Source organism: Myotis yumanensis, unplaced genomic scaffold (assembly GCF_028538775.1).
Source record: "Myotis yumanensis isolate MYYU_CA2020_CCGP unplaced genomic scaffold, mMyoYum1.0.hap1 SCAF_4, whole genome shotgun sequence".
Taxonomy (NCBI): domain Eukaryota; kingdom Metazoa; phylum Chordata; class Mammalia; order Chiroptera; family Vespertilionidae; genus Myotis; species Myotis yumanensis.
In genome coordinates, this window is record NW_027223755.1 from 43,427,132 (window position 1) to 44,003,847 (window position 576,716).

The 576,716-nt window shown below is 39.5% G+C and overlaps 5 protein-coding genes, 1 non-coding gene and 2 pseudogenes across 24 annotated transcripts; 4 read left to right on the plus strand and 4 right to left on the minus strand.

The window, feature by feature from the left end:
* The first annotated feature begins 28,872 nt into the window (after nucleotides 1-28,872).
* RASGRF2 (Ras protein specific guanine nucleotide releasing factor 2) lies at nucleotides 28,873-215,121 on the plus strand. Of its 4 annotated transcripts, none has more exons than XM_070412262.1 (27): nucleotides 28,873-29,611; nucleotides 94,225-94,331; nucleotides 102,022-102,169; nucleotides 104,493-104,582; nucleotides 107,731-107,984; nucleotides 109,383-109,462; nucleotides 109,853-110,046; nucleotides 116,453-116,562; nucleotides 117,236-117,354; nucleotides 124,007-124,167; nucleotides 125,001-125,067; nucleotides 125,609-125,745; nucleotides 133,333-133,415; nucleotides 138,093-138,341; nucleotides 138,948-139,336; nucleotides 147,682-147,807; nucleotides 150,284-150,373; nucleotides 185,117-185,223; nucleotides 196,318-196,430; nucleotides 200,280-200,340; nucleotides 200,597-200,700; nucleotides 202,429-202,513; nucleotides 204,192-204,389; nucleotides 205,646-205,725; nucleotides 207,461-207,578; nucleotides 208,125-208,193; nucleotides 210,668-215,121. In XM_070412262.1, exons 1-27 carry the CDS (start codon nucleotides 29,324-29,326, stop codon nucleotides 210,758-210,760), a joined length of 3,720 nt encoding a protein of 1,239 aa, XP_070268363.1. In that variant the 5' UTR covers nucleotides 28,873-29,323; the 3' UTR covers nucleotides 210,761-215,121. The 4 variants fall into 4 exon arrangements, with proteins under 4 accessions (XP_070268363.1, XP_070268365.1, XP_070268366.1 ...); XM_070412264.1 differs by having other exon boundaries at nucleotides 138,948-139,210; nucleotides 147,679-147,807; XM_070412265.1 differs by having other exon boundaries at nucleotides 28,874-29,611; nucleotides 138,948-139,210.
* Nucleotides 49,079-63,117, minus strand: LOC139008377 (splicing regulator SDE2-like; annotated as a pseudogene).
* A 5,727-nt stretch (nucleotides 215,122-220,848) lies between the features above and the next one.
* Nucleotides 220,849-237,035, plus strand: CKMT2 (creatine kinase, mitochondrial 2). Its single transcript, XM_070412267.1, has 10 exons — nucleotides 220,849-220,927; nucleotides 224,383-224,554; nucleotides 225,796-225,994; nucleotides 227,259-227,354; nucleotides 227,858-228,079; nucleotides 229,706-229,791; nucleotides 230,748-230,871; nucleotides 231,080-231,214; nucleotides 232,491-232,616; nucleotides 236,777-237,035. The coding sequence occupies exons 2-10, from the start codon at nucleotides 224,403-224,405 to the stop codon at nucleotides 236,894-236,896; spliced, it is 1,260 nt and encodes a 419-aa protein (XP_070268368.1). The 5' UTR covers nucleotides 220,849-220,927; nucleotides 224,383-224,402; the 3' UTR covers nucleotides 236,897-237,035.
* A 9,509-nt stretch (nucleotides 237,036-246,544) lies between these two features.
* Nucleotides 246,545-263,411, plus strand: ZCCHC9 (zinc finger CCHC-type containing 9). 7 transcript variants are annotated; one of them, XR_011471191.1, is made up of 8 exons: nucleotides 246,545-246,623; nucleotides 248,230-248,636; nucleotides 252,624-252,774; nucleotides 253,008-253,100; nucleotides 255,326-255,394; nucleotides 257,309-257,412; nucleotides 259,163-259,384; nucleotides 262,686-263,398. XR_011471191.1 is itself a non-coding variant. In XM_070412273.1 (7 exons), the coding sequence occupies exons 2-7, from the start codon at nucleotides 248,256-248,258 to the stop codon at nucleotides 259,163-259,165; spliced, it is 801 nt and encodes a 266-aa protein (XP_070268374.1). In that variant the 5' UTR covers nucleotides 246,545-246,623; nucleotides 248,230-248,255; the 3' UTR covers nucleotides 259,166-263,411. The 7 variants fall into 7 exon arrangements, 5 of the variants coding, with proteins under 5 accessions (XP_070268374.1, XP_070268370.1, XP_070268373.1 ...); XR_011471192.1 differs by having other exon boundaries at nucleotides 259,163-259,351; nucleotides 262,686-263,397; XM_070412273.1 differs by having other exon boundaries at nucleotides 259,163-263,411.
* On the minus strand, nucleotides 261,796-296,408 carry ACOT12 (acyl-CoA thioesterase 12). The gene is made up of 15 exons (XM_070412268.1): nucleotides 296,282-296,408; nucleotides 293,397-293,466; nucleotides 289,277-289,337; nucleotides 288,639-288,740; nucleotides 284,800-284,935; nucleotides 274,357-274,513; nucleotides 272,715-272,834; nucleotides 271,735-271,885; nucleotides 270,826-270,881; nucleotides 270,482-270,545; nucleotides 269,753-269,836; nucleotides 266,081-266,214; nucleotides 264,266-264,391; nucleotides 262,684-262,810; nucleotides 261,796-262,428 (listed from the first exon to the last, which is right to left on the minus strand). The coding sequence occupies exons 1-15, from the start codon at nucleotides 296,406-296,408 to the stop codon at nucleotides 262,279-262,281; spliced, it is 1,665 nt and encodes a 554-aa protein (XP_070268369.1). The 3' UTR covers nucleotides 261,796-262,278.
* Nucleotides 296,409-308,165: 11,757 nt separating this feature from the next.
* Nucleotides 308,166-308,906, plus strand: LOC139008451 (vesicle-associated membrane protein-associated protein A pseudogene; annotated as a pseudogene).
* Nucleotides 308,907-316,826: 7,920 nt separating this feature from the next.
* SSBP2 (single stranded DNA binding protein 2) lies at nucleotides 316,827-531,606 on the minus strand. Of its 10 annotated transcripts, none has more exons than XM_070412274.1 (17): nucleotides 531,439-531,603; nucleotides 466,905-466,977; nucleotides 459,643-459,704; nucleotides 451,529-451,613; nucleotides 389,042-389,131; nucleotides 368,596-368,655; nucleotides 357,961-358,027; nucleotides 357,596-357,666; nucleotides 352,043-352,134; nucleotides 346,915-346,963; nucleotides 342,457-342,492; nucleotides 340,415-340,469; nucleotides 339,148-339,218; nucleotides 336,163-336,241; nucleotides 332,600-332,628; nucleotides 325,280-325,378; nucleotides 316,827-317,449 (listed from the first exon to the last, which is right to left on the minus strand). In XM_070412274.1, exons 1-17 carry the CDS (start codon nucleotides 531,498-531,500, stop codon nucleotides 317,420-317,422), a joined length of 1,110 nt encoding a protein of 369 aa, XP_070268375.1. In that variant the 5' UTR covers nucleotides 531,501-531,603; the 3' UTR covers nucleotides 316,827-317,419. The 10 variants fall into 10 exon arrangements, with proteins under 10 accessions (XP_070268375.1, XP_070268376.1, XP_070268381.1 ...); XM_070412275.1 differs by having other exon boundaries at nucleotides 352,043-352,110; nucleotides 531,439-531,600; XM_070412280.1 differs by lacking the exon at nucleotides 325,280-325,378 and having other exon boundaries at nucleotides 531,439-531,606.
* LOC139009725 (U6 spliceosomal RNA) lies at nucleotides 384,811-384,913 on the minus strand. The gene has a single exon (XR_011471426.1). It is a non-coding gene; the product is annotated as a U6 spliceosomal RNA (small nuclear RNA).
* Nucleotides 531,607-576,716: the final 45,110 nt, after the last annotated feature.

Below are 576,716 nucleotides of genomic sequence, written 5' to 3' on the forward strand. Positions count from 1 at the left end.
ATGCAAGCCAGCCTCTTCCCATGGAGACCGCCCCAGCTAGAAATGTAGGAATTTTGAAATGCATCCGGGATTTCTGTACACGTGTGAGGGAAGGAGGCCAGTTTAAAAACGAATGCGCATAGTTTTGGGCTGGGCCGGACTTTTGCTGTGTGCAGAGTAGAGGCCCAGGACTGTTTTGGTCTTGAAGGGATGGTCCTGGGGAATGTAATCAATTTACATCTGAAAGAAGGGAAAAAAAAAGACCAGAGGGGCCAGAGTCTGTTTGCGGGGCTCGAATGTGGTTTTCCAGAGCCCATTGGAGATAAAAGAATGGTTTGCTCTAGTTTACCTGATGAAAAATCTAAAGAACTGAATGTTTAACTTACCAGCTAAAAGTTTAAAATCTTTTTTAAGTCTGAGCTACACCTTTTTTTGGTGGAGAGCAGGGCAGACACGCCCTTCCCCTAGCATGCAGGTGGTCCAATTCCGCCTGCAGTCATCTTTAGAAATGTTAATTTGCATTTCAATGGCTACACCTCTTGCCAATCAACATTCATGCGGCCAAGAGGTGGCTCCTTTGCTGCATAACTTGACTGCCGCCATGTTGGCCGCATGGGTTGCCGTGCCCCTGGGGGCCGCCATCTTGAAACAGCAAAGGCCCCGCCCTCTGATTTAGTCGGGGGTGGAGCTTTAAGGCAAAGTTTTCTGAGGCTGCAAGCGTGCTTGCTTCGCCGATTTATTTTTAAACTACAATTAAAGATTATATCAAAATCATTAAAAGGAACTAATAACAGTAATCCAATTTCTAAAGTACGATTATTTCAGGAAGAAACTGGTTTCTGTAAATTAATCTGTCCTTATTGCTTAAATATATATCCTTGTTGTTAAATTTGAATGTATTGTTAATCTGAGGAATGTTAACTGGAAAGCATGGCTTTGGTGTAATGGGAGGAAAGAAATGTTAAATGGATGGTAGACCAGTAAGCTAGGACTGGTCACTAGTGGATTGTGAAAAGAACTAAACATGGCCTAACTTCTCCCTTGGTACCCCTGAAACGTCAGAGGGTACTTCTAGCCTTGGTTTTCTCGGGTTTTGGTTTTAAATTTGTTTATTTATTTATTTGTAATAAATGCCATTTCTATCTGGATAAAACTTAGATCAAAAACTTGTTCACTAAAAGAGTATAAGTATAAATATTTATTTAATATTTGTATATCTGCTTGAATATGGTTGTTTATTCATATGCATGTAGAAATCTAAAAAAAAAAGAACAGAAAGGCACACACTTGACTTCTTAAGGCTGAGTGCTCTGACGGATAGCAAAGCACCCTGAGCGGCCGCTGGGATCTTTCCCCAAGGGCGCTTGCTCTCTGCCAGAGGTGGAATCGACCTGCCTAACTAGTAAACATTTCTATCTGTTTGTCTGCTGGGAACTTTGATTTACTATGTAATATTCAGTGCTAGATTGAAATTTTAGAATTCTAGGCTGATTGGGACATTTAAGAATGAAGCTCACAGTTCCCCGAGGCAAAGACTTAATGGGCCTTAAAATCTGTAAAGATAAGCGGGAATAAAGCTGATAAAAGGTTTGGTCCTAGCGCACTCCCTTGAAAGAGGCCTGGTTGCTGAACCTGGTGAAGACCATGGAGTGAAACCCTCACGAGGTCTGAGAGTCACTGGAGCAGCCGGCCACCATGGGTCCCTGGGGAGAACCAGAGCTCCTGGTGTGTCGCCCAGAGGGAGTAGCCTCGGCTCCCCCACTGCCTGTGGGCCTGGAGGTGAAATTGGGGGCCCTGGTACTCCTGCTGGTGCTCACGCTCATCTGCAGTCTGGTGCCCATCTGTGTGCTGCGCCGACCGGGAGCCAGCCCAGAAGCCTCAGCCTTCTGCCAGAAAGTCCTGAGCCTGGTAAGCTGCTTTGTCGGAGGTGTGTTTCTGGCCACCTGTCTCCTGGACCTGCTGCCTGACCAACTGTCTGCCATAGACGAGGCCCTGGCAGCCCTGCACGTGCGACCTGGGTCCATCACACCCACGTCCGGTCAGCGGACCCATCCATGATCCGGAAAGACTTCATTACCAAATGGAGCGTCGATCGAGATCAACGCAACCTGCTATGGCATGCTCGACCTGCCCGATGCTGGTAACATTGAATAGACTTAGATAATACCTGCATCTTCATGGACATGGCTCCAAAGAGACAAGGACAATTTATAGAATCACATGTTTAGTAGCAGAAGATGTGGCTGCCTGAAGCGGCCATGATGCCTATATTATGTTTCATTGTATTGATGTGTTATATTGACCTTTAATTCTCTTGCAGGTTTAAATGTATATTGGCTGTCCTGGAAGGGTACTATGTGGGATGAACCCCAAAAAGTAAAGGATGCCTAGTTGCCAAGAGGGCAGGTGCCCACCTGGGCAGGGAACAGTGCCCATCAGGTTTTGGTCTCTGTTGAGAGACAGTTAACAGTTGGCAGCCTGTGTACTGCTTGCAGGCCTTTGTGACCATGCCCATGTCAGGGGTAGTCTGAAAAAAAAAAAGCCTATTTAGAATAGAAGGTCTAAAGCATAGTTATGCATAGAAAGAAAATTTAATACCAACAATTAAAAGGAATTAGCAAGGAAAGTCAGAAAATCTTAGAGTAGATCAGTATGTCTTTCTTCTTATGTAATTCCTCCGAAATTTGGCAATGCTAACATGGCAATACATTTCTTTGCATAAATTCAATAAGACCGGTTCCTAATAGTGATTTTATTAACGAAAAACTTTGACTGGAATATCATGTTTTAAAGAGCCCTATCTGAGCTCTAAAGACTTGAAACCAGTAAAAATGCCACGAAGAAAGCCTGGTATCCTGCTTGGAAGCCCTGAAGATGGCTGGCGCTGGAGTGTCAGGCCGATGCCCTACCATCACTGGCGGTTGGTAAGAGTAGAAGGGGAGCAGTAGGGATGCCTCTACGTTCCTGCGGAGCCCCCACACGCTCTGGGCCGCAACAAGTAGGAGGGCTACTGAGATGGGCCTTAAAGCCTGAAGCGTGGGCTCAGGTGAAGTTGCTACAGGTGAGGAATTCACCTAACTCAGCAGATACTGCAGGCGGGCCTGATGGCAGCTGGGTGGCATGGCTTCCTGGCCCTACGGGGCACATTAAGATTCAACCATGAAATTCCAGCAAAGGTAGTCAGTTGCCATTCTTGTTATGTTTATGCAAACATCAAGACAATAGATAAATTAATCTTGATTTGGCTTTTTAATAACCATGGAGGAATTTTAAAAAGAAAAATCCTATTTCAATAGAAATTGTTAAAGCTAAAATGGTTTCTTTCCCCTCCACCAGACCATTTGTTAAAATATGCCCAGTATGGGCCTCTAGCAACGGTGGAATCAGTCCGTGGAATCAGTCCGTCTCATGATTGAGCCGGAAGTTCCAAGACAAAGGGGGGAATGAAAGGGCGAGGGCTAGGTTGCCCCAGGGTAGGGGGCCACGTCCTACTCTGCTAGCAGAGCACAGTTCTTTCTCCTCCCCTTTCTCCAACCCCCCGCCTATATAACCGGTCTTCGGGCGGGGTTGAGGCGCTCAGCCATTTGGTTTTGCCTTGATATGGATGGGGGGCCCAAGCTAGCTTGAATACAGATTCTTATGTTTTTACATCGAATTGGCTCCCTGATGTGGTTTCTTGGGAATCTTGAAATCTGGGCACAACAATGCCATGGAGACTGGCAGGAAAGATGCAGCTGCTGGGGTACGTACTCCAGACACCAAACGGGCTCCAGTTCTAAAGTTAGATATGGCATCTTCAAGATACTAATTTTATTTCCTTTGGAGATAAACCCAGAAATGGGATTGCTGGATCATATGGTAGTTCTGTTTTTAATTTTTTGAGGAACCTCCATACTGTTTTTCATAGAGGCTGTACCAATTTGCATTCGCACCAACCCTTTTCGCCACACCCTTGCCAACACATGTTATCACTTGTGTTTTCGATAATAGCCATCCTAACAGGTGTGAGGTGATATCTCATTGTGGGTTTGATTTGCATTTGGTTATAGTCAATTTTAGAACATTTTCATCACCCTGGAAAAGACACCTGTACTCATTAGCAGTCACTCTCTGTTCCTCCCCAAAGTCCCTAGTCTTAGACAGCCGCTAATCTGCTCTCTATAGATTTGTCTGTATTGAACACTTCGTCCGAATGGAATCATACGATATGTGGTCTTTGTATCTGGCTTCTTTCATTTAGCAAACTCTTTCCAAGATTCGTCATGTTGTAGCATGTGACAGGACTTCATCATTTTTTATTACTGAAAATGATTCCATTTTATATATACACCACATTTTATTTTATTTATCCATTTGTCAGCTTATGCACATTTGGGTTGTTTGTGGGTTTGGGCTATTATGGATAATTCTGCTGTACAGGTTTTTATGAGGCAAGGCCCAGGATTTTTTAAAGTTTCCCCAAGTAATTCTAATGGGCAGACAGGTTTGTGAACCACTAGTCTCAATGATTACATGACAACAGTGTTTGCCATTGGCTTGACAACCACTTGGTCTGTCTCTCCTCTGCTTTACCTGTCACTTAGGACAAAGCAGGGCATACTAGAGATCCCCCACCCCAATAATATTAGTTAAAAGAGAAAAGAAAAACCAAACCCTTTCAGATTAGAAATCCAATGAAAAGACTTGTCTTTTTATAATTAAGACACCATTTCACTAGGGATTCAGAATCCATACAGAAGTCCACCTTATCTTAAAACAATAAAAAAATAAAAATTTCTTCTGATAGTTTGTGTAGGTTTGTATAGGTTTATGGTTGTTGGTGGTCATGAAGCTAGTAAAACAGTGTCCCCTGCATGAACCCGTCTTGGTTGTCAGATAGGCTGTTGAGGTACTGCCGTGCTTGTGTCTTTCTTTTGGCTCTAAGGACATTCATCTAATTATGACGTGCCTGACACTGCGTATGATGTCATATGATGTGCATACAACGAAAGGCTCTGCGGTTCAGTAGGTTCAGTATAAAGAGCACTTGATAGAGAGCCAGCAGACCACTTCTGGTGCTGGCGCTGACATTTAGTATCTTTGAAGAAGCCATATAAAACATTTCTGGTACTCTATATTTTCCTCTGTAAAGTTTTAATCAGAATAGTAGTAAAAGCCTTGCTTATTTCATAGAATTGTTCTGAGAGTCACTAAAAAAATGAATGGGAAAGAGCTTCATAAACTATAAACTGCTATGGGTATCAAATAATTTGTTAAAAAATGATGGATTGTCATTTGGAACTAACTGATAGACATGACTTGACTAAATAGACCAGGTAAGAAATCACACAATGTTGGATTTCTAGTTTTCTAGCTAGACAACCAAGAAAACAGGCTTTTGGCCTCAGGAGAGCGTGGGAGAAATCATGGAAAGAGGGAGCTTGAGGAAAAGATCCTTAGAAAGCTGTGTATAGAGTCCTACCTCAACTCCAAGCTGCTCATGCATGCAACTGACTCAGGACAACATGCTAAAGGCTTTGAGAATTGGCTACAAGGTGGACTACCACCAGGTCCGAGATTGACCACCTGAGTGATGCACAAGTGAGATAGATCCAAGAGCATTGCAAAGGCTTTGAAAATTCAAGTGATAAAACCATAGCCCACTGATGGCAGGTCAGAATGTATGGCCTGTACCAACCAGGTTGATCAGCAGCTAAAACTACAGAATAAACATTGACCAAACCCCAGTGAATTATAATATGTAAAACAGGAATAATAAAAAAATTTCTCAATATACAAAGAATCAGGAAAATCTCAACAACTTGCAAGAAAAACCAACCTCAAGATGGCTCAAATGTTACACTTATCCAACAATGACTTTATTAATCCTCATCTGAGGATATATTTCCATTGATTTCTAGAGAGAGTGGAAAGGAGGGGGAGGGACAGAGAAACATCAATGTGAGAGAGACATCAATTGGTTGCCTCCCACATGCGTCCCAACTGAGTGAGGTACATGTCCTTGACCAAAATTGAATCCTGGACCCTTCAGTCTGTGGGATGAGGCTCTATCTACTGAGCCAAACCGGCTAGGGCCCGACAATGACTTTAAACGATTTAAGAGGGAACAATGTTCCCCTGGCCAGTATAGCTAACTTGGTTGGGCATTGTCCTGTGCACCAAAAGGTTGCTGGTTCGATTTCCAGTCAGGGCATATGTTTGGATTGCAGGCTCAACTCCTGGTAGCGGGTGTGCAGGAGGCAGCCAATGCTCTTACATTGATGTTTCTCTCTCCCTCTTCCTAAAAAAATCAATAACATAAAAAGAGAGACAGAGAGTGAAATGAATGGAAAGGTAGAACTTATCTGTAAAAAACATATATAAGCTATAAGAAAGAACCATGGAGGTATTGTGGAACGGGGAATTATTTAATGGATATAGTTTCATTTTTGCAAGATGAAAAGAGTTCTGAAGATTGGTTGCACTCAATATGAAGGTATTTAACACTACTGAACTGTACACTTAAAATGATTATAATGGTAAATTTTGTGTATTTTATCACATTTTTAAAAAAAGGAATAAAGTAAATTGATATGTACTTATCTGGGACTATATCCATAATGCATTTCTAAGTAAAAAAAAAAGCATGTTTTAGAGGGGGGGGGGGGGAACAAATTTATATGTAAGAACTGAAAACCACAATAATTACAATAAAAAAATTCACTAGATGGGCACAATTACAGAATGGAGATGACAGAGGAAAGAGTCATTGAACTTTAAGATCAATATCAAAATCAATATATATTACTCACTCGAATAACAGAGAAGAACAACTGAAAAAAGTTATCAGAGCCTCATGTACCTGTGGAACAATTTCAAAGGAATAAAATGCATGTCTTTGGAGCCCCAGAAAAAGAGGAGACATTGGTACAGCTAACTATTGAAAGAAATAAAGGATGAATTGGCAAAGGCATGGCTGTAATGATTCAAGAAGCTTAGTAGATCCTAAACAAGATAAACTAAAATAAGCAAACAAACAAAAAGCTGTGTAGATGCATTATAACCAAACAGCTGAAAATTAAAAATTTTTGAGAGAGAAAAATGTTGCATTACATATAAAGGCAAAATGATTCCAGTGATTATGAATTTCTTATCATAGAGGCCATAAAGCAGTTGAACAAAGAAATATCAACCTGGAATTCTATATTCTGTTAAATATCTTTCAGGAATGAAGGCATTCTCAGATGAAGGGAAAATAAGAGAATTTGTTGCCAATGCACATGCTTAAAAAAAAAAGAAAAAGAAGCTAAAAAACAAGTTGTTCAGGTAGAAGGGAAATGACACCAGAGGGACACCTGAAACTTCAGAAATGAAGAAAGAGCAACAGAAATAACAAATATATGGGTAAATGCCATACTTTTTACTCCTCTTGAGTTTTTTAAAATATGTATAATAGTTGCAAGCAAACAGAATGGCAGGATTTATAGTGTAAACAGATGTGATACATCTGATATCTACAACATAAAGAGTGGAATATAAAGGGACTTACATGGTTGAAAGCTTCCTGAATTTTATTTGGAGTGGTAAAATATTAATAAGTAGACTATGAAAGTTAAGTATGTATATTTTAATCAGAGCAATCATAAAATATTATACAAACTATGCTTTTAAAATCTAAGAGATAAATTAAAATAGAAAATGAAGAGATATTTAAATAATTGAAAAGAAACCAGAAAAGGAGCAACAGGAATGAAGAAAAGGAGGGGACAAACTGAAAACAAAAAATAAGACGATGGCCGAAACCGGTTTGGCGCAGTGGATAGAGCATCGGCCTGTGGACTGGAGGGTCCCGGGTTCTATTCCGGTCAAGGGCATGTACCTGGGTTGCGGGCACATCTCCAGTGGGGGATGTGCAGGAGGCAGCTGATCGATGTTTCTCTCTCATCGATGTTTCTAACTCTCTATCTCTCTCCCTTCCCCTCTGTAAAAAACCAATAAAATATATTTAAAAAAAAAAAAAATAAGACGATGGATCCAACCATGTATGTTCAATGTAAATGTTCTAGAAACAACACTTAAAAGAGTTTGTCACTTTGGTTAAAGACATAAGTCATAATTATATGCTCTTTCTAAGAAGTTCACTTTAAATAATATGAATAAGTAGAAAGATAGAAAAAATGTATCATGCAAAAACTATATTAATCAGACAAAAGTAAACCAGAACATGGAAAATTAACAAATATAAAGAAGTAAATTACATATAATAAAATGGTCAATTCACAGAAGACATAAAAATCCTGAATATGCAGCTAACAACAGAACTTAACAATATATAAAGCAAGAACTGATAGAACTGAAAGAAATAAAATAGATCAATTCACAATTATAGATAAACACTTCAACACTCCTGTTAATAATCAATAGAATAAGTAGACAGAAAACCAACAAGAATATAGAAGTCCTGAATGACACTCAATCTACCTGATCTGATTTTATAGAATACTAGAGGCCCGGTGCACGGAATTTGTGCACAGGGCAGGAGTGTGTGTCCCTCAGCCCAGCCTGCACCCTCTCCAATCTGGAACCCCTCAAGGTTCCAACTAGGATTGGGCCTGAATGGGCAGTCGGACATCCCTCTCACAATCCAGGACTGCTGGCTCCCAACCGCTCACCTGCCTGCCAGCCTGATTGCCCCTAACCACTCCCCTGCCAGCCTGATCAACGCCTAACTACTCCCCTGCTGGCCCAATTGCCCCTAACTTCCCTCCCCTGCTGGCCCAGTCACCCCTAACTGCCCTCCCCTGCCAGCCTGGTCCCCTCCAACTACCCTCCCCTGCAGGCCTTGCTCCCCCCAACTGCCCTCCCCTGCAGGGCTGGTCCTCCCTAACTGCCCTCCCCTGCAGGCCTTGTTCCCCTAACTGCCCTCCCCTGCTGGTCTGATTGCCCCCAACTGCCCTCCCCTGCTGGCCAGCTTGTGTCCACATGGGGGCGGCCATCTTGTGTGTTGGAGTGGTGGTCAATTTGCATATTTCTCTTTTATTAGATAGGATTCCACTCCAAAATAGTGGAATATATGTTTTGTTCAAGTGCATGTGTAATATTGACCATGAAAGGCCATAAAACAAACCTTAACAAATTTAAAAGAATTAAAATAATACAAAATATGTTCTTTCACTAAAGTGGAATTGAACTAAAAATCAGTAACAAAATTGTCAGGAAATATCCATAAATATCAAAGTTAATAGACTTAAAAATGAAGATAATTCTGACACATGCTACAACATGGATGAATCCTGAAGACATTTTACTAAGTGAAATAAGCTGCATAAAAGAAGACACATATTGTATGATTCCACTTAAATGAAGTGCCCAGAGCAGTCAAATTCATAGTAGAATGGTGGTTCAGAGATTGGAGTAATGGGGAGTTATTGTTTAATAGGTACAGAGCTTCTGTTTGGGATGGAAAAAGTTCTAGAGATGGATAGTGGTGATGGTTGCACAACAATATGAATGTACCAATGCTACTGAACTATATACACTTACAAATGGTTAAAATGGCAAATTTTATGTATATATATATTTTTATGTATACTTTACACAATAAAAATTAATAGATCAGATAATGTTGCTTTACACAGGTCTTGATTTAGAAATACTGGGAAAATGTCTTATGTGTGTCCTATTTAAGTTCACCTTGAGTTCTCTAAAGAACAAAGAGTAAAAAATAGTCATTTATGATTTCTGCATAATATGTTGCCATAGAACTCAATCACAAAATAAATTAAAATAAACTCTAAGTGCAAAAAGCTTGATTTAAATGCTTCTGCCAAGCCCTGGGCAACACAAAAAGCAGTATTTCCTCCCATAATTAATCACAGGAAAATCACAGATAGTTACATAATTACATGATTCTTCTCCTGAAGATACAAAAGCCAAAAGTGAAGGAAAGAATGCTCTGGGCTCCGTTGCTTTGCAAGGACTTGGTCAGGCTGTGTCCTAGGAGGACTACAGTAGAGATTTAGAAGGTGTGGAATTTGTTCCCAGGATAAATGAGCTTCGCAATAATAAAATGTTATGCTTTTTTCCAAGTAAGCCATATCTGAACTGGGAAAGAATAGGCTCTTGTGGTTGTTTCAGAAATATCCCTTGAGCCAGCCCAATTCTAGATAAGAAGGAGAACCTGAAATGTTAGGAGGACATTTAAAAATCCTCTCTGCACTTGGGAGGACTTAGAGCTGAGGAGGGAAAAGGGGAGATTGAACTCAGTAAATGGAATTTTTATGGCTGTTTTATATTGTTCTTGATATAGTTTTGTTGTTTATTGTAAAAATTTTAATATAAGAAGAAAACAAATGCTATTGTATGTTTACTTGGTTCTTCAGGTGGCTTATCATCATAAGGTAAATGGTAAGATGTGGCTATTATGCCCTTAATGGCAATAGAAAAATTCAACAAAAGCTTAATGCTGAGTCACAACTGTACGTGACCATAGTGAAATGAATAATGGCTAAATGACACATTCCATCTTCTTGGTAGGTTGAATTATCATTTAAAATATTTGTTGCCCCTCCTCGAGCTCACTTTCCTACAGGAGGATTTCCCTGGTTATTGAACTCATACGCAGCCAAATGATCTGCTTTAGGCAAATTGTGAGCTGAATGACATGTGTCACATGTGAGCAGACACATGGAGAACCAGCATTTGTTTCACCATGTCTTTTATTCCTATGTTACAAGACCAGCAGCATCCCATAGCTGCTTTATGAACCTGGGTCTGTGAGTAGACCCAAGTTGGAGCAGACCCATGATAAACATGTAACACGAGCAGGAAATAAACTCCTGTTTACTTGGGGCTGTTTGTTCCTGCAGCATTACTTAGCCTCGTCTTACTGTTGCATGTTTCCATCCACATAACAACATTAATATTCATGTCATCTGTATAACATTTTGCTTAGGCGTTTTAACCTATTTACCCTTCCCCAAAGGCCAGATTTACATAATTTCCTCTGACTTCCTTGATAACAGAATCCCAACTTCATTCTAGCTGTAATGTGCTCAACCTCAACAATGTGCCCAAACTAATAGTTTTGTTAGTCTACCCGTGGTCGGCAAACTGCGGCTCGCGAGCCACATGTGGCTTTTTGGCCCCTTGAGTGTGGCTCTTCCACAAAATACCACGTGCGGGCACACATACAGTGCGATGGAAACTTTTTGGCCCATGCGCAGAAGTAGGTTTTTGGCCTGGGCGAGTCTATTTTGAAGAAGTACTGTTGATATTTGGCTCTGTTGACTAATGAGTTTGCCAACCACTGGTCTAAGCCAATCATAGCAACTCCATTACTCATCGAGAGGAACTGATCTAAGGATGAATATGTAACTCAGTTTGGAACCAGGAGATTTAAAGGGAATCTGCTGGAGAATTCAGGGGAAATTTTTCCTTTCTGGGAAGAGCAACATGCAAAGAGAAAGTTGTTTTTGTCCACTTTCTTCCACTTTTAGCTTTTGAAAGCTGTAAAGTAACAATGTGATACTTGGAAGTGTGACGGTGAGGATTCACACCAATGTGCTTAGAGCAGTGGAATCCCAGATAGAAAGAGCTGGGGTTCTTGATGACATAATGGAACCACCGAATAAACCTTCAAATTGCCTACCTGGGCTTCTTAGTGAACTACTAATGTCCTTATAGTTTAAGCCATAAGTCTGATCTATCTATTGCCTGTTGCTGAAAGCATCCTAACGGATACAACATGTGTGGACAGAGCATTGCTCACTTGGCCTGTTTCACCAGGGGTTCACCTTTATGATTGCCCTGATAGGCCTTGGGTTTTTTTAAGCTACAGTGGAGGTTTTACTTAATTTGGCTCCCAAGTGCAGCTCTAACCTTAATGAAGTTCCTCTTTGGTGTATGCACCGAAAGCAGCTCTCCCTGTGGCCATCTGGTTTAGGGTCCTGTTTCTCTAGGTAGTACCAGAAGCTACCTGGGCCTAGTGTTTCCCCACAATGGGGAAATACTTTTTTAACTACCAAACCTCATTATGAGATTTTTCCAACAAAAGATAGTCAAGCCAGAAGAGCTACCAATGCCATTGTCTTGAGCACTCACTGTTATATTGTATTCTAACGCTGCAATATTGCTGGAGGCAAAAATGACTAAACTGAAACTGTCCTGCTTCAGGAACATCATGAGAAGCCAGAGTTCTTTGGAGAAGACAACAGTGCTGAGGAAAACAAGGCAGCAGGACAAGAGGAAGACCACACCTGACATAAGAAGCCACAGGCATGAGTCTACAGGAGCTGAAACTCATTCACAGGGTCACCAGGAGTCGGAGCTGGTTCAGCAGCACGTAGCACACGGCTGCCACATAGATGAGTGCATGGGACCTCGTGGCTTAGCCTCAAGGAGTATTCCGAGTGTCACTCTGAAGCAAGGATTTTCCTCCACTCCGTCACTGTCATGGGCAGCAGCAACCACCACAGGGTAAATCGTGGATTTAGGCAAGAAGGTATCTAAATGCTCAGCGTAAGTTTGGTCGTTTTATAATTTCTTTGAACAGCCTCCATTTGGGCATTCTGTTATCCATTATTTCCAGATGTCCCTTGTTTTTATTTTACTTTTCTATTTCACACACCATGTTTTGCTATTTTTAATCTTTTTCTTATGTCTATGTTTGTGTATCCTAGAAAAGGTCTCAGAAATATGATCATTCTTTAATTTTTCTAAGTATCTTTTTTGTTGTTGTCATAGCGGACTGTGACTTCTGGACATTATGTAGGAATGTTACTTTAATTTCAGGCATCTAAAACATAAATATCTTAACTCTTTTAATACTACTTTCTTTTTTATCTCCATTTTACATATATTTCACTTTTGCTAAAAAATGTTGCTTTGATACGTGGTCTTCCTTTTTATTGTCTGTGCTACCATGTACTTATTTTCACCTTGTAAATAAGAGAGAAATCTACAAAACTTGTACAATTATTTAAACCAATCCTAGTAGCTATTTTGAAAAATTCCACTAAGAACAGTTAAATTGCTGTTAAACTAATATAGTTTTTTCTTGAATGGTCCAAATTTATAGTATTCAAAATGAATTTGTATTTTTAATTTGTATTATCTAATTATAATTTGCCTAGTATAAATTGGATAGTAATTGACTGTATTTTCAGTTTTTCTCCACTTTTTATATCCTCTGTTTTATAGTTGGACTGCCTGTGGCCAAATTTTGTTGCTACTCGGCACCACTGAGTTCTTTGCATTCTTTCTTAGATTTATGCCTTGAATCAGAAAAGTTTTACTAAAAAAATATGTTTCTGCATATTGTTCCATAAAATTTCTTTGGATGTACTAACACGCTGAGTTCTTAAGGAGTTTAATGGTTATTTCACCTTGTTGACTTACTCTGATTTTTTGTTGTTGGAGCATTTCCATTCTTCCATCAGCTCACAAAAACCTTGAAGCATCTGTGCTTGGGAGAAGGTGGTCACGTGGAAATGAAAAGCACATTTAACTGCTTTGTTGCTGCATATTGTGTGACAAAAATCATAGGCCCTTGATGTTCCAAACAGCCAATGGTGGACAGTCAGCTTGGTTTCTAACAGTCTGTGTACCAGCTGATTACCTGAAATGTATTTCCCCATGGAAACAAGGTTAAGGAGGGGCACTTAGGTTTCTAGGTTAATAAATAAAACCTGTTTCACCCAGGAAACAACTAAAATTCTGTACATTGCAATGGTTAAGAGCAGACTATTACTATTCTTAAGTAGCCAGAAAAGCAGTGCAATTGAATAAGGAAAAGGCTTTTTTAAAAGACATTTGTTGAACGCTGATTGTCAAGGAAAAACAATTTTAACTAGATGAAGGTGTAGAGAACTACTCATGATAATTCCAACAGTGGAAGGACAAATGGCATGGATTTCTTTATTATATGTTTCCCTTTATAATAAACAGTTGGCATAGTTTCAAAATATTCTTCAATAAGCATTATTTTTTAAATTTATACTTATTAATCTGAGCGAAGGGAGACATCAATTTGTTGTTCCACTTATTTATGCATTTATTGGTTGATTCTTGTATGTGCCCTGACTGGGATCAAACCCACAATCTTGGAGTAGCGGGATAACGCCCTAACTAACCAATTGAGCTACCCGGTCAGAGACAATGAGCATTGCTTTTTAATTATTAGGTCAAAGATGCTGATAATTAAATAAGAAAGGTTTAAGAAGTGAAAAACATTATGGCATTCTTCTTGCCTGAGACAGTTGTATCACAGCCACTTTTGATTTAATGGAGCGGTCATGGCTTTAGTTTCCTTTGGTCCTTTCATTAGTGGAACAGAAGACTACTGATTGTCACCAGGTGACAGGTGCTGCTCTAGGCTCAGAGAATACAGCAGCAAACATGGGAGAAAAAGGTCTGGTTGGCTTATAGAGAGAATGAAGAACCTCTGTGGGAGGGGTTTTCTATGGAAATGGGGTAGGGAAGAAAAAGGTGAAGGAGGAATGGAATGACTGAGAATGAGTAAATCACCTGGGAATAGAAGAGGACAAAGGGGAGAAGGTAACCCCAGAATGTTGGACTCAGGGGAGAGTAGGGAGGAGAGAACTTAGGTAAAACAGTGATGTGCTTAAGCCAAGGGTTGAACAACTTGTGTAACCTAGGGGGAGAAGAGTGAGAAGGGGCAGGGAGCCAATTTCAGCATAAAGGGGGGGGGGGGGGCGTGTTTTGCAGAATAGTCTTTAGAAACTATAGGAAGTGAAGCAAGGGGAAAGAATGGGCAGGCTGATTTGGCAGAGATTTTGCTCATAAATTCCATCATTTCAAAGAGTAAATCATAAGGAATAATGTGAGAAATGTCCAGAAGTTTCAATTTAGATCTATTTTTTTTCACAGTAAAATGCTATTTTATATTTGTGATAATGTGATAATGTGTGATTACAAATTGTCAAGTATATTTGGAGGGACAGAGTTGGAGAGAGCTAGTTAAGTAACGGGGACCCAGGAACAGTAAATAAAAAAGAAGTGGCTCTCCATGCAGGGTGGGTGGAACCAGCTTACAAACTGACCACTTGATCACCCCACTTGCAGCTTCCTATGATTGCATTGATTTTTATTGATATATATTCATGTTCACTTTCTGGAGTTCCTGACATTTTAAAAAAATATTAAAGTAATTCAGATTCACCCCATTACTACACCGGTGGAAAGATGGCCCCACCACATGTAGTTCCCTCATGTGGTTAAGAGCATAGGCTCTGGGGTCAGAACATCTGGATTTGCGTCCTGACTCAAAGGACAGTCATTTCTGTGTTGTGTGGTTTTGTGCAAGTTACTTAATTTCTCTGGGCCTCAAGTCTTCATGTGTAAAATGGCTTAATAATAGCACCTAGATCATTGGGTTATTCTGGAAATTGAATGGGTAATGTATATGAAGCTCTTAGAAAAATGTCTGGCCACAAGTAGTGTTAGTTTTAAGAAGCAAAATAAAACTTCTAAAAATTCCCACACCAATTACTTATATTAACAAAAGCAAGAGCGAAAGTTGCTGCATGCATATTAATCTGCATTCAGAAACTTTCTAGTAAGTGCGTTCAATCAAAATGATTAGAAGCTGGCTCAGCAACCGGGGCTCAGCCCAACCCCAGCACCAACTGTCAGAGGAGCTCACGTCTGTCACACCTGGTTCACTTCAGGTCCTTGACTGTCACACAGGTGTTGACTGTACTGTGCTATAGCAATATCAGGAGTACAAACATAAGTGCTCTTGGCCTTCCTACTCAAAGATGGTGAAGATTTTTATCTGTGTGTTGATGTAGCTGAATTTCTTTTAAGTAGGTCCACAGAGGAAAAAAAAAACCACTCAGAACTTTCTCTTTCTTTGGATGCCTTCCTTCTTGCACAGTTTATGTGGAACAAAAACTGTCTCTCCAGCCAGATATGGCCCCACACAAGCCAGTGATGTAACTGAGTTCATTCTTAGGGCATTTCCTACCTGGGCTTCAACCCCAATCAGAACCCTGTTGCCAAACATGCCCTGTAACCACCCTCATCCTCAGCTTTGTCTTAAGGAAAATCTCTATTTGAACTTATGTAAACAGGTAAATGTTAGAGGCCAAATATTCAGCTCCCTACCTCTGACGAGGGTGCCTGTCTCTTGTTCTTCTCCTATGAAAGGCCTCCCTTGCTTTCTCTCTGTCCGTATAGCTAAAATATGCCACCGATTCCAAAGGGATTTGGAGGATCACCAATAATGAAGTGGACACCAAATGAAATCTTTCTCATCATAGTTTGAGTGCCCGTTTCTGAGCAGGCTTTGTGTTCACCAAGGCCACTGGCACAAAAAAGCAATTACAGAAGTTCTGCGATTGGATGCTTGCCCACTCCCCTAAAGAGAGTCATTTTTCCATTTTAAAAAATCACAAACACTTTTTGAACCCTTGTGCACTGTTGGGGGAATGCAGATTGGTGCAGCCACTATGGAAAAGAGAATGGAGCAGCCTCAAAAAATGGAACTCCCTTACGACCCAGTGATTCCACTTCTGGGTATTTATCCAAAAAAAAAACAAAAAAACCAACAACAACAACAAAAAAACAAAAACAAAAAACCCCCCCAAAACCCAAAACACTAATTCAAAAGAATATATGCACCCCTATGTTCATTGCAGCATTATTTACAATAGTCAAAATCTGAAAGCAATCCAAGTGCTCATCAATAGATGAGTGGATAAAAAAGTTGTTGTACATTTACACATTACTTGGCTGTAAAAAAAAAAAATGAAATCTTACTGTTTGTGAAGGCATGTATGGATCCTAGGAGATATTATGCTCAGTGAAATAAGTCAGAGAAAAACAAATACCCTATGATTTCATTTATATGTGGAATCTACAGAACAATATAAACCAACAAACGAAATTAAAAGAGACACAGAGATGCAGAGACTGGACTGATGATTGCCAGAGGGGAGGGGGTCGGGAGACTGGGTGAAAAAGCTGAAGGGATTAAGAAGTACAAACTGTTAGTTACTAAATAGTCACAGGGATGTAATGTACAGCATAGGGAATATAGTCAATAATATTGTAATAATTATGTATGGTGCCAGGTGGGTACTGGAAATATCAGATGGGAACACTTTATAAAGTATATGATTGTCTAATCACTATGCTGTACACCTGAAACTAATACAAAATAATAGTGAATGTAAATTGTAATTGAAAATATATAAATTAAAACTAAAAAAGAAAGCCCTTTATTATTAATCAGTTATTACTAGTTAGAAGAGGATTACTAGTGATTTTTGTTCTGCTCATTATATTTGTGGTACTATATTTGTTTGCTTTTATAGTGAATATGTATTTTTTTGGTGGTTTTTAAAAATTGTGGTAAAGTATACTCAACATCTACTCTTATAATTAGAAAAATAAGTTGTTTCCATTGTAGAATAATTGAAACCTGTATCAATAAAAGAATATTTGCTGTGATTTGCATTAAGACAAGTTCAAGAGAGGCATAATGGAGTAAACCTATACAAACTATTGATGATATGATTTGCTTGCTGTATTGTTTAAAAATGGGTATGACATAGTATTCTGAGTGCCTGCTAATTGGCCATGTGCCTTCTATCAATTCCTACTTGTGTTATCCTGGGCTAGTCACCCACCCTCTATGGGTGTCACCCCCCTCATCTGTAAAATGAAACAATCCTTACTTTGTTATGAGGTTTAATGCACTCAGTAGGGTGCCTGACTTATAGACGACCCTGAAAAATGGAGCGTTTTCCTTCTGACTGGGAAAGACCAGACCTTTGTTCATTTACTTACATGGCCTAATACAGAATTTCATCCAACATTTTGGATTCTGAACACTACTTCCCATATCTAATGTTTCCTAATGGCCATCAGGTTTCCTGACAATACCTTTTTTTTTTTTTCCTGCGGTTCTTGACATCTGTATTGTAAAGGAAAGGAGTTGATGAACTTTGATAATGTTAGAGCTGTTCATTCAGTGAAGATTTACAGTGACACATCTAGGTTGTGCAACGGCCCGGTGTGCAGAGAGGAAATACCAAGTTCCCAAACGGCAGCTTGTCTGTCACAGGGCTGCCCAGTGCCTGGATTTTCCCCACTCCTGAATGAGGCTGGAAGGTCTGAGCATCACTGGACCCAGAGCCAGAGCAAAGGAAAAACAAAGAGAAAACCCCACCCTTCAAGAAACTTAGTCAAGATGGGCATCAAGGATCCGGTACATGAGAGGAATAGAGACTAGAGTGAAATACCAACACTAAAGACCCCAGTAGACAGCCTCTGAATGCAGCTGGTTGATAGAGGCAGTGCTAGGGTGACCCAGAGGGGAGAGTGCTGTGGGCTGCAGGGATCTGCACAAGCTTCACAGAGAGAAGAAACTGGATGGATGACAGAATTCAGACAGATGGGAGACAGGGAGGCCTTGGGAGCAGGAGGGTCAGGGCATGTTTCAGTCTAGATGTCAGAGCTTTGTGAGAGGAAGCAGTGGGGCAGGAGGCCGTGGAGATGTTAGAAGCCCATGGCTCGTTTGTGTAAGTCACGAGACCTCAGTTGTCTCATTTTCCTGAGGTGATGGAGCACATGCTCCTCATACTCCTCGCAGTTTTGACCTTCTCTGACCCTGAGCACTGACCTGAGGATAACAACTTGCTGGACAAAAAGGGGATCATTGGCTCGAGTAGCAGAGGATGAGAGTGGATCTAGGGAGGCTCTGTTAGGGCTTGTTGCCTCCTGTCCCTTCACCTTGCAAGGCAGGCATGATGCAGTGACTACCTGTGGGCTCCTCCCAGACACCAGGGTTTACTCTTAGCTCTTACTGTTCCTTAGCTGTGCCTCAGTTTTATCCACTGACAAATGAGGATGACAATAACAGTGGCTTCCTCCCAGGGTTCTTGTGTGGAAGTGCTTAGAACAGTGCCTGGTGCATAGTGAGGACTTAATAAATGTTAACAATTTGTCTTATCTCTGCTTGACAACTGGGGACAACTGGTCTTAGCCAAAATGCCAAGAAATCAGCAGATTTTGATATTTTTATATTTATATATAAAACAGCACACACGTAGATATACTCTGAGTGAAAATTTGCTACACTTACCAACTGGAATAATTCTGTCATAAATAATGATCACAGCAGTAGATATCAGCAGTTATACACCCAAAGAGTCATGTAAATAAACTCATTGACAGTTAATTTCACACAATGCATGCCAACAAAAGCAAATGAAAATGCATATGCTACACAGTGTAACAACTCTCAGGCTTGAGTCTTCAGAAGTTATTCCTCTGCCAGCCTGGGCCTATGGGTTCCTTTTTAATCTCTCTGGTTCACATTGCCTTGTTAATAGAAGCATCATGGAATTTATGAACTGGGTCAAGCCTTAGACATAGAGACCACAATTTTGTAAAATGAATGTGCGTTCCAATCCCAATTTTCACATTGGATTCCAGCACTAAAGCAGAGCAGAACTATTATTTGAATGAAATATGAGTATTGAATTCGGCAGGAGAAAATGAAACATACTCCTGGGCCAACTTCTAGGCAATATTCCTGGGTCTAAAGTATAGCTGGGGCAATGCCAGATGGTCCTACCAGTAAATTGAGCTTGTCCCCAGCATTGGCAATCTAGTGACGCTATCAAACAGGAAATGCTTTATTGTCTATTATAAAAGAACTAGAGGCCTGGTGCATGAATTCGTGCACGGGTGGGGTGTGGCCGGCCCGCCCTGATCGGGGTGATCAGGGCCAGGCCAGAGAGGGGGAGGGGCCGCAGGAGGTTGGCCGGCCAGCCCCACCCCCAATTAGGCCGGTTGGCCGGCTGCAGTGTATGTCATAGCTACCAGTTTTTCCAGTTGTTCAGTCACTTGGCTTTTATATATATAGATGAGGGTAGCAATGGTTAAAGATTGATCAAGGGAAGGAGGTTGTTAGATAATTGAGACTTCTGCTGATTTCTTGGCATTTTGGCTAAGACCAGCAATTGTGGTCTTAGAATAATAGGGTAGAATTATTATGAGAATAAAGTAATAATAGCTAACTAATGAATACATACTATGTCCCCAGCACTGTGCTCAAGATTTATATACATTAATCCTTGCAACAAACCTATGATGTCAGTGTCATTATCATCATCATCATCATCCCTACTTGCAGATTAGGATATCCATGACATATTTGCAGTGGATTCTGAGGTGCCAGCTCATAGAGTTGCCCAAAGCCTTACTTCGGTAAGTGGCGGATTTGAACCATGATGTGTTTGACTTTAGAGCTGGAGATTGATTTTATGCCTAACACTATCATTCCACCCCAGCATTTACAGAAAACAGTGCTGCCTCAGGTGTGCTGTCTCTGGAGCTTTGGGAGGCTCTGTGGTGCTTTGCCTTCCTTGCTCAGGTGACATTTATTGGGGAGCTTCTCTATCTTGCATTTTGCTCCCCAGATATTTACTGAGGAGTCTCACCCAGGCTTGTCTTCCTCCGTTCAAATTACTTGTGCTCTGGCCTCTGCTGACAACAGGATTATGTCCATCGATCATTGGAAAAAACGGTTTCAGTGGTGACATTTCTCCTCTGCTGGAAGAGCAGTTTAATTTTCATGCTGCTGTGGATGGGCCACAGCTAGGCTTGGTAAAAATCAAAACTTAAAGTTAGCCAAACCCTAAAAATGCTAATAGTATTTGGTCAGTTGAATTTCTATATAAATTCTGAGAGGTGCTAGGCAGGGTCAGATTGATAATAATGCTCGATGTAGGGCCTGGTGCCCATGGGAGAGGTGTGAACAGGTTCCTTCCGGCCACCTTTCCTCTCCCTTGAACTTTACCCAGCAAATCTCCTTCTTTCCCAGGTCTGAGGTCAGGCTCCTCATCTTCGTGTTCTGAGACTGTGATTCCTAGGGAACTTTTCAAAGTGCTATAGAATTAAAAACAAGAACGAAAAGATATTATTAACTATGCCTAACATGCATGGTGCACTTCGTCTCCTGGGCTAAGCATACTATCATTGCCCATTCAAGGAAGCTCTGTAATCCTGAGAAGTTGCCTATTTCCCTTGAATCACAGACAGCAAATAGCAGAGTTGGGATTTGAACTTTGAACTTTGAGCCTTGAGCATGAACTTTTTGCCAAAATCCATGTTTCTATATTACCAAACACGCCCTGCCCAGGCGAGGCCCTGTACAATGCCTTGCAGAAAAAAATACAGCGTAGATCAATCAGTTATGATCACTCTTCAAAGAGTCTACAATCTGATTAGTAAGATGAAATATTAAAAACACAAAAGTTACTGACACAAAAAAAGTTAAGTTGTACTTCAAAAAAGGTTGCTTGGAATACAAAATTGGTTGGCGAGTAGATTTTACTAACCCTAATTGTAGTAGAATTCAGAGGGGGCCTCTGGTTCAAGGTAGAAGGCCTCAGGGTGGAGGTAGGGCTTAGTGGGCCGCGCAGAAAGACTGGATTCCCCACAATTCCCGGGAGGAACCCTCCCAGGGAAAGCAGGGCCAACTCCAGGGTAAGGACAGGCAAGTACAGACCAGGACATAGGGGTGAGGCTGGGCTGGAATGACTCTTGCAGGACAGATTCAGGGGCTGGATGTTATGCCTAACAGCATCACGCCACCCCCAGCGTTCCTATAAAATAGTGCTGCCTCCTCAGGTGTGCTAGCTCTGAGTGTCAGGAGGCTCCGAAGGTTCTGAGCATGAGATGGATGCATGCAAAATGATCTCCTTGCTTAACCACTTAGGACGGCAACAGGACAGTTGGTGATATTTGTCATTATGTAGATGCCCAGCATCTATTTATAAGTAAAATTTTAAATTGAAATATAACACACATATGAGAAAAGTGTGCACTTCATAAGCAGATAGCACTTTAAATTTTTATAAAGGAAAACAACTATGTAACCAGCAAATACATCATGATTTAGAAAATGTCACCACCCTAGAAGGCTCTCCCTTACTCCCTCCCAGTGAGTAATCTCCAGAGGTTAACCCTGTTCTGATTTCCATCACCATACATTAGTTTAGCCTGCACTTTAGTTTTGTATAAATGGAACCATATACCACACACTCTTTAGTGTTGGGCTATTTTTCTCAACACAATGTTTGGGAGATTAATCTAGACTCTTTCCTGCAGTGTATCTCATTCATTTCACTGCTGTGTGTTATCCCACTGCATCACTATATCTCAGTGGATGTAGCTGTTCTGATGTGGATGGGCACCTGGGTTGTGTCCAGTGTGGGGCGATCGTGAAGACTGCTGATACGAACATTCTGTGTGCAGCACATTTTGCAGAGCCTTCGCCATGCAGGAGAGCCCAGGTTACGAGTTCTGCCTTCCCCAAGCGGAAATTAGACCTCAGCTGCCCACTTCCCCAGCTGCAGTGGCTTGTGACCTAGGCTTTGCCAATTAGATGGACCAGCCTATGACTTCAGTTTGAGGGGAAATCATGAGGAAGCAGCTGGTGAGAATGATGAGTGAAGAGACTCTGAGCTTCCAGGGGCAGAGTGGCGCTGTAGATGATGCCTGTGATGCCAGCACCAGACATGGCACTCCGCCTCCAAGCAGTCCCGGGAGTCCCCTGCTATTGTCCGCATGTCCCAAATTTCAAAGCCTGATTCTCTCACCAAACTTCTTTGAGCCCCTTTAATAAATTCTTATTCTGCTTAAAGAACCTAGGATGGGTTCTTTTATTCCTGAAGAGAAGGAAGTATTAGAACAAGTCTAGATAAGCCTTATTTGACCACCGTGGGAACAGGAGATATAATGACTCTTTTAGAAATGTGGACAAGTCCCATTTAATGCTTAAAAGCACGGACTCTAGAGCCAGTCTTTCTGGGTTCAATTCTTTATGACTTGCAAGCTGTGTGACCTTGGGCAAGTTACTCAACCTCTCTGTGCCTTAGTTTCTTCATTGTAAGATAGTGAGAAAGCACAGGTTGTTGTAAGGATGAAATGGGTTAATTTATGGCACAGCATGGTCCAACACCTGGCACAGTAAGTGCTGTGTGTTTGCTGTTTTCACTATAATTACTTATGACAGGCTCCTGGGCTCTTTCAGATAAAAACTGAGTCAGCAGGAAAGTGCCAGCAGGAGTAAGTGACTCATTTGAGCAGTATTATTTGCACAGTGGGAACCTCCAGTGTGTTTGGTTCAAAAGAATGGAGGAAGGGAACTGTAGTGGTCAAAGAGGGTGGGCAGCGATGGCCTTGACCGACTTGGGAGCCCCACTTCCAGGGTGCTGAGGGCTCCCTCTGCTCCTCACCATTCCCTTCTCTTTGTTTCTATTCCCTCCTCAAACACCAGAATAGGTTTTCTCTATGTGAAATCAAGTGTGTGTGTCCCTCCGGTCCCAGGGCTTTACATTACAATCTGGGGTCCCTACTTTTCCACCGAAGCCTGATTCTTTTCTGGTAATTTCTCAACCCACAGAGAAGAGACCTCCTTTGTGGGATGCAGAGGTTTGCACAGATTTTCGCCTCTGAGGCAGGAGGCCTCTCATGTTGTAGGCTAGGTGGGGCTTGCAGTATGAAAAGCCCAACAAAACATCAGAGACCCCTTCCTGAGAGCCAGGGTGCTGCACCGCAGGGATTGGCACTGTCAGGGCAAGTCCTACCACGTGGCAAATCTGAGCCAGGGTCCAGGCCTGGGATTTGGAGCAGGAGTGCGTGCTTCCTTCTCGGAGTTCCTCCCTCAGAAGGGGTCCAACTGCGTTTAGAGTAGCGATTGAACGGTGAGTATAACCCTCTATGTGACCAGCACTGTCCCTACTTCAAACATTCTGCCCTGTTTTTCCTACTAGGAAACTTCAATTTCTTAGCCCAAATGCCCTGATTTCTATTTCTGTAAATATGGTCAGCACAGGTGTGTTATTAGTCTGAGAGAGCAGAAAAGAGGGAAGGTGGTCTCCCCTGAGCCTAATCTGGGGTGTGAGCTGCACCAAATTCCATGGAATAGAAAGGGTAGGACACATGCTTGGAGAAGCCCAGCGCTGGTCCCCACGGCCATCCACACCAGCAGGTCTGAGCTCTCTATGCCCAGATGCCCCTACCACTACTGAGCCAAACATCCCTGAGGCCCTGAGAACAGTTTTTGCTGAGTCCGGGGTGTCAAGGATGAGTGCAGCTGAGGTCTTGTCCTGGGGGATTTACACTGAGGAAAGGATTGGACAAGCACACAAAAAACTGCAACATGAAGGAGAAAACAGAGAAGCACCATAAAGGCCTGGGCTACTTATGGTGCATCTTTTTCTCATGCACAAGAATCATGCAGTTTTCTCTGAGGCTGCCCTACACTGTTACTTGATTTTTGCTTAGCTCTCGCTGTACTAATATTTTTCCTCATGTGTCACTCCAACCTCATTACACTGCACATGACAGAAACTGCAACTGAGAATGCAGACTTCAGTGCTGGCTTCACCCAAAGGTGCAGCATATCATCGCCCCCTCCCCACTCATCCACCCTTTTTGAAACATGTCTTTCCGTTCTGTTTTCTGCAGCATCAACTTCACCCTACGGCTGGCTCTCCTCCGGTGACAGGATGATTGCTGATTGTCCAGAGGCCGTTTGGTTCTCATCCACATCCAAGTAAAGGGACAGCTCTTCCCAGAGTAGCCATGCACACAGTAACATGCATGACAAAAGAATACTGAGCTCCTGACGCCAAATGCCTGCATTCAGGTCCCTTCCCAGTTTTCTCCCAGGCTGATGAGAGGGCATTTGCTTGACGTGTCTGCACTGAAGAGCCTGCTCCAGGAGTTCTCAAGAAGTCCCAGTTTCGGCCCCAAAGGGGAATCCACATCTCCCAACTTCTGGGAGAAATAAAATTGGTATAGTTTTCAAAACGCTCCCCAAGTCTCCCTGACTCCTTTTCCACTTTTACTGCTAAGATTTCGTAACTTTTACAGCTCAGTCTACGCAAGAGCATGCAGCTTGTCCCCCCGCCCCACCATCTGCATCTGCACCCACGGCACCAGGAGAAGCTGGATCCAGCATGAAGACACGGAGCCCCAGGGAAATTTGCTCGGGGTCTTTGGTGCTCTACAGCAGGATAAAGGGATTCCTTGCCTGGGCAGCCAGATAGCCTCAGTGCATGACAATTTGGGCAGGCCATGACAGTGACAAGATATGGATTCAAGAGCATATATTCTGTTGTGTGACCTTCACAAAGTCACTCCCTCTTTCTTGGAACACTTTCTTTACTGAGCTTCTGGGACACCACACTCTCCAAACTCTCCCCTGTCTCCCTGCTGCTTCTTCACTTTCTCCTGCCAGCCTCCTTCTCCTCCTAACCTCTGAATAGTATTTTGCCTCAGGGCCCTCTCCTGGACCACCTTCTCAGGTATGGTTTGAAGACCTCTGGATTAGGTTCTACACTTGTGGAATCAGCTCCTCCCACCCCTAATAGCTTTGGACAATTCAGATAAAATTTCCCCTCCCTCTCTCATCTCCTCCCTCCAGCACCTCCTTCCTTCCTTTCCTCTCCTTCTCCCTTCCTCCCTTCTTTTTTTTTTTTGTTAAATTATCTGGATACTGTCTCCCTCTACAAGTAGTAATTAGGGTTGCCAGATATGGCAGTTAATTGCTAACATTTTTTCTCTTAACTTGCCTAGAATAAGACAAAGAGGATTTTCGCTGTTATCAGTGAGAAATGCTTTGTTGCCCTAAAAAAATCAACTTAAACTGACCCTCTTGGGAAAGAGTCCATGGGATACAAGAGGGGAAAACAATGACTCTACAGAAGAGCTTGTTCCCGCCCCTTGGAACAGAGTCCCTTTTACCAACCTGTTTGATCAGCTGGGGGAAAAGCATCCTCATTTACATAACCTCCGGGCCCTTTGTGTTTCAAGGTGGCACAATTCCAGGGACGCAGTTTCCATATGAATGAAGGAGGCTGAAGGCCCACAAATGCCCATCAGACATTCACTGATACAGCTTCTGGAGATTGTTCAGGGCTTGTCATTATTTTCATCTGTTACAATCGTGTGTGGAATGATCTAATATTTACAAATTTGTATGCTCTCTTCAACAATCCAATCACTGAGTATTAACTTAGAAAATAGCTGTGCATCATTTGGGTGCCTGCCGCATATAAATTCTCCTATTGGGTGCTGCGGGGGTTAGGGAGACAGCCTTGCCTTGGAGAAGCACCCGGTCTGGTGAGAAGCAGTGCCGAAACATGAAATCCTATTCCTGACAGACCGAGCACACCAGGAGCAGCCTTTTCTCTATATCGTCCATCACCTAAATACTGTGTTGAGGACATAACAGGTGATTAATAAACAGTTCTTGCAGTGAATTTCCAGAATTAAACCCCACAGTGATTACCGGCCAAATTACAAAGGAAACAAGTCACCTTCTGTCACTGTCAGGGGTCATATCACAGCCATAACAACTTACATGGTAGGAAGTGATGATAGATAAGAAGTTGAGAAGCATAATTCTTGTGGTTCAAATCAAAAGGACATTTGAGTAGACAGGATGAATCAGCACTGAGATTAGCTTCAACACCATAGATATTGCTTATTGGGGAAAAGAATGCTTCACATCTGAAAAAACAAGTGATTAGAAGGTTTGAGTACTCATTGCAAAATTGTTTTTGTATGAATTCACACCCTTAATGGTTTCCTCTCAAAACTGGAGCTCATCAACTAAGCAGGTGTCAACTCGCTTATGGTTCTCAGAGCTGGATGTGACCACAGAGAAAGAAAGAAAAGGTCTCCTGAGGCACTTGCCATCTCCTCTGCATCGAGAATCATCCACATTTACTTATTGTCTCTACTCTTGTATCTCCTCTAAAGGACAACCCAGCTGGGTGAAACACAAATTAGCACAGCACTGTCTCTTACGCATTTAAAATATGTAAAGAGAAATAATCACTGTTCTCATGCTACTTTCAAATGGCAATTTCCCTATTATACTGTTTTTAATAGAAGGCCTATTAGGTTTTATTTTTTTTTTTTTAGGTAAAATGGAAAAAACACTCAACTGCTCAGTGAGGCAGAGTTAAAATATTCTGTAAACACAGCACTTACAAAACAGGCAGAACCCCTGGGCTACCAATTTGTGAACATACAACTAGTGGTACAAGACATGTGCGTTGTCACAGATTCATGGCCCAAAAAAGGATTTTATTATTATTTTTTCACAATAAACACTTCATAGCCAACCATTTTTATAAGTGGCTAAGGGGAATAAAAAAAATGTATAGAGCAGAATCAAGTACTGGTGTTCCCTGGGGCTTTCAGAAGCTTCCTACCACAGCTGCTGGCACATTATTTCCCTTTCACTTACATTTTATAGTAGAGGGTCTTGGTTTCCTGGATGTACCTGCAAGATTTGTTAATCAAATGAATTCCAGTCCTAGCAAGGGTGTCGAGCGTGAGCAAACGTAGGACAACGTGGCTTCTGGGGATAGATTCTGCCAGGGGCAGCCAGTCTCCCTTGTTTGGGTATTTTTTTATGGTTAAAAACTCCATGCTGAAATTTTAGCTTCCTTTACCTTAATCCTGAGAAATCCCTGTCATAGATCATTACAGTTTAATATGAACTAGTGTAGCAAGGCCCATTGGATCAAAGTCTTTTCTGTGTCCCATAGTTTCAAAATGGCCCAACACACTTTGTTTACTAAACATAACTCTTCATCTCCCTGTGAATTGTTTCCCCCACCTCTGAAGTTCCAAACCACAACCCTCACCCCTTCTCCATAGCTCAGAATAGCATTGAAACCTTAACTGACAGATTTTCCTGAGTCTCACATTTGTATGGAACCCCCATATGTAAATATGTAATAAATTTGGTTATTTTCTCCTGTTAATCTGTCTCATGTCTATTTAATTTTTAGACCAGCCAGAAGAACAGAGAAGGGTAAAAAGAAAATTATTTTTCCTCCCCTCTAGAGCCAACAGCATCTGATACCTTCCTGGGAACAGAGGGGTTGCACTCCATTCTTGTTTTAAGTATAATAGTGCAAGTATGCAGGGAAAAGTCAAGGTTGCCATTATGCAAAGCCACTTTGTGACTCCACCCCCTGCCATGGAAACACATTCGTGGATAAGTGTGAGAGCAAGGATGTAGCAGATGAGTATGTTTTCTGTGTGAGTGGGTTTGGGAAAGTATGAATTCCCATGAATATGTATGCATATGCTTGTGAGCTCTTGTGTATGAGTATGTGTGCACATTTTTGAGCGAATGTGTTTGTGTGTACATGTGTATGTGTGTTCATGTTTATTGTGTTTGTGTATTTGCTTGTGTATTTGAGTGTGTGTCTATGTAAGTGTGTGTTTATGACTGTGTGAGTAAAAATGCATTGTGTATGGGTGTGTATTTGTGTGTAGTTTGTGTTGTGTATGAGTATGTGGAGTGTAAATGTGTGCATGTGTCTGTTGCGCGCATGTGTGAGGTTGGGTGTGTGTATGCCTGTATGGATTGTGAGTGTAAATGTGCATTTGGGTGAGCATATCTGTGTGCCTGTGGGTGTATTTGTATATGGGTTTGTATTTTTGTGTGTAGGAGTGCACATTGTGGGTGTGTGTATATGTGCGTGCATACTTTTCTGTGTAAGTATTGTGTATATCTTTGTGATTGTATTTGTGTGTATGAGTGTGTGTGTCTGTGTATTGTTTGTGTGAGTGATGTGTGTATAATTGTGCCAATGTGAGCATTTGTGTTGTGACTGCGCAGTGTTTGAGTGTGCATTTGTGTGTATGTGAGTATATATGTCTGTGTGTGTGCCAGCGCGCGTGGGAACGGGTGTGCGCCGTCGCCACGCGCCTCCACCTCCCCGCAATCCGCCCCATTGCGCCCCATTGGCGCAGGAGCAGAGACAGCGGCCCCGGCGCGCCCGGTGAGCGGGCTGCACGCTGCTGTCATCGCCGCCGCGCGCCTTTGCCCTTTAAATCGGTCTCCAAGCCGATTACAGCTGATCTCCCACGTGACGTTTTACCTTCTGTCTCCCGGAGCGAGTTGCCCGAGGACAGTCCTCCAGATCTGCCGCTCGTCGCGCCGCCCCAGCCCGCGGCGGGGTCTGCGGCTCCCGCAACTTTGGGCAAAGCAGCGGGTGCCCCGGGCGCCCTCACGAGGCCACTCTCCCGGGGAACGTCGGAGGCTCCCGGGACTTCGCCCGGCCAGGAGGGCGGCGGTAGCGGCGGAGAACGTGCCTGGACGCAGCCCAGCGCTCCTCGGACCCGCGCCGCGCCGCGCCCCGGAGGCCGGCCGGGGTGCCCTGTGCGCAGCGTCTGGAAAGGGGGCGCCCTTTGCCAACCTGGACTCTAGCGAGCGAGCCCTGGGGGGAGCCGGCCGGGAGATGGTTGCGAGGCAGGGGTGAGCCCGCTCCTCTCCCCCGGTGCCCTCACCATGCAGAAAAGCGTGCGCTACAACGAGGGGCACGCCCTGTACCTGGCCTTCCTGGCCCGCAAGGAGGGCACCAAGCGCGGCTTCCTGAGCAAGAAGGCAGCCGAAGCGAGCCGCTGGCACGAGAAGTGGTTCGCCCTCTACCAGAATGTGCTCTTCTACTTCGAGGGCGAGCAGAGCGGCCGCCCGGCGGGCATGTACCTCCTGGAGGGCTGCAGCTGCGAGCGGGCGCCCGCGCCGCCCAGGGCCGGTGCCGGACCAGGCGGCGCCCGGGACGCGCTGGACAAGCAGGTACCACGCGCCCTCCGTCCCAGCTTTCCTGCCCCCGGCCGCGGCACTCCCAAACCCTTCTAAGCCCGGAGGCCCACGGCTCCACCGAACCCTGGGTCCATGCCCGAGCTTCCCCTGCTGCGTTAGCGGCACGGAATCTGCACGCGCCTCCCCGTCTCCATCCCTCCTTCTCCCCACCTCCGTGTCATCAGTGGGAATAGGGACTCGCCTTGACCCTGACAGCGGTCGGGACTTTTCAGCTTAGTTACTAACCACCCACGGCTTTCGAGGGGATTTAGTGTGGTAAAGGTGTTGTTGACACCTGTTGGATTTAGATCCGCAAGACGGAACTAACTTATTTGGGAAAGTTAGGTGTCTCCCTTACCCGGCTGGTGCGAGCCTTCTCTTTGCCTGCAGATGTTTGACCGCTGGCTGTGCAGAGAACAAGCGGGGCTCCCAGGACAGACAGGCACTTTCTGTTGTCTATTTTCAGTCTGTCTTTGTGGTTTATTGCCAGTTTACCTCGCTAACATTTGACCTACTGGGTCTAATTATGAAGGTAAATGTGTATTTAATTCCCTCAGAATTCATATTGGCACCACATTCCTGCTATGTTTAAACATGTGGGTATTTAAAAAAGACCTCTTCACTGTACTTTTAAATGAGTGCTTTTAAACTAATGTTACCTTTTTTTTATTCTGGACCATGATTTTGTTTGTTTTGCTATGTACTACTCGGGGACGAAAAAGCCCCTCTAGATTTAGTAACTCCCGCACCCCATTCCTGAAAATGCGAAATTTGTCTTTTTTTCCCCAATCACCATTTAGCTATTAAAGTTAAAGCAGACTAATTTTATGCTCTCAAATGTTTTCACTTCGCTTCTAGATCTCCACCTTGGAGAAAACGAGGCTGATTGTCTTTGCTGTTGCATAAAAGCATTTCGCAGCTGAATTTTCTATGCGAGTCAGATTAAACAGCTTCTACTGAAAACCGCCTGGGGTGGCTGTGGGAGGCGCTGGCGATGGGGAAAAGGATAAAAATGCCTACCTACCCCCTTGGTGCTCAAAACAATGTGTAAAATTAAGATGAGTTCAAACTAGATGGACCAGAAGTTTGATTTTTTTTTCACTTTGGTTTCACTATAAACTATGAACAGACTTAAGTAATTAAACTTGTTATAACACTTACAAACCTGAAAATTTAAAAATATGTCTTTTGGTTTTAAGAGCAAGTTGAGGGTCATTTGAAAAGTTGATGTCCAATTTTGTAGATATGGATACTAGAAATATAAGCTTAAATTTCAAGTCATGCATTCCAGAATTTAAAGCGTGAGAAGGGTTTTGAGGAAACAGATTTTTTTTTTCCAGGATCTATTTTTTTTTCTATTGGTGAGATTTTATTTAAAGCTATGTGTTTCAAGGCCCCACGAGCCCCAAATAAAAGGTTTTTTTAAGTGTTGTTATGTCTAAAGTAAAAGAAGAGACTTTAAATTACTCTGAATATATATAATTGACTTAATTCCAAATCATGTTTTCTATTTGCATTTATGCTAATATCAGCAGATAGCACATTTATTTATTTGAGCTGGGGTTGGGTATGGCTGCCTGTTCGTTAATATTCTATGAAAACCAACATTTCTCTACCTGGGACATATCTGAACACTCATATTCAAGACGGGTTTCTTTACACCACACTTTGCTAAAGAAATGTAACCTCCAGAAAGTTTGACTTTTATGCCACTTTCTAATGGCAGTCCTACACAGGTCATCTTATGAAACAATTTTCTCTGTTTATCAAACATGTTATGAGTACTTCTCCATCATTTCATACATCTCCAAGAGGTTGGAAATGAGAACCTCTGGTGTTCGTAGAAAAACTGAGATGAAGAGAACAAGCCTTCCAAATGGATTAGGAGTTGGATTGGGAAGTCTGTCGAACTTTATCTTCTCTTAGGCATGCCTCTGTGGCTTGGGTGAGTTTAGCAGATGGGTTGATGCTCTTCTCCACCACTGCCTGTCTGGGTGCGTTTGAAGAATTAAGATGAAACTGTGATGATAAGAAACAAGAAAAACTTCCTACCTTAAAGCTACATTTTATACAGTTGGTCCCCTTTCAGTTAATTTGTGTTGCTAATGTACTCACTTCATCTCACACACCTAGACTGCTGGACCTTGTGAAACTGGGGAGTTGGAGGGCAGATGTGAGGCACTGGGCAGGGGTCGTCTCAAGGTCTGCTTTTCCCAGCATGCTTCTGGAGCTTCCCACCTAAGTGTCTGCATCAGCCCCATAAACAAAGTTGAAGGTTAGGGCTTGAAATGGTACTTAGGGAGGCAAAGTGAGTTTCCTATACCAGGTGTGTATGTGACTTCTTGAGGCAAATCTCTTAACGTTTTTTTTTTTCTCTTTTTTTCTTCTGTTAATGAAATCTTTTTCTTAATATGTAAAATTAAAGGTTTGGCTAAGATGATTTCCAAGTTGCTTTCTAATAATGACGTCTGTTTCTAAGGTTATAACAGACAGGGTGAGTTTTTTGCTGTGTAGAGGATGTGAAAGATAATTTCATAAGCTTTAAAGATTACCAGTTTCTGTAATAAATACTGCATCTGAGAAGCTAAGGACAAGCGGGTGATTGAAGTGCACATTCTGATAAACCAGTTAGGTTAGCAGATGTGCAAACCTATAGTAACATTATTGCCTGAGTCAGAGACATTCTAATCATTCACATTGGAGAGTGACATACTATGAAATGCCTCTAATCGTTCTTGCCAGTTTAAAATTCTACTCCTTCAAACAATTTTAAAATTCTAATTAATTGTGTTTTTAAGTGACCTATAAAAAGAAAACACTCATTGATTTGATTCACCCAAATAGTACTTCAAAGTAAATTGATTGACAAAAGAAAACAATTTTTTTAACCACGTCATCTTAAACTGTTTCCAGGCAAGAAGAAAAAAGGAAGGTGTTTTTCACTTTCCAAGTGTGCCTGGTTGAAGGAATATTTACAGTGCTCCATTTTTCCCATAGTGTCCCAATATTTCACTTTGGTAGGTTGTTGGGAGGTTGCAAGGTCTCTTATCAACCTTCCATGGTGGCTACTTCTTAGTGGTAGTTATGGTGATATGATCAACAGGAGTTTAAGTGGTGTTCTTTGTGTGTTGTTGGTACTTCTTTCTAAGACAGCTCCATTTATGGAAAATAAAGAACATACCTTTCACTCCAGGTGAAGGTATTTAAGAAAGAAGGGAATTTGCATTTAGTAAGTCTGTTCTGTGTGCCAGGCTTCATGTTATCCTCCATTATCTCATCTAGCTTGAAGTTTACTTCAACTCTTAGAGGTTAGTAGTGTTTTTTGTTTTTTTGTTTTTACCTATGCTAACAGAGGTTCAAAGGGCTATTGGGAGATAATAAAAATCTATTCCAGGTCTGAAGACTGAATAATCTTGAAGACTGCCTCACTAAGGAGCCAATTGAAATCCGCTGAGCTTCAAGAAATTTCAAATCTGGGTGGGATGGGAGTTGTAGTTGTAGTAGGTGAATCACTTTTTTGTTCATTCTTATTTTCCTTTTGAAAACTACTTGAAGGGCAGTTGCAATTCTTGAGAAACACAATTGCAGACCATTACATTTTCAAAGAAAAATGGGACTTATGCTTAAGCAAACAAGTTTACAGGGCATTCATTTAGCTCAGTTGGGATCTGGCAAAGCATTTGCCCTCTGGGTGACAGTGCACATCTCAGTCAGTCTGTTTAAGTGGCTGTGTCTGTCTTGCCTGCTAGCAGGAGAGACATATAGAAACAAAGCCATCTATATTCTTATTTTTTGGGTAATGTTAAGTGTTCTCTTCAGCCTGATTTCAGTTGTTTTTTGGGGAAAACATCTCTTTAGTTCTGGAGGTGAAAGTAGTAAATGCATGTCAGCTTTGTACTGAATTAAACACGTTGATTTAATTTTAGAGGGATTAAATGTTATATGATTTCCCTGTCACCTTATGACTAGCCAGTCATTTTAGCCTTCCTGTCTTGACCATAGGCAGAGGATTTTAATCATTTTATCAAATTAGGCAGAGTTTCATGTAAATACTGAAACATTTGCAGAGGGTAGGGAGTGTGGATGGTGGGGTTTCATTCTAGTTCATGTTCTTTAGTTGATGCATAATAGCCAACTCAATATTTTCTTTTCAACCATTGCTGATTGAACATAAATAAAGAAAATATGGGATAAAAATATTTGCTAAATCTTATAAAAAGTTTTAAAATATAAGTTAGGGAAAAATAATATTTTACTGGAACTTTGTAATCATTCTTCCATTTAAACTTGTGAAGAAAAATCATTCTTCCATTTAAACTTAAGTGAAGTGGATTAGCAAAATTTACTTATGTTAATTTTGGCTACAGTAAACATTACTATTTATATTATTGTACTTATTAAGAATTTAACATAGAAAATCCATTTCTGATGTGACAGATTTACATAAAAATGCATTTTTTATTGTGACAAGTATTTTTCAAGTGGGTTTCAATAAGTGGAAGCTAAATGCACTATTAAATGGTGGAAACTATTTGTAGTGTGATGACATAATTTTTTTCCTTTTTCAAGAATTAAGATATATTCCTTATATATCCTATAGAGATATATTCCTTTTATTGGGTAATGATATGTCTTAGAGTAAACGTGATAGCCAAATGTTTCTGGTTTAGTGAGTCAATGCTAATAGTTTATTAAAACAATTGTTGATATTGCAGTGTGTTTAAGGCAGGTTATATTTTAAATTTGATTGTTTACGTATTTTCCAACAAAGTTGCCTTCTATAGTCAATATAAGTTTAATTTTGTGAAATACAAAAATTTAGTCTTTAAGGTTATTTTGTAATGAAATAAGCCAGATGGGTAAACAGTATGGATTTACTCAGGTCTTAAATCCTAATTTTAAAATTTTAAAGTAGCTTTGTGTTTTTACGCCTGTTCATTTTTTTTTCTATAAGACAGAGATATGTGTGTGTTTATTGAGTGTGCTATCTTTTATCATTAAATATTAAATATTTGTTTTGCAGTTGTATGTGTTGGAGAAAACAGATTTAAAATTTCAAGACGTGAGCTGAAAATCCAGTCTCTTTACAATTTGGGTAGCTTTAGTTTTCAGGAGTAAGGATGTATAATGACTACATTAAATTAATCACAGTATAAATTCCTCTCTGAAATTAGTTTACCTTAATTTAAGACTGCACATAATAAAATCTTAGTTAGTACTTAAAACTAAAAATTATATTTATTAGGTATCAATATAGCACTGTGGTAAATGTTTGGTTATTTTATAACATTTGGTCATTATTCAAAAAATTGACTATTATTTCAAAAATTCATTACATTTCAACTGGTGTAATTTCCAAATATTAGCTGATTGAGAAATTATAAGTACATTATTTTGGCTCCACCAAAGAGCATATTTTAGCATTTTTACCCAAGAAGTTCAAATATGATTATGTATATGTTTAGAAAAAAAATAGTAGCAGGTTTTTCTTTTTCTTTCTGTATTTGAAAAAACATGGTGTTAGTAGGTGGAATGAAGATGCAGAAAGCACATGTTCTCACAGTTTTCCTTTTTATTGGCACTTGAAAAACATGATTCAATGAAAAATAAGAACTCAAATTATTTTTCCTAAACCTCCTCACAGTGAATGCAAAATACCCCAAATATACTTTTAGTGAGATGGCAAAAAAAAGGTGTACATTGATCTATGTTTAGTTTAATAATAGTTCTTTGCAAACTGTAAAGGAAGAAATGAGAAAGTTGGGGAGGCACATATAAGCATAACTTACAGCATCAGAGTAGAAATTAATGAAAGTTAGAATTCTCATAAGATTGAGAAGACACAAATAAAATAGCAGTAATAAAAGCTATGACTAAAAATAAAACTGATTGATCCTATAGTGCTTTATTGTTTTGAAATGTAGGTCACAGTTTCTTTTATTACCTCTTCCATACTTACCAAGGTGACATTGCTGAGACTTACGATGCTGGAACAGCAGGGATCTGAGGACTCTGGTTACTGGTACTTTGCATTCTTTTCAGGTTCCTGAAATGTTTTATTTTGTCATTGTCTGATTTAATTTAGACATTGTCTGATTCATTTCCTGAACTGTATTTATGAGCCCATGCCATTTGTGTGACTAACTTAAACAGTGAGTTTAGTGCTGTCACATAGATGGCCGATTAGAAAGGAGGAGGATTCCTGGTGTTAGCTCTATGGGAATGGGGAGCTGGTAGCCTGGCTAACGCTCATTATGCAATACCATAACTCATTACAAGAGAAGTCACGACAAGATAATGTCAGTGACACATGGGAATAGGAGACCGCTAATATCCAATATGAATTTTCTTTCCTTTAACTTTAAGAATATCAATGTCCAGTTCAGATGGTGGTATTGTGTATGGTTTAGTTCAGAAGTTAAACTGTGGGACTTTCCGTTTTGATGCAGCTACTTACCAGACATATGATGTTGAGCAATTTCTCTTTCTAAGCCTGGACCCCTGCCTATAAGAAGGGGATCATTATAGTACCGACCTCATCGGGGGGTTGATGCAAGGCTCATAGGCAATAATCCACATCAACCTCTTACCATTGGGCCTGGCGCATGAAGAGTCAGCACATTTGTCAGCTGATGTTTTTATTACCCCTTTCTATATAATTCTTCTTTGACCTCTTCTTGTTTTCATTACTAGAGTCACTCAGGAAGTATTTTCCTCCTTTTCTCTTTAAAGAATACTTTTCATTTAATACGCACTAAATAGAACAATTCAGGGAATGCCAATATACCCATCACCCCGCTTCAATAATTAACTGTCTGCCTTCTTTTTATTTCTGTTTCCTTACACACATTTTTGTTTTGTTTTTCTCTTAGACTATTTTAAAGCAAGTGCTGGACATCATATTATTTCACTCATAAATAAAGAAGTTTTTCCTTTTTGGCATAGCCCCTGTGTGGCACTGAAGATTGTACTAGATGTGGCTCTGAAAAGAATGATATTGGAAAGAGTTTGTAATGTGTTTCTGTTTTAATGTGTGTTATTAGGATGGTTGTATTCTTTTGTTTTTTGAAATTATTATAAAGGAAAAAACTTAAGTCAGTGGTGAATACATAAAGGTGGTGGAATTCTCTTTTAAATAAGCTCTGGAATATTAAATCCTAAAGCAAAAAAATTTGAAATCAATTGTTTAACCGTGATTATAGTATAAAGGTATTTTCACAATTTGTCCTCACTCACAGGGGAATTACCAGCGATTCTCTTGCCAAGGACTCTTCTCTTCCTTTTTGAAGTCCATTTACCAAACGCTCTCAGCTGGGCAGCTGGAATGGTCTTGTGTAGAATCAAGAAGAGCACTTCTACCTCTGATGCCATTAATAGTGTCAGGATTTTACATAGTTTTGCAACATTTAGGACGTCATCCAATAAACCAATGTTTCATCCATCTTTCAAAATCAATTCCGAGACCCAACAGTTAGTCAATGTTATTTCAAGGCAATTACTAAGGTTTCCTTAATCAAGTGCCTAGTTTGTTTTTTCTACTGTTACTAAACTTTTCTAGGGTTAGTTGGTTTCTGTGATATGGTTATTTGCTTTAGGCCCTTTTCATTACAAGGGAGATACACTAACTCAAGTTGTCTTGAATTGTGGTCACCTCTGTGTGTGGTGGGGAGACAGTGGGAATTCTATTAAGCAATATAAGGGTGAGTCTCGCTCACCTTTTATTGTGACCTAGCTATTCTTTGGCTGTTGGTACTGACTGACCTGTTTTTCAGCATGTTTATGCCTTTTGGTTCCTCACTGTTTTCTCACAGCTCTTGCTTCCCCCAACTTCAGGCTGCTGTGCCCCTCACTATACCAAATCCATGTATTGTAGCCTCTTTCTCTCTGCTTTTTTCTGTCTTAAGTCTCACTGCAGCATCTCTTCTTTACTCAGAATATTCAGGCTTGTATTCCTGTGGAAGAATCTGATTGGCTTAGTTCACATTTGGGGCCTAGACAAAACCACTGGCCTCTGACTAGTCCAGGGATTGGCTGTCAAACAGCAGGGGCCGTGGATAAGGTAGTTTTATGGAAAGGGTCGGGGTGTGATAGACATTATTATTGACATGTCTATAACATGCTAATATTTATTCATTCTAAGCCACATTCTCTTTCTCCAGTAGCAGTTTTACACCCTTGTCAATATAAGATCTTTCCAATAATACAATTACGATTGATCTTCTGGGCCTCATTGGCCTCCTATATTGCTTTGGGTTCATGGTAATATTTTTTACTTTTTTATATTTTAATATTCAAATATTTGAACATTGTTCTGTTAACAATAAATTAAATATAAAGCTCGTTTTCAAAGTATGGCATACATACAGAAAAGTGCACAAGTCTAGGGTGTGCCACGATGAACTTTCACAAAGTAAAAATATTTATGTATTTTTAAAAAATTCATTTTTATTGATTTCTGAAAAGAAAGGAGAGGGAGAAAGAAATAGAAATATCAATGATGAGAGAGAATCATTGATCAGTTGCCTTCTGCAAGCCCTCTGTTGGGGACTGAGCCTGCAACCTGGCATGTGCCCTGACTGGGAATTGAACCGTGATCTCCTGGTTTCATAGATTGATGCTCAACTACTGAGCCATACCGGCCGGGCAGGAAAAATATTTTTATAAGCAGCACCCTGATCAAACAATTTGATGTGAACAGCCCTCCAGGAACTAATCTCATATCTGTTCCTCTTCACTACTCCTAATCATGGGTAGCCACTATCTTTACTTCTAACATTAATAATTGCTTTGATCTCTTTTTAACTTTAGCGTGGACTCATGTGGTAAATACTCTTTTGTGTTAGGCTTCTTTCCCTCAGCATCATATTTTTGAGATTCATCCATGTGTTGGGTGTTGCATTCATTACATTCCTTTGTGGTATTTTCCTGGGTGAGTACACAATTTCCATATCCATTCTTTATCTACTGCTTGATGGACATTTGGATTGTTTCCAATTTGAGGCTATTAACAAACAATATGGCTATGGAAATTGTGGTACAAGTCCTTTGTGAACATAGATGTTTGCATTTACGTTGAGTATATACCCAAGAATGAAATTGTTGGTTCATAGAACATGCATATATTCAGCTTCAATAATTATAGCTAAATACTCTTTCAAAATAGTTATATCAATTTGTGTTCCCAGCAGAATTTCAGTTGCTGTATATCCTTGCCAACACTTGGTATCAATCGCTTTAGTTTTAAGCATTCTAATGGGTGTGTAGTTGTATCTCCTTTTGGTTTTCATTTTCATTCATCTGATAATGAGGTTGAGCACCTTTTCAAGTACTTATTGACCATTTGACTGTTCTCTGTTGCAAACTGCTTGTTCAACCTTTTACCCATTTTTTATTGAGCTGTCTTGTCTTATTGATCAGTAGAATTTTTTCTTTTAATTTTTAAAAAATATGTTTTTATTGATTTTTGAGAGAGAGAGACAGAAAGATTGATGAGAGAGAAACATCAACATCTATTGGCTGCCTCCCAGATGCTCCCTCTGCCCCCACTGGGAATCGAGCCTGCAACCTGGGCTTGTGCCCTGACCGACAGGGAGTTGGAATCAGGGACCTCCTGGTGCATGGGTTGAAGCTCAACCACTGAGCACACTGGCTGGGTAATCTGTAGAAGTTTTTAATATTAAGTTAAATTGTATGAATTACCATTTTTATATGTCAAAAATGGCTGAATATCAGAATTTCATATTGTTCATCTGAATGTGTATGAAGACATGAGTCTTTTGTCAATATTGAAAATATTGCAAATATTTTCTCATACTCTGGATTGCCTTTCAACTCCCTTAAAGGTTTTAAAAGTTAATATAGTATAAGCTGTCTACCTTTTTCTTTTTGGCATCCATCTACTCATGAAATGGATGGGGGTGGGAACAACATCCATAGGTGCTCTTTGTGGAAGGTGTCAGAGCTGTGGGGTGCTCCCCTGCTGCTCTGTGGTTAAAGCAATCGCATGGATCACAGAAGACAAAGCAGTAAGCAAGAGAGTGCACTAGCTGCTGTTTTCCCTTTTGAGGAAGGCTCCAGGTCAGTTCTAAAAGACAAAAGGTCATAATGTTCTTTCCTCCCTTACACTTCCTTGGTCTGAGGTGTTCCTTCCCCAGCACTGGGTATTGCTCTTCCTCTAGAATTTTGGCGCATACATGTAATTTGCACCAAAAGACTTACACTCCCCCCCACCCCCACCCCATCACCCCCTGCTTGAACCTGCACCTTTCATCTAGAAATGTCAGGTGCAAGAGGGTCATGGGCACTTTCCTAAAACTTAACCAGAATGAAACTTGAATCCCTGACACCCCCTTTCAGTTATGCTGCCCCCCTGGAGGGTGTGCCCACCAGGCTGGCCTGGGAGTGTTAAGAGAGAGAAAAATGCCCAGCAGTGGTAAGGACAGAATCCTCAATTTCAAAATGTATCTATATAATGCCCTATAACCCACTTTTTCCTGATCATTACCCAGGAAGTGGCCAAGAAAGGATGACCCCTTTCTCAGAATACCTGCATTTAGTGCTCAAACTGCCTTACTAACGTGTATGGACCAGGAGGGAATGAGGGGGAGAGAGTTAGACAATCAGTCCATTGTTGAGTACACAGATTAGTTTCAAGGGCCGCAGTGGTGTGGCTGGAAACAGGTAGCCAGTAACCTGAAGAAGTATCAACAGTGCTGGGGCAGCACTGATGACCCTGAAAGGGTTCCAAGGTCTTATGCAGCCAATCTTCCAGGAGCAGGAAGGGCTTGACCCCTTGTGACTTGGTCTCTCCTACTGTGAGACAAACAGGTCAACTTTTGTCAAGATCACAAGTCTGCCCTGCATGGTAGCCTCTGCGTTAGACACAGAGTCAGGCTCCATCAGCAGCTTCATTCCAATTGGTTCCCGTGGGCATCTACATGAACGTTCCAGACAGTTCAGTCAGCAGGCATGGTTTGTCCCCAGGTTCATGTTTCCCAAGAAGAGTCTCTTTAAACTGCCAGTCTGTAGTTTTCCAGGTGGTAGACCAAACAGCTATACCGTTGGCAGCAGCCCCAAAGTCTCAGTTTTGCCCCCTGACTGGATCAACTACATCCGCTCTTGCTTCTGCATAGCTGACTCTGAAGCTGAATACCCACAGGACCCCAGCAGGTACGAGTGGGTTTCAGTTTAGCCAGACTCTCAGTGAACCAGGCACAGACATTTAGGGAATCTCTGTGAATTGAGGGCCCCATTGAGTTGCTTGGCTTGGCTTCAGGTAGCTGAGCAGATAAAGTTCCCTGTAGAGGGATGATTGCTATTTTTTTTTTTCTTTTTTAATGTAAGGCTGAGATGCTGCTAAACACAGACCAGCAATGTTCTAGAATATATTTTTTCCATTTGACAAGCAAGGTTTGGCCCTTCCTACTTTATTAGTTCATGAGTCTGAGTTGATTCATTCTAAAATGGGAATATCTGGCTGGAGAGCTATAAGGTTTCTATGGGCCAGTTTTGACAAGGGCTCAGCGTAAGCTAATAATTGCCTGCATAGCTTGTAATTTTGTTTGAATGCTGGACAATGTGTATGAAAAATCAAAGAGATAATTTGATGCTCTACATGATGTTTTTTCTTCAGGGAGAATTTACTTTTGCTTTCTTGCAGGTGTTAGTGTGGGGTTATATTAATCAACTAGAGGCCCGGTGCACGAAATTAGTGCACTCGGGGGCGGGGGGGGAGGTCCCTCAGCCCATCCTGCACCCTCTTACAGTCCGGGAGCCCCAAGATTGATCACCCCAAAGAGGTAGGCCCTGCCCACCACCGCAGCCCACCGATCCGTGGCCTGGGCCTCCCTCTTTGGGGTGATCATGGAGTCACCCGATTGATCACCCCACTGGCCAATGTCCTGGGCCTCCCTCTGTGGGGTGATCATGGGGCGATGGCCAGTCCCCTAACCAATCACATTGCACCTGCCTTGGCTGGCCTGGCACCAGTGGGTGTCATAGCATGGTAGTCCGGATGGTTGTTCTGCTGTTCGGCCGTTCAGTCGATTTGCATATTACGCTTTTATTATTATAGATTCTGGAATTGAACTGGTGAAAGCATTTTTATGTACATAGTCTTTCTGTTCTGAGCCAAAGTATCTTTTTGTATTTGTTTTGTTGGCAATTTTCACCTGTTGTCTCTGGAACTGTGGAGTGAAAGGGTTGAACAGCAGCATCCTGTGATTATAGTGCCTTGGCTGTAATTTCCTGCTGTGAACACTATTATAAAAGTTCACTCTCAGCATGCCAGCTTGAGCTGAGACCATCCTCCTTCACACTCACCTGCCATGCCCTAGTCTTCCAGTGCCAAAGATGCAATGACATTCCATCTGATTGAATGGCACAGAATGCCCAGTATATTGAGGCAAAGTTCTCGAGTTCAAGTTCTGGATTCATCAAATCCATTGACTGTGGATTGTCAAGCTTAGTCATTTTCTCATCAATGGGCACGATAATTCCCATGACATACATAAAGTGGGAATATTAAATTAATAATCTAAGTGAAAAGTGTTTTGTAAACCAAAGCCTACAAAAATATTATTTTAAATACTTAACAATTACATTTTTTTCACTTAAATGAGGGTGTTTTAAACAGCAAATCAGCTGAAAGGTTGGTTACCACAGATGTGTATTCTGTTCATTTTTATGTTCCGTTTTGAGAACCAGCTAGCTTCTCTGCCCAGTTTGTAAGCATCTTTATGAGTCCAAGTTTAAAATTTTTTATGGAGATTATTTAGTGGCTGACAAATTCCTGAAGAAATGGTTGGAAGATTACTTTTACTTACTGCAGGAAAATATTAAAAGAATAGATTAGTGAATGGGTTTTTCTTTGTTATTTAAATCCTTTCTTTTGTATAGGTCCTTCTGACTGTAATAAATACTAAATATATTAAAGTGAGATTAATAGGGGATTTATTCAGAAGCAAAATGTAGCTAAGTTGATTTTGTGCTTTAAAAGTTTATTTTTTTTTACAGAGAATGTTTAAAATGTATACTGAAAAGTCAATACATCCACAGCTTACTCATTTTTCTCCCTTTTGATAGAAACTGCCATGTTAATAGAACATTCTTAAAAGCAGGCTTTTTAAAATAAAAGCAATGTTTCTGGGGATCTAAGGTACAGTGTGGTGACTATAGTTAATAATACAAATTGCATCCTTGAAATTTGCTAACAGAGTAGATCTTAAATATTCTCTCTCTCTCTCTCTCTCTCTCTCTCTCTCTCTCTCTTTCACATACACACACACACAGGCAATGATGTGAAGTGATGGCTTTGTTAACTAAATCTTATCAGAGTAACCATTGCACAACATATAGTGTATAAAATCACCACGTACTTCATTAAACTTACACAATGTTATTTGTCAATTATATCTTCATAAAGCTAAGGAAAAAACCGAAGTTAGTGAATGGATACAGGTAGTGTATATTTTTTGACTCCATGAGATATATATAGATGTGACCGGTTGTTCTGGAACCATTGAACCCAAGAAGATACCAGTCAGAGTACCTACATCTGTATTCCGGTTTTGTGAAAGAATAGCGAAGGCACTATGTAATTCCTTGCACATTTGGTAAGGGATTTATTCAGAAGCAAAATGTAGCTAAATTGACTTTTAAGTGAAATATAGAGCTTGTTTGTTTATACATGATTAAGTGTCAAGAACTAAAGTTTGAGATCTTGAATCTTTCCAGGTGTCTCAGACACTAACTTATGAACCCACATAGACCTCTGCCTTAACTAGTATGGAACCTTCTAATTTTATGCAGTTGCAATGGAAATTAGAATAGAAATTATTATTAATATTTTAAAAGTAAATAATGATATGTGTATAATTCTACTTAGCTTTCACACATTTTGCCCATTTGATTTCTTAATAATTCTGTTACTTGTATTTCTTTTAAAATTTCTCACTTTTAAGACACATTATTAAAATTTAAGTTATTCTCAAGAAAGGAGTAATGTTTATTGTGTAAAATTTGAAAATCACAGAGAACTATAAAGTAAGAAAATTAAAACCTGAAATTCTGTCACTCAGAGAAAACTATGTATTGAATTGTTGAAGGATTTCCTTTAAGGTTTTATTTTTTCTGTGTATGCACATAATAAATATATACTTTTTAAAGGGGGCATACTTCAGGTCACATTGAATGTTGAGTTTTGGATCCTGATTTACAAAAAAAATATTTTTATTGATTTCAGAGAGGAAGGGAGGGAAGTGCTTCCATTGAAAATCTACTTGGAAAGATGGTAGATATTACTACCATCTGATCTTTACTGTGATTGGTGTTTATCTTTCCCTGAAGCCCCCTTGGTCCACAAGATCTTTGGTCACTAAAATTCAAGATGTTGCTTTCTCATACAACTACAACATTATCCACATTTTTGGCAGTGGGTTTTCAGGTTCTTCCATTGTGGTTAGAGAATGGCAAATTTGACTGGTAATTTTAGCCTGTCCTTAAATTTGATAATGCTACCTTTTATGATTTAAAAAGACCAAAACAAAACAATTAAACCCTCCTGAGTTAGGATACTCATTCGTTCCTACCCTTAATGTTGCCAACAGCTGCCTTGCCTCCTTGGACTTATTGTCAACCTTTCCACTGAAATTTTGGCCACAGTCAGAACTCCTGAAAGAATACCTCTGAACTTCTTACCCACTGTGAATTTCAATAAATGGGCTTTCTAGTTTTGATGTTAAAACAAAACATGTTTACTGAAGATTATTTTAGGATCCTGGAAGGCAAGTTTGTTGGGAGGCTGTCACTTTGAGTAAGGGAAGAAGGTCCATTGGCTTTTCACCTGGCAGCCTTGCTGGCCAGCGAAATGGGACGCTTCCAGAGAGTCCACTCGCCACATCCCCTGTGACCCAGTCACCAAATTCTGCGGGATTGCTGCTAATGACATCCCAATAAAATCCAGGCAGGCATTTCTCAGATATTTTGTAATCTCTTTTGCACATTTGTCTGAAAGTCACTTAAAGTTTTGGAGCTATGTATTTATATATCGGCTGTGTTACTGTAGTCCCAATACAACCATAACTAGTTATTTACGCGGTTGCTGTTAAGAAGTGAAAATCTTCTATTTTAGGTTTTATTAAGACTTGTTATTTTTAATATTATTTGTCTAATTGATAGATACCACAGCATGGGTTCCAAGTTTTCCAGGACAATCTTGAATTTAAGATATTTTTCTCAGTCCCATAAGAGCATTTGGGTATTCAGGACATGGGGTCATGATTTGCTTTGGAAATTATGGTACCTGTACTTCCTGATAGGTTTGAAAAAAATCACAAGGTGCTGGTCAGACTCTTAAATGGCATGTTCAGCAGTCCATGTGGTACAACTGAGATGGAAAGAGACTTTCTTACAATGAGGGGTGCTTGTTGTTGCTGAGGCTTGTGAGTGCACTTGTGCGTGTGCATGTGTGTGTGTGTGTGTGTGTGTGTTGTGGTGCTTTAGTAACTAACCTCCTGTTTAGAAGGTATCCCATACATACTAAAAAGCACATTTTTAAAGTAAAGCATCTAGTTTCAATGGGAAAATTGCAATGTATTACATCTCTTTAGAGAGCAATTATGTATGAACAATTATGTGTGTTCCAAAGGGAAGCAGGAAGTTGGACCAGGGATGAATTCACTAACAGTGGAGCCCCACAGTGACAGGGCCCATGCCTGAAATGGTAGGTCAGGTTGACTAGTGGGGCTTTTCTGCCTCACCTCCCTGTGGTGGCTTTTAGGAGGCCTTGATGTGTTATACGCCGGACCCCCTTCATCAGAGTCCTGGCACTTCATTCCTCATGTACACAGTACACTAAGCAGGCTTTGAGCATTTGCTGGAAAGCACCGTACTGAGGCGGATGAGAAAAGTTTAAGGTCTGATCTGTGCAGTCCTAAAAGTGCCTGTCTGTGGAGGAGATGAACTTGTGCGCTTGAAGGAGTTCTCTGAGCATGTGTGAGGCTTAGCAAAGGCTGTACATGTTCAGGGGAAAAGGACCTTTTTCTGACTTTGTGTCAGGGAGGGTTGCAGGAACATCCAAGGTGTTTATGCTTATACACGTTGGAATTTGAATTAAAAAGATAACTTAAAATATCTTTAATAATTTTAAAAAATTTGATTAGATGTTAAAAGGAATTTTGACTACACTGGGCCAAATAACATGTATTACTAAAATTAATTTTACCTGTTTCTCTTTACTTTTTTTCTATGTAGCCATTAGCAAACTTGAAATTAGATATAGGGCTTGCATTTGTGGCATACATTATTTTTCCATTGCACAATGCTGATTATAGTATAGCATCCAAGTTTATTGCCCACAGAGCTCTATTGTCAAGGAGTTTTTTGAATAAACCTAGCCGATTTTTCTTGGGGTACAAGTTTAGCAAGCATGACAGAGCCCTACATATATTCTGAGAGTTTGTGTTTTGTTGATAGCTAAACTATAGTTTAATAGATGTAAACTCTTACCTTTAAATAACAACACACACTTTCCTTTGTGTTTTTCAAATGCAGATATATTCTCATTATGTATGTTTTAAAATCTATGAGCTATATTTTTACTGTGATGTAAAAATCATGACTTCATCATGTCTACTCTGATTCAGCAAGTCCTCTTCTAGGGTTTTGTCCTAAGGATACAATTAAATGAATGTGTAAAAATATGCATATAAGGATACTCATTATAGCATTGCCTTTAATAATGAAAAGTTGGAAACAGCCCCGATGCCCAACTATAATGTTTGATTACTTAAGTTGTGGAAAATCTACATAATGATATTGCCAATATAAATGATGACAATGAGTTATTAAAGAGTACTTATAGGCAATCGGAATTTTAAAGAGAAATATATGAATCTATTCTTCAAAAATTCTGAAAGAAAAACAAGTTCTAACTATTCATACTGATTCTCTGCAGATTTTAGGTCATTTTAATTTTCTTCATGGCTACTTATATGTTCTAAGTTTCTGTAATAGACATGTATATCATATAATTAATTAAAATAGTTATTTGTCATTTAATAACTAAGTATGAAATAGCTCCTTGGAAATAGGAACAGTTCAAAGTTGTAAGTGAACATATTTATGTCACATGGGAATTCAAAAAATAGAATTTACTGTCATATAATAAGAGATATTAGATAAAAACCATTTTTTCTAGATTAGTTGCACATTGTAAACAAATGCTTCTAATAATAAGGTAAGTAGTCATTGGTAGGGAGTAAAGAAGTTTGTACTATCTAAAAAATGAAGTTCTTATTTGAAAATCTTCCGAGCTCTACCCTGGGTTCTCCACGTCACCACAATTGTGATAGCCAGTGATTTTTTCCGCTAAAATAATTTCCTGAAAATTTTAAATGCTTTGTGGGTAGTTATTTTTAAGTGACCCAGTACAGGAAGGATGTGGAGGGGGTGGAGTACTATGGCAACTCCTGCCAGATAATGGAAAACTTGTTTGAAAGTGAACTAAGGCCACCAAAAGTAGTCTGAAGAGATTGCTATGTACAAAGCAAAGGCTTTTAAAAATATTATTTGATTTTTAAAAATTTATCTTTATTGTTGAAAGTATTGCAGATGTCCCCTTTATCCTCCCCCCCCCCCCCCATGATCCCCTGCCCCTACTCCCCCTTCACTGCACTATTGTTTGTGTCCATGGATTATGCATATAAGTTCTTTGGTTAAATTCTTCACATCGCTCCCCTCTCTGAAATATGTCGGTCTACTCTATTGCATACTTCAATGTCTCTGGGTCTATTTTGTTTTTCAGTTTATTTTGTTCATTAGATTCTAGATATAAGTGAGATCATGTGATACTTATCTTTCTCTGACTAGTTTATTTCACTTAACATAATACTCCTCAGGTCCCTCCCATGCTGTCCCAAAGGGTAAGAGATTGTTCTTTTTTATAGCTGCATAGTATTTCATTGTGTAAATGTACCAGTATTTTTTATCCATTCATCTACTGATGGGCACTTGGGCTGTTTCCAGATCTTAGCTATTGTAAATAACACTGCTATGAACATAGGGGTGCATCTATTCTTTCTGATTGGTGTTTCAGGCTTCTTAGGATATATTCCTAGAAGTGGAATGACTGGGTCAAATGGCAGTTCCATTTTTAATTTTTTGAGGAAACTCCACACTGTTTTTCATAGTGGTTGTACCAGTCTGCATTCCCACCAACAGTATACAAAGAATTATTTTTCTCTACATCCTCACAAGCACTTGTTGTTTGTTGATTTATTCATGATAGCCATTCTGGCAGGTGTGAGGTGGTACCTCATTGTTGTTTTAATTTGCATCTCTCTGATGATTAGTGACATTGAGCACTTTTTCATATATCTCTTGGCCATTTGTATGTCCTCTTTGGAAAACTGTCTAGTCAGGTCTTCTGCTCATTTTTAACTGGGTTGTTTGTCTTTGTTTTGTTGAGTTGTATGAGTACTCTATTTATTTTGGAAATTAACCCCTTATCAGATGTACCATTGGCCAATTTGTTCTCCTATACAGTGGGTAAAGGTTTCTTTTTGTTTTTGTTTTTTTAAAAATAGCTTTCTATTTATAAAATTAAATTTGTTATAAAAAAAACTTCTCACAGAAACGTCAGGTCCAGATGGTTGCACACATTTTAAAAATTAATTTTATTGGGGTGACACTGGTTAATAAGATTATATAGGTTTCAAGTGTACAATACTATGACACATGATAGTATATTACATTGTATGCCCATCACCCAAAGTCAAATCATCTTCCCTCACCATATATTTGGCCCCTTTACTCTTTTTAAAAAAATATTTTTATTTATTTCAGAGAGGAAGGGAGAGGGAGAGAGAAATAGAAACATCAATGATGAGAGAGAATCATTGATTGGCTGCCTCCTGCATGCCCCCCCACTGAGGATCGAGCCCACAACCCAGTCATGTGCCTTTGACTGGAATTGAACCCATGACCCTTCAGTCCTCAGGCCAATGCTCTATCCACTGAGCCAAGCTGGCCAGGGCTGGCCCCTTTACTCTTTACTGCACTTCACCTTACCTCTGGTAACCACCATATTGTTGTCATCTGTGTCTATGAGTTTTAGTTCTATATCCCACATATGAGTGAAATTATGTGGTTCTTAACTTTTATTGACTGATTTATTTTGCTTAGCATAATATTCTCAAGGTCTAACCAAGGAAATACCACAAATGGCCATATTTCACCTTTCCTTATAGCTGAATAGTATTTCATAGTATATATAAACCACATCTTCTTTATCCAATACTGAATTGAAGGACACTGGTTATCTCCATGACTTGGCCACCGTGACACATTAATTCTATAAATGTAATAATGGAAAAGAGGGTAGTTGGAATTGGGTTATAAAAAATCAGCTTTAATATCAATAGAAATAATGGCCAAGAGTCAACCTTATACAGGTTCTAAGTCCTAGACTAGAAAGAAATAGGAAATCAGTTTGGATGAAATTAATTTTTTCTTCCCTTTCAAACGCTGGCAAATAGAGGTGGGTCCATTAGTCCTTTGCCAGTCCCCTGACCGAGGAGTCTTGCTGCCAGCTCCTGGAGAGTGCCCCTGCATCAGCCACGGGGTCATCAGTTCACACTTGAACTTCTTCAGACCCAGCAACTCCATTTGTGTAACAGAGCTGAGTGTCGGTAAATTTATAGATTCCTGACCAATAGCTGTGTTCCCTGACTGGCTTTCCTTCAGTTTGGCAGTGGGCATGTTTTCCCAGCTTCTCCTGGGCTGCCTTGGCAGCTCCTTCCCCTTCAGTCATTTCTTTTGCCTCCGTCTTCTTACTCAGTCCAGCCCTGGCTGCTTCCTTTTCTATGGGACCTCTACTCTCTGCTTCCTTTTTCTCCTGGGTTTTCTCTGTTTCTGTAGCCCCACCTTCCTTTCCACCCACTCCTGGGTAGGTGTCTCTCCCAGTGGAGCACTCGAGTCTTCTGAAATACCATTCCCAGAGTTAATCACAGGGCTCTGTAGTTTTTCTGGTGAGCCGGAGTCTGTCCTCAATGCTCTTGCCCTCTGAGAACTACTGGGAAATTTGACTGCCATTTCCATGCCACTTTTTTGAACAGGAAAGCTCATTGCTGAAGTACTAGGTCCTTCTTCACTGTCATGCTCTGAACTGTCAGAGCCAGGCCCCTCCACTTCTCTAGTCCTTCCATGCGCATTTTCTTTTCATTGCATTGGATCCTCCTGTTTTTGATTTGTTAGGCCACTTCCCAGTCTCACCAATTTCTGCGATACCATCTTGCTGGGTGGGAGCCTCCATACCTTGAGGACAGATTCCCCTAGGTCAGTGATGGCGAACCTATGACACGCGTGTCAGAGGTGACACGCAAACTCATTTTTTTGGTTGATTTTTCTTTGTTAAATGGCATTTAAATATATAAAATAAATATCAAAAATATAAATCTTTGTTTTACTATGGTTTCAAATATCAAAAAATTTCTATGTGACGTGGCACCAGAGTTAAATTAGGGTTTTTCGAAATGCTGACATGCTGAGCTCAAAAGGTTTGTCATCACTGCCCTAGGTGCTCAGCCACCTCGATGCACTGCGAGGCTGGTGAAGCAGTGCTTGGGGTCTGTGAGCTTCTGTTCCTTTCACAGCTTCTCCCTCAGCTTGTTGTTTTATCCATTCAGCCATTGCTTTTCCATCATTGACATCTCACAGTTTCCTTCCACTGAGATCCCAGCAAGCTTCTTTTTTTCTTGATTTTTTTCTTTATTGATTGAGGTATTACACCAGCAAGCTTCTTGATTGGTTGTCTTAACCTGAGCACCAAGTGCTCAGAACACCCCTCCCAAATCTCCTTTTCTACCACGAAGTCTGGGCTCTAAACTATAAACAGCTCCGTGCTGCACTGTCATTGGTGTTAGTGAGTGATCCGTTGCATTTCACAAAAAGCGTCCCACTGGAACATGCTGGTCCTGGCAGTGGATGCACCCGAAGCTGGTGCAGGAATCCACACCAGTGCTGCATCTCCACCGTATCACCTAGACCCAGAAACGGGGATTCCCTGTGTCAAAGCAAAGGGTTTATTGTGTTAGGTAAATACAGAGTGTGTGCTTCATCTCAATAGGTCTTTGGATATTCTTTGACATTTTGTTTATTTTCATGATAACATTCAATGCTAAAAATGAGTTTAATAGTTAAAATTTGGAAAAAGAAAATGACTTTCACCATAAGTAGCCAATAGGTAAGCCCCAGTTAGCAAACTGAGTTCTACAAATGGGATTTACTTTTAACATGAACAATATTAAACATTTCAGAGACTCCACTACATTTTCTGTTTCTGAAATTATACATTTTAGACAATTTATAGCTGCAGCTAAGGAAATTTCACTGGCAATATGTATATCATTTAAAAATTGATGACAGGAGTCAGAGAAGCATCAAACAGACTGTCAAACGACAGCGGGAAGGCTGGGGAGGGTTGGGGGGCGGGGGGAGGTAGGTAAGAGATCAAACGAAGGACTTGTAAGCATGCATATAAGCATAACCAGTGGGAGGGGGGTGAGGGCATGTGCTGGGGGGCGGGTAGGGGAGGCTGGAGGAAGGTCAATTGGGGGAAAAAAAGGGAGACATATGTACTACTATTTGTAATACTTTAAACAATAAAAAATAAATTAATTAGTTTAAAAAAAAGGAATTGAGCCCTAGCTGGTTTGGCTCAGTGGATAGAGCATCAGCCTGCAGACTGAAGAGTCCCAGCTTCGATTCCAGTCAAGGGCACATGCCCAGGTTTCAAGCTTGACCCCCCAGTAGGGGGGCATGCAGGAGGCAGCCAATCAATGATTCTCTCTCATCATTGATGTTTCTATCTCTCTCTCCCTCTCCCTTCCTCTCTGAAATCAATAAAAATATATTAAAAAAAGAGACACTAATGGAGTCAAATATTACCTTTTCATCCCAATCAGGTAGTTTGTAATTCTCTGTGCACCTACCACGTCATCCACACCTCTTACAGCATTGAGATTGTGGTTATTATCTGTGTATCCATCTGTCTTCTATTAAACTCTAAGCCTCTTGGCCACCTGAACTGTGTCTGTCTTGCTTTTGTATCCATGACGACCAGTAGCAGACATGTAGTTAGTGCCTAGTAGATGTTATTGAAAGAAGCAAAATAGGAGAGGAGTGTTTTGGGTGGTAAAGTTACCAATTAGGCCCCGTGTTCAAAAGACAGTAGTCTGAATTGCTCCATGAGGATGCTTTTGGGACACAAGAAAGAGCCAACACTCTCTTAGGAGTTTAAGCTACATTTTTCAGGGAGAAATCTGTTAGTATTTGTTAAAGTCTAACCTTTTATCTCACTCCTCACTACTTGAATTCAGACCATCTTACCTCAGTTGAACTTCTAGGTGACCTTCAGACCTCCTTTCCAACCCATTGTCCGCATTGCCATCATATCTATCTCTCTAAATGAGTATAATCATATTATTTCTGGCTTCATGTCTGTTACTGGCTCCTTGTAACTGCTGGGTAATCCCACCCTCTTTGCAGGACACTGGAGCCCTCTGAGATCTGGCCCATTTATTTCCACTCTGCCCGTATCTGAGCCCCAGTCATGCCACATAGAGGTAGTCATCGTTCTTTAATAGGTCACATGCTTTGCTTTTTTCCTCCGCTTAAAATGCTCTCCAGCTTCAGATATCTATTAGATTAGCTCATCTTTTATAGAAGACCAGCTTTCTGACTCCTTCTGGTGGTCCCTGTCCAGTGCTTATAAAATCTCTGATATACAATGACCTTATGCATTTGTCTTTTTCTTCTTGACATCTACTTCTTCAACTAGATGCTCAAGAAATGGAAATTCCCACTTACCAAGTGCCAACTATGTGCCAGGCATTGTGTAGACTTGGTTCCCACTGGATGAAAAAATCCTTGGGGGTAGCAACAAGAGCTCACCCGGGGCTGAACGTCAAGTTGGGCAGGGGTTCTCTAAATAAACCTTATTGGTTGAATGTAGATCTTTCTTTATCTCTTTAAAATAAAAAGGAACCTAAGTCATTTGAAGTCAAACACATTTTATTCCAGCTTTACACAAAGACAGTTTCTGGAAATAAGTGGGTGATGGGTGAGTGTGTAGTGATATTGCTCGTTTTTTCTGTTTGTTTTTGAGCAAATCATTCTACGCTTGTGGGAGGCAGATCAGGGAGGGAACACAGGGAGATGGTTTCCACTTAACACTCAGAGGTTGCCTCGGAACACGGAGAGGAAAGAGAATAAAGCCAGAATAGTGATAGTTGTAAGTGTAAAATGTAGATTCTTGGTTAAAGGAAAACCATGGTGAAATTGCTCATCACAGTTTCATGCGATATGAAATACTTCATGACATACATTCTGTTCTCCAACTGACACCTCCATCTTTCCTGTTACTTCTTGCCTGTTTTTGATCATGGTGTGAAATTCTCTTCTCCTGTCATTCTGCCACTCCAGGCAGCATTTCCTTAGGAGGCTACGTTAGGAGTCACCTCCACAACTCTTCCTGTTATCTGTCATGTTCCTCTTTATTTCAGTCATATCATATTATCACCTCTACTTAGAAGTAGCTTTGAAATAAATGTATTTTATGTTTATATCTTTGTGTCTTTAATTAGTCTGTAAGGTCCCTGTAGCCAAGGAACATATTTTTCTTTTAAATTACTTGGAGTTCTTAGTAACATTCTATGAAGGTTGCTGTCAAATGTTAGAGTCTTGCTGAATTAAGTCAGTTTTAAATGTTTAAAATCTTTATATATATAGTCTAGTTCAGCAGTTCTCAACCTGTGGGTCGAGACCCCTTTGGGGGTCGAATGACCCTTTCACAGGGGTCGCCTAAGACCATTGGAAAACACATATATAATTACATATTGTTTTTGTGATTAATCACTATGTTTTAATTATGTTCAATTTGTATCAATGAAAATACATCCTGCATATCAGATATTTACATTATGATTCATAACAGTAGCAAAATTACAATTATGAAGTAGCAACGAAAATAATTTTATGGTTGGGGGTCACCACAACATGAGGAACTGTATTAAAGGGTCGCGGCATTAGGAAGGTTGAGAACCACTGGTCTAGGCCGTGATGTATCCATTTATTCAATAGCAACTGAGAGAGAAACATACTGCCTGGCTTCAGATACTGATTTTGCTAGATATTAGCAGTCTGACCTTTCTGTGCTTCGGTTTTTCATCTCTTAATGAGGCTAAAATAACATCTACCTCATCGATGCAGGGATAACTGTGCTGAGAGAAGACATATGTAAAATGTTTGACAATGTCTGGCACATAATAAGTGCTTGATAAATATTAACCATTATGCATACTTTCTACATGCAAACAGAAAAATAAAACATAAAATATATGTATTTGTGCATATATATATGTGTGGATATATATATATGTATATATATATATATATCCTATGATTATAAAATTGACTTATTGCAGGCATTTAAAAAGTTAAGGGACAATAATAGTGAATTAGAAATTTGAACATTATTGCTGTTATTTTTCAAAAGAAAAAAAACTCCTTTTTTTGTGTTTTGATACTCAGAATCAGATTAAGGCACTCGAAATCAGATTAAGTCTGCTGTGTAAATTTTAGCCTAAAGATGCCAGATGTTGAAAGAATTGAGCAAAAACATACTTATGGAAATGTTTTTCATGATTTTGCTCATTTCTGTGCAACCATTTTTAGTTTAGACATTGTTCTGTAGTGGGGGTTCCATAAAGACTCCTCTGTGTGAAATTCTGTGTTGGAGCAACCTTTATCATTGGAACAACTAATAATGTTGCTGCAGTTTGGAGCTATTACTGTAGAGTGGTGACAAAATGTTTTCATAAAGTGCCCCATCGTGTTAGCAAATGAGACCTGCAGGGTGGAGGTGGACCGTGAGCAGAGCAGTTACCCTGCTCCCCTCACATGCTGAAATAGACAGCTCCATTGTGGAAGCATGGGCTTTCCTGTGGCCTTGCATTTGGAAATGCATTCCATGACTGCCAGCATCATACAGTGTAGTTATACTGTAGTTAATCATGCCATTGGTCAATTTATAAAACTCAATACAATCTTATTGTGGTAAAATGCAATTACATAAGAGTTATAATGAGATGAGAGTGGATATGTCCTCTGGGAACTATTCCTTCACTTCTAGAATACTATTGTTTGTCTGGATTGTTTATTGGATTCTGAGATTCTTATGCTTATGTATTCTCCCTTCCTCTTCTCTCCCACCCTACCCTGGAGGCTGCCAAAGTGGAGAGGGCACATTGGTTTTGTAGATAAACGGTGCAGACATGTGTATGTTGGGGGGTGAGTGGGAGCTATGTCTTCTGGAGAAAGGAGGGTCATTATTTTGAGCACACAGGTGCCTTCTATTTGTTAACAGTCCTCCTTTACCCAAAGGAAAGGCCTTTAGTAATGTGACTGCCAGAGGGCTGTTTCTGCCCAGCTGGAGCTCCATTTTCCAGAGTACACAAAGGCGCACTCTGTTGTCTAGTAGTGGCTTGATTTCCAGGTTCTGTAGGAAATATGTGAGCTCCCTCACAGCCACATGACAAACCCAGAGTGGATTTTTGGAGCCCTGAGGATCCTCCTGACACTCCTGTGGTCTTACTGTCCCTGGAAGCAGTGGGGAAGGATCTCCGACCAGAGCCGGCAGGACCTTCATTCTGAGCCAAAGGACTTCTGAGGTGTAGGCTTCCTGTCTGCTGGGGGCCTTTTCTCTTCTCTAGCCGGCTTGCACTAGGAGCTCTTGGTGGTAGCGGCCTGCTTTATTGGGCAGGGTGTGGGTCCAGGTGAAAGTCTCATGGGGGCTCGGGTAGAGGCTGGGACCTGTCAGGGTGGTGGTCCTGCAGCCGGCTACAGGGCCTGCACTTGTCATGTCCCCCAGAATCCCACAGTTTAAGCTCTGAGCGCCCAGGCACTCTGGGCCTGTTTATTGTTGGCCCTTCCTACTTCCCTACCAGGTTTTTCCTTCTAAGGGTTGACTTGCTGGCTGGCTGATACGCCCTCATTCTGGTGGTTTTTAACCTCTATTCTGTAGGAATTTCTTGGTTTGACTCTAGAAAAGAGCAGGTGCAAACTGTCATGATGCATTAGAAGTGCGGACTTCTTAGTACACAGAGGTTCACACAGGGGGAGCTGCGTAAGCTCAGGTTAGTGACAGTAATTTTGTGGTTCAGAGGGTTTGTAAATTAGACTAGAGAAGGAAAGTTATTCACCTCCAGGAATGTCAAAACCTCAATTTTACTTTACTCTAGAGTTCTGAGACTCCTTGTTTCTACCAGTACCTCCTAATTATATGTTCACTGATAGAATCTCAGAACTTTAGGGGCCTTAGAGCAAGGCTTCTAAACCTACAAAGGTCTACAAATCTCCCTGAGGCCTTTGCAAATGCAGACTGTGATTCGGTATGTCTGAGATTGTGCATTGCTAACAAGTTCAAGAAGACCTATGAGGCTTTCTGGCTTAGTAGGACCTTTTTCACCTGTTCCAGTTTTACCTCAAAGTACTACCTTTATTTTGTTTTGTTTTACTTTATTAATAGAGAGCTGTTTCTGGTGTACCTGTATATATATTGATTTCAGAGAGGAAGGGAGAGGGAGAGAGAGATAGAAACATCAATGATGAGAGAGAATCATTGATTGGCTGCCACCTGCACGTCCCCTATTGGGGATCCAACCCGAAACCCGGGCATATGCCCTTGACTGGAATCAAACCCGGGACCCTTCAGTCCACAGGCTGACACTCTATTCACTGAGCCAAACCTGCTAGGGCTGGTGTGCCTATTTGCTTTTATATCTCTGAGATGTGTATATTTAAAGAATCTTCTCAACTACTGAACGTGTACTTAAGATAACATATACAAAAGAAAAATAGTTGCTTTTACTTAAAAAATGTTTTCCTTTTGAAATTATATAAACATGTTCAAATTTTACAGAAATATTTTGAATAGCTGCAGTTTGTGTGGATACATTACCAAAGGAAGTGTCTTTTAACCCAACAATATCATTACCAATCCTGGAGTCAGAGGCCCTTAGATAAGTAGGTGCTGCCATGGGTAAATTTAACAGGCTTGTGGCCCTATATACAGGGAGTGATTTTTTTGGGTGGGATGTGGGATGTCCTGGCAATAAATTCCCATTAGGATGATCATAATGAATGTTTATGTCCCCAAAATATTCATATGATGAGACTTAACACCCAGTGTGATGATACTAGGGTCTTTGGGGGTGATTAGGTCATGAGGGTGCAGCTTCATGAAAGGGATTAGTGCCTGTGAGATCCCAGGTTGCTAAGACCATAGTGTAGATGGTCTTCCATATCAGTACCTGCCAAATCCCTTCCCAGCCTTTCTGGTCCTGTCACACCCCTTCCCCTAACTCCTATCCTGGACCAGAAAAGTCTCATTGCCATTAACACAGAGAATAGCACTCCTTTTTGTCTATTAAAGTCCAGAATTTTTTTTAAATTTCTCATCTGAGGATATGTTTATTGATTTGAGAGAGAGAGAGAGAGAGAGAGAGAGAGACCAAGTCTGTGTTGTCCTTGGAGGACCCCTGCCTTCCAATCCCACTCAGGAGCATTGGGGCCTTCACTGCATATCAGAGACACATCACAGGGACTTGAGTTTCTGAAGGGTTTCCACAAGTTTACCCAATATAATCTTATATCTGTTATACTTTTTTTTCTGGATAATAAAGTGAAAATTAGTGTTCTAATTTGCAGATGAGAATTAGATGGAGTCGCAGCCAGAGTCTTACTTGTGGAAGAGAGGAAATTTAACAAATAGGAAGGAATTGGTAGGATAATCTTAGGGTAAGGTATAAAGGTTATCATCCTAAGTTTGGTTTCTTTATGCTTTTAATGGAGTTTTAAAATGTAGATTAAGCTTCATGGGGAAATATTCAGGTCACTTTTTTCAGCCATTTTTGAAAGTTTATTACTCATTTCAAAAAGGATTTGGTCCAGCCTGTCTTAGTCTGTTTGGGCTTCTGTATAACAAATACCGTAGCCTGGGTGGCTTATGAACAACAGAAATTTCTTACACCTCTGAGGACAGGAAGTCCAAGATCAAGGCGCCAGCTGATGCACTGCCTGGTCTGGAGATCAAACTCCTGGTTTGTAGATGCCATCTGCCTGTGTCCTCACTTGTCAGAAGGCATGAGGGAGCAACCTGGGATCTCACAGGCACTAATCCCTTTCATAAAGCTGCACCCTCATGACCTAATCACCCCCAAAGACCCTAGTATCATCACACTGGGTGATAAGTCTCATCATATGAATATTTTGGGGACATAAACATTCAGCCTATAGCACAGCCCACAAAAACAATAAAATAAAATAAAATATATGAGAAGGCGGGGTGGAAAGAAAAGAAGCTAGGGGTGGGGTCAGCACACAAAACATTTTCTAGAAGATGCTGTTCACTTGTTAGGAGTGAGCTACACATTTGGCTGGGAGTGTCCAGGCTCCCTGACCAGTGGTAGGATCCATGGAGGCCCAAAGATTAAGGTGAAGCAGTTTTCCCGGTGCTTAGACTTGGAAAAAAACACCTCCTAAAGAGAATACAGTATGTGTAGTGAACTACACTCTGAGCTACATTCCTCAAATAGATGGTAGACTGCTTTGTGGGGCTATTTTTCAAAAGGTCCCTGGATATAGGCTGATGGCATGTGTATGCATAATTTAGTGAAGGCCTTTTGCAAGGGCCCCAAATAATGAAGTCTAAGTATACAGCTCTCTGACTGCCTCCGGGAATAAAATCACACCATCTGCAGGAACAAAGGGGCCCTTTAGCCATTATGCAGTCTTCTATATGTATTATTTTGTTCAGCTGAGCTATCATTTGAAATATGTTAAGTTCAGTTGCTTAAAAAAGGAAGAAAATTTGTGACCAAAGTTCTCTGGCAGAAAGTCATCAACTTTAATTTGAGAGAAAGAATATATAAAATAGATTAAGTACCTGGCTGCTACTGATCATTCAGTTCCCTAATTTGTATACTTAGAGGGTTTCAGTATATCCTCGAGGTCCCTTTTTTCACTAAAGTCTTCTGTATTAGTCAAAGTCTTGGAAGGTAAGGACTGATATTCTCAGACTGAACAATCGAGGTGCCTTCAATGAAGAGACTATTTACAACGGTGAGGGCAGGGTTTGGGGAACCAAAGGCCCTAGTGCACTGCCCAGGCTGGTGGGAACAGGAAGCCATTACTACATCTAGGGCTGAAGTCATGAGGGTGGGAAGTGGCTACAGAAAAGGAAGAGATTAGCTTTAGGGAATTGTCTATTTGACAAAAATTATAGAGGATACTACCTAATCTGGTAGGTAGTTGAACTGGAGAATGGCTACCTCACTGTTCCTCTTTCTCCCTCCTACCTCCTGATGGTGGCGCCCATGGGCCACACCCAGTAGAAAGCCAGAGGGTTTGCACACACCTCAGCTTCCAGGAGCACAGAGCAGGGTGAAGGAGAGAGTGTGTGTTGGGGGGTGAAGGGAAGACCTTTTTCTAACTTCATGTTCCTAAACAAATGCTGTGAATTTTTTCTCAAGATAAAAAAAGTCTGTCTTCATGTTAGCTTCATGAGAAATCTGATCTCTGGTTTATTGCTGTAGCTTCAGGGCCTCACACAGGACCTGGAGTAGAGTTCAGTGAATAAGGGAAGGGGCTGCTGGGCAGTGAAGCACACCTTGGGAAGCGGTGGTGAGCAAGTGGCAGCGATCAGATTGCCATGCTGAGGAAATACAACAGGAATAGTGAGCTGACGGCATGGCCAGGTTTCTGCACGTCTTTGTTGACCAGTCCTAATGCAATCTATTTGAGAATAGTTTTCAGACTGCAGAACAAAAATAAAACCTTCCGAAGGCAGTACATTTTCATTATAGTGTTGGAGAAAACACATTTTCTTGTCTGTATATCTCACAGATGAATGACAAGATGGCATTGTGGCTTTGCCTATGTGACAGCCTCTATTGTAAAGAACCACCCTCTTAGCTTGTATTCGCTGACATGATAGCTTGAAGCAAAATCAGCTGTGCTGCAAAAAAAGGTGTAATTTTAAATAAAATATGGGAATATACTCTCTTGAGGGAATTATACTCGATTTCCCCCCAGCTTCTCAAACAATTAGTACATTTTTCAAAAAGTTCAATTAGAGTATATCTATCTATCTATATAAAAGCCTAAGTGACTGTCTGACCGTCCTACTGTCTGACTGTCTGGTAGCTATGATATGCACTAACCACCAGGGGGCAGATGCTCAACACAGGACCGGAAACCACAAGCATGGAAACATGGAACAGATTGATGAATCTCAGAGGGAAGGGGGTAGGGGGGAGGGCGGGAAGAGATTAACTAAAGATCTTATATGCATACTATAGGCCCAGTGCATGAAATTTCGTGCACGGGTGGGGTCCCTAGGCCTGGCCGCCGATCAGGGCCAAAGAGGCAACAGTCACCTGGTTGGGCATAGAAGGAACGGATGCTGGATGCTGACACTGCCATCATCGGTGCCCTGCTGCTGAGCAGTTCCCTGCCTTCCCCCCTCCTCCTTCCCTCACCTTTGCGCTGCCACTGTGGTGGGCGGGCAGTGGGCTGATTGGGGCTGCTGGCCAGGAGGAGGGATGGAGCACAGGAGGTTGGCCACCAGCCAAGGAGGGAGCTGGCCCCCCTGGGAAAGGGGCCACTTCTACCACCACCCAGCTCGGGGCCTGGCCCTGGTCTGGTGATCAACCAGGGGGTAGGGACCGCAGGAGGTTGGCCGGCCAGGGGGAGGTTGGCTGTGGGAGTGCACTGACCACCAGGGGGCAGCTCCTGCATTGAGCATCTGCCCCCTGGTGGTCAGTGCGTGTCATAGCAACCGGCTCCAGTTGTCCTGGTCGCTCTGGTTGTTCCAGTCGCTTAGGCTTTTATATATATAGACTAGTGACCCGGTGCACAAAACTCATGCACATTAAAAGGGAATTAATTAAAGGAAATATCTTAATATTGCTATTTGCCCTTTTTCTATAATAGAAGTGTCAGAGATGAAAGAAAATTAGTAAAATGTACATGAAAATCTTCCTCCTGTCAGAGGCTGGGGCACACCATGGGAACCAGAATCAAGTCCCCGCCCACCCACATGCGCCTTGAAATCTCACGAGACCCAGACCCCGCTGGCCCCACCTGCAATGGGGCTAGATCCAGACTCAGCCAACCCCACCTCCATTAATCCCTGCCAGGCGGGGGGCACAACCTCAGGTCCCCTGCCCCGGCCCAGCACCACACAGCCTCAGTTCCCTGCTGATTGCTTGTTAAGGCTTGTTACGGGAACTCGGCCTCCACTGTGGGCGCAGCCATCTTGTGTTACGGGATCCCCGCCTCTGCTGTGGGCGCAGCCATCTTGTTATGGTGTGATGGTCAATTTGCATATTCCCTCTTTATTAGATAGGACTAGAGGCCCAGTGCACAGATTTGTGACCTGGTGGAGTCCCTCAGCCTGGCCTGTGGGGATCTGGCTGAAACTGGCTCTCTGACATCCCCTGAGGGGTCCCGGATTGTGAGAGGGCGCAGGCCAGGCTGAGAGACCCCACCAGTGCACAAATCCATGCACTGGGCCTCTAGTATACAATAAAATCCATCCATTTAAAATATACATTTCCATGAGTTTGGGCACATACATACAATTGTGTAATCACCACCATGATAAAAATATTCTATTGACTTGGGCTCCTTTGTGGTAGATCCCCATTCTAACTTCCAGCTCCAGGCAATCTCTATTCTGATTATTGTCACTGTAGCTTTGCCCATTGTAGAATTTTTTATAAACGGAACCATATATAGAGTATAGTCTTAAACTTTTAGAATCTGCTTTTCAATTTCTACAAAATCTTCTGGGGTTTTATTGTATATTTGTGTTTATATGTTTACACAAATGAACAATATTTATGGTAAAAATGATCTGTGTAGTAGTACAAAAGGATTTAAAATGAAACGACAAGTCTACCACCTACTCATTCTCTTTTCTCATCCCACTTCTCAGAGCCAACAGCATTTAATTGTCTTTCCCTTTAGTTCTTCTGGAGGTTTTAATTAATATACAAAGCACTGTTTCTTGACAGTATTTATTGACATTGTGCAGTGAGAGGTGATGATTTTTCTCATTACATTACCTACCCTTACACCTCCCTTCCCCTCTTCCCATTAGTTATTAGCCAAATCATTATTTTTATTGCCTCTATTGCTTACCTTTGAACCTTGAATGCTTATTCTTGATTTTATACTTTAAATTAAACTAGCACATTGAAGAAAATAATTACAATTATTGGACTCAATAGACTATTTTGCAGGTAAAATAACTATTATAAATCATAAATTTCAGGATGACCATATTGTAAAACAACTCAATTAGACCTCTGAGGTTAAAAATGTAATTTTTGTTAACATAACAAAGAAAATTCAGAAGGCAATTAAAGTAGACTTGAAAAAGGCTGTGTTTGTTTTCCTTCTTGGTGCATGAGTTCAACAAAGAGAACTAAAAAGATGTTTTATCTTTCTAGCAAGAACATGATATTTAAGTGATAAAAATGAGCTACTCCACCTTTGAGTGAAATCATGTGGTTCTTGACTTTTTCTGACTTACTTTGCTTAGCATGATATTCTCAAGATTCATCCACGTTGTTGCAAATGGCAGTATTTCATCTTTTCTTATGTCTGAGCAGTATTCCATAGCATATATGCACCACATCTTCTTTACCCAATCATTTATTGAAAGACACTGTCTTGGTCATCGCAAATAATGCTGCAATGAACATAGGGTGCATGTATTTTTGTGAATAAATGTTTTTAAAATTTTCAGGTAGATACCCAGAAGAGGGGTTGCTGGGTCATATGGTAACTATATTCTTAATTTTTTGAGGAGTCTTCATACTGTTTCCTATAGTGGCTGTACTAGTTTACATTCCCACCAGCAGTGAATGGGAGTTATTCTCCAACACTTGTTATTACTTGTCTTGTTGATAATAGCCATTCTAACAGGTATCTCATTGTAATTTTTTGTTGTTGTTGCTATAAAACGCTTTATTGTTTCCATTTTCCTGGGAGAGGGCTCCAGGGTGGTTAAAAGGATGCCTAGTGGTTTCAGGGAGAGGCTCAGGCAAAAGCCAGACTCCATCGGAATACAGAGGGGCCCTTCAAAGGCCTCTGGGCTCCAAAGGCTCCAGTTGTGCTTGAAGGTGAGGCTTTCAAACAGATACTTGCCCAGCCCACCCTGGGAGGTTAGTTACGTGGTCACCCATCTGCTTGATGATTTCACCTCCTCATCCAGGAAGTGTTTATCCAGGAAGTCATAGAGATGAGGGTCTGTGCTGGTAGAACCCAGGACATACAGATCCAAAAGGGCCTGGTTCACGTTCTTCTTCCAAGGCCATGGCGGCTTCCATGGTGTCCTGAGTTTTGCCCCACTCTTCTTGAGAAGGCTTCAGCATGTCCTAGAAGAGAATTTGGCCACCGTGCTGGTTTTGCATCTTTTTTTTTTTATAAGTTTTTTTTAATTGGTTTTAGAGAGAGAGGAAGGGAGAGGAAGAGAGAGAAGCATCGATCAACTGCCTCCTGCATGCTCCAAAGGTGATGACTGGAAAAGAGGTTGTAGGGTGGAGGAGGCTGGAAGAAGGGGTGTCCCTGGGTCTGTTCCATACAGGCACTGTTGAAGCAAGAGACAGATTCAGGGAACCCCCAAGAGCACTGCACTCTCACTGTAGTTTTGATTGGCATTTCCCTAACAGCTAGTGAAGTTGAGCATCTTTTCATAGATCTGTTGGCCATTTGTATGTCTTCTTGGGAGAAGTGTCTGCTCAGATCCTCTGCCCATTTTTAAATTGGATTGCTTTTTTGTTTGGTTTGTTGATGTAAAATTGAAAGCAACAATGAACAAAGAAGAAAAACAAATAAAAACTCACAGACACAGATCACAGTATAGTGGTTACCAGAGGGAAGGGGGGTTGGGGGTAGGAAAAGGTAAGGAGGGTCAAATATATGATGATGGAATATTTGACTTTGGGTGGTAGGCATACCATGCAATATACAGATGATGTATCATAGAATTGTATACTTGAAACCTATATAATTTTATTAACCAATGTCACCCCAATAAATTTAATTTTAAAAAATAAATAAAATAAAACACTTTAAAAATTAGCTAGCAATAAAGATTTTACAACTAAAGAATCCTTATACTGGCAATTAATTGAGTTAAAACATTCTTAACCAATCTTATAAAAAACAAAAACAAAACACACACACACAAAATTTCCAGAGTAATATTTATGAACACAAGCACACTTTCGTTGTACTTCTATAAACAATCATCTTTGAGTTGTTAAAAGTGTATTCTAGCCCGGTGTGGCTCAGTGGTTGAGCTTTGACCTATGAACCAGGAGGTCACAGTTTGATTCCCAGTTAAGGCACATGCCCGGGTTGCGGGCTCTATCCCCAGTGTGGGGCATGCAGGAGGCAGTCGATCAGTGAGTCCATCTCATCATTGATGTTTCTATCTCTCTCTCCCTCTCCCTTCCTCTCTGAAATTAATAAAAAAAATTTTTTTTTAAAGTGGATTCTAACTGTGTTTTACCTCTAGTTTGAGGAGCTGCAGAATGGTGACTTGTTTCACAGCTGAGTTGGGCACTAGTGAGTACTATCACAGTTATTTTATATAGTTTTTCATTTAGTATTTATTTATTTATTTATTAATATATTTTATTGATTTTTTACAGAGAGGAAGGGAGAGAGATAGAGAGTTAGAAACATCGATGAGAGAGAAACATCGATCAGCTGCCTCCTGCACACCTCCTACTGGGGATGTGCCCGCAACCCAGGTACATGCCCTTGACCGGAATCGAACCTGGGACCTTTCAGTCCGCAGGCCGACGCTCTATCCACTGAGCCAAACCGGTTTCGGCTCATTTAGTATTTAAATAGATTGAGCATGTCTACCAGACACAAGGATGCAGGCAGCATTAGTTCACCAGCACAGTTCTAAAGAAATTGTTCTAAAGAGATTGAAATGATATTTGTGATCCAACAGGATGTTTTTTCTTTCTCTGTTGTAAGTGTGCCTTCACTCCTGGGAAATAGAATTGTTACCCAGACAATAGCCTTCCAGCAACAGTCTTTTTTATTACATTTACAAATGAAGTTTTTCTTTATTACATTAGTCTTCTCTAGGATAATTTTAATCAAGGTTAAGATACTCTGAGCAAATGATGGGTTTAAGTGGTGAGTTATTTCCCTTTATTGGGTTTCTTTGCTGCCTAAGTTTGGATTCACTGCAGGGCCCACAGACTTCAGGTGCACTGTTTGGTATCCCTGCAAAACATATTCCTGCAGTCTTGGTATGTTTTATTCTTTTTAGACATGGGCTCTCAGTTTTCACTACCATTTTAGGGCTCTCTTTGTCTTCATTGGTAACGAAGTACCATAGCCTGGGTGGCTTATAAGCAACAGAAATTTATTTCTCACAGTTCTGGGGGCTGGGAAGTTCAAAATTAAAGCACTAGCAGATTGCTTGTCTGGTGAGAGACTGCCTCCTGGCTCATAGATAGCCATCTTTTCATTGCTTCCTCACATGGTGGAAGTAGTAAAGGATCTCTGTGGGCTATCTCTTTTATGAGGGCACTAATCCCATTCATGAAGGCTCTACCCATGACCTAATCACCACCCAATGTCCCCACCTCCTACTAATACCTTCTTGTTGGGCATTAGGATTTAACATATGAATTTGGAGGGGACACAAACATTTAGCACCTTCAGGCCTCATTACTGTTCCTTTGGGACCATGAAGATTTTCCTTGGCACTCTAAGAGTCAAGGATTATTCCCTCCTTCTTGAGCACTGATGCTACTCCTGGGCAGTTAAAGGGTATGATGGGGATGTTTGATGCCCAAGGAGCTTTCTGATGGACACAAACATATACTGTTCTCCTCTTTTGAAAACCCAGAGCAGCTTCCTCCTGGAATCTAATTTTACTCTGACTTTTTTTGTTTTTGTTTTTCTTGTTTTCTTGCCTCTCTTGTGCTTTCAGATTATGACCTCCTTGAGGGTTGAGAGGAAGAATTTCTCATCTATAGACCAGCAGTACCGAGGCCATGGTAGACACTTAATATGTTTCATAGAAGGGAAATCTGGGCTTCCTCTTATCTGCTGGTCTGAACAAGTGTCCTCTTGAATGGTGACAGAACTGGTGGTTCCAGGGAATGGAAGGAAACTGTCCAAACATTTCAGTTGGTAATGGGTTCATCTGACTGGTTTATCTATGAAGAGACATCTACATGTGGAATTAGATCATTTGGTTACCACTGTAGTTTTTTAGCAAGTGACTTTGTATCAGTAGTCCAATTGGAAACTACTGTATATATTCAGTGGATAGTCTATATTTTTGAAAGGTATGCCAACAACCTTTCCTTCTAGTTTTATTTCCCTGGAAGAAGTAAAGGCGGCATGTTTAGTACTTAACATCCATGCCCATTTATATAAGGGGTAGTTATCAAATCAGCCTACTTCATTTTCAGGGCCTTTTTCTTCCCCACAATACCTCTGATTATTTATTTGCTTTTTCCTTCCTGCATTTGCATCCTGGATACTGGTTTAGCATTATGTTTTGACCAAAGTAATTGCTAAAATAGCTAGATGACAGTTAAAATCCATTCATTTTCTATCTGTTTTAAATGATGGATGATGAAAAAAAGCTATAACTGAGGAATAGTTAAGAAGGATCTGGACAATGACTTGTGGTGACTTATCCATTCTTAATATTTTCTGTGGCTCAGAAGATGCAATTCTGTCATTGTGAACAACTGATATTAAAATGGAAGGGCCTTTGACTCCTGTTGAGTAAATTTGCATCTGTGGGAGAAGTAAAAAAGAAAGAAAACATCTATACTGTATCTTTATTTAGTAATGATATAGATTTTAAAATGTATTTGTGCTTGTAGAATACTAAGATCATGTAAACAAAAGTGTATGTTGTATAGATCTGGGAGTTTTGTATTTAAGCCATAATTATTTTAGGATTTGCAAGATGTTATATGGATAATATGGTTATCATGTTCTCTGACAAGAAGATGTCAGCATTATATTACACTTATTATAACAGGTTTGGCAAGCCGAATGGCAGAACTGGCTTTGGTCATTGGGCTACTTAGGGAAAAATGCTTTTGGGGTGTAAAGGGTCAAACCAGATGGTAACTGTCAATAAGAGTCCCTTGAACTTTGTCCAGTGGACATGAATTTAGTCCAAGTAATAATTATTTACCACATGAGAGAAAGTATCTTAATTTAAAAAAAAAAATCCACAGAGTCAGGCAGTTTTTTTAAAATAAAGGAAAAGTAAGTTGGTTTGGATTTAAAGTTTATTCATAAATAAGAATAGTTTTTTAAAGTTTTATTGGGGGATAACAGACCAGTAAAATTATATAAAAGCAATTTGTTTTGATTTCAGGCATCAAAATAGAAATCCATCTTGAAACACATGGTCCATGTTGAGGCTGAACTACAGACCTACAGAAATAGAATGCCTACCTTTTCTGAATTGTTTTGGGAAAAATAAGCCTAAATTTTCCTCCCCATACAGTGGTGAGCTCAACCTTTTGACATCTGTACCATTGTATTATGTTTTTGATCAAAGTCCTGGAGGTAACAGTTAAGGGCTTTGCCTAAAGAGGTGCTCATTTAACTTTATATGAGTGGTGCTAATAAGGGTGCCAGTGAGTCGCACACATCCCCACCCCACTGCATAAAGATTTCTGCCTGAAAGCAGGGTCCCTGCCACAAAGCTGTTGGTGAAATGAGACCTAAGAATTGTCTTGTATGCCTTCCATTTGTGTTCATGTTGGCAGGAGGGTCTGGTCAGAGCCTAAGAGCATTTGGGTTCTCGGGAGTGATTTGAGGCCTGTCGCCAGAATAAAGCTCTTGCTTGCTGCTGAACTCTAAACACAATGAGCAATTTCCTGTTATTTAATACTCAGCTACAGAGTTTTGGATGCACTTGGATTATAGTGCTCTTTGATTTGAAAGGCGATAGCATGTGGCTGTTACTTGTTACACGCCCTTTTGTTTCCAGGCAGTGATCCACCTACTGATCTCACAGTGGTGTTGATCTACCAGTGACTTGTGGAATCTCTCTGGGTAAGAAGTAGGGCTCGCTAAGAGGCTTTTGGTTGTGTGTGAGGCCACGAGGCTGCACATCCAATAGCAACATTCTACCAACTGGCGTGTGCATGAGAACCACCAGACATCTAATTACTTGGTCAAATCATTTGAAACAGGTTCATTTTTTAATCACATACTGCTCTTTAAAGCAGGTGGCTTCAGAACCATGAGATGGTACACCCAGCTATTTCAACTGGTCATTTCATCAGTTGAAATGGTACTGGGGAATTTGCCATCTTAACAGACAGAGGCAGGAGTCCTAGAGCCGGGGCAATGTAACCAATTATAGTTCAGCAATTATGGAAAAGGTGTAAATGCCCCGATTGAAATAATAATCTACAGAGATAATTGTTTTCTCCTCAGTGTGATGCCATCGGTTTTGTTCTTGGAACAATTTGTTTGCAGTGCATGCTGATAAGTTTTGGGTGTTTGTTTGCAGGTGCATTCATCACCATAGTGAAGTTTAGAACATTTTCATTACCTCAAAAAAGAAACCTCTCGTCACTTAACTTTCACCACCTAACTCCTCCAACATCCCCCGGCTCTAGGCAACCACTAATCTACTTTCTGTCGCTATGGATTTGCCTGTTCTGGACATTTTTTTTAATGGAATAATCTCATCATTTGGGGTTGGCTTCTTTCACTTAGCGTAATGTTTCCAGACTTACCCATATTATAGCATGTATCATACCTTTTTATGACTGAATAATATTCCATTTGATGGATATGCCACATTTGTTTATCTGTTCATCAATTGATAGATATTTGGGTTGTTTCCACTTTCTGGCTACTATGAATAGTGCTGCTGTGCAGTCAATATACAAGTTTTTGTGTGGAAAAATGTTTCCATTTCTCTTGAGTGGAGAGGCTTTGTATTTTGCAGTGCTTTTTTCTCTCTATTTGGGAAATGGAAGGAGTGATTTTCTTGGTGAAATAACCTCGGCATTGGAGAGAGCATTAATTAGGAGGTGAGAATTGTGGGTCAGAGTCCCAGGTCTGCCTTTGCCTGGCCATGTGTTAGGAAATTTATTTTGTCTCCTCAGCTGTAGAATAAGGTATTTTTTTAATCAGACAATCTTTGAGGTCACTTCCAAGTTAAAACGTTTTCCTGAGTGATAATAAAAGCCTTTCAAGATATGAAGGAAAATATTTCCAGTGAGGTCTGAATAACAAGCCACACCCCACTAAAGTCCCTCAATGCTGGTTTTTTTGTTTGTTTCCTAGTTTGAAAACAACTTGGACTTGAATTTGTGTTCAGATAGTTAAATGTTTGTATATTTTCAATAAAAATAAAAAAATACTTCTTTAAAAAATTGGATGAATATAAAACAAAAGTTACTGAAACTTGTAATACCCAAAGACATCTACTTTAACATTTGGTGTATTTTTGGTTCTTTCCCCCCCATTTTAAGTTGTTTTATTGTTTATGAACTGTAATCATACTCAGTTCATAGTTTTCTGTTGGGTTCCTGTTTTGATTGCCCTTTAGACTCATCTTGATTTCACTTTGATGCTTCTTACTCTGATTGAAAAGACATTTGAAAGGGGAAAGTCTTTTGATTTAAATGGCTTTGAGAAAACCATGATAGTTTTGAAAGTGTAAAGGTGTTTCCAAAAGTGTGTTTCAGTTAGAAAGATTTGTAGACAGTAGACAGAGGAGCAGCTAACCCATTTCTTCTTTTATTTTGACTGTTTCAGATGCCATCAAAGTCATGTGTTTATTCTTTTTCACCATGTGATCCATCCAAAAAGTTTCTGATTGTGGTTTCAAATTGACCAACTCTTCCCAGAAAACATGCTCCCAAGATCCTTTCCTCTGTTGGAAGGAAGATTGAGCTTGAGTTTCCTTTTGCCTAAATGCTGGTTTCAGTCTCAACAATTTGAGAATTTGTGTTGATCCTTTCTGGTTCCTAAGAGACCACTCTGTTTAGTGAAGCAGCTTTTCTTGTCTCGGGGGCTGGGCAGAGTGTCCAGTCCTTCCTGGGACCTTTCCCAAGCTGGGCCCTGCTGCCAAAGCCTCCCTTCCTCAATGACACCAAGTGCCTTCACAAAGCTCTGGTGTAGGTTCCCTAGAACACCATCCCTTCCTATTGCGGTGGGAGTTAGCTGGGCACACACTCCGATTTATTTATTTATTTATTTATAGCTCATACCACCAAACTCAAGTTTCTTTTCCTCTCTTCTCTTTTCTTTTCTTTTCTTTCTTTCTTTCTTTTTTTTTTTTTCCCAAACTCAAGTTTCTCCTGATAGTTCTTTTGGTTGTAGTAAATATTGCTTTGCATTTATTCAATTAGCCTTGTGGCACACCTACTATGTGTCCAGCATTGGGATTAAAGAGATCAAAGTCACATTTCTTGATTTGATAAAATTCTCTGCTGTATGCAGAGTCCTTAAAAATCTGTCTAGAAAAATGTGAAAAAAATATTGAGTGCTGGATTTTTTTATACCTTGATTTGAATGAATACTGAGACTTCTTGCAGAGGTTATAGGTAGCTTCCAGATTAGTCCTTGTAAAACACAGCTTTCATTCTCTTATGGTTTCAGCTCAAGAAAATATAATAAATCACTACTGTCTATAGAATAAAATTTATTTTACTTTCTAATAATATCTTCAACTCTTTTAAACCAGATAAATGAATTGAGTCAACCTTCTGTACCTTCTGTTAGGGGTTTGGATTCCTTTTCTCCTTGAGTGCTCTCATCAATGGACTGTATATGAAGAATATCCAGTCAAATGATAAACGAAGGCAAGTTTATTAATCTGAGCACACCTCACCCCTCAACTATGTGGGACAATGTGGCCTAAGCTTGAAATTGAAAGAGGAGTTTCCTATTTCCCTTGAGTCTGGAGCTTTGAATCTTTGTACTTAGACCCTGCAAATAAAGAGCTAGGAAACCCCAAATCTTTTTTTTTTTTAAATATATTTCATTGATTTTCCACAGAGAGGAAGGGAGAGAGATAGAGAGTTAGAAACATCGATGAGAGAGAAACATCAATCAGCTGCCTCCCGCACACCCCCCACTGGGGATGTGCCCGCAACCCAGGTACATGCCCTTGACCGGAATCGAACCTGGGACCTTTCAGTCCGCAGGCCGACGCTCTATCCACTGAGCCAAACCGGTTTCGGCAACCCCAAATCTTTTAGTGAAAATACCTTCATATACATACATAAGTCCTTGGAAGAACTCATTTATGTTCACAATAACTCTGTGAGGTAGGGATGACAATTATCCACATTTTAAGATAAGAAAACTGAAGTACAGAGAAATTAAGCAACTTGCTGAAGGGTATGTAAATTTATAAGGGACTTTAATGGGACTTGAACCATGGCAGGCTGGCATTAGGACCAGCAAAGACAACCATTAATATCAGCTGCCTCTTCATGATGATGGCTAGCCTTACTCACATAATTGCAGGTGCAACTGAGATGAAAACGGTGACTTATACTGTTCTATAAAGCAGTGACCCCAACTGCTGGGAAAACCAATCAATTGAATGGGAAATGCTGAGCAAGCAGAGCAGATGTGGCTCCTCATTTGGGAAGGGGATGAATAGGGAATGAGATGTGAATGGGAAGAACACAGAAGTGTCCCCATCTGTTGGCATTGGCAGTAATGGAGAGGTTCTAAAGGCCCTGAGCTTCCCTGTACCATCCAGCACGAGATCTCTGCGTCATACTTGCCAGTCTGTTCACACTTACTCATTCCGTATTCTGGACCATACTTATCTAGATGCTCCAATCCTCTGAGACTTAGCTTTTGGGAGTGATTCAAATGTATTTTGATCTGTTTGTGTAATGATCTCCTATAGTACGTACTAGTATTGTCAGCATTTATAGTAAACATTTTCTATTAGGCCAAAATTAAGACGTGTGGTCTGATATTACAGGACCAACTATTTCAAATGTATAATAATCTGAAAAAATGGCTGATGATGGTTGCCATTTTCATACAGCTTATTTTAACATGTGAACACATCCTTACACCGTTATTTAATCTTACATTGTTATTTAATCTTACATTGTTATTTAATTGTTTTATGAGTGCCTGATTTAACTCTTTAGCTAAATTGTAATGTCCTTAAGACCAGAGAATCATACATATCATACATTCTTTATATTAAACTAGAGGCCCGGTGCATGAATTCGTGCATGGGTGGGGTTCCTAGGCCTGGCCAGGCTTACGGGCCTTCTCGCCCAGTCTTGATCAGGGCCAATTGGGGCCACCCGCCTTGAGCACACTTCACCCCTCAACTATGTAGGACATAGTTGAGGACTGTGGGAGGGCTCCAGGGCTTGTCCAGCCCTCTTGCCCAGTTGTGATTGGCTGGACCCCAGCAGCAAGCTAACCTACCCGTCAGAGTGTCTCCCCCTTGGTAGTCAGTGCGTTTCATAGTGACTGGTCGAGCATACACTTAGCATACTATGCTTTTATTATATAGGATACCAGCATGACACTTTTTATTTTTTTTTATTTTTATTTTTTTAATATTTTTTTAATATAGTTTATTGATTTTTTACAGAGAGGAAGGAAGAGGGATAGAGGAGTTAGAAACATCGATGAGAGAGAAACATCGATCAGCTGCCTCCTGCACATCTCCTACTGGGGATGTGCCTGCAACCCAGGTACATGCCCTTGACCGGAATCGAACCTGGGACCTTTCAGTCCGCAAGCCGACCCTCTATCCACTGAGCCAAACCGGTTTCGGCAACTTTTTAAAATAAGGTGGCTGATAAATATTTAATGGATTTCCTCCCTCCTCATTTTTTTTCTCTTTTTTCCTCTCTCCCTTCTTTCCTTTTGTAGCACCTCCTATCTCTTAGATTGTTGATATCAATATTAGAAATGATATGGAAATGGCTAGAGTAGCAGACAGGGGCATTATAAAATTCAAAGGAAGAATAGAATTGTGTAGATTTGATGATTTTTGGAAATTTATTTTCTGGACATAATATTGTCTATCTAGGTTCCAGACTATCTATTTCTTCTTCCTATGTGGTCCATCCTTGCATGGTGGGTTGGCTCAGCAGAATAGACCTCATGCCAAAGTCCTGGGTTTTGGACTCCTATCACCTGGTTGACTTTTCCATAAGCAAAGCTTCACAACAGAGAATATGGAACAGAGTGTGGGTGGATGAGTGTACGTACTCCTGGGCCTACAGCTTAGGGCACATGTCTTGGTGGATTGGGGATGACAGTCATGCCCCTTTAAGCCTACTTCCTCATCTCTTAAAATGGGAATCAATCATTGGGCTATTGTGAGAATTAAATAAGAAAATGCAGAAGGTATCTTAGTCCAGTGCCTGGCACCTATTAGTTGTTATCATCACACTCAGATATGGAGGCATGAACATCACTATATGCTGTCCAGTTTAAAGAAGGCCCCCTGAGAGTGTAAACTCCTAGAGGTTAGGGACCACTCAGCTGCTTATAATTTCCAGTTATGGTATCACATATGGGGCTGAAATTGTGTGAGTGCCGTTCACTTGCTGATCATCATGCCTGTCACATGCAGCCTCACGTCAGCTTTGGCAAACATGTGAAGCAAAGATCCCTAAAGAAAATCCAAACACAAGTTTAGAAAAAAAACTATTCATAACCTGTGCTTATTCTTGAGAATCTCAACCAACAGACTAACTCAAAATTCAAATAAACAAACTATATGTTCCAAGATGTTATGAGGAATAATTGAAGACCTTCTAAATGTTTCCAAAACAGGCATACAAATTTAAGGCATACAAATATATAGCTTTATAAATGTTTGGCACATTTTAAATAGCATGGAAAAATACTTAGGTTATCTTGTGACTTGAAAAACACTGGAATAACACTGTGTATACAGTATGAGCTCAACTGTATTAAATAGTTTTAGAAATAGACTGGATTGCCTGGCTGGTGTGGCTCAGTGGTTGAGCATCCACCTATGAACCAGGAGGTCACAGTTCAATTCTTGATCAGGGCACATGCCCTGGGTTGTGGGCTCAACCCCAGTAGGGAGTGTGCAGGAGGCAGCTGGTCGATGATTCTCAACATTGATGTTTCTCTCTCTCTCTCCCTCTTCCTTCCTCTCTGAAATCAATAAAAACATATATTTTTAAAAAAGAAAATAGACTGGATTGAAATATATCAAAATTTAACAGTGGTTATCTTTGGACAATGTTGAGATTATGGATAAATTTCCCTCTCTAATTTTGCTTCTTTATATTTGCTATATTTATATGATATATGTGTATTATTTTCATGGGCCAAAAAATAAACTTTTCGTAAGTAATGTACATAGGTGGTAGACAAAAGCCATCGTATTTGGCTGTATTTTCATAATATAAAAAACTAGAGGCCCAGTGCATGAAATACGTGCACGGGTAGGTTCCTTAGGCCTGGCCAGCGATCAGGGCCTGATCTGCGGGGAGACTGGTGGGACAATGGGGGGGGGGGGGCCCCGCCCGCTGGCACCCGCCTTGGCTGGCCTGGCACCGCCCACTCGCCAGCCCCTGCAGCTGCTGCCAGTCGGGGCCTGCAGGCTAGGGCAGTTTCTGTGTTGAGCATCTGCCCCCTGGTGGTCAGTGCACATCATAGCAACCGGTTGTTCTGCCGATCTGCATATTAGGCTTTTATTATATACTAGAGGCCTGATTCACGAAATTTGTGCAAGGGCCTTGACCCCTGCCACTGCGGCAGCCGCTTCTGCCTTGACCCCCACCACGGCTTCGTCTGGAAGGAAGGATGTCCAGAAGGATGTCTAGTCTAAATTAGCATATTAGGCTTTTATTATTATAGAGGATAATCAAATGCATAAAGCACTAACTGAATTATTTGTTATGTATTCCTCAAAGGCAAAAGAGAGTGTGGCATAAGCTAAATGAAAGACACACTTCTTTGGAGAATTTGGGAATTGTTTAGCTTTTTGAGGATTTTTTGGGAAGCAAAAAAATAAAAAAATAAAATAAATAAAGCTCTAGGTAATGCATGTTTGCATGTATCAATGTTCTTTTCCAGCACTATAGTTTGGTATTCTTCGTTATTCTGATTGTTGGAGATTTGAGACTGTCATTATTCTTCCATTTATTGAATATATATATATATATATATATATATATATATATATATATAGAGAGAGAGAGAGAGAGAGAGAGAGAGAGAAATATTTGTTGTTCCATTTATGTATGCATTCATTGACTGATTCTTGTATGTGCTCTGACCAGGGATTGAACCTGCAACCTTAGCATATTGGAATGATGCTCTAACCAACTGAGCTACCTGGTCAGAGAGAGGCTGTCATTTTCTGTTAAATGTCTGACAGCTATAAACCTTCAGCCATAAGCAAATAAAGCGAAAATGTAGTTTTAATAGTAAACATCTTTTTTGGGAAAGAGGCCCAGCAAAACCATCAATAATAGTTCACATTCAGGCAACATTTTAAGCTCCTGTCCTAATTCTGCTCCTATGGTATTTAATAGCCAGGTATGGTCACCAGATGTGCTCCAAGTCCTTTTATTTACATAGATGTTTCCAGTAATTCATTGTATGTTTTTCTACTTATAAATAAATGCATGCCAAATAGCCCTATTTTTCTCATTGCTATGCTTCAGCATATTTGTTTGTTTTAAAGCAGGAAAATGTCTAGTAGAATTATTGTCTATTTACTCTAATGAGTATTTTTCACATCTGTACTACACATAGGACTATATCTATGTTTTTAAAATATATATGCTCATTCTAGCTAACTTGAAATATGCATACAATGTATGAACAACTAGTACCATTAACATTTTGGTATGCCTCCTTTCACTTAGTTTTATTAATAATTTTCACAAATGTTAACAATTCTGTACTTATTCTCTAGCTTGCTTTTACTGCCTGTTTTATTCATGTTGATACATGTAAAACTGATTCTTTTAAACTACTTATTCATGATATGCTGTGGTGTGTTGAGCTATCCTTTTACTAATAGACATTTAGATTGTCTCTTTTTTTTGCTATTAAAGCTATACTGTATGTGCTCTTTGAGAACATGAGTGTTTTTCTAGGAAGTAGAATTACTCAATGATGGGGTTGGCTTTTGAATTTTCTTTATTTAGTATGTGTTTTCAGTATATTTCTTTATCCATTTACAAACATACACATTACAAGTAAATAGATGCTACATACATTTACTATTTTTCTTTTAGAATGAAGTGTTAGTTGCATTATCCCCATTGCTCTAAATCTTGTTTCTTGACTTATTGACATAATATTAAGCTCTTTCTATGTCATATCTACTAAAGTGGTACAATGTTCCAGGTGGTCTGAACTCTTACAGCAGATATGCAGACACCTGCAGATATGACTGTGAATTTGTTTTCCAGCAACCTAAGTTTTAAACGCCTTTAAATTTTTTATTTCGAACACTTGCTCAAGTCTCTGTGTCAACATGTTCTCTTCGTTAAGTGGTATGAATCGCCCTGGGTGTTAACAGCATACATTTTCATTGTACACACTTTCTGCAAAAATGAGAATATGGTTGGCAAATGGAGAATAAATAAAACCAATGATTGAATTGAGAAAGTGGTGAAGGGGCACGAAGTAAAAAGGTTTTGGAGGTTTCATTCTTTAGAACCCGTGAAGTTAGAGGTTTCAGATTAGTTCAGGAGAGGCCAGGATAGAAGACTGAGCCACCAAGCACCACATGCCTTGTAATTTATGGGAGCTCACATCTCTTGGTCCATGAAAGTTTCCCTGTTCCAATTTTTATAGGAAAGCTCTCAAAGATTTAAAGAACATATATCAAGTTCTTTTAGCCATTCTTAAAACGACAGGTTTTCTGACCCCTTGACCTTGTCGCTCTCCAAGGAGCACAGTTTAATCTCAGTTCTTTGTGAAACTTGGAAGCCAGACACAACGTATTTTTCCTGTTGTGCTAGAAAACCACAGAAGGAGGCAGTTAAATTCTTACTCCTTGAGCTGGATTCTAAATTAAATTCTGGCTCAATTAACATCTAAATACATTTAATAGAAGAATACATCTGAGCTAGTTCTTAAAAGCTGATATTGCAGCATACTGTGGATTTTGTGCATGCTAATGCTTCGCTTTATTTATAGTTTCAAGTTTACAGTCTGTGTATTGGGTTCTGTGGCACAAATCATTCAGCAATCTCTTGCATGTCATTGAAGCTTCAACATACAGCTCTTCCCTAAGCCTTTGGGATACCTAGGAATCTTTTCATCATGAATCTCAAACAACCACATGAAAAACCTCACAAACTCTAAACAACCAACAAATAACCACCACAACAAAAACAGCATGACCTCTTCTTAATTACTAAGTACCCAGTGTGCTGGTTTATAATTTTAATACATTCTTTTCTTCTTCTCCCACATACTGAGGAAAGCAAGGGGGTGTGGGGAGAAAGAATGAATACTCCAACTACCCTGTTCTGCAGATCTTGTCTGAGTTCAGAGTCGTAGGCATACTTGAGGTGACTGGTTCCCAGGTGAGATGTGGCAATTTCACCTCCCTGGCAATGACAAGACACACTTCATGCCTTTCAAGGCACTCTGAAGTGTATTATTGTGTTTGATCTTCACCTTGGGGATTAGTGGGAGAGGTAGCCTCTTCTTTTTTACTTGGCCCAAGAGCAAACTGAACACAGAGGAATTTGCCGGAGTTCACAGAGGCAGGAGGAGACTCCTGGTGTCCTGGCATGTAGCCTGGGATTCCTGCTGAGCCACACTGCTTGCTCAGGTGCTGGTGTGAATCTATGAAGTTGGCTTGGACTGAGGCAAATACACCCGTGGCAAGAACTCTGAATCTTGGAATTGAACAGGAAGTGAAACAATAGGGAAGGAGAAAAACCTTCAGCATCTTAGATCTTTGTTAAGAAGGCCTGGAGGAGGTAGTTGGATGATTTGACATAGGTTTTAACACTAAAGAATGAGCTTCAGTATATAACCATGATATGAAAAGATGGAGTAATTGTAAAATCAGTCTCCTTTAATTTACATAGAATCTTCTTTGGAGCTAAAAGTGCCCATGAGAGAGAGCTGTGGACATGGACAATAGTGGGCTGAACCCTGGGGTGGGGCAGGGGCTGGGTGAAGGGAGAAAGTGGGGGGGGGGGGGGAATAAGGAACACCTGTAATACTGTTAATAATAAAAAATAAACTAAAAAAAAAAAAGATCAGATTGTCAAACCTCAGAGGGAAGGCAGGGGAGGGTGTGGGGAAGGGGGAGAGATCAACCAAAGGACTTATATGCATGCATATAAGCATAACCAATGGACACAGACACTAGGGGGACGAGGGCACGAGTGGGGGTGGAGTGGAGGGGGCGATGGGGAGATAAGGACATATATATAATACCTTTATCAATAAAGGAAAAAAAATGATCCCAGTATATAAAAACATTTACTGAGGCAGGAGGGGGAAATGCTTTCTCTCCTGGAGACCAAGAGAGCTGGGTCAAGGGTACAATGCTTTAGACTTTTCTTCTTCAGTCAGTGCCCCACCAGCTAGCCCAAATGATGACCAGATGCAATGAGAAGTCCCTTGCAAGTAACATTGCAATGACAGGAAGTACAAAAGCGTAAGAATGCTGGGAGGAGAAGAGAAGGGAATGGTATCTAGAAACATGAAATGTTTCCCTTTCTTATGCCCACCTTCCTGATATCTTCAGTCTGTCTTCTCTTAGCTCTCCCTCACATGCTACTGGGCTGTGGCAGCAGATTAGAGTTAGAGCGATTCTTCTGTGCCTTCAGGGCTCAGGGATGGGACACTTTCTCTTACACAGCGCTGGTCACGATTCAGGAAATGAATTGATGTTCAGGAAATGAATTGGGTGAAGTTAAATTCTACAGAGTCAAATTTAGTATAAGGGCACAGAAAACTCAGTTTCATCAATATAGCAAATGTTTAAAATGTATTTTACTTCCACTTTGCAAGTCGTTACAGAAAGAAGAAAGAGCAAAAGAGTAGAAAGAGGAGGAGGTAATGAATCGTAGGAAGAATAACATGACCACATACTTTATTATTACTTTAGAGGTGCACCTATACCGGAAAATTGCCATCCTTGTTTTTTTCCACCTCCACATTATGAACCACTTGGAGTTTCCCTTTGACTGGGATGGCTGGTCATGGCAACCCACAGGGCTGTTGGGGAAGAAATGTGGTCTGGTCTGCAGAGGGCCATTGAATAGTGTGTTGTTTTTTTTAAAAAAAAATATTTTTATTGATTTTAGAGAGGCAGGGAGAGGGAGAGAGAGATAGAAACAGCAAGGTTGGGAGAGAATCATTGATCGGTTGTCTCCTGCACACCCCACACTGAGATTCAAGCCTGCAACCCAGGCATGTGCCCTGACCAGGAATTGAACCGTGACCTCCTGGTTCATAGGTTGACATTCAACCACTGAGCTTTGCTGGCCAGGCTGAATAGTGTTATTCACATTTTGGGGGGCTAGAAGGGCCAGACCCCAAGGCCCAGGGAGGGCTGGAGAGCTCCTCTCCCTTTGGAGCCCTACCATGGTCCCAGAGGCACTGCCACCCCAGGCTGCTGTGTTACTGTGATCACTGGCCCCATGTGTGTAAGTCATCAAGCCAGGGACAGTTGAGAAGGCATCCACTTCTTTATTCAGCCAGCATCTGACTATCAGGGTCAGAGATCTGACAACCCAAGAGAATACCCACCCTCCCGGACAGGGGCCATGCTGGAAAAGGGTTTGAAGAGGATTCTGTGCCTCAGTGAATACGGAGTGTTGGCTTTAGTTCTCTTAACGTAAAACTGAAATATTTCAAGAACATATATAATAATTTAAAATCCTGCAGTAACATCCAAATAATAATACGTATGGCAAAGCATTTTTTAAGACATTCTTTTTCTGCTGTATACTTTTAAGGAAACCCACGGTGATTTTTAATCTTCCTTTGAACATTACTTATTTGACCAACATCAGTTACATTCTCTGGGTATATAAGTGGTATTATAAATACCTGGACATGGGTTTGCAAATGAATAAATATTTTTAGTGTTGATTACATAGCTACTAATATATGTGTTTATTATAAATGATTCAAATAATATAATGATGATCAAAGTAGAAATGGCCCTATAATACCATCCCCCCTGCAATTCCCATTGTTTGCTATAAATTCATTTCTAACTTGCAGAGGCTTAAGGACAGAGTTTTAAGTGAGCTTGTATTTTCATATTGGGTTACATTTGCTCTCCCTGCAAAAGCACATAGCATAAAGAGCAGCCAACCCATTATAATAAAAACCAGAAAACTGAAAAATTAAAACTCATATAAAGCTACAGTAGATACCAATAATACCCTAACATTTAAATTTCCTAGGTTTGTTCATTATGTTGTCTTTCTAGAATTTTATAGTCATTGTATGTAAAGGGTGTCCCAAAATTCACGCAAGAAGTAATTTTGATAGAAAACACAGGTTTATAATTAAAAATTGTAAATTTTTTATTGATTAATAAAGTATACAGTATAGGGTTATGTATACAGAATAGCATATTGGATAAATGACCTCCATGGCTTTGCTGGCACCCACTCACTCTTTGTTATTGCCTAAGCAGCCGCATTTTCGAAGAAGAATGTTCGATGATGCCTCCAGCCCAAAATCCGCACCAAACAGTGACACGTTGTGGATGCATTTGTTTCTCAACAATCACTCGTGGATTTTCTGAACCCCAAATGCGACAATTTTGTCAATTAACCAAGCCATCAAGATGAAAATGAGCCTCATCAAAATTCAGCCACATTTATGCAAAACGGTCATGGAAAATTTCAACAAAAGAGTGCGTATGTGCCAGCAAAGCTGTGGAGGCCATTTACCTGATATGCTATTCCATACATAACCCTATACTGTATACTTTATGAATCAATAAAAAATTTACAATTTTTATTATAAACCTGTGTTTTCTATCAAAATTACTTCTTGCATGAATTTTGGGACACCCTTTAAAAATGACTGCTGAATCTGCCAACCTGTGGTATCTTTTCTTATTGCTCTTCTAGGGTTTGTGAGATCATCATGTTCTGGTTTTCCATCACATGATAAAAAGGTATACTTGGTAGCTTAAGAGCTGTTTTGTCTCTTCCCTGGATGCCTACCTGAATGTGATTATATAGTCATGAAGCTGATCATCAGGTGTGGCTGTTCAAAGCAAATTTACTAGGATAACTACAACTTATGTTTCTTTGCTGATGATCATTTATTCACCAAACTTTACTAAGGGCTCTGAGTGTACCTGGCACATGTTAGGATCAAGGGTATCCCAGTACAAGGCTGGAAGGGAAGAGACTCATGAATGGGCGACTCTAAGGCCAGGTGAGGGGGCGTGCATGTGGTTATTAAACCCAGAGGAAAGAGGGACTCCTTTTTTCCAGAAGGTGCCAGAGAAGGATTCTTAGAGGAACTGACATTTCAATGACATAAGTCACGAAAGTTCAGTAAGAGTTTGTAGGTGGGGAAGAGACTGGGGATGGAGGAAGAATGTCAGGACAAAGAGAGATACTGAGAGAGAATGGGATGAACTGTCATTAAGTGCCCACCGAGTGCCAGCCACTGCATGTCAGCTAATTCAGTCCTATATTGTCTGTGATCAGCGGTCGCCAACTGGTGGTCTGCGGACCACTGGTGGTCCGTGAGAAAATTTTGGTGGCCCGTAGAAAAATTTGGACATTATTTGCGTTTTTTATGTTTTATTAATCCTAATAAATAATAATAAAACAAAAATGTACTCTAAGAAATTCTTACATTCTGACTGAATGACAATTTTCGCCTTTACATTGCACTAAATTCACGAAATGTACTAGAGTCTACTACATTTCGTGAATTCCCCTTTCTAGTAACTAGAGAGGGGAAAACAAGAGGCGCGAGCGGCTTCAGTATTGTTTCGACTGTTACAGCAGTCACCCGCTCTGCGATGACCGATTCTCATCCGATTGTTTTATTTTATTTGTGTATTGTATGTAACTGTGTATTTTCTTTAACTGTTATATTTAATGGCATCAAATAGTTTGACTTTAATAACTATTATTTCTTGTTTGGTTTTAGATTCGAATGAAATAAACCCATAATGAGTGAAAAAAAAAAGCAAAGGAATATTTTGCATTTCTTTAGTAATACAAAAGATAATGTAACTAATGCTAATAGTAACAATAGTAATATGTGTACTTCACTGTAACAATGAGTCAGAGTCCACAGTCCTCGTCAGGCACCAGTAGGAAGAACATTCGAACTGGAAGAGGAGAGAAGAAAAAACTTGAAGTGTCAAGAAAATATGATTCAAACTACTTGAAATTTGAATTTGTTCAAGAACCTGGTAGTGAGTTGGATCCACGGCCGCTTTGTGTTGTGTTCTGAGAGTTTATCCAATGATGCCATGAAACCTTCGAAACTCAAAAGACAGTTGCAATAAAATCATCCGGATTTAGCTACAAAAACCACTTGAATATTTTCAAAGAATGCGTGAGAATTTGCAAAAGCAAGTAATTGCTCTGACAAAAATGACTGTTGGAGATAAATCCTTATTAAAGGCTTCTTGTCTGATAGCACTTCAGATCGTGAAAAATAAAAAGCCGGATGCGATTGCAGAATTAATTAAGCCTTGCATGTTACAAGCCTGTGAAGAGGCTTTGGAAAAGCAGGCTGCCCAGAAACTGAAAGCAATTCGTATGTCTGCTAACACTCTCAAACGCGGAATTGAAGACATGGCTGAAGATACTGAAAATCAAGTTATGAAAATGGTGAGAAATTCACCATTTTATTCCATTCAACTTGACGAATCAACGGACGTAAGTAACAGGCAGTTCTCCTTTGTTTTGTGAGGGCTGAGTGTGAAGGAGAGTTACAGGAAGAACTACTTCATTCACTCAGCTTGCCGGGTGGAACAGCTAGCTCTGAGATTTTTGAAGCACTTAATAGTTATTTCCTGGAACACGGAATTGAGTGGAAAAAATGTATTGGGGTATGTACAGACGGTGCCGCAAACATGACTGGACATCTTTCAGGAATTGTTGCAAAAGTGAAAAATGTTGGTTACCCAGACATTTTTTGTCTACACACTGCATTATACATCGTGCGTGAGCAACTTGCGGCCAAAAACATGTCCCCAGAACTACACAAAGTATTATCAGATGTTATTAAAATTATAAATGAAATTCGACACAAAGCGCTCAATTCTTGAATATTTGAGGCACTTTGCAAAGAAATGGGTTCCCAGTATACTCACCTTCTTCTTCACGCTGAGGTGAGATGGCTGTCGAGGGGCAAGATACTAACCCGACAGTTCGCCCTGCGCGAAGAAGTAAAAATATTTTTCCAGCAGCCAAATAATCCGAAATTACAAGAACTCTTCTCCGACGATGAGTGGGTAGCCAAGCTTGCACACCTGGTAGATATTTTTTTTTGCTATTAAATGAACTAAATACATCCTTGCAAGGATAACTTAAGGACGTGTTCACACTACGAGGTAAAATGGATGCTTTTCAAAAGAAAATATAACTGTGGCAAACGCAGTTGGCTGAAGAAGATCTGCAAATGTTTTCAAACTTTGATGAATACATGAGAGAGAAGGATGTCAACCGGCAGGTGGTAACCATTGTTCAACAGCACTTACAATCACTCACAGAATCTTTTGGTCGTTATTACCCAAAGAAAGAAGATCCCAGGCATGGCAATATGGGGATAATAGATCCATTTGCAGCAAACATTGAAGATAGCAATTTAAGCACGAATAAAAAAGAAAGCCTCATGGATCTGTCATCCGATGACAGTCTCAAAGCTAAATTCCAGTCATCCTTATCAAGACCTCATTTTTGCATCTCCATTAAAAGTGAATACCCATTGCTGAGTGAAAAAGCAATGAAAATTTTGATTCAATTTTCAACAACATATTTGTGCGAAAAAACATTTTCATCTGTCACAGCAATTAAAACTCGGTACCCTTCTCGGCTTGAAATAAATATGGTTCTCCATTTTGCAATAACGTCATTGGAGCCCAAAACCCATAAACTGATTTCAAGCAAACAGGAGCAAATATCACACTCTAAAAATGTGTAATACTTAAAATAAGCTTTAATTATTTCGTAAAAATTAAACTTACTTTAATAAATTTGTTACAGAGTTGGGAAGATGGCGGCGATATAGGCAGACGCGTCCCAGGTCTTGTCCCGGAGCAAACGGAGTAAGCAGCTGAAACTAATAACACCCACCCCGAATTGGCAAATTTACTCAGCTGGTGAGACGGCTTGCAGCCTGGAAGGGCAGACCTCCCCTGGAAAGGTTAAAAACCAGGGATCTGGGCAGGAAAGTTTGCCAGACCTGAGCCCAGAGGGTCGGAGGGAGACCGCATGGCAGACAGCCACGTCTCTTGGGACAGACACAGACCCTGACCAGGGTAAGGAGTTCCGCGGGTTTGCTGGCGCCAGGAGATTTGAGATTTGGATTTTGTGATTGCGGAGAACTGAGACTAAAGGGGGCATCCTGAGGAACTGATCAGACCGTGCAGTGCCCATAAGAGAGGAGCGTTTCCCAGACCATGCAGTGCTGGTAAGAGGAGCGTTTCCCAGACCGCAGATCCAAGCAACAGCAGCCCCCTGATCACCGCAGCCTCCTGATCACCACAGCCTCCTGATCACCACACCCTCTGTCTGTGGAACAGCAACTGTACGTGAAGCCTCCCCCCACCAGCCAGAAGAGCCAACACAGCTGTGAACAACACCCACCAGAGGAGCTGCTGCCAACTGGAAAGCAGCTGCTACCGCAACCGTCTGAGCAGCAACCACAACCCAAGGAGCCCCTGCCACCCAGGGAGCAGCCACTGAACACCTCAACATCTACATATGTCAGCGAGATCAAACATGGGTAGGCAAAGAAACCCCCAAAGGAAAGAAAAGGAGGACTCGCCAGAAAAGCAGCTAAGTGAGACAGAGATATGCAACATGATGGAAAAAGAATTCAGAATAAGGTTCCTAGAGTACATGCACCACATGTTCAAGAAGCAAGAAGAAACAGATGAAAAACTCAACTACTTATGCAAGAAGCTAGAAGAAACAGATGAAAAAATCAACAACTTAAGTAAGTCCCAAGAAGAAATGAAGAGTGACATAGCTTCAATAAAAAACTCCATTGAAAGTATCAACAGTAGACTGGGAGAAGCGGAGGACCGAATTAGTGAATTAGAAGACAAGGAAGCAAAACACACTCAAACTGTACGGCAAATGGAGAAAAAAATTAAAAGACAGGAGGAGAGCCTAAGGGAGCTTTGGGACAACATGAAACGAAACAACATACGAATAATAGGGGTGCCAGAACAACAGAAAGATGAACATGGATTAGAAAACCTATTCGAAGAAATAATATCAGAAAACTTCCCTGAGGTGGGGAAGAAAAAAGTCACACAAGCCCAGAGAGTCCCAAACAAGGTGAACCCGAAAAGACCCACACCAAGACACATCATAATTACCATGGCAAATGTTCAGGATAAAGAGAGAATCTTACAGGCTGCAAGAGAGAGACGGAAAGTAACATACAAGGGATCTCCCATTAGATTATCAAATGATTTCTCAACAGAAACACATCAGGCCAGAAAAGAATGGACGGAAATCTACAAAGTGATGCAAAGCAAAGGACTGAATCCAAGAATACTCTATCCAGCAAGGCTATCATTCAAAATTGAAGGGGAAATAAGAAGCTTCACAGACAAAAAAGGGCTAAGGGAGTTTATCACCACCAAGCCAGCCATGCAAGAAATGCTAAAGGGACTGGTGTAAAAAGAAGAAATATCAAGCTCAGAAAGAAAACAGCCACACACACACACACAAAAAGAAATGGCTACAAACAAATACCTTTCAATAATAACTTTAAATGTAAATGGACTAAATGCTCCAACCAAAAGACATCGAGTGGCTGAATGGATAAAAAAACATGACCCATACATCTGCTGTCTACAAGAGACCCACCTCATTAGAAGGGACTCACACAGACTGAAAGTGAAGGGATGGAAAAATATCTTTCACGCAAATGGAAAGGAAAAGAAAGCTGGGGTAGCAATACTTATATCTGACAAAGTACATCTCAAAGTGAAGGCCATAACCAGAGATAAGGAAGGCCACTTCATAATACTAAAGGGATCAATACAACAAGAAGATATAACCCTGGTAAACATATATGCACCCAATGCAGGAGCACCCACATACATAAGAAAACTTCTGGAAGATATCAGGGGAGAGATCGACAACAATACAATCATAGTAGGGGACTTTAATACACCACTGACATCACTGGATAAATCCGCTAGACAAAAACTCAGCAAAGAAACAGCAATCCTAAATGACTCACTAGATCAGATGGACTTAATTGACATCTTCAGAACACTTCACCCCACAGCTGCGGAATATACATTCCTCTCAGGTGCTCATGGGACATATTCAAAAATAGACCACATATTGGGTCACAAGCAAAGTCTCCACAAATTCAAGAAGATTGAAATCATAAAAAGCTTCTTCACAGACCACGATGGCATAATGTTAGAAATAAACTACAATAAAAACAACCCAAAATACTCAAACACTTGGAAGCTGAATAGCATGTTATTAAATATTGATTGGGTTACCGATGACATCAAAGAAGAAATTAAAAACATCCTGGACACTAATGACAATGAAAACACAACAATCCAAAACCTCTGGGACACAATGAAAGCAGTCCTGAGAGGGAAGTTTATAGCTCTACAGGCCTATCTCAAAAAACAAGAAAAAATGGTAGTCAATCATCTAACTCTACAACTCAAAGAATTAGAAAGAGAGCAACAAGAACACCCCAGAGTGAGCAGAAGGAAGGAGATAATAAAGATTAGAGCAGAAATCAATGAAATAGAGACCAAAAAAACAATACAGAAAATCAATGAAACCAAGAGCTGGTTCTTTGAAAGGATAAACAAGATTGACAAACCCCTAGCCAGGCTCACCAAGAAGCAAAGAGAGAGGTCCCAAATAAACCAAATCAGAAATGATAGAGGCGAAATAACAACAGACCCCACAGAAATACAAATGATTGTTAAACAATACTACGAGCAACTCTACTCCAACAAACTGGACAACCTGGAGGAAATGGACAAATTCCTAGAAAAATACAACATTCCAAAACTCAATCAGGAAGAATCTAAAAACCTCAATAGGCCAATAACTATGGAAGAAATTGAAGCAGTCATCAGAAAGCTTCCAGCAAACAAAAGCCCAGGGCCAGACGGCTTCACAGGGGAGTTCTACCAAACATTCAAGGAAGAACTAAAACCTACCCTCCTCAGACTACTACAAAAAATTCAAGAGGAAGGAACGCTTCCAAGCTCATTCTATGAAGCCAGCATCACCCTAATACCAAAACCAGGTAAAGACATCACAATGAAAGAGAATTACAGGCCAATATCCCTCATGAACATAGATGCCAAAATCCTCAACAAAATCTTAGCAAATCGGATCCAGCAGTACATCAGAAGGATCATACACCATGACCAAGTAGGATTCATCCCAGAGATGCAAGGATGGTACAACATCCGTAAATCAATAAATGTGATACATCACATAAACAAATTGAAAGAAAAAAACCACATGGTCATATCAATTGATGCAGAAAAAGCATTCGACAAAATCCAACACCCATTTTTGATAAAAACTCTCAGAAAGGTGGGAATAGAAGGATCATACCTCAACATAATAAAAGCCATATATGACAGGCCCACTGCCAACATCATACTCAATGGACAAAAACTAACACCATTTCCCCTAAGAACAGGAACAAGACAGGGATGCCCACTCTCACCACTCCTGTTCAACATAGTACTGGAAGTATTAGCCATTGCAATTAGGCAAGAAGAAGGAATAAAAGGCATCCAAATTGGAAAAGAGGAAGTAAAACTGTCCTTATTTGCAGATGACATGATATTATACATACAAAACCCTAGAGACTCCATCCAAAAGCTACTAGACTTAATACATGAATTTGGCAATGTAGCAGGATACAAAATTAACCCCAAGAAATCTGAGGCATTTCTATACACCAACAGTGAACTTTCAGAAAGGGAGATCAGAAAAACAATCCCATTTACCATCGCACCAAAAAAATTAAGATACCTAGGAATAAACTTAACTAAAGAGGTTAAAGACCTCTACTCAGAAAACTACAGGACGTTGAAAAAAGAGATAGAGGAAGACATAAACAGATGGAAGAACATACCATGTTCTTGGATTGGTAGAATCAACATCATTAAAATGTCCATACTACCCAAAGCAATCTATACATTCAACGCACTTCCCATTAAAATACCAATGGCCTTCTTCAAAGATCTAGAACGAACTCTCCAAAAATTCATCTGGAATAAAAAAAGACCCCGAATAGCTGCAACGATCCTGAGAAAGAACAAAGTAGGTGGGATCTCAATGCCAGATATCAAGCTGTATTACAAAGCCACTGTTCTCAAAACTGCCTGGTACTGGCACAAGAACAGACATATAGATCAGTGGAATAGAATAGAGAGTCCAGAAATTAGCCCGAACCAATATGCTCAATTAATTTTTGACAAAGGAGGCATGAACATACAATGGAGCCAAGATAGTCTCTTCAATAAATGGTGTTGGGAAAATTGGACAGACATATGCAAGAAAATGAAACTAGACCACCAACTTACACCATACACAAGAATAAACTCAAAATGGATAAAGGACTTAAATGTACGACAGGAAACCATAAAAATTCTAGAAGAATACAAAGGCAACAAAATCTCAGACATATGCCAAAACAATTTCTTCACTGACACAGCTCCTAGGGCAGTTGAAACTAAAGAGAAACTGAACAAATGGGACTACATCAAAATAAAAAGCTTCTGCACAGCAAAAGAAACCATCAACAAAACAACAAGAAAACCCACCTCGTGGGAAAACATATTTGCCAACGTCATATCGGATAAGGGCTTAATCTCCAAAATTTATAGGGAACTCTTACAACTTAACAAAAAGAAGATAAACAATCCAATCAAAAAATGGGCAAAGGATCTAAATAGACACCTTTCAGAAGAGGACATTCAGAAAGCCAAGAGACATATGAAAACATGCTCAAAGTCACTAATCATCCGAGAGATGCAAATCAAAACAACAATGAGGTACCATCTCACACCTGTCAGAATGGCCATCATCAACAAATCAACAAACGACAAGTGCTGGAGAGGATGTGGAGAAAAAGGAACACTTGTGCACTGCTGGTGGGAATGCAGACTGGTGCAGCCACTATGGAAGGCAGTATGGAGGTTCCTCAAAAAATTGGAAATGGAACTCCCATTTGACCCTGTGATCCCACTACTAGGAATATATCCCAAGAAACCAGAAACACCTATCAGAAAGGATGTATGCACCCAGATGTTCATAGCAGCACAACTCACCATAGCTAAGATCTGGAAACAGCCTAAGTGCCCATCAGTAGATGAATGGATTAGAAAACTGTGGTACATCTACACGATGGAATACTATGCTGCTGTTAAAAAGAAGGAAATCCTACCATTTGCAACATCATGGATGGAACTGGAGAGCATTATGCTAAGTGAAACAAGCCAGTCAATGAAGGAAAAATACCACATGATCTCACTCATTCATGGATAATAAAGACCATTACAAACTTTTGAACAATAATAGATACAGAGGCAGAGCTGCCTCAAACTGATTGTCAAACTGCAGTGGGAAGGCCAGAGAGAGTTGGGGGGCAGGAGGGAGGGGAGTAAGAGATCAACCGAAGGACTTGTATGCATGCATATAAGCATAACTAATGGACATAAGACACTGGGGGGTAAGGGAGGGTAGTGGTTTGTCAAGGGCGGGGCGGGGGGAAAAGGATACTTATGTAATACCCTTTGTAATACTTTAAGAGGAAAAAAAAAAAAAAAAAAAAAAAAAAAATAAATTTGTTACAATTAAACAACCTTTGAAGATTTTGTTATGATTAAATAAGTATTTATGATATTGTTATATTAAATAGGTGCATTTCATATTAATAAAATGGAGGTTCTCTGATCATTATTTTACAAATGTATTTATCTCCTAAAAAAATCATATTAATGGTCCTCGAGGTCCGAAAGGTTGGCGACCGCTGGTCTACATCACTGTCTTCATTTTGTTCATGAGGAAACGCAGTCTCAGGAAGATGACATGACTTGCCCAAGGTCTGGTCCCTTTTGTTAGCACTTGGGGGAACCAGGACTCACATTGGGCCTGATGACTTCATAGAGGGTCTTGTCAGTAGCATGAGGTCGAGGACAGAGCTTGTCTTCTTGGGGGGAGTGGCAGGTCGGGATGGCTGGAGTGCAGTGTGCACTGGCAGAAACATGGTTAAAAATGGAGAATGGGGCCAGTTTATGAAGGGAGTCTGCAGCCTGCATAAAGTGTGCTCTTAGAGTAAAAATGCCAGCAAGGGTTTGCAAGCAGACACGAGAGCTCAGATTTATCTTTTAGAAAGAGAATTCTGGCCACCTAGGTTGGGTTTGAAGGAGTTGGGTAAGACTAGAGGTAGGGTCGCAGATTTAGCCTCACTACACCTAAATATGCAAAGAAAGTATTTTTCTAAGTTTTACCTGACTTTTTCCTTAAGACCCTCTCCCCAATTTCTTTTTAAAAAAAAAAATGTTTTTATTGATTTTAGAGAGGAAGGGAGAGGGTGAGAGAGATAGAAACATCAATGATGCGAGGGAATCATTGATTGGCTGCCTCCTGCACACCCCCTATGGGGGGTTGAGCCCGCAACCTGGGCATGTGCCCTTGGCCAGAATCGAACCTGGAACCCTTCAGTCCACAGGCCGATGCTCTATCCACTGAGCCAAACCAGCTAGGGCGACCCCCTCCCCAATTTCTAAGTGGAGAGAGAAAAAACCAAATCCTGCATTTAGCTGAGAGTAGTAAACTCAGTCTGCTTCAGTAATGTAAAAGGTCTCTTTTGGTCATTTGTTTTTTCCTCTGCACTTCACTACGATGGTGCCTCAGTAAGCGGGACACACATGTCCTTGAGTGTGTGTGTGTGTGTGTGTGTGTGTGTGTGTGTGTGTGTGTATCAGAGTTTGGGGATTCCCCACTGGTGCCAACTGGTGTCTGGCATTGTTCTAAAGTGTAGCCGACATCTGTTGCTAAAGTGCAGGTCACCTGTAACATCTGGTCCAGAGTCTGGTAGGTCAGTCAGTGCCTGGCTGTCCATTTTGCTTACATGGTCCCACCTTGGCTCTTGCTGGGGCTGCATAGCACCCCCACAAGGTCTGATGGTGCCCTTCCCCCACAGCCCCCCCATAGTACACTTGGAATATCCACACTAGAACCTAGGGAGGCTCTGGATCAGAGGTCGCCAACCTTTTGGACCCCACAGACCACCAGTGGTCCCCGGATCACCGGTTGGCGACTGCTGCTCTGGATAGCTAAACTCAAAACTTAGGCCCTGTCTTTTGCTACCTGCTGTGACACCAGTTTTACTGATTTACATGACATGGTCACCACCCCATGTTGTCATGAGGATGGGGGTGGGGAAAGAGGACAGTCTGTGAGATGACATCCTGTAGATCCCCAAAGCGCAAGTGATACAGAAACTCCTTGTCTTTGGGCTTTGTCATCAACCCTTTTACCTCCTCACCATTTTATGTAATTTTAGCCCCCAGTGGGTACACCATATGGTCTCTGCCCCCTTTTGCTTTCTGTATCTACCTGGACACTTCTGCATGCTTCTCCTGTGTTCCCGACTCACCTGGACTTTCCTAGGTTATCCTGTCCCCCTTCTGGAGGGGCCGTTAACCTTCCACTTTGGGCTGTAATAGCCGCCAGGATACAAGGAGGGAGAGAGATCAGCTATAAGATACCGTGTTTCAAAGCTGTCATATCTGTCATCTGGGATACAGCTGTTGTGGTAGTCTAGGAGAGGGACAACAAAGCTGGACAGAACAGGCTCTGAGGAAGGAGCTTTGGTGAAACCAAATGTGGGGCTGAAGAGAGGGAGAAGTGGAGGGTGACTTTCATGTTCCTAGTTAGGACAACTGTTGGATAAAGATGTTCTTGACAGAGAAAAGACAGGAGGAGAAGGAATAGTCGTGAGGGCAGGGGATTGGAGGAGGAGCGTCAGGGAGTGGGAGGGAGGAAAGGAAGGCAGCAAGTGAGTTCCGTTTTAGACACAATTGTAGTGGGAGAAATTCGGGGCCCCCACTTGGGGGAGAATCTGCTTAGAGAAAAAAATTTGGGAACAGGAGAGACTATCCAGGAAGTAAAAGAAGAGACATCACTGTCATTTTAGATGCTGAATTTAAAAATATAAACAAGGTCATCACTCTCTTTTAATTCTTTCTTGCACTTCATGATGACTCAGTGCTTTGGAACCTCTAGTTCCTGCTGTGGGCAAGTTCAGAGGACACAGTGTCCACTGTGACTTTTGACCCCCTAGGGGACCTCTAAGAACCCAGGACACATAAATCCTTGGTATACAGAGTTCATATCAGAGTGTGGCCAGAAGATACAGAGAGAGTTTTGGTGAGTGGCTGAAAATCAATAATTTTCAGGTACATGCAGAGGCAGTGTTAGTTTTTGTGGTTGAGCTGAATTTTTCAAATTGAAATCCTGGAAACATAACTTGTATTTCTCAAAATTTTCCCCCTCATTGTTATGCCTGAGACATGGCTTAACCTTTCATGTACTCTGCTAACATAATTGCCATGCTGTCTTGTAAAGGTGGCTTTTAATTGTGCTCCTGAGCAGCAGCTGCTGATGAGTTGCTGGTTGCAGTCTTTCCATAGATTGGGCTGGTTCATTAATTGTTTCCTCTCGTTGGACTGGGCATCTGGGCTTGAATAGCCACTGATTTGTTATTGTATTGCATTTCCACTCTTTTTCTCCCAAATTTAAGTGGACCTTTATTGAATACAGTGCTAAACTCAATTCTTCCCCTTCTCAGTGGCCCTATCATTAGGTCCCCCCCACCCCGCCCCCGCCCCCAATTCATAGCATTTAGTCCTCTGATTGCGCAAGAGGTTTAAGAACTAAAGATGGCTTGTCATTCATGGGGCTCAGGCCTGCCAGCAGGGGGTGGGGGGGGGGGGGGTGTCAGTGCCATGGATTATCACAGGCATGGCCCTGTCCTCCACTGGCTGCTGATTTATGCCCAGGTAACCTGCAAAGTCTCTTAGCCTTTTATTCTTCTTTTTTGGTGCTCAACACTCTTATCTCCAGGATTATTGTTCTCAATGTTTTCAATTCATTTGAGTATTTAACTGTCACACAGAAGTTTGGGGGTGGGGTGGAAAGGTGGGACAACAGAAGGAACCCTGTGTTTTGGTCTCTGGTTCTCCCTCTCAGAGCAGCTCTGTGGGGCTGTTCTTTTCATGCCCCAGGATGAAGTCTTGGGCAGGCCCAGTGAATTTTCTGGTCATTCTCATAATAAAAATTTCTACAGTCATATTTCCCTCCCAGACAGCCTCAGTTTGGTAATTAATATGTCCAGCCTGAAGTAGATTGGTTTAAGTTGAAATCTTCTCCTACCTCTGACTCAGATTTTAGATTTAGTTTGTCAAATTGGACACCTGGCACTCCTCCCCAAACCTATTCCACAAAAAACCTATTTATTGAAATACATTGAAATTATAGACTAATTTATTTTTAGAGGTGATAAACATTTTTTATACTTGTTAAGCATTTTTAAAAAAATATTTCCTTGCTATTGCAAATGCTGTGTTTTCAAGATTAAGTTTCCTGATTGTTGGTATTGTACCAAAGTGTAATAAATTTTTATATACTGATTTTATATTCAACAATTTTGCTGGATGTTCTTATCCTAATAATTTTCAATGACTTTTAATATAGATAATTATATCATCTGTGAATATGATTTTTTCTTTGCTCCCATTTCTTGCGCCTTTTTTTCTTTGATATTTCTATGTTGCCCTCCAGACAGAATTGGTAAATAGCAGTGGTGATAATTGCCATCCTTTCCTTCCTTTTGATGTTAGAGCCGTTGCTTGTAATAGTTCAGCATTAGGTAAAATGCCTGTAGTAAATTTCTGGCAGATACCTTTTGTCAGGTTCATAAATTTCACTTTCTAGTTTGCAAGGAATTTTATGCATGTGTTTGTGCAGAATTTTATCAAATACCTTCTCTGCATCTAATGAGATATTGTGGGTTGACTCTTGCTGAAGGGGTGTTAAGATGCAACCTATTGTATCTTCTAGGTACAAAGTCATTGCTAACTGGGACTGGGAGAGATTTTACATTTTGAAATATGATTTACATAATGCAAATGCATTTTGTAAACATATACCCTTTGTGGGGAAATACCATGTTGCTATGCTGTCATGCTTGAAATATAAAACTAAATGTTGTTTGCTTGTTTTTCTCTTCAGTATTACTTTACTGTCCTCTTTGGCCATGAAGGTCAGAAACCACTGGAGCTGCGCTGTGAGGAGCAGCAGGACGGTAAAGAGTGGATGGAGGCCATTCACCAAGCCAGGTATGGGCTCACATCCTCTGTGTGACACCGGATTGTCTGGGTCTTTCATTGGGATGTCACTGTCGGTGGTAGCTTTGGAAGAACTTGCAGTTCCAAGATGAGTTACCCCTCAATACTTCCCCCTTAGTCATGTGTGAGATGATTCTTTGAGTTTTCTAGGGTTATTTTTTCTAGCTAAAGAAAGGCAATAGATATAACAATAGCAATGATAACAGGTCGCTTTTGTGGATTTGTTCCTATGTACCAGGCACTGTTCTATGTGCGTCTCAGTTGAGGAATTTATTAAAATGTGTTGATTGACTTATCTTTTCAACGGCCTATGAGAAAGGTACCTCTTTTACTCCCTCTAGGAAGCGGAGGCCTGGAAAGGCAGTGTGTTTGCCTGAGGTGGCACAGATAGGGCGTGGCAGAGCTGGGGTCTGGGCCCAGCCCTGTGGAGCCTGGTTACCAGGAAATGTGATGCCAGCCTCTGTCCAGGGAAACAGAAGAGTATGATTTTACTTCCTCCTAAGAAATACCAGGAAGATGGAAAGGAACACACTTGGCCTAAAAAGGGAACCAGAAATAAAAAACGCAGGCAGACCTCTCTCTTTATTTTCATATTCAATTCCGAAATCCCACCCATTTTTTTTTTTTGCTTCAAATGGCTCCCTTGCTCACAGCTTTTTGCCTGTCCCCTCCCTTATCTAGGCTCTCCTCACTCCACAACTCCCTGCTCACATCCCCAGTATATCAGTGGCAAAACATGAGCTAGGGCACACTTCCTTTTTCTTCACCTGCTATGCCCTCCCTTCTAAATGTCCATACGTGTTGCTTCCACCCCTTCATGGAACCTCCTCCCACACGTCAGTTCTCACTGGCCCCCTTGTCCAGATTGCTGAATCACTTGCATTATTACATGTGGAATATTTAACAATTACTGCAATTTAGGTTATTTTATTTTATTTTTTTTACATATTTCATGTGTGAGATTTCTGTTTCCTGAGCTGTGTCTTGAGAGTGAGGAAGAGAATGAGGACACATTCATTTCTGAATGAAGCACAGGCTAATTGTACAGTAGATGATCAGGAAATATCTTCAGATGGATTATAAAGACAATGAGAATGTTCTGAGTGAGTTTAGACTGATCTTTTAACCCTTGAAACTTTTCTCCGAAAGTCTCCTCCCGTCCCCTCTTCTTCCTTCTTCTTTTTATTGACCATCTCCTCTGTGGCAGGCAGTACGATAAGTGCTTCACCTACTTACCAGTCTTTATTCCTCACAGCTACCCAGGAGGGTATTATTAATCCCATTTTACACATGAGAAAACAGAGGTTCATGATGATTAAGCAGATTGGCCAAGATCTAACACAAAGTTGTTTAGCTTCAGAGCTGAGATTTAAACCCAAGTCAATCAGACTCCAGAACCTTTAATTAATGTGCAGTATCGCACCTCTCTTCGTTATTGTCTCTTTCTCTTCAGTTCTTCCCTTTTCCATTTCTTTTTCTTTTCCTTGATTCAGAGATGGAACTGGATTTATGTGAGGTCAGGGTTGAGAGCATAAGGTGCTAGTTCCAAAATATTTCAGTTCCTTTTCTCCAAAATATTTCTCAAAGATGTACAGGGGTGGCGACTAAATGCTGTTCTCCAGGTGGGACTTGGGGGCAGCTTGCTGGCATCATGATCTAGGCACACTGTTCAGCTGTCTTTGCTCTCAGTGGCTCTGACTGAGGGTTTTGCTCCAGAGTTAGAACTAATGTAGAATGACTTGCTGTAGAAAAAGGTCAGGGCTTCAAAGGTAAAAGAAGTATCAAGTTGGCAAGGTAGAGCCCTTGGGTCATTTCCAGACACAATCTTTGTCACCACTTGTGTTCCCTTCTACCTGGGAATTAAAGTGAAGTAAATAATTTAAAACGTGTATTTGCCTATCTTTTTCATTCCAGAAAAGCCAGGCACTACTAGTAACCAAATACAGAGTATAAATTACTTTTAAAATGGTGAGATTTCAAGTAATAGATTTTTTTCTATATCATAAGAACTGTCATATAAGTGGAAGTGAGTTGGTAGCTATGCAGGATTGATTGGCAAATGATCAAAACCAGGGCATGTGTAATCTTGTTAGGAAACAGACTTTAGAAACACTTCAGTGGTTTAGATAACCAAATGGTAAAAATTCTCTTCTCTTTGGATTTGAAGATTTGGTTAATAATTGATCTTTTGTCCTGATGTTCTCACTTTTTGGTCCATTATATTTACGTTTCCTTTGACTTGAAGCCCAGGGTTAGGTTCTTTGATGGCTTCCTTTTCATCTGTTTTATACCTGAGTTCTTCTATTTGACTTTTTTGCACTGTGATGCTTCTTTAATTTTTGTTTTTTAAACCAGGGAAGTTGATAACTGTTCCATTAAGTTGAGTTCTTGGTGTAATCTTGGATCTGTGAAATTCATCCTGACTTTGTTAATACGTGAGCAGAGCCAGAACGTTAATGAAACTGATTCAGAGGAAGAACTTGTCAGCCATGTTTGCTTGGCATTGTGCTAATTAAAACAATTGGTTGGTTGACTAAATATTTCACCTTTAGAGGACAGTTTGATGGCATTAATTAGGTACTGCTGCCTTATTAATAGAAAATGCTCAATAATTATGATTTCATTGATCCTTCTTTGTAAAAGCCCGAGCTTTTGATTAACTAATGACTGAGCTGAGTTCTTTTTCTGAGCAACAATCTTCCTGCAGATACTACACAGAAACAGGGACTGGTCAGAACCCCTCTCTTGGTCACTGCTGTTTTCCTGGGATGGCTTCTCAGTACCAGGCCGGATGTGCTGTCTTTTTGTGCCATGAAAATCACATTCTTGCTGCTGGCTTTTGTACTCAGAGCTGAATCTACTTGCCCCAGCTGGCTTTGAGAAGCCCTTTGGGTCATTTTCTGAGATGTAGAGTTGGATTCTCCCTTAGACCTGGCTCAGGGAAAAATTGTTTTGGAAATAAAATTCTCATTTGAAGGTTTGACCTGGTCCAGAAAGCTTGTTTTACACTTTTGCTTGTAGTTGGCCATTATTGTATTTTGAGAACACTGACACATTTAAAGATAATTTAATCACATATTACTGGCCCCAGTTCATGAGAAACTGCTAGCAAGACTGAGTCTTAATTTCATCTGAATGATGTGAAGCCAAAGTATTTTAATAGCAATGAAGTCTGTGCTTTTTCCATAAGTGGTCTGCTAATTGGGTATGAAACTTTGGATATTTCCAATAACCTGATACTTCATCTTTGTTCTCTTGGTCAAATCTGTCCACCATGGTTGATTTAGTTATAGACATTAGGACAATCAAAAACACTAACTCAGTTGATTGTGGATCCCTAGGGCTCATAGGCTGCAAAGACAATGTACAGTCATTGTACAGGGGACAGCTTAGGAGAGGAGAGCTGGCTGCAGAGAGAGAGGAGATTAGCGAGAGTGATATAGTGTTAGAACCTCATGCTAATGTGATACATAAAAAATAATTGATTAGTCAGTGGGGTGGAACTATTGATATAAGACAATTTGAGAGCCAGAAAAAAACGGGAAGGGGTAATGCTGAAGCAGCCGTGAGTAAAGAATGCTCCGGAGGCCTGGTGCAGCTTATTGGGCGGCTGCTGCCAGGCCAAGAACTGCTACGTGGGGCACTGCACTGTCATCCAGGATCAGATTTTCCCAATTCCCAGAGACACTGTTGTACCCTGAGAGGAGGAATGTTGTTCATAAGAGTTTTCTCAATTAAATTGAGCATAATCCTGGAGCTAGTAGCAGTTTTCTTTAGTTACTTGTTATATGACTTTTCAGTTTGAGTTTTACTCTAGTTCTAATTCTTTATATCTCATTAGCATATTAGCTATAATATTACTTTCTCTTTCATAAGTATGTCTTTAATCAAAGTAACTAGGACAAGGTTCTGGCCCATCTAATAATTCTTTGTTCAGCAAATAGAATTTTTATTCTTCTTTAAAAATAATTAAGGCTTATGATTTTATACTGTGCCTTTGACTGGACTCTTCAGGATTTTATTGGAATGTTTCCATTGATCCTATATGAAATAGTGGTGGTTTGGGTTTGATTATAAATATTACACATGAATATTTTACATATTTGTACATATACCTCAAACTTGCCATCTGCTGGTATTTGACAGATGAGTTGGCTTTTGGCATGTTGATTTAATGGCTTAATTTTATTACTTCCTTTTCCTCCTGCCACCCCCGCTCCCCCCCCCCCCCCCCCCGCCCCAGTGGACATTAAACTAAATAAAAAACAAACAGCACAGAATTAATGAATAGGTTAGGCAAAAAATTATTAAGCTTGAGCATTTTCTAGCAACTAGAAAATGTAATCAGATGAAACCTATATTGGAAGTTTAGAAGAGAAATACCAAACCTCTGAAGTGTCTTACACTGAAAGGAAGCCATACTTGCATGCTCAGTTGATTTGATGCAATTCTGAGGTAGACATTTATTTACTAGTGGGAAACACAAAGAAAGCTTTGTGATATAACTTTGAGAGAATATCTCAGTAAGAGTAGTTAGGGATCTAAGGAGACCCAATGAAATAACTCGAATAACTTTAAAATTACAAAAAATGAAAATTATTGTGTGAAGAACAAGCCATGGAAATAAATCATATTAGACGGTGTGTTTTTTGTCATTTGACAATGACTTTTCATTTGAATGAATATTTTGTGCCAACTCCATGTCAGGTGCTAGACACCATGTAGGTGCTGGGCCAATCTTTAACATTTTTACTTCGATTATTGTGGAACCTCCAACTAGCTTCCCTCACTTCAACCCCTGCTTTTGTCCTTTCTGTCTCAGCAGCCAGTGTGATCCTGTTAAAAAGTCAGATCTTGCCATGCCTTCTATCCAAGCTCTGGCATCTTATGCAGGATGAAAACCTGAGATTTTCTATTATTTTACAGAGTCCTTCATGCTTTAGAATCCTGTTCCCTTGTTTACTTTTATTATTTATTCTCTATCTATAAACTTTTAAACATTTAGCTCCTTTGCTCTAAATTTAAGCCTCTGTTGATTCTGAAAATTAAAAAGCAACAAGGGGCATTTACATCCTGTTATACAAATATTGTGTACCAAAGTATCAAGGTTGATGTTTGGTCCCATGGCGAATAAAAGGTAGTCACATGCAATTGAATATTTCCTCCTTCAAGGAGAATCTTGCATGTGTTAACTTCTCATGTCTTTCTAGCTTCCTTTATTTTCTCTGGCTTGTATTCTTGCATTCCATGTCATCTTATGTCTTTGTTTTCTGTTCTATCTGGTTGGGAAAACTCATAATTTTTCTCCTGTTGTAAGTGTGGAGGTTGCCAAACTGTTTTTGTTTGTTTGTTTGTTTGGAACTGGCACTAAGTCTGTTGATTGGTTGCCTGGGGTAGGAATTTAAATTAAAAGTATTTTCCCTTAAATTCTCTATTGTGATATAGCATCTCAAGTTACAGATTGAGAAGTATGCCATCTTGATTCTCACTTTCTTTAGATTATCAGTGGTTTCTCTTTGGAAGCTTTTATAATTTTTTCTCTACCCTTAGAGCTCTGATATTTTACCAAGACGTGTCCAGGTATGAATTGTTTTCATTTATCCTGTCTAGATTACATTTTATATTTGAACTGTGCCATGTTCAGTTCAGGGAAGGTTTCTTTCATGTTTTGATGCTTCCCTCCACGTCCCCTCCCCCCCCCCCCCCCCCTGCCCCACACACACACATCACAGTCTCTGTTGTTTTCCTTCTCGAACTTTCATACGACAGCTAGTAGACTTCTTGGATCTATACTCCATATTGCTCAATTTTTCTTTTATTTCCAATCTCTTTGTATTTTTGTTCAATGTTCTTTATCTCACCAACTACCCAGCTTCGTTTTCAGCCATGTCTGGTGTATTGCTTAGCACATTCATTGACCTGTAAACTAGAAAGCTGACAGGAACCAGGTAGTCATTATTTTTCTGACTCAGACTTTCTGTGTCTCCTGTCTCTACTCTTCTGAATATCCGCTATTCTTTTCTCTCTTGGAAGACTCACCTTTTTTTGCCATAGATGTGGCCAAATACTGCTGCCCAACAATGCCAACCTGTTTCCAAGTTCAGATCTTCTCAGTTCAAGCAAATAGATAAGAGGCACAATCCCAGATTCTAGGGAGAAAGAATCTAAGTGGGTTAGCTTGGGCCAGTTATATCCTCTTAGGCCAGTTTAATGTGGTCATTAAGGGCAGGTTTTGTGGTACAAACATAGCTGCTAGGGCCCACATTCTCAAAGATGTAAGTGGGTAGAAGATTGGGCTTATATCTCAAAACATATCTGCTGCAATATTCTTGTTTATATCCAGTGCACTATTTCTCACTAGAGAAAGTTTAGCTTGTGGTTAAGAACATGGGCTTAGAGTCAGACAGACCTTGATTGGAATCCCACTCAGCCCTGCCACCTACTAGCTGTCTGACCTCTGAGGATCAGATTCTTTCTCTGTACAATTGGGATGATAAAACATATCTTCTCGGGTTACTGGGAGGATGAGATGAGAATATGTATGGTATTCCCTACACATTCAGTAAATAGAAACTATTGTTAATTATTGCTATTGTTATACCGTTTGGGAAAGATTATGTGAATGGAAGAACATCCATTTTACCACCTTGAATAGTGCAAGAAGATCTGGAGACAAAATTTAGATGCCACAGACTGGCATAGTCAATAAAAATCTCACAGTGAGTTTGCCTTTATCACATTTGATCAAAGAAATGGACATGGATTAGAATTCATCGGTTCTCAACCTGTGGGTCATGACCCCTTTGGCGGTCGAACGACCCTTTCACAGGGGTCGCCTAAGACCATCCTGCATATCAGATATTTACATTATGATTCATAACAGTAGCAACATTACAGTTATGAAGTAGCAACGAAAATAATTTTATGGCTGGGTCACAACATGAGGAACTGTATTTAAAGGGCCAGAAGGTTGAGAACCACTGGGTTAGATTGTTGGAATTAGGGCTCAAAGAATCTATACTTATTTCCAAAATTAAATTTTTTACTTCTGTTGCTTCTGAAAGTGCAAGGGTAGTCGGTGGTCTCAAAACCCTAAACAGCTAAGCAAGGCTGGTGGTTGTTGGTACATTCATCATAGTTCTTTTCAGCCAGTGCCAATCCTGTTGATTGTTTCATTTATGCTGCTTGGTGGCAAGTCTGTTCTGATTGGCTAGTGCCTTACCCAGTGAAATATTTTGAATATCATCCCTGGAAATCAAGTATGTGCCATCAATTCAAAAGACTTCAGTTTCATTGTTTAAAAAGATGTACTATTTTCTTTATAAAACAATAGATTTCCCTTGCACTTTTCTCACTGATGTGCTAAAATTGTGGGTGGCAGCTGTCCTTAAATGAACTCTAATAAAAAATATGTAAAATGATAGTGATTCAATTTCTATATAGTTAAAGGATGCCAAACATAAGCCAAAAGTTAAATGAACTCTGTGAAAACAATATATGTAAAATGATTATGATTCAACTTCTTTATAGATGGGGGATACCAAATGTAAACCAAAGTTAATGTTTACATAAAGTAAAGTTAGCCAAACAAGCTATGCTGCATCTTAAAATGTAGTGCATGCTTTTCTAAATGGAACTATAGTAGAACAATACCTCAATGACTAACTACTTTTCTCCCAAGTTATGCAGACATTTTGATTGAGAGGGAAGTGTTAATGCAGAAGTACATTCATCTAGTTCAGATCGTAGAGACAGAAAAAATTGCAGCTAACCAACTACGGCATCAACTCGAAGATCAAGATACCGAAATCGAAAGGCTTAAATCAGAGGTACTTCCCAGTTGATGGATTCTTTCTCATTGTTTCATGTGTACTGTCATCTGCGTATGGTTACGTAAGGCCTATCAGGGTAAATTTTTAATCCCAAACTTAGTTTCTATGCTTTCAACACACATGGCCAAACTACTGATCTCCATTAGGAATGACTGTCCATGTTAAAATTATGGCAAATATGCTTCAATAAAAAATCAGGATTATAGGCTGTTTTTTAATGATTTGTGCTCCTGATATCCTTTCATTTGATCAGATATGCAGAGTTGACTACAATATTTAACTATTTCCAGATGGACTCCTAGGGTAATGGTAATTGTGGATCTGTCATAGATTCAATTAAACCCAAATGATAACTAAAGAAGGACAAAAAATGAATTCATAATGACTTTCCTTTTTCTAGATCTCAGGAGTCCAACGTCTCCTCTCTAGAATTTTGAAAAACACGTTTAAAGTAAAATATAAGACATTTGTTAGGGTGCATTTTTTTCCTGAAGTTGGAATTCCTACATCCCTCTTCTTCCCCCACCCCATTAGCATGAACTTCAAGCTCTGTATTCCTAGGTAGTGAGACTGATACCAGGTTAGAGCGGAAGGTGGTCTAGTGTCTGCAACAATGGCAGTGTGCCTGGTCCTCCCTCTTTCCAAGAAGCCTGTGTGTGTGTGTGTGTGTGTGTGTGTGTGTGTGTGTGTGTGTGTACTATATATATACCTTTTCTTGCTCTCTTGTCATTCCTCATGGGAAGTGTTCAATAGTTAAATATTTGAAGAGGAATGTAGAAAATGAGTTTTCCCCCCTCTTTCTGACCAGCAGTGCATTAGTATCTCTTAGCTTCGAAAAGAAGAATAGGATAGAATGAAACCTACTACTAATTATATCCTTGTTGACAGAAATAATTCAGGTTCCTCAGCCTTGGTAACTTTATCACTTTTCTGGTATTGGACAACATTTTCTTCTTCATTTCCTCACATCTGTCTCTTAGACATACTCTGTGAATCCTGTGAGGGGTTTCACCTCCTGCTGCCTGTGTACATCACCTCCAGTGTATAGAGCATGGGCATAAGCTGGTTCCATCTGGGATCTGCTTGCTTCTCCGGTGATGATAAGTTGCAGATCATGCTCACCATATCATTAGTGTTGTTCACTTCCCGATTCAACCCTGAAATCTGATATAGTGAAAAAACAACAGAAAACTTAACAAACCTGCCTTTTAAATACTATATCAGGCACTGTAATTTAAAACAAAATTATTGTGTTCTTTCTTTGCCACAGTAAGCTAGAGCAGATGCTTGTCTGCTAAGTGAAAGAGGTTAGCATTTCCTCTATAAGAGAAACTCAGCACCAAGCGATGTTCCCCAATATTTATCTGTGTGTGCTTCTCTGTATTCACTACATTCTATTTTAGTCTGAATATAGACTGCAGTTAAGAACTGTCAGTAGCAGGTATGTCTTGTGTGGTTGCTTGACAAGAGACATAATTTATTTTCTACTCCTTTTATTTTCCCACTTCTCTGCCAGAACATGGTGGAGATGTATATCTAGTCCTGGGGATAAAATGTAGACAGTTCAGAGGGAGCAATTATGATCCCGTAGCTCTGTGTTTACTTGTTAGTAAATCTATAAAGGTTCTTCCATTTGTAAGAGCCTGCAATAGAGTGGCAGTCCAGTGAATTTTATTACTCAATGCAGTTGAGAGGCCATCTGGTCTTGAGTTGCCCCTCGCAGGTTACAGAATTGAGCTGGAGATAGAAAAAGGTCCCAGGTTGTTTCAATCCTTTTTATGTTTTAACCTTTTCTTGGCCGGCTGGGACCAACCTTATGGGTCTGAAGCTCCCAATGCAGTTACTGTTTCCCCAAGGAGATCTGTGAGTCTGCTGTACTGTGTGTAGTTGGACGGCCACAGGCTAATTATTCCCCCGGGCAAGCATGAGCATTGAGCTGAGTGTCATTGCATTTGGAGACCACAGGACATTTCAGGCAGCTTCCTTTAGCAAGATGGTTGACATGTCCCTCAGCTCCTGAGAAGGCCTGGCTTGGTCATCACTGGCCGTTAGGGTGGTGTTTGGTCCAACATTTCCTAACTCAGATCCCAGTTCACGCTTCCACAGGCACTTCTTATAATAACTTGTTAGTAACAAACCAATACAGGCTTGGGGTGAAGTTCATGCTTCCCCTGCCACGGCACCAAAGGCAGAGAGAGTGAATAAAAACTGAATGTTTCCCGAGGATCTCAAAAGCTACCTTGTAGGCATGACTTCTTATGAGTTATGGCAATAATCCAGTATTTTCCAGTTCATGAAATGGACCTATTTTGTGTTCTAGATTATTGCTCTTAATAAAACCAAGGAAAGAATGCGGCCTTACCAAAGCAATCAAGAAGAGGATGATCCAGACATCAAAAAGATAAAAAAGGTAGGATGCTACGGGTTTCCAGCTGCGGAGTAGCACAGCGACCAGTTGTTTTGTAATAATGTCTTTGTCACCCTGTCCCTGGGCTGAGAACCTTGGTGTTTCTGTTCTAATGGCTCTGAGATTTGCCCTTTAGAGTGATCAGACATGACTACTTTTTGGGAAAAGTTTCAGCTTGAGATTTCTGCCCCGTCCTGAGAATCCCCTTCTGGATTCTGTGGGAAGGACATTAAGATAATAGTGTTCCCCCGTTGGGTTACTTAGGTGCTGTTTAACCTTCTAATTTTATACTGCTTCTTATTTTGGGGGAGTGTTTTTTAAATTACATTCAAACATATTTCTTTTAGCATAGTCTTTAGTGCTTAATTTTTTTGAACACGTGAGAAGATTAGGTAAATCACTACATCTGCTCAGATTTTTGGTTTATTATTGTTTCTTTCTTGTACAACATCCACAAAATCAGCAGATCCTTTCCATCTTACTGTTATGTATAACTGTACAACTTTTGTAATTAACCAGACACTGGTGCTCAGTCTAGTCTACTGTGTTTGCCTTAGGTCATCTAGGTTTTGAGTTCGGTATTCTTAATAGTTCTGTGTGAAGCACTTACTCAGTTTTGTTAACATTATGTGGAAAGCCTCACCATTAAACTGTTTATATGTTCTTTATTTCTTAATCCTGTTTTCCTAAGCTAAATAATTATTCCCCTTCAGTTGTAGCAAAATTTTAGCTAAATATTGCTTAGAATTTGAAATAGAAAAGCTTCTTAGGCCTAAGTTATAATGCTTTTAGTTTTTAAGAAATAAAAAAGTAAAATAACATCATTTCTTTCTTAGAATTTATAACTTTATAAATTAAATTTGGTTTATGTTATTATGTTACAAGATTCATATTATTGTCTTTCTTTTGATAGTATGCAGTTGCATATAAGCAACGATATCAGTAAAATACAATTTTCAGTGCAGTTGTAGAAGCTGGTCTGTTAGGAAGTAAATGAATCAGCTTTTGCTCAGCAGGAGATAACTGTCCAAATAAATAGAAAAGTTTTATTTAATATAAAATTCAATTTAGTTGATTTTTAAAAATACTGTTATATGGAAGAATAATGATAAAGTAAATAGTTTTTACATTTAATAACTTCCTATTTCTTAATAGAAAAAAATTATAAAACTATTTTTAAACTTATTAAATAGATTTTGAAATTAACTTTATTGTTTTCCTGTCCCAAATCAAACTAATACCTGTGTGGAAAAAGGGCTGTTTACAAATGAATTATTTTCTCTATTCTGATCTTGACAAATATCAACATAATTTGTCAACTTCAAGTGACCAAAAATTGAAGTTGGTTATAATTCATAGAAATTTGCCATTATATTTTTCCAAATAATATACATATAATTTCTCCCCACATAATTCTATTAAAATATGGTTAATTTTTATTGTTTGGGGTAAGTCAACTGTATGAATGTCTGTAGAAAATTGATAGTGTGTTGACAACATCAGTAGGTAAATGAGAGAATTTAAACATTGCAAAAGAAGAGTAGTTGTTTAAATACATGATAATTTAGACCATGGTGAGTTGTGCTGCTATGAACATAGGGGTGCATATATCCTTTCTGATTGGTGTTTTTGGTTTCTTGGGATATATTCCTAGAAGTGGGATCACAGGGTCAAATGGGAGTTCCATTTCCAGTTTTTTGAGGAAACTCCATACTGTCTTCCATAGTGGCTGCACCAGTCTGCATTCCCACCAGCAGTGCACAAGTGTTCCTTTTTCTCCACATCCTCTCCAGCACTTGTCGTTTGTTGATTTGTTGATGATAGCCATTCTGACAGGTGTGAGATGGTACCTCATTGTTGTTTTGATTTGCATCTCTCGGATGATTAGCAACTTTGAGCATGTTTTCATATGTCTCTTGGCTTTCTGAATGTCCTCTTTTGAGAGGTGTCTATTTAGGTCCTTTGCCCATTTTTTGATTGGATTGTTTATCTTCCTTTTGTTAAGTTGTATGAGTTCCCTATAAATGTTGGAGATTAGGCCTTTATCAGATATAATGTTGGCAAATATGTTCTCCCATGTAGTGGGCTTTCTTGTTGTTTTGTTGATGGTAAATTTTATGTTATGCATTTTTTTACTACAATTTAAAATATTTTTAAAAATATCTGATTGCTAAAGAATAAACATTCGTTCTTGAAATGTTAATAACTAACCATGTAATATTATTATAGTAGAGGCCTGGTGCATGAATTTATGCACCAGTGGGGTCCCTTAGCCTGGCCTGTGGGATTGGGCCAAAACTGGCTCTCCGACATCCCCTGAAGGGTCCTGGATTGTGAGAGGGCACAGGCCAAGCTGAGGGACTCCACCGGTGCACAACTGGGGCCGGGGAGGGACGCAGGAGGTTGGCCAGCTGGGGAGGGACTGTGGGAGGGCTCCAGGGCATGTCTGGCCCATCTCACTCAGTCCTGATCGGCTGGACCCCAGCAGCAAGCTAACCTACCAGTCAGAGCGTCTGCCCTCTGGTGATCAGTGCATGTCATAGCAACTGGTCAACTGGTCGACTGTCTGCCCCCTGGGTGGTCAGTGCACATCATAGTGAGCGGCTGAGCAGCCTTAGCATATCATTAGCATATTATGCTTTGATTGGTTGAATGGCCGACTGGCCAACCGGACACTTAGCATATTAGGCTTTTATTATATAGGAGGATTCTGGTGTCCATTTAGGCAGGCCTAAACACCTTAAGCTTATGGAAGAAATTTGTAAACCTGATAAAATTATTATTTTAAAAATCATTTATATTCTGTTATCTGAAAAAAGCCTGCCATTACATATTCTAGGGGTGGGACCATTAATGCACCAATGAAAGAGCAATGTTTCATATGGCACAGGATGGACACCTTTACTGACAGACTTAAAAAGCCTGTCTCACAGATCCCTGAGCTCAGCTCTTCTCTTCTCTTCTCTTCTCTTCTCTTCTCTTCTCTTCTCTTCTCTTCTCTTCTTTTCTTTTTTATTCCCCTTCCCCATCCCTTCCCCTCCCCTCCCTCTTCCTTTCCCTTCCCCTCCCTTCCATCTTCCTTTCCCTTCCCTTCCCTTCCCTTCCCTTCCCTTCCCTTCCCTTCCCTTCCTTTTTCCTTTTTGCTCTATAGGTTCAGAGCTTCATGCGAGGATGGTTGTGTAGAAGGAAATGGAAGACCATTGTGCAGGATTACATCTGTTCTCCTCATGCTGAAAGTATGAGGAAGAGAAACCAGATTGTGTTCACTATGGTCGAGGCTGAGTCAGAGTACGTCCACCAGCTCTACATCCTGGTCAACTGCTTCCTCCGGCCCCTACGAATGGCCGCCAGCTCCAAGAAGCCCCCCATCAGCCACGACGACGTCAGTAGTATTTTCCTCAACAGGTTTGTCTTGGCATAAATCAGTCATGTGAAAAACCCATTTGTATTTCTTAGAATTTTTACTCTACTCGTAAAAAAATAGGTTTCATAAATTCACTTTTATGAGTTTATGATATTGAAAATAAGAAAGCTATTATTTGTGTTTCATTACTAGTCCAATTTGTATATCTTTATCTTGAATCTTGGCATGTAGTTTTCTGTTTTTCTCCTCTATTTGACATATGTTTTCTTATCATTGTGTGGGGGTATTTGTATGTTGGGGAAGATCATCTTCCTCACAAAACAAAGGAAATAGAGTGATTAATGGGTCTTTACATATGATTTATACAAAAGTACTCTAGGAAGAGCAAAAACTAACAGAGGGCCTGAGACTTTCTAGTAAATCTATTCACTCAATAAATATTTATAGTATCTTTACTGCTGAGGATTCCTCAGTGAACAAAGCAAAAAAAATAAAAAAAAATCCCTGCCTTCATGGAACTTAAGTTTTGATGAAGGAGGACAGACAATGAATAGTGATTAAGTGAACTATGTAGTCTATCATGTGGTGATGAGTTCTGTAGAAAAATGAAGAAGCAAAGGAGAGCCCTAGCCAGTTTGGCTCAGTGGATAGAGCGTCAGCCTGCGAACTGAAAGGTCCCAGGTTCGATTCTGGTCAAGGGCACATGCCCGGGTTGTGGGCTCAAACCCCAGTGGGGGACTGGCAGGAAGCAGCCAATCCATAATTCTCTCTCATCATGGATGTTTCTATATCTCTCTCTCCCTCCCTCTTCCTTCCTCTCTGAAATCAATAAAAAAAATATATTAAAAAAAAAGAAGCAAAGGAGATAAGGGGGGGAAGGAAAGTGCTTAGGTGTTTCACTTAAAATTTTAAGTTATTTGTTTTTGAGTAGATAATACAAGTTCACAAGTCAAAACAACATGAAAACATCAAGCAATAGTTAGAAATCTCATTTTAACCCTGCCTTCGCCCACCCCACTCCCCCACTTTCTGTATGTAATCATTTAAATTAATTTCTTATATATCCTTCCAGTGTTTATTAATATAGATGAAATCAAATATGGATTTTGAGTCTTACTTTGCCTCTTCTTACACAAAAGGCAATGTATTTTTTATATAGATTTTCTTTCATGTATCAATATATCCTGGACATCTTTCCATATTGATATCTAAAGACCATTCTATTTTTTAAAGAAATTGCTACATTGTATTATATTATGTGAATGTGCCATAGTTGTGTGTGTGTGTGTGTGTGTGTGTGTGTGTGTAATGAGAAGAAGTCTGATAACATGTGATTAAAAGCTAGGCTTTACTGTTGTGAGGAAGGAGGGAGATTTTCCCACATTGGGTGGCAATGGCTCTACTCAAGACTAAATTATATTCTTATTGCATTTTTATAGTGAAACAATCATGTTTCTTCACGAAATATTTCACCAAGGACTGAAGGCAAGGTTAGCAAACTGGCCTACTTTAATTTTAGGTAAGTGCATGCTTTGGTTTCTCTTACTCTGGCTACAATTAGAGTAAAATAATTTCAACATTATTCAGCTGAAGCTGTTGAATTTTCCCACTAATCTGTGAGCTGCTTTAGCCATTGGGAATTTGTCTCATTGGCCTTTGGGCCCTGCCTTACTATTTACCTTTCCCCTGGCCTGTCATGGTCATTCTGGGCTAGAGTCAGGCTCTGCCCTGGAGAGCACTCCGTCAGATCAGTCATTCAGGCATCTGGACTGGTCCCATGCATGTGTGACACCTGGGACTGGGAGGAGCCACTCCCTGCCACTCCCATGGAGTGAACACAGTCTCTCTCCAGTACCTTAGATAATTTACTGAGCACCAAAAGACACTGCCATTTTACTTCTTCTTTCAGCTGATCTGTTTGATATCTTGCTCCCCATGCTGAACATTTATCAAGAATTTGTGCGGAACCACCAGTACAGCCTCCAAGTGCTTGCCAATTGTAAGCAAAACAGAGATTTTGACAAGCTCTTGAAACAGTATGAAGCCAACCCTGCCTGTGAAGGGAGGATGCTAGAAACGTTCTTGACCTATCCGATGTTTCAGGTGAGTCCTCTGGGATGCATTTTATGAGTCACTAGTTCCAGCTCAATGTTCCTCATGACCAGAGGGAGATGTGCAAGGATCCCCTGTGAAGAATTATAACACACATGCATCACCTCTCATCTTGATCTTGACCTTGAGATAATCAAATTTATGCCTCACATTCTCTCTGCCTAGTATAAATAAGAAAGCCAGGCATTTTTGAGACAATTACATAAAAAATGATTTTTTTTGAAAAGCAGCACAATGTTCTCTTTATAGAAAGATTCCACGCAGACCTCTTCCATGAAGTCTCCTCCTCCAGCATGTTTAAAAATATTATTAGGGTTACAGAAATAGGATGCTGTGCAAATGTTCCAGGGTATGCTGGTTGCATAAAAGGTTCCTGAGAAGTTGAGTGGACTAGTGGGAAAGTCTTGTGTTCTAGCCATCCTCCCCACCCTACTGGGATTGCTGTTGAGTCCCCCTTGGCTGGAGCTCTGGAGAGCAAAAGGAGGACCTCCCGGGTGACAGAGGCTCTGGAGACTTAGGACCCAGAGGCATTAGCTGGACCGGGGACTCTTGGCCCCTCTCGGGCTGCTGCAGGGAGGCTGGGACTTGTCATGACATTCACTTTGTGGGAGTAGAGCAACCCAAGGGAGCAAGTACACTTGTGTTCTTTCCTATATCTTGGGCTTTACCATTAAGAGCCCTTGAGTGAGAATTGCAGAGGCCAAAATGTGAACTGAATTGCCTGTTCTCTTGAAAAGTGTTGATGCTGTTCTTTTGGAAAGGCATCGAGTGTTCCGATGTGGAATTTATGGGGCTTCTGGCCAGCCCTCTAAATTGTCATGTGGTAAACTGAATCCCCGAATCATGTGTGTTAGGGTTTCTGTGGGGAGATTTGTCCCCCTCAACGCTGACCCCGGTGGATCATTTTCTAGCCTCAGAAAGAAATGTTGGCCTGGTTTGTAATGGTTTGTCTTACAGTTTGTCAAACCTGCTTGAAATCCTGGAAATTACTATAGAAGTTTGTAAAATCTCTATAAAAACAAAAAGGATGCATTTGAAATAACTTAAGTATAGCGGAACTTCGTAATGTTATTGTGTTTTTTCATGGAACTGAATTGTTTGAACTCTTTGCCTCTCTGAGGAAACATTTCACAAGGAAAACTTCAAAGAAAAAAAGATTTCTTTTTTGGTAGCCTTATACAAAATTGTAATTTAAGATTTATTTACAGTGAAACAAAGTGTGCATAATGCAATGTTCTTCTGAGATTCTATTTGAATTTTTGGCAGTTGCCTCTAGGTTATGATTAAAATACCCTAAGTTGATTCTGTTCAGCAACCCCAACTCAGGTGAATATACAAAGGTAGAGTGTGAAAGACACATGGAACATTCAGAGAGGTTCCCAGCTCCTTCCCCACCGATGTCTTTCCAATTGCTACTTAACTCCCCCTGGTGAAGCTCTCTCAATGTTTTAAAATGGCAGACTGCACTTGCACTTTAGGTGACATGTCCAAAAGTTGAATATAGGGCCTTGGAAAGGCCTGTGGATTTCTTAAAAATTCTGTGACGCTCTTCCACCACCTCCCCCTCCCTCCCCATGGAGCTTAAGCCCAATAACAATGACTGGGCATTTTGATTGACCCCAAGGACTTCCCATAATACAGACAAGGACCATTGGACTGGGAATCTTTGGGAGACCGGGATGTCTTGCTCACCCTTTAGTCATATCTTTGGGGAAAATAATGGAGCCAATCTAAAACTCATTTCTAGATCTCAAAATTGAGGCAGCTGAGCTGTGGTTATCTCCCGGGCACTAGCTCTCTGACTCTGTGATACTATTCACATTAGACTAGTTCTGAAAGTTTGGTTGGGTAACTACATGCTGGTGTTAGTTTACCAATGGTCAGCAAACTCATTAGTCAACAGAGCCAAATATCAACAGTACAATGATTGAAATTTCTTTTGGGAGCCAAATTTTTTAAACTTAAACTATATAGGTAGGTACATTGTTATTAACTTAATAGGGTACTTCTAAGGCTTAGGAAGAGCCACACTCAAGGGGCCAAAGAGCCTCATGTGGCTCGCGAGCTGCAGTTTGCTGACCACTGGTCTAGGCCCTAACCCTCTCTGCCTCTGCCAAGACTGTGGTGGCCCCAAACCCTAGAATTTAACTGAAGGGTCAGATGTTGAGATTCTCTGGCTTCGTCCAGACCAGGGTAACAAGAGCCTCAGCTGGTGAGAGCCATTGCTTGCTCTGGGAGAAACCTCAGATTTAAAGAATTTGGCCAGAACTGGTCCAACTGCAAGAAATGGGCAAATTAATTGAAAGAGCACAATTCTTATTTGCTTCCTCATAACTATTTTGCTTCCTTAGAACTATTTTGAATAGACCAAGAGGGAAAATCATCAGAGTTTGCTGCCCAAGGGCCTCATCCTCATTGATGTCTCTCCTCGGTCTTGTTCATTTGGTGTCTCTCCCTCCTACTGTCTCTCTAAAGTAATACATGGAACACTTGGGGGTGGGTTGCTCTTTCTGGAAGTTTAAAGGTTTTTATTGCTAGGTCCATCTCCATTCTACTCTTCCTGTTCTCTTTTGGTCCTTTCACTATTGAGGTGGAATAGTCATGAGGCACTTGCTCTCTCTGATGGTCGAGGCACATCTATGTCCCTCTGCATACATTGTATTAGCAGTGTACTTCTGCCTTGTTCTGGTGTAGGCTGGACACCTTGGGATGAGGGTGGCACATTTCAGTTTTTTTGCTGTATAGCAACAATGGAAGAGATAAGCCTAGTTCAGTGGTCGGCAAACCGAGGCTCGTGAGCCACATGCAGCTCTTTGGCCCCTTGAGTGTGGCTTTTCCACAAAATACCACGTGTGGGTGCGCACATACAGTGCGATTGAAACTTCGTGGCCCATGCGCAGAAGTTGGTTTTTGGCCTGGGCGAGTCTATTTTGAAGAAGTGGCATTAGGAGAAGTGGGGGTGTCGGTCAGTTGGGCGACAGGAGACAGGCGCAGGCGGGCCACGGGATACGCAGCGCCGGGGGAGGCTCGCACGATTCATGCACGAGTTGAGTGAGCCAGTAAGTCAGCAGTCTCATGTGCAGTGGTTAGTGCTAGTCGCGTCCGCAAAACGCACGCGGGTGACAAAAGTACCTACTCGAAGCATAAAGTTACCTGTATTTTTCCAACCAGCTGCAAATCCTACAGGTATTTTTGTCATCAATTTAAGAATTGTAATTATTTGTGTTGGTGGCTTTATTATTATAAAATGAGGACATTTTTTAGCAAAGGCCAGCTTAGGAGTACCCTAATTAAGTTAATAACAATGTACCTACCTATATAGTTTAAGTTTAAAAAATTTGGCTCTCAAAAGAAATTTCAATTGTTGTACTGTTGATATTTGGCTCTGTTGACTAATGAGTTTGCCGACCACTGGCCTAGTTCATACCTCCAGATTTTTTTTTTTTTCGAGCCTGTATATGGGGACAGAGGTTGGTGTGGCGCAGAGAAAGGGGAGAGGTGATTGGCAACTTTTAGCTTGTGTATGTGTAGAAAAGTATTATATTCTACCTCTTTCTGGGCCCCTTGTCCAGTAAGTCAATTGCTGCTGTTAATGAACTGTGTTGAATTATGGAAACATGGAGGAATTGTAGAATTTGGATGATACAGTGAATATATCCTCAATTGAACTATCAGATAAGCAAATCCAAATGTTGCCAAGAAATTTGTTATGAAAAACAATGTAGTGATTAACATAATTTTTATTTTGCAAAGACAGTGGCTTGTCTGGAACTGTTTAAATTGGCCTCAGCTGCTCATAAATCCATAGGTAAGCTGATCATGAGTTCATCATGATGAGACCAGCACCGTTAGATGTACACCAGAAAGTAGCCACCCGTTTATGGTTATTGGAGAACAAACTAATGAATGTCTATAAAGTGACAAGTATTGTTCCATAATTGAAAGTGGAATGATGATTCATCTAGATCAGTGATTTCAACTGGTGTGCCTCAAGAATTTTTAAAAGGTGCAGTACCTGACTAATTTAGTCAGGGGCACTTGACCTCTTTTCCCTTAGATTGTCAAATTTAAAAAATGACAACAGCTAACACAACAATAGCCATCCGGTGTGAATGAATCAAAATTTATATCTATATATTTTTTGTCAGATCGGCAAAAAATAATAATAATTTTTTTGGTGTGCCACAGAATTTTAGTAATTAGTTTATGTGTGCTATGAGATGAAAAAGGTTGAAAACCACCGATCTAGACAGTACTTTTTGTGATTCTTGGGTTTTGGGGGGGACAGATTTATAATCAGCACTTGACTATACAGATAAGCTCTTTGGGGAGCCGTCCACTTCTCTGCAGAATGTTCTTTGCCCACTTTTTGGCAGTTTCAGGCGTGTTTGTTCCTTCACTTTCTTGTGGAAAAGGCCAGTTACTAAATTTCAAATCCATTCTCTTGAACCTTAGCCAGGGAGCTCTCTAAAATAGATTGAATTAATGGGGGAGGATCATGGAGGTATTGACTAAACTCAGTTTTGTGGGGTTTCATGTACTATAAGTAGCCAGGCTCTCCCACTCCTGCCCTCTTTGTTATGAAAAACTGAGTACCTTAGCTGGTGATTGCCTTGATTTTCTTGTGGACTACTAACTTAGAGGAAAACTTTGAGCAATCATAGGATTAAGCGAAAGGGGTATTTGAAAGTATACTTATCCCAGGAGCTTCACCAGGGTCACAGCCCTACAAGCTGTCTCGGTGAGAGGTCTATGGGGTGGGAGGCAGCAAGCCTTCAGAGGGAAGGGTCTGCTCTTCCCCACCTCCTGTGACTAGGGAGTTGGTAGCACTGCCGAAACCTTGACTTGATGACATTCCCTAGGATGTGCTCCCGAGTAGGAGCTGCAGATTGATGTCTGTGTTGATGGTGCTGCCCTCTGTGCTTCACACATAAATGTGGGCATCCAGTACATATTAGTAAATTACCCAGTGAAGGCCACCGCTGCCAAGAGAGCAAAAGCAGAGCTGTGGACAGACACCAACACCATGTCAGGTCAGAATGCAAGCAGCTACTCACGGAGCCCTGGGAAACTTTCACTTTCTTCATTCTCAGAGGCGCTTCCAGGGGTTGAGTGAGACCCCAGTCCTGGAGCAGACTTACTGGGCGAGTGCACTGGTCAGAGCTGGGCTCGTGGCTGGCTCTGCCATTTACTGTGAGGCCACATTGGGCAAATTACTGACCCTTCCACACTTAGTTTCCTTATATGTAAAACGGGGAGGAATCTTATGTTGTTGGAGGATTATACGCACATGTAAACCTCGAGCACCTGATCTGACCCACAGTGAGCAGTGTTATGGTAGCTATTATTCATGTATGTTATTAAGGTTAAACCCACTGCCCCTGATTTCTAACAAATTTTAGTTTCTAAGCCAGTAAAATTTAAATATGTTGAATCACTGAAATTTGAGTTAAATCTCTGCTATAGTCTATTAAAACCTTCAGAGGGTTGGTGGAGTTTCTTCTGCCTTTGGCAGAATGTGGGTAGTCTGTTTATAAACAAAAGTACAAATAAGTAACCTCATTAAACAATACTTTTTACTGCTAGAAGGAGGATCAGAATATAACAAGGGTGAACATATCTTCTCCCAAATTTTAATGCTTTTTTTTTATAAATATTGATTTTTAGAGAGAGAGGAAGGGGGGGGAGAAGAGAGAGAGGGACATTGATGTGTGAGAGCTGAACATCGATTGGCTGCCTCCTGCACTCCCCCTACCTGGGATAGAGCCTGTAACCCGGGCATGTGCCCTGACCAGGAATCAAACCGGCAACCTTTTGGTGCATGGGACAATCCCCAATCAACTGAGCCACACTAGCCAAGGCCCAAGTTTCAATTCTTAAAGAGAACGTTACAGTAGGATTGTCAATTTTTTTAAAAAAAATTATAAACAGACAAATATATATAACATACAGACTCTAGTGACTTGATGATAACTATATCAGTTTCCCTATGAACCAATTTTCAAAAATTATGATTAAGAAATATATGATTATATTAAAAAATCAAAAGAAACAATTATTTCTTTGTAACAATATTACTGTTTTCATGTGTTCCTGGGGAATTTGTACATGTGTGTACTAGTATGTGTGTGTGTGTGATGTTTGAAATGTAGTTTATTTTAAACGTTTTAAAATATATTCCTTTTTTTCTTCTTTATTTATTAAGGTGTTACATATGTGCCCTTCTCCCCTCTTTGCCCCCCACTCCCACACTCATGTATTTCTTTAAAAAATGTTTGAAAAACAATTACAACCATAAGAGATGAGACGAGCTTCTTGGAAGTGATGAGGCACAGAAGAGAATGTCCCGGTTACTGATCCTCGCCTCATGCTCACACTGGCCTGTGTTTGCATTTAGATCCCCAGGTATATCATCACCATTCATGAACTGCTCGCTCACACACCCCATGAGCATGTGGAGAGGAAGAGTCTGGAATTTGCAAAATCAAAACTAGAGGACCTGTCCAGGTACGCAGAGAACTTACAATAGTGGCCTGTTATGGGAAAGCAGCAAGTCAGTGTTTTGTGGAAACCTAATTGTATGCCTAGGGAACAAGAGGCAAGACACAATCCAGCTTCTCAGATTCACTGAAAGTTTAATGCTAGCTCTTGAGAGCAGGTGTACTTTGGCTTAAGGTGGAGAATGTTCACCTTTCTTTCAGCATAAAAGAAAAATGACTTTTTGTTGCATTTTTGTATTCATATTTGCCAGGAAGCTGGAGCATGTATATCTTGGATTTATCAGTAGCTTTTCAATGTTTCAGACAATTATTTATATCTGTGTTCCTTTAGCTTATCTGGGATAAATGGTATAAAAGCCTCTCATTTACTCTGCCTCTAAGAAATGGCACTCTGATTTCAATCTTCGCTAAAAGCTTTTCAGAAAATAACATGTTGCTTTCCTGTTGCATTTACCAGCGGCATTCCCAGGGAACTCAGGATCACTGACCCGCTGATCTGTAGAGTCATGGTGTACATTGGCCTTGCTTTGGGTCATGGCCTGTTGAGGTCCCGACGTCCAGTCTGCTTCCCTCACAGCCCCACTTACACTGATACAAGTTCCCAGGTGGGGCTCTTTGTTCACCGGCCAGGGCAGTACAAAGATCTCTGACAGTGATCCTGTCTGTGTCCTGGCCGACAGGATAATGCACGATGAAGTGAGTGACACGGAAAACATAAGGAAGAACCTTGCCATAGAAAGAATGATCGTGGAGGGCTGTGATATTTTGCTGGACACCAGCCAAACTTTCATCCGCCAAGGTAAGTCCTCATGCCGCGCACCCTCCATCTGAGTGATCTCTGCGTTTGTCACATGATCAGACCCAGGAAAGCATTTGGGAGCAGGCTTGGTGTAGCTGTGTGATTCATGCGGTTTGTGCAGGATATCCCCACGGTCTTGAGGGAGGCTGTGGTCAAGGCCCACCTTCGTGCTGTCTTTTTTCAGGGGCCACGAAAAACAGCAACACAATCATAGTACAGCAGGAGTGGCACAGCCCCTTACGTTCTGACCGGACTCTCCTCAGTGGGCCAGACGTTCTCTGCAGCTCCAGTGAGGACAGACCCGTCTGGCCGATGGGAGTGTCAGTGCCAGGTGGTGACGACATCCAGGCAGAGGCCCGAGAGAAGCTTGCGTCACTTTAAGCCCTCTCATGTGGCAGTGGGGACAATGTCCGCAGTGAAAACAGCTGTCTCCTGTTCCCATTTTTCATCAGCACTTCGGGAGGCCCCGCATGATATGTTCGAGTCAGCTGGTGGCTCCAGTTACCATGAAATGTCACGCTGACCCCTGCCAACCTTTGGAAGTGGCGAAGGCATCTTGTTTGTGGGGTGTGCTTTGGTAGCATCACCCCGTAAATTGAGCTTTTGAAGAGTTCAAGGTATTTGTGCTGGAAACTATGGAGAAAGAAGAGCCTAACGGTGCACATCTCTCCGAGGCTCTCACAAAGTGCAGACAGTAAACCACATCCCAGATTATTTCTAAGTGCTGAGGCGTCCCGGGGGGAGGGGAGCATGCCTCATGGGGTTGATGTGAGACAGTGTATTGTACACATGTATCATTTTGAACATGGTGAGGAGCGGCACGGAAATTTGGGACTAGCCTTAAACCTGATTTCTGTTTACACTATGCCAATGTTGTTTGAAGATAATTTGCATTTCTGTTGCGCACCGAAATGTGCTGCTTAAAATATTGTTTACCTCATCAAACCAAACATGTGTGCCGTGCACATTGATTTTTGCACTGAATACTTCAAAAACGTAACGCATGCTGTTCTACTTTCCATTATTTATTTACAAAGAGAGAAATCACACAGATGTTAAAGTTTGGAAGTATACTGTAGGAAATGATACCTTTTCTCATTTTTGGCTTTCGCTACTAATTTAAAAAATAACAATAGTGGAGTATAATGCTAACAACACCAGGCCTTCTGAATTTCCCCTCTGTTCCTCTGCACAGACTGTGTCCCATGTTGGCTCCTGCCTTCCCGGCACTTCACTGCCTCTGTGCCCTTAGTGTGTTGTCCGCCAGCCTGGCGACCAGGAATGCCCTCACCCATCTCTTTCGTGCCTCTTAACGGTCTACTTGTCCTGCCAGGCTTAGGCCAGACACATCTAAGTAGCCTTTTTAACATTTCTGCTTCTTCTCGTCCCCTCCCATGCAATTAGAATGAATTATACCTTCCTCATCGTTTCCAAGGCCCTTTGCTCCCGGTGCATGTATTTCAGGCTCTTGTGTATTATAAGTCCATGTTTGCATGCCTGTCTCTCCCAGTAATTATAATTCTGAAGGGCAATGTCTGTGAATTCTCTCTTGCCTGGTACAGAGCTTTCCATGATACCTGGAAGATGGGCATGGGATTAAATTGAATCGCTTGTTCAATTGCAGCTTGGGTTGTAAGGTGTCTTCTTTTGTATTTTTCTTGTGTTCAGAGTTTACTGACAAATACTAATTGACTTGAGCTTTATAATGGAAACAGGAGTTTCTCTAACTGTTATTTCTCTAATTTCTGAAAGGACTTTTGATTGCAAAGGATGATTATACATAACCATTTGGTATAGTTCTACAAACTTAGACAATTTTTATCTAAGTTTGTAAAAAACATCTATAATGAAAACTGCCCGAAGGTTAAATATACTGAATAAATCATTTTTTTTTTCATGGCACCTGGAAGAAAATCAATCATGAGCCACCTCTCCCTTTGACTCAAGTCCAGATGTTATTTATCGACTGTTCTGTATCACACGTTTAAGGAGCTCCTGCCAGCTATTAATATATCTGATGTTATTATTGTGTTGATGTTGATTCAATGATTTGCCTTTCAGCAGTATTTTTCTGTATTGTTTGGTTTGGTTTGTCTGTTCAGGAATTATTCAATAAAGGTGGTTTTAAAAAGTCAGACCTTAATCTGAAAGTAGGAAGTAATTGAATTACAGATAGTTTGGGAAGTTTGCATTGTTTTGCTTTGGTTGTATCTATTACCACTTTTACTAAATACCCTTAGCAGGCTTTAAAATCCATTGAGGTGGGTTTTTAAAAAATTCTTTTAAACTTTGAGGGATTCTATTTTCTATGAAATGGACTACAATTTATCTCTAATTGTGTGTTAGTATTTGTGTTATTTACTGTTAAGGATGCTATAAGGTCTATTTCAGTGTGGTATGTATGTGCATGTGTGTGTGCAAATGCACATGTGCACAGTTTCAATCTTAAATGACTTTTTTTTTTGAGGACTAGAAAAAATAAATCATCTAGATTCTCTGAAAGGCCTCTTTAGAATAAGGGCATTAGCTAATCTTAAATGTCAGTCATGAGAATTTAGTAATTAAAATAACAGAAGTTTTATTGTAAACTAGAGGCTCAGTGCATGACATTCTTGCCCTGGGGGGGGGGCGGTCCCCTCAGCCTGGCCTGCGTCCTCTTGCAGTCAGGGAGCCCTTGAGGGATGTCCTACTTAGGGAGTGGGCCTAAGCCAGCAGTCAAACATCCTTAGTGCTGCCACAGAGGCAGGAGAGGCTCCTGCCACCACCGCTGCGCTCACCAGCCGTCAGCCCGGCTTCTGGTTGAGTGTCTGCCCCCTGGTGGTCAGTGAGCATCATGGTGACCGGTCGTTCTGCTGTTCAGTCGATTTGCATATTACCCTTTTATTATTACAAATTGATTCCAATTATTAGATAGTTAATGAATAGGATGCAAAATGTATCATAGCAGTGGTCTGACATTGTCATTCATTTTCCAAAATCTGTTCAAAGTTTGTTCAACAAATAAATGCATAAGTATCTGAGACAATAATAGGAAGATAATATAGCCATGTCACTGAAGGTCAAATGCTGTCTTCTCCATTTTTTGCTGTATAATATTGGGCAATTTAATTAATCTCTCTTTGCCTCAGTTACATCTCCTTAAGTTGTTTATCTTTTAGGGTTCTCCTGAAGGTTAAAGGAGCTAATGCTCACAAAAGCACATAAACTAGTGCCTGTGAGATTATGATATAAACTTTAAAAACCAAGATCCAGCCCTGGGTTTTGTTGCTAAGTGGTTAGAGTATCTGCCTGTACACCGAAGAGTCAGTTCAATTCCCAGTGAAGGTTATGTACCTGGGTTGCAGGTTCAATTCCCAGCCCTGGTCAGGGCGCATGCAGGAGGCAACCAATTGATGTGTCTCACATTGATGTTTCTCTCTCTCTATCTCTCTCTCTCTCTCTCTCTTCTCCCACCCTCCTTTCCACTATCTCTAAAAATCAATGGAGCCCTAGCCGGTTTGGCTCAGTGGATAGAGCATCGGCCTGCAGACTAAAAGATCCCGGGTTCAATTTCTGTCAAGGGCACATGCCTAGTTTGTGGACTCGATCCCCAGTAGGAGGCATGCAGGAGGCAGCCGATCAATGCTTCTCTCTCATCATTGATGTTTCTAGCTCTCTCTCCTTCTCCCTTCTTCTCTGAAATCAATAAAAATATATATTTTTAAAAATCAATGGAAAAAATACCCTCGATTGAGGATTAACAAAAACCCCCCACCAAGATCCAAATGTTAGAATGAGTTTCTATTTTTGATAACGTAAAATATATATGAAATTTAGTAAAAGATCAAACCACTCCAAACTGACATTTTATAGAGAACCCATTATGCAGATTCAACATTGTCTTGTAGAAATGTGAATCAAGAAAATTAAATAAAGGAGACTGAATTCAATGCACTGAGAATGAGCCATGGGCTTCTCTGGTACCTTGAGCATTCCCACACTCAGAATCATGTACTTTCAGTGTTCTTTGAAATTGTAACATGAGGTCTAGCAATACTTATATCTTCTCAAATGTCTAACCCAATAAAGTTGGAAATTGCTCTTCATTCTTTTTCACTACTGAGTGGAATTAAGATTAATGGCATTATATCATCAAAGAGACAAGAGATAAAAAATGCTGGTGTGAACATGGAGAAAAGGGAGCCCTTGTGTGCTATTGATGGGATTGTAATTTGGTGCAGCCACTATGGAAAACAGTATGGCGGTTCCCCCCAAAATTAAAAATAGAACTACCATATGATCCAGCAATTCCACCCATGGGAAAGTTGGAACTTACTGCCTTTCCCCATCCATTCCCTTTCCGGATTTCAGTTTTTACGATGCTGAATCCACTGCTGTGTCCTGGCCATGCCACCCTGAGAAGCTAAACACTGAGAGCTTTTTCGCCTCTCAGGCTTCAGTTTCCCTTTCTGTAAAATGGTGGGAGACCCAGGTCCTCTGAAAGATCTCCTCTGGCTTTGCTTCCACCCTGTCAGTCCCATGAGTACAATCCCTCTGCTGCAACTACTTGCTCATGTACTTCTCTAAGCGTTCTGCCTTGAGCTTTTCCCATCCTTTATGCTTCAAGTTTAATTACTGCCTTTGTTCTTTGCCAGTTTGCTCCCACCTTTGCCACCTCTCTCATTTACTCCCCTCTTGCCTGCTCCCTTCAATGGAATCAAGCCTTCTCCCACCCTCTGCTCTCCAGTCCTGTGCCCTCCCCAGGATGGTTTCCATGCTATTTTGAGGCCCCCATAGCTGCCTACTCTCTCTGTCAAGCAGCCTCACCTAACACTCACCTAAACAGATGGAATCTGGGCATGGAAGCTTTGAGCCCTTTACCACCTGCACACCTTTAGATCTTTATTAAAAAGTAGATGCTATTTGGAATATTTATATGTTAATGTGAACGTTTTGTGACTCACAGCATAGTTTTACAATTTTGTATCTTTGAAGAATTTACTGCTTTTCTGTTCACTTTACTGCTTTTCTGTTCACTTTATTCTGTGCTCATTAAAAAAATATCATGGAACCTAAAAAATGTATGGAAAAGAAAATAGGGCTGCCTGCAACCTCACCTCTTAGAGATGACCCATTGTTAATATTTAAGGGGTCAGGGTGCATTGAATGGTTCTCAAGAGGCTGATCTGAGCCTCTCTATGGCTGCATTTTGAGTAAATGGTAGATTAAACCAATCGTAGAAATAATACTGGCTCAGGCCATTTCAGAAGTCAGAGGCAAGGTATTTGCACAAATCTTAGTATTTTTGGGTTTCATATTTAATTTATGTTGGAATTTTATTTGTGGGGAGAGGGAGGTCATTATTAGGGTGAAATTATATAAAGTCTATGCAGAGCTTCTCACATGGGATGGAAGATAGTTTTACTCACAAGAATGCCCTGGGTATAGACTTTATGTGGTTTATTTTCCATTTAGATTCCACAAAGAATTTTTGTTGCACAGTTTAAATGTAACCTGAAGGTGAAAGGATTAAGCAAGCAACAAACAAACAAATAAACAAAGAAAAAACCCCCCAAAGAAAACCAAAACTCATAGATACAGACAACAGCATGGTGATTTCCAGAAGGGAAGAGGGCTGGGGGGAGGTAGACAAGGGTACAGGGGGGATAAATTATGATGGAAGGAGACTTGACTTTGGGTGGTAAATACACAATGCAATATACAGATGATGTTTTATAGAATTGTACACCTGAAACCTATATACTTTTATTAAGCACTGTCACTCAATAAATTTAAATAAAAAATAAAATAATGTAAATAAAAATAAATATAACCTGAAATAGCTGTCCTTTAAAAATAGTCCTTAAGTTAACTAGATTGTGTTAAATTGTATAATTTGTATATTGTTATAATATACACGTATTGCATATTCTATTTTTTAAATACTATGTAAATTCTATCAATATACTATTTATCTTCCTTCAGTGCTTCAGGAAGATTAACTTCCTTATGCTTTTTACTATGTTATTTTAGTACTATACTAGAGGCCCAGTGCACAAATTCGTGCATGGGTGGGGTCTGGCCAGCCTGGCCCCAAGGGGGGGGGGCGGGGGGATCGGGGCTGGGCCTGTTGGGAGGAGAAGATGGTGGGAGGTTGGCTAGCTGGCCTGGCCAATCGGGGCAATCATGGGTGGAGCCGGCTGAGGGGAGGGGCTGCAGGAGGTTGGCCAGCTGGCCCCACTCCCTGATCTGGCCAGTTTCCTGGGTTCGCTGGCCACAGTGGGCTTCATAGCGACTGGTGGTTTCAGTCATCACGGCATTCCGGTCGCTGGCTTTTTATATATATATATAGATATGATTATACAATATGTATCTTACTGTCAAATTAATCAGTTGATTGAGATTCAATCCTCATTCTTTGAATTCAGTTTGTCTTTCTTTCAAACTTATTTTCCACTTAGAGATGAGTAATCAAATCTGAAGTGTTTTATAAAAATAGTAGGAATTAGTGTGACTCTTAAAGCACAATATATTGTTTCTTCTGCTCAGAATGTGAGGAATTTACTTGTTCCAATGGTGCATCCAGTGAATCATTGGTATTTATTGCATCAGGAAGGGCTCTCACCTCACAGAATTTTAATTGCTGTGTATTCTCCACTTTCCTGATCACCAGGTTCTCTTATTCAAGTGCCTTCCGTTGAGAAGGGGAAACTTAGTAAAGTTCGCCTGGGTTCATTGTCTTTAAAAAAGGAAGGAGAAAGACAATGCTTCTTATTTACAAAACACTTTTTAATTTGCACAAGAAGTTCAGGAGGAAAGCTGCATCTGCTCAAGGTACTGGTTTTACATGATTATTCTATTTATGTTTCAAGAGGCATTCAAGTTAATTTAATTATGACTTTCCCATGCCTGGTATCACAAAACATTATCACAATTGCAGAGTGACGTAATGTACAATTACCAACCTTGACATGTACTATGTTGTCACTTGGACCTACAGTAACAGAAATTTAAATGTGCATTACCATTAAGAAGTGCCATTAAAATCCTAACGTGGACAGAATTATTACTAGTTGATGACTACTGAGCTATAAAAATCTTGCCAAATTGTTGCAGTGTCTATTTTTGTTAATAAAGTTTTATTGAACAAAGCCATAGTCACTTGTTTACATTTTATCTGCGGCTGCTTTCATGCTTCTTAAAATGGCCGATTTGTGTAGCTGCAATAGAAATCAGATGGCTTGCAAAACCTCAAAGATTTATTTTCTGGTCCTTGACAGAAATGATTTGCCTATCTATACCTTCTGTTATTAGTGCCTGAAAATACTGGCTTTCTACTGCTCCAGTCACCTCCTGGTTGATGAGCTCAGCCTTTGCTGAGCTGCACTCTCAAGGGCCCCTAAGGGCCATCTAGTTGCCATAGACTGACTTGCTAAATTTTATAAACATTGGGAGTGAGAGCGGTTTGGGGAGAAGAATCATGAAGTTAAATGAGCTCAATTACTTTTACGCATGTAAATTTCATTTTGGAATGTATAAAAACTTATTTATGATGTAGAATTGCTATGCTTTCTGCTGTGGCAACTTGAGAATAAGATTTGCAAATCAGAGCTTCTGAACCTATGCATGATTCTCAAGTCTCTTAATGGAAAATTGGCTTTTTCCAGACAGGTGGTGTTCTCTCTCTAATAGAATGTACCTTGATTGAAGAGTCAGATGCAAGCGATGATGACTGTAAGTCACATTCTATCACTTAGAATTACATTAGAATTAAAAATTCCTATGGTTTTTTATTTTTTTGTAGCTAAGAAAAGCTATGTAAGGAGGCAGTAGAGATGCTGAGAATAAACTCCCTGAAGTCATTTCTATATGAAAAATTCTGTTGAACCATCTAACCTGTAAACATTGTTAAACCATCTTTGGGAATTCACATTTTACTGAATTTGTCTCACAGTAATGACTTTTCAGTGTCAGGCAGAGAAGAAAGGAATTATATTAGAGCGTTAGAACTCTGTAGATTACGGAAATTAAAACACAAAGCAAAACAAACCATGAAATGAGAAGGAGACCAGGATTGTAGCCCTGAGTAACCTACTGACCTCAGCTTGTTTACCTGCTTATGAGCTTAGCAAAGCCTCCCCATGCTGGAGATGTGCCATATCGCTGAAATGAGATTCTGAACTTGGACACTGATCGTATTACTAGAACTACGTGAAAGCAGCTATTACTCAGATTTTGCATTCACATCTAATTGTTTGGTTTATGTGTGTTGAAGCCAAAGGCTCTGGGCAAGTGTTTGGACACCTGGACTTTAAAATAGTGGTGGAACCCCCTGGTGCCGCCCCTTTCACTGTAGTCTTGCTAGCACCTTCACGCCAGGAGAAAGCTGCCTGGATGAGCGACATTAGTCAGGTAAGCAAGTGTCTTTTGCCATAGTTTATTTTCTTGTCTTGTTTTTACATGTCACAACATTAACTTTTGGAGAGGATTTATTAGAGTTAATTTATTTTTATTTAAAAAGTGCATCTAGTTGCTGTGTATTACCACTATGTATCTTGATATGCTAGAATCATTCATTGTTTATTTTTCTTGTTATGGTTAAAATTTACATGAAATGTAGCAATTGCATTTTAGTTCCTGGGCATTTTGTACAATCTTTAAATGTAATCACTAGTGTTGAATGGAGTTAAAATATCCCTGTTAATCTCCAATGACCCCATGGTTTTTTTTCCCCTTATTTGTTTCTGAAGTAGGAAAATGGTGAGAAACACATAATCAGCTAACAAGGGCTATGGCGAGAAATCACAAAGGAAGGAATTGCATCAGACAAGAGATACTGTCTGTAGTGTGGAATCTGAAAATGAGCTCCTGTATTCCACATGGAAAATAATAGGAGACAAATTTGCTTATTTTTCCTTTATCAGCAATATCCAGTTAGATAATTGTTGTATTTATTCAGGATTTGGAAATATATCAAAATTAGTCATGATTGTGCTGATGAGGATGTGGAGAAAAAGGAACCCTAGTATACTGCTGGTGGGGATGCAGACTGTTGCAACCATTATGGAAAACAGTATAGAGTTTCCTCAAAAAGTTAAATATGGAACTGCCATTTGACCCAATGACCCCACTTCTAGAAATCTATCCTAAGAAACCCAAAGCACCAATCAGAAAGAATGTATGCACCTCTATGTTCATAGCAGCACAATTTACAATAGCTAAGATCTGGAAACAGCCCAAGTGACCAGCAGTAGATGAGTAGATAAAAAAGCTGTGGCAGATTTATACCATGGAATACTATGCAGCAGGGAAAAAGAAGAATCTCTTACCCTTTGAGACAACATGGAGGGACCTGGAGAGTATTATGCTAAGTGAAATAAGCCATTCAAAGAAAGATAAGTATCACATGATCTTACTCATATGTGGAATCTAATGAACAAAATAAACTGTTGAACAAAATAGACATAGAGACATAGAGACATAGAAGCATGGAACAGACTGTCGAATCTTAGAGGGAAGGCAGGGGTGGGTTGGTGGGTTAGTGGGTGGGTGGGGAGAGATCAATCAAAGAACTTGTATGCATATATGCATAACCCACGGACACAGAAAATAGGGTGGTGGAAGCCTGAAGTGGGGGCGGGGCGGGCTATCATGGGGCAATGGGGGAAATAGGGGGACATAGGTAATACTTTCAACAATAAAGACATAAAAAATTAGTCAGGATTGGACTTGGGCATTTTTATACCCAAGCTCTTCACTCTATTAACCAATACAGGAGAAAAATGTTTGTGTAAGGAAAATATTAAAAGAAGGCTTGATAATTATCTTTAAAGTTGTTAACTCAAGGAAGATTGGGCAAATGGAAAAGACAAATACTACAGATTCTTTAGCCTCTTTTTTTCTGAAGAGTTCATACTATTTATTACATAAGACTTAAGTAAAAATCTGAATTATATAATAGTTCTTTAAGTGCTTTTTTCTGTGTAACTGAAAACTGAGGGAAAGTGGAAAGAGAATAAATGTGAAAAAGAATTATTTTTATACATCAAAGAAATTTTTCAGACTTAGTCTCATTTGACCTTTACAGCAGTGTACTGAAAGTAAACAGCAATATTATTCCCATTTCACAGGTGAGAAACCTGAGATTTGGAAGGCTAAATGTTTGTCCAAAGTTATATAACTGTGTTGAGTCAGGACTCAAATGTAATCCAGGTCTTTTATTAGCACTCTAAACATTCTTTATAGGAGTGCTGGATTTTTACTTATATACGCCCACAACTACTTTGATGGTGAATAGCTAGAAGTGAAGGTACTTTTTTGGCTAACGAAGGAATGAAAATCTGAGATCTTCTATATTTGCTTAATTATATCCTTGTGGTGGTTTATTAATGCTTTCATTAACTCTATGTTCTATTAATACTTTAGTTTCTGTTTATAATGCATCTCTGACCTGAAGACACTCTGAATCATTCACGGATTCTGTGAATGTTTATCGTGCTATCACCATGTGCTGCCAGGTGTTGTGTAGGTGCCATGCTGTCAAGAAGACAGGCAGGCTAGTAAGGAACAAAAGAAAGTAGACAACTTAATGCAACAAAACTTTGTGAGTGTTATGAAGCCAAGGGGAGTAGGAAGAATGGGGAGAATAGCAATAGGCAAAGGTGTTTTTCTGGTTGCTCCTAGCTTCTAGCTTCCAATGTACCTGGGACTCCTGCAATACACAGTTGATAATAGCTTCAAGTGACCTTAGGGTGCCTGGTGAGGCATTATCAAAAGAGAAAGGCCCTTGGGGTGTGTGAATGGTTCTTTAAAGATAGGTACTCAATGCTTTGCCTGCCTCAAGCATTCAAGTGAGACTCTTGACTTAGATACATCTTGTGGCAGAAACGTACAACTTCCTCCTATTTCTCCAATTTGCTATGATTAGGATGTTAAATTGCATTTGAATATATCTACAATTGAACTGGAGAAGGACACTAACTGAAAGTTGTATCTTTTTGAGGGATGATAACGTCATTAAATGAAATTACTTTGTTTAGTAGAGCCTTGATATTATGTGGCTCTGACACTTAGGATTGCACTCATTCAGCAAATAAATTTATTCAGTGATGCTATATGCCAGCCACTGTTTAGGTACTTGTGATATATCATGCACAAAAGAGGCAATAATAACAAACAATTCCCCTGCTTGTGTAGCTTATAGTCTAGTGTAGGGAAGACTGAATTGAGCAGTAAACATAATGAATAACTACACACTATTTTTTAATTTTATTTTTAAAAAGATTTTTATTGATATCAGATTGGAAGAGAGAGGGAGAGAGAGATAGAAACATCAATGATGAGAGAGAATCATTGATTGGCTGCCTCCTGCACACCCCCTACTGGGGATCAAGCTCGCAACCCGGGCATGTGCCCTTGACTGGAATCGAACCTGGGACCCTTCAGTCCTCAGGCCGACACCCTATCCACTGAGCCAAACGAGCTAGGGCTACATACTATTTATATTAGAGGGTGATTGGGCAGGGTAAGAAGGGGATTGGGCTTTGGGAGGTGTGTGAGTTGGTATAGTTTTTCAATCGTAGTCATCTCATTCTGAAGATGACATCTAAACAGCAACTTTAGCAGGTGAAAGAAGTAACATGCAGATATGTGGTGAAGGTAAAGTTATTCCACACAGAGGGAACAGCCATTTCATAAACTCCAGACCAGGAGGACACTGCATATATTGAGTAATAGCATGAAAGTCAGCGTGGCTGAGTAGACTGTGAGCGAGGGAAAAAGAAACAAAGGAAGTTGCTAAGTGGAGTTGTTAAGTAAGCAATGGGATATAGAAGTTCAGTGTTTAGGTCCAGGCTCTGCCATTTAGGTGATAGTTCAGGCTGCGAAACTGTTGAGATCACCCAGGGAATAACTAGGTAGAAATGAGAAGAGGTCCATGGCCCCAACGAGAGATCAGGGAGAACATCAAAGAGGACTAAGAAGGAACCCCCAGTGCAGTCAGAGGATAGCTAAGAGAGCATGGTGTCCTGGAGGTCAACGAATAAAACATATCCAGGAGGGAGTGGTCACTTGTCAACTGCTACTAATGAGTGTCCTGCGATACTTAGTGAGTGTCCTGATGTGGGGGTTGAACGGTGAGTGGTAGGGAGGGAGTGCTCCACTGATGACTGAACCTGGCCTGCTGCCCAGCAGCCTGAATCTCAACTGGCTTTGTTCTCTGGTTAAAGCATTTTCATTTTCTGGGGGAAATTATGTGCTATACATACATTGATGGAATTTGTCAGTCTCCCAAGTATGTCTCTGGACATATTTATTATTAATAAGTTGAATCTATTGAATGCTTAAAATGTACTGTTTAATATTTTATGATGTACTAGTATATGTAAAAATATGGACACAAAAGGGAACTAAAAATTACTTCCAACACCCAGAACACTAAATAAATGTTTATCAAAGTATTTCCACAGATCACTCTGTTAGGATTACCTGGAGGCTTTTTAAAAATGCAGATTCTTGAACCCCCATTCCAGATACCCCCAAGGTTTAACAAGCTCCAAGATCATTTTAGTACAATTAAATTAGAAAACCTTTACCCTGAAAATCAACTGTTTCCATCTCTAAATCCTCCACAGTCTTGCTATAGAGAAATAATTTCACAGTTTGGCTCTCAATGTATATATGTATAATTTTTGCTTTTTGCCTCATATACGTCTTTCTATAGATATGCAAATTCTTCATATTGGTGTCTTCTAATATATATGTCAAAATATATATATCAGAATATGTATTTGTATATATAGGTATATTCTACCACATTAATGTACCACTTTTTTAGATTTTTTCAAATATTTGGCATATCATATGGGCAGTTTCCTGGTTTTGATATTAATAAATGCTGTGGTGCTAAACATCTTTGAAAAGTTTTTTCCCTTTCAAGATCCCTGGCTGTGTATCTTTCCCATAGTAGGTGAGGCTGGTACAGGTCCCTGATCACTTTCATGATTTCATAATTCATGACTCAACAGAATACCAAAATGCTTCAAGAAATATATAACTCTTCATTTCACTACATCATCAGTAAGGGATCTATGCAGCTTTCTTTTAAGTCCTGCCACATTTATCATATTTTCCTATTTAATGGAAAAGCGGTATTGCTTTCTACTGGTTTTAGTTTACATGTCTGTAATTATCAATGAGATGAACATTTCCCACTATTTCTGTTTCTTGTCCATTCATGCCAAATGGACATTTATTCATTTTAGCTCTCCTTAGAGACTAGGGAAATGGACATTTTCTTTCAATTCCTATTATGACTATGTTTTCTATTATATTGTCTTTTTATTTGTCATTCTTTATTTTGCTAAATCTTAATATTTTTTTGAATTGATTTGAAGTCACTGTGCTAGGCTAGCGTGTTACATTAAGCACACGTGGCTATGATTTTAGATAATCAAGTGGCTCCAGGGTATTGACACAATCCCAGTTTCACACAAAACACTCTGTTCAAAACTGTAGGCTAAGCCAGGCCTCCGTCTCTGAAGCTGTAATTTTTAGAAGTTACAATTGCTTCAATGATTACTTGCACTTTTAGCTACACCAGTAAGGCCATGATTAACCCTTGACGCCTCCAACAAAACTCACACGTGGCTAATGGTCTTGACCAATAATTATTCCCTTTTTCATCTATTTATAGAAAAAAACCTTGAGACTGGAGATTTGACCATTCATTTCAATATAGTGCATTCATTTGTGCTTGTCTTACTGTCATGCAATAATGGTCACTTAAACACATTTTTCTGTAATTATGGGTATTAACTAAAATGCAGAATTAAAATTCACCTCGGAGCTTCTCGATTTGGGCAGATGTGTCAAAATATAGACCCATTTAGACTAATTTGTAGCATGCTGACATGCTTTTTTCCCCCTTAAAATAGTTTCTCTGAAATCAATAGGAAATTTTCTATTTTAACAAGGAGGTGAATTAAAAAAGAAAAACTTAATCTAACCTTTCTTCCCTCTACCGAGATGTATTAATAAGGTAAAAAACATGATGACATAGTAGACTACTGACCTTTGAATAGATATTGCCTGAAGCAAACCCCTCAAAAACCCTGCTGGAGAAGTCACTGTCAAGGACCAGCTGCATCACAATTACCTGGGGCTTTTGTGAACACACTGTTCCCAGCCCCAGCCTACTTAGACTCATCACTGCTGAACTCGTGTATCCATGGCCCAGGAATCTGCTCTTGTTATCCTCGTAATCTCAAGGTTTACTGTAGTTCACATAGGTTCAACGTTGCCCTTAAAGATAAGCGACACTTTGCTTATTTTCATGTATTTCTTGAATGAGTGAATTGAATTCATGTTCTCAAGGCACAAACTCTTCTCTCCAACACTACCAAATACATGCTTATGTGATCATGAGTATTTACCACTCCTGCCAATAAAAACATTTGCTCACTTGCGTGTGTGCACACACACACACACGCACACACATGTGCACGAGCTTTTTGAAAGTTCATGTTACATCACTTTGCTTTTACAAAAGACCTATATTCTTTCAAGGTGCTGTAGTGTAAGGAAGTGAATTGAAGAGGACTTAAAAATATTCCATTTTATTTCCAGAGTTGGCATCCTCTGTACCTGGTCATTGAAATAATGGCATGCGACATGAGGGAACAATTTTTTTAAAGGAAAAAACAAATATGAATATGGCTGATATACTAAGTAGACTGAATAGTCAAGTGATGGCAGTGATCTGAAGTTTCTTGTACGCATATTCACTCTTTCATTAGATGTTGGGGTTTAGGGTGAACTCTTAGTTGATGATCTATGTGAAGTCACTTGGCAATCAGCTTCTCCACACCATTTAATTGCAGTCATAAAGCCCCACATGGTGTTTTAGTTGCTAGAAGGAATTTCTGATTTTAAAATTGTTTAAATCTTTTGTATTTTCTGCTTTCCCCCCAAAGGGAATATGTATAATTCAAAACAAATCCCCTCTAACCCAAAATAATTGCAAAGAGAAATTTTTAAAAAAATATATTTTATTGATTTTTTACAGAGAGGGATAGAGAGTTAGAAACATCGATCAGCTGCCTCCTGCACACCCTCTACTGGAGATGTGCCCACAACCAAGGTACATGCCCTTGACTGGAATCGAACCTGGGACCCTTGAGTCCGCAGGCTGATGCTGTATCCACTGAGCCAAACCAGTTAGGGCACAAAGAGAAATTTTTAATTGATAAAGCATACATATAAAATAAAGAAGGCAGGGAAAATTAGCATAAGTTCCTTTTAGAAAGAAAAGAGAAAAAGATGAACAGAGTTTGATGTATGCCAAAAACAGGAGAAATTACACCATACATCCTCACCAAACCAACATGGTGCCAACAGAAACTAGTAAAATGTGGGAATTTATTGGCAAACAAACAAACAAACAAACAAAACACCAGGAAGCAGGCACAGAGCTTGCTAGTGAAAGGGAAGATAATTTATTCTAAGGAAGCCACCATATCCCCTCTGCCTGCCACACACCACCCGTAGGGCAGAGAATGAACACAGCAGAGGGAGTCCCATAAGAACGTACTAAACCTCTCAGTAAGTGCCGCACCTGCCAGAGAACTGTGACAATGTGACGTGTGGTCAGAAACCTTGGGAAACACATTGCAGGAAAACATAGTCCTTATACCTACTCTCAGGTATTGACCAGGTGCACAGTTTTGGTATCTAGACATTGAATCTGTTCATCAATGTGTAATGTTTACCTGCCACTGTGCGTGCACCTGTGCACGCACACACACACACGTGTGTGTGTGTGTGTGTGTGTGTGTGTGTGTGTGTGTTTCTGAGCAGGGTTGGGGGGGGAATGAGAGAAGGGAGGGAGGGAGAGAGAGAGATGAGAAACTAAATTGTTTTGTGGCTATAAACAATTCTGGGAATATATGATCTGCCTAGGTTTTCATGTGGGTTGTAATTGTCTATTTTTTAATTTCACAGTGTGTGGACAATATACGGTGTAATGGTTTAATGACTATAGTGTTTGAAGAGAATTCCAAAGTCACTGTGCCACATATGATTAAGTAAGTGGTGTAATACTTTCCCTTGCATTTTAATCAAGATCGAATTGGTAGAGAATGTGAAACCATGAATAAAATATTGCTTCAGTAGCATTCTGCTTCATATTGTGAATGTTTCTTGACAGTAATATGATAATTCATGACATGCTAATATAAATAAGACTATCAGAATGGTTTTTCAGGTGTATAGTTTATTGACTCACAGCATAGAAACATTGTTTCTCATACTGTGACATATGCCTTCACTCAGGAAAACTTACTGAGATTTTCAAGTTCAGTATAAGAAGTTGTGACAGCCAGATGTGTCCAGGGTCAGAGGTTGGGTCAAGGTATGGCAGATGCTTTGGTGTCTTCCCAGTGGGTGTGAATCTTATCCCTCAGATTTGGTTATAGAAGTGTGTTTAGATTTCAGAAACACCTAATAGGAATCATATGGCTGTTCCATGGTACCATCTACCCACTGCCTGTGCATGGATCTGTCCTAGAGGCTGTTTCCCAGAGCTGCCAGGCTGCTCTCTGTTTTCTTAACAAAGCAAATCCTATACTTTCAAGTGATCAATAGGGAAACTGCCATTTAAAAAGAGAAACTATATCAATAGCTATGTGCCATAGCTCTCTGAATTAATGCTTTCACCTCTATATACTTTTGTCTTTCTAAATTCAGAAATTGTTTTGGGAATTTGTAGCTGACCAATTTGTTAATCTCATTCTTTTGGGTATTTTCATTCCAAATTCTAAGAATAAAATGTATTTATAAGAGCAGTTGTTTTATATTTTTAAAATTAAAAAATGTTTGTCTTCTATCCCTTTTTTGTTATTTGTTTAAAAAGTACTCTCTTGAAGGTTAGACAGTCATGAAAGTCCAAACTGCTTTAGAATGAGAATATGACAGTTGGACATGGTAGCCTAAACCCCAGGGCAGTTGCATACCCACTATTTACATATTTTGTTGACTTTAAAAAATTAATACAGATAGTACTTCAATTTTGCACCTGACCAGTTATGGCTGGTACCCAAATGCATCTTCTGTCCCCTATGAAGGCAGTTTGACCAGCGTCCATGTCCGAGTTTGTTTGTGTAACTATCTCCCATACAGATCAAGACTTTCCTGCCTTTGGGTACAGAGGTGACACTTGAACGAGTAGGAACCGTTCTCCTGTAAGGACAGAAACCTGTATCTTGAGCTATAAGGATTTTCTGATAGAGTCACACCTATTTTGATGCCATCTGTACTATACTAGAATTATAACCAAGGCAGTTTCATGTATTTCATATATTTCTTTCTTCTATTTTCCCTGCCTCATTGAGCCTGGCTCTCCTCAATCAGACAAAGGGAGATGATTTTGTAATTTCTATTTCTTATGACAGTCTCCTACATGGTCCTCTTTTGCCCTAAATTCTGTATTCTGGCCTCCCTGTGCATCTCCTTGGCAGTACACCATGGGGGGTGAGGGGGAAGAATGACATTTTTCAGAGTTAAAAAAGTTATCCTATCTTCATTGTGTCTTGTTACTGACATGACATCACTTTGCAGGCACTCACTTCCTTTGAAAACTTCCTAATTATAATAGGTGATATGAGTTTGATGTTTTAAGATTTTTTTAAGTGTTTACCAAAAAGGAGTTATTATCATAAAAGGCTTAAGTAACAGCATTATATCATTCTTGGGAGTCCCTTAGGAAATAAAGACCTTGTTCAGTATAATAAAAGAAAATTAAATAATTTCATAATATTCCATTTCTTTTCTTTACTTAAAATGAATGTGACTACAATTTTGAAGGACAATGGTGTAATTAGTCAGTTTTATTTTAATTTCATGTTGGCTACAACATACTTTATCCTCCTAGTGTTTTGATTAAAGTAATTATAGTCAAAATATGCAAATCTGCCCAGCCGGTGTAGCTCAGCGGTTGAGCATCGACCCAGGAACCAAGATTATTGCTCAGGGCACATGTCTGGGTTTCAGGCTTGATCCCCTGTGGAGGGCATGCAGGAGGCAGCCAATCGATGATGTTTCTCTCTCATCAATGTTTCTATTTCTCTATCCTTCACCCTTCCTCTGTCTCTAAAAAAATCAATAGAAATGTATTTTTAAAAAAGATACAAATCTCAAAGTACAATTAAAACGCAAGATCGTGACATTTATTGGGTGAAAATATCCCTTTAAGTGGTATTTTACATTTATGTATATAAGTTGAGGTTTGCTTTTCTTTAATAATAGTTAACCTCAACCTTCCTAGAAAATAGAGTTCGTTAGTAGTAAACGATGGGAGAAAAAGTGATTACCTCAGTCAGGCATCTTTAGACAGACTGATTCATAAAAGTCTCTAAGGTCTTTTTCACAAGTGAGAAAATTAAGAACCAGAAAAGTATAGTTGGTTGAGGCTCACATAGTGAGTGGAAAAAAGAGCCATGCAGTTTTCAAGAATCCCCAAAGATGTGCATGTGCATTTTCAAGATCAGTAATGAGACTGAAACTAGCAGCCCGCCCTTAGTCAATTCCTCAGCAGGGCTGAGCAGCTCATTTAAAATGCCATTTCAGGCCTGCAAAGGAAATCCTTCCACCTGCACTGAGCTTACTTTGGGGTGGGAAGTTTCCAAGAGCAAGCTAAGAAAGCTATTGATTCCTTTTTATCCCAAAGAAAATAAATATATAATTTGAAACCCCTCGAAGTGCTGAAAGGGATAATTAAGGGCACTCACACAACAAGCCAACTGACTCTTGGCAAGCAATTACCTCATTGAACATCACTGGTCCTGTAGCATATCTTTTAATCAAGTGGTGAAACCCAGGGCTCCTTGACTGCCTGCTCTGAGATGCTGCAAGGAAAGGGAACGCAGGATCTCAGAAGGGAATGTGAAAGCTCAGGGCAGTCCTGGCAAAGAGGGGCATTTCTCTGAGCCCCACTCGATTCAACCTCTGCTTCGACGTTTTTCCTCTTACCAACTCTGCTTCTCTATGGGCCTCTTTTGCCCTTTTTGCAAATGCACACCACTGGCTGAGGGCTCTGAGTGAGGCAGAGGGACTTGAGGGCTGCTGAGAGCCCCTCCTCAGTCTGCTCTCCACAGGCTCCCAGTGGATCAGCCCAGTCAGGTTGAGGAGCAACCAGAGGGGAGGTTTCATAGGATGAGAAGGAGCAGAGCCTTGCAGCAACCTCTACAAGGGTTCTCAGCCGATGTTTCAACCATTACCTTTTTTATTGAGGTAAAATTGGTATATAACATTATATTAGTTTCTGGGATACATTATAATTTGATATTTGTATACACTACAAAATGATGCACCATAAGTCTAGTTACTACCCATCACCACACAATTGACCCCCTTTGCCCATTTTACTTTAAAAAAGATGAAGACATTTTTAATACTGCAAAATAGTGAAAAGAAAGCCTTTTACACAACTTATGGATTAAACTGTACTCATAAAACAGATTGCCTTAAATGCATTAATAATCCAGGAAGAATGGAGTGAACTAAGTTTTCAGTTCAAGATGTTAAAGAATGACAAAATAAACTGCAAGGAAAGTGTAGGAAGGAAATAAGATCAGAACAGACATTAATAAATTAAAATATAGAAAAATAGTAGAATTGGTAAAGAGCCAATTCTAGAGGGAAAAATTCCTTATATTATCATCTATTAGTCAGTCTAGTCAAGAAATAAGGGGAAACACAAATGCACAAAATTAGAAGTGAGAAAAAAACACACACCACAGATATAGCAGTGATATCTGTCTCTTCCCCTCCCCTAACCCCTCTGTGGGGAGAATGCCATCCATTAGTTTTTAAGGGCATTTTGATATTCTGATTTAAGGGCATAAGCAAAGCCCCACCTAAATAGGGCTGTTGGCCTCATTTTCTTAATAAAACATGATTGAACTAGAGAGAGAAGGTAAGGGTAGCAGATTATGCCACCTCAAAATATGCCACTTAGTTATATTGATTATTTTGAGCAATAGGAACTTGAAAAACAGCTGACTCCAGAAGAGTCTTTCTCTAAACTCCCTTTATCTGCCTAAAGACAGATCCTCCAAAAGGTACTTAATTGTCATAAATCCCTTCCCAGGGAGTTTCATCAAGCAGAGAGGATTCACCCTTATCACAGGAGAGGAGGCTAGACATCAATACCACTCCCAGACTCACTGTCACACACTATTTTATCTCCCCTCTATTCTTCTAGAGACTCATTCATCTTCCCCCCAAGTCATTCACTCTTCTTTAAGTGACCGCCATTCCTCCTCCCCTTTCCCTGTTAAGATGATGTTTCATCCTGAATCTAAGCCACCTTGGGGAGTTACTCGTTTCTTCTTAGGTAATTCCCAGGTATCCATGTTAATAAAATTGTTTGTTTTTCTCTTGCTAATCTGTCCATTATTACCGGGGTCTCAGCCAAGAATTCAGAAGAGCAAAGGGAAATTATTTTTCCTCCCCTACAGAAGGAGTCCACAACATGAATGAATGGTTATTATCTTCTCCACAATCAGTTCTGACCTTCCTAAATTATAATGGCATAGTCAATGTTTTTAAGGCCTGCCTTGTTTTCTGTAATGTGTCATATCAACATCTTTTATCAAATGCGGTGGGAGGCCCTTACCCAAGTGTGTGTTTACCGGCGCGTAAACACTCCGTGGTCGAGAGGCACGTGTCCTGGGTTTGTTCTCATGCTCCTGCTTTGTGCGCAGGTCTGATGCCCGTCTTCATAAAGACGACATCGACATTTGCTTCAGTAAAACACTCAACTCCTGCAAAGTGCCCCAGATCCGTTATGCCAGTGTGGAGCGCCTCTTGGAGCGGCTGACGGACTTGCGGTTTCTCAGTATCGATTTCCTCAACACCTTTCTGCACACCTATCGTATTTTCACAACGGCAGCCCAGGTGCTGGCAAAGCTTTCCGACATATACAAGAGGCCTTTTACCTCCATCCCGGTCAGGTAGGCCTGGGGTTTGCCTCTCATGAAAGTGTGGCCTCCTGGGTCTCCCGCAGGTGAGCAGCCCAGCTCTGCAGAGCTGCCCTGAGGGTATTGTCTTGCCTTCGAACAGTAGAAAGGGGTGAGTAGAGGTCTCAGATAGGTCTCGAGGGAAGAATGTGAGAATCCTATAGTCCCCAACTGGCCTTGGCTTGCTCTGTGGTTACTTGGAAGCTAACTCCATTATTTGAGGCGTTTCTATTTTTTTTTTACAGTTGTGTTTTTCAGACTTGAATATGCACAAACTTTAATATGTTGTGCAATTGCAGGCTCTGTTTGCAGGTCTGGAGTGGAGCCTGAGTCTGCATTTCTAAAAGCTGCCCAGAGACACCGATGCTACTTGTCTTTGGACCACAGTTTAGTAGCAGGGGATTAGACATGGCCTAAATAGTGTCTGTGTTCCTTTGGCAAGTGTGTGGAATACAGGTGGCACTGAAATGAAGGAAACCCAGCAACAGACGTGCGATGATATTGTGGCCTTTTAATGTCGGGAACATGTTCTTGAATGACGTTGGGGGAATAATTTTCACTTGGCTACAATCTGTTAATAGCTTTTGCTCATATTTCCAGGTCACTGGAATTGTTTTTCGCCACCAGCCAGAACAGCAGAGGTGAACATCTGGTTGATGGCAAATCTCCACGCCTGTGTCGCAAATTCTCTTCCCCACCACCCCGAGCCGTGTCCAGAACATCCTCCCCAGTGAGGGCCAGAAAGCTGTCCTTGACTTCTCCCTTGAATTCAAGGATAGGAGCCTTGGACCTGACCACCGCCTCGGCGTCCGGCAGTCCCACCACCCCCCACAGCCCTGCTGCGTCCCCGCCGCCGCACACTGGTAAAGTACCGTTGGATCTTAGCAGAAGCCTCTCTTCTCCAGAACAAAGCCGGGGATCTGTAGAAGAGCATGTAGATAACCCCCGCGTGGATCTGTGTAACAGGCTAAAACGAAGTATTCAAAGAGGTATTATCCAGCTGCCACACCCCGTGTTTGCTGGCCACCTGCTTCCCCACCGTTGCTTCTGGAACCCTAGTTCCCTCTTTTTATGACTTTCCTACTTCTGCATAGAACGTAGAATGTATGCAATGAGTAGTTAGAATGAAAAACTCCTATAGTTCCCTCTAGCTTTTGTGGAAAAGAGATCAAGGTTAGTTCTCTTACTGCCTTCTATAGTAAAAGCTAACTGCGGTCTATGGAAGAATAGCATTATCTGAATGGTATTGTTGGAAGGTTCTTCATGAAATATGATTAAGGCTGGTTGGAGAAAGAGCCTACCTAGCATGACACTCTGCATAGAGGTAGGTTGGGGGCACCTTCACCATGAGTTTGGCGCTTAGAGCCTTCTTCTTCTGCAGTGTCTGCCTTAAGCACCTGTACTGCTTCCAGCCTCCCCTGCAAAGGATGATCTAGCCTGGAAGCATTAAGATGGTTTCTTCAGTTTAGTTACCAAGGCAACACTCCATGTTACAGCAGAGATATGGGAAGGAAAATCAAATCTGAGACAGTGTTTATTGTCCATGGCACCCAAAATGGTTTTTAAAAAGGTAGATTAAAAAAATAGTAAAATTTTTTAAAAAGGTAGATTCGATTACTTGTTTTCTGATTAAGTTCTCTAAAGTCTTCCTATCACACTTAGTTAAAGTACATTCTCCCTGCCAAGGCCTTCAGACCCTATCAGACTTGGATACTATCTCCCTCTCAACGTCTGCTCCTGCTCTGCTCTCTCATCTACTAGGCTATAGTCACATTGATTTCCTTTTTGTGTCTCAGAAACATCTCAGTCATTGCTGCCTCAGGGCCTTGGCATCTGTTCTTCCCTCTGCCTGGACAGTCTTTCCCCATCTAAGCTCCGCGAGGTTAGCAATCTTATCTATCTTGTTCACCTCTGTACATTCAGTGCCGTGGCCAGTGCCTGGCAGGTAGTAAATTTTTGTTAAATGAATGAATCAAGCAAAACTCTCAGTGAACTGTTTGAGGGTCTATGGCGTATCGCCTTACCTTCCTCAGCGTGGCACAGTGTAGATAGGGGTCAGAGGAGGTGACCCTTGTTGCTTCTGTAAATCCAGTATGTCTGTAATGTAAATAAAAAAATGTTTCACAGTCAAATTAGCAAACAGCTTTATTTTTTTTATTTTTTTTTGCTGTATAATAACTGATTTACTTCCTGATAACAAAATAAAAATTGAGCAATTAATCAGACAATGTGTCCAAATTTCAAGGAGGATCACCCAGAGGGAAGCAGAGACCCCTGCTTGTCTATCTGCTTGAAGCTTCTATGTTCTTTCTAGCTCCGATCATTAATATAAGCTTCCTGAGTGAAGTACTTAATGGAATTTTAACTGGAGTGGTTGTCATCATCAAAAGTAGCACCCTTTAAACAAGAAATTCTTTAATTAAATTGACAAGTTAGCAACTAAGGCGGAGGAAAGGAGGAAGATAATTAAAAAGTCATTAGAACAACAATTTTCAGCAGAATCATGATGGATTCTTCTCAGGAATAATGAGGCAGAACACAAGCTGACAAGCGCCCCTGGGGTTTGATCCAGCACCTGTTCCTGGGCACCTCCACAAATAGGATGACTTAGGAAGGCTTTCTCAGCCCCCCTCTGCGGCAGGGTGCTCTGAGAACTACAGGAGTTTCCCAGAATGTGGGGAGTTCTTTCCACTCCTTTATTGGATTGCAGTAAATAGAGGAGGAGAAATCTGAAGATAAGTCTAGTAGATTCTTGTGTTATTTTGAATTCGAAGAGCTTCAGGAATAAGCATGTGAGTGTCAGACATTTGTGGCTCTGAGGCTGTGGTTTGATTGCCTCTGGGGCTGGAATTAGAACATGGCAGGTGTGTTCAAGAATCATTGCTTCACCTTCTCTGTGCCGGTTGTTGTGCCACAGTGTCCATGGTGGTAGATAAGATGGTGCCCTGGCCCCTTACACTCCAGTTATGTGGAGAAGATAGACATCACATAACTGGAAGGGCAGGTAGTACAGGAGATGTAGACAGAGTGCTCTGGAGGCTGAAAAGCACAGGAGATCATGTCCGGTTGAGTAGAATCAGGACATGTCACTGACATGAGCCAGAAGAATGGATAAGTGGGTTGGAAATGGGTGAACATATGAGCAAAGGGCTATTGTTAAACCCAACTGGTGAAAGCCATTTTTGAGGGCAGGAGACATCATTGCTTCTGAAGGGACAGCTTTTATATATATACTAGAGGCTCAGTGCATGAATTTGTGCACAGGTGGGGTCCCTTGGCCTGGCTGGTGATCGGGGATGATCGGGGCCATCTGGCCAAGGGGAGGGACTGTGGGAGATTGGCTGGCTGTGGGAGCGCATTAACCACCAGGGGGCAGCTCCTGCATTTAGTGTCTGTGTCTGCCCCCTGGTGGTCAGTGCGTGTCATAGTGACCGGTAGACTGGTCGTTTGGTTGACCGGTCATAATGGTCACTTAGGCTATATATATATATATATATATATATATATATATATATTTTAAAGAGAATGGTAGAGGGAGAGATAGAAACATCAATGATGAGAATCATATATATCAGCTATTTCCTGCATACCCCCCACCAGGGATTGAGCCCGCAATCCAGGCATGTGCCCTGACTGGGAATGGAAACGTGACCTTCTGGTTCATAGGTCGATGCTCAACCACTGAGCCACACAGGCCGGGCCAGAAGGGACAGCTTTTGTCCAATTCTGATGCCATATGCAGCCCTGCAGAGCAGACCCTGTTGCTAGTCTTCTAGAGCTTTCTAGTATTGAGGCAACTTAAAAAAAAGAAACTCTCCTAAAAAATCATTCTTCTCTTTTTTTGTTCTTCTTGTTCTTCTTTACCATCTAAACCATTTTTAAGTGTATAATTCAGTATCATGAAGTATAGTCACGCTGTTCTGCAACTAATCTCCAGAACTTCTTCCTCTTGCAAAACTGAAACTCTATGCCCATTGAACAGTGCTCCATTTCTCTCTCCCCCCAGCCCCTGGGAACAACCATCTGTTTTCTGTTTTTAGAGCTTAACTACTTTAGATACCTCATGTAAATGGAATCATACAGTATTTGTCTTTTTGTGGCTGGCTTATTTCATTTAGCATCATGTCTCAAGGTTCATCCATGTTGCAGCATGTGCCAGAAGTTCCCTTTATTTTAAAGATGAATAACATTCATATATATATTTCATCTTTTCTTCACCTGTTCTTCCTCTGAAAGACGTTTGGGTTGCTCCCATCTTTTGCCTATAGTGAGTAACGCTGCAGTGAATAGGGGAGTGTGAATACATCTCTGAGATCCTGCCTTCAGTTCTTTTGGCTATCTACCCAGAAGTGAGATTGCTGGATCATATGGTGATTCAATTTTTAATTTTTTGAGGAACATCCATATATTTCCCATAGTGACTGCACCATTTTATATTCCTACCAATGGTGCACAGAGTTCCAATTTCTCTGCATCCTTGCCAACTCTTATTATTTTCTGTTCTTTTGATAGTTTCCATCCTAATGGGTGTGTGGTAAGAATTTTTCCTCTTTTTTGTAATTTCCCAGAGATTTTCTTTTAATTGGCCTAGAGCCTAATATATAGATATTCATTTTTCTTTAATAGAGAAGCCAAAGAAAAATCTATTTCTTTCTGCATTTTAGTCTAATATGTGTCATAGTTCTAGGGGTCCTCAATTAAGCTGCCCATTGCCCACCATAATTAATTCTTTTACTTTGACTCAGCGATTTTCAACGGGTGTGCCACAAGAATTTTTAAAACATGCAATACCTGACTATTTAGTCAGGGGCCCTGACCTTTTCCCCCTTAGATTATCAAATAAAAAATGACAACAGCCATCACAACAATAGCTGACTGGTATGAATGAATCAGATTTATAACTTTTTTGTCAGATCAGCTAAAAAGATATTTTTTTGGTGTGCTGCAGAATTTTAGTAATTACTTTGTGTGACATGAGATGAAAAAAGTTGAAAATCGCTGCTTTAATTTGTTATACACAGATTTATTTATTTATTTATTTGCATTAGTCACCAAGTTCCCTAGTTCTAGTTTTCAAAGCCCAAGCCCAGAGTTTATGGTGATGGCCCAATGCCATATCATAAAGCCTGCTCAGCTGACTCTAGGATGGAGGGAGGTATGGTCACTAGTAGGAATCAGTAGTTTTTTCTCTGGAGCAAGTTAGACTCAGGGAAACCAAGATAAATGAGAAATAACTAGATCAAGCTCTTGGGGAAGGACACTGGCAAAGGCTGCAAAGACTTATCAGTGCAGATGCTGGACATAGGTGGGATCATTGTGGGCACAGCTAGTGGTGACTAGAGAGCTTGTCATGTGGCAGCATCGATCATTTATGACCAGGGGCCTTCGATGGGGAGAGCCATGAATAACGGTGTGGTAAAATTATTAGGTTCTCTCTCGCATTACAGAAATAGCTGAAGTTGAGGGCTTAATGCCTCCGTTCGTCACTGGATTTCCTCAAAACAAATGATTTGCAGTTAGATTGTCAAGGGTTAGTTTATCCACATGGTTCATGGGTTAGAAATGTCACTTTGATGTGCCAGGTCCTGGCTAAATGCAGAGCTCCTGTCACTAGGGTGAGGGGAAGTTCAGGATTGTATCTAGGCGAGCCAAATGGCCCTGGATAAGGTGCATTAGAGCCAGCCTCTACTCCAGAGGTGTCAGTGCCCCTACCCACCCACTCACTCACCCCCTTCTCTCTCACTTTTACCATGACTGCCCCTCAGCACTTTTATTAAGCACTTTGTTCTTGGCCACTTCTATGCATCTTTATTCCCACACCCCCTGACCCCCGTTTCTGTAGCTGTCTTCTGGTGACTTTTAATATATTTACTTCCCATTTTGTCTTTAAAAATATTTAAGGTGGCTGTTCTAACAGGCATGTGATACAACTGGATTAAAAATAAAATAACAATAAAGATTTTTTTTTAAGTTGCTAGTGTAACACAGCAACTTAATTGATACTTCTATTGAATTTTAATGAGTTTAACTTTAAATAGTCACTGTTTTGGACAACACAGTTTTAGCAAATGTCATTTCCCCAAGGAGCTCCTCATTTACCCTTCTCATAGGAAGGGATCTAGAAGCTACTTATTCATTTTATGTTATCTTTTCTCTGAAAATTTGCCTTTATTAAAATGTATATGAACAAGTGTACAGAGAATTCATGCCAGCAAAATAATTAAACAACTATGTAGCAATAATCTACACATTAAAAAAGATTGCCTTCAAGAGCTAAAAAAATAAATGAAAATAAAATAAAATAAAATAAAATAAAATAAAATAAAATAAAATAAAATAAAATAGACAAGGAAATCAGGCAATGAAAAAATACTGTGGGAGGCTAAGTGTATGGTTAGTGAACAAATGAATACTGTGTGGTCCTCTGCAGTTCCCAGAGTTGCCCTGATTTTGGTTCTGAATGTAATCAGTTACATGATTCCTATTGAAACCTAAGATAGATTGGTGTGCGGGCACATCTTTTTTCTACTGAGACTTGAGAATAATTTATCCTGTGGGTCCTTATCAAGAAAACACTGTGAGTAGGAAGCTTGGAAGTAATTCTGGGGGTCAGGGGGCTCTCTGTCGTTTTTCTGAATGCGGAAACAAAGGAATTACAGACTTAGTTTTAATTTTATTTTGCATTGGCATATGGTTGAATTGGGTCATAAATAGTTCTAGGAAAGTCAGGGACGAAACACTACTTCAGCGTCAGTCAGACAAGCTCAGAGTAGGTGTGTGCGCATGTGTGGGTGTGTGCGAGTGTGGGTGTGCGCATGTGTTCACGTGTGCGTGCAACGGCTGTAGAAGTCAAGAGCGCTGCTGTGCTAACTCTACTGTCTAGTCTTGAAAATTCCAATTGGCAAAGAAAAGGGAGACGCTGATCTGCCTTTAATTTGAAAGATGTTTGCTTGTGCTTTGCATATTGTTAACACTTAAAACAGTTGGCAAACTTGAATAAGAATCCTGTGCCAACTGTTTATACATTTTCTGCTTTTTACTTCAGGATACAGCACTACACAGCCTCATTGCATAATGCCAGCTCCCCCATTAGGTCCGTACTGAGGCAGGGGTCTCTCTCACTGCCGTCCAGCTATACAGTTTCAGGGTGCGCTCTTTGAAAAATGCTAGTGACCTTTGTCCCGTTTTATTGTCATTGCAGTTATAATGCCGGCCTTGCCATAATTCCTAGCAAGAGAACTTCAAACGACAAGAAGGGAAATAAGCGAAATAGAAAATATCTCTAAAAATGAGTGAAACTGTGAGCTGTGAACCCAGGCCTTCGATCTGTCCCGGGCTAACCCAGCATTCATTCATGCTCTCCTTTCTTGCTAGCAGGCAGCCCCACCTTCTTTTACCCTGCATTCTTCTAAAAAGCACAAATATCAGCCCAGCTCACATCCAGACTCCATCCAATGGTGGAGTCTCAATAAAGATCGAAGCAATGGCCAGCAAGAAGAGAGAGCCCAGGGCAGGGCTCACTGAATGGGGTCCCTCGCCCAGTCAGCATTCACTTGGGCCTCGGCTGTGCAACCTGCCCCGAGCATCACTGAAGGGCCTTCGTCACTGGTGTCTGTTTCTGTGTTCTTGGTTTGAAAATTGCCTGCCTGTGGGCTGAAAGTGCTCCCAATTTTAGCATTTGTTTGGAACCAGCTCTCCCACTCGTCCTGTAGACAAAGCTGTTTGCATGGAACTTGATTAAAAGTGAACAGGCCAGAAGGAAATGCTTCTTTGCCCCCACCATGCTGGCATGGTTTCTTCCCTTTATAGATGTCGATCTGCTGACACTGTTATTCTTAGCTTTCCTGTTCTTCCCATGGACATTCGGGGCCTGTCCAGCTCTCTCACTGGGAAGTTTTGGGGGCTCAATGTAATTGCTGACTCAATTTTCTCATTTGCCTCAGAGGAATGAATGGTTGGATCAGAACAAGGACATGTATTTGATATTCTGCTTGTTCTTGCAGAGCAGATGCCTTCCGTTACTGAATTTTGAGAGAGTTATTTAGAAAATAATAAAACTAACAGCTAAGCACTGGTTTTTTTTGGTCTGCATCCTGCATCATTGCCAGCTTTGCTGTAATTATGCCATTCAAGGAAAGATGCTAACCATTTCCCTCCCCTGGCCTTTGGGTGTTTCAAAAAGGCAAAATTGTGGACATATTTCTAAGGGAGTAAATCACATGCAAGTGTGAAAATGGCTTTGTATAAAGTCATTAGGAGTTTTGTAAAATTTATAGACGAAATCTTGAATGGAATGGCAAAGGGAGTTATTGAGAGTATTTCTGCTGACAGGGGTCATGTGAAATCAGTGGAGGTGACACAGCTTTTATTGGTTAATGAAAGCCCAAGGAAAAATAAATGAAAGAATTTTTAGAAATTTATGAGATTTCTGTAGTGTATTTCCTTGAAAGAACTCACACAATGTTGCAGTTGTACCTGACTAATAAGCCACATGGAAACATCAGTAATAGCCTCGGTGTGACCCTAGAATGATGTGTCTTTTATTCATGGGATGTCAGCGCAGTGAAGAGGCTCAAATTACCTCAAAACCTCCCAACTGTTCATTGTAAAACTCTCCTCTTGCCTCCTGCTGATCTGTAGTTCTATGTCTGGGCTCTCCACTAGAACTTCTGAGAGGATGGAAATGCTCTCTGTCTATGCTGTCCAGGAGTGCAGCCACTGGCCACATGTGGCTACTGAGCACTTGAAATGTGGCTAGTGCCACTGAGGACCAAAAACATTTTAAATTAACTTTAATTTTAATTCAGGTCTACGTGACCATATTTGGCTAGTGCTACCAGTTTGCACAGTGCAGCTCTAGATCCTTAGGAGTCCTCAGGAGCCACATTGGTAGAGATGCAAACTTCAGTTGGCTTAGAGGGGCAGCCCTAGCCAAGAACTCGTGAAGTCCCAATTTTGATCCCAGACTGATTTACGCTCTGCAAAAGTTCCTCTTTCCCCATTTGAAGTAGGCGGAAACATTCTGGAGGGCAGGAGACCGGCTCCCCATCCTCTGTTGTTTTAAACATCTGCTGTTGTGTTGGACAGATGGGGCTACCTGGAGTCAGTCAGGCTCAGCAGGGTCAGCAAGACATGGGTGGGGAAGTTCTACACTTAGATTTAGTGTCATCAGCATGCTGCAGGAGGAAGGACTCAATTTCAGATGAAACCCCTCTGAAAATGTAGGCGAATGCTTATTCTCCATAACAAACTTTTGTGTTCTCTATGCATGATACTGACAAGAAGCTTCTGAATGTACCGCCTGCTTGTTAAAATTCGCGATGTTTTAAAGCAGCAGTCCTAGAGTCCGCCCCCGTGGAGCGAGCAGCAGTGGAGAGCTCCCCTGCGGTGGACGCCACGGAACTTTCACCTGGCAGGTCGCCTTCAACGCCTCGGCACCTGCGCTATCGCCAGCCTGGAGGTGAGAGTCAGAAAGGGACTCGGAAAGAAGAAGTGAAAGATGATTTCTAGCTTCTAGGTCTTTTGTTTGCCTTACTATCTCAGATATGAAAATCATTTAGATGCAAATAGTATCACTGTTGAACCCGGTAGTGGAAAAATAAATGGTTAGAGAATATGCCATTAGTTTCACCAATATTTATGTGACCCATCATTGCATTGCACTTTGTGTGGAGTGATGGGAATCAGCGGGCCTGTACTCGCTGATTGCCAGTTGAAGAATCTGTTTAAAACAAGAATTTCAGAATCTTATTTTACCAAAATGTTCCCAGACTCTGATACCTTACCATAAATGTGTATCAAATAGGCTCATCTGGGACACCACAATTTTTGGGCTAAGCTTATGAAGAACAGTATTTCATCTAAAAACAAGGCATAGCTGCAAGGGACCCTAATCATTATTGTTAGTGGAAGAAACCAGTATATTTTCTATAGTTATGAAAACTGGAAAGTATTACCCATTCATTCATTTTAGAAAATGCCAAATGTCCTCTAATTGGAGAAAAAAACCATCAGAACAGAAGATAAAAATCTTTTCTCTCTTCATTTTCCCCATTGCTCAAATAATATAGCCAAATAGCAGTTATTTTGAAATGTTCCCTTCTCTCCTCAATTATTTCAAGTTGGATGGGGGAAATATACAATTATGAAACCAGATTCTACTCAAGTAACTGAAGTAAAATGTAAAGACATAGTTTTGGCTTCAGAACTTGTGCTTCAAGTAGGGCAGTTTAGCAAAAGATAGAGGAGAGTGCATGGCTCCAAACCATCATTTCATTTATAGCCTCAGCCAAGTGCTGGAAGCTGTCATCACTGCCATCAGCTCCAAGCCCAGCCAGCCTGGCTCAGGCTGTTATTTGATTTGCCCTGATGGATGGTAGACCTCGAGACTGATTTCAGGCTGCTGGTCAATTATGGGTCTTAGATGGTTCTGGTAAATGAAGGTGACAAACCAGACTTTCCTGGCTTATCGTAAGACTATTATATAATTAGCCAAATCTCTTTACCATTCTTAGAGCCTTGGTCAATCCAGGCCTTGGCGACTTTTTTGACTATTGCACGTGGGACAGACCCCCTTGAGTTTGGGGCCAAAGCCCATGGAAGCAAACTCTACCAAGGCAAGAATTAGATGCTATTCACTTGGGTAGGCCTCTCTTTTCATATGTTTATATTCATATAAAATTTTTAATTTATATAAACTTTTTTTTGGAAATCTGCATTCTGTTTGTGGATTAACTGTCTTTTGCTTTTTCCTTGATATGACTAAATCATAGTGACATAGGAACATAGGAAGGAAGCAGAAATCTATATTATGGAGGATCCAAATGGGAACAGTATCACACATTTTCTCACTGTGTATCTGAAATTTTGACTGTTCATCTGACCACTTGCTACCTTGTTCCCACACATGTTTTAAGGCTACTGCTGAGAGGGTAGAGCTTTTCTGTGTCCTTGTGTGTAGGTACATTAACCAGCTCTCTGCGTCTCCTCTTATTTATTTTAAGCATGACTGTAGAACTTAGGGGCAAACTATTAAAAACCCTTCAGGTCACAATCACAGTGACCTATTTTCACTAAAAGCCTGAGGGGGCAAAAACAGTGATGTTGGCATCAACATTATCAAATGCTGTGTGTAAAATATCTGAGGAGGGAGAGGGACTGCAGAATGGTGCTGAGTGCATTTTTTTTTAAATTTTAAAATGCATTCCTACCTTTAAAGGTGTTTTGAGAAGAAAATTATGTTGGCAACATGATGTAGAATATTAAAAAAATGCTTTTCAGATTGAGATATAATTTATATACCATAAAGTTCTCACTTTTAAAGTACAATTCAGTGGTTTTTAATATATTCATAATGTTGTGCAGCCATACCCTCTATCTTATTTCAGAACATTTTCATCACCCCCCAAAAGAAACCCTGTACCCATTAGTCACTCCTCATTTTTATTTCCCTCCATTCCCTGGCAACTATTAATCTATTTTCTGCCTCTATGGATTTACCTATTATATAAATGGAATCATATAATATGTGACTTTCATGTAGCATCATGTTTCTAAGATTCGTTCATGTTGTAGTATGTATGTACTTCATTCATTTTTGTGGCTAAATGATATTCCATTGTATGGATATACCACAGTTGGTTTACCCCTTCATTAGTTGATAGACATTTGGTTGTTTCTACTTTTTGGCCATTACGAATAATGCTGCTTTGGATAGTCATGTGTAAGTTTTTGTGTCTACATATGTCTTCATTTCTCTTGAGTATACATGTAGAGTGGACTTGCTGATGTAGAATCTTATTATTTGCCTATTAATAAGGAAAATATAGAGCATTTGGCCCAATTATTCATTCATTACAGGAATGAAATGAGAATTTTATTATAGACTATTATCCTTCTGCCTCACCATGCCATTTCCATTCTTTTTCAATAACCAGGACAGATGGCTGACAGCTCCCACTGCTCTGTTTCGCCTGCTTCTGCCTTTGCAATTGCCACAGCTGCAGCAGGACACGGGAGTCCGCCGGGTGAGTAGGGGCCAGCAGCTAAGTACAGACACAAGGCAATTCATATTAAATCATTGATCTTTGCCTGTCAATCTTGTTATATACTTGTTAAGAATGCAGATTCCCATATTGTAATAACTATGTATGGCACCAAATGGGTACTAGACTTATCAGGATGATCACTTTGTAAAGTATATAAATGTCTAATCACTATGTTGTACACCTGAAGCTAATATGATATTGTTTGTCAACTATAATTGAAAAATAATATTGGCCTGGCCAGTGTGGCTCAGTGACTGAGCATCAACCTATGAATCAGGAGGTCACGGTTTGATTCCTGGTTAGGGCACATGCACGGGTTGCGGGCTCGATCCCCAGTAGGAGGCATGCAGGAGGCAGCCAATCAATGACACTCTCTCATCATTGATGTTTCTATCTCTCTCTCCCTCTTCCTTCCTCTCTAAAATCAGAAAAGTAAAATAATATTTAAGAAGAGAATGCATATCCCCAGCTGCCATTCTAAGTCAGTGTGTCTGGGGTGAGACTGTTAAACACCTGAGGTGAGTCTCACACAGGTGGTCTATGGGTAACACTTTTGAGAATTTCTGTATCAGAGAAGGATGTGTTGTTTCCCCATGTTTTATGGAGTTCTATAACCTTTTTAGCCATATTACCGAAAACATGTACTAGTATTTCCCTTCTAGTTGAGTGCAATGCTAAAGGCATCTGCAAGGTGGGAGGGAAGTCTGTGGAGGGGGGAGGAGGAGGGAACTATTGCTTCAACTGACTCATAATTTATATCCAGTAGCTCCTCAGTGCTTTCTGAGTTGCTATTAGTTAATTTTCAGGGTAAAGCAGGAATAATTAAAAGCACAGTATTTTAATAGATGAAAAGCATATTCATTGTCTCTGCCCTCTTCTTTCACATGCAAGGAGAACATTGTGTTCAAATAATTCTGTATGTGGTTTCAACAGCCTTGTTGCTGTGAATGGCTGCACCTAAACTAACCCAATGGGTGCCGATTGTCATCCTTTGTAGATCAGTGATTGATGAAGAACCATTGTTCACCTGCCACAAAGGAGCCATTTCCAAAGCCTGTGAACCTATATTCAACAATAGTAACTCGTAGCTACTATCTGTGAATTTTTTTCTACAATGAAGTAAAAGCAAAGAAAGATGTTCTATAATGAACATGAACTACCGTAGTAATGATATGTATTTCATCTGAATGAAAATATTTGCAGATTGACCACATTTTACTTCTTCAGTATTTTTTGCCACATCCACTGCATTGGATGTGGTCAGGCAAATTGGGGTGTTTGGTGATTTCTGTCCTAAACATTTCCAAAACCTTCCCCTCAAAGTACCATCAGCATAACACAAAACAGCCCATAATGGTAATGATATTGATATTTTGTCAATCCAACTGACTTCCAGTGTTGATTGTATTCTATAGTAATGAACATTTCTTGGTGAATAAAGAAAGGCTCACTGTGCTTTCAGTAGAGTTAGTTATCAACTGTGATTTGCTAAGACCCTCTCCTGGCTTTGTTCTCACAACTGGTCTGTCTTTGGAAAAAGTGAAGTTCAGAGCTTCCTCACAAGTTTCATAATTTAAATATGGTTTGTGAGGGAAATAGTTATTTTTACTAGAGGCCCGATGCACGAAATTAATGCAAGCGTAAGCCTTCCTCCCCGCCCCCCCCCCCCCACCTCGGCCCCCCACTGGCTGCCAGCACTGGCTTCCCTCCGGCACCCAGGACCCAGGACCTGGGCTTTCCGCTGGCTGCCGGCACCCAGGACCCGGGCTTCCCTCACAGAGGGAGGCCCCACCCATCTGCTGCAGCCCTCCGGTTGGTGGCCTGGGCCTCACTCTGCGGAGGGATCATGGGACGATGGCCTGGCCCCTGACCAATCACATTGCACCCTCCTTGGCTGGCTTGGTGCCAGTGGGTGTCATAGCGTGGTCCCGGATGGTTGTTCAGATGGTCGTTCTGCTGTTTGGCTGTTCGGTCGATTTGCATATTACGCTTTTATTACATATGATTGATTTTAGAGAGGAAGGGAGAAAGAGATGGAAAGATCATTAATGATAGAGAATCATTGATTGGCTGTCTCCTGCACACCTCACACTGGGGATCAAGTCCGCAACCCAGGCATGTTCCCTGACCAGGAATTGAACTGTGACTTCCGGTTCATAGGTTGATGCTCAACCACTGAGCTAGGTTGGCCAGACAGTGAGGAAAATAGTTTTAAGTTAATTCGGGTGAGTCCATTTCCCCATTTGCTGGAGGAGAAGCTTCTTCTTCTTCTTTTTTTTCCACCTAAAATTGCAGCAACATTTGAATAAGTTTCCAAGAATGGCTTTCTGACTTTGGCTTTTCCTGGCATAGTGGACCAGAGGATAAAGCAACCAAAAAAGCCAAGTCTTCCTCACTATCTGAACATGCTGCTTCTGCTGCCTTTCTTTCTACTCCTTCCCGCAGCTGAAGCGGCCTTAGGAAGAAAGTGCACTTCAGTCATCTGGCTGAGGAGGGGTGGACTGCTGACTGAACCAGCCAGTGTGGCTAGATGCAGGTGATGTTCCTATAATGTGGTCTGAAGCCACATGCTTCAATCTTAGAAATAAAAGGAAGGACTGGATTTGGCAGGGTCTGTGGCCTCACTATAAAGACAGCAAATTGCACATTGGTCCATTTTCAGTGGCAGATGACGGCAAGACAGAGGGGCTTTCTTTTGGAATGCAGACCACTGTGTTCCTGGGGCTTAGCCAGTCAGTGGCACTGGCCCTGCAGGGGAGTCCACCTGCCCCGGGAGAGCTTAGCAGAAGAGCTCGGGTTCATTGGTTGCTGAGGAAAGTTGGCTCAGAGCAAACATGGGAACGTGCGGAGATAATCTGGACTTATTGGCTAGCCAGGGACAGCATGATGCTACCCGGGGAAGGGCTAGACACAGGCGGACAGGTGTTCAGAGGAAGGGGTGCTAGATAATGGGTAACTCTCAGGCTGGACTTAGTCTCCACTTTCTGAACCAGAGGCCCTGCTGACCTGAGTGGTCTCTAGAACCTGAAGAGTTGCAAAGGCAAGCAGGAGGGAAGGTTGTGTAAAGAAGTGAACACCTCAGACTTCAGTCAGTCTTTGCAGGCCTCCTGTCTGCGTGTATGGCTGCAATATGGGCTCACCTGGTGGTGCAGCTCTGCTGTGTCCTGGCCCATAGCAGGAAGGAAGGTACCACCGGCAAAACCATGCAGTCTGCAGTGCAGAGTGGCTTTCCATGTTTCAGGCTCCTCTTTAGGTTCCCTCCCAACTTAATCCTCTCCCATCTCCATCTCCCGACTGCTACCCCCATCAAATGCCACAGGAACCTGGCAACTCTGGGTTAGAACTATCAACTCAGGATCAAGCTTTCAAATATTCACTCCAGACATTTGCATGTTAAGCCATTTCTCTTTAATTATTTCTTGGAAGGTTTTTTGGTGTTTTTTTGTTTTTTGTTTTTTTACTACATTAAAGGACTTTCAAATTTAGCAAGAGCGTGGACAGAAAATTTTCTTTGCAAAGAGGCCAGACAAGATGCTCGTGGCAGGCCCTGAAGGCACAGAAAGCTGGTTTTATTTGTGGAAGGTGACCTGGGATTTTCATAGGATGGTCCAGCCCTGCCCCAGGGCTGTGCCTAATTTCCACACACACTGGAAAAGCCTGGGTTTTCATCCCTGGTTTCCAGGGCCTAGAACCTGCCCTTTCCAAAGAAGGATGGGCCTCTTCCTTCCACCTTTGCTTGTAAGTCAACAATAATATCTCTGTTGGCAAGGAAGGAAAGCCTAATTCTGTGGGTAGGATTGCAACCCTAAACCAATGAGTGTTAACGTCATATTGTAAAGATTTAACAGTTTATTTAGTGTTTGCCTTCTGATTGGCAGCCAAGTTACATTAGGCTCACTTATGGATGGATCCAAAATCTGTGGTGTCTAACTCTTATATATTTTGCGTCAAGGGAAAGAATATAAAATTTCAAATACAAACATTTAGGGTACCCCCTAGGGCCATGGTCGGCAAACTGCGGCTCGCAAACCACATGCGGTTCTTTGGCCCCTTGAGTGTGGCTCTTCCTAAGCCTTAGGAGTACCCTAATTAAGTTAATAACAATGTACCTACCTATATAGTTTAAGTTGAAAAAATTTGGCTCTCAAAAGAAATTTCAATCGTTGTACTGTTGATATTTGGCTCTGTTGACTAATGAGTTTGCCGACCACTGTCCTAGGGCTTAGAAGAGGCGCCCACACATTGAGAGGCCCTGAAGCTTGAGCCTCATTGGCTTCCTGGTAAATCTGCTTACGAGTCCAGATCTTTCTTGGAATCACTGCAGCTACAGGAAATTTGTTTGTTTTGGAGTGGAGATGGGGTGGACCAATGACCACCCATCAGTAAAATAAGAGCCCTTTTCTGTGATGGGAGCTTTAACTCTATACAAGATTGAGATAAAGGACAATGGACGGGTCTTGTGTGCCACCACACTGATTGCAATGTATTTTCAAGCATCTGCTTTAAAATAGAAACTAAATGAGTTCTGCATTAAAGCAGAAGCTGAAATGCATGCATTTCAGATGGCTGCTGATGTAGGGAATCTGCAGGTGCCGTTTGGATATAGTTACGATATGAATAGAAAAGCAATCTAATGAATACACACATCAGGGCACATCATGGCACTCACTATACACCTGAAGCTCTAGGATTAATTATAGAGTTTATGATATGATCTAAAATAAAATATGAAAGTGTGAGGTGGGTTATTTTTATGGCAGTACAAATCATGGCAGTGGAGGTATGACAAGCAACTCTTGATTATCTGTGAGCAGATTATCGCTTTCACCATTCTATGAAAGTCAAAGTAAATTAACAAAATAGAGGAATGGTTGAATGCATTTAAAGGAAAATTAATGGAGTAGTTTACAATTGCTTAGAGTAATAGTGAGTTCTCTATTGGTGATTACTTGGTACTTGTAAAGTTTGTTCTTCTATCAAACCACTCAGATCTGTGTAGTCAATAGTAGATCTCAGCTTGATGTGAATTGGCCCTGGACCTGTTTTAAAAAATACTGATGCTTGGCCCGACTCCCAGAGATTCTGACTTGATTGGTCTGGATACATGCTGGGCATCAGGATTTTTTAAGTTCTCCAGGTGATAGTAATATGGAGCCGAGGTGGGGAACCACTGGACTAGATAGTTGCTCATGTCAGGTGGCCATTGCCTTCCCTCCCTGGGAACTTGCTCCATAACAAGCTAGATCATGTGGCGCACCTCTTCTGCTCATCAGATGTCTTTGATATGGCTCCCAAGCAGACCCAGGTCCTTGTTCCAGCTGGCTGGGCACCTTCTTTCCTGACTGTGTTGCACTGCCAAGTTCTCTTACTTTGTGCTGCTCTTACCTGGGCTCCATGCAGACCATTCTCCTCTATTACTGTCTCTCCTTGGCAAAGGTACAATATGGTTGATTGTCCTTGTTCACTTCTTGGATTCACTCACATTGCTTAATTGCTCCTTGATCCCCTTACAGTTTCATTCATTTCAGGGCCAGACAAGTAACTGCAGCAGGGGCTAGAGAGCTGATCCCGGGTAAAGGGGTATCCCCTGATCAGCTCCCCCTGAGTTTTGCCACACAAGACAAACTAGGGCTATCAGATCTGTTTTCTTTCTTTCTTTAAAAAAAATCCAGAAATCTGAATATTTATATGAAATCTTCTGGTTTTAAATTGTGGAAGTGAATTCTTACTTTTTAAAAAAATACTGTCCAAACTAAATACTTCTGTGGACCGACCACATTTGGCTGAGCCACCAGTATGTGACCTCAGATTTACTGTGACCACTCATAGCTGGAGTGTCGGTTGACACAGAGAAGACTTCCTGAGACATGCCTACATTTTAGCAATGGGCCCCTGAACCTCCTCAGTGCCCTCACCCCCCACTATTTCCTATTCCTTTGGCTGGCTTCTTTATAGAAAGTCCGTCTCTTCTTGTCCACTGTGGCTTGACCACTTTCGCTTTCACAAGGTAATCTTTTCTCAGATCTGCACGATGACCCATTGTTCATCCCATCACCAACGAAAAGGATAATGGGGACCATCTTTCTCCATCTTATAGATTCTGAAGCAAGTGTGGGACCCAGAGTGGTGGAGGGCCTTGCCCCGTTCTCAGTTACTGAGAATGAGGCTCAGATCTGTCCACTACCAAATTACTGCTTTCTGTGCCCTGCTATTGCCTCTAATGCTACATTCACTTCAAAAAGGACAAGGTCTTGGGAAACTTGAATTACTTAATTTTCTTATTGCCTCTTGACCCCGTCTCCATCTGTAGCACACCCATTTCTTTCCATCTTCTTCCCACATCTGTGCCCACCTGCATTCATCTGACAGGTACAATAGCAGGGCGATGCGCATTGGTCACATTAGCAATCTGTGGGGAGATTCTTACTTGTCTAGCAGTTGGCATTGAGGGATATGTGATTTCTTCCACAGAATTGCAGAAACTAGAGCCTTACTACAATGATATAATCTAGTCAGAGGAAGCATTTATCTCTGTGTTGAGAATTGGATTAAATTTGTAGCGAGATATTGATTACCAGGAATTAAGTTAATGTCACATCTGTACCCTGCTGTCTGTAGCCTCTTTCAGGATTTGTGAGAACACTCAGCTCTGTTTAAATAGCTTATCTATTTATTGAATGAACTTATAAGAAAGGCACAGAATATGGGCTGTTTCCAATGCCTATCTGACAAGCTAAAATTGTAACTTCAGACAGGAATCACAAATTGATTTCTGTTTCTAAACCCAGAAAGTTAATATCATGTAAACATTTTATTACAATGATTCTCAATTGGGTGCAGGTAGATGGAATGAGAACAGCCAGGGACTTCTTCAAAATATACCTGTCCCGTTGGGGACTCTGAGTAGCCTCCTCCCAGAGGCAGGCACTCCAAAAAAGAGAGGTGCTATTGATGGAAATGTGCTATACGTGTGAATGGTATGAAAACAGAAATAGAGTTAAGAATCACTATTCTGCTCTCTGCCATTCTTAGAAAGACTATCTCAGTTTCTCGGTCTTTCTCTATTTCCTGGTTAGTCAGGGCATAGTAGGAAACAGGCTATCTCACCTGAGTTAGCGATAGCATTCACAAGTCTAAGGTCAAAATGTTGGCTGCATGTAGTGTTTCTCGTATGGGCCCTCATCATCTTTTCATTCTCTGTGCAATCAGAAATCCGCTTGTCTTAGTTCTTATTCATCTCCCCATTCCCTGTGTCCTGTTGTCTTTTTTCAAAAGACCTGTTCTTACTTTTTGGAGTTCTGCACTTTTTTGTAGATGTATGTCCTGTTGCCAGGACTGGCTGCATCCTTTGTAGGGCCCAGTGCAATAGAAAATACAGGTCCCTTTGTTTAAAAAATTATAAAGAATTTCAAGACCGGTACAGCTGAGCATTAAAACAAGTGTGGGCCTTTCTAAATGTGGGCCACCATGCAACACAGCCCCTGCCCCTGCCCCCACACACAGACATGAAGTCAGCCCTGCCTCTCACAGTCTAGTCAGGAGTTCAGTAGTTTTCTAATGCTCAGGGTGTGCCTTTCTGTGCATTTTAGGACCTTACCCTGGTTCTGGAGAACTTTCTGTGGTGAAGAACATGCTAATAGAAAGAGAAAAATTATCTAAACCCAGAATTCCTGATTCTCTGAAGAGACTACACATTTTTAAACAGTTAATATACAGTAAAATACTTTCTGCCCTGGCCATGTAGCTCATTTAGCTAGAGCATCATCCTGATACACCAAAGTTGTGGGTTTGGTCCCCAGTCCGAGTACATATAAGAAGCAACCAATGAATGCATGAATGCTGGAACAACAAGTCAATGTTTCTCTCTCTCCCTTTCTCTCTCTCTTTAAAAAAATAAATATATATTTTTAATTTAAAAAATAAAATACTTTTAACAATGAGAGAGCATAATCTCTGATGAGTCAGAAAGACTCTCACTATCTAATGATGACTCAGAATAATAATAAACCAAAAATAATCACATAAGACTGAAAAGCTTTCCGGTTTCCTGGAATTTTTGATTATTTGATTATTCATGATAATGTTGTGATTATGTAACATTGCATCAGCTCTATACATGAAAAAAGATGAGATAGGATTTCAGTAATAACATTTTTCAAAGTAGTTAAAGGTTAAGTATGGCAGTCCAAGTAATGTGTAGAAATGTGCTCATTTTGCATAGTTAATGGTGCAATTCAGCTCAGTTTTACTGAGCCTTAAGACTTTTGAAGTATATAGTAAGGGAGAAGTGAACTTTTGATCTGCCAGAAAATATTCTATATGTATTCCTTACTTTATACAACCAAAGAGCATTTTATTGACATTAGTAGCCCTTGTCTTCATAAGTTCTTGGATGACCTAAAGAGGCAGTGTGATTAACACGTACTACTAATTAGCCTGTCTTATTAATTGTGAATACATAGTAATTGTGCATAGATTTTGCAGAGGGCCTCACAAAATCACATCTATGTTGTACAAACCCCTGTCCTTTGCTCTCCTGTTGGGCATTTTTGTTTTCAAACGGAGTAGTTGCACTTACTACCAACATGATAATAGTAATAACAATAAAGTTACAAACTCCTATAAGATACATATATACTGTGCACTATTCAGAGCTTATTATGCTAACTGATATGTTGCAGTTATTACACTTACTTTCCAGTAGAGAAACTTGAGATACAGAGAGTAAATCACCTAAGGTCACATAGGTGTAAGAGGCAGATTTTACTCCTGTCATCTGGCAAATGAAGAGAGGACCCACAGGATCCATTACTAGTCCCAACGTGTGCCTTACATATAGAGGGCAGAGCTGGGCTTCATTCTTTGGGTTTCTGCAGCACCACCATCTTGTTTGGAGAACGACAAAAACATTTCTGTTGGGTGGTCTGTGGTTTTAAAAATATGCCCACAGATTTTTTCATACTCCTTCCTTCAAGAGGCAGAGCTTACTTTCCCTTCCCTTCTGCATGGGCATGACTTGCTTCTAACAAGTAAAATTAAGCAGAAATGACCATGTGTGACTTTGGAGCCTAGGTTATCAAAAGGCAAGCAGCATTTGTCTTAGTCAATCTTTCTCTTGGTTCATGTGTTCTGGGGGAAACGGCTTCCCTGTTATGAGGAGAGGCCCATGAGACCAGCAAGACACTACGAAGCAGTATTCTTGCCAATAGCCTCATGAGTTAGAAGTGGATCCTCCAGCCCCAGTCGAGCCTTTAGATGACTGCAGCTCTGATGCACATCTGGACTGCAAACTCATGAGAAACCCTGGGCCAGAGCCACCCAACTAAGCCACTTCTAAAATATTGTCCTGAAGAAACTATGAGAATAAATGATTATTGGTTTAAGTCTCTAAGTTTTAGGGTAATTTATTAATGCAGCAATAGATAACTACTACAGGTGGTTTCATAGTAGCCAGTAAACCTTGGCCAAATATTCATGATCAAATTGAGTTTCAAGAACATATTTTCATTTTGGAAAAGGATGCATGTCTGGCTGTTTCCTATGAGACAGAGCACCCCAGGCTTATTCCCTACCAAATACTTTGAAGTCATGGGTCTCTATCTAAAACTAGTATATGGCTTAAATCTACCTCATATTTCAAGATCTCTGAATAGTCAGCCCTCTCTTCTCCCTTTACCTGTAGTGCTCTGAATGGAATAAAATGATTTTTCTGCAATTTGAAAGCTGAGAGCAGTTTGATTTTAACACAACTGTTGCTTAGCAATAAGAAGAAACTTAATGGCTCTACTCTCTTCTGCAAACTGAGAGGAGCCTCCCTGTGTAGCTATTGTCTGTCTGTAATGCAGAATTTAAAGTTGTAATGTTCATTTTAGGATAAAATTGTAGTTGGCCTATGTGACACATTATACTTACTCTAGCATCTCAGCTTCCCAGGGGGTTGCACTGTCCCAGTTTAATGCTCCTTTGCAGAAAAGCCCGTCTCTTGGAATTATGGGACATTTAGAAGGCAAAGACAAAGTTATAAGAAGCTAGTAAATTACTTATTTGTAGATGGTTTTTATTCCCTATATACTGAATTTGTGATTCTGGGACTAAAAACTTGGTTCTTAAAATATTGTGGCCCTAGCTGGTTTGGCTCGGTGGATAGAGGGTCGGCCTGCGGACTGAGGGGTCCCAGGTTCGATTCCAGTCAAGGGCATGTACCTTGGTTGCAGGCACATCCCCAGTGGGGAGTCAGCAGGAGGCAGCTGATCGATGTTTCTCTCTCATTCGATGTTTCTAGCTCTCTTTCCCTCTCCCTTTTTCTCTGTAAAAAATCAATAAAATATATTAAAAATATATATATTATGATTAGCAAGTGGGAAGGGGTTATAGAGGACTAGGGTTTCTGGGAGATTTGGGGGAGTGGGAGAAGGTAGGAAGACTAGCTGTACTGGCCTCAATACCCAGCTCTTTGGAAAGGCTCCTAGAAATGTTAGCTGCTTACATTTTTTAAAAGCAAAGTCTAAATTCGATTGTTCATCAGAGAGCTTGGTTTAGAGACTCAGAAATCTCTGCCTGAATTAAAAGCATTATTCTTTCCTACTCTTCAGATTAAATGATACAGGAGTTTATTTGATTTTGTTTAATTAGTTATATGCCCAGTGCCATACCAGATGCTGGAGAAAGATAAAAATGAAATAGGAAGCATTGCCTACACTCTAAGAACTGACAATCCAGTTGAGGAGATTAGATGAGCAGGCAGAAAGTAAATCTTCAATGATCAAGATGTGAACTCCAGGATCCTGATAATAACCAGCATAATTACTGGCCATGTTGTTAAACTTCGGACTTGAAAACCAAGGGAAAATGTCACATTTGCAAAATAACAAGGCTTCAGTGCGTGACCCTGAAAGAAAAGGTTAATATAGTTTCAAAGTATTTCATACACTCTTCCAATTAGCTTGCTCCAGGAGCAAGGGTTTCTTTCTTCCTTTTTTATTTTTTTGTAACTTTGAGACATTTTTTTCCCCTCTGGATCTGCAAGTTATTTCTTTATGGGTGCACACTTTATGGTGTGTGTGATAATTTTAGGAATTTAGCTGGTATTGGATCTAGTGGAGACGGCATCCATCATACTGGATTAAATGAATATTTCCAAGATTTCTACACATGCATCATAATGAGAAGTAATGAAAGATTTATATGGAAGCAAATTACATTTCAGTGGCTTCAAAAATGAGGAGCCATAAGCCCACAGAAAACCCAAAATAGGCTAGTTGATTTAGAGTAAAATAATTGTATTATGATCTGTTTTTGTATGCATGTGTGTGTTGTTTTTAAAATAAATGTGGCAAATAGTCATGGAGGACCAAGCATCTCCTTTTTCAGGTATGATTGGATCACTAGCTACAAAGGCTCTGAAGCCAGATATTGAATTATGTGTAGCATTCAAGTGGCAACAGCTCAGATGCTACCTGCCTATGATCTTTACAGACTTTCCTTTGTGCTTGTTTCTAATTTTCCAGATTCTGTACACAATTCAGAATCCATTCAAAATACAACAGCTTAGTCAGGGTAAACCTCCCCCTGACAAATAAACTTACACTGCCAGAGTCAGTTCTCTTGGTTCTTGTGGATTGTGTATAAGATGAGGCACAGTCCCCTTTAGAAACAAAGCACCCAAATCCAACAGTCTTTTCAAAGGCCAGAGTTGCCTGCCTCTGTCTTACTCACCTCCCTAACTGCAGTGTTAGAGATTTGAAATGATGCTCTCATTCCTTTTGTTCTATTTGAGCACTGTGGATTTATGAAGACCTAATCTTATGCCTTTTGTTTGTATACTGCCTTATGGTTTTAAAGCTCCTTAATGAGTAATGGTATATGTGTCCATCACAACATGCCTGGGAAGTGGGAAAGCAGATGTCATCATCATCCCCTTTGACTTTATAAAGAAACAAGCTCAGCGAGGTAAAGTGACTTACTCATGAGAAGTTAGGCATTGCAAGGATAGGATCCGATTTCCGGTCTCTGGACAACCAGTCCAGTGCTTATTCTGTTAACCCAGATGACTTTTGTAAAGTGGTATTTCAGAGCCATGTGCCTCTGATGTTTCAAGGAGTAATTGAACAATTAATTGGTATGCGATTATTTGGTCTCCAATTAACTGGCCTCCGATGATTTTAATTATTGATAATCTTCAAGTGTGAATCTCAACTTTCTTCCCTCTCAGAAGCAGTCACTTCCTGTAAGTAAGGAGGTTTTGAAGACTGCCTTTTATTCCTGTTTCCTTGCTGTGTGTCATAGTTTGTGTTTCATTTCCCAGAAGGGCTCAGGGCCTAGCACCAGCGTGTTCCTGAAGAGGATAATTGGATAATGGTTGATACCCAGAAAGACATTTTGGGGGATTTGAACAATTTCCCTTGTTCTCCTAAACACTTCTTCAGATAAACATCATGGCAAGTAGAAGAAACTCCTGGACTCAGCAATCAGCTTTTACTGATTTACTTTTTCATTTAAAAATCCACCCACCATGCATTTCTTTGAAGTGCATTCTGCCATTCAGCTTCCTTCTATAGTGACTTCGAGATAGAAAAGCCTCTCATTTTCAAAGATTGACAGCCCTGTTTTCTTAAAAAATTTAAACAGCTTTATTAAGATATATTTCATATATCATACAACTCACCAATTTAGACATGCAATTCGATGGCTTTTACTAGTGCCCTACCATCTGTAGTGGGCTCCTAATCTTAATTTTGAGAACCCTCCGCTGCCTACGGTGGGAAACAACTCATTCGGGATCCATGGCGGACTGATTGTCTGGACTTGCTTGGACCATGTATAGGACATGGGTGGAGAATAGAGTTAGGAGGCTCCCTTGCCTTCTCAGGAGTTAATAGTCCTGAGGATTTGAGCTTCTCTGCTTATTACTTTAAGAGTGGGAAGAAAGGCTGTGTGCCCTTCCTGGGGACGGTGCTTGCTGGAGAAGTGGCCTCTGATTGCTGGGGTCCGGCGGTCTGGCAGTGGGCAAAGGAATTATTCAGGGAACAGGGGCCATGAGGGCCTTAGAGAGAAGAGGGTATTGATAAGGGCAGTTAAGAATGAGTCTCCAAGGAATCTGGATTGAAAAGTGGATTTTGGTGCCAAATAAACCTGCGTCTGAGTTCTGCCACTTGTCTAAGGTGATCTAAGGCAGCCCCTCTGAGTCTCATTTTTCTCATCTTTAAAGTGAGGGTAACGATTGTGCCTATGCATAGAGTTGTAATGAGGATTAAATGTGATGATTCTTATACTGTTCTTAGCTCCACATTTGAAACCGATTAAGCGCCCTATGAATATTTCTTGTTGTTATTATTGACTGTTTCCTCCATATGATTTATAAGCTTCTTGAGAATAGGGAATGTTGTGTTTACCATTACAGCCTCTATTACTGTGACAAGCCAGAGTGTTAAATTGAAATGAATGCATTCCCCTGTTGCCCATTTATTCTCACTATCTCTTCCTGCCTCATTTACGAGCACACATGTGTGTGCATACACACACACACACACACACACACACAGAGGCATGCATACTACCCACTGCAAAAGTGTATCAATTGTGTGCTATCCTGTGGTTTTCTGATTAAAGGAGTATAGTTTGGGGCACTCTCAAGAGATCTAAAATTGGCTTTGTTAAATGAATCCATGCTAAGTAACGAAATTCACTATAGCAGACTCTTGTGTATATTGACAGGCATTTTGGGGAAGAAGAGATGAGGCTCCCTGGTATGTTTTTAAAGCAGTGATGGTAGGACATGCTTAGGACTTGTATTGGACTGTTCTGGAAGGGTTAGGAGGCTGAGAAATGTTAGTGTAGACATTTTCTATGGATTCTATATGGGACATGGTGGAAAGGAAAGTAGTGATGCAGATGATTAAATTTCAAGTCCAAGGTCTGAAAGATTAAGTTAACAATGATCTCAGTTCGCAAGATAAGTGTTAAGTGTCAGCAAGAAATCTAAACAGGGAGAACGAAAGAGAGGGGACCGGATACACTTCCAAGATGGGCTTGTCCAAGCCCTTTTAGCCCTGGAGCTGCACCCCCTGAGCTTATTTATGCCTCGTGTTCACTTTGGAAAGGGCTCGAGGCAGATCCCTGGTTGCATTGTGAGTCAGAAGACATTGCCTTGCTCCATCTGGACACAGTCTAAGGGAGACTGAGTTTTTGGGCAGAGGGAATGGGTATCTTAATACTAAAAATTAAGTTTGCAACCTTGTATTCTGAAAGCATCACACATTCCAGTGAACAAATCTTGTGCAAATTGTTACCAATAGGTGTATTTTCTGATCCTAAAAACATGCATACCTTTTAATATATATATTAGAAATCTCAGCAAGGTTTTCAGTTTCTTTCCTTTTCTCTTTCTCTTTTTTTTTAAAAAATTTTTATTGAGTGCTAACATTTCTATGGAAATGCAAAGGACTCAGAATAACCAAGACAGTTCTGGAAAGTAAGAACTAAATTGGAGGATTTCTACTTCCTGATTTCAAAATTTTATAAAATTTTTTCAAAAGTTTAGCAAAATAGAGAAAACCAAGATGGCAACATTGGTAAACACCTGTACTTGCTGCCTATCACAACCACATCAAAACTACAACTAAAAGACAAAACAACTATCATCCAGAACCATGGGAAATAAAAAAGCACATTGAGACGGGTAGGAGGTGTGGAGGCGCGCACGGAATGGGTTGGCAACCGAGTGCACGATTGATTTTTTTCCAATTGGGAAGGAGATACAAGCTCCCAATTGCTCTGAACTCCAGTTCTGGGCGAGACTCTGGGGACCCATACTTATATGGGGAGAAACTGGACTGCCTGGCCTCGGGCCAGAAGGCAAGGGCAGCTTTCTCTCACAGGTGCTTGCAGCAATCATTTTTCCTGCCCGGGGGGTGGGGATGGGGTAGGAGGGGGCGCCTCTGGTGCAGGGCTGACTGGCAGCCATTGCTGTTTGCTCTGCCTTGGTGATTCCCTGAGACGCTGCCCCACCCAATTTACAGCCCCACCCAAGCTATGCGCAGCGGCTTTTGCATATGAATGGCATGTCCTTTCTCAGCTTAAAACCTGTCAAACTGCAGCCCTGTCAGAGAGCCCCAAAGCTTCCAAAAGAAGGCCCAAGGCTCGGCAGCAGCAGCCTGCCTTGCTTCACAGCTGGGCCTCATCTGTGCACTTCCAAACCCCATACAAAGAGGAGGAATCTGCAGATCTCTCTGTAGCTCCTGCTGGGTGGCCTCAGGCAGTGGCTGACGTTGTACCTTCTTGGATATCCAAGAACCAGTGTACCCAGTGGTCAGTGTGAGACCATACCGGATTACAACTCTTCACATCCATAAGCAGCACACTCAAGGGGCGGACTCAGTGAGACCAAAGCCCCACTGAAGCAAGCCCTGCCCCAGAAGGGTGTCTCCTGCACAGCAGTCCCTCCATTGTAGACACAGCTGGTCCTCACAGCCAATTGGCCTGGAGGTCAATTCCTTCCAGTGATACCAACAGCAATCAAGGCTTAACTACAGCAAGACTGTGCACACAGCCCACAAAGGGGTGCACCAAGAGTGTCCACCTCAGGTGATTGGGGAGGCAGAGCCACTGGGCCCTATAGGACACCTACCACACAAGGCCACTCTATCAACACAGGGAAGCAGCCAAATGGGGAGACAAGGAAACATGTCACGAATGAAAGAAATGGAGGAAAGCAAACTTGATTGATATAGAGTTCTTTGATATAGAGTTCAAAACCACAGTTATAAGGTTACTTAAGAATCTTCTGAAAACCTCCAAGGAACTTAGTGAGACCTTCAAGGATCTTAGTAAGAATGCCAAAAAAATGGAAAAGGACCAGTCAGAAATTAAGCATACACTAACTGAAATAAAGAGTAATATACAGAGATTCAACAGTAGACTAGAGGATCCCAAGAATCAAATCAAAGATTTGAAATACTAGGAAGCAAAAAACACCCAACCGGAAGAGCAAAAAGAAATAAGAACCCAAAAATATGAAGATAGTGTAAGGAGCCTCTGGGACAACTTCAAGTGTACCAATATCCGAATTATGGGGGTGCCAGGAGAAGAGAGAGAGAGCAAGATATTAAAAACCTAATTGAAGAAATAATGACAGAAAACTTCCCCTACCTGGTGAAAGAAATAGACTTACAAGTCCAGGTAGCTCAGAGAACCCCAAACAAGAGGAATCCAAAGAGGACCACACCAAGACACATCATAATTAAAATGCCAAGAGCAAAAGACAAAGAGAGAATCTTCAAAGCAGCAAGAGAAAAACAGTTACCTACAAGGGAGTACCCATACAACTGTCAGCTGATTTCTCAACAGAAACTATGCAGGCCAGAAGGGAGTGACAAGAAATATTCAAAGTGATGAATAGCAAGAACCTACAACCAAGATTACTTTACCCAGCAAAGCTATCATTCAGAATTGAAGGTCAGATAAAGAGCTTCACAGATAAGAAAAAAGCTAAAGGAGTTCATCACCATCAAACCAGTATTATATGAAATGCTGAAGGGTATTCTTTAAGAAGAGGAAGAAGAAGAAAAAGGTAAAGATAAAAATTATGAACAACAAATACATATCTATCAACAAGTGAATCTAAAAATCAAATGAATAAAAAATCTGATGAACAGAATAAACTGGTGAATGTAATAGAATCAGGGGCATGGAAAGGGAGCAGACTGACAATTCTTGGGGGGAAGAGGGTGTGGAGGGTGCGGGAAGAGATTGGACAAAAATCTTGCACCTATGGATGACAGTGGGGGGTGGTGAGGGCATAGGGAACCGGGTGGAGGGGAGCTATGGGGAGAAAAAAGGGGAACATCTGTAATAATCTGAACAATAAAGATTTTTTAAAAAGTTTAGCAAAATAGTATGGTATTGGCATTAGGATATTCATATATATGTATGGAACAGAAGTAGGAGTCCAGAAATAACTTCTTACATTTATAGTCCATTGATTTTTCTTTAAAGGTACTAAAGCAATTTAATGGGGAAAAGAGTAGTCTTTTTAACAAATGGTGCTGGAGCAATTGGCTGGTTACAAGCAAAAAAGATTAACTTAATCCTAAATGTAAGGGCAAAAATTATGAACTTCATTAAGAAACATAGGAGAAAATATTAGTGCATGGGGTTGGGCAAAGAATTTTTAGGAAAAAGATTAAAAGCAAGATCCATAAATGGATAACTTGAACTTTATCAAAATTGGAAAGTTTTGTGCTTTGAATATCAACATGAAGAAAGCAAAAAAGATAATCCATAGAGAAATGGGAGGAAATATTTACAAATCATATATTTGACAAAGGTTTTCTATCTATCCAGATCATACAAAGAACTCTTACAGCTCAGTAATAAGAAATACAAGTAGGTGGACAATTTGAATAGGTAAACAAATGGCTAAAAAGCACATGAAAAGATGGGTCATTAGGGGAAATATAACTGAAAACCTCAATAAGATACTACTTCATACCCATTTGAATTGCTATAATAAAATTGACAGAAAATAACAAGTGGTAGTCAGAATATGGAGAGACAAAAACCCTCATACATTTGCTGGTGGAGATGTAAATAGAGCAGCTACTTTGGAAAATAGTTTGTCAGTTGAATAGTTTCATAGAATGTTCAACATAAGCTTATCATAGGATCGATTGATTCCACTCCTGGATATTAGGCATCTATGCAAGAGAAATGAAGCCATATGTTCACACAAAGACTCATACATGAATTTTTATAGCAGCATTATTCATAGTAGCCCCAAATTAGAAAAAATTCAAATGTGCACCAACAAGTGAATGGCTAAAATGAATGTGATACAATAAAATATTATTCTGCATTTAAAAGGAATGAATGGTGATGAATGCTACAACATGAATGAACTTCGAAAATATTATGATAAGTCAGTGTCAGCAATGTTTTTTAGAAGATGAGATAGTAAATGTTTTAGGCTTGTGGACCATATGGTCTCTGCCCTCATAGTGCTAACGCAGCAATAGACAATATACAAATGATCGGGTGTGATTGTACTCTAATAAAACTTTATTTACAAAAACAGGCAGCAGGTTGGAGGACTCCTGTGCAAAGGGGAAAAAGCCAGATGTAAAAAACCAACACAGTATGATTCCATTTTTATGTAATGTCTAGAAAAAGTAAATCTACAAAGACAGCAAACAGATCCATGACCGCCTGGCTTGGGGTTGGGAACAGGGATTGACTACAAATTGCCACTAGGGATATTTTGGTGTTCTTGAAGCACAAAAGTTTTCAATTTTGATAAAGTCCAATTTACCCATTTATGGATCTTGCTTTTGATGTTGTTCCTAAAAATTCTTTGCCCATCCCAATGTACTAAGATTTTCTCCTATGTTTCTTATTGAAGTTCATCATTTTTGCCCTTACATTTAGGATTAAGTTCATCATTTTTGCTTGTAGCCAGCCAATTGCTCCAGCACCATTTGTTAAAAAGACTATTCTTTTCCCCATTAAATTGCTTTAATACCTTTATAGAAAATCAATGGACCATAAATGTAAGAATTTATTTCTGTACTCCTACTTCTGTTTATATCTTTATGCCAGTACCGTACTATCTTGCTAAATTTTTGAAAAGTTTTTATAAAATTGGATTGTGATTATTGTTGCACAGCCCTCTAAACTAAATATTAGTAAATTATGCACTTAAAGTTGGTGAATTTCATAGTATGTGAGTTGTTTCTTAATAACCTTTTAAAATTATTTGTACTTTCATTTATTTTGTCCTGTTATTTTGCTGACTTAACCATTTTATTCTTATTACGTTTATCTTCAGTGAAAAACATATTTTATTAGGGACTCTAGTATTCAAGCTAAGAGCAATGCTTAGAGAGTTTTATAAATGCCTTTGAACTCTTCCTTCTAGAGTGAAAGGTGATATGAGTTAGGTGAGTTCTTTTTGAACTCTTTCCCAGGGATCTTATAAGAAAAATCCTTGTTAGAACTCTGAAGGAAGCTTTCTAGCATTAGCAATGCCACAGTATCTGGAGCCAAATTCCAGGGATTGTAGTTTTGAAGCTGGATAATAATGGATATTTTAATTGTATGTTTTTTCCCTGCCTTCTTTAAAAGTTCTTATAATATCTAACCTAGAGTAGAGTTGGTTAATTTATCCAATGCTGAAGGAATTGTCCATGCCTTTTGAAGATTATGCTAAGAAGAGAGCATTGATGTTTTGCCGGTTGTCCACTGTGATCATTGCATCCCTGTCATGTGATCAGAGTCTCAGATGGTTCAAGAACTCAACTCGGATTCTGTCTGGGGATCATTGCCAAACTGCCCACTTCATCTTACCAAGAGAGTAAGTTAGTCAAGTGTAGAACTTGCCTATGTATCAAAAATGGTATTCTGATACATAGGCAAGTTCTCATAGGATAAAAAGTTACCTTGCTGGTGACAGAATTGATCATACATGATGGTTGGTGTGCTGCTCTGCTGGTTTGATTTTATTTCCCTCATTAGAGAGCATTTCCTAGGTGTGATCATGAAAGAAAACAGTCTTGTGTCTGGGATGATGTTAGGGAATAAGCTCTAATGAATGAACTCACTGTGCGATTGGGATGCTGTTAATCCTCGCTCTTAAACATGAGTATATGAGCTGGATCTTAGCATCTTCAGGAACCAGAAGCAGAAATGGACCCCTTAGGAGGATGTGCTGTTTACAAGTCATGGGCTTTTATAATGTTGGCTGAGCTCACTGAACATTATACAGCCGGAGAGGACATCCTAGTCCGAATATAAATATTGTTTTGTCCCCAGTGTAGCCTCTCCACTTTATATACAAAGATCCCTGTATATGCACTGCGTGCAAATAATTTGCTACTTGAAATCCTCGGAATGAAGATATTACTATGAACATTTATTGGCACCAATGAGTTCACTGGCCACATGTTAGTCCTGTATAGCTTATCATCTTCTATTTAAATTCTTTTATTTTGTTAATCAGCTTTTTACTCTGAATCTATAGAATGATCTTTTGCAGTGGTTAGGTTTTCATTTTAATGAGGCTCAGGTTCTGCCAGGCAAATAGAGACAGAGACGGGCTTTTTAAAACTCTCACGGGCTGACTATCTTCTGAACATGGGCAAAGAGGGCCTGATTCACCCAGGACTGTCCTCAGGGTGAATCAGGCCCTCTGGACTCTCTGTATATGCTTCTCTGTGAAGTCTCCTTACCTCTACTAGGGTTCCCTTTTCCCTCCCTTCCCTCCTTCTCCTCTCCTCTCCTCTCCTCTCCCCCTCCCCCTCCCCCCCCCCTCCCCTCCCCCTCCCCCCTCTCCCTCCCCTCCCCTCCCCTCCCCTCCCCCTCTCCCTCTGTTGGGGGCTGGGGGCGGGGGGGGGGGGGGGGCGGGCAGAGTTGGAAAGCAAGTGTAATCAGTATGAGTGTTGACGTAGAAATCAGGCAGGTTTGTTAGAAGGCAGGCCTCAGCACAGCAAACCTGAAGAGCCCCGAGATGCAGTGTCTCTAAATGGGGAACATGCTGTTTTAATTGAATGCCAAGACTTGCTCAGGCACTGTCTCCCTCATCTGACATCTGACAGGAAAGGTAGCTCCTGAGCATCATGGGCTAATTCCTGGGCATTTGGCATCGGGCACTTGCTGTCTGCTATCTGTGAAAGCTTGGGTATGGGGAACACATTAGCTATTTTTCTGGGGAAGAGATTTATTGTAAGGACTTGGGTACATAGGCTTGAGGCTGGGCTTCCAGGAATCACTTTTGAGACACCAAGTAGAACTGACCCCCGGGGGCGCTGCCTCTGCTGTCCTGGATGGGGAGCAAGTAAGAGTTGGCTGCGGAAAATTCTGCCTTAAGAAGACACCCACTCGCTGCATCAGGGATCAGGACGCTGCCGCTGCCTTTGTGGGCCTGGACACTGGGATGCTGCTGCACTGGCAATGGCCTTCGTCTACCTTCCACCTTCCAGGCCCGAATTTGCATTCAGAACCTGAGTTGCAGGAGAGTCTGAGAAATGCTTTCTAGCTTTTGAACTGCCCAGTTCAGAATACAGGAAGGAACCCCTCTCAACCTTAGTCTTTTACACGTAGTCAGTTATTCTTATAAAAGAAAATGTGCATTTTTAACCATCTCAATTTAATACATATACGAATATATATTAGAATGTGCAAAAATTGAAATAGTCAAATAGACACATAAGGTGCTGTCCCAAAATTAAATGCATCGCTGTTGACCCCCAAACTCACTAATTTAAAGTATCTTTAGGCGAAGCAAATTTTGTGCAATATGTGGTCTCGCTAGAAAAGAAACATGCAATTCGAGGGCTCCTGTGGGATTCCAATTTCTGTGCCTGTGAGTGAACATCAGGCCTCACACTTCGATTCAGTGGGGGTTTTTTTTCTGACCTGGGGAAAGTACAGATGTGATGTGTGTCCCAGCATGAGATGCAATGTAACCAGAGAGCTAGGCTGGCCAACCAGGAGGTGTTTGTTCATTCTAGAAGTCTTATAAATTAGACTTCTAGAAATTAGAAATCTATATTAGATTAGGAAATTAGAACCTGTGACTGCTATAGTCACATCCATTTTTGATGTGAATGATACCTGGTGACATTGTGCAGTGCAAAAACTTTGCTACTCTATGAGGTCATTATGGGGGTTAAATAAGTTAATAATATATGCAAGGTGTTAGAACAGTGCATGCATATAATAAACACTATAGAAGTTATTACTGTTATATCATTATTATTTTCTATAAAATGGGGATAGCTCTGACTTAAAGGATTGTTGTAAAGATTAAATGAGTTTAGTCCCTGGTATAAGTAGTCCCTGAATGAATATTAGCTATAAACAATAACAATTATAATGTTTTAACTCTTAGCATGATGCTTTCACTGTAGTGTATTTCCTAGGCCTTCTAACCCGGAGGCCTTCTACTTCTGAAGAGTTAAGACAGAGATGCTGGCTTGAATTGAGAGAGGCACACGAGGGCCATCATTTCTTCAAGACAGAGCACTTCTCAGCACCGTGCACATTTGCTCCACAGGGTTAGTATACTTGACAGTCTTTCAGTGGAACCTCAATTCCAAGAAGTTAGTTTACTTTTGGAAAATTATATTTCTAACCAACATGATTTCACACCATACTTATTCACGGTGTGAATAAGGTCTCTGCCCTTAAAATTGGGCAATGTTTGATGAAAAGGATAGGTTAGGAATCAATATGGTTCATGAATTCCTAGTTACAATAACCAAGATACTTTGGCCTAGTTTGGTAGATAATATTTTTGTACAAGTACCTGGTAGATCATTTCTAGATTGTTGAATCATTTCTTGGGAAATTGAATAAAAAATACTTTCAGAATTTGTGGTTTGAAAAAGGACTTTATCTATCTCCCTTGATGAGTAGTGACAGTAACATAGACTTAGGGAATGGAATTCTTGGGAGCTTCTGTATCTTCTGGCAGTTGCATACCAGTTAGTAAGTGTTGGCTTGATCAGCAAAGTATGGATTCTGGGGGAAAGGAAGATGAAATTCCCATATGGGAATTGAAGTCCTATGTAGATGACATGAAGGCTTCAGGGTAGGACAAAGAGTAACTTAAAGCTCTAAATCGGGTTTTAAGAGTTGTTAGTAGATTATTTGAAAGTTTCAACATTGAGCATTGAGCAGCCATCTTCCATTGAAATGATACAAATAGACTTTGTCTGAAATACTCTGTGGGGACATACCAGACAGGCAGAGCCAATCCCCAGCCAGGGGGGAGGGTGCCCCAAGGCTGGGCCCCGTGTTGCCCTGTGCAGGGCATTTTCCTGAAGCCGAAGTTTCCACAAGTGTATACAAGCCTCTCTTCTCAGTCCTCAGTTACTAAACTGAAAACACTTTCACTGATACCTCAAGTCTTGTGGTTACAGACCCTGGGGAGGGCAGGATGGGAGGAGAAGTGTGGTAAATTCCAAGGCAGGGAGGTTCAGGAATCTCCTGACTCAGGAAATACCAAAGTCTTCCAATAAACGGCAAGTCTGTGTTAGTATATTTATCCACAAAAGATAAAGTGAATATACAATTTTGGATTTTTAAAAGTAAAAACAATTGAACAGATTGACTGAGTCCCCACTGTGTGTAAGATCTTTTGCATGAAGGCCCAGTGGTTCAGGACTGTAGTGTGGGGCCTCAAGACAGGGCCCGGTTTCTTCCGATACTTGAACGACAGTAATGTGAGAACTGCTTCCCCCATCGTGCATCCAATATGAGCATCGTTGGAAAGTCCATCTTGCAAAGAACTCTTGGAAATATTCCCAAATTCCCAGTGCTGTTTCCCTGTCCTTACTTGCCTGCTAGTGCTCCTTGAGGCCAGATGTCATGTCCTAACTACTTCAAACCCTACCTGCTGGTTCCAGGTGCCTCTGCTGCTAATGCATAAGCTTTGGCCGATCCACAGAGATGCTCCTGTGAAGCCTGCTGTCTTAACAGCCACCCCTGGAGCTGGTACAGATCTCTGCTAACTTCACTAGGCTACTGGCTTCCACATTCCCAAAGCCTTGGGACTTATTCCAGGACACCAGCTCATACTCTTCTTTGCTTCTGGTGACTTGACTCTTAAGAACCCCCATCATCCTTTCCTACAGTCTGAGCTGATTTTGTCTGTGCCACACATATCCACTTGATGCATCTCAGCGTCACTGAAACTTCAAAAAAAAAATGCATTGGGTTGTGGTCTATTTCCATTCAGGGGGCCTTATATAAACTCATGGGTGCAGTGAGTGCATGGAATGGGTATTGCTCCACTACCCCATGAAGCACTCAGGACCATTGAGCAAGGTGACACATCATTCCTCTTGCTGAGAGCTCTTGGCTGCTTACAAATACTCTGAGGATTCCTAGAGTATGATAAGCAAGAAAGACATGCCTCCTTTGTCACATGTGAGAGAGTGGCAGTGTTGAGGAAAGGCTTTTGTAAGTAGAGGGGAGGGATCCAGGAAGACTGAGGTGCTAGAGGAAAGACGGGGGGCAGGTGATTGATGATGCCAGGGAAGTGAGGGTATAGGATGCATTGTGGGAGACCTGAGTTTTGTCTAAGGAGACACTGAGGAAAGGACTTTAGAGGCATCTAGATAAGCACCTCTTGTTACCAAAGAGGAAACTGAGACCCTGAGAGATGAAGGGACTTTCCCAAGGTCATTCAGTGAGATAAGCCCATTAAACAATCCCAAGTCCATTGTTTCTTCTATCACATCTTGCTGCTTCCTCCAGGGTTGAAGGAAGAGAGGGAGGATGGAATTGCAGAGAATTTGAAGGAAAGGGGAGTTAGTGTCTCTTGATCATCCTCATGAGGTGACTCCAACCTTCAAGGCACAGGTGGGGTGGACAGTGTGCTGAGAGGGAAGGAATGGGGTGATCCGGCAGCATGCACTTAGAGTGTTGCCATATTGTGCTGTTATTAGCACTGTGAGTCTTTGAGGTTGCCCTCAGAGGATGAGGGGATGGCCCCAAAGCTGTTGGCATAAGGGACTGGGGGTGAATCATTGATTACTCAGCATTGTTAAACTAATTCCCTGGAGTAGAATTCTATAGCAAGCTGCTCAGAATAAGTCTGAAATCCTGGAGGGTCTTTGAACAGAACCCTTCAGTACACAATCAGAGGCAGAGATAGTCTCCTCCCTGCACTTTCTGTAAGTTTCAAAGCAGGTACAGAATTTAAAAATGAAAGACTGTGGAGCAGCTGCAGGCATGAATGCCTTCGTTCTGACCCTCCACCTCTCTGCGGCCGCCTCCCTCCGGGGTACAGAGGCAAAGCAGAAGCCAGCCTGGCAAGCTCTGATGGTATGATCAAAGACACAGAGCAGGGCAACAAACACAGTAACTGAACCTGGGCAGGACCAGACAGGCCTGCTATTCAGACAGAGCGGAGCCCTTCTCTGGAGAGACTTCCAAAGTTGGGCTGCCTGAACTCACTTTATGTCTGCAGATCTCCAATCTGTGCCTCTGTCATCACATGCCTCTTCCCTCCGAGTGTATCTGTGTCCAAAGTCCCCTCTTATAACTATACTTCTTATAACAAATCATTGGATTTAGGGTCCACCCTGATCTAGTTTGACATCGTAACATTTGCAAAAACCCTATATCCAAATAAAGTAACAATGACAGGTTCTGCGTAGACAGGAATGTTGAGGGACACTATTCAGTTGGGCACAGACCTCCACATCTGATCCATCAGTAAGCCTTAGCCCCTCTGTTTTGAACAGTTTTCAGCACTCCTGCCACAACCTGCTCGCCTGGATCAGCCGGGTTGCTGCCTCATACCTGGTCCACTTTTGCCCCATCCAGTCCATGCTACACAAGGCAGCCAGAGTAACCCGTCCAAATGTAAATCAGACGATATGATTCCCTGGCACAAAACCCTCTGATGGCTTCCTAATACTAGAGAATAAAATCCAGCTTTTAGAGCTTCCGGGTTGGTGAACACCCGAAGATTCGGGGAGAATGGTGAGCCTACAGTGGGCATGCCTTTTTCCCAAGCCTTGTCCTATGCATCACCTCAATTTGGCTGTTCCTTTTATAATAAACCAGTGATACAGGGGGAAAAAGAAAAATAACCCAGCTCTTTAACTTGACCTGGAAGATCTTGGTGATCTTGCTCGCTGTGTAACTTCTCCTGTCCCCATATTCACTGGACACCAGCCACACTGGGCTGCTTTCTGCCCTCAGTCATGCTGAGCTGTCTCATTCACTGTTCTACCGAAACACTCTCCCCCCAGATCTCCAGATAACCACCATCTTTTCAATGTTCAAGTCCCAACTCACGTGTCTCCTGCTTAGAAAGGCCTTCCTCAACCCAGCCTAGTGACTGTGCTCTCTCTCACATTAGCCTAGGTACCTTCCACATAGCTCTTTTCAATATCTGAATTTTCCTTAAGTACCTGTACAGAGATATTAATAACACTACATTATATCTTTATTTGTCTCCTCCAGTAGAAGGCCAGTTCCTGTGAGCAGCTAATTAATTTTCCTTGTCCATAGCTGTATCCTGGGTCCTACAAAAATTACTGGCACAAAGATGCTCCATAAATATTTTGTGCCTACTAAAATTTTGTGTTTTGTGGCTTCTACTCTCCCTCCCAAAGTACATTTTATTTTTAATGGTAAAATCTACCATTTTTATGCATTAAAAACACTTTGTAGAAATTCTTATATGTTAACAATTGAGAGGGAGAAAATGGCCTGTTTTCATTCCCTCTTCCCAACCATCTCTAAAACCCTGTGCTTTAGTTTCTTCAGGATATCTCAAATAGTGTTGTGGCCATCCCCTGCTCCCTTCACTCCCTACCCCACCCCCAGCACCTGAATGCACAGGTGCATACTCATTCACAACTTTATACACACCCTTCTGCATAGGAAGCTACCATTCATCCCCCACCCCCACGGAAAAGCATTTCCAGGTGTGTGGAGGATTCTGTAGAAAGATATATAGCAGGATTTAAAATTATTATTATTTTGGTTTGTGGGGGAAACTTACCTAATGGTAAGGATATGAATATTGTTCCATATGCATCAGGCTGAGAGCATCGTACCCAGAAGAGGTAATGAGTTGCCATCAGAGAATTCAAACTAATGAACAGAAAACCTTCCTCTCTTCCTTTTTCAGACAGTTGGTTATGAAGTTGGGCAGAAAACTATCAGGAAATTTAAGGTTTGTCCTCTTTTGGGGGTGTTCTTCATGTTAACCACTTCTAGAACATTCTTTATTTTCAAAGACCTCTTTAGGCAACACTGATTTTGCTCTCAAGAAACTCTGACCAAGAGTAATAGATATTTGGCTTTTTAAATAGACTGCTATATTTTAGTTTTCAAACTGGTCCGATTGTCTCCTTTGCCACCTTTAAGTTTCTAGCCTTTCTTTCCTTCTTGCCTCAGCAATTTTCTTGAAAGGCCATTGAAACTTGCTTACTTTCTACTTTACTTCTTATCAAGTCTTCAAACACATCCTCTGCTTTGGCAGAAGCCACCGTCGCCCTTCATACTGGTGGTTTGTTCCTGTTATATTTCTACACCAGCCTGAGACCCGAAGACAGCAGTGACGCCAGGGCTGAAAAATCACACAGCAATAAACAGGGGCGCTGCACTCCCTGCAAACAGCCTCCTGGGCAGTGTGCTTCAGTGGAAGAGCCTGGGTTTTAGAATTGAATAATCTGGACATAAATCCTGGCTCTGTTTTAACTTTCTGTGGCCTTAGGTGACCGTCGAACTTCTCTGAGCCTGTTTTCTCATCTGTAAAAGCAATAAGTATGTTTTATGGACTTGTGAGAATTAAAAGAAGAAATACACAAAGGTTCTCAATAAGTTTTATTTTAAACTCATCACAAAATCACTAGAGGCCTGGTGCATGAAATTCGTGCACTGGGCAGGGGGGAGGGGGAGCTCAGCCTGGCCTGCACCCTCTTCAATCCGGGATCCCTCTCACAATCCAGAACCACTGGCTCCTAACTGCTCACCTGCCTGCCATCCTGATCCCCCTAACTGCCTAACTGCTCTCCCCTCCTGGCCTGATCACCTAACTGCCAAACTGCTCTCCCCTGCTGGCTTGACCCCCCTAACTGCCACCTTCTTCCTTCTCCCGTGGTGCCGGCCTTCTCCCTTCTCCCTTCTGTCTTCTCCCTTTTGCCTTCTCCCTTCTGCCTTCTCCTGCGGCGCCTTCTCCCTCGGCCTCTGCAAAAGGGACCGCAGTGCCCTTGGCCCTTGCAGCTGCTGTGGCTTTGTCTGGAAGGATGCCAGGAAGATGTCCAGTCTAATTAGCATATTACCCTTTTATTAGTATAGATTCTTTTAAGAATCTAAGCAGAGATCTGAGAACACCTGTGGGCAGGGCATCATGTTGAGCTGTTGGCCTGGTAGATGCACCTGCATCGTATTTGCATCAGAAGGACAGAGACTGTGGGCCTGGCTAACATGTGCTTTGGAACCCAAAGCCCATGAGGCCTGACTCCCACCCACTTGCTTAGCACCCTGAGCAATGTACTTGACCCTCAAAATTCCCATCCTCACCTGTGGGATGGAGCAAGCCTGCCTGCCTCTACTGTGTGCTAATTCCACAAAATAATACGTATAGCCTGTCATTGCCCCTGAGAAATGGGGCCCTCAGCTCTCTGGGCTCAGAACCCACGGCTGCCTTTCTTACTCCACAAACTGCTGGAAGGAGCTCTCAGACCCAGAGAACTTCAGGAGGTGTCCATGGAGTCCCGACAGAATCCCTGATACAAAAACGCTGATGGCTTGCTAGAAGGATGACGTGTAATTCTCCAGTTTAGAGCCTGCTTTCCCAAGCTCCCCTGGGATGAAGTCAGAAATCCTTAGCAAGATGCACAGGCCCTGTGCGAGCTCAGATCCCACAGGAAATGGCAGCTCCAGGAATGAGCAGTGTCCCTGTGCTCTGGGTGTACTCAGCAAGGGGCCCCGGCCAGGACTTGCATATTCTTCATCATTCTTAAAAATAAAACTTACTGAGAACCTTTGTGAATTTAGGGCTCAGACTTCCTTTTGTCCAAGACTGAGCGAGTAGTCACCCTTCCCTGTGCTTGGTCCTGGAGCACTGACCTTCTGCACAAGTTAACAAATGGGACGATCATGTCAGGCGAATATCATGACAAATTTGCAGGCAAAGCACCCCCAGTTGACTCCCCCATGTTCCCACAGCTATTCTTCTTGGACCTGCCTTACCATCTTCTTAGGAGCCCACACCTGGCCTGATTAAATGGGTTCCCAAATTGTTGTTGGACACATGGCCACCCAGCTAAGGCTTATACTTGCTGGCTGTTCTTTCAAACTGATGTGGCCGTAGAAAGAAATGCCAGCAATGGCAGGTGCCAGGTTTCCTCCCTGTGGTCTTTGCCTTGCTCTCCGTCTCGCTAGAAGGGTCTGCCCCAAGATCTGCCTCTACTACAAGTCTTCGATCAGACACTGGATTTAAAGTCAAAAGCTCCTCTCACTTCCCAACCCACTTCTCATGCTCTGTGTTTTTTCTCACATCACTTTTCTCAGTTTACTATGGAATGTATTCCTATGCTACTGTTCTCCCCGCTTCCAAATGTGAACCCCATGATGATAGGGGTTCACGTCTTCCTTCCAATGATGGAGATTTGGCCCCTACAACATACTCACTGTAGAAATGACTCTAGAAACATGCTCACTAAGACATCCATGCTGCCCATGAGAAGTCAGTTACAACCAAATTATCTATACTCTACTCATCGTAGTGCTTCTGACATGGTTGGTAAATGCAGCAGATTGAGAATACGTAATTTATTCCCCCAAGGCCCATACCCCAGCTCTAATCACTTTAGAGACGCCTGATTTCTCTAAGTCCAGCCTAGAAATGGATATATATGAAGGAGAAACATTCAGTCCTTAGACAAGTATAGGCTCTCCTGAGGGGTCATGCTGTGTTAATACCTCTGTCTATCCTGCCCCCAGCCCAGTACCTGCCCGCCCTTCCTCTAATCCACGTTGTGCAGCTGGTGCCACCTCTGCCAGGCCGGACTTCTGTTCATCTCTTTGAATTTATCTTCACTTGGTCTTGACAATGATCTTGGCTTGACCAATCTTTAGTCAAGTTTTTGAATCTTCTCCTAGGCCTATCTATACATTTCCTTGCAAAAATCCAATTTTAGTAAGAACCCTGCTGAGCTAGTTTAATCTCTCCACTCTCCAATATCTGATCAGGTTCTTCTTCCTCCCATGTCTGACCACCCGACTGTCCTCAGCAAGAACCCTGGTAGGTTGGATTTGTCAGAACCCCCTACCCCTGCTGATTCCTTAACGATTTTCCATCACTGACAGCACCACCTCCTGGGCTGTAAGTTCTCAGGTGCCCACATTATATTCAACCTTGAGCCCTTCTCCTCCGCCCACTGTAAAATCCACTGCAGGGGTCCCTGTACCTATTGGGAGGGTCCTGGATAAAGTCTGCCTCACCACCTATTTTAAAAAAAGGAATCTAAGTAGCACACGTTTTTAAAAATCCATAAGAACAATTCAGCTGACAGTTATTGATTTCCTTAAAAAATGAAAGAGAAGGAAAGACATTGATTTTGCCATTCTTCATCACAAATAATGATGGACCTGCTGAGCTACTTTTCCTCAGTCTAGAAAGATGCATTTTTTTTCATTCTGTTACAGTTAATTACAGGTAGAGAAAAAAATCTCAGGTTGACATGTGTAAGAAGGAGAACTTAAACACTGAAGGATAAGGACACACTTATAAAAAAAGATTTTTTAAAAAGAGGCAAAAGCAGTGTAGCATTTGTTCATTGTTCATTAGTATCTTCAGGGCCACTATGCAACATCAGTTGAAGAACAAAATGAAAATTTCCTTCCTTTTCCTGTTTTTCAACTACCTTGCCCCCACTCCCCACCACTTTGTCCTAAGTGCATATTCATAGTCTTCATGGTAGTGTGGTAAAAGGATGACCTTAACTCAGTTATGTAGCATTTGCAAACACTTTAGAATCATTTCCACTGGGAGCGATGCAATTTTTGATAAGAAAAATACCGGCTGAGTGTCTATGTGCAAAGCTCAAGAGCCTACAAAGATGCTGGAAATACTAGTAAAATCTCTTCTCCAAGGAGTGTATAGTTTAGTGAGAGAGGTGGCACATCTTCCAGTTGCTTTAAGGGGTAGAATGACTCAGATGGTGTCTGGGGGAAGGACCATGAAGTTGAGTTTCATTCTTAAATTCATATTTATGGTGATTTGGTCCTTATCACTTTCCCAGATGACTTTTGTTGCCCAAATTAGCCAGTTTGACCAGCCAGTGCCTACAACTAAAAAATAATATGCATAAATTTGATAGACAGGAATCTTAGAGTGACAGTATTCTCATTGTGTGATATTAGTAAAATAAACTCTCCCGGTACATGTAGAGTTTGGTTGTGCTGTCACACGTGGCAAGTGAAAGATGTTCAAAGCCCCACAAAGATTTGCTATTTGCTATTCCGGGAATGACACAACACTCCTTGGGGTGAATCTATGATTCTAGGACAAAATGGCCTCTGCTTGGAAATTGCCACCAATTAGCTGGATAGTTCATGTTTAAATTAGGAATATTACCCAAGCAGCCTCCAATTTAGATGGGTGCTGGCAGTAAGGAGGAAATCTGGCCAGTTGTGGAAAATTATGTCTCTGATCCTATAGCTTTCAAGACTGAAAAATGAGGAGACAGTCTTGTCTGATCAGGAGGGTGGATCTATATGCTCTGTTACAGCGAGACCACACATGTCAACTAAGCACATGAGAGCCCAGATAAGGCAATTTCAACTCCTGAGTAAGCAGTAACCTCTTTTGTAAAACGTGATCTATCAGGATTTGCTATAGGTATGCCCCCCAGATAGGTGGCTTGTGCATCTGGTTAAATTGTAGGTAGTTTACAATAGAACTGAGAGATTATTTCTCTCTAAGATCAAAGACCTCTATCTGTTGCTCAAACAGTGAAAGGGGTCTTTCAGAAAGAAAATGAAGAGCTTAACTGTCCTTATGACTAGCATGCTGTCAAAAGTATATTGTGAAGGCCATTGGGCAAAGGGGATGAATAGATGAAGCTATAGGTGAGAACTTTATTTTTTTAATAATAAATCTATTTCTTATTTACAAATTCATGTGGCAACACTATTCTCTTTATTTTATGAGTGAGAAAACTGAGCCACAGAGAGGTTAAATAATTTTCCCTGGATTTTACCTCTTGTTCATCCTGGAGTCATATCAGTGTTGGGTCCCCATGAAGGGGAAGGTAGAAGGTGTGTCTTTGGAGTTTCCCTTTCCTGGTTCTTGGTGTTCTTGCTGTACTTGGAAGGCTGGTCTTACCTTTGGCTGACCCTTCTACTCTTACTGAGTAAGCATTGAGGAAGGTCGCTTAAGTGAGTGCCTAGTCAATTTCCAAGAGAATTTTTGAATCCTGAGAGTGGCAGAAAGTGATAAGCTCTGGAAAGCAAAGAGATGTTCAAGAACTTACCAAGCTATGCCCTACATTAAAAAGTTCAAAACAATGGTAATTAGAAGTAGTTATGAAGAACATCCAAGCAGTATAATCAAATCCTAACCTAAATGGTAATGGAGGTTGGGATTTGAATTTATGAAAATATTGGAAACTTTATAAAGTAAAACCTCTTAAGTGGCCCTCTTATGTGTTATACTAAGTAATATGGAGAGCAGAAGAAAGTTCCTTGCCTTCCTTGCCTGTCTTTCAAAGTAAACTCCCCTCTCCACCCACGCCTGACACAGACACAAGGGACCAGTGGTGGTAAATCCTTTTTTCTCCCTAAAATATTTTAAATGAATAGCAGCTCTCTTAAAATTGCTTTTCTCTCTTACCATTTCACTTTGATTTCCATCTTTCAGTTCCTTTCTCATCTTCACTTCTCACCCTTTCTGTTCTTGTCTCACTGACTAGCCATCTTTGTAGTTATACATGTGGGTAGGGAGCTGTCTCATCCCACTTTTTCAGTATTTTAAGAGAATTTGACATCTTCCCGAAAAATATTGACACATTATTTCCCAGCTCTCACTCCAGTTGAGGCCTGTACTCTAATTTGATTAATAGACTTTCCCCATTTCCCATCCTCTTTTTCTGCCTGTCCCTTATGGATAACATATATATTTTCTCACCAATTGCTTCAAAGATATCTTTTCTTGGAGTTCTACCATTTCACAGTTTGTCAAGGTGTGGTTTCCATCTATTTATCTGGCTTGGGATTCATTTTGATTCCTAAGCCTGCAGATTCATGTCTTTCATCAAGTCTGAAGAACCCTTTTCCTACAGTGCCTCTTTCTAATTTTTTTTCTCTTCTTCTGACACATTTCTAGACACATATTGAAAATTCTCTTACCTCTGTGTCTTTTAACCCTTATTTTCTGTTTCCATCTCCTTAGCTCTTTGTACTACATTTGAGTAATTTTATTAGATCTAATTTTCAGATCTCTTTCTAGTTCGCTCTTTCTTTATTCAGCTGGGTCTAATCTGTGTTATCTCTCTGTTGGATTTTTAATGTCATCTTTTCTGTTTTTCAGTAATAATTGAAAGCATAAATTTACTAAGAAGAAGCTTTATGTGGTTCTTGTAAAATCTGACTTTTAAAATACTTATTATTCTTTCCTCATGTTTTCAATTTACATTTTACATCTTTAGTCTTTGTAAACATTTTAATTTTGGTTCTTATAGTTCTAGTACCTGAAATTCTTGGTAGTAGTGATGCGGGGAGTGAGGAGTTCTTGATCCCTGTGTCTACTGATCCTTGTTCATGGTGGAGGGTTTGTGTGTTTTGTAATTTTGATTGTGAGTTTTTCTTCAGGGGCTTTCTCAGTGGTAATCCAGTACAGGCTGAGGTTGAGTGTGTGTCCCTTCAGAGAGGTTTTGTGTGTGCTTTTGTCAGGAGCCCTATGGCTATCACCAGCCTGGGCCACTTTCTCTTCTAACTTCTCAAGTAGAGGTGCTTATCTAACTGGATGGCTGGTGGTGTTCCTTTATTGAGATATGAAACACGAGGAGGACAAGGTTTGGTGGAAAGGCCATGAGTTTGAAACATCTAAGAGGAAAATGTCAAGAGGAAGTTGGATATATGTATCTGGAGCTTAAAAAAGAGATCTTGGATATAAATACTTTCTTATAGGTGATCATAGGATGAGGTTTCTGTTGAGCGATGGTAGAGATATCTTGAATACAGGGACATGGAGGTTATTAGTGAATTTAATGGCAACTGTTATGGCGGTGAGATGGGATGAGAAGCTTGGAGTAGGAGATGAGGAAATGGAATCAGTGATTTAGACAACTTTCAATAAGTGTTCCAGGAAAGTTATGTAAAGCTTGAATTAATTTTTAAAGAAAATGTATAACTAATTAATTATGGTTAATTATGATTGGAAGGCAGAATCTTTTTAAAAAGTAAAAAAATATTAAACTAGTTTCTTGATAGTGAAAAGATTGCTAAGATGGAGACATAGGCCAGCACAGAGAGGAGTCAAAGGGCACTGAACCAATATTGAGTTATAATAATAGGTAATATTTATTGAGTTTTACTATTGTTTCAGGTACCATTCCAAATGCTTAACATATATTAAATAACTTAATCTCCACAATAACTCTATGAGGTAGGTATACTTATTATCTCATGCAGGATATGAAGAAACTGGTCACCAGAGAGGTCATGTAATTTGCATGTTAGGAGAACAGAGTTTTAATCCAGACTGCGGAGTTCATGTTCTTAACCACTACACAATACTGCTTCTCAAAATAGCCATGCACAAAGAAGTATTTGCATGTGGAAGCCAAGATACAGGCTCATCCATCTACAAGTATTGAAAATGCTATTATATAATCAGCATAATATAAACTAATGCTGACCCAAATACTTGTTTAAACTTCCCGGCTTTATATTATAGAACAAGACAGGCAGAAATGGAAGTGTCATTTGACCAACTTTAGCTTTAATCAGTGACCTTTAATAAACATGCACATTGTTCATTTAATTGCACCTGTAATTCTGGTGGACTCATTTCTGAGGTTATACAGGTAAGTAAGCAGAGTTCACAGCAGTCAGAAGCCACTTGCATCTCATTGCCAAAATGTATCATCTCAAAATGTGAATTTCATTAACAAATGTCCTAAAATAAATGACTTTTTCCAGGTCCCTGGGGACTGGCTTTAACAAGAACATGTGTGTGTTTCTTTCCTTCCTAAGGATTTAACAACACGGACAGAATATGTGACAAAGAGTTTATTATCCGTAGAACAGCCACCAATCGAGTACTGAATGTCCTCCGTCACTGGGTCTCAAAGCACGCGCAGGTAATTCAGTGGCCTCATTCATTAATTTTCAAGATTTTTTAAAATCATCTTTTTAAGTCTTATACATGTACAATGCCTCCTGATTCTTTGGGATGAGAATTTCAAACCTTGAAATTGGAATGTAAGAAGGGAATAAGAGGACACACATGCTGATCAAAACAAACACATGTGTATTGCCAGCGTCTACTGTTTCAACCTACAAGTGATGTGCCCTGTGGGCCCTAGAGCCACAGCAGGGCCACTGTACTAAGCCGCACAGAAACACTGTTCACAGGGGCCTCTCTGTAAGTGGAGTTGTGCCAGGTGCACTGGTGTTCACTAGAGGTAAACAGCAGGTGTCCCTGGAGGTAAACAAAAGGTACCCCCTGGAGGTAAATGGCAGGAGTCCTTGGAGGTAAATAACACCCTAGTTCCAGACGCTGGTTTCTGGGAAGGGAGTGTTTTCTCAGCCTGATTCATCATTGGGGCTCCACGAAGAGCAGTTAGAGCAAGGCAAGGAAGGCTCTTGGTAATGGATTGGTTCGACAGTTCAAATACAGAGAGCTGGTTTCAGCTCATGTTCCTGGAGGCCACACTGTGTGCCCTCCTCTCACCGACTGTGGGTATAGCCTGAACCAGTGAGCTCAGAGGAGGTGTGAATGCGACCCCTGACTTGATGGACCCTAAGCAAGCTGACCACCCTGATGCTCAAAGAAAGAATAGCAACTCAGCTTTATCCAAGTTCATCTAAAGGTATGTACTCCCTTAAAAGCAATGTCCAGCTATGAGATGAGACTGCTGGTCTGAAAACCTGCGTTATAATCAGACTCTGCCAATTAACCCCCTCACCTTAGTTATCTCTGGTTTTCATATCACAAAAATGAAGGGCTTGAACAAGAGGATTTTTCATTATCTGAGTCATTTTGTGCTAGTTGAGTTCATTTAAGGAAGAATGTAGCATTATTGTGGCATCCTTATTATTTTGATTAATAGCTTTAAAAAAATGAGTAGGAAGTTGGACCCATTTAAAAAATACAGGCCAACATGGAATGATTGTGTTTTTCCTCACATGGTAGACTATCCAGGGACACCACTTCATTTTATAGAAAACAGAAAAGCTACAATGAAGCAACAGGGTGTAAATTCACCCCCAAATAATTAGATAACCAAGTTTACCACAAAGTATTAGGTATCATGTATTGATTTCTCATTTCTTATCAAAGGTGATGAATATTGGCAGATTCTACCCTAAACTTGAGTCAGGAGAAATAAAAAGTTGCAAAGGTGTAGGTGTTAGTTCTCCTTAGATGTCATGCTCAATTCCCTCCACCCCAATGTAGTGCCAGAATGCTGTTTCTTTTTCTAGAACCTTCTTGCTTTTTCTTTTTTTATTGACATTAAAAAAAACCCTTTATTGTTGAAAGTATTACATACGCCCCCACCCACCCATTGCCTTTTCTTTTCTTTAGTAACTATTTGGTAAAAAAGAATGTTTCATTTTTTTTTCCTGATTCTAAAATTTTGCACCTGTTAATATATTCTGCCCCAGTTTCTCCTCATTTTGTGCACTTTTTCACTCATTATTACCTTTTGTGTTGAAAGCAAAACCATGAGGCCAACCTGGGTTCCTCCCATATGCCTGTCGATGGATTAGCAAGAGCAGCAGCCCAGGGTCGGGGCACCTGTGTCTTTCTTCCAACCCTGCCACTCTGTCTTCTCTGGTGCCATGAGCTAGTCACTTGGCCTCTCTGGGTGTTAATTTTCTCTTCTGAAAATGAGAACAACTACCACCCTCCTACCTCCTCCAAGGATGTGGTGAGAATTAAAGGCTATGTTGAATTGAAAAGCATGAAAGGCATAAAGTACAGTATAGATATGTGTGACTAAATCCCTCCAGCTTCCACATTTCATCACCCTACAACTAGCCCATAAGCTCCTTGCAGACTGGGCTTGTCCCTTTCATCCCTGTGTCTCCCTTCACGGGGTTCTGCAATGTTGGGCACATGGTCATAGTGGTCGAGTTGAGTTTGCATATTAATGTTGCTGTTGTTCATCCTCTTGGGGAGGTCATTCTCTAGCTTTTAAAGTTCCCACCTCAGCCGAGACCGAAATCAGGGCTGCGTGTGTGGAGAATCCAACTTAAGGACATGTTTGTATAGTCCACACACTTCATGAGAGTCTCTGGCTGGGAGCCTTTATATGTCATTTGCATGATTCCAGATGCCAAGGTGTCTGCAGGCTCCGGAGCGGCTGAGCTTGTAACGAGATGCTTCTGTGGCTGCTTTGTCTTCTGCGCACAGACCGGTCGGGGAGGGATTTGAGGCTGGCTATAGACAGTTCAGATCTGTGCTCGAGTCTCTGTCCAAGGCCTTGTATGCATGATCTTTAGCAATTTTTGTTTTCTTGACTTGTTTTATTGGCCAAAAAATTCTGAAAAGATACTCTGTCCACTTAGTTGAGGAATTTTACAGGCCACCAAATGGCACTGATAGAGGGGCCTGCAGCTGTGTCCACAGGTTATGACTCACTTCACCAGACTCGGTACCATATGAATGACAATGAAACAATTGCTCATTTTCTTAATGGTGGGCTTAAGGGGAATATTTTTATGAGATCAGACAAAAATGATCTACTTACATAAAAATTTCCTTTCCAAAGGAGTGTATGGAGGGAAGGTTGCTGCTCCCCTTTCTGTGTGCCCACCTCCTTCATTCAGTCACTAATAAGGACTGAGCTCCAGAGTGTGCCAAACACTTGGGTGGATGTAAACATGAGCAGGGTGCCAGCGACCTCTGACCTCATGGAGTTCCCAGCCATTGGAAAAGATGCCCACTAGCAGATGTTGCACTTAGTGTAATTACTGGGTGACAGGCTAGTAAATCTGCTTCTGATCATCTCAGCCTTGAAGGCAGAGGACCAAAAGCCTGCACATCTTTAAGAGAGTTGCTAGGCCACTAACCAAGATAAACGAAGGGCCCAAGAAACTGACCCTGGGAGCAGTTGTGATCACCCACCTGTGGGTGAGGCAGGAGAGCTCAATGAGTAGGTGTTTCCAGAGAGAGCTGTCAGTGTAGTCCTCTACCTCTCGGGGGAAGAAGAGGAGATCTTCCTTCTCACTTCAACCAGGTGAGAGAAGCTCCCAGGAAATGGACCCTCCTCTCTATTAAGGTGAAAGGTGTTTGCTGGGGTGAAGTGAAAAAAGGTGGGTTGTTGGGAGTGAGTGGCATTCATTCATGCTTCTGTGAAACAGGTGGGCCAATGGGCAATCGGTCTGGGTTGCCCTGGATGCTGCCCAGGATGACTGCCTGGAGGGAAGAGGTAGACCACTGGCAGCCCAGGGCCTGGGGGAGTTGAAAGTGATCCACAGGAGACCGGACATTTCCTGAGTCAGCGTAGCTGGCCGTAAGTCTCCGATAGAAAGAGCTCTAAAAATCCCACCAAGTGCCCCATAAGAGGAAGAGCTAGTCACTGTCCATCTGCCACATTCAGAGGAGCCAGGGCCGGCTCCACCTGCTCCAGCATGTCATACCGGGCTACGTCCTTATCCCTGGGTCCCAGCCTGGATCAGAAGCCATAGCAAGCAAGTGGAGAGGAGATGATGGAGAGAGAAGAAGGGGTATCCATGTGGGCTTCCAGGCTTGAAGCAGCCCAGGCGAGGACAAGAGGGGAACATCTAAGTCTGGACTGAACTGGACTTTTGATTACTATATTAGACTGGACATTTTGACAGAAGAAACAAGATGGTTCTTATAACTGAAAGGCTTTGGTGCCTGCCTAAAACTACATGCAGGGTGGGGAAGGACAGACCATGGAGCAGTTTAATGGGACTGGTGAGAAGTAGTCCTTCTGCTTGGTGATTCCATCATTGTTTATGATGCAGGAAGTGTAGGTAGCAATTTCACAGTTACTTTCCTTCAGGAGTCTGTTTTGTGTCACTTAAACAAATGATTTTTTCTTTGCTAAAGGTGGATGTGGGGAGTGCTCCCTCCCTCTAACAGCCACTGAGGACCTGGGCTGTGAGCAGGCTCCTGCCCAGCCTCCAGGGGTCCCTGGCCAGGCAGCCGGTGGAGCAGAGCTCATGCTGTCCCAGGGAAGGGTCAGAAAACCCTGCTGTCCTGGAGACCCCGGATACCCCACCTGGCAGGTGGGTTAGGATGGCTGCCCCACCGCTCCTGGGGCCTCAGAGTGCAGTGCGGTGCCTGGGGCCCCACTACTTCCCGTTGACCTCTGCATATCGAAGCTAAGAAATCGCAAATGTCCACCAGTACAAACCAGTGTTTGTTCACACAGTCGATGTCCCATGAAAGCAGCCAAAGTGAAATAGGGAATGCTCTGTTTCATTTAATTAGGCCAGCAACTGAGGTTCCTTCTGGCTCCTCCTGATTTCAGGGGCCTAGTCTGGTGCTCACTTTCACACTCTCACAGCAGATCCTGCCCAGGTGATTTTATCACCATTTGTCCTCTCATTCTCCCCTCTGGACAGACTGCCTTGGGCATCACATTTCCTTCACTGGTGAGGACTCAGGTGAGGACAGAAATCTGGAACCATCAGTTCTATCTGGATTCTAGTGTTAGCTGGCTATCGTCCTCCTCTGTAAAACTGCCAAAATGATCTGTATGGGGTTCTCAGGCACAAGTGCATTATGTGTCAGATTGCTCTAAAAAACATAAAATGTAAGAATCTATCGGATAGATATGGATCTTCTTTTTATTTTTTTTTAATCCTGAAGATAGATTTTCATTCCCATACTCTTTTTTTCTGTGCAGGCCAATAACCAAGTAAGAAGCTCCTAGTTCAGTGATGGCGAACCTTTGGAGCTCGGCGTGTCAGCATTTTGAAAAACCCTAACTTAACTCTGGTGCCGTGTCACATATAGAAACTTTTTGATATTTGCAACCATAGTAAAACAAAGACATATTTTTGATATTTATTTTATATATTTAAATGCCATTTAACAAAGAAAAATCAACCAAAAAAAATGAGTTCGAGTGTCACCTCTGACACGCGTGTCATAGGTTCGCCATCACTGTCCTAGTTCCTTGAGCTCCATACCTCAGTTTTCCCCTCTCTTTTATACATCTCTATTATTATCCTTTAAACAGCCCCTGAGCTTCCTGTGCTTGTCTGTAACAGTGCTCGGCGAGACATTGCAGCAGGATCAAAGTCAGTGTGAAACAGGATTAAATGGAACTTATTTTCCTTTCCCATTAGTTGCCATGACAGAAATTTCGCTTCCTCTGTAGAGCCAGTGGGATTCGTTAGCCTTTGTGGATGGATTCGCTGGGAGAAAACACTGGGAGGCCCCACATGGGTTTCACGTACACCGATCGCTTCTCCTCTGCTGTAAGAGGTCTCTGAGGGAGGTGCTGTGAGGAGCCCTTGTTTTTCCCAAGTCGAGTTCTACACTCTGGGACTTTGGAAGCACTTCTGCGGACCATGGCAGGCAGGGCACAGTCCTCAGGCCCCTCCCTGGCCAGCAGCCACCCATTGCGTGAGAGCTACCTGGGGACCCCACGGAGCCGCAGGGCACTGGGGCCCTGGCTGCTTTGTTCAGGCCCCAAGGTTCCGCCTCACTGTGGCCTTTTCATTGTGTTCCTCTCCTGCCCACTCTGCTCCCAGTACCATCCACCTGTATCTCCTGATCGCTTTGCACGGAGCTGCTCCCTGGATGCGGGTCACAGGCTCCACTTCCAGGGCAGCCCTGTGACTCTGAGTCTCTCCTCTCCATGGGGAAGGGATGGAGTACAGTTTGCCTTCCAGCTGTCTTCATCCGCCTTTTCTCCTCAAATGGAGCAGGGCATGGAGAACATTTTCCAGAGGCTTCTGTTTGAGTAAAGCTCAAAGATCATTTTGGGGGCATAAATTTCAAAAAAAATCAGGAAGCAGACCCTTTTCAAATATTTCTTTTCCCCTTCAATCTTTGTCATTGTCTTGAAAGCTGTAATCCATATCCATTAGCTGCCTATCTGGAAACCAATGGAAAACATAGCGTCGGGGGGAGGGAGAGTCCTCTTTTTTCTGATAAATGCTTTTTTAAACAAACAAAAACAAAAAACCGACAGATTCTCTTTAAAGGCTTGAAGATGTAAGCGTGGGAGCTATCTGACTTTAAGGCTGTGGTGCAGTATTTAAAATTCTTATAAGCACAGCTGTTCAGGTCTAGAGTCTGGAATTTAGCAACTCATTCAAATGCAGAGTCATCTGTTAGAAAATGATCGAATGGATGATCTTCTGCACAGTTTTTCCTTCTTGCTGAGTTGGTGTCATTCATTGCCATTTGCCTCTGCTCAGTTATTTTTGTCCTAACGTACCTTCCACAGTTTGCATTGTGCCTTTTCCTAGTAGCCTCCCACTTCACATCTGCTAAAATCATTTCCCAAACTGCCAGTTTAAGAAGAATTAGGTCGCTTATTACCACTTGTCTCAAAATCACATCCCCTTCCCATGAACTTTTGTCCATTCATTCAATAAACATTGGAGGGCCCACCAGGAGCACCTGTGCTTACCGAATTTGGGGGCTCATTATACCTGGGTGTTACTACCTTTTCCTGGTACCCAGGCTCTTCCATGACAGGTGCGCATTTCCTGTGTGTTCCGTTCCTCTTGGACGGTTCTAGGACTTTATGAGTAAGTGTTGAGCAGCTAGTGGCAAGGTTAGCATTACCTGGTATTGCTTCCTAGGGTTTCATTCCAAACTCAATGCCTTCCCTTGTGTTTTTCAATTAGGCTGTTCTTTCTGTCGTGGTGAACAAAGAGGCTTTTAACATATTTTTGTAGTTAGGTGATGAGAAGTGCTGGAAAACCTTGCCTGTCACTTTTCCACGGAGGAACCCTGATTCAGAATCCAGGTTGCCCAGAGGTGGCAAGAAGGTCAGCAGGCCGGAGTTGGTGGCGGGCGGACAAGGCCCACAGGCGCCGTGCAGGGTCTCCCTGACAGCTGGTAGCCAGCACGGCCTCCCCTGGGAGAGGGTGACAATGTTGAAGTTCTGAATAAAGATTCATCTCCTTAAAAGAGCTGAAAACCACGCTGGTAAGGAGGCTTGTTACCTCCAGTTTATGAGAATGAGGAATCCCATGGAGGGTACCCTGGTGCTGTCAGGGTTCATTTGCATAGATCTTGGGATGATCACTGGGCATCTCTGCCCAGTTTCCCAGTTGATAAAAGGGCCCCAGATATAACCTAAATATACACCACAATTTAAATTAAATTTTCATCTCCTCCAGTCAAAAAAGATAGAAGACTGTAGTGTGCTTTTCATTTTTCTGAAAATCATTATGTCAAACCCCTTATTGTTGAGCCTAACGCATCCTAAGACCCTTCTTTATAAGTTCTTCGCTCCAGGTTTTAAAATTATTTATGTGGTTTTACTCCCCTCTGCAGTATTTCCACTTTCCTTTAAAAAAAAAAAAAAACCTCTGGCAATTGTTAGGAATACATTGTACTGATTACGGTGAGAAAATTACTCTCATAATTCTCTTTACCCTCAAACTGTGTTTATTGAATCTGATTTCCCCGTGTCCTAGAATTCCCTTGGCTATACGCAGTATATTACTAACAATCACCCTGCTCTCCTGAAAGAATGAATGTAATTTCCATGATGTCTAAACTATCAACAGGGATTCGTTTTAAAGTGCTGGAGAATCTGATTTATTGACTCACAGATTATTTTCCTGTTGTGTGATCTAGTCTTATTAATATAGACCTAAATCTCAACATCTCTATCTCAAATAGTTGCTAGTATAGGTGGGAAGTAGTTCCCGACTTGGCATGGTAACCAGCTACTGTGTTATGTGTCTTGAAGCCCAACCCACCAGCACTGATTCACTGATACCCACTTTTTCTGCAGAGTCTGTGTGGTGTCGCAGTTAAAACCTCAGGCTTCAGCCAACACTGCCTGGACTTGAGTCCTGGGTCTGCCACCTGCTACCTGCGTGACTTTGGCCATGATACTTAGATTCGTTATACCTAGACTTCCTTCCATATAACATGGGAATAATAATGATTGTAACTATGCTGCTACTGAGGGTTAAACTAGATAATGAAGTTATTAAAGTATCACCTAGTATGTGGCAAATTCTCACTGTCTTAGTTATGATTACTGCTCCAGGCATTGCTCCCTGACCTAGAGGAAATACTGACTTTCTAATCATGCAGTAATGTGTTTGAGTAGCATCCGTAAGGTCTTGGGAAAATATCCTCAGCTCACAATACGTATCTCTTGAGGAGGATTATAGCACCATCCATCGGTGATGTGTTCCTAAGCATTTGCTGGGTGCCACTCTCTAGTCCTTGACACTTGCTCAGGCTGTCCCCTCCTGGCAGGGTTTAGACCTGCGTCTCCAGGCCCAGCCTCTCTCCTATGCCCCAGTCAGGCACTACCAAGCTCTCGCCTGCATTTGGATGGCCCCCCCGCAAGCCTCTCTCCCTGGGTTTCACGGGTTAATATTTCTGTCCTCTCCCCATCTGCCCAGACTTCTGTTCCCTCTCTGCCTCTCCCCTAAAGCCTTATGTATTGAGGTGCTCAAGAATAGTAGGAAAAACGAGCTATAGTCTCCTTTTTAGAGATTTAAATGTCAAAGTCTCACATTTTCTGGTCTCTTCACCTTTGAAAGTAAGATGGGGTTGTTGTTGCTGTTTTTGTTTTTTGTTTTTCTAATCGTTTGTCTCCTTATCCCTGCTTCATGAATTGGAAAACAGAAACTACCCTAAATAAACTGTTACTGTGATAACTTCAGTGAATGCCTCAGGTCCTCAGGGTGCCATAGGGTTCACTCATCTGGAGCATGAAGCTTTGTGAGATGACCTTCAGCAGGCAGCTTCCCTACACAGGGCCCTGCTCCTTCTGCACAGGCTGCCAGGTCCAATTCCAAGGCACTGCCCAATCCCAGATAATCAGATGGCCCAAGAGCGCCATCTAGTGAACATCCTGAGTGCTGCCACGCCATCTTCTACCACCTAATAGTCTCATTTCCTACTTCAGGGAAATACAGTCAAAAATTAGATTCTATATAAATACAAAATGGCTGTCAGGAAGATTTATCATGAATACTCTACCTGTGATTTAAATAGTGCAAGTGACTTTTAGCTGCTTCAGATTTCATTTTAACTGGGACTTTTGAATGGCCAATTTTGCATTTTACATGCATTGGTTCAAAAAGGAAATTTTACAGGCTAGGTAGTACATCAGATGATTCAGATTTTCATAGTCAGTTTTGGAGGAGTGTTTTGCATGATTTTTTTAAAGGCAAAGTCTTGGTACTCCAAGGGTGATCCACATCACGAGGGGCTCCTCAGAAAAGTGGAGTCTCAGTCCCCATTCCAGACCTGCTGTGCCAGAATCGGCAGTGGTTTGTGGCCACATGACAATTTGAGAAGTGCGGGTGTAAAGGACTCTTACAGGAGCTGGAGGGAAGACCCATGTTCCTCGTCCGAGCCACCCCCTCCTTACACCTCTCCTCTCGGCCCAGTGGCCCCTGCGGAAACCAGATCATGGCTCCGGCCTTGTCTGTCCCTGGATCAGCTGAGAAAGATTTGAAATCATATGCAGGAAGTCACTTTGAACATGGTAAAAACCTGTGCAAATGTAAGGGGAAATTATGAGTGAGAATTTTCATATTTCAGACTCAGCCATCATCAGACAATCTGCTTACATTAACTACATCAGCGGCAGTGCGAGTATTCACCTGTAACCATTTGTCATGCTCCTAAGAGTGTTTGGGCAGATGTGACCAAGTTTTCAAAGGTCAAAGGTCTCTCTCAGGCTAGTCTTCCCAGAGCTCGAATAATAAAATTATATTCTGTTTTTCTCAACAAGACCGTTCACACAACTCACCTTTCTAGGGTCTCAGAAGGGTTCCCTTTGTAAAGCCCAGCATGCGGCACAGGAGGTGTTTCATGATGCTTGTTGATTAAACCACTAATTAGCCTTCAGCAAGGTCCAACACTGGCCTGAAGTCCTCCACACTAATCTATTTATGATAATCAGATTATTGATATCATTAGAGACCTAACATTACTACAGGAGGATTTGATTGTCTCACTAATAAATACCAACTATTCATTAAGAAAAAGACTCCTGATGGCTGAGAAATCTTCGGTAGTGCACACAGATTGGAGTAGGTGAGATCATTAACTGTTAAAATAAGGGAGAGGGTGGGACAAAGAAAAAACGACAGCAACAAGGCATTACTCTCTTCTTGCATACATTTTAAAAGAAAAATCAACAGCCAACAATCTGCTGGACAATATCGGTGGAATTGTAGGAAAACATATTTGAAGTTCTATAATTGGTAAGAGGTGTTAGCATCTGTGTTGCCTTGGGCCCCTGTCGCTCCCGTTCCGGAAGAAATGGTGCTGATGGTCAAACAGGGAGAGTACAATATTGAGGAAAATGTGTCACATGGTTCTCCACTAAACTGAGGCACAAAAATATTCAATTCAGGTTAGGTTAGACTTTGGCACTGTCTTCATTTTTTGAAATTATAAACTTTTTTTGCTCCTAATTTACTAAATATAACAAAAGTATGTTTTTTAAATTGAATTGATTGCAATTAGTTTTTTAAAAAATATATATTTTTATTGATTTCATAGAGGAAAGGAGAGGGAGAGAGATAGAAACATCAATGATGAGAGAGAATCATTGATTGGCTGCTTCCTGGGGATTGAGCCCGCAACCCAGGCATATGCCCTGACCGGGAGTTAAACCATGAACTCCTGATTCATAGACCAATGCTCAACCACTGAGTCACAGTGGCTGGGCAGGGCAAAGCTCTTCACCCACTGGGTCAACTAAAGAAGGCTCCTGGGAAAAATGACATCACTCCCTGGACTTGAAAGATGAATAAAAATAAAAGTGGAGAGAAGGCACAGTGTTCCAGGCAAAGGAAGCACAAATTTCTTTGAGAAATTCCCATCCCTGGAAAGCCTGTTTGAAATAACAACAACAGAGCCCCATCCCAAACCAATAAGTCAGGACCTCTAGGGGAAGTCTAAGGCCCATACATTTTATTTCCCACACATAGCTCTAGAGAATGTATCATGACCAATAGTGTCACGTATCAAGGAGCTAAACCCTTCAAAACGGAAATTTAAAAATACCCATTTTATTTTGTAGGATTTCGAACTCAACAACGAACTAAAGATGAACGTCCTAAATTTGCTAGAAGAAGTTTTGCGAGACCCAGACCTTCTTCCCCAAGAAAGGAAAGCCGCAGCCAATATCCTGAGGTAAAGGCAATTGCAGGTGCCTATTAATGACATTGGTTGATTTGTGCTGTGTCACAGAAGATGAGATCCTATACAACTAGACGCTGGGGGCAGCAGGGGTTCTGCTCTCAAGGGGGGAGGGTCACCTGTCATCTTCGTTTTCCTGCTATCTCGGGAAGCCTTCGGGCTGAGCCACGTAGGTTGCGTGGAGGGCGATCGATCGTTCCTGTTTGCGTGGGCAGACCGTGGTTTACTGTGGAACCAAAAGTGAAGGGGGGAAGCCTCGAGGGTCCTCCCCTGCGAGCCCAGCAGGCATTGGCAGAGAGGTTTCTTTGCCTCAGTTGTGTGTCTGAGCAGGTGGCAGCGTTTCAGCAGGAGCCTCCTGCAGCTGGCTGTGGATGTGCCACCCAGAGGAGGCATGCATTTTCTTGGCTCGGTTCACTGGTCCTAGACCAGTTTTACTATCAATGTCTCGGGCTGGGATTTCCACATCATGTAGGTTATATAAATCTGGACCCCACACATCCATGTCATAACGGCTTGAACCTGGTTTGGTCTGTCCACCCAGCATCCAAGCAGGTAACAAGCTGTCTTACAGCTTCTTGAACTAATGGTGGCTTTTTTTCTAGTCCACTCTCTCTGCAGGGGCCAGCCGTCGGTGGCTCTGTGCAGACATTTCAGTGTGCACCTCCCTCATGGCTCTGTGGTCTGTCTCTGCTGGGAGGTGGGAAGCCAACAGCATCTGTCTGCCCCGCCTGGTTCTCCTTCCGTGCTCTAACTGCTAGCTCCCTCTTCACTTGCAACCTCTGGAAAGAATCCTTTTTTTCTTCCAAGGTCTGCTCTACTGGTTCTCTGTGATAAGAATGCTTATGTATGGAGGGGAAACCATTTTCACTCAGCCCACCAGGTTGTTCAAAGTCCATCCCTGATGTGGCAATGGCAGATTTGGGTCCGTAACGTTTCAACAACTGGCCCATAAGGCATTCTTAGCCCCGTTAGCTCAAGATCTCATAGCCAGCCCGTTCTCTGATCTAGGAGTTGTCATGGGTTGAATTGTATCCCTCCTCCCCCCAAATATAGTGAAGTCTTACTTATTTGGAAGAAAGGCCATTGCAGAAGTGATTAGTGAAGATGAGGTCATACTGGAGTCAGGTGGGCCCCTAGTCCAATATGACATAAGAAGACGGCCATGTGAAGTCAGAGATGCAGAGAAGATGCACACGAAGATGGAGCAGAGATTGGAGTTATCTGGCTACAAACTAAAGAATGCCAAGGGGCTCACCGAAGCCTGGAGGGAAGGAAGGCCATGCTTGGGGAAGCATAGGAAGGAGATGGTCTGGCAGGTCCCAGAGCTGAAGCAGGAGGTGATGGAACATTCACATCATGAGGTGAAGCAGGGTCTGCACAGGCTGAGCTGTGAACACAGCCTTCGGTCGCAGCAGCATGCCAGCAGCCCAGAGAGTGTGGCCTGGTCTCAGGCCCATTGCTCCTGGTGCTGTTTTTAAGCCTACTGGATTTCTACCATTGAAGGAAACATTTTCCAGGCATGGAACTTGTATAATCCCATTTCCACCTGGTATTTCATTTTAAATGTGCAAATATTAAACTGGTCATACTGACCCATAAATGTGAGGGAAACCCGGGATCCTGGAGTGTTTGTTAAAGCTTTGGGATAGTCAGGAGACGAGAAGCAAATTCAGCCTCTCTTGGAACTGGAGCAGAGCTAGAGGGGACTTCCCATCTGAAAGGAAACATTTTGTGAATATCCCTCCCAGGGAATCTGAGTCATAAGTATGGGAAATATAAACATACCATGTAGTGAAATGTAGCTCTGATATTAGAGATTTATATGCATTCAGGTCATATAACAGGGATACATAAGCATGGAACATGTATTTAAACATATATTACATGAATAAAGCAAAGTGAAAATTGCTGTGATGAGCCACCCTGCCTCACACAGTCGCACAGGGGTTACTTTAAGCTTCGTTGTCATAGGTAGCTTGTTGCCCTGTCTATGAATAAAAATCTCTGCTCAAGAATTTTGTATTTCTAAAACACCACCCCTCCAACGTTGTCCGACTAGCTGGCCCCTGAGCCTCTGCAGTGTGGAGCTTTTTGTAGACAACTCACAGCCCCCAAAGGAAAAGAAACAATGACTAACTTCTTGGAATGTCAAGTGGAATGGGTTCAAGTTATAAAAAGGTGACCCCAAACCTCACAAAGCTCCCAGAAGCAACAGTAGGCTCCAGGAAGAGAGAAAATGTTAACCAACTTCATGGGACCAGAATGTATCTTGGAACATTAGGGTAAGATCAGTGAGGGGAGGAACATTTGACCATTTCTTTCCAAGGGAAGAATATAGTCCATCCTCATAAAAAAGATCTTTCCCATGGGTACACATAGTTATGTGGCCACCGATCTCTCTCCAGAAACCTAGCCTACAGTGGAGAGAATGGCATATACTCTAGAAAACAATCACTTTTATTTCCCATGTGTCGGCCTTCAGTGTGATGTAATGGTCTTTGGAGAGAGAGTCGTGTGTACTCATTTTTTCCCCTCACCTATGTCTGTCCTTTACCCATGAGGACTATTTCCTTCTGCTCACAAATGACTGACATGGCTAATCGCTGACAAGAAGACTGCCCCTCCTATGACCTAAGGATTCTGCTCCCTGGTAAATAGTCAAAAGCTTTTGTAATAGGGGAGGAAGACGAGGAAAGGGAATTGAGTGTGTTCTATGCGGGACCTTAAAGAGGTGCCCCCTGTAAGCTTGATTAGACAAATACAAGTAACCGGAGAGCACAATTGGACCGCACCCTGGCCCGCTTAGGCAATTTCTTTGAGCTTTTGTTTCCTCATCCGTAAAATGGAACTGATCGCACTTACTTTGAAGGGATTTTTTGATACATGAGATAGTGTATGTCAAATGCTTAGCACATACCTGACATGCCATGGGCATATAACAACCCATCTCCGTTGATATTTTATTTTGGGGGATGGTAGTTTGGTTTTAATCAATTCAAAGCACAACAGAACTTCACAATATTATTTCTTTTGAAACCAGTTTCCTCCAGTGGATAGGCTACGTGCTTTGAGACTGTTTAAATATTTTAATACTTTTAATATGTGACTCTGCCTTCATTTTGGAAGACTTAAAGTGCTTGGCTCAGATGGTAAGTTATATAATCAGTATAATTCTGACGCTGAACTTGTGAGGGACAGGACGTACCACTCCCACTGTGAAACCAGCACCCACTTCAGTGATAATTAGCTTCTGTATTTATTCATCTGTTCATTACTTATCAAAAAAGAATTTCATTGAGAGCCGAATGACATGTGTGCAGACACGGCACCAAACCTCGGGGAAGTGCGTCTGGGAAGTGGGGAGAGTTCACCTGCTGGCTTCTGCCTCTCCTGGTTCAGATGTTTGCATGGAGGAAGTCCCCTGAGCTACAAGTGAGTGGGGAGCGGGTGGCTCTGGGCCTTCCACCTCAGCAGGGAAGGGCAGGTTTAGGGAACAGAGGAGCACGGATGGGGCACTCGGGCTGTTAGAACTCCCCCTGGATGGAGTACTGCAGGAGGCCCGAGTCATCCCCAGGTGCACTTTGATGGTGGTGTTTTCCTTACAACCTCGTATGTAACAAGTCAGCTCTCTGGATAATCCTGTGCCTTTAACATGTGTGTTTATCCGTTTCCTTAGCCTCCTGTCTCCAGCTCAGGGCCCCACAGCCTGCAGCCGGCGGCCCAGCCACACAGCCCTAAACCCTCTGACTCTTCACCCAGGGAACAAACACTGTAACGCTTTGCTGTCATTCCTGCCGTGTCTACTTCCTTTTCACGGGGGATTTTTTTATTTTTATTTTTTAGAGCTCTTTCACAAGATGATCAAGATGACATTCACCTAAAATTAGAGGATATAATTCAACTGGTAAGTTCCCCCAGGGTCTGGCGCAGGCCACCTCTCAAAGGCCAGCAGTGTGCCTGGACTGAGCGCTGGCCACATGTTCCCCTCAGTGAGGCTCTGGGAGGTGCACCAAATGTTCGTGGGCTTAGCGACTGGTCCATGATGTGAATGTGCTCCATAGCTAGAGTCTTTGATGGACTTTGTGCTTCAGCAGCTGCACCGTGCACTCTGGAGCCTCACTGGTGTGTGTCTCACGCCCTCCTCCCCCCATATCTTGCAGACGGACTGTCCGAAGGCCGAGTGCTTTGAGACCTTGCCAGCCATGGAGCTGGCTGAGCAGATCACCCTCCTGGACCACATCGTCTTCAGAAGCATTCCCTACGAGTGAGTGCTGCCCTGGCAGCCCCGGGCCCTCTCAGGCAGGAATAGCGGCTTAGCATTGAGTTATTCCTAGGGCACATGTGTGTGCCATGGTGTGTCTTAATCTTAAAGTGGTTTGGTCCCACAGAATGTCTTTTGGTTCCGGTTTTTATTGGAAATGTTGATGTGGAAGTAGTGGGAACTCTCAAGATGGTCACTCTGTGTTTCTCTGTGTATGATGACAACCATAGAATGTAAATGCTCTAAATTTTGCTACCCACTTGCATAAATCAACAAGTATTGCTGAGCTTTGACACCATGGTCTCATCACACAGCCTTTTGATTTCCTCGTGTAGAGTGAGGGGGGCTCTTTAAGCCCCTCCCAGCTGTCATATTTGGTAGCCCATTTACAAGGCCTTTGCTTGGACAAATGTCAACTGTTGGCACATGTTCTCTTTGAACAAAGAACTAAATAGAAGGTAAAGGAGGGGCTGGGCAAGAGATATGAACATGTTGTACAGAGAGAAGAGGACATCTGTGAGGATGGAAGGTCAGGCATGGCAGGGTGGATGGGCAAAAGGGTGGTTAGAGGGTCAGAGCCACAGCTCTGTTAGGAAGGCATGAGGCGGGGACAGAGGACACCCCTGCAGACTTTTATGTAGTTTATCTTCTTTCCCTATCCCTCTTCCAGCACTCCTGGACCAACCCATGAACAGAACGACCAGTTGCTATGATGCACACTGACCACTAGGGGGCAGATGCTCAATGCAGGAGCTGCCCCCTGGTGGTCAGTGTGCTCCCACAGGAGAAGTGCCACTCAGCCACAAACCGGGCTGATGGCTGGTGAGCACAGCGGCTGGTGGCAGGAGCCTCTCCCGCCTCTGTGGCAGCACTAAGGATGTCTGACTGCAGCTTAGGCGTGCTCCCCCCAGGAGCAGGCCTAAGCCGTCAGTCGGACATCCCTCGAGGGCTCCTGGACTGCTAAAGGGTGCAGGCCAGGCTGAGGGACACCCCTCCACCCCAGTGCCTAGGGCATGAATGTCATGCACTGGGCTTCTAGTATAAAATAATTCCTGTATACTCTACCTTGATGGTCGCTTGCTGTGATCTGGTGGCCTGCTCAAAGATGAAGCGAAAGAGCAAGAATGTTATTTGAAAGACAAACCTTCCACCAGGCTGAGCTCCCAGCTGTGACTGCCTTCACCACATGAATGGGCTATAAAGTGTTTGTTTATTCAGCCCTCACCAGGGTGTACTGTTCTGGGCTCCTGGGAGAACAAAGGAATGTCCTGCCCATGGAATCATATTTGCCTGGAGACAGGAGAGAAAGTGGAGGAGAACATGCTGGTCTTGATTAACATTTTTGGTAGTGATTGATTTTTTGGACTTTCTGCTAAGGCTTACATTTTTTTTAACAAGCTAATCCAAGGAAAACAGTCTTGGTTTCTGAGTTAGTATTTAACTTCTTTATTCCTCTGTGTTGGTCATTGTTTTCCAACTTTAGAGAAGCCTTTATAATGATCCTACCAGGGACAAAGTTCCAGAGCAAGCTGGAAACTGGAAAATCTTTTTTCTTCTTTGCATGGCGTGGTGAAATGCTAGAGTTGAGCTAAAATTCATTTGAAAGGGTCAGTAGCAGCAGGAGTTGGGCAATGTCAAGTTTAACGTATATAATGTTAATAATTATTCATACCAATAATTGACCATTTTTTAAAAGTTTAATTGGTTTTATATTTTGCTTTGAATTTTCAGAGAATTTCTTGGGCAGGGTTGGATGAAGCTGGATAAAAATGAAAGAACACCTTACATTATGAAAACCAGCCAGCACTTTAATGATGTGAGTAACCATGAAAAGAAAACCTTGGGCATGTTATAGGAAGACGAATATCAGGGCCTTAAGATTCTTCTCCTCTGTGCACTCAAGCACACCTCCCACCCCATGCAGACTTGGCTTTGCATTTCACTGTGTGGCATTTGCTGTTTATGCCTGCCCACCCCCTCACCTTCCCATCTAGCTAGACTCAGTGCCTTAAGGTCAGGGGTGCTGATTTATGTCCTTCTGTTTCCAGCACCTAAAAGAATGCCTGGTTCATAGTAGGTGCTCAATATAAAATAAAATTTTAATGAATATGCATATTAATAATTCTGAGGCACTATATCTACCCCAAGCCCTAGTTCTTTTTTCATTATCCCCAGCTTTAATAAATGTTCCGTCAAAATCTCAAAAAAAAAAAAAAAAGATCTTAAGGGTTACAAAATCATCAAAGAATGCCTGTACCCGTCAGATTTAGTATCTATAATAATAAAAGGGTAATATGCTAATTAGACCAGATGTCTTCCAGACATCATTCTGGACATCCTTCCTGACGAAGCCGGGGCAAGAGGGAAGCCAGCCTGGGTCCCGGGTGCCTGCAGGCAGCCCGAGGGAAGCCAGCCCCAGTCCTGGGTGCCTGTGAAGGCCGGAGGAGGGAACCCTGGGTCCCGGGTGCCAGAGGGAAGCTGGTGCTGGCAGCCGGGGGAAGGAAGGCCTACTCTTGCATGAATTTTCATGCTTTGGGCCTCTAGTACAGATATAATATTAGATCACATATTCTCTTTTTAGCAATCAATCCTATTCTGCCCTTTTCCTTTCCATATGCTGTGTTGAGCTTCTTAAGCTATTTCTTTTTCCCTTGGCTTTTATTAAAAGAATTACAGTGCTTAGCCTTGAAAGTATAGGTCCTTTTTCTGCTGGTGGGAAAAAATTCAACAAGATAGGAAGGAGAAAATATTCTCTCTTCCATTTCACTGAAGTGTTTCTGGTTTGAGAGTTGATCAGGTTAGAGCAGGGGTGGGCAAACTTTTTGACTCGAGGGCCACAATGGGTTCTTAAACTGGACCGGAGGGCCGGAGCAAAAGCATGGATGGAGTGTTTGTGTGAACTAATATAAATTCAAAGTAAACATCATTACATAAAAGGGTACGATCTTTTTTTTTTTTTTTAGTTTTATTGATTTCAAACGGGCCGGATCCGGCCCGTGGGCCGTAGTTTGCCCACGGCTGGGTTAGAGACAATGTGGGGGTAAAGTGTCTTCTTTCTCTGTGATAACTGAGGCTTCCTAGAGTGAATATTCCACACCAAAGGAGGCAAGGAGCATGTGGAGAGCCCCCTAGAAGGGAGACCCATGATCTGCAAAGGTTGCCATTCCTCAGGGGTTAGCTCATTCTATTCCATTTCCTCAATAATTGTTGGAAATGGCTCCTTCATCAAAATCACAGATGAGCTAAGTCACCTCTTCCTCAACAAGCTGATTCTAAGCACTGCCTCTCTTCCCTCTGAGGGTGAACAGGTGCTCGTTAGTTTGTTAGTATCAGTATAGACTTAAGTCACTCCAGAAAGTTGTCTAAATCTGGACTATGGTCTCCATGCCCCTTGGTACCTGCTTTCCTGACATTTCTGCAGGTAACTCGAGTATGTGGCCTGAATGCATTACCTTGGCTCTTAGCTGCCTCTTTTGGCTTTCCCGTTGTCTCAGATGAGTAACCTGGTGGCCTCCCAGATCATGAATTATGCAGATATCAGCTCTCGTGCCAATGCAATTGAGAAGTGGGTGGCAGTGGCAGACATTTGCCGATGCCTGCACAACTACAACGGCATGCTGGAGATCACCTCAGCCTTGAACAGGACCGCCATCTACCGGCTGAAGAAGACCTGGGCCAAGGTGTCCAAGCAGGTGAGCATCAGCGTGTGACACATCCTGCTGCAGAGAGGCTGGGAGACCTGAGCCAAGATAAATATTACTAATTAGGAAAAAATTAACGGAAACGAGCAGCTCAGTTGCCAAAGAAAGGTGCCAATGTGGGTAATTACTGTGTTCTTACCACTTAATTGATTCCACTCAGTGCACTTCTAAATGGTTCATTTAGAAAAGAAAATACAATCCAAAACGTTCATTATGACATATTTGGGGATAACCTCAAACAATGTGGTTGACAGGAGTTTTTTCCTGAATTATTTAGAGAGGGCTCACTGATCTCAAGTGATGTCGAGTGAACACTCTCTCTCCCCCAAAGTAAGGGTGCAAATGCCTTAGGGCCAAACACCAGGGATGAGGGGCCTCAACATTCATCTCTTTCTTTGTTATTCATGTAGTAAATGTAAAGTTTCGGCGTGATGACTTAGAGGTACAGATATAGAGCTTTATTAATTTTCTCAGCATGCTCATCCTGTCATTTCCATTCAGATAACTTCAATCACAAATTCCTCTTGCTTTTCCTCCTGGCCTTCTCCATGGGTGTTGGCCAGTGTTGGGAGAGCCCCTCCAGGCTTATGGGATAGGGTAGTCTGAGGAGCCTCCACCCGGGTATTCCTAGTGCTTTTCCCAGCCAAGCTGCCTGGATGCGGGTGTTCCCAAGTGTGTATCATCATCCCCAAGGGCCACCCTCTTTTCCTCCCATGTGCCATGAAAGTCCAGATCAATGTCAACAACAATTCCATTTCTTGGTAAGTATCAATTGTATTTTTCTAACAAGTTGATGAAGATGACCACACACACAAAAAAAGGATTTGGAGGAGAGGATATTGGTAGGTCCATAACCAATCAACCAATATGTACTTGGATGATTTGGAAATTAACACTCAAAGAGATTCATCACGAAACCCCCTGACATGGGACTTCGCCTTTAATAGTCTCTGTTCAACATGTGCCTGTCAGTCCTTTAAGACCCAGACTTTCTCGTGCATTGCTATTTTCACTTTCTACACATTTTCTTCTCTTTTTGGCTAACTGAGTGGTATAGTCACTTTTTCTTCTCCACATGTTTTTTTTTTCCACATCAAATTTAAATATAATACCTCATCTCAATACTTTGAAAATTATATCCCATCACAGAAATCTGCCACTGTGGAAGAGAACTGAGCATCTTTTGGTAACTCTTGTCAAACCATAGGAGTATTTCATGATATACTAAGGCATCTGTTTCTTTCTAGACAAAAGCTCTAATGGACAAACTTCAGAAGACTGTTTCATCTGAAGGAAGATTTAAAAATCTCAGAGAAACCCTTAAAAAGTATGTATATCTTTATTAAATTATCCATAATTTATAAATATATTTAAATAATTTATATAGTATACAGACAGAGGCCTACCTCCTACTTTGGTTTGTAAAGAAAAACAAATAGGAAACAGCTTCCATCATCTACATATTTTTCTGATTTTCCTTTTCACTTGGAATACTGTGCATATAGTAAATGTCATATAGATATACTCACAGTATGCAGAGTATTCCAGAAAGAAGAAAAATGTCACCACAGTAAATCAAACCATGATTTACTATATAAAGTTTGATTGGATATTTCTTTTTTTAAAATTCTTTTTAAAATATATTTTATTGATTTTTTATAGAGAGGAAGGGAGAGAGATAGAGAGTCAGAAACATCGATGAGAGAGAGACATCGATCAGCTGCCTCCTGCACACTCCCCACTGGGGATGTGCCCACAACCAAGGTACATGCTCCTGACCTGAACCGAACCTGGGACCCTTGAGTCCGCAGGCTGACCCTCTATCCACTGAGCCAAACTGGTTAGGGCTGGATATTTCTTAAGCTAAGTGCAATGATATCCTGTGATTTTTAAAATGTAAATGTTCCAGTATCTATTGATTATTGTTATCTATTTTGGGCCTTTTATTGCTGGATCTTTCACTGCTGAGAGAGAAAGAGAGAGGAGAATAAAGAGAATAAGAAGGAGAAGAATAGAATAGAATAGAAAGAATAGAATAGAAATCTATCTTCTACAGCTGGTTTTCTCACTATCTGCACATAGGTCCTGTGATGCCAAAAGTTAAAGAAAGACTCCTAGTGACACCACCAACAACAACAATAGGACAATAACTATTCACTGAATAGTTATTAAGTAACAGACTCCATGCTAAGTGCTTGATGTGTTTTATTTAGACTTCACAACTAGCTAGAAACATATGTTTTATTGTCTCCATTTTACAGATGAGGAAACTAGTTCAGAGAGTTAGGACAGCATCACTTAGTAAGTGGTCAAGCTGGAACTCAAACTCACTTCTCTCTGGATCAAAGGCCCATGTTCTCAGCTCTAGACTCTGAGAAGACCCAGTGTAACCCTCCTCAAAAAACAAACAAATAAAAAAACGAACAGGGTCTCACTTTAGTGTGCAGTCGTAACATTAATTACATCTGTACAATTAAATACTAACTAAAACAGAAAAGCAGTTTACAACCTCTAATCACAGCGATTTTTCCCACCCTGTTCAAGGTTGAGTGTTAGCAATTTAATGAGGTGAGGGCTTAAGGATTCCCTACCTGCGTTTACCCCTCAGAGGAGTGTGGCCAATTTACAGTACTGTAAACAAATACTGCCAACAAGCACTGTTAGCAAATAGTTTGTATTTGTCTATAAGTTATCCTGTTGTTTGAACATTGTCTCAAACACATAGTAAAGCATGGGCTGTAATTTGTGTTATATTCTATCGTGAGAAGATGTATTTAAAACTCTGCATACCAATATGATTGTCTAACCACTATGTTGTACACCTGAAACTAGTACAGAATAATATTGAATGTGAACTATAATTGAAAAACAAGTTGGAAAATTGTATATGTTTTTCATCACAATAAAAAAAATACTCTGTATACCGTAAGTATGCTTTTGAAAATGGAATTAGAAGACTTTATTCTTCAGGATGAAGCAGCATAGTTGCTTCCTGTTTAACTGGGGAGGGAAACCGACATGTGTGTGAACGAGCATGGGAACAGCTCCTCTTGGTCTTGCAGTTGTAACCCTCCAGCCGTTCCTTATCTGGGGATGTACCTGACAGACCTGGCATTTATTGAAGAAGGAACACCAAACTTTACTGAGGAAGGCCTTGTCAATTTCTCCAAAATGAGGATGGTAGGTGATAATTTCCTAATCAGCCCATTTCAATGACTTCACTGGCTTATGGAGAAGAGGCTAAGTCATGAAAGTCACTGCTTGCTTTTTAATCTCGAAGTGGACGAGGTGGTGGACACTGGATCTAACACCTGATGTTGGCCAATTGAGATTTTCAGCTGAGCCATTTCAGCTTGCAATCTGAGCAAAGCGGGTGGTCAATAAAGCTCCTGGGATGGCTGCCTAAGGCTGACCAGTGATAGATGCTGAAGGCTTCTTGCTCAACAACGAGGTTCTGAGCACCAACCTCAGAAGCAAGGAGCACATGGACAAAATCATCCAGAGCTTGCCTCTGCTTCCTGATCGTGAATTCAGTATCTCCTTGCTGTTAGCATTTCCTATAGCTCATTGAAAGGCAAGAGAGCCCTGCGCATAGGGAATGATCGGGCAGAGCTCCAGATACCTCACTGAGGAAGTGACTAACTACTCTGGGCTGGGCTCCCAGAAAAATGTGCTGCAACACAAGGAAATACTTTGTTTTTGCTTCTGTTGTTGTTTCTTTGTTAGATATCACACATCGTCAGAGAGATACGCCAGTTCCAGCAGACATCCTATCGAATAGACCATCAGCCAAAGGTAATATTATGGTTGTAAGAGAATTTAATAAAGAAAAAAGAAGAAATTATTGAATTAGAAACTGCAGTAGGGTTGATCAATAACACCAAAAGCTGTGTCACAGAAAAGACCAATAAAATAGACAAATCTTTGGCAAGTCTGATTTTTAAAAAAAGAAATAAGGCAAAAGACACCAATTTATCATCAAGTTCTATTGATTTTACATCCTATATTTCTCTTGAATCTGTCTACATCACCACCACCCCTGGTCCAAGCTACTAATATCTGTTACCTGGTCTACTTGTATTCACTCTCGAATGCAAAATCCATTCTATAAATTACAGCTGGACAGAACTCTTTGAAACACAAAATAGAATATGTCTTCAACTTTCATAAACTACTAGAGGCCCGGTGCACAAAATTTGTGCATGGGAAGGGGGGGGTCCCCTCAGCCCAGCCTGCACCTTCTCCATCCGGGACCCCTCGGGGGATGTCCGATTGCTGGTTTAGGCCTGATCCCCAGCAGTCGGACATCCCTCTCACAATCCAGGACCACTGGCTTCTAACTGCTCACCTGCTTGCCTGCCTGATCACCCCTAACAGCCTCTGTCTGCCTGCTTGATTGCCCCTAACTGCCCCCCCCCCCCCCCCCCGCCAGCCTGATCACCTCTAACTGCCTCTGCCTGCCAGCCTGGTCGCCCCTTACTGCCCCCCCCCCCCCCCCCCCCCGCTGGCCTGGTCGCCCCCAACTGCCACCCCTGCTTACCTGGTTGCCACCAACTGCCCTCTCTATCGGCCTGGTCGCCCCATGCAGCCTGCTGTTTGGCCGTTACTGTTACTGTGACGGCATCCTGGACAATTTGCATATTCCTCTATTATTAGTATAGATTTTACTGGTTTCCCATTGCTCTTAGGATAAAGAAAGAAAAAGACCTTGCTATGTCCAAGAAGTCTTGCGTTATGTGGTCCCTACTCATCTTTCAAGATTCCTCTCACATCATATACCCCTTTTACCCTTTCTTCTCTCCATCCCAGCCACAACTGGCCTTCCTTCTTTCCTTCCTTCCTTCCTTCCTTCCTTCCTTCCTTCCTTTCTTCCTTCTTTACCTTTTTAAGTGATAATTTTTTAGAATAGTTTTAACTTTACGGAAACATTGAGAAGGTAGTACAGAATATTCCAATATAACTTACAGCCAGTTTTCCCTACTATTTCTTGGAACTTGACAAACTTATCCTAAAACTAATAAGAAAGCTTAGATAGGCAAAAAACAGACAAGAATTTTTTTGTTTGTTTTTTGTGTTGTTTTTTTTTTTTGTTTTTTTTTTTAATAAGAAGAGTAAGGGAGAGCTTTCCTTACCAGATTCAGATACATGTCCTAAACTATAGTGAATAAAATAGGATTATATGGGCCTTGGTTTGTATGCTTAGTGGTTAGAGTGTCAGCCTGAGGACCGAAAGGCTCTCCTGTTCGATTCCCAATCAAGGGTATGCACCTGGATTGCAGGTCAATTCCTGATCCCTTCCACTCTCTAAAAATCAATGAAAGAAATATCCTCAGGTGAGGATATTTTAAAAAGGATTATCTAAAAAACGGATTATACAGGTACAGGAATACACATTAAATGGAGCAGGATAAAGTCTAGATGCATATTCTATCTATATGAAAATCTAATCTATAATAATAAAAGCATAATATGCAAATCGACTGAATGGCTGAACAGAGGAAAGACTTCCAGATAACCTTCCGGAGGAAGCCAGGGGTGCGAGGGCCAGCCTCTAGTATGGCATAAAGGAGGCTTTCTTTAAGTGCTGGAAAGAAATGGACCATTCAGTAAATGAGGAATTTCGCCTCTGCATCTTATATATCATTCACAAAAATAAATTCTAGAGGAGTTTATTACCTAAATAGAAAAAGCAACATTAAATGATTTTAATAAAATATAGGAGAAAATATTTATGATCTTTAGATTTGAAAGACCTCCTTAAGCACAGAATGCAAAGCTGCAAAAGACAAGCTTGATAAATGTTACCGCATCAAATTAAAAAACTTCTGCATGACAAAAGGCAATTGTTTAAAAAGTCAAAATTCAAGCAGTAGAATACAAACCAAATGATAACAGTGGGCCTCTTGAGGAAAGAGCCCAATGAGTTGGGAGATGTTTGGTTTTATTATTATTATTATTATTATTATTATTGACACTATTACATATGTTCCCATTTCTCCTCTCTTTGCCCACCTCCACCCAGCCCCCACTCTCCTTCCCTCTGGCCATCACCATACTACTATCTGTGTCTATGGGTTATGCCTATATGTTCTTTGGCTAATCCTTTCATTGATTTTATTTTTTAACATTGAGAGTATATCAATAATTTTTAGTTATGTAAATTTTTAAATGTTTACGAGAATATGTTGAATTGCCAGATTCTATTCAGAAAAATGCAACATACCAGCGTTCTGAAAAAACTTACAGCTAGGATTTCCTTTTTTCTTCAGGTCACTCAGTACTTGCTGGACAAAACCCTCATCATAGATGAAGATACACTGTATGAGCTGTCACTGAAAATTGAACCTCGGCTCCCTGCTTGAAGATTTGGCCTTGCCCTGGGTCCGGGGAATTTTCATGGAAGGGGGGACAGACAGAACTGTGCATGCCATGCCTCCCACAGTACCGTGAGGATGGGGCCTGGAGACCAAAACAGGTCTCCTTTGTCCATGGAAGACAGAACGTAACTGGATTCTGTCTCCAGTGAGGGAAGCCAGCTGTTTGGGGTCAAAGACAGATGCTTCAGACTTGGGTGGGAAGGTGAAAAGAGTGATATTTGGTAAAGCCGGTGGCACATTCTGCAGAAAGGGAATGTACTATGGGAGTTGTGGTAGCCATTTTAATGACACAGGTAAGAGGGTAAATTTCAAACTGTGCCCCAAGTTCTGTTCAAACTTGGGGATGAGGATTCCTGGACAAGGCCTCTGATGATTCTCTGGCACTTCGCTGGGCTGGGCACACCTACCCATCTTCTCCTGGGATTTCACTGCCTCCGTTACATTTCCTTTGTTACAAGCTTCCAGAAAAGCCCAGGCTTCCTGTGTAGGGATGGGCTGGCATCAGCGACTTCCGTCTACAGCATGTGCATGGATTTCAGCGCATGGAGGAATAACGGCATGTTCGGAAACGGCCTTGTCAGTCTTTAGGTAACAGGAGAGGAAGGATATGATAAAGTCAAGTGCGTTTGTACATAACATTTCTTTAATTGAAAACTCAGCAGGCTGTGCCCCAGAGGATCCCAGCCAGTGGCTTCGTGGGGTGGGTGGGGGCTTCTTCCTGAGGCTGTGGTGCCCGAGAAGCCAACGCCCTTGGAGGGGCAGGTGCAGAGTTTGCAAAAGGTGCCCACGCACCTCAACCGGCAAAACTGTGGAATAAGACAGAGGCCACCGCGCTGTGGGGAAGAGTGGGTTGCAATGCTAAGTGAAACGGCATAGCACTTACAAGTCCTTGCACCCTGCTGTGCTGGTTTTCTTCCTTCCCCCTCACAGTAATGTGGGAATCCATTCTGATGTACACAAACCATTTTTAGGCTCATTTTGGAGATTGATTGTATTGTTTTAAAAGTTGGTTAGTGAGAATTTCTTTTTAAAACCCACACTTCCACATGCACTTGGTAGAGAGTTCTTCCCCCGCCATCTTTGTTTTTAAATGTTTATATTTTTGAGTGGAAATATTGTATGTGTATGGAAAAAAAGGGTCCAACCACTCAACAACTGTTATATCAGAAAACCAACTGCTGGGGGTAGTACTGCTATCCTGCGAGGGAAAAGTGACCTTGCTATTCCCAGGATTGTCAGTTGTTGAAGAAATGGGGCTCTCTCATGTTTACCTCCCTCTCCTCTTCTCAGGGAGACCTCTGCTTTGTAAAAGAAGGGAAAGAAAAAAACATACGGTTATTGTTGTCTGAGCCTACTGCACCTGATATTTTCACTTCGAGGCATGAAGTGTATCGATGCTGACAATGAACAAAACTGATCTGTCTGGCTATTTTCCCTCTTTCTTTGCACTTTAATTATGTTGTTAGAGCTATTAGCTGACTAACTTCCATCTTGCTGGCTCATAAAACCTGGTGGAAGGGCCAGCTTTGATAATGTACCATAGAGATGGAGAGTGTACATTTTTCCTGCATGGTAAGGGCCATCTCTGTACATAACTATATATTGAAATATCAAGTAAGTAAAAGAAAATATTTATAATATTTGAGACTATTCCAAAAATATTTTCAATAGCTCATATTAGCCAACAGTGTAGCACTAAGCCCAAGGAGGGTTACTTATGGATGCTTTCTTCTTCTTTTTTACAGAAAGTTGCTTGTTTGTTCTCTTTAGTTTCAATTAAGAGGTTGAAGCACCTTGATGCATGACAAAAAGCATGGGTTGTTTGGATCCTAACAATGCATAACTTGCAATGTATTTCTCAGTGTTCAGAAACTGAGGGCTTGAACTAATGTGTCAACTGCACCAAGCACCTCAAAGTCTTGCATAAGAAAAGAAAGTAAAGGTTAACTTTCTTGACTCAAAAACAGTCTTGGAAGGTGAGTGAAAACCAGGACAATCAGTGAAAGGACCTCACACAGTACTTTCAGGCAAAATAACTCCTAGAAATGTTAATGCCTTCAGTTTTGCCTTGGAGTCCCCAAAGTCTTCCGGAGGGGAGGGGGTGGTTTTGTGTGTGCTTTCCCTGGAAGTTTGGAGCCGTATTTCTCTGACTCATATGTTCCAGAGCCACTGCAGCCATTCTTATTAAAGAAAATAGGTGATAGAGCAATTTCTAAGTTCTCCCCCGCTTTTGGTATGCAGTTTTTCTTCAAGTAGTGACAAAGCTTTCATGTTTATTTCCTGCAGAATGTTGGAAGCGCCCCCCAGTGGTCAGCAATGGGCACTGCCAGTTGCTATGCTGACCTTTAGCATTTTATTGAGCTTTCCAAGTTCCTCCAGCTTCCTGAAGCCTTGCTGGATCCTGGAGAGAACCCCGCCTCCAAGGGAGTTCCTTTTCATGACCTGCACCATTTCTGAGCCACTGAAATGATAGGATAGGAGTGCACATTTTAAAAGCCTCAATTTAGTCACATTTAAAATCTCCAAGAGCAACTTGTGATGTTTCCTCCAATTGTTACAGCACCTATCCTCTCTGCTTTGCAAGCTTCGTGTGTATTGTTGGAGCCTGCACTCTCGCTGCGTCTGCCTATATCCCATTATATGAGACCCATTTCTAAGAGGAGATGGGAAGTCAGCCTCTAACAATGAAGTAGCAAATACTTTTATTATTTCAAAATTAACCCAGAAAATCAGAAGTAAAATTCCATTGCATGCTTGCAGATGAACACCCACATTTCATACTATCAATGAAACTATTTTGCGGCTTTTAGGGGATTCCATTGGTTATTGACTAAGACATCCAGTTTTGCTACAGGGACAAATCTCTTCCTTAGGCCAATATATTATGTGACAGACTCAGGCATGAAATAGAGTGTTGTCACTTTTCCTTAGTGTTTCTCTGAAGGAATTTAAAGAGGGGAATTTTAAACTACTGTTGTGATAGCTTCAAGTGGCTCTCACACAATGTCCCAATTACTGTTTGTTAAATTTCAGTATATCTTAAAGTACTACTTAAAAACAAATGAAACTCATAAATTGTGAATAACTTGAAAGAGAAACATCCATTACATTTCAGTTTGAAGTGTGTGTGATGATGGACCACACCTCTTCTTCTATCATGGTATTATATGAGACAAGACTTTTGGTCAGCAATGATTGGGCCACCTTTAAATTCCCAACTAAAAAGAGTAATGCAGCAAGAGGGGTTATTCCCAATAAAATTAACTTTTAAAATAAAAGGTTTTATTTAGCATTTCTTTTTAAAGTTTGAGTTTATTTTTTTTGAAAAAAATATTTCCCTTCATTATAAAGTATATAACATTATTTTAAAAATCCAACCTATAAAGTTTATCATTTTGACTACTATTGAAATGGGATAAAATGATAACTATTATTTATGGCTAAAGAATAGAACCAAGTTAATGTCCACATCCAGAAGAAATAAATGAGTAAGAGTCCTTTTCTTTTCAGTAAGACAACAGATTGTAAGTTTAAATAATGACTTGATTACAGATGCTACTGTGTGCATCCTGGTAATAAGACTTGAGTCAATGAAATCTAACCTAGTGACATTTCTTCATTTCAGTTAGTGACATAATATTAAGGCATGGCAGAGATAAACAGAAAGTAGAAAACAACCATTTTGTTGTAGTTATGAATACATGAATGATTCCAAAAATTCTTTATCTGGGCTGCCACACAGCATGACTTTAACATTAAGGTTGATTGTGCCTGATCTCATCTGCTCAAGGAAAATATAATTCTACTTAACATGCTGAACCACTGTCTTTTACTCACCCATCTCCCTTTCCCCTAGAAAGGCAGTTATGAAAGACCACTGGATGAGGCTTCCCAGCCCCGTGTCCCAGACCCCATTCTACATCCATATCTGGGAAACCTCAGGCCAGTGCTGCAACCTCTCTGAGCCTGTTTTCTCGCCTGCAAATGGAGTAAATAGTAATTTATGTGCTGCCTACCTCACAGGGCTGTCATGAGGACAAAATGGGTTAGTCTGTAAACTGTAAAGTACTGTCTAAATGTGAGGTCACGTGATTACCATCCTCATCTCTCTCTTGCAGAAGACTTAAATGTATTTCTGTGTGTGTGTGTGTGTGTGTGTGTGTGTGTGTGTAAGGGACAGACCCATGTGTTACTTTGAGAAGCATATTGTTTGTGTCCAGTTACTTTGGAAATCTACTGACTTGTGATTCCGACAGAGGGATTTGTGCTTTGGCCTAACACTTGCCGCGTGAGGTATGGGCTATGCCTATATGCAAATTAAAATTCGCCTTTCTTGAATTCTCAAATGGCTCACTGGTCTCTTTTATTCTTTTTGTATTTTTCTACAGTGTCTTCTTCATAGCGATGGGCTCCTTCAGAAATGTTTTACTTCTAAAGTTTAGGGGGGAAATGGTTTAGAAGATGTTCATGTTGCAGACACTCAAGATCAGAGAATTTGAGAGACCTTGAAAGAGATTTTAAGGGTCATCTAGTCCTACTCTTTCCAGGGCTTAAATCTTTCCTGTGACATCCCTGGCCCATGTTTGGCTACCTCCAGGCACACACAACTCATTACTACAGGAACAGCTCTGCTCATCTACTGTCAACCCTGCGCTGACAGGCCGTGGAGAGAAGAAAAGCCGTGGAGGTGGAGGCAGAGGCCCACTAAGTCTGATCTTGGGTGGGCTCCTGAGCCTTCTGAGGCTGAGTGCCTCATCTACAAAATAAGTCTCATATCTGCCCCTAGAATTATTGCATTTTTATATGGAATGATACACATGAAAAGACTTTGTTTTGGCAAGTAGATAAAGTCGCCCTAATGTTTAAAACTGAAGAGATCATGAGACAGCTGGTGAGCACAAGAAGAAACTGAGAAAAGGAAGAATGTGGATCTTCATGGCTTCCTTTTCCAATTCTGAAATGAGCAATCAGGCAGGTGGGGATTCAGGAAGCCTGGTTCCCTTCATCTCATTCCCTGGCCATCCTTGCCTGTCAGTCAATTCTGGGTCCTGCTATATCCAGATTCCAACTGGATTCAGGGGCAGAAAAGAAATAAGCCCCAAACAGATTTCCTTTAAAGCAATGGTTCTCAACCTTCTGGCCCTTTAAATACAGTTCCTCATGTTGTGACCCAACCATAAAATTATTTTCGTTGCTACTTCATAACTGTAATTTTGCTACTGTTATGAATCGTAATGTAAATATCTGATATGCAGGATGGTCTTAGGTGACCCCTGTGAAAGGGTCGTTCGACCGCCAAAGGGGTCGCGACCCACAGGTTGAGAACCGCTGCTTTAAAGCAAATGATATGGCAGTTGTGTATTTCATGTCTGTTCCTGTCTCAGTGGCAAGAGCCAGCCACATGGCGGCACTGGCTACTAGGGATTGGGTAGAGCCCTGCACTTTGAAAAGAGTTGGCAACAATGGGAGAGGAATAATGGCATGCAACAAGGGTGGCATTTGAAGGATTTTGGGAAATCTGGAATCTCTGCTGTGCATCACATGTAGAGGTTGCCATGCCTATCAACCACCTTCGTAATATGCTTGAAGGTGACCCAAAGAGTGGCACCCCCTTTTCTTAACCATGTCCCAACTAACTTATATAAAATCTACATTATAAAAGGCCAGGGTCCGTAACGTCCAAAAACGACCGAAAGGATGACCCAACACCAGGAAGTGCATGGAGCACCTCTAGGTCTCTTCCCCCACCCCCGCCCCCAGGGGAACCAAGGGGACCTGGGCTGGGTGGCAGCGGAGCGGGACTGGGGACTGGGGAGCGGGCACAAGGCAGACCCCCTGGTCCCCCCAGCCAGCAGGCTCCAATCGATCCTCAGTTTCTTCTGAAAGGAACGTGGTGCCTCCACTGCACAGCCTCCCAGGACGCAGACTCACTGCTGTGAGAGGCTCCGGAGCGGAGACTTCAACAAGGACTGCAGCGACCCTCAGCCTTCCCTGCTGGGAGGTGGACGGAGAGCATCAGCTTTAAAGCACAAACACCCTCCTCGGGGAAAAACCGCCACCTCCCTACTCCACAGCCGCTTCCCTGTCTGCAAGAAACTGCCCATGCTCCTCCCTGCGAGATGGGCAGGGACAGAGCCTGAGTTGAGTGGTTCTGCAAAGGCTGCTGGGCCAGTGAAGGGACAGAGGGAGGTAGGGCAGAACAGGAGCAAGGGGGCAGCCCTGGATCCCTGCACCTCCTCCCACAGGCATAGCCCTTGCTGCTGTTATGATAAAAGGAGTTGTGTTTTTCTAACTCTGTCTGGGTAAAGGAAACAAGTGTCTGTTGACTTCCCATCTTACTCTCCAAGCTGCCAGTTTATCCCTCTGGATGCATCATATCCAAACCTCCAAAGGATCCGAGGGGCAGGTTCAACCTTCGTTCCGTAGTTGAGGAAACTGACCAATAAACACACGTGTCTCATGCCTCAGTGTCAACTCCCGCGGAAATCTCCAGGTAGTAACTCAGATTGTATATCTAAGGGTATATTTTCTTCTGTTTTCGTGTTTAATTCAACCCCAGGAATCAAATAATACAATAAAGAATAAAATGAGTTCAGAGGGCTCAGCATTGTATTCCCAGGGCCCTTGGTTCCACACAAACTGCAGAGCTCAGTTATCCTGAGATGAAAGAAAAAGAAAGAGAAATGTGAAAGGTTTCCCAGCTCAGTCACAGAGACATCTCATAGCCACATACTAAGGACACAGCATTAACTTAGGGGTGGAAAGGACACAAAAGGAATAAAAGATGGAGGGTGATATGCGGAAGGTGGGCCCCACCAGGTGGTGACAGGGGGCAAGCCTGTGGGATGTGACCAAGTGCCCCACCTCTGCTGAGGGGTGCATGCGTCTGTCCTGGGAGCTGCGGCTGATGGAGAGGGAGGCTATGGCTCTATGTGGGTGAGTTGCCAATGAGAGCCTCCCTGCAGCCACAGGACTTGGTGTTCTCAACACGGCGGGAGCACAGGATCATGTACACAACGTCACGAAAAAAACGCATCCTATTCCCAACTTATTCAGACTTCTATTTCTGGTATCTATATTCCCAATGTGTCCATAAGTACATTTGGAAAAAGAAAAAAGATTTGTACGTGATGTGACTGCATCTTTAGAAAACCCAAGTGATCACAAGCAGAGCACTTTTAACACCTAATGAGCCAAATACACTGATGAACAAAAATAGACCCAGAGACACAGACACATGAACAGACTGTGGAGCCTCAGAGGGAAGGCAGGGGAGGGTGGGTGGGAAGGAAGAGATCAATCAATGGCCTTATGTGCATATATGCATCACCCCCGGACACAGACAATGGGGTGGTGAGGGCCTGGGGGTGGGTAGTAGACTGGAAAAGGTTAATAGGGGGAAAGGGGACCTATGTAAACCATTCAACAATAAAGATTTAATAAAAAGAGTAAAAAATAAAAGAAAAGAAAAATGTAAAAGAAAAGAAAAGAAAAGCCAAAAATAACTGTCCTGGCCAGGTGGCTCCATTGGTTGGAGCTTTGTCCTGTACATTGAAAGGCTATGGGTTTGAACTCAGGTCAGGGTGTGTGTGGGAGGCCACTGAGCAAGTGGTGCCTGTAGGAGGGAGGCTCCTCAGACCTAAACACAGTCCAGGCCTCTCCCATGGTCCAAGGCCCATCCTCTGCTGAGTGAGACCGGACCTCCCAGCTTCCTGTTGAGTCCCTGGTCTCTGAGTCATAGGGCCACTTCCCCATGTTCCCCAGAATGCACTGCTCAGTAACCATCTATACTAATAAAAGAGTAATATGCTAATTAGACTGGACATCCCTCCAGACAAAGCCATGGTGGTGGGGGCTGAGGCAGAGGTGGTTAGGGGTGACCAGGCCAGCAGGCAGAGTAGTTAGGGGTGATCAGGCAGGCAGGCAGGTGAGAGGTTAGGGGTGATCAGGCAGGCAGGTGAGAGGTTAGGAGCCAGCAGTCCCGGATTGCGAGAGGGATGTCCAACTGCCAGTTGGGGCCTAAACCGGCAGTCGGACATCCCCTGAGGGGCCCCCTATTGCTGGATTGGAGAGGGTGCAGGCTGGGCTGAGGGACTCCCCCACACCCCCCATGCATGAATTTCATGCACCGGGCCTCTAGTTACATTATAAAATGAAGGGTTGAGGTAAGGTTTATGGATGGGCACCCTAATATCCATTTGTAAGGAATTGGGAAAAGAGATAAAAGAAGGGTTTCTTATTGTAACTGCCATTCTTTAGACTCTACATCTCTGTGCTTTTCAAAGGCTTTATCATTTTCATTCTTGCCGGGTACTCAGTTGGTTGGAGCATCGTCTGGTACACCAAAAGGTTGTGGGTCCGATTTCAGGTTAGGACACATACCTAAGTTGCAGGTTCAATCCCGGGCAGGGGTGCATATTTGGGATGCCAACTCAGGGTGCAAACTGGAGGCAACCTCTCTCTCTCTCTCCTCAGCCTCTCTCTCTAAAATCAATAAACATATCCTCAGGTGAGGATTTTTTTTTTTTTAAAAGCCTTTTGTTTTCTGTGTCTGGGATGTGGGCTATTTCAGGGTCACTGGATTTATTTCTCTTGGTACCTGAACTGACTTGAAACTGTGTGTGTGCAAAAGAACTATTTTGGGAAGAAATAAGCCTAGACTCCCCTCACTCCTGTCTCCCATCCTGATCCGCAGAGCCCAGTCTCCTCAGCAGCTGGTCAGCCCCACAGGCCTCAAGTTCGCTTTTTCCTTCTGCCAGGAGAGGCCCTCAGGGGTGAGAGGGACTTGGTCCATTAAAAGAGAGTGTGTGCACACTGGGAACTCTGACCCTTAAGAGGATCATGTAATCAGTTTGCTTGGTCCCAATCTACGATTGCTTTAATAAAATAACGTGAAAGGGCCTAGAAAATATCTGCGTATGCCAGGTGTAGAAAGGATAAGTATTGCTTTGTAAAAATTTCAACTCAGTGTGGCAGGTAATTGTGATAACATATGTATTCACTGAGGTGTGACAAGTACACAGTTAAGTGCTTGAATCTTAAGTGTACAACTTGGAAAGATTTTACACGTGTGTGTACCCACACAACACTCCCAAACAAGGGGATTTCCAGCCCCCAGAAGGCCCCCTCCTATGCTCTCCCCGCCAGTACCCCCAATGCAAAGGGAAAATAGATGCTTTGCTATGGGTTACATTGAAAAGAACTGGAAACCCTGAAAGAGAGCCACTCTAGGTGGAAGGTTATTCCCGGGCTCCACCCCCTGCTCCATCGTCTGCTCTGAGCACTGATTGGTCCCAGAGAAGAAAAGGAACCAGTTGTTGGTGTGCACGTGGCCACAGAGGCTGCCTACGTGACAGTCACCAGGGGCTAGGCAGCTCCAGTGGCAGGGCAGCTGTCCAAAGTCCTGGTGGGTCACTGCTATTTACGGCCAACCTTTCCGGTTGGTGGTGCCTGCCCCAAGGAGGGCTATTTTTAAGCAGGAATATGGCCTGCTGGGTTTGCTGGGTGGCATATTAAGCTGGTGTGGATAGAAAGTGAGATTATCTAGCAATCTGCTTCCGACATGGTTGTGATTGCCCTGAATCAGGGCCTCATGCAAGGTGGAGGAAGGTCCCTGTCCCTGTCTCAGAGCTTGATTAGCAGCAGGAGAGCAGGAGCTTTAGACATCTCTTCCTCCCAGACCTGGGCGGCTGGGGTGGGGGTTATTCTGCAGACCTAACCGCAGCCCCAGGGCTGGTGCTCCTGAGGGAAGTTAGAAACAAGTCCCCTAACTGGTGTGAGTTTCCAGGCAGGCCCTTCCACCTTGATGCAGGGTCTTGCAGGACGGGGCAGCCAGTGAGCTGGGCTGCAGGCCCCCAAGCCCCTCCCAGAGCCCGGGGTAGGCAGCTTCCAGGACCACACTTGGGCGAGGGAACCACTTCAGAGAAAGGGCAGGTGCTAGAAAGAGCGCAGTGCTGGCCGCAGAGAAGTCAGGGGCTGGCCTTCAAGGGCACAGCTGGGGGAACAAGTGTGGCCAGAGATCCTGGATGGGATTGGCCAGAGGGGCCCAGCCCCGCCCAGCCCGAGCCTTGTCCAGGCTGGGCCCTGCCAGCTCGTGTTACACACCGCTTGGCTGTGTGCTTGCGGCAGGACGCGAGAGACTCCAGCTCCAAGGTCAGTGAGACCATGAAACTCAGCTTTCTGCCTCTTTAGCCGGGGCACTGCTAGAGCCGGTGTGGGGGGTCTGGTGAGCCGGGGCCCCAGGGCTGGAGGCCGGGACCACCTGTAGGACGGTTGTCCTGGCACTGTGGTGGTAACTAAAGAAGCCCTGGGCTGAAGGCTCCCCTGTCCCCTGCACATGGGCACAAGTACAGGGGACAGGTCCTTCCCTGGGACAGCTCTGCATGAGGTGCCGGAACCCCACCAGCACCCTGCTTGCAATGCTTGTTTTTGATAGAGAATCAGGATTATTTTTTTCTTGATGAAAAAAACATCTAAATGCCACTGACTGTGGGATTTTAACCTTCAACTTTCCCTCCCTTGTAATTCACAGAGACTAATGGGTTTGTTTCTGGGAGAGGTTTTCCTCAGCAGCAAGAACAGGTGCAAGTCACTGGCTTGGGATATACTAACTGGAAAATGAACTTTGCAAGGCCCCCAAAAGGAGCTCATTACGAGTCAGCCCAGTAGCTGGATCCAATTTAAACTGGTTCACATTGTTGCTAGAGCATCATTCTTGAAATGACTAACACATTAATAATGAACCAAGTATTGTTTCCTCCCCACCGGAGGGGAAAACTGCTGGGCATTGCCTGTACGTGTTTGGCTAGTTGGCTCTCGGTGAGCTGCTGTCAGCCCTGTTCTTGCTTCCTGAGTGGGTGACATTTGTGCCTTTGAATGACCTGGTGCATGTGGAGAACTGGGCAGCTCCCGTGAGGATTTGCCAGAACACATTTGCCAGAACAAGCCAAACCCTCCGGCTCTCCTTAGTGCTGCCCTTCAGGCCTTCCTGCTCTGCGATCCCCCCAGGGTCAGCTGGGGCCATGTGCATGGCAGTTAATGCCCCCATGGCAAGGCTACGCTAATGCAACTGGTGTGCTGTTGCCAGAGGGCTTTTTTCCTGCCTGCAGCTCTCATGCTTCCCATGCCTAGTGCCCTTGGTATGTTCTCTCTGTTCTCCTGGAGAACAAGACCACACAGGAACTTGACTGACCCAGGGCCTTCCTGACCCAGAGGGCTCTTCGAGAGATCTGGGCATTACTGGGCTGTGTGAGCAACCAATTCCTCCTTTGCATCTATAAGCACCTTTTCCAAAGACCCCCGCCTTTAGCGCTAAATCTCCTGTGGGTTATGGGTTAGGGCGCCATCCCAGCAAAGCACAGGAGTGCCACATGCTCCTGTGTGCTCTGCCAGCTTCAGGATCAAATCACATCCTCTGAGAATGGGCCAGGTGGATTTTCCTAAAGGACTGGCTGAAGAAGGTTCAGGAAACTGTGGGGGTGGGGAGAGGATCAGGCATGGGGAGTCGTGGGTGCTCAAAGGCAGGAGGGGGCTTGGTTCCTGGCTCAGAGGCCCTGGGTCTCCATCTCTGCTGCAGCTTCGAGAAGGACCCTTTTGTCTTCTCAGAGGAAACCAGGCAGGAGCGTGTGTCAAACATTCTTGGAGTTCCTGCCCACTGAGTCAGGAATCCCAGAGGGAGCCAGCCTTGAAGGTGACTGCTGGAGGTCATCTACCCTGCCTGAGAAGCCACAGAGAACCCTAACCTTGGGCAGGCAGGGAGGCACCTCCTCCTTTAGAGCATTTCAAAGGACTAGATGTTTCCAACCTCCTATTTTCTTAAAAACAACTTACCCTTAGAGAGGAGTCTGGTAATGATCCTATGTCTTCCTCACAAGGAATCCTAGGAATCCTGTCTTGTAAGTAAAGGCTGTAAACATCTCCTGCCTATGTCTGTCTACTTGCTGAATAAGACAGATGCCCAAGGGTGCCCAGTAGGTGATGAGTGATGTGAACCCTGTGCTCTCTCGGAATGGGAGGAGACAGGCGTTTTCTGCTGGCCTAGGAGGCTGGCAACCGTGGGAATTGGTTCAGAGTGTTCTGTGGACCTGGCTCAACCCTGGACATCCACTGTTTGTGGGGTGATTCTTTCTGGATGGAAAGCTGACACATGGTCTTGCCACTGCCCTCCGTCCCCAAGGAGCTCAGACACATGGGCGCTGTGTACAGCTGGACCAGAAATGACTCTGAGTCAGCAGAAAGGCACCCACGGTGTCTCCATCCAGGATATTCAGGACAACCAGGAGGCTCAGAATTGAGGCAATGACAGAAGTCAACACCTGCACATTCCAAATGTTATGGAACCAGACAAAACCCTTAGACCCGGACCCAGACTCTCAGTACGCTTGCCTGGGACAGAGAGATATACAGCTCCTGGGCACTCTGACAAAAGGCCATAATCTGGTGGTTCTTACTTTTTAATGGAGAGGGTAAGTGTAGGACTAAAACACTATCATTGTCTTTGGCTGTCATCTTGCACCGCATATAAAAGTCTCCTTGGCTTGGAGCTCAGCAATTCTGCCAGATTTTAGTTCTGATGCTGTAAACAATGCTGTGTAAATCAGGAGTCACAAAGGTGTTCCAGGTTAGGGAAACTGAGGCAGACAGCTCCTACAGAGTGAGACATGACCTCCTTCCTCACCCCTGCAATCCCTAGTTCTGTACAAGGGAGGAGAGAGGAGGGAAGGAGACAGAAGGCAAGAACAAACCTCAGAGGAAGGCAGACAGGCCCAGAAGGCTGGCTGTCGTGTCAGGCACCTAGGATCAGAGTGGAGTGAGCAGAGTACCCCTGGCGTCCAGGCCACTTCAGCAGGGGTTTGAGGACAGGGAGAGAGAACAGGCTTAGAAAGAATATTCTGGGACTTGGGGAGAGTCACATGCCCTGAGGCGATAATCCTATGACGAGGAGCTGCTGTGATAAATGCATTGCTACTGTCTTAGGGGTTTAACGGAGTGGAGTGATCTGTGGCACTCCTAGGTCCTCAACCACAAAGGTCATTTCCCCGGTAACTGCTGGCCAGTGAGGGGCTGTCTGTAGGTGCTGGGGTTTGCAAGAGGCTTGAATCCAGGGCCAAAGACAAGCCTGGGTTCAAATCCCAGCTCTTCGATGTGCTGGCTCTGAGATCTGGAGGTCTTGAGCCTCAGTTTCCCCACCTGAAAAATAATGCCCACTTGGCAGATTGTTGCAAAGACTAAAGACAATGTTCATAAGACCCCTTGCATGTGCATGCCTCATGGTAGGAGCTTAATAAATGTTAGTTTTTAAAAAAAAAAAAAAAAAGACAGTGAGGCTTGCTTGGGCATGAAGCGATGGAAAGGACCTTCCAGGGAGCCAGAAAGTGGCAATCGGAGAAAGGGTCGTGGACTTCAGGGAGTTTGACATTCACAATGTGCAAAACCACCCAGATTTTCCCCAGCATCGTGGAGGGGTGTGAGGGAGAAAGGAAGAAAGAGGAAAACACGCCAGAAGACAGGCTCCGGCTGCTGCAGCTCTTTCTCGTGCCGGTTGATCTCCACGCTGGGATTCAGGGCCATCCAGTGAGGCTGTCTCACCCAGTTTTTCTGCTTTCCAGACACTCAACCAAGAGGAAGGATGGCCAGTGCCTTCTCTAAGTTGCTAACTGGCCGCAATGCTTCTCTGTTATTTGCCACGCTGGGCACCAGTGCCCTGACCACCGGGTACCTGGTGAATCGGCAGAATGTGCGTGCTGAGGCCCGGGAACAGCACAAGCTATTCCCTCCGAGGTAAGTCCTCTTGGCTTTCAAATAGCTCCTTGGTGCCAGCCAGAACCATGCTGCCCCCTGCTGGACACTGCCCGGGAGGACAGCTAGGTGGCGAATACAAGGAAGTGTAGCGTCACCATTTCTGCCCAGAGCTTGCAGTCTGGTTGGATAGTAGTAATAGTCACAGTTAACAATTGTTGAGCACTTCTATAGTGTGTTAATCACTATACAAAAAGTATCTACTTTATTCACCTTAGCATCCCTTTGTGATGAAAAGGAGGCTGAGAAAAATTAAATAGTGCCTAAGTGCACACAACTAGTGCAGCCAAATGCAGATTCAGGGACACTGGTTGCAGACTCAGGCCTCATTCACTGCTACACTGCCTTCTGGAACATGTAATCACATAGTGCTGATTTTAAGTGTCAGCTTAAAAGGCATGGCAGGTGGGACTTGGAGGCGTGGCTGGAAGATGGACTTGTTTCTTCAGCCCTTGGGACCTGGCCAGCACTGAGACAGCGCACACTAAATAGAGCTGAAGTGCAGAGCTGACTAAGGGATTCCACATGCAGGGGTGGGTGGGAGCGGCGAGGAAAGCCTGGTGTTTCTCAGAGACATTCACGGCTCTTGTGGGAATCAGGGTCTCTAAGGGAATGACCTGCTCCCAACATGCACCTCAGGGATTCCTGAGGTGAAATTGCCTGTGTTTGAGCCTGTGGTGGTCACGCATCCCCTATTCTTCAATTCGTATCCCAGCGTAGAACATTGTATTTCTTTCTATGTATTATTCCAACAGATATTTACCGAATGCCTGTTTCAATAGCCAGACTCAACAAAGCAGATAGTCACAGAGCTTGCAACAGAGAAAGAGGGTGGACAAATGGCTGCTTTTCTGTGTGGTCCCACCTGCAGGGTTTCAGCCTCTATCACTAGACCCAAGGCACCAAAACGCACCTGTTGTATTTTAACAAAACTTCTGGGTTAAAAAGTGCATGTGACTCCATTTATTTTCTAATTATTTTCACTCTACCTCCCTTTTACATGAGCATGAGCCAGGGTGGGCCGCTGCAGCCAGGTCCCTTTCTTTGGCAGTTCAGGGGACTTTTTTTTTCTACTCTGGCTTACATAAGTCATGACTCCTAGCCAAGTGTCTCGTGCTTACTGGCTGAAGAGAGCCTGGTGGAAGGATGGGCAGACACAAAGGCCATTCATAGGGCCCTCTCTTCAGGGCTGCTCCCTGAAAGCCTGTCTCCTTGGTGCACAGTGCAGACTACCCTGACCTTCGAAAGCACAACAACTGCATGGCCGAGTGCCTCACCCCCTCCATCTACGCCAAGCTCCGCAACAAGATGACGCCCAAAGGCTACACTCTGGACCAGTGTATCCAGACTGGAGTGGACAACCCTGGTCACCCCTTCATAAAGACTGTAGGCATGGTGGCTGGTGACGAGGAGTCCTATGAGGTAAAACTATCAGCTGTAGGTTCTGGAGTGCGGGGAGGGGGGGCTCTGGATGCAAGTCCCTTTCTGTGTGGGCCAGCTTTCTGCCTTCTCAGGCAGGGCTGCCTCACAGGGAAGCCAGCGGAACATCCGGAAAGCTTTCTGGAGCAATGAGGGCTGTAGCTTCCCAGGGACAAGGCTTCCCTTGCTGTTGCTCTAGTTCCTCCCAGGGAGGAATTGCTTGCATGACAGAGCTCTCTGAGATCGTCAAGGGGACGAATTGGGAAAATATATGCTTTTTATTTTATTGGTGTGTATTCACCCATAAGACATTAGGAGATGATGTTTTAGTGGCTGGGCTTTACTGGGGGTGGAGGACGGTGTGGTGTGTCTTTAGTTTGAGAATTACTCATTACACAGCCACTGCAGCCAGGCTTCTGAGTTCAAGTCTCTGGGAAATCCCATGATCTCCGCATCCTCATCCTTGGCACAGAAGCACAGGACGGGCTGCCGCTAGGGGAGCTCAGCCACCTGTGGCCCTCTCCACAGAGCAGCTTCTAGTCCTGGCAGATGTCTCGGCTGCCTCCCCGAGGCCTCCTTCTGTTGCAGGAGGTGAAGGCAGTTCCCTGGGAGGGCAGCCATCAGGAGGAGGGAGGGGCCGCCTTGAGGCTGGTAGCTGGAGTCCCAGACCAGAGCTAGCTCCCTGGCCCAACACCCCCACCCCCATTTCCCACAGCTCCCTAAGCCTGCAGGGTGCTCTGTTATGACTTCTCTGAATGTTCCTTTACTTAAGGTTGCTCCTAACGTTTTTAGTTTTTAAAAAAATAGATTTTGCACGAGGTATTTCGGGTTGGGAAGGTCCGCACAGCGTGAGGGGTCCCTGCTCTGCCTTAACTGATGCTGGATGCGTTTCTTCTGGTGCGGCGGGGGGTTTCCATGAATGTATTCTGTTGCTTAAACTCTAGAAACTCACCTTCCCTTTGACCACAAAACTACGTAGCCTCCGATCTAGCGGCTTCTTTTACCCCAAAGGCAAGAACTCCTGGAGAAAACCCTCAGATCCTTAAATGCAACATCTCCTTGTTCCGTCAGATGGCAGTGAGCTTAGCGCTAGTTAGGGAGGAGGGTACAACGGCAGAGTCCTGCTTTCTCTGGTGGAAGCCCATCATCACCATCATCACCTGCACCGCTATTAACTACTAATCCCCTCACACCCTTCCCTGCATGGTCGTCTTTTCATAGTAGACGCACCAATTAAAGAGAAACAGGAGCATCTTTCCTCCTGCAGGTGTTTGCCGACCTTTTTGACCCTGTCATTAAACTCAGGCACAATGGCTACGACCCCAAGGTGATGAAGCACCCCACGGATCTGGATGCATCCAAGGTAGGCTCAGCCGCCTCTGGCCGCTCCTGTCAGCTGGCACCCCAGGGCCCACAGTGAGGAGCGCCCTCCCGGGAGAAGGGCCCCTGGGTCAGATGCCCCTTCAAGTCCTGACACCGTAGCGCAGCATGCTTCCTGGAAAGCCCCCCCCCCCCCCCCCCCGAAGGCCAGGAAAGTCCCAAAGGCGGTGGTGGTCACCAACGTTAGGCCTCTCCTATAGCAATTCCTTTCTTCATAGCACTCCTAACGGGGGGTGAGGGGGGGGGGCACGGGATTCCAGGCGGCATTGTGCAGAGAGCTCTGCCCTCTCACCCGTCTCTGAAGCCCCCGCCTCCCGCTCCCACCCACGCCCCGTTCCAGACTGTGTCCCGCATGTTAGTTGCGCACATGCGCCCAGCGCCGGAGGGTCTCTCCGGGGGACACTGCCAGGCTGCGGGTTGTGGCCGAGGCAGGACCGGGCGGGGGCCGGGGCGGGCCGGCGGCGTGACCCCGCGCTCTGTCCGCAGATCACCCACGGGCAGTTCGACGAGCGCTACGTGCTGTCCTCCCGGGTGCGCACCGGCCGCAGCATCCGCGGGCTGAGCCTGCCGCCAGCCTGCTCCCGGGCGGAGCGCAGGGAGGTGGAGAACGTGGCCATCACGGCCCTGGAGGGCCTCAAGGGCGACCTGGCTGGCCGCTACTACAAGCTGTCCGAGATGACCGAGCGGGACCAGCAGCAGCTCATCGACGTGAGTGGCTCCCGAACCACGCGGGCGCCGGGGTGGGGCTGAGCCCTGACCCAAGCAGTGAGGCCTCTCCCCGAGCTCAGGCCCTGCCCTGGCTGGGAGCTTGCTGGGGCGTCTGCGTGTTCAGAGTCGTGAAGATGAGGCCTTAAAACGTTAGGTCAACCCACGCAAGTGCTCTAAGGGTCAGATCTGCAGATCTGGGTATGAGTGGAGGTGAATGGAGGATTTCTCTGCTGGCTGGTAAATGAAAACAAAAAGGTGTGGAAATCTGTGCCACACCCACAGGAAGTGGTGGGAACCAGGAAAACCTGGAAAGGAGCTTCTCCAGGTGGAGCCTGCCCTGACAGGCACTGGAGCCAGCCTCTGGGATGCCTGCAGCCTCCACATCCAACACAGCTTCACTCCAACACTAGAGTGACAGAGCCCAACCCCAAAGCACAGCTAAAACAGGATGGCAGTTTCAAAAGTAACGTTTAACTAAAGTCCAAGGAGCAGCAGAAACAAATACCTGTCATTTCAGAAGATGCAACGTCACAAAATATGCCTCATTTCCAAACCAGGCAGGCCAGTCTCCTGGTCTCTGCAGCCTCAGGCCAACCCTCCCCCTGTCCCGCTACAGAACCAGCCCTCCTGCACCTCACATAGCCACTTCTGGTTCCCAGCTTAAGGAACACTGTTTTGTGGGCAGTGACTGTCCACAAGCCTGTGCTGGCTCAAGTCTCTGACCTCTTCTACTTCTCAGAGATTGAAGAAAGACTTCCCTGCCCATAGCCTCTTGATTTCTGACTCCTTGTAACAATACTTGAATGCATGGTATCCATGTTCACACTCCTTACTGTGTACACACAGAAGGAAACATGTTGGTCACTCAACATTGATTTCGATATGTAGAGTAGTATATCGTAGTTGAAGGCAAGCTTGGGAGTCATACGGTCTAGGTTTGAATATAAGCTCCACGACCTCCTAGCTGTGTGATATCAGATAGGTTATTTTCTCTGTCCGAATCTCACTTTTTCTCACCTATAAAAGAGAATGATTATGCTTGGCGCATAGTGTCATTGCGAGACTTAAGGAAATAAATGATAAGCACATAGCGTAGAGCCCAGCACATAGTCAGCATTAAATTAGTGGTGGCTATTTTTATTTGTAGATTCTTATTTCACATTTCTAAGACTTTTTAATGAAAGGAATGATAATAAACGAATCAGTAATGTTAGAAACGTAGAGAATGGTGGCCGTGCAGAACAGACTTTTCAGGATAGTGCCCCTTACTCACTGCCCACTCTGCCACTGCATGGGGGTGGTGGGGTTTACACACTCCCTAGCAATGAAGTGTTTCCATTGGGCTAACCCAGTGGTTTCAACCTTAGCTCTACACTAGAATCACCTGAAGAGCTTTTAAAAATTCCACTGTCCAGGCCACAGCTCATATGGTCAGAATCTCTGGGGCCTGGGCATTAGTACTAATTTTTAAGTTCCCAGGTTATTCTAGTGGGCAGCCACGGCTGAGGACCACTGCCTGAGAGACCTCAGCCATGATTAGTGAGTTGAAACTTGGACACCTGGCACTGGCAGTCACGCCCGATCTCATCCGTTTCTCCTTTCTGCTTTGTCCCTCTTGGCCTGCAGGACCACTTTCTGTTTGATAAGCCAGTATCCCCTTTGTTAACATGTGCTGGGATGGCCCGTGACTGGCCTGATGCCCGGGGAATCTGGTAGGGACACAGCGTTTCACATTTGCAGTGTGTGCAGAGGCTCTCCTGCAGGCCGTCTGCTTGTCCTAACTTGAAGTTGCTGTGACGTGCACTTGACAGCATGCCCAGCTTGAGCTACCGGAGAGAGAGTATTTAGAAACTCTGTGGAGTGTGTGTGTGTGTGTATGCGTGTGTGTGTGTGTGTGTGTGTGTGTGTGATGTTTCTAAGATATGTAGGGACATTGGCTGGTTTGCATGAATTATGCATGAGAAAAAGACTATATTCTTTAAGAAAAAATTAGGTTCATATTATTTGACCTCACATAAAATGTTTCATGACATTAAAACAAAAGAGCAGAAAATGAAAAGTAAATATTGAAGATTTAAGTAAAACCCAATGAGGAAGAATGGATACCGAGTACACATACATTCGATCTTGGCCAACAGTTTTCAGTCCACTTTGATTCCTGTACCTTGGTAGGTTATTATGACACTACCTGAAAGAGATGAGATTAAAGTGTTTCTGAGCAGCTGCTCAGTGGGAGTAGGTAGGATCTATACAGCAAACATAGGTAAAAATCTTCTGCACTTCTGATACCTTAGACTGCAGGTAAAACTTTTTTTTTTTAAGGACCACAAGATTTTGGTTGAATCTATTAGGAGATAAAACACTCCTATTAGTGTCAAAGCCAAATGTTACCATAGTTGAATTATTGTCATCCTAGTCTGAGGAATGAGGGAGATTATATTCTTGTTGAGCAAAAACATGACATATATAAGGGTCGGAGTGGTCTTATTCTTCATTCTGTCATTGTAACAGCATTTTATAGTACTTTTTCAGGCACAATTACGAGATTAGGGCCATCTAAGAAATTAGGAAGATAAAATGAAGCAATCAAGCCAAAGAGGTAATGGGAATTTGCATGTGTTGAAACAAATATAATTAACACTCAACACCATATTTCTCTCTTCGTTAGGCATAATTATGACAAGACATTTCTCATCTGGATTAATGAGGAAGACCACACCAGGGTAATCTCTATGGAAAAAGGAGGCAATATGAAAAGAGTATTTGAGCGATTCTGTCGTGGACTAAAAGAAGTAAGATGTTATCAGAGATTTCTGAATATTCACTAAAATAAAATATCTTTATTTTTCATTCTTAAAAGAAGACAATGCAGTGCCTTCCAAGATGGGGCTCACGTATCCTAGGGATCATGGCACTCACATACACACCCTTCTCCCTGAGGTTTGGGGTGTGCTGAATGAACGGACATCTGAGAACTCCATCATTTGTTCACTGTTGTAGGTAGAACGCTTGATCCAAGAACGAGGCTGGGAGTTCATGTGGAATGAGCGCCTCGGATACATTCTGACCTGCCCTTCGAACCTTGGCACAGGATTACGGGCTGGTGTCCACGTTAAGATCCCGAAGCTGAGCAAGGTAATGTGATGTAGCCAGCAGCCCTGTTGGGTTCCTCCAGCATCCCCTCAGAGGGGACGGCTTTGTGGAGGGAGAAAATGCCACTGCCCATGCCTTTATCCTTACTTTCTGCACCTACAACCAAAAAATAGTGAGAGAAGGTTAAGTTGACCACAAAAGACATTTGTTTCAGTAGGACAGAGGTGAAGGGGCTCTACGAAAGACCTGTGGCTTCAAGAACAAAAAGTTTAAATTCTCCCTCATATGACAAACCTGGGTAGATAGAAGGGCTGCTCTGCTCCTTGGGGTTCCTTCCATCTCCTTCTCTGCCTCTCCTAGTGGAGAGGTTCTCAGACCTGAGACTGCATCAGACTTACTGGGAGGCTTGTAAAAACACAGACTGCTGGGCCTACCCGCCTGATTTGCATGTCTGCCAAGTTCCCAGGTGACGCTGATGCTGCTGGTCAGGAAGCTGTGCTTGGAGCACCACTGTCTTAGGGCTTGTCCCCTCTGCATGGTCACCGTCAGGCCCCAAGTGGGAGCTTATGGGAAGTGGAGAGAGAGCACACAAGTGTTCCCATGCAAAGACTTCAGGTCTAGGCCTGGAGGCACACATCGTTCTGCTCAAACTTAGCAAAAACTTAGCCAGTGGTCACTTCCTCAGCTCCACTGTGGACGGGAAGGAAAAAAGGATTCTGTTGGGCAATTAATTTCTGACACAGCAAGTGAACCAAATACTTTAAAACAACTTTAGAAAATGTGCTTTCTGCCGAAAAGGTATGAAAATGTTTATTGTTCATAATTCCAATTCTAGAAAAAAATATTTGATGAGATTTAACATCATGATTTAATCACATCAGTGATAACTATTATAAAGATGAATAATGAAAACTCACCAAAGCTGGCATCCAGAGGTGACAAAAGCAGTACAGAAATTAATAACAATACACTTGAAACCTATATAATTTTACTAACCAATGCCACCCCGATAAACTTAATAAAATTGTTTAAAAAAAAGTTATAAAACAGCCCTGCAACCTTCTAGACATGTGACCTTGGGCAAGTTAATTCCTCTGAGCCTTAGTTTCCTCATCTGTGAAATGGGGGTGAAAGCAAAACCTACTTCATAGGGTTGTTGTAAGGTTAAAAGTTCCAGCACAGAGCCCTGGTACATAGTAAATATATGCTTAATAAACACTAACTGTTATAAGCTCTCATTATATGTCTTTTCTACGTGAAAGTGCCAATGACAGTGCATGGATTTTGCCTCTACAACACTGTGTTACCCCTGTCCCAGGATCCCCGCTTTTCCAAGATCCTGGAGAACCTGAGGCTGCAGAAGCGTGGCACGGGAGGTGTGGACACTGCGGCGGTGGCAGACGTGTACGATATTTCCAACATCGATCGAATTGGTCGGTCAGAGGTAACATCTCTCTCACTCTCTGAACATGAACTAACAAAATCAGCCTACAAGAAAAAGAAGTAGCCTAACAGCCTTACCTTATTCACAAAACCTGAGACCTCCTCTTTCCCACTGAGTCCCAGTCCCGTTAGTGTTTGGTTCTGTAGTGCTATTCTTCCACCGGAAACACTGCAGGAAGGGAAGCACAGTGTCAGCTGGGAGTGTACAGGCAAGCAAAGGACGTGCAATGGGACTGTGGTCGCCAGCCTGCCCCCGGGAGCTATTCCAGGTCTTCAGCAGCAGGAGCTCTGTTATGCCAAGGGACAGTAGTGGTGCCTCACTGTGAAATCAGGGAACACGTGTGCTCTCTCACTGAGGGTGATAAAATAGTGGATTTTTCTCCTGATTCTGAATTTCCTTTGGTGAATGAAGGCCACATACTGTCATCTTCATTTAGACATTTTTAGATACTTGATACTTTCTGAAATATTACTTTTAGGGCTAAAGATGAGAAATGAGATATGCACTAGGTGTACATATGATTATGCTCATAAAATAATCCTTAGGATTCTGTGAGTATATAGGATGGAAAGGGTACATACAGTATATGCAGGCCTGGAGCGATGCAGGAGGTGACGCATAAAGAGCACACTTAAGCAACATGCAGCTGAATCCTAAGCAAATACTGATCTCAGTACATTCTATCAATTTATCTGGATGTTGTCCCATTGGATGTATTATGCCCATCACTAATTTAAAAGCCTCTTCTTATTACATACAACGCTTAATAACTCAGTGGTTGGTTATTCAATCTGTGGATTATCGATGCTCTTTCTTCTCCCTTGCCAGCTTTTGAATATTTCACTGCCTATTGGTATGCCTACTAGTAAACTGAGAAAACACTCAAAACAATTAAACCAGCCTATGTAAACCAGCTCTGGTGAAGTACTTGAGGAAGAAGCAGCTAAAAATGTCACAACTTCTGAAATGCACTGACTAATGTGTGGTGTAGTGAATAAAGAAAATCTGGGCCTAGCCCTGTCTGCTTGTAATATTAACGAGATTTTTATTAATGGAAAGCAAGGTAGTCATTGCTTTGAAAACATTTTATGTCTAATTAAGTTAATAGATAATCATTATAAAAGCTAGAAAAATACCAAAAAGTATTCAAACTTAACCTAACAACCCTGAGATAACCATCATGGACATTATTCTGAATTACCTCCCGCTTTTATACTTATTCAAAAAAAGTTTGGGTTTTTTTTGTTTTTTTAAAACAAAATTTGGTATTATTATATACTAGAGGCCCGGTGCACAAAAATTTGTGCACTGGGGGGGGGGGGTCCCCCAGCCCAGCCTGTGCCCTCTCGCAGTCTGGAACCCCTCGGGAGATAATGACCTGCTGGCTTAGGCCTGCTTCCGGGTGGCAGAGGGCAGGCCCAATCCCTAGGTGCAGCCCCTGGTCAGGCTCAGAGCAGGGCTGATTGGGGAGTTGGGGCGCCACCCCGTCATGCACAGAGCAGGGCGGATCGGGAGGTTGTGATGCCACCCTCAGTCACGCTCATGGTAGGGCCGACTGGGGGGTTGGGGCACCGCCCCCTGTCACACTCAAGACAGGATCGATGGGGAGGTTGCAGCGCCACCCCCTGTCATGCACAGAGCAGGGCCGATCAGGGGGTTTAGGAGCTCCCCGCTGTCACTCACAGAGTAGGGCCAATAGGGGAGTTGGGGCACCGCCCCCTGCCACACACAGAACAGGGCGGATCAGGGGTTTGGGGCGCTGCCACTGTCACACTTGGGGCAGGGCCGATGGAGAGGTTATGGCTCTACCCTGTCACACACAGAGCAGGGCCGATCAGGGGGTTGGTGTGCTGCACCCTGTCAAACACAGAGCCGCAGGGCAATCAGGGGATTGGGGAGCTCCCCCCTATCAGGCACAGAGCAGGGCAGATAGGAAGGTTGTGGCCCCGCCCCCTGTCACACACAGAGCCGCAGGGCGATCAGGGGGTTTGGGCGCTGCCCCCTGTCACGCTGATCCCGGTGCTGGGAGCCTTGCTGCTCCGCTGATCCCAGTGCTGGGAGGCATATTACCCTTTTACTATATAGAATAGAGGCCTGGTGCGTGGGTGGGGGCTGGCTGGTTTGCCCTGAAGGGTGTCCTGGATCAGGGTGGGGGTCCCCACTGGGGTGCCTGGCCAGTCTGGGTGAGCGGCTGAGGGCTGTTTTCAGGCTGGTGGGTTGACTGGAGCTTCCAACCGCTCCTTGTTTTCTTTTTATTTTTTTTATTCTGGGCCAGCTTTAGCTCTGAGGCCTTGCTGCTGAAAACATCGATACAATGTTGCTAAAGCCCAGCTGTGTGAAAGCCGGTTTCTGGAGTTTTGTTTCGCCTCTTATTTGCAACATAGTACATAGTTTCTTAGAGTTGTAGCTCAGAGGCCGGCAGCGCAGGCGGGGAACGTTGGAGTTTGCAGTCCCTGCAGCAAGCAAGCCTCATGTTTGCTTCCAGCTGCCTGGCTGCCGGCCGCCATCTTGGCTGACAGTTAATTTGCATATACTCACTGATTAGCCAATGGAAAGGGTAGCGGTCGTACGCTAATTACCATGTTTCTCTTTTATTAGTGTAGATATTTGATGTTATAATACAGCTTTCCCCAATGTATTATATCATGAGCATTTTCCTATATTATTCTTCAAAAACATGATGTTTAATAACAGTCCATTAAAGATAGTCCATTATCTATCTAATATCTCCCTGATAATTTGATGTATTGTTTGGCCATCTCTCTATATAAGTCTATGCCAATCTCTTTGCATAACAATAATCACAATTCTGATTATTTAGTTAAAATAAAATTCCTAGGAAAGGAATTTCTGGGTTGAAGATGAGAGGTCCTGATAACCAAGTTCCCCATCAGGAGATTTATATCAAGATACAGTCCCACTGGCAATCAATGAGAGACCATCTCACCCCACCCTCTTCAACACTGGGATGGGTCAATTGGATGAGTACAAAATATGCTTAGTAATGACTAACTTTCTGATCCAAACCTTTCATGGAGCCTCAGTTTCTTTCTTTTTTAAAAAGAAAATATATTTTAATTGATTTCAGAGAGGAAGGGAGAGGGAGAGAGAGATAGAAACATCAGTGATGAGAATCATTGATCGGCTGCCTCCTGCACACCCCCTACTGGGGATCAAGCCCGCAACCCGGGCATGTGCCCTTGACCAGAATCGAACCTGGGCCCCTTCAGTCTGCAAGCCAACACTCTATCCACTGAGCCAAACCAGCTAGGGCGAGACTGAGTTTTTTAGGCATGAAAAGAGGTGGGCAGGGGACTGGACTCCCTCATGCTTAAGGTATGTTCAAATATTCAACAATCCCTTCCATATTTACTGTTTATCCTTGAGTTAAATAATGTTTTTTAGTTCTGTCTGGAGTTAGCTAATTAGTTACTACCTTAGTTTGGGTCTCTGCAGGAACAGTGCAAGTAATTTGTTAGGGAGATGACCCCAGAAAAAAGATTCATATGTAGGTGTGCTCTAATTTTAAAAACATCAATATTTGTAAATGAAAGTTCTAACATTTTTCAAAAAACAGAAAATTTAAGTTTTTCTTAATATCATTCACAGTTTCTTTTCAGTAGCAAACTGGTCTGGTAAGTAAAAACATTATTTAATTGTTAAACATTTGATTTTAAACAAATTTTCAGAAAGACATATATTTTCAGATAATATCTGAACGATAGCATATTCAGTGCTTGGATAGCCTAGTGGGAGGTCAGAATTCAGATCCAGGCCAAAGAACAACACAAGGGTGTTACTGTGTAATTTTGCCTTTAGACAAACTCTGTTATTTTACAGCTGAGATTGATGGGGGAAAGTATCTGAGATGCAAACTGATGTTTTTCACATATGAAAAACGTTCTCACACACAAAGTAGTAACCCTATCTTAACTAAAGGAAGATCATGAGAAGCCCTGTAAAATGTCTCTGCTTCCCTCTCTGACCGTGACCGTCAGACATGTCTTCTCCCACAATCCCGTAAAGAAAAAATGAGAAAGAAGAAATGGTTATAGACTATCTAATGGCAAGTTCTCATTGTCCCAGTGTTGTTCCTATTGATCAATGCATTGTATGTGTCTCCTGTGAAAATTAATCATTCATCTTTTTCACTGTCCAAGGTTGAGCTCGTTCAGATAGTCATCGATGGAGTCAATTACTTGGTGGATTGTGAGAAGAAGTTGGAGAGAGGTCAAGATATTAAGGTGCCACCGCCTTTGCCTCAGTTTGGCAGAAAGTGAACTTTCCCTTCCCCATTTATAAGTAATGTGTCTGCTGGTATGACAGACATAAAGGTATTTCTGCTCTGAGAGTTTTTGTAGACTTGGGAAAATGTAAAATTGTATGTCTTATCTTTAGAATAAAACTCTCCTTAATCTCTTTGGCTTCCCTGATTTTTAAAAAATGCTTACTAAGAAGGGCAAATAACATCCAATTACCAGTAGCAGGAAGTAAAAATATTTTTTAAGGCAATGATAAAAATAATATTTGTAAGTCACCTCATTAGAACAAAAGACACTTTTATTATGTAGGAAATTCCAAGGGATTTGCATGTCATGAACTGCAGTCAAAGTCCAAATATTACAACAGAAATGTTCCTAGTATTCTTATCACTTAGGAAATTACAAGAATTTTAGGAGCTCTGTGACAGGAACACAGGGCAGATATGTACTAGTATTATACATACATACACACATACTATATTATTTCACAGGCTCTATTTAATTATTAAAGTAGATTTCAGAAAAAAGGATAAAGGAGGACATTTCATATGTACATACATGTAAATTCATTAAGAAGACTTAAAAACTCGAAATACATGTTCATTTAATAACAAGTTTCAAAATGCATGAAACCCAAACTGACAGAACTGAAAGAGGAAACAAACACACACACAAATTCCTCTCTCAGTATTCCATAGAACAAGCAGACAAATTATCAGGAAGAATACAGAATATTAATTGGGTTTGGATCTGCCTAGAAGCAGATGCCAAGATAGGATTCAACATGAAAGCTGTTTTTGTGGGGAGGGAACAGAAGAAGGAAGATGCATTCAAACAAGCACAGTGCTAGATTGACAGGGAAGGAAGGAAGATTGGGTAGGAAAAGACTACAAACAGTTGCAAGAAAGTTTTATCCAGGCCAATAGGAAGTCTTCATGCCTGTTGGAAGGGTCTTGTATCTTCTAAAGGAAGAATGGCCTTGCTCATTTATGAGCTGAAAGCAGAATTTGGGTAGCCTGGCCTTAGTATGAACACAATGGTTGATCCATAGGGGCAGTAACTAGAGTTGTCAGCTAGATTATGCAAGGGGAGATCTCAGTCATGCATTTTCATGGCCACCACAGTCCACTCTTTGCATCATACAGATTCACTTCAGGGAGAAGCTTCTTTGTGGCTCCCATGGATCTCACTTTCTAAGGAAGATCTTAGAAAAGGGGGGTTAGCTGTATAAACTAAAATCCCATTGCTGCAACTGGTATTCCTCCTCGACCTCCTCCATTATCCACTCTGAAATTCCCTACTCTTCATCTTGGCAGACTATGGTGGCTTACTTTGTTGTATGAGCCAAGCCTTCAGTCCCGAGGCCTCGGCAATTATATCCTTCTTGGGCCTGGTTTTCACCTCCTGTTATAATAGTACAAGGGATGCCACTTGTATCACATGGGTTCCCCATCTATTCCTCTCTGCCCATTGCGTAAAAGCAGCTCTCCTTCTCTGCTGTCAGCGCTGGTCACCCCTTTCACAATGATGGCTCCTATTCTCACCTGCTGGTCCCAGACATGGTAAGTCTTATTATTCCTAAGTATTTCATAACAACTTTTTAAAATTTAAAATTGAATTAAGCCCAATTTTTAATGTAAAGGGATACATAGCTATTAATTGAAATGGAGGAAAACTTTGGTATAAATTATGGAATATCTACTGTATTTAATCCAATGATCAAGATAGAAATGAAACAATCACCATCTTTCTACATTAGAAATATTACTTTTTCTCGTATATGTAAGGAACTATACAGGGACTTATAATTTTATTGGGAAACAACAAAAGTGACAGAGATCCTCAAAAACCTCAAAACATTTAAAAAGGCAAATAAAACTGCCATCTAAGATTTAAACTAGAAAATCTGCACATAATGGAGATTAGCCATGTGTAAGACTAAAACCAAAGAGTTGCCTGGGATCTAAGACTAACCTAAGAACCGCAAGACTGCAATCGGATGGTTCAGAAAAGGAAGCCAAGTAAATTACCGTTTATCCTTTCTGCAAAAATCCTGTATGAAGCTAAGGCAAAGGGTTATCGTAGAACCTAGAAACGGAGGATGGAGGGATGACATCAGTTGGACGGGCCTTTTGCATCATTGGAGAAGGCCCCACCCAGTTGCTACGAATGACCAATTCTTCATTTGTTCCTGTGGTAGATATGGGATTGGATTGTCTGACCTTCTTGCTTTGGGCTCATATTTTGAACAAGTCACGTGTTCTAATGCTGAGAATACTAGAGGTCAAGGGTTAAAGAGACGTCCCATAATTAGTCATGTATTCATTCTGTAAGCATAACCTACATGTGACAAGGAGAAAGATCACATGATCTCACTCATTTGTGGAATATAATGAACAACACAAACTGATGAACAAAAACAGATCCAGAGACAGAGAAGCATGAATCAGACCGTCAAACCTCAGAGGGAAGGTAGGGGAGGGTGCGGGTAAGGGGGAGAGATCAACCAAAGGACTTATATGCTAGCATATAGGCCTAACCAATGCCCAACAGGGGGGTGAGGGCATGAGTGGGGAGGATTGGGGGGGGTAATGTGGGGATAAGAACACATTTGTAATAACTTAATAAAAAAATCACATGAGAAATGTAATTATGGAATTATAAAAGCAGGATTTAAGAAGAGGGTTTAAAATAGTTTTATGAAACTTAGAGTTATAGTGGAAATGCAATGAACTGACAGTCATTTAGTTTTTAACATACACATCAGTCTCCTTCCTTTTAAAATGTACTTGACTTATATAGGCTATTTCTATATTCAATCCAAAGATTCGGGGAAGAAATGTCATATTTTGGCATCTCCAGGAAATCTTTGCACACAACTCAGTTGTTAGTGTAAAAGCAGCTCTGTAAATAGATCCCTCTTTCAAATAATGTAGGTGGGGCTGGGAAGAAGACACTGGGCTCCTGGATCGTAAAGGCTGCGCTGCTAAAGTCCTGGGCAAACAAGCACAGAGTAGCTGGAAGGAGAGAGATGGAGTCTGTGATCACGCCGCAGACATGGGCCGAATTACTTGGAACTCATCAGTGCTGATGAGGCACAGACTGCATTCAGGTGCACTTCAATCAGAACCAGATTATACCATTAAAATTAATGAATCACTAGAAGACTTTAATGAGTAAAAGAGGGTTGGTTTGAAAGTCTTTTATGCATTTGACAATTTGCTTGATGGTGTAATCACATCTCTCTCTAGTAGACAGGTAAAAAGTTTTGGTTATTAAAGGTTTTAAATAACACATTATATTCAACACATCTTTTCAACTTTTACTTACATGGCCTGATGGTTTAGCTCAGTGGTCGGCAAACTGCGGCCCCTTGAGTGTGGCTCTTCCACAAAATACCACGTGCAGGCGCGCACGTACAGTGTGATTGAAACTTCGTGGCCACACTCAAGGGGCCAAAGAGCCGCATGTGGCTCTCGAGCCGCGGTTTGCCAACCACGGGTTTAGCTTAATTAAAACAGATCAATTTATCACCCTGTTGTGTGGATTTTTTAAGTAGGAACTAAACAATTGCTCTCTCTCAGATCCCAAGTTTTCTCATTACATAGCTGAGATATCGGTTTCCCCTCTTTTAAACTGCCAGCGCACTCAAAGCCAATAAGGCTGGTTTTTTTTTAATCTTTTCTAGGAATATATTTATCATGAATGCATGTGTGGAGGAATCCAATCACCTCCAAGCAGGGTTTTACTATGAGATTCAGAATATGAAACTGGGAAAGAAAGATGAATATTAGCCAGGCATCAATGTGTGTTTTAATATTAGCCTAGCAAATAAGAGCATGAAATATAGTCGTACCTCCCCTTATCCGTGGGAAATACATTTCAAGACTCCCAGCGGATGCCTGAAACAGCATGTCTTATCCTCACAGGCTGTTGGCTGCTTAAAGGCAAGGACTCTATCATTTTTATACATCTAGCATTTAACAAGGTACTGGCAAACAGTAGGTATAAAAAAGTGCTTTTTCCTCACCAAGTCCATTTTGTAGAATTCCATTGGTAACTGACTCCCCATTATTCTCTCGGAAGGGACAGTCTAAGGCCCACATCAGGTAGTATTTCCTCAGACATAAGGAGGGGAGGAAGTACTCATTTCAGAGAGGAGAGCTTGCAAATCTCACCACTTATGTGTAATTTAGGTTTGAGTATTCGTGTGAAGCACTTGACACTCCAACCACTAAAACACCTGATTAGAAACTTGAACTTGAGAGACAAACCAGAAGAGAGTGAGATGAGCATAAGAAGGCCATATAATTATTGGGGTCAATAGTTCCCATGCTATTGTTTCTCATGTTTAAGAAAAGAATAAGAAAAAGATGCAAGCCTTTTTAGGGAAGAACACAGTCTTCCTATTATTCCTATTCCTTATTGCTTAGCAACCTCAAGCAACTTCCACTCATGGGTTTCTCCTGTTAGACACTTCAGAAACCAGTTTCTTTCACTTCTGAAATAAAGTAATACAGGCATACCTCGGAGACACTGGGGGTTCAGTTTCAGACCGCCATAATAAAGCAAGTATTGTAACAGAGTGAGTTGTAATATTTTTGTTGGTGGAGCATCTTGCCTTCAGTTTGCAAAAAATGTAACACCTGTGAAGTGCAATAAAGTGAAGCATGGTAAAACAGGGTATGCCTGTACTGCTTATAACTTCATTATTGAGAAAACCATCAATACAAATGGAAAAATAAAAGTATAGGGTCACCTCTATGTGTATGTCAGGTAAGAAAACTATCACCAGAAGTGTGCCCTATGGTAATCAATTAACTTCTCTGATACTTTGTTTACTGACCTGTGAAACAATGACATAAGATTTTTAAAGGTATGTATTTCTAAAGGTATGTATTTCTACATAGTTGAAACTTCTCCTGTGTTGTCTCAAAATCCCCATGGATTAAAAAACTCTTTAATAATTATTCTAATGTAATTAGAATAATTATTGTAATGCATACTCATTAAAGAACATTTATAAAATGATAAAGAACAGGAACTCATAATTCTATTCCTCATGGGCCTTACTGTAAGGGTTCATAAAGCAGGTAAGAAAATCACTGAGAGATTTTTAAGAAAAAACCTGTTAGAATGTCACGGTCTGGATCTCATTTTTATTTTCAACAGTAGGGTCATTAATCCTTTTCCTCTCTCTCCGGCTTTATTTTTCTGTGTATTCAAATGGAGTTCAATAAGTGTCCAGACAATCCTGAACACTGCATTAGGTACATTTTTCTATACACAGCCCTCTTCTCTAGATCTATTTTATGGGATCTACTGTATGATCTAAAAAGCTATGTATAGTTCTTCACTGCTTAAGCTTTAAGGATAAAATGCACTTTAATTTGGTTAAAAAAAAGACTTTAATTTGTCAAAAATCTGATCCTAGCCTTCCTTTCTAGATTCAATGTCCTCCCTCCCAAACTACTCTATAGTTAAATCGGTTGTTTTGAAGAGGCTCATGCTAGTAGGAGACCCAGGCTGGGCCTTGGACATTCCTAGTCCTGCAGTACCCACCGGTAACGTTAGCCAGGCTGGCTAGGCACCTCTTACTCTGAGATTCTGGGCCAGAATGAGGATTTAAATTCTAATGCTAGTGGTTGCACTTCCAGGTAAGATAGAATAAGCACACTCCCCCTGTGTCCCACTGAATGCAGCTATAAAACACAATGCATGGGTCAGTTATCTGAGGACTCTGGAAAATAAATAGTAGCAGGCAAATTAAGGAAGAATAATTCTTTTAAAAATATATTTTATTGATTTTTTTACAGAAAGGAAGAGAGAGGGATAGTTAGAAACATCAATGAGAGAGAAACATCGATCAGCTGCCTCCTGCAAACCCTCGCAACCAAGGTACATGCCCTTGACTGGAATCGAACCTGGGACCCTTCAGTCCGCAGGATGATGCTCTATCCACTGAGCCAAACTGGTCAGGGCAAGGAAGAATAATTCTTGAAGACTGGAATCCAAAGTACCGCTGAACTAGTTCTAAGTTTACATTCTGGATTTTATCTGGAGACTGTAGACATCATTTTGTATATACTTTGAGTTGTTTCATTCATGAAAAAAATTTAAGCAGGCAATTAACTTGTTTATACTTGTGTTATGGTGGGTGGCAATTCAAATCTCAGTTCATATCTTTAAGCCTCAGAATTTGTATTGTGCATGTGGGTTTAAGGATCAGCTTGAGACTTGTGAGGGATTCATATACAGAAGTAGAGGAATTCTCTTTGTGGCTCTCTTCCTTCCAGGATTCCCCCTCACTATCCACTATCCAGGTATGGCTATTGCATGCTTTTTAAATGGTTCCTTCAGCCAGAAAGATGATAGCGGGCTTTCTAATACAGTTTTAGCTACTTATGCACTATGTGACTATGGCCCACTCTCAGGGTAAAGACACACACACACACACACACACACACACACAGGCGACACTCATCCATGTGATAGTTGCTTCTTCAGATTTTGACTCCCCTCTACAAGTGTCTGCTTTTATTTACTCTTCAGAATCCCTACGTAGTTGTTTTTTAATATTTTGTCCAGAATTTATAGTTATCAGGATAAGAGATGTTTTGTAAAATTTTGTATCATCATAATAAACTGTTTTTTTTTTTGCTTAAAACATAAAAATTTATTGCCCGTGCAAAAATCACAATAATTTTTTAAAAGCCTCACATAGCCCTAGCCAGTTTGGCTCAGTGGATAGAGCGTCGGCCTGCAGACTGAAGGGTCCCAGGTTTGATTCCGGTCAGGGGCACATGCCTGGGTTGCGGCTCGATCCCCAGTAGGGGGTGTACAGGAGGCAACCGATTAATGATTCTCTCTCATCATTGATGTTTCTCTCTCTCTCCCTCTCCCTTCCTTTCTGAAATCAATAAAAAAAAAGCCTCATAGGCAAAGGTAACTTAGTGAAGTCTGTTTTAAAGTGGGTTCAAGCAAGCAAACAATCCCCTGCAGTTTTACACAGTAGTAGAGCCCACACATTTGGACTGAGACCTCGGTTCAAATCCTGAGTCTACCTCTTACTAGATGTGTAACCTTGGATAAGTTACTTCAACTCTCTGCGCTTGTTTCCTCATTGTAAAATGGAGAAAACAATAGTACTTACCTCTCAGGATATTGGGTGGATTAATTAGGTGATGAATGTAAAGCCGTGGTCGGCAAACCGAGGCTCGCGAGCCACATGCGGCTCTTTGGCCCCTTGAGTGTGGCTCTTCCACAAAATACCACGTGTGGGCGCACACATACAGTGCGATTGAAACTTCGTGGCCCATGCGCAGACGTCGGTATTTTGCGGAAGAGCCACACTCAAGGGGCCAAAGAGCCGCATGTGGCTCACCAGCCGCGGTTTGCCGAGCCGCAGTTTGCCGACCACTGATGTAAAGCATTCAGTACAGTGTTAAGCACTTATAAAAATGTTCAAAGTTAGCTATTATTGCAATAATAGTAATGTTTTCTCCTGAATCCCAAAGGATTTCTATGGCCTATTTACTCAATTACTAATCCTTTATTTGATGTACTGTCACAAAAACAAATTGAGATCATGTTCCTTCACTTCCAGAAATGAATCACCTACCAAAATTCAGCACAAAACTAAAAAGACAAGTTTTGGTTGAATGCACCCTCTAGTGGTATACGTTATGTGCAAGTACCTGGCTTCTGTGAAAAAAAAAAAAAAAAAAAAAAAAAAATCCGTTCATGAAATATCACTGGGTTAAAGCTTAGAGCCTGAAGCCAGCTGATGGAGAACATTATGGTGTGAATGGCACTAGCCTACATCTTTTATAAAGCTCCTTCTCTTCCAGAGCTGCAGGATTTGTCTTTTAAAAATTTCCTCACCTTAATAAGAGGATATTTGTGATTGTTACCATATCAAATCCCACCACTTCGACGGTATTGACTTTATTCGTTCCTCTGAAAGAAAATCAGTTACTTTTTAGTTTGCGTTAACAAACATTGGAAAGTACCTATTTCTCTTTTAGTTATCAAAAATGGAACGAAACACCAACTATATACCAGGCAATGGGGATCCAATAAACAACCTATTAGACAATTCTCTATATAATTACACATTTGAATGTGTATAAACTACTGCAAGTGTGCAATAGGGGACTGGCCTAGTTTGGGAGAGGGGCACTGAAGGATTACTTGAGAATAAAAATGTTAAAAGCCTTGAAGGTTGAGTAGAAATTAATTGAAAGAAAAAGAGTACCATACAGAGAACATCGTCCGTCTACAAAGGCCTGGAGATAGTAAGGTGCACAGGGAATTTGCTAAATTGAGGGAAGGTTCCTTTCCTGGAGCTCAAAGAAGAGGGGGAAAGATTGTGCAAGGTGAGGCTAGTGAAGCAAGCAGGGACTCAAGACCATGTTAGGGAGTTTGAACGTCATCTTAAGAATAATGGAAAACTATGGAAGGGTTTAGAGCAAGAGGGCAACATCTGGTTTACATTTTCACAACTTCACTTGGCTAAGGCATGGAAATGGATTTGAGGGAGTCAGTAATCCAGGTGAGACATGTTGAAACCTGTGACCAGGGAGGTAGCAGAAGAGACAAAGAAGTGGAGAGATATTTAAGTGAAAAAATGGATCGATGGAGTATGAAGGCTGGGATGGGAGCAGCAGTTCTGGTGAACTGAGTGGATAAGATAATGCCATGTCTGCCCAGCTGGTGTGGCTCAGTGGTTGAGGGCCACCTGTGAACCGGGAGGTCAGGGCTCAGCTCCTGTCGGGCACCTGCCTGGGTTATGGGCTGGATCCCCAGCAGGGGGCGTGCAGGAGGCAACCATCAATTTTTCTCTCTCATCATTGATGTTTCCCTCTCCTTTCCTCTCTGAAATCAATAAAAAATTTTTAAAAAGAGAATGCTATGTTTCCCACTAGGTACAACTAACTGGAGGTGGTATCCGTTTGAGAGGGATTGTTGCGATAATGAGTTGTTCGGAGACCGAGGTTTTCCTCTTAAAAAGAGAACTTTGGCTGCAGCTACTATTTCTGTTGAATAATGCTTGGCCCACGAGGCACCGTCCTCTGTCCAGCACAGCCCCAAGTCCTTTTTAGAGATCTATCACAGTGAGCCACTCCCACTACGCCAGTTCTTTTATTTCACATCTGCTTGGAAAGCCCTTAATGTCCTCCTAAAGTCATTTCACCAGACTGTTTCAAAGTTCCAAGGTCACCTCCTCAAGGCAGCCTTCCTCGTGTCCCACCCACCCACCGGTCCTCCCGTTCCTTCGCCAGCTCGGAGGGAGCACTCAGCTTCGTGCGCCAGGCCTCTGGCTGCAGCGCCCTGCAAATTCTAGGCGCTCCACACACTTTAAAAAAACAACAATATATTTTTATTGATTTCAGAGAGAGATAGAAGCATCAATGATGAGAGAATCACGGGTCGGCTGCCTTCTGCATGCCCCACATTGGGGGTCGAGCTCGCAATCTGGGCACGGTGCCCTGATCCGAATGGAACCAGCCATCTTCGAGGTCCTGGGTCAGAGTTCAACCGTTGCGCCACACCGGCTGGGCCGCACACTTTCACTTGACCCCATTTTCCCGTGAGCCAGTCGGCTGAACTGCGCAATAGCTCCAGCGCAGCCCGGCGGAAGTGACGTGATCTCAAAGAGGCGGTGCTTCCGGTCCCGAGGGCCGCCGCAGGGGGCGGGCTTCTCTGGCACGCGAACTCCGCTGCTCTGGAGGATTCACGCGTGGTAAGGTGTGCTGGGCGGAACGAGAGGGGGCCCCGGGACCCCCCCTCCCCCCCCGCCGCCAAAGCGGCAGAGTGCCCCCCGCGGTTCCCGGGACGTGGCGGGAGCGCGGAGGCACTGGCTGAGAGGTACCCTGGAGCCCCCGCGCCCGGTGCGGGCGGGGGTGGGGTCAGGGAAGTGCCGGGCTGCCTGCCCGGGACGCGGGCGCGGGGACGGCCTCAGCGGCGGGGCGCTGGCCCCTCGGACGGTGCGGCCAGCCCCGCGCGGCCCTGCCCTGCGAGTAGACCCGGACGACCGGGGCCCGATACACAGCGTTTCCCCTCCCCACGCGCTCGGGGAACTCCTTCAGGCGCGTGCGGGTAAGGGGCGCCCGCACCTCGCACCCGTGTATCGGCTCCGCCCCTCAGGTTGTGTTGAAGGGATGTTTCGCACTTGGGAGCTGAGGTTTTTAATCGGCTGTTGCCCAGGAGCTCCTGTGAGTCAGGTGCAGCGGAATTGAGGGCGGTTTGATAGACCCGGCATCGTCAACTGACTGTGAGCACGAATATATTTCCCTGATCAATGTGCTGAACGGAGTTGTGCTGGCAAACCACGTCAAAACACAGGATTTCTGTATACAGTTTTGCCAACGCAAATTGTTGGTGTTGAAATGGCTTATGAACCGGATTGGAAGAAAGTAGCCCTGGGACTTAGCGATAGGAAAATAAACGACTAGGGAAGCTGCAAAGTCTGGGGAGAGTAACTTCATTCATTGTATTATTTGGTGATTTAAATTTTGCGAAATAATTTGCTTTCTTAATATTTTCCAATTTAAAAAAATATTTTCCAGTTTTAAGCAAGTATTTATATTATAGTAGGCATGCTTTGTATATATACACATATATATTTTTATATATATATATATATATTTATATATATATATATATATAAATATATATATATATTTTTTTTTACTGATTTTAGAGAGGAAGGGAGAGGGGAAGAGATGAAACATCAATGATAAGAGAGAAGCATTGATTGGCTGTCTCCTGCTTGCCTTCTACTGGGGGTCCAGCCTGCAACCCCACCGCTAACTGGGAATCCAATTGTGACCTCCTGATTCATATCGGTTGATGCTCAAACACTTAGCCACATAGGCTGGGTTTTTTTTTTGTTTGTTTTTTTTTAAACTGGTATAGTAGCTTCTCTGGTAAGGGCTGGATTTACATTATAGACATATCTATGCAGCACATTATAGAATTAAATATATAGATGTATAAATGAAGTAAAAACCCATGTTTTAATGATTAAAACTTTAACATGGCATATGTGATATATAGCATGTATCTTTTTAAAAAATATTTTTATTGATTTCTGGGAGGAAGTGAGAGGGAGAGAGAGAGAGAAACATCAATGATGAGAGAGAATCATTGATCGGCTGCCTCCTACTTGCCCCTCACTGGGGATCAAGTCCGCAACCCGGCATGTGCCCTTGACGGGAATCAAACCCAGGACCCTTCAGTCTGCAGGCCAGCACTCCACTGAGCCAAACCAGCTAGGGCTATAGCATGTGTCTTAAGTTTAGTTTATTTCTTTTAAATGATGACTAACGGCCATGCTTGTCTTAAAGATTGATACCGTACCTCTGATGAAACCATGACCAGGTGGGCACGAGTCACTACCACACATAGCAAAAGACCCTTGCCTGCAACATCATGGGAGGATATGAAGAAGGGGTCCTGTGAGGAGAAAAGCCAAAGCCTACCGAAGAGTAAACAACTTGAAGCCAATAGGCTGTGCCTTAAAAATGGTGCACACCAAGCAAAACACAAAAAGAGCAAAAAGAAAAAGGAGTACTTAAATGAAGATGTGAATGGATTCATGGACTACCTCAGACAAAACTCACAGACCGTTCACAATGGGGAAATAATAACAGACAGTCGGGAAGTACGGGAAGAAATTGAAGTTGCTTTAAAGAAAGATAGTCGCAGAGAAGGAAGACGGTTAAAGAGACAAGCAGCAAAGAAAAATGCAATGGTAAGATTATCACTTCTACCAAATATTACTTTAGATGGCTAGAAACTATTAATCATATACTCACATATTTAGCAGTCTGATTGCTATTATGTACTAAATTATAAAGCATCTTTTTAAGGGCTAGTAATAACTGTTTGCTAAAGACTTAATATATTCATTAATTATCACAACAACACTATAAACATGGTGTTCCCATCTTACGGGTAGAAAACACATGTAGACAGGTGAAGTAGCTTGCTGAAAACCACATTTGATTACTTAGAGTGCTAGCTGGCACTATGTAATTATATGTGCTTTTTTAATAAATGTTCACATTTATTAATGGGCTGCTAACTCTGCAGGCCAGCCAAAAAAACCAATTTTTAAAAAATATATGTATATTTTTATTGATTTCAGAGAGGAAGAGAGAGGGAGAGATAGATAAAAACATCAATGATTGAGAGAGAATCATTGATCGACTGCCTCCTGGATACCCCCCACTGAGGATCAAGCCCACAACCCAGGCATGTGCCCTTGACCGGAATCGAACCCGGGACCCTTCGGTCTGCAGGCCGATGCTCTACCCAGTGAGCCAAACCAGCGAGGGCCAAAAAAACAATTTTTTTTCAAACCCAGAATCTGACTTCAAAACTGTGTTTCCACATCTACCTTCACATAGCCCTTTTACAAACAGCCATTTTAAAAAAAGATAAAAATTAAGTAGGAAGGTTAAATACAACAGGTTAAATATGTGTGGTTCCCATTACTTAGAAAGAATGTTCTTTTGTTTTTGTCCATGAAAAACGGAGACACAAGAAGGAGATCTAAGAAGAATCACCGTAGTCAGTAACTGAGCAGTGGAGTTAAAACTCCTTGAGACCTTCCCTAGTCATTGTTCCCTCCTCCTCCATTTTACACTCAGAGGAATGCTGGGGACTGCAGGTTTAGTTTTGTGGTGCCCAGCTGTAGATTTTATTTTATTTACTAGGGGCCCAGTGCATGAATCGTGCACTTTGAACTGTGGGCCACGAGGCTGTGGTGGGCACAGGGACAGGTCTCAGCCCAACCTCTGCATCCCCACCTGCCCCCTCCTGCTGCGGCCCCAGTCCCCTGTCTGCTGGCAGCCCCGCTTCCCCGCCGTTGCCGCTCCCATGCTCTGACAGGGCCAGGCCCGTTCACACCCGCTGATCGGGGCCGGTGCCATCAGTGAGTGCGAGCTGCAGCTGCTTCCCAATCACCCCTCGGGAGCAGGAGGAGGTGGAGAAGCCCTGAGGGGTGATCGGGCCGGCAGCTGCTTGCACCCGCCGATGGCAGATGGCACCGAGCGGTCATTGCTGGCACCAGACACCGGCAGCGGGTGTGAGTGCTGGGCAAGACCACAGCACGAGGGAGCAAAGAATTTTCAGTAACCACCAGAGGCTCGCCCTGATAACAGTGACCAGTGCCTTGCCTTGGTCTGGTGCCCCTGCTCACCTGCTCCACTATCCTGCTGTGGCTGACGCCCACCATGTTCTGCGCTCTGCCGCCTGCTGCTGATGCCTGCCATGTTCCCCACGCACCCCCTGCTGGTCAGCGCACGTCATAGCAACCGGTTGTTCCACCGTTCGTCTATTTGCATATTAGCCTTTTATTATATAGTATAAGATTTTTCTCACTGGAGGATATGTTTATTGATTTGAGGGAGAGAAATATCAACGTGAGAGAGAAACATTGCCTCTTGTACACTCCCCAACTGGGGATCGAACCTGCAACCTAGGTATGTGCCCTGACCATGAATTGAACCTGCAACTTTTTGGTGTATGGGATGATGCTCCAACTAACTGAGCCACCTGGCCAGGGCCTTCCCTAGATCCCCTCAGGAAACGAAATGCGTAGTATAATTCCTTCCCTTCTCCCCTTTTTAAGTGAATTTCTAAGTCTTCTAGTAGGATATTTCATAAGAATCAGGATTTATTATCATTTTACTCTTTTTTTAAATTAGTAAATGTACAGCGCTGTTAATACCAATGTGGGTTTGAAATGTGATAGCCACCGTACATGTAGCTTCTGACATTTGCAGGATCTGTTCTATTTAGTGCCATTTAAAGATAATTATTTAGCCCTGGCCAGTGTGGCTCAGTTGGTTGAGGGCCGTCCCATGCACTGAAAAGTTGCTGGTTGGCACAAACCCAGGTTGCAGGTTCAGTCCATAGGGTGTGAGCAGGAGTCAACTGATCAATGTTTCTCTCTCACATCGATGTTTCTCTCTCCCTGTCCCTTTATCTCTCAAAAAAAATCAATAAAAACATATTTTTTAAAAGATAATTTTTTAGAGACAATACTAATGAGACATTCCTTATGAATAAATTGGGATAGAAAAGATAATTTCTGTTTGAATCAGAATAGTTTTAAGTCAAGATAACTTAAAGGTAATTAAATTGACATAAACAGTGTGGTGAATTGCATACTATTTGAAAAAGCTTAATATGACTTTTTTAAAAAAAATACTTTTATTGACTTCAGAGAGGAAGGGAGAGGGAGAGAGAGATAGAAACATCAATGATGAGAGAGAATCATTGATTGGCTGCCTCCTGAATGCCCCCCACTGAGGACTGAGCCTGCAACCTGGGCATGTGCCCTGACCAGGAATTGAACCCTGACCTCCTGGTTCATAGGTCGACACTCAACTACTGAGCCACGCTGGCTGGGCTATTATGACCTTTTAAGAGAAGTTTTATGTTTGTAGTTAAGGGGGAAAGATTTTTTTTTTTTTTTTTTTTTTAAGGAGTGACTTATGTTAAAACATATACTTTAAAGACATGGCTTGTTGTGACCTACCTTCAACTTTTTTTTTTTTTTTTTTGTAATTAATACCTGATACTTAGCACCAGTTCTTAATTGCTAATAAATTAAGATATTAGACATTTAGTAGTACGCTTTCCACAATCCCATTTACATTAAATTTAAGGATCAATCAAGAAACTTGTACTTGAAATTTATATAAAAAACTAATCGGTTAGCTGCCAGGTTATTAGAGACCGCCTTAACTTCACCAAAAATCTAAAACTTACGTTGGTAATCCAGAATTTAGCATTAACTTTTCCTCCACTTGTAGAATAAATGCATTTTCTTTGCTTGGACTAGCTTATTCTAAATGTAAAAGTTACTGAAGAATAAAGGGACTCATCCTCCAAATTGCTAGAGTATGTAAAACAAGCAAACCATTGTTCAGTGTTATGTTGGAGGCAAATAATTCATCTTAGAATTATTCCTTTAAAATGAATTGTATATACATTCTAAGAATGAAACATCTATTTTTGAATATTAACGAATATGTATTATAAAGATATGAAAACCGTAAGGTATACTTTTTTTAAAAAATTGATTTCAGAGAGGAAGGGAGAGAGGTAGAAACATCAATCATGAGAGAGAATCATTGATCAGCTGACTCCTGCATAATCCCCACTGGGAATGAGCTGCAATCAGGGCATGTGGCCTGACCGGGAATTGAACCGTGACCTCCTGGTTCATAGGTTAACACTCAACCACTGAGCCACTTTTTCGTATGAAATATATTTTATTATTTGAATCATAATTTAAATGGAATTATTTAACCCAAATTCATTCAATTATCTGACCTTTAAAGGTGCAAGTATTAATTTTGAGGGATAATTTTTATGGCCATTGTCTACTCCAGAAAACTTTTTCTAATCAGACATCCCCATTAATGAAATACGTAGTCCACAGTTGCTTAATTCATGTAAGCGATTATCTCCTACAAAGCCACTTAATAACTTTATGTCTGAGATTGACTGATTGAGGATTTTCTAAAACACTGAGACCATGATGAAAATGCCATTTCTTATTGTTTAGCATTGGGTAAAACACTTCTACAGATAAGATTTGAGATTTCAGAAAAAGTGCTAGATATCCTTAAAATGAGAAATGTTTTAAAGATACTTTTGAGAACAAGGATTGATAAAACCAGTGCAGTTTTGCAGTGTGGAAACTCACATTTTGTTTTCCCAGGTATGTTTTCATTGTAGAAAACCTGGCCATGGGATTGCAGATTGCCCGGCCGCCCTTGAGAATCAAGATATGGGCACTGGAATATGTTATCGGTGTGGATCTACAGAGCATGAAATAACCAAGTGCAAGGCTAAAGTAGATCCAGCTCTTGGTATGTTTTTTTCTTACCAGTTTTTGATTTGCTTAATTAAAAGTGGGAAAGTGGCCAATAAGTAGCCAACTGGGTTTTTCTGTTTACAGGGTTGAGTATGCCAATTTTTGAAATCTTAAGAGATTAAAATTTAAATTATGTAGATACATGTTTTCTTCTCAGAGAATTTTAAAATAATGTGAATTATATGACTTATATAAAACCAATTAAAAGGAACTGTCTGATCCTTACAGGTGAATTTCCTTTTGCAAAATGTTTTGTTTGTGGGGAAATGGGGCACCTGTCCAGATCTTGCTCTGATAATCCCAAAGGAGTCTATGCTGATGGTGAGTACTATTACCCTTGTAAGTCAAAAATTTGAGTCATCATGCAGAGTTATACTTAATTTACACTGTTAATTAGTTCTTGAATATTTTTTTAAAATAAATTTTTATTGGTTTCAGAGAGTAAGGGAGAGGAAGAGGGAGAGGGAGAGGGAGATAGAAACATCAATGATGAAAGAGAATCATTGATCAGCTGCCTCCTGCATGCACCCCACACTGGGGATCAAGCTTGCAACCCAGGCATGTGCCCTGCCCAGGAATTGAGCCATGACCTCCTGGTTCATAGGTCAATGCTCAACCACTGGACCATGCCGCTCGGGCTTGAATAAATTTTTGAGTAAGTAGCAAAACCTTGAGAATTTCATTATTTTTATTGAGCACTATTCTACCTACTGGACTTTTTAGGTACTATGACTTGATATATTAATCAAATCAGGAATAACTTGGATGAATATTTCAAACTGCTTACTTTAGCATCATTATGAGAATATATCAAATTTCTGCTTTTAAACATAACAGAAGCAAAGTTATAATACTTCAAACTAATATAAAATTTTAATTATAAGATTTAAAAAATAGTGTGAATTTAATCTCAGCCGACCATACCATTTTGTGTAAAGGGCTGCTGTGCATTATTCATTTTTGTAGTAGTATTTGTTTCTGAATGATTTCCTTAGTTAATTGTCTGGCATGGCATCATGTAATTTTCTTACCTTTAGCTCAGCTAATGTCTTAAGGTCCTCACAATAAAGTCTGTGATGTCTAAAACTTTAAGGAGATTGTCATATGTTAATCTGAGTCAGATATTAATGTGATGGCTGGTACCTTCAGGTTCTAGACACCTCTTGTGTCATGTCCTGAGTTCCATTGGAGAAGTCCAGTGAAAAAGCCTAGTTTTTGGAGTTAAACAGATTGGTTATAGTCCAAAGCGCCACTTACTAGCTGTGGGACTTTGGCTATGTTATTTAACTTTTCTCATCTTAGTTTTTTCACCTATAAAATGGAGATGAGAAATACTGTACGTATTTCATTGATTCTAAGATGCATATTTTTTCACAGTTTAATATCTCTGAACTCAGAATGTATCTTACCATTGGTAGGTTCCACATAATTGACATATTTTCTTTTTTTTGAGAAGTTTGTAAAAGAATGACACATCTTATAATCAATGGTATGTTAGATTTAATGAATTATGGTATTTACTTTGAAGAGTTAGGATTAAAATATATTATTTCACTATGACTCTCTAAACAGTAGAGACACCAGGGCCTGGAAAAATACTCAAAAGTGCCTTTCAGTTTTGAACTTATGAAACAGGTCATATAACATGACTAATGAGCAAAGATGGGTAGTCAACCAAAATGACTAGATATTAAAAAAAAAAAAGTACATCAAGAGGAGTAAATCACATGGAAGTGGGAGCTCAACCAGGTTTATATTCTGTAGGGTCATTTTCCTGAATAAATCACTTAACATTATGAGCATGATCATGATAATTCTTTATCATTACACAAAAGATTCATTTTAGAAATCATGTGTGTTGTAATTCACAGTCTTGGAATGTTGCTTAAAGTAGGTAAATGGTCATTTTAATTAGGGTTAGGATCCCTGGCAGATAGAATGTCCGGAAACATGGCTCTGAGGGACATTTTTAAGAAAGATTGCCCTCATAGTCAGAATTCAGGTGAGATCTTTGGGCTTCCATTTAGAAGGGGTAAAATTAGCAATCCTCTATTTTAATTTTCATTCCTTTCATAACTGCTCACCCCCATCTGATCTATATAATAGAGAGTGGTTTCTAACCTTTGAGGGGGGGTGGTTATTGATCATTAAGTAATGTGATAAAAACTGTGGACGTCCTCAACAAATGCATCAGCACACAAATTTTGCTCACAAGTTTAAGAGTTCACAAACTCTTGCCTATTTTACCATGGTCCTGGCTTTTATGCACTGACTCTTGGACACTCCAGGGGACAAGTGCCTTCCATCATCTCTCTCTTCTCTTTCCCACTCCTCCCCTGAAGGCCAAGTGGAATACATGGGTAGGTGCAGTTAGTGCTCTGTGATGTAAGAGGAATGGAGAATGAACTTATCAATAGGATTGGTGGTACCCACCTATGTTCCTGGCTGACAGGTTGTGAGGACCAAATAAGATATGAAAGTGCTTTGAGACATTAAAAGCCGTAAGTAAGTGTGAGAGATTTTCAATGACTTTGTTCTTTTACTAGGTGGCTGCTGCAGACTTTGTGGCTCTGTGGGACATTTTAAGAAGGATTGCCCTCAAAGTCAGAATTCAGGTGAGATTTCTGGGCTTCCATTAAGAAGGGGGAAGATTAGAAATCCTTTATGTTTTTGCTGCATTTTGTTATTAATAACTCACTGGGGTATTACTGATTTTTTAAAAAAATATATTTTATTGATTTTTTTTACAGAGAGGAAGGGAGAGGGATAGAGAGTTAGAAACATCGATGAGAGAGAAACATCAACCAGCTGCCTCCTGCACACCTACTGGGGATGTGCCCGCAACCAAGGTACATGCCCTTGACCGGAATCGAACCCGGGACCTTTCAGTCCACAGGCCAACGCTCTATCCACTGAGCCAAACAGGTTTGGCGGTATTACTGATTTTAAGGCAACCTAGTTTCCTGCTGCAGTGATGACTCAATCATTTCTCTGTCAGCTGTAGACACAGTACCAATTGTGCATTAGCTGCTATTCTCAGGTGGGGAAAAAAGGGACCAATAAGCCCTGGAGGACCCTGATCTTACAAACATCTTATTTATAAACATTTATATTTGCTAACTAATTTAATAATAGAGCCAGTTCTGTTACTTAAAGAAAAGTATAGATTCACTAAGAAAATAAGAAATATGAATATAGCTTTCAATTCTATATAATAAAAGCCTAATATGCTAAGTGTCCAGTCGTCTGGTCAACCAATCAAAGTGTAATATGCTAATGATATGCTAAGGCCGTTCAACCGCTTGCTATGACGTGCACTGACCACCAGGAGGCAGATAGTCAACTGGTCGACCAGTCGCTATGATGTGCACTGACCACCAGGGGGCAGACGCTCCAACTGCTAGGTTAGCTTGCTGCTGGGGTCCGACTAATCAGGACTGAGTGAGATGAGCCGGACACGCCCTGGAGCCCTCCCACGTCCCTCCCCAGCCCCTATCGTGCACCGGTGGGGTCCCTCGGCCTGGCCTGCACCCTCTTGCAACCCGGGACCCCTTAGGAGATGTCAGAGAGCTGGTTTTGGCTTGATCCCGCAGCCCGAGGGACCCCACTGGTACACAAATTTGTGCACTGGGCCTCTAGTAATCTTATAATTGAGTATCCTCATATGTGCTTTGCTTTTTGTGTACCTGAAGGATTCAGAGCTGGTCGCAAAAACTACTGAAAATATTAAAATTGTGTTGTCCACACAGTATCTGCCCAGTTATATTTTCTTCCTAATGAAATACTACCTATCCCTGGTCACCAAAAACTTCATAAAGGTTCACTATACCTATGATAGATTTGGGGAGGAAGTGAAGACCATATTAGAATGATGATAATTCTGTGTGAAAGAAAGAAGGACTGTAGGATACCCAGTAGTGCTTCTTATGGGAAAAAAAAAAACACAGTTCTTTTTATGTTAAACAGTGATGATACAAATAAGTCTACCCGTTTTTACTTCCTACCCCTAACATTTAAATTTGATAACCAAGAGTTCTTGTTTATAATGTTGTCTAGAAGATAGTGTTTACTACATTGTAGGCAGTAAGACTAAAATGATGAAGTGGAATTTGAATTCTCCTTCCTGGGAGGATTGCCACTTCCCAAATGACAAGACTGACAAGCAGATGTTGTATAATTTCACAGGTGGAATCTTGTGCATTTAAAAGTGATGCTTCATAAGTCTTGCTGTTTACAGACACTTGGAATTCATTGACTCTGTAATGATGAACTCTGGGAAAGAATGAAAGTGCTTTCTCATCAATTTGTGCATTGCAAAGCAGTTGCTGCATTTCCCTAATTGGGATGAGAAATTGCCTGTGGTACTCGGAAATCAAGGGTTATAATCAATTAAAAATTACTCACTTTTCTTCCGTGATGGAGTGTTCCCTCCTTGTGATTATTCATGTCAAAACTGGTTCCTTTGCTAAGCCCAAACCAATCTATGACTACAGTTTTTCTTACATTCTGACTTTTCCGTTCCTTTACAGATCGAATGGTTACAGTTGGTCGCTGGGCAAAGGGGATGAGTGCAGACTATGAAGAAATTTTGGATGTGCCTAAACCACAGAAACCCAAAACGAAGATACCTAAAGTTGTTAATTTTTGATAATGACTAGGACTATCATAAGTTACCATCTCATTGTTATATTCTGAACTGGGCCTTCTTCACAAGTTGGAGCTGGGCTCCCTTTGAGAGGCCTATATTGTAGATATTGGTATGATCTGGGGAGGTCAAATAGTTAACTGAGTTCTGTCCAAGGAGCACTTCTGCCTGGAGAAAATCACTGAAGAAAAGCATAAGATGTTTAAATTGGATTCTTTAACTTTTTTAGCAGAACTTATGTGTAACTAAGTGGTTATAGACCTAATTGTAACAATCATCTTTTTTTAAAAAAAATATATTTTTTATTGATTTCAGAGAGGGAGAGGGAGAGGGAGATAGAAACATCAGTAATGAGAGAGAATCATTGATTGGCTGCCTCCTGCACACCCCCCACTAGAGATCAGGCCCGCAACCCAGGCATGTGCCCTTGACTGGAACCTGGGATACCTCAGTCTGCAGGCCAACACTCTATCCACTGAGCCAAACTAGCTAGGGCCTATCATTTTTTTTCTTAAAAACAAAGTTATGCAGCCCTGTCTGGGTGGCTCGGTTGGAACATTGACCCATACACCAAAAAGGTTGTGGGTTCGATTTCCAGCCAGTGTGGGTAGGGGAGGAAGCAACTGATTGATGTTTCTCTCAAGCATCGATGCTTCTCTTGCTCACTCACTGTCTCTCTCAAAAATCAGTGGAAGTGTATCCTTAGGTGAGGATTTAAAAAATCAAATAAAAGTATGTATTCATCTGACACCCCTAAGCTAATTAATTGCTTTGCATTTGGAAATGAATTTTTAGTTCTATTGTTTTCTAGCTCAACGTATCAATTATTTATAAGTTGTCAACAAAATCATTTGTATTTTTATTTTAAATGTATTTTTTACTGATTTTAGAGAGGAAGGGAGAGGGAGAGAAAGATAGAAACATCAATGATGAGAGAGAATCATTGACTGGCTGCCTCCTGCCTGCCCGCCACTGGGAACTGAGCCTACAACCTGGGCATGTGCCCTGACCGGGAATCAAACCTCCTGGTTCATAGGTCGATGCTCAACCACTGAGCCACGCTGGCCAGGCTGCATTTTTAAAATATTTAATAAAAATGTATTTGGTATTTTTCTGAATACCTAATTCTGGATTTAATTAGTCATTGTCCCTTAATGCCCATTAACAATCTCTTTGGAATCACAATCTTTTATGAACCCTAAATGACATTAATTTTTGTTTCAGATTTCACATAAAGAATTACATATTTTTGAGGTTAAAATTGAAGAGTATCTCACCTTAGCATCTCTTTCTTTGCTCTTAATGTTCAAAAAAGAAATTCAGTTTGGAGTATTTGGCTGGAATAATGGCACATAACAGATTGTATATCAAACTTAATAGCATTTTGTTCACATGTTTTAGATGAGTCTGGGTGCATATCACCATAATAGAGTTAGAACACTAATCAGAGACCCATTAGTGTCTTTGTTTGATTTGATGAATACATGCATACTTAATCCATATATTTCACAAGGCTTACGGCTCCTATTGTGCTGTATAATGCAATGACTGGTGGAGTGTGTATTTCATTTGGAATTTTACCTGATTGGATACATTTGTAACCAAAGGAAACAGCTGTGATTAGTTACTGATGCTTCAAAAGCAAAATATTTACCAAATAAAAAAACACTTTTCTCTATTTCAATATCTATACAACTCAACAGTTCTAGTCTTAATAGGAGCTGCTCTTTTATTTCAGTGAGAGGAGAACGTGACAGGATATGGCTCAGCATCCCAGCGCTTAAGGAAATGGTGCCATGTAAGAGGAATTGCACACGCATACATCTGGAAAAGGACAGCAGTGCTGCCGATAGTCCAGATCTGTTTCATTTGTCCAGTCAGGAGCCAAGGGCTCTGCAGCGTCCAGCCTGCCAGCTGCAAGTTAAGTGTAAGGTTTTCATACAGGTTTCGATGAGGAGATGTTAGTATCCATTTTGTCTTCCTTGGGTTACTTTTGTTAAATTTTAATGGCCTATAAGTTAGTGACATAATTAGAAATAAACTGCAGGTACCAAATGTAATATTAAAACAGTGTATGGACACTGGCAACGGAATTCACCAAATTCTGACATCCTAAGAGATTGTGTATTCCTTGAAAGGAATTATAGATGTTTATTAGCTACAAACGCCTAAAGTATAAAACAAACATATATTCATTATTTCCCAAGCACCTACTATGTTCCTGGATTCTCTTAGGCACGTGGGATTGTGGCAGTGAATTAAGACAAGCAAGACCACATGCATTCTAATGGGGTTTTAAACAATCTTTTCCCTTCCCCTTTTTTGCTACAATTATATTCCAAACCATTAGGCATGAATCTCAACTTGCTCTTCTCTCGGCAATCCCCACACCCAACCCCCATGGTCAACTCTCCCTTATGTCCTTTAGGCCTCTCTACAGTCTGCTTAATAGTCTTTAGAAAACATCTCCTTCCTCATCCCAATAATTTTTTATTCTCTAATTTTCTGCATAATTTATATCCCCGCCTAACACTATTTGTCCTTTCTTCACCAGATTATAGGTTACATCAGGACAGGAATTTGGACTTGCTCATTAGTATATCCCAAGAAGTACTCAGCATATAGAAACTTCCACTTTTGTTGAGTGAATTATATTAACAAGTGACATAAAGGGAATTAACAGAAAGATGTTGCAAGTGATTGTATCTACCTTAGATAATAAAGGGGAGCCCTTGAGGGAGGGATTTTTCTTCTGAAATTTGAATGACAAGAAGGAACCAGTTGTGAAGATAATGGGGAAGAGCATTTAGGGAGAAAGAATAGTCAAAGCTCATAAGAGGTTACTGGCTTGTCATATTCAAGGGGCAGAAAGATGTGGTCTTTTGTGGTCTTCACTTAGTAATGTTAAGGTTCATCCATAACTTGTATAGGTATACAGGGAGGTATATAGGGGTAAGGCTTGGATATCTTGATGTGAGATCATAGATAAATGAAGTTATACTGAAGCCAATATGACTGGAAAAGAGTGAGGAATAAACTAGTAGGAAAAGGTCAGATAGTTAACCGGGGTCATAGTTTATAGGCTCTACTAGTTAATTTTTGCTGTGGAACCACCACAAAAATCTCAGAAGGATGCAATAATAAACCTTAACTCATGCCTGTGAGTCAAATCTAGGCTGGGCTTACCTGGACCACTGCTAATGTCAGTTGGCTTGGTCACATCTGTATCAAGTTTGGTTTGGGGTCTACTGAGCTAAGCCAGGCTCAAGTAAAGCAGCTCAGTTCCACGTCTCTCTTCCTTTTCCTGGGACCAGCAGGCTTGCCTTGGCATGTTTTTCTCATGAAAGTGTCAGGGATGTAAGAGGGCAAGTGCGTTTGCAAAAACACTTTGATTGCATCATGTCTGCTAACTTTCCATGAATGAGTCACATGGCCAAGAACACAAAAAATAGACTAGTACACCCCATTCATGGAGGTGGGGATGGTGGTGAGTAAATATTTCTGAAAAATAATCTAATATACCAAACAGAGCCTTATTGACCATTATAAGGTGTTGGCTTTTACTGTGTGATGTACAAAATTGTTCATGTTTTTTAAAAATATATTTTTATTGATTTCAGAGAGGAAGGGAGAGAGAGAGACAGAAACATTTATAATGATAGAGAATCATTGAGTGGCTGCCTCCTGCACACCCCCTACTGGAGATTGAGCCTGAAACCCGGCATGTGCCCTTTACTGGAATTGAACCTGGGACCCTTCGGTCTGCAGGCCAGTACTCTGTCCTCTAAGCCAAACCAGTTAGGGCTATTCATGGATTTTGAGAAGAAATATAGCATCATCCGACTGCTGGGTTGAGAGTGGATTAAAGGAAGAAGCAATAACAAACAGGTTATAATCCAGGTTCGATAACTGGTGCTTTGGATTAGGGTTGTGGTAGAGTTGATTAGAAGGACTCAGGTACTGGTTATATTTTTAACAGGGCTATAAGATTTGCTGAGCAGAGGTGGAGATTTGACAAATGAATAGCAGGATGTATCTAACCTCTTAAGTGGTCTAAACTCTAATGGAGACGTCCTTCAACTCTTAAAGGTTATCCTGTAGTGGGGGCTGACTTAACATATGCAGGTTTGTCTTGTGAGTTAAGGCAAATCACAGAGTAGAATAATGAATGTTGAAGTCAAGGGAATAAAGTGCTAATGTAATGGTTATGAAAGAAGAGCTCAGTTAATATTCTCCTTCTCTGCAATAACACATTTTGCAGGTACTTTCCATGTGTATATATCGCAGTAGATACTAAATTGGTCATCCACCTTGAGTATATGTTAAATGACACTAGTAAAGTAGTTCCTATTACTAAAATTGATTGGCTCCCATTACGCTTTAATGTCTTCCTAATTTAAAGCTCTAAAACATGTAATACATCTTGTCAAATGCTCCTGACATACAGATGCCTGCGGTACGTGGAACAATCCACACTATTAATCAACCAACCAACTTGTCATTTTTTATTTTATAAAATTTCAAACAACACATTTCACCTCTGTAGTCTAAAAATATTTGTGATTATTTTAGCCATATTTGTACCATTTTACAGAACACACAGTATTGCACATGGCAGTTTTCTAATGCCTGTGCCCATGGACGGGGGCATCTAAAAACATTTTTAAAGCTCTTTTAATGCTAGTTCAAACCAATGGTCTTTGACCTGAGATGCACTTTGGTTTTTAACCTCTTCCTAACTTCATTTTGCTTAGGCCAATTATTTAGTGGCCGAAAAGCTTGCCAGGTGTCATGGATAAGGGTGCTTGGAATTAAAAGTGGGAAATCAATTACAGATAATTGAAAGTTTATCACTTAAAATATACTTATTGACCCATCATCAGTAGCATTCTCTATGAATTGTATACAGGAACCTGCTGTCTCTTCAATGGTTTTTGACCAGCCACCAAGATTCCCAGCAAAGTAAGGCAAGATGCTAGCAGAAATCTGGTTAAAATAAGATACCTGTTTCAAAAAGAAAATACAGTATTTCAGCTTCTTATTGACATGGAGCTTTTTCAAGCAGAGAACTGAGTCTTGTTAGTATAGGGAAGGCTATTAATCCTACTCTTCTGGGGACCTGGAATGGATCTGAAAGGATGACAGGATTCCCCTGGTATGGACACACATTGCAGAATTATAATTAATTAGGGAATATGAGTAAAAGACTTCTCATATCTGTAGAAACAAAGTAACCTGCAGATGTTTCATCAAACTTACAGTGCATGAACTGCTGTCAATAGCATGGATGAGAAAGCCAGCACATATGATTTCACTTCTGACGTACTGTGGAGAAGGTGGGACCGATGGCAGAACGACCGACTTCACTGCAACGGTGTAAGTGTCACTGAAAGATAAAAGGACACTTTCCAAGTTCTTGTGAGAAACCAAGAATAGTTGCTGGAACTATTCTAACATTCTATATGGCTATATTCAAGCCATAGTAATATGGACCCGAAGTGTTTTCTAAGAATTAACCGCCAAAACTGGTTTGGCTCAGTGGATAGAGCGTCGGCCTGCGGACTGAAAGGTCCTGGGTTCGATTCCGGTCAAGGGCATGTACCTTGGTTGCGGGCACATCCCCAGTAGAAGATGTGCAGGAGGCAGCTGATCGATGTTTCTCTCTCATCGATGTTTCTAACTCTTTATCTCTCTCCCTTCCTCTCTGTAAAAAATCAATAAAATATATTTTAAAAAAAAAGAATTATATATACTTGCAGAATTCCACAAAGATGGAACCAATCTCCAAACTAGTTTCATTGTGCTCTAATGGGCTGTAATTTCACTTTCCTTTTAAATGAAAGAATACCCATTGTTTTAAAGAAGCCCCAACAACAAGGAACCCTACAGAATAGAATATAGAGGTTTTCTTCAGTTCACCCTAGTCAATGCACTCCCTCGAGATGATTACACTTAAATTTTTGGTGTGTATTCCTCCAGACCTTTTTATAAATATATGACATTTATGTAAGAAAATGCACAGATATATATTTTTACACAAATACAATCATTTAACAAATATTTGTCTATAATTTGACTTTTCACCTAACAATAAATCTTTGGAGGTGCCTCTAGTTACTTTAACCTTTTAAATGCTGGCAGAGTACTCCATAGCATGGCTCTACCACAATTTATAAGATGGTCTTTGGTCTATTTCTAATATCTTTTGCCATAATTGATATTACACTGAACATCCATGTGCATTAATATTTATACATGTGTGGGATTATTTCTACAGGCCAGCTTTGGCATCGGGAATGATGCTGGCCAGTTTCAGGGGGCAGCTTCCACTTGTCTCTCTGAGTACTTGCTCTTGGGGCCCTTCTCCTTAGAATGTCGGCAATGTGCTTGGAGAAGTACAATGCCCACAGAGAAGCCATGGGTAGATGCCGATTGACAGCCCTAGGGGGCAGCGGCCATTTTGGTATCTAGCACAATGAAGCCTTTGTAAATCCTAAACCAATTCCTGGTATTTTATTTGGCTTTTACTACATTTTTACTGGTAGTGGAATATTTCAATGGTTTGCTAAATACCAGTTTTACATCTGCACAGAGAAAAAGAAAAGGGAACTGCTTTAGGAATCTTGCATGGTGCTTTTTATATAACTGGCACTTAACATATGATTGTTTGGATTGTGGGTTTTTTTTAATGATAAAAAACTAAGGTACATCTAGAAAAATTTCAGATGAACATCATTCAAGACCAGAAATGCTTACATTGACTTCCTTATTTTTATATCAACTTTTGCTTTTACACTATACTATAAAACATTGCTGTAACACTTGAATTTCATTTACTCACCTATCTTTAAGAGATCTTCGTGATACAAGTACGACCAAGTCTTTGGGTTTGTCACCACTCGCTATAGGACAAGTGATATAATATATTTGATCATCTTCACTCACCCAGTCTATGACTTCACAGGACCTGTGTAAATAGAACAGTGAAAGAAAGGCTGTACTTTTCTACCTGATTGAATAAGGCAGTTACTTCTTTTGTAACCATCCCTCCAAAGCCAGTCTATCTTTAGAAAGCTGTTTGGTCAGAAGAAATAACACTGCATGTGATGGTGAACATGGTGGCCACCTGAGTCTAAGGTCACTGGCCACAACACTTCAGAGAAAAGCATTTTATTTTCTGTAGGATCAAGTAATAACATTTTGAAGACTAGCGAATTATATGGACAGTCCAAGAAGAACTCAGGTAAAGGGATATGGTATATTAGAAAGAACACTAAGTTTGGAATCAAACAACTTGCCTTTGAATCCTGGACTGCCATTTAGTAGATGTGTTATGTTAGGGCAAGTCACTTTATTTTTTCTATCTGTAAAATGTAGATAATAATACCTTTGGGGTTATTGTGAGGATTAAATGCACACACCTGGCACAGTACCTGAATCATAGTAGGTACATAAGAAAAGTAAGTTGAATAAGAATTCAGTCCTCCATTATTCAAGTTCAATATGGCTAGAATGTCAGGTGATATAGCAAATAGAGGGAGAAACATTTGAAAAGAATTAACACCAAAGTTTAGGCATTGTTCTTACTAAAAGCTTTGTACTTACAGAGTATCTACAAATACCGATGCAAGAAAATCGTGAAGTGTTTCTCTTCTCTTGGAGTGTTTTATTATGACAGCATTAACCATATTGTATCATTCGGGCACCCATGCAATGTAACACATGGCCCTGGAGCTGTTTCACTTTTGTGGTCTTAAATTATCTATTACATAGTATTAATCACAATGAGGTTCAGTCATTTTAAAGATGAACCTCTACCTCATGAGGATTAGGAAGTCAGCAGTAATGCCTACTATTATAGGAAGCCCACCTCACCAGTCCTTCCCTTTCAGCAAGGTGTCCTGGAAGCCCTGAGTGGGCCCAGGAGCTGGAACTCCTTGCAGAGGCAGTGTGGCCTCAGTGTGGTCAGTCCCTGTCAGCACAGTTGACAAGGTACACAGCTCCCTCTTCCAGGAAAGGAGGGCAAGTAGAGGAGACTGAATTAGGGATGCAGGAGACAAAGGTAACAGAAGTGATAGATGTAGGCTGACGGGAGTGGCCCCTGATCAGGGAGAGCAGGAAGGAATGTCTTTCACCTCCATACTCACACAGCTTCCTCCCAGCTTCTCACCTGGGAGTGCTGCTTCACAGAAAAATAAAACAAAGGGACCACCAATTAAATATCAAGAGTGTGAAGTGAGAAGAACAGTTCGATAATCATTTCCTCAAGAGCAGTGAAACTGTGTTCAAGTGTGGAATTCAGAGCCTGATAGACCTGGGCTCCAATTTGGGTTCCATCGCTTTATTGCTGTGATGTCTTGGCAATCTCCCTCGTTAAATGAAAATACTATCAAACTTGAAGGGTTATTGGCCGGATTACAATAGATGTGGATAAAGCATGTCGACTCAATATAGATGATAAATAAGTGACTATAATAACTTGGTTTTGTGTTTCTTAATAGCACCTAATATTTTCTATGCAGAGCAAGCTTTAAAAAATAGACTTTAATTAATAAAACGAGGTCACATGTTGGCAATGGAGATGCAATGCAATCTGGAGGTTATCTTTTCTATCATGTCAGGGTTGATTAAGAAAATATTTTAAATTTATTCTTACACATAATGGGGGTCCCACAAAGGTCGCTTGGTAAAGTCAGACAATAGATGATAAGCCAAGTGTGCCGGTTTTTCCACGTGCTTTTCAACCCAAACAGATAAAATATCCTGTTCTTCCAGAGTATATATTTTTATCTAAAAGATAATAAAAATAAATTACAAAAGAAAAATGGATGTTTTTACTTAAAAACATCACACATGTTGCCCCACTTGTGTGGCTCAGTGGTTGACCTATGAACCAGGTTAACCTATGACCTATGAACCAGGAGGTCACGGTTCAATTCCCTGTCAGGGCACATGCCTGGGTTGCAGGCTTGATCCCTAGTGGGGGGCATGCAGGAGGCAGCCAATCAGTGATCCTCTGTCATCATTGATGTTTGTATCTCTCCCTCTCCCTTCCTCTCCAAAATCAATAAAAACATATTTTTAAAAAACCACCATGGACATACATATGTAGTTATAGGCTGCTGGCATTCAAATAACAATGAAGCCAATGATGGCAACTTCAAACACTTGGATGTCTAGGGCTCTAACCAGGAGGCGTACTTCCGTATTCTCCAAACAACATGTGACTTGAAGGTGGGTTATTTAATTATTGTGCAATAGTTCAGAAACAACAGAAAATATCATCAGATTGTTAGGCTGCAGATGTCAGGTGTGCCTTCTCGTGGGCTGAGGTGACCCCAGGAAGTCAGCTGACCACCTCTAGAACCAACTCAGCCACTCAGTGCAGCCGCTGAAGCACCATGTTTCTTCAGCACAAAGCGTTCTTTCAATAGTGACTCATAGGGCAGGCCGATTCCTGGGTTTCTTTCTAATGTCTATTATTCCTTAGCTCAGAGGAGGCCCATCTTGGAGAGCCATGTGACTTATACTGAAACATTACTGTATCCCTGTTACTCTGAACTCTGTGCTTTTGCCAATAATCAGGGACATGTGTTCCACATAAGCACACATTCCTCTCCTGCCCATTTTAAATCTCCATCTCTTTCAGGGTGCTTTGAAGTTAGTGTTGAAACTTGTCATCTTATAATAATTCCCATGGCAACAAGCTATGTGAAGACAAACAAACACAGGGTTAAGACTTCACTGCAGGAATCAAGCAGATGGAATAATCAAGCTGTGAGGGAGAAAACCTTTATTTAAACATAAATATCTTCCAGAAGAGAATGAAGCAATGAGAAAGTGATCACAAGCAGCTCAGAATGGAAAGAAGGGACTATTTGCTTATACCATTTTACCTCTCCGGTTGACCTCAGCACCAAGCCTGTCTCTCAATAGAGCCCACGGAGGAGAACATAATGTCGGCCCAGAGCACTTACCAAAAAGAGAGAAAACCATGCACAGGGCTCCAGTTGGTGGCTGAGACTCTCCCAGCATGGGTATGCCTAACTTTGCCCCGTGTACAGCAGGAGTAGAAGGAGGTTCATCAGTGTAAATTCGGAGAGAAGTCACCTTATCAAAGCTTGGTGGCCATGCAGCTCTAAGCCAGGCTGCTGGAGCTCTGCAGTCTCAGAGGAGGTGAGGGCAGGTGGCCAAGTGAATTCCACAACCTCAAGCATGGTGTGGCCTTAGGGAAGCCATGGTCTAACCAGGGTGGAGTGGGATGTAATACTGGGCTGAGTACTTGTTGAGGGTTGAATTGTGTCCTTTCCAGATTCATATGTTAAAGTCCTCACCCGTAGGATCTCAGAATGTGACCTCATTTGGAAATAGGGTCATTGTAGATGTAATTGAGATGAGGTTATATTGAAGTAGGATGGGCTCCATATGACCTGTGTCCTTATATTAAGGGAAAATTTGGCCCAGCCAGGGTGGCTCAGTGGTTGAGCATTGACCCAGTAACCAAGAGGTCAGTAGTTCAATTCCTGGTCAGGGTACATGTTCAATGCCCAGTAGGGGATATGCAGGAGGCAACCAATTGATGTTTCTCATTGATGTTTCTATCTCTCTATCCCTATTCCTTTCCCTTTCTCTAAAATCAATAAAATATACATATATACATATACATATACATATATATATATACATATACATATACATATACATATATATATATACATATACATATACATATAAAATTTGCACGCAGACATGCACACTGGGAGAACGCCACGTGAAGATGAAGGCAGAAGTTGGGTGACACATCTACAAGCCAAGGAACACCAAAGATTGCCAGAAAACCACCAGAAGCTCAGGGAGAGGCCTGGAACAGGCTCTCCCTCACTCCTTCAGGAGGAACCAATGCTACCAACACCTTGATCTTAGACTTCTAGCTTCCATAACTGTGAGACAATACATTTTTATTGGTTAAGCCACCCAGTTTGTGGTACTGTTACAGCAGTTCTAGGAGATGGTCACAGTACTTTTCCTGGAAGCTGCTCCCCAGGTTGCAGACACATGCTGCTGCTTCCTACCCTAGAGCCAAAGCAAACATCAGGCTGAGCAGTCACCATTAAACCCTGCCCCTGCAGACCTCTCTAGACTTACCAGTGCCGAGTACAGTACTGCGTGAGTGAATGCTATTTGGACCATTCCTCAGAAGGTAAAGGTAGCAGGAAATCCTCATCGCTGCTCTGTCAGAATCAATGACAGATGCAGATGAAACAGACAAGGAGAGGCAGAGGTTGATGTTGGCTCTCTTTAAACCCTACTATTTTAGAAAAGCCAACTTTTGCTTAGTGAAAAAATTCTCCAAGACCAACTCTCCAAGAAAACCAGTTCCCTTTCATGCTCAGAAGAATACAGGTTAAATTCCATTTGTAACGAGATCATATAATTACCCTATTTTAGAGGCTACTGCTTCACTGATGAAAAACAGTACACATGTTTCAGAGAGCTGGCATTATCGAGCATCTCCTGACAGTCAGCCACTGCTATGTTCTGGGACCATAGTGGTGAGCAAAAGGGCCCTCAGAGAGCATGCAGTCTAGTTAGTGTGGGCACCAGCTTCCAAGGGTCTTCTATATACCTCTGAAACCAGATACAATTAGAATCCAAATGATGCCTGTTCAGTTAAATTTGATGACACACAAAATATTGTAAAAGGTGTTAAAAGAGATACAAAGACAGTTTTCCTTCTTAAAAAGTTTATAATCTAGTTAGGAGAAAAGACCATGTGTAAAAAACTCTATTGCTATTAATTCTGTTATCAGTTCAACATAGCTGTGGAAGCAATGCTATAAGACAGTGCATAATTTATTGACAGGTGGATTTTAAAGAAGTAATTGTGAAAGGAGTTCCTAGAGGGAAAAGTGCCTTCAATCAGGGCTGATAGGAGTGGCTTTACGGGAAGCATTTCTGCTGGGTCTTGAAGACCAGCTAGGATTTGGGCAGAGGGAGAGGAGGAGAGAGAGATGGGAAATGAGAACTAAGCTGAGAGGCAAGGGGGTGCAGGGTGTATTTGAAGGACCCCAAGTCAGCCAGCATGGAGTAGTAGAGACAGGGCTGAAACAAGGCTTGACTTTTAGAAATACTTTTCCAAAAAGATTTTTTACTTTCTTAAAAGCAGTAGTACAAGCAGAACCACCACCACCATGATAATTTATTTTTTATTTTTTAAATTGAATTTATGGGGTGACATTGGTTAGTAAAATTAAATAGGTTTCAGGTGTACAATTTTTATTTGTGATGTATAATGAGTTGTTTGTGCATACACCTGGATGCCTCCTACCTTTTCCAGAGCACTGGTGATCTCCCAACCACTTTTGGCCACCAGCTTTTTGAAAGCCTCCACATTGTCATCACTCAGGGATACCTAAAATGCAAATATTTAAAAAGCTGTGAGTTCAATGCACAGATATGGGAATATTTTCTGCTTAGAAAATGGGTACTCTTAGAGCCAAAGTGATTATGTTGAGCTTAAAACTATGCTACAGGTAACAACTTCTGTCTCAAACTCTTAATTCAGAATTCAGACAAGGTAACATGAGGCCTGTATTTTTAGCAAATTAATATGATTTTAGTTGGTGTGCTAAGCAAAGATAAGATTGCCCTTCAGTATAACATTAATAAACTTGGATTTTCCTTTACATTTTATGGCCTAAAACATGAAAACAACTAATACTTTGTTGTTGTGTTATAAAAATGCAAGCTGATGGGCATATTTTCAGCAGAAATCATGCTAAGACAATGTGCCATGCAGCTCAGATGCATTTGAAGGCAGGGCATCCTGCGTGTGTAATTTGGGAACTGTACCTACAGTTCAAACAAGGCAGCGAAGCAGCTGGTTGGTACCAGTTACTGGCAGCTTGGTTCTGTTTCATGGTGAGATGACTGGTTGCTATGATTCACCTTTTCATCTAACCTGCGTAAGCACAACCTGAATCATTTAAACAGGGAGTTTCTGTGTTTGCAATCATGTGATCTTTACATGAAGCGCTCCCAATCATAAAACTGTCACCTGGTTGCGAATATCCCAGTGTACGCAAAGTGGAATCTCTTGTTTGTGGGAAATAACATATTTTCTGGGGGGGAAAAAAATAAAAATGTTAAATAACAGTTTTCTTCCCTGTATTTAGCACACAACAGTAACCATGACACACACTTTCTTGAGCTGAAATCAGCAGTTTAAAATGCTGCTTTTACTGGTGGAACAATCAGGAAGAACAATTTTCATCACTGTCAGAAAACATCAGACCTTCTCCTTTCATTATGTGGGACTAGACACCCAGAGAGCAGCTCTTTGTTATGCAATTTGCAAGGTAAGATCTTACACCATAAAATCCTTATACCTAGGCCCCTTACCTGCCCAGACGAATTCTCTTGCGTGCAATAGCTCCACAATACCGTCTAAAATCATCCTTTATTAAAAAACAAACAAACAAACAAAAACAACAACAAAGTAAAATCAATAAATTTCTAATACTTTAGTGCTATAATCTTAAGTCTCTCTCTTTCCAAGTCAGCTGAAGAAGCTAACTGGGACCCAGTGTCTGCGTGAATGCTGCTCAGGTGAGAGTTGGCAATAAGGCAACTGCAGGTAGTTCCCATGAACGTGGAGCAGCACAGAGATGCAGATGTAAAGTGGGAGAAGAGAATCAGAAATGGGAAAGGAAGACAATATGCTTCCAATAGCAGTGCATGGGCCAGTTGAGGTGCGGTAGGCAGGGTCCCCAGTGAGACAGTATAGGGGTAATATCTGGACTCCATCTTGGAGGCCTGACTATGGCTCCTTGCTCAGGAACCTTCCCATAGTTGAAATTAACCTAATCACATCCTTAAAGGGAAGAATGCACAATAGATCCCTTCTTAACATTGTGTTCTGCAAAATAGTTGCTTTGTCTATTAAGTGGTAACTAGAATATTTGCCCAAGCACTATTTTAGGCCCTTTGAGTGGTCCACTGACCATGGAAAATATCTGTGACTACCCCGGGATCAACCACTGGCAGGTGACGATCATGGGACAACTGACCTCCTCCTCATTCCCAAGCCCAACACCCACCCCAAGCCATCCACAAGAACCCTCCGGGAGCTTGACCTCTCTTTTCTGGTCAACTCCCTTGTGCACAAGCTCTTTTCAATAAATTCTATCTGCTTGATCTTGTTCTGAGTGCTCATTTTTATGACATTACAACTCAAGGACCTGGCATTTCAACAAAAGATTAGAGTAATTTGGAGGAAAAAAGAAAAAGTCCATGGTGCTAATAACTTACCTTAGATATGGGTTTGATTTTGGGAAATGTAACCAGTTCTTCCTTATCATCTACAGCTTTATAAATGAGAAAAGCACTGTTGATGTGACGGCCCAGGCCCTCAGACCACTCCTGGCAGTCAAAGGCCTCCACGCGCACTCCCACTTCGACACTGCAGAGGGCGACACAGGGCGGTGGGCAGAGAACCAGAGCTCACTGGGCCTCCTCTGCCCACCACCTCCTCCTCCTCCTCCAAGCACGGAAGAAAATGAGGGTCCTGGTTTTTCCTCTGTGGTCTGCAAATCTATGCAATGGTTAAAATCCATTTCTCCAGGTCGACAGATCAGATGTGCAAGCCCCTGAGGGCATCTCTGCTTTACTTTCCCACTTTCACAACAGGCCAGTTGTGAGTTTGTATATATTCATGAACATATTTTGGTAATGGGGAGGGAAGTTTAAATTATGCCAAAGTCAAGTTTTCTCCCCTCAAAATAACAATTCTGCGATTAAAAAGCTTCAAACACTGAAATTGGACAGGAAATACAGATATTCTTTTTTACATTTAAAAAGAAAAAATACTAAAAAAATACAAAATTAAATCTTTTCTTTGTATATTAAGAGTAATAAAAATAACTGGAAAGTGGCTTGGACTTCATGGTTGACCATACAGCCACTGGGACTCTTTTGAGAATGAAAGGAAGAGTTAATAATTACAACAGGTATAAACCCGAACCATTCTGGTCAACTGAGACATACACTCTTATTATGAGAGATAAAAACCAACCTACCACAATTTACTCGGTATAAGGAGGCCTCAAGCAGAATGCAGTGTTAAAATATGTACAAATTTTGAAAACTGAATGAAAAAAATATAGAAAGAACTTGGTTATTTTAAAATAGTCCCTGTATTCACCTCCAGATTGACATGGAAATTTTGAAACATATTTATGTGCAAGTCTGAATTCATTGATAGCAGCCGAAGAACACTACACACACTTTACCAGGTCTGAAACGTATTGTTGACAATGGCATTGAAGACAAGACGATCTCCCACCGTGGATGGTCCTCGGAACTTAAACATGTCCACAGACTTCAGAAGCGGATGCGCCCGACAGAGGCGGCTGATGACACAAAGGGAAGGAGAGGAGAAATAGATCATTCTCCGAAATATTTTCAGGGACTGCTGATTCGTTTCACAGGCACAACAGACCAGTGTCCCGTGTACTTTCTAAGCAAACATCTTTTAACTCCAGTGAAACAAATGACTAGATCATGTGTGCTGAGAGTGGTTCTGTACACCGCCTGCAAATGCTTTGGGAAATACCATGTCCCCCAGCTGTGGGGTCTTTACCAAGATGCTGTGCTCCTCCTCTGGTGGTGACAGTCCTGCCCTTGTTTTGTTCCCCATGAAAGTCCCTCTGAAAAACAAGCCAATGTCTTTCGTCCTAATTTGAAGGTTATATTCATTCTGGCAGCTCATGACTCCCATCACAGGGAGCAGGGACTACCAGGGCGGAGCAGGGCACAGTGCGAGAACTGCCCGCTAGTGCCATTCACACCAGTTCCTCAGCTTCACAGCTAACAGATTCACCCACATAGCAAAAGACTTAACATTTTTCCCTCACAGAAAAATTACCTAGATTGCTGTACAAAGCCTAAAAGGTTACAAGTTACTCACTTTACAATTTGTGTGTATGTGAACTTTTCAAATATCTATAAAGAATATTTAATCTCAGAAATACTTCCGTTATTTTTACATTTTAGATTCCCACTGTGGCCATTCAATTACTCTAAAGAACTGTGCCTACACTCACTGAACAGACTCTGCCACAGTTAATTATATTGTAAGCTTTTAACATAGAAGAGGTTCAAATGCTTTCTTATCAAGAATGACAATCTCATTTTAAAAACAAGTTCTCTTTTATTTGTGCATAATTTATAGGAAGGATAACTATAGGTTCCTAACTATAGTAATAACTACAGGCACATTAATAATAAAATTCTTGTAGTTTTGGGAAAAATACAACCTTAACAGTTTTCAATGGTTACAAAAATTGTCCGAAGGGCAAATCTTGTTGAAATGCATTTTCAGAATACACATGTTCTTTAAAGCTGCTAAGTTACCTACATGTTCTAAGAATAAAATAACCTTTTTTGAAACTGAGGCAAATTTAAAAGTATTCTTCCAATTCTTCCCTTTTTTCCTCTTATTTTTCAGTCAACCCTTTAGCCATAATGACTCTAACACGACTTTGAAGGTCAGACCTAACTGTAAATTGCCGTTTAAAAGTTTGCAAATTGACTACTTTTAATTGATATTTTAGTTTACTACTTTTAAGTGTAAATGCTGTCTCCTATTTCTATTCTGCATCTACTTTGTTATAACTTTGTTACAAGGAATTTTAATGCCACAAGGTCAACATTCATAATTCAGAATAAACTATGAGAACTGTCACTTCAATTTTATTTTTGAACCAAGTTAATCTGAAGTTAAACAGGTAAATGACTAATTTTCTCATTTTGATAAAAGACAACACTGTCTTCTCCTTGTCTCCTTGACTTGCCCAATAACTGGATCTCAGTCCCTTTCTACTCTCACCCCACTGGTCCCAACATCACATGTCAAAGGTCAAAACCAAGAACCTTGCAGAAATAGTAGCCACCGTCTCCATCCAAGCCATAATCTGGCCACCAAATGTATTTCCATGATGGTTTGCATGGGGTGGGAGGACAAGTTCAATGCTCTGAACAGAGGTGCCCCTGGTGGAAACTGTTCCTTCCTCTTCATCAGAAATGAGATCTGAAAGGTGGATGTAAACATTAATGATGGAGGAGTTCACCACAGGACTGGGGACTACAGCCTTTCTTTCCCACCAGCACTCTCAAGTCATGAGATTTTTTTAAAAAAATTAAATTATTCCCAAAGACTTAAAACTTCTGAGGAAATAAATAGATTTTATTCAAGAGAATAACTTTCATTTGAATGGTATTTAGAATGAATTGGATAATAGATCAGAAAGGGCCTTTTAGAGAATATATTCCAACCTACTTTACAAGTCCACTAGAATTTTGATTAAAAATGATTAAATTTAAACTTGAGTTGTTTGGGGTGGAGGAGGAAAGGCCAGGGTAGGAAGGGGCAGAAGGAAATTTGGGGATTGATGGATATGTCATTATCTTGATTGTGGTGATGACTTCATGGGTGCATACGTGTTTCAAAACTTACCAGACTGTATTGGGATGATCACTTTGTAAGTTATATGAATGTTTAATGACTATGCTGTATACCTGAAACTGCTATAGCACTGTATGTCAACTGCAATTGAAAAATAAATTTAAAAACAGAATAAGAGGAGACCAAGATGGCGGCGTAGGTAAACACCGGAGACCGCTGCCGCAAACAACCATTTCAAAAATACAACTAAAAGACTGAATGGACATCACCCAGAACCACAGGAAGGCTGGCTGAAGAGAGACTCTACAACTAGAAGGAAAGAGAACAGCAAATCGAGGCTCAGAGGCGGCGCAGTGTGGAAAATACAAAGGTACCGAGGTGCGCGCGCAAAGCGGGCTGGTGGCTGAGGGCGCGGTTGTCGTTTTCTGTCGGGAGTGAGTCTCAGACTCTGGGCTCCAGATCCGGGCGAGTCTCTGGGGACCCAGACTCAAACGGGAGAAGCGGGATTATCCGGCATCAGTTGGAACCTGAGGGCAGCTTTCTCTCCGAGGTTTGCAGCGGCTGCCGGGGTTCTGAGAAGCAGAGCCTCTGGGAACGGGACTGAGCGTGGCCATAACTGCTCCCTCCGCCCGCCCTGTTGATCCCGCCCCGCCCAAAGCCTGCGCACAGCCATTTGCCGATCGCCTCAGGCAAAGGCTGGATTAGCGCCTCCCCAGAAGGCAGACGTTTTCCATACAGCTGATTCCTATAGCCAGTCGGCCTGGGGGTCAAATCCCTCTAGTGTTAACTACAACAATTAAGGCTTGGCTAGAATAAGACTGCGCACAGAGACCACAAGGGGGTGCACCAAGAAAGCATAAAAGATGCGGAGACAAAAAAACATGACAGAAATGGAGGATATGGAGCTAAGAATCGCAATTTTGAGGGCTTGCCATAAATTTGTGCAGAGCCTCACGAAAACTAATGAGACCCTCGATGCTACGATAAAGAAATTAGAAAGTAAGCATACACGGACTGAAATAAAGAATATTATACCCAATAGCAGACCAGAGGAGTACAATAATCAAACCAAAGATTCGACAAAAAACACCCAATTGGAAAAGCAAAATGAAAAAAGAATCCGAAAGTGTGAAGATAGTGTAAGGAGCCTCTGGGACAGCTTTAAACGGTCTAATATCAGAGTCATTGGAGTGCCAGAAGATGAGAGACAGCAAGATATTGAAAACCTATTTCAAGAAATAATGGCAGAAAACTTCCCCCACCTGGAGAAAGAAATGGACTTACAGGTCCAAGAAGCGCAGAGAACCCCAAACAAAAGGAATCCAAAGAGGACCACACCAAGACACATCATCATTAAAATGCCAAGAGCAAAAGACAAAGAGAAAATCTTAAAAGCAGCAAGAGAAAGAGGCTCAATTACCTACAAGGGAATACCCATACGACTGTCAGCTGATTTCTCAACAGAAACTTTGCAGGCCAGAAGGGAATGGCAAGAAATATTCAAAGTGCTGAATACCAAGAACCTACAACCAAGATTACTTTATCCAGCAAAGCTATCATTCAGAATTGAAGGTCAGATAAAGAGCTTCACAGATAAGGAAAAGCTAAAGGAGTTCATCACCGCCAAACCAGTATTATATGAAATGCTGAAAGGTATCCTTTAAGAAGAGGAAGAAGAAGAAAAAGGTAAAGATACAAATTATGAACAACAAACATGCATCTATCAACAAATGAATCTAAGAATCAAGTGAATAAATAACCTGATGTACAGAATGAACTGGTGATTATAATAGAATCAGGGACATAGAAAGGGAATAGACTGACTATTCTTGGGGGAAAAAGGGGTGTGGGAGATGCGGGAAGTGACTGGACAAAAATCATGCACCTATGGATGAACACAGTGGGTGGGGAGTGAGGGTGGAGGGTGGGGTGGGAGCTGGAAGGAGGGGAGTTATGGGGGGAAAAAAGAGGAACAAATGTAATAATCTGAACAATAAAGATTTAATTAAAAAAAAAAAGAAAAATAAATTTAAAAACAACAACAAAAAGCTTATCAAACTGTACACTTTAAATATCATGTCAATAAAGTTGTTAAAAAATACAGAAACTGGAGTTACAGAGGGCCATAGACATGGAGAATCTGGAATAGCTTGCTGTACCATATAAACTTCAGAACAGGAATGTGGCTTCCCATGGTTACTGTTTTGTAATGAATGCAGTCACGAACAGAAAAGACACAATACATTGTACTTCTCAGTGTCTTTCTGCTTCTTTTGAATCATATCTGCTTCATTTACTGACAAATTGGTTTTTACTCCCAACAATGGAGAAATCATTTGCTTTGGCTGCAAAGCAGTAAATGTGTTCAATTATGTTGCCGGCATCATCAAATGAATCACCAGCCAGGCTTAAATCTCACTTGCTATTGTTGAGATGGTAGAGGAAGACTTCCAAATCAGGAGGTACCATCCTGGCTGTCCAGTCAGAGGCAGAGCTGAGCTTGCAGTGTGAGAGCACAGATGTGCCTTGCTGTTCTTGGGAACTGGGAATGGGGCCATTCTTGGTGCAGTCACATATGAGCAGAGAAATGTGGTTATAGAGACTTTTTAACTCCATTTCCTAATGGAATTTTAAAATTTATAATTAATTGATGGTCTTTCCCACCCCCCTTTGTTCAACTGATCATTTTAGTCATCTGCCTAAAAACACGTTTGTACTTCCCATCCTCCTAGTATAAAATCCTTCCTATTGCCCCTAGCCCTTTCTTTTTGGTCTGTCTACCTCTCCATCCCAGCTGCTCTGGATCCCACTAGCACCTCTCCCTTCTGCATCATATTCTCTCTCTCAATTTTTCCCTCTCTTTGTCCCAGCCACAATAACTCTTTTCAGTTCAACTAAATGTTGCCTTCAACATCAGGGCATTTGCACATGTTGGTTCCTCTTTCAGTAGCAATTGCCCCAGCCACCAGCACTACCACCTTCTTCCACTTACCTCCTATTCTCACTTGGCTCATCTCAGGCATCATTCTTTCAGGAAAGCCTTTCCTGACCTCTGCAGCCAATCTCCACTCTTACAAGCTCTTACACGTCCCTTTATTCCACAGTTATAGTTTTATGTTTATTTGTGTGATTTTTGATTATCTGATTCCCTGGGTCCTAAGATCCTTTGAGCAAAGACTGTTTTTTTTAATTTTATGATAATTTCCTGAATAGGTGCTCAGTAAATATTTGTTGAATGAAGAGATGAATAAACTTAATTTGGCTGATTTTTCCACATTCATAGACCTTACTATCAACAGATTATTTTTAGGTAACAAAAAGATAGGACTGAAGCATACTTCAATTGCTATTTATTAGAGTTCCACTGCTCTCTATTTTCACTTAAACAGTATTGTAGACTCTTCTATTTTTTCCCAATTTTGTGAGAGTGAAATAGTATCTCATGTTGGTTATAACTTGCATTTTCCTGATTAATAATGAAGTCTGACATATTTTCGTGTGTACATTAAACTTACACTAAACCTCCTTGTTACTTCTTAATGAAATGTCAGTGGCATTTGCTTCACATGTTACTTTTCTCCCATTCTTTTTTCCCTCTCCTTCTGAAATTCTGATTAGATTCTTGTTAGATTTTTTACTCCATTCTCTGTGTCTCCTCTCTAATATAGTTTCCATCCTTTGCTTATCCATCTGCATTATTGGTAACTCCTAAGATCTATATTTCAGTTCACTGTCTTATATGTTTAATTCATTCATTGAGTTTTAAATTTAAATTATTATAATATCCTTTGTGTGTAGAAATTCTCTTTGTTTCTTTGTCAAATCTTCTAGGTCATTTTCTTGTTCCTGCAAAATGCTTTTGATACTCTTTTATCTCCTAAAATAAATTACCATTCTTACTTCATATTATTTATATAATAAATTCAATAGCTGTAGTCTTCGTGGGCCTCATTCTATTGTTTGGTGCTTCTTCTGGGTTTTTGGTGACTTACTTATTTTTATTTTTTATGATTTTTTTTTTTACTAGGAGCTCATATTCCTAGGATCTTCATCTGTGGGAATTCTTGAGGACTGGGTTTAAAGTCATCTCTGCACAGAGGATGTACATTTGTGGCTGCAGATCATCAGGGGGTACTGCAACACAACACCATTTCACACGTGGTCTGTTTCAGGCCAAACAAGTAATGTGAATTCTGACACAAAATCTGCATGAGAATGTGCTTCTGGTTGAATTCTCAAAGGGAATTTTTCCATTCCACCTCGTGAAGTCGAGGCAGGAAAGCATCCCCAGCAGAGCTCTCCCAGGGTTGGGATTTTCCCAGTTGACTCATTGAGGGTATCGTATCATCTTTTGGGGGTTGCAGCTTCAGTTAAGGTTCCCGGATCCAACCCTCCACCTAACATGGCCCCTGGCCTGGTTTCCTGAGCCCTTTCAGGCTCATAGAACACAAGATCTAGGACTTCTAGCACTTCCAAGGTCCTCCCACAGCAAATGCCAGCTCTGTGTCTCCTTACACTGCTGCCTTTTTTCTAATTATTTCTAGACTTCAAGATCTTCTCCCATTTTTCGTCCTGCTGAGATGTGTTTGCAAAGATGTTTGTAGATATTTTATCTAGAAATTCTAGTTTTTTCCCCAGATATTAAGTCTGCTGTAATCAGAATTAGATTGTTTCCCAAAGTGATCTTTAAAAGGTATATAAAATCTTAACTCCCTTCCACCTTCTGTCTCTTTTTTTTAAATTCTCACCAAAGAATATGTTTTTTATTGATTTTTAGTGATAGAGGAAGGGAGAGGGAGAGAAACATTGATGTGTGAGAGAAACATCGATTGATTGCCTCCCCTACATGCCCCAACCAGGAATTGAATCTGCAACCCAGGTATGTTCCCTGATCAGAAATAGAACCTGCAACCTGCCCGGCCAGTGTGGTTTAGTGGTTGAGCATCCACCCATGAACCAAGAGGTCACCTGTTTGATTAGCACTCAGGGCACATGTCTGGGTGTGGGCACAATCCCCAGTAGGGGGCATGCAGGAGGCAGTTGATCACTATTTTTCCTACAACCTTTTGCTGCATAGGAAACACTCCAACCAACTAAGCCACGAATCCAGGGCTCTCTCTTTTTTATAACCGATTTTGTTAAATGATGTTCTATATAAACATCCAAAACTAGTATTAATCTACGTATTTTAGATTAAATTTTCTTATTCAAATGGTTTATTTTTCTTCCAAATAAATTAATATAAACTATCTCTAAAATATATTGCTAAATGAAAAGGAGAAAGGTGCACAATTGTTTGAATATTGTGTTACCAGGATGTGCTAGTGTGTTATACAGTATGAGTGTGTGTGAGAGTGTATGAGTGTGTGTGTGTGTGTGTGTGTGTGTGTGTGTAACAGTAGTTGTCTCTGAGGAAGGGAATTGAGTAACTGTGAGACACAGAAAGTAGGAAGACTTACCTTCTAAGTAAGTGCTCTCCTATACCCTTTGAATTTTTCACCCTGTGCATGTGTACCATTTTTAAACAATTCAAAAATAATTATAAAATAGAAAATTAATAAAGAGGGAAGGTGGGGGTGGGGTGTGCAGGGGAGATTAATCGGGGAACTTATACACATATAAGCATAGCCCATGACACAGACAATAATAGTGTGCTGAAGGCTTGGGAGGGGTGGGTGCAGAGTGGAGGGGGTCAATGGGAAAAAAACAAAAACAAAGGGACATCTGTAATACTTTGAACTATAAAGATAAATTTATCTTTTATAAAGATAAATTTTTAAAAATTAAGAGAGGGCCGTATAATGTGAGAAACATTGTAAATACTCAAATATAAGGCAATTCCTTATTTTCTGAGAAATAACTTTAAAAAAATCTACTCTATTGCTATGAAGACATACATGGCACACACTGGGACACATAGAGGTGAGTACTAGGGCAGACCATATGCGCATAAGCATCAGCTGTGACGTGTATACAGAAATATACTGAATATAAATGACTTCAGGGCAAAAGTACGCCTACTTGCAGGTAACTGCCAACCAATGCAGAGACAGGGCTCTCCCAGGTTCAGAGGCTCACAGTTCTGGCTGTGTACACAAGTTAAGCACAGTAAACAGACCCCATCCTCTCTGCAGGCTTCCAAATACGCATACTCACCCAGTGCTCTATCAACACTTGTACTTTGGATGTTCATTAGGTATTGTGTCATCATTCTACTCGGACAATTTCACATTCATTCCACATATTCAGGTCATTCTAGCCTTAGTTTTCTTTCCCATGCCAGAAAGGATCAGCACAGGGCAATGCTCATAGAGATTTGATTCCTTACTAAAACATTATCATGAAAATGCTCCAAATCTTTAACCAGATCTAAGTCTTTCCCAGTATGCCCAGCTTCCACATGCTAGTAGTACATGAGCTCATTCCAAAACAGTCTGGTTTTTACATAATCTAATCTCATCTTTTCCCTGTTTCTTCTGTAAGAGAGTGATTTGGATTCAACTTTCTCACTTTTCTAATGATATGCCTTTCAATCATTCCAATCTCTATGTCTGATATGATAACCAATACAGAGCCCTGGGCTTTCTGAAAATACAGTTCAAAAACAAAGATGATCTAGCTATCTCCCTTCTGAACATTATGTCCCGTCCAAAACAAACTCCATCAGATCCACAGGGCAGCAGGTCGACCAACCACATGCTCTATGGCAACGTCAAGCTCCAGGGTCTGGCTCTTATATATCTAAGAGACATTGCCTTTAAGTTCTGTGATATCTTTGAAAGCTAGTAAAATTTCTGAAGAGAAAAATCAAACCAATGAAGTTAGGTAAAGTTGTTTTGTGCAAAGGAATGTAGAATAATCTATTTTATGGCTGGCTAGATGATTTAAAAAAGACATAAAAAATCTATAATTCTAAATTAAACCAGACATATAGATCTGATCTGCCTAACTTCCTCACAAACTGAATAAAACTAAAGTCAATTGCAATCATTCTACTTTTACATTTGAATGACTGTAGCAAGTACCTGTTATTAATTCAGAATGTCTCCAGTACTCAAAGTACTGTTGGTGTTGTGGAGACAGGTAGAGAAAATTGCTGCTGATTTTGTTTATTCATACAACTTGCACAACTCCAGAACAAGCCAATGGAGCCAAGTTCACCTGGCTCACGTGGCAAGTGAAGGAGGCTTAGATCACCAGGCCCACCAACGCTTCCCAATAGACGGACACTAGTGAAAAAGGCCAGACTATCAGAGATCATTGTAACTTTCTACCAAGACAAAAAACAAACAAAACAGTTTTCAGGTGTTTTAGACCAAGTTTGATACCAATTATCTCTTTCTCTTATAGTCAATCTCTCCCTCAATAATGATTTCTATGATCAGCCTTGATCAACCTGCAACCATGACCAATTATTTCCTATCCTGAAAAAACAATGCCCTTTGACCTTGAGGGCATAGCTCCAGGCTGTTTATCTCACCTTTTACAGCCAAGTTCTTTGAAAGGACAGTCTTTAACTGTTATTCTAATCCTACCCATGAATGGGGACCTCTCAAATAACAATAGTAATAATAATAGCATTTTCCACGTGCCTGACACTGTTATCAAGAATCTGTGTTAACTCATTTAATCCTCACACAAACCTATTGAATAAGTAAGATTATTATTCCCATTTTACAGTTCTTATTATTTTTAACCTTGCATCAGCCCACTGGGAAAAAGAGCAGAGTCAGTGATCTGAGTATGGGCAACAAGGACAGAGATAAGAAAATAAAAAGAGCAACTTCCTGTTGGCCAGGACCACTGGCTGCAAGAGGAAAAAGGTGACATCCCCTCTACTCCTCTAATACAGGGTCATCAGCAGGTCTCCCTTCCCATACCCTATTTATTGCACTCATATTTCCACTAACCATGCTCTTGCCAAAGTCACCAATGACTTCCCTAGTCCCAATTCAGTGGAAAAATTTTATTCCTCACTTCCTGGAACACAGATGATCATTCATTTCTTCATGTCACTCTACTCCTTTGAGGTATGACACCACTATCTCCAGTTCTCTTTTACTCCTCTGACCAGTCCCTCCAGATCGTCTTTGTAGATTCATCCTCCTCCTCTGATCGTCTCTTACATGGCCATGTTCAGCAGGTTCCATTCGTGGCCCACAGCCCTGTGTCCCCATGAGCCTTCACAAGGTGACTGCTGGTACTATCTTCATTTGAATTAACATCTGTAAACAGTTGTCTCTCAAACTTGATCTCTCCAGTCCTGGTCTCATGCTTTTGGTTATGCCACCGGCTTATCAGATTATACCAAACTCATCATCCAAACTGCCCCCTCCACCCCTCGTATTCATCATCACATTGATGATAGCACCATCAATTAACCAATCACTCAAATCAGAAACCTGAGCATTATCCTAGCCTTCTTCTTCGCTTGTCTCCCCACATCAATGACATATTCTGCTGATTTTACCGCTTGTATTTTTTTTTAAACTCTTTCCCTCCTTTCTCTCCCTATTATCATTGTCTGGTGCAGTCATACCTCCCCTCGTGCCTGGTCTCTATGCCTCTAGTCTCACCTCTTCAGAGTGACCATATCAAGTGTAATTATGCTACAACTCTGCTCAAAACCCTTCACTGGCTCTCATCAAGGACAGAGAAAGGCCAAGCTTCTTAGCATGGCCTCTGTGACGCAGTTCTACCTTTTCATGGTGGCCTCCTTCCACCTTGATTTTTCTCTCTAGTAATGCTCTTGTTCCCCCGGTGCAGCCATTTGATTACTTTAGCAAAATGCATTTAAAACATATTTTAGCACTGGGGTCATCTTTACAAAAGGAGACCCACTCTTCTCAGCAAAGAAAGTAAATGATGAAGTCGACTTGGTAATGGGCATTGTCTTTAAAAGATCATCAATGAGTAGGAGCCTTTGAAAAACTTTTTTCCAACCCAGAGGTTGTCTGTGAGGTGGTCCCAGGACCATGATGATGTCACATGGGAAAGAATAAAGCCCACAGGTGTCAGTCACCCCTGCCTCTGCCTTTTCTCCCTCCTCTGGCCTTCATATGCTTTCACTCTTCCTCCTTCTCCTTTTTCCACATTCTTATCCTGACCCTTTCTTGTCTTCTCCTTTCCTTGTCTTTTTCCTGTGTCTGCTTTCAGAGCCAAGGGAATGCGGGTGGACCCTCTGTGAGCCTCTTCACCCACCTGCATGGTGATGAGAGGGGCTCGGGCTGGCTCACTCATTTCCCTCTTTGCTCTCCACCACAGGTCATCTCCCTTGGGGCTGCAGGAGATGGGAGTCAGATAGGAAGGGCAGATGAGGGGCAAGGAGGACTTCCTTTCCCTGCCATGCTGGCCCCACCAGGCCTCAAAGAACCCAGGAAATCACCGCCAAAGAACTGAGGAACTTTGGCTCATCATAGTGTTACTGTGGAAGAGCTGAGAAACAGTAGAATCTTATCACTTCCATTCATATCCCCTGTAATCTTTAGCAAGGCTCTTCACTACTCAGTTTCAGGTTTTTCCTCTGTTGAGATTATATGCAGCTCATATGAAATAACAGATGAGAAACTGCTTAGTAAAGTGTGAAACACCGGGTCAGCTTACGGCATTGTCCTTCCTTCCTTCATCTATCATTACTGAGCACACAGTTACTAATAAGAACAGCATGGTTCCCACTGCCCTTTCACATCTCCTTCCCTGGAGATCCTCTGACTTAAAGCGGGCTTAGGTGTCAGCAGTTCTATTCTGAATGGCCAGGCCCTTCTTTCTCCAGCCACTGGGTTTGTCGGAAAAGATCTCTAGTATCACCAGGACTGAACTGTAATAATAAGGCGAGAGTAAGTGTGCCCTAAAGAAGGACCCTTCACTGTCACAGTCATACAGTTCAAGCTCCTCTAGGTAGATGTACTGACCCTCAAACTTGCTACTCTTCTCCATCAGGTTTTTAAAGGTCTCTTCATGTTGTAATCGCACTTTCCTTCTCTCAGAAGCCATATTATGTTCCACATGGTCTTGTTCAGTTAGAGGTGTGACTGGTTTTAAATGAATCTAGAGAAAGAAAAACATTTACCTCTCATCGCCTTGTTAAATTATAAAAGCACAACATGACATTTGCAAAAACAAATGATATGCCACATTGGTTTCTAACTCAAAGTAAATAATTTATGTGTGTTTTCACACACATTTCATTTTGACTAAACATTTTCCTTAAAATGTTTTTAAATTAAAAAAATCAATATAGACAATTATTTCTTTGTACAAGATATGCGCTGTAAGCAGTTTTTCAAATATTATTTCCCCTGATTTTTTAAAAAAAATTTAACAGAAATACAAAATAAGAAATTCTTCAAATTAATGAATGAGGATATGGACTTTGATGCCAATTAATTCTTATCAGGAAATATTTTTGGCCTAGCTGGTGTTGCTCAGTGATGGAACATAGGCCCATGAACCAGGAGGTCATGGTTTGATTCCCGGTCAGGGCACATGCCCAGGATGTGTGCTTGATCCCCAGTAGGAGACGTGCAGGAGGCAACCAATCAATATTTCTCTTTCATGGATGTTTCTATCTCTCTATCCCTCTCCCTTCTTATCTATAAAAAAAAAAGAAAAATTTTTCTACCTTTTGCAAAATTTAGACATCAAAGGAAGGAATAAAGATGTTTTAAAGAAAGCTATTATTTACCAAGAAATATTCTCAGTTTGGAAGTTTCATCACATGATGAAAACATCTATATATATAAAAGCCCAGTGACCAGACTGGCAGAATGACCAGAATGATCGGTGGCTATGATATGCACTGCGGCAGCCAACCAGCCTGATCCAGGCCCCGATCGCCACCCCCACAGGGCCAGCTGCGAACCACCCATAGCCTCACCCCCCTGCTCGCCCGGCCTGATGGGCCCCCATTGGGGTGGGCTGGCTGGACCCCACTCATGCACAAATTTGTGCACTGGGCCTCTAGTTATCTAATGAACAAACCTAAAGAATCAATACGTCAGAATCAAGCTTTAAACAACCTCCAGGAGCCTGGAAATATGATGCACTAGAACCAATGGCTCAAGCTTCTTCAGAAACGCCTGCCTGCTGACCTGTGTGTGTCAGGAAGAGACACCTTGCAGCTGGACTGGGGTCGCGCCATGCTTATTTCCAGGACACTGAAGGCCGGTGCTCACCCTTGGCCAAGGTAAGGATGAAGTATCTAGTGATTTATAATATGCTGCTTCAAGCCTAAACTCCCTTGGACTGCCTTGTCTAATTCGTTTAGGAATGGATAGATGATAGCTTGCCCTGGTTTAACTGCTTACACAGCCTTGTTTTAGTTGGATGACCAGAGGGGTATAAAAAGGTCACCTGGTAAGCCAATGTAGATAAAATACATTTTGTGTGACTGAAGAGGACCCTGAGAGCAATGCCTGGCAGTCTTGAACCTCTCTGCTGATTGCCTGTGGTTCCTTTCTCTGTTAGTGGGCATTCGGTCTTGTCCAAAACATCTACACTTACAAAATACCCCTGGGTTCAAAGCGTCTATAATGTTTGTTTAGACGTTTGGTTTACAGGGTTAATAAATTTAAAATGCTCTCATGTTTTATTGGTCCAGTAATTGTGTAGCGGCTGTATTGCCAATAATAACCCTTTTTGCCTTGGTAACCCAGCTGGTCATGGCACATGTGAAGGACCAAATATCAAGGACCTTTTGGCATGGACCCAATGTCCTGCAAGTTCTTTCTCCTGCTGTTCGGCCTCCTTTAGGTTGAATAGGCTTTGCATGAGCATGCTCTATGGCAGTGGTTCTCAACCTTCCTAACGCCGCGACCCTTTAATACAGTTCCTCATGTTGTGGTGACCCCCAATTTCATTGTTACAAATTGAACATAATTAAAGCATAGTGATTAATCACAAAAACAATATGTAATTATATATGTGTTTTCCGATGGTCTTAGGCGACCCCTGTGAAAGGGTCGTTCGACCCCCAAAGGGGTCATGACCCACAGGTTGAGAACCGCTGCTCTATGGGGTCTTGTGAGTCCTTCAATGATCTGGCCTGTGCAATTGTTGGACTAAGCCTAGTTAATCATTGCCCATCCTGTCTTGGAAAAAACTCGCTTTGGACAGAGATCCAGGTAGGCCTATCTCTTCAAATCAAACACCGATTTTTCATGGCTTTCTTTATGATGTTCTAAACAAGAATGTCACCAAGTGAAAAATAAATTAGTCTGGGAAACATGCTTTACAGTAAAGGTTATCTGAGCCAACCAATTATGGCAGAACCATAAGGTCCCTGACTTCCCAGAAATGCTTTCAGAAAAACAGTTCTTCAGTCTCAGGAGAAACTGAAGTGTGACTATTCCATTCTGATTCCATGAGTCCCTGAAGTTGGAGTGAGAAGTTTAAAGCTGGAGGGAAAATGATGGCCCTCGTTTTCTCCTTCATGTGTAGGAAGAAGTTGTTGGGGGGACTCCTTTCTGTCACTTGCTCTCAGATATGGGAACTCTGCACCCACCCCCACATTCTCTCGCTCCCAAGAGTCTGGAGATTTCTGGGGACTTTAGGAAAAACAGAGTTGTTGGCAACACCTATCTCAACATCTTAAATTTCAGTGAACACAGGATCCTTGAGATACTTCGTTAACATATAGATTCCAAGTTTCTATATGGGTGATTCTAATTCAGCAGGTCTGAGATACAATCCAGAAAGCTATATTTAAATAATATAATAGATTAAGTGAACTTCCGTTTGAAAAGCAATGCCTTTGGGCAATGTGAATTTGCCTGTGGCCTGTTTAATTTTGGGAAGAGAGTAAGGGAAGTGTCCCAGTGTACACAACTCTGCAGGGATATCTGCTCCCTGGGACCATGGTGGGCTAACTCAGCCCGGCCCGTCTCTGTGCCTCCTCGGTCAAGTGAGGCGTAGCTGAGGAGTGTGGCTCTTTCGTTCTTTCCAATGAGTACAGTGGGAACATTGCTTGCCCCACCTCTAAACTCTGAGGCAGTCTGAGAAGAACACTTTGGCAGAGTGAGAAGTACTGCTTGTCACTTTCAGAGTGGAGCTAGGAGAAGCCACTGTGCTCACCTCTGGAGCAATCCCTGCAGTGAAAGGCTTCAATTCTAAACTGTATGATCACACATAAAAATACTTAGACTAGATTGGGACCGTCCCTGCTGGCATGATGACTTTAAAAAGAAAAGCCAAGAAATGATAATGAATAAATCTCCAAAAGACCATGGAAAAGCTGTCCTGGGCAAATGGCCAGGCTAGTCCACTGGGCACATACATTAGGCCAAAGTACTTCCTTTAAGGGCGTTTTTACCCCAGATGCCCTGAAGCTTATTTTTAAACTTCAATAACTCAGCAACTTTGACATCCTTCCTTCAGGTATAAAAAAGTGATTGGACCAAAACATGCAACTGCTCACTAAATTGCTCTTGCTAAAATAAAAAAGATATTTTAACTCAACTCGGAGTTATATAACCCCAAAAGAAAAGAACTAAACCAGCAAGCAATATTTTTGAGAAACTGATATGACCTTTAGATAATTTAAAACACAGTATTTTTCCTCTTTCACAAACTGGCTACATCTTCTTTTGTCTAAAGTACTTACTACTATAACATTACCACAGACTGATCTTTTATGATAAATGTTGATGAGTAACAAATCTTGGGAAAGCATTTCTCATGCTAAGATGAATGTCCTTTTCCTAATAATCATTCTGATGCAATTTTTAATATGTCCCTCACACAGAAAATTTACCTTTTCTTTTCCAACTGGTTTGGCTACAAATGTAGAGAAGGCCACACTAACAAGTTTCTCAATGCCAGTGAACGTGTCCTGCACTATGACCTTGATGCTGATCTAAAATGAAAAGAAAATAAATAAATAAACTTTCAGCCATCCAGACAACAGATGGGATTGCACCATTCAAAATTCAGTTATGCACTTCACCGTTCTTTTTCTTTTGGTTTTTCAACGAAACTAGCATTTTAATTTATTCTTAAGCAATACTCTTGTTTTAATAATGTGTTATAAAGTTGGAAAAATAACTTTTTTTCTGATTATAGAAAGATACATATTTACCATGGAAAAGTTGGTAAATATAAAAATAAGTAAATGATAACATTGGAATCTAACTATCCAGAGGAAATATCAGTAACAGTAATCCCACCACTCAGGTTAATTTTCTTCCAGTTACATATATATGTGAAATATAAAATGTATATTATTTATTCATATATAAAATATTAAATGTGTGTCTGTGTATACATGCACACAAAATTACCATATTGCATTTACAGTTTTATATCATTTTTTTAAAGTTGGTATTATGTGATAAGCATTTTCTAATTTTGTTATTAGCACCAATGACAGAAGGAAGGAAAGGGGCCTCTTACCTCCATGCTTGTGCTGAATGCTCTAGTAACTTTTGCTTTGATGGTTATAACTTGTCCAACTCTATTTAAAAAAAAAAAAAGATCTCAGTAATCCTAGCATAGCTCATTCCAGGCTTAAAGGTTTCGTTAAATGCATGTGCCATAGAGCAGTTTTACCTTATCACACTCATAATGTTTGTGCGTGAAAAATTCAGGTTAATGAAAACATCAAAAAGAATGCACTAAAAACAGATGCCAGTCACTGCGAACCACACATATGTTAGCTGACTACCTCTATTTAAACAGCAAAGGGCCTTGGCAAAGATTGTGTGCAAAACGACTTTCAAATCTGCAACAGATACTTTGACAATATCGCAGCTGTTTTCTTGAGAGGAATCAAAACAGACACACAAACAAAACCAATACAATTGGTATTTATTTTAAAATATTAGCTAACAAATGATAAATAAACTACCAACAAGCTGGCCCTAAAACTGATCAGCTTTACTAGGTTTACAGGGGCCCTCAATGCTGCCAGGTGACCCATTTACTCCACATTATTACTGATGAAAATCTGTGTGTCATTTAAGGCCTTCATTAAATGCTACCTCTGTCATGAAACACCACGGATTTCCCAGTCAAAATGCACTTTTTAACTACCCCAAAGAACTGAGTTTATATCTCATCCTAGGCATGTACCTATTATACTTTCTATTCTGATGATTATGTGTTTATCTGACTCTCACCAGACTGAGCAACTGCCACACTCCAGAATTGTGACATAATCATCCACATACCCTATTGAGCCCAAATAGTACTTTTCATATAAGCAATACATATTTGTGAATTTAAAAAATACCTAATATGGCTTACAACTAAATCATATGGTTCCCTATATATTGCTTTCAATTTTCTTTTTTATGGTGCAGGTTGCATATAAAAAATACGAGTTCACTTTTTATCAACTTAGTGACCACAAATCCTTTTTGATAATACAAATGCAAATTGGCAAAACCATATTTCAATGATGAGGTTATTAGTTAAACATAAGTTACAGAATTTAGGATTGGAAAGTACATAATAGATATTATATTACATTGTATCATTGGCATTCCTAAATTTAATAATCGTGCTTTAATCTATTCTCAAATAAGTTTGAATTCACAGTAATCTGTAATTTTGCTAAGATAAAAATACATATCAATTTTTTCTACTTAGTATGTGAGCTTAGTCAATGCATGTGGTTCTATTTAACTTAATTTTGTTTCTATATAAATAAATAAATGCCAAATAGATAAATGTAAGCAGTTAGGTTGGAGAGATGAATTGGGACAAGACTACTTAGGGTTTAAAAACTGGTAACAGCTACCCCATGGTCCTAGAGAACTATCCCAGGCCAGAAACAAACAACCTGTTCTCTTCCTTTTTCTTGTAAATTCTGCTTATGTCTGTAAGGATCAAGGTATTTCACATAAAACAAAACAGAGCAACAACAACAACAAAAAATACCAAGACTAGCCCTGGCTGGTGTGACTCAATGGTTAGAGTGCCAGCCTATGCACTGGAGGGTCGTGGGTTTGATTCCCTGTCAAGGGCACATACCTGGGTTACAGGTTCCATCCTGGCCCAGGTCAGGATGTGCACAGGAGACAACCAATCAATGTGTCTCTCTTGAGTGATGTTTCTCTCCTTTTTTCTCTCTCTGTCTCTCTCCCTCCCTCCCACTCTCTCTAAAAATCATCCTTAGGTGAGGACTAACAAAACACACCAAACCTCCCAAACCAACCAAGATTATACAAACATAAAATTAAAGAAATTAAGTAAAACCATATAATCCTAGTTGATTAGAGGTATTAGTATAAATTCTTTAAAAAACACATAATTCCTAGTTCTGTTCACTGAAAAGGCCTAAAATAATGACCAACTCTGTATTGATGAGCACGTTTCCTGCCCAGATTGTGATCTCTACTTATCATTTCTTTTGAAGAAATCTCTGATTCTGAGTTTGTGTGAGAAAATGTATAAAATGAGCCCATCTTGTCATACCAGAAAGCAAAGGAGTTATTAAAGAATTCTAACTTTGGGGTTATGTCCAAAACTCAGAGCCAAACTGAAGAAGCTTCCACTGTCCAAAGACAGGTCAGAGTGAGCATCCATAAGAATAATCATATCAGAACTGAAATGCATCAATTATGTTAAAAATCATGGGTTCCTAATGATACTATCCTATATAATAAAAGGGTAATATGCAAATTGACTGAGCAGTGGAATGAACAGTCTCTATGACACGCACTGACCACCAGGGGACAGATGCTCAACGCAGGAGCTGCCCCCAGTGGTCAGTGCACTCCCACAGGGAGAGTGCTGCTCAGCCACAAGCCGGGCTGATGGCTGGCGAACGAGCGCAGCAGAGGTGGTGGGAGCCTCCAGGGACATCCTCCCTGACTGCTAAAGGGCTCCCTGTTGTGCACCGGGCCTCTAGTATAAAGAGGAAGAATTAAGTCTGTCTTTCCTGGACAAACTTTACCTCAAGGTAACAAAGTAATTAAAGAGATAAAGGGTCTCTCTATACAAATAGTTCAGAAAAGAAATGAAAAAAAGAAAAGAGATAGATTTAGCATACTACTATTTTACCAATATCTAATGAAATAATGGTTCTAAATAATGATCATTAGACAGTATATGCTCTTGACAAGAACTGGTTTTACCAAAATATCAACTTTCCATCAGATCATTTTTTTGGCATAACTATAGTTTATAAGAAATACAAATGTATGTGAACATGCTAAACAGGGATACAATGAGAAAATGCAAAATGTGGTAAATTCTTTAAGACAAATGACCAGGTTTGTTTACAAAATAAATTGCAAGTGAAATGAACAAAGGGAAAATTATATGTTAAAAGACATATCAACCATATTAGATCCTGATTCAATAAACTAATTGTTTAAATTTTAAAAAATTTGAGACCATTGGAAATTTCTGTTAATGGTATAGTAATTGTTATTACATGGTCTCTAAAAGAGCCTTATCTTTTAGAAATATATACTGATAATGCAAACACAAAATGGCAAAAACATTTCAATGATGAGGTTACTAGTTAAGCCTAAGTTACAGATTGTAGGATGGAAAGTATATAATAGAAATTTTATTACAATGTACTGTTGGCAATGCCAAATTTAATAATAGTGCTTTAATTTATTTCCAAATAAGTGTGCATTTGCAGTAATTTTTAATTTTCACAGATGATCCCTTGGAATTATGTCAAAATAGTCCAGGTGTGTGGGAATCTAGAGGGAAATTGATAAAACCAGAGTATCCATGAGTTGACCATTGTCATAGTTAGGTGAAGGGTCTTTGGAGATACATGGTACTATTTTCTCATCTTTTGTGTATGTTTGGATATTTGTATATCTTGAAATTTTCTACAACAAGATATGGTAGGCACATACACACTCCCACACATAAAATGTTTTTCATAATTTAACATCTTTACTCAGATAAATTAATGTTTACCCAACAACCTAATGATGAAATTCACCATCACAGAGATACTTATTATCATTAACTAGAGGCCCGGTGCACAACATTCGTGCGCCCTTTAGCAGTCAGGGAGGATGTCCCCGGAGGCTCCCACCACCTCTGCTGCGCTTGTTCGCCAGCCGTCAGCCCGGCTTGTGGCTGAGCAGCACTTTCGCTGTGGGAGCGCACTGACCATCAGGGGGCAGCTCCTGCGTTGAGCATCTGTCCCCTGGTGGTCAGTGTGTGTCATAGAGACTGGTCATTCCACTGCTCAGTCAATTTGCATATTACCCTTTTATTATATAGGATTATTCTTCTAGTAGAAGAAGGAGCCATTCATTAGGAATCAGCTTTAAGAAATCCTTCTATGCCTTAGACCAGAATGCATATAATACATAATGCCAGCAGCTATTTCTCAACAAAATCAAGACTGAATTTACAGTTAAGCAAGTTTATTAGAAGTAGGTTCTGCAATTTTTTTACTGACTTACATTGGGTCAAATGTTATTTATTTTGTTAGGAAATTGGTTACTGACTTAACACGATTAAGCTTACATGTTTTAAATGAACCAGTTGAGTATACCTCAGGAGAAGGGCATGGAAGAGCAGTTCCCCTTACCTAGCTGTCTCCTCAAATTGAATGTCATCCACTGAGGCGGTAACACAGGAAACCCCAGCATGTTTCTCAGCTTCAAAAAATAGGCAAAAAGGGGCTGGATTAGTAATGTTTGAATATTTCAGCCTAGGGAGAAAGGAGTAAAATTTAAGTGGATTTAATTTAGTGACTCATCCTCTCATTCAACATAAGACTACTGGGCCCACACTCTGGATGGTCTGAATCATAACAGCTCCTTTGCTCTGTAAGTTATATTTCCACTGCATGAAAATTACTGTGGTTTCTTCTGCATCTTAATTCACATCGTCTTTGATTTGAAATTCAATACCAGTACCCAGCACATCAAGTTATTCAAATAGCAATTTTAGTAAGTTGGTGCCAACTTTAAAAGTGTTGCTAGGTACTACCTTCCTTTTGTTTTCAAAACAAATCATCGAAGTTGTATCCATTATCCCTCACATCCAGCAGCTAAATGTAGTCAGGCCACTTAGCCAGCGTGAGCACTGAGCGGTATGGGAGGCCTTGAGAGCACACCCCCAGTCAGAGAGGAACTTCTCTGGACACCAGAGAAACACAGTAGGTATTTAGTAAATGTTTGTTATTTTTTATTAGTAGATTCACACCAAACTCACTGTGCATTAAATCTGTTGCAGGAGGAGAGGACTGACGAGGGTGGAGCGAGGGTTAGGGAGGAACTCCAGTTATTTTGATGTTCTATGTCTGCATTTAATTTGTTGAGATAGTTTGTTTGTTTCACTTTATATAAAAATATCAGATTTTATTCTCTTTGGAAAAATTTTGGAGATGTGCTTCTGCCAGAATTTGACTTTGAGAAACAGTCACTTAAAACCCAAACAGAATGCATTGGCTCTTTAAGAACCTTTAACTCCATTTTGGAGACGTTACTCCTGGTGCCACATTATGAAAACAGTGAATTATATTGAATTTGTATGCTTTGTGGGTTACTTTAACTGCAATGTATAAGAGGTAAGAAAACCTTCTAAGTATTTAAAGCACTCCTCCCTATGATTCAATTCTGTAGAAAACTAGACATTCTGGTTTTACTAGTTGGAAATAACTGTTCTTCCAAACATGACATAAACTGAGTTACCAGAAAACTAACCACAGAACTCTGAGTGATGGAACAGGGAGGATGAGCTTCCCGCCTATAAAATTTAGTGAGAGGAAGAGTACATAAAAATACCAGAGTAGAACACAGGGTGGGCAAAAGTAGGCTTACAGTTGTAATACAAATACATACTACAATAATTAATAAAGAATCACATAAGAATAAACTGTGTTTTATATACTCACAACTGTAAGCCTACTTTTGCTCACCCTCTACTTACTGTGGGATCAATTTAATTCAGTTTATCAGACTTTTGTCAAGTTCCCACTGATTTCCAGAGACTTATCTGCATCAATCCTATCTTTTACCAACTCTATTCAGTGGCAGAGGGCCAGCCACAGTCATTGACCTTTAAGTGCTTTAAGATTTGCAGAAAACTAATGGACCCTTGCAGATATATTCTGCAAAACATTGACTAAGGAGTACCGAATAACACTCATTCCCATTACCTGACACAAGGGAATGGGATGCTGAGCTTATGAAACTATTCTTGCTAATAAAGTGTTATCAAGCACACCAACATGTTACCAATTTTGAATGATTTAAATGATAAAGTGCAATAATTAATAAAAGACTAAATTTTTACTGTATATATCAGGTATCTACTAAGTATCTGCAGCACTATACTCGATTGCACTAGGGACCAAGAAGAAAAGGACTATGGTAACAGGTAGCATTTGTTAAGCATTTATGATTGGCCAGGCCCTGAGCTAAGAACTTAAGCAAGTCCATTACACGAGGTTGGTACCATTATTAGGTCCATTTTACAAATGAAGAAATCTTGGCTTACAAAGTTTGTTTCAAAGAAATTCTTATAAATGTTTATTCTCTACCGTAGGTTTGGACACTTCTTACCTCAACGGGTTAAGTTGGAAAGGGCATTGCGATAAAGTTGACCAACGGGTGCACATGTCAACGTGGTTGGAAAGACTTCTCTAAGGAGGTGATATCTAAGCTGAGATGTGATGCATGGAAGGGGCCAAGAGAAGAATATACGGGCAAAAAGAAAGTCAGGCGCAGAGGACCTGAGCTGGGGCCACATAAGGGTGTGTTAGGCAACAAACTGAATGCAGAAACAGATCAGAGAAGTGGGTAATCCTCTATTTCACCAGACATTAAAGAGATGTGCGGAAACATAACCAATACCACTCCTGTAAGCACATTTTTTTGTTACGGTTGAAAATATAGTTCTTTTTTCAATAAAAAATATGTAATGGGTTCATTCCTGTTCCTTTTAAATGAATTAAGTTTTAAAACTTCCGAATAAGCTAAATATGGATAAAATAACCCACACAAATAGAAGCTTTCTGGGGTCCTCATATACTAGTATTTAATGCGGCCAAGGAGTCCTAAGACTAAACTGTTTGCGAACTACTGGCCTGGGTCATTCCCAGCGTTGGATGAACTAGCTTTCTCATTATGGTCCCGGCTGGTCAGGGCTCACAAGTCAAAACATCCTCCCCTCCTCACTCATCCCGGGTCCTGGTCTTGGCGCGGCGCGGCTGGGGAGCCGGGAGGGGGCTTCCTCTCGCACGGGGATGGGTCACCCAGGATCCTCCCAAGTCCTGACCCTGCCGTCCAGCATCCCGCCATCCGCACTCCCACATCCCAGCCCGCCTCCTAGTTCCCAGACACCCTGCCTTCCCGGACCCTCCTCTGTACCCCGCCCTCAGGCCCTTGCATCCGGACCCCGGACAACGCCCCCCCTCCTCCCCTTTCTGGACCCCTTCCTGCCCACCCCGGCCCGCCGCGCCCCTACCTGCCAGGCAGGCGGTGGTGTCAATCCACTTGAGCAGCTGCCCCGCGCTCAGCTCGCCTCGGGAGTTGGCGTGCGCAGGCTGGATGGCCTGGCTCATGTGCACCTCGCGGGGCGCCGGCCTCTCCATGATTCGCCGGAGAGAGAAGCCCCTCCGCCGGCCGAGTGCGCCGGGTCCGCACCGGGCCCGCCCGGATCCAAAGGGCACCTGCGGCGCCGCGCCCTGGCCCCCGTCCCACTCCCTGCCCGGCCCGCCGGGTGCTCTGGAAGATGAGGTTCAGGTGCCAGGAATGTCGCTCCGAACATGGCGAGGAGGGCGAAAGCGATCTCTCTGCTGTTTCAGAAGCCAAATCGGGGGCAAACTAGGTTGGCAAAGCCGCGAACAGCCCGGGTTTCCCACCCCTAACGGGAGGAAAGCAGCGCTTATCTCAGGACAGCGCAGAGAATCAAATGGGACAATGTAGGAAACCCATAGCACGTGCCTGTGCACTTATTTGGTGAGTAAATAGAGAGGGCTGAAGAACTTGACAGGTGATGAAGAGTTAAGAATTGGTTAGTTAAACGATGTCCAGAGAATGAAGGCCTTTTGCTTTAGACCAGTGGTTCTCAACCTTGGCTGCACATTAGAATCACCTGGGAATCTTTTTAAAATCCTGATTTCTGGGCCTCATCCTCCGGAAATTCTGTTTCTTTGTTATGGGGTGGGGCCACAACATTAGTAACAAAAAAAACAGAATTTCCGGAGGATGAGGCCCAGAAATCAGGATTTAAAAAAGATTCCCAGGTGATTCTAATGCGCAGCCAAGGTTGAGAACCACTGTTGTAGACGCTGATTTTAGAGTCTTTTTTTTTTTTTGGCCTGGCTGTTGACTGCCAAATAGAGTGAGTACCCATGCCTCAAGCCTTCATTCAAAATCCACCTTCTGATTCTTAACATATTATAATGGTTCCAAATGATCCTTTGTTGTCGATCGATCATGTTGTTATAAAGTTACTCCTGCTGCCAAGCAAACAAACAAGCAAACAAAGTCCTGCGTTTTGCAGACACATCAGAGTCACTGAACAAACATAGGCAGCCTTTTGGTTTTAATCTGGAGAATTTATGGTTAGAAACTGTCACCTCATGCCTAATGATGCCAGCAAATCCCAAGAGAATCTCTTCTTCATGGAAGACAACATGTAGAACATTAAGTGAGAGTTTTCATTCTCAGCCTTTAGCACATAAAAGCCACCACACTTTCTAGAGCCGGAGTCAGTGACTTTACAAAGCCGTTCTCATGAAGGAAAGGGTGACATCAGAAAACCACCAGCATACAGTAGGATTCACAGAGGTCGTACGGTTAGGGGCAGCTGCACCTGGGAGAGCATTTATGAGCGAAGAAACGGAAGCCCAGAGAGCTGCAGCAATCTGCCCGGCATGCAGCTGAGGAGGGCAGCGAAGGTAGGAGAGCACCTGGCTTAGCTCAGGGCTCCTGACTGTCCAAAGCAGCTGACCACAAGAGCTAACTGACCCCACAGATCGGTGGTGCTTTCCCATCCCTGTGTCGATGGCCTGCCAAGCCCCAGCCTGGAGATACCAGAATGCAGGTTTTACCTTTTAAAGATTTTTCTTTTTTCAGTGAAAAGGAAGGAAACATGGACTTGATCACCTTCAGAATCCTCTCTGAGTAGGTTTCCATCCCATATCAACATAAGAATTAGATGCATTCAGTTAGGCAAGCATGAAGTTTGCCTTTTATAAAAAGCACAAAAATAACCTTCTTAAGCAAAGAAATGAAAGCTTAGGCCACCAAGATGGTCCTCTGACGTAGTTACATAATTATTTCAGTGACAATGTTATTATTCCTATCTCTTCTGGCCCTTCTCTTTGGAAAATGCCTATAGAGTTCTTCATACAATATTGGCAGATTAGATTACTGTTCAGTGAATATTTACTCCATTTTCTGTTAACTTCATGGGAGGCATTTATGCAAGTTGTGCTTGGCCACGTGACTTGCTTTGAAATGGAGTTCGGGGAAGTAAAAATGTATCAGTTCCAAGCCTAGTCCTTCCAGGCACCACCTGTTCCTGTTCTTGGGAATGTCTGACCTCTGCTATGACAAGGTTATGTGCCTAAATAGCTGCCCATCAGCATCTGGGTGCCAGACTGAGTTCCCATTTTGCAGAGCCATTCTAGCCGACCTGCAGATTCGCAGCCTGAAGCTGAGCCACCCAGAAGTCATGCAGACTCGTGAAGGAGACATTGCTTACTGTTGTATGTCACTGTGGTTAGAGAGTTATACATCAATAACTGATGGTTCCAAGCATGAATTTCATTAATATTTTAGGAAATTTATTAAGTTACTAAAAATAGAATTTGTGTTTAGGTTGGGTTGTATTATTTTGGGTTTAAACCGCTGACAAAGTGGTAGTATTACTATATTATGCTCATATACTTGGTTTCTTATACACTTGAGGAATTTAAAAAACATTTTAAGCACAGGTGTGAGAAGTTGGTTTTCCAAAGTGATTATCTGGAAGGGGACAGCTTGTATCTGTATATGTATGTTAGGGATGTTTGATCAAAAAGCAGACACAGTACACAAACTCACTATTGTGTTTTCTTATACGTATTATCTCCTATTTACATGTCTTTTGATTATGGTTTCATATCTTTTGTTGGTTTCACACTGATTTTTATTTTAATAGCCCCAGCCTACAACTACTATTCTTATGTCTTCTGAATGGTCTCCTTTTCTCGTGCACAATGAAAATGTCATTTTTTGCTATTATGTTTGAAGAAAAGGCTTCCATTTTCCGTTTCTGTTTAGAGAGACATCTTTTGAAGATGAGCAGAATGTGAAGCCAGCTTGATTTTTAAAGGTCACGCACAATGCAAGAAAGCTGATTGGGAAGCGTGTGGCAAGTATGATAATGAGAACATCTTCAGAATGTTGGAGTGGGAAGGAAGCCAGGCAGTCTGACCTCCTCATTCTGGAGATGAGAAAATGAAGTGTCTGCCCTGAGTCACACTGCAAGGCAGTGGTCCGGCTTTGGGAAAACTGAGAGCAAGAAGCACTAAGTGTAAGAAAGGAGAAAAGATGTGCTTCCACCAGAAACAGACCCTCCCACATGAATTTGAGAGCAAGCAGTTGATTTGGGAGGGGAAAGCTGGCTCTCAGACAGAGCTTCGCCTCAGTAGGACATTAGGACACGGTCAGCTTGTGACGGATGCTGGGATGGTGAGTGCCGGCCGGAGGGATGCAGGCGAGGCACAGAGAGCCAGGGCACTTCACTGTTCTGAACATCAGAGGCAGCTGGGAGCCTTTTCATTGTAGGAGATGAATCCCAGGCAGAGGGTAAGGTAATTTAAAGTATTTCAGGTAGAAATACTTTCTGTGTTTGGAGCCCATAAACAGTTCATGAAAGAAGTACTTCAAGGGAATGCTAGATCATAGCCCATGTTAAGGATTTTTTATATTTGCATTTTTGAGAGATTTTGGTCTAGAGTTTTTTCCTTCTGTTTTCTTTTTCTCCCCCCCCCCCCGCCCCCTTTTCCTTCAACCCCTGTTTTTGTCAGTCTGGAACAAGTCTTCATTTTCTTAACCTTGCCACTTTGAAGGTCACAGGTCAGTTATTTCTCGGTTTGGGGTTGCCTGCTATCTTATCATAGCTACATTAAGTTTATGCGTCTTCGGCAGGGATATTAAGGATGATGCTGGGCATCTTACCTAGTGGTGCACGGTTCGATATGTCCCATTTTTGATGATGTTCATTTTTGTCATTTCATTAAAATGGTGTCTCCAAGCTTTTCTCCTGAAAATTTTCCCATTTGTAGTTAATAAACATTTTGTGTGGAGTTACATTGGAATTATGTAAATACTCATTCCTCAATAAATTCTTGATTTGTTCATTAATTTATTTTTATTTCCATGGATCCATGGTTTCTTATTTTATTCACAGGCATGCCCACTCACAGAGGTACTAGACTTGGCCATGACCCTGCAGCGAGGCCGAGCCTGTGGCTTATGTGAGTGAAGGGCACAGGTCTCACATGGCAGAGCAGCAGGGGCGGCACCCACAGGGCAGTGCTGTACCCCGAGGGACACTCAGCCAGGGCGTAGTTCCTGGAAAGCTAAAACGAATCTGGGGATCTTGATTCTTTAATTCAGGAAGAGGAATTTCCTGGTGGCAAATGGATAATATTTATCCCCATTAGAAAGCATCAATCTGCCCTGAAGAGACCGTCAGATTACATTTTAGGGATGAAACAAGATTAGTTCTGACAGGTATATAGATCCTTAAAGAATGTACAATAACTCCTCATACAACAGCCTAAAAACATTCTTTCTGACAGTTTGACATTTTGTAAAAAGGCTTTATGATTGAGCACGATAATATACTGCCTTAAATTTTATAATTGTTTAATACAAGCATGATTTTTTTCTTCAAAGAGATTAATCTATTCATTCAACGCAAATTATTTTGAAAGTCTAATATTGTATTGACCAGACACTGGGCTAAGCATAAAGGAAGGCTCCTGTTCTCAGGGAACTCTTAGTCTGGTGGGGAAGACAGATGAACAAACCAGCAGTGTGATGTGGTCAGGGCGTATCAAAAGATACAGCACGCAGTGCCCTGGGAATACAGAGGGAGGCTCTCCTCCACCTGGCCGTCCCCAGACAGTCTTCCTCACTCTGTCAATCAAGCAGCAGGACCTAAGCATCCTAAGCAAAGGGAAGAGCTTTAAGGCTCCCAGAATTGACTAGATATGAAAAGCCAGGCAGTGGGCAGGAGCACAGACTATGCGGCAGGGCTGGGAAGCACAGCAAAAGTTGCTTATGGAGATGCTGGTATGGTCCTGTCCCTGCTCCTTCCTTCCTTGTGGAACTGGGTCAAGATGGAAAGTCTCAGGAGAGAGCATCCACCTGGCTAAGCTTAAATACTGTGTCTACCCATGACCCTAGGGCTGGGGAAGGGAAGGACACAGGGAGGGGTGAAATCTGTTCCTCTCAGTTTCAGCAGAGATGAGATAGGTGGCTGGCATTATCTTCTAAGATTAAACACAGAGGGAGAGAACTTATTCCTTAAAAGGAAAGTGAGTTCTAATTAGAAATGGAGAATAGAAGCTAGCCACATTTTAAAAATTACTAATGACTCTTATAAGGCATGGGAAGACTATGGCTCAGTGGTTGAGCATCAACCTATGAACCAGGAGGTCACGGTTCAATTCCTGGTCAGGGCACATGCCCGGGTTGTGGGCTTGATCGCAAGTGGGGGGCATGTAGGAGGCAACTGATCAATAACTCTCCCTCATCATTGATGTTTCTCTCCCTCTTTTCCTCACTCTTCCTCTCTGAAATAAATAAAGATATATTTTAAAAAAGAATTATTTTCTACTGTGTGATTGATTCCCTTAATACATTTTAGCAATATTCATATTTAATTAAAAATAACTTTACATTAGATAGCCATATTTTTTAGGTCAGAAAAATGTTGGAACTAATAAAGACAAATGTTTTTGCTTTTATTTTGTTAATCCTCACCTGAGGGTATTTTTCCATTGAATTTTAGAGAGAGTGAAAGGAAGGGGGAGATACAGACAGAGAGAAACTTCGATGTGAGAGAGACACATTGATTGGTTGATTGGTTGCCTCCAGCACACGCCCTGACCAGGGCTGGGGATCGAGCCTGCAACCAAGGTACATGTCCTTGACCAGAATCGAACCCGGGACCCTTTAGTCCACAGGGGCTGATGCTCTATCCACTGAGCCAAACCAGCTAGGGCAGGAGTTCGATATTTTGATTCCCGATCAGGACACATGTCTGGTTTGCAGGCTCGATCTACAGTAGGGGTTGTGCAGGAGGTAGCCCATCAATGTTTCTCCTCTCTCTCTCTCTCTCTCTCTCTCTCTCCCTTCCTCTCATAAATCAATAAAACATATTTAAAACAAAATAAAAACTTCAAAGTCTTTCTTCTCATGCAAATCTTTTCAGAGAGTCTGTTTCCAGGGGATATCCCGCTTGTAGACAGATTTGATTAGGAGGAAGAATCCTGTGGGGGATCAAATCAATTTAATGGCCAAGAGTTTTAGGTTTCCATGGCTAAACACAACTGTGCAATAACCTATTGTGATCTTCTCCTCTGAGTTTGGGGTAATGTATTATGCAGTATAGGATCCAGCGTAGGACATATTCAATGAAGAGAATATGTTCTTCATTGCAAGCCTGTCCCTAAAAATTGTGGATCTTAGAGCAAGAGTCCAAATGGAGGCCCACGCACACGTCTAAATATTTAAGGTTATAAGTACGTGAGCAAATTGTTAAATAAACTCTATTCTGTCCTCCCATCCAAAAAAAATACATTCATGATGACAAAATAGGAAGTTGGCAAAATAGAAAACTTAACTCAATTTATTAGTACACATATCTGTTCTGTTGATGGGCTGGTGCTGTTTGGATGAGAAATTTACCCAGCTGCTATGTGCCACCATTACAAATACTGTCCTAATTTCCAAGTACCTCCTGAGTCAGGAAATAGAACATGAAAAAAAGGAATGGAAAAGGAAGACAGTACCCTTGGGAAATACCTTGGTATGCAGTAGAATACTTAAAGTTTCAAGTTTTTAGTCAGCCAGTGTACCTTGTTGACTGAAACAGAGCATAACTTTAATATTTTTTAATTTAAAAAAGGAAACTTAACAGTTTGTTTTAAGAAAAATATGATGTATATTTTGGCATTTAAAATAAACAATAAATTTTTACTCATATAGTAGAATCAAGCTAAGAATTGTTTTCCTTGTAATATTTCTAATTATAATAGAGATTCATTAGATTTTGTTATTATTAGTAATTATAGCAACATTTATTGTTTTGTGTGCCAGGCAATATATAAAGTGATATATATGCATCATTTCATGTAATTGTCACAGGATTGGTATAGGTACTATTAATAATTCCCATTTTATACCATTTTATACTTGAGAAAATAAGCCCAAGCTATGTACCTTGTCCAAAGTCACATAGTGGGAAATGGTAGAACGAGGAATTGAATCTGAGAAATCTGACTGCAGAGTCAACCTAATGCTTGCAATCATGATTATACTTTTCTAGATATATTGTACTATTTTATTTATTACTAGAGGCCTGGTGCATGAAATTCGTGCATGGGTGTGTGTGTGTGTGTGGGGGGGGGTCCCCTCAGCCCAGCCTGCACCCTCTCCAATCTGGGAAATCCCTCTCACAATCTGGGACCAATGGCTCCTAACTGCTCACCTGCCTGCCTTCCTGATCACCCCAAACTGCCCCCTCTGCTGGCCTGGTCACCCCCAACTGCCCCCTAACCATCCTGGTCACCCCTTACTGCCCCCCTCTGCTGTCCTGGTTGCCCCCAATTGCCCCCCCTGTGGGCCTGGTCACCCCATGCAGCCTGCTGTTTGGTTGTTTGGTCTCCCCTCACTAACCACCCTCCCGGCCTGGTTGCCCCACGCAGCCTATTCTGTCATCCATTCGGTTGCAATGGTCGCTTAGGCTTTTATATATATAGATACTCTATGTTATCATAATTACATTCTTATTTTTATAGTCAATCTGAAATAAATTTCATCCTTAGAGTTTGTTTTATTAAACAACTATAACTTCAGAAATTCAGCATAGTTTATCAAAATGTTTGCAAAATAAAACTTTATTCTAAAACGTACCTCAAAATGCAAGACACAAGTACTACTGAAAAAGGTAAATGCATATATATAGACAATGGTGCAAGTTAAAAAATATGTTAGCCTTTTAAGAAGTCTTCACCAATAAAACCCAACATAAGGATATTTTTCTGTTTCAAACAATTTAAATTATATAAAAAAAGAAACTCTAGCATAATTCCAAAAACAGTCAAAAACAAAACTATACAAAACTGTGAATCCAAGTACAAAAACAACATATATATGTACATTTGTTGAATCTGCGCAGATATATAGAGTGCGTCAAATTAATTGTAGTCTAATTCAGGACAAATTGTACATCAACTAAACAAAAAGATCCCCAACAAATCATAGAATGATAAATGAAGACTTTAAAAAATGGCTGTCAAAGGATTTATTTCCAAAATCTCCCATATAATCTGGCAACTGTCTCCTCTTTCTCTTCCCCTACCTCCAAAATATATGATTTTGTTTACTCTGATGTTAACCATTGCATGGCTTATTAAGACTTTGGCCATTTTAATTAAGACCTTTTCATTATATTTGCTTTCCTGCAACATTTTTTTCATCAATATGTCTTCTAAATTCATATTCAATCAGATACTAAAATCTCATTGCTACATCAGTGTATTATTATGGTAGCTTTCTTCCCTCAAGTGGACATTTAAAGTTCTCGGCAAATTAATGAAAAAGTATAATAGACAACCTCTACAGAAGATGACTTCATAAGAATACATTTTTATACTTTCTCAGTTCTTGAAATATTATTAGTTACCAAGTCAGAGTTTTAGAGCTTAGATTTAATAAAAGTTCAGAATGTAGTCAAGAGGACTACAAAGTTAGAACTATAAAGATGTAGGCAAATATTTTTTATTCTTATTAAATATGTGAATGGGTTTAATTGATTGGGCAGGGGACATATTTAATCATATCACCTTCAACTCTCATCACCTCTTGTTTCTTTTAAATAATTGCTTCTTTCTTTAAGAATCTAAAATTATCTGAGAAGATTGATATTATTAGACTATTTCTCTGGCATTTTCAATGAGAACTGACTGTTAACATAGGCAAGTGAACTAAACAATAGTGGTAAATTTTCAGAAAAATCAGGCCCCCAAACTTGCTCTTATTGGAAGGAAAAAAAAAGATTTAAAAATTATTTTTCAGATTGTTTCTCTACTTCAATACAATCTTCTAACTATTAACAAGATCTTATTTTGACATCAACAGTGCTAGATATAGCATCATTAGTAGTATTATCAAAATGTAATAGAATTAAGAAGATATATTTTATTGTTGTTACTTCTTTGAGAAATTTATGGTGCGTAGACATTTTTCAACTCAGTATTCTTATTTTAGAGGTGAACAAACTGAGGGTCAGAGAGAACATAAATAATGTGTTTAGAGTTGTGTAGTGACAGCAGGATTGGCCCGGTTCTGTCTGGTGATACAGTGGTCTGTCACTCTGTGATACTATCTAAACTGCTAATAAGAGGTCTTTTATTTCTTAATTTTAAAAGATTAAATATAACTTAATAAGCAAAGGTAATAAAACTTTGAAAGGCAATATTTGAGTTGCTTTTTTCATTTGTTTGTTTTTGTTAGAGGTTATACATATTCCTCATTAGGAATATATCTCAATTTCCTGTTTGGGGTCAAACAGGCAATAAAAGCAAAATAATTGAGATTATATCAAGCTAAAAAGCTTCTCCAGAGCAAAAGAAATAATCAACAAAATAAAAAAGCAAGCTATGGAATGGGACAAAATATTTTCAAACCATTTTGTATCTGATAAGGTGTTAATATCCAAAATATAAAAGGAACTCCTACAACTCAACAGCAAAAATACTGATAACCCAATTAGAAAGTGAGCAGAAAACCTGAATAATTATGTTTCTAAAGAAGACATACAATAAACAATAGGTATATGAAAAGGTACTCAATCTCATTTTTCATCAGGAAAATGCAAATCAAAACTACGAGATAGTAGAATCTGTTAGGATATCACTTATTAAAAAATCAAAAGATGAGTGTTGACAAAAATGTGGAGAGAAGGGAACCCTTATATACTGTTAATGAGAATGTAAATTGGTAAAGAATTATGGAAAACAGTATTTAGGTTAAATAGAACTACCATATATTAAAATTAAAAATAGAACTACCATATCATCACAGTATTATCCACGGGAGTTGAAATCAGGATCTCAAAGAGACACTTGCATTTTCATATTCACTCAAGCATTATTCACAATAGCTAAGATATGAAAATAACCTAAGTGTCTATCCATGAATAAATAGATAAGGAAAATGTGATACATACATACAATGACCATTATTCAGTCTTAAAAAAGAGGAAATCCTGGCATTTGCAAAAACATGGATGAACCTGAAGGACATTATGCTCAGTAAAATAATCCAGAGACAGAAAGACAAATGCTGCATTGTTTTAATTATGTGTGGAATTTAAAATAGTCAAATCCATAGAAACAAAGAGTATTATGTTGATTGCCAGTGGTTGGGCAGAGGGGAAAATGAGGAGGTGATGTTCAAAGGGTATAAAGTTTTGAGTACCAAAGATGAATAAGTTCTGGATATCTAATATACAGCATAGTGTCTATAGCTAACAATACTGTGTTATATACTAAAATTTTTCTAAAAGGGTAGGTCTTATGTTAAGTGTTCTTAACAATAAATATGTTACTACACATTTATAATACTTGAACAAAGCTCATTTATATAATGTTAATAACATTTGTCTCAGTGTTATATGTAGCCTAAAGAAGCAGAACTCAGGATCTTCAAGAATCATATGCTTACCTAATGACATGCTTAACATGTATCAGTAGAAGCCAGCAATCATGTTTAATAAACAAAATACAGTCAACTCATTGCTGAGCTTTTATTTTCTACTAGAGGGCTGATGCACGAAATTCATGCAAGGGATTCGGCCCTCGCAGCCCCTCACAGCCTTGGCTGGCCCTCGCAGCCCCGGCTTCATCTGAAAGGTCGTCCGGAAGGTCGTTTGGCTATTCGGTCTAATTAGCATATATTAGCTCTTTATTATATAGGATTAGTCATAAAACTCTTTGTTTCTTTTCTTAAAAGCTGCTAAAACCCAGATAGTGAAGTTAAAAAAAAAATCCCCCCCAAAAAACCACGCTAACATAACATGAACTATAAATTCCTAAAAACATTTTAATAAATAATTAGAAGTTGGAAGTAAAGTTAACAATTAGCTTACAAGTTTTGTGGTTGTCTATGGGAACTGACAGAGACTGGGGAGTTGGTACAGGGGAAGCAGTGGTGTGGTTCATTCTAAGGAGCTGCTAACATGAGCTATGTTGACTGGAGGAATCACCTTCTGCTGATACAGTGATAAGTGTTTACTAACAGTGCTCCTACAATAGGTCTCCAGGGACCACTGGGGAGGGGAACTAGCAGGAACAGATTGAGAAAGATTACTGCTAACTTGATTGGATGAACGATGAATCTTATGGTAAAGCTACTCAGTACAGTTTTTCCCAAAGCAAAATATCTTGAAAGATTGCTTAATGGACAAATGAATTCTTTTATAAAAAAATTCATTACAGGAAACATTACAGAAATTGTGAGATGCCATTACTACTTTCCGTAGGAGCTTAAGATCTGTATTGACTTGGGTTTTGAGTCTTTTTTGTCTTAATAATGTTCCTCAAAAGATTGGACTCTGTTCTTCCCAGTGCTTAAGTCACTCCTTGAGGAATAAAGTAGGTGTTTCAAGAGTCACATTAATTCTTTTAAGCTAGTAGCTACTTATGAAGGCACATTAACTTTTTAATAATTCTAAATAGTACCTTAACTACAAAGGCAAACTGTAGGTACTAGAGATAACAGGACTCCCAAATTCTCTCTAGAGAATTGGGGGGTGGGAGGAGGAAGAAAGAGAGAAAATTTAAGGCAATTCAACTCACGAAAATTATGTGAGTTTGGCTAGGGGCTCCCGGCTACACAGAGTCAGGTGGGGCACAGAGGGTTGCAGTGTTGTGGTCTCGGTGGCTAGTATGCAGTTGAGTCAGTTGTGAGATTGGATCCAGAGCTGCTGACTCAGCAGGTGGCTCACAACCCAGCGACATGGCTGCAAGTGTCTGGGTGCTGGAGCCATGACCTGGCCTCATCAGAGTTGGGCTGAGCTGCCGCTGCCGTTGTCTCCATCTCCAGCCAGCTGTCCTCTGATGGTGTCCGCCTCTGCGGCCATGGTGAAGCATGAGCAGATCCTGGTCCTCGCCCCTCCCACAGACCTCAAATTCAAAGGCTCCTTCACAAATGTAGTCACTACAAATCTTAAGTTGTGAAATCCATCATATAGAAAAGTATGCTTCAAAGTGAAGACTACAGCACCTTTTGGGTACTGCGTGAGGCCCCACAGTGGGATTATTGACCCGGGGTTGACTGTGACTGCTTCAGTAATGCTACAGCCTTTTGACTATGATCCCAATGAAAAGAATAAACACAGGTTTATGGTGCAGACAATTTTTGCTCTACCAAACATTTCAGATATGGAAGCTGTGCGGAAAGAGGCAAACCTGATGAGTTACTGGATTCTAAATTGAGATGTTTTTGAAATGCCCAATGAAAATGATAAATTGAATGACATGGAACCTGGCAAAGCTGTTCCTCTGAATCCATCTAAATCAGATGGACTCACACCAAAACCACAGTTTCACTCAATGACACTGAAACTGGGAAGCTCATGGAAGAGTGTAAAAGACTTCAGGGAGAAATGATGAAGCTATCAGAAGAAAATCGACATCTGAGATGAAGGCTTAAGGCTCAGAAAGGTAGCAGCCTCAGATAAGCCTGGATTAACCTCAACTGCATCCTTCAGAGATGATGTTGCCAGTCCTTTTCCTTCACTTCTTGCTGTAATTGTGGCCATTTTCATTGGATTCTTTCTAGGGAAAATCATCTGGTAGGTTGAAGCATGCAGAGTGCTATTTTTTTATTTTTCTCTTGACCAGAAAAAGATATGCTTACCTACCATTTCATTGGCAGTATGGCCCACGGTGACCATTTTTTCGTGTGTGTATAGTGTCATATAGGCTTTGCCTTTCTCTTATGGTTAGAAAACAAATAAATAAAAAACAACTGTTCAGCTACTGGAGTAAGTATATACTACCAGATCATCACTAACAGATGTCAGTCCTTTATGAAATTCATAAAGAATTGTTTTTTCTTTGTGGTTTTAATAAGAGTTCAAGAATTATTCAGTCTTCTAAATGTTATTTTAATAAACCCTTTAAAATTTATCTGTTGCTGTTACCTCTTGAAATATGATTTTTTATTGTTGTTAATCCTCACTCGAGGATATTTTTTCTATTGATTTTTAGAGAGAGTGAAAAGGATGGGGAGAGACAGAGAGAAACACTGATATGAGAGAAACACATCAATTGGTTGCCTCCTGCACACATACCAACTGGGGCCAGGGATTGAACCTGCAACCAAGGCATGTGCCCTGAACCGGAATTGAGCCCCGGACCCTTCAATCCATGGGCTGCCGCTCTATCCACTGAGCTAAACATGCTAGGGCTATATGATTTATTTAGATTGCTAATCTCACTCATTCAAGAAGTGCCAAAAGGTAGTCTGTGGGGAAATGGTGCCTTTTACAGTGTAAATTTGCTCCTTTACCTTTGCTAATATCCTGGTAGAATTTTTCTTAGCCCTTATGAGGCAATTGTCTGAGTTTTTCATCCTTACAATCCTATCCCATGGTATTTAACATAAAACAATACTGTAAAATATTATGTGAATTTCTTATTGAGCAAGTTAGGTTTCAATTGACCAAGATAATGCATGATTGGATGACTGATTCCTTCACCGACCTGTAAGAGTATTTTCTATGTGCTCTTCATTGTGAAAGGAAAACAAGTTTCTTTATTAGTCCTTGAAGTTACAGTCCCCATCCCACCACCTTAATTTGTGCTCTTTGGCTTAAACACGGCGTGAGAAGTAAGAGTCCCCATGATGCAGGCAGAAGTTGTCAAACTTTCAGCCCCAGGAAAAAGAGTGTTGTGCTCAGATGGGGTAAGCAAATGGATTTCATTCAAAGGAAGACAGAGGAGCCAATTCTGCAAATAAATTTCCAGGTCCTTTGCAGTGAGACTCCTCCCCGGGCCTCATCTCTCCTGGATGTAAAGGTCAAAGGAAACCTCCCACATCTACCTTCAGATCTTAGTGCATTAGCTAACTATCCCAGGAGAAGAAAGATTCCCTAATGGGAAACTAGTCTTATGAATCTGTGTTTGCATTCCAGAATTGTGCAGACTATGTTTTCCAGTGGAAAACAGTTCTACATAAAAACATCCTCAGAAACCAGTTCTTTTACATCTCTGACTGGTTTGTCTTATAATTAAGAGTTAGGAAAAATATCCCACATACTCTTTTAACATACTCATTGAAAACAAAAATTAGTGGCCAAGTAATTAAGGAATGCCTTGATTTTTATCTTTTAAACGGTAAAATCTAAATCCAATATATGAAATAAGAACGCATTTATTCGAGTTTGAAAGTTGAAATGTATTAATAAATCACTATTTGCACACACATGTACTCTCTCTGCTCAAGGCAAAAATTACCTAGTATTTTGGTTAAGTTCCTAGTTTCCCAATTCTACAAATCTTTTGTGTATAGGTGTTTTTATAATCCTTTTATTTATTTATTAAATACCTTTTTATTGATTCCAGAGGAAGGGAGAAGAAGAGAGAAACATCAATGAGAAATAATCATTGATTGGCTGCCTCCTGCACATCCCCCACTGGGAATCGAACCCGCAGCCCTGGCATGATTTATATATTTAATTGATAGCTAGGAATGAATTCTTAATCTAAATTATAGACCTTCCTCCTTCTATATTCTTTAATTTTTTCAATATATTTAAACTAAAATAAAAAATCCAGACAGTTTGCCCATTTCTCCCATCCCACCTCCGCCTCTTGTAACTACCAATCTGTTCTCTGTATCTATGAGCTTGTTTTTTGAGGATTTTAAAAAAGATTCTACATATAAGAGGGAACATACAGTATTTTTCTTTCTTTGTATGACTTATTTCACTTATATTATTGTTTATCCAGGGAGTAGTGTGCAGAACCTACATCAGAATCTACACGTGGGCAATGGTGAGCTGAGGCAACCATGTGGACGAATCATCAGAAAGATGAATGTACTTGAGAAGCATAGTTTTGGACAAATTATCTGCATAATTGCTTCAGATTTCCACATTATATGTGCTCCTATTTGGAATAAAATACCAAGCTTTTATCCACTGATACCTATTTGCTAATAATATGTTTTTTGGGATCCAAAGTTTAGTTATCTGACCACACAGAGCCAACCACTCATCATAGCCTTTTCTTAAACGTATAGAAATTTGTTTATATTACAGATTCCTGATGTTTACATAAGCCATAATGTCTATTTCAATTATATACACAGATGTCCACATTAGTTATATTTTGATTCACCACTCAGAAAATAAATACAGGGTGGTGCAAAAGTAGGTTTACAATTATTCATATGGAAAATGATACAATAATTAAAAATAATAATACAAGAATAAACTGTGTTTCATATATAATTATAAACCTACTTTTGCCCCACCCCATATTTATGCTAGCTTCATAGGAACAATTTCCTTTACTTTTTAAATGTGTAATAAAGCAGAGGCTAAAAACTAAATGAAAAGAAGGGTATAAACTAAATAAAAAGTTGTATTTTAAAATTAAGTGTGAAAACATATGCCAAATTAAGGGACATTTATGTACATATTTACGGCAACTTTTCTTATTACATGAATAGCTCAAATACCTGTGCAAAACATGAAGTGTTAGTTCCATCTGAGAATAAATGCGGTAATGGACATGTAGTACACCTGCACACGCACACAGATGCAAAATTCACAGAATGTGTCAGGTAGCTGGTGGCCATGGTGGAATTAAGATTACTGAGAGTCACCCCAGATTCCAATTTATATTTATACATACATTGTACATTTATAAAAACCTTACAAATAATCCTATTTTTCCAGGAAGACAATATAGGTAACAATTTAACACATATAGTAAGAAAACATCTTAAATTCATAAAATCACAATGAGGCAAATTAAACAATTCAATAAGCTGATGGCTATTATGAATAAAGAATTCACAATAAGGACTTTTCCATTTTTCATGTTTGACACAATAGCATGTTATTTATTTATTCCAACATGTAGTTTCTGTTAAGTTTTGAATTGTCTAAATGTAAGGAAAGTAAACCATTCTGAAATATGATCTGATATAAAGCCATGTACACATTTTAATCAGTAGTTTATACTAAGAAAATTCCTAGAGTGTTGCTAAATTTAAAGTTTGTAAACCGGACAGATTATTTGAATTATTGTTTCTTAATAAGTAGAAGGTTAATTATATTTTACTGAACAATTTCACCATGACATGAAAGAAATTTAGCTGACCATGTATTGTGTTCTGAGAACACTGTGAGGAATCCAAATTTCACTTTTTTGGCAATGTACTGAGGTCATTTGGTGCAAAAGAGAAAGTGGGATAAAGTTTTAATGTGAATTGGGAATAAACACTTTATATCACTTTTCTAGAAATGTTAACACTCACCTTTGTCATGTTAATTGCAGTTTATTTTAAAAATGAAATGCTATATATTCCTGGGAACAGATCATAACATTTCAATGACTGGGATAATCAAAATTAGTCCAATTTATCCTGAGGATAGTAAATCCACAGAGAGGGAAGACATAAACTAATTCTATACATGAAAACACTTAGTCCCACTTTAGAATTTACAATACCTATAGAGAGTGCTGTATTTAATTTGTAAGGATGTAGACAGCAAAAATATTCACATTAGGCTACATACAGAAAGTATGCTTTTCTATTCAGGAAGACCAATTATACTGTTAACAGGGAAAACTTAACAGAGGAAATTCTGTTTAGGAGACTTATTCAACTGAGAGTTTCTTTTTAGAATATAGTTTAGAAGAGTAATTAGAGAGGTCTCAGGTGTTTTTCATCTGTAGGTCATCTCTTTCTATCTGAATTACAGTTCCACGGGTAATGGTGAAATAAATTAAGAATATCAATTCTACTTATTGTAAACAAATGTCAACATCAAAAAACTATACTTAATTACTGCACAATTCCTGGCAGTGAAGTGACTAATGATGAAATGATCATTTATGATCTTACCTTTAGATGCAGTGCCTTCATAAGGGGGCCTACTGTGGATGAGCTAACATGGGTAGGTTAAAGCTGGGCACAGGAGATCCATCTGCTTATGTCTGTACTAGTCTTTTCATCCTAAATCACTTCCATCACTTACTTTGCCAATGAAATAAAAAGCAATCAAAGGAAAGAATTATGTTGAATAGTTACCAGTTGTGCTATAATAATGTAAATCATAATGGGAGTGTTTTGTGAGCCAACTTCACACTACCACCCCCAACAAACTTGTGCACACTTGCGAGCGTGCACGTGCGCGCACATGCACACACACACACACACACACACACACACACACACTGAGTATGCAAAATGGAATGGTAATTCCAGTGGTTCACGATTCTTTCTTTTATGTTTCCAGCATTTCTCAAGGTATGGTACACAGGCCCAGGGAGCCCCTTACACATGCTTACAATTGGGTACTACTCTTTTAAGCAAACACAGTCTCCTGTTTCTCACAGCAAATAAGAAACTTATTCCACCTTGAGGGGTTAAACAAAAAAGGACTAATCCACTTTTTGGAAATATTTTGGGCAACTTTCCCCCCTCCATATCGAACTTCTCCCTCACTATACACTCCTGCACCACTTGTATCAGTTAGTATTTTTGAGAAGTATAGTACCTAACACATCAAAATAGAGGGAAAACCAGTGTCAAAATACTATAATGCTTATCAAAGTGAAGTAGCTATGCTTTGCGGCTCTGTTTCTAATTAACAATGATAATCACGAAATGGAAATAGCAATGATTTCCCCTGGGAAAACTATATACTATATGCAAAAGAAAATTGTAAGGGCTCAGAAGGTAAAAATGTTCAGTCTGCATCTTATTTCTACTGGAAGGTGCAGGGACTGGGAGGGAGGGATGGAGAAAGCCACGCAAGAAACAATCAGGTCAAGTATGAAGGACTGGCACACTTTCTGCCAAGGGAGTTCTGGATGCTGCTGCGTGTTCCCAGAATGATCATGTGAAGAAATGGTGTGGACAGATGTAGGCTTCCTGTGTCCCAAGCGGAACTCATTTATTTCATTGGCTGTCTTTTAAACTACAGGAAGAGTGGTAACTGAATGACTTATGAAATGCAATGGAGTTCAGACATCTTAGAGAACCATAAAAATAGAAATGGACGTTTTCTCTATTTTATTTCTAGAAGGAAAGGGGTGTTTTGGGTACTTTCCATGGCTCGGAGAACAAAATTAATATATTAATCTTTGGCAGGAGAGAAAACTTAACCTCAGGTTCCTAGCGGTGTAATTCTTATTCATCAGTGACTGAGTCCAAACTGGAACACTGAAAAGGAGCACAAAGATTCACCCACTGAACATGTGTGTATTACCAGATCAAGGGCCCTCCATAGCCTTTGTTCCCATGGGCAACTTGACTATAAGACAGACGGCTGGTTAAGATTATACATACCTTAGAGAGCATCTGACATGTATTTTCAACCGTGTGAGTTAGGCAGAATGCAAAGCAGAGTAATAAGAATTAACGTTTTCATCTATTACTTATTTTCACATTTCATATGTGCATTTTCTATGTTCAATGTAGGCAAGAATTGCTGACATTATTACTTGGAGGTGAAATATGTAGAAATAACTCAGGAACAGGTATTATATATCAAAAACAAACAAACACATGGATGGAGATGGAAAACACAAGAGAAAACATTGTCGTCTTATAGGAGAAAAGGAGGTTTAAATGATTCAAAACCTAAACAAAAATTAATATACAGATATAGCGTCCTCTATTTGGTACATGAGAAAAGTATTTGATATTAAAATTAAGTATCCTTACTTTCTGGTTCTCTTGAATATAATTTTTTCCTTAAAAATAAAATTTCAACTATTCCGGGAATTTAAAAAATTTGAAATAACTATTTTTAATCTGGGTTCCAAGAGAGAAAAGTAAGTAAATACTTATGATGAGCTGATTGCAATACCTTGAAAAAAAATCAAATTTTACTCCTTTTTTTAACCAAATAGGCCAGAATTAATGGAACCCATATTGCTAGTTATATTCCAATACTACCCCCCAAATAAGGGCCAACTAAAATAAGGTCCATGATTCTTTGTGATAATAAGAAACAATACCTTCTTAGAAGGCAAATAAAAGAAATTCAAGATCAGTAACAATGAAAAAAACTCAACCAAACATTTGAAAATTCTAGATTAAGCTTAACCACAGGACTGCCGGTGTTCACACAGTTATCACAAACAGTGGAAGTTAAAATTATTCCGGTAAATTTATGTGCCAGTACAAAGTGTCATCTTCAAGCTGCCTTGGCTTGAGTCAAACAGATCTTTTAGTCTGAATTCTTCATGAAAGTCCTTGAAAGCCTGAAGCTGTTCTCCAGTGCACAGTCCTGGATTCCTGCAAAGGATGTAAGGGCGACTCCTTTGATTAGAACTTAAATCTGAACATACATTTAACTCGGCCTCTCTTTTTCCCTTCAACAGATCTGCCCAGCATCCCTGTGTCATGCACAGGCAAACTCCTTATTTTCATAAGGAATAGATCACTACAAATTTTAGAGAAATAATAACCTGGGTCAGGAATCAGCAAATACATGTTAGAGACCATAAGCCTAAAGAAAGGAGTCCTCTTACCAGAAATTAAACAATGCTTTTCAAAATCTTTGGAGTTTGAAAACATAGTGGATATTTATCAATGGTTATTTACATCACAATTTTAGCAGAAAAGATTACCAACTTATCTTTCTGAGTCTACAATTAAAGTTGTCACACTTTTCTATTGTGATTTTGGTGTTTGTACCTAGGATTGCACACAAAAAATATCCTAAAAGATCTGGAAAGTGCCATGGGGCAAGGGGCTTTCATAAGAAAAGTGGTTAAATTTTTTTTTCTAGCATTTACTCATTTTTTTTTTCTGAACAGTGACACAATGTAGGTGTAGCCTGCTGACGTCAATGGCCAAATGAAATGCAGTTCCGAAATGATTTCAGTATCGGGCTGTACCCTGGGCAGAGAGCAGAGCCCAGCAGGGACCCTGCAGATCAATGCTGCTGCTGGGAAGCTGGGCACCTGGGCAGGAAGGCAGCAGCCAGAGCCCTGGGTGTGGGGAAACTCTTTCCTCCTTGGGCTGAAAGTCTCAGTCATGTGAGGGCAGCTTCTCTGCAATGTCTATGTGGAAAAATGTTCACAAAAGGTCAGAATAAAAATCAGATACCAGTTCACATTAGTATGTTATTAAAAATTTAGCTCTAGTATTCCTGGTGACAAGTGACAGATTCAAGCAAATGGTTTTTCTGATCTCTCTGGTTTTTATCGTGGCATAAAGAAAATATGTTGCTAAAAACATGACAAGCCCCATCACTTTATTGCTATGTTCTAAGCAATTGGTACTAATTAAGGATTTTCTGTATCTAAAACAAACAAGTCAAGAATTTCATCTCAAGCAGTTATTGCAGAAATATACTGTTAGGTCCCAGTTAAGCTTTTGTTGATGTATTTTTTTTTAAACAAAAGGTACAAAAATATTTTCACTAAAGGTAACTGAGAAATTGCTTGATTTGACATAAAGATGAAGACAGTTTCTTCTTCTTCTTCTTTTTTTTGAAAGAGTACACTTTGTGATTCACAGGGTAACTTGCATCAGACGCGATTTAATGAAAGCTCTCAAATAAGCGATTTTATTCCTATCCATGATTGCAGACATTTACAAAACCATAACATCTGAGTTCACCTTAAAAAATAACTTATATAAAGCAGTGATATACACAGCACAAAATAGTTCAGGGAGGGGCAGGAGCAACTTTTAATAATTAAAATGTAAACGTGAAAAAAAAAGGGATGGAATAAAAGTCCCTACTCATTTCTACTTAAGATGTCATGTGATAGTATTTTACAATGTCCTGTGGGCCAATGTATGCATGTGTATATGTCCATATAACATACACATATACAATACATCCTCTTTCCCACACATATACATACACAGATAATTATTTGCAGTTCATTTTAGGGCAATTCTAATATGCCGCTCCGTACAGTTGTTTGAATCACGTTTGGACCCGCTTTCTTCACAAAATAGGGGAGAGAGCAGGAAATAAAAAGGTTGGTTTGGTGTGACTGAGATTCCTTTGTTTAACTGTACACTGTGATGAATAATTTTCTTCCCTAGTAGTTCTGTGAAGGGCTGACTCACTGTGGTTTTCATGAGGAGACTTGGTAATGGATCACACACTCATTGTCATGCTAGGGGAATACTAGAAAGAAAGAAGAATCCATATTTTAACAACAATTCTTTCACAGACCACTAATGTTCTTCGTGGTAAACAATAGTAACTATGAATTTTAATGTCTTATAATCTTTTATGCTCAAGTTTTTAACCTCATACAACATAAAAATAAGGAACTATAAAAAGAATAAATGCATACAGAGTTGACTTAGTCCTGAAAGTTTTAACATTTCCTCTGGAAAGTAACCATTCACATTCTCTCCCTGGACTCAGGTGGATGATAATTACCCAGTTCCTCGGGCCTTTCCTTCCAGCAGATTCATGGGCATTTGTTATAATTTGGGTAAATCCAGTCCAAGGCTGAATCATAATGAAATAAGGTGGAGGGACAGTCTTGCTATTTACTAGCCATGTAAACTTGGGAGGTTACCTAAGCTTTCTGAGCTTCAGTGTCCTCACCTATACAATGGGTTTAATGAGACCATCCACTTTAAGGGGGTTTTGGGAGGATTAGATATATAACCCTTAAAACCATGTATTGATTGAATACACAGCAAAGACTCAGTAAATATTTGATTAACAGTGTAAGGGAAACAAAACAAAAACAACTCCCAGCTGGCCCTAAGAAGTTATCATTAAAGCATTTAGAATATTTAAGAGTCTAGCTCAGTGGTTCTCAACCTTCCTAATGCCGCGACCCTTTAATACAGTTCCTCATGTTGTGGTGACCCTCAACCATAAAATTATTTTCGTTGCTACTTCATAACTGTAATTTTGCTACTGTTATGAGTCGTAATGTAAATATCTGATATGCAGAATGTATTTTCATTGTTACAAATTGAACATAATTAAAGCATAGTGATTAATCATAAAAACAGTATGTAATTATATATGTGTTTTCCGATGGTCTTAGGCGACCCCTGTGAAAGGGCTGTTTGACCCCCAAAGGGGTCGCGATCCACAAGTTGAGAACCGCTGGTCTAGCTACTAGTATACTTAGCATATAAACCTCTTCCCTAATCTAATCTCAACCCACAGTCTTTTCTGGGTGGGTGGAGGGCATTGTTGTTACATGTTTCTTGTCAGTTCGATTTGGGTGAGGCTTTCAGAAATTTGGAAGTGGTCTCCAAAATGATTGCGAGAGGAATCGAGAGGAATTATTTCGATGATTATGCCAATCTACCCTCCTGTTCTTGAGGGACAGACTGTGATAGGAGAGTTGTAGAGCAGCACCTTCCAACAGAACTTTCTTTAATGATGGACATGTTTTAAGACTGTGCTGCCCAACATGGAAGCCACTATCTGCATGTGGCTACCGAGCACATGATACGTTGGTAATGCCACTGAGGAACTAACATTTTAATGTTATTTAATTTACTTAAGCTTAAATATCCACATATAGCCAGTGGCCCACATCTTGGACAGCACACTTCTACAGCGTCTGACGTGAGGGCAGGGCCTCCACTCCCAAGAGCATTTCTAGATTAAAATATACACGTGCGCCCTGAAATACTACACAGGCTTTATTAGAACCCTATGAGGACCAGGGCAGAGGGGAGTTCCTTTTAACATGTTAATAATGATTGTGCCTGTGGACAGAGGCAGGTAAAGTCCAGGGGGTTGGTCCCAGGTCCCAGGGACTTAACCTGGACCAGTGATGACCCTGGAAAAGGGAGCATACAAAAGGGAGCAGATGGGAAAGAATGACATGGATTCCACATGAGCTGAGGTACTGCAGGAACCAGAAACAAGGTAAAAGGTGTGCACTTAGATAAGGATGGACTTACTAATATAGACAAAGTGAGATTCCCAAGAAAGAGCAGAAGGTGACAATGGCTCAGTTGGCTGGACAGAAAGTCATTAGGTGTAAATCCAGGGCTCAAATAAAAAACACTCATTGATCCTGAATAAAGGTGGATGACCAGGCCTGAAACCAGGTCACTAGACTCTCGGGGAAGACCGTGTTAATCTTTTAAACACAGGTCAAATCAAGGAAAATCTACTTGTTAATCACTTAACAGCCTCAAATTTCTTTTCAGTATAAGAAAGCTAAATTATGTGTTACTGACTCTGTATGTTGCATTACAGTGAGTAGGGTGATTGAAAAAAGGAGACTGCCAGAGAAGAGAAAGGGGATTCAGTTTGATAGAAAACTTCTCCCCTTTACCCTTGATAATGGCAGCAAAGCAAAGCAAAGCAAACAAAACCCAAAACCAACAGCGATCACGAACAAGGACTGATGAAATGGAGCTCACCCCTGACCCGGTGCTGGAAGGGGGATATGCCCTCATTTCATCAGAAGGTGCCATGCAAATCTCCCATCATAAACAATGGCAGCAAGCTTCAAAGAACTATGCACAGCTTTTGATGAAACAGAATTATATTTTGGTATTTGACTTTAGGTGTAAGAATAAACAACAGGAAAATAAATGGATAGCAAGGTTTCATTAAAAGTAGAAAAACTTAGAGAATATGGAAAAAAAAAATGGGCACAGAAAAATGTAATCTATCCTTTCTATAGCTACTGTTCTTTACAGTAAGAATCGGTGATTCCGTCAGTGCCGTCCAAGCGGACTTTCTGCGATAGTGGATGTTTTCTGTGCTGTCCTATACAGCAGCCACTAGCCACACATGGCAACTGACTCTTATAATGTAGCTAGTGCAGGTTAGGAAGTGAAATTTTAGTTGTATTTTGTTATAATTAATTTAAATTTAAATAACACAGCCAAATCATCCATCATTATTTCAAGACAAATATTTTATTGGGCATATTGTGCCAGTAATCTAAAAACAGTAAGAGATACTAAAGCATTTCAGAAAAAAACTTTAAAGAAAATGTCTGAAAAAATAACAAAACTTGTGGAGAAGTCATAATGAACTCCAGAGATCATTTCATTTAATGCACACCTTGGATCATCAGGATTTTAGAAATTCTTCAATCCTTTTTCATAGGATTATTCCAGCTGATTCACATGTCACATATGTCATGTCATGTTAGGGAATGCAGTTATAGATATATTATAGCCTTCTTTCTAATATGCACTGTCAAAAGTATAGGTGCAGGTAAATATATATATATATATATATATATATATACACACACACATATATATATATATATATATATACACACATATATATATATACACATTCTCTGTATGTCAAGCATGTTTGTTAGTTGCTACCATCTTTTCAGTGACAATTGTTAAGATTTTTATCCTGTGATATTTCAAATGTTTTACAGAGAAATGAAAACTTGTTACAGATTCACTGGGAAGTTAGGAGAGCGAGGCTTGTCCGGGGAGGAAACGAAGTGAAAAAATAAGGCACACACACAAAAAGGGAAAGTAAAGGTCAGTCAGAAAGGAAGGAAGCAGCAGCTCCAAGCAGCACAACTCAGAAAAATTAGCAAGCATCTGCTAATGGTGTCTGGATGGTCTACGTAGCTGTGAAATGATGCTCTGTGTGTATTTGGAGCAGGTTAATAGATTGCACGGATGTCTGAGTGTCTACATAGTGATGTGTTGTTTGCATGGCTCAGGCTACAACCTGCTCACCTGCTGCTGCTTTATTGGAAATGCTTCAACTATGTAAAACTAAGGAACATCACAAGATTTCTAGAACAACCCGCAGAATGCACATGGCAAAAGGTATTCTGCTACTGGTTACTGTTCTTTGGAGGAGAAGTGGCTTATAGTTTTCCAGAAGTAAAGGAAGAGTAGGTGTTAAATGGGGTATCAGATTTAGAGACATTAAATATTCATGGTGTACTGTCCTAGACCACCCTGCAATGTTTTCCTTGTGTGGCCGCCGCAGTATGTGAAGACACACTGTCATGTGAGTGGCAGAATCCTGGGATATCGGATTGTCCTGTTTCAAAACTGTTCTGAGTCTAGTTCTCCTCCAGGAGATGATAAAATGGCTCTGATAAAGCTGCTGACAGCATTAGTGTTTGGTTTGGCAAAAAGAGAGTGAAACCTCAAGGTATAATTTTCAGCACATACCAGCTTGTTTTACCTTTTTATGTAAAATATATTTTGAAATGAACATGCCTCGGTATGTACTAGAGAATCTATGGCTTTCCCTTTTTTATACCCCTTTCATGCTCATGGAATGTGCATGATATCCATTAAATCCCAAACAATGTTTGTAAGTTCCTGTTTAATCACGTCAAGAACACCTCAGATCTCACTATATTTCTATCACTACATATGTAGATAATATTTTATTTTCTTAATGAGAGATAAGTATACTGCAGCTACTCTGAGCTAAACTAAAGTGAGATAAATTTAGTGTGTATATGACTATGTAAAAAACATCGGCCATATGTGATTTCTTTGCAATAGCAGGAAATGACAAAAGCAGTAAGGGCGTAAGAGATGATCTCGCAGTTTGTTTCTGATTCCTATTTGATATCATGATTTTAATATCATGTTTGCTCAGTTGATTATAGTTTAATGCCATGGAGAAAATATTCTGCTAAGTTAATTCAAGAAATAAGGTAAGTGACTTTTTTACTTGAGAAGCATGAAACATTTATTTTTTGAACTAAGCCCTTTTGTATTCTGTATTTTTAAAACCAAACATTTCACCGAATTTACACTAGGGGGCATCTTTGTTTCTTGAAATAAAGACCTTGTTTACGATCTAATGGATCTAATGAACAGAGGCTGAAGAGTGAAAATTTCCCGATTCATGTTTTTCTGTGTAAAGCATGTTGGCATAGCAAGGTTTCTGACTTCGGTGGGGAATCTTTGTTTCTATATGAATTAAATAAAAAAGCACATGTGAAGTGACCAGGATAGTGTGTGTACATGGTAAGCACTCAATAGATGTTTGCTTCCTTCCCAGGCCTCTTTCTGTGGTTTAGCTTCAAGATAAAGACCAACAAATCTTCAAAAGGCAGACTGCTCAGCAATATGTGCTTTTCAGAGTTATGGGCATTAAAAAACCCCCACGAACTTTAAATGTTTATTCATTGGAAAATTTTCTTTTGAAAGTATGTTCTTTTTTTCTTTTGAAAGTACGCTTATTAAATCTGGGGACAGTGAAACAAGGAAGGTCTTAGGATAGAAGCAGCAACAGGGGAGAGCCCAGGTGGGCCACTCTGGCTCTAGAGCTGTTACAGGACAGAAATGAGCCAAGGCGGGGCTGCTGTCAGCTCACTGGGAAGTCGCAGGAAAGGGGCCTTTGCAGACATTATAACTTACTGGCGATACCTAGTCTACTTCTTCCTGAGGCCTTACATTTGTCAGCATGGAATCTCCTTTGTCTTCCTTCCTCTCTGCTCTCATTTCTTGATCTTTAAAAAAAAAAGTCTAAACAAAAATGTGTGGTGATGTGATAGAGAAAACCACAGAAAACAGTGACATCATTCATGAGCAGAGCCCCCACCTGGTGAACAGGAGAATGGAGCCCCAGGGGGACCTGCTGCTAAGGCCGCACCACCTCCAGCGGGGGTGCCCTTTCTCAACCACCATCCAATTATTTTGCCTTTGGAGACTTTTCTGGTGGGGACAGGAGAGAGGGAGGGAGAAGAAAAGGTAGGGACTGTTTTCCCTCACTTTGCAGAGCATTTTACCTTCTTCTAGGCCTCAAGGGCAGGGGTCAGGGTGGGCGAGGCCCTGCTCCAGCTGCTCTCTTTTCTATGCACAAATTCACAAAAGGACCTGCTGTTCTATGAGAACATACTCCACTTGGGGTTAAAGGGTGAGGCTGGTGTGTATTCTGCACAAAGACACTTTTAAAGTCCTGTTATATCTGATTCTTTGATCACCACAGGGAGAATTCTGGTGCCAACTCTGAGGTGTCACCCCTTCCCTGTAAACAAGGCAGCAGTCAGGAATGACAGATCTGGGAGGAAGGAGAGGGGACAGCTCCTCTGGAATTCATGTCATATGGAAACTTTAAAAAAAGTTTTCTTATCCAATCTAAAATAAATAATTTCCTCTATGCTTTTAAAACACCTGGTTTATACCTATGATAGTACTTATTAATCTGACATATGGTTTAATTAGTTTTGTAAGTATGTTCTCTCCATCTGATTACATTTTTTGAGGTTAGGGATGTGTTATATTTATCTCAGAATACTTTGTCCTTAACCTACTGCTTTGCATAAAGCAGGCTCAATAAATGTTGAATTGAAATGAAGTAATTATCATATACCTCACTAATTTATAGCATTTTATTGCTGGAAAAATTAGCATAAAAATAAATGCACCTAATTAGATCAAGTAAACATTAACCAATTAATTAAAATTAACTAATTTGTCCATAGTCTTGCAACAAACTAATGAAAGAACCAGGGTGTAAGAAATAATTTCCATAATCCTAAGCATTATGACAAACTACATAGTTTCTCATGTATTTCCTATTTCCTCATCATGAATGGGCTACTCTGGATTTTTTTTAATATGAATTTTTATGTATGCCTTCTTTGTCCTTGTTAACATACATATACACAGAGTGGGGCAAAAGTAGCCTTACAGTTGTTTATATGGAAAATAATACAATAATTAGTAAATAATAATAATACTACAAAAATAAGCTCTTTTTGCATACTCACAACTGTAAACCTACTTTTCCCCACACCTGTGTTTATATATCCTGGAAATAAAACAGACAAACCAAAGATCAGCATAACTGCATTTCTAGTTTTAACAGAAGTGAAGTAAAAAATCAGGGCCAGTCTTATCCCATGCAGAGGCGCTAGGTCAACACCAAGAAGTAAGAGAGTCCACAGAACACCCAATCTTGGGTCCATTTGGAAAGCACTGTTCTGTGCAAAAGTGGGTAAGCGACCAGCCACTGCTTCCACTCTGATGGTGTCTCCTCTACTGAAGGTTGAACCAGGGCAACATGAGGGAAGCTTTTTGTTCGGATTCTGTTTGTAGTTGGTAGAGCCTCCATAATCAGTTTTAAAGATGGCGATCATGTGCGGAGGCACTGGCCCTGGGACTGAAATTCGTCTGGGTCTGAAACCCTTTCTGCCATGTTCCAGTCCAGTGGCGCTGAGCAGAGAGTGTGCAGCAGCAGCACCTACAAAGCTTTTCCACATTCAGGTTTGCTCAGCCCCACTCCTGGAAATTCTGATTCACCAGGTCTAGGGAGGGTTCTGGCAAATTCTATTTTTAAAAATTCTATAGATGCTTTTAATGTGAAATATTAGTTTAAAAGTCATTGTATTATGTAATAACCCCTTGAAAAACGACAGCACGTTGTCTTTTTGGTCTCACCAGTGCCTAGCACCGCCCACTGTACATGCTCAGTGATTGTTTATTAAATGAACAAGTGAACTTTATTGCTTCTCTTTTTGTGCTTGTGTACCACTATGGAGATATGAATGATACTGCCTTTGCTTAACACTATACTTACACTCAAAAAAGAAGCTGGGTAGTCAGCTTAGATTAAATGTAAAAAACAGGTTAACAATGTAAAACCAGGGAGTGAGGCCTAGTGGAAGTACAGACATCTAGATAATTTTCAGAGCCTTAAGGACAGACAGCACTAAGCACAGACCTGGGTTTGCAGTGATCCAAAACATTTTAGTAATGGGAGAACTTACAAAAATTACCAAATACGCAACCTATTTCCAGTGTGCTCCTGATGGTGGATGTTCTGTATGAGAAAGTTAGTATTATAATTTTTGTTTTTGTAACTATGTATGTATATGGGAGTAAAAAAGAAAAAGTTTATTTTTATATTTTTTTCAAATAAATTTCACTTAATTTTCTGACTTTTAAAAGATCAACCTATTGAACTCTAAACAGTTGTAATAATGGCTTTATGCATTACTTCTAATAGAAGAGCTTCAGAAATAAAATCTGGATATAATAATGTAGTCAAGGGAATACTTACACTCTCACTCTGAAAAGGATTTAAGAAATTTCCCCCCATTTCGCTATCATCCCTTGGAGTGCCCGGTTGATTACTCAGGCTCATATTATTGGGAGAGTTCTGTAAACAAGATTTAGAAAACAAGGCATTGTTGAAGATTTTAATTTCCCTCTTGCATTGTACTGTTTCAAAATTGGAATCTATAGCAGCATCTCTACGGACAAAGCCGACTTGTGATTCTAATCTTAGAGCATGTTTTCTGGTTCATTCTTTGAACCTTGACAAGTACTAATGCTTTCCCAAATGAAAATTAAAAAACACACAGAACACCCGAAATAACCCACCACAACTCTTTTTCTTAGTCTCAGAATCAATATTTATTCAATTTCCCACCCTCAGCTTACAGAGTTCCTAGAACTCTGGAGAGTTTAAAAACATTTCCAGCAGGGGCACGATGAAGAGCCAACCTACTGATCAGGCATGACGGAGTGACACCTTCTCTTGGTAATTTTATTAGTCAAACATCAAAAGATCACCGTTTTCATAAACATTTCCCTTTCATTTCACATACGGTTTGCACAGTAACACTATTTTAACCATTATTTTTATATGAACCATAAGGAAAAAAAGAAGATAGTTAACAACTATAGTTAAGAACAAGAGAAATACCTCAGGACCTGAGAATTCAATATGTGCTTTTAGAAGAAAAGAAGGCTCCGAGATGAACCTGCGTTAGAACCTTTTTCTATCATTAGTTTAAGAATAGATTTACTTTGAAACTTTCCTTTAAGATAAAGTGGTTGATATTAGCAATCTAATCAAACACCAAGCAGTATATCACTTCATGTTCTATTTAAATTTTCTAGTCTAATTATTACCGTACAATGTTAGCCCTGTGAGGGCGTCTGATACTCCACATCTATAGGAAATACGAACTGAATGGCATTGGCGTATAAAGCCCGTTCACACAGAACTGAGACTGTGACTGAGGGACTCTTCCAAGCTCCAATTTATAGACTTGTAAAAAGAAACTTCAAGGTTAAAATTTTTTATTTGTTATTTCAAGTGAGAGAAAGATTTAATATTTTTTTCCCTAAGCCATTGACATTGTACACTTGGCTGTTTAAAAGAAAATTGCACTGATGGTGTGACTTAACTAAAGACAAGTTATGTCATAAAATTTAAAATTGTATGAATGAGAATATGTGCTATTTTAAAAATAAGGCTAAGTGCACAGCAGACACAGGTACAGGAAGCGGCGGAGTTCCGCTTGTATGTTGTCCTGCTGTGCACCCCACAGGGAGCAGCTGACAACCAGGAGCCTCCGTCCACAGAAGCTCCATTTGCCAATGAACCACACCAGCTGGAGAACCATGGTTAATAGCAGAAAGAGAACTCTTTTTTTTTTTAATGAATTACTCTTTAAAAATGTTAGTTTTCCAAGTATATTGAAAAGCAAATCTACATTGAAATGAACATGGATAACTTGATTTCCAAAAAAACAACATGTGAGTAGAATTTAATTAAGTGCAACTAACAAAGCTATACTTATTCATGATTAAAGTTACTAACTAATCAAATATGTTTGGAAACTGGGAATGATAATGCTGACTTAGATAAAAAATAAAAGTAAATTTTACAAATATTTTAAGATTCACCCCAAATCTAGGTCTTTTGGGGGAAGGCAGATTTCTGTCATTTCATATATATGGAGAAACTGATAATCTTAGAATAAAAAATAATCTAACATCTACCTACAGGTATGTGAGGATGCACCTTGGAGCTGAAGACTTCTACAGATTCAGACAAATCTATGATATACGCCCTCTCCACTCTAGTGGAACGTTCCCATTCCCAGCAGCTCCTGAGGTGCCCCAGAGGAGCAGCATATCTGATTGAGTCGCAGTGTTCTCAGACTCTGCTGCGCTTTTGCCATATCTCATTTCTTGACTTACAATTTTGAAAGTTTATCTAACTTAAAATCTGATTCCTGACTCAATGTGATTTTAAAATATTTGAAATTTGAAAGTAATATTGCATTACTATTTAAATATTTAGAAGAAATATTTTTAAAACTCTCTCAGCGTTATTATTTTTGATTTTCGTGCATTATTTTCATATCATGGTGACTCAGCATTGCACACTTTTGTGTGGGGTTATATAAGAACACTGAGAGGAAGATACAAAACTGAACTAATACCAGATCTCTGAAACCTACTCCTTTCTAGTTCACTGGGCATGTCTGAAAATCTTGAAATCTTAAAAAAAAATCTGAAGTAATCTCTATAAAATGCTGCAAAAAAACAACAAAAGTTTCTAATGGGGGGTCTTAAGGAGATTGTGCTGTCCACGATCACTGAGTGACATGATGAAGATAAAGTCACACTCAATACAGGCACCTGAGGAACAGTCAAGATGGTTCCAAACAACAGGCCGGAACAAGTTGTGAGGGTGGGTGGCAATGAACTGGGTGTATATTTCAGTTAACTGTAGGTATGTTTGTGTGCAGTGCTCAGGAGATTTTATCATGAAGGCAAGAATATAATGCACAAAAAGGGCTTAGGTGGGTCAAAAAGGCACTCCAGTTGCTTAAGCATATAATTAGGGAGTACAGAGCACAAAGAATACAAGCAAAATTTACTTTTAGCAACATTAGGCATTTTGGTTGCATTTTCTACTTCTGTTAATGTGTACTTTATTCCTTACTTGTAGTCTAAGAATTTAGCTTGAAAAACTATAGTTAAAATTATATTAATCCCATTTTCAAAGGATTTTCTTACATTCTCATTCACCTCACCCTTTTTTCAAACTGGAATGTTTCCCCTACTTAAGCTATGACATCATATACAAATGCTATTTTAAGTATACATGTGCCTGTGCGTGGGCTCGCACACACCCAATTTCTTCTGGCTAACACATTTAATTCATTTAGCTCTCTCTTCTGTGATTTTTATCTTGCAAGTTTTCTTCCATATCATCTCTTAATTAGTTAGTTATTGTTCCTTCTCCCACCTATCCCCAGAAATTGCTCCAAAACTTTCAAACTGCTATTTAAAAAGGGAACACTTGTAGAAATTTGGGCTCTGTCTATAATTGGAAGAAAATAATATTGACAGTATTCTAAGCCCTTTGGAAGTGAATTTTGATTTGATTTCTCACAGGCAATAGCAAGGTTTATAAGTGTCATTTTGACTCCGCCATTTTCCCAAAAGAAAAAACTGCCAGTCCAGGTTCCCTCAGGGGGTTAAGTGAGCGAGAACTCAGGCTCGCAGCTGAGATGATAGCAAAGATCTGTAGTTGTTGATGGGCAACCCTGCAAATGGTGTGGGATATTGAACTGGAACTAAGGTTCATGAGGTTCGAAAGGTTCAGGTTGGAAAGACTCCTTTGATAATTTATTAAGCATGACATGATCAGATTGTGCCTTCTGATTTTTTTCCAAACTAAAAAAATATAAATGCTAAGTATCTTAATGTGAACTGCAGAATTTATTTAGGTGAACTCCTTCTAAGAAAACAACCATCTGCTCCTTTCTAACCCCAACTCCTAAAACAACTCCAAGGCATAATATTTTTGTTCCACTGATTGAATGAATGACTCCTCAGTTGCAAAAGGGATGACAAGAATTTCACTTTTCATTAAAAAAGGCTTCTAGCCCTAGTTGGTTTGGTTCAGTGGATAGAGCGTCTGCCTGCGGACTGAAGGGTCCCAGGTTTGATTCTGGTCAAGGCCACATGCCCAGGTTGCCAGCTCGATCTCCAGTAGGGGGCATGCAAGAGGCAGCCAATCAATGATTCTCTCATCATTGATGTTTTTCTCTCTCTCTCCCTCTATCCTTCCTCTCTGAAATCAATAAAAAAATATTTTTTAAAAAAGGCTTCTAGCCGAAAATGGTTTGGCTCAGTGGATAGAGCGTCAGCCTGCGGACTGAGAGGTTCCGGGTTCGATTCCGGTCAAGGGCATGTACCTGGGTTGCAGGCACATCCCCAGTGGGGGATGTGCAGGAGGCAGCTGATCAATGTTTCTCTCGCATCGATGTTTCTAACTCTCTCTATCTCTCTCCCTTCCTCTCTGTGAAAAATCAATAAAAATATATTAAAAAAAAAAGGCTTCTAAATTAAAAGTGAATTCTGCATTATGAGAAAGGTGCATATAAGTTTTACTAGGTAATCCTCAACTGAGCAAGAGTCATGTTAAAACTCTTCGTTTGGAGCCCTGAGCTCATTTTGCCAGTAGAATAGTGCTGTCAAAAGGGAGTTGACAGTGTGGGTTCCTAGCCTTGTCCACAAAAGGTAGCATAATGAAGAGGAAAATATTTAGTATCTGTACAGTGTTTCATAGCCCTTGCATATGATTCTCAACAATTTTATGATCTAGGTAAGAAATGACCTATAAGCTCTATCTCTTATTTTAGAGCTAAGAAAACAAAGCCTAAGAGAAATCAAGTAACATGTTGCCACCAAAACTTGTAAGTAGTAGAACCAGGCTTTCTGATTCTCAATTCAGTAACCTTCACCTTACATATAAAATGCATAAAAAAGAGTATATTTACAATTAAAAAATAGAAAAAGAATTGAAATGGTACTAAAAAACAACACTTAAAAATGGAATAAGAAATTTTAAAAAATATGTAATATTGATGCTTGATAAAATACAGGTTTAATTGGGGAACTGAGGAGATGTAGCTGGAGATCTAAGAGGGATTTTAAACCAAACTGCTAAGCAGTAGTGGGCAAGATTATCTTCTGATTCACAAGCAAGGATGTCTAGGGAAAGAATAGGATGGGAGGGATCAGACCCAGGAAAAAGGCAGAAGAGGGTTTTGTGAGGCAGCTGGACAGTGCTGGAAAGGAAGAAGATGGGAAACTGAGCTGGTGACAATGTGCACAGCTTGGAGTAAAAGACAAATAACGAGGCAGTGAATGGAAAGAGGTAAAGAGAAAACTAAGTGTGGTGGGGGAGGGGGGCTAATACACATGATGCTGCTGACTAGAGGAAAGGTAACTGGAGACATGGCAGACTCTGATGGCACCATCGCCCTGACAGCCTGGGGCGGGCGGTGCAGAAAGGAGCTGCGTAGGAGCTCATCTGAAGGGGATGCAACTGGTCATTTCTAGTACATTGCTAAGTGGCTTATAGATTACGTGGAAATGACGATGATGTTAATTGAAGTGTATTTGAATTCTGATTTGAAAAAGTTTTTCCTTATTGTTTTTGTTTGGTCTCCTTAGTTATATTGAGCTTCTTGAAGGCAGAGACCTTATCTTGTTTATCTTTGGATTTTGAGAGCCTAGAATAAGCCTTGGCAGCGCTGATGTTTACTGAATGAAGGAACTGCTGCCTAAGTTTAAACCACTAGAGGGCAAAGATTATGTTTGTACTTAAAGAAGTCTATCATATCTCCCCACAGTGCACAAGGCAGTACCCAGTACACAAAAGTACACAATGGGTGGCTTATTAATGCTTAAAGAATAAGCAATACCTCATTAGGCAAGAGAATGTTATCAGCAGCATTTTTTCCAGGTAAAAACTTGTCTCTGGGAATAGGAATGGGAAAATAAGCATAGAAGGAACAGCAACAGACCTGATATGGGGCAGATTAGAAGATGGTATCTAATTTGTCCTTATGGCACTATTTATACATTTCAAAGTACTTAATAAATTACCAAGTACTCTCCAATATAGAATTGTTTACAACTATCTAATGTACAAAGTTATGGGTTGTAGTGGAAATTTTAGAAGATGAAAGTGATTCAGATGATCCCACATTTGTGTAATGAAGAGTCCTCTTTAGATACTAGGGCAGTGATAGCGAACCTTTTGAGCTTGGCGTGTCAGCATTTTGAAAAACCCTAACTTAACTCTGGTGCCGTGTCACATAGAGAAATTTTTTGATATTTGCAACCATAATAAAACAAAGACTTATATTTTTGATATTTATTTTATATATTTAAATGCCATTTAACAAAGAAAAATCAACCAAAAAAATGAGTTCGCGTGTCACCTCTGACACGCGTGTCATAGGTTCGCCATCACTGTACTAGGGCATGCTACTGAAATCTAACATTAGAAATTTCACTTGTGACCACAAAGCACCATTCGGCTAATATCAGTTGTTAGGCCCCTAAGGGAGCTGATGTAATCACAGACATCTAACTGGTGAAGGAGCTTCCCAGAGAAAAGGCCCCAATGGAGTTTTACAGTGAATCTGACTTTGAAAACAGGCTTTTTGAAGGCTTACCTAATACTATTTCTCACAGAAGTAAGCTAGTGCCGCTATAAATATTTACCTATTTTTAGAAAAGAAAAAGGCCTTTCTGATTGATCCTAGACGCGGACATCCAAAGTGTATGTAGAACGTATAAGCCAGGTGTGTAGGTGTAATGTCAGAATGCCAATTAAACTCTCTCTCACTCTTTTTTCCTTTTTAGCCTGAAGTATTAATTTAAAAGGTTTTGCAGCTCAATCTTATTTTATTTACCTTGGCATCGAGAATTTTACATTATTATACATGAAAATAAATTAGAAGTAGAATTAAAAATTTAAAGTCATCCTTTAATGAATTTCTGTATTGATATAAAGTAGACTTCTCAGAGTCATTCTAGTGGTAGTTAATAATTAGTTCTTATCAGCCATTCTAAATATATTTTTGATCCACAGAGAACTATTTTAAATTCATCATGACCTAAAAAGTATTTAGGTACTCTTCTTCAAAAAATATAAGGCATCTTAGCAAAGGATTAATTTTAGATACTCAAACTCTTGAAGAAAAATGCAGACACATGCTCTTTGAAGGCTTACTTTCCTACTTGTATTACTATAATTTTCCTCTAATTATTTTCGTACTCTATTTTGGGGAACTAGAATAATGATTGAGGACATCAGCATTTCCTAAGGAAGGTTTGAAAGACAAATGAGATGTATAAACGCAATGGCCTTATAACATATAATAATCACTTTTTCAAATTTACCTCTTCTCATGTTCCTATAGACTTCTTTACATTTTTAAAAAATTACCTAAAGTATATCAGTTTGCTTTACAAATATAAAATATCATAACATGATTAAATTGGCTATTACTTGGGTACCCATTAACCGGGGATAGTGCATACTGTAAATGAACCCTAGCATGTTTAGGAACATTCGTGAAAGATTAATTTTTACCCTTCCCCACAGATTATATATATTAATATTTCAAACTTGCAGTTAATTATATCTCACCTTCTACTTTCAAACTCTTGTTTAAGAACAAAATTCATAAGGTGACTCTAATTATCTTAATGAGAATTCTGTGTGAAATAAAATACAGACAAAAAACAATACAGAATACATAGCACCCACCTTGGAAATACTGTCCATATCTCCTGAGCCTGAAACAAAGTACAAAAAAAAAAAAAAAGCCTTTATAAGGTACTGATTTCATTTATAAATTAAGTACTCCTTTAATACACAAACTTTTGTTGTATTTTCCAGTGTACATCTCCTGAATTTTTAAACTCAAAAAATTCCTTTTTTTACACTGAATGGTAAGTAAGTATCATTTGATGGTAAATACAGGGAAGAGTTGCACCTCTAGTTCCTAATCATTTAGGAGTTTTTCTGTTTGTAATGGCAGAATAAAGGAAACTATTGTTATCATAAATTCCTGTTAGTAAAATAATGGCGAGATTTATATATACTACTAAATTCAAATTTTTATCATGTATGTATATATGTGTATGCATTTAACTAGAGAGCAAGAGAGAAATCTCTAAATATATTTTGTGACATTATGCTTCTAAATCTGATAAAATATAAAATGGACATTTTCAATAATACCCAACAAGATTCTGAACCACATTTTAGCACAATAACCAAAAGCAAAGTATTTTTAATAATATCACATATTTGACAGCAATCAATATTCATAGCAATCTATCAAAAGTAAAATGTCTTCAAATATAGTATTTTATTTTTATTCTTGGGAGAAATGAATAAACAATACTAATTTCTCATTTAAGTAATGGAATCATACATTATACTTATTGGCATAAAGAAACAACAATCAGATCTTTGCCCAGTATTAGTTTTATTTTAAATTAGAGGCCCGATGCACGAAATTCGTACAGCGGGGTGGGGTGAACCTCAGCCTGGCCTGTGCCCTCTCGCAATCTGGGACCCTTCGGGGGATGTCTGACTGCCGGTTTCGGCCTTATCGGACCTAAACCGGCAGTCAGACATTCCTCTTGCAATTCGGGACCCCTCGCTGCTAACCACCTGTCTGCTCGCTCCTTACCGCTTGGCTCGCTGCTGCTTAGTGCTGCTGTGGAGGCAGGAGAGGCTCCTGCCACTGCTGCTGTGCTCGCCAGCCCTGAGCCTGGCTTCTGGCTGAGCGGCGCACCAGCTGTGGGAGCACACTGACCACCAGGGGGCAGGTCCTGTGTTGAGCGTCTGCCCCCTGGTGGTCAGTGCGCATCATAGTGACCAGTTGTTCTGGTAGTTCCACCATAAGGGTTGCTGGGCTTTTATTATATAGACTAGAGGCCTGGTGCACAAAAATTTGTGCACTCGGGTGGGTCCCTCAGCCTGGCCTGTGCCCTCTCGAAGTCTGGGGCCCCTCGGGGGCCCCTTCCCCTGGCTGCTGGCACTAGTTTTCCTCCGGCGCTTGGAACCCAGGCCTTCGCTCTTCGCCAGGAGGGGCCCGGGCCCCGGGGGCATGGCAGAGGCCGGCACGGCGGGCAAGGGGCTTAGCTCCTCGCTCGCTGCGCGTGGGCCCCGGGGGTGTGGCGGAGTGTCCCCATCAGGGGGGCTCTCCAACCCCACCAGCCACCCTGGTCTCTGACCAGCATTTGGTCTGAGAGGGTCCCTGCCACCGGCACCACTCGTGTGCTCCACCAGGGGGCAGTGTGCTCCCCATGACCCTGAACTCTCAGAGCAGGGATTCCCATTTTGCCCACCCCTGGCCCCAGGAGAGCCAGGACACCAAACCACAGAATTAACTTCTCACCCAGATTCAATCGCCGCTCGAGGGCCCCGGGGGCGTGGCGGAGGCCGGCACCGGGGCGAGTGAGGAGCTAAGCCCCTCGCTCACTGTGCGGGCCCCGGGGGCATGGCTGAGGGCCTGGCTGAGGCCGGCGCGGTGGGCTGCCCTCTTTGCTCTTCGCTCGCCACGCCGGCCTTCGCTCACTGCTCCTGCCCGGGGCCAGCCGACTTCGCTCCGTCACTTGGCGCCTACGTATGCAAATTAACCATCATCTTGCCATCTTTCTTGGCAGTTAATTTGCATATCGCCCTGATTAGCCAATGGGAAGCGTAGCGAAGGTATGGTCAATTACCATGTTTGTCTATTATTAGATAGGATTAGTTTAACAATTAATCTTCCTGAGATAAAAATATAATGTTTCATAGTACATCATTCAGTCAACAGTCACAAATAAAGTTAGGGCTTATTAACATGATTAATTTATAAATAAGCAGGCATAATAGCTAAGCACTGAATGTACATGTGCAATTATGCACATATGTAAATATGCACAATAAAGTTCATTACAGAAAGTGATAAGCCACATGCCAAGCATATGTGAAACTCTTCTGTAAATTCTATTGTAGTGAATAATATAATTGAGAACCCTTTATGACCAAATGTCATCTTTTTTTGTGGTTAATTCTCTAAATTAAAAGACTGGAAAATAAATTATTTTGCAAGAAATTAGAAAATAAAATTCTAGAATGGTACTGGCTGATAAGACTTCGTGTGATGATGGAAATGTTTTCCTGTGTTGTTCGTTATGGCAGCCATTAGCTAGATGTGGCTCTGTGCACCTGGTATGTGGCAGTGCAACTGAGGAACTGAACTTGTATTTTATTTATTTTTAATTTAAAATTAAGTAGTCACACATCTAGTGGTTACCATAATTGGACAGTGCAAATTAAGACTTTGAAATATAGGCAAAATAAGTATGCATCCTTTAGAGCAGAAAAATCTACCAATGGGTTGCAAATGATTTCTTGATTATTGAGGTTACATAGCTTTTCAAAGTATCAAAGGAGGTCATTTCCTGACCTTGGTGGGGTTGTGAAATCTGTGTATAATGTAAGTTACTCATGGGCATAGTTTCTCCATCTAAGTAAATGACGGTCCATTTTCAAAAGAAAAAAAAAGATCACAAACCTCCATGCCCATCATCAACTCTTACATTAGTTTATAATACTGTTACTTAAACATATAAACATAGAATATATATATTTTTTGGTTTTGCATTTGGCCTATACAGGTGGGCTCTGTGACCTAGTCAATTTTGTACCATTTGTTTCTATCTCTCACAACTGTGAAACTCTGTGCTCACCTTACAGATATTTGGCTTCACTTGGCAAGAAGGCATCCTTTATGAAGTAGGGTTTCAGCTAGTAGTCACACTACTTGAAATCAGCTCTATCACTGAACACACAAAAATGTGGACAGTTTTCTCTCTTAAGAGAATCATCAAATTATCCAGAATATGATACCAATTTTATTTTAAAATAGAGACAAACATTAAAATACAGAAAAAAGTTAAGATTCTTGCAAAGAACTAGTTGCTCTGAGATTGTATCTAAAGACCTTTGGAAACAGAGATACCAGTTGGGAGGATACTGCAGTCCTACAGGCAAGAATGCATGATATATGTCTTTTATCATTAAACACCCAGATTTGATAGGTTAAAGGAAATACCTGTGAATATGAGCTAGGTTAGAATAAATCTCACATTTCTGATTTTCAATTCATCTACAGTCATCATAAACAATACACTGTAGATTAAACTATCAGGATGAGGCAAAAGATGAAGCATTTTCAAAATGAGTTTCTGTATACAGAACTTTGCAAACTATAATACCCACTATGTAGAATTAAGGTTTTGTTTTGAATTTATTTGTAATATCCTTACCTAAAGAGCCATTCATGTGATGTGACTCCATTCCTCCTAATCCACCCATGGGTCCATCTGAACCAGGGCCCATTGGAAACTTTAAAAAGTGAAGAAAAGGATGATGAGAACATTGAAAATAATTGTTTATATCAATGTTAAAATATCTGTCTTTAACATTTTAAGATAATTACACAACTTATTTTTATTTTCAAGTTATAGAGATTACTTTCCTCGATTTTTTCCCAGCCTTATAGTCTCTAACTGGACTGTTCTACCTCCCCATGCCATACTCTCTCTGTTTGGATCTTCAGACTAATCCTTGTTCAGAACCACATTTTTCTTCTTTAGGTGTCCTCAAGCAGGGAATCTATACAGTCAGTGCAAAGGATAAACATTCTCTCCTATGCTACTGACGAATTGTACTATTATAAACTAGAGGTGATTTTGATGAAGTTGCTAAGATGATTAATATCTTACTAATAAGAATGACCCAACATTATTATACCAACATTAACTTTTTTAGCAGACAATCTATTTTTTGTTCAAATGGACATAAGTAATTTCATCTTATAGGTTAAATACAGGGCATGGCAAAAGTAGGTTTATAGTTGTTTGTATAGAAAGTAATACAATAATTAATAAATCATAATACAAGAATAAACTCTGCGTTTTGTGTACTTACGACTGAAAACCTACTTTTGCCCCGCCCTTTTCGTTCAGCTCCTTGGGGACAGCTGAATATAGCTAATTCTCCTTGGCAGTCTCAACTATGTCAGTTCAATGACAATCATTCTGCAGCAGTTATAATTAACATGTTAAAAGGCAGTGGCATTAACTTATTTTATTTTCAAGTGAAGTCTTACTTTAGAAGTCTGGTAAAAAAACACAGATGTGAGCAGGTGTGCTGCGGCACAGCTGGTGGTGGCGAGCTCATGGCCTGCCCACTCCATCTTTCCCTCATCTCCCTGAAATACTTTTGAGGAAACTCAGATCCCAGTTTGAAGACAAGCTATCCATATTATCTTATTTTTGCAATTAAAACAACCTACTGGAAACACTTGCTCTTAAAATTTCCCATGCCAAAAGCATTTCTTCCATGTTGTATGGTAGAGAATATTGAATGCGATGTGTGCATGTGTATGTGTATTTATGTGTGTAGATTGGGTAGTGGTAGCTACTAATCACATGGGCTTTTGGGGGGAAAACAATTCCCCTTAGCAGATAACCTGTGTACCATCAACTGTGTGGGAATAAGATGGCTATCCATCATCTACGATGATACGGATCACATGCTTATACATTTTCTCAAAATAATGTCAATTCTGTTTCCGAAAATTTTATTGCCTAAAAGCACATGGATTGATTTTCAGTAAACAACTTGGAATGTGTATGCCTTAACTGATAAGTCAAAGAAATTAACTTTGAACTTACAATTGTTATTCAGCATTTGTCAAAAGCATAGTTCTGGGCTTAGGAACTGGTGCTGCTGAGGCCAATAGTCCATGAACTTATTCTGGTCTTTTTATCTGGACCCCATAGACCATAAGTATATGTACTTGAAGCACATAAAACTCCAGACCTAGCCTTCAGCAGGAATTTTCTTTTACTACTGCTGGCTGAGATGAATGACATTTGAAAAAGTGACATATTCACCTACTGTTCTTGGATCTCTTATCTTTAGATGGAGTTAGAGATCCAGAGTGAAACATACTTGGATGATGTCAGCTTAGCTGCCCCCAGAAATGTCTTCAGTACCATATGCTCTGGATTTCCTCTTTTGCTCCCTCCCTTTCAAATACCAAATTTTAAGATATGAAATTGCAGTGTAAAACTTTTTTGCTGAATTTCTAAAATGAACATTGTTCGTTATCATATTTACTATTCTTTAAAATATCTGTGAAAACAGGTTTAGACATAATTGATAGTTAATTGTTTATTTTCCTGAAAAGCAATTTACTTGATTCTATAAAGAGAACAGTGATAACTGGAGGCAGTATTGCTTATCAGACACAATTATGCAAGCCACAAATGTGAACTTGCATAAGTAAATTTAGATTTACTAACAGCCATATTTAACAAGTAAAAAGAAATAGGTGAGGTTAATTTTAATAATATATTTTATATCAAAATTATTATCACTTCAACATATAGTTGATATACAAATTTTAATGAGATATTTTACATTATTTTTTTATACTAAGCCCTCAGTGTGATATCTCCTTTCAAATTAGCCACTTTTAAGTACTATTCATACTGGACAGATTCAGTTTCCCTTTTGTCTTTACTGCAAGGAAGCTCCATTATAATAATTATTTCATTCTCAGTTTTCGGTACTTATGAAAATTCCTTTATGCCTCCTGCTTTTTCTTTAATTGAACTACCCTATATTTATATGTACATATCTGTGTAGTAACTACATTCTGTTAGAAATATTTTTTTGTTTACATGTACGTCTTGTATCACAGATAAATAAAATATCATTTTCTTGTAAGTTTTTGTGGAAAAAAATCACAATCATATGCTTTATTAAAAAATCCAAATTCTTTCAGCAGAACTGCCTCAGGTCCATATTTAAACTCTGGATTTCAAAATCTAGAGAAAAATAAGTATATCTAACTTCCTTATTTATTGTCAAGTTTCTCAGGATAAAAAAAATAATAAAATATGATCACAATGAAGAAATTAGTGATGCTAAAATGAGGTAATAATTATACATTACCTGTCATTTTCAAATAGTATTAATTATTAAGTACTTGAGATAAAATAAGTCTACACCAACATTTTATAATTAATTAGGTTTAGTTTTAATTTAAATCATATTGATATGAAATATTTCATATATGTTATATATTACATTTTTTAGACTCAGAACATAAGAATTTTATTTTCTTAATATCCAATAAGCACCTGGATTATAAAATATAAACCTTAAAGAGTATCCAAGAAATGGAATGCACTAAGAGTTCAAATACATTACAAAATTTTTAAAAAATTCATACTTACATTAGGCCTGTTAGGTCCAGGAGGTACTGCATTCATTAAAGTATACATGTTGTCTCCAGAGTTGGTTGAATCTGAAACAAAATATTACTTAATTAATATCTTTCTTTATAATCTATATCCAACTCATCACAAAGTAATAATTGAAGATGATCTGGACACTGCACTATTGTTTGTGTCCATGGGCTATGCATATAAATTCCCCGGTTAATGGTTAATCTCTCCCCACCCACTCTTTCACCTTGCCTTTCCTCTGAGATTGGTCAGTCTGTTCTATGCTTCTGTGTCTCTGGATCTATTTTGCTCCTCAGTTTATTTTGTTCATTAGATCCACATATGAGTGAGATCATGTGATACTTGTCCTTCTCTGACCGACGTATTTCGCTTAGCATGATACTCTCCAGGTTCCTCTCTGCTGTCTCAAAGGTAAGAGATCCTTTTTTCATATACTGCTGACTACTATTCCATTGTGTAAATGTACCACAGCTTTTTTTATCCACCCATCTACTGATGGGCACTTGGGCTATTTCCATGTCTTAGCTATTGTAAATTGCACTGCTAAGAACGTAGGGGTGCATATATTCTTTCTGATTGGTTTATCAGGTTTCTTAGGATATATTCCTAGAAGTGGGATCACTGGGTCAAATGGCAGTTTCACATTTAACTTTTTTCAGGAAACTTCGTACTGTTTTCCATAGTGGTTGCATCAGTCTGCATTCCCACCAGCATTATTAAATAATGATTACAGGAATACTCAGATATTTTAGTTTAGAAGATTAAAAAAAATTTCCACACTACATGGTAGATCTATTAGCTAATTAATAAATACCTATAGATATGCAGGATAAATAATATTGTAGGTACATGTACATCTATCTTAGTAAGATAATAGATTGGTAGGTCAGATTTGCTATATTAAACCTAATGGATCTATGCATTTGATGTGTTAACTTATGCAGAATTTTTCTAAGTTTTGAGATTTTGATCTTTTCCACAGTCTCAAGGAATCTTTTAGTCAGATAATCATTGGACAATTCATACAGATCAATACAATTTACATCCTGATTATATGTTACTTACATAACAGGAATTTTCTAAATGCTTAAAGTATTTGAACAATAGGTGTTTAAGAACACGATTTCTTCCTATTTGCTACCTCTACTCTATTTTTTATTCATCAATGAGACAATGAATACTACTAACTTTCAGAACAATTTCTCTATTTTATTCTAATAATCGAATGCCAATGTGGCTAGTCTGATTACAATACCTGCTGGACTAGGCATGATGGGTGTTCCCGGTGGCCCTCCACCTCCCGGAGGACCCTAAATAATTATACAAAATTTCAGTAAAAATAAGGCAGTTAATTGAATAATATAAATAAAAACAGAAGAAAAGTTAGACTTATTTTAATAGTGATGCAATTTGAAAATAACAGAGAAAATTAATTTTCTCCATAATTTATTTTCTTTTAACATATAGTCATTTTAATCTTATGCAAAGTATAATTCAGTTTAAGTATGTTGAGATTGTTTTGACAAGTTTCCCAAAACAATGAGCCTGTAAACTGACTTATTATTCATGACTTAATCACACCAGGTATAATGAGGTTAAGGAGAAGCCATTTAATCAGGTCTTTGCAAATCCATAAAAGAGGAGTAATTCACATGTATTTGTGATTTAGGTTATTGTATTTTTCTTATGGTTTGTATCCGTGGCTCTTATAGGAAATTAACAACCAAAAGATATTTCTATGTTTAAGAAATACACTGATTCTATTTCTTTCTTCTATCAGTGTCAAGTAAACCTTCTGGAGCATTGCACCTTCATCTATCACATCAATCAGAAATGAGAGGCAATGGTGACTAATGCTGTGGGTTACTAAGGCTGTAGCTACACAGTCCACCTGAAACGAAGATTAGGTAACTCTAAAATTATTCAGTAATTTCAGATGTACAGTAGTCAAAATAACTAGTAAGTGGCTAAAGTTTCACTTCATTCTGAGTGTGCAGGCAGAGTCTATTAATTATTTCAAATGACATATGTAGTTGGTATTTAATAAGCAATTTAAATTCCTATTCAAATAAATGTCTTCAATTTCATAAAACTACACAGTGTCCCAAAATGTATACACACTTTGAATAATTATTAATTCCAATAGGTGAAATCAGAAAATAAATAAAAAAACATCAATTGAACTATCAGCTATTAAGTGTGTGTACATTTTTTGGGACACCTCATATATATCAGGCTTATTCTTAAGTGATTTTAAGAAAAAATAGGTTTATCCCATTTTTTTTACTTTCATTTTTGTTTCATAGAAAATGTGAAAAATATGAGACTTCTTTAGTTTGTGTAACTTAAGGAAACAATGAGCACAGGTCCAATGCGGCATGAGCTTTTCACTATATTCATACCACACTATTTCCATGGAGGGTAAAGTACTCCCTTTTCCTACTCCAGTTAGCCACCACTTCTGAAAATTTCTTCAGGAAAGATTTTCCTTTTTACAATTTTATCCTTGCTCCCATGTTAGGCATTTCCCCTTAAATACAGGGTGGGGCAAAAGTAGGTTTACAGTTGTGAGTATATGAAACTCAGAGTTGATTCTTGTGTGATTATTTATTAATTAATGTATTATTTTCCATATGGACAACTGTAAACCTACTTTTGCCCCACCCTGTGTTATAATGGCCTTGAGATGCATCAAGGATTATATTGTAATGATGGTTAAAAGGTCATTTGCAAGTTCAAGAGCTCATCTGCTCATTTGACTTGAGGTATATATGAATTATTTAAAACATTTTAATAAGTACTAAATGTTAATAAGAAAAGTATTTTAAATTTCTAAGAATGAAAAAATAACTTAAAATATCCCTCCTCATTACCAGTCATTTTTCTGCTATTTGGTTATCTTTGTGATTGGGAGAGTTAAATGCCTTCTCTGTGTGTGGGGAGTGGAGAAGTAGGGGTGTAGATTATTCTCCTGAAGAACTGCAAATTCAAGCATATCATTGTGCAACTGGGGAAGGCTTTCTTCATGATTGGGCAGAGTGTACTGTACAGGTTTACAGAAACATATGCTAAAGTAAGACACAGTACTCAGGGCAATCTTGGCCAGATTGATAACTGTTTCACTAATGAACATCAACATATGTACTGAGGTTGGCAGACGAAACAACTCAATACAAATCAGATGTTCACATCTTGGCCAATACACAGGGGCTCTTCTTAACATCTGGACAACGATTTCATTGCCCAAATAAAACGTAACACCAATTCTTATGAGCAAAGAAACCCAAATGTACTTACTACATAATTCCCAGGAGATGCTGAGGAGTATGGGATCTGGAACATAAACAGGACAAAAGAAAAGAAAAGTTTGATTTCTGTGGCAGTATGGAGAATGACCTAAAATGACTCTATTTTCTAACTTTTATCAAGTTGTTTTTTTAAAAAATTTTAAATAGTTTTTTATTGATTTCAAAGAGGAAGGGAGAGGGAGAAAGAGACAGAAACATCAATGATGAGAGAGAATCATTGATTGGCTGCCTCCTGCAGGACCCACACTAGGGAACGAATCTGTAACCCAGACATGTGCCCCAATCGGGAAGCGAACTGTGACCTCCTGGTTCATTGATCGACACTCAACCACTGAGGAACACTGGCTTGGCCTATCAAGTTTTAAAATGTATCACAAAGGATAGTAATGGAAAAGGCATTTTTATCTGAGCGCTAGAAAACTCAATAAACGCAATATTTTCTTGAATTTACAAAAAAGAGTAGACTTTAGTCAAGAGGAGTTTAGACAGAATTCCAGCTAGCTTTAAGTTATATTGGTTTCAGGCCAGTTGTACTCACTGCTTGATACTAATGACACATTTTGTAATTAGAAAGATATATATTCGTGCAGCTAAAAACCAGAAAGCAGAGTTTTTCAAATTAGTAGCTTTTACAGATGCAACTTCTAATTTACATGTATTCTGAGATACAGTGTTTTTTTTCTTAAAGACAGGTTTCAGGGTACTACATTCATGCAGTACCTAATACATAGACCTCATCTTTCCCCCTTTCCTTTTTAATTAACACTAGAAAATATTATAATAAATGCGAAAGATTTTGTTAGTATAAGTCTCCAAAGACTACTAATTTGTGAGGACCAGACATAGGTAACAAATTCCTTCTTTCTCTTCAAATTAAGCTCTGAACCAAGTGCTTTTCTAGAGAATAAAAGATGTCAATATAACACTGCTATGATAATTTTAAAAATAAAAACTGGAAAACATATATAAAAATAAGTTAAATCCAAGTATTTTCTTTCTTCACACAAGCTGACTTGCTCACTTACATGAAGATTCTGCACCCAGAAGAGGCATGTTTGCCTTATTCTGAATAAAGCCAATAAATATTTATCTTCCTGCAGTCAGCCAGCCATGGCCAGAACAGGACCTTTAGCATAGCAAACAGAATATAGTGCCTGTACCTGTAGCCCTCCTTCCACCCCAACACCTTCCATATAATTAAACATAGAAAGAATATGAAACCATATTCTTTTTTTTTTTAAATATATTTTATTGATTTTTTTTTTTTACAGAGAGGAAGGGAGAGAGATAGAGAGTTAGAAACATTGATGAGAGAGAAACATCGATCAGCTGCCTCCTGCACATCTCCTACTGGGGATGTGCCCGCAACCCAGGTACATGCCCTTGACCAGAATCGAACCTGGGACCTTTCAGTCTGCAGGCCGACGCTCTATCCACTGAGCCAAACCGGTTTCGGCTATTCTTTTTATATTTTAAGCAGAAGGCAGTACAACAAAGCTATGGTTTTCTATTGGTGAATAGGTCTTTGATTGGGGAAATATTTAATATTGTTATTTGAAAATTCTCTCCTCATTGACTGGTTTCCTTGATTTGCCTTAAGCACAAACCACGTGTCCCTGAGGCCCTTGGTTGGTCTGCCTACGGGTAACTCGGCACTGCAGATGGCCACTGCAGGGTGCCCCGCATCACTGATGGTGAGTACTGGGCAATAAATATTCACTCAACTTGGTGAGTGAAAACAACTTTGCCCTCTTGGGCCCCTTTGAGTTCGTGATCTACTGTCCATCCTTTGCTTTGTATTATTTTGAACTTGTGCATCTGCCATCAAATGACCAACTTATTCACTGGCTCCAATTTTTATCTCCCTATAACTGGCTCATGTTCTTCGCTTCTCTCTATTGCCTACCATCACTCCTAGGAAATTTCAAAATACAATCTAACCACCAATCTTTGGCATTTACATTTCACTGCCTTCCTTTATAATATTTCAATCAAAATCTCCGATCACAATTCTTCCATGTTTACTAAGTCCATTTCCCCCTACTAGCTTCCTATTAAATTGCCTCTGCCCCTCCCCATGCCCCATCAGCATTTTATTTCTTTCCCCCCATATCTTAAATTCATTAGCCTAAAGCCTACTTTGTTTATTTCCACTCTCTGGCTACCTTTTCTGTTTTATAGTAGGGATTTCCTGGAAAGAAACACAAAACAAACTTGACAAGGTCCCAAATGTAATCATGTTATCCAGCTTCAATCTAGTCTTCACGAGTATGTGGAAGCATTTTGGCTCAGCCTTTATGGAAGCCCTGAAGCATTTCAGTAGTGTGCCAGTAAATCCTGCAAACTCCTGGGGGTGAGGGATGGGAGGTTGGGGGGCGGGGGGCAGTGAGGGCCCATGCTGTAGTCAATTTCTGTGGTGTAAAAATTCCCATATGGCAGATTTCAAGCTACCAGTGATTGACAATCAGCTCACAAAATTCCTGAATATTTAACAACTGACTTTTGTAAGCTGGCTGTCATGATGATTATACCATCCTGAGTTGGTACCTTCTGTCATACATTAAAGGCATCAAATTCTTGCTTTGCCTTCATCTTCTGCTCAATACTTTATTATTTATAAATTTAATTTTTTATCCATTTATATCTGGTAGAAAAAAATACCTTTCTGTTTGTTTCCAAAGCTAGCCTCTCCTGACCATCCCATTTCTCCCAAGTCCTTGCTCCTTTTATATTTTCAATTTTCCCCTCTTCATGGCTCCTTCAAATACAGTTAAATATAATAAACATTTGAAAATACTTAAAATATTTATCTCATCTAGTTGTTCAATGTATTTCCATTTTTGCCCTGTTGAGCTCTTTGATTTTGGCTTATCCTTGCTGTTCCTGCTTTATATTCTTTGATACCCTCATTGAAACAAAAGGAACATTTGGGCTCCTACCCCTAGCATTTTACTGAATCTGCACTCTTGAAAGTTACCAGCAGTATCTGACAGCCTAGCATGAGAGAAATAAAATATAACAATGTAGGAAGAAGTATTATGTGGGTACAGAAGGTATATTTGAGCTGGGCAGCTGAGACTTACGGAGAGTGGGTGACCACCAGAAAGACAAAGAACAGCATGAAAGAAGAAAGAAAAGAAAGGAAAGAAAGAAAGAAAGAAAGGAAGGAAGGAAGGAAGGAAGGAAGGAAGGAAGGAAGGAAGAAAGAAAGAAAGAAAGAAAGAAAGAAAGAAAGAAAGAAAGAAAGAAAGAAAGAAAGAAAGAAAGAAAGAAAGAAAAGAAAGAAGAGAAAGAAAAGGGAAAAAAGTGAAAGTGTATAGTTTATTAGAGAAATGATTATGTGATTTTATTTTTATTTTTTTATTTTTTGTTAATTCTCACCCAAGGATATTTTCCCATTGATTTTTAGAGAGGCTGGTAATATAAGTTATTTTTTCTCTCTAAAAATACGGCAATTACTTGAGAAGAAAGTGGTTTTTGCTTTAGAATAGCAATGGATTTAGGATGATTCTTCCTACCCAACACACACCTCACTTCAAATTTTCGTGAAGTTTAAATTAACCTTATTCATTGGCCAGTCTCATGTTGATTAGGCAGTAAGGCTGCCACTGTTAGCCAATGAGGGCATCTCAGTGATATTAGAAAAGGCATCCCCTCTGGGCAGATGTTCATAGACTTCACAGCTGTATTTCAGTCTTTTGCTAATACTCCCTTGGTTCAGGCACCTCTGTGAAGTGCACACACTACACATACATACACAGCAGACCTCGCTCACATAATGAACACAAGATTTCAAAGTCAAGAAGGAGAAATATCTGCAGGATCTTTAAATAAAAATCATATTAATTTTAAGATTGTAAATTTAATTTTCAACCTGTGCATACTTTATGTGACATTATTGAGAGAAAAATATTTGTGCAAACCACTGCCACAAAACATGTAAGGAAAATCCCAGAGAGATGTGTAAGGATGGCAATTTAGCCCACAGGCCCAAGGCAAATGCACATTTACTTCCTGGGGCAGCAAAGGAGCAAACCTAGGTGTATCTGGTACAGAAAATATAATCATAAAAACCCTGATTGAGATTGATCTAATCTGACAATTTAGTGATTATACATTTATTTTAGAAGATCAAATCATTTTATAACAAATCATTTTACATAAATCCCATCATTTTATAGGTTACTTAAATGGTATACTTAAGTCACACTGTCTGTCTTTATTTTTGAAGGTCTGTTAATCTACACAGAATGCTTGTTTACATTAGACCTTAAGTGAAAAAATTACAATTATGAATATTTAAAAGAATATACATAAAATATATAGTTTTGAATGATTACCTTTTAAAAAGATTAAATGTAACCAACTACAGGGCTTTCAAAAGCAACAGACTTTTGTTGTTAATTACTAAAAAGTGCAAAGAAAATTTAAAAATACATATACTCACTGAATTGGCATTTGTTGGGTTTGGCCAAGGTCTGCCACCACCTGGACCCCTACAAGACAATACGATAAATAAAAATTTTTAACTTATGCTTTGAATGTTTCACAATACCATAAAATATTTACATTTACAATACAGTCACCAGGAAGTTCTAGTTTGACAATGAAACTGCTCTCTTTATACTTATTTTCACAGCTTTTTCTTTTTTTTTTCTAGTGTGTAAGATAAGAACATTTTTTACTTTTCCTGAGAACAACAAAAGCTATAGGAATTGTAAATTATGAAACAATTTTATCATTTCACAACACAATTTTCTTTCCAAATCAAAACAAACTATTTTTAATAAGCCCAGTTTCACTTTAATATTAAGTGTAGTTATTGTAATAATTACTAAAAGTCGTGGTCACCTATATCAGTAAATATATATATACTTAAATCATTAAAAAACACACTTTTGAAGTAAAAAATATTAATTATGAAATAGGTACTATAAAATATAATCTTGTAACATAAGTACCCCTTGTATCTCAGTAAGAAATAAAAATAAAATTATTTGTAAAATATCTAATATATAAAAGTGATTGCTCTTTTTAAGCTACAAACAAATAAGTGTACACAAAAGTGTCTAAATTTGCCCTCTTTTAAAAAAATCACAGATTATCACATATTACATTATACATTTATATATCAACCTATCTTTCAGTGATAATGACAATTTAGTTACTATTAAACAAGAGAACCATTTCTTGTTGTAATAATTGTAGTGGAACACAGTGGCCAGAGTAAATCTTGGGAAAAATAGGAGGTAACCTATACCAATGTATGTCAATATATTACTTAATTTTAGGGTGAAGGAGAATGATTTATATTCTATAGCCTGAAAGAACATCAAATTTTAAAAACAAAAATTAATGCTTAATTAAGTCAGAAAAGTTCCTTGTCTTCATGCTTTGGTATTAAGTATACCTGAACAAATACTGCCTGAAAAAAAGTAGACTACTGACAGTCAGTCCTCTGTAATTAGGGTCACTGAAAATTCTCCTTTCCCTCTAATGGCAGTGAGAATTTTTAACTAAGAAAAAGTCTCCTTATTCTTATTCTGTGGTTTGTAAATTCTACCTTAATTACTTTTCATATGGTTTTTTTGATGTTAAATAAAATACAATAAAGAAATTGAGAAATATTGATCTGAAAACAACATAAAATATACTATATCCACATAATGGCAAAAAATTGTATACAATTATGTTATATATTATGTTTAAATAACAACTGTATGAGTAATGTATATTTAAAGGAAAATATTTTATTTGTTGTTTTACAATTTGTTTAATGTTATATTAACATGCTAAATTAAATGTTAAAAATTTTACTTAATTGAATAAAAAAAAACAATTAACCAGTTAACTGCCACGATATTCTGAATTTAATTGAAAAAGGTCTGCCGTTTGCGTCTATAGACACTTATGGCGTACAAATGGTTAAATAACATTAAATTAGATGTTAAATATTAAATTTATTACAACTAACAAAATACTTTTCATACATTTCAATTACCTGACAAATACCAATCTAATCTCAGCACACTATGTATTTCATATTAAATTACATTTTAATATAACTGGTTAAGTATTCATATGGATAAACTGAAGTTCCCCAACTTTACCATTGCATTTGAAAAACATTTTAAGTTCATAAAAGCACTAAATAAAGTGGGGGTTACAGTAGTGAGTAGTTCTATTAGGACAACTACTAAGCTCAGTAATTGCCAGTACTTTTGAGGGCCACCAGTATCATCAAGAAAATAATCTACAATCTATAACATAGGCATTATTTCAAATAAAAATTTCATTTCAAAATAAAGAGAAAAAATGGAATTTAAAAAGTCTGTATGTTTTATTAAGGATCTGTGGATATGATAAAATCAAAGCAACCATGATCACCATGTAGAAAAATCCTCTTTTGTTTTGTAATTCACAGTCATTTTATTACCAGATAACAACTACACACACTTTATGATTCTGTAAGATATGAATAGAACAAGAAGGTCTAGACTAGAGTCTTTGAAATACCTCATCCTTTGTTTCTATAAATACCAAGGTATACAACATTGCATTAGAAATGCTTTAATGCTGAATCCTAAATTCTTTGGGAATTTGTAAAAATGTAGTTAATTAAAATATATAGTTTCCTTTAAAAACAATCTATAATGCATTTGAACACATTTACATTGGTTTATAAATTCTACCTTAAGTTACTGAAATTGACATTAAGTTTTTACTTTTACAGATATAACTAGTTATAGAAACAATGAAAGTATATATTATTTAATTTTTAAATGATACTACAAATAATTCATCCTGAGTTTAGAGCATGAAATGTAAAAATTATATCAGAATAATATTTTTTGGAGGTGACCAACTTTTTTAACAACAAAATTAGTAAAATTCTGTTTCAAATGGTATTTTCTTCAATAAAGAGATAAAGTTGCTAGTTAAAATACAGTATTTAATTACTTCAGTGACCAGGGTTTGGTATTTTTCATTGTCATTAAACTTTCATGGCAAACAAAAAAAGTGATAAGCTAAAGAAAACTCATCCAGATAATGATTCTCTGGCAGGTCCCTCCTGACCCAACATTCAAGTATCTTAGACTATTAAAAATGTAGTTTAAGCTAACGCTGTTATAATGATATTTCCTTTAATTTTTAAGATACCCAACATGTAAAAAAGTAAAATGAAGAGATAACAGAAATACTTATTTGTCAAAACACAGTAAGATTTCTTTTGTTTAAAAGATAATAAGTTATGAAGTAAATTTCAATAAAGTTTACCCTATTGAGTACAATGGAGATAATGTTTTTTTAAATGTCTCTTTAAATTCACTTTTAATATCTCTTTAAATTCACTTTGTGGGGGCCAATATCAATACAAAAATTAATCTCTCTGGTTTGATCTTCTATACATGAGAACTTTCCCTGTTAGAGGGACATATATACAAGTGTAAACACATACATATTTACATTTCATCATCCTTGAAGGAATCCCAATTTACAGAAAACTGAAAATGATGTAGGACCCTGAATAAAAGTCAATAGTAACAAATAATGGAAATCTAAGTCTGTACGGCTTAAAGGTTCTTTAAACATCAGAAATTATATAAGTAGTAACGTATTATATAATAAAAATATTTTAAAGTATCTAGGTATATTTAAATGAGAAACCCAAATTCAAAGAAACAAAAATAATTATATTAAAACTAGAGACCCAGTGTATGACATTCGTGAACTGGGGGGGTGGGGTGTTTCCTTCAGCCTGACCTGCACCCTCTCGCAGTCTGGGACCCCTTGGCGAATGTCCACCTAAGCCAGCAGGTGGACATCCCCCAAGGGGTCCTTAGCGCTGCCTTGGAGGTGGGAGAGGCTCCCACCACCTCCACTGTGCTTGCCAGCCATGAGCCCGGCTTCTGGCTGAGTGGCACTCCCCCTGTGGGAGCACACTGACCACCAGGGGGGAGCTCCTGTGTTGAGTGTCTGCCCCCTGGTGGTCAGTGCGCATCATAGCGACTGGTCGTTCCGCCATTCGGTCGATTTACATATTAGGTTTTTATTGTATAGGATTTTCATCCATATTATTAGTCTTCATACTCTAGGGAATTAAATGTACCCATATATATCTATTTAAGTATGTGTAATAAGGGAACTAGACAATTTAACAGCTATTTGGGTCTCATAATTATATGTGTGTATTAAATTATAACAAAGGGTCATAAAATATTATATGCATTCTTAATATTTAATGATAATTATGGATTGGTCATGGTATTCAAAATGTATACTCCTTACATGTATATATAGTATTCAAAATTATATTCCTTAAAAGCTATTGCATTTTAAAGTTAGAACCTCAGGTAGTAAATTTTTTATACATACCTAAATCTTCAGCTTTGATATCAGCACAAAATATCACTCACTCCTTCTTGCAGCAACCATTAATAAAGGCTAAGCCTTTGAAGGACTTAAGAAAAGTTAGACTTCGTGTCTATCCATTTTTACTTTAAAAGTGAAAAGATGTGATAGGAAAATTTGACCTACTTTTCCTCTTTGTTCTGTTAGTTTTCAGTCTGGCTGATACCCACCTATTAACCTATTTTCTATTTTAGGCAAAAATGCTTTACATGAAAATCCCTGTGTGTATCTCACAGTATATCTTCAATGCCATTAAATGATGGCAGAGTTGTTTAATTTGATATGTAAGTGACCAAAACATGGATGATGGAAACAGATTAGAGGAGACTACCCACAACCCTATATTAAACATCTTCATAATTTCTGTAAGCTTTCTTTAAGCCACATCATGGAATTGATCCTCCAGTCAACTAATCAAAGTCACTAACAAACACCTCGAAGGAATCCTAATTTACAGTTTATAGAACTTTGAGGGCAACTTGGATACTTAAAAATTCCTTAACAAATTGCATGATATTGGCTAATAGAAACAACCCACTGTCTTTGGGCTTAAAAGGCCTTTTCATAAAAACCAACCAACAAACAAAAAAACCAAACTGTTTACTCCTTATCTAAGTGCACCTTGATTTTTCAAAAGGAAATTCACCCTATACTATGGAAGTTCTTTAATATAGAAGATATTACCAGAGAGAATTCTTTCTGTGTCGAGAGTGGGCCCAACAAAGCAAAAAGCACATATTGAAGAGCTGGAAATGCCACTCTTAGGAATCACTAGGTACCTATTAAAATGAAGTTACCAATATTCAATTGTTCACTTCTGTAGAGTTAAGAAAAGTATGACCTCTTCATACTTTTGTGTAGATGATATGGAAACTACGTATTTATTTATTTAAAAACTTCATTTCTATGATAATTAAATCAAATATAAAAGAAAAAAGAAACAGGCTAAAAGTTGGCATTTATGGCATCTGAAAATGGAAAAGAAATGTAAGGTACAAGGGAAGGAAGAAAACCACAGAGAATATGTTCTGAAAAATGAAGCAAACACTATAGCTCATGCTTACTCCACTTTTACACCTCCCAGAACTGAAGAGCTCAAACTGTCTTACAAATCAGTGTGGCTTCTGAAGACGGAAAATAGGATAATACAGCATTTTGCTTACATGTTCATTCCGGGCATTCCAGGGCCACCTAAAGCATTCAGTGGGGGTCTCATTGCACCTCCATAGTTCTGTAATGATAACCAAGGGTCAGACTACCACAAAACAAAAAAACAAAACCAAAGAGGAGGGGGGAAAGAAAGGAGAGCAGGTTAATGATTTCCCTACACAACTCCTGACTGGATAAGGCCTGTGCAATTCATTCTCTGAAGGGTCCACTCTTGTACTTTTGCTTCTATTTTAACAATTACTTTGGTTTGTGTCTTTTAAAAATTATGTAAATATGTAAGGTCATTGTAGCATGTTAAATGATTAAGGTATAGTTGCAATGATATTTAACATATCTTTATTAATTTGCATATCTGTACAACAGTGAACTTTAAAACATTTCACAAATTTCAAAAAGTTTTTAAAGAAAATACTTAGTCAACATGTTTGAAATTGTCAGACCCAGAACATTTACATAAAGTCTGGAAAAAAATACCTCCAGGTGAACTCAACAAAAGAAAGTTGAATGCAAACTTCTGTTCACAAAATAACACAAAAATGCACTAATACCAATGTACAAAAATATATGAAAACTAAGATAAACTCAGAATATGTATGCATAAATTATGATTCAATAGGTTTCTATCATTCAAATGATAAAAATATTTTAATGTTTTAACATGCATATTATATTAGTTTACTTTAATTTCCATAAGAGCCAAATGATTAGTGTTAACATTAAGAATAATCATTCTTATTATTTCAATAAATGTACATTTATAAGCAATTTTATCTGCTCCTATTAGTTCAATAACTATTTCTATTAGGAATCCCAAGTATTTTCTATTTTGTCATGATAGATCTCCGAAGTGCCTGGGTAACTCATGTTGAACTTCACATGAATGTTTCCATTGGTTACCACTTCATGCTCAGCACGTCGGACAGTACACTGAATATTCTCTCTCATGACTGCCCTTTACATTACTTTCCTCAGTTCTGTGGAATGACCTCCACACAACAGTCCGGGCTAAGAATCTCCATGGGCTTTGATATCTCTTCATTTTCTTTCAATTCCTGTATCCCGTGAGTTACCACAGTCTATTGATTCTACCTGTGAAATAGCTCTTGAAGTGGGGCTCCCCTTATAACACTAATATTTGTCATTTACTGAGACTACTTGACTGTCTTAATTGGTCTCTCTGACTCAGCCTCTCCCTCTCCCAATCTATTCTCCATACTGCCCTCTAAAACTCTGGTCCTAAAACTTAGTTTTCTACAAGTCATTTAAAAGCCATGATGACCGCACTGCCTATCAAATATAGACTCAACTCCTCAGCATGGCTCTGTGGGGTTATTCACATATTTCCTGCCCTCATTTCCTACAATTCTTACCTTCTTCCCCTCATCCCAGCTACAACCTGCAACCTACTGAGTATCTTGTGGTTCAGAAACAAGCAATACAAATTTATTCATGTCAACTCATGTGCTGTGGCCTTCTGTGTAGCAGGTGCTAAGATGACAAATATTCAATGAAGAAAGTTTGCTAACTCCAGAGAGTAAGCCACAGTTTATAAGTAATTTATTTACTTACATTCTATTCTCATTGTTTATTTCTTTTACTTTCGTGAAATCTTACTTAAACATCCTGATTTTGTGGGCTACGGGACAGTAGAATGGTTTCTATCCACACTTTGAGTCAGGGGTTAAAAGGATAGCTATTTCCTTAACCTCTGGATCAAGCATGGTGGAGGCAGCGATAGTATTAGCAAGGAGAAGAATGTCATTGGGAAAAAATCTGAATGGTAAAGTATAATAGAAATGCTACACAAGGAAAGTTTCCCCTTAGTTTTGGTCTTAGAAGATCTGTGTTTTATAGTATCAAGGAAAACATCAGTCTTCCTCATAGCTCTGGACACAGAAAGACACCCTCTGCCCCATTTCCTCTGATCCTCTTTCTACATGTGTGATCTTGGGCCAGTGATCCTCCCAATGATCTGTTACACCTTAATTTCCTTATCTATACAGAGTGATAATATCTTATCCCTTGTATGCTTGTGGGAGGATAAAATGAAATCATATAAACACCTATGATAGTGCTTGGTATATTAAAAGCATGATACCTGGTGCTCCAAAATTATAGCTGCTATTTTTTGTCACCATTAATAAGGGACCAACTTTAAATGAGTTCTCATCAGCTTCCCTTGAGCTCTCAAGCCTAACAGAAGTACTTAGCTTCTTTATGTAATGACTCCCTGATAGAGTATGCATATTTCCTTTCTACATTGTTTTTCTGCTGCATAATAGTTTTTCTTTATGTTTCTGCTCCTCCTGCTAAACAGCGAGCACCTTTTACTCCTCTTTGTATACCCAGTGCTCAAGTGTCACAGGAAGAAAGAAATTATTCAACATAAGCCTTTTGATAGATTTACAAAATATTTATATTTTGTGATTAATTTGAAGCAAAAAGAAAACAGGAATATAAGAAAGAATAACAGCTAGCTTTCCAAGTGGTATCAACAAAGGCAGAATAGAAAGAGCTAATTTAGAATCGCTGAATTTTAAAGTTGATGGCAGCTATACAATTCCATCTGGTTAATCTCACTCCCAATGCAATGTTCCTGACAAAATGGCTCTTCAGACTCTGCTTGGAAAGTTTACAGAGTTTTTCCATGATTGGGCAGTTTAATTTCTAGAAATTTCTCCCTTATCCTGAACTAAATTCTACCTCCCATCTTATATTTGAAAATACAGAAATCCGTTTACTCTCTCTTTACATGACAGCCCATCACGTATTTCCATCTCACCATTTCTCCACCTCAAATATCTGAGTTGGAAATCATAGTATGTTTTCATTTGTATGTAAATCAGTTAGCCTTTAGATTTCTAGAAGAACTAGAAATAGTTGGGTATTCTTGGTGAATTTTTCTGTTTATTACATGGCACCTGCTGAGTATAAGAACACAGACAAGCTAAGTATTTCTTAGCACAAAGCAAGTAAAAAATGACTTCAAATTTTGGTATTAGGAAAGTGATTTTTCTTGATTAAATAGATAATTTTGCTTTTCTATTAAAAAGATAGTGATATTTTAAAAAATCATGTGTTACCACTGAACTTTTAATTTAAAATAGATTAATAGGTGGGGAAAATATGCCAGGATTTAGAGCAAACTTTTATTTCTCCATCCATGCAATAAATATTAATCACATGTTTACTATTCTCTTAGGGGTGTACTTTACCTAAATCAGCATTGTATAAGAATCACTAGACAATATATAATTCTTTGTTCTAGTAATTAAATTGTTCCAATAGGTAACTATTATCCCTCTTCACCACACTGATCTAAAGCTCAAAAAATAATGGCAATAGCACCTATAATAAGAACAAGATGTATATTTTGTTTGTGCATAAAGCCAGAAACAACATTATGCTTCTATAATTCAACTACAAAAAAAGCAGGTGCATTCCACTCTTAGGTGGCATCTGTATGATTAAATGTCTGTTATGAAAGTTGTTTTCCTATTTTCTTTCAAGAAACACAGCTAACCTTTACTACACATTTCACAGTTTATAATGCCCATATTTTATATACCAGGTGTTATGAGTAAATACCTCACAAGAATTCCCCATTCCAAATGATTTTTACCTCGCTTTTTATCTATTATTCATTCATATGATTCCTGTTTTCATTTAAGTAAATGAAAATTTACTTTTTTTACAAAATGAGTGTAGGTATTTCTGGCTTCTTAGGTAAACTCACACAAAACACTTCATTTCCCTCAAATTATATAGAAATAGATAGCAAGGATACCAATCCAAATGAAAGAAATAAACTACTTTCTTTGGGTTTGAATATGCAAAGAAAGATTCACACTTATATGATAAACTTATTTATTAAAACTCATTAATAAGAAATTACTCACCATAAACATGCTATCTTACATTGAATTTTTTACTTGTAACAAAACATAGTTATTTTTAAACCAAAACATAGACCAGTATGCTTTTTATTTCAAACACTGCAAAACAGACTCTTAAGTAAGACTCTAGTTTTCAAACTATTAAAAATATTGGTCTAGGAATGACAAAAGTTTAAAGCGCAGCTACCTGAAAAGTAAGTGAACTGAATTAAGTCTGATTAAATTATAGGAATCAGTTTTGATGTGTCCTTAAAATATACCTTTTATGGAAATCTTTTGGAAAAAAAGCCTTTACATTCTGTGTAGCCAAATTGGTTGGTTTAGTTCATTAAATACTTAGTTTATTAAAAACTTCTGTATATTCAATCAATGAAATATCCTATAGATTTTATGAATTCTAATTACTATTAATAGCTTAATGATGGTTGGTCACAAATTATTATTGCTAACATGAGTAGTAACAGAGAAAATAATTTAAATATTGAAATCAGATTTTTATAAGATCTTAAGAAAGCACATAAAGACAACCAAAATGAAAGAAATTATTTTTTTTCTGACTGAATATCTCACATATATTTAATTTAATGAAAGAAATTATTCTTTCCTGAGTATCTCACTATCTCACATAGTATTTTTCCCCATGTAATATGGTATTTCTGAAAAATTAGGTTATATGAACTTCATGTTTCAATACAGTTCAATCATTTATTACTGTATGTTGGTTAAAAACTCCTGGGTGTTAGATTCTAAATCTCTGACTCCTTTGGCCACACAACAAAATCTTAAATTTTAAAAAGTAGATACATGAAACAATTTTGAAAACTGTCACTAATAATGTTTTTCTTGAAAAGGACAAATAAAATAAATTAATTCATTCTTTTAACCAGTGTTATGACATGCTAACCTCTGACCCATGAGGTAGAAATTTTAAATTCTGGATTTGGATTAGTTTCTTTGAAATATAACATTATAAAATTAATTTCTACCCCATGCAGTTTTCACAAGGAAGACAAAAAAGATATTTCAGCCAAAATAAATAATATCCTGGAACAGCCTACTTAAGAAATGTCACCAACAGCTAGGATAGATTTGACCTCAGTGTATACTTCTGGGAAATTTTGATAGAGAAATGGGCTAACATCTGATGTTTACTGATAGTGCTATGCTTGTTCAGCAAGACAAATTTCCAATGGTTATTTCTAAATGATTTTCTATTATTTCCATGTTCTATAAAGAAATATGGTAGTATAAAATAGTCAATGACATCCTCCCAAAGACAGAGAAGTATTTTATATTGTTTATTTTATTTAATATTTTTAACCACTTAATTTATATGGATGTTATCTTTTATAACAATTTTCTATAAATTTTAATATATTTCCTCAATATAACTAACAAAGGGCAATAGTTATCTTCTTATAATAATTACTATTATGTATTTTCTTAAATGTACTGAATGCATATGTGACAGCATCTGTAAATATGGTTTGCTGCTACATCAATTTAGACGTTACAGATATTATATTCTCAAGAGCCTAACAACTGTATTATGTCAAGCCTTTAAGGCATACAACAAAAGCCAGGAAATAACATAGTTTGTTTATATGAAATAAAGGCAAAAAACTCAGCGTTTACTTTCTGATTATTTACCTGTGGTCCTAAGGGCACCATTCCTCTTGGAGGAGTCATTCTCTGCATTGGCCCACCCATATTTGGATGTCCTAAAATAAAAGTAGGAAGGCATTAGCTAGGAAATGAGCATGGGTGCCAAACCAGAGGCCAGGAGTCTCCTCTCTGCGTGGTGCTTAATTATTCTGTTTCTTATGTTATCACTGCCTTCATCATTATGCATAATTAAGACTTAGCTAAAAATATAAATCACTTGGCCATGCCATCTGCAAAAATGCAACTGGTATAATTATGGAAGATTTATTCAAATAAAAAATTCCTTAAAAGAATAAAAGATTTCCTTTGAGATTCTGCACATCTATTTCACTTTTACTTTAAACAGTCACCTTGTTGTCGAGTTGGGTCCATTCCACTGGGAAGTAATGGCTGACTTCCTGGGACACCTCCAAGTGCCTAGCATTTTTAGTAAAAACAAAATAAAAAGCAATATTTTAAATATTTATAAACAAGGGCTTTAACAATTCTCTTTTAAAATTCCTATAATTACAGAATGCATTTGATTATTTCACAAGATTTGTTATATTTCACATTCATTTATAAATTTTATAGGTCTATAAACCTAATATAAGTTCTTAGTTCTAAAATTATCCTGGCAAGCAAAATAAGCATTTTGGGGGAACAAATATCTAGGTAAAAAGTTGTCCCACATTTTTCAAAGATGTATAATGCCTTTGATCTAAATTAATTTACTAAGGGTACTGAGATAAGTAATTTTGCTTTTTAAATATAAGCTCTGTTTCTACAGATTCTTTTACTCATTTGGGATTGCAAGAGCAGCAGGACTAAAATGCCAAGGGGCTAATGAATATTTTTTTGGAGACACATTTTCCCTAAGAAACTATTAATAAAAATAATATTCCAATTAACTTCACACAATTTGGCTGCATCGAAAAGGACAACTAGAATGGAAAAAGATGGAGATTAACAGACAGAGCTTATTTATGCAGGTGCAAAGCAGGATACATACTGAACTGCAAGTTTCCATAGTTGTCTGAGCAGCTGTTAGAGCTGAACAAAGCTGTAAGCAATTTAAACCCACTGATCTTTTTTTTTTTTTTTTTTTTTAAATATATTTTATTGATTTTTTACAGAGAGGAAGGGAGAGAGATAGAGAGTTAGAAACATCGATGAGAGAGAAACATCGACCAGCTGCCTCCTGCACATCTCCCACTGGGGATGTGCCCGCAACCCAGGTACATGCCCTTGACCGGAATCGAACCTGGGACCCTCCAGTCCGCAGGCCGACGCTCTATCCACTGAGCCAAACCGGTTTTGGCATAAACCCACTGATCTTATGTAGTATATATGTATACACATATATACATAATCCTGACAATTGGCAAGATTTTACAAAGATTCATTCATTTAACTTTAAGCAGGATAAATCTTATCCAATTACTTAAAATTTCAAGTTATTTCAAAAGAATTTAATATTAAAGAATTTATATATGTAGATCAGAACTCTTTACTTAACAATCACTTAGGATACAGTAGAGAGCTGTCATTTCTCAAGCCATTTTATAATTACTTGAATTTTTTTTGCTTACAAGCACACTCAATATATATTTATTGAATTCCTGCTTAACCTTTCCAGTCTAATTTCTTGCCATTGCCACACTGACATTCTAATTTCTAGCCATACCAAATTTCTTTCCATTTTTTTCAATTCATGCATCCAATCAACAATAATATCTAATTGTCAATCATAAAAAATAAAATAAGAACTAAAACTAGACTATCTCTCCTCTCAAGGTGCTCACAGACCCTTATGTGCCTATTGCTGACATATTTTAGATCCCAGATTCGGGATCACTTCCTAACAAAATTCTTCCCTACAAACACAGTCTGGGGTAAGTTTTCCTTCTATTTGCTTTAAAATATGTGTAATTGTTTTTAAAGTTCAAACTTACAGAAAAATTGCACAATTGGTATAAAGATTTCCACACACCCTGACACCAATTGCTCAATTGTTGACATTTCACCACATTGGCCCCATCACCCTTTCTCCTTCTTTCTCTGTGCTTTTATCCTAAGTCTTTTCAGAACCAATTGGGAGCAAGTCACAAATATTGTCTCCATCACACCAAAGTACTGCAGAATATAATTTCTAAACATGGATATTCTCCTATATAACCACAGCACAACTTCTCAAGACAGGAAATCCACAGATACAATACTACTGTCCAAGCCACAGACCTCATGCAAATTTTGCCATTTGTCTAAAAAATGTTTCTCTTTTTCTTTCTGGGACCAGGACCTCAATGAACACATGTTGCATTTAGTTGTCATATTTCTTCATGCGCTTATAAGCAGTAACAATTCCTTAGCCTTTCCCTATCATGTCCTCACCAGGTTTAAAGAGGATGCATATTAAAATTCTACAGGAGGATCTGATGTCTCTTCATGACCTCCTAGACCAGTGATGGCGAACCTATGACACAAGTGTCAGAGGTGACATGCGAACTCATTTTTTTTGGTTGATTTTTCTTTGTTAAATGGCATTTAAATATATAAAATAAATATCAAAAATATAAATCTTTGTTTTACTATGGCTGCAAATATCAAAAAATTTCTATATGTGACACGGCACCAGAGTTAAGTTAGGGTTTTTCAAAATGCTGACACGCCAAGCTCAAAAGGTTTGCCATCACTGACCTAGACTAAGGTAATGTTGTTTTTACCAGGAGCATCACAGAAATGGGGTGATGCTCTTCTAAGTGATTACATTAGAGAGCACATGAAGTTGGCTGATCCCACTAATAGTGATACTGACTTTTAATAAATATATATTTTAATCGATTTCAGAGAGGGAGAGGGAGAGACAGAAACATCAATGATGAGAGAAAATCACTGATCGGCTGCTTCCTGCACGACCCCACTGGGCATCAAGCCTGCATCGGGGGCTTATGCCCTGACCTGGAAACAAACCATGATCTCCTGGCTCATAGATTGACGCTCAACCACTGACCCATACTGTTGACTTTTATCACCTGATTGTGTTGGTCTCTGCCATGTTTCTAAACTATAAGATCATTATGTTTCCTTTTTGTAATGGATTACTTTTAGTATTAGAGCTATTCCAAGATTGTCAATATTCCACTCATTAATCATTTATCAACCCACCAGCTTAGCATCCACTGACAACTCCTAAGCACTATGATAGTTGCCAAATACATTCTTTCTAGGCTTATAAATTGGTATCCCAACTGTAAGGAAGAGCTTTCCTTTTCTTATTTATTTAGTATAGACTTATTGATTCCTATTATATTCAATGTGTTCTAATCTATTACTATCATCACTTACTTTAATATTCATAAATGCTCATCATATTTTCAGCATTTCCTTACTGGCAAAAGATGTTCCAGGTTCATCTCATACTTTTTCTGGCTTAGTTCTGGAATCAATCTTTTCTCTAAAGGGCTCTGATTCCTCCCAGTGAAGAACGGCGTATAGGCATCCAGACATGGGTTTTCAAGGGTTTGCATTATTAGTTGGGTGCACTGCTTATAGGTCCCCTCAGTAGACTCTGAGCTTAAAAATCTACGTATGTATGTGCATATGCACACATATCTACATCTATGATAATATCCCTCCTCTCTGTATGGTGTATATACATACCAAAAATTCATACTAACACCGATTCAACACCTCCAATTCTAATCCCAAACCTTAGATCCTTAGATTTTTAGCCTTTTTCCTTTCTATGTTTCTATTTTCTCCAACAGTGAGAAACCAACTTTAATTATCTTCAATATTTTTTTACTTGTTTGCTTAATCAATGTGTTTATTTGTTCAATAAAACCAATCTCACAACCACAATGGCCATTTGTTCTTTTTACTATGTCTGTGTGATTCCCCCCTGCCTTCCTGCTTTTGTAGGATCTTATACCTCACTTCCATAGAACTTAAATATGATCATAGCTTGTTTTCTTCTCTATATCTCCAAAAGACTATAAACTCTGAGAGAGTATGGAACCTATTTGTGCCTCTGGGCTCAGAATAACCAATATTTATTTAAGGAATAGGGTTTAAATTGGACAATTTTAGGAATCATCAGTGATAAAATAATAAGAATGGAATAGACTTCAAAGAGAAGGACAAAAAGATCAAATATATAATTATTTAGAAATACCAAAGAGAGATAAAAAAGGAAACTAAAAGTGAATAGGTATGAAATTAAGAGGGGGACCAAGACCAACATTTCAGAAAGATTGAGGGGAGTTTCAAGAAGGAAGAAGTGACCAACTCTGTCAAAAGTTATAAAGAAGTGAAATAAGTCAGACAGAAAGGTCAAGAATCATATGATTTCACTCATATGTGGGATATAAAACTGAAAACAACAAATGAACATACAAGAAAAGCAAACCACAGTATGGTGGTTACCAGAGGGGAGGGAGTTTGGGGGAAAGTAAAGGTTAAAAGGGGTCAAATATATGAGGATGAAAGAAGATTCAACTCTGGATGGTGAACACACAATGCAATATGCAGATAATGTATTATAGAATTGTACATTTGAAACCTATATAACTTTATTAATCAATGTCACCCCAATATACTTAATAAAAAGAGATATTTTTAGACAAAAAAAATGAATTAGGAGCACAGACTATATATGACTAATCAACATATAGTATTTTCAGTTGTGAGTTTGAAGTTCTTGCTTTTATAAGTCTCTAAGTGGTTAATTTTATACTCTGGACTTTGATTCTGAATTTCTAAATCTTACTGGACATGCCATGTTTTATCACAGGAAACCATTTTCTTCCAAATTCTGCTTTTTGTTGTTTATCTTGGACTATCAGAACAATTGGCAAGTCTTTCTCTGTTTCTAGTCATCATTTAAAAAATATAACATAATCCTACAGCAATCTTGATCAATGTCATGTCTTTCAAAAGTCTGTCTTTTAGAATAAGCAAAATCTTTAACTTTTAAAACAATTTTATCAGTCCTGGAATGACAGACAAGGGCATCAATGGCATAACTGCTGCATTCTTTAAACCATTAATATCAGGGAAAAAACAAATTTATAAATCTTGTTATCATTTTCATATTTTTTAACACGTTAAATGTACTCCATTCAGATTTGTTTAGTAAAAAATTTTGGCATAACTTATTCGGTCTATAAAAGATCTTCACTCTGACAGACAAAATAATGCTCATGATGGAGGTGTTTAATAATAACCAATATACTATTAACAACAATGGACACTTGTGAGGTGGTATGTTTGTGTCAGGAATTGTGTTAACCTCTTTATATTTATTATTTCATTCAATGCTTACAACTATACTATGAGGCTATTATTAATTCTTTTTTATTATGAGAAACTGAGCTTTAATACATAAGTAATCTGTTTATTTGTCCATAGTTATATCATTGTTAAGCAGCAAAGCCAGGGCTTCAAATCAGATCAACATACTCCAAAAGTTCTAAATGATAAGCTTAAATTCTAGAATTTAAAAAGGATTAAATAATACAAAATTTATTAAGAAAGAAATACTTAAATGAAAGAATTTCTTTTTAAAAATATTTTTTATTTATTTTTAGAGAGAGAAAGGGGGAGAAAGAGAGAAACATCGATGTGAAAGCGAAACATCCATCAGCTGCCTCCTCCATGCCCCCCACCCGGGTAGGATTGGCAACCCTTCTGTGCACAGGATGATGCCCAACCAACTGAGCCACACTGGCCAGGGCAGGAATTTCTTGATTCAAACAAGAATTATTTCATTTACAAAGAACATGAAATCAACGCTAAGCCTCTCTAGGAACTTGAGATTATGGTGTATATTTCCTTGAATATCACCATATAGTCTACTCCTAGAGACTAAATGTTCAATGATGAGGGAAAACATTTATTCATTTTAAAAGTTTTTATGATATAATTCAGTTAACAGTTTTAATGTACCCAAATTTTTAAAGGGCCTCCTCAATTATTTGAAATGAAAGAGAATAATACAATCAAGAAAATTTAGAACTAGAAGGGATTTTAGAAATACCTGAATCCACTCTCATTTGACTGGTAAAAAATACCAAGACCCAGGTTAAGTGACTTGCTCCAAAGTGACTTGCTGGGCATTGCTAGCATTTGGACCTAAGATGCTTAACACAATTAAGGTCCTTTCAAAAACATCACTGTCTTTATTTATTTACTTATTTTATAAAAAGGCAGTATGAATGGAAAAGATATTGAAGTACAGAAATATTATAGTCAGTGTAGCAAGATATTTGTCTCTAAAACACAACTCATCATTTGATATATTATTTTTCTTTTTTCTGTATCTCAGTTTAGCCCTTTGCCACATGTGGCTATTTAAAATAATTAAAATGACTAAGTTAAAATTTTTGTTCCTCAGTCACTCTGGACACATATCAAGTGCTCACAGGTGCTCAAAGCACTGAAGCTACTGCATCTGACAGTGCTGACTCAGAACATTTCCACCATCCCAGGCAGGGCTGCATTAGAATGCCAGGTCCACAGAAGAGAGATTTTCATTAGTTTGTTTACTGATGTGGCCCCACATCTGAAATTGTGCCTGGCACATAGTAAACCTCAACAGATATTTGTTGAATGACTGAATATTTCTAAAGGAGATTTCGTACAACTCTATGAAATGTCCAATCAAAAATATGGCAATGCAATTTTTTCCTCATTGGCTTACATCCTAAAAGGATGTAACAAAACAGCTGTAAACGAATTAGATATGTTTTGAGAAAAACAGTAAAATAGTAAAAAAAAAAAAAAAAGCTCTATATAACTGTAACTTAAATTGAGTAAGACTGCACAGCATTCACTATGTAAATTTTTCTTGGTTTGGGAAGGAGAATGAATTTCTTTTTGTCAGACACTGAATTTGTTAATTTCCTTTGTCCTATAATAGTAGAAACTAGTTGGAAATACATACATCCAAGAATATACTCATAATTCAAATTCATAAAGAAATAACACATTTTGCTTCTTTAGATTTCACATAGCAATTTAAATACACTAGTAGTATAATTATCACTAAGAAACAAATAAATAAGGAGATCCCAGTTGATAGAAAGGGATCTTTTTGAACTGGCAAAGGAAGTTACTTTATGCTTTCATCGTTAACCACTAATTTATGTTAAACACATGGAACATATTTAATTTTTAAAGTTAGAGATTTGCTGTAGTTATCCTCCTTACAATTTTAGCTATAAGACTCCCGCTATTTACTCAATGTAGAGCATATTTCTCTTTATGCAGCTGTAATCTGTCTCTTACCTTTTCATATCCTCATTAAATAAAAGTCAAATTCTACACATGAAAAATTTTACAAAGAAAATTATTGGTAAAGGAAATGCTAAATAGCATTTATCCTGGATAAGAGAACTTGTGAAAAAGAGTAAGTATGTAAGTATGTAACTTGTTTAAAATACCTTGTATAAAATACTATATATTTTAACTTGTATAAAATACTATATATGGGACTATAATAAATTTATTTTCAGTATAAAAGTAAATGTCCCAATGATTTTTTTTCCTTCTCAAATGCCTGCTGATTTTTCCTGAAAAGTGATGAAGCAAATCCTTTTTAAGATTTGTCTATACTCAGCATCCATTATATTTTCCCTTTATATTGTAAAAACTATACATTCAATATTAATAAAGGATAATATTACATATTGAATAACCAGAACTAATATATTTTTTTCTAATCACAAATTATTACCTGCTCAATACAAACTTTAAAAATAAAAAAAAATCATTCATAATCTTACCACTCAGAAATAAAGGATATGGTTCTTATACTCTTTGTGACAAATGTATGTTTATAGATGGAGGCACATGAGTGGAGGAAATTCGCTGAGTAATATAGCAAAGGTGTTGTACTATATACATCTTGTGCTTTCTTTTTCACATTTATTAATAGATCATAAACATTTGATCATATCTATAAATTTAATTCCATAGCATGCCCTTTAGTAGGTGCATATTATTCACCATTTAGATATACCATAATTTATTTAACCACTTATCTATTATTGGACAAATATTTTTGAGAGTTTCATCAAAATAGTTAGATGTTATGTGCTTTTGAATACCCAACTCAGCTTTAGAATATAATATTGTCAATAGCATTAATTATGTGTTATTTCTATTCACATACCTGTGGACAGAGTTTTAAGAATGGTCAGAAATAGAGTATAAATTCTCAAAATTCTATAGGATCAATAAGTCAATAGTTTATTCTTGGTGTCACTCATTTACAGTCTATATTTCTGGCTGCCTTGGTTTTCTCAGCATGGTGTTGAATGAATATTGTGAATTTTTCTGATTAGACATTTTATCTATGAGGAGGATAAAGACCTGCTCTACTCCAGGTTGTGGACACTTCAACACCAATGGCCCATTCTGACAGCTGAACTAATTCCAGCGTAAAATTGTATAGTAAAAAATGGTTTTTGGACTTAACATCTGTGCTTCATATGTTTTCTCATTTATATTTATTCTTTACCAAATTGTATATCTTTGTAAGTTGACTTTCCTTTCATCATTTTAGAGACTCCTTCATATACTTTTTTGCATAGTGATACTATACCATATTCTAAATACTCAGTCCTATGAATATACAAATAATATAAATATAAACTATTGTGAATTTAGTCCAGAACCATGAAAACCATCTCAGGAGACCTTCTATTAAAATCTATACTCTAATCATTAAAAATTCTGAAGGATCTGTTTATTAAAGGAATGTCTATTAACATATTCCAAATGAATAGTCAACACCATTAAAGAGGTTAATATTTCACTTTTTATTTTCTTAGGCATAATCTATCAATAAAAAAAATTTCATTAGTTTATGATCACTATAAATGAAGACTAAATAAAAACTATTTAATATATTTGTGTTTTTGTATACATCATTTGAATTAATCACCAAAAACAGTTTTGCCAAATCTACTTTAATGACTACATAATGAAACTGAAGAACCGTTTTGTTGCTTGAAAGGTTCATGCTCCTAAATAGGTTAAACATTTTCTAAAACTATATGTTCACACTATTAACAGAATAATATGCTTAGGAAATTATTTTTGAAAATAGTATAAATGTAAATTATTATAAATTTGAAAGTTAGATGTTTGAATTAATGAAGTTAACTAAATATTTGTTGTTGGGAGGTGGAGTGGGGGACAAAAAAGGAGCCACTCACAGAAGAGTACAGTTGTTTTAAAATATCCTTAGGTAAAGATTTTGAAATTTTTGAGGAAAAAGTGCTTGTATCATAACTCTTTATTACCTTTAACTCTTTGCCTCTTTTATAAATCCAGATGTATTATAAACTTGTTCTTTAAAAAATTCTAGATTTACAATTCCACATGCCCACAAACAATCCACTCCTCTTCCTAAAGTGTTTCATGTTGTCAGTCTCCATAGATACAGAGCCTAGCACAGTATCTTACAAATAGCCGGCATTTCAACAAGGTCAAATGGATGCAACTCCAATGATTCTGTCAGATTTTCATTATTGATATGGAATACATGAAGTTAAAAATTCCAACAATACACTACTACAAGACATTCACATTTCTTTCAGAATTCAGGAACCTCTTAGATGTATATAACATACAAAGTTATGGATGGGGAGTCTAAAACACCATGAAGACTTCAATAAAAGGTGCAACTTCTTGTCTTTTGAAAAGAAACTTAAAAGACTCAGGCGCCTATTTCAGCAGACATGTCAATATATACAGGTTCACCCACAGAGAAAACAAAACGCCCGTATGTTCGAACACTTGGCATCTGTGCAGGCCCCATTCTTATTTCATGCATGTTCCCACAGCCTTATGTTCTGAATGCAAATTCAGTCTGGAGGAGAAAACTCCTCCAGCTGCTAATGTGAGGACTTCCAGCTCTGCGTTAAGGCTGTCCCCGGGGGTGGAAGGGGGTGCTGGCACTCCTTACTGTGCACCAGGAGCAGAGAACCAGCAAACGAGGGCACTTCAAGGACACTGCATAATCTCAGTGAGAGCTGAGAGAGAAGCAGACTCTGTTGCTATAAAATGTATTAGGAAGCACAACTTTCTTATCTTGTTGGTCAGGAAGGAAAGTGAAAATAAAGCGTAAGAATGAAAAAGAGAACTTATTCTGATAACGGGTTTACTTTAAATCTGGGAAAATGCTGAGGTATACAAATGACAGAATTAGAGAAAGTGACAAAACAATTATCTTGACATAACTATTCCATACAGTTAAACATTTCATTTCTTCTTGTGTTATCTGTATCCTAAAATTAAACTATAAACTTCTTGCAAGTAAAAATTATACTTTATTTGCTTCAGTGAATAAATATTTATGATGCTGATTAAAAAAAAAAACTATCCAAGGACAAAAGTTTATAAAATCTCAAAGCTTCTTTTTGGTAAAATGTTGGAAGATCCATTGTTAATTATTTATGAATAGAACTAACCCTTCTAGAAGCAGCTAATTATATGTCTGGTTTGTCAATTGGGCAAAATTGATGTAAATGTTATAGCCACGATACTGAAAACATATTTGAAAAATAAACCAAAGTATGTGCATAGAAAAGTATATTGCCATCCTTTAAATGAGAATATAACCAGCATTTATGAAAATTATACATATTTAAAAATTAGGTTCAAAGTACATGGTCGACTCCAAGAGTGAGCAAACTTTGCAGGTCTCTCTCATGATCACTTGATTTTCCTTTGAAGCCATAGACAATACATAAATGAATTAAGTGTGGCTGTGTTCCAATGAAATTTCATGTGCAAAACAGTCATCCAACCTATGGGTCATAGTGGCCAACCCTTGAAGTAGATTATATATTACTAGTAGTAGCATTAAATGGGATAAAGGGTAATTTAATATTTTCATAGGTAAAAAATATTTGTGACATTTTCCAGATATTTATTGATTCTTAAAAAAACAAACAAACAAACGAACAAAAACTTAAGTAGCACATAAATCTTACCTGGTTAGGTATCCTCAATGGGGGCCTTGGACCTCCAGGGTACCGAGGTGACATAAAAGGCTATTGAAATAAAACAAACAAATAAACAAAACCAACCAAACAAACACATAAAAAAAACAGCACAGTGTAAAATACGGATCTGAAAATAAACTGCTTTAAAAATTTTTAGAATTATACAAAACATAAATCAATTTACTTCCATATGTGATTGCTTTAAGTAGAATAAATGCTTTGAAGAAAAATTACCATTATATTTTATTTTTCTGTAGCCTAGCTGGAAAATTTTCTGAGAAAACTGTAAAAAACACCAAAATGACTAAAGCATAGTAAAACAATTTTTAAATGTGAATTATTATTAAGGTAATGATATCTAATTGGCAAAAAGAATTAAGAAATTTAGGCAATTGAAGCTCAAGGACTTCAGGAAGAGGCTTACTGGCTACATCATTATACAAATCGGGTTCTAAGTACATGCTTTTGACTGAAATATCCAGTTTTGTTATCAATTTCCTTTCATAATTTTAAAGTTGCCAACTTTCTTCACCCTTTCTTTTGTAGTTCTGTTTAAAATGATAAAGATATTTCTTTTCTAAGAGTCACTGTGGTAAAAAGAGCTTTGGCTTTACTGCATCAAGGGTTTGTTGTGATTCAAAATTGATTATAAATGTTTAAAGTTGAAATTTTTTATATATTTTGAGCCTAGCAGATTATGAAGTGTGTACCTTTAACAAAAATTGGTCTCATATTAAAATCCTATTCAATTTATGTTGTTAGATGAATCAGAAACTGCTTAAGATATGTTGACTCTATTAGTCCAAGAACCGTCTGAAAAACATCCTAAAAGTATCATTTTAGAGATTAGTCAATGTTGAGTGGAAGGAGAATATTTTTGATCAGTCAGATTTGGGCACCAAAATTTTTGAAGTTATTCCTAAAATTGTTAAAAATTCAATGTTTATTATATTTTTTATAAAATAATTTTGTCTACTTATATCACAATACATAATTCACTTAAATATAAGATTATTCCTTTCATGGAATATAAGCAAATTATCAACTATAAAGTGTTGAATATTATAAAGGAAAATATTAAGAATGAACTAATATAAGTTCATTAAGAATGAACTAATATAAGTCAATTTAACAAAGGCTTGCGCAAGCCAGATTTATAGTACTTTATATAACTAAATTCCACATTTATAATGTATTTTCTAAAAACATTTTTAGAAAATAGTTCTGTAGTTCATGGCTACATATATTTCCCAGGGCTATTTTAAAATAGCATCTGAAAAATAAAATCCTAATATATTTAGGCTGTAAAGCATTTTTCATATTAAATTAGTGCTGTTATGACATAAGCTCTTAATATTCAAATTGATCCTTACATTAAGTTATCTGTTAACCATTTATGTCCTCAACTGCTTACTTGTTGAGGTAATGACACAGCAACAGAACCCAAAAGAGTTTGTATACTAGCAACTGAGAATATTCTATACAAATATTTGTACTTCACTATTCAGAAGTTAATCTACTTTCAAATATAATTTAAGATAGTAAAACAAATTTAAATTATTTATGGTAAAATATGAATCTAAGAGATTACCTATAACAATATAAAGTCCATCTACTGAAAGATGTGAATAGTCCCTACTTTAATAACCTCAGAAGAGTAGGTTCTTCAAAAAAATCCTTGGCTATGAAATGTGCTTACTCTTTGTAATTGGTGCAAAAAAATTTGTTTTAATAGTTTGGGCATCAAATACTTGCATAAAGGTGTCATGAGGTGAATCAATATTTTAACTGGAAAAGCCTTCCCCTTGAAAAAGTTATTCCTGTGTGTGCAAAACACATTTGAGTAGAAGTCAAAGCTCTGGATTCTAGCTTTTGCATTCCCACTAATTAACAGAGGGGCCTGAGCCAATAACCTTTCTGCGCTTTAGTTTTTTCAACCTTAAAATGAGTGAGTTGGACTAGATGATCTCTAAAAGTCCCTTAGAAAAATCAACAAAATAAAACCCATGATTCTGTGTTGATTATTCCCGGCACTACCTTTAAGTATAAATATTAGTGTATTGTAAATATCTATAAGTATTTGAAGTGTGTGGGAGTGGGGAGGGGGGAGGGGTGGAGTTATAAGCATATGTTCCTAAGGCACAAACCACTTTTATTGAGGAGCTGGAAAAACTTATTTCCATTTCCAGAGAAAATGGAAAACCCACTTGAAGAAAAAAATACTCCAACAAACAATTATGCCCTTTGTTCAGAGCAAATGTCAATATGGAGAATTTTAAAAGCTGTACTTATTGATTAGAAGGTGTGCTAGAGATTAGTTCATTCAACAAATATTTATTAAATACCTACGAAGGCACTGTTCTAGTGGTTGGACATATCAGTGAATAAAGCAGATAAGGATCGCTGTCCTCTGCTTAGGATTTTTCAAGGTTCACAGTCTTGTAATTAATAGGAGAAACAACTTTCTGGGAAAATTGTTTTCTACCATCAGTCCACTAATCTGGAACAAATAGAATGTTCTCTTCACCAAATGGCAAGTATCGATGAAAACTCGAAGAAAATAATATTTCAATCTGGTGCCTTCCCTCAAAAGTCATATTACATCATCCCTAGTTTATAGAGCTATTAAAAAGTTTTCCAAATTGACAAAATTCATGGAGTAAGATTCTTTATATGATAAATAGAGTAGTACAGTTAGCATTGTGAACTGGAAACTACATTTACAGGCATAAATTCTTGTTTCTATGTTTTTAAGTTGTCTGCCCAGAATGAATGGGATAACTCAAAGTGAATAAAAATATATACAAAGTCAGAAAAATCAATAAATATTTGATGACAAATTGAAAGGGAAGAAGACTAACAGAAATACAAATCAAGTGTCCATCTCATTTCCTCAAAATAGTCTCTTAAAGAACAACACAACATTTATAATCATAATTTACTTCAGCATAAATGTCATTCAATTTTAAAAGATTGTTAGTTTCCATTATGTCAAGAATTATTCATGGACTTCTACACTTCTGCTTTTCTTACATTCTGTTTTCTAAAGAGAGATTTTCCTTTCCTCATTGCCCTTTCTGCTAGTGGGAAGCAGTAGTCTCCCTCTTACATGGTCTTCCACAGGCAACTTAGTGTTTTATCTCAATCCCTAAGATCAGAAGCAACCAGTCCTTCCTCTTTCCCCACACTAGTTGGAGGTAGATTTCTCAGTCCAATTCTTTCCTTCTCTGAAGATCCCAGACCTCCCTCCAAGGGAATGGTTTCATAAATAATTTATCAGTACTAAAATTACAGGTGATAAGGACCATTTTAGGCCCTCACTCCTTACAAGATCAAAGTAGACATCTTACATTGCTCAAATGTTGTTAACATTTTCTAACATTAATAGCTTTTAAAAAAACCTATAAATATGATTTATCCACAGCAGAATATTCTCTATTTCTTGAGAATACTCTGTACTCTCCTTTCTCTGCCAAGTAAATTTCTATTAATCCTCCAAGGGCCAGTTTAAATGTCACTGCCTCTTTAAAGAATCTTCCTAGGCTCCTTTCCCTCTACTTCCTTTGCACATTGTTCACACCATGTCATAAAGTACACTGCGGGGAGACATGTGCCTTGATATGTAGAAAACCCACTTCAGAGGAAAGAACACAAAACCGTATCAGGCAGTCATCACCTTAATGTGAGGCGGCAAAATGTAATTTATCTATAAAATTGGTATTTCCTAGATCCTTAAAATTGATATAGCAATGTATAAATCACCTTAAATCATATTTTAAATATTCAACATGACTTTAGAAACCCTTTAACTCTTAGTGTTTAAGAACAAGTTGATATAGAAAAATTTTAATCATCTACACTAATAAAAGAGAAACATGGTAATTGGCGTACGACCGCTACCCTTTTCATTGGCTAATCAGTGAGTATATGCAAATTAACTGTCAGCCAAGATGGCGGCCGGCAGCCAGGCAGCTGGAAGCGAACATGAGGCTTGCTTGCTGCAGTGAAGGAGGACTCCAACTTCCCCGCCTCACTTTCCGGCCTCTCAGTTGCAACTCTAAGCAACTATCTACTATGTTGCAAATAAGAAAATAAACAAAAGCCCAGAAACCGGCTTTCAGTCAGCCGGGCTTTAGCAACATTGTATCGATGTTTTCAGCGGCGAGGCCTCAGAGCTAAAGCTGGCCCAGAATAAAAAAAAAAAGAAAGAAAACAAGGAGCGGTTGGAAGCTTCAGTCACTTGCTTCTGGAAAACAGCCCTCAGCCCCTCACCCAGACTGGCCAGGCACCCCAGTGGGGACCCCCACCCTGATCCAGGACACCCTTCAGGGCAAACCAGCCAGCCCCTACTCATGCACCAGGCCTCTATTCTATAAAGTAAAAGGGTAATATGCCTCCCGGCACCGGGATCAGTGTGACAGGGGGCAGCGCCCAAAACCCCTGATCGCCCTGTAGCTCTGTGTGTGACAGAGGGCGGGGCCACAACCTCCCTATCCACCCTGCTCTGTTCGTGACAGGGGAAGGCACCCCAACCCCCTGATCAGCCCTGCTCTGTGCCTGATAGGGGGGAGCTCCCCAATCCCCTGATTGCCCTGCAGCTCTGTGTTTGACAGGGTGCAGCACACCAACCCCCTCCCCCCCCATGGGCCCTGCTCTGTGTGTGACAGGGTAGAGCCATAACCTCTCCATCGGCCCTGCCCCGAGTGTGACAGTGGCGGCGCCCCAACCCCCTGATCGGCCCTGCTCTGTGGGTGATAGAGGGTGGCGTCCCAACCCCCCTCCACGGGCCTTGCTCTGTGTGTGACAGGGTAGAGCCATAACCTCCCCATTGGCCCTGCCCTGAGTGTGACAGGGTGCAGCACCCCAACCCCCTGATCCGCCCTGCTCTGTATGTGACAGGGGGCGGTGCCCCAACTCCCCTATCGGCCCTACTCTGTGAGTGACAGTGGGGAGCTCCTCAACCCCCTGATCAGCCCTGCTCTGTGCGTGACAGGGGGTGGCGCCGCAACCTCCCCATCGACCCTGCCTTGAGTGTGACAGGGGGCGGTGCCCCAATCCCCCAATCGGCCCTACCCTGAGCGTGACTGAGGGTGGCATTGCAACCTCCCGATCTGCCCTGCTCTGTGCATGATGGGGCGGTGCCCCAACTCCCCAATCGGCCCTGCTCTGAGCCTGACCAGGGGCTGCACTTAGGAATTGGGCCTGCCCTCTGCCACCCGGGAGCAGGCCTAAGCCAGCAGGTCATTATCTCCCGAGGGGTCCCAGACTGTGCGAGGGCACAGGCCGGGCTGGGGGACCACTCCCCCCCCCCCAGGCCCCGAGTGCACAAATTTTTGTGCACGGGGCCGCTAGTTAATAAATAAAAGTTTTTAAAAAATACCAATCATTTAACCACTTTCTATATACTATGTCTTATTTTATGAGCATAATTTAGAACATATCAGTGATGAAGAGAAGAATAACACTAACTTCTTTAGAGGGAACAAATGTAGCATTTACTTTATGCTTCTGAAAATTTAGAAGTCTGAGGTATATTCTAAAGTATATAATTATGCACAATTTATGTAATTCAAAGTAACTTGGAACTTTTTTGAGGACAAAATTATTCATGTGCAATTTGCTTCTAATTTTGAAAAGAATAATGAATAATATCTTCCTAAATGACTGAAAGAAATACTACACAATTACCAAGTTTTAAAAAGTATGAACTTCAAAACAACTTAGCAAATGAACACTCACTTCAAAAATGACTTCTTCACAAAATCCCTTGAAGTTTTACAAGTTCTTTATTATACAATTAAAGTAAAATCGGAATTTTATAATTTTATTTGAATATGCCCTTTGACATATTTGTAGAGTAGAAAGTTTTGCTCTGTAGAGTTTAATAGCTTATTTCATGTATAACAGACCAAATTTCTTAACTAGCACTTTAGTTTTCTTACTGCTGTAACATTCTACTACTGCAATACATTTATAGAATAAACGCAGGTACACATACTTCATTCTTACAACCAACTGACCACAAATAAATTGTCTGACTTCGCACTTCTTCCTAGGCCTCCCAGCAACTGTGCAACCATTCACTTAATGTAGAATTCTTTACCCTGGCTACCACTCAACCATGAAAAGCTGAAGAGGCAGTGGTATTTCAGGTAAGCAAGTTAATTTGCATAGAAAGCACTAATTAGCATGTGATCTGGATTTACTGGAGGAAAAGAAATGTGACAACTGAAATAAATACATTCACTAAGCTTTATCTCTCTTTTCTTGAACATTTTTGGTGGAGCTTTGATAATATATGTAGTCTTAGTAGTCTGTGTTTTGAAAGTCAAATGCCAACAGGGAATAGTAGAAGCTGGGTGGGGAATGGTGGCAAATGGATGTGGTATTATTAGAAGAGTATCATCATTGTAATCAAACTGTTCATTATAATGTGATAACTTCTAATGAGGTTTCGAAAGGAAGCAGTTAGCACATTCTGGGAGGGCATGTACAGAGTAGCATTCAATAAATATTTGGTTGGTTCCACAGCTGGCTCATGGACCCAGTGAATGAGCAACATTGATGGAAGACTGTAAAAACCAGCAAAAGATGTAATAAAGCTTGGTTCTCGTGTATAAAATCTCACCTGACCAGTTTATTGTCTTGTTAAAAACAGCTAGTATCTATTGATATGATAAACTGTAAGCCACAGTATTGGCATAGGATACCTGGTTTTCTAGGGAAAATGCTTATAAAATATGTATAGAGGGAGAAATTCTGCTGGCTTAAGTAGGATACATTCTATCTTCCAGAGGACCTAATAAAAGTAGGCAATGAACAAGTGTTGGAGAGAACAAGAAGATACTGAATTATAATTACAATATACATATCAACAACATATAAGAGAACTTACAATATAGATGAGTAATAAGGCCTTTTATTCTATTCTACTGCTTTCAGGTTTATCTTACTATTTCTGGGGTGCAGAGTTTAAAATAATAATTCTTAGGCAGTTTTATAGAGTACTAATATTTAGTCATAACTCTGGCAAAAAAGAATGTCAGCTTAATTTAGGTATGATTTGGCAAAGAAAGTATGGTACCTTAGTGATCTTTTTCTGAAGCGTAGGCCAGCCATGAAAACTGCTAAGAACTCCATATAGCAGCTTATCTCACAGTTTGTCTCATAAAGTGCTGTGTTTATACATGAGACAGTCTTTGCAGACTAAACTATCAAAAAGCTATAATTCTTAGGTCTCAGAAATATGTTTTAGCTGAAAGGGAACAAAGTTTGTCACTCCAAAATATACCTCTTTGAGGTATTGATCATTTTAAGCTGGTTATTTTTAAAAAATTGAGACTCAGGAAGAACCTTTGATCTTCCCCCTAACTGCCTAAAAGAGAATTAGATAGAGGACCTGCTCCAGGAAGGGAACTCTCATAATAGGTAACAATGGGACACAGAGGTAAGTGTAATATGAAGTAGTATGTGACAGGGAGGAATCTAGCAAGGTCCCTTTGATCAAAGTGCTCTGTGTCCCATTGTTAAAGATGGCCCAAACATTTATTTTCCATCTCCATGCGAATTGTGAATTGCCTTCCTCCCTTGTGGAGCCTCAACCCATTACCCGCCGCCCCCCCCCCCCCCCCCCACCTCCTTAGCTCAATATGACATATAAAACTCAACTGCCTGGTTTCCTCAGGTCTCATATTGTTATGGAACCCTGTATTACATATGCAGTAAATTTGATTTTTTCATCTGTTATCTGTCTCATGTCAATTTGATTAGACCAGCCAGAAGAACAGGGAAAAGAGGGAAAAATTTCCCTTCCCCCACAGCTTATATATTTTCTTTCCATTAAAAAAAGGCTCAGATTTGAGTAAGAACATTAGACATTTGCTGCCTTCATATCAAATTGTCTTTAGCACATAACCATCTTGAGTCCAAAAATCTGTTAGAAAATGGTTATTTGCCAAAAATTAATCAGCATTTAGGCAGAAACACAAAGTACAAAGTAATATAGAACTTGACAAAATATGGGTTATCTTCAGTAATTCCATTAATTACATAACGATCAAGTATCTAGCTTATTGGTCCTGGGCAGGCATGGCTTTAGACACATTTAATCTTTCTTCTGATATTTCGATGTACTGTTTTAAGCAGACAGAAGGGAATAAGACATACTCTATGACAAAAATTATTCTAATATCTTTCAAGGGAAAAAACTCCCAAACATAATTTTAGAAAATGATAAATATGAAAGGTTATGAATATTTACCTATAGTCCTGGAAAATTAATATAAATATATCCACTGTAAGATTTATCAAAAAGCATAAACTTAAAAAAACTAAATATTACTTTTTATTCAGTCTGTGTCCATTTTTTTAGTTAATGCACAGTTTTCTTCGCTGTGCATGATTTTCCTATACAGATTTCTATTCTCTATTTTGCTATTCTATATTTCCCTTAGGAGACAATCTTTTTTCTTAAGTGTGTTGTTTCTTAAAGTCATGTGCTACTGAGAATATTATTTTGAAAAATCATTACAGAATGTTGTGACTTAACATTTCATTTCAGACATCTTATACATAGTAAGAACATTCACATATTTTTATATTTATAATTCCATGAGATGCTTTGTGAGTTTTCTTCATGAGTATTTTTTTCTGTAGAAAAGTAATGAAGCCTAAATTATGCAGCAAATGAATTTTGTCAAAGTTACTTTACAATTTATGTATTTTAATTGGTCTAGTTTCTTTTCTGTTTTTCATGACAATCTCCATCAGACATTACTGACACCCTAGTGAATAAGACACTCTTGATTAACACATTTTAATTCCAACTAGTATTAAACTAATTTAGCTCACAAAATGACATACTTGTGCTGGCATATTCTGCTGATAAGCATAAATATGTAGTTTATGTCTCATACATCTTAGATATTCTATCATCATCAACACAATTAAAGCAACTCATAAAGTGACTGCAAAATATTAACAGACCCAGTTTCCTAGATGTTATTTTGGCAATTCAGCACTGAGTTATACTTTTGATATGGATTTAGTCTAAGCATCAAAATTGCTAATTTACATTATGGGCCTTTTCAAAAAGATTCTATTTCTGAAGCCTTCATTACTATATATTAGATACAGGTGTGTGACAATGGACTTGTGGATTGTGAATGGGGACTGTGCTGGCTGCTGGTCTAATAAACTATGTAAGTTTGATGATATTCTACAAAAACTTTAATATTTTGTTTTAGATTGATTTATACTCACAAACATGCACAGACACATTTTTCTGGTGTCCATGGGACAAGTAGGTGGAATCCTATGCTAAGTTAGCTCTGTGCTGCCTCCCGCTGCTGACTGAAGTCACAAGGACAGATCGACCTTAGTGTATTAAAAAACAACACTATAGGTATGAAAAGAAATATTTGAGATTTATCATTTAGGATAAGTTATCACTGACTCAACCAAAAAAGAAGTTGAAACGATAATTTTTATAAGCCACTCTTAATTTTTCATTAAAGAATGCAAAAGTGTACCCTTCTTTCTTTTCCTCATTTTATAGCCAGACTTCCATCTAAACTCGTTCCAGATGCAAGTGTGTGAGACAGATCGTTTACCTAAATGTTCCACTGCAAAAGAAAAATGCTACTTTGCCTGATCCTTTGAACATCGTGATATGCTAGGAAAATTTCTACTGATTAGGAGTGCCTTCAAATTCACATGCAATGATAACATTTGTTAAAGAAACTGTCCTATGGGATTGGTGTTCTGATACAAGTGGCAGATTGTATACAGGAGTGGGAAAAAGTAGATTTACAGTTTTAATACAAATAAATAATACAATAATTAATAAACAATAGAAAATAAACTCTGTTTCGTGTACTCACAACTGTAAACCTGCTTTTGCTCACCCCTGTATATTTTTACTTTCTTTAGAAATAAAGTGGTATTCTCATATTCACCTGTAAACATGAAGTCTATACTTGAAATTACTCATGTCTAAACTATATAAAATGGTCTTTCTATAGAACAGAAAGACTTTCTAAATTACTAATGCGCCAAAAAAGTCTTTTGAAAGTAGAGTTTACTAATTTGACTAACGTTAAAAAGTATAAAAATAAGCAAGATGAGCGAATTCAACTTGTACAAACTAAAGTTATTTCTCCATCTCCAATTTAAAAATATACATTTTTGAATACGAGTGTCTTAAATAGATGTACAAAATAAAACTTAAAAGACAAATTCAAGTAGAAAAATATTTACAGATGTCAAAAGTGTTTGTAATGTCAGAAATCGTTTATAGGATATAAAAATGCCAGAAAACGGTATTCACATTTGGGGGAATTCTAAGTAATCAATTATTTTTACTCCTTCTTGATAAGTATCCTACTGTGTACAAAGGACATCTGATTACTCTATTCCCTGGAATTATAACTTAGACTCCAGATTATACCTGATTGCTGGTAGATGGATGACACCTGGCAATAGGCTATCCACACTCTCTTCCCACAGGTGCCAGCAGAGCTGTCCCTCCATGGGGATGAACAGTTTATGACAGCTGACACTTCACTCCCAGCAGCATTTCTCTGACCTCTCTGATCTCCCTCCAGCTATTGCCTCATTTCTCTTTCCCTTTAGTGCAAAACTCTTTGAAAGAGTTGGACATACTTGTTGACTCTAGTTTCTTTCCAGCTTATCTGAGTCCACTTTAATGAGGGTTTCATCCCCTCACTCCACTGAAACTGCCTTAGCAAGGCCACCAATGACCTTCTTGTTAAAGCCAGTGGTCAACTGTCAGTCCTCAACCAGTTTGGACTATAGCAGCATTTACACAGCAGATCATTTCTCTTCTCCTTGAAACTTTTTTTTTTGGCTTCCAGGACAGCGCATTGCCTGGTTTTCTTCCAATCTCGTGGGCTGCTCCTTCTCATTCTTCTTTGCTGGTTCCTCCTCAGCTCCCTGACTTCCTAACATCAGAATGCCGGGGATCTTTGTAGAGCTCCTATCTCTATCTATACTCACTATCTTGGTGATGTTATCCAGGCTCACAGCTTTAATTATCACCCATATGCTAACGACTCTCCAAATTACATCTCTAGCCCAAGCCTTAAACATATAACTCCAAACGTTGATATCTTGTTCCCTATTCAACCTCTTGTGAATATCTAATAGTCATCTTAATCTTAAATTCAAAATTAAATTTATTTCCCCTCACACCTCCTCTTGAAGTTTTACCTACATGAGGAATGTCAACTCCATATTTCCAGCTGACCAGGCACCCTTGATTTAGCCTTTCCCCTCCTAACACAAGTCCCAACCGTCACCAAAATCTGTTAGCTCTAGCTTCATAATATATGTAGAATCCAATCATTTCTTACCATTGCTACCCTCTTAGTCCAGGCCATAATAATTTCTTGTCAGAATTTTGCAATGACATCCAAACTAGTCTCCCTGTTCCCATCCTTCCCTCCTACAGATTAATCTGGACATAGCAGCCACGATAACCCTGTTCAAACCTTCTAATCGGAGTTAAACCCGAAATCCCTACAATGACCTATAAAGACTACCTGATAAGGCTTCCTGTTATCTAAGACTTCATATCTAACTCTTCTCCCCAGCTGACATTCCACTTTAGCTACCCAGACCTTCTTGTCCCTGCAAAAAGCCAGCCATGCTTTGAACTCAGGGGCTTTATGCTTTCCTGTCTCTCAGCCTAGCACAGTCCTCCCAGATATTGACTGCATGCTCCTTCATTTCCTTTGGGTCTTTACTTAAATGGCATCTTCTCGACAAGTTCTCTGGCCACCTTACCCCAAATTTCTGCAAGGCTTCCTACTTTCCTTTTCGTTTTCATTTTTCTCCCTAGCCCTGACCATCATCCAACATATCATATGTTTTAAAATATTTACTTTGTTTATTGACTGTCTCCCTTAGTAGACTCTGAGTTCTATATGGGCAGGGATTTCTATTTATCTTGTTTACTGCAGTAGAAACTCTAGTGGGTGGGGGTGGGGGGTGCAGCAATATTTGTTGCTGAATACTATCAGCAATCTTAGCCAGTGGTTCTCAAATTTCAGTTTGGAAGATTCATCTGTTAAAAACAAAACTAAACAACAAAACATAAAGGATTTCTAGTCCTACACCCCCACTCCCAAGAACTTGGACACACTAGGAGTAGGTGACTTCCAGGACTCACATCTGCAGTGCACAGAATACACTTGGAGAAAGTGCTCTGGACCCCACCTGCTGGGTCTCTTACAGGCTATCGCGTGGTGACCATATTCCTATAGAACAGGAGTGGACAAATCATGGCTCATGGGCTAGCTCTGGCCCACCACTCGTTTTTGTAAATAATGTTTTACTGGAACAGCCATGCTTCTTAGTTTACATAGTGCCTATGTCTGCTTTTTCACAACAACAGAGTTGAGGAGATGTGCTTTTAAAGTCTAAAATATTCGCCAGCTGGCTCTCACGTTTTGTGGATCCCTGATACAGAATATAAAATAAGTTATTCCTGAGTACTACCTAATGATAAGCCATTTTTTAAAAAGTTGAAAGCATCCTAATGTATACTTAAGACAAATCTATCCCACCTACATAGAAAATTTATATTATTCCTTATCTTTAGTTTCTCAAACAATAGACCATTTTTATTTCTGTAACCAAACTTAAATAAAAAATTAAATTGTGTTATAAATAGCTTTTGCATGTTTGCTATTTGGTATATATATTGCACCCCACGGGGCTCTTATTAAAATTTCAGCACTCTGGGAAAATTTTCAGTTAGATATTTTTCAAAAGAAAAACTGTAATTTCAAATTATTTGAAAAATAGATTAACTCTCACCACAGGTAAAATTTTAAAATATGGTATTTTATTGTTTAATATTAAATATCGTGACACCTATAGCATGAAAGTGAAAGCAAAACCAGTATTAGTCTAGGATGGCCAAGCTAACTTCTCCCTACAGAAGAGAAACACATAAACAAAAAAGAAGGATTTCTGAGAGAAAACTATTTCATTCCATCCTGATAGGGAAACCTCAGTGAAGACTCGAAGCCCGCCTCTCCCTCCTCAGCTCTCTGTCCGTCCAGTCACTGCTGCAAGGACTTCAGTTGTTTGAAGCTGCAATTTGTTAAAAAGCTCACTTAGTTGCTCAAGCTGCGCAGTTTTAATTTATTTTAATAGTTGAGGCCAGAAAAAACTATTACCACAACTGCAGGAAAGCATTATCAAAGCCAGCTGTTGGCCGCTTTTATCTTTATACTAGAGAAAGACCTGTTCTATTTTTAATATTTAGAATCTCTGCTCTTTAAAGTTTCAAAATTACATTTTGTAAGAAAATGAAACTTAATTTCTATTTCTTGAACTTTGATAGGTAATTTGATAAGTAAGTAAGCTTTGCCCACCTCCATTCTCTAAATCCTGGTGCATTTAGTTCTGAGAAATGCTATTTTTAATGTTGGAATTTTTAAACTATATATACATTGATAGTGTTAGTTCAGTAAGTCAGTTCTGCTTGAGATTTTCAGTATCTTATTTATTCAAACTAAGAAAAGATATTCAAACTAATCTTTTAGTTTGTTATCTAAGATCAAAGATAGTATCTACAACTTCTGGGAGAGGGAAAGGGAGTAGTTCCTGAGGTTAGAGTATTTCTAATTTCTGAAATAGCCATGGTCAGGAAGGAAAGAGGAAAGACAAACAAACCATTGGGAGTGAAGACAATATGAAGATTAATAACAACAGAAGGGAACTGAGAAGGCATGTAGACTATTTAACTATTGTATACATAATACAGTAAACCAGGTGCCAACTGATAATAAAATAGCTGCATTCTCAGAGTCTGATTAGGAATAGCAGAGCAGATGGGTATACTTAGTTATGAAGGTATCATCAAAATGCAGGGCTTATTTCCAGAAATAGGTTAAATAAATCGACCTCCAGAAACATTCAACCAGGGCTTGCCAAAAACATTTCTTTTTGTTTTTCTTTTTCAGTTTCAAGTGTTAGATTAAATAACCATTTTTCTCATTTTTGATTCATTTTAACTTTTTTTCTTTTAACATATTGACTATTACCCTAAGCTAAGCTTTGTTTTTATCTTCATTGTAAGTGATTTATACTGAGCTTTTTCTAATCAATAATACCACCAAGGAGAAAGGGGGACATTTCTTTCTAATTTTTGTTCTTCTTATTGCGTTATTACTATGTCAAAGTGTTAGGTCAGCCTGCTATAGTGCAGTCTTGCTAAAAATAAAACCTTTGAAAAACATACCCTGAAGAGTAGAGACATCTGCAAACCACCACTAGATGGCAAGACAGCTTTACCATTGCTCACGTCATGCCTGTGAAGAAAACATGCCTTACAAACCTGCCGCTACATGTTTCCTGCCTTATCAGAGCTGCGATCAATTCAGATTTTAAAACATGGATGACCACCTTAGTATGAAACTAAATTAGTTGGTACACATTATCTTTAACAAGTATTTATAATCTTATTCATGTCAAAGCCTTAAATGTACAACCCAATACCAATAGACCATTAGTTTGCAACAGTTTCAGTTAAGAAAACTAAAGATTCAGGGACTATAATACAGTAAATGTATCAAGATGAAAATCAAAATAAAACATAATATGGTAACAATGAACAAAAGGCTATACAAAGATCAAAATTAGATATTTACAAGTATATCCCATATTAGGTCTATGTTCAAAGATACCTACATCAGTATTTATTAAAATATTATATTGTGGTTTTATATAATAGATATATGTTTAGTAGAATGATAAAAACAAGATATAGGCCCAGCAAATGTGGCTCCATGGTTGAGCACTGACCCATGAACCAAGAGGTTACTGGTTGGATTCCTGGTCAGAGCATACGCCCAAGTTTTGGGCTAGATCCCAGTAGGGGGCATGCAGGAGGCAACCAATGCATGTTTCTAATTGTTTTTATCTCCCTTCCTCTCTCTAAAATCAATTTTTTTGGTTGAAACAAGAAATGTTCTTTTTTATTTTTTAATGTGGTACAAGTTATAGTAAATTCACAAGAGAAGTTTTCTTGTTACTCAAAACTATAAAATTATGGTACTTCATAAGGTAAGAGAGTTAATAACTCTTAATTTTTTTAAAGCACAAAAGAATGAGAACTTTTTTATTTTACGCATTTTACTAAACTATTTTGATTATTATACATAACTGAGAAGAAAATCTAATTGGTTCAAGGAACACTGCTGCCTACACAATAAAATTATAGGAATCAAACTTTGCCTCTCTTTTAGTGAGAATGCTATGAGAATGAATAAATAGCAGATTGACTCTTTTAATACATAATTCGGATTTGCTAGTTACAGCGAAACTTCTGAACAAGACTCTAGCACAGGGTCAGGAGAGGTGGATTACAAACTCTGTTCTGAGTGCACTGAGTCCATTTTGCGAACGTTCATCGCACCACAATGCTGTATTTTCTTCCACTAACATTGACAAATGAACGTACAAGCCAACAAACATTTAGGTTTGAAGCCTAGTAGAAATTTAAGAAAGTCTCCTTTCCTCTGACCCCCGTAGCAAGACTTCCCAATTGAAGAAAGCTGCTCTAAACCCCTTCTCCAGTCCCATGGTAGGTCACTTTGAGAATTTTAGGGTTTTGTATATAAATTATTCCTTTGATGAAAGACTCAAAGTAAATAAATATATGTGACTTATTTAGATGGCTTTATTTTACCAAATTGCTACCTCCTTTGCATGCCAAACTATTCCCATTGATTTTACTTAATTGGTTTCCTACTCAACAACAGAAGCTCTCCCATTTCAATAAAAACATCTAAGTGTAAGTATGAACAACGTTAATATCTTTCACAAATAGAAAGACACTAATCTCAGGACTGCCTTCCAGGATGGACTTGTTAAATGTATGAGGTGTTAATCATAATTATTCATTTTAGAGTTTAATTGCTATTATTCAAATGGAGCTGTTACATAATCACAAACTTAGTTTGTGATAATTGCACTTGGTAATATATTTAAGTCAGAGATAGAAAAGAAGGGGACTGTTTTGCAATGTTAGCAGGGATAAAAGGAGTATGTTTGTCTATTTAGGAGAAATATTTTAATGTACTTCTTATGATATGATCACATAGTAAGTCAAGTTCCAAACTACTAAATCCAGTGTTTTATATGCGAGTTACAAATTCTTTTTTTTTTTTTTTAAATATGGAACACTTCACGAATTTGTGTGTCATCCTTGCGCAGGGGCCATGCTAATCTTCTCCGTATTGTTCCAATTTTAGTATATGTGCTGCCAAAGCGCGCACCAAATTCTTCTTTTGTTAGTTTCATTTATTCATTAAAACTCTAATAGGTTCAATTCTTTCCTGCTCTAGTCCCATTCCAGCTGCCCCCAAATAGGCTTTACACTTCTTCACTAAGGATGGGGATTTGAAACTATTCTCATACTCTAGGTAACTACTGGAGTTTAATATTTTTTTTTGGAACTGAACTAGAAACTGGTGTTAGAACTTAAATTATAATTGTTTGTTGCTATTTCTACTCAGAGAAGGCAGCTACTCTTCACTAACAAAGGGGATGGCCAGAATCATGCTGAAGTATGGCCCAATCACAGTAGGAAACCAATGCTGATATTTAGGAAATACTTGAGTAGTCTGATCCAAAAGATCAGACTATGTACCAAAAGATACATCCTATTTCTTTTTTAAAAGTTTGATGGTTTGAATTATTCAATATTTCAGAGAGACATTCCTAGGGAGACTGGACATATTTCAACCTGTTGAACGGGAAAAAGAGTATTTGGGATTAGCTGGAATGGTCTCCCTGAATAGAGGGATGACATGTATCAAATTCAAATATATCTAACACTTTTTCTAAGTCCTATCTTTCCTAAGTCAGATAAAAAAAATTAAAATTTTCCAGAGGCCTAAAGGTGGAATCTCAGATTCATTATATTTTTTAAATTTTTTTGATTGATTTCAGAGAAGAAGGAGAGGAAGAGAGAGATAGAAACATCAATGATGATAGAGACTGCACGTCCCTTTCTGGGGATCAAGCCTGCAACTCGAGCATGTGCCTCAACTGGGAATCAAACTGTGACCTCCTGGTTTACAGGTCTATGTTCAACCACTGAGCCACGCCAGCTGAGCCTCAGATTCATTCTTGATTCCTCCAGCTCTTTTCTACCCCTAATTTGGTTAACCGAGACCTAGCAAACATAACTATGAAATGCTGCTTCCTTTCCAATTAGTTTTCAACAGTTTCAGTTAAGAAAACTAAAGGTCCAGCCACTAGAATACAGTAAATGCCACTGCTCTTGAATATGTCCACAAAATGTCTTCTTTGGGCTACTGTAATAGCCAACCAACGGATACCCTGCATCCAGTTCCGTTGCCCTTGTTCATCTTTTGAGTGTTAGTATGTTTGGAGTTCTGTTGTTTCTCCTCTCACTCTCTCATTCTGTACTCCCCCCTGGACAGTTAATAAAGGCACTGTGGATTCAAGTGCCCTTAATATAATGATAATCCTGCAATTTTTATCTCTAGCCTAGATCATTATCTTAGGCTTCAAACCTGTAAATTCACTGGTCTAAGAGATATCTCTTGGAGGTCCCACAGAAACCTCACCTGTTCACCTCAATCCTACTCCTCATTTGTGGTCCCAATCTCAGAAAATGAAACCTCCACCTGTCCAGATGAGAGCCAGAAACCAGATACTATTCTTGGGTTCTTTCACTCATAATCTCGCATTTATTTGTCACTCCTATCTGTTCATCTTCTCCATACTCACTGACACGATCAGTCCAGGCCATCATTAAATTTCCCCTGGATTACTGTACCAGACTCCTAAATAGTCTCCCTACCCTCAGGCTTGTCCCACTGCAATCCTGGCTACACACTGCAACCGGTGTGATTTTTCTAAAATTGCAAATATGGACAAGCTTCTCTTCTGCTTAAAATCCTTCAATAGCTTACTGCTGGCCTTAAGATCAAGGTACAAATGCATAACTAATCTATAAGGCTCCTCAAGGTTCCTCTGGAGACTCATCACTAGCCACTACCCCTTTAGCTAATAATTAAGCTCTGGTTTTACATTTGGTCTCTCGGCTTTCCACTCTGGGTCTTTGAAATTCTTTTTCCTCTTCCTGGAATATTCTTTCTCTCTGTCCCTGCCTCCTTTGCCAAACTCATCTTTAGATGCCAATTGGATTTCATTTACTATTTCCCTGAAATGCCCCTCCCAAGATTGCTCCCAAGATTGGGTTTGGTGGCCTTCTGATTTGCTCTAAGAGAACACTCTATTCATTTTATATGGCCATGTTGTTTCTATACTCTAATTGCTCTCTCTCTCTCTCTCTCTCTCTCTCATTAACCATACCAAGAGTTTTTTGAGGGTAAGGGCTTTGTATGTAATTGTATCATAGGTGCCTAACAAAGCCTGATTGCACTCTATAGTTTGAATTCAGGTCCTTCTAAAACAGTGGTTCTCAACCTTCTGGCCCTTTAAATACAGTTCCTCATGTTGTGACCCAACCATAAAATTATTTTCGTTGCTACTTCATAACTGTAATGTTGCTACCGTTATGAATCGTAATGTAAATATCTGATATGCAGGATGGTCTTAGGCGACCCCTGTGAAAGGGTCGTTCGACTGCCAAAGGGGTCGCGACCCACAGGTTGAGAACCGCTGTTCTAAAAGATGTCTGACAGCTCTTCCAGGCCTACTGAATAAAGACTCCCATTTTAACGTGGCATATAAGGCCCCTCTCAATGTGCTGGAAGATATCTTCCCAACTTCATGTCCAGGAACTCCTGCCTATGCTCCCTCTACTTTCTGAGTATATTACTCTGAACACCTCCGCTCAGGGTCATTCTGATGCCTCCACTTTTGCTTATACTGTTCCCACTTTCTGGAATATCATTCCTCTGCTTCTTTCCTGAATAACTTTTTCCAAACCCCTCTTAGCTCCAATTCAGGCAGACTTAATAGCTCTCTTCTAGGTCATCACGGAACGTTACATTTTCCTCTGTTACAGCACTTATCTTGCTGTATTACAGTTATTTCTCTTTAATGCCTCCCTGGCCAGACAATGAACTTCAGGAAGATACATATTATGTATACTCATTTTTAGATGCCTGCCACGGTGCCTGGCTTCTAATAGGATTCAACTATTTATCACATTGAAATAATTAAAGCACATTTACTGTTTCAACTACTCTCATCAAGATTAAGGCAGAAGACAGGTAAGAGGAGAATAGGTCATTCTACAAAAAGTAAAAGTGAAAATGTCCAGTTTTATATACTTTGTTTAACCCTAGGAAGAATTGGGCTTCCTTCCCAACCTACCCCCTTATGTATCCTTTGCAAGAGAAATAAGAACACGAGGGGAAAAAAATGAGCTAGAAATGTTTTATGAGTAATGCTCTACTAAAACTTTAAAAGGAAAATTTAATGACAAAAGTCCAGAAAGCCTTGATTTGAATCCCAGCCCTGTTACTTTCTGACCTTGTGCAAACTACTGTATCTACCAAGCCTTGGCTTTTCCATCTGTGCAATGGCAATGATAATAATACATCTTCACATCTAGGGTTATTGTAAGGATTAAGAGTTTATATATGTAAAATATTTAGAACAAAGCATGGCATACAGTAAGCAGTTATTGTGTTAGATATTGTTATTATAGCATATTACATTAATTCCTATAAGGCCTTCAACTCTAGTTTTTAACTCCTAAATTCTTCCTCATTTTCTCAAAGGGTGGTATAAAATTAACCTGGTAGTAAAATAAATGAATTTCAAAATCTTTGTTGGTTTGGGTTAGAAAACTGTCAAATTTAAGATGTGGATGCCATAAAATTAAAAAGGGATGTACTGTAATTCTTAAATCACTATCATCATTGCTAAAATAAGAGTTATTAAAATTTTACAATGCTAACATGTGATGTAATGATATTAATAAAAATTCCAGCTTAAAAGCCACAAAAATGATTTTCAAATATTTTGATATAACCTATAATCTTGATAAGTAAATAGTTATGATTTAGCCATATTTTTTTAAAGTACAGCCAAATCTTGATTACCTTTAGTCTCTGGAGACATGGATAACTTAGATATTTAAAATCCATTTCAGAACTTCATCTTTAGCCTCTTCTCCTATCAAACCTTTACCATGGTTCACTTAATGGGCTAATTTGCATTTCAACTCCTTTTTTTCTTCTTGAACAATGAAATAGCAAAATAAATAAATGAATAAAGTTTTGACAATAATATAGGAAGGAAGGGCTAATGTTTTTGAATAATCAAGAGTTGGCTGCACAGCATTATGTTTATCTTAAGAATAAAAATAGTCTCGCTCTCCTTCATATCTTTAAATAAAATCAAACAGGAGTTCCTATGCCTTAACATTCCTAGTCAGAGTTTCTCTGAGTACCTGAAAGAACCCTGGTGGTACAGGACCTACTGGCATGCCATCTCCTGGGGGAATGTTTCCTAGCACTGGACTGGGAGCTGCTGCAGCACTCTGCAAAGAATAAAGGAGAAACAAACCTATATCATTACAGAGAAGGCACAAAACCAAAGACTAATGATAATAGATTGTAGGAGGGGAAGCTTTTCATTCCTGGGAACAAATATTGGTAATTTCCCCCTCTACAGAGGTAAACTAAGATACAACAGTTAGTTTAGTATATGATAAATTATTTGGTTTAAACAGGTCTCTTTAAATTTTCTGAAGTCACAGAACTTTAATAAGATGTTATATTTGAATGACATATAAAAAACAAATAATATAACAAAATGATAAAAGTTTAAACAAATGCTTTAAGGCACAGGCATCTGAAATGGCAACATCATAACAATAGGTAAATATGTAAGCAATAAGTTTGAAAATGGTAGTTGTAGGAGTTGGAAAACAGAACTATCTTTTTAGATTACGCTTTTCTGTATGTCATAAATAAATTAAGTTTCTGCCTATAGGTGGCAACACATTATTTATTATTTTTCTGATAGACTACAATTGGTAGCTAAAACATAATTGATAGTAAAAATAACGTAGTGAGTGTAAAAAAATAATTAGGAGACTTAAGAGAAAGGAATTAGATTTGGGGAGAATAGTCTCATATAAACAAATTATTTAAAAAACAGGTTGAAAAAATCAAAGTCTACTTCACTTGCAAATTATTTCATCGAATCCCAGGGCTTCATGACATAAAAATACAAAAACCTTTGGGTTTAGACTTTGTAATCAAATCAAGGTTTTAGATTTAATTCTTACACAGAGCAATAATATATACAACTGCTCTACAATCATGGATTTCATCTCTCAACCTGGGTGGGCATATTACAAATACTGAGAACAGTCAAGAAGGAACCAAAAATATGCTAAAGACAGATTTGTATACATCCAACTGTTCTGCTATGAAAAGAACTCAAACAAACACTGGATCTAGTGGATCTGTGGCACTACCCTCACCTATTCATTCATGTACTAATATCCCAATAGAAGATGTAATATCTCAGTATGTTTGTAGCATATATCTCCCAGTATATAAACTGATAAAAATAATAATGTTTATTCTATAGCACTGGCAGTTATTAATAATGAAGGCCAATGATTTTAATATTTCCTGAGGAAATCTAGGTGTAAATGTGGCTATCTAAAATGTTACTTACCTATCAATGCTAAAATTCTAAACATCTGATAAAGCATATAACTATAAAAGAAATAATATTTCTTAAACATTAATATATTATTCTATTTTAAGCAAAAGCATGCAATTTAATGTAGGGTACATTAATTGAATACCTACCATTTGCCAGATATTGTTCTATATCACCTCATATGTCAACACTCACGTTTTTTAAAAAGTGAAAGGCAAATTTCTTTTTTTCATTTTAACTAAACTTGCATAAAGACTAAATATAGAATGTTAGAGTAAGAGGAAATTTTACCACCTAACATATATTCTCGTTTAGTCTAAATGTATATGATTAAGGCAGATCTAGGAAGAAAGATTTGATCTGCATCCTTTGGCAATGAGGGGAAGCTGCTCTTAGTACTAAAAGCTAGACACTGGATGTCATTATTGTTCTAATTAATTGCAGAACAGAAACTTGTTTTTGCAATACAAAGGACAGATTTGTAAACCTCACTCACCTATCTATATATATAAAAGCCTAAGCGACCATCCAACCATCCAACTGTTCGACCAGTAGCTATGACGTGCACTGACCACCAGGGGGCAGATGCTCAACACACAGGCCTGGAAACATGGAATAGACTGATAAATCTCAGAGGGAAGCAGGGCGAGAGGAGGGTGGGAAGAGATTAACCAAAAATCTTATATGCATACTAGAGGCCCAGTGCATGGATTCATGCACCGGTGAGGTCCCTTGGCCTGGCCTGCAGGGGTTGGGCTGAAACTGGCAGTCTGACATTTCCTGAAGGGTCCTGGATTGTCAGAGGGCACAGGCCAGGCCGAGGGACACCACTGGTGTATGAATCTGTGCACCAGGCCTCTAATACTTGTATAGAAATGCATACTATAATGTTGATCAGGTTTATAAAACCAAAAACAGAATTCAGTGAATTACTGCAACTTCCTAGTGTAGTTCAAAGATGAGATTTCTCCCTTAATTCTAGTTGCCTAGAAAGTATATAAAAGAAGATCCTGCCTACCCAAAGGAAATAAAAATGTTTGTTTGCAATAAACTAAAATTTAAGAAGTAAAGATGCTGGGTCATCATTGGCTCCTTTACTTTTCTGGGGGACTACATAGTTTAAAGGTACTTAATATGCTAATTTTTTCTTCCGAGTTCTTTATTATACATGTTTCTTATGTTTTTTCCAGGTATTATTTAAAAGTGAGACATAATTGTCAGATGAAGAATTAAGCAATGTAAATCGTTAAAATGACTTTAAATTTTAATTTCATGACTTCAAAATTATTTAATAAATTCAATCAAAATATATTGTCAAGGACTCTTTTAAGCTATGCAATATAGCAGTTAACATCCTTGCCCTTTATTTTTGCTTTTACAAAAACTAAATATACATATTTTTATTGTTGAGAGTATTACACATGTCTCCCATTTCCCCCAACCTTTGTTCCACTCTGCCCAGCCCCTCCCCTCCCCCAGGCCTTCACCACACTATTGTCTGTGTCCATGGGCTATGCATATAAGTATATAGGTTCTTTGGTTTATCTCTTCACTGTCCACCCCCCTCCCCACCAGAGATATGTCCATCTGTTCCATGCCTCTGAAACATATAAAGTGGTTAAGAATTGGTGATCTAAATATTACAGATGATGTTTGCCATGCAGAAGAAAAAAAGAGTGCTGTGATTAGCTGGTAATTTCTACAGAATGCTAACTTTTTCATATGAAAGCCAAGAAGTATGGGAAATTACAGAAAACAGAAGGGAAGCAGCTACTGATGCTAAAAAATGTTTTAAGTACAAGAGAAATGCAAAAAGACCCTGATAAACGCAGTAATGATTTCATTCCTAAGAATACTTTAGGAGGCAGCCTTTGATTCAGTTGTTAGTTTTCAGGACAGCAGCCATATTTCCTGGTTCCTTGAATTCTATATTCAGCTTTAATCAGAAATAATAGATTATAAGAAAAAGGGCTGACATAAGGGACTTGTTTGGAGACCATTACATTCTAAATGATATCTTCATATCTGTACATGCATCCCAAATATTAGGTGCCTAGTCATTTGATCACACAAAATTTTGAACTTGGTGTAAATAATCCCCAAAGTGATGATTATAAATTATTAAGAAAACTCATATTAATAGCATATAAAAGTTTCTGTTTAAAAATGAAATGAAATGGGGATATTTATGATACCATTATCATCATTCACATATTGTATTTATAAGTTCAGCCCTCAAGAAGCATTTATTGTCTTCATATGAACTTCTGATGTTGTGTAAATTGTTATTAGAGCAATAAGCCTGTGTTATGGCCACATGACCACACCATAGGCCAATCTGTGAGAGCTTTTCCATTAAACATCCCTTCTCCCACCCACAATCTAACATTTTGGTCAAACACTTAATAAAGGGACCTTCAACAATATTTCAAAATACCATAGTTTAAAGAGAAACACAAGGAAAAAATGTTAGGCATATTAATGTTGTACCCTTTTTCTCAAGTTTGTAACTGTTACTGTTATTGTCCCTGTTTTTTCTTTTTAACTCAAAGATGGAAGACTTTGTCTTTTTCCTACACTGTTGATTCAATGTAAAAAATCCCTGGGCTTCTATTTGAGAGTCTAAGTATTTTACTCTGACTGGAACTTTACAGGAGAAATTGGATGAGTCACCTTTTGAGAAAAAAAAAATTTCCCCTCTGTGGTAGGCAGAACAGCCACCCAAAGATAGCCATGCAAACCCCAGGGCCTGTGAATGTGGCAGCCTCTAGAAGCCGAGAGCAGCCCCAGGCTGACTCCTAAAACCCCAAGGAACTGAATGCTACCAACAAACTACATGAACTTGAAAGTGGATTCTTCCCAGAGCCTCCTGATAAGAACCCAGCTGGCTCACACCCCTTGATTTCAGCCTTGCAAGATCTAGAATGGAGAAACCAGCCCACTTATATCAGACTCTGACCTACAGAACCGAGAGATAATACATTTACAGTGCTTTAAGCTGCTAACCTTGTGGCAATTTGTGTCAGCAGTATAAAACAAATACACCCCTCCCCCAAAATGACTATTTCATTTTGAAGGGCATTTTTAAGGGCATCTAGAAACTAGGGAATTCTATGGCTCCTTAGAGGTAACTGTACTTGACCTGTTGCACAGTACGCATTTGCTAGTACTCCCATTTTTATCACATCAAGTGTCCATCAGATTAAAAATAAAAATACCTCCTAGGTTTAACAAAGCTTGGTCCTATGGTTTACCTGGTCTCACAGTTCTTCTAGTGGCTTTTAATGGTGTCCTGTGTGAATCAGTTCCCCCCGTCAGTAGTGAAGGGTGGGGAAGCGCAGTGAGAAGGGCACATGCAGCATCTCTTCTTCAGTTACAGTTGCCTGCCAGACCTCTAACTCTGCTTTTCTCTTATTCATAAAGGAAACGCTCCTTAGCTATTAACAGAAGGTTCTACCAATATCATCTAGCCAAGCTCATTTCTAGGGTAGGGAAAATATAAAAACAATTGAAACCATAGTTTGAAGATTACCACCATGTAAACTCTGCTAATGGTCCCTGTTTTGACCCTGTACACTGATTCAAAATTACTGAATGTAGCCTCAATCCTTGTGCCAAAGAGGGTTCATTTCTTTCTTCCATTTGCTGGGCTTCCAGCCTCAGTTCCCACCTAACTAGCACCTCGATGTCTCAGAGACCAAAGCCAACATTCTATTGAGTTCTTTCCTCATATTACTTCTGAGGGGATGTGTTCTGCCACGGGACTTCCATTTCTATGGCTGAATCCTCAGTACTTGATGTTGGGTTCCCATGTTGCCAATAGTTCCCCTGCCTAGATCTCCACTTATTATTTCTTACCACGCTGCCCCTGGGGCACAGTATTTGCCACCTGCCGAGCATTTCCATTACTCATTCTATAACATCCTAATGATGACCATTTGCACACACCCTCTGCCGGTTGCCTGCTACCAGTCTCCAAAATCTCCAACCTGATCTACTAACCTGTCTTCACTTCTTCTCAACTGTCTACTGTAGGACCTCTCTCAACTGCTTACTCTGTCATCCTAAAATGGCCTTGTCTTAGAATCCAAGGCACACGTGTCCTGACTGCACAACCACAGAGCCTCTATTTTAGGAAGGTCTTTTTTTAAATCTTTGTCACAGAACAGATTAAAGCCATGGAGGTACAGCCTGTATCAATAGCATGAATCATTGCAATTTTTGTTTTGTTTTTTTTCCAGGATGAAGTTAATCATTAGGTACTCATCTTTTAAAAAGTTATATCCCTTATGAGACACTTAAATATTTATGCAAAAGACATATTTCCTCTAAAATATCTTTTTTCTTTTGAAATTTACAGCTTTTGTAGGAAGAAATTTAAAGTCAATAATTGTGAGTTTTTTCCTTACGCAGCATTATTAGCATGAATCTGAAACAATATGTATCTAATATAACAAATTTCCAAAAGCTCTTAAATTTTATCTAGAACAAATGGTTAAATATGCTTAAGTAGGTATTTTAATAGGTTTATAAAGGGAATTTCAAATTATTTCACTATATCACAATATTTTAGGATTATTCCCATACTAAAATTAATTTTTAAAGCTACAACTTAATTTTATTTAAAATATCTCATATTCTCCAAGGAGTTGTTATTATGGATAAAAAGAGTACTTGAAATTAACTTAAGCAGAAATACTACTGTTTAGTTTTAAAAGATGTTAATTACTACTTTCTTAAAAGTGGCATAACAAATGGATTATAGGAGGCACAAAATAAAAATAATAAGATAACAAATAAAAATATTTGTTTACATTTGGTTCCAAACTGGAAACAGGGCTAAGGCACTGAACCAGTTTTCTAAATTATTTTTATAAATATATAGTAAAATTCTGTTCAATTCTGCCACTGGCTTTGAAACTTTTTAATTGATGCCACAAGGTAAAATAAAACACTACCACATGTTAGCACATATGAACACACAGATGAAGGGATAGCTGCCAAGTGTGCTTTTATATCAGTGTAATGTTGTGGCGGCGAGATCATCTAAACACACCTTAACAAAGATCCTAAGGATAATACATAATAATACAAGTAACTAGGCTAAAAAAAATGAGAACTTCATCTAACAACTGTTACTTTCTGTTTGAACAGAGAAACAAAAGGTAAAGACAGTAATGCTTAGAGATTCACTCTAAAATTTAAAAAATCAATTTCATTGGACAGTGATTGAGACACTTTCGGCCAAACTTCATCCTCCTTCAACTACAGTGCTCTATAGTAATCACTGATGTTCACTGATACCTGTAAGATAGTTAGTCATCAGAGAAAGATGGTTAAATACAGTTTCACATAAAGAGACAGTGTGACTGTTTTTTAAACAAACGTACCAAATCTTATATTGCAAAGGGGTACTGGGCTCTAGAGCATGCTGTCACTCCTCAAAACATCTGATAGTTCCTCTTTTGGAACTATCTGCCTTCAGACACTGTACCACATATCTTGGATATTCTCAAGATAAAAAATCTTTATCCTTAAATAGTAAATTTACTATTGTAAAATTCATTTGGTATAGGGTTTTATGAATAGTGGGGAATGGGAAGGACAAAAGCATTTTGAATTAAAAATATGACAGGTTTTTCATATAAAATGGCATTAAACTCAAATGCAAAAATTTTAAGTTATTTATTTTTTATTTTTAATGAGAGCTGACATACAACATTATATTAGTTTCAGGTATACAACATAGTAATTTGACATTTATATGCCTTAAGAGGTCATCACCATGATAAGTCTAATAACCATCTACCACCATATGAAGTTATAATATTGTTGACTAAATTCCCTATGCTGTACACTATATGCACAGGAATTATTTTGTAACTAGACGTTTGTACCTCTTAATCCTTTTCATTATTTTTGGCCTATCACTTAAATCCTCTCCCCTGTGGCAACCATCAATTTATTCTATATGAGTCGATATCTATTTTGTTTTGTTCATTTGTGAGTGTTTTTTTGTTTTTAATATTTTTATTAATTTTTAGAGAGAGAGAAATGGAGAGGGAGAGAGAGAAAAACAAAACATTAATGCCAGAGTGAAACGTCGATCGGCTGCCTCCTGCATGCCCCCTACAGGGGACTGAGCCCTCAACCTTGGCATGTGCCATGACTGGGAATCAAACTAGTAACCTTTAGGTGCATGGGACAATGCACAACCAACTAAGCCACACTGGCCAGGGTTGATCAACTATATTTATTAAAAAATGACTTTTTAAAATGACTTTCTTTTGCCTGCTAACTCAATGCCATCTTATAAATATTAAAATTAAAATGCCATAGTACCGTCTATAGAGTCTAAATATATACATACTTTTTATTTTCAAAAATCAGTCACACACACAAAAAAATCAGTCATAAAGAATGCTCTTAGAAAATATTGGAATAATGATTGGTAGAAATTTTGAGCTTGACTAAGCATCACTTATACTTTGGGCTTTTAGAGTACAGGGTAAATCTTGACCAAAAAAATAAATGGAATCTATCAAGAAACATGTTCAGACAACACTCCATCAGGCTTAGAGTTCTTAAAAAAATCTTTTAACTAGATCTAATATGTATTCTGCCCAAATAGTACTTCCTGGCATTTGTATGAATTAAACAGAAATGAGTAAAAACAGGAGGCCCAAACTATTCCTTCTCAAAGAAATATCTTCTTTGAGTCCCATTTACCTAACTTAATTCTACATTTCTTAATCTATATCTCTATCTATCTATCTATCTATCTATCTATCTATCTATCTATCTATCAATCAAAGCCTAAGTGACCAAAAGACCAAATGACTGGTCGACCAGTTGCTATGATGTGCACTGACCATTAGGGGGCAGATGCTTAATGCAGGAACTGCCCCCTGGTGGTCAGTGTGCTCCCACAGCCAACCTCCGATGGCCGGCCAACCTCCCACGGAACCTCCCCCTGGCCAACCTCCTGTGGTCCCTCCCCTCAGCAGGCTGGCCCAACCCCCCCATCAGGCCTGATGGAGGGGTGGGGGGTATAGCTGGTCAACCTCTTGCGGTCCCTCCTCCTGGCTGGCCAACCTCCCACAGTTCCTCCCTTTGGCTCACCGCTCCCCCACCACCACCACCATCGGCCCCTATCGCCAGCCAGGCTGAGGGACTCCACTTGTGCACTAATTCGTGCATCAGGCCTCTAGTCTTATAATAAGTCCCTTCATACTCTGAATTTGAATTGGGTTTCCAGGCCTTATTTCTACTACCTTCTTACATGTTTCCAACATCCTGTTAGTTTTACATAGGCATCTGCCCCACCAAGTTAAAACTATGAGCCTCTTGGAAAGAAGAACAGTGCCTACTCCAATATCTTCCTTATACAATGGGATTCTATCTATTGAAAGAATATATGAACAATTCTTATAAAATTATTTTGATTAAAGAGTTATTGTTATGACAGTGATTTTACTGAACACGCTGACTCTGTTAATACGGCATTAAGATTTTGTTGAAGTACCACAAGAAGTCATAATCTTAAGGTCAATGGGTTTTGGTATATCCATCCTCTTCTTTAATGCCCTTTTCCCCATAGAGAGCAGTATTTTCTCCAGAGGACACCCCCTCTCCATTTTTATGTTATTCTTCCCCTACTCTCCCTCCCATCCCTCATTTTAAAGACATATGTCCAGATTGTATGACTCAAAGAAATAAAAGAATACCTCTGATATAATTACTCCTGCTTACTAATGGACTGGTTAAACTTCAGGGTAAATGAATTTTAGCCCTTAAACATTAATTAGTACTTACCTATATTTTATACTCCAAAACCACTTTCTGACATTTGGAAAGCATAACTATGCTTATGATATTATTCTTATCTTTTATATTATCCAACACTAAGTATTTTTATCTAACTTTTCATGAGTTTGGGTCTTGAGTCTCTATTAAAATGGCAATTTCTTTGAAGACCACAATAAAGTCTTATCTAAAGAAACCAGTACCTTAGACTTAATAGGTAGGTGTTCAATTGATTGTATTATAAAAACACCATATTAAATAACCCAAATTTTTTTTACCAAAATAATTTTTATTAATGAGGAAATGAAAAGCAATGGTTTAAAGGTTTTAAAAATAGGAGTTGAAAAAAATCACACTGATCCATTATTTAACCTTTATTTTGAATTTGCACAAATAGTCTAAAACTTTAAAATAATCCTTAGCTGACTTTAACCGAGTGGAATGAGATGATCTGATTCTCGACATAAATTTAAAATGATCAACAAATGTCTACTGACGTAACCACGTGAATATAACTTTAGGATTTGGCTTCTTGTTCATATTCTACAGAATCATGGATGAGAACTTATCAAGCTAGTTCTGAGCTTCCAAAACACAGGCATAATATTTTATTATAAGAGAAGTATCGTAAGCATAGAAAAAAGAAACTCATGTTATTATAATTAACTAGGACTTTTCTTTTTACTATTAAAACAGCTAATTAGCCTCTAAGATTTTTTCCCCCCTCTATATTACCTCATTACATTATAAAATACATTTGATTTCAGGAATTAGAAAAACAGACCTTAATTTTCTTAAATATATGTATCTGTTTCAAAACAATAAATTTGATGGTCTATATTCAGAAGATATTTAACACATGTGTAAGCACAAGTTTTGTAATTAATGGTATTTCAAGTTCAGCATCGTATGCATCCCAGTTCTGGAGTTTTATTATACTCATAATTTTCAAACTTTTAGAAATGCAAATGCTGGTTTTACACAACATTAACCTATAAAATTCTGGAAGTCTAAAAGCAGTCTTCCTCAATGAGAAAGCTTGAACAACAAATATCCCTCTAAGGGAAATTTTATGCTTATACTCTACTATTAATTAAAAAATATTTTTTACATAAATGTAACTGAATTTCCTTCAGACAAGCTATTAATGTAAATCTTGCTTACATTTTTTGATGGTAATGTTTCAATGAAAGGATTTAGTAATTATATTTCAGTATTGAATAAATTAAGTATTCTAGAATTTAAAAATATATAGTTCATCAAATTTAGAAAAATTTAGAATTTATGCTTATTTTTATGCCATTGCTGTTTTGATATCATATATACTTTAAAAATACCAACAAGGCAATTCTTTTAAAATGTTGACATCAATTTTGAAAATGTAAAATAAATAAATAAATAAAAATGTTGACACCTACTAAGTATTTGTAAAGTAATTTTACTTTATATGCTAGTTATACATTCCAGAGAATTTCTAAAAACCTGAAGCAGTCTATTTTAAGAAAACAATTAATTGAATATTAAAATATATTAGTGTTAACTCACATTTCACTATCCACCTTCTATGTAAATATTTGTGATCATTCTCAGAATCTTTTTCCAGTTATACTTATTTGGGATTAGGAAAAAGTTGGATACAGATTTATTTTGTTTTGTAGCATGAAGCTAATAACATTAGCTGTGTAAGTCCTTGGATGTGTGAATATTTGTGTTGATTGTTGTATTGAGAGACACATAAGCAAACAAGGGTCTATAAAATATGTTGAGCACTAGTCACATTCACATGACTCAGTTGGTTTCACAAATAGCATATATTTGAAATAAACATCCATATCTAAGAAGCAGGATAAGCCATATATTTGATTATAATCAGAAACTATGAAGAAACCAGAGATTTACACAGTAAAAACAAAGTAAAACAAGATTTACTGAAAATAATGTAAAGGCGTGCATGTGTGGGAGGAGGTGGTAGAACACAATACAGTCTAGGATAGTTTAATTCTTCAGTTAACTTATGACTCAAATGGTGATAGGCTTTTGATAATTATAAATAGCAGGAAAATGGCAAGTACTGTCAGAATTTATAAATTTTTCCTCATCCATTTTTCACGGTAATGTATAAAACACAGCATGTAATACTATCTCTTCACTTGAAAAGGCAACATTAAAAATAGGTCACAGCTTCAGATGGAGGTTAGGAGCTGCCAGGGGGAGGACTACGGCACAGCAGGAGTTCAGGAAATGATAATGAGAAGGCAGTACTGCTGAGAACCAGACCAGAGGCTTGAATCCTCACTCTGCCCTGTGGCCTACCCTAGGCCATATTTTCAGGTGGCCTTGGGTGCATCACTTAAACTCTCAGTGATTCGACAAACAGTAATATTGAGTTTACATTCCTTACAAATATAAGCTCAAATACAGCATTGATGAAATACACATGCAATATATATTCCTTTACTCATGACCCTAGACTTTGTAAACTACCTTTTAATGTTTTATTTTCTCTAAGACAACTTGTTGATTTACATAAATCACAAAGGCTAGAGATCAGTTCTAAAAATATGAAATTCTTTCAGAAAAAAATATTTCTTTAAGAAGGAAAAAGGGTGGGGTTGTTGTAGCTCAGTGATTGAGCATCCGCCCAGGAACCAGGACTGGTCACAGTTAGATTCCCTATCAGGGCACATGCCCAGGTTTCAAACTCCATCCCCAGTAGGGGCATGCAGGAGCAGCTGATAGATGATTCTCTCTCATCATTGATGTTTTATCTCTCCCTCTTCCTTCCTTTTTAAAATCAATACAAACATATTTTTTTAAGTTTTAAAAAAGAAGGAAAAAGAAGAAAACCACTTTAAAATAGTTTTATTTTTTTCCTCACTTCATGTGGAACCAAACTTGAAGCAAAGTTGTGAAAATGGACTAGAAACTTGATCTTTGCAGAGTGGAATGCAACTTAATACTTGTAGCATTATAATAATTTGGAAAGCCGACTGAAATAGTTACCTTTCAAAACACGAATAATGATTTAGAAAGTAGTGTTTGTCAGTCCTTTAAAATCCACCTCCCTACAGGACTTTGGGGAGTCCTACAGGACTTTGGGCAGAGCGAGCAGTAATAAGTATTATTTACTGAAGTAAACTTAAAAAGCTGTATGAGATGGTTAGCTATTTTTCTAACAGTCATATGAAAATTCAGAAAAATGTGTAAAAAGAACAACTCTCCTTTATGTTTCAATTACTTGGAAATTTAGCAACAGCAACATCATATATATATATATATATATATATATATATATGTATATAGCTTCATTTATTTATATATGAATGAAATGATGTCATCAGCGCAGCAGGGAGTAGAAATGAAACAATGACAAGATCTTGCTGTTTTAGCAGAACATTTACAGTTTCGTATTTATTTTTAAACACATGAACTAAGTGTTTGTATAGTTAACTTTCTTGTGTTCCCTTTTTGTTTTTACTTCTTTTCTTTCTATCTCCTTTTCTTCATCCCTCCTTCCTTCCCATCCTCCTTTCCTTATTCCTTCCTTTCGTCCAACATTGGGTTTGGGCTGGGACTACAATTTCAACAAGAAATAAAAACTGCATTACCCAGGAAGGAAGCTAAAATGTTTCCCTTCCTCCAAATGCCATTAGAGACTTCCTGAATAAATGAAAAACACATTAATTAGAAGAAAAAAAAAGGTGCTTGTGCAAGCAACAAAAACAGATTCCAGTCTGCATTATGATTAAAATCAACTTGAATAATAAATGCACAATATGGATAAGATCTATTGGGACGTTTGCACATCTATAGCTAATAAACTTTGCTTATAAGAAATGTGTGTGTGTGTGTGTGTGTGTGTTTCAGCACATTGTCAAATAACAAGCAGTAGGGCTTCTGCCACTTGCTTTTAAGATAGTTCATAACATAACGGACTTCATTAACAGGAAATTTCTTTTAAATATAATTATTACTGAAAATTTTCATTCAAAATCATTCCATACTGTAATACTAATCAGTGGAATGCATGGATATAATCATATATATACATATACATATATGTTATATATACAACATATGTCTGTGGATGTGTGTTTAATTATAAATATACTAGAGGCCCGATGCACGAAATTCGTGCAAGAGTAGGCCTTCCTTCCCCCTGCTGCCGGCACTGGCTTCCCTCTGGCACTGGGACCCGGGCTTCCCTCGCAGCCTCGGCTTTGTCCGTGTCCGGAAGGACATCTGGTCTAATTAGCGTATTATGCTTTCATTATTATAGATAATTGAATTTTATATAATTATTTACGTATTTGACAAATGGGCTCATATTTTATATTTTATATGAAAATACTATGCATATCCACATATATTCTTGCTTTGAGGCTCATTTTTTATTGATTTCTTTTTTTTACAAGGATCACATTGAAATTCCTCTTACAATTTATTTTTTTATTTTATGGTTAATAATTATCAGCCTATTTGACTCATATTTAAAGTGCAAATAAAACGGGTTTTTGTTTTTTGTTTGTTTTGCATGACAATTTATCAGGCAAGTCAGTAGTTTGCACCCTAAGCTTCAATCTTGAGATTGTTCTCAACAACTCATTTGGTCATTATAAAGATAACAAGTACCACTCATAATGATAGTTGAAATAAAAATATATTGATTTGTAAGGTGAGATTTGATAAAAACAAAAACAAAAACGGGTTTCTCTTCTGTTTCAATGACTCCTAGTAAAGTACAGCCGCTGACATCAACTTAATGCTTGTCAAGATCCATTGAACTTTATAGTGAGCATCTGGTAGCACCACAGTGCAGATGCTGGACTAGAATAACACAGTAAAACAACTTCAAGTCTCATCTGGTTAATAACAGTACTTCATTGAAAAGATTACTTTCTATAATTTCTGACTGATTTTTGCTCAAAAAAGCTGTTCACCCCTTTTTTAAGGCATAATTGTGACTTTTTACAAAAGAAAGCTCCCTTAACTTCTATAATATATCCAAGTTTAAGTTTTACTTATAGCTAATTAGCTGAATTAAAAACCAAATCACTAATATACAGCATTATATCTGAGTCACAAAAGTCAAGAAAATTTCCATAAACTAAACTTTATAAATCTATGTCTTTGAAAATGAGGAACAAAGTCTAAAAGTAATTTATAACTTAAAAAACTATATCTTCTCTCTTTTTTTGGGGGTGGGAGGATTTTGTTCTCATATCAGATGCTAGTTAAATATAAGGAATTAAATGACCTGAAAATGTTCCTAGGGGCATCATCAAAAAAAGTTCTTCAACTTTTTTGAGAAATGAACAAAAAGCATTTTCTTCATGTATCATCCAGGGTGTCTCACCTTAGCTTGTCCCTGCAAAATGCACTATTCTTCCCATTCTAATTTGCTTTTATGTTCTCATACTAGTCTACTACTAGTTGGTTTGATTAATAATGCAGTAACACATGTTCATTGTAAAAATAAAATCAGAAAACATAAAAACCAGCAAGAAAATAAAAATCAAGTGTAATCTCACCATTCGGAAGCAACAGCCATTAACTCTTCAATATAAATTTTAAAAATGGAAATGAGATTAATGTATAATCTATATCAGTGTGTAAAGTGTTATTTGCATTTAGCAATATATCCTAAATATCTTCTACTTTTCTAATTCCCTTCACATTTTTAGTGTCTTAATTTCTCTTTTTCTCAAAATTTTTTCAAAGTTTTTAACTGCTTTATTATTCTAGATAAGAGGACAGCAAACTCCTTCTGAAAAGGGAAAAATAGTAAATATTTTAGGTTTTGCAGGCCATATAGGCTCTGCTGCAAACATTTAACTCTGATACTGTTGTGCAAAATCAGTCGCAGATGTACAACAAGATGGCTATTCCCGGCCCTAGCCAGTTTTCTCAGTGTTTAGAGTGTTGGCCTGGGGACTCAAGGGTCTCAGGTTTGATTATGATTCTGGTTAAGGGTATATATCTTGGTTGCAGGCTCCATCCCCGGGGTGCATGGGGAAAGCAACCAATTGATGTGTCTCTCTCACTTGATGTTTCTCTCTCTTTTGTCTCTCCCCCTGCTTTCCACTCTCTATAAAAATCAATGAGAAAAAAAAAATCCTCAGGTGAAGATTAACAACAACAAAAAAGGCTATTCCCCAATAAAGTTCCAAATAAAATTTTACTTTAAAAAACAAACAGGTGCTGGGATGTAGTTTGCTGACCCCATAGAGAACTGCATAAAAAGAAATATTGTATATCATAATTATTATCAACTCTAGTAGAATATTTTACACATTATCTATATACTCAACCTGTTCTATCAATATAGATTTAACCCAGCATTCAATACCAAGGAGTATATTCATTTCCTGTGGTAATTGCAAATTTGATTCTCTCTTTTTTAAAAAAAAAAAACTTTAAAAAATATATTTTTATTGATTTTAGAGAGGAAGGGAGAGGGATAGAGAGATAGAAACATCAATGATGAGAGAGAATCATTGATCGGCTGACTCGTGCACTTCCCCTACTGGGGATCGAGCCTGCAACCCAGGCATGTGCCTTTGGCCACAAGCCAGATATGTGCCTTTGGCCGGAATCAAACCTGGGACCCTTCAGTCCACAGGCCAATGCTCTATCCACTCAGCCAAACTGGCTAGGGTGCAAATATGATTCTTTAAAAATGGTAGGAAATCCTCCATGCTGGAACAGTACCAGAAAGACTCCCCCCCAGCTCAGTCTGTATCTTAGAAACCTGAATTTCAACAGCAAAGTAGAAGGATGCTCTTCCCTCTCTCCTTTAGCTAACGGAAGTCCAAGTTAAATGGGTAGTAACTTGCTGACAGAAAATTTTCATCCCTGTTTCAAATCAATGATAGCCCTACCCGGTTTGGCTCAGTGGATAGAGTGTCGGTGGTCTGGGGAAAGGTCCTGGGTTTGATTCCCGTCAAGGGCACATGCCTGGGTTGTGGACTGGATCTCCAGTGGGGGGCGTGCAGGAGGCAGCCGATCAGTTATTCTCTCTCATCACTGATGTTTCTCTCTCTCCTTCTTCCTTCCTCTCTGAAATAAATAAAAGTATATTCTAAAAATATCTATGAAAGACAAAGAAATTGAGATTGAAGGAATTGGAATAGCTGGAAACCTACAAATTTATATGCATCCATATTCATGCTTTCCTTCTCTACTATGACCATAAAAGAGGTCTTTCTCCTGTTAGGGACCCTCTATTTATATTTGCTATGGATTCTATTTCCTACTGCACTTTCATCATGGTTCAAGAGTTCTCTCTTTTTATTCCCTTTCTCCCCCACTTTGTCTCTTCTATGCCACTCTCACTACTTGCTTGATCTCATCAACATTTAAATGTATTTAAGACTTGCTTATCCTATAAAAGCTCTTAATAAATCTTTTTTAAAATATATTTTTATTGATTTCAGAGAGGAAGGGAGAGAGAGATAGAAACATCAATGATGAGAGAGAATCATTGATTGGCTGCCTCCTGCACACCCCCAGTGGGGATCAAGCCCGCAACCCAGGCATTTGCCCTTGACTGGAATTGAACTTGGGACCCTTCAGTCTGCAAGCCAACGCTCTGTCACTGAGGCAAACCAATTAGGACCATAAATCTTTTTTTATTTTTTTAAAAAAATATTATAATAAGTATTAAAAAGGGTATTATATATGTGTCCTTCCCCCCCCCGCCCTTGACAATCCCCTGCCCTCCCTTACCCCCCAGTGTCTTATGTCCATTAGTTATGCCTATATGCATGCATACAAGTCCTTCGGTTGATCTCCTACTCCCCTCCCTTCTGCCCCCCAACCCTCTCTGGCCTTCCCACTGCAGTTTGACAATCAGTTTGAGGCAGCTCTGCCTCTGTATCTATTATTGTTCAAAAGTCTGTAATGGTCTTTATTATACATGAATGAGTGAGATCATGTGGTATTTTTCCTTCATTAACTGGCTTACTTCACTTGGCATAATGCTCTCCAGTTCCATCCATGCTGCTGCAAATGGTAGGAGTTCCTTCTTTTTAACAGCAGCATAGTATTCCATCGTGTAGATGTACCACAGTTTTCTAATCCATTCATCTACTGATGGGCACTTAGGCTGTTTCCAGATCTTAGCTATGGTGAATTGTGCTGCTATGAACATCTGGGTGCACATATCCTTCCTGATTGGTGTTTCTGGTTTCTTGGGATATATTCCTAGAAGTGGGATCACAGGGTCAAATGGGAGTTCCATTTCCAGCTTTTTGAGGAAACTCCATACTGTCTTCCATAGTGGCTGCACCAGACTGCATTCTCACCAGCAGTGCACAAGTGTAGGACCATAAATCTTAAACAGTACTTTCTCACTGCCCCTACTCTTCCTTTTTACACCCAGGTTTCACAAAAGAATTGTTTACACTTACCTTTTCTTATTTATTTCGCATTATACCCCAATCAAGTATTTGCCCCCATTGATTGACCAACTAAAACTGATCAAAGTTACCAGTGAAAACCTTATAGTTAAATCCATCTGTCACTTTTATTGCTTGCTGGTTAAGAGCTAAAATTATATTGTCAAGTTACATGAGTTCAAGTCTTGATTCTGTCACTTAGTAGCTATGCATTTTCTTGGGCAAGTCACTTCATCTCTCTGAACCTCACTTTTCTCATCTGTAAAATTGCAATGTAATATAGCTCAAAGAATTGTTGTGGTCCACAGTAACCTCTATATAAATGCTAGTTATGACTGACCTCTCAGCAGCATTTGATAATATTACCCTCTCTCATTTCTGAAAACATTTCTCTCCATACCACATTTTCTACATTTTTTTCCTTACCCCTTTGATTCATACTTCCTAATCTCACTTTCATGTTCCTCTTCCTTCTTAGGCTAGTTTCTCTCCCAAGCCTACTTCTCTACTCATATTGTATCCTCTCCCTTGTCAATCTCTTCCATTCCCATGGCCTCAATTACCATCTGGTGTCATTCAATGTATTATCTCACTTCAATACACTTCTTCTTACTGAGGCATCTGTATAAACCGGCTCCAGGACTTCATCACTATCAAAAAATACCTCAAGTAAATTAGTTTTCTCATTTACTTGAATAAATACATGTTTAAAATGTTAAAGTAAAATAACATACCATATAATATAATACCCTGATATTCCTCCCCCAAGAATATTTCCTTTCTGCTTATTATGGGAACACCCTGTGACACTGGAAAATAAAAGTTGAAGAGATAAGAATAGAAAAAAGAAGCAAGAGTCTAGCTTTTAAAAGCTAGAAAACAACAATGAGTATTACATATGGATATAAGAAACTTTTAAAATCCTGTCTTCTTATTCATGGGAGTAAGAAATAACAATACAGTATCTGAAAAAAGAAATCCATGCTTTTCCATTTACTAATTCTAAAACAATAATTGTACTTAGTAACTTCTAGTCCAAATCAGTAGCCTCAGGATATATGCCAACAAACAAATAGTGTCAAATAAATAAATACATGAGTAGGCAAACATAATTATTAGATAAAACTCTTCTAAATATGAAAAAAAAGTTTGGATTGGGGGCGGGGGCGGGAAACTATCTAGAATCAACTGCATTTTGTTTTCAATGACCCTATATTACTGAGAAATCCTGAGTTTTGGCAATGCAGAAGGAAAGAAATCAATAAAGCACTACAGAGTAGAATTGCATCTAGATAGCAATTGTACAGTGTGAGTGCCCCTCATTCATCATAATCTGCTCAAATTAGAGATTCATTTTTAAGGTCCTGAGAACTCCCTAAAGCAACGTCACGACTCCTTTTGTAAAATCACATAAAATATGAAGGCAGTCTGGAACGTGACTAAAACACTTAAACCTTTTTATATTTATACTAGAGGCCCAGTGTACGGGATTCCTGCACTGGTGGGGGGTGTGGCCAGTGGGGATTGGTCCACTGTGGAAGCGGTGCTCATCCTGCGGCCCTTCCACTGTGGGAGCACACTGACCACTAGGGGGCAGCTCCTGTGTTGAGTGTCTGCCCCCTTGGTGGTCAGTGTGCACCATAGCGACTAGTCGACCAGTTGTTCTGGTCTTTCTGCTGTTCAGTCACTGGGCTTTTATTATATAGGATAACAGTGATGACTAAGCCATGTAAAAAAAGTACAATTCTAGCAAAAAGGTGTTTTCCATTTTCTTAATTTATCTTAGTTCCCTACAGCAAGTAAAATTCTTATTCTTTCAAATCCCATTAACAGAGAGAACTATAAGAAACATTCTTTTCTGTATCTGTTATTTTTCATGTAAACACATATCCGAACTAGAAAAAAAATATGGCATTGTATCTGAAATGAGTGATTAAATTGGTTCCTGATGCCATATTAATGACATTAAAAACAAGCAAGCAGAAAAAAAGCCAAACAAACTATAAAAAACATTTAATCATATGGTATGCATGTAAGAGCAACCATTGCATGTCCTAAGGACCTCATGACTAAAGCAACAAAATGTACTCCTTTTTAGTTATCCTAAATAGATATCGATGTGTACGTACACACTCCAAAAGAAACTACAAAAAAGCTATGAAAACTAAAATTTAGTAGTTTAGCGAGGTAGGAAAATAAATATCTTATGTATGAGCTAGGAACAATTAAATATTGGAATTTTAAAAGTAACTTTTATTATACCACAGATATAAAAATATTTTGCTATAAATCTAACAAATATGTGTGTTAATAACTACAAATCACTAATAAAAGGAATAAATGAAGACAACCAAATGGAGAGATATACAGGATGTGGCAAAAGTAGGTTTACAGTTGTGAGTATACAAAAGACAGTTTATTCTTATATTATTATTTATTAATTATTGTATTATTTTCCATTTGAACAATTACAAACCTACAGGGTTTGCCCCACCCTGAATATTGTTCTAGAATGGAAAGACTCAATATTGTTACTATTTCAATTCTTCTCAAACTATAGATTCAACACAATTCCAATCAATATCACAACAGGATTATTGTACAGAAATTAAAAACTGATTTTAAAATTTATATGGAAATGGACAAGAACCAGAATAGCCAAAACAATTTTGAAAATGGAGAGCAAGGTTAAAATCACACTACCTTATTTTAAGGTTTATATAAAGCACAGCAGTCTGGATAACATGGCTGTGGTAAAAGAATAGACGATCCACATATATATGATGATTTTGACCAAGATGCAAATGCAAGTCAATGGAGAAAAGAGAGTCTTTTCAACAAATGGTGCTGGAACTGGATATATCAAAAAATAAAATTGAAAAGAATCTTAATCCAAAATTGAACCACATATAAAAATTAATTCAAAATGGTTCATAGAACAAAGTGTAAATCCTGAAACTATAAAACTTCTGGGAGAAAATGTAGGAAAAATTTACCCGTGGAACCTAGGGCTAGGCAGATTCCTTAGATATGTAACCAAAAGAAAAAAAATGACAAATTGGACTTTATCAAAAGTAAGAACTTTTGCTCTTTGAAGGACATTATTAAGAAATTATAAAGACAAATCACAGTAGGGAGAAAATATAAATAAAATTTTTTATCCCAAATATGTAAAGAACTCTCAAAACTTAAGAAAACAAACAACTAGTTTAAAAAATGAATAAAATATGTTAACAGATACTTCACCAAAGATATAGGGATGGCAAATGAGCACATGAAAAAATACTCAGCATCATTAATCAATAGGGAAATGCACAAAACCACAGTAAAAAACCACTACATACCTATTAAAATGTCTAAAACAAATGAACTGAAAATAACAAATGCTGATGAGAATACAGAGCAACCAGAACTCTCATACATTGGTGGTGGGAATGTGAAATGGTACAGATACTTTGGAAAGCAGTTTGATAGTTTCTTATAAAGTTAAACATAGCACCATATGACATAACAATTCCACTCCTAGGTGTCTAGCCAGATGGAAACGAATAAACAAAAAAAATAACCCTCCACAACACTCCTATGTTTACATGAAAGCTTGTTCAGGAATGTTTATATTGGCTTAATTCATGATTGTCCCAAACTGGAATAACTCAAGTATCTCTCACAAATGAGAAATGGATATATTTATACAATGGAATGTACTCAGCAATAAAAAGAGCAAATTACTAATACATGCAACATTATGGATTAATCTCAAATACATTATGTTAAGTGATTGAAGCTAGACTCAAGAGGCTATATACTGTATGATTTACTAGTATATGACCATCTAGAAAGGCAAAACTACAGGGACAGAAAATAGGTCAATGGTTACCAGTGGCTGGGGATGCAGGGGAGGGGTTAACTACAAAGAGCTGGGGGGAATTTTTTAGGTGCTGGAATTGTTTCATTGTGGGGGTAATTAGATTACTCTGTGTGTCACAACTTGTAGAACTGAACACCGAAAAGAGTAAATTTTACTATATCTAAATTATGCATTAATATAAAAGGTAGAAAAACACCACATAACCAGGCAATGAAAATATTCAGTAAGTTATTTGATTATGAATGTAGGTTAAAAAACATGATCTCACTTTTCAACGAGTCCTGGATGCTGTTCAAAACTGTACAATTATAAGGCAATATTCTATCATTTTGTAGGTGAATTAGCATTTAAAACAATAATAAAAAATAACTGGGAGACTATTGTATACACAGGTGATATGCAAGAATAAATAAGGCAAGCATGCCCTCCATTCTCAGGGCCATCTCATGTACTGCAAACATACCTACTTAAAGCAACAATACAAGGTAAGATATATCACCAACGTATAATCAAAGTAATAAGACATTATGGTGTGTTTAAGGAAAAAATCATGGACTTTGGGGACAGACAGATAAATAGGCCTAACTTCAAATCCCATTTAGGTTACTCACTTAAATTAGAAATGTCACTTAAATTACCTTGGTTGATTACACAAGAAGTAACAGCTCCTTGCTTGGCTTCTAAATATTCTATGACTACTCCTTCCCACCCCCTTTCTCCCTCCTCCTTGAAAGCCCAAGGTTTCCCAAAAATGCCAGGTCTGAGAACATCAGGTAACTGCTTTTCGAAAGAATAGTGTTCTTATCAAGAAAACCCACATGAATTAGTCCTACCAGCTTCCTCCTCTCATTTATATTCCCACAACATTCAATTGGGGATGCACCATTGATCTATTATTATCAATAAGCAGTTACTGTCTTGGAGCGGCCAATCTCTAGGCTAATCAGTGATCTGTGAGGCAGGCAGGCTTGAAGAGCTTTGGTTAGAAAAAGTGATGGTAATTTGTTTAGCCAGTCGGACTGAGTAATCTGATATAAATAAGAGAAAAGTGGCTAATCAGCAGCAAAAAGAAGAGCCTATATAGAGACAAGTAGAGTGTGAGTGATTGTAGGCATGCAAAAGTAAGTGTGTGTGTGTGTGTGTGTGTGTGTGTGTAGACCTCTGCCATATGAGTGCCTGTATGAAATGGCTGGGTGATGAGAGATAAAGAAGCTGGAGCCTAGAGTGGCATTGGTACCTGATAGTTTTATGAGTTCTTATAATAAAATTCCTTTTTCTTTAAATGGTATATTAGCCCTGGCCAGGCAGCTCATTGGTTAGAGTATCATCCTGACATGCCAAGGTTGTGGGTTCAATCCCTGGTCAGGGCACATATAAGAATCAACTAGCCCTAACCGGTTTGGCTCAGTGGATAGAGCATCAGCCTGCGGACTCAAGGGTCCCAGGTTCGATTCCGGTCAAAGGCATGTACCTTGGTTGTAGGCACATCCCCAGTGGGGAGCGTGCAGGAGGCAGCTGATCGATGTTTCTCTCTCATCAATGTTTCTAACTCTCTATCCCTCTCCCTTCCTCTCTGTAAAAAATCAATAAAATATATTTTTTTAAAAAAGAATCAACTAATGGATGAATAAATAAGTGAAGTAAAAGATATCTCTTTCTCAAATCAATCAATAAATAAAAATTTAAAAAAATGGTTTATTAAACATGTCTCATTGCCTATTCCACCTACCCTTAAACACTTGCAGAAAGAATTGTCAAAGCTAAGGATTATATACTGTTGATTGGCCTGTTCCAAAGCAGCCTACTCCTGTCAGATTCTTGCAAGACTATGAACCAAGTTACCCATAGTCATATAGACAATGGTTGATTCGCTAGCAAAAATCATGCAGAGTTAGGGTGGTAGCTAGCATCTTGGCATGCAAAATGAGGTTATGAGTTATCAGAACTCCAAAAAAAAGTGGAGAAAAGAATGGGCCAGTCATTTAAAGCTTTGGTATTAAAAAGCTCTCTCCCAGTTTCCTGCTCCAGATATACTCATTTCAAACAAATTAGCTTGAGAAACATCTTCCTAGTAGCTGCCAAAGAAGCAAATCCCTACTTTTGTGTTCCTTGTCTCCTTAAAATTTCAAAAGCAACACAATGGCACCTGAAAAGAACCAATTCCTAGGCTTTCTACCTCTACACTAATCAAAGTAAACTTTGCAATATGACAAAGTACTATGTACAGTTTTCTGTGTCTCTGTTTCCATCATTACCCCTTTTTCATATGTGATGCTTAATTAATGATTCTTTACTTTATAGTAGGAGCAGTTTATTAGTTTCTTCATTTCTTCTAGGAAGATATTTCTAAATTAAAAAGTTGAGACTTTTTTCTACATAATCCAATAATGAAGCACAATATCTGAAATTAGTATCTCTTTAAAAAATTTAGACAAAGTCACTTAAGTAGAAGTTAATGTCTGTCAGTTATCATCCTGTAATGGCAACTATTTTTTAAAAAAATCCCATCTATAGAGCATAGCAAAAATAATTTTACAAGCTGTAATAAACTCATTTCCTCACATCACTAATACAGAAGCCCTCTGGCCTAAAATTTTTAAGATCAAAAGGTAATTTTTCAAATGTCTCACAAGCATTTTCTGAAGCACCAAAATATATAAATAATATAGGTGTCATTTTGAGTAATGTAATAATTGTTCCCCATTCTACAGTAATATGAATCTACACCAAATTACAGGCTTATCTAACTGTGTTTACATGGCATTGTGTGTATTCTTTTATTATCCTATATAATAAAAGAGAAACATGCAAATTAACCATCCCTATGCTATGCCCACCAGCCACACCCACCAGCCAATCAGGAGCGCATATGTAAATTAACCCAACTAAGATGGCGGCAGCCACGGAGCTGGAGTGAGCAGGAGGCTTGGGTTGCCCCCCGGCGATGGAGGAAGCCAAGCTTCCTGCCTGCCCTGGCGGGCCCTGGGCTCTGCTCAAGGCTACAAAGTTTTAATTATAGAAAATAAATAAATCCCAGAAAAAAGAAAAAAAGGAGAGGCTGGGAGCTTGGGTTGCTGGTGGGGTCGGGGGGAGAGGAGGGCGTGGACAGCCTGAAAACAGCCCTCAGCCCCTCACCCAGGCTGGCCACACCCTCATGAGGTGAGGTTCCCCACTAGGGGGCTTAGCCAGCCTGAAAATGGCCCTTAGCCCCTCACCCAGGCTAGCCAGGCACCCCAGCGGGGACTCCCACCCTGATCTGGGACACCCTTCAGGGCAAACCAGTCGGCCCCCACCCATCCACCAGGCCTCTATCCTATATAATAAAAGGGTGATATGCAAATTGACCCTAACAGCAGAACGACTGGGAATGACTGGTCACTATGACACACACTGACCACCAGGGGGCAGACGCTCAATGCAGGAGCTGCCCCCTGGTGGTCAGTGCACTCCCACAGGGGGAGCTCTGCTCAGCCACAAGCCAGGCTGACAGCTGCCAGTACAGTGGTGGTGGTGGGAGCCTCTCCCGCCTCCTCAGTAGCACTAAGGATGTCCGACTGCAGCTAGGCCTGCTCCCCGCTGGCAAGTGGACATCACCTGAGGGCTTCCGGGCTGCCAGAGGGATGTCTGACTGCCAGCTTTGGCCCAATCTCCCGGGGTCCCAGACAGTGAGAGGGCACAGGCTGGGCTGAGGAACACCCTTCTCTCCCCCCCCCCCCACCCCCCCAGTGCACAAATTTTTGTGCACCGGGCCTCTATATCAAGTCATTATACTTGTCTGAGTCTGTCTCTTCATAGAATCAACCATATACTTTATCTTAGAATCTTCAGCACCCATAATAGTGCTTACCTCAGAGGAGATGTATTAAAAGGATTTGACAAATGAAATAAATATCCATTTGGAAATCTTAATAAAATGATTAAGCAAATTTGAGATACTAAGCCTTAAATATGTAACATTTCACACATTTCGAAATAAAACATTTCCAGCCAATATACTCAACTTTCTTCTTGATCTGGCTAAAAGGAAGGCTGTATGTTCATATTTCTCAACTTTCTTTCTTAAAAAATACTCAATTCAGAATAATGCTTTCATTTCATCAACCTCTTAGTAATAAGAATTCAGAGGAAATATCAGGCTCAAGAAGGACCATAATAAAGGAAAATTCCCAAATTACTGAAAACATGTATACAACTGAAAACAATAATATGAGATTTGGGATTATTTATTTGTTATGACAGGCTGTACTACATCTTAATTCCATTTATTAATCTATTGACACATTTACACTTAAATAAATAACTGTGCCTTGTTTTTATAATGTTAATGAAGTGTACATATAAGGGCCAGGTTATAAACTGAATCCTTATGAGAGCAAGGAAACTTGACTGAAATTGTGCGTCGTTATTTAGAAGGAAGAAGAAAGGAAATAATGTAGCCATCTACATACAAGCATCACTGCCATTATTAAAATAATATAAAGCAAGTTTTTAAAAACAGTGCGCCATTAGGATGTGCATATATTTTTAAAATGCAACCATTTAAAACTTTCCCTTTGTACAGCATGACAAATGAAATGTTTCTGTATAAATAACAAGCCAATATTTGAAGGGTATTTGTCCTGTGTAAATGGTCTTAAAAGATCTGGCTTATAGGAGAGTCTGTTAGAAATACAAACATATATGTGAAAATACCATAAACAAAGGTATGTAAAAAATGTAGGAGAAAGGCACGAAGAAACGGGGGACGGAGGGGAGATCTCCCAAGGTCTTGCCCAAGTACCAGCCTTCTGAAGCTCTTCTGACTCAGAGGGCTGTCTGAGGAGTCCAGTCAGATGTTACTCATCTGGGTCTTATTATAAATAAAGGCGGAAGGTACACCAAGTACCTTAATAATATCAAATGAATGTTCCTAGGAAAAAAAGGATGGCTGTGTTTTTTTTAAAATTTTTATTTTAAAACTATATACAGTAAAATGCCCTCTTTTTTGGTTTACATTTCTGTGAGTTCTGACAAAAGCAGAGTGTAACCATCACCACAATCAAGATACAGAACAGTTCTAGCACCCCCAAAATTCACAATTCCCGCCTGCTGTCCCTATGTATCCTGAGTCTTATTCCAACCTTTACCTTTAAATGCAGGTATCTTTTGCTTAGTGAAACAGTTTAACAAAGGTGAACTGGGGAGTGGGGAGGGGGAAGGAAACTTCTGTTAGTTAAACTCCTAAAAATCATTAAACAGCAGCTACACTTATATTCCAGAAGTAATCTTCCATGACTCCATGATGTTACAAAGCAAAATAAAATACAGAATCAGACCCCTGGTTTTCTCTAAACATTTGATTACTCTCCAATACTGAGAGCCTCTGCTGCAGTCATGCCAAATCAACTTTATTCCAGAGTTAAAGCAACAGTATCCTGAAAACAATTCCACAACTCTCTCCATATAAGCAGCAACTGATACGTTCACAATTTAAAAGGAAGGCCTGGGGTGGGGTGCGGTGGGGTGGGGGCTGGGTGGACGAGGGAAAATAGGGGACATCTGTAATAATGTGAACAATAAAAAATAAACTTAAAAGGGCATATCAGACTGCTTTTTGATGGCAGGGTTTTTTTTTAGTTTTTTTTTTTTTTAAATTCTCTCACAGGTAGAGCAACAGCTGTTAATGAATAGATCTAGTCACTAGAGAATTTCTTTTAGCACAGTTTGACATCATGGCCTAAATTCAAAGTGACATCAAATTAAAGCTTGTTATGGACATAATCACGGCAGTGTAAAATGGTCTCGGAAAACCTCACGTCAGAGTTTTCAGACACATCATTTCAATTATATCATTGTTGACTCCAGCTAGTTTCAAATCTTACTTTTAGATAAACTATAATGACTTAACAATATTTAAAACTTTGATTTTTAAAAAAACACTTCCCATAAATGGGCAATAAATTAACAATAAATTCTTCATTGAAATGACACACTACTTGCTTAAGAGATTAAGGGAATGGTGTTAATGTCTTTTCAGGGGCTAGGTACCTAACTTTATGGTTTTCTCAAGTTTCCAACATTAAAAAATAATATACAGAGTGATATCAGCAAGATGGAGAAATAGGAAGTCCCAGCCCTTGTCCCCACACAGAAACACAAATTAACAACCGTATACAGACCAGAATACCTTTATGTGAACCCCAGAATCCAGGTAAGAGCATGCAGCATCCAGGAACAGTACAAAGCAGAACTGCATTGAAGAGCAGTTTCTCTTTATCTGTGTCTCCCTCCCACCTCAAGTCAGCACGGGTAAGGTGGAAAAGATCCCTTCAGCATGTGATTTCTATGAGGGGGAAAGGGAGAGCCGGGGATGGGTTGGGGGTAAAGCCAATGTTCCCAGTTCCCAGTCCTCCAAGGCGCCCCTCAAGACAACTGCTACAGTCAGTCTCACCTCACAAGTCCTGAAAGATGCAGTACAGTTGGAATGCCTCAGGCTAGCTAGCAACAAGGAAGAGGGGTAGGTGACTCTCAGTAGCCAGCAAACTCCACAGTGGCTGATGTATGTGAATTACAGCAGACAGCGTGGATCACACCAGCCAGCGATCTCAGCAGCCACAGAGGATCTCATCAGCCTGCGTGGCTATGGGCAGCCCATCTGGTTCTGTGGGCCTGGAAGAAGGCTCATAACCCTGACGCTTTCTCAGAGGGGAGAAAGAGGAGAGAGAAGTGGATTTTGTACCTAACATCCTGGCATCTCACTGACTAGGGGAAACGGACCAGTGGCTGTCAGTACCAATAATGGCTTTGTGGGGTTGGGAGAAAGTGTACAATCCTGAGAATTCTCCCCCAGGAGGGAGGGAGAAGGGTGGCACACTCACATTCATACCAAATGTTTGAAAGACTCCCAGACTTTCTAGCTGGGCTGAGTGGTGAAGGTCCTTCGCTGCACACGGGTATCTGGCTGAGCAATCAAAGGAACCTGGAGCTGAGCCCCCCTCACTAGTTATGCCATGTTTCTGCACAGTGACCCGCATAAAATATAAAATATAAAGGGAAAATATTTAGAAAATTTCTGAAAAATGTACACTGTCCATCATTAAAGTAGCTCATTGTAGTATTATCAGAGGAAAATCTCAGATAGGATCTTAAAGCCAGAATGAATCTTAGGTCATTACTCTCCACTTCCTCCTAATGAAATTCACCATATACCATTCTAATCCATACTTAAGTACTTCCATGAACAGACATTACCACTGTTTTAAGGTCTTTGTTTTAAGCTAAATTTATCTCCCTAAAACTTCTGTCCTTTGCAGTGATTGCTCTTTTTTTTCTCCTCTTCATTGCAAACAAATTCAGTTCTTTAATTCATTAAATGACATATTTCTAGACAGTGGCTACTCCAGTATTCCTACATAGGACAGGCTAAGGGACTTGAAGTTTCTTTGCAGAATAAACACACAGTTTCTACTTAGCTTTTACATGACACTATTTTTGTCTCCCTAATAGTTGTCCAATTATTCCAAAGATAGATGATAGCATTTACTTGGTTTCTGCCACATATCAAACTTTGACACATTGGTTTGCAGGTTTTAAACAAACTTTTTTTTCTTCCTTTAAATTTTTTTGGGGGAGGAGGATGGCTTTAGCGAGGCTTTGAGGGTCGGAGTGCAAAGGGCAAAAACAAGTTTTGTAGCCCTTTAATAGCATCATTCCCCTTAAAAAGTTGTGTCCAGGAGAAAAATCAAAACAAAATAATGTAGAACCATGCCTTCTTATAATACAGGAGTATTATATTAACCTATAATTATTTTAAAGTCTCAGTTATATTTTCTCTAATGAGTTGTTGTCAAGTCAGGTCTTCTGATATGTACATTTATTTTTTAACTTAAATATAAATTTGGCTTAATTTATGGAACTGGCTAATGTTGAATTATATATTTTTATAAAATTCAAATACATTAGTTCAATTAGGTATATGAAAGACTGTTTCCTTTTTATATATATTTTATTGATTTTTTACAGACAGAAAGGGAGAGGGATAGAGAGAAACATTGATGAGAGAGAAACATCAATCAGCTGCCTCCTGCACACTTCCTACTGGGTATGTGCCCGCAACCAAGGTACACGCCCTTGACCAGAATCGAACCTGGGACCCTTCAGTCCCCAGGCCAACACTCTAGCCACTGAGCCAAACCAGTTAGGGCTCAGTTCACTTTTTAGTTATCAGAATAAAGATTCCAAGAGTAAGTAAAATAAAGTATTTAATAGCTTTAAGTGTCAGAAAGTACTATAGGCAGAATGTTTTTATTCCTCTGGGTGTCTTTCCTATTAGAATTCTAACAAACTAATAGGAACTTAAATTTTAATAATATTATAAATAAAAAATGCCTCAGAAAAAAATGAACTAGCTTTTATCTAATCACGATAATCCATTGAATTCAAAATAAACTTTTATACTTTTCTGTCTTTCTAACTCTTTTACCTCAATGAAATTTATTAGTTACATAATAAAAAATGTTAGCAAGTGTTTTTAATTTTAAAAGTCCCAAGAAATAGGAAATCATCAATTTGAGAAAATCAGCTACAAATCTCATACAAAACATTTAATGAAAAGGGCATTCTACTTCTCACATCATTTTGATGGTCCAGTACATACTTACTTTCTAAAGGATATGAATCAATGAGTTTCCAGGAAAATACTGAATTATCAATGAACCTGAAAATAAAACTGGGTAACTAGGAATGTTCTGAATTTAGAGCCTCGAGGACAAGTATTGAGGAATAAATCTGTTTTGGTTTCTAATGCCAGTGAATTCCTTTGTGGCAACTTTAAACCACAGGAATTATCCCATTTGGAGACTATAATTCTCTTATAAGATGTGCTTTCCAATTAAGGACCACATCACAGGAAGGCATGTCAGTAAACATTATGGCTCCATGGATAAATCCAAAGGGAAGATTTAAATGGTCATTAACAAGGCAGCTTATTTACATTAGATTTACAAATTTACAAATAAATTCTAGCAATAAAGAAATGGCCTATTGGTGTAAAGAATATAACAACGGCTTTAAGTGGGATCAATATATTTTGGAGCTGAAAAGGATCTTTAGATATCATGTAAGAGGAATATAGGAAAATCTTCCTTTTATAGAGATAAAGTGACTTGTCCAGAGCACTGCCAAATGAAAATGTGACTTCTGCACTTTACTTCCTTTAACTTGCCTCATCCTAACCAGACAATGCCACCCCCACAGACTGTGTCACATAACTGGATTTTCAGTATAAGATTGTAACATCTGTACCTTGACCCTCCCTGTCACCTCTGTGAGTTGGTAGACCAAACCTATGTCCCAAGGCATAAGGAATGAGAAAACAGACATGAAAACTATACCTAGCACATAAGTGTTCAGTACATACTAGTTACCATTATCATATTAATTATGGTGATTAAAATATACTCTATTGAGAGTTCTACTTCCAGAACAACAAACAAGGTGCATTAGATCAATCCTATTTTACATATGTCTTAAACTGAGACAGAATTCTTTTTCATTATGAGGGTGCTTCTGTTTAAAAGATTTTTTATTGATGTTTTTTAGAAAAAGAGGAAGGAAGATGAGAGAGAAAAAGAGAGAGAGAGAGAGAAAGAGAGAGATTGTCTGTCTCCTGCACATCCCCTACCAGGTATTGAGCCTGCAATCCAGGCTTGTGCCCTGACTAGGACTCGAACTGGCAACTCTTTGGTAGATGGGACGATGTCCAACCAACTAAACCACAATGGCCCGGGCTAGATAGAATTTTATTTTAAAAATTAAGGCACCAGAGGCTACTGAGGTAGTGAAAAACTCTGGAGTCATTAATAGGAAAGGAAGACATCTCAGACAAGGTGAGCCTGGCATTTGAGGGCAATACTGAGCTCAAGGCTTTGCCAGTGTCAAAGGAATGACTGAGAGGCTAAGAAGGGAAACAGAGGTTTTAATAAACTGATGGTGTTATGGCATAAAAGTAAGGATTCAGAGCCTACCAAGGAGAATATAAAGCTTGATATGGGTTGGGACCTCAAAGGGTTATACCTTGGAGTGAATATGAATCCAGAAACAGACCATCACAAATAGGAGATAAAGGCTACGTTAAATCATCTCACTCCCTTGGCTGGTTTACAATGCTCTGGAATTGCTAGAGCCTCTAGACTTGTCATTTGCCAGAGGCAAAGATAATCCTCTTTGGAATACCACTAAGATCCTCAAATTGTCTCTGTTATTTTTATATACAACTTCTGGGGCACAATAAAAAATATTCAGCTATAAGAAAACACAATAATACAAAACACCTGAATGCCAAGAGAAACAAAAGAAAATAAAAATCAGACCCAATGTGGATTCAGATAGTAGGGATGTCAGATATGGGCTTAAAAAACATTATGCTTATTATGGCTACTAAATTAAGAAGCAGTATTAACAACATCTGCAGAAGGTGGAATAATAACATCTAAATGGAAATTCTAGAACTAAAACATACAATTGCCAAAATTAAAATTTTAGTGGATGGATTTAAGAGCAAATTCTGTACAGATTTAAAAAATTAATAAACTAGAAGATAGGTCAGAAGAAAATATCCAAATGATAATATGAAAAAAAGAAAAGTTGGAAAATACAGAAAGAAGCATAAGCTATGGCAAAATATCTAGTACACAGGTATTTGAAACCCCAGAATGAAAAGACTTATTTAAAAAGGGAGAAGCAATATTTTAAGATATAATGGCTTAAAATTTTCCAAAACTGATTAAAGACATTAAGCACCAGATTTAAAAAGCACTACAAACTCCAGCCAGGGTAAATACAAAGAAATAATACCTGGTCACATAACAGTAAAAACTGACAAAAACCAAAGGCAAAAATACATTTGTCTTAGTTTTCTGTTTAAAAATCTTTTTCAATTATAATTGACAAAAATATCTTAAAAGCAGGCCCAGAAATAAAACAAAAAAGGATGTAAGTATACTGACTAATAGCTGAAATCTCAAGTGAATGGAAGTCAAAATACATGGCAACTTTAACACACTAAGAGAAACCTGTAAACCTAGAATTCTATATCCAGCAAAAAACATCCTTCAAAAAAGGTGTAATAAAGACATTTTTCAAACAAACAAAACCTAAGAGGTTAACAGCAGCAGGACTACACAAAGTATGATACACTTACTAAAGTATATTCTTCAAGTAAAAAGAAAATGCTTCTAGGAGAGAGCTCAGAGACTCAGTAGGAATATTTTCTATAAAAACAAAGTTAAATGCACTAAGTGGAAGAATCTTTCATAGCTCAGGAAGTGGTAATAATGCTACTTTATATTATACTTAAATAAATCAAAGATGTTGCTTCTTGGGTAACCATTAAAAGAATAATAAAGTCTTAAATTTAACAAATTAATTGTGGGAAGTAGGGAGAGGGATGTCATAAGAAAAAAAATGATCAATCCAAAATAAACCAAGAAAAAAGAAACAAATAACAAAATGGACAGAATAAGTAGAAAATAGTAAAATGATAGATTTAAACTCAAATAGATCAATAACTAGAGGCTTGATGCACGAAATTTGTGCAAGGGGCTTGGCCCTCGCAGCCATGGCAGCTTGACTTGGCCCTCGCAGCTGTGGCTTCATCCAGAAGGTCATCCAGAAGGACATTCAGAAGGTCGTTTGGCTGTCTGGTCTAATTAGCATATTACACTTTTATTATTATAAATTATATTGAATGTAAAGAGAATAAATGCTCTGATTAAAAACAAAAAGAGATATTGTCCTGGCTGGTGTGGCTCAGTTGCTTGGGCATCATCCCTCAAAATGAAGTTAGATTCAAGTCAAAGCACATGCCCAAGTTGCGGGCTCAATCTTTAGTAGGGGGCATGCAGGAGGCAGCCAATGGAAGTTGCTCTCATAACGATGTCTCTCTCTCTCTCCTCCCTTTCTCTCTCTTTCTAAAAACTCATTAAAAAATATTTCAACACAAAACAAGATTGTCAGACTAGATTTTTTAAAAATCTAACTATATGGCAATAGCAGGAAACAAGCCTTAAATATAAGGATGTAGATAATCTTAAAGTAAAAGGACAGAAAAAGGGTATACTATGTAGCTATCAACCAAAAGAAAGTAGGTGTAATAGAAGACAAAGTAGATTTTTCAGCAAAGTGTAGTTGCTGAACTCTGGGACAGCATTCTATAAAAGTGATGGGAGAAAAGGTGTAGGTGAAAAGGGAATTTGTGCAAGAATTCTACATCTTTGCATTCTTGTCAACTCAGTACATATACCACATACCTTAATATCAGACACGAGATGATAGAGCTCAATTCTCCATATGTAAAAGAAAAGGAAACTGAGATATTCTTTTAGAATCTCTCCTGAGAGATTAACTATGCCCAGTTTCAGGTTACATAGCTGATTTGCAAAGATAAGTTTAGTTCATATTAGCATTACAGACTCCCCAGTGCCAAGTTACATGGTCCTGACATTTCACATTTCTATATCTCCTTCCTACCAGACAGAACTGAAGAATTTACCAAATATTATCTAAAGCCTATTTTAATTTTTTAAAAGCTAGTAAAGCTTTATTATGTAATTATATCGTTAACCCTAGATAAATGAAATGAATACTAGGCCTCTCTAGACAGTTTAATTATATGTTTCCTGATTACTGAATAACATAACTCAAATTAATATTACTGTACGAGTAAAGGAAAAAAATGATTAATAAAGCACAGGAGCACAGCCAGTGTGGTTCAATGGTTGATTGTCGATCCATGAACCAGGAGGTCATGGTTCAATTCCCCGTCAGGGCACATGCCTGGGTTTCAGGCCCAATCCCTAGCAGGAGGCATGCAGGAGGCAGCCAATAAATTATTCTCTCATCACTGATGTTTCTATCTTTCTCTCTCTCCCTTTCTCTCTGTGAAATCAATAAAGACATATTAAAATAATAATAAATAAAAAGTTAGACATAGTTTTCTACAATATTTTTAAATATATTTTATTGATTTTTTACAGAGAGGAAGGGAGAGGAATAGAGAGTTAGAAACATCGATGAGAGAGAAACATCAATCAGCTGCCTCCTGCACACCCCCTACTGGGGATGTGCCCGCAACCAAAGTACATGCCCTTGACCGGAATCGAACCTGGGGCCCTTGCGTCCGCAGGCCGACGCTCTATCCACTGAGCCAAACCAGTCAGGGCTACAATATTTTTCTGAGCAATCATTACAAAGACATTTTCCATTAAAAAGGCAGTTCTTGTTTTTTGCTTCAATATATTTCTAACAGTGATTTCTGGCTGTCTCCTCTAATCTCTTCTTCTCTTACAAAATTATAGGCATTTTCAATTGAACACATGTTCATGCAGCTCAAGACTACACTTCCTGACCTCCCTTGTACTAGATATGGCATATAACTAAGCTATGGCCAACAAGGTCTGAGCTTAGTGATATGCACAACTTCCGCTGAAAGGAAGGTGGGTGCCCTCTCCTTTCCCTTTCCTCCCTAGCTGGCTGGGATGTGAGTGAAACGGGACCAGTAGATGGAAACTGTGTGTTGCAGCCGACACAGCAACCAGAAAAGACTCTCTGATAATTGTGGGTTACTGTGTCAGCCCAGTAAAAAATAAACTTCTCTCTTGTTGGGAGGGGTCTCTTAATTTCAGTCTCTGACCACTAATCCTAACTAATTTAGAACTAGAAAGTAAATCATCATGGAGTGGACTGTGCTTTCACACAAAAAGCCATAATCAGGAAATATGTTCCTATTCATAGTCTTAACTTCAAAACAAATATAAAACAACATAATACAAATAAAAAGACCAAAAAACCATTCAATTCCCTTACAATATGAATTCACATGTTACTATAAAAAGATATATAAATATGCTCTTCACATTGATTAAACAAGGCTTATATAACCTCTGCATATAAACAAAAATAGATGCATCACAATTATATGTTTATGATAAATTTGACCTAAAATTAACATACCAGCTATAATCTGACTAAAAAATTAATAAGCTTGCTTGCCCTTTTGGACTCCAATGAAGGAAGTTTTCCTCGTTTCTCTGTTTGTTTTTGTAATGATGTCGATTCCCCTGTTTTCTTAAAAACCAGTTGAAGGAAGCTGAAACTATATAACTTTTCTCAGTTTCCCAAATGCAATCATTTTATTGACTAGAGCAGTGATGGCGAACCTATGACACGCGTGTCAGAGGTGACACGCGAACTCATTTTTTTTGTTGATTTTTCTTTGTTAAATGGCATTTAAATATATAAAATAAATATAAAAAATATAAGTCTTTGTTTTCCAATGGTTGCAAATATCAAAAAATTTCTATATGTGACACGGCACCAGAGTTAAGTTATGGCTTTTCAAAATGCTGACACGCTGAGCTCAAAAGGTTTGCCATCACTGGACTAGAGGGATGTACTTTATAAAGGCACCCTAAAATTCTGCTTAGTACCCTTCAGTTTGGCATTTGATGACAAACCTAATGTGTTATGGGTCATTAATGCAGGATACTAACCAGAGTTCAAAATTAAATTGCATTAAATATAAGTAGTTGGGCCCACCTGGATTCAAGTGTTTCTAAACACCTAAAGGAGGTTTTAAAAAATTCCTTTCAGAACTAACGGAGAGAACCAAAAGAACTCTGCGAGTGGTGTGTGCACAGAATTATTCACCACCTGTCTCAAAATTGCGGTTTAGCTACCAAACCCAGAACTCTACATACTAGACTTGAAAAAAGGAAGTCTTTAAGGCACAGAGGCCTTGTTGATTCCTTCTTGAGCCATGCGCTGCGGGTTCCAACCTAGACTAGATGTCTGGATGCACACTGAGCTTAGGAACTCCTCACCTCCAACTTTTCCATTTGTATGAGTCCACTTCACAATGCATTACTGGTTTCTGTCTTTGCTGTAAGTCTGGAGGGTCCCTCATCTTTTGTCTACCTATGACGCATGGCATTTGTGCAGGAGAAACACTTGTCTCTGCCAAGAAAGGAAAACATCACTCTCCTAGTGGAGCTACGTTAATCAGTATGGTGTTCAGTTTCCCAGTGTCACACCCTCATGCTAAACTAACCTGAGCTCCCTTCGTGGATCGCTTAAGGTTGTATATTTTCATTAACTCATTGGTCATAAGACTATTTTCTATAATAAATCTTTTCTTTTAACACATATTTATCAAATTGGTTATATGTTCATATGCCTTCAAGTGAAAAATTTCTTAACATTTAAAGATTACTTCAAAGTTGTACATTATTTATAGAGGAAATAAAATATTATTTCTTTGAGAGAAAAATAATCTTGTGTAGCAAAAACGCTATTCTATTTATTTTTAGGTGGCTCTAAAATCACATCCTGACAGTGGCCATCAGTGACTAGTTACAGATAAAATAAGAATTGCGAAGAATAAACTTAAAATATACTATGTAGTGGCTTGCAGATAGAATAAAAAAGCATAAGGACAAAATTAGAAGGAAGGCAAAGTCATTTGTCTTAAAGCCCAATGAAACTCACTGATATTTTCCCACATAAAAAAATGACAATTTCCACATAACTTGTCAAGCAAAAAGAACTCAGTAGTAACTCCACATAAATTTTTACATCCCTTTTCCACTTCTTTTGCTTCTTGTTGAAATTAACTTTTAAGTGCAATCCAAGAACTTAATAAAAATCATAGAAGTATTAGTTACAATAGTAATAGCAGAAATAACAGCTAATGCTATTAAATCCATACTATATACCAGATTGTGCTATAAATGTTATATGAAGTATCATTTAATCCTACTAACATCTCTATTAGGTACATATTATTATTAGCCACAGCTAACAGAGAGATACAAAGATTTAGAGAAATTAAATAACTTCACCAAGATGAAATAGTTTGTAAATGGTGCAAACGGGATTTAACCCCAGGTAGATAGACAGAGAGCATACTTACAAACTTTTCAAAAATATAATAAGAGCGTGTCATAAGTCTCTAATTACTCATTTGAGTTAAATTTTCCTTTATCAACAATTACACATGTCTAGACTAAATAACAGGTCAAAGATACCACATTAGTACTATTTCCCCCCCAAATGAGAGGGTGCTTGCATTACAGAGCCACGAGAATTCCACACTGGGTTATTCTATGAAGCGCTCTGTTTTCATTGTTCTCTCTTGCCACCCACAAATCCCAAATAATGTCAGTGCTCAGAAAGAATTAAATTGGTTATAAAGCCACATTGATCTATTATGTTCATTAGAAAATACATTTTACTTATAAAGATTTGCTGTATGTATGACTGACTTCACATTGTTTCTAGATTTTTTAAAATGTATGCAATTTAATGAGGACAACGAAAAGGGCCAAAGATAAAATGTACTAAAGGAACAGAAAGCAATAAAAGGTAAAGAAAGATGAGTAGGGGGAATGTAAAAAAAGAAAAAAATAGATAAGTAGAAAAAGAGTATTTAAGAATGAGAAAGATTACAAAAAGTAAATTACAAATTTACAAAAATAACTTACACAAGTAAAGGTAAATTGTAAAAAATAGACTGATAGCAAAAATGAGAAATTAAAAAGGAGAAAAATCTGTGTCTATGACCATTCTTTTCTAGCAAGCATCTGCTTGCAAGAGATCTCTTCATTACTTTTTTTCTAGACTTCTGTTATTTGGTAGCTATTCAGACACACCGCTTGTTATTTTGTAGGTCGGGAAAATAATAATGAGTTATCCTTAATGATGATATTCCCTTAGTCACAGTCTCTCTTTTAACATTTTTTTAAATTTTTGAAGTATATATACTAAAATTCAAGAGCTTAAATGGTTATATGAAATATTAAAAAGTATTTTAGTTTACTGTATTTTAACTTAAATGTATCTTAATACACTATTAATCACCTTATATTGCTCTTCTACAATGTAGTATTAGAAAGTATACTTCCTTTCAAAGTTAAACACACATTTCTTATAATAGGCAAAGTTAGAAGGCTCTTTTCTACCTGCCAATAATATATTTGTTATAATGAAACTAGAATAAAAAAGAATGATGGTTTTCTGTCTGGTCCTTTTCCAGGCTAAGATTCATTTATATAGATACTGCCATTTATCCGAAAATCTAGAATGCCTCTCTCACATCAGTGTTTCTCTCTCTGTCTCCCCCCACTCCCTTCCACTCTCTCTAAAAAAACTCAATGGAAAAAATCCTCAGGTGAGAATTAACAGTAGATAAATAAATAAATAAACAAATATATGAATTTATTAATTGATTGATTAATAAGCCTATAATTTAGTGAGAAAAAAACAAACATCTCAACAGGAAAATAGGCAAAAGTTTTAATGCATATACACAGCATAATATGCAGGAAAACATGGCTAATGTAGTTGGAAGTAGAAAAAAGGAATACAGAGAAAAAAATCAGATAATCATGAAACTGAGTGCTGGGAAAATATCTGGATTTCTTCCCGAAAACACTAAGAAATTATTAAATATTTTGAGTAGAGGAATTATTTGCTAAAGTCTGGTAGCGAGGAAGGTAGCAAGATGTAAAATATACTTTGGAGGATACTGGCAGGGAGAGAAAAGAGTCAAACATTAAAGTTTCAAATCATGGAAGAATAGGACAAAAATGGTATCATAAATAGAATTATTAAAACTAGAAGGGGAAAATGAGTTTTTAGTTCTTTTCTCAGAAGGCTTTTTGTTTGTTTAGATTTGACTTGGGATAGAGTGATTTAAGTTATTTTTAGAACATTGAATTTGAAGTGGCAGAATGATATCCAACTGCAAATGTTCAATGAACCTACTGGAGAAGTAAGGCTAAAGTTTGAGAGAGAATGGGGAATCAATCAATCATTCTGATAAAATGAATTATGAGGGTAAAAGAGAACAATTAGCATAATAGCAGTTCAGTATGTTGAGGTATAAGAAAAGGACTGATAAAGGAAAAAGGAGAGATCACATTACATTAAAATGTATAATCTCCATGAATATGATTTAAAGATGAGTTACTTCATTATGTTTTTAATTTTAATCTTAGCTGTTCCTATCCTTATCTGCTGTAGGAATATCACATGATCTCACTCATTTGTGGAATATAATGAACAACAAAAAGTGAACAAAAATAGATCCAGAGACATAGAAGCATAGAACAGACCATCAAACCTCAGAGGGAAGATGTGTGTGTGTGTGTGTGTGTGTGTGTGTGTGTGTGTGTGTATGATATGCATATAAGCATAACCAATGGACACAGACAAATAGGGGGGTGAGGGCATGTGCTGGGGGGTGGGAGTGGCCGTAGAGAGGTCAATAGGGGAAAAAAGAGACACATGTAATACTTCAAAAAGTGAAGAATTTAAATTTAAAATTTTTTTTCTTGTTATAAAACCTATAGTTTTTACTATATAGATTCAAGTAGCTGACAGTAAAAACAGCACCTGGCCCCTCGGCCCACACGTATACACATCAAGTAATCAGATAAAGATTTCACAGTGAGGAGAGGAAGCTGTCAAACAGCCCCTTGATACTACCTGGTGAACAGTGTACCCGTTCCTGTCCTGACCAACTGCCAGCAACAGTTTTCAAATTAATTAAAACATATGGTCATTAAATTCACAACAAGAATGCATTACAAACAGGCCTCTTCTGCACCACAGATGTATTCATAAGAAGTTGCCAGTAAATACAACTTTTAAATTTAAGAGATGGTTTATCTTAATTTCTGATCTTAATTTGGCAGTGACTTTTAACAATTCAGTTTTCAGTTTATCTGCTCTCTAGTCCCCCCAATTACGGGGTTTAATGTTCTATAAATAATATTTAGTGTATTAAGAAAGCTTACTATTTCAAAAGGCCCTGCAAAAGGGTTTGGTAAAACAAATTAAAATTACTATCTCTTGGTTTCCACTTCGAAAATTTAAACTGTGGGAAAAGGGATGGTACAAGGTTGTGTATAGAAGCTTTTCTGTAGAATAAAACCCTTGTGTTTCTATTTAATTATAGTCTCCATGATGAAAAATATTAAAGCAGAACCATACAAATGGTTTACTATTGTTCATTTTTTTCAGAGAAATCCACCCAACTGTACAACCTTAGAGAGGATTTACCTGTTTCAAGGGGGGAAAAAGAGGTTGTCTTAGTTGGTGGAAGAAACAGAATCAGTGATATATCCTAATCAGTGGAGAAGCTGCATTAGGTCACACTCTTGGCATTGCTCAGTGAACAGTAAAAAACAACTAGCCATGCTAGCTACAAATTCAACTCAAGCTCATGAACTGAATTTGAACTGAGTACCTACTGAGCCAGGGCTGCTGATAAATAAGATAAATAAGTGGACAACTCAGCCATTGATTTTGATGCAATGCAAAATCAAAACACATACTGGTTTTCTATTTTGTTCCAATTTTAGACTATAAATCTTTTTGGTTGAGAAACAAGTATCAGTATGTACAGTCTCCAATCTTATATGTTCACATCCCCATGTTTAATTGTTTGTTTCTGCTCTCTATTAGAATTATTATGTAACCCTCATAGATGGTTTTTGAATGGAAGATACTGATATCTCATTACAGATAATAATAATAGTATTGATATCCTAGTATAGTCCCAGGCCTAGTATATATCTGCCCAATGTTAAGGTATTTATGAGGCAAAACATTTTAACTGGGAGTTACTTCCTAAAACATCCCACATGTAGGTTTCTGGATCAAAGGCAAGGACATCAATGAGATCATATGCTAACACCAAATGCTGATTTTATAGTGCTCAACCTCTGGCTCCACCATTATCCAAGTACGCTAGTTTTTAAGGCCTAAAAGATTAAAGGTAACCTTCAATATAATGGTGTTCATAATGAAGGTCTTTAGACCGCTTAACAGTGAAGGAAAAAGTATAGACCAAATACAAAATATTCTGTTTTTCTATCTAGAGCACCAAGTAAGCCAAGGGAAAGTTAAGTAAAAGCACAGATATTATAGGTCAAATATGCAATCTAGTGCTCGGATTCTAGTAGGTATATTAATGGTCTGGTACCTAATAGGTACCAACTGATTGCAAGTCAATTATAGCATTTATTGCCGAGGTCTATGAGAAATAGAGAGAAAAGGATTAGTGGATGAGGTACACTACAGGTGAGATCAAGAGTCCTTACGGGTCAGAAATTTGAAGCTGGAAGTGACTATGAGCACATAACTCTGAGGATATGTAGCAATACTAGAGGCCGTGGGTTGAATAGAAGGTTTGAGCTGACATCCAGGTTAAATGTAAAATGAATGTGCTTGACTGGAGGATCCAAAAAATCACTTTTAACTCTAAAAATCTGTTACTTTAAAATTTATACCTGACAATTTTGTGGAGGCTGTACCATATTAATAGGCACCTTCAGAGCCTAGAGAAAAGATCCAGTAAAAACAGGAGTAACTCTACTAAGTTAAAGTGTTAAATTTCAACTTTAAAAAAAAACAGTAGAGAGAAAAAAATAAGATAACTTTTCCCTATAGAAGACAGAGGAAAAAGTTTTTGCTAGGAGAATCTATCATTTAAGGCTTCTTGTCTAAAATTGAGCATAATACAATGATTTTTTTAAAGTATATAAGTATGGGAGGTAAAGTATATTTTATATTTTGTAGGAAAAGCTAAGAAGAGTAGTCTTTATTTAAAAAAAATCTTTATTGTTGAAAATATTACATATGTCCCCTTTCTCCCCCATTGACCTCTCCCAGCCTGCCCCCACCCGAGTCTTGTTCTCATAATAGAATCTCTGTGCCGTCTCCTCAATATTTCACACTTGACCGCTTCCTTTTGAACAAGGATATAGACAGGAAAATGCAACAAAAAACATGAGGTCATATAATTGCTTCAAAAACAAATACCTTGAATAATTTAAACTTTATTCTAGCTATAACTTCAACAAAAAAATTTAAATTCCGAAATTTAAAGTTTACTAGATTAAAAATACAGAAACATCCTTATGGGTACTAGTCAAGTTCTATCTCAGCTAAGGCCTTTTGCTTCCACCCAGTTTTTCAAAGGCCTTCTTTTTTTGTATTGTTAATATACTTTATTTATTTTATTGTTGACACTATTACATATGTCCCCATTCCCCCACCTCCTTTGCCCATCTCCACCCAGCCCCCACCTTCTCTTCCATCTGGTCATCACTACACTATTGTCTGTGTCCATGGCTTATGCCTAAAAATGTTCTTTGGCTAATCCCTTCACTTTCTTTCAGCTGTCCCCCCCGCCACCCCCACCCCCGACAGCTGTCAGTCTGTTTCATGTATACATGCCGCTGTTTCTATGTTGTTTTACAGTTTGTTTTGTTCCTTATTTTCTACATAAAAGTGCGATCAAAGTCTCAAAGTAAATAGCTTTTCCCTTGGAATATAAGCTGAGTTTATTAAGCATTAGGTTAAAGCTCTTGTTGCTTTGTCTAAGAAAAGCTATCTTCACGTGACAAAACTATTCCTCTTTGTTTGGGGTTGAGGTCTATGAGCTGTTATTATATTTTCCTTTACAAACTTATAAAAATACTAAAAATAAAATCAATACAATAGTTTAAAAATTATTTTCTTTATTTTGATGAAATTACATTTTAGAAAATTTATAGCACAGAAGATGAGAATTTTTCCATTTTAATCATTTTAAAAAGTTAATTAGTGCAATATTATCCCCGTAAACTCACAAAAGCAATCATGTTTCTGAAAACAGTTTCTATTAAGCCTAATGAATATACACTCAATTTTATGTCTTGTATTATACAGTTTAATTCCGTTCCTAACATGTATTTCTCATATATATAAGATATATAAATGACAATCAAACGTGAAGGAAAAATTTATGATTATTGAAATTTGATAGTAAACACATATGACCAGATAGATTATTCTTTTGACGTAGATATTATAAAATATAAATAACAAAGAAACTATTACAGCTAACTGCATTAGAAACATAAATGGGTGCTACCCACATGTGTTTTCCCTTCATTTTAAAAAGTAGACATTTTGATGCATTTGTCATCTAAAATGTGGCTTCCCATCATTGCCCAACTAGTTTCAGAATATATTAGGTTACTGGTTATAGGTATAAAAACTATTACTTGGCTTTTAAATAGAACATGGCATTTTTGTTCATATTACTTAGCAAATAGCCATCCATATAATTGAGAAATTTCTAGCTTTTCCAGCTCAATGTACATGCCCTTGACTTGAACCAAACCTGCAACCCTTCAGTCTGAGGGCCAATGCTGTAACCACTGAACCCCTGGCTAGGGCTTGAATTTTTAATATAACTATATTATAGCACTCTCTATACTCAAAAACTGGTTTGAATCAGATAAATTATAGTTAGAGTAACACTGATATGTGTTATTTAATAAACTTTAAGAATGTTTCTACACACATCATGAATCTGCAGAAAAGACACTAAACCAGCCAATTATTGAGCTATTCATTAATAGCTACGTGGTTTTAGATCAGTTATATATTCAAATATTTGGCATAAGATTTTAATGTTTTATGCAGATGTTTACTAAGAGTGTTGTTGTATTCGATACAATTATTAGTTAGCTGAATTTCTAATAGATCTTGCAACATATCTTGTTTTGGAAGAGTTTGAGGATATACTAAATTTTCACATTAAGGTGAATATTTATACATAGTTAAAATGTGCTAAACAGCTTTAGGCTAGTCATAAGGCACTCATGAAATATTTTCTATGTCTTGTTAGTACAAAGAACAAACTTTTTGGTTATATAGCTTTGCTATCCTGGACTTGACAACCCTTTAAAATTCTGTTTAAACCTTAGAAAATATTGCAAAGTACAGAAGATTCTTGCTTTAAGGAGTTGTTTTCCAAATAGTTGAATATGTGCCAGAGGACAGCACAGGAAACAAAGGCCAAACAAGGAACCTATATAACAGGAAGGAAAACCAAAACCAGCACACTAGTATATAAATGTTACAAGCATACACTGTAAAACAGGAAAGCTAAAATGTTTATCAGCGCCAGAACCGGTTTGGCTCAGTGGATAGAGCGTCGGCCTGTGGACTGAAAGGTCCCAGGTTCGATTCCGGTCAAGGGCATGTACCTGCGTTGTGGGCACATCCCCAGTGGGAGGTGTGCAGGAGGCAGCTGATTGATGTTTCTATCTCATCGATGTTTCTAACTCTCTATCTCTCTCCCTTCCTCTCTGTAAAAAAATCAATAAAAAATATATATAAAATAAAAATAAAATGTTTATCAGCAAGAGGACCCGCTGGTATGAATATTCAGTGAGGTGGTAGGAAAACAGGTAAGAGTAAACTGAGGAAGATACCTAATACTGCTGTGCAGAAATTCTACACATAAAAATTATGTTAAGTAATGCATAATCTAACTCATTAGGATGAGGCAGTTATTACTTTTTTTTAAATAATGGCCATAAATACTTTCACATAGCTTTTTCACATATATTATCTTACTTTATCTTTAAAACAAACCTGTGATTTAAGTATTAAGATTAGGAAACATAACAAAAGAGAAATGTGTAATACTTATACCTCATATAAACTATTAAGTAAGAAAAGTAGATCTTCCTAGAAATAGTTCTAGAATCCACAAAAACATAAACTAAATATAAGAATCAGGCATCTGTGTCTCAACAGCACCTACGCAAAAAGTAATTGAGTTTACATTTGCTTCAAGGTAATAATGTATAATTATCTCTCCCCTCCAACCCACCCCCCATCTTCTATCTTCCTTAGTCATGATATTCTTTTTCGCTGACATTATCCTCTGTCCCTTTTCCCTCCTGTCTTTACAATACCTATCTTTAATTCAATTCCAGTCACCTCCTCAAAGACTCCCCCAGTGGATCCAATGTACTCTTATTTTTTCCTTCTCCCCATACTGCATATAAGAAATTCCTAAATCTAGATTTTACTCTAAAATTTCATTTGTAAATCATTATTTGAAACTTGGAATTGAGTTTCATGTAAGAAAACTTGTTATAAAATTTCCAGGTGCCTCACAAAAGCCTTTTAAATTCATAATAATAGAAACATTACATGAGATAAAAATAAAAAATTATTTCATAATATCATAATAGCTTATAACAAGTGCTAATGTTTGTTCAATTAGCAGAACATGTGGGGGGGGCTGGGAGGAGTGGGATTGAGTAAAAGAGAAAAAACTCATGGACACAAACAACAGTGTGGTGACTGCGGGGGTGGGAGGGTGGGGGGAGCTGGAGGAGGGTATAAGGGCAATAAATGGTGATGGATGAAGACCTGACTTGGGGTGGTGAACACACAATACAGTGTACAGTTGATATGTTGTAGAATTGTGCACCTGAAACCTCTATAATTTTGTTAACCAATGTCACCCCAATAAAGTCAATAGCAAGGGGAAAAAAGAAGAGAGTGGGAGTAGGTATGGCTATAAAAGAGCAACAGAAGAAATCCATATGTTCTGTACCTTGACTACGGGGATGGATAAGTGAACTTACACAAGAAAAAAATCACACAAAAGTAGATATATACACACACACACAAATGAGTATAAGTAAAACTGGGGAAATACGATTTAAAATAGCGGATTGGTCTTGTAACCAAGAGGCTAGAGGACAGCACCTGGAACACAGAGCGGTATTCCCAATGAGCAGCTACTGGTTGCATGTACTCTGCTGGATAATCAGATCTAGCTATTGTACCACAGTGTTTCAAGGTGTCACCATGGTAGAAGGTCATTGGGATTGCTCTGTATTTCTTACAAATGCAGTTGAGTCTATAATTATCTCAAAATAAAATGTTCAATTAAAAATTTTAATTTAGCACAATCCACCCTATGTTCACAATAATCCACATCCATCCCAACACTAAATATACTCACTCCCTTCTCCACAACCCCCAAAGGCTCTTCTAAATTATAGCATTAGTTCAAAGTCCAGGATCTAATTATCCAAATCAGGTCAAAATGCAAATGATGTTCTTGGGTACTGCACCTCAAGTACAATTCATCTCAAGGTGAAGGCCTGTGAACTAAAGAGACAAGTTACCTGCCTTCCACACATATAAAATACCCTGTTTTCACAGATAGTCACAATAGATACTACTCTCATTCAAAAAGGTGAGGTGGAGGTATTGGCAGATAGGAGGTATGTAAATGTCACTGGTCCATAATTATTTTTTTTAATATTTTTCAATTATAGTTGACACAATATTTTATTAGTTTCAGGTGATTAGACATTTATATAGCTTACGAAGTACTCACCTGGATAAGTCTAGTAATGGTCTGTAATTCTAATATCCAGCAGGACACATGTAACGAATACCTTGATGAGAGCTCAGTCTTACTCAGTGGAAGTATTTCTCCATGTTCCAGGTTTTGCCCTCTAGCCTCTTGGTTCTACATCTGACAAATGCTTCCTGTCCACAAAAAAGCTCATGTTTATAACTGAGAACTTTTCTTCTAACCACAGAAGCTCAGGGATCCAAAGGTCTCTTTGTTTTGTGTTGTTTCAGTCCCTTTAAGTTAAGGCTGATGTAATTCTTTTTTTTTTTTTTTTTTTTTTTTTTACATTCAATATTATCTTGTATTCATTTCAGGTATACAGCATAGTGGTTGGACAACCAAATAATTTACAAAGTGATCCCCCAATATTTCAAGTAGTCACCTGGCACCATACATAGATATTATAATATTATTGACTACACTCCCTGTACTGTATTTTATAGCCCCATGACCATTTTGTAACAGGCTGATATAATTCTTTTTGTAACTTTAAAGTTTCTCATGTATCAACTTATAAATCATTCATTCAGGCAAAAGCCATGCCCACAGATATCTTTAAAATAAGTCCCTCTCTGCCTTGGACTCTCTGTGAGGCTGCTGTGGGGCCAATCCCTGAAGATTCTTAGAAGCCTTTATGCTTAACAGAGAGGAACTAGGGGGCATGCCTTGAGTCATTTGGAAGGTTTTTTGCATGTCTGAAGGTCTATGAGCCCACATCACCTCTTTCTAAGGTCTTAACAAAGGTTGTATAGTTAGGCATTCATTTCATTTTTGCTTTGAGACACATTTTCCTAACTCTACTCTGGACTTCATCTTTGTTCTGAGGTCCTGTCCTACTTTGAGAACTCTTTGCAGGCTGGAAAAACTGTCCTGGGCCCTTTACATTTCCTCCAGTTACTGCTTGGAAATAATACTTTCTTTTTCGCTCCTCTCTCTCCATCCACATCTCCTGAGATGTGGCTAAAAGAAATAGCTAATAACACTTACACTTGTGGCCTGAAATCTCCTTTGCCAGATCCATCAGTTCATTAAGTATATTTTCTATTTCCCATGTTACCCTGAGTGACAGCTTTGCTAAACTTTCTGCCACTAGATAATAAAGATCACCTTATTTTCAGCCTCAAATAATATTGTCATCACCTTTTAAGCCCTCACCAACAGTACCCATGAATGCCTTCCAGGTTTCATGAATTGTCTTGGCCCAGGAACCAAAGAGGAGGGAGCCCAATTCCTCACGGGGCCTCGAGATTCCACTTTTGGCTGTGGGTTATGTGTTGCTGGGGCACTTTTGGCCCCAAATCTGGTTTACTGCACACTTGCATTTGCGTTCCACATCCTGTACGACAGCAACTTTGCAAAGTGCCCTATCACACTCCGGGACCTCTTGGGGGATGTCCGAGAGCCGGTTTTGGCCTGATCCCCACAGGCCAGGCCGGGAGACCCCACCTGCCAGAGGGACCCGCCTCACTCTGCAGATGCCCTTTGAGCCCTGGCCGCCCCAGGTGCAGCAGCCAGGGAGGGACTGTGGGGGGTTGGCTCCAGGGCGTGTCTGGCCCATCTCACTCAATCCCGCCCCTACAGCCACCTTCTAATTAATTTCCTTCTAATGTGTATGAATCTGTGTACCGGTTAATAGTTGTTACATAAAAAAACACCCAAACTTAGTAGCAGAAAAAATAACAACCTTTCTATTATGGTCATGGGTTCTGTAGTCCAGAACTTTGGCCACTGAATAGAGGAAATGGCTCTTTCTTCAGACTCCGTGATATCTGACCTCAGTTGTGAAGACTCAAACAGCTCCAGGCTTCTTTACTATGTGGCTTGCCTGGGCTCAGATAGCTAGAAAGATGAGTGACTGTTGACTCTGGGACTGAAACTCTCACAGGATGGTGACTAGGTGTTAAGAGGAAGAAGCATCCTGAGAAGGAACAGCCAGACAGCAAGCATTCCAAAAACCCAAGGCAGAAACTGCAGGGCTTCTCCTGACCAAGCCTCAGAAGTCATGTAGTGTCACTTTTATTGATTATAAGCAAGTCATTAAGGTTGGCTCAGGGTCCAGGGAAAGGAAACTGGACTCCGTCTCTTGATGGGAGAGTGGCAAGGCCACACTGCAGAAAAGCAGGTGGATATACTGTTGTCGCCATCTTTGGAAAATTAAAAAGCCACAGTGGATAAGAAAAGATTGATCAGGCTCAAGAGGAAAATAGCTGAGGCTTCAACTAATGACAACTCTACTGAAGTGATAATAATTCAAACAATAAAAATAATACTAAAATTATTTCTCAAAAAATGTAAAAACTAGAAAAATAAGACTATTTGTTATTGGGTTTGCTTTTTATGATAATAAAAACTGAGCCCTGTCCAGCACGTGTGGCTCAGTGGTTGACCAAGAGGTCACCAGTTTGATTCCCAGTCAGGGCACATGACCAGGTTGCAGGCTCAGTCCCCAGTGGGAGATGTGCAGGAGGCAGTTGATCAATGTTTCTCTCTCATCGATGTTTCTATCTCTCTATCCCTCTCCCTGTAAAAGAAATCAACAAAACATATTTAAAAAACAAAAAACTGAGCCCTTACTGTTTTTTTTATTAGTTAAATTGTATAGAGTCTATGGTTCTACCCCTTTATACTATCATTTGGGGGGGGGGGATATCATAAGGGTCTGAATGTCCTTCTGAAGAGCTTATTGTTACCAAACAATTTACACAAATAAAATTTGAACCTGATAATGAAAATGTATGTATATCATCATTCAAAATAATTTACCACATTGCACAGGAAGGAAAAATGGTATATTAAACTCTATACTACTAACACTGCAGGAAGTATAACAGAAGAGCACACTACTTCAAAAAATAGAACTTACTACTATTTTCTAAATTCAGAGAAGACTGCATACCTACCATAACCATAATTTATCAGTAAGATGCCCCTGACTTAAAACACAGAATTACTTTATGTAGTATTAGAGAGAAAAATGCTTCCAAGTAATTAGACTATGGCATGAAACTTTCTATTAATTGATTACAACATCTGAAATGTTTAAAAATACGTGTATCTTTAAGAAATTCTTTCTACGATTTATGGAATATTGTACCCATTGACTTAACAGGAAGGATACTATTGTGTTAAATCTTCAGCATTTCTTCAACTGGTCAAAGTATAAATGCTGTGATGTTTCCACTTGTTTTTGTACAGTGTGTTTTACAGCAAAAAAAAAAAAAATCCCATATCTTTCTTAGAAAATCACTTGACTCCTAACTTAAGGAAAATTATTAAATCTTATTACTGCTTAACAGAATTTAAACTTGGAAAAGGAGGCTGAAAGTTGATTCAGAGAGAATCTGGAAACTAATATGAGCAGGTAAGTCCCTGAGCAAGGACACCAATCATTTTTATTCTGGAAATGAGCGCCTCTCAGACAAGACAGAGGAAATCAGTAGATGATCCAGCTATATGCCCCACTTTGCCATAGGAAAATATAGGAGCTGGCTAAGAGTAACTGAAGAGAGTTAGTAAAAGGCAGAAACTTCCCTAATTAACACCTACCTTAATTAAGCCTCGTTGGCACTGAAGAAACAAAGCTGAAACATTCATCAAGAACACAACAGCCTAGTTTCTCTCAAAGGTAGAATTAGCCGAAAAGTCCCAGCAAGAGAACAAGCTGATGGAAAACTAAGCGGTAAAAGGCAGCTGAGGAGCAGGAGGAGAACCTCTGAGAGTCAGCTCGGAGAGCTCCTCCTTATTCGTATTGCCTCCCAGAGAGACTGTTCAGAAAGTGAGAGGTGCCCAAGGACACCAACAAGATCCAAAGGACTGGCAGGGGTGCCAGCTCAATCCCATTTGAACTGAACTTGAAGAAGCTTGAGCTCTATCCAATTAAGATAGGAGTTAGGAGAGAATGATTCCACTCTAATCTCCCTGCAACCCCTCAAACAAATACGTAAGAAATAAATAAACAATCGGGACTGTGGATGTGGAGATAAAACAGGCAAGTTCTATCATTTTGTTACCACCTGTATGTCTCTGTAGTGAATGAAATTAAATTTCTAGACATAAAGCAAAAAGTAGGCCCCATGGAAGGAAATATTGACAAAGGAAAATGGAAAGAAAAGATCAAAGGCTACATTCCTTGTCTGGAAAAGACAAGAAGGGTATATAGGTAGGTGGCTGTGATGGAAGTGGTCTACAGATTTAATGTACAGCACGCTCCCAATGTTCTTTCACAAAGACATTCTAGGTTAAAGCGAAAAGGAAGGGCATTAGTCTGGTGTATGTGGCTATGTGTTGATAAGATTTGCATATGGAAAATATCCCCATAATCTGTAATACACATTAAATTAAACTGTACTTTTGTAAACAATACAGAAGTCATTTTGTGATAGCTACAGATTTTCCATTTCCTTTATATGTTTGAGCTTTTGTCCGTAAAAAAAGTTATAATATGACTTCAGTTCTGAAACATTTTCCCTTTTCATATCCATCTTGGGGCTGATAAAGGAAAGATAATGATGAAGAGGGACAAGGTGACAAGTACGATAAGGTAATTATTAAATGAAAGCAAGAAGGAATATTGAGTGCATCACATAAGAGTAGTCAATATTTCCATGGGCACTTTGTTTAGAAACAGCATGCCTCCTGCATGTACATTCTTTCATCAAATATTAATTGAGTACAAATTAAGTACAAACCACTAGACTACCAAACTGAACATATCTTTTTTCAGTCTTTATATATGTTTACTTCCTTGAGGTTTGAGAATTTTCACATTGCTCTTTATTTTACAGGCAATTCAATACATGCTTGCTAACACAAAATTGCAATGAAGAAAGAGGGCTAATATATTCAGATTTCCCTATCTATTAATCTAAGTTTCAAAAACTTCTGGAAGAAGCCATGGATCATTTAAGTCCATTTAGTTTTCCTCCTAAATTTGAATCTACTCCCCCACCCCATATAATACATGACTGATTTCTAAAATGAAATTGTGGCTATAAAAATCATTCAGGCATGGACATAGTTTGAGTCTCAAGTCTTGCTTCAAAAATCATAAACAGCTTTTGAATATCTTAAGAACTCAAGATAGTATATTAACACCAAATACATTAGTTGCCCTGGGATATAGAATTCAAGTTGGAAGCATCCTGAAATAGTGAACAGATTCAGTAAATTTAGTGGGTTACCGAACACAACAGTCATGCTATTTCAGTCAGTCTAGCTGGTGTGGTAAGTATTTCCCTCTTGTGTTGTATTTTTCCTGTCTTACTGCTAGCCCCTTCCTTCCTATCACTCCTAAATGTGAGCATTTTCCTCAAATTTGCATCCTAGGCCTCAATTCTTATTTTATCCTTATTTACACATTAATTTAACCAACTCATAGAGCTGATCCTACTTTCTCTATGTTCTTCCAAATTTCAGATTTCCACTATGGTATCACAAGTCTCAGTTCATAGGTCAAGTTAACTACAAATTATTTTAAATTATCCTCTCTTTCTCAATCGATATACCTAGATAATCTCCTCCTTTTTATTCTTCACTTTAATTCCTTATTTTCCATTTCATTTGCCACCACCCTAATTCAAGGGCTTTTTAGCTCATACCAAGACTGTCAAGAAAGCCTCTTCACAGTCTCTGCCTTTGGTCCTTTCCTTTCTTCAGTTCCTTTTACACAGATTAATGACCCTCATATATAATTTACTATTTTTAATATGCTCAAAAATGACTCTTTCGAAGACAGAACGAAAGTTTCATCCAGCATAGTTTAACAAATACTGAATGACAATGTGGAAAACATGAGTTTTTCTGTTTAAACCTCTATTGATTTTTAAACAATAGCATATTCTTTACTTCTCTGGGCACCACGTTCCTTATCTCTCTATATAAAAGCCTAGTATGCAAATTGTCCCCTCAGGAGTTCGACCAGGAGACCAGGAGTTCAATCGCTCGCTATGATGTGCACTGACCACAAGGGGGCGGCATGGAATGAAGGAAGGCCCTGGCCAGCAGCCGGAAGGCCCCGATCGGCCCTGATTGCAGCCAGGGCTAGGGACCCTACCCGTGCACAAATTTCATGCACCGGGCCTCTACCAGTAGTCTAGTATAATAAGTAGTTAGACCAAATAAGGAGTTTTAAAACATTTTCTTTAATGTATTTGGACTGTTTTAGATTCTGAGGCTGTAAATATGCAAAACAAATATTTCTTAGAAAACAGTTGCTTATTCAAGAGTTTTACCAAGCACCCCTGAAAAGGAGTTCCTGAACCCTGAGGGAGCAGAGGGCAGACAGATGCAGAAATAGTTGTTGAAATGGTGTTGCAACATGACCAAGACTTGAACAAAGGCATTTGCAGTGGGATTAGAGAGAAGACATGTATAGGAAATGTTTAGGCAATGTAATTAACTCGTTTTGATGACCACTTGGAGATAACGGAGAAGAGTAATAAAGAGAATAAAAAGAAGATTCATTTATGGCATGAGTAACTAGCTAAATGAAGATCCCATTTAATTAAAAGGAGAAAATAAAAGAAATTGGGAAAGGGTAAGAATGGAGCTGCTTTATTTAAAATAGAGGGAGGTAAGTGCTTTTCTGGTAGTGTTCTCTCCGTTCTCACTGCTAGCACCACCCATGCCCTTCCACTGTACCCCAAGAGTCCAGAGAACTCAGCATGAACTGCTAGAAAGGATAACTTCATTGTTTCCTTACACTTTTAAATTCTACCGTCTGCTACCTAAGCATTGATCCTGTGTTTGATTTTTCTAATCTGGTCAAAGAGGTTAGCTTACTATTCCTTAAATACATCTTAAACTGTTCCAACATCAGCCAGTTTCTCTATCTCCCTTCACATATCTCTTCTTATCCAAATCCTAGTCATCATTCAAAGGGCAGTAAATAGTCACAGTGTCTAAGCTTATACAGTATAGCAATTATCTATATTATACTCACAGCAATTAACACAAGATATACAGTTCATGTACCTCTCTAAACAGATTATAAGGATCTAGAGGGAGAAATCTTTAAAATCTCCCATAGCCTCAATCAAATCAACTTGTACATAAATGGGTTCTCAAAAAAAAAGAATAAAAAAATGATATAAAAATGATCCTAATTATGTCTACCAAAATCTCTTCCCTCATGATATCTTGCATAGAATTATATTTGTTAGTAGTTGGAACATTTTCTTCTTTAAAAATCCAGATATTTTAACAATATACCATAAGACATTTTATTTTTTTCTAATGTGTATAAATTACAGCTTTTATTCACTTGTTTAGAGACACAAGGTTTAACCTGATGTATCCAAGAGACTGACAAAAATTTTTAAAAATTTACTTTTATTATTGACAGTATTACAGATGCCTCCTTTTTCTCCCCCCTAATCCCCTCCCCCCCACTCCCACCTGCTCCCCAGGCCTTCACCTCACTATTGTCTGAGTCCATGGGTTATGCATATATGCATATAATTCTTTGGTTAATCTCTTCCCACACCCCCTTCTCTCTGAAATAAGTATAACATACATTTTTTAAACGTATATTTTTATCAATTTCAGAAAGGGAGAGGGAGAGAGATATAGAAACATCAATGATGAGAGAGAATCATTGATTGGCTGCCTCCTGCACGCCCCACACTGGGGATTGAGCCCACAACCTGGGCATGTGCCCTGACCAGGAATTGAACTGTGACCTCCTGGTTCATAGGTCAATGCTCAACCACTGAGCCATGCTGACCAAGCACATACATTTTAAAGTTAAGTTTTAGTTTGATAACAAAAAGCTGAAATCCAACTTTAACATATCTGTACTTTCTTTTTCAAGAGATTCTGAGACTTTCCTCGTGGAGAGTTCAAAGACTCAGAAGTTAGCAGCTGAGCTTTGGGAACTGATACTATCTATCATCTGCTATGGCTGGCTACAAATAATTCCTTGTATTACAGTTGTAGTTGTTTGTAGATTTAAACCCAAAAGCCAGGGGAAGATATCAGGCCAACTAACATGAAAAAAACACAAACTTAATACTCAAAATAAATGCAATCAAACGTAGAGACATTTCACAAAATCTGAAAACATATAACAGATTCTTATTAGTACAAAAGAATGTCACATATCCATTATTTGTGGGATAAATAACTATTATTTAAACTCCTAATATATAGTCTGTCAAGACACAGTACTTAGAATTGTGAGGCACTTATTTATTTTAAAAATAGGTATGGGCCCCTGACCTCAGTACCAATGCTCACCGAAACCAAAAAACACAACAGTAATTAAAAATGTGGATTGGTGTTAAGTGAAACATAAGTTTTGCCAATATTTTTAGTTTCTTTACTTCAAATCAAAGGAAAAAGAAATAAAAACAAGACAGAGACTTTCACTTTTTGAAGCTGTCGAAAACACAATCATTTTCTTTATTTACTTTGATTCTTGAGTTGTAAGAGTTCTTTATATATTCTGGATATAAGTCCTTTACCAGCTACATGGTTTGCAAATATTTTCTCCCAATCCATGAGTGCTCTTGCTTTTATTCATTTATTTTTCTTTTCCATCACCATTTATCCCCCCTGTACCCTCTTCCAGCTCCATCCACCCTTCTCCCTGAGCACTAAAATGCAATCATTTTAAATGAGGTTGTATAATATATAAAAAGTAAACAAAGTGGCTATAGAAATATGACTTCAAATCTAAGGTATTTAGATATATTTTCCTTTTAAAAATCTCCAGAATAACTTATTTTATATGACTTTTACATTTATGAATTTCATACCTCTAACCGAAATTACAAATGCATGCTATTTTTGAAAGTATATTTCTTGTTGTGTGTTTTTTTTAATGCTCTGATGTTATGGGCAATATAATCATAGGTAGTGCAACATTAACATAAAAAATAGTAAGAAGTCTTTCCATATTCATCTTTTCACATTCACCAGAAATTCTATTTTAATAAAAACGAATACATCAGTGGGGGTAAAGAGGCTTAAGATGACATTCTTTTAAAATAATTATTTTGAAACAATATATTTTTCACATTGAAACAAATTATTAAAGTCATCCCTACTCTTTTTCTTTGTCTCTTTTCATTTATTTTTTTATGATTTTACAATGTCTACATAATGCTTATATTATGCTAAAAAGATTTTAAGTAAAGTAGAAATCTCCCACAATGCTTTACACTGTCCTTGATTCTCTCCCTTTATTCCTGTTGGCCACAGAATGACTGAAATAACATATTGCCCTACAGGAAACCTCAGGATCAATAGAAATAGGAAAAATAGCAGAGAGTCATTAGCAATACTTAGTTGCCACCCAGAAGCAATCCTAGCAAACCAATGGCATGCTGGGAGTAGAGACACGTGTACATCACAGAATACTAGTAAGTAGTGACTATATGTCAAACCAACAAATAAATATACAACTTACCATATGCTAGAAAGAATATAGGGGAGTTTGTAAGGTTTATATATGGCAAAGGAAACTTAGCTGGAAATGAAAACGAGAGTACTAATAATATGACAGATAAGAATAAGACAAAAAAATTAATCTCATGTACCTGTTGAGGTGAACAACAGCTTATATATTGACTGATAAACGTTAATATATGCCTACAATAGTTTTTATCATCTTAATGAATTTTAAGTGTAACTTTACTTGTTCTTAGCCTATTAAGATCTCTAGATTACATGGATTGTTTAGGAGAATTATGGTGCAATTTTATACCATTCATCTATTTAAGCATTTGCTGATGCCACTATATGCCAAAATCTAAATACACATCAAAAGGTATGTGTACTTACTCTCCATATCTATAAATTTTCACTGTTCTTACAATATAATACTATATCTCTTTACATGTGTTTCTATTTGATATTTCAACGGTCTTGAGAAAGCTCTCTTTTGCTAGATGGTAAGCCCAGGAGGAAAGGGACTATATCTAGTTTGCTCACTGCTACATTCCCTAGTGCCATGCCTCCCTAGATATAAAGCCTCTGCCACCTGCTTTGATTCACTTGTTTTGTCTTTACGAGTTGCTGTCTTATCTTAATTTGTTTTGAAATACAAAGTGAGTAAGGTAGCATTAAATGACCTTTCCACAACTACATACAGTATTCAGTTATATTAAGATAAGAAATGACAAATATTTATTAGATTATATTTTATTTAATCATTCATTTATGCAAATGTGTCTCCCAATGTGACTGGAACATCTCACATCAGGTACCATGTTGGGCACCAGGAACGAAAAAGACAAATAAAACAAAGCCTATTCCCTGAGGAAGCTCACAAATTATTAGAGAAAATATCTCATGACAAACATCTAATGCACAGGGACATTAAGGAGGGACACAAAGGATATTACGGGATTACAGCAAAGAATGCACCTAACTCTTTGCAGTCATTTCTAGAGAATTATTTTCCTAAATAATATATGATTATCTGTAAAAAAATCTTGAGGGGTGCATAAAAGCATTCTTCTCCTATTATTTTCTGTGTATATTATCATGTTTATATATCATTTGTAAAAACTATCCCATTACTATAAACCTATACCTAATCCTTTCAAATGTTATAAACACTCTCTCTGGCAAGAATACAAAAATTAGCCACATGTTATCAACAATTATGATTCAAGCCTATCACTTTTTTTTTAAATATTTCAAAGATTTGAAACATTTCCAATTTCCCTGTCTACTGCATTCTCTTCATATTTATTGACCATCTATTATTTGACAAACCCCAGAAAAGAACAAATATAATTCTCTGCTCCCAAAGAGCTCACTATAATAATGTGATTTCATTACCATTACACTATATTGATAATATATTTTGACTCTGTCATTGCTTTAGGGAATCTTCCATTCATATCAGAGATCTAAAATTATAATCACTGTATATGTTTTTCATTAAAAATTTGGTAGCATATATTTATACTTTTCCTACATATTTTTAAATGAATGGAATGAAAATTAAATTGTTAAATAAAACAACTCTATGTTAAGCTGTAGCAGAAAAAAAATCTAGTAAACATAGTTTAACTCCACATAAAGGCAATGCCTGCGGTTTCAGAGCGAAATAAAAATACGACAATGGGAAGAAAAGCTAGTCCAATAAACTTTACATGTTAATAGGTATTATTTTTAATCACTTGAAATAATGGTTTACTTTTTAATTATAATATTATAATAGATAGCAACAAATTTCTATCTTGGATGAACTTGGTTTACACTCGGGATAAAAATAATAGGGCAAAATAATTGTTCTATAGGTAAGTCTCCATATTCTCTTACAAAGTAAATTCTTAATTATTAAATCTTTTGCCAACATTTCTGATTTTACTCCCCTCTGGAAAATCAGCAAATAGACATACTTTACAGTATCTGTAATAACAGAGAAGAAACAAACACAGATTTGTTTGGAGATCATCCCTAGATTTTCTGCCATCAGTTCTCTAGGATGAACCACAACCATGCCTGGAAACACATTAAAAACCACTGTGCATATTCTTTTTCTACAGTTAATCATCTTAACTGTGTTTTAAAACTCATTATCTTAAAATAAAAAACAAATCTAGAAAACCACACAAAATAAATGTATGGCACTGTGACATTTTATAAAACAAACACTTGGTTATTATAAAGTAACCACCATGGCAGCCAGGAAAAATAGGACCCTGCCAACCTTCTCAGAAGCCCTTTCTTTCCATGAGCCCCATCCCAATCCTAACCTCTTCCTACTTCCCAAGCAACCATTATCCTGACTTGTATAGTAATCATTTCCTTGTGTTTTTTATAGCGTTGTCATACAAAACTGCATCCTTATCCACTGTTAACTGTTGATTTCTACATGCGCTATTATTTTACATTTAGCACTGCATACAGTTGCTAAATACTATTTAAGTGAACATATTTTACAATATAAATGAAAGAGGATCAAAGTTTTACCCATCTTAAATGTTTTATCTTTTTTCTCATAATAAGTATGAACAAGATGATTTTTCAAGGAAAAGGATATTAACACTGCATCTGTAACTATTTGGCAAAGCTTCTATAATAATAAAAGGGTCTATGCTAATTAGACCAGATGCCATTCCGGACACCCTTCCAGATGACCTTCTGGGCCAAGCCAGGACTGCAAGGGAAGCCAGGGTCCTGGGTGCCAGAGGAAAGCTGGTGCTGGCAGCTGTGGGAAGGAAGGCCTACTCTTGCACGAATTTAGTGCATTGGGCCTCTAGTAAAGTAATAAAGTAACAAAAATCCATTATAAAGAAGCAATGCTCAGAAAACAAATAAAAAAAATTTTTTTTCTAAAAACCAAAAGCCACAAATGTTTCTAGGATAATAATTATCCAAAAAAGGTTATTAAAATATAGAATGACTCAAAATGATATCTTTTCAATTTTTAGATATCTCTTTTAATATGTACACATACCATAAAAAGTCTTTCATGGGAAATGCTAAATGACTATGCGTAGAGAACATAGTGGTATGAAAACATATGACCACAATTTTAAATTTTATTTTACTAAGTATTTCATTTTCTATTTTCAGAAGAGAAATTGGAAGTCAATGAAAGGTAAATTTTAATCTGCTTTAAAGTAACTTTCCTAAATATAAAATTAATATTAACTATAAATATTTGGAAAACACAAAAATACTGGTTACATATCTACAGAAATAATACATAATGTCAATATCAAAAGATAATCCCTTTAACAGTTGAGCTTACTTTTTTATTAAAAGGATTATTCATCATTTACTTCATTATACCTCCACTATTTCTTCAAAAAACAATAGTTTATCTTTCATTATCCATTCAATCTTATAGATAAAGACTATAAAATAACAAGACTACTTTTTAAACATAGCATAATTTATACATGCAAGTATTTTTTTTTTACTTTAAAGATACAGCTAATGAAAAAAATATTTTTCAGTAGGCTTCCTTGAGAACTTCCTTGAAATTCATTTGGTATACATATTAATTACTATTAATAAATGTTTCCCAATGAACCCTAATACAGGAATATAATGTTCCAGAATTTTACCAAAATCTTATTGTGTTCCTATTTCTCCTTTTCTTCACTGGGTCCTGACACTTCTATATCTACATGTTAAAAATGAGTTATATTGGTAATTTTCAGAAATTGTCTATTACGAATTCAGAAAATCCAACTCATGGAAATTGCCATAAAAGTGTGCTACAGAAGACAAATGTATTTCTGAAAATCCAATTGTAATAAAAATTATGCAAGTCAAACTCTATCTTTTTACCAAACTCCATTAAAAAAATTTTTTTTGGAGATGTATTACAAGTGAAAATAAATTGGCTTAAAAGTATAATAAAATGCTATCTAAGAATAAATTAAATCTTTTCAAATTAATATTTAAGATAAAATTATTAAAATCTGATAAAACATGTGTTAATGTTAATAATAAATTAAAGAACAAAATACTGACCTTTTTTAAAACTACATATTTTTAGGACCAAATTACGTGATAAGAATTTGTTCTTCCTTTAAAATCTACTCTAATCATTCCTACTTCTGGTCAATGCTCATTTCAAAAACTTGAAATTCTGAAGTGGGTTTTTAAAGCTAGTAAGTATGAATACTCTCTGAAATATTGAAAGTGCCTTATAAATGCAAAATGATTATGATAATGATGATGATGATGGCAATGACAACATCGGTGATGGTTTATATAATGCTTCTAAGAAAAAGATGCTAAATTAATTCTGTAGTCCCTATAAGATTTCCATGATGAACAGCAGGGTGCATCTTTCCATACAATGGAATTTGAAAGAGTACTGAGATAGTTCATTTCTTAAAATGTAGATCCACACCCTGGCTGGTGTTGCTCAGTGGTTGAGTGTCAACCTATGAATCAGGTCATGGTTCAATTCCAGGTCAGGGCACATGCCCCGGTTGCGGGTGCGATCCCCAGCAGGGGGCATGCAGGAGGCAGCTGATCAATGATTCTCTCTCATCATTGATGTTTCTATCTCTCTCTCCCTCTCCTTTCCTCTCTGAAATCAATAAAAAATATATATTTAAAAAAATATAGATCCACAAATATACGTCTTTTAGAGTAGAACACTGGTGGTCAAGGAATGGCGTGTGTGCTTTGCTTGATTTTTTTTTCTTCTACTTAAAAAAATCCAGTCTGTAACTAATAAAAATAATTCCATCCAGTTGTCAAAATTGGTGGGTATTTAAAAACTTTTCCCACCACTGGCAGGCCAAATCTAGGCATGTCTTTCCTGGTGTAAGAGAGAGATGAGACCAAGTACCCTCCTCTAGCCTGGTTCCTTATACTCCTCCTGGTTGGCTCTCTACTTTATTTCTGCCATCAGCCAAGGGTAAAAAAGGAAAACGAGATAGTTCAGATAGTGTGTCCTGGGCTCTGCTTATCTGCCTTTCTCTCCTTTTTCTTTATATGCAGTAGCATGTTTCACGCATCTTGTCCTAGAGAAGTATGGTTTAATACACTGCAAGCTTAGTAAATACAATCCATATCTGATTAGGTAATCAGGAGCAGTCACACTTAAATCAGTTTAGTAAACGTTTCAAGTATTGCGCAGTCCCTTCGAGGTGCCCAGGATTTTCACTTCTCTTAGGTCTGCCTACTCTTCGTTGTGCTACTTCTGGGGTTATAATTCTGCTGGCTATTTCTACTCTTCAGTCTAATGCTGAAGTATTTCCTTTGAAAGAACAAGGTCTTTTTCCCTTTTGAGGCCTGGTTCTGTTTTTTAAGGCTACTTACCCACTGATGCTTCCCTCCTACCAACTAAACCAGTATCCCCCAGGTTAAGTTTTAGATACTCACTATAAGGTATTTCCTCAGGCTGCAGCCCCCAACAACTTCCTCCAAACCAAGGAAACTGGGTTTCCTTAGTCCCCAACTCCATCTGTCCTTTTATGGTCAGTTCTATGAACACAGTTGTTTTCCCAGCCCCTTCACAATACTGTCTCTTCACTATTAAATGCAGTTTTCCCTCAAGAGAATCTTCCTTGTTTCTTCATCTCTCTCTCTCTCTCTCTTTTTTAAACCATTCTTCTCTCTGATACCATCAACTCTCTAAAATCACATCTGCAACCTGGCCGGTGTGGCTCAGTGGTTGAGTCTCAACCTATGAACCAAGAGATCAGTGGTTCGATTCCCGGTCAGGGCAGCTGATCAATGTTTCTCATGTTTCTCTCTCATCGATGTTTCTATCTGTCTATCCCTCTACCTTCTTCTCTCTCTAAAAAATATCAATAAAATAAAAATATTTTTAAAAAATCACATCTGCGATTTAGTTCTTCTAAAAATATTTTAATATACATCACCCAGCAAAGGGTAGTCCACTGCCCTTCTTTAAGAATCTTTTATAAAAATCACATTTTCATTTTTGCACAGAATCTTTTGCTCTCTTATCTTGTATTTCCTTTAATTCACATAAATTTTACTTGTGGGACTGAATTCAGTGACAGGGATATTTAGCCTTATGGATGCAATTACTCTTATTTTCGTGTTCTTGAGGAACTTCAAAGCTCTTATGATATGTAACGAAAATTAGCAAAAAGAGAAGACTATTTCTATATATATTTAAAATCTTATGTGCAATATCATTTACATAATTCTTATGACTTTGTGAAATAAATAATTACTTAATTCTTATAAATGTAAAATTTCACAAGTCAGTCATGCTTAAAGATAAGAAATACCCTTAATAGTGTGGAGTTAGGACTACTCTCTTACCTTGAGCTTCTTCAACAAGACTCAAAACCCATTTGTAATTTACTTTTTAAGTTATGAGCCTATTTTTCAAGAAAAAAACAACAACAACAATTTCTTAAGCACCACAAGAAAAGAACAGATGGCCAATGCATTTTTCAAGAGCAACAGTTACAAAGAAAACCGACCAAGTATTAGTAAAATTATATATGAACTTACATAATCGTGGAAGGCTTTTGCTTCACTTGAATGTTCACATGTTTCCCGTCTTTCTGGAGCTGCACAGTAGAGATCCCAAAATACACTACAAAAGTAATTGTGGCAACATTAATAAAATCACACCAAATGAGAGGTAACCATTCAAAAAATAGAAGACATCTTATTCTTATATAAAATGTGTTTTGTTCAGGAGAAATATTTCTTTCAAAGACTTAAATTCAGGCAAAAGTCTTCATGCAGTGATAGGGTATAATCTAGCCATTGTTCAGAAATGCTAATATGATTTTTCTAAAAGGATAAAATGAATTTTTGAAAATTTGAAACTATCTTTCTTGTCTGTTTACATGGGAAACATGATTGAAACAATGATAATAATTTTCACAATTTTCCCATGAAAAACTAAAACAGTAAAAAATATCCTAATTTAATCATTAAAGGATAAAGTGATTCATTGATTTTTTTTCAAGATAATTTTGTTGTCCTACTCAAAAGCCAATACCCTAACCATTAAATCACATTGGTCAAACAAATATATTTTTTTAAATGTCCTCTTGTTTTCCCTTGAAATTAATTACCAAAATAGGTTATATTAATTTTGAAAATTAAAAAAATCCATGCTGGTTTTTTCCCCTCCTATTCAAGAATAATGAGAAAAAAGCAAGAGGAAACTGGTTGGGAAAAAATAATTATACTACTTACTCTGGTCATCCTTCCATCTATAAAATTAACTATGAGCATGAGCAAGGAATTCCAAAATCAGGAAAGCAAATGTCTAAAAGTATTAATGGTGATAAGCCAGCCCTGCTAATTACTAGCTCAAGTTGCTTAAACAGATTGGAAACATAATCTCCTCCTTTATAAAACAAAGTTGTTTAGAAAATTAAATTATATGACATAAGCACAGTATCTAACTCATAGTAAGCATATTATTAATAATATCAATGCTATACCAAAACTTATGGGATGCAGCAAACGCAATGCTAAGAGGAAAAAATAAAGCTGTAAATACTTACATTTAAAAGCAGAATGCATGATCTTAAATCAACAACATAACTTTAAAACTTAGGGAACTAGAAAGGAACAAATTAAACCCAAAGCTAACAGAAGGAAATAATAAAGATTAGAGTAGCGATAAATGAAATAGAGAATAGAAAAACAATAGAAAAAAATTATTGAAAACAAAAGTTAGTTCTTTAAAAAAATCAACAAACTTGACAAACCTTTAGCTAGATGGACTAAGAAAAAAAAAAAAAAAGACTCGTCCTAGCTGGTTTGTCTCAGTGGATAGAGCGTGGGCCTGTGGGACTGAAGGGTCCTGGGTTCGATTCCAGTCAAGGGCACATACTTCAGTTGCAGGCTCGATCCCTGGTCAGGGTGCATTTGGGAGACAACCAATTGATGTATCTCTCTGATATTGATATTTCTCTCTCTGTCTCTCCCTCTCCCTTCCACTCTTTCTAAAAATCAATGGAACAATATCCCTAGGTGAGGGGTGACCAAAAAAAAAAAAATTTTAACATTCAAATTACTAAAGACTCTACCAAAAAACTGTTAGAACTAATAAAAAAATTCATTAAAGCTGAAAAATATAAAAATCAATGTAGAAAGACTGTTTAGTTTCTATACACTAACAACAAATTATCAGAAAGAGAAATTAAGAAACAGAATTGTATCAAAAACAATAAAATATCTAGGAATAAACTTAACCACAGAGGTGAACTCTGAAAACTATAAGACACTGATAAAAGAAATTGAAGAAGATACAAATGGAAAGATATTCCATGCCATGGATCAGAGGAATTAATGTTGTTAAGATGTTCATACTACCCAAAGCAATCTACATACAGATTCGATGCAATCCCTATAAAAATTCTAATGGCATTTTTCACAAAAAAACAATGACTCTAAAATGTGTATGGAACCACAAAAGACTGAGTAGCCAGAGCAATCTTGAGAAAGGAGAACAAAGCTGGAAGCTTCACACTTCCTGATTTCAAACTACAGTGAGGCCACGGAGTTTAATTCGTCCGTGACGGAGCTCGTAACTCAAATTACTCGTATGTCAAATCAATTTTACAAAGAAAACCGAGTGAGACACGTGATGCTGGGCTGATGTTGTGGCATTCACTGTGACGTTCGCTGCGCCAACTAGCGGTGGGGTATCTGAAGCTGGCTTGTAACCCAAATTTTAGCTCGCAACTCAAAGCAAAAACTCGGCCAAGAGACAGCTCGTATCTCGAAAAACTCGTCAGTCGGGACACTGGTAAGTCAAGGCCCCACTGTATTTTACAAAGCTATATATAGTAAACAATAGACACTGAATTCTTTTCTCTACAACCTGAGATGTTGGTGCCTAAGATGGTTTTCAATTCCTCTAATCCTTACACCTATTAAGCTTGAAACCAAAATATTATCCTTGAATTTATCATCATGAACAATACTTTAGATTTACAGTCTCTATATTCTTAAGAAGAAACAAGTGAAAAATCTGTATTTTACAAATGAGAACCAAACTTGAAAAATATAAAAGTATTTATTCTTGTATTATTAAAAATTTCCCCACAAAAATCAAAGGGAAGCACAGGATTCCCAAGTTGAGAATTCTCATCCAAAAACTGTTTTTCCTTCTATCCTGAGGATGTGAGTGAAATGACTTAGCTATTTATCAGTATCTCCAGGGAACACAGGAAGCAAAATGGTTGTCAGAGAAGTCTACAAGGGTGAATAAACATACCAGATGTGTCCCAGAAGATGGGATGCTAACATAATTATATAACCTATATGCCACTGGCCAGATTCAGGACTATCTGAAAAATAAACACTGAAAGAAGTAGAAAAACCTTTGGGGAAAACATATTTTTTTTCCCTGAGGAACAAGCCATGTTACTATAAATTCAAGTCTTAATAACTAAAGAAGTTATTTCTCTTTGGCCCAAAATTATATTATCAATGAATGAAGAAAATTATCCATTCCTAAGATTAAGGAGGGTTTTACATGATGTACATGTACCTGCTCATCACCTTAGAACTTCCACGTACATGTACTTGTCTTATTCCTTAGCACTACTTAATACTTTTTAAATGCAAGCATTAAATTTTGTCCCACTGTCACAAAATTCTCAAAATACTTCTGGGTTAGTAATAAATTCATATTTTAAAGTATCAAAATAGCTTATATTAATAAGTATGTGCTAAATTCAAGCATCATATACTAAGTATTACATATTCAGCATTTAATCCACCTATTATTATTTCCATTTTATAGATGAGGAAACTGAGGCTTAGGAAGGCTAAATAACTTGCTGAAGGGTCACAGTTAGTGGCAGAGCTTTGTTTAAACTTTTTAATTCTTACATTATTTTGCCTCTCATGTGAATACGGTATTAAGAGTTCTTATTTCAAGATGCCTTATGCTGATTATGGGCAGGTTTATAAAGCTCTGGCAGTCTGAGCAGCATCAGTTCTCATGAAAATGTGGTAGGTACCTGTGCTAGATAAGACAGCAAGAACTCTGTTATCCTACCTTTAACCCTTGCACTCGAACTCATTTCCTGAGTATCCTATGGCAACCATCCCTTCATACTATCAGTAGCTGCCAGTGATCCATGGATGCCCCAGTATAGACTAGACTTAGAAGAGACAACTTTCCTGAGTCCCATTTATATCAACTGTCTGGAATTAGTCACTCATGATGCTCAAAAGGGAACTGTAATTGATTTCTTGTTAATAGTGGGCACTAAATTCTGTTCTGTGTTTAAGAAATAATATCTTTTGCAGAGACAAGCACTGGCTGAAGTTCTAATTCTGAATCTGACCCTGAGGAAATAGTTTTGTATCTTAGTTTCTTTATGTAAAAAGAGGGAAATATGTTATGCATTTTACAGGTTTTTATATAGATAGATACAAAGAAATGGTATATGCAAAAGTAATTTTATAGGCAGTACTAGAGGCCTGGTGCACGACATTCGTGCACTTGGGGGGGATGGGGGGTCCCTCAGCCCGGCCTGAGCCCTTTTGCAGTCTGGGAGCCCTTGGGGGATGTCCGACTGACGGCTTAAGCGGGCAGTCGGACATCCTTAGCACTGCTGCACCAGCCATCAGCCCAGCTGTGGCTGAGCGGTGCTCCCCTATGGGAGCAGACTGACCACCAGGGGGCAGCTTCTGCATTGAGTGTGTGACCAGTCATTCCGCAGTTCGATCGATTTGCATATTACCCTTTTATTATATGGAATGGCTAGGAAAAAAGTTTATTAACTGAGTAAAATTTTCCTCAATTTCCTTTTTAATCCTTTGCATTTAGTGAAGATTCCATCAGTTTTTTTATACTGTCTTCTCCCCAGCACATTTTGCTCTGTATTCCACATTTCTTTCCCTGACACATTTTGCTTTTCCTCTATAGGCTGACCATCCTCTGTTCTTTGCTTTCTCTCTTGCTACCACTTTTTTATTCCTTTCTCATCATGACTCTCTACCCCTTATATCATAGCTGTCACCTACATTGTCTTATATTGCCTCTTAGTTTAACTTAATTCAAATAAATAATTAGCTAGGTGATACCTATTACAAGCCACATATACAAGATGAGTAAGAACCAGCTGACAATTATAAATGTTACACCATTCCAGTGAGACAGTTGACTAATTTAAATGCGGTTGTTTTTATATGGGTATTTGGTTATTCTTAGCTATTCCTGATGTCATCCACTAGATTCTGCAATCATTAAGAGTGCTAACATACTGCAAGATGTGACCTCCTGTAGCCAGGTGAAAAGACTGAATTCTCATAATAATCTTAGTTATTAGTTTATTTTCTCTGCAATGTAATATATTTAATTTCAGGATATAGATACATTGGCCCAACGTTATTTCAAAAGGTGTTTTATATCTGTAATTAAATGAGACACAATTTAAGCCATTAAACCTTTAAAAACAAAGTTTTTAAAAGTGTATATTTTTAAGTTACATAAATTGGAAAGGGGAAGTTTCTTGGCATTTCTTTTGCAGAAATTCATTAAAGAGTTGGAAGCTTTTATTAAAGTGTGCAAACAAGAAGTAAGTTTTCAAAGGGGATTTGACCAAGGTAAAGGTAATGAACATGGGAGGCATGGGAAATAGTATAGCAATCGGCATTGTGCAAACTGAGGAAGAAAAAAAACAGTGATAATGGAAATCACATCAGAAACAAGAAAAAACAGTTCCAGAAAGTGAAAACACACACTCTGTCCCTTCCTCCTCTCCAAAGCCTTTGCCTCTCCTCTCTCCTGTACTTTATTCTGCATTTTTGTGCATGTGTATTTCTCTTTACACATCTTCAACCTCTCCCCCTGTTCCCGCAATCTATATACACGCTCAAAGCTATTCTATTTTAAAATCTAAAGTGTTAGGTCATGTTCTATTGTTAATCCTAAAACAGCTACACATGCCACCACACACTTTAGCTACTCTCAGCAACTCTCGAAGTCGCCAAGTGCATTACAGCAGCCTTCTTAATTTCACTTTCACCATTCCACTGAAACTGCTCTCCCAAGACTGCCGCATTCACCTTACTTCCGATTCCAAAACGTCTTTGGGTCTGTTTACTTACACTTACTGCAGAATTCAATCTTTCCTTCTAATGCCTTTCCTGGTTCCCATACATTTTTCTCTCCTGATTACCCTCCTTCCTCTCCAATTATTTTCCTTTGAGCATCCTCTTCATCCATCCACATTAAAATGTTGACTTTCCCCAGGGTTCCAACCCCAGACCCTACTCTTACGTTTTACATTGGGCGGTATAGTCACTGTTGATCATTCTCAAGCCATTAGGGACCTGTCTCAGAGCCACAGACCCAGATCTCTGACTTTGTATAGGGCATCTCGATGGGAATTTCTCACAGGAACCTCAAAATTTAGCCTCTCCCAGTTAAATCGTGGTCTTTTCTAAACCCTGTTCCTCTCTCTATATTCCGCATTCAGTCAATGGCATCACTGTTCATTCCACCATCCAAATCTAGAACCTGAGAACCTCCTCCTTCACCTCTAACTATTGCACTCAGCGTTCACTATCTGGGATCCATCACCTAATCACCTCTCAACTGGACAATTGCCTGTAAACTATAGTCTACCTCTGTTCTCAACCCTCTTAATCCATCTCTATGTTGATGCCAAGTGAGTGTCTAAAAGTGCAAATCTAATCATGTTATGTACCTTGTTTAAAATATTTGAGCTTTATTCCAAAACCCTTGATGTACTCCTGGACTTTGTAATCTTACTCATGCCTTTGTCTCTAGCCTTATATTCTATCACTTCATAGTAGTGTACCTACAATTCAACTGGTCCAAGCTACCTGTCATTCCTTGAATGCATGATCATCCCTTTCAAGACTTCATACTAACTATTCCTCTGCCAAAATACCCTTCCTTCACGAGCTTTCAGCTCAACTCAGATCCACTTTCTCTGTTCAGGCTTTTCTAGTTCTCCTTAGCTAACATGGGTATTCCTCCTGCACTGCTATTATAAGCAGCACATATCTCCCTTACAATGCTATTGATTGTATTTCAGAGCTGCACCTCCTGATAGCTAAGACCAAAAAAGCTAAAGTCTGACAGAAGCAAAAAGCCGGAGGATTCAGTGAGTTACTATCAACCATCTATAGTATGAGAATAGGTTAAATTCATGAGAAAGGGAGTAAAAGGGAAATTGGTGCAAAAATAGAATTAATCCTATAATGTAAAACCTCACTTTGTTAGCCCACTAATCCAACAGGGGCAGACTTCTAAATGGTTCACATGCCACTTTGTAGACCTTGTTGGAAACATTCAAAAGGCAAGGGTGTCAACAGGTGAAGAGACTCAATTACATTCAACAAACAGTTAAGTATTTACAGCCTAGATCTAGGAATTATAAATACATATTATATAAAATGAAAAGTGGACTTTTATAATATTATATATTATAAGACATTGGTCTCATGACCCACGAAAGCAGCACAATGATAGTGCTTAACTGCAAGGAACCGTTGTTCCAAATACAGGAACAGCTCTGAACCAAAGGACTGCACCTGTTCCTGCCACACACATGTGAGACAAACAAGGGAAACCCACAACCACAACTGACCAAGTGCGGTTCCATTCACTACGGAACTTCTAGTAAGGCATGTTTTCAGGAGAGAGATTAAAAAGATGATGGCATTTAATAACGTACCAAGGAAACCATGTGCAAAGCACTAGAAGAAATCTCTAGTTTCTTCTTTTAAATACGCTGCTGAGAGATGAGCATAGAAGATACTGAACAGGAAATGCTTCTAATTGAAGAAATGAGAAAAAAAAAAGCCTAGCTAGTTCATGCAAATACCTGCAGTACCTACTGATTGCTGTTGCAGAAAAGTCATATCTAAGTATACAGGTGCTGCAATGAAATTTGTAAGTTCTGATATCAACTTGGCCTTCAATACAGCCTGACAATTTTTGTGTGTGTTCCTGGTCAGTTCTTTATCTCTGAGTCTACATAGAATTATCTTCAATTTTTTTTTTACTACCCTTCCCTCTCCTCAAAATTCACCATCACCACCACCACCATCAGTACCTTCAGGTTTAAATGAGGTCATGAGGATGGGGTTCTCATGATGGAATTAGAACCATTATTAACAGAGATACCAGATAGCTAGATAGGTAGCACCAACGTGTTCCCCACACCCCTCTATAGTACATGAGAATACGTAAGAAGGCAGCCATCTACAAGCCAGGAAGAGATTTCTCACCAGAAACAGACCATACTAGCAAGTTGATCTTGGACTTCTAGCCTCCAGAATTGTGAGAAAATAAATTCCAGTTGTTTAAGCCCTCCAGTTTATGGTATTTTATTATGGCAACCAAAGCTGACTAATGCAGAATCATACTTACAGTTGGAGATTCCACATACTGGTCCCAATTCCAGCTTGATTCAATAGTAATATCTTTAAGTTAAGTAACACTAACGCTGGTTTTGAGTTTGGTGTGTTTTTTTAGATGCTATCTTTCAGAAATAATTATAAAAAATGAAAAAGAATAAAAGAGAAGCATGGAATCCTAAACAGCTATAGTGTAGGCATTCTGAAATGTATCATCAATCTGGTAAAAATGAAATAAAGATACTTACCACCACCAAGAATGTAAGAATCCTGGTGGCTCCCCCAACGTGATGTTTTTTTCCCATCTTATCTAAAATGAATAAAAGAGATATTAAATGCTTTTCAACTAACACTTTCCCCACACCTATTACAAAGCAGGATTTTTCCATTTAAAATATTAAGGTAATATATAAGATTTTAATCATGTTCATATTATTCTTTACTCAAGTTTTACAAGTACTCATTTTATGTAATAATTTGTTGACTGCATAGTCTGTGAAAGAAGATGCCACCATTATTTTCCTGAATTTGCACCCCACTGTGCCAGAATTCCAGAAGGTATTTCAGGATCTTAAGGTACTTCAGCATGTTAAGGCACATCAAAACCAAAGTAACTACCAATATGAATATCAGTTATCACCACTAGCCCAGAAATTTGCAAGAGACTGGGCTTAATATGTACAGACTCTAAATTATGCCTTAAGGATTGAATTTTTGAGTAAGAAGGCATATGGCTTCCGCAAAGTAAGAGTTTTTACAAAAATGCTGATATTAGCTTTCCAATTGCTTATACTCAGGTAAGTTGAAATCCACTATAATATAAATTTAAAACTATGGTAATATGCCCCCAAAATTAAAAGTCCTAAATATTGTTTTCAAATTAAATTTAGAAATTGGAAAGCAGGGCGGGTATTTGTACAGTGGCTTTTCTAAGCATTGAATATCAGTAAACACAAAAGGTAAAAATCTTTGCATTCAGAGAGTTTACACTTCAGTGAAGAAGACAGGCCATAAACAAAGAACCCCTCCCCCCAAAAAAGATTGTACTTATATTAGAAGTAGAAGGTGACAAATGTTATGAAAGAAAACAAAGCAGTGAAGGGAGGATAAAGAGAGCAGGAAAACAGTAAAGAAGTGACTTATAATTTTAATAAAGTTGATCCAAACTCAAACACAGTCTTATGCATTTGCCTTAGTTTTTTAGTTTAAATAACTAAAAATTATTTAACAACACCCCAATAACAAAATATATCCATAGGCCCTTAACATTACTAGGAAGTAAACAACTATAATTATACATTCAAGGATTCCTTTCTACCACCTACTATGGAAGATATTAGGGCTTCTTATCCCAAAGAGATTTTTTTTAAAGTTTTAGGGTAGGAACTCAGAAGGGGGGACTAAATGTAAAAAAAGGGGGGCTAGTGGGGGTGGAGAAGGAAAAGAACTCTAAGGAAGAGATGGAAAAACTTAAAAGCAATTAAAATAACTGAAACTGGCTGCATTTTTTAGAGTTCTTAAGAATGCAAAATGTAAACCGATGGGAACCTTAAAGTAGACAAATAATTTCCTCTCAAATACACAAAGAGAAAATTTCTAAAGATTAGAAAATTATACATGTGATAGCCATTTTTAAAAAAGAGCTAAAAGGAGGAATTCTAGGAATTCATGAACTTGAGCTTATAAAGACTAAATAAGAATAATGAATCAGAACGTTATATAAATGTAAGCCAAATCCTTTCATTCTCCTAAGTAGTAACAAATAATTTTTATATTTATGCTACTTTTTATCTGATAATTTCCACTGATCCATAATACATCTCCTTGGCTCATGAAAAAATAAGAAATAGTACTTAATGAATCTTATGAGGGGCACAACTCTTATGGACTACTAAAGTTGTAACTGAATCAAAAGCCTGTATCTCATCTTTCACTTTTTTCTCTAACCATTTTTGCACTAGTTGGTGTCTTCTTGAAAAGGTATAATAATGGACCTTACAGATGTGCCCCAGACACACTAATAGTCCTAATCCCTCGAATCGTCCTAATCACATAAAAAACAAGTTTTTCAAAGTAGCGTCTTTACATTTCATCTCAGTTCATCTTGACTTTACATATTATGACTGTTAAAGTAGACGGTACTATCCTCAGTAATAAGGAGAATGTGAGGTGACTTATGGAAGAGTTAAGGTGGCATGACTAGGTCCCATTGCCACACTGTGCTGGAGGTGGTCTGAGCCCCACTACAACACATCTCCCTCCTGCACTTACACAATGCCCACAGTCAATCACCAGCTTCTTCAGGACATAAAGTACTCTAGGAAAATACCTATCTGGTTTAGGTTTGATATGGTCTTTATCAGATAAAGTCTAAAGGGAATGCATTTGTATTTTAAACAGTATTACATCTTACTATTCCTCAGAGAAACTCAAAATGCTTTACATACATCATATTTTCATCCTCACAATATCCTTTACTATAGAGTGAGTGAAGTTCATCTTTCTCACTTTGAATTGCAAAGCTGTGGCAGAAGCAGCTAAAACTTTGGTCCATCATATTAAATTTAATAGAGAAGCTATCCTTTTATAGTTAATGAATAAACAATAAATGCTTTAGGTATTTCCAAAGGAGAGGATTCTACATAGGAATATGTTTCTATAGTGAATGGGTTTTGTTTGTTTTTGTTTGTTTGTTTTTGGTCTCTAAACTAATTAATACTCTAGGTATTACTTATTTAGGGAAAGCATGAAATCATAGTCAGGAACACAGAACGCTTATCTATAGAAAACCAAGGCACATTCATTGAGTGAGCACTGTTAGAAAAAACCAAACCTGAAAAACATTCACCAACAGTGAATATAAATAAATTTTGATACTTACATACTATACAACAGTGTGCAATCATTAAAAAGAATAAAATATATCTACATAGAAAAAGGATTCTGCTATATTGGTTTTTAAGTTGAAAGTTTGAAAGGTTGGAGAAAAATATACATAGTATAAAAACTTTTCTGTTTTTTAAAAAAGTGTACATATATATGAGTGCATTGGGTGTATTCAAATTAAAGAAATCATACCAAACTTACAACTACAATTTCTAGAAAAGAATAAAGAAGGACTTTCACTTTAAAATCATATTCACCTATATAGTTTAATTTTTTAGCTAGGATGCGTTAATGTGGATGGGGTTGAGGAATGGCCAGAAAATACCTCTAAATATCAATAGTCATTTTAGAAGCAATTCTGCTATTTATGAAGAGGCATTGTCTGTTGTACTGAGTTTCATGGGCCTCAGGCTTATTTAAGCATTTGAGTGGCAGCTATCAATTTCTCTCAAATCCCAGCCTCAAAGTATCCTAGGGCTTTTTCTTTTCTTTTCTTTCTTTCTTTTTTTTCTATTTAATCATCCACTTGTCTTCCTTCCATATTTGCCTAGCTAAAAGCTGTATTCTCCTGTAACTTGCAGGTAAATCTCTAAGCCCATTCCCATTGCCATATTCTGATTTGAAGGTCTCATCTCTGATTAAGCTATGTCTGTATCATATAAGCTAGTCTTTTTAGCATTTCTATATAAATGCAAAACCAAACACTGAATCATATGGGCAGAGATAAGACATGCAATGTGCTTTATAAATAATAATTACAAATTACAAATGTATATACTATCTGATATAGCAATTCTTTTTCTAGTAATTTGTCCTATATAGTATATGGTCATTTGTGTAAATACACACACACACACACACACACACACACACTGTCTGTAATTACAAAAGACTGGAAATAACCTAAATGTCCATAAGTAGAGGGCTGGTGAAATACATCATGGCCCATTTCATAGAATAATACCCTATGATCATAAAAAGACAATTATGAAGTTTCACAAACCAACATAAAATGACTAAAATCAAACAAGTGAAACAAAAATCAAAGCACAGAACAGTTTTGAAATAAACAAACATTTGTGTAAACAAAGAAAAAATGATAACATACAGGTGCACACACATGAGCATATACACACACATCTCCTTAACTTTTCATCATTGTTTGCTTCCAGCAAGGTACACTGGTCATTTACCTATTACCTCTCAGCCCCACACCCGCCCTTCTCTGCTCCATTCTACACTGGTGCTGGGATTCTGAAAATTACATTTCCTGGGCTTCTTGCCAGCTGGTTTCCTGTTAGGTTCTGCCATCAGGAGACACTTGCAGGGGATCAAAAGGCAGGAGGAAGAAGAGACGCTTCCTGCCCCTGGCTCCCCAGATGAAGCAGTTGCTGGCTGTGGCAGCAGCAGCAGCAGGGTGGGCACTTCTGGAGGCCAGCAGCACCTTTCCCGAGGTTCTGCTCTTGTCAATGTGGGACCTCTTAGGATGATCTAGACCCCTTCCAACAGCATCGCCAACAGCACAGCAGCAAGTTTGAAACACACAGGACCCAAATTCTCATATTTTTGAGAATAAAAAAATTAATAGTCTAAGAGGATAAAGCTAGTTCCTGTGCTAAGAGCCTGTATACCTATGTATACATTTGTTCCTAGACAAAATTCCTGAGACTTCTAATTTAGATATAACCTGCTGTTCCCACCAATTTTCTAAAAACTTTCATGTATAGAAGTATGGGTGCATCTATACACTAAACTAAATGAAAAAAAAATTAAATTTTTTGCATTTTAATTCAAAAAATTAAAATAAATAGATATATAACAGGAAGAAAACTCTGTCTCTACTCTGAAGCAAGTAGTCCAAAACTGTGCTGTTTAACATGGTACTCAGTGACCACGATGTGGCTTTTTAAATTTAAAATTAATTGACTATTCCTCAATTGCAGGGGCCACTTTTCAAATGCTCAATAGTCACATGTGACTAGTAGAAAACTTACTAGACAGCACAGATTAGAGTTCATTTCCATAATCATATAAATTTGTATTATTGAGTAGTGCTCTTTTACTTTAGAAGGAAGTAAAAGTCCTCTTAAAGAGAAGTACATTTTATTGGAAAAGCTCCTTGACAAATTCTTTCAATTTTTGTTTTTATTTTTTGGCCCAGAGACGCAGAAGCCCCCTAGGAATGGTTTGAAAGTAGAGAACAAATACTTAATATTCTACATAATAAAATAACAAGAATGTAGACTGCTAATTGTCTCTCAGGAAGAAGTTGGGGGGTGGGGAGAGGATTAAAGAAAGGAGAAAATGGGAGAGGTTTTGAAGAGCCAACAAGATGGAAGGCAGACAGAGCCCTCAGGCAAACAGCTAGGAAACCAAAGAACTTAAGGATAATTATGTCTAATATTTTAGTTAATGTTGCTGTCTGTACTGTACAATGCTTAATATTCAATTTCTTCCAACCTTCAGTAAGAATCTTTCATACATAAGAGCAATGAGTTAGTGGAGCTTTGAGGCTGTAGGGAAATAGAAAACTTCAGGCAAAGAAAAGTTATCAGCCATAAGAAAGAGAGGCAGTGGGGAAGTAATACTTAGAAGGAGCAAGAAATTATAGCAAGAGAACCCAAAGCCCCTCCCCCTGGGCAAGCCCCCAAAACATTAGAGAGGGGTTGAGACAACCCATAATAGTAGGGATTAGAGCTGGAGCCATGTTGATAGAAGAGGTAACCCCAGAAGGTAGGAGGAATGTGGGCTGTCCAAATGACAGACACTTGGACCACACACAAAAAACTACACTAGGTAGAAAAGAATTGGCCAAGAATTTAAAAAATAACACCGTGCAAACTTAGTACATGCTAGCCCTTCTAAGCACGTTATATGTACTAACTCATTAAACCTCGGCACAACTTTAAACTGTTATTACAATCATCTTTTTTTAAAATATATTTTTATTGATTTCAGAGAGGAAGGGAGAGGGAGAGAGAGATAGAAACATCAATGATGAGAGAGAATCATCGATCAGCTGCCTCTTGTACTTACTCCCCACACTGGGACTGAGCCCACAATCCGGGCATATGCCCAGACCAGGAATTGAACCATGACCTCCTGGTTCATAGGTGGACGCTCAACCACTGAGCCATACTGGCTGGGCTCAAAGTCTTCTATTTAATAATTTAATAAGATAAAGACACACTAAACTTCTGTTTTGATTTGAATTAACTTTGAAATCAATGTTTTATTACACTGAATGTATTCCTTCTATGTAAAACAATTGACTTCTTATATGCTGTGAGCAAACTTCTTAAATTTCTTAATTGCAAAGAGGCCCTCATAGTTCATATATACTAATTAATTAGATACAAGATTGCAGGGCTATGTGTGTTTGTTTGCTTGTGCGTTTGTTTGGAGAACAAGTGAATCTCAAGAAGACTGTACCTCAGATGGGACACTCTGAAGGGGTTGCCTGTTGTGTCCCTGATCTGGTGGGGACAAATTGTGAGATCACTAGAGACAACATGATTTTGAGCAGCACTGTCCCACAGAAAATAAACATGAGCCACAAATGAGAGCTGTATATGTAATTTTAAATTTTCTACTAACCATATTAAATAAGAAAAAAGGGTAAAATAAACTTTAATAACAAATTTTTTATTTTACCCGATATATCCAAAATATTACCATTTTAATGTATGATCAAAATTTTTAAATTACTGATATTTTATTTTCTTTTGTTCACACTTATAGCACTTCTTAATTGGATTAGTCCTATTTCAAGAGCTCAAAAAGGCATATATGGCTAGTGGCTACCATACTAGACAATGCAGACACTAGAGGAAACCAGAAGCTTTGACACTGACATAAACCTAGGTTTGAATTCTAGTTCCACAACACACTGAGCTGTGTGACCATGAGCCAGTTATATAAACTCTCTGGTCCCTGTTCTCATTAGTAAAACAGGAATCATATCATTTACTTTGCAAATTTCTTATAAGAATCAGAGATAATATATGTAAAGTGCCTTGCACATAAAACACACACACACACACACACACAAAAAAAAAACTAAATAAAATCTTCCTCAATCTCATCATTATATAAATTGAAAAGGAAAAGTACCATTGCAAGAAAACTCAAATTCAATGTTTAAAAAAAGTGGAGAAAAATAGAAAGAGAAACAAGAACTTGAAATAATATTATCAACTGTTTTCTAACTGAAATCTAGCCATCAATCCACTATTATCCATACAAAATTAAAACAAACAAAAAACATATTTTTCAAAATTGTGAATAATGCCAAAATAAAATATTACTAGAACTACAGACATGGTGGTGTTTGCCTTTTTTTTTAAAGCAAATTTGCTTTCTTGATTATTTTTGCCAAGGCAAATATTAGTTTCAATTTCTAAGGTAGAAAATGGCTGGATAATTGAATAGGTATGAAAATGGCATTTGGGGATACTAAAACTTTTTACAAATAATCTACAAAGACTACATTATCCATACTGATAACTGCACACTCATTATATAATATATAAGGATTAATTTCTTTCAAATAATTGTTACAGTGTATTTTTCACTTGTTTACATAAGATATCAAAATACAGTGCAGAAAACACACAAAACATACCTCTGATAAAAATGTTTGGGCCGATTTCTGAGCTCCTACATGGAGCAGATATTCATATACGTAGAGTGCTAACCTGGAAAATGAATAAAATATTTATTGAGAAGAGGAGTATTTAAAATTAATTCCTTAAATAATTACAAACCTTCATATTACAAAAATATTTTACACACTTAATAGTGACACAAATCTTTCCATATCCTTTCCATGGGAGTTTAGATATTATATGTTCAGAAAGAACTTAAACGAATTAAAGTAGCAAACAAAGAAAAATACAAATACATCCTTTCTTGGCAAGAAATGACTAAATATAAATTGTGTCTTATAACATCTCACCATAACCTCATCCCCTTTCTTATACCTTATATAATTAATAATTTATAACCAAACATTAATAATCATTATAACATATTTTAAGATACAATTATAATCTTTCATTAGTAAAATAAATGAATTAATTCATTGGACCTTTCCAACAACTTTATGTCCTTCCATTTTTTTGGGGGGGTGAGTGTAATGTAAACTTCAGCTGTTTGCACATCCATATGCCAAAACAGGTGTTGAATGTCCATTTTAATGCCTGTTCTGCAACCTCTATTCTTTAGTTTTGATTTTTCAACCAGCAATATTTTACTGTATAAGCCATTCAAATTAACAGTAAACCACAGTATTAAGTAAACTTTAAAGATATAAGATCATATTAAGCATTTGGATGCTTATAGTTTAAAAGTTAACTCAAAATTACATATTAATTTATCACTCAAGTACAGAATATTAAGTATGCAGTATATATAGTACTCTCATTATCTTGTGGATTCAGAATTTTTAAGCTACACCATGTGGCTCAATTTCAGTTGAGCTGTTAACAAAATATTATTCATAAACTCAAATTAGTCTGAGGCAGTATTTTTAATGATATTTTGGACCAGTGCCCAGATAGCTCACAACAGTTCAGTCTCTGCTACACTGTATTTACCAATATTGAGCCAGGTTTACAGTAAATAAAACAATGTAACAATGACCACAATTCTGTATAGCAACACCACTTCTCTTGCCAAGTAAATTTTTGATTGTTAAAGATTGATAGCACATGCAGAAATGAATATTTTCTTCATTATCATACAAACATATCATATATTTGTAATAAAAAGAAAAAACCTGTACAAATCTAGTTGCTCTGTCCATTGATTTTTTCCCCATTCCACAACTACCAAACACTCAAAATGAGAACTATTCTGAGAATTATACTACGCAGCATAGGAGAGTAGACATCTGTTGAAGTTACTCGTAGATGAAAAGTATGTTACTGACAGTGGACATGTATCTCATTTAGAAACATCTCCTAACTTCAAGCTGAATTTCACTTCCTAGATCTCAACTCTTTCTCTCCCCTAACACATGTGAGGACTATATCATGCTCCTTCTGGCAGCGGTATCTCCCTGTGGAGGTGTGGCTCATCCCCAGAGTATTTCATATGGCGTACAAAAATTAGAATATTCCTGTAGTTTCAAACAAACTAACAAACAAATCCTAGTGGTGATTCTCAAGCACACATATCCCACACATCCTGTCCCTCCATTAACCACTCCCAACCATATCACAGTAGTCACTGACCATGATGGCAAATTTCATCTCAAAAAGCATATTATTTTGGATTTTTTCACCCATAGAGACTGTGAAGCCTCATAAAAGCCTACCAGTGTCAGCATCACCCTACTGCCTACCTAAGAAAAAACAGAGCCTCAGGTGATTCCTTGTGGCTTGTAAAATCTTGGACCTAGAGCCAAACCAGTGGTGCAGGCTAAACCAGATTTCCAGGCCTGCCTCAAAGTCTGAACAACAAGGATGTTCCTCCAAGCTAGGAGAGGTTGGAAGTTGGATCCAGCCTGCAACCCGCGCATGTGCCCTTGACCAGAATTGAACCTAGGACCCTTCAGTCCACAGGCTGATGCTCTATCCACTGAGCCAAACCAACCAGGGCCATTAGTAACTTCTTTTAAAAAGTTAATGGCTCTGGCCTAGTAGCTCAGTGGATTAGAGTATTCTTCCAATACGCCAACATTTCGGGTTCCACCCCCAGTCAGGATACATACAAGAACCAACCAATATGCCCAGTTAGCGTGGCTCAGTGGTTAAGCATTGACCTATGAACCAGGAGGTCACAGTTCAATTCCCAGTCAGGGCACATCCCCAGGTTGTGGGTTTGATCCCCAGTATGGGGTGTGCAGGAGGCAGCCAATCAATGATTCTCTCTCATCATTGACAATTCTATCTCTATTTCCCTCTTCCTTCCTCTCTGAAATCAATAAAAATATATTTTAAAAAAGAAAGAAAAAGGATTCAAATAAATATAAAGCCCGCCAACTAATGGATCCCCATTTGTAATTTAAAATTCTATTTGTTAATTCACTATATGTGCAAAAGTGCAGGGAAGACAGGGTAAGATAACTTCAAAACCTGCTCTTCCTAATTTCTCTTGAAATTAAACTACTCTAATGCACCTTATCTCTCTTGTTTATTTCTGTATCTACAGCACCTAAAATAGTAAGTACCCAATACATATTTTTTAATAAATGAATGACTCTCTGAGATCAGGCATAAAGCACTTATAAATCCTTTGGTGTCGTCCAATCAAGCATTGAAAGGAGAAGTATAAGATATCCCCTTTAGATAACCTATTTAAGCATTAGCATCCTCTCAGTGTTCTCAAGATTCAGCATCTCACAAAAAAAACTATATTGTTTAACATGCATACTACCAAGACAATTCCTTCACACTGATTCTTAATCCCTATATATAAAGGGTGATTAAAAAAAATAACCTAGTCCATTTAGTTGCGGGTGATATATTTTTGTTGTTTTAGTTATTTTTAACAAAACAAGTTCTCAAAAGATACTAACCTTACTTTAACTTTTTTATTTCCTTGCAAGGTGAGTGAATAGACAATAAAAAGATGGTAGAGGGCTAGAAGAGGGGTCTTTTAAAAACTCTGTATAGCTGTTGCAATTTAGCACTGGTGATTCGCATGTATCCAAAATCCTGCATCCAAAATCCATCCCCCCATCTTCTGTCCTTCAATCCCAATGTCAGTGACCAGAGAAGCCTCGGGTCTTTAAGAGTCCTGTTGGAACTTAAAAAAATACCTCTTTTATTTCTGAACCACTCACTGTATAATTCCAGTGTTGCCCAACGACACACGTCAGTGTCCAAATGCGACTCCTCAGCTATAAAATGCCAATAGTTTGCTGGATCACAGCTAGCTAACAAGGAGCAAAGAACACTTGGCAGCCACCGAGAGGCTGCTCCGGGACTAGAAGTAGTTATTAGTAGTGAAACTAGATCAGCCTGATCAAATTTTCAACAGAGCGCACAACCTGGTGCTAAGGAGGTGTGAAAATTAGAAATCTGTTTCTAACATTGTCTTTTTAAAGTTCTTTGTCATGAACAGTGAAGTTAAAAACCAAATTAACAGTATAAAAATGTGTCTGTGCAACCATGAAATAATACTAATACCCAGCCTTTGTTTTAAACACACTTAAAACATTCATTTTTTGTATAGTCTCAACATCAGTTTTAGAGAAATAGGTACCTGAAAAGTATACGGGATAGTGTACTAGATACTAAACTGTTAAATGTTCGAGGGCAGGGATAATTGCATCAGATAAGACAGGGATAAGAAGAAAATCTTTTTAACAATTAAATGAATAGCAGGTCATAAAAAAATACTACTTGGCTGGTGTTTCATTGAGATCCTTATTATAGACTAGAGGCTCGGTGCATGAAATTCGTTCAAGGAGCTGGGCCCTCGCAGCCCCGGCTTCAACCAGAGGTAGTCTAGTCTAATTAGCATATTATGCTTTTATTATTATAGATAAGTTATGCTAGGAGTATGAATTTGGAATGAAATGATTTAGTGTGCTTAGAAAAAGAAACATTTGCCTTATACTACAGACATGCAGTTCACAATTAAAATGACTACAATCAATTTTGGGGAATTAAAAAAGGGCTAAAATATAAAAGTGAGAATGAATAGAAAACTAATTCATCAACAGTTGGTAGAATTTTGGTTATTCATAGAATTAGTAAAATTTTCCATCCAATCTCTTAGCAAAGCTACAGGTACTAGAAATATAGTACTGGCTATACTTAACAAAGCTATTTACTCCACTTCAATCACCTTGAACACTATACTTTATACTCAGGCTCCTATTTGCCTATGAAATTGACATATACAATTTAAGTCATGCATTATTATTCAGCCTTAAAAGGAAGTGCTATCTACCCATGAAAAGACATGGAGGATCCTTAAGTGAATATTGCTAAGGGAAAGACTGTATGATTCTAACTACACGACATTCTGGAAATGACAAAACTATGTAGACAGGAAAGGATCAGTGGTTGCCAGGGGTGGGGGATAGTTTGGGAAGAATGAATGGGTGGAGCACAGAGGGTGTTAGGGCAGTAAAAGTACTCTGTATGATACTACAATGATAAATACATGCCATTATACATTTATCTAAACCCATAGAATGTATAGCAGAAGAGTGAACACTAATGTAAGCAACAGACTTTGAGTGAAAACAATGTGAAAATGTAGGTTCATTAATTTGTAATAAATATACCACTCTGGTATGGCGTGTGAACAATGGAGGAACATATGCATGTGTAGGGCAGGAGTTATACGGAAGCGCTCTATTCCTTCTGCTCGATTTTGCTAAGAATAAGAACCTAAAACTGCTCTAAAAATACTTTTTTAAAAAACGTGATAACAATGGATAATGGAGCTTCTTACTTCCTTCTCTATATTGTTCAATATTTTGCAAATTTTCTATAATCAGGAAAATTTTATTTTAAAATTTAGTCCTGAGTTTGTATCTTCTTTGCCATGCTTATTATAATCTACATGTAACATTTTAAAGTCCAGATGAACAGTAATAGTTTAATCTGATAATAAATTATTTCAATATACTATAACCAAGAAAACAACCTCTTTCCAAATAATGTAATTTACATATCCCAAGAAAATAAGCTGAGTATAAAATGCTTAAAAGCAGTCTAATGTTTTTCTTGATTACCAAGCATAGCAAACACTTATTCAGAACTTCTTACTGACTTTACCACTCCTGTTTTTCTTAATTCTTCCTGTTAATTGTTTTTCTAGTCTTTGTACATGCCATTTTGACATTTAGATTTATTCTGCTTTACATCTGCTTTTCTTTCCCACTCTACCCCTACTACTTCTTGCACCTTCTTTTTCAATGTTTCCCTTTGTTTGACTTCTTTCACTACAGCCATATTCCTATGCTCATCTACCTACAATGCTTTTGATGATGTCTTTAGTTGGGCCTACCCCATGATTTTCATATTTAAAGTATTCACATTAATATGCAACATTAAGTGAGGCTGGTGCTTATAATCCATTTTCCACTTTCCCTAGAGCATTTCTGGAATTTCTTCCTCATAAGAAATTCCAGCAATGTCTCTGATCTGTACTCCTTAGGGCACAGGCAAAACAGGGAAGAAATGCTTCAGAAAAACATACCCAGGACACGGAACTCTTAATATCACCAAAGGAAGTGAGCAAGTGTTCAAAGGAAAACCCCAACTCAGGAAAAACACAGGATAATTCTTTCCCTCTGATTTTCACAGGGAATAAATGTATGGTCATCTTTAAAAATCATTATTTGGAACTTTTTATTAAGTTCCATATAAAATAATTAGAATCACAGGGTTTTATTTTCCCTCAGGGTTTATTGTATTTCCTAGTGTTAGTTTGGGATATGTAGACATTTACAGCACTTGATCTTCCAGGCCATTTATTCATCTCTTTATTAAACAACTGTTAGATATCTATTTTGTGTAAACTACTAAGAACCAACGAAACATCATTAACTTAGGACCCATTAATGCAAAATTTGTGGCAATATGGTCAGAGAATGCATTCTAGATACAAGAAAAAGTTAAATAAATTAGTAGCATATACATAATTCTAAATATCTAATATCAGAAACAAGAAATAATTTTAACATCCTGAGAAACTTTACAAAGAAACACTTATAGTCATCATCAACACTTAGGAAGCTCCTGCTATTTTCTAGGTATTAGACAAAAATAAAATGAAGATACAAATTTTCCCTCAAGTAATTTTCAGACTTGTTAATGGGACAAAACATGTAATTAAAAATACAATCAGTAATAAAAAGTAGCATACGACGGGTATGCAAACAATAAAAACATCAAAAATTCAGAATAAGAAGAGACCATTGTAAGATTCTTGAGAGACAGGCTTTAATTGACAGAGGAAACAGCACTTAAGCTAGGTATTAAAGGAAATAGAGTAAGCAATAAGAAAGGGGGATTTTAAAGGAAAGGATAATGACATGAAAGAATTATCTACAGGTACACCTCAGAGATATGGCTGGTTTGATTCCAGACCACTGCAATAAAGTGAGTCACATGATTTTTTTTGTTTCTCAATACATATAAAATGTATGTTTACACTATCTGATAGTCGATTAAGTGGGCAATAGCATAATGTCTAAAAAAATGTACATACCTTAATTTAAAAATAATTTATTGCTCAAAAATGCTAACCATCATCTTAGTTTTCAATGAGTCCTAACTTTTTGCTGGTCAGGGTCTTGCCTCAATGTTCATGGCTGCTGACTAATCAGGGTGGAGGTTGCTGAAGGCTGGGATGGCTGTAGCAATTTCTTAAAATAAGACAACAATGAAGTTTGCCACACTGACTGACTTTTCCTCTCATGAATGCTTTCTCTGTAGCGTGCAATGCTGTTTGATAGCATATTACCCATAGTAGGCCTTTCAAAATTGGAGTCAGTTCTCTCAAACCCTGCCATTGCTTTATCAAATAGGTTTATGTAATAGTCTACATCTTTTGTTGTCATGTCACAGTATCTTCACCAGGAGTAGATTCCATCTCAAGAAACCACTTTCTTTGCTCATCCATAAGAAGCAACTCCTCATCCATTAAAGTTTTATCATGAGATGCAGCGATTCAGTCACATCTTCAGACTCCAGTTCTAATTTTTCCTTCACTGAAATCTTGATTGAACCCTTCAAAGTCATTGGTGAAGGTTGGAATCAACTTCTTTCAAACTCCTGTTAATGTTGATATTTTGACCTGTTCTCATGAATCATGAGTGTTCTTAGTGGCATCTAGAATGGTGAATCCTTTCCAGAAGGTTTTCAATTTACTTGCCCAGAAGCATCATAGGAATCATGATCTATAGCTGCTATAGAGCTTTATAACATGTATTTCTAAAATAATAAGACTTGAAAGTCAAAATTACTTCTTGATCCATGGGCTGCAGAATGGATGTTGCATTAGCTGGCAACATTAATTTCATTGTACATTTCCATCAGAGCTTTTGGGTGACCAGGTGCATTGTCAATGAGCAATAATTTTTTTAGAGGAATCTTTTTGTCTGAGCAGTAGGTCTCAACAGTGGGCTGTAAATGGATGTGTTGACGTCTAACCTTTGTTTTTCCATTTATAGAGCACCCAGGCAGAGTAGACTTATTAGCATCATTCTTAAGAGCCTTAGGATTTTAAGAATGTAAATGAGCACTGGCTTCAATTTAAACTCACCAGCTGCATTACACCCTAACAGGAGACTCAGCCTGTCTTTTGAAGCTTTGAAGCCAGGCATTGGCCTCCTGTCTAACTATAAGAATCCTAGATGGCCTCTTCTTCCAATATAAGGCTGTTTCATTTACATTGAAAATCTGTTGTATAGTAACCACCTTCAGTAATCATCTTAGCAAGATCTTCTGGATTACTTGCTGCAGCTTCTACATCAGCACTTGCTATTCCACCTTGCACTTTAATGTTATGGAGACTAATTCTTTCTCTATATTATAGACAGCTTCTTTCCCTCATGAACCACCTTTGCTAACTTCAAACTTTCCCCTTGCAGCATCCTCACCTCTCTCAGCCTTCATTGAATGGATGAGAGGTGGGGCCTTGCTCTGGATTAGGCTTTGGTTTAAGGAAATGTGTCGCTGGTGATCTTCTATCCAGACCACTACAACTTTCTCCATATCAGCAATTAGGCTATTTCACTTTTTATCTTTCATGTGTTCATTGGAGTAGCCCTTTTAATTTCCTTCAAGAACTTTTCTTTTGCATTCACTACTTGGCTGGTTGGCACAAGAGGCCTAGCTTTCAGTCTCTCTTGGCTTTCAACGTGACTTCTTCACTAAGCTTAATCATTTCTAGGAATTGAATTAAAATGAGAGACGTGCAAGTCTTCTTTTCACTTGAACACTTAGAAGCCATTATAAGGTTATTAACTGCCCTAATTTCAATATTGTGTCTCAGGGAATAGGGAGATCAAGGAAAGGGAGAAAGACAAGGGAATGGACAGTCGGTGGAACAGTCAGAACATACACATTTACTACTGATTAATAAATTCACTATCATATGTTGGCGATAGTGGTGCCCCAAACAGCTACAATAATAACATCAAAGATCACTGATCACAGATCACCATCACAAATATAATAATAAAGAAAAAGTTTGAAGTATAGTGAGAATTACCAAAATGTGACACAGAGACAGGAAGTGAACAAATGCTCTTGGAAAAATGGTTCCAATGGACTTACTGAATGTAGGGTTGCCACAAACCTTCAACTTGTAAACAACACAACATCCACAAAGTGCAATGAAGCAAAGCACAATAAAATAAGGTATGTCTGTATATTACATGGACACTGGTGGCCAAAACAAAATTCTCTATGTATCTAAAAATAATAAAATGGTTTCATAAAACAGTCTATATATCAATATGCAATAGAAAGATTTTACTCTATTATTTAAATACTATAGGCTTGGTGCACAACATTCATGCACAACCCATTCGTAAGCTAGCAGGTGGACATCCCCCTGAGGGGTCCTTAGCACTGCCTTGGAGGTGGGAGAGGCTCCTGCCACTGCCACTGTGCTCACCAGCTGTGAGCCCGGCTTCTGGCTGAGTGGCGCTCCTCTTGTGGGAGTGCACTGACCACCAGGGGGCAGCTTCTGTGTTGAGTGTCTGCCCCCTGGTGGTCAGTGCGCATCATAGCGACTGGTCATTCTGCCGTTTGGTCGATTTGCGATATCAGCCTTTTATTACGTAGGATAATATAGTAATAATAGCAACTTATATGTATAGTGTCTTATAGCTTATAATATGTTCTTAAATTTTAAAGTGTAGTATTATTTAGTAGCCAGGAATTGACCTCTAATAGTTTTATTTTATCAAAAATGTCTTCACATAGTTCACCTTTAAATCTTTAGACTTATATTAAAATAAGCTAAAATAAGCCTTAAGTATATTTGTAATTGAAAAAAATGTTCATCAAATGGCATTCCCTATTGTATTTCCTAATTATAATTTAGGTTACCATGAAAAACTTGGAAATACAGAAATTTATTTTGTACCCAAAAACATAAAGCAAAAAGTCACATATTTTGAAATATCATAAAGTAGAATCAATATTTTTCAAATTTAAAGTAATTCTGATTCTTTAGTTTGAAATAAAAATAATATATTTATATCTAAAATAATTTTTAAATATAATCAACAGATAAAAGATAAAAACAAATAAGAGGAGAGAAAAAAGGATTAAACACAACATGAACCTCTACTAAGTTAATCTCCAGATAGCCAATTTCTAATCAATTGCATTAAGAAGTATTTAGCACTCACGGCTGCCTAAATCAATGAAAAGAAAGTAAGCTAAAAGATCTTAACTTCTTTAAGTCCCTATGGAAATAATCAAACTAACTCCTTGACTTTAGATAAGTAATGACAGCATAATCATCAAATCCAAAAATAAAACTAAGGAAGTAACTAATGTATTCTCTATATTCCTGAATTCATATCCCAAAATATTAGGCACTCAGAAATACTGCTGTAAATCTGATAAGATTAGCTTAATAAAAATAAATGTGGAATCCTGTGCTTGAATCAAAAACTTCGTGCAGGATAGATAAATATTATTTAACTGGTGGCCTGATGCATGAAATTCGTGCAAGAGTAGGCCTTCCTTCCCCTGGCTGCCGGCACCAGCTTCCCTCTGGCACCCGGGACCTAGGCTTCCTTCACAGCCCCGGCTTCATCCGGAAGGTCGTCCAGAAGGACGTCCGGTCTAATTAGCATCTTACCCTTTTATTATTATAGATAACAGCCCTTTTGAAAAGATAGGTTTTGGTTGACTGCAAATTTAATGTGAATTAATAGTGTATTTGACTGTGCTGCCAAAAGCGTTAATTTTATCTTTAGATGAATTAACACAGCATAGAACTTTAAAAAGAGAGGTGATAATCCTAGAAGGATGAGAGGGGAAGAAAGATAAGTCATGAGCAATTGCTGAAAGTATCAGTGATACATATCCTGCAGAAAGAAAAGCTTCAAATAATAGGTTGTCAGCTACTAGAGAACAAAAAAGAGTGGAACTAAGACCAATGAGTTATAGTGATAAGAAGGTAAATTGCCAAAACCGGTTTGGCTCATTGGATAGAGCATTGGCCTGCGGACTGAAGGGTCCCAGGTTCGATTCCGGTCAAGGGCATGTACCTGGGTTGAGGGCATATCCCCAGTAGGAGATGTGCAGGAGGCAGCTGATCGATGTTTCTAACTCTCTATCTCTCTCCCTTCCTCTCTGTAAAAAATCAATAAAATATATTTTTTTAAAAAAGAAGGTAAATTGTAACTCCATGAGCCAAAGATATTTTTTGTAACCATTACAGCTATTTAAAAATGTTATGAAACATTTTGGGACTGGGAAATGTGAGTGTCCAATTGGGAACTGTGAGGTTGAAGCTGGGAATACTGCAAGGGGCTTTATTCACTGAATAGAAGTTTAAACTATGTCACTTTCCAAGTATAAGATTGAATAATCCTATTATTACTAAAATATGGCCCAGAGCATCTGTGTGGACCAATGTTCCAAAATTTCTAAACCAAAAATGTTAGATAGAAGCACGCTATACCTTTGGGGAAAATCTGGTCCTACCAATCAAAGATTATTCAACTGACTCCAAAGAAGTTGGTTCCATGGGCAAAATCTGACAAGCAGAGTTCCAATTAGTAAATGGAAAGAGGCACTATATAATACTATAAAACTCTATCTAAGAATATGCAATTTCTAAACATATTTACTCTTTCCAAATTCCCCCAGATGTTAGCTTTTCAAAGAGCAGAGAACAACTATACCCTATATTAGTTTAGTCCTTTTAACCTAAACTACTCTATAATTAAAAACCATACTTTTTTATTCAAAAACAGTTGAAGGGGATAAATTACACTAATATTGACAGCTACAAAGCCAGCTAAATAGGAAATGTGTTATAATAGGTTCACAGTACTAAATCAAATTACTACGCTATTTCAGGGTTTTCTTGGCATATCAAAATATAATTTATAGAACTTAAGTAAAATATGTTAGTAGGTTTGCCTTCCTTGATTGATTTCCCTAAATATTTCTGCACAATTAAATGTGTTTGAAAGCAGAATGGTTTGCAGATCAAAACACTGTCAGGTGCACAATCTATTCCTCTATCTTTTAACAGTTCTCTTTTGATTATCCACAGTAATGTCCAGAAATACCATGAAAGCTCCAAAACAACAGACTAGCCAAATTTAAAAAGCTTTAGTAAGTTTCTATTCTCCTCCCCCAAACACACACGCACGCGCGCACACACACACACACACACACCACCTTAACCTCTTCTATATCAGAGGCTGTCAGTTGCCTCCAAGTTCTCTCAACTGAGTAGTAAGAAACCAAATTTTTTGCTGGACATATTAATATATTCCCCAGCTAAAAGATAACATTCTCCTATTTCCCTTGAAGCTGAGTATTTTTCCTTGCCTAACCTTTGGCCAATAAGATACAGATTAAAGTTGGAAGTCTTATAAAGGGGGTAGAATTCAGGGATGGGCAAACTTTTTGACTCGAGGGCCACAATGGGTTCTTAAACTGGACCGGAGGGCCGGAACAAAAGCATGGATGGAGTGTTTGTGTGAACTAATATAAATTCAAAGTAAACATCATTACATAAAAGGGTACGGTCTTTTTTTTTTTTTTTTTTAGTTTTATTCATTTCAAAGGGGCCGGATCTGGCCCGAGGGCCGTAGTTTGCCCACGGCTGGGGTAGATTCTTCCATGTTCCCTTATCCTTCTATCAGTCAGTACGGTGGGTGTGATGGCTGGAGTTCCAGCCTCCATCTTGAGCCATGATAATGAGATCACTTTAGGAATGCCAGATGCAGTCCTCCCCTCACCCCCCAAAATTCATATGTTGAAACTCTAATTCCAAAGTTATGGTAATTGGAAGTGGGGCCTTTGGGGGATTAGCAGGTCACGAGGGTGGAGTCTTCATAAATGAGATGAGTGCCCTGACAAGAAAAGGCCAGAAAGCTAGCTAGCTTTCTTTCCTCCATGTGAGGATATAAAGGAGGTGCTCTACAAAATGCTCTACAAAATGAAACAGGGTCCTCACCAGAACCAGTCCATGGCTCTCTGATCTCAGACTTCCAGCCTCCAAAATTGTGAGAAATACATTTCTGTTTTCTATAAACCACTCAGTCTATGGTACTTTGTTAGAGCAACCACATGTAGCTAACTAAAACACCAGAAAAAAAAATGTAGAAGGAATATAGATCACTGCATACAACTGCCATTTCAGCCTGGGATTCTCAACCTTTGACTTCTTTCATTTAAGAGAAAATAAATTTTAATCTTATTACTATTTAGGGTTTTCAGTTATGTGCAACCTAATCAATTCCTAATTAGTAGGTGCTGATAAGTCAGGCTCTCTCTCCAGTTTTCTCATATAGGACTTCCACATAACTCTTCCCAAACTACTCTTGCTGCAGTGTCAAAAGTGGTCACTATGCAATACTTCTCTCGGTTTACTTCTTGAGTGTATTTGTTTCTGGTGATAACTCCCTCAGACTTAAAACATCAAATCACTCTCTACTCATTCTCCTCCATATCTTAAATAATTCCTTTGTTTGTCCTAGAAGCTTTCTTCTTCCACCTACCCTTAAAATGTTGGCATTCCCTAAGATTACTTCATGGTTCTCTTCTTGTTCTACATGTTTTCCTCAGACCTACTATGCCAGTCAATAGAAAATAGTTCCTATTTACACCATCAAACCTCACTCTGCAACTCAGAATTTGCTAAAAGCTCCAGATTGACTTAGTCAACTGTTTACTGAGGATAATCACCTGAGTATCCTCCAGGCAACTTAAATACCACATTCCTCTCCGTTCCTCCTTTTAGTTAACAACACATACCCATTCAGCCATCCAAACCAAAAACCTGATTGCCACCCTCAATTCCTTAATCTTGCCTGATATGCAGTTACTAAGTATTCTAGACCTTATTGCCTATGGCTCATGTCTATCTTCTCTGGCAATGTCCTCACCATCACTTCCCCAGATTGCTGAAGTAGTATTAAGACTGGTCTTCCTTTCTCCTAATCTCACTTCTCTCCATAGTGAAGTCAAAAGATCATTAAAATAACATCAATCTTTTAAAGATGTTTCTATGCTCACTGGCGGGTCAGACCTATTGGATAAAGACCAGATACCCTAATGTGGCAAATGTGGTCTGCCCAGATATGACAACTGCCTCTTTCTACAAACTCATCTATCTTAACCCAAGTAGCATACCCATGAAGAAACCAAACTGAGCAATTCTGTGATTGGTAGTCTTTACAAAGTTCCACTGCATAGAATTCTCCCCTTCTGTTAAACCAGGAGAATGGTTCCTCCTTCCCTGAAGAGTCAACCCCATGTTTCTTAATTGTGAAACCTTTTCTGAACACCCTCTTCTCTCAGTTTTCCTTCTCCTCTCTTTGTACCACCATTTGTACCACTGTTATAGGAATTATGCAAATAAATGATTACAACAAAGTGTTTTTATCTAGTTTTTCTTTTAGAACTTAAGACTTGGAAAAAATATTAATCATCTTTGCATCTCGGACCTGGTGGATGTTAATAGAAAGAAGGAAGAAAGGAGAAAGGGAAAGAGAAAGGAAAAGGGAAAGAAAAAAAAAGGAGGAAAGTCTACTTAAGTAATCCTCGCAATAAGTCAAGGAGGAGAATTAAGACCCGGGAAGATGATTAAATGTATTTAAGATCGCTCAGCAATTAATATGTAGGGTAAAAAGTATAACCATCCATCTTTCTCTCACGTGTACTTTAGACTCAGCATAATTCCCTTCCTTTCAAGTCTACTCTCCTTTTCCCCAATATTTCAATTCTCTTCACTTTCTCTAACTGTAGCAGGGGATTTGTTTATAAAATTAATGTGTTCTCAAGGCATAAAAAATTGACCATCACATTTCTGGTTTCCAATCTAGCAAGTAAGGATTTAGATGTCTTCATTCCATCCTAACAAGTAAAAAGCTGAACAAACTGAAAAATCAACTCTTCTTATACCTGTAAAATCAAACCAGCAACCTAGCTATGTGCCTGGAATTGAACTACAACCTGTGAGTGTCCAACCAACTAAGCCAGAGCCAAAAGTAACATTTAAAAAACTGATCCATGTATACTATGGACATTTAAATATTTCCTAATGATATTACAATCAAAAGGAAGTGTCAATAAAAGGAAACCCTATACAGGCAGAACCTGACTTGCAAATGTTGATCCTGCAAATCTGCTGCATCTGAGAAATTCAAGCCCTTGACTAGGCAGACTGCCAAGATCCCAGTTCCCTTTTGGGCAGCTACTGTTAAACATTTCCCTAAAGTTCCTTGTTCTGCCACATCTAACTTACTCTACCCCACTTCTTCAATGCCAGCTTGACCATATCCCAATATTATTCCATCGCCTCTGAACTTCCATCCTTCCTTTCTAGGTGCCAAAGATTTCCACCTCCAGAATGATCTTTCATACATGTGTGTCCAGGTAATACTTCAACCATTTCCCTAACTGCCAGAAGCCCATACCTCCCTCCTGTCCATAGCTGTAGCGGGCACTCATTCTCCTCTGGCCATTGCCTCTACCACAGTAGGTGAAGAAACCTCTCACTGCCAAAGGGCTCAGAGAAGAAAGGGAAACACTCTATATAGAGAGTATGGAAGTCAGGGGGGAAAATAAAGGAACATTCTTCTGGTTATTGGAATTGCCTGCAAAGCTAACTAGATTCTCTAAATTTTATTTGAGCTTTCTTTAAAAAAATTATTTTTCAATTATAGTTGATGTACAATATTAGGTTTCAGGTGTACAACGCAGTGATTAGACATTTATATAACTTACAAAGTGATCACCTCGATAAAGCCAGTACCCATCTGACACTATATATAGTTATCACAATATTATTGACTATATTCCCTATGCTCTAATTTACTTCCCCATGACTATTCTGTAACTACCAATGTGTACTTCTTAATCCCTTCACTTTTTTTACCCCTCTTCTCAACCCCTCTCCCAACTGGCAACTGGCAAAATGTTCTCTGTATCTATGAGTTTGTTTCTGGTCTGCTTATTGCTTTTTTATTTTTTAATATTTCCACATAAAAGTTTAATCATATGGCATTTTTCTTTCTCTGTCTGACTTATTTCACTCAGCATACCTTCCAGGCCCATCCATGTTATTGCAGATGGCAAGAATTCATTTTTTTAGTGGCTGAGTAATATGACATTTGTCAGTCAGAGAACTTTGATTCCTCACACTATGGCTAAACGTTATACCCAAGCTCCAAGAACTGGGAATCAGAGCAGATATTTACATAGTCTTGCTGTTTACTACAACAGACAAGCTGGTCATTTTAATGAGGGATTTTTGTCACACGCCCCCCCCCCCTTTTTTATATCCCCAAATATCTTATTCAGTATTCTTTGTGTGGTGGCTACTTTATTAAAGTGGTCCAATATTTAATTAAGGATTAAATAGTAAATCGGTTTGCCCATTAAATTATAAAAACCTTCATTGTTTACAGAGCTTTTTAAAATTATTTAAATAATTGAATAGCCGTTTAAAAATTAGATTTAAAAGTGAGCTTTGAGGACACACAAGTTATTTCAAAGATATTAAGCCATGACAAAACATAGGTACCACTAATGACAGAACACACATGTAGTGCCAGCAACCCAGGAGGATCCCCAAAGCTCAGGCAGGCATCCTAACCATAACTGCAGTGTCTATCAGATGAACACAAAACACTTGACATTGATGAAGTGAGTCCCTGGGCCAGGAGAAGCACTTCAGGTTATCTGAGGAGGCCCAGAGGAAAACACAATACGTATTTCCAGGAAAAGAAGTCAAAATCATTTTTTTAAATTCAGTTGTTTAAATTTAACTCCTCTTTCACTTGATTGTTAAATACTGAGTCTAAGTCTTTGTCTCTATTTTCCTAGTAATAGAAAACGCTAGATTTATTAATGTTTATTAATGTTTTCTATTGAAAGAGAAAAAGGAGCCTAATAAAAATCAGCTCATTTCAGATTATCTTTCAGTTTAAATTAGTTTTCCTGTTGTTGTTGTTTATCCACAGATCAAGAATTTGGTGCCAAGGTTTTCCTTGTTTACATTGTTTCCAAAATGTGGACAAATCCTACATTTTCTTTCCTTATTTATTATATTTTTTCTGTGTAATAAATATACTGATGTAGAGCTGAAAATATCTGCTATCTAAAATGAATAAATGCCAATAGTACCTGGCTATGGAGCTGTCCTGCTGTTCAACATGTGAATAGAAACTAAGCTGAGGCAGTGAGTAAGCCAGGCAATCTGAGCCAAGAGGTATGGTCACAGAGCAGCACTGTGATTTGTCCTTCCTAAGCAGTGAGGTGGAGGGTTGGGGATTCTCCTTCATACTCATCTGGTGCCCTGCTGTTCTCCTTTCTCAATCCTTCCACAGTGGTATACAATTCATGGTAACATGATAGTAAAAGGTATGGCAGACTTTCACCATCTCTAGTTCACCAACTCCTATAAAAACTATAATCTTACATATGCTTTCCCAGTTACCTACAAGTCTTATGAAATACTAAGGGCCCCATGCTCAAGTTTGTGCACCTTGAAAGGAACTGTGAGCCGCAAGGCTGCGGTGGGCACAGGGGTGGGTCTCGGCCCATCCTCCACGCCCTTGCCCAGCCCCTCCCACCGCATCCTGGTCCCCTGTCTGCTGGCAGCCCCACTCCCGCTGCCTCTGCCCCCACACACTGACAGCACCATCCCCGCTCGCACCCGCTGATAGCACGGAGCAATTGGGACCAGCACCAGCAGCGGGTGCAAGCAGCAGCTGCTGCCCCGATCACCCCTCAGGAGCAGGGGGAGGTGGAGAAGTCCTCAGGGGCAATCAAGGGCTGGCAGCTGCCACTCGCACCTGCTGACGGCGCTGACAGTGGGTGCAAGTGGGGCCAGCACCGGCAGTGGGTGCGAGCGGTGGCTGCTGGCCCAATAGGAGCAGGGGGAGGTAGAGAAGCCATGAGCGGTGATCGGGGCTGGCAGCTATTGCTCGCACCCACTGACAGCACCAAGTGATTGGGGCCGCAAAGATTTTTCAGTAACTACCAGAGGCTCGCCCCGATGACAGCAACCAGCACCCTGCCTTGGTCTGGTGCCCCCACTCACCTGCTCCACCATCCCACCACAGCCCCCTGGTGGTCAGTGCACATCACAGCGACTGGTTGTTCAGTTGTTCTGACATTCGGTATATTTGCATATTAGCCTTTTATTATGAAGGACCATCACTAGCTCCTCCTACTTCCCTGCCACACCACTATCTGTTTGGTTCGACCACTTACATTATATACAAACCCACAGTTTTCCAATTTTTGCATATACATACAGATGAACACATGAACCCACAAATGCCTCATACACACAAACACACACACAATTTAAGATTTTAAATGTTTGCCATCTTTTCCATTTTGGAAATCCTGAGTCAAATTTGAACTAGTTTCTTTTCTGCTGGACCACTCAGAATGCTTAATGTGCTAATTTATATTAAGAATTTGTTGACAGACCTAATCGGTTTGACTCAGTAGACAGAGCGTTGGCCTGTGGACTGAAGGGTCCCAGGTTCGATTCTGGTCAAGGGCATGTACCTTGGTTGTGGGCACAACCCCAGTAGGGGGTGTGCAGGAGGCAGCTGACCGATGTTTCTCTCTCATCGATGTTTCTAACTCTCTATCCCTTTCCTTTCCTCTCTGTAAAAAAATCAATAAAATATATTTTGGGGAAAAAAAAGAATTTGTTGACATAAACATGTCACATTTCCAAATATATGTGACTACAAAGACTTTTTTAATGAAACATTTTTCACAGTATACTCCTTGGAAAACTCTTATCCAAACTACTCAAAACAATATATTATTTTATAATTTTATTTTATAAAATATGTATATTTGTATAAATTAGAACACAAATATAAATATGTATAAAACAAATCTGAACATATGAATTTATTCACTCATTCATTTACACACCCATCCCACTAGCCATTCAACAAAGATCATATACATGTATAATATGTGAGAGATAAAGAAACCTGGAAAATTTTAACATACATTTTATCATTCACTTATTAATCTCCCTATAAAATATTGGATTTTTTTAAAAGCCACTTAATATGTTGAAATTCTTAAAGAATCTATTAACAGAAAGCATAATAGAACTGATTCTCCTTAGGAAATTATAAGTGATAAACCAAGGAAATATTTACTTCACAAAATGCCACAGATATATTTTAAATTATATTTATTCTACACAATTTTCCAGAAGCAACTAAAATAAAAAATAATCAACTGATCTTCATAAGTCTAAAAAGTTTAAATGTACTTAAAATAACCATATACTTTAGAATGTAAAAACCATAGACACACTAACACAATTAAATTTATCCTAATTAGATTTAACTAATCAGCAATTGTGTAAAACCAATTACTTAAAACCTTTGCTTCTTACGTCGGAATTTTTGTTAAGTCAAGTCCTTCTTTTAGCTCCCTCATCTTATTCCAGGCTTTTCTTCTGTAAAACTATAGGAAAAATCTCAAAATTATTTGACTATAAATACTCATACCACATAAAATTTAAAAGTGGTCAAACATTCTAAGTTGGACATTTTGGAAACCAAACACACCTATAATGAGTCTGGGCTGTAATTTAGAAACAAACTTACTCATTTTAAACAATTACTTATGGCTCCAGTCTCTACACTTTTGCTTGGGATACTCCTCTGTTCTTTTCCCTTCAACTATGTCTAATCAACACAGCTTATTTTCAGACTAGTGGCCTGGTGCACAAATTCGTGCACATTGAAAGGAATTAATTAGAAGAAATATTTTAATATCGCTATTCGCCCTTTCTCTAAAATAGAAGTGTCAACCAAATTCATGATCGACAATGACAGATCGAAACACGTGAGTATGATTGGCGCCAGTGAGAGCTTTATATGTATTGCACATACACGAGTCAACTTAGCCTTTTATATGTATAGAACTAGAGCCCCAGTGCATGAAAATTCATGCACTGGAGCGGGGGGGTCCCTCAGCCCAGCCTGCCTCCTCTCACAGTCCGGGAGCCCTCAGGGGTGGGTGGCGACCAGCGATCAGGGGAAGGCGACGCCCCCCATCACACCTCTGCTGCTGCCACTGCTGGCAGCACAAGCCTCGGCCGGCCCTGGTTACCTGAGCCTCGGGCAGCCCTGGACGGCTGGGCAGCCACCATCCGAGCCTGCACCTCAGGCTGCCCTGGTCAGCTGGGGGGCTGAGGGGACTGGGTGCCGCCATCTTGTGGCTATGGGTGCTGCCATCTTTGAGGGAGGGGCATCAATTAGCATATTCCCTCCTTATTGGCTGTGGGTGCCTCCATCTTTGAGGGCAGGGCAGTCAGTTGTCATATTCCTTCTTTATTAGATAGGATAAACTTGATTAATTAGACCTGCTTTCTGATGTAGCTAAACTTTTTCAGCCCAGTGAAGCACCCCAACTTCTCTTTCAGGTAATTGTCAGCAACACAGCAGTAAATATCAACATGAAGCAGATTAGTATTGTAGATCACGCAGGGAGAACAAAGGGTAAAATATTTAACTGCAGCAGTGTTTGAGTATATTCTGCACAGTGAGAAACCCTGAGATCATTTTCAAGGTCCACCATTTCTTCTTTTCAGTCGGGTCAAATTTCTAAGTTTTCTAAATCTCCGTTTTCTGGCTAATGAAAAGAAAATAGGATTCCACCAAGTCTCCTATCTACCTACTCCAGGTCCTCTGTGAGGGTCAAATGAGATGAGGCACGTGAAAATGTTTCACATGCCAAAACTGGTTTGGCTCAGTGGATAGAGCGTCGGCCTGCGGACTGAGGGGTCCCAGGTTTGATTCCAGTCAAGGGCATGTACCTGGGTTGCGGGCACATCCCCAGTAGGAGATGTGCAGGAGGCAGCTGATCGATGTTTCTCTCTCATCGATGTTTCTAACTCTCTATCTCTCTCCCTTCCTCTCTGTAAAAAATCAATAAAATATATTTTTAAAAAAATGTTTCACAGACATTTGGTTAAAACGTGAAATGTTTCCACTTGGCTATAAAGCAAGTCGTATTCCTGGGCTGAAGTAACTCTAAGGAGACTAGTTGTCTCTAGGAAGAGAAAGCCGGGCATTGCTACATGACATCATTACCTGGTGCCTACAGCAACCGTTTCTGGGCTGGGCTGGGCTATGGGCCTCATTTTGCACCATGGAGTCTCGGCAGCATCAGCTGCGATTTGGTGGGCTGTCGCTCCAGGGTGGTGGTGGGGCCTGTGTCCCACTTGAGGGAAGCCGAGTGTTGCTTTGTGGACGCCAAGTCCTTAGGACCATTTCTCTTTGCGCATCACGGCAGCTCCTGTGTTGAGCGTCTGCCCCCTGTGGTCAGTGCATGTCTTAACGGACGGTCGGACAGTTGGACACTAAGCATGTTAGACTTTTATATATAGAGATGATTCTACCCAGCAGAGAGATATCTTTGTCATCCACCTTAGAATGCACAGTATTTACATTACAGTCTGTATCACTTATAGCATGTATTCTTACATCATATATGACTTTATACTACTAAACTTTTCACATATTACAGCTTTCTATCTCTCTATATACTGTAACCTGTGAAGACAAGGAACATTTCTTTTCCTTCTTTGAATTCTGCGCTACACCTTCAAGGAATAAGCAAATAAATTATTTCATAGAGTAATAAAGTTTCACAGCTGAATCTGCACATCTCTCATTTTACAGATAAAAAGGAAGCCTAGAAAGGTGAAATAACTTGCCCAAGGTTATTCGATTAGTTGGGAACTGAATCACAGCAAAACCCAAGAGTGTAAATCTAATCTAGTGTTCTTTGCTTTAGCCCATGTTAAAAGAAAGATATTATGCTAAAATACACTTGTTCCCTTTCCGGTTTTAATAAAAATGAAAAGCTAACATCTGTGTATAACAAGAGCTTTGCATTGCCACAGAATTACCATTTTCTTCAGTATCAATCATTGGACCATCCTGAGAATGATGATGATGGTGATTGTACATGTTATAATACATATAATATGTATGTGATTTGGTCAAATGTCTACCGACCTAGAACAGCCTTTATTTTGTGTAAACTTCTTCCTTTAAAACCATGATACAAGGGTTGGGGGTGTGGTTGGGGGGAGATTCAATTAAACTAAATAGATCTGTTACTAAAGTTCTAGTAATTCAGGATTTTATCTAAATAACAGCAAAGAGTTTCTTGTCTCCCTCTGAATCTTCCTGTCCAAGATGTCTTCTCCCCATTGGTTTATAGAATAATATTTTTTAAAACCAGCTCCTTGATAGTCTGATTAACCTAGACTTTCCTTCAGAGACTTGTCTATCATCTGCCTAAGTCCTCGAGGGGAGTGGGGCCACTTAGACGCACAGAACAGCTGGAGCATGAGGTGACATGCAGATTTACTTCAAGAGATGAGCCTCAAGAGAAGTGCTTAGTTCTCAGTTAATTGTGGATTCTAACATATGAAAATTCCAGGGAAATAAAAAATATGCTATTTCCACAAACTAATCATTATACAACTCTATTGCTCTAAAAACTAGCACAGGGATAGTTCTGTCAAAAATGCCTTCCACTATCATTAAATTAATTTCATCTTAGGTTACAGAGCAGTGAGGATCTGATGAGGAGTTTCCATTAAGTTGATGGAAATAAAAGTCATCTTTTCCACATCTCCAGTCAGACTTTATCTTTTTAATTATTTATTTTTTATTTTTATTATTATTTTTTATTTTCCCATCAGGCTTTTATTATAAAGATTCCAGAGCATCCTGGCCACCCCCTCCAGCCCAGGCCCTGTGCTGGCTGGGTCTGCTGCGGGGGAGTCAGTGAGCAGAGGGCCACTTGTGATAGGAACAGAATGGGTGGTTTACTCAGGGTGGCGAGGGGCTGCCTTCCTCTGGAACAGTCATTTCCAGTGTTGCTTTGGGAGCCCCTCGGTCCCGGACCCAGGTCCTCTGCACACAGCTGCAGCTATTCACAACTGGCACATAATATATAAAAGCTTTCTTTAAAAAAGTGTTAAGGAACTCAGTGGTTGTGTGTCAGCCTATGAACCAGGAGGTCACGGTTTGATTCCCGGTCAGGGCACATGCCCAGGTTTCAGGCTCAATCCCCACTGTGGGGCATGCAGTAGGCAGCCAATCAATGATTCTCTCTCATCATTGATGTTTCTATCTCCCTCTCACCCTCTCCATTCCTCTCTGAAACCAATATATGTATGTATTTTAAAAGTAGCACTATCTTTAGAAACACTTCCAACAAGATCAAGTAGCCTAGCTACAGCCTTGGTGCAACTTAGCCCCTCTCCCCCAAGACCAGGATTTAATTTTTTAATTGATTTTTAGAGAGAATGAAACATTAATTTATTGTTCCACTTATTTATGCATTCAATGGTTGATTCCTGTAGGTGCCCTGAACAGGATCAAACCTGCAGCCCTGGTATATCAGGATGATGCTCTAACCAACTGAGCTACCGAACCCGCCAGGGTTCCAGTCATATTTACTAAAAGGTAAGTGTTATGGGTTAAACAGTCCCCTGCTCCTTCCCAGAAAAGATGTGTTAGAGTCTAGTCTCTAACATCTCAGAAATGTGACCTTATTTGGAAACAAGGTATTGCAGATGTAATTCATTAAGATGAGGTCATACGGGAGTAGAGTAAGCCCCATATGACTGGTGTCCTTATAAGAAATTTGGACAGAAAAACAAGTATAGAGGGAAGATGATGTGAAGAGGGAGAAGACAAAGAGAGGCCTGGACACATCCTTCTCTCATAGCTCTCAGAAGGAACCAATCCTGCCATCCCTATGATTTCAGACTTCCAGCCTTGCATTCAGAACTACGTGATAATAAATTTCTGTTAAGTCACCTATTTTGTGATACTTTGCTACAGCATCCCTAGCAAAGTAATACAATAACTAAGAAATTTTTTTAAGTGTTTATAAAATAAAATGCAAAATAGCAAAATTCAAAAGTCCTAGATCCTAGATGTTAAAAGCATAACTTTTGGCATAAATCTCTATACCTCTTTCAGGTTGTTGTGAGAATAGGACTTAATAATGTGTGGGAAAGTTCTTGGAAATATACAAAGTAACAGACGATTTTAGGTTAAAAAAACAGCAATAAGTACAAAAAAAGGTCTAGGTCAGCGGTTCTCAACCTGTGGGTCGCAACCCCTTTGGCGGTCGAACGACTCTTTCACAGGGGTCGCCTAAGACCATCCTGCATATCAGATATTTACATTACAATTCATAACAGTAGCAACATTACAGTTATGAAGTAGCAACAAAAATAATTTTATGGTTGGGGGTCACCACAACATGAGGAACTGTATTTAAAGGGCCAGAAGGTTGAGAACCACTGGTCTAGGTGATCACCACATATTTTCCTCAGAAATGAGAGGCTAATGAGTTCAGATGTTTAATCAAAAACTGAACCCCATATTTGTTAAGTTTTAAAACTGAAATTCTACCCTAAAATACAAAGAAACAAAGAAAGAAAAAACTCAGAAACATTCATAGCTCATATAATGATTAATTCATCTAACATTTGTTTAGAATCTACTATATTCCAGAAACTGCATTAGATCTTACAGATGCAGAGCTCAAAGACATGGGCCCTGACTTCAAGGAGCTCCCTGTACAGCAAAGGGCACAGGAGGTGATTGCACACAGATTCACATAAGCTATGGCAGAGGGTACGAAGTACAATACAGCAGATACCTACATTTGTACCAATATTTTCACAGAAAATGTTCAATTTTATGGAATTGATAATGCTTTAGACAACATATATAGCAATGTTTCAATGAATTCATTGGAAAGCTGTTCAATTCTCCTTAACTCTTTTGATCACTGCTTCATGTTAGAAATAGAAAACTAGATCTTTCAGATTTCTTTAACACAGTCTTAAACAAATATTGGTGTGGTTTTTTTTCTTTAAATTTGCTACATTTGTATTATCATCTTCTTATGCAGAGGGAAAGAATTATAGGTTACACTAACAAACTGGATATTTATTTTATAAGAGAAAACCAAAAAATTAGTGTTTCAATCCTTACTGAGAAGCCTTCTAAAATATTCCCATCTTCTCTAGTTTGTATGCATGGGCAGGGTATCCCAACTAAAGGAGTCTTTGATGGCTAAGGATTTTCCAAGTCCTAAGGAGTTAGCTGAATATCAGTGATCCAGGAATGGTCCTTTAAATACTGAAGGAACAGTATACTGTGTTACTCTTTACCCCTACGTGGAGGATAGCTGGGAGAGGCAGGGGCTAAAAGTCAATTTAAAGGCAATTAAATCCACAAGAAAAACACTTTTATTGTAAATTGTTATTTTTTTAAGAAAAATAATATGTGATAACAGATCCATTTGAAATCTAAGTTAAAGGTTGATGATGAATAGTTTGATCACAGAGCCAAACTACACAGGAGTGTAAAAGTAAGCATCAAACAGTAAAATGACTTAAAAAGTCTTTATCGCCCTCCTTGTTTATTTACGTCTATAAAAACTTGAAGCTATATTTGCAAAGGCTAAAACACAAAGCAGATAATCTCTCAATGGAAAACTACGTTGACACTATTAGGATCTGGAAGCTGCAAAGCAGCAGAAGTAATAGTTCCCATTTTCTGGAAGTTTAAAATTCAGTGAGAGCCCTGGCCAGTATGGTTCAGCTGGTTGGAGCGCCTTCCCGTACAGTGAAAGGTGGTGGGTTAGATTCCCAATTGGGGCTCATCAGTGTTTCTCTCTCTCTCTCTCCCTCTCTCTCCTGCTTCCTCTCTCTCTAAAAATCACTAGAGCCCTGACCGGTTTGGCTCAGTGGATAGAGAGTCGGCCTGGGGACTGACGGGTCCCAGGTTCGATTCCAGTCAAGGCCATGTACTTTGGTTGCGGGCACATCCTCAGTAGGGAGTGTGCAGGAAGCAGCTGAATTGATGTTTCTCTCCCATCGATGTTTCTAACTTTCTATCCCGCTCCTTCTCCCTTCTTCTCTGTAAAAAAATCAATAAAATATATATTTTTTAAAAATCACTAGAAACATATCCTCAGGTGAGGATTAAAGAAAATATATATATTAAGACTACTACTCGCGGGTTAGTCACAGCAGCAGAACATGGAGCTCCAGCCCCCATGCTATTTAATCTTTTAGACTGGCTTGAGAATCACAGGATCTAAAAATATTCCCAAATGTCTCTCAACTTCTGGAGAACTCTTCTAACTCAGACAACAAACAATGGAATTTTCTAACAGATTGTGATATAGATAAGATGTTTTGGTTTCTTGAATCATTGTAAGAAATCAAATACCTTAGTAAAAATGAAGTCAAATATTGCCTAGGTTCAGTGATGAAAAATGGACAATTGGTCCAACAAAATCTGACTCTATGCCCATGGATATCACTTTCTTTTTAGGGTTTTTATATAGTCCCTGTGCTCTGCCTCTACACTGGTCTATCTGGACATCCTAATCCTCCTTAAAAAGCTACAGTCTAAACACAGAAAAAAACAAAAACCCTTCCTTCCCTCAGTTCTCTGGACTGTCGACACATTCATTCAAGTATTCACTCAACAAACATTTACTACACAGATAATGTATGCCAAGTCCTATATTATTTACTGGAGCTTTCAAATGTTAATAGAAAATAAAAGGAAATGAACAACAAAAATAATATAAAATATCCTGGCTTACATTCTAATTAATCATTAGGATCTTACTAGAGTTAGCAGGTACCCATGGCATGAAGGGCTTGTCAGAAATATGGCTAAGATAACTATGCAACAGCCCTCCAAAGCTGAAAGGTAACTGTAGAGGCACACTGTGAGACCCTTGCTTTCCAGCTAAAGGTCAATCTCCTTACTCTCTTTGTCATGATTTCACTCTCCCCACATCAAGGCCAAGAGAGTGATTCTAATCCTGCCACTTAATTCTCACTTCTGGACTAGAAGACCTACCTTTTTTCCTATTTAACAACAACACTCTCTCACAAGAATGGCACACCTTACTGAGGAAAGGCAGTGGAGAAATGAGAGAAGGAAGGGCGAGGGTAGAGGGCAGAGACAACGGGCTTCCATCAGTGGTTGGCAAACCCTTTTATTATTTTTTCTTTATCTAATTGACATTTATTATAGCACAAGTAACCAAACAATGACAGAATATAGGTAATTCTCAAGTGTTTATATAGAAAATCCACTAAGATATACCATATGCTGGGCCATCAAACAAGTCTCAAAATACTTCAAAGAATAGAAATTATACAAATGATTTTCTCTGATTACAATAGAATTAAACTAAAATTAAAAACAGAAAAAAATCAGAAAAATCCCAAATATCTAGAAAAACAATCATTTCAAAATAAACTGTTTATCAAAGAAAAATGGCAGAGGTAATCAGAAAATATTTCAAAATGAAACACACTATCTCAAAATTTGTGAGATGCAAATAAAACAATGCTGAGAAACAATTTTATAGCATTAAAAACTTACATTGCCAACATTTTCATATGTCCAAAATCAGTTATCTTAGCTTACACCTTAAAAAGATAGGAAACTAAATCCAAAGTATAAGGAAGCAAGCAATAAAAACTTTAAATCAATGAAATGAAAAATAAACTATCGAGGAAAATCAATGAAACCATAAGCTTCCGGTTTAAAAAGATATATATAAATGATAAACCTCTAGCTAGACTAAACAAGAAAAAAAACAAATATTTTTATATCAAAAACAAAATAGGATGTCACTGAACATTTTCTAGAAAATTAAACAGACAATAATAGATTATGAATAACTTTCCTGCTGACAAATTTGACAACTTGAGTTAAATGGACAAATATATATATTTCTTTACAATATTATAGATATATCCCATTTTCCCCCCTTGACTCCTCTCCACCCAGACGCTACCATCCACCCCCACTCCCAGGTCTTCACCCCCTATTGCCCATGTCCATCGGCTATGCATATACATATACCATGCAAGTTCTTTGTTTTCTCTCTCTTCATCCCTCTACATCACATTGATGTATGTCAATATGTTCTGTACTTCCATGTTTCAGGTCTTATTACTTTGTTCATCAGATTCCACAAACAAGTGAGATAATGTGATATTTGTCTTTCTCTGACTGGCTTATTTCTCTTAGCGTAATAGTCTCCAGGTCCCTCCATGCTGTCCTAAAGGATGAGATCCTTCTTTTTACAGCTGCATAGTATTCCGTGATGTAAATGTACCATAGCTTTTTTATCCATTCATCTACTTGGGCTGTTTCTAAATCTTAGCTATTGTAAATAGCACTGCTATTAACATAGGGGTGCATATATTTTTTCTGATTGTGAAGCCTTGGACTCTCCTCCTGGCAAACATTTTTAAACATTAAAAGTTAGAAAAGGCTTAATAATAGTTGTGGTATTGAGACCAAGTCTGTGTATTATTCTTGAAGTAGTTATCATCTTAACAATTCTGGAAACATTCAGACAACAGCTAGCAAGTGGATAGCCTAAGATCACTGTAACAGAAAAACAATTCTAGGCACTAGTTACAACACACTGAGCAGGTATTTTATTTCTCTAAACCTTTGTTTCCTCATCAAATAATGTTAATAAGATGCATTTCATATGGTTGTTACAAGTGTAAAGTACACCAATGTTAATGAAGGACCTGGCTCAGTGTGCTACATAGTGGAAGCACACAGTAGGTCTTCTTTACATATGCATAAAAATTACAACATTATAGAATGGACAAACACTGTGACTCACCCATATTCTCATGTGCAAACACAATAACAATATTCTATTTTATTTTAAACGTTCAGCTCAAGTGAATCCTTCTCTAATGTATATAGCAAAAGTGCTTTCTTCCACTTTTGAAACTCCATTAACACTTTGCAAATCTCTCTGGTAACACTATAACTGTCTGTATGCACAGTTTATCTCTTCTATGTGAAAAAAAAATCAAAGTAAAGCCAGAAACTCTTTTTTCTTTATATCTACTAATTAAAGAAGTTTTTCAAAATAAATTAAAAACAAATCTGGTTTTAATTCTCATCCATTTAGAAAAAAAGGGCTACCCCAAATAATAGAAAGAAGCTTCTATACAAGTTACAAATGAGTAATTAACTCCTTGTTTGGGATCACATAACTCTTTCCCCAACTGTTATACAGTGTAATATATATGTATATATAAATTTATCCCTTAAGAAGATTCTTGGTTTAGAGAAAGAGGAAAGGTTCATAATAACCAGTTAATATAATGATGTCAATGTGGTTGATTATTGTTGGTGGTAGAGTATGGAGGTTCATTTCCCTCAACTCTTTTTCTTCAACCTGCAGTTGCCATGAAAACATAGAGTGGTTTGGAGAAGCGAGATGTTAGGAAAACACCTAAACTTGCTGCCTCCCACAACCACATCAAAATTATAACTAAAATACAGAACAGGCATCATCCAGAACTGCCGGAGAGCTGGCTGAATGGAAGTCCTACAAACTAGAGAAGTAAAGAAGAAAGCAGACAGAGACTGTTAGGAGGAGCAAGGCACAGAACAAGCTGGTCCAGCACCCGCATGGGCCGCTTTTCACCTCTGCGGGGGGCCGCGCAGAGGAGCAAGGGGTCCCAGCCCCACACCAGACCCCCAGCCCAGGGTCCCAAAGCTGGGAAAAGAAGTCCCTACGGGCAGTAAGAACTATGGGTTGTAAAAACTAGTAGGGATTGGGGCTCAGTGACACAAAGGCTGTTGGAGACTCAGCTGCTCCTCTTAAAAGGCCGGTACCACAAACTGAACTTACAAGCTCCTGCTTGCTCTGAGTTCCAGTGCCGGGCAAGGCTCTGGGAGACCCAGACATACACGAGGAGAAACTGGACTGTCTGCCATTGGGGCAGGAACTCGAGGGCAGCTTTCTTCCAGATGGAGGTGCTTGCAGCGGTCATTGTTCCCTTGCAGGGACCTTCCCAGTTGCAGGACTGACTGGCAGCCATTTCTGTTTGCTCTGCCCTGGTGATTCCCTGAGACCCAGCCCCACTCAATTTACAACCCCACCCAAGCTGTGCACAGCGGCTTTTCATTTGAATGGCTTGTCCTTTCTCAGGCTAAAAACCTGTCAAACAAGCTGCAGCTGGGTCAGGGGGCCCTAAACCTATCAATAAAAGGCCCATGGCCTGCACCAGCACCAGCCTGCCTTACTTCTCAGCTGGGCCTCATCTAGGCACTTCCAAACCCCATACAAAGAGGAGGAATCTGAAGATCTCTCTGTAGCTCCTGCTGGGTGGCCTCAGGCAGTGGCCGACTTTGCACCTCCCTGGAGATCCAAGAGCCAGTGTACCCAGTGGTCACTGTGAGACCATACCAGTTTACAACTCTTCGCATCCATAAGTGATACACTCAACGGGCAGACTCAATGAGCACCAAAGCTCCACTGAAGCAAGCCCTGCTCCATAAGGGTGTCTCCTGCACAGCAGCTCTCCCACTGTAGTCGCAGCTGGTCCTCACAGCTAATTGGCCTAGAGGTCAATTCCTCCCAGTGACACCAAGAGCAATCAAGGCTCAACTACAACAAGTCTGTGCACTCAGCCCACAAAGGGGTGCACCTAGAGTGTCCACCTTAGGTGATTGGGGAGGCTGAGCCACTGGGCCCTATAGGACACCTACTACACAAGGCCATTCTATCAACTCGAGGAGACTTAGCAGCTCTACCCAATACATAGAAACAAACACAGGGAAGCAGCCAAAATGCAGAGACAAAGAAACATGTCACAAATGAAAGAAGTGGAAGAAAGCAAACTACTGGATACAGAGTTCAAAACCACAGTTATAAGGTTACTCAAGAATCTTCTAGAAACCTCCAAGGGACTTAGTGAGACTTTCAAGGATCTTAGTAAGAATGTAAAAAAAAAAAAAAAAAAAAAATGGAAAAGGACCAGTCAGAAATTAAGCATATATTGACTGAAATAAAGAATATACAGGGATTCAACAGTAGACTAGAGGACTCTGAGAATCAAATCAATGATTTGAAGTATGAGTAAGCAAAAAACACCCAACCAGAAGAGCAAAAAGAAAAAAGAATCCAAAAATATAAAGATAGTGCAAGGAACCTCTAGGACAACCTCAAGTGTACCAACATCTGAATTATGGGGTGCCAGAAGAAGAGAGAGAGCAAGATATTGAAAACCTATTTGAAGAAATAATGACAGAAAACTTCCCCTACCTGGTGAAAGAAATAGACTTACAAGTCCAGGAAGCGCAGAGAACCTCAAACAGGAAGCACAGAGGAACCCAAAGAGGACCACACCATTACACCTCATAATTAAAATGCCAAGGGCAAAAGACAAAGAGAGAATCTTAAAGGCAGCAAGAGAAAAGCAGTTAGTTACCTACAAGGGAGTACCCATACGACTGTCAGCTGATTTCTCACCAGAAACTATGCAGGCTAGGAGGGAGTGGCAAGAAATATTCAAAGTGATGAATAGCAAGAACCTACAACCAAGATTACTCTACCCAGCAAAGCTATCATTCAGAATTGAAGGTCAGGTAAAGAGCTTCACAGACAAGAAAAAGCTAAAGGAGTTCATCATCACCAAACCAGTATTATATGAAATGCTGAAGGGTATTCTTTAAGAAAAGGAAGAAGAAGAAAATGGTAAAGATAAAAAATATGAACAACAAAGTGGCAACAAATACATATCTATCAACAATTGAATCTAAAAATCAAACAAATAAAAAACCTGATAAACAGAATAAACTGGTGAATGTAATAAAATCAGGGGCATGGAAATGGAACAGACTGACAATTCTCAGAGGGAAGGGAGTATGGGGGGATGCAGGAAGAGATTAGACTAAGATCTTATATGCATGTATCCATTACCTATGGATATAGACAACAGGGTGGCCAGGGCCTGAGGCAGGGTGGAACTGGGTGGAGGGGAGCTATGGGGGGGAAAAAGAGGGACATCTATAATAATCTCAACAATAAAGATTTTAAAAAAGAGTGGTTTTACTCTATGTTCAGACAGTGAGTATACCCAATTATATATGCACAGATACAAAATAAAAGTTTGTATGAAAATTAAGGGAATGAGTAGCTCTGGATGCCCTTGTTTTCCACATGGAACAGCATTAATCCAAGTACATTTACTATTTTTACTTTAACTAATTTTATTGAAACTCTCTAAGGCAGTGGTTCTCAACCTTCTGGCCCTTTAAATACAGTTCCTCATGTTGTGACCCAACCATACCATTATTTTCGTTGCTACTTCATAACTGCAATGTTGCTATTGTTATGAATCGTAATGTAAATATCTGATATGCAGGATGGTCTTAGGCGACCCCTGTGAAAGGGTCGTTCGACCACCAAAGGGGTCTCGACCCACAGGTTGAGAACCGCTGCTCTAAGGCTTATTTCTCTGCCACTTTAAGCATAACCTCCGGATCACCATTACTTATGAGCTTCAATTACTGAGCTACATCTCAGATATATCTCAATAAATGCTATACCCCAGACAGGTAAGTATTCTCTACAGTCTATTGAACTAGACATGGTATATGTCATTAGCATGGCACAGAAAAGGCACTGTATGGAGGTACATTACAGGGGCTGTTTGTCCTCTGTTCTTACCACATTCATTTCCCTGGAGTTGAGGAAGGAGTGCATATTTATCCAACAATCCCTCACTTTTCCATCTTCTCTCTTTCCTATGTTTTTCTGCTGAGAGTGCTACTTGCTGCCTCCACAACTTCTAGCACTGCTAATCAAAACACTCTCTCTGCTGCTGGCTTCCCTCTTCTCTGCTATCTCGAATCACCTGCGCGTCCATGAGAATGCAAACTAGTCACTAAAAAACAATATAATTGACACATATATGCAAAAAGTTCCCACATAAATTTTAGAATAAATGTGTTGAGATCTGCAAAAATCTTACTAACATTTTGATTTGCAGTTGCATTATATTTATAGATTAAGTTGGGGAGAACTGACATCTTATAAAGTTAAATCATCCCAGGAATTTCTCTCCTACTCGTTATGTATTCTTTTATGCCCTTTAATAGAGTTTTAAAATTCCTCCAGGATACAGCCATGTGCATTCTTTTTTAGATCCATTAGTTGATTGTATTTGTTGCTATTGTGGATGTTGCTAAGTTTAGTTTTTAAAAAGAGGGAGACCTTGCCCTACCAGACTTGAGGACATAATGCAAAGAGCCACTGTCATAGAAACATCATGATACTAGACAGAAATAGACAACAGATTAATGAAATATGAGAAAGAACTCATATATGGTGAGGGGTTACTATCAATCAGTAGAAAAAGTACAAATCGTTTACACTTTAACAGGAAGAAAAATAAAACCAAACACTACATTTTACATCCTATACTAAGGTAAACTCCTGAGGAATTAGAGAACCAAATATAAAATATAAAACTATAAAGCAAATAGAAGAAAATGTAGGGGGATTTGTGATAACAGGATAGAAAAGGATTTCTTCAGACCACAATAACACAAACTACAATGTGATGATTTATGTGTTGCAATGTGATGATTTAACCACTTGATAATTAAGGATTCCTTATCAAAGGAGAATAACAGACAAAATTAACAAATTACATTACAATGTCTAACATCAACAAGGGTTAAATGTCCAAGATATTTAAGCAACTCCTGATAGTAGGGGAAATGGGCAAAGCATATAAATAGCAAATTCATATTTATCCACTCAGCAAATATTTAAAGTAACTATTTTTTAAGTGCTAGGGTTACAGTTATGTACAACACAGGTAAGATCTCTGCCTTCAAGAAACTTGATGAAGAAACAAACAAATAAATAAATATTAAAATTCATATATTATGTTTTGATGTGATAAACATTATAAAGAATGATAAAGCAGAACAAAGACAGAAGGTGAGGAAGAATACTCTTTTAGATAAGATGGTCAAAGATATGATATTTACATCGAAAGGGTTTTCTAGGCAGAAGAAACAGCAAGAACAGGAGACTCTAAGGGTGATAGATAACACTATTTGAAGAGATAACCAACCTTACTAATAATCAGAAAAATAAAAGTGTTAAGTAATGAACTACTACTTTACATATATCAGGCCAGCAAAAATAAAATGTGAGATAATACCAAGTATCAATGGAATGGAAGGAAAGGGAACTCTCATGTGCTGTCAGTGAGTGCAAAGTGGTACAGCCACTGGAAAGCAAGCTGGCAGTCCTTGGTCAAATGAAGCACATACGTGCATGCACACCTATGATGCAGAGAGCTTCCTCTGGAAAATCAGAACTCTCCTCAAAGAGGAGGACATGCATGAAAATGGACATCACAGAGTTATTTGTAGTAGCAGGAAGTTACAGGCAATCTTGGTAAGCAGCACCAGAGGACCTGGTAAGTACGGTGTGGTAGATCACACGCTGAAATACTTGCAGCACTTACAAGTTATTATATATATACTAGAGGCCCGGTGCACAAAAATTTGTGCACTCGGGGGGGAAGGGGGAGTCCCTCAGCCCGTCCTGTGCCCTCTCGCAGTCTGGGACCCCTCGGGAGATAACGACCTGCTGGCTTAGGCCTGCCCCCGGGTGGCAGAGGGCAGGCCCAATCCCTAGGTGCAGCCCCTGGTCACGCTCAGGGTAGGGCCGATTGGGAGTTGGGGCACCGCCCCCTGTCACACTCAAGGCAGGGTTGATGGGGAGGTTGCGGTGCCACCCACTGTCACGCACAGAGCAGGGCCAATCAGGGGGTTGGGGCGCTGCCCGCTGTCACGCACAGAGCAGGGCCCATCAGGGGGGTTGGGGCTCCGTACCCTGTCATGCACAGAGCAGGGCCAATCAGGGGGTTGGGGCGCTGCCCCCTGTCACGCACAGAGCAGGGCCCATCAGGGGGGTTGGGGCTCCGTACCCTGTCATGCACAGAGCAGGGCCCATCAGGGGGGTTGGGGCTCCGTACCCTGTCACGCACAGAGCAGGGCCCATCAGGGGGTTGGGGAGCTCCCCCCTGTCATGCACAGAGCAGGGCCCATTAGGAGGTTGGGGAGCTCCCCCCTGTCACGCACAGAGTAGGGCCGATAGGGGAGTTAGGGCACCGCCCCCTGTCACACACAGAGCCGCAGGGCAATCAGGAGGTTTGGGCGCTGCCCCCTGTCACGCTGATCCGGTGCCAGGAGGCCTCCCGGCTCCACTGATCCCGGTGCTGGGAGGCATATTACCCTTTTACTATATAGGATAGAGGCCTGGGGGCCGGCTGGTTTGCCCTGAAGGGTGTCCTGGATCAGGGTGGGGGTCCCCACTGGGGTGCCTGGCCAGTCTGGGTGAGGGGCTGAGGGCTGCCCCCTGTCACACTCAAGGCAGGGTTGACCGAATCTCCCCATCGCTCCTTTTTTTCTTTTTTTTTATTCTGGGCCAGCTTTAGCTCTGGCTCTAGCTCTGAGGCCTCCGCTGCTGGTTTGTTTGCTGTTCTATAATCGAAACAATGTATAACTTCAGCTCTGAGATCCCGGCTGGCTATATTTGTTACAAAGTTTCAAACTGTCGGCTGAGAGTTGGAGTCTGCAGTCCCTGCAGCAAGCAAGCCTCATGTTCGCTTCCAGCTGCCTGGCTGCCGGCCGTCATCTTGGCTGACAGTTAATTTGCATAAGGATACGCTGATTAGCCAATGGGAAGGGTAGCGGTCGTACGCCAATTACCATGTTTCTCTTTTATTAGTGTAGATATATATATATATAGAGAGAGAGAGAGAGAGAGAGAGAGAGAGAGAATCATATGGATAGTATTGAGCACTGAAATATAAAAAAAAAATCATCTTTGCTATGGAAAAATGTAATTTATAGAAGTGGAGCTGTGGGGAGGAGTTCTTAAGGGGAAGAGAGGTTAGAAATATGTAATAAGCAAGGTTAGGTATGAGTTGGTAATTGTTGATGCTGGACAATGGATACATGGGATTTTGTTATACTCTTCTCTCTATATTTATGTCTGTTTGAAGCTTTCCATAATAAAAAGTCATATTCAGAGTGTTGAGTGAAAAGAAACATGTATAGCAGAGTATCATTTATATAAATTAAATTAAAACACCACCATATTTTTTATGATACAGACATATGGATGTCTATGAAGGAAGAAAAATGAAAATGAAAATGGTGGATAAATGAGAACTATTTGTCAGCCAAAGCTGACAATGTGCCATTACCTGAGGAGTTTAGTTCAATTTTTTTCACCTGGGGTTAAGAAAGAAGACACTAAGTAAATACAAAGTGCTCTAGGTCCACAGAGCAGGGAACTAAGTCTGACTTGGGAGGAGGGGTATCCCTGCCCCACAACACAGACACACTGAATCAGAATCTCTGAGACTGGGGAAAAGGTATCACTGTTCAAGTCCCATTTCACAGAGGAGACACTAAAGGACAGTAAGTGCAGTAACATTCCAAGCTCATAGGCCCACAAGTAGAGAAGGTAGAATTCAAGCCCAGGGCCAGAACTGCCACTCTTAACTCACTGTGCTACCAATGCTGCATTATTCTAATTTAACACCTGCACACTGCTACCAAAATGAACTTCCTAAAATATTACTTTATCCCACAATGCCACTGTTCTTAGCAACCACAGAAAAAATTAAATTCTGTATAGATTATGTACCGCCCCCAATCATTCCTCATCTGCTTCTTCTACAAATATCCTACTTTTCTCCAATATAAGTCCTCTCTTCCAGTCACACTAGTCCTCCTTTCAGAGCACCTACAACACCTCCAAGCCTCTAAGTACCTTTTCCAAACTGAAATACCTTTACTTCCTCTATATTAGTGGTTCCCAATGTGGGGCATACTCCCCACAGGGGGGCAATTCGAGAATGAGTTATTAATAGTGAATTTTTTGCATTCCTTATGGTTCTAGGGGCCTCATACACAGTATATAAATATATATTGTGACATATTTATGCAATTCAGTTCTCTATTATGTTTTGAAACTTTATTTGCTATTTTTCCATATCACTTCATATCATTATTATTTTTTAACAATTTCTTAGTGATTTCTTCCTCAGTACTTCAACTGCCCTCTCGTTCTTTTATTTTTCTCTTTCATGGATTCCATGTTCTTTGGAGGCTTGTTTAGACCAAGTTAATGGCCTTTTAGGCTTCTTCCACAAGTTCACTTTTTGAATAATAAGAATTATATGTCACGGGGAGCAGGGGGCATCAGGATTTTAGAGATGCTTAGGTAGGGCATGGCCAAAAAAAGGTTGGGAACCACTGCTCTATACTTATTTGTATCCCATATATCCTGCAAGGTCCAGTATTCTACACTTCTGCAGCATTAACTGAAGTCCCACAGCTACTCCAGGAAGCATCTCTGATGACTTCAGCACACACCTTTTCCTTCTTTAATTTCTTTTGCACTTACTCACTGTGCCATTCTATTAGCACCTATTACAGTAGCACCTCATTTATCCAGCATCACCAGGAAAGAAAAGTGTTCATCAGAACAAATTTTCCAGACAACTTACGCATTAATTTAGGAAGAAACAACAGAGAGTGAAATTAATTTAGGAAGCAGCAAAGTACAGTATGCTGACTTTAGTTACGGATAGATTTAGGCTCAAATCTCAGTTCCTCCATTTATGAGTTAAGTAGCTTCAACAAGTTGCTAACTGTGTTTCATCATCTATAACGTGAGGATAGACTACTAACTTCACAAAGTTGTTTTGAGTACAAAATAAATCACATGCAGCCCTAACCAGTTTGGCTCAGTGGATAGAGCGTTGACCTGTGGACTGAAAGGTCCCAGGTTCGATTCCAGTCAAGGGCATGTACCTTGGTTGTGGGCACATCCCCAGTAGGAGGTGTGCAGGAGGCAGCTGATCGATGTTTCTCTCTCATCGATGTTTCTAACTCTCTATCCCTCTCCCTTCCTCTCTGTAAAAAATCAATGAAATATATTTTTAAAAAAATTTTTTTAAATCACATTCAAAGAATGTGGTACAACATTCTTTAAATCATGGCTACAACAGTATTCCAACTACTATTATACACTGAAACAAAATCATTTTTATGGAAATATTCATCAAATGTAGTATATATTTTGAGATTTTTTTCAGAGCACAGTGAATGTAAGTTAATCATCTCTTGATAACTCATTCAACATTCACTCATTCAATAAATATTCATCAATTCAGTAAAGCTTATAATACACAATATCAAAATACAAAATTCATTTCCATACATCTTTAACACATTATGTGTCAATTATATCTCCATAAAACTGGAGGAAAAACTATATTACTAACACTGGGATAACAATACATTTAAAATTAATACAAATAAATATTTATCAAGGGGCAATTATGTGCAAAGTGACTAAGGATTCAATTGTGCATTCAAACATGGTCTCTGCAGTCATGAGGTTTAGAGTCTGCTGGTCATTAAATAATTTCAGTTTGTGTTTTAGAATAGAGAATTAAACAAGGACCAGATCATTAAGGGTTCTGCAGGCTACAGTAAGGATTGTGAGTTTTATTCTAAATGTAATGGGGAGGTGACATGACAGGATACATAATATAAATGCACCAAGTATTTCAGGAATTGTAGACTTTTTTTCTCCTTTATTAGAGTTAATTTGTCTAATCTGACTTAAAGCTTTCATCTCAAAACAAAAGCAGCAACAACAGTGATACAGGAGCAATGATTTTTAAAGTTTTATTGAAAGGAGTAGCATTTTTTTTTAATGAAACATTTCTTGTACCCCATTATATAAAAATATTAATAATGGAGTTACTGATTTCAAATTATAGTTCGGTTCTCATTTCATACTGTCACCTCCTTCAGTTCTTTCTGGAAAAAGAGTGAAAATATGGGTATCAGATTAAGAACATTAGCCTAGGAATCAGAAGATTCCAGTCCTAGTCCTGACTCTAACTTCACAGCAAAGTAACTTTGTGCAAACCATTTAATGTCTTCATTCTCAACCTCTCCTTTATTAAAATGGAGATAATACCAGACATACCACACACAATAGGAGTGTGGATCAAAATGATAACATTCATGGGGGAAGGTAGTCACCAACTAGATTACAAACTAGAAAGTACATCTTTTATTGTTTCTGTAATAAATAAATTCTGTTTGCTTGAATGACACCCAAATCATATTGAAATATTCATGCCCCCAAGCATAAATTAACATTTACAAATGGCCAAGCCAATTTACAAAGTGGCTGGTGTAGCATCAAACAGAATCAACATATTTATTGAATCCCTACTATATTTGAGGTCCTATGGAATGCAATAGCCAATTGCAAAGAATAACTAAATTTGGTGCTTAATGGAAATGAATCTTATCTTTTAATTACTTATTGAGTTTTAAAAAGTCAATTGAGTTAAAAGAGTAAATAATATATTCCCCTAGATTTCTTAATGCTTTCAACATGTTAAACCTACTTTTTATAAATTGCTGAATTAGGATATTTTGTCCTTAAATACTGGTAGTTCACCTGAACTAGCCTATTTTCAAATCGATTGGAGGCTCTCTTTTTAAAAAGAAGAAAAATATTACCTGAAGCAGTTAGACAATATAAAATAGTCAATCTTCAATGTATTAGTTAGAACTAGAAAAAAAAATATATATATATATGCAGCAAGATGGATAGACCTAAATCATTTCCTATGGGGCTGGAGGTTGTAGAAATGGTGAATGGAAGTAAATAATTTAAAAGACCTAATTATAAACGATTAGCCTGATATTATCAATCTCACTTTTTAATCTAAAAGATAAAATAATTGGTAATAATTTTAGAAAATATAGTTGCATAAAATAAATATTGACAGACACAGGAGACAAAAAAAAAAACACCCAGTTTTTCCAATGATTGGTTGTTTTTTAATTAAGTGAACGGTTGTACTTCTATCCTGTTACATGAAAAGTCATCACAAATAACTTGGCATCACCAAAATATGTAATTATTGCCAAATACATACATTTTACTCTACTTTTATAACAAATGCGTTACACTCATCATTGAAAAGCCTCTACAGGTTAACTGCATTTTTAAAAGACATTTTACATAGTCAAAAACACATCTGTAACTCTAAAAATCTGCAGGCTTACTTGAGTTTAAACTTTACTGAAAAGTGAAGTTTTCATTCAAGGTGACAAACTGAAATCCACTTATTCCTTGTTAACATAATTCTGATTTATATCTTAGCTTTGATTTTACATCATTGCCTATATTTTTCCTAAAGAAATACAATCTTTTCATAGTAAGGAAAGAGCTCAGTCCAAATCTAAGCAGAAACTCAGGCTTCTCTTAAATGGTAAAATTTCAGAATTTTCATTTTGGATGACAAAATGATGAACATTTTATTTCCTGTTATTCTTTATTAAAATATATTTAATAAGTAAACAAAAATAAAATCTCTTCTAGTAGAACTTTTCATTGTGGTAAAAATAAAATCACTTCTAGTAGAACCTTTCTTTGTGGTAAAAAACATAAAATTTAGCATCTTAACCATTTTTCTAAAGATATGTTTTTATTGACTTCAGAGAGAGGGAGAAATAGAAACATTAATGAGAGAGAATCACAGATTGGCTGCCTCCTGCATACCCCTGACCAGGAATGGAACTGTGACGACATGAGCCACACCAGCCGGGCACCTTAACCATTTTTAAGTGTACAGTAGTGTTAAGTATATTCACATTGTTGTGAAACAAATCCCCAGAACTTTTTTATATGGCAAAAGTGAAACCCTATACCCATGAAAAAATGAATGTTCAATGGTTCAAATATGGATTCTGTAAATATTGAAATATTTTACCTTAAGTTTCTAACTGCTTTTGCCTCAGAGTCTTTGTCTATAAAATAGAGTAGAACATCTACCTCACTGGGACTGCGTGATAATGAAGTCACTGATTTAACATGCGATGTTCCTTAGGTCATTCATATATGTTAACAGTTTATTAAGAAATTACACATTAACTCTATCTTTTTTAGATGACCATAGGTTTAAAGAATAATGACTAATATTGCATGGAGAATTATTGCCCTCAAGGAGTAATCACAAAACAATCTATGTGATTACCAAGTTAAATGAACCTTTGGCAATATCCTATGGAAAAGTATCTTTGCTTATGCCAAGTCAAGGAGAAAGATTTCCTGGCTGCCTTAAAAAGCTCCAGGCAAAAATGCTTATCCATTTCAAGTATTCCAGTAACCATTCCAAAAAAGAACCTTAAAAAAAAACAGAAAGTCAATTACCTTATCAAAAGAGTTCAATGTTTATTTCAATTTCCAGGTTTCAACACATCTATGGAAGAGATCATCATCCAAGTTAGGAAATATCCTTTTCCTTTCCTTTAAGAACAATGAACCATTTATTTGTGGATAACTTGGTAGGTATAGTACCCAAAACTTTGCTTCTCCTTGTTGGTTCTGTGTAACTTGGGAGGGTGATAAGATAAAAGTCAAATTGAATTTTCTTGTAATACAACATTAATTTAAATGGAGAAATAAAAAGGTCTATCTTCAATTACCATGTCAGGAGAAAAAAAAGTTGCTGTATTAACTCTGCAGTGAATTGGAGCATTGGATTTCAAAGCCTTAAAATTAGCTTCAAAAGATAGTCATTGATTTGCTGTCTTATGTCTAATCGAGGTTATCTCTGATATCATCCACTTGTATGAATTAGAAAATGTTATTTTTTAGAAAACATTTTTTTAAATATATTTTTATTGATTTCAGAGAGATGGGAGAGAAACATCAATGATGAGAGAGAAATATTGATTGGCTGCCTCCTGCACGCCCCCTACTGGGGATCAAGCCGGCAACCCTAGCATGTGCCCTGACAGGGAATCAAACCATGAGCTCCTCGGTCATAGGTCGACTCTCAACCACTGAGCCACGCCAATCAAGAAGAAAATCTTAATAGTAAACCTTAAAATGCTACATCAAAAGTAGAATAATATACTCAATCATAATATTAATTTATTTAAGGAACTGAAATATGTAAAAAATGAATGACATGACATTAAACCATCTGCTTCTTCCATTTTTTTTCTTAATTCTTTTTTCTCAGTTTTTGAATATGAAACCTATAATTCCCTTTTTTTTTAAAGTAAAGTGGTAACCCATGACCCATTGTATGGATAAATACTTCAATAAATACATATTAAAAATTACTGGACTTTATGAAACAAAGTAATAATAATTTTACAGCCTGGAATCCAACACATGCAATAAATAGTAACACCAAAGCACTCTGTAAATTTATTCTTAGCATCTGGTAAATAATGTTTTTAAGATTTTAAATAAAATAGTTTGCTTTTATAGGTTCAACTTCCCATCAAAACTCTAGCAAGATTAAATGGAATCCATCAAACTTATTTTTTTGAACTAAACTCTGAATTATAATCTATCAGAAGAAATAATAATTTGCTTTTTTCCCCGTTTTGTTGCTTTTTATAAGAATCTCCCTTTTTATAGGTACAATAAATTACATATGCAAATAAATAAAAGGGAAATAAGCAATCTGAATGCTGCTTTTATATGGGACATAAAGCTTTGCACAGCCTGGTTACTTCTGAGTGGTTCCTATAGAAGAAATCCTAACGACAGATAAAATTGAGGTTTTTTGCAGATACTAAAATGGAGTATTTTATGCCCTTTCTAGAAAACATAAAAAAGACACCCCCTGGATAAGTGATCTCTTGTCATTTTAGAGAATTAGAAAACAGCACATTCAAGGCTCATTCAACTCCTGAATAATTCTTTCATCATTGCAAGGAAAATGGTCTTGAAAAGTAATTCTAAATCATAAGACTCTCCAACTTAGATAATTTCAAAATATTTAGATTGGTAAAATACTCTAGTAGACCTATTAATAGTGTAACCTTTGTTGTCAAAAAAATAAATCCGCCAATAATAGATACAGGTCTTATTAAGCTCATTTAAACATCAATCAGCAAGATAAAATACTGTCGGTCATCAACACGAAAAAAAAAAACAGGAAGGCCCAACAATCTCAGGATTCCAATAAATGGAAATATAACTTGAAAGTCAGCCAGAGAAGAGAACAAATCATATAACAATAAACAAATATAGTGGAAATACAGAGGGCTCCCATAACTTTCAAACATCAGAAAAATGAGTTGCCCTTAGTCATAGTAATTTATGGTGGTAGGGATCCCCATCAATACATCAACAGCTGGAAGAAAAGCGTCAGAAACACTCATTATAGCCACACAGGTAGAAACTCTTTAGACTTAACACTGAAGTACTCTTACTGATAAACTATATATTTCATATAATGTGAATTTATTATCATCTACCTAGATTAGATTATTTACTATCAAACAGGCCCAAGAATTGTCCATTATAGTCCTCCAACTTGTTGACAGATCATATCCGTTAGGAAATCTAAGAAATTATTAACACTAAATTTCACTGAATCCTTTGCTCTTCCTAAATTAACTCACCTTGATCTGGCCAAATGTCACAATTAGATAGTACTTGCCTGTAGCTATATAATTTAGGAAACTGCAAAATCTCTCATAAGCCTGTCATAATGGCTATTTTTGTCTAAGTAGGGCCCTGAACACTAAATAGTACTTATTTCAAGTTGTTACATTTCCATGCATTTAAAAAGGTATGAAATTACCCTGGCCTGCATGGCTCAGTGGCTACAGCATTAGCCTGCACACAGAAGGGTTGAGGGTTTGATTACAGTCAAGGGCACATACCTAGGTTGCAGGTTCAATCCTCAGCCCTGGTCATGTCTCCCGGGCTCATGCTGGAGACAACCAATCAATGTGTCTTCTCTCACATCAATGTTCCTCTCTCTGTGTCTCTCTCTCTCTGTCTCTCTCTGTCTCTCTCTGTCTCTCTCTCTCTCTCTCTCTCTCTCAGCTCTCCCTTCCTGCCTCCCTCCCTCCCTTTCACTCTCACTAAAAATCCATGGGAAAAATATCCTGGGATGAGGATTAACAACACAACAAGAAGATCTGAAACTAACCCTGCCTGAGTAGCTCAGTTGGTTAGAGCATCAACCCAATATGCCAAGATTGTGGGTTCAATTCCTGGTCAGGGCACATACAAGAATCAACCAATGCATAAATAAGTGGAATAATAAATCAATATTTCTCTCTCTCTCTAAAATCAATAAATTTTAAAAACCTACATTTTTTAAAAAGAGCCCTGGCTGTGTGGCTCATCTGGTTGGAGCCTCATCCTGTACAGTAAAAGGTTGTGGGTTCAATTCCAGGTCAAGGGAAATATCCAGGTTTCAGGTTCAATCCCTGGTGGGGATGCATACAGGATACAATCAATTGTTTCTCTCTCACATCCATGTTTCTCTGTCTCTTTCTTTCTCTCTCTTTCTCTCTCACCAATAAATATATCATATCCTTAGGCGACGATAAAAAAAACTGATATGAAACTATACCCTGTAAAAAGAAAGGAAATCTGAAAATTTTTCAAACATTATCAGTATTGCAATTTTGAAAAAATCAAATGTAACCACAGAGCCATCAGAAAATGTGCACATTATATCACCAATTCCTAAAGTAAATGGACAAAAGGATGCTTTTTTATTAGAATTTAGAGTTAAGACCCTTATTTTATTTGGTTTGTTAAAGCTACTTAAATGAGTTGATGGGTGATATGGAAAAGTAATAACAACCTATTTCTTTGACTTTTATAATTTTTAAAAATACATATATTTAAAAAGGTCATTGTTTACTTTAATTTGTTAGATCACTTCCATATTAATAACTAAGAAAAATGTTATAAAATAGACAACATAAAGTATCTCTAAGCAATCTTTAATATTTTAAAGGTCTGCAAACCTAAAATAATATATTTTTCATCTTGGTTTTTGTTTTCAGTTTGACACAAATATCTCCCTCCCTTGACTTCATTCTAAATGACAGTAGGCTACTATAAAATATACATAATTAGAATACATTCCAAAGCTCCTAGCCTTGCCAAGAAGACAAGCAAAATAGATAAGAAATATACCCATAATATAAACAAATCCTCAGTACACACCATATAGACAATGGCCAGCAATGGAAAATGGACTTACTAAGCCTCATGAATTTGTAAAATAGAAAGACTTTTCTATTTTTAAGAAGTATTTATATGGAAAACATTTAAAAATGGTATGATACTTAAGCAGTACCATCACTGCCTCTCCAATCAATAATTGGTTATTTTACAACTGATCTCAAGACCATTGCCCTTGAAAAAAATGTATACAGAATGCGCAGGCATGCCTGGTCATGAGATGCTGGTCTTTTTACTCTGATTCCAGACTTCAGGATAGCAAGGACCACATTTGCTTCGTTACTGTCAAGTACTCAGGTTGAGTAGATGCTCAGTGAATATTTTTAGGATCACCTAAAGCAAGGAGCTTAAGTGCTGGAGATTGCCTAAATCAGGAGAAGCTAGGTCATTGCAATCACTGCTTCTCCAGATGGACCTGCAACTCTAGCTGCACATGAGGCTCGGGAAGACAGTTTGTGCACATCTGAGCCTGTTACTCTGCCTGGTGCCCATGAGCTCCAGAATGAAGTTCACTCACCTTAACTTGAACTGCATATGGTCACGATCTGGCCCTTTCCTACCTTTTCAGCTGCATTTTCTGATAGTCCCTGTACCTTCCTCGGCATGCCCATCATGGCCTGTACACAGGACTAGCCACTTAATGCACAGCCCCTCATTCAAAAATTATTAAGAATGACAAAGATAGATCACATGGTAGGACACAAAACAAGTCGCTACAAGTTCAAGAAGATTGAAATCATATCAAAAATCTTCTCAGATCACAGTGGAATAAAATTAGAAATCAACTACAGTAAAAACACCCCAAAACATTCAAACACATGGAGGCTAAATAGCATGTTTTTAAAGAATAAATGGGTTACCAACAAGATCGAGAAAGAAATCAAAAACTTCCTGGGAACAAATGAAAATTAACACACAACCCAAAAACTCTGGGACAGAGCAAAAGTAGTCCTGAGAAAAAAGAACAAAGTTGGAGGGATCACAATACCAGATATCAAGCTATATTACAAAGCCACTGTTCTAAAAACTGCCTGGTACTGGCACAAGAACAGACATATAGACCAATGGAACAGAACAGAGAACCCAGAAATCCATCTAAGCCATTATGCTCAATTAATATTTGACAAAGGTTGTGGGGAGCCAATATAGGGTTAAGCCTCGGACTGACCTGTTGGCAAAGTCCCAGCTTAGAGGGCACAGTCCTCTTAGCATAATTAGGCTTGACCTTATAACACTCCCTAGATCTTACCTGAGAAGCTAATGGGCTGAGGGAAGTGCAACAAGAACAAAAACAAGTGAAACTCACAAGAACAGTGTAAACAAGTGAAACTCACAAGAACAGTGTAACTTTGGTAACTACTACCTGGCTTACCTCTGACTATAAAAATAAAGGCTCAGCTTGCCTCAGGATCTTTTCTCTGTGGCCTCAGCCAGGCACAGGACGATCCAGAGACTGAAGAGAGCTAGAGAGTTCTGAACACTGTCTCCGTGTAAAACATTCTTCCCCGACTCTGTCCACACCTTTGGGAACCCCTGGATCGCTGGGGCTGGACCCCGGCAGAAGGTGGTAAGAGCATACAATGGAGTCAAGACAGTCTCTTCAATAAATGGTGTTGGAAAAATTGGTCAGATACATGCAAAAAAAAAATGAAACTAGACCACCAACTTATACCATATACAAAAATAAACTCAAAATGGATAAAGGACTTAAACGTAAGACAGGAAACCATAAAAATCTTAGAGAAATCCATAAGCAGCAAAATATCAGACATATTGTAGCAGTATCTTTATTGATACAACTCCTAGGACAATGGAAACTAAGGAAAAATTCATAAACAAATGGGACTACATCAAAATAAAAAGCTTCTGCACAACAAAACAAGAACGCCCACTGCATGGGAGAACATATTTGCCAATGTTATCTCCGATAAGGGTTTAATCTCCAATATTTACAGGGAACTCATACAACTTAACAAAAGGAAGATAAACAATCCAATCAAAAAATGGGCAAAGGACCTAAATAGACACTTTTCTAAAGAAGACATACAAAAGGCTGAGAGACATATGAAAACATGCTCAAAGTCACTCTTCATACGAGAGATGCAAATCAAAACGACGATGAGGTACCATCTCACACCTGTCAGAATGGCTATCATCAACAAACAAGTGCTGGCGAGGATGTAGAGAAAAAGGAACCCTCGTGCACTGCTGTTGGGAATGCAGACTGGTGCAGCCACTGTGGAGAACAGTATGGAGATTCCTCAAAAAATTAAAATGGAACTTCCATTTGACCCAGGAATCCCACTTCTGGGAACCTATCCCAAGAAGCCAGAAACACCAATCAGAAAGGATATATGCACCCCTATGTTCATAGCAGCACAATTTACCATAGCCAAGATTTGGAAACAGCCTAAGTGCCCATCAGCAGATGAGTGGATTAAAAACCGGTGGTACATCTACACAATGACTACGCTGCTGTAAAAAAGAAGGATTCTTACCACTTGTAATAGGACCTAGAGAGCATCATGCTAAGTGAAATAAGCCAGTGGGAGAAAGATAAATATCACATGATCTCCCTCATTGTGGAATATAACGAGCAACATAAACTGATGAACAAAAAGAGAGCCAAAGGAAAAAAATATTTTATAATATAATAGAAGTAATCCTGTTATTTGCAGATTTTTAATATTTGCTACAACTTTTGTGATATTATACTATGTTAGTACAGTTTTGGTAGTAATATATTTAAAATCTTTCTTTCTTGAAATATCCAGGTTTATTGCATGTAATATTATATTTAAAATAATTTTTCTTGAAATATTAATGTTTATTGCATGTAAATGGCTAATTATTTTGTATCTAAAATCTGGTAATTAATTTATTTTATATAATGTACATAAATAAATAAAATAAAATAAAAACCATTGCCCTTATTGGAAGATTTTTCAAATAAATGCCACTTTATTCAAGTTCCCAAGAGAAAAATCAAATTGACATGCACATGCTCCTCATTGTTGATTTGAAATGAATATAAGCATATTAAACTAATGATCAAATGAAAATACTTAACAAATTTTGCTTACCACAGCAACGGTTGCAAACTTTAGTTAATTCATCTCATGCTGGATGTTGCCAATTATATTAAATATATACTGACAAAAGTTAATTTATTGCCTTTTATGACTATGTAACAAAAAATAAATAATAACCGTGACCCTGTCAGTTACATTTCCAAGCTCTAATAAAACAGTCATGAGATTTATATAAAGGGCTAATATGCCATTAATAATGTTACATAGGACTCATTCTAACTTACACTTTAAAATGTTTTAATTCAAATGTACTTTTTAATAAATAATAAGAAATAGCTTCTACCATCTTCCAAAATCATCCCTCCCCAAATATACACACAACTAAAGCGCTGAGTTTCTGTTTCTAGAAAGGATGACATCTCTCTCTCTCCTAGACTTCTCCCAAGCACAAACTGTTTCCTATGCCCTGTCTACTTCTCTAGCAGGGTTTATCTTGCTCACTGCTTTATCTCCGTTGACTTATACAGTGCCTGGCAGAGTAAAATAAGCAAATGATTTTAAAAGTTGTTGTTTTTAAGCTTTTGTTTCTGAAGGAGGGATTTACTGGGAACTTGGAAAATGACAAATGTTCATAAATGTTATTTTGTGTTGCCTTCCCCCATCTTATTTAAAAGGGTATTTTTTAGTCAGGTGGTTTGATGTTTTTCTTTGTAAATAATATTAAAAAATTTACATACAGGTATGAATATAGAAACGCCGGAAATGTTTTATTATTATTTTTATTTTCATCACTTTACTTGTATTTTAAATTTTTTTACTTTGACTATTTATTAATTAAATAATAACTATTTTTAAGAACAGCTTTATAAACATGCAATCATACATTGCACATAGCAAAGTGTGTACTTCATACATTTTGAAATGTGTATACATCCATGAAACCATCATCACAATCATGATAGTGAACAAATCCATCACCTCCAAAGCTTTTGCAATCTCTCCTTCCCAACCCTTTCTAGCCCCTCCCACTATGCCTCCAAGCAACCACTGATCCTGCTTTCTGTTAACAAAAATTAGTTTGCACTTTCTAGAATCTATATATATAAAACCTTAATATGCTAAGCGTCCGACCATTTGGTCAACTGTTTGGTCAACCGCTCGGCCAGTTCCTATGACGCACACTGACCACCATGGGGCAGACACTCCGACTGATAGGTTAGCTTGCTGCTGGGATCCAGCAGATCGAGACTGGGTGAGACAGGCTGGACAAACCCTGGAACCCTCCTGCGGCCCCTCCCCAGCCTCTAAAATATTTCTTCTAATTAATTTCCTTTCAATGTGCATGAATTCATGCACCAGGCCTCTAGTTGTATATAAAGAGAATCAAACAGTATGTACTTTATAAAAAGTATTTTAAAGAGTAACATTCTGCACTATTAAGGGTTTTACTCAAGTATTCTCATTTATCCTTTCTATCAATTTAAAAAGTAGGAAGGAAATTTAGAGATACTCTACAGCAAGCATGTGAAACTCGCAGCCTACAGGCCACATGCAGCCCACAATAAATATTTTTGCAGCCCAGCCAATATAACAGTATGTAAGAAACGTTTTAATAAAAATTTCATAACTTAATTTTTACAATATCCTGTTATACATAATTATTAATGAACTACAACGTTCACTAATGACTGATTACTACAATCGTGTCGCATTCATTTCCCTTACGCGCCTTACACACAGGTGTACCATTTCTCTCCACTGATACTAGCAGCGAATATTTTAGCAGCCAATTGCCATGTCATTAGTCTTGTACTGACTTGTTTGGTGTGCACAACAGGAAATATTTTGCTTTTGGAGAACAAGAAAGATAGGTTTATTTGCGTTATGCTTATTAATTTGGGCAGTTATTCAGTGTCTGGTAAGTTAATGTTCAAGAAAAATATTTTTACTAAAATGTTCTATTATTTTATGTTAACGATTACTCATTTATTTCAGCCCTTTGTAATCAGCATGTCTCTATCGAAATAAACCTTCATTTCTATAAAAATTGAAGCTTTTGTTTTTTTGTGGCCCACATAAACTTAAGCCTTATTTGGCCCGTGTTAGCCTTTGAGTTTGACATGCTTGCTCTACAGGATGGAGTTAAAGTATGCTAACCAGGAGAGACTTTTAAAATACTTTCCGACCAGATTTTTGCTTTAAGTTATATGCTACTGATTGGTAGCCAGAGTAGACAGCTATTAAGCTTTTCAACTATTCCAAAGTCATTTCCCAATCATGATTTGAAAATGTCCCCTTTATCCCAATCTCCTATGAGTCATAAAAGTTTTTAAGAAACAATTGACAAAAGCTAGCAATGTAACCCCACCGAAGTATCTTACTTCATCCTAAAAATAATTTTTAAAAATTCAGTCACTTTCTAAGCTCATCTACTAAAGCTAAAACCACTTTACCTACTGCCTTCTTTTTCCCTTCCATGTCCCCTAGGCCGTGGTCAGCAAACTGCGGCTCGCGAGCCACATGCGGCTTTTTGGCCACTTGAGTGTGGCTCTTCCTAAGCCTTAGGAGTATCCTAATTAAGTTAATAACAATGTACCTACCTATATAGTTTAAGTTTAAAAAATTTGTCTCTCAAAAGAAATTTCAATCGTTGTACTGTTGACATTTGGCTCTGTTGACTAATGAGTTTGCCGACCACTGCTGAGAGCATTCCAATACTGTCATCTTTAATTTTTTTAAAAAAAGGTTCAAAGTAATTGACAAAACCTCTTTACAAGAGAATAAAACCAAACAGTGTTTCCCAACTAATGCTCCACCTCATTCAAAATTACCCAAGTAAAAAATCTACTAGTATGTCCTCTTCCGGCTAGGAGGATATAGTTGGTCTTCTCTCAATGCTTTTTTCCCAAGTGGAGGCTGTCCTCATTTGATGTCTCCTCTTCCTTGCCTGATAGCCAACTCCAGAAAGCACTGCATGTTAGCTTGGGTCCATGCCACTGAAACTGTCCTCCCTATGGTCACAGATGATCTCTTAGTCTAAAAAGTCCCCTTCCTTGACTTCTGTTATGCCAATCCCCTTACAAGTTTCCTTCATATCTCCCTAGTGTTCCTTTTCAGTCTCAATCTCAAATTCTTCTTCCATCAACCCCTTAAGTATTCCTCAAAATCCCATCTTTATCTCTTCACACTTTCTCCCTTGACATTCATTCCCATAAAGACGACTTCACTCCCATCTCAGGGCTTCAAACGATAGACAAACAAAGAAAAGTGGGCCATATATAATGAGTAAAACAAATTAACTAATCTATGCTGCTTAAAGTTGGGGAGGTAGGAAGGCATAGCATGTGTGCAGCTTCTGCAGTGTTGGTAATGTTATTTTTCTTGATGTGGGTGCTTGGTTACACTGGTGTGTTCAGTTAGTGAAAATTCAGTCTATAGACTTAGGATATGTATACTTTTCTATATAAATGTCATACTTTAATAAAGTTATTTTTTATGTTAGGATTCTTTGATTTTTTTTAATCCTCACTCAAGGATATTTTTTCATTGATTTTTAGAGAGAGGAAGGTAGAGAGAAAGAAACATTGATGTGAGAGAGAACATCAACTGATTGCCTCCATCCATGCCCCAACCAGGGAAGGAACCTGCCACCTTTCAGTGTATGGAACGATGCTCCAACCAACAGAGCCACACTGACCAGGGCAAGTTATTTTTTTAAAAAGGGAGAAAGAATGAGCTAAACCTCAGTTCACATTCCAGGTCTGACATGTGTTACTTGGCCAAGTTACTTATCCTATTAAAGCTCTCATTTTCTCATCATTAAAATTGAGCCGATATCATTAAAATGCAGATGATAACAGCTACTTCACAGCACTGTAAAGAGTAAAGTAACTTACAAACAAGGTGCCTGGCACACAGGTACCTTATGCTTACAAATATTGTATCTCTTCCCCTTTCCTTCTCAATCCTGTTCCAGCCTAGACACACTTCCCTACACCCCAGTTTAAAAACCACATATCCAATTTCCTCCCAAGGTGCTCCATCTCTAGGTCTGAGTGGCACCTCAAACTGAACTCACCTTCCTCCTTACGCCCCTCTGTCCTTCCTCTGTAGTCCCTTGAAGCCCATGACTGAAACTTCTACCCACAATTACAGCCATCTTAGAAAGCCTGATTTTCACATTTAGCCTACCAAGTCCTATGTACTCTACATCCTAAGATATCCCCTGGGCTGCCAGTGGTGTAGAAAAATGATATATTACTACAGTAGCTTACTTATTACAATAGCTTCCTAGCATATCTGTCTCCCCCTTTACCCCAACCTCCAAATTACTTCCAGAATGATTTTTCTAAACTGCACCTCAGAAGATGTCACTTTTCTGCTTAAAATTACTTATCCCCCAGGTCACTCAAGGTTATTCTTAAAATAGTTCCTATTTAATTTGCCAGATTTATTCCTTACAGCACATCCAGCCATACCAACTTTCTTGCAGTTCACCATATATGCCATACTCTTTAATGCATCCGTGTGTCTGTATTTTTCTCTCCTAGAATATTCTTTACTTGCACCCTACCAAATTCGGCTAATTCGTATTCCTTATTTAATAAATATCCTCTTAGAAATAGCTCCTGAGACTACTGTAGCCCTAGGCTGGATTCAATACCCCTTTTCACCACTCCCACAGCACTTTTTGCATATCATTATAGTGCTTTGTTAGCCAGTGTGATAATCACTGGTAGTGAGCCCCTTCTGGATAGTGAGCTCCTGATGGGCAGAGACTGCTGTGTTATTCATATCTCAGCTCAAGAGGACTCAACAGAGGCAAAACATAAGAGAGACAGTTAATATTTCTTAAACAAATAAAGGAATAAGAAGACAGCAGAAAGCAGAAGGAATATTATCCCCACCTCATAAAATGCATACAAATTTATATTATCATTAAACTAGAGGCCCGGTGTTTGAATTCATGCACAGGTGGGGTCCCTCGGCCTGGCCGGTGATCAGGGCTGATCGGGGCTGTCTCACCCAGTCCCAAGGGGCCTGCCGGCCAGGGGGAGGGACCACAGGAGGTTGGCTGTGGGAGCGCACTGACCACCAGGGGGCAGCTCCTGCATTAAACGTCTGCCCCCTGTTGGTCAGTGCACGTCATAGCTGCTGGCTGGTCATCCAGTTGTCATGGTCACTTAGGCTTTTATATATATAGTTAAGTGGGTTTTAAAACTAATTTTAAATGCTATTTTGACAAAACCAACTTAAAAACTCTATTTTCTCAGGCCATTCAATACAAAGAAGTAGAAGATTTGGTTTCGAATTTTTTAAACATTAAAAAAATTTTTCCTATATATTCTCCACTGGCCCTGCCATATCTACTCCCTACCATTCTGCCCTGCTCAGACCTGGGAGGCTGATCTGCAGCTACAGAGTATGTCATCCTGGCTCCCTTGCCCTCTGGCTCCTAGTTGGGTTCTACAGAAAGGAGGCTTCAGCTGATGTGTGGGCAGGAAAAGAAAGAAGATCCCTTCCTTGCTAGGCCTCCAGCCTCTGTTCACAGTGAGTTTCACAGTATCTGTGGTCCTCTTCATAAAACCACAGCCCCAGGAGGGTGACATTTCTGCAATGACCACAGTGCTCACTGGATCCTGATTAACTGCTCTCTGCCTTTTCTCCTGCAGATCTACGGCAGGTAACTCTTCCCTTGATGCTAATTCCTGAGTGTTCCTCCATCCCTTGTTGGTTTTCATCCTGCACATACCTTTATTAAACTCTCTCCAACTATCCTTTTAAGGAAGCTATCTTGCTGAGCATCTAATACACAGAAACACTTTGTCAACTAGCAGCATTGTTGCCAGTGCTTGCTATATGATCTTGTTAATATCCCCATCTCAGCCTTTAATGTTTTAATAAAAACATGCCTATACCCTAATCTTTCTAGCCCTAAATTTATACATACATCCAACTCACCTGCATAACTGAACTAGTACCAATTTGAATTCAAAATGAATTAGTAACTCATTCCCCAGGTTAAACTACTTGCAAATTATTCCTAATATATACACACAAACACGTGTGTGTGTGTGTGTGTGTGTGTGTGTGTGTGCGCCTATGTGTATATAATGTATTTTATGGTAAGAAACCTTACTCAGGATTTTCCACTACTATATTTCTAAATAAAAAAATAATATCTATTTAATTCAGGGTTTTAAAATGCATATTGAAATACCTTTAATAGCTTCCTAATAGCTATTGCTTAAATGCACTGATAAAGTATAATTATCACATAATTTCAATCCAATTATAAACAACAAATGGCATGTGATGAATGAAAAAATAAAACTAAGGAGTTGTTTCTATTTTTTTCTAGTAGTCAGTACTACAGAAATGACTATGTAATAGATTCAATATGGTTATACTATTGCTCATGGACCACATGGAACTTCCCAGATGCCCTAGTCCAAAAACAAATAAACAAAAAAACAATAGGCCATATGTTGGTTGGGAGAGACAATACTTAGAGGAGACTCATAATTAGAGGAGAAAGTTTTTTCCCTAGACATTATACATTCCTATTCTTTTTATTTCTGACTCTAAAATTCACCAACTGAAGTAATGTATGTCAGATAATTTTGCCTCTAGATACAGAAAGAAGGAAAAAACAGCTCTACCTGAAATGATAATCTAAGCTCCTATCTGACAAACATTACATCCAAGTTCTTAAATCCAGCTAAAGAATTTGGAGCTATTTGTGGAGCATTTTTGGTTGCTGTTATTCTGCCCAACTTATTAGCAGCTGTACATGTTTTCCTTAACCTTTTTCCTTAACCTCTCTCTTTTCTATTGCCTTCCCCCCCAATTAAAAATGGAACTATCCACGCATTCCCTTCCCACTCCCCAGCCTCACAACTCCCATTGTTTTTATCCCACAATAAGCAATGAAATACACTGAGGCAAGACAGTTTAAATGAGCAATGGAGCCATATGAAGTTGCTAGAGAGATTAAGAAAAGAAGCCGAACACAAAAAGGCAAACACTGTTATAAGTCCATTTATACAAGGTATCTAGAGTAGTCAAATTTATTGTGACAGAAGCTAGCATGATGGTTGCCACGGGCTTGGGAAAGGGGAAATGGCGAGTTATTATTTAATGGATAAAGAGTTTCAGTTTGGGAAGATGAAAAAGTTCTATAGATAGATGGGGATGGTTGCACAATAATGTGAATGTACATAATGCCACTGAAATGTATACCTAAAAATGGTTTAAATGATAAATATTACGTTATATATATTTTACCATTACAAAAACAAAAAAAAGAATATTCTATCAATAATCCATATCAAGAGACTTTCCTTTCTATATTGGAAACAGGTACAAAAGGGAAAAAAATCCTTTCCTTTCCCTACCCTTATCCCAGCTCTCCAAACTGAAGCTAATTGGTAAGAAATAGAGAATAGTTCATTGATCAAAATTAGCCTGAGCCTTCACAAATTTGAAATCCCAACTACCCCAAATCCCAAACCAATTAACTTATATAACAGAAGCACAAGGATTTTGAACAAAAATCAGACTTTATTTATGATATAGCATATTTGGAGTTAAGTAATTGTATAGACTTGTGCTTAACGCACACTATAGCAATACTTTCTATTTAATCCAAGTATTGGTACAAACTTTTAACTACCATTGAATTCATGATTCTGCCTACTTAAGATATATATTCATGAATCTCTCATTTTAAAAGAGGCAGCTGTACTATAATGAAAGAAACACTGAACTTGGAACCGAAAATAATCTCAGTATGATTCAGCTCTGCCACATAGTATCTCTAGCACCCTCTCTGGGTAAATCTATTTCCAGTTATAAATCTCAGTAGTCAATTTTTACCTACCTCACAAAATCAAATAAATCTTGAAACTATAAAGTACAATTTCACTATTAAATTTGTTAAAAGAAGATTATTCTAATACAAGTTTATATTAAAACTAGAGGCCCGGTGCACGAATTCATGCACCAGTGGGGTCCCTTGGCCTGGCCTGCGGGATTGGGCCAAAACCACCTCTCCAACATCCCCCAAGGGGTCCTGGATTTCGAGAGGGTGCAGGCCAGGCCAAGGGACCCCACTGGTGCACGATCGGGGTGCGGAGGGACACAGGAGGTTGGCCGGCCAGGGAGGGACCACGGGAGGGCTCCAGGGCATGTCCAGCCCATCTTGCTCAGTCCCAATTGGCTGGACCCCAGCAGCAAGCTAACCTACCAGTCGGAGCATTTGCCCCCTGGTGGTCAGTGCATGTCATAGCGAGCGGTTGAGCAGCCTTAGCATATCATTAGCATATTACACTTTGGTTGAACAGACGACCAGACACTTAGCATATTAGGCTTTTATTATATAGGATATACACATATTTCATAGTACAACAATTAGGTAATCTGTTATCCTAAAATTCACAGGAAGACTACTAAGTGCCTATATTACAGAAAACACTTCTTAGAGATTATACATTAATTCTGGTACCAAATATTAGAAATACTGGGGAGAAATGAGCTACATATAGTGATACCCTGTTGTGAATCCTCAATTCACTTATTCCACAAATACCTAATCTGAATTCCAAGCACTATGATAATCAGTGGGAATATACTGGAGAAGACAACACTATGGTTCTTGTCCTCAGGGAGCTTCCAATCTAATTGGGAAATAAGACATTAAAAGATCACACCATTAATTAATATATGATAGATATGACAAAAGGAAGAGTAGAGCTTGCTGTGAAAGCACACAGTTAGAGTCTCTAATCCAGTTTGGGAAATTTTATGCCAGTTGTACCAACCTTTGTGAACCCAATAGGCTTTAAGTGTTCAATAAATCTTACCTATTTCTATAGCCAACATTATTATAAAACCCACATGTCCCACTGTTCTAGTTAGGAACAACTTTATCTCCAGGGTTTGGGAGATAAGAGATAGTCAACCTTATTATCTAGGAAAACCTAGGTACACTAGACCCATCACCCAATTCCTCAGTAAAAACCAAAACCAGGCCCCAGGAAATACAGCTTCACATTCCAAACTTGATTCATACAGTATTTTATATATACCTGAGCAATTATGCTGATGCTGAGAGGCTTCCTCAATGGTACTTTAAACCTGCCTGAAATGCTTTAACCCCAAATCTTCTCATGATTGATTCTTTCAATATTACTCAGGGTTCTGCCTAAATGGTTCCTTCTCTAAGAACCTTCCCCTGACGACCTAGCCTCCCAGTCACTCTTTAAATTACATCACCCTACCTCATTACTTTTACAGTACTTATGACTATCTGAAATTGCCTACTACATTTATTTACTTATTATATGTTTCTCCTTGAAATTTGAAAATAAGTTTCATTAAAGCAGGGACTCATTTTATTCTCAACATATCCTCAAGATACATCTTCTTGCCAAATAGCCCCAGTTTTGTTCAGGTACCTCAGGTACAAGGGAGCAATGTTTCCAGCCCAGAGGATGAAGGATGACTGATTGAAACCAATTATGTAACCTTTTGCTGATAATTGGTTTAGGGGAGGGAATGGCAGTTCTCTTCAATAAGGCGTAAGAAGATATCTGCTAAGCAACTTCAAGAAAAGGTTTACCTTGCCGATTACGAAACATGAAGAAGGAAGAACCTTGCTCTTCTCCCTGCCTTTATGCTTGGTTGTATGAGAACATGATGCTGGGAATCTGATGCAGGGATGTGGGTTGCATTCCTGAGAGGGAAACCATGAGGACAGCAGAGAAGCTTATCCTGAACCCTGGATGTACTTGATTCACTGAATCAACTAGGAAACTACCTCTTCCAAGCATCCTGTTATGTGAGATTTATTTTTAGATCCTGATCAATTAAGCCATTTTCTATCTCCTGACTTGATACCTGCAGCCAAAAACATCATAAACTCTTAAGCCTCAGTTTTTTTTCTGTAACATTAACAGAAAATAGTACCTATGGTCTAGTGGATTCTTAAGGGGATTAAGTGAAACAATGCAAGTAAAGGCCAAATACAAACAAAATATTCAAATAACGTTGTTATTGTTACTGTTAAACAATAACCTTCTATGACAAAACTCCACAAGCTCTTTATGCAGTAGTTAGAATTTTGTTATTTTACAGAAAACATTCATTTTAATCCTGTTTAAATAAAATCATTTAAAAAATAATACATTTACCTGGATTTCTTCTATCAGTAGCTCTTGGTTCTTTCTCAAATTTGAAGTAGATAAAAAAAAAGGAGAACCAAGGCAAATATCAGATCACTAATGAAAAAATAACCATATGAACATCAGGGGAGAGGCTGTTTTTAGCATCAACTCCTCTCTTAACTTACATGGACAGAGCCATATATAAATTTTCATCTTACTTTCATAAATATTCCATCACTGTTTTAATATGGCTTACATTATATTAATAAAAAATGAAAACTATTTTAGTAATTAAAACTATACTATATTAATACCTACAATTACAAAAAATATTTTAAAGCAGAAAAAAAGAGCAACTGTTACATTTCATTTCTATATTGTTTTCTGTGCCAAACTACTTACTTGATATGCCATGAAGAAAAATTAATACTGAAGACCAAAATTGGAGACCTCCAGGTCATTGGTTCAAGCTCACTCCAGCTAAATTGTGATTTAAGATGCTATAATGGTTCATTATTGTCAGAAAGCTGTTTACAGTTCTACATAACCTAGAATAATCAAAATTCTTAAAGTACAATGTGAGGGTTGTTCTGTCATTATTAAAGAAGAGACAAAGAAGAAGGAACAAATATTAAATCCTCCATTGGCCCTAGCCGGTTTGGCTCAATGAATAGAGCATCGGCCTGGGGACTGAAGGGTCCCAGGTTCGATTCAGGTCAAGGGCATGTACCTCAGTTGCAGGCTCCGGCCCCTGAGCCTGAAGAGGCAATAAAACCAATTGATATGTCTCTCATATGGATGTTTCTCTCTCTCTCTGACTCTCCCCCTTCCTTCCATTCTATCAATGGAAAAAAATCCTCAGTTGAGGATTAACAAAATCCTCCATTGCACTGGAACTGCCCAGGGTCTTCTGAGTACAGATAAATTTTGGTCCTGTCAATATTACAAAAACATTATTAGTTTTACTTTTCTAAATATTTAACTATTAACCAACTCTGACAAAAACTGTGTTACCTATTATGACCAACCATAAATTTGGGCAGCTGCAGGACTATGAAAAAAGTTGCCTGGAAAAACTCTTTTTTTCCCTGGGTGAACCATTTTTCACCCATTTTTCAATGTTCTCACACAATAAATATAGTTTAAGAAAAGTAAAAATAGCCTTTACTATTTCTCTAACATTACAGAAAATGAGTGGACCACCCTTCAGATCACTTTTTGTAGACTATATGGGTTTTGCTATAATAGTCAAATAAATCACACAGTCCTACTCATGTTGTTATAGACATATGTTAACAAAACCTTACATGATCAATGATGCATATGTAAAATATATAAAAAATCTGATAAGCAAAATTTAAAATCTAAATTTAACCACTGACTTTTTAATTCCAAACTCTCTTCAGATATATCCTCCAATATATCTTATTCTATTGCTCCAATGCTACTTTAAATCCTTCCTTGGGGAAACAATAAGTTACTAATAAAAGTAATATTTCAGCATATATTTACAAAGGCTCACGTATTACTAACATGTCACTAGCATGCAAATATTTCATATAATTTCCATCCATTATCAAAGCAATAACAGAGAATATTCACAATAGTACACAATAGTAGAGAATATTCCCATGTACTCCACAATAAAATTATAATTATCTTCAATGCATATTTTTAAGTTATATATTCCCAGCAGCAGTATCATATCTTTTCAACCTAGTACATTAATCCTCAATGCTATGTACCAACATTAACATAACAGTTATGAGCCCTATGGAAGAAAGAAGATTCTAAATTCAAAGTATATTTTTCCCAAATTTTACTTCCAACTCTAAACTGTTGGGGTGATGTTAATAAACTGCAATCTATGTATTCCACTGCCAGCCCCAAATTGTATGTTTTAATTTCAAAACAAAATAATTCTATTTTCTAGGAGTAAGTGAAGATGAAAGGACACATTTGGTCTACTACTGCAGAGCAACTAAAATTTACTGATTTATTTTCATCCGGAATTGGTTTTATAGGGCAAACTAGCGCTAAAGTGTGGGAATAAACCTCTCTTTTTTTATTTTTTTACTTTTTTGTAAAAATACATTACAATATTAACCCCTTTCCTAAGAGTCAAGATAAATACCCAGATAAAGAATGCTAGGATTTAACTCTTAACATCTTACACATTCTCTTTTCTTAGGTTTGTTCCTTCAAAAACTCTTTGGGGGCGGGGGATACTTCTAAAATAGTAAAAGAGAGCAATTCAAAGAAAAACTCTCACAACCAAGATGACATATTAGATCAAAGTTGTTTAGCATTTTGGAGAAAATATCCTCCATTGCACTGGAATTATCCTAGAAGAAAAAATCTGAATAAACAAAAAGTCTTCATTATCTAGGCTTCCAACTTTTACCCCTAAAAATTCTGTGCCTTCCCAAACCACATATACATCTGCCATCCATCAAAATGAAGGGAATAAGGATCAGGGTTAACCAATGGTTAAGTCTGCACATCTGATCAAATCTTTAAAATCTCTTATATCTGATTATGTAATGCTGTTCCCTAAATCTATAGCATCCTACCCTAGATCAGGAAGCCAATCTGGTATACAGAAAAAAAAAAATGTATCTTTCAGTTTCAACCACAGGTTCTAAAATTAAAGAAATCTTTGTTAGAAACCCAGGTAAAGAGCAAGTTACTTTTCTTTTTTCTTTAATGGAGAAAAAAATCACTATCTTGCATAATTGTTGGGAGAACTGGAGAAAATATACATAAAGCACTGACCACAGTAGCTGGCATGTAGAATGACAAGTATTAATTATTGTTTTGCCTTTATTGGCTATTTTTGAAATACAATTAAGCTACAGAATGTGGAACTCAAACTTTTAAAGTCCTTATTTTGGAGGTCATTTTGGAGGTCAAAAGATTTTTTCACATTGTAAAAAATTCCTTTGAGTCTAATATCTTCATTTATTCAAATATTTATTTGGTGCTGACATATGAAGGCACTACCCTGAATATCAAGGATACCTCAGAGAAGAAATTTGAATTATCATCCCTTGCCCTCAAGAAACTTACATTTTAGAGGAGACTAGACATTAAACAACCAATTATATAATTACTTAATCACAATTGTGTCTGTGCTAAAAAAAAAAAAAAAAAATAGGGAGAAATAACCTAACAAGATCAGAATTTAAATTTCTACGCAAATATCCCACCTCCCTCCAAGGATTCTCAATCATTCCCTCTATAATTAAACCTAATCCAAACCTTTGTATAGACTTGATCTGTCTGGTTTTTAAAACAATAAAATAAGTAATTAACTTGACTGGCCATTTTTTAAGTTTATTTTCTAATTATAGTTGACTTACAATATTATATAAGTTTCAGGTGTACAACATTGTAATTAAACATTTATATACCTTATGCAGTGATCCCTCCATAAGTCTAGTAATCTCCTGTTACCTTACATAGTTATTATGATATTACTGACTATATTCCCAATGCCATTTTTATGTTCAGAACTGTATACTAAAATTATTAAAAAATATGTAAAACCTATAAGTTAATTTCAAATATTCCAATGGTGACTTCTTAGTGAAAGAGAAAGCAAAGATATAATAACACAGGTAAGCACTTGTCAGCTACCTTGTTACTTGGTGTTTAGTTTGGTAGATCTGACAAGTGCTAACAAGATCTGAATTCTTGTTGGAAAACACATTTTTTGATAGATTATAAAACTACTATATTTAGTTTATGTGCATACCACTATTCATAATGACTCCTTTTTCAGAATGTTTTTATTAAAATAAAATAAATATTTATGTATTTATTACTGAAAAACAAATTACTTCTATGATTTTTAAGATCAGAACAATTCTAATTTGCTTACTAAAAGAGTATTTTTTTGCTCAGGTACCTTTTTAATCTGCCACCTTAAAAAAGTTTGTCTAGCCCAGCTGGTGTGGCTCAGTGGTTGAGCATCGACCTATGAACCAGGAGGTCATAGTTCAATTCTAGTCAAGGCACATGCCCAGGTTGTGGGCTCCATCCCCAGTAGAGGGTTGCTGGAGTGGGCCAATGAATGTTTCTATCTCTCTCTCCATCTCCCTTCCTCTCTGAAATCAATAAGAAATATATTTAAAATTTTTTTTGTTTTAAATCTGGTGACATCCATTTCAAAGACAACTCAAGATTCCTATCTTCAGAAGTTAGTACACTGTTGCAGAATAGTGCCATGAATATCCCAAGTAAATATGATGGGGAAACTGAGCAATCAGATCAACTCTCCCACCAAAATGTAAATTAGTTTATTCTGTTAAATAAAATCTACCTCAGTATTTGTCTTAGATTCAAACAATACTCATCTAGAAATTAATGCAACAATTAACGCAGAACAGCAATTGTCAATGTTCCAAAAGTGGCCTCTTCACCTATATTTAGTTCATAAGGAGAGCCAGTCTAGGTTCCTGATGCCAATTACAATGAATGGAAGACATATATTTAAATCTAACAGCACCATCTAGCAGAACTTCCACTACTTTGCTTACAAGAAAGAGTAGATGTTACTTGGTGTTCAGTTTTGTAGATCTGACAGCAAAAGTGGCAATTATTTGTTTTCATGAAAGAATCACAGAATTAGAACTACAAAGGACCAGACACACCAGGTCCAACTTTCTCATTAAGTATCTCAGATACTTTTTTTTTTAACAATTTAAAAAGTTATCAGGATACAGATTAAATTCAGCCATTCCTGGGAATCCAACTAAAATTTAAAATTACTTTTGTTCTCAAATTCAACCACCCTCCAAGTAAGTAAGATTTTACATCAACATATTTCAATTGCTTCAATCCCATATGCTCTGTAATCATTAAAACATCCTCCTCTAACGGCTTTTATTTTATCAGACATATTACAACCAAATGATTAATGCACACAAATTAGGCTGTTTCAAAACTTTGATTCCAGTAACTGCTGTTTCTAAACCAGGCTATGATGCTGTCTGTTCTACATTCCTTGTCACAGCAATAAGATCCTGAACGTACCTCCTCAGAAAATACCATGGGGAAGACAAACAACAACAAAACCCAGCATCTCTGCGTTAATTTTTTGTTGTTTTGCTACATCAAGGCCTGCCACCCCTAAATCCCATGGGGATTGTGTGTGCCGCTGCCAACACGAAGATGAGGAAATGTTCCCATCCCCAGGGCACAAGAAACTTTCAGGGAGAAGGCTGTATCCACTGCCTAAAGCAAACAGGGAAACCTGCGCCTTCGCCTGTTATTGACGCAGCTATTTCCGTGCGCAAGGTAACCCAAGTAGCTTTGGGGAGATGGTCTCAGACTTTTCCCCAGGCTGGACCCCCTGGGGAAGGGAGAGAGCACATTCAGTGGCAAGGTAAGCCTCGCCCTCGGAGTGGAAGTGGTTACCGGGCACCGAGGATCTGCTGCACACACACACAAAACAGAGGGGTTCTTCCTCAGTGGTCACAGTCACTATTCGCTCTCATTTTTAGCAACAACCCAATCACCGTTACAAGTGCAGGCGAAGAGCAGCAGGCAGCCCAGCCTAGCGTTGTGCCGCGACGGTGGCACCCCGGGCCAAGGGGCGCTTTTCTCGCCCGCCTCCTCTGGGCTCCCACCGAAGTTAACACCTGTATCTCCGCCTCACCCAGCTCCACAACTCCTCCCCACGCCTGCTCTTCCCCCTTCCCCGAAAACCCCGTTTCGGACCAGGGCCCCCTTCCCAGCGCAGACAACCCTTCGCGCGCCGCCGGCCGCAGCTCACACAACACCCCCTCCGCGCTCCCCACGACCACCGCCCCGCCCGCCGCCCGGGCAGCCGCAGTCCCCAGATCTGCGGGAAGCAGCAAGTCTCCCAGAAAAGTTCGCCAGCAGCCGCCAGTGGAGTTCGCCCGTGGAGGCGGCTGCGAGAGGCAGGAGAGCAAGCCGGCTCCAGCAGATCCCGCTCATCGCCAGCACACTTTTCCTCCCCGGGAACTCGGTCCTTCGCGGACTTCCAAACTTCGTCGGCTCCCCGGGCGCCCACCGCCCTCGCCCCCGCCCCGGCTCAGAGAGGGGCGGCAGCGGCGAGCGCCGCGTCCCGCCCGGGGCCGCGGAAAGCCCCCACGCCCACCAGACGACCCACACCCGCACACGCCCTCCGCGCCCCGAGCGCGTCTCCGCGCCCCGCGGGGCCCCGCTCGGCCGCTCCGCGCCAGGCTTCCGCCCGCCGCGCGCCCGGCACCGCCGCCCTCGTCTCGCCCGGCACTCCCAGCCCAGAACCCCGGCGCCCGAGCCCCCGCGGCGGTGCCCCTCGCTCTGTCCGCCCGACCCCAGCCCGCCCCTCCATACACCCACGATCCCCACCACGCGCCCTACTCCAAGCAGCTGCCCCCTCCCGCCTTCCCCGCGACCCCCGGCGGCTCTCCGGATCGCTGTAGCCCCGGACCACAGCTCTAAAGTTACTTTGTAAGGAGGTGAACCCACGGGTTATTTCCCTCGATCACCCAAACAAGTTTCCATCCTCGCCACCAGCACTGCCGCCGCCCCCCAACACACTCCCTCCCTCCCACCCGCAGCCCCCCACGGCCGCCGCCCCGAGAGAGCACCTTAGGAGACAGCCGCTCCCCGCACCGCGCGCCCCCAGATCGCGTCCCCCTCCCCCTGCCAGCCCACCCCCGGCTCTCCCCAGGCGGAGAGTGTCTGTGTGTCTGTATGTCTCCAAGAGAGTGCGCGAGTGCGTGCATGTGTGTGCGCGCGTGTGCAGGCGGAGGTGGGTGAGGAGCGGAGACACTTACTTCTCCCGGGCCTGGCTGTCGGACGGGACGGCGCTGCTGTTACTCTTGCCTTTGCCGTACATGCTTGTGCCGAGAGCAGCTCCCACTGTCACGCACCTGTCAACCCATCACAGCCTCCTCGGGAACAGCCCCGTCCCCATGGCGACCCACGCAGCCACCCCCACTATTGGCCGCTCCACGCCAAAGCTCCGCCCCCTTCGCCCAGGCAACGCGCGAGACTGACAGACCTCCTCCTCCCTCCGGCCTTCCCTTGCGCGCGGCAGCCGCTACAGCCAGAGAGGCAGTCTCCTCCCTCCTCCCCTCCCTCCCGGGCTCCCTCCCTCCTTCCCTCTCCGCCGCCTCCCTCCTCCCGTTCTCCTTCCCCCCTCCCCCCGCCGAACCCCGGCGCAAGGGGGGAATTAGAAACTGCTCTAGAAGGATTTTAAACAACTGGCTGTTCTCTCCGCCGCCGTCCCGCCCCCCGCGCCGCCCGCGCTCGGCTCCTCACTGGAGAGAAGGCGCCGGGAGGAGGGGAAAGTGCGGCCTGGAGTTTCTGGCCGGAGCCGGCGGAGCTGCAGCCTTGGCGGCCCCAGACTTCGGGGCGCCGGCCGAGTACACCGGCAGACCCACGGCCCCAGCCGTCCTTGGGGGCCCCCGCCAGCCTCTCTCCCGCTCCTCTCCTGTTGATGACCGGGCGCCCGTCCCCAGCATTGATCTCGGCCGCCCCCAACCTCCTCCCCGGGGTGTCGCCCCCGCCCCGCTCCCCGAGGGCCGGCTGGCGAGGGCTGCACGCGCTGTTCCCTCGACCTTCGGGCGGAGCGACCCGGAGCTACTCGCTTACCCTCCTGGGGAGTGACTGCGCCCGGGTCGTGGGCGCCGCTGGAGTGGCGTCGCCTGGCTCCTGGGACCGCGCCCTGCGCCCCAAGGGAGCACCCGGCCTCGGGCCTGCCTCCTCTCCTGAGAGGTGAGCCTGCCTTCCACTGATGGCGAGGTGACTCCTCAGGCCTCTGGTGCCCCTGCCCCTGCCCCTGCCCCTGCCCGCCCAGAGCCCCCGTGGTGCACCAGGCACCAGCTCCCCTGCCAGATCGGCTGCAGAAAAAGGCCCCAGGCACCCCCATCTGGCCTGGATTTCCAACCTTGATGGGTGATGCCTACTCATCCTGATCCCTGGAGTGGGAAGGGCCATAGAAGCCCTGCAGCCATCCTGTCCTTGTCCATCGGAATGGACCCCAGCCTGGCTCCGAGAGCCGTGGTGGCCCAGCTGAAAGGCTGTCTGAGAATATCTCTGAATCCAAGCCCCTAATCCTGTCCCACTTCAGTAAATGTGCAGAAGTTTCTGAAATACAACCTGGTTCCCGAAAGAACTCCATAATTTTATGTTGTGGGGGTCCTTGGATGTAAAATCAAACAGTGCAAGTGGCGTTAGAAAGAATAGATGGGCATCAAACAGGGAGTGACAGGGAAGAGAGGTGCAGGTGGGGGTGGGACCAGGGGAAACATCAGAAAAGGATGAAATGGCTGTGGGAGGGGAGACGAAATAGATTCAAATGGGAAAAGGTGTACCTTTCTATTCCTCACATAGAGCTTTACGCTTTTAGTAGTAGGGTCATAAAAATTCATATGGAGATGAGATGGATGGAATGGAAAGAAATGGGCTTGTGTGGGCATTGACATCAGGTTATAAGAATAAAACATCAACAGAAGGTTAAGGAAGGGCAGCTAGTAAAAACTGAGAGAGAATCAGAAAAGGGATTGGCAACCAAACATATCAAAAACTGGGGTCGGAAATGAAGAAGGACCCTGTTATATGGTATTAAGGAAAATGAAAAAAAAAATGGAACAGGTAAAGTATTTCCTTCCTTGAACATTTTTAAAGAAAGTATCATTTCTGATTGTTCTAACAGGTCTCAGTACCTGAAGACACACCCTAGTAGAAAACTACAAAGAAGTTGGGAGGTGGGGAAGAACTGTATGCTGTGAGTTTTAGTCTCTGCTACTAATTTGTGACATTGATGTCTTTGTTGGGGAAAAAAAAAGAATAAAAGAAACAGCATTAAATGAAGAAGCCATAGAATATGATAGCAAAAGAAGATGACCAAAACAATAGAGGACTGACATTATAATAAAAAGAAAAAAGAAAAATACAGGTGCTTTTATGAAAAGGACAAAAATTCAGCCCGGCTGGCAAGGCTCTGTGGTTAAGTGTCAACCTAAGAACCAGGGAGTCATGGTTCAATTCCTGGTCAGGGCACATGCCCAGGTTGCAGGCTCCATCCCCAGTGTGGGGCATGTAGGAGGCAACCAATCGATCAATGATTCTCATCAATGTTTCTATCTCCCCCACTTCCTTCCTCTCTGAAATATCTACACTAATAAAAGAGAAACATGGTAATTGGCGTAAGACCGCTACCCTTCCCATTGGCTAATCAGCGTATCCTTATGCAAATTAACTGTCAGCCAAGATGGCAGCCGGCAGCCAGGCAGCTGGAAGCTAACAGGAGGCTTGCTTGCTCCAGTGACCGCAAACTCCAACGTTCCCCGCCTCACTAGCCGGCCTCTGAGCTTCCGTTGGAAACATAGTAACATTTATAGAAAATAAACAAAACTCCAGAAACCTCCTGTCAGTCAGCCAGGATCTCAGAGCTGGAGTCGCAACATTGTTTCGAATACAGAAAACAAAGGCCAGAAACCTGCTTTCAGCCGAGCCTCAGAGAGAAAGCCGGCTCTCAGCTCCAGTGACAGCCATAGAAGGTAAATAAATGCCAGAATAAAAAAAAAAAGAAAAAAAGGAGAGGTTTGGAGCTTCAGTCGCCCGCCAGCCTGAAAACAGCCCTCAGCCCCTCACCCAGACTGGCCAGGCACCCCAGTGGGGACCCCCACCCTGATCCAGGACACCCTTCAGGGCAAACCAGCCGGCCCCCACCCTGAAGCAACAAGATGGCGGCTAATTTGCATACTGAAGGCAGGCGGCAGCAGGCAAGGCTGTCTGCGGTCTGGGACCCGGATCTGTGACCCTGCCAGGCAGGATCAGCGGAGCCGCGAGGCCTCCCGGCACCGGGATCAGCATGACAGGGGGCAGCGCCCAAACCCCCTGATTGCCCTGTGGCTCTGTGTGTGACAGGGGGCAGCGCCCCAACCCCCTGATCAGCCCTGCGGCTCTGTGGGTGATAGAGGGCGGCGCCCCAACCCCGATTGCCCTGCGGCTCTGTGTGTGACAGTGGCGGCGCCCCAACCCCCTCACGGGCCCTGCTCTATGTGAGACAGGGTAGAGCCATACCTCCCCATCGGCCCTGCCCTGAGTGTGACAGGGTGTGGCGCCTCAACTACTCCCCCCCCCCCCCCACGGGCCCTGCTCTGTATGTGACAGGGGGCGGTGCCCCAGCTCCCCTATTGGCCCTACTCTGTGCGTGACAGGGGGGAGCTCCTCAACCCCCTGATTGGCCCTGCTCTGTGCGTGACAGGGGGGAGCTCCTCAACCCCCTGATTGGCCCTGCTCTGTGTGTGACAGGGGGGAGCTCCCAAAACCCCCTGATTGGCCCTGCTCTGTGTGTGACAGGGGGCAGCTCCCCAACCCCCTGATCAGCCCTGCTCTGTGCATGACAGGAGGGAGCTCCCAAAACCCCTGATTGACCCTGCTCTGTGCATGACAAGGGGGAGCTCCCCAAGCCCCGATGGTCCCTGCTCTGTGTGTGACAGGGGACAGCGCCCCAACCCCCTGATCGGCCCTGCTCTGTGCATGGCAGGGGGTGGCACCGCAACTTCCCTATCGACCCTGCCTTGAGTGTGACAGAGGGCGGTGCCCCAACCCCCCAATCGGCCCTACCCTGAGCATGACTAGGGGTGGCATCACAACCTCCCCATCCGCCCTGCTCTGTGCATGACAGGGGGCGGCGCCCCAACTCCCCAATCGGCCCTGCTCTGAGCCTGACCAGGGGCTGCACCTAGGGATTGGGCCTGCCCTCTGCCACCCAGGAGCAGGCCTAAGCCAGCAGGTCGTTATCTCCTGAGGGGTCCCAGACTGCGAGAGGGCACAGGATGGGCTGAGGGACCCCCTCTCCCCACCGAGTGCACAAATTTTTGTGCACCGGGCCTCTAGTATATATATATTTAAAGAACAAAAATTCTGCCCATAGAAGTAGAGATAAAGAAAGTGGGGGAAAAAATCCCAATAGCTTAAGTTGATTAATTTTCCAAGAGAAGTAATTTGCCATTTCTTACTAAAAGTCTCCTTTCTGTGTCTAATGATCTACAGTGATTTGGTAGTGGAGACATGGCATTCATAGTCTCTGAAGAACTAGGAGTGATGCTGAGCCAGGAAACCTCTCTCTTAAACTATCACTTAAGATGCTCAAATGTTGATAAGGCTTCCACTGTTTACAGACTCTGCCATCAGGTTGGCATTATGTAATGTGTTATTCAATTATCTACTTCCATTGGCTTCAGTCCAGAAAATTATTATCATTCAGGGCTCCATCACCCATAGAATATTCCCTATAAGGTGAAGCTTAGAGAATGCTGTCAAGGAGGGAGTTCCTGGCAGCTTTTGATCCATGCTCCTGCCCACACCTGGATTAAGGTAAGGTTTCCATTAAAAACCAAGAGCCCAGCCCTTGTGCCTCAGGGGTTGAACTTCTACCTAGGAACCAAGAGGTCACGGTTTGATTCCAGTCAGGGCATATGCCCAGGTTTTGGGCTCAGTCCCCAATAGGGGGCATGCAGGAGGCAGCCAATGGATGATGTTTCTCTCTCAGATATTTCCTATCTCTCTATCCCTCTCCTTTTTCTCTCTCTAAAAAAAAAAATCAATAAAAACAAATAAACAAGAATGGGCTTTGTTTGTGCTGTTGTCTAAAAATAAATTAGTTATTATCCTTGCACCAATGTAGGGATTCTCTAACCAGGATTCTCAGTTGTGGCACATTAGACTTTCTTTAGGAAGATGTTGTTGTTGTTGTTATTCTTTTTTTGTTTGTTTTTAAATACAAGATCTGGGACCTCACTAGAATAAATCAGGCTAACTAAATCAGAAACCTTTGGGATGGACCCAGGCATCTGTATATCACATATAACCAGGGCTGCTTAACTCTGCTCTTCAGTATCCATCTAAAGACAGCCCACAGGCACCATCAGATCTCAAAACAAGATTTTTAGGTTGTGGCTATACATAGCAGATGATCCTCCCCATGTAAGGCATTAAGCCATCTTTACAATGGACTTTACTTTCTACTCATTGAGCCAACAAATTTGTTAATAGCACGAAAATGTATCACCACATGGGTTCCTATAGTACAAGACCACAAATAGCCATGGTTTATTTTGCTGTTTCCTAAAGAGAAAGGAAAATGAAAGAAAATAACACAGGCTGTTTACTGTCTGCTGCTGTAATTTATTCATTTGATTGTATTTTACCCAGCTATGTTACATGGAAGAGTCCTTTGTGTAATGGCATATTTTCTGATATTTTAAAAATAAATCATAGATCTGCACAGTGGCTTTTGGAATTCAGAACAAGTTGGTCTTAGGATCTGTAAAGAATAAAATGCTAAAAGGTCTTAGTTCAGAGCTTGCCAAGTTAATGTCAGTTACCTTTACAAGAATGTTATCATCCAACAAATATACAAAGTGAAAACATGACTGTTCCTATATGTGGTAACCTTAAAGCTTTATAGTAATCAAATCAATTACCATTAAAACATCTCAGCAGCTACCTGAACAGTCTCTTTTATTTTCCTCTTAATGTTTACACAGGTAAATAAAATGCTTCTTTGCCCTTGTTCAGATTATTTTGAATACGAAGAATGTTCTTTGCATCAGCAGCTGCGTCTCATGGGACCAATACTGTAATTAATGAGATTTGACAAACACATATTCAGAGCCAAATTTGAGATCCCTGACATAGAAATGAAGATCCATTGTTTTGTTTTCATTTTTAAAAAGGGGAGAAAGATGTAAAGCTTCCTTGTGTAAAGAATTACAACATATTTTTTTTACAAGTTTTGGGCTTTTAAAAAATCTCACACATGAGGCTGATTAATTTTGGGAGGTTGGATTTGGGGCAGGGGAGTGCAGACTATCTGAGACACCAAACTGGAACATCTTGCATTTGAGGTGTGTGTGTGTGTGTGTGTGTTTTTAACTTTATTCTTTCAGCTATAGAATATAATCATGAGGTCTCCCCACTCCCGCCTCCTTGCCCCCATTTTGTTTAGACACTTAGGTACAATTTTCTCTTTCTGGAACTTGCATCTTATTCTTGGAAGTCTTTATCATTTTAAAACAGGCAGTTCATTATACCCCCCTACTCAAGCTCTAGATTAACTGTATATTTCTTTGATCCTAATTTTTTTCTCTAAAACATTAAGGTTAATAATATCTATATTCTTCCAGTGCATGGAACTTCAAAAAATTTCCCTTTGCTATATAGAACAAAAAGATTAACTCTTTATGTTTAAATGGAAGCTAATCATGAACTTAATTACTTGTATCACATAGAATACTTAGCATGTTAACATAAAGAAAAATAGGATAAAAAATAATTATTTAGAAATATTAAACTATTCAAACATTAAAATGAAATTTTCTTATTTTGGGGTAATTTTTTTAAATCACAAAACTGTTCTTTTATAGTTAGTTTATAAAACTTCTTAGTTTATGAAAATATTTTCTTACTTACATTCATATCACTTTTCATTTCAAATCACTTAACAGATATCCATCCACTCATTAATATTCAATATACCCCAGTTAATTAGATTTTCCTAACCAGTTTTTAAGCTGGGTAAACTGAGTCCTAGAAAGATTCATTAGCATGACCTGATCCGTAAAGAAAATAGAACTAGTTCCAGGATGAGAACTCTGTGTTCCTGGCTGACAGTCCTGTTCCCAGACCACGAAGCCGCACCTCTTTCTCTCAGGAGTGACTATTCCACAGAGGAATGTGAGCAAGCTCTGAGATGTTTGTCACTCAAACTACATAGGAAACTTCATTCCCAGGAAGAACAGACCAGCATGCTCAGATTTACAAACTGCTCACATGCTATGTACCAAAGTAATTGAATGAACAGTCATTATAACCATAATACTGCACAACGTGGTCTTTTATACCAGAATAAAAAATGAAAGGGGGCCTCAATTTAACATTATTTGACTCACTGTTGTTGGTTTAACATCAGTTAAACTTAGGCAATCACTGTTTTCTTAACCTATTGACCTGGATTTTTAAAATCGAAACTTAGATGTTTATAAACACCCACGGGTTAGGAAAAACAGTGTGCAGATCTACCAGTTCTAAACAGTTCCATCTCTGGAGTGCCTAATCTTTTTTAGCACTATTATGAATTTTTGATTTAGTGACCTGGAATAAAATAAAATAATCATGATACAAAGAATTGGCAATAAGCTGAAGATGAAGAAAAATGAAAACAACAGGGCTACCATGTATGGCCGTTTCACATATGTTAGCACATTTTGCAAAACAAATTCCAAGTGTTGCAGTGTTCACTGGCTGGATTTTTGTCATTAATTGTTGAAAGTTATGTAATAGGAAGTGTGCCAAAGAGTGTTCTTTATTCAAAAGTATTACTATATTTTTTTAGTGCATTCCTAAGTCTTCACAACAGTTTTTCACCTGCCTAAGTCAGGCTAACATGATGCCTTTGCATTCTCGGAGTTGACAAAAGCCCCTGTCTCAAGAGACCAGCTGTGTACCATTCCAGGCAGTGTCATTTCCTCCAGTGAGGAATAGAAACAGAAAAAAAATACTACTACATTTGCTTTCCATAATTTTTCAAAGTAATCGGGCCCTCTCAACCAAGTGTGGCAAAAAGAGAAGATGACAAAGTGTTCCACTATTGTATTTTATTTACCAAAATAGTTTATGAATAAGGGGTTAAAATTTATTATGTTTTAACCTCTTTAACGGTATTAAAAATTTAAGATGTGCTGAATATAGCCATGTCCAACAGTAAGCTATAAAGTATAAAATCTTATCAGGGTCATATATACTTGCCAAAGATATGGAGGGCACTTCAAATATTTTATTTTGGAGTACTCAAAAAGTATTTGGGAAGAGATTAACTGAAGATCTTATATGTATATGTGCATAACCTCTGGACACAGACAAAAGTGTGGCAAAAAGCCTATGGTGATGCAGGGGTTGGGTGAAGGGGACAAAAGGGGGAAATGGGAGACAACTGTAAGACCGATACCAATAAAAATTATAAATAATAATAATTAAGTATTTGAAACTAGTTGGGCCCCATCCTATATATTGCAGTAAATTCTGGAACATTCCTAAGTATTTTGTGGTAGTAATTGCTACCTGCATCAGATTACGAATGCACAAACCAGATTCCTCATCAGATAAATAACTGTATCATTTTATTATCATCAACTTCCCAAACTCATCAGGTCTTTTTTCCTCAGACCTAAATTCTTCAGGCAGAGAATAGAAGGATTCCCCTGCCACATGGTACTAAGTTATGATTATAAATTCCCATTAACCTCACTCAACTTCTAGGACCCAAGTTGTCTGTGGTATTGGAGGGCCAGTGTTAAGAAAGTTAAGAAAGGATAAATTTTTGGCTTAGGACAATCTACTGATACTCTGTCCTCCCTTTAATACTCATGGGATTTTTAATTCTTTGAGGAGAACCTCAATCATCTACAGCCCTGTGGATACTACCAGTACTTAGGGCTAAAGTTGTTGCTACCCTCTGGGTTAAGGAGCATTTTGTCCAAGGATACTACCTTCTGGAATATTCCTCTTTGGCAGTATGCTTGATGCTGAAGTGGAAATTAAAGGCTTCAGGAGCACTATATCCATTTGCCCTAGCTTTTCACCCCAATCTGGTTTCTGAAAGGGAGACAGATAAAAAGCTCACTCTGGTCATGGTGATGGATGTAGGTGGTGTTTGGAGAAAGGTGGTGAAGGAAGAACTCAGTTCTGGGCACCATCTCCCACCCCTCTGAAAGGGCTGTCTATACCCCAGCTTTCCTTTGTTCTTGCCTAATCTTTGTGTCCCCTTAGCAGATGCCAGCTCTGTTCTATGGTTTAGGTGTTTTCTTTATTTTAAAGGAGCATTTGTGGCACAAGGAGACATATGCCACATCCATGTCTCAGGAATTTTCTAAAGGGTTGAGGCGGGCTGGGTAACAGGATTACCTCTCGTCACCTCAGCTTCCAGTCAGTGCAGGTTCCTTCAAAGGGCTTCACCATGTCATCTCTCACCTTCCCATTCCTTCTTTTACCTGCCCTTCCTCTGTCTTCTCCCTCCCTCCCCCCTTTTTACCTTCCCCCTAACATCTGACAAATGGCTAAATATAAGAGAAATAGGGACGTTCAGTGGGAACATATTGAAATATATGAATCTGCTATTTTTGTGAGTCAAAAATGGTTGACTAATGGCAATGTTACATGGTTCAGCCATGCAAGAATTTCAGTTCTTGCAAGCCATGCCACAGATTTCTTATATAGTAACAATATTAACATCTATCAAGCTCTAACAGTGTGCTGGGCGCCGTCTAGGGTGCTTTATATAGAGTCTCTCACTTAATACTTTTCACAGTCTTTTAAGGTAGGTATTATTATTTGCAAAATTTTCTGTTTCATACAACTAGTGAGTAATAGGATTGTAATTTGCACCTAGGCAGTCTTCTCTTTAGGTCCTCTCAGGAATCTGATACATAGGTTCTTCCAACCACCCTTAACCTTTACTCTTTCATCTTCTTACAGGGGTCCTCAAACTATGGCCCGTGGGCCACATGCAGATACAAATATTGTATTTGTTCCCGTTTTGTTTTTTTTACTTCAAAATGAGATATGTGCAGTGTGCATAGGAATTTGTTCATAGCTTTTTTTAAAAACTATAGTCCAGCTCTCCAACGATCTGAGGGACAGTGAACTGGCCCCCTGTTTAAAAAGTTTGAGGACCCCTACTATGATTCTCGAAGGGCAAGCTTCTCTGTGAATTCAAGTTGGATTAAATACAGGTGGGACCACTCCAGTAGGGTTTATGGGATTTGGGTTCAGCATGGTAAGCAACAATGAATTATGTTCTTACAGCAAAACCCCATGATTAGGCAAAATCAGAAACACCAAGCCACACCCTGCTTTATTGCAGTCATGTCCTTTATCAAGTACGTCATTTCCTCCCATTTTGACTGGTGTAAAGTGAATACCTTGCCTCACTATAAGATATTAACAGGAGGAATGATCTATTTCTCTTTTGATATTAAAAGAGGCAAGTATTTTCCTTGCTCTTAATAAATTGGTCAGTTTATGTCTTCTTTTCAATTTTCATTGTTCATCAGCCTTGCTCATTCCTCTTTCAGTCATCACAACCCCCAGATCTATGTGGCTGTGTGATCTGTGGTAGATGAAACCTGAAAACCAAGCAAGATCTTTGTTTAATTCACATTCTGCGTAGGAAAAGGGAGACCTGGATCACATCACCATTCATTCACTGGATCACTGTAAATAAGTGTCCTGCCTCTAGAAATGGTAAAAACAAACAAACAAACAAGCAAAAAACTGGTCCACTGCATCTAAATCAGCAGATTACAATACCCTTTGGGTTTGGGGCCAGTTTTCATGTGTGGTTTTCCTTTGCTGGTGGATTACTGTAGTTTGTTACTTTTCCTTCATCTTTTTTTTTTTTTTTTTTTTTGGCTTCACTTCCTCCTTCTATTGTTGTAGCTGTCTTTTTCCTCTCATCACTTTTCCTGTTGCCTTTCCAATTGGGTGGGGCCCCCATCCAACTCACCCACTGTCTGGCTCCAGAGTCCTTTTGGTCCCGGGGGGAGAACAATCTTGTGCCAAATAGTCCCAATCCTGGGTCATCAGAAGTAAGATCCCATAGACTAGTATCTCTAAAGTTTTCCTGTACTGATTTTATGTTAGAATGAAACCCAAGGATGCCTGATTGTTTGGGGCGGAGGTGGGGGGTGGGGGAGGCAGCAATTCATTCTCTTGGCCTCCTAGCCCCAGACCATTCTGAACTCTGACAGCACCAACATCCATCAAATCAAACAATGAAATCAACTTTGGTTACTTAGCATAATAGAAATAAACTTGTAATATTCTATTAGTGAAGGATCAATGTCTCCTGTCTTGAAAATAAACATCAGAGCTTGGCCTCAACATTTATGTTGCAGCAAGAGACCATTATTTTGTGGCAACATTCAATTACATTGACATCAAGACAGATTTATTAAATTAATAAATAGTACATGATTTTCAGCCTTTCATTTCTAACCCTCACTCCCCCGCCCCTCTGCAAGGTGAGCTTATGAAACCCTTCACCCATATTTTTGACTCATTATCTATGACTTTTATTTCTTTTTTATTTGTCAGTTTATACTCAAATTTATTTTTAAAATATCCATATTTTTCAGATGGCAAATTTTAATTGGTTATTAAGAACAAAGTTAATGATGAGAATCATCTAATTGTTAATTGTTGCAATATTTCCCTGGCATCATATTTGAAGAGGAAGTATTTCAGATGTACTTTTCAAAGTTCTGAATGTAGCTAATGGCAAAAGCCCAAGGTTCCTGCTGCCTCTTCCTCTAACTTCCAACCTCAGGGCTTTTGCCCTGGCTGTTTCCTCAGCCCGGAATGCTCTTCCCTGGCTGGCCTTTTCTCATTACTCAAGTCCTCTGGAATGTCACTCCACAGAGAGGTTTTCTCTGAGGGTCCCTTTTAAAGTGCTTACTCTCCCATCCTTAGTCCCTCTTCATCATGTTGCTCTGTTTTATTTTCTCTATAGTCATATGTCACTATCTGAAGTGCTTATATCTGAGTTACCCTTTTGGGGACAGCGGTCTTGTGCTTCTTCTCATACTAAATCCCTATGTCCTAAAACCCAGAACAGTACCAGGCACTCAGTGGCAATCAATAAATAAATGTTCATTAAATGACTGATTGGCTGACTGAACGAATAACTCCAAAATATTCATATGTGAATTACCTCAGATCCTTGCTCTCTTAGACATTTGTAATATACCATCTTTCCAGCCCTCTACCCTACCCCTACAGGCTCTGGACTCCTTATATACTTAGGAACAATAGGAATTGGACAGAAAGCATCAGCACATTTTCAGATTTTAGGCCTTGTCTTACTCCAATTTATTGTTCCAGCATCTAAACCACTTTAGCAAAATTCTGGTGAGCAGGATATGAGAGAGAAATATTTCCTCCTCTTTTCCATCACCACAGATCTAGCTTGTTTGGAGTTCCAAGTGGCTTAATATTGCTGACAATAAGGAAATAAGTAGCATGCGGTCATCATGTCATTCCCCTTTTCAAAACCTCAGAGCCTCCTCACTTATAGGATAACCTTCTCTCCCCTCAGATTTTTATCCAAAATGACCCATGCGTACCTATATTTTTCAGTACATTGTGGTTATTTATATACTAGAGGCCTGGTGCACGAATTCATGCACAGGTGGGGTCCCTCAGGGTGGCCTGTGGGGATTGGGCCGAAACCCACAGCCCAACACCGCCTGCAGCTCCTACCTGCCGCTCCCCCTCATCCTGGCCGCACTGCACCTGCCACAGGCTTGTATCCAATCAGTCCCAATTAGGAGAGGCTCACACTGCTGCAGCAGCGCTCGCCAGCCATGAGCCCTGTGTCTGACGCCCTCCCAAGGGGAGTGGCCTGTGGGATCAGGCCGAAACAGGCTCTCTGACATCCCCCAAGAAGTCCTGGATTGGAAGAGGGCACAGGCCAGGCCAAGGGACCCCACCAGTACACGATTGGGGTTGGGGAGGGACCACGGGAAGGCTCCAGGGCATCTCTGGCCTATCTCGCTCAGTCCCTGATCAGCCGGACCCCAGCAGCAAGCTAACCTATCGGTTGGAGCATCTGCCCCCTGGTGGTCAGTGCACATCATAGCGAGTGATTGAGCGGCCTTAGCATATCATTAGCATATTATGCTTTGATTGGTTAAGCAGTTTACCTGTCACCGGACGACCAGACACTTAGCATATTAGGCTTTTATTATACATGACTAGAGGCCGGTGCATGAAATTCGTGCATGGGAGGTTTTCCTCAGCCCAGCCTGTACCCATTCCAATTAGGGACCCCTCGGGGGGATGTCCAACCACCAGTTTAGGCCCGATCCCACAGACACCCCTCTCACAATCTGGGACTGCTGGCTCCTAACCACTCACCTACCTGCCTGCCTGATTGCCCCTAACCCCTCTGCCTGCCTGCCTGATCACCCTTAACCTCTCTGCCTGCCTACCTGATCACCCCTTACTGCCTCTGCCTGTCTGATCACCCCTAACTGCCTCTGCCTGCCTGCCTGATCGGCCCTAACCACCCTCCTTTGCTGTCCTGATCTCACCCCCAACTGCCCTCTCCTGCCAGCCTGGTTGCCCCCAACTGCCCTCCCATGCTGGCCTGATCTCGCCCCTAACTGCTCTCCCCAGCTGGCCTGATTGCCCCTAACTGCCTCTGCCTGCCTGATCACCCCCAACTGCCCTCCCTGCAGGCCAATTCGGTTCTGATTGGTCAGTTTCTATGCCAGCCAGCGTCAAAAGCTCCACCTCCTAGGCAGCTATTGGCTCCTCACAGTTTACCCAGATTTGGTTCTGATTGGTCAGTTTCTATGCCAGTCAGCATTTCTGGGCCTATCAATGGGGCCTGATCAGAAAGGCGAGGCTGATCAGCAGCCCCAGTGGAGGCCTGGAGAGAAATGGAGGCACTGCTGTTGGCCAGGCAGGGAGAGAAAGAGAGGCAAGTTCTGATCAACGGCTGCCACAGAGGCTACAGATCAGACCCTGCCTCTCTCTCTGCAGGCCTCTCTCTGGGCCTGATCCACAGCCTCCTAGGCCAATGATGGAGAACCTTTAGAGCTCAGCATGTCAGCATTTTGAAAAACCCTAACTTAACTCTGGTGCCGTGTCACATATAGAAATTTTTTGATATTTGCAACCATAGTAAAACAAAGACTTATATTTTTGATATTTATTTTATATATTTAAATGCCATTTAACAAAGAAAAATCAACCCAAAAAATGAGTTCGCGTGTCACCTCTGACACGCATGTCATAGGTTCGCCATCACTGTCCTAGGCAGTCAGTGCTGGGTCGCCATGGCAACCCAGCACTGACTTCCGGTCTGGTCGAGCCTTCGGTTGTAATCGGTGGTTATGACCCTGGCTCTTTATTATATAGGTGTCTATCTTCTTTACCAGTATGTGTACTCCTTGAAAATAGCCTATTCATTCACAGACATTTACATTGTACCTCCAGGTTGAGCTTGATATGGGGGAATATATTGTTGAAAAAGACACTTTTCAGCTTTCAAGCCCTACAATTTCTATATCAGTGTGTGGCTTGACTTTGGGAAGTGATTACTAATGTTTCTGGAATTAAATTTTAGTCCCAATAGCTGAAGTCTGACCACCTGGGTTTGAATTCTCTGCTCCATTAATTGTTAGCTGTATGATATTAAGCAAGTCACTTAACCTTTCCGTGCCTAAATTTTATCAACTGCAAAATGATATGATATTACTAAGTATGTGGTTAGGTTATTATGACAATTTAATGGGTTTAGCACAGAGCTTGGCACATCATAAGTTCTTTGTGAATGTTTGTGAATGTGTTCTGCTAAGTGGAGCTGGTCTATGTCCTATATGGTCTGTAACCATACACAAATGTGCCTGACACATATGTTAACACTATATCACTGCTGTCCCTTGCCTTGAATGTCCTTCCCTATTCCTCCCTGACCCTTAATGCCTTTGAAAGCCATTCTCTGCTTTTATAATATAACAAGAGGCCCGGTGCATGAAATTTGTGCATAGGGGTGTGTATCCCTCAGCCCAACCTGCATCCTCTCCAATCTGGGACTCCTCAGGGGATGTCTGACTGCCGGTTTAGGGCCAATCCCTTTCACAATCCGGGACTGCTGGCTCCTAACAGCTTGCCTGCCTGCCTGCATGATTGCCTCTAACCGCTTCTGCCTGCCAGCCTGATTGACACCTAACTGCTCCCCTGCCAGCCCAATCACCCCCAACTGCCCTCCCCTGCTGGCTTGGTTGCCCCTAACTGCCCTCCCCTGCTGGCCTGATCTTGCCCCCAACTCCCCTTCCCAGCCGGCCTGATGGCCCCCAACTGCCCTACCCTGCTGGTCTGGTCACCCCTAACTCTCCTCCCCTGCAGGTCTGGTAGCCCCCAACTACCCTCCCCAGCTGGCCATCTTGTGGCGGCCATATTGTGATGACGCGAGGGCATCATGCGAGGGCATAAGGACCACCTAGGCTTTTATTAGGATAGATAGAGGCTGGGTGCACGGATTCGTGCACCAGTGGGGTCCCTCGGCCTGGCCTGTGGGGATCGGACCGAAACCGGCTCTCCGACATCCCCTATGGGGTCCCGGATTGTGAGAGTGTGCAAGCCAGTGCATGATTGGGGATGGAGAGGGCTCCAGGGCATGTCCGGCCCCATCTCACCCAGTCCCAATCGGGGCCGGCCGGCTGGGGGGGGACCACGAGAGGTTGGCCGACTGGGGAGGGACGGTGGTGTTCAGCTGTCTTGCCCAGTCCCCTTTGGGGCTGATTGGAGCCAGGGAGGAACTGCAGGAGAGCTCCAGGGTGAGTCTGGCCTGTTTCACTCAGTCCAGATTGGCCAGACCCCAGCAGCAAGCTAACCTACTGCTGGGAGAATCTGCCCCCTGGTGGTCAGTGCACATCACAGCAACTGGTCGAGTGGACACTTAGCATATTAGGCTTTTATCATATAGGACATCACATATAATAATAAGCGGCCTTGCCTTAGCTGGTTGGTTCAGTGGATAGAGTGTTGGCCAGTGGACTGAAGGGTCGAAGGTTAAATTCTGGTCAAGGGCACATACCCAGGTTGCGGGCTCAGTCCCCAGTAGGAGGCGTGCAGGAGGCAGCCAATCAATGATTCTCTCCCATCATTGATGTTTCTATCTCTCTCTCCCTCTCTGAAATCAATTAAAATGTATTTTAAAATAATAATAATAATAATAATAAGCTGCCTTTTAAGAACTTAACTTTTCCTGTGTCTTGTCTCCCCAGTGAGATAAACTTGTGAGGATAATGCTGTGATTCCTCAGCAGGGTCCAAGATGGTCCGACATTCATAGCATGTACGTTCTAACTCTTATCTCAAGGTAGTAACTGGAGAATGGAATGCCAAATTCAACAGCCTTTTTATGGGTGGCTGTTGATCACTATGATGACGTTATTTCAAATTTCATAGATTCAAGGATGAAAACAAAAGTTTTTATGTCATCTAGTTACATCTGCAAAGAGGAAGTTTCCACAATGCCCCTTAATTCCAGTGAAGAAATTCTTCCTTATCTTTAAATATTGACACAACGTTAAGTACTTTTCCTCATTGAATCAGCAATAGTGATGGGAAAAAATATTAGTCATCCTCCTCCTCATAATGAGCCTACATATACTTCAAGACAGTCATCAACTAATTCCCTTCTCCCAAATGAACAATCAAAATATTTATTTGCATAGCTAATATCACAAACGGTCTAGGCAAACAGACAGAGTTACTCTCCTGTGAATACTGTCAGCTTGTAGTTCATGGTTTAGGCGACTGCTCTAGAGTGAAATAAAAACCTCTTTAGAGACTTCTACTGGTCAATCAACACTTAAAATGTTTTTCTAAGCAGCTCCTCCTAATTGGAATATTTTAAGAGATTTTTTTTTTGGAGATAGAATGGTGATACTTAAAACAATACAGAATAGTCATCCACTCAACAATCATTGAGCACCTACAGTACATAGTATTGAGTAACACAGTATTTGGCTAAGCTGTGGAGGGGATGCAAAAAACTGTTAGCATCAGTAGCTACCGCAAGGAAGTTTAGAGATATAAAGGTCTCCTGAGTACTTATTGTGAACTGCCCAAGTACTAGAAATGTACAGATAACATTTCTTTCTTTGAGGAGTTCATAGTCTAGAGGGGGAGTATAACAGTCTTATATGTTCAACAGTCTTATAAGTGCTATGAATGATGTTAGTAGCAATGGGTACTCTGGGGATGCAAAGGAATACTTCTACCTACAGCTTAAATGAAAGAATAAGTCTTTTTTTTTTTTAATATATTTTATTGATTTTTTACAGAGAGGAAAGGAGAGAGATAGAAAGTCAGAAACATCGATGAGAGAGAAACATCGATCAGCTGCCTCCTGCACATCCCCCACTGGGGATGTGCCCGCAACCCAGGTACATGCCCTTGACCGGAATCGAACCTGGGACCCTTCAGTCCGCAGGCCGACGCTCTATCCACTGAGCCAAACCGGTTTCGGCAGAAAGAATAAGTCTTAACTTAATAAAAAATTTTTTTATTTAAAAACATGGGGGAAGGCATTTCAACAAAGGGAACAGCATGTACAAAATCAAGTGGGGAAGAAAAATCATGCACATTCCGGAAGCTACAGGGAATTTGTCTGAATAAGGGTGACTGGGAGACAGTTGTAGAGATATAGCTAGAAAGTAAGCAAAACTGATTCATGGAGAGGTTTATTTGTACCATGAAAAAGACCTTGGGTTTTAAATCCTTGAATAGTTGGGGAGCCACTAGAGGAGTTTAAGCAGAGGAATGACCTGATCAGATTTGCAATATAGAAAAATTACTCTGAGAGTTGTGTGAAGGAGAGAGAGAAAGGGAGGTAGAGGCAGGGAGATGGAGGGATTATCACAAGGATCCAAGTAAAGACTGATGAAGGAAGGACCCAAACTAGGTGCCTTATGTAACCTGGAGACATAGAAAAATGAAAAACTGGGACTGCTTGTGTCCATTTTAGAAGAGAAGGCAAAGATTATCTATTAGAGCAACTGCTCACAAGATTTATATTAATTAAATATCCATAGATTTTACATAGACAAAGACAGTTTACTCATATTGGATGTAAAAGTCCTTTAACTGCAAATTACTTCTTGTGATAGAACCAAATTTTTTTCAGTGAGAATATATCTTTTCAGGTACAGTGGAAACTGATGGGGAAAATCAGCATTTTATTCTCTTCAGTCTCATAATGTATAAAGAGTGTCCCACAGTTCCTTCCCACAAACAAACAATATTCTCCAATCAAACAAAAGCAAAATTAAAAACTAAATTCACAACCAAACAAAAGAAAAAATATTTTTAAAAGATGATAGATAGATAGATAGATAGATAGATAGATAGATAGATAGCTATGTACGTACATACATATATAGGTTCAAGATGAGGAATATTTCAAAATCCTGGCTTAGGTCATTCAGACCTTGACTGGAAAGCCTCCAGATCCTATACAACTTGCCTGCTGTCACAGATTAGGTTCTTAGAGTCTGGGATGAGTTTGGAATACAATATGTTTACTAAGGGTTAACTGTGAAAGGAAAAGGGTGGAAGTAGAATTGGACAGAGGAAGAAGTCAACCCCAATTGCAGGCCTGACAAACCTTCAGACAATCTGGTGGCGATATCTGGATAAAATATTGTCCTTCGTAGTGTCTTATGTCTGGCCAAAATGGTTTTTGTCCCTCAGCCTCACTTATTAGATGTGAGCTGCCTCAGGAAGGGCTTAATCTCCAGAGAACTGGTTCTTAGCAGCTGCAGCAGACCCTGCAGATGCCAACACATCCATGGCTGGGTAGCATGTCTTCCTTTGAAAGAGGCTCTCTGTGTCTCCCAGTCCTGCATACCGTTTAGATGGAGCTCAACAACAGAATTAGGCCATCTTCCTGGCCTTGGTAGAACAAAATCTACATCACTCAGCCACGTGGCTGTACCTCCTACCTTTAGAAGTACTATTTTCAGAGTTCCCACTTCACATGAGTGTTCCACCAGCAGGGCTAGGTAGAACTGCACAGTGGGGCCAGATATTTCTCTGTAACCAGCACATAATTCAGGTCAGTGTTAACCTCATTTGTCTTCATTCTCATAAAATAGAAGGCAGTTGTGTAGCTTTATAAAGAAACCTTTAGAGGGAGAGAAAATGGCGGAGGCTTAGACGGACGTGTTGGTGCTTTGTCCCGGACCAGATAGGGGCGAGCAGCTGAAACGGGTAACAATCAGCCTGATCAAGCTGGGGAGGTTCAGCTGAGAGACAGTCTGCAGCCAGGAAAGACAGAAAACTCCTAAAAAATGTGGATGGTTAGAGATTGAGGCTGAAACCTCCCTCTGGGCGCCAGCGCAGCGGTGAGACCGCGCCATCTCAGGCAGCGTTTACCGGCATCCAGAGATCGGCTACTAACCCGGAGGCAACGATTCGCAAACAGCGCGACTGCAAGAGCCAAGGGGAGACCTGCACCCCTCCACGGAAAGATTCAAGCAACAGCGGCCTCCTGATCACCACACGCTCTGCCTGGGGAACAGTTGCTGCGTCTGAAGCCTCCCTCCACCAGCCAGAAGAGCCACCACAACTGTGAACAGCACCCATCAGAGGCCCTGCTATCAACAGAGGAGCCGCTGCTACCACAACCGCCCAAGGAGCAACCACAGCCCGAGGAGCCACTGCCACCCAGGGAGCAGCCACTGCCACCCAGGGTCCAGCCACTGAACGATTCAACAACTAGTAATGTCAGTGAGATCAAACATGGGTAGACAAAGAAACCCCCAAAGGAAAGAAAAGGAGGACTCGCCAGAAAAGCAGCTAAGTGAGACAGAGATATGCAACATGACGGAAAAAGAATTCAGAATAAGGTTCCTAGAGTACATGCACCGGATGTTCAAGAAGCAAGAAGAAACAGATGAAAAACTCAACTACGTATGCAAGAAGCTAGAAGAAACAGATGAAAAAATCAACAACTTAAGTAAGTCCCAAGAAGAAATGAAGAGCGACATAGCTGCAATAAAAAACACCATTGAAAGTATCAACAGTAGACTGGGAGAAGCGGAGGACCGAATCAGTGAATTAGAAGACAAGGAAGCAAAACACACTCAAACTGTACTGCAAATGGAGAAAAAAATTAAAAGACAGGAGGAGAGCCTAAGGGAACTTTGGGACAACATGAAACGAAGCAACATACGAATAATAGGGGTGCCAGAACAACAGAAAGATGAACATGGATTAGAAAACCTATTCGAAGAAATAATATCAGAAAACTTCCCTGAGGTGGGGAAGAAAAAAGTCACACAAGCCCAGAGAGTCCCAAACAAGGTGAACCCGAAAAGACCCACACCAAGACACATCATAATTACCATGGCAAATGTTCAGGATAAAGAGAGAATCTTACAGGCTGCAAGAGAGAGGCGGAAAGTAACATACAAGGGATCTCCCATTAGATTATCAAATGATTTCTCAACAGAAACACATCAGGCCAGAAAAGAATGGACGGAAATCTACAAAGTGATGCAAAGCAAAGGACTGAATCCAAGAATACTCTATCCAGCAAGGCTATCATTCAAAATTGAAGGGGAAATAAGAAGCTTCACAGACAAAAAAGGGCTAAGGGAGTTTATCACCACCAAGCCAGCCATGCAAGAAATGCTAAAGGGACTGGTGTAAAAGAAGAAATATCAAGCTCAGAAAGAAAACAGCCACACACACACACAAAAAAGAAATGGCTACAAACAAGTACCTTTCAATAATAACTTTAAATGTAAATGGACTAAATGCTCCAAATAAAAGACATCGAGTGGCTGAATGGATAAAAAAACATGACCCATACATCTGCTGTCTACAAGAGACTCACCTCATTGGAAAGGACTCACACAGACTGAAAGTGAAGGGATGGAAAAATATCTTTCACGCAAATGGAAAGGAAAAGAAAGCTGGGGTAGCAATACTTATATCTGACAAAATACATCTCAAAGTGAAGGCCATAACCAGAGATAAGGAAGGCCACTTCATAATACTAAAGGGATCAATACAACAAGAAGATATAACCCTGGTAAACATATATGCACCCAATGCAGGAGCACCCACATACATAAGAAAACTTCTGGAAGATATCAGGGGAGATATCGACAATAACACAATCATAGTAGGGGACTTTAATACACCACTGACATCACTGGATAAATCCGCTAGACAAACAATCAGCAAAGAAACAGCAATCCTAAATGACTCACTAGATCAGATGGACTTAATTGACATCTTCAGAACACTTCACCCCACAGCTGCGGAATATACATTCCTCTCAGGTGCTCATGGGACATATTCAAAAATAGACCACATATTGGGTCACAAGCAAAGTCTCCACAAATTCAAGAAGATTGAGATCATAAAAAGCATCTTCTCAGACCACGATGGCATAATGTTAGAAATAAACTACAATAAAAACAACCCAAAATACTCAAACACTTGGAAGCTGAATAGCATGTTATTAAATATTGATTGGGTTACCGATGACATCAAAGAAGAAATTAAAAACATCCTGGACACTAATGACAATGAAAACACAACAATCCAAAACCTCTGGGACACAATGAAAGCAGTCCTGAGAGGAAAGTTTATAGCTCTACAGGCCTATCTCAAAAAACAAGAAAAAATGGTAGTTAATCATCTAACTCTACAACTCAAAGAATTAGAAAGAGAGCAACAAGAAAACCCCAGAGTGAGCAGAAGGAAGGAGATAATAAAGATTAGAGCAGAAATCAATGACATAGAGACCAAAAAAACAATACAGAAAATCAATGAAACCAAGAGCTGGTTCTTTGAAAGGATAAACAAGATTGACAAACCCCTAGCCAGGCTCACCAAGAAGCAAAGAGAGAGGTCCCAAATAAACCAAATCAGAAATGATAGAGGCGAAATAACAACAGACCCCACAGAAATACAAATGATTGTTAAACAATACTACGGGCAACTCTACTCCAACAAACTAGACAACCTGGAGGAAATGGAAAAATTCCTAGAAAAATACAACATTCCAAAACTCAATCAGGAAGAATCTAAAAACCTCAATAGGCCAATAACTATGGAAGAAATTGAAGCAGTCATCAGAAAGCTTCCAGCAAACAAAAGCCCAGGGCCAGACGGCTTCACAGGGGAGTTCTACCAAACATTCAAGGAAGAACTAAAACCTACCCTCCTCAGACTACTACAAAAAATTCAAGAGGAAGGAACACTTCCAAGCTCATCACCCTAATACCAAAACCAGGTAAAGACATCACAATGAAAGAGAATTACAGGCCAATATCCCTCATGAACATAGATGCCAAAATCCTCAACAAAATCTTAGCAAATCGGATCCAGCAGTACATCAGAAGGATCATACACCATGACCAAGTAGGATTTATCCCAGAGATGCAAGGATGGTACAACATCCGTAAATCAATAAATGTGATACATCACATAAACAAATTGAAAGAAAAAAACCACATGGTCATATCAATTGATGCAGAAAAAGCATTCGACAAAATCCAACACCCATTTTTGGTGAAAACTCTCAGAAAGGTGGGAATAGAAGGATCATACCTCAACATAATAAAAGCCATATATGACAGGCCCACAGCCAACATCATACTCAATGGTCAAAAACTAACACCATTTCCCCTAAGAACAGGAACAAGACAGGGATGCCCACTCTCACCACTCCTGTTCAACATAGTACTGGAAGTATTAGCCATTGCAATTAGGCAAGAAGAAGAAATAAAAGGCATCCAAATTGGAAAAGAGGAAGTAAAACTGTCCTTATTTGCAGATGACATGATATTATACATACAAAACCCTAGAGACTCCATCAAAAAGCTACTAGACTTAATACATGAATTTGGCAATGTAGCAGGATACAAAATTAACCCCAAGAAATCTGAGGCATTTCTATACACCAATAGTGAACTTTCAGAAAGAGAGATCAGAAAAACAATCCCATTTACCATCGCACCAAAAAAATTAAGATACCTAGGAATAAACTTAACTAAAGAGGTTAAAGACCTCTACTCAGAAAACTACAGGACGTTGAAAAAAGAGATAGAGGAAGACATAAACAGATGGAAGAACATACCATGTTCTTGGATTGGTAGAATCAACATCATTAAAATGTCCATACTACCCAAAGCAATCTATAAATTCAACGCATTTCCCATTAAAATACCAATGGCCTTCTTCAAAGATCTAGAACAAACTCTCCAAAAATTCATCTGGAATAAAAAAAGACCCCAAATAGCTGCAGCGATCCTGAGAAAGAACAAAGTAGGTGGGATCTCAATGCCAGATATCAAACTGTATTACAAAGCCACTGTTCTCAAAACTGCCTGGTACTGGCACAAGAACAGACATATAGACCAGTGGAACAGAATAGAGAGTCCAGAAATTAGCCCGAACCAATATGCTCAATTAATTTTTGACAAAGGAGGCATGAACATACAATGGAGCCAAGATAGTCTCTTCAATAAATGGTGTTGGGAAAATTGGACAGATATATGCAAGAAAATGAAACTAGACCACCAACTTACACCACACACAAGAATAAACTCAAAATGGATAAAGGACTTAAATGTACGACAGGAAACCATAAAAATTCTAGAAGAATACAAAGGCAACAAAATCTCAGACTTATGCCAAAACAATTTCTTCACTGATACAGCTCCTAGGGCAGTTGAAACTAAAGAGAAACTGAACAAATGGGACTACATGAAAATAAAAAGCTTCTGCACAGCAAAAGAAACCATCAACAAAACAACAAGAAAACCCACCTCTTGGGAAAACATATTTGCCAACGTCATATCTGATAAGGGCTTAATCTCCAAAATTTATAGGGAACTCATACAACTTAACAAAAAGAAGATAAACAATCCAATCAAAAAATGGGCAAAGGATCTAAATAGACACCTTTCAAAAGAGGACATTCAGAAAGCCAAGAGACATATGAAAACATGCTCAAAGTCACTAATCATCTGAGAGATGCAAATCAAAACAACAATGAGGTACCATCTCACACCTGTCAGAATGGCCATCATCAACAAATCAACAAACGAGAAGTGCTGGAGAGGATGTGGAGAAAAAGGAACACTTGTGCACTGCTGGTGGGAATGCAGACTGGTGCAGCCACTATGGAAGGCAGTATGGAGGTTCCTCAAAAAATTGGAAATGGAACTCCCATTTGACCCTGTGATCCCACTACTAGGAATATATCCCAAGAAACCAGAAACACCTATCAGAAAGGATATATGTAACCAGATGTTCATAGCAGCACAATTCACCATAGCTAAGATCTGGAAACAGCCTAAGTGCCCATCAGTAGATGAATGGATTAGAAAACTGTGGTACATCTACATGATGGAATACTATGCTGCTGTTAAAAAGAAGGCACTCCTACCATTTGCAACAGCATGGATGGAACTGGAGAGCATTATGCTAAGTGAAACAAGCCAGTCAATGAAGGAAAAATACCACATGATCTCACTCATTCATGGATAATAAAGACCATTACAAACTTTTGAACAATAATAGATACAGAGGCAGAGCTGCCTCAAACTGATTGTCAAACTGCAGTGGAAAGGCCAGAGAGAGTTGGGGGGCAGGAGGGAGGGGAGTAAGAGATCAACCGAAGGACTTGTATGCATGCATATAAGCATAACTAATGGACATAAGACACTGGGGGGTAAGGGAGGGTAGGGGTTTGTCAAGGGCGGGGGGGAAAAAGGACACTTATGTAATACCCTTTGTAATACTTTAAGCGAAAAAAAAAATAAAAAAAAAAAAGAAAAAAAAAAAAAGAAGTACTATTTTCAGTATTATAGAAATATCAAGATGTGTTGAGAAAAGAATTCAAAACTGAGTTTAAAATCATTTATTAGTAATAAAACACCAGTGGGAACTGAAAGAAGAAAGGCAGAAAAAAATTAACATTGGTGTGAGGATATTGTTCTCTTACTTTTCTTTATATAAAGTGGAAATCACAGAATTAATAAAACATACAAGGCAATCATGTGGCTTCATAGAACCAGAAGGAACATTAGAAAGTGATATAGAGCACTCCTAAACTATAGGAAAAAACTATGGTTTCTTTTCTCCATCTAGTCAGTTATAGCCCCACCTGAGGGACCTTCACCAAAACATTTAAATTCTCTTTGCTTGACTAACTAATAATTAAATAGCACTCATAACAGGAATGTGTCATGTAGATATTATGGCACAAGGTATAGGATGGAAGTGGAGATAATTTTTAAAACCAATAGAATGACTAAAGAAAGACTGGCTGGTTAGTATTTAGAATATCAGTTTTTTTCAACATTGTGGCAGAGCGAGAGGCAGAAAATAGTGAAGATCATTAGTTGTGATTCCTGTAACTTAGTACTCTGTACTGAGTTCATAAACTTCTCATCCCCCAGAATTTATTTATCTGGTTAAAACTCATTGATTTAGACCCCATACACTTATAATGTTGCAGGAATACAGTTGTAGTGTCATTCTGGCTGAGAAAACATTTTATAATGATTTTTCCCCTGAAAAGAAGGGGGTTTCTAATATTCCAAGTATATCTTTGAATTATAGTTTCAGCTATTATTTCCATAATATCAAGGATGTTCATGATTCATTGCCATGAGCCAATAATGACTTGTATTTTTTAAACTAACTGACGTACTTTTTTTTGGTTAATCCTTACCCAAGGATATTTTTCCATTGATTTTTAGGGAGAGTGGAAGAGAGAGGGAAAGAAAGAGAGAAAGATTGATGTGAGAGAAACCCATCGATTGGTTGCCTCCTGCATGAACTCCAACCAGGGCATAGGTGGAGGAGGAACCTGAAACCAAGGTGCATGCCCTTGACCAGAATCGAACCCAGGACCCTTTGGTCCACAGACCAATGCTCTATCCACTGAGCCAAACCAGCTGCTAGGGCCTAACTGACCTATTCTTAACAAATATCATTTTTCTTATATTATGCAAATTATTTGGACAATAATAAAATAGCATTTATTTTAAGAATTATTTTTCACTAATTTGGATAGAGTTTGCTGCTCCTCTGTCACACTAGGAGGTTTATTGTAAGCTCCATTGTAACCCTTTTCCTCAACCCAACTAGTGGGGTTCTGCATTCCTGCCTTGAAGGCATGCTGTATACCAGAGGACATCTCTCCATCCTGTCCTATGAAAAATCAGATTACTGCAATAATACCGATGTGAGGAGAGGGAGAGGGAGAGGGAGAAGGAAGCTCAGAAATGGGTAAATGATAACATCCAAACTAAATATAAACATGCCTGTGGCCCCCCAAATATCTGAAGGGTCACTATGCCACACCAGTTACCCTCAGACACTTTGGTCTTTATCACAAGTTATATTAATTACCTCTGGAAAATAATGCACTTACAAGTTATCATCTTAATAACTTTTTAAAAATTCCAACAAATCAGGTTAAATGCTTTGGTTTTCAGAATGTATAGCTAATGAACAACTACATTAAACGCCTTTAATTTTTTTACTGCAAAGATGATCTTGGCCTTACGCACTGCATCTATTACAGTTGCCACAGGAAGACCCTGTAGCCCAAACCCTTCATCTCAGTGAACACTGTTAGCAGTGGACACTGGATGCCAAGACCTGTACCACTGTCCTCCCCAAAGTCAGAAACTTTCACTGCCGCTCTCCCAAGAAAATTGATTCTGAATGGGAGACACCTACTTCCTCCCATTGTTCTCTTCCAAAACCATTTCTCCTACAAGCAAGGTGGACTGGCTGGGCCTAGGTCACAAATGCACTCCGTTGCTATGAGAGACCGTGAAAGTGCATTTGGGGCCTGTACATTGGGGAGGCAGGATTCATACTGTGGAGAATTCCTCAAACATAGAAAGGATGTCCAAAAGATAGTGAGTGGCCACAGAAACCTAGGCATGAATTGCAACCAAATGGAAAGCTTAAAAAGTGTCCATCGAGTTACTGGTAGTGACTTACATTTCTCTCGCCATAGAAATGGGGAAATTCTGGACATCCCAGGAGAGCTGGAGAAGGAGTCATTTGAGTGCTTCTTGCTGACACCTTTCCTTGTGTCCCAGACGGTTGCAGATGGGAGGAAGTCCCTGCGCAGGCCTCTGGCTGGGCCTTTCTCCAAGAGCTGACCCTCAGCTACTGCACAGGGGCTCGCTGCCAGAGCAGCAGGGAAAGACGAGTCACATACAAAAAGGCACAGCCCGTTCTCCATAACAATTTAGATATTTAGCTGACACACAGCGGGGGGAAAAGAACAAATTTTCAAGCCTTGTTACTATGCATATGCTAATTATTAGACAGAGGGGGGCATTATAATTGAGTTATGAAACAACTAAATAAAAATAGAGTACCTGACAGAGAGCTTCTTTTACATGACGTTTTTACACAAGGATAAACAATGTGTTCTTTGTAGAGCTTAAGAAAAAAAGAAACAGGGTTAGTTTTATTCTGTAAACTACAGTCTCTTGTAACTAGACTAGTGCTCATATTTGCTGACATCTTGATTTATAAAAACCTGAACAGGTTCAATTCCAATAGTTCTTTTTTACCAGCAACACATGACAAAGGGGGGAAAGATTGATGCCCCCCTCCCTAAAAATGACATATGCAAAAGCTTTAGAATTCTCTTTGTTCAACTCTGGGTCAGATTTCATGAAAAAGTAATTGAAATTCCTTTTGCTCCCCTTCTTCCATGCATGTATGGAGGCTTGTGTTTCTAATGAGCACAAAGAAGCTTCCTTCCACAGAACTTCATCTTTGAAAGATGAAATAACCTGTTTCCCTCAATTCTTCTCAATCTTGTTTCTCTGTTTTATTTACTCTCCCTCCTCAACCACAACAAAGAATTTGTGCTAATTAATTCACTGTTGAAAAATGCAATCCAATGCCTAGAAATTGGTGGCCTGTGCTAAGTGGTCAAAGTGGAATCTAAAGCAGAGAAATAAAGGGTACTGGGTCTGTTTACATTTTTCAACAATGACTCACCATGGGTAAAACCAAGAGTAATTGTAGCTCTGAAATGGCAAATAAGTGGTTCACCCTGAATTTAAACGAACAAATTTGTGTAATATACTTTGAGTTCCTTTGTCTGTAAAGAAAGACAACAAATAAAGATAGTAATATATTGCCCAGCCAGAGTGGCTCAGTTGGTTGAATGTTATCCCATGCACCAGGAGGTCACCGGTTCAATTCCGGGTCAGGGCACATGCCTATGTAGTGGGCTTGATCCCCAGTAGGGGGCATGCAGGAGAGAGCTAAGGGATGTTTCTATCTCTCTCCATCTTCCTTCCTCTCTCTGGAATCAATAAATACATATTTTTTAAAAAGATAGTAGTATTGCCCTAACCCGTTTGGCTCAGTGGATAGAGCATCAGCCTGCGGACTGAAGGGTCCCAGGTTCGATTTCGGTCAAGGGCATGTACCTCTGTTGCAGGCCCATCCCCAGTGGGGGGTGTGCAGGAGGCAGCTGACCGATGTTTCTCTCTCATCGATGTTTCTAACTCTCTATCCCTCTCCCTTCCTCTCTGTTAAAAAAATCAATAAAAAAAAATGTATTTTTTTTTTAAAAAGATAGTAATATCAAGTAAAACAATTTGGAAAAAGTCCTATGTAAACCATGTTTACTCATAAAATCTTACTTTCTTCATATCAAATGATAAAAGTAAAAAAGAAAGGAATATCTAAAATACAATTTCTGCTCAGAGAAAGCAACCAGATGATTTTTTAAATGTCTCTAAATTAGGCATTAATTTGTGTTTTCTACAAAGAAATTCCCCTTCACCGGGTAACCACTAAACCTCAATGCACATATGACTATGATAAGGTAGTACCCTCCTTGTACATGTTTGCCTGTATAATTCACCTTCCCAGAGTAATCTATGACTTCTACCATTAAAGTAATAAACAACAGAAATTACTTTAAAAATGGACTTGTGATTATAGCAGACCTACTTTTGCTACGGGTTCTATTTTCAAACAAATAGATCAAGGAATTAAACTTCATTACAATCCAGGCTTAACATAACAGAATATTCCGAGTAAATGATATTTTAACAGGTTACTCAGAGTCCCCCTCCTCTAAATCAGTTTCTGAAACAAAGAGATTGAATATTGCTCAAGAATACCCAGAATGCTGTGAAATAATTTAATAGTTTACCCCAGTCCTGGAGCCAAGAGGGCCAAGAAACTGACTGACCCACATTGCTATTGCCCATGACCCAGTGGCATGCTCTGCCCCATCACATGAGATAGGCAGTGGAGAAGCTTGATAACTAATACTTCTTGCTCTTTTGTGGAATGAAACATTCAAGTTGTCAAGTTGATGGAGTTTTAGGCTTTGTCAACAGGGGCAAGCCTTCAGTTTTGCCAATGGGAATGGTAAGTGACAGCTAATAACTTTCGATGGAATTTGCCCCAATTGCATTGTCTGCAAATCAACCAGAGCCCACCTGAACCTCCAGCATGAAAATGACCTATCTTATCCTGATTATTCAGCTTATTAAATGTCAGGCTTATATTTTCCTCTCTTGATTCCTTCTTTGTCTTGGCCACTGTACTGTTCTCTACCAGAGAGAAGATTTAGGAAGAGAAAAAAAGTAAAGTTAAAAATTATGAATTATTCTTAATTACCTGTGTTGTGAAAAATAATTTGGATTGAAGTGTTTGGAAAATAAAATAAATATGGCTTGAAGGTTATCTATGCGTTTGCATCCTTGTCCCTATTGCAAGACCAAGTTAATTAAGAAATAATATGATATTTTTACATATATTTACCAAGAAAAACATTACTGTTTTCAAAGTACTTTCATGTCACCATCTCATTAGATCCTCCTAAAATTCCTATGATGTACGTTAAGCAGGTATTATTTATATTTTTTAATATCATCATTAAGCACTACCTTTTATAGATGAAGAAACTGAGGACCATTTGTTGATTGTTTTTTAGTCATATGCAGCCAATAGTAGTAAACTTGAAAGTGGGTACCAGCTCTTGTGCCCTGTGGCCCCAGATGGCTTCTACTGGTTCATCTGCCTCTGCTTTCTGGACATCACACAGTTCTTAGTTGAAAGGGCCTTATATGCAATTATCCACTTCACAACCTGCTGTTTTCCAACAGTGCAGCTGTAGAACTCAGAATGCATTCTCACTAGAACAAGAATGCCTATATCCTGTGCCAGTTCACAAGAACCTATGCCTAACCCACGGTTAAGTATGTTACTTTAAGATAAAATATGTTTCACAGAAGAGTTTCCCTCAAGGAAATTTCAAGGAAAAAAGTTCCAAGGTCAAATAAATTTGGGAAACACTGCATACCATATATCTCACTCGGAGATTCATAATGTACATTTGCATATTAAAGACTTTAAGAAGTTCTGCAGGAAAGAAAACTGCTTTAAATTTTTCCATTGGAATTCATCAACCTTTTTTGACTTTGAAACCCTTTTCATCAACCTTCTTTGACTTTGAAACCCTTTTATTGAGTAACAGCTATTAACACCCAAAACTAGAGTTTCCCAAAACACATTTTTTGAAATTGCTCCTGAAGGAAAATGTATTGAGTTACAATTTGACATGTTAGGAGCATCTTTGCTGTTCTGAGGTTGGGGGTTACCGTGAATGTAATACAGATACCAGTGATCATTCCTGTGATATCAGTCTGGGGCTAAAACTAGGTCTTGGGACTTAAAGTAGAGTCAGGTATTATAGAATAAGGAATGGAACAATAAAGGATAGGAATGAGATGAGAGCAGATTGTACATGGCTGGGACCACATGACTGGTGAGAGTGACAAGGGAGCAGGCTAACTTGAAGATTTGTCCTGCCTTCTTCTTCTTCTTCCTCAAATCCTACTATTGCAGACACTCCCCTAGACCAAACCATGGGTAGGAAGCAGGGATGAGGCTGAGAGAAGGAGCAGTAGTCCCAAGTATTAATGTCTGCCATGGAAGGTAAAGACAGAGAGGAAAGGCATATCAAAAGGCTGGAGCAAAACAAAGAGGGCACTGGTAGGAGTAACTGATTTTCAACTGGATGGAAGGCAGAGGCTGCCTTTATAAAAGCCTATGTCCTCCAATAGTCAGATGACCATCCAATGTATCATCTATACTGGCACACTTTTGGAATAAAAGGAGCACTATTAATAATTATGTGAGGACAACAGACGTAAACAAGGACTATTCCAGGCACACCAAGATATGTGTCCATTTTATCCAATATTAAATGATATCCAAAATTATGAAAGAGTTTTTTGGAAAAGGTGCTTGTTCCTTCTGTAACTAAGGACCATGGCATTCAGAAGGGAAAAAAAGATAGATGATAGATAGATGATTGATAGATAGATAGATAGATAGATAGATGATAGATATGTATTGATAGCATGAATGATAATGGATCCCACTTTAAATAAGTTGTTTAGACAAAAATGTTTTCTTGACCTCCTTTAGCAAACATGTATTGAGCATCTGTGTTGTGAAAAGCAGCTTGGGTGGTGCTGTGGAGGTTGTAAAGATAAGCAATACATATTAATTCCCTCAAGGAGCCTCCAGGCAACGCAGTGGGTTAGGAGCTGTTCTTAAATGGCCAAGCAGCAAGCAAATGATTGGAGGTGGTCAGAAGAGAGCTAAGAAAAACGTGCCGGGGAAGTTCTGAGGAGGATAGAGCTGGAGAGGCCTTGGAATTTTGTTGATATTTGAACTAGGCCGTGAAGGACAAGCCTGGGTGCAGGGAAGTGGAGATAGAGCTTTCCTGGTGACAAGATAGCACCAGCAAAAGTAGAGAGGAGGGTGTTTGGGATAGGAGTGGCCCAATTGGGCAGGAGTTTTGGATTTGTGAAGAAAAATCATGGGAGATGACGTGGAGAACTCAGGCTGGGGCAAGCTTGTATAGGAACTTGAATACCAACATACATCAAGTAGAAATAAATAATTCAGGAAATGGTCAAAAATTTCGACTGTATGGTAGTAGTCTGGATAACCACCAAGAAGAATGTCAGCTCCTTACCACTTTGGAAATGTAGAGGCCAGCTCTGCACTTCCACAGGGTTGAACCTAGAAAGCTGAAGGACTTGGAAACGTTTGGGTTAAGTACAAGAACTAAGATTCTGATCAAATCTAAATTAGACAACCGCATTAGTTTTCTATTGCTGCTAAAAAACATTACCACCAACTTAGTGGCTTAAAACAATAGAAAGTTATTATTATCAGTTCTGTAGGTTGGCAGTCCAACATAAGTCTCAGTAGGCTCAAATCAAGGTGTCAGCAGGGTTACATTCTTCTTTAAAGGCTTGAGGGGAGGGTCTATTTCCTTGTCCTTTTCACCTTCTGGAGGCCACTCAAATCTTTGGCTCATGGCCTCCTCCATCTTCAAGGCAGAATGGTAGGTGGAGCCCTTCTTACACCGTATCACTCTAACCTCCTCTTCTGTCTTTTCCTTCCACTTATAAGGACCTTTGTGATCATGTTGGGCCCACTTGAATAAATCAAGGGAATCTCCCTATCTATTGATTAATAACCGTAATTCTCCTTTGTCTTGTAAATAACACATTCACAGTTTCCTGGAATTAGGACTTGGACATCTTTGGGGAGCTATTATTCTGATTACCACAGCAACCTAGCAGTCAGGATCATCCATGGCTTTTTCACTTTCCCCATTCCCTTTTGCCCAAGGCATGGACAAATGACCTCATCTTTTATTCTTCAAGGCACCTCTAATACTCATTGTTGTGTATAACGTACTTTCACTGAAGATTCGTGGATCATCTAGGGCCCAGTGATGGCGAACCTTTTGAGCTCGGCGTGTCAGCATTTTGAAAAACCCTAACTTAACTCTGGTGCCGTGTCACATATAGAAATTTTTTGATATTTGCTACCATAGTAAAACAAAGACTTATATTTTTGATATTTATTTTATATATTTAAATGCCATTTAACAAAGAAAAATCAACCAAAAAAATGAGTTCGCGTGTCACCTCTGACACGCGTGTCATAGGTTCGACATCACTGACCTAGGCAGTAGTTCTCAACCTTCCTAATGCCGCGACCCTTTTATACAGTTCCTCATGTTGTGGTGACCCCCAATTTCATTGTTACAAATTGAACATAATTAAAGCATAGTGATTAATCACAAAAACAATATGTAAAATTATATGTGTTTTCTGATGGACTTAGGCGACCCCTGTGAAAGGTTCATTTGACCCCCAAAGGGGTCACAACCCACAGGTTGAGAACTGCTGACCTAGAGTGACCATAGTACAGTATAGAAAAGCACTTCAATTCAAATATAAAACTTCTTTGCTTCTAAGGTTTTCAGCCATGGGGAGTTTCTTTTTAGCCATTTTCCCCTCTGGTTTGCTCATTCTCCCCATCTCCATTTCATCATTATTCTCTCTTCTCCAAGCCCTTGGCCTGCCAAATTACCTTCCTCCTGATCCTCACTGGAAATGGAATATCCCGTTACTTTATTATTTAAACCAATTTGGCTTGGTTTGTCTCAGTCTTTCCCATCTAGCATATGTCCTGGGTCTTCCCTTTTATTACTGAAAAGGCCCATCAACATCTTTGGAGACAAACTCTGTGTCTGCAATCTATTTTAATTCTTTTTTAATAGTAATAATTTTATTCTCCCTACATGCTATTAGAGAAGACTTTAATACCAATTTTAGAAAGAACATCCCCTTACCATAACAGGTGGGTGACCTTCTGTGATATGGGACTAATGGGACAGTGGTTTACAGAGAAATGAAACCAGCTGGCACAGTATCACCTGAGATGGAGAAATCGGCCTGACTCTAGGAATCTGGGGACCTGAGGACCGATTCAGTTGTACCGCAAATGACCTGGTGACTTTGGGCAAGTCACAACCTCTGTGAGTCATCATTTTGTCAAGCAGTAATACGGGAAATTTGAGTCAGAGATTCTCTGAGTTCTAAACTTCTAGTTCTCCAGAATTCAGACTTTGCACTATCTGGATGTCAATGTGGCTCTTGGAGAAATGAGCTCTCAGTGATCTGGATAATGTTCAGTCAGTGGGTCACTCCCAAAAGTTTAGAGGAGTTTGATGAAACACTGAAATGGGGGTTACATACTGAAGATACTTTCTAGTGCCTCAGGGATCTCTGATCATACTGTAAATACCTCCTTGAATTAGTGTAGTTTATGTTCGTAGCCTGGAGACTTTATTTGACATAATAAGCATTTGGAAGCAAACCAGTGTCACAGGAGCTTTTGGGATTCCCAAAAACTCTACTACTGTGACAGTTTATGCTTCTTGGATTACATTCAGTTTGGGGACCTTAAGCTTTTTCTTTTATTTTTGAAAGAATTGTTGAAATGGTCACCAACCTGTGGAAGCCACAGTGATGGACTAAAGGGGAAAATATGACAAGGCTCTGTTTTTTTAGAAAGATTCATTTAACAGTTAGGTATGGGTTGGGATGAAATAGAGGGTGATAGGCGGCAGGAAAACCAATTAAGAGACTGTTGTAAAAGTTCAGGCATAATAAAAATGTAACAGGATGCTGGATGGGGCTTTTCCTGTTGTCTCGGGGTTTCCGCCAAAGTGCCACGGCTGAGGACAATAGGCAGTAGGAGTCCACAGTCTAATGACAGTTGCTAAACACATCCACCCAGAACTTGCTAACTGGTTCTTTGACCGTCCATTCTATCATGCTCCCATCCTATATAAGAGAAGTTAGTGAATCATTAAAGAGAACAGTCTGGATGGGAAATGGAAGTTTTGATTTAGATTGGACTAGACTTTTTAAATCCTGAAAACAAGACCGTTGTCTAGTCTCCTAAAGTAACAGGAAAGTACACAGAATCTGTCCGAGGTATCATCCAGGGACAGGAAAGGGAGATAAAACCACATGTTTGAAGGCAACGAAATTTAAAAATGAAGTGATTTCCTATTTGCACCTCATAGAGCCCAGCTCCTATAACAAACTGGTATGACAGCAATAGGAAAGAATAACGATCGTAACAGCAATGATGACCATTCGTTACATGTTGGCACAGTGTGCCAGACTCTGTGTTAGGTGCTGAAATACAGTATTTCATTTAATTCTTACAACAATCTCATGAGGTTGTATTTAGTCCCCTTTAACAGATTATAAAACTGAAGCATAGAGATGTTAAGTGATTTGCTGAAAATATAGTTAATAAGTAGTTTATTTTAGAGTCTACAACCCATTTAGGGCTAGAATAGGGTCAAAGTTATAGAAGAGGAAAGAAGCAAGAAATTAATGAATGAAATATATGTGTTTATCACTGTAATCTAAGAATGAGTGACATAATTGATAAAAAGCAATAACACAATTTATATACATTGATAACACTTCAATTATTGTACAACCCACTAACAGCATTTGTTACTAAATATAAAACTAGTAAATGCATATCTTAAATAACTTGCTTTTGGTGGGTTGTTTTGTTTTTTTTGTTGTTGTTTTTTTAAGAAATATTACCTGTCCATTTTGAAATTAGGGCTCTGTAACATGATCTACATATTAATTTGTCATTTATCCCATGTAGATGTTTTATTATGCTTAGGATATTTGATGGAAATGACTGAGTGCATGTTCATTGTCTTATTGATGATATAGCTGCTTAAAACAGACACCTGAATTCAAGAATAACTGCTACACCGAGGACTTCTTGAAGTAGAGATCTTATCTTACTCATTATTGTGCTGTAACCTTCACACTCATGAGCTAAGTATCTGACATGTTGTAGATGCTCCTTAATCTAGAACCTTTTCATTGAGCACCTGCTAGGTTTCGGGCACTGAGATGAGTGTTATATGTATATGACAGAGCAAACCTTTTTAGAGGCTGTGTTCCTAGCCCTTGCCACACCCCTGCTGTGATCTAAGGAGAATTCTGGATTTTGCTCTGGAAAGTCTATTTTCTGACTTCTGAGGGGAATTAGACTTTTGCCAGATACAGAATTTGTGATATAAAATTGAGAGACTGGGAGCCAGAGGAACAAAACTAATGAAGTGGGAGGAAAGGGTGAAAGAAAGAAAGGAGAGCCCTCTGAAGGCAGGACTTTGGGGGACAGACGGAGAGACATTATTCTAAGTGCTGCTGTAGGATTTCCTTTGTTGTGCTCTGAGAAACCCAATAAAGGATATGATTTGCCTCTAACTGTTCCTAGCTTTTGTTTCTTCTCCAAGATAGGAAAATGGGGGCCCTGGATTACATACATATTATTTTTAATCCTTAAGACACCCTGCCAATGGAGACATTATTGTGTTTAATTTCTAGGTGAAGACAGAGCCTTGAAGCATCTGAATAATTCTTTCAGGGCTGCACAACCAAGGCTAGGATTTGAATCTAGCTCTTCAGATGGGCCTGAACCCTGATCTCTCCACAATGCCAAGCTACCTCCCCATAACCATCTGTTGAACTGAATCAAAAGGCTCCCCTTGTGCCTTAGCTGGTTTGGCTCAGGCCTGTGGACTGAAGGGTCCCTGGTTTGATTCCCACCAAGGGCACATGTCCAGGTTGCAGGCTCATCCCCAGTAGGGGGCATGCAGGAGGCAGCCAATCAATGATTCCTTCTCATCATTGATGTTTCTATCTCTCCCTTCCTCTCTGAAATCAATAAAAATAAAAAATAAAAAGGCTCCCCTTGTGAGGGACCTCTATTTGTTCTGGTATCATACATAAATGGGAAAGGCTTACTTCTGATATTTGATTCTGAAGAGAAGAGCTTAACTCCTAGCCTGGAAAGCAGGCCTGCTTGCCCTGTGGGCTCCATGGTTCATTTTGAAGTCCAATCACTCCGCATCCAGGAAATGGCATTGTTTACCACAAAGGTTCAGCTAAAACTGTGGCTAAAATTGCTCTGTGACCATTCATGTTTCTGGAAATCAATTTTCTGTCCAGGTAGCTACCTGATACAAAGAAGTGTGGAGTAAAAGGTTTCTTAAAACTGCCAACCAAGTTACCCCAGGCCTTTCCAATGACCAGGGAGTAAACAAAATTGTATACACTTGTTTTAGTGAATTATCATTTAAATGCCTTCAAGTAGTGTTGTCATCCTCTGTCACCATAGAAACCATTGTAAAATTTCTTACAAATACTGCAGAAATAGGACTACCCCCATGGAAATGGATAGTGGGTACAATGGACCGATAAGGAAATAAATGGCTACTTGACAGAAAATAATGTAACCCATTCAAATAAATCTCTTTATGATCCACATCCTGATGGACAAGCTGAGTACATGACCAGGTAGGGGGGTGGGGGTGGGGGTGGCGGGGGGGGGGTGGGGGGGGGGTGGGCCTGAATGTATGAGATGGTTTTGGAGTTAAGAGTTGGCAGACACCACTTTCCAAAGTTGAGTAAACTTCTTCTCTTGTTGGGGAACATTCCACGGAGGCATTAACAGTGATTTCATCCATATTCAGAGAGTACATGCCACAGAGCCATCATGGACCAGACAGGAGTTGTTTAAAAATGACTTGACAGGAAGAAGCAGCCAGCCTGCGATGCCAAGATCCAGAGTGCTTTTCTTCAAGGTGAATCATATTCCATTCCAAAATGTCAAGTAGATTTAGTCATTTTAATCTTTTTATTAGATTAAACTTGAAGCCTTTATAAAAGCTAAAGGACTGAACTAAAAGCTCCACCTTTGATAAACTGCATGATCTTGAAAAAGTTGCTTGTCCTTCCTAAGCCTCAGTTTCCCCATCTCTAAATTGAAGGTAGTGCCTATATTTAGGGCAGGATTAAATTAAAAAAAAAAAACCCAGGCAAAGCGCTTAACACTGTCTTCAGCATTTAGTAAGCACCCAATAATAAATATTAGAAATTATTACTTATCAAAAGGAATAATAAATGTAATTACTAATAATGTTTGCTCAAGTCATCAACATGTATTGTTAATTTTTACATTCTCTCTTCCCCTTAAACCTGTAGGCAATATATGATCTTAAATAATTGAAAAGAATGTGCTGAGGGATAAAGAAAGGCACAGTCTATAATTTCTATGTAGCTCTGATCAGTCTGGTATTGGTAGATCTGGAAGTTTCCATGTGACATGGGCATCTTTCTTGCAGTATTTCCTCCTGACGCTTGAAAAGAAAGTCTGTTTTCATAAGACCTTAGGCATGATTTCCAGTGGGAAAAGGGCTGAAGAAATTTGGCTTCATTTCCAAGTATCTTTGCACTTTTCCCAATTGCACAGAACCTCCAAGCTTCCCCAGATTACCTCGTTTCAATGACATCGAATCTTTCAAAGGGAATGTAATAATTCCACAGAGAACTTAGCATTTCTGACAGCCTACCTCCCGCTGTCCTCAGTGCTTCATAAATTATGCTGCCTCTGAATGTGAGCTGGGCAGCACCGTTTTCCCGGCCCCTCATGATTCATGATTTCTCTTAACTATGTCAGTGCCTCCTCAGCAAAGCTGTTTCTTTTGGGCAGAGTATGATGTGACCTGCTTCTTGGAGGGCAGCTTACTAATTATGTGCTGATTTTATATTCTGATGATTTTTTTTTTTTTACAATTTCAAGGTAACTAATAACTATTAACTTTAGGAATTACTTCTATATTCAGAAAACATTACCATTTAATTAACAATCTGCTCTCTGCAATACCGTGTGACCTGAGAAGCCATTTTAATGGTTATATGCTGCTATCATTAAAATTAACTAACAAACCAGAAGAATGGTGGTGTTCAGGTCAGATACAGAGACCACAGTGAAAAGAAAGTGAAACTAAAAACAAGTATCAGACCAAAAGATTAAGACAGCATGGACAGCCCCTGTGGCAGCTCCCCTGTTTTGCTCTGCCCAAGCAGGCCCCTGCTGACCTGCAACTCCCCGCGAATTCCACTCCACACCTCCGCCCTTCAGAGCACAGGGCTGAGCTGGTTTGTTGGATAGTTTAATAATGGAGGCTTAAAGGACATAGGATGAAAAGTTCCTGGAAATAACTTGCTTCTAGAGTAACTTCCTCTGCACCCATTATCTTTACAAGTAAGAATATAAATCCATTCTTATGAATGTCTCCTTTCCCTAGTCTCCAGGACCTCGCAGAAGTCTTCCCAGTTACATAAGCTCTTCCTGACTTAGGAACCTCATACTGGGAGATGGCATGGAAGTTGTTAGTTGGAAGCCTTCCCAGAATTTCCCTTGCTCCCTTCTACCAGGAGAGGGTTCTACCATTGCCAGGATGCTTCTTTGGACTTAGGGAGTGCAGAATTGGAAGAAAGGGGGTGGGAGAAGAAGAAAAACAGTGCATGGGCTATGGCTAGGAAAAAAGGTTTACAGGATGCAGAGAAGGAAATTCTAGAAAAGCTATAGGATGAAACCAGTGGAAGGACAAAGGGTTTAAACAAAATGGTTGTGTGGACTATGTATTGACAGCACAGTATTGAAGAGAGGCAAGTATTTAAATTATTTTGAGGTTGCCTTTTAGTTTCTGGGCCATGTTTCTCACACAATATGATGACCCTGAGACCGGACCTCCTGATTTTCTGCCTCAATAGAATTACTTTGGGAATGACTGACAGTCTACCTGCTGCTACCACTTAGTTCTCCTACTGCCAGAGTCCATCTGACTTCTGAAGGAGTCACATAGGAACCGCAGAGTTGGTGTTGGTAAAGAACTCTCTATATGACTCCAATGTCTTGCTCTTGCTAAGGCTTTTCCAGCCTTGCCCACCAGCTCCATCCTGTGCCTCTCTCTTTATAGGGTTTTAAGAGACCCAGATTTATAGGGAATAAATATATGGGGACATGCTCATAGAAGCTGTAGAAGGTTTTAGAAATGGTCTCAGGTCAGACAGCTAAAAGCCACCATGGATTAAGTAACAGGTTTTTTTTTGTGGGTTTTTGTTTAACCTGAATTAATAACCTATTATTTAAACTTTAGAGGCCCGATGCATGAAATTCATGCAAGAGTAGGCCTTCCTTCCCCCAGATGCCGGCACTGGCTTCCCTCTGGCACCCGGGACCTGGCTTCCCTCGCAGCCCTGGCTTCATCCAGAAGGTCTTCCAGTCTAATTAGCATATTAGCTTTTATTATTATAGACTAGAGGCCCAGTGCACAAAAATTTGTGCACTCAGGGGGGTCCCTCAGCCCAGCCTGTGCCCTCTTGCAGTCTGGGACCGCTCGGGGGATGACCACCTGCTGGCTTAGGCCCATTCCCCGGGGGATTTGGCCTAAGCTGGCAGTCAGACATCCCTCTGGCAGCCTGGCAGCCCTTGGGGGATGTACACTTGCCAGTGGGGAGCAGGCATCAGTTGCAGTCGGACATCCTTAGTGCTGCTGAGGAGGCGGGAGAGGCTCCTACCACCGCTGTACTGACAGCCGTCAGCCTGGCTTGTGGCTGAGCAGAGCTCCCCTTGTGGGAACGCACTGACCACCAGGGGGAAGCTCCTGCATTGAGCCTCTGCCCCCTGGTGGTCAATGTGTGTCATAGTGACCAGTCATTCCCAGTCGTTCTGCTGTTAGGGTCAATTTGCTTATTACCCTTTTATTATATAGGATAGAGGCCTGGTGCATGGGTGGGGGTCGGCTAGTTTGCCCTGAAGGGTGTCCCGGATCAGGGTGGGGGTTCCGCTGGGGTGCCTGGCCAGCCTGGGTGAGGGGCTGATGGCTGTTTGCAGGCTGGCCAAGCCCCCCAGCAAGGACCCTCACCCCATGAGTGTGTGGCCATCCTGGGTGAGGGGCTGATGGCTGTTTGCAGGCTGGCCACAGCCCCCAGCCACCCAAGTTCCCAGTGGAGGCTGGCTGGAAGCAGGTATCAGGGATTTATTTATCTTCTATAATTGAAACATTGTTGCCTTGAGCTGAGGCTACAGCCAGCCAGGGCAGGTGGGAAGCTTGGCTTCCTCCATCACCGGGGCAACCAAGCCTCCTGCTTGCTCCAGCTCCGTGGCTGCCGGCCGCCATCTTGGTTGGGTTAATTTGCATATAGCTTCTCTGATTGGCTGGTGGGCATGGCTTGGGGAGTAGCAGAGGTGCAGTCAATTTGCATGTTTCTCTTTTATTAGATTAGATTGTTTCTTTGGGAAAATCGTGTTCTGATTTCCAAAAAAAGAATGTACATAGGGATTTTACTCATAAAAATATAACCCAATGTAAGTCCAGGGTTGCCTTTTAATGCTTTTTGGGTAATACTGGTATTGTTAGATTTAGTTTTTAAAGGACAGACGTATTATTTATATTTTTTAAATATGTGTATGTAGATATGCATGTAAATAAGCCTATTAGATGTGTACCAATATGGTACTTATAATTATCTTTGGATGGTAATAGTATAACTGATACTTTCTTCTCTATAATTTTATATTTTTGACCCTGATAAAACAATAAAGATTTTTCATTTTTCAAAAAAACAAGTAAGACTGAAAAATAGAATTTATAATAACATCCCCAAATTTGTGAATATTTGGGGATAATTTAATAAAAGAAGTACAAGATTTCTATGCTAGAAAAAATACACAGTATTGCTGAGAGATTAGGAGGAAAAAAGACCTAAATAAAGATAAACATGTTCATGTATTGATACACTCAATATTGTCAAGATGTCAGTTCTCCCCCAAATGATCTATAAATTCAATGCAAACCCAATCAAAATCCCCAAAATCATTTTTGTAGAAATTGATAAGCTGATTCTGAAATACACATGAAAACGCAAAGGACCTAGAATAGCCAAAACAATTTTTAAAAAGATCAGAGTTGGAAGACTTAATCTAATTGATTTCAAGAGTTATTATAAAGCTGTGATAGTCAAAATGAAGCTGTATTAACAAAAAGATAGATAAATCAATGGAACGCAATAGGGAAGTCCAGAAATAGACCCACATTTATAGGGTCAAAAGATTTACAACAAAGTGCCAAAGAAATTCAATGAGCTTAAAAAGATAGTTTTGTCCAGTAAATGATTCTGGGATAAATGGATACCCATATGTGCAAAAAAGTGAAATGATTCTTATCTCACATCACATTCAGAAAATTAATTTGCGATGTACCATAAACTTAAATACAAAAGCTAAAACTAAAAAGCATTCAGAAGAACATCTGGGGGAAAACCTTCATGATGAGGGTAGGCAAAGATTTCTTAGATTGGACAGAGAAAGCTCTAATCATAAAATGGAAATACTGATAAATTAGACTTTATCAAAGTCAAAAATCTCTACCATCAAAAGATATTGTTAAGAAATAACTAGGCGCCCTAGCTGGTTTTGCTCAGGGGATAGAGCATTGGCCTATGGACTGAAAGGTCCTGGGTTTGAGTCCGGTCAAGGGCACATGCCCGGGTGGCAAGCTTGATCCCCAGTAGGGGGCGTGCAGGAGGCGCCCGATCAGTGATTCCCTCTCATCATTGTTGTTTCTGTCTCTCCCTCTTTCTTTTTCTCTGAAATCAATAAAAATACATTTTTTTAAAAAAGAAATAACTATGCAATCTACAGACAAGGAGAAAATATTCATAGTATATATTTGACAAAAGACAAATTCAAAGCACATCGATAATTTAACAATAAAATTATAATACACTTTTTAAATTGAGCAAGAGACTTGGAAACATCACAAAGGAAAACTTACAAATAGCCAATAAGTACATTAAAATACGCTCCTCATCATTAATCATCAGGGAAATGTCAATTAAAATCACTGATATACCTCTACAAATCCACTAAAATGACTTGAACTTTAAAACGTCGACAATATTCAATATTAGCAAGGATGTGGAGTAGCAAGAATTCTCATAATTGCTGATGAAAGTATAGAATGGTACAACCACTCTGAAAAACTGTATGATATTTCTTATAAAGTTAAATATACATATCTACTCTACGATCCAGCAGTCACTCTGTGTTTATCCACAAGAAATTAAAACACCTATGTTCACAAAACACTTGTGCTATATTCAGTCATTTTATTTATTATAACCCCTTCTCCCCCCAAAATAATCTGGAAACAACCCAAATAGGAGGCTTTTTCTGGTCATACCCCTAGCTCTCTGTCCATTGTCATCTTCCATGAATCTTCTTGTCTTTCCCACCCTTTCACTTATACTCTAGTACACTCATCTCTCTCATGTTCATGCCTCTGAACAGTGCAATTCCACCTGCCCAGAATTCTCTGTCCCTCTACTCCTGTTCTCCTAGTCCATTCTCCCAGGATCAGCCTTGCTCCTCTTTGCAATGTTAAGCTTGCTTTCCCTAGAATCTTGGAATGATCGTGCTTCATGATAATCTTTTATGTGCATGTTCATTTTCCCCACTAGCTCATAAATTCTATCTTTATATTTCCCTTGCACCTAGCATTACATCTAGTGCACAGATATTAAAAGAATATTTAAGTATTTGCTAGACTTACTTTGAATCTAATATTGAAATAAATACAGGGTGTCCCAAAAAATGTATACACACTTTAACAACTGATAGTTCAATTTTGAAAATGAAATGTATTTTAATAAACACTGCCTTTATAATTATTTAAAGTGTGTGGATACATTTTTTGGACACCATATATATATATTTCTCATTTACCTTTATTTCCAAATTCAGGTAAGTTTCATAATAATGTTGCCAATTAAATACTTTCCCTGGCATGACCCCCTATCCCCTAAGTGGTGCCTGTGGGAAAGTTGAATAAATACTACTGTGATCCTATTAGCCAATGTTTGTACTGTGTATAAATTACCACAAGTTCTAATTGACTCTTACCAGTTGCTCTTAGCCCTTTCAAGTCTTTAATGATTTACATGCTAATGGAAGATTCTTAAGCAGATGATTCTCTGAAAAGTAAGCCTTTTGCTTTTTATAGTGGCCTTGGCATGAAGGTTCCTAATTGTTTAATTTATAACCTACATAGGTCCAAAGGAAATACTACATTTTAAAGCAGATACTTTTCAAAAAGAGTTGTTTTTTGTTGTTGTTGTGGAGGGCTTTCCTGTGCATCATATAATGTTCAGCAGCATCCCTAGCTTCTACTCATTAGAAGCCAGGATCACCCCCAAACTGTGACCACCAAACATGTCTCCAGGCGTTGCCAGCACATCTGCTGAGACACACAATTACTCCTAGTTGAGGACTATGCTCGTAAAGTTAAGAGCAGTGTGCTGGAGTCAGACAGATTCTGGTTCCATTCACACCCTATCACCAAGGGATCCAGGTTAGGCTATTACCTCTCTATATTGAGTTTCTTTACTCTATAAAATGTGCATTGTAGGAAAAATCGTGAGTTTTAATGGACCAAAAGGTTGTCTTCAATGAAAACAAGTCATTTATGTCCAGTATATCCTAGGCTTTCTGATTCTATGAGAACTTCCATTGTCTTTGAGCTACTTCAGAATTCTGTTACTTGTAGGAAATTGATAAAAAATGTAATTCTTGATGATAAAAGCCCAAATTGTGTTTGAATGCAATCAATTATTTGCCTGTGGATATTAGCACATTTTTCTCATTTTTGCACCTATTTCAAAATTCATTTCAATATACCTTATTTGTGGTAATATACATATGTGTGATATTGTGCATTCTCCTTTAAATCCATTGTAACATCTGAGTGGTTTCCTTATTAATTAATTAATAATTAAATGTGACCTTTGATGTGTCAAAAAAAAAAAAAGAGGTGGTTGCTTCTACAATGATCCACTCATTTTTTTAGTGGTGAAAACTTGAGACATGTGTCTAAAGACCTTAGAAGCAGAGGTTTTTGGTATGCAAAATACTCCAACTAAACCACTGCTCTCCTGCATCCTTACAACTCTTACAGTTTTTATATGCATTAATCCCATGAATGAGGGAAATAAAGTAAATACTTTGGAAGCAATGGTACTGCCTACATTGCTACTCAGATTCTCTGGAATCCTTGTTTTCACTATAGGAATTTACTAGTTCAAATGCCAATCTATGCTGTAACCCACTTGGTGACAATATTTTAAAAAGGATCTCTGGCATCCAACAGGGACACAACTGCCTCATCATTTGCAAAACCAAGATATACTTTGTTGGTTAATTGATAGGAGTCATATTTCCTATAGAAATAATTATTTATTTAAAAATGTTTTACTATTAACTATCCCATAGTGTTTCATTTTTAACCTACTTATTGAAATGAAGGGTTCTGCCAAAAGCCCATAGCTAAAAGGGTTTCAGAAGTGTAGAAAATTTACTGGAATCCCCAAAGCACTGCCCTGAGATCTCAGAGAACGTGACTTTGGTTTTCTCTAGTTCTCTGCTCTAATGTGTATGTGACTTAAGGGAGCTCTTGGGTCTTCTTGAATCTCCTTTTTTTTTGGCGGGGGGTGGGTGTCTATAACGTGGTTGAACTAGAAAGGCTTAGGTTATTGTCAGCTTCAAGATTCAATGATATCTTAATTTTTTCTCTAAGAGTGTTTTCTTGAGAACCAAAGAGAATCAATATTTCTCAGAGGGGCTCAAGTATAGAAAAAAACATGTTGATATTCCCCCACTCTCCA

What these genes read in the sequence shown, in the direction of transcription:
- SSBP2 (XM_070412274.1), bottom strand. Translation starts at nt 531,500, where the DNA reads ATGTACGGCAAAGGCAAGAGTAACAGCAGCGCCGTCCCGTCCGACAGC. An exon ending in CAAAAGCCTTCCACGATTAT is followed by an intron (nt 389,132 to 451,528) that starts GTAAGTTCATAT and finishes TATTCTTTGCAG; the next exon opens with AGTGCTGCAGCAGCTCCCAG. An exon ending in CATTGAGGATACCTAACCAG is followed by an intron (nt 358,028 to 368,595) that starts GTAAGATTTATG and finishes TAAAAATGCTAG; the next exon opens with GCACTTGGAGGTGTCCCAGG.
- ACOT12 (XM_070412268.1), bottom strand. Translation starts at nt 296,408, where the DNA reads ATGGAGAGGCCGGCGCCCCGCGAGGTGCACATGAGCCAGGCCATCCAG. An exon ending in TTGTGGGACCCCCATTATGT is followed by an intron (nt 264,392 to 266,080) that starts GTAAGAATAAAT and finishes CTATTTACACAG; the next exon opens with GTCCTGTGAAGTCATAGACT. An exon ending in CGAAGATCTCTTAAAGATAG is followed by an intron (nt 262,811 to 264,265) that starts GTGAGTAAATGA and finishes TTTATCTTTCAG; the next exon opens with TGACACTTACACCGTTGCAG.
- CKMT2 (XM_070412267.1), top strand. Translation starts at nt 224,403, where the DNA reads ATGGCCAGTGCCTTCTCTAAGTTGCTAACTGGCCGCAATGCTTCTCTG. An exon ending in CCTGATGCCCGGGGAATCTG is followed by an intron (nt 229,792 to 230,747) that starts GTAGGGACACAG and finishes TCTCTTCGTTAG; the next exon opens with GCATAATTATGACAAGACAT. An exon ending in AGATCCCGAAGCTGAGCAAG is followed by an intron (nt 231,215 to 232,490) that starts GTAATGTGATGT and finishes CCCCTGTCCCAG; the next exon opens with GATCCCCGCTTTTCCAAGAT.
- ZCCHC9 (XM_070412269.1), top strand. Translation starts at nt 248,256, where the DNA reads ATGACCAGGTGGGCACGAGTCACTACCACACATAGCAAAAGACCCTTG. An exon ending in CCCTCAAAGTCAGAATTCAG is followed by an intron (nt 255,395 to 257,308) that starts GTGAGATTTCTG and finishes GTTCCTTTACAG; the next exon opens with ATCGAATGGTTACAGTTGGT. An exon ending in CCAAAACGAAGATACCTAAA is followed by an intron (nt 257,413 to 262,685) that starts GTTGTTAATTTT and finishes TCAAACTTACAG; the next exon opens with TGCATGAACTGCTGTCAATA.
- RASGRF2 (XM_070412262.1), top strand. Translation starts at nt 29,324, where the DNA reads ATGCAGAAAAGCGTGCGCTACAACGAGGGGCACGCCCTGTACCTGGCC. An exon ending in AAAACGAAGTATTCAAAGAG is followed by an intron (nt 139,337 to 147,681) that starts GTATTATCCAGC and finishes GTTTTAAAGCAG; the next exon opens with CAGTCCTAGAGTCCGCCCCC. An exon ending in GAATAGACCATCAGCCAAAG is followed by an intron (nt 208,194 to 210,667) that starts GTAATATTATGG and finishes TTTTTTCTTCAG; the next exon opens with GTCACTCAGTACTTGCTGGA.